This window comes from Kogia breviceps, chromosome 6 (assembly GCF_026419965.1).
Source record: "Kogia breviceps isolate mKogBre1 chromosome 6, mKogBre1 haplotype 1, whole genome shotgun sequence".
Taxonomy (NCBI): Eukaryota; Metazoa; Chordata; class Mammalia; order Artiodactyla; family Physeteridae; genus Kogia; species Kogia breviceps.
Window position 1 is genome coordinate 82,659,928 of NC_081315.1, and position 554,835 is coordinate 83,214,762.

General features: G+C 41.5%; 2 protein-coding genes across 47 annotated transcripts; one reads left to right on the forward strand and one right to left on the reverse strand.

The window, feature by feature from the left end:
• The first annotated feature begins 17,273 nt into the window (after window positions 1-17,273).
• Window positions 17,274-398,597, forward strand: APBB2 (amyloid beta precursor protein binding family B member 2). 45 transcript variants are annotated; one of them, XM_067036175.1, is made up of 20 exons: window positions 17,361-17,498; window positions 44,777-44,935; window positions 50,330-50,406; window positions 90,528-90,684; window positions 127,705-127,810; window positions 158,431-158,547; window positions 194,951-195,019; window positions 206,112-206,927; window positions 279,331-279,539; window positions 288,144-288,206; window positions 288,591-288,676; window positions 288,771-288,831; window positions 326,485-326,631; window positions 329,739-329,866; window positions 383,727-383,841; window positions 386,477-386,564; window positions 387,196-387,279; window positions 388,975-389,090; window positions 390,652-390,831; window positions 394,755-398,597. In XM_067036175.1, exons 7-20 carry the CDS (start codon window positions 195,001-195,003, stop codon window positions 394,920-394,922), a joined length of 2,280 nt encoding a protein of 759 aa, XP_066892276.1. In that variant the 5' UTR covers window positions 17,361-17,498; window positions 44,777-44,935; window positions 50,330-50,406; window positions 90,528-90,684; window positions 127,705-127,810; window positions 158,431-158,547; window positions 194,951-195,000; the 3' UTR covers window positions 394,923-398,597. The 45 variants fall into 45 exon arrangements, with proteins under 45 accessions (XP_066892302.1, XP_066892294.1, XP_066892289.1 ...); XM_067036177.1 differs by lacking the exon at window positions 44,777-44,935 and adding an exon at window positions 35,874-35,980 and having other exon boundaries at window positions 17,363-17,498; XM_067036197.1 differs by lacking the exon at window positions 44,777-44,935 and adding an exon at window positions 35,874-35,980 and having other exon boundaries at window positions 17,363-17,498; window positions 387,199-387,279.
• Window positions 398,598-400,169: 1,572 nt separating this feature from the next.
• Window positions 400,170-459,378, reverse strand: NSUN7 (NOP2/Sun RNA methyltransferase family member 7). 2 transcript variants are annotated; one of them, XM_067036216.1, is made up of 13 exons: window positions 459,126-459,378; window positions 458,558-458,957; window positions 444,369-444,427; window positions 443,564-443,694; window positions 434,938-435,090; window positions 434,417-434,600; window positions 432,848-433,058; window positions 425,599-425,742; window positions 419,619-419,720; window positions 417,490-417,607; window positions 402,598-402,721; window positions 401,798-401,998; window positions 400,170-401,713 (listed from the first exon to the last, which is right to left on the reverse strand). In XM_067036216.1, exons 2-13 carry the CDS (start codon window positions 458,868-458,870, stop codon window positions 401,363-401,365), a joined length of 2,091 nt encoding a protein of 696 aa, XP_066892317.1. In that variant the 5' UTR covers window positions 458,871-458,957; window positions 459,126-459,378; the 3' UTR covers window positions 400,170-401,362. The 2 variants fall into 2 exon arrangements, with proteins under 2 accessions (XP_066892317.1, XP_066892316.1); XM_067036215.1 differs by having other exon boundaries at window positions 400,395-401,998.
• Window positions 459,379-554,835: the final 95,457 nt, after the last annotated feature.

Consider the following 554,835-nt stretch of genomic DNA (forward strand, 5'->3'; position numbering starts at 1 on the left):
AGAATAAGACAATGCAAACTTCCCAAAATCCCAATGCTTATAAAAAACCAAACTATTATTAGTAACAGAAACTGAAGAAATTAAAATGGTACCATTATTATAATTTAAGGTGCACCAGATTTGAGAATTCAAAATCAGATTGGGGAAAATCAGAAGGAAAAAAGGAGGGAAACTTCAAACTTGTAACAGCTTTAGCTACCGTTAAACTATGGCCAGCCAGTAAAGTCCCTTGTCCTCCTACATATATTTCAACACAAAAATAGTATCTTTACCAGTCTCATTCTTTCCATTTTTGTTATTGTTGCCCTGTGAAATCATTATTTCTAGAACAGCAAGAAGATGTAAAGCTTTCTCAGCTTGGTAGGTTAATATATACAGGTCTACGAACAAAAAACACACTGCTTGGGCAAATTTTTCTTCAAAAGGTTCTATGAACTGATAAAGTTTTTCACCAATGGATATGGCTTCTGTATACTGTCAGACATGATACAGGATGACTGCTTGATTGTAATACAACATACTGTTTTCAACATCATCTAATCCATCCATTTCTTCCTGATTCTTCAACTGGTTAAGTGTCTGTCTTAAACTATCTGTTGTTGTCTGGTTACTTTTGAAAGACTCAGCTACTGCCGTATTCAAAATTATTTTATAATCGTCTTTGTTTATATCTTGTAGGCAGGCAAGATGTTGCAGACAGACATCATAATTTCTAGCTGTGAAAGCCTGGAAAGCACTGGTGGACAACTCCTTCTCTTGATCAGTAATCTCAGGTCGCTCCTTGGATACTTTTTGTCCCATATTTTTTCTACTTCTGACTATTGCCCCGAGTTACTATCAACTTTACTATGTGGCCACACTTTCACTCATAACTCCGGGGATTCACCTACCGAGATTCAGATGTCCCTCTCGTCCGGTCCCTGTTTGGGCGCCACTTGCCGCCAGCCGCGGCGGGTCCTCAAAGTGCAGCAACAATCGACGAGAGGGGGTAGGGAACTGAACGCACCAAGGTATGGGATCAGAAGGGCACAAGCAACTGATGGTTGCAAGACAAGTTTAAGCAGGGAATTTGCTTAGTCACCATCTTATCGGCATCAGCTGGTTAATTGGCTTCTCGGCTTAGTCACGCCTTATCGGCATCAGCTGGTTGATTGGCTTCTCGGCTTCTCCCTCAAAGGCACCAATTTCCCCTCCAGGGTTGCTTTACCTAGCTTTAGGGAACAACCAGGGATTCCCAGTAACTGAGCAGGTCCCTGGAGCGATTTGGCCAAAGGCCATCTCCTTTTTTGTGTTCATACCATAAAGTCCAGGATGCATACCAAGGAGAGTACAACCGGGCCCTGAGGCTTATGAGGGTCTTAATGGCGCCTTCCTCAGAGGGCAATGCTCACCACAGAAGGGCCTTAAAAGCTAAGGAGCTCTTTCCTTCAGGACCGAGGATGGCTTCAGTTCTAGGGATGCTACAGGTCAGTTTATAAGCGGCTAAATACTAGCTGTAGGTACTTTTGGTACCTTATAAACTAGTAATAGAGTTCAACAAAATGTTTTCTGCACTAAAGTTTCGTAGATACTACAATTCTTAAAAAGAAGGTTTTGAAACCATACATAATCATGGCAGAGTGGATGGGTTATCCTGGGGTAAAAAACAACCCCTCAAATCCCAGTGGCTTAAAACAGCAGTGGTTTACTACCTGCTCACACTACACGTCCAAAGAAGGTCAGAGGAAGGCTCTGTTCACTATAGTCCCTCAAGGATCCGGGCTGAAGGAGGTATCACCTGGACATGAGCAAAAGGCATCATAGTTCTTAAAGTTTCCACCTGGCACTGACACACATCATTTCCACTCATGTTTCACTAGACAAAGCAAGTCATATGGCGATACTTGATTTAAAAGGAGGGTGGGAAATGTAGTTCCACCATATTCCCAGGAGGAGGACAGCTGGAATATTTGTGGACAGGCCTAATGTCTACCACACCCTGAGTGGCAGATGGGTATTTAAAGCAAAGCAATTCTGGTTATTGGAACCATTCCAACTTAGTAGCATTGAAAAGGGATCCCAATGTCAGTTGGTCAGACTTTGGAGATGGGTGGCAGGTTCTCAAATGTCTTTCCTCTGCGTCATTATATTCTTGCCAGGTTATCTACTATCTGATATTCTATGTTCACTTTTCCTGTAAGAACTATTTGGTGATTTGACGGCACTCTAAAATTTCTTCTATTTCAATATTCTTTTACAATAACTTCTGAACAATTACAGTTGCTAATGAGTTCTCTAATCTAGATTCTACCTTCACTTTTAATTTCTTTTCACCCACATCTGGGACTTTTTATTTATTTATTTTAAGTATTTTAAGTTCTGCCACTCATTTGTGTACATTTAGGTAAATTACTTAACCTACATCTCCAAGGCTCAACTGCCTTACCTATGAAGTCAAATAATAATTGTTCTTACCTCCTAGGGTATTTTGAGTATTAAGTGAGGTGATATTTGTAAATACTACCTAATATGGATATTAGCTAAATCTGACAAAATGCTTATTAGATGCCAGCACCTTAGTGACCCACTTAATTTTCATAACAACTCTATGAGGTAAATATTATTATTACCCTCATTTTATAGATGAGGAAATTGAGGCACAGAGAGTTAAATAACTTGCCCAGAGACACATAACCAGTAAGTGGTGGATCAGAAAGGCAACACCAGACAGTCTGTGCCAAAGACCATCATCTTAACCTCTGTGTTCAGTGGAGTGGGACATAGTAAATGCTCATTTTTATTTTATGAATATTATTATTATCATTTGTCTAAAATGAAGCCCTATAGTTCTCTCATGGAAAAAAGTTAAAACCTCTTCTTTCTTGAAAAATATGATATTTGATAAAAATGCATGAATTCTTCTGTCTTGGCCTCTTTCTCTCTTCCTCCCACCCTTTCTCTTGGATCACTTGCTCTAGGGGAATCCAGCGGCCATGTCCCATGTCATGAAGATACTCAGGCTGCTCACGTGAGGAGGAACTGAAGTCTCTGGCCAACATCCAGGTTGACACTGAGGACTGCCAAAAATCATGTGAGCCAGTGTGGAAGCAGATCTTCCCTAGTCCAGCTTTCAGATGACTGCAGTCCCAGCTAACAGCCTGACAGTGATCTCATGAGAGAATCCAGCTAAGATGCACCCAGACGCTTTCCCCAAAGAAGTGGTGAGACAATAAATGTTTGTGATTTTCAGCTGCAAGGGGTAATTTGTTACACAGCAATTCATAACTAAAACAGATATTGGTACCTGGAAATGAGGTGCTGCTATAATAAAAACTTAAAATGTGGGAGAGGCTTCTTAAAGAAATTGTTTTAAGTCCTTTACCTTTCTATATAAATTTCATATTTGCTTGTCAATTTCTTCTTTTTAAAAAAATTTATTTAGGCTGAACTGGGTCTTAGTTGAGGTATGTGGGATCTTTGGTTGCGGCATGTGAACTCTTATTTGCGTCATGCATGAGGGATCTAGTTCCCCGACCAGGGATCAATCCCAGGCCCCCTGCGTTGAGAGTGTGAAGTCTTACCCACTAGACCACTAGGGGAGGCCCTTGTCAATTTCTTTATATAAGTATGCTAGGATTTTGGCTGGGATTGCATTGAACCTATAGAACAACATAGGGGCCATTGCCACCTTACCAAATTGATTCCTCCAATCCACAAATATGGTATATCTCTTCATTTAATTATAAGGTTTTCTTTAAATTTTCTTTGCAATATTTTGTATATAGCTTTTGTATATAGCTTTTACACATCTCTCATCATTTTTATTCCTGATATTTTTATGCTATTATAAATGTTTTTAAAACTTTCGATCATCACTGGTAAATAGAAATACAATTTTTTTGATGCTACCATAATTTTTAAAAAATTTCAGTTGTTGGGCTTCCCTGGTGGCACAGTGGTTGAGAGTCCGCTTGCCAATGCAGGGGGCGCGGGTTCGTGCCCCGGTCGGGGAGGATCCCATGTGCCGCGGAGCGGCTGGGCCCATGAGCCATGGCCACTGGGCCTTCGCGTCCAGAGCCTGTGCTCCGCAACGGGAGAGGCCACAGCAGTGAGGGGCCTGCGTACCAGAAAAAAAAAAAAAAATTCAGTTGTTCATTGCTTGTAAATAGAAATTCAGTTTTTTTGTGTGTGAGCATTGGCCTTGTATCCTGTGACCCTTTTACATTTCCTTTTTGGCTCTAGTAGCTTCATTATAGATTCAATTGGATTAGCTATATAAATCATCATGTCATTTGAAAATAAAGACAGTTTTACTTCTTTCTAATCTGAATTCTTTTAATATGTTTAACACATACAAATACACACACAGGTACAACAACATGTGTATGTGCAGCTGGATGCAATTTGCTAAAATTTTGTTAAGAGATTTTATACCTATATTCTCTGTAGTTCTCTTTTCTTGTCTGTGTTTATCTGGTTTGGTATCAGAATGATTCTGGCTTCATAAAATGTTAGGAAGTTTTTCCTCCTTTTCTATTTTATGAAAAAGTTTATTTAGAAGTTTTACTATTTCTTCTTTTAAAGTTTCATAAAATTCACTAGTGGCTTGAAGTTTTCAATTTCTTTAATGTATATAGGGCTTTTCAAGTTTTCTTTTTCCTCTTTTTTAGCATAAAGTTGTTAATCTTTTATTAACTTGATATTGGTAATTTATAAATTTTATTTTTCTTTGATCAGTCCAGTCTAACTAGAGGCTTACCAATTTTATTGATTTATTTAAAGGAACGAGCATTTATTTTCATTGATATTTTCTACTATTTTTTCAATTTCTATTTTATTAATACTGTTATTTCATATCTCCTAGTTACCTTGGGCTTGTTTTTTGTTGTTGTCATTTGTTTTGTTTTGTTTTAGCACGAAAGCTTAGATTATTGGTTTGAGTATTTTCCTTTTAAAAAAAGTATTTAATGCTATAAATATTCCTCTAAACACTTAGCTGCATCCTACAAATTTTGATATTTTGTATTTGCATTCAAACTATTTTCTAATTTTTCCTGTGGTTTCTCCTTTGACCAATGGATTACTTAGGAGTACATTGTTTAATTTTCAAATATTTGGGGATTTTCCAGATAGTCTATTAGTGATTTCTAGTTTAATTCTGTTATGATCAGAGAAAAAGCTTAGGATAATTTCAGTTTTTCCTGTGTACTTGAAACATTTGTGTATCTTGCTGTTGTTAGTCAGATTATTCTATAAATTTCAGTTAAGCCAAGTTGGTGGCTACAGTATTCAAGTCTTTTTTAAAATAGAAGAAGAGTTGATTTACAGTGTTGTGTTAATTTCCAGATCTTTTATATCCTTTCTGATTTTTTGTCTACTTGTTTTACTCACTACTGAGAGAGGAGTGTTGAAGACTCCATGTATAATTGTATATTTGTCTCTTTCTCTTTTCACTTCTATCAGTTTCTGCTTTGTGTATTTTTGGCCTTGGATTTTTAGGTGCACACACATCAAGATTGTTGTGTTACTGACAAATCAATCCATATCTCATTTTATATTGTCTGTCTTTAACCCTGGTAATTTTTCTTGTTCTGAAGTTACTTTATTTTACATAAATGTAACTAGTCCTTCTTCTGATGTCATAGACTGAATTGTGCCCCTACTCCCCAAATTTATATATTGAAGCACTAACCCCCAAGTACCTCAAAATGTGACTATATTTTGGAGATAGGGTCTTTAAAGAGGTAATTAAAGTTAAATGGAGTCATATGGTTGGGCTCCAATCTAACATGACTGGTGTTCTTATAAGAAGAGGAAGAGACACTAAGCAGGTACTTGCACAGAGGAAAGGTCATGTGAGGACAAAAGAGAGAAGGAAGCTGTAAGCCAAGGAGAGAGGCCTCAGGAGAAACCAACCCTGCTGACACCTTGATCTTGAACTTCCAGTCTCCGGAACTGTGAGGAAAATAAATTTCTGATGTTTAAGCCACCCAGTCTGTGGTATTTTGTTATGGCAGCTTTAGAAAAATAATAACATTTGATTAGTGTTTTCATCATATATTTTCCCCAATATTTTAATTCACCTATATAATTATTGGCTTTCTTGTAGATAGCATATAATTGGGTCATCTATTTCTATAGCCAATTTGAGAATCATTGTCTTTTAATTAGAGTGTTTAGACCACTTACATTTAATATAATTATTAATATGGCTAGACAGGTCCACAATTTTATTATTTTTTTTGCTTGTTTCCTATGTTTTGTTCTTCTCTTCTTCCTTTCCTATATTCTTTTGGATTATTTAAATACTTTCAGTATTCTCTCTTACTTTATGTATTGTATTTTTAGCCATGTCTCTTTTTCTTTTAGTGGTTACTCTAGGGACTATTAAATGTAAGCAGTGTAAAACACTGGTTAAAAGAAAGAAATCTGTTTATTTTTTCTTTGTGACTTCCCTTGCAAATCTTGGAGATTAATATAAATGAGGCACTGTTATCTTAAACCTCATTGGAATTGAGGTTAATAATCCTAACCACACTGGATTTATATAAACACAAGTCACTTTGACAAAGGCAATGTGCTTGACTGATACTCTGCATCTCACTGACTTTCTTCAAGATCAAATCCAGGAAAAATAAAGTGAGAACAATAGACTTCTGTGCAGGAGTTTTGTCTCAGCCAAAGTAGCATCAGATTTAAGACAATATAAAAAGTCAAGTCATCTTACTAATATCATTCTCAAACTTGAAAAATTGCATGGGTTTTCCTGGGCTTAGAGTTTAGTAGATGTAGAGACTGTTTGTTAAAATAAGGAAGTCTTAAATAAATGGAAAGATGTTATACATTTATGTATGAGATTATTCAATAGAGCAAAAATGTCAGTTCTCAGATTAATCTATATGAAATATAATACTAATCAAAATTCTAAACATATTTCATCAAAATGATATATTTACTATAAATTTTATAAGGAAGATACATTGTGAATGAAGGGTTATGGCAGATTTGATAAAGCAGAAGAAAGAAGAGAGGCTTAACCTAGCAGATATCAAGATATATAACACAGGTACATTTCTAATTTAGTTCTTTTCTTACAATAAATAACATGTACATGATGATATTGTCCCCATCTCCTCAAAACTATTATATGATTCAATAATACAAAATTTGGGGACTTCCCTGGTGGCGCAGTGGTTGAGAATCCACCTGCCAATGCAGGAGGCACGGGTTCGAGCCCTGTTCCAGGAAGATCCCAAATGCCACAGAGCAACTAAGCCTGTGCACCACAACTATTGAGCCTGCACTTTAGAGCCCGTGAGCCACAACTACTGAGCCCATGCACCACAACTACTGAAGCCCACACACCTAGAGCCCATGCTCTGCAACAAGAGAAGCCACCGCAATGAGAAGCCCACACACGGCAATGAAGAGTAGCCCCCCGCTCGCCGCTACTAGAGAAAGCCCGCACGCAGCAATGAAGACCCAATGCAGCCAAAAATAAATAAATAAAATAAATAAATAATAATACAAAATTTGGTGTAATTTCAATGAAACTAAATGTTTTTCTCTCAGTGATAACCTAGACAGGATATGAAGCTAGAACAAAAAAGTAAAAAATGGTAGAATATTTGCCTTCTCCACCTTTCCAGTTTTTGGACTCTACCCTATTCCTCCACTTCTTGGGAACTTTTTTTATTATAGTTGATTTACAATGTTTCAGGTGTACAGCACAGTATATAGTAGTGTGTATATGTTAACCCCAAATTTCTAATTTATCCCTCCACCACATCTTGGGCATTTATTTCAAGATTATTGCTAGTGCACAGTGGAAGAAAATACATTGTATTTTATCATGTTTACTAATGTTGTGACTGATTTTTTTTTCCTTTTTAACTGAAGTATAGCTGACATACAATATTATGTTAGTTTCAGGTGTCTGTAACTTTGATTTTTAACTTCTATAATCTAAATAACAATTATTACTTGCAAAGTCATTGTCTTGAAAACTATTTTCATGAGAAATCATAACTCTTTTCATTAAAATAAAGACAGAAAATTCATCCTCAAAGAAAACTCATTTGTCTTCTAAGAACAGCATTTCAGAGATTCAAATAAATTAGAGGTGGAAAAATCAATTAGAGCTAATCTACCAGCTTGTCAGAAAGGATTGCTTTCTACAAAATATATTCTATTTCTTTGTCCAGGTTAATTTTTAAATGTCTCAAGGGATGGAGCACTTGTTATATCCCTCTGAAGTCTTTCCTTTTATATAATTGACCTTCCCAAGAATCTTGTTTTTTTCTAATATCTAACCTCCATGTTAGTTATTAATTCTGTGCTATTGCTTTTAATTATACTTTTTTCCTGTAGTAATTCCTCTTCTCGCAAATTCTGTTTTTATACTCTCAGATATTTGTAAGAAGCTAGGCTTCATTTAAATTAATTACATATGTTTACTTATAATACAAAATCTTTTACATCAAAGAGATCATTAGGTCTTTTTTTCCATTTTCCCTTTTTGTCCTGTCTGTCTCTCTCTGACACTCTCCCCTTCTCCCTCTTTCCCTCCTTCCCTCCCTCCCTCCTTTCCTTCCTTTCTTCCTTCACTTACATTCTTTTTGTAGACAAGGCAATGGGGTGCTTAAAAGTGGAAGGTACTGGCAGGAACAAGTAGAGAAAGGAGAAGACAAATTTTTTGCTTGATCCAGAAGACTATCAGTTCCTTTGCAAATTAGCTATATAGTTCTTGTCTTATCTCTGCTATGACTGAAGCATTTTTCTCTTGTTAATGATTTCTGGTTCTTTTATAACCCCTTTTGTCTTTCAGCTTTATTTCAGATTTCCCCCTTTCTATTTAATTATGTTTATGTAAATTTAAAATTCAGTATTTTTCCATATTGGATGGTATTATTTGTTTTACCCTTTGAACATGAAGGTGATGGGTTTCCTCCATTTACAAGATTTAAATTCTTGCCCTTATCCGTGCAGATGATTAAAGTGAGATATCAGGTACACTGGTACTCTGGACTAAAATTTCTAGTGTCTGAAGATAAGCAAAACAAGGATTTTAGAAGGGATGAGAGAGTATCATATGGCCAGTGATGGAGATTGCTCTGAGCATAAGAACATAAATCCTTTGTAGCCAGGGTCAGTTCAATAAATGCCACAGTCTGCAGTAACAACTCTTGGTAACCTGGGGGAAAGGCAGACACAAAGAATGTGATGAATTTTATTGTGTGCTTATGTGCTAATAAATTGAGTTTCTATGAATTCCTGTATAAAGTCCATCCATTATCATTGTTCAAGAACTGTGGAATAAGTGTTTATAAAATTTACTAAATATATTTTTAATAGTGAAAATTTACAGAGAAATTTAATTAGCTTTCTCCTCTTACCAGGAAGCTGTCAGGGCTTTAAAACAAAAACAAAAACAAAACTTGTGGTGGAATTCCCTAGAAAAAGGACCATATACTACCTTTCACAGAGTCATAACATCTCATTAGGCAAGAGCCTAAGATCTGGAGCAAGACTGCCTTGCTCAAATTCTGCCTCTGTCTTTCAATAGCTGTGTGACCTTGGAAAAGTAACTTAACACCTCGTGCCTGTTTCCCCTTATAAAATGGTGATACAGCCTGAGGAAGAATTGGAGTTATAAATTGAGAATAAACGGAGTTAAAATTGTAAAGTGCTTAGTACAGTACCTTAATAAAAGCTAATTTTCATTTTCTCTTTTCTTCATTCATTGAACAGATATTTATCAAGTGTCTTCTATGTGATAAGGCCAGAAATAGGAGTTCACAGTATAGCAACAAAGAATCATACAACATCTAACTGTAATGTAGGGGGTGCTACAAAAACATATGTCAGGCTCTGGAATCAAGAAATGAGCGATTAACTGTTACTGAGCCGAACTTGGGTCCACTCACCCACTGCACAGCAAAGCCAACTTACTGACACAAGGTTGTGTTAAAGGAAAGTACACCATTTATTTGTAGGGTGCCCAGCAAGGAGTGTGAGTGGCTCATGCTCAATGGCCCTGAAACCCCCAGTGGCTTTCAGTGAGGGGTTCTTAAAGGCAAGAACTGGGGTGAGGGCTGCAGGGTGTGTGAGTTTTTTTCTATCTGGCTAGTGAAATAACAGGGTGAAGTTTCGGGAATCTTAATCATCAACCTTCTGGGTTTCCAACCAGTCTGGGGTCTACATGCCTATAGTCACCAACCTCCACCTAGGTGGGTCATGGGCAGGGGCCTTAGTTCCTGTAGAACAACTTAAAGAGTGTCAGAGTGTTATGTATATCCCTTAAGGAGGAAGTAGGACTCTGTTTTCTTGCTGAATTATTGCCATTATATTTCTTGTTTAACTACTTTTACTTTGTTTCTGCATTCTCTCAGTTCTCTAATTAGTAACTGCTTATGCCTCTTCTTTGGAACTCAGGGAAGGCCTAGGAGACTAAAGCTTTTTTCTATAAACAAGAAACAGGTGACTCAGAGGGGCTTTTGTACCTGGGAGGGCCCTGCAGTGTCCTGCTCAGTTTCAGAACATGTGTAGTACATTAAAGGAGGAATCTTGGTCTTTAAAGAAGGAGTATGATTTTGAAAAGTGCAGAAGGTGAATGGATAAAGCAGGGAGTCTAAAGGAAATAGCATAAGCAAAGGCACAAAAGCATGGAAGTACATAATGTTGCCAGTGAGTGATCAAGCATGGGTAACACATCAGGGGGTGGGAGAGTTGGGGAGGGGATAAGGCCCTCTTTCCATTTTTGGTGAATCCCCTACTGTATGAATTTGGGTTGTGGGAGGCCCTACCTCCCAGTAGGGAATCTGAAGGGAGGCAAACGTTCCCTCTCTCTGCCTTCTGGCTGCTGAGGCATGGGCGTGTGACCTTAGATATCTCCACCTGTGAACTTGAACAGGGAGACTGTGATGCTAAGTTGCCAAGGTACAGGAATAGTGGCCACAGCAAGTGACCAGTGGAGTGGGGCAATTGGTGATATAGTATGGCATAGTCTGGTCTGTGTTATTTGCTGCCAGCTTCCATAGATCCTGACCCTTTTCCTGAACCAATTCTCCATCTATATGTTGATACAGTGGGCTACTTGACAACCCTCCAGTAATTTTTTCTGGATAAATTAACTGCAGAGGGTTCCTTTTGTTTGCAACCAAGAAGTATCTCAAATAATAGAGAATTTCATCTTTTTTGTTTGTTATCAGTGTTTCCAAAATTTTGTTCAAGGAATATCAATTACTTCTGTAATAAAACACTTTTTATTTAATGTAAAATCAATATAAATGTAAAAAGAAAAATCCTTGAAAGTAAAAAATTGAATTAAAATGTAAAAAGAGCCACCTAATGACAAAAGGATAAAATAGATAAATATTAATCATAATAGTAATAATTTTAAGGTAATATATATTGAATGCTTACCTCTGAGCCAGGTGCATTATTATGAGCTTTATGTGCATTATCTCAGTATATACTTTCAACAACACTGAGTTGTACATACTATGATTACCAACCTTTTCAGATGAGGAAACTGAGGTTGGAGAGGGTAAGTCACTTTTCCAGAACCACCAGTGGCATGGTGGTGTAGCTAGGATTTAAACCTGGGTAGCCCAAACACAGCATCTGTCACGGATGAGCTGGTCATCACTTTTTCCCAGGAGAGTTGACTAAGATTTTGTACTAGAGGTAATAAGAAAGAATAAGTCGGATTTTGCTAGGTACAGAATACATAAAAGGGTCAGTTCAGCTTGGGAAGGCTGTGTGCAAGGGCAGAGACAAGAAAGGCCATTACCTATTCCAGGAATGCTCATGGAGCATTGGTTGTCAGTGCAGGGGGTGTACTGGGGGCGTGGAGGTAGGGAATGGGTGGGCGAAAGGGAAGCTGGTAGTAGAGGAGTCCGAATATAGGTTTGAAATGGAATGGGGGTGGGGGGGGTCATGTGAGTCCTTAGGTTTAGTAGTTTTTATCCTTAAGCAACTGGAAGTCATCAGAAGTCTTAAGGAAAGGGAGTGACATCATCAGCATCGGTTTTTAGAAGGATCATTCTGGCAGTGCTTGCACTGGGAGTGATGAGTGTCCCTAAGGTCAGTCAGCAGGATACTGAAACAGTGCATGAAAAGCCAATGAGGACAGTGGGAGTAGGACAGAGAGGAAGGCCCAGATTTTTTTTGTGGTACACGGGCCTCTCACTGTTGCAGCCTCTCCTGTTGTGAAGCACAGGCTCCAGACGCACAGGCTCAGCGGCCATGGCTCACAGGCCCAGCCGCTCCGCAGCATGTGGGATCCTCCCGGACCGGGGCACGAACCCATGTCCTCTACATCGGCAGGCGGACTCTCAACCACTGCACCACCAGGGAAGCCCATGGCCCAGATTTGAGAACCATCCCTGAGGTGGAAGCAACAGGGCTTGGTGACTAATTTGATGCGGTGGTTAAGGAGGAAGGAAGAATTGAAGATGACTGAGATTTCTTGTTTGGAAACCTGAGTAATTGGTGATATCATTAACTGAAATAGGAATGGAAGGAAGGAAATCTCTGTGAGGGCTACCAGAAGATTTATATGTTATTTCATTTAACCCTAAACAAACCAATGATGAAAAGATTAAGATGCCCATTTTGTAGATAAGAAAATCAAGGTTCAGTGAGGTTGAGTAACTTGCCAAGATCACACAGATGATAAACAAAAGAGCTGAGATGTGAAATAAAGTTTTACTCCAAAGCCGGTATCTTTCCATGATGGTATTCTATACTCTGACAACAATTTTAGTTTGGAAAAATAGGACTAAAGCTCAAAGGAAAGCTAGATAGAGCTAAAAACATGGTTCCTTTCAGAGGAGGAAATGATAAAGAATGAGGAGAGATTAAAGTCTTACACTATTGGGATAAAGGACTAGAGCAGCACTGTCCAATAAAATTTTCTGCAGTGATGGAAATATTTTATACTTGCACCGTCCAATATTGTCGCCATTAGCGCACATGACTATTGAACACTTGAAATGGGGCTAAAATGACTGAGGAACTGAAATTTTAATTCTAATTATAATGAATATAAATTTAAAAACCATATGTGGCTAGTGACTATCACATTAGATAGTTTAGAACTAGAGAAACCAGCCAGACATGGAGACAGTCCATCAGAGGAGAGGCCTTGTTGGTAACCCCCCAAATCACTAGGTATTTGATCATCGCCTTATATCTGTGGGTAAGATTGGTCCTAAGTTTGGGGACTGTAATTCATTAATTAGGAAGGGGTTCTTTCCTACTGCAGACAACAAATTAATTTTACCAAGTCTCATTTTTGGAAGGAGAGTAAGTACAATACTCCACTCCTTTCTTTTCTTTTCCCTTCTCCTCCCCTTCTTTTCCTTCTTTTTGCCGCACCGTGCAGCTTGTGGGATCTTAGTTCCCCAACCAGGGATTGAACCCACACCCCTGGCAGTTAAAGCATGGAGTCCTAACCACTGAACTGCCAGGGAATTCCCCCCACTACCTTTCTTATATGAGACAAAAATCACAGTCATTTTCTCAGTATTTACATTTTTCTGTATAGAGTGTTACTTAAGAGCTCAGGCTCCAGGCAAACACCTGGGTTCAAATCCAAGTTCTGCCACTGAACCAGTTTGTTGTGCCTTGAGTTAAATTACTTCACATTCTCAAACTTCACTTTTACTACCTGTTACATAGGGATAACAATAGTACTAACTCATAGGGTAATTGTGAAGATTAAGTTAAATAACCTATGTAAAAAGCTTAGCCAGTATCTGGTACTGGCTTAGCACCCACTAAAGGCTGGCTATTCTGTAAATAGTACCTTATTGTGATGTTTGCACTTTGCACCTCTGTGTTTTGACATTTACTTGACTCTGTTTTTGCATAAGTGAAGGTATTCTTCCAGATCTCTAAATGTCAGAACATTCCAAAAAAGAAATACACATTCATCAAGATAAAAAGGTGGGTAGGGTTCTGAAAATTCTTATTTGTAGTCATTTTTGTATTTCACTTTGTTTTGATAAAGTACTTTAAATCAGTACAGTGGAAAATCTTAACCCTGATATTTTGTTGTGATCATTAAAATTCCTTTGGTTTAACCTCTGTTCATACACCACATTATCAAGCAAAAATACTAGAAGCTCTAAATGTTGACTCAAAATATTTCTTGATGTCTGGAAGTTCTGAAGAATGTCATACCGCTGTAATTAAGATATTTAATGCCTAGTCTCTGATTATCTTAAAAGTAGTTGGATAGGTTGTATAGTGAGTGGTTGGATAAATCAAGTACTCTTTAAAGACCAATGACTTCAGAAGTAGGAACAAGTAATAGGATCTCTTTTGTTAACATCGATTTTGTACTTGGTAACCTTTGGACTGAAAGCATTGTGATGTAGTCTTGCACTTTGTATAGTGTTTATGCAAATAACGAATGTATTTTTTCATTAGATTGGGATGTCAAGAAATCTGTGTTCAAGTGCCACTTCTGATGAGTTGTCTGTTAAGGAAAAGCCATTCTTTGGGCCACAGGTCCTCTGCAGCATCTAAGAGTTGATCCAGACTTCTAGAATGATCTCCTAAGTATACTTCCAACTAAAATTCCTTGAATCGGCCTTTTCTTCCCCCCTTTGGTCTCAAAGGACGTACACAGGTAATTTTTACTTCCATGCTTTAATAAACATGCTCTTGGAATATTTCATTTCCTTGGAAAACAATTCATGGGTGAGTCAGCATGACGGGAAAAAAAAACCCCACAATAGATATCAAAATTGCATGAGGTGGTGAAAGGAAAAATGATTTTCTTTGTAAACCGAAATGATGAGGTACAAAGAAACCAATGACTTATTTGTAAAATGCGTGGTGGAAGGCTCTAGGCAGCAGAGCTAACGTGCTGTTACTTATGAAGCAACGCGGGGGGAGGGGGAGGGGGCCTAGGAGTCCTCTCCATACTGCCTGAAAACGGCTATGACTATAAATGTTCCTTTCCGTGAGGGAGAAAGAAAATGTGTGTCGGGAGGCGGAAGAAGGAAGGAAGCAAGCAAGGAAGGTTAAAAGCTCCCCCCAACCCCATCCTCTCTGGAAATACATCATTAAGGGAATTTCCTCCTGCAGCCACGGAACGTTCTATGGCCGTTTCCACGTCACTATTAGGGGCAGCCAGGGATTTTGCTTTTTCTGGAGTTGACTTCCCAACTCCTCCTCCGGGTCCCCTGTGGGTCGCCGAATGTCGCCCTCCGCCCGGGGCGAAGTCGAGCAGCGACGAGACTCGGTAGGCAGGCGGGTGGCGCAGCGGCCGGGAGAGGGCGCAGCAGCGTTTCCTGCGTGAGCGCGGCCTCGGGGCCCGTTTCCGGAAGGCTGATTGCATCAGGTGTGGAGCTCGGCGCCTCCTCTGCCCAACCTGGCGGCCACTGCGCCTGCGCGCGACTCCCCGCCCCGCCCCCGCCGCCGAGGACTCCACCGCGGGTTTTCTTCCCTGTCCGGAGGAGATCAAGCCTGGAGGGGCGGGCGCCGTTTACCGCCCCGGACCCCCGAGAGTGGGGATGGTAGGGCCGGACTCCTGGGGAGCTGTGGAGTCCGAGGGAATAGAGTACCTGCGGAAAGAGGACCTGCCTGGAAGGCTGGTGGCGGGTCCCGTCTCTGCGGCTGACGGGAGGGGTGGTCTTGGGCTAATTTCCTCGCCTCTCTAGGCCTGAAGGACATAGGCTAGAACTAAAAGGCATTACAGTCAAGAGTCTGCATTTTCTCAAAGTAGGTTAAACTGCGTCCCCCAACTATCCGTGGTTCACGAACTCCATAGGCGGATCTTGGGGTGCAGAGACTCAGCCCCAAGGATGAGCACTTTCATGGATTTATAGGATTTCTCAGTGGCAATATTGTTTTTGCGTTGCGGAAGGACGTGATTGTTGGCCTCCAGATTGGTCTGAGGGAAATTGTTCGTGGCAGAGGTTTGGGGTTGCCAATGCCAGAAACCCCTCTTCCACAAGGCAGCTTTCCCCTACCACTCTTTCCTTCCAACCCCACTCGAGTGTGCGTCAGGGTTCCATTATACACCCTTTTATACACACCTAGTAGATTTCCCTCCTAACACTCTTCATGTTTGAAATGACATTTTTGAGTGATTATTTAATGGATTTCTGACCACCTCGCTGGACTAAGCTCTGTGAACGCAGGGGTCTAGGCTTTTTTAAATTCACTGCTATCCCCAGGCTAACCATAAGATCTTGTGGGTCCTCAATAAATTCATGATGTCGAAGGAAAAACGTTAATACCAGCCCCAACCTCATCGAGTCCTCTCATGAAGAATAAGGACGGGTGGGGTGTGAGTTTGCTGTCTGAGGAAGGAGTGCATTCTGGAGGTTTGGGGAAGAGGATGAGTGAGAAGGAGCCATTACTTTGTAGTTACTATTAAATTACTTTTAGCACAATCCTCCTGAAGGAGATAGTAGGTAAGGCTGTGTGTAGAGCAGTGGTTCTCAAAGTGCGGTCCTCAGACCAGCAGCACCAGCTGACCCCGGAAAGTTGTCAGATGTGCAGATGCTTGGGCCGCACTACAGACCTACCCATGCAGAGACTCTATCCAGCGTTCTGTTTCCAAAAACCCTCCAGGCGATTCTGATGCAGGCTCAACTTTGACCACCGCATCGGTAAAGAGCAACCCCAATGATGCTTTGGGGACGTTAATCGCAGTGTCTGGGGCACTGATTACTACCTATTGAGTATCCATTCTTATCAGGATCTCGCTTGTCTGTTTAAATTGGTAAAATTTTAGTTAATATTCCTGGAGGTGAAAAGGAAATTGTGTTTTCCCCCTCCTGCAGGTGTGTTTCTTCTTGAGGCGATCTTGCTGTGATTTTCACGTCAAGAAATGGGGTGTGTGTGCGTGGCATATGCCTGGGGTTCTAGATAAGGAGACAGAAGGAAGGAGAAGATCTCGCCTACAAGTTGCAGCTGGATGGGCCTGGGCAGCTCTCATCTGAGGACATTTTACCATTATAAGGGAATGCAGACATGTGGGAGAAAAGAGTAGCCAGGGATAACGTTACCTTTTGGTGCAGACAGACGCCGAGCCTCATGGAGGGGTTATCATACCGGGATGCATCGCCTTGGGTCTCGACACTCTGGCACGCATTCCTCCCTGCCATCTTCTCAGATGATAAGGGGAGCGCGAGTTCAAGAGGCCCCAAAGCCTCTGCCTGCAGGGGTCGCTCTAGGAGCGCGGCCCGCCCCCTCCTTCCAGGCCCCCGCCCCCGGCCCCGCCTTTCTCGGGATTCGCCCCCGCCCGGTCGGGCCCCTCCAGCCTCTCCGCGCAGCCGCAGCCAAAGCCCGGAGAAGTGGAATCTCGCCGGCGCCGCTCTCTGCGCGGGACTCGTGGAGCGGCACTGGGCATGCTCAGTGGCCAAAGCCAGTCCTGGTCTCAAGTAGGAAGCTCGTGCGCTGTACCCGCAGCTGATCCTGGCGCTCCTGGCTGGGCGAGACTGGAGCAGAGCTGCCGGGCGCCGGAGCCGAGGCGAGCGCCGCGCGCACCGCCGGTGAGCCCCTCTTTCTTCCTTGCTTTTGCTCTCGACCCCGGGGCGGCCCGGGAGTACTGGTGAGAGACCCGGGCAGCGGCAGCAGCTTGCGGTGAGTGGCTGCGCGTAGCCGGGGCGGCTGCTCCTCTCCTCCCGGCCCCGAGGGCTGCGCGGCCACTGCCGCTCGCCCAGCCGCAGCCACAGCTGCAGCAGCTGCCACCGCATCTGCAGCGGGCGTCTGCTGCGGAGTCCCGTGCGCCCTGCGTCCGCACCGCAGGGCTGGGTGGCACGGCGCCCGCGGGCTCACTCCTTGACTCCATCCCTCTGGCTTCTCGGCGCCCTCTTTCCATCGGCAGCCGGGGCTTTGCAGGGCCTTGGGCGGGGGAGACAGGGTTGGAGGGGGTGCGCCGGGCGGGGGCTGCGGAGGGGAAAAGTGAGGGTGGGCGCCGGTGGGGAAGAGCGCACACCCCCTTGCCCTGGCACCGGCTTCCGCTGTGCGGCTGGGCTCTCCCCGTGCGGCAGCGCGCTCCTCCCGGGGAGTTGAAGACCGAGCTGGCTTATAGGGGATTCAAAGGGGGAAAAGTTCATTTCCCCCTCGGAGGCAGGGAGCGTTTTCACTAGAAAATGGCTGTGCGAAGGGGACCGAATCAGGGAAGCTGGTCCTGGAATCCCCTCTGCTGCCCTCCGGGCGGAATGGAGGGTTGAACGCTAGAAATGACATTTGTGCGATGAAAAAGATTGCTGGACGGAGGGAGGGGTGCGGAGTCCCTTAGAAACAATGAAAGGTGATCTTGATGTCGGCGGAGAGGTCTAGAACTGAGGGGTCAGGGGCCAAGGGCCGAAGGAGCGTGGGACCTGGATTTAAAAAATCATACATTGAAGAAATCAGATTTAGAGTCGTGGCCGTTTTGTAGTCAAGTTCAGCGCTGTTTAGAGCCATGACTGTCCCAGACGGTTTTGGATGGATTGACTGGTTGGGGAGGACCAACATTGAGAGGAGAATAAGGTCAGTGTCGGAAGCTCAGACAAGATTGGGAGCAGGTTTTTTAGAAGTCCCTCAGTCACTGGCTTTACCTTGCGCCTGATGACTTAGGTAAAATACTTAAAGGATTATCATGAAATGATGCCAGCAGTGGTGTTTGAATTCCAAGAAATGAAACTTTGTGAGGTTGGCATTGGTTTTTCATGTTTTAATATTTCACTGATTTAAAAAGCCAACAGTGGCATCCTGATCCGTTATTCTGGATTTGGTTCTCAAGTCTTTGGTGTATTTTTCTTGTCATGGATTTATACTTCAAATCTTGTCCTTAAATGGCCGTGATAATTAAGAATATCTGAATTCGGGTAGATGGACTTTCAGGAAGGGGGATTTCTTTGTTGTGTTTTCAGTTTGTAGCTTGAAAGCAGTTATTTGTTCAACAGCTGTTTATCGTAACTTGCACAGTCCTAGAAATGGCACTGTTTTGAAAGGATGACATTTGTCAGGAGCATAAGGAACGTCCAAGCTGGGGGAAATGCTGAGAGAACACAGGTGGCAGTAGAGTACAATGGTCCGGTAGTCAGAACACCTGGGGAAAACAGAAGCAAGGTTTCTATAGCTGTCTTTTGGTCATCGGCGTACTATATGACCTTGAAAAATCACTCAGGGTCTTCCTAGGCTGGGCTTGGTCCAGATATTTGCACAGGGCCTTTGAGAAAGAACTCTAAAGTTGAGATCCTTTTCCAGGGAAGGTGTTTACTTCTTTCATTCTCTCTTCAAAAGGATACTTTTAACTAAGTAATTCATCTGCAGGGAGCCAGCACGGTCCCCTTTTCTGAAACTTTTATAAGTGGTAGTGGAAAAACTCAATGAGCTGAAGTGTGAAAGACTGGCTTTTTACAGTTACCTGGAGTAATAAGAATACTGACTACAGAATCATCTAGGAAAAGTCTACTAAATAGTGCAAGAATCCACGTGTACAAAGATAAAGTATTTTAAAACTTAACTCTTTGTATGTCATGTTTCATCTTTTTGATGACTTTTTTTTTCTGCCACCAGAGAAACAACAACAAACATCAAATTTTTTTTTCCTCTCTTTTCTGTTACAGCAGGAATTAATACTGAAAGGCTTGCCATTGTACTAGAACAGTGTTATGTTGATTACCCTTATTTCAGGATATCTAAATTTGTCTTTTAAGAGAAATGGAATGTTGTTCTCTATACCTTCTTCAGTCTTGCTTTTAAAATATTCAGTACCCTGATGATATAACCCCTTAAATTTTCCAGGGGCACAGGACAGACTTTTAGTAAAGTATTGTAAGAAGATATTACTACTTATGTGGGTGATGCTTATTTTCCTATCCCAAGTTAAGGAAAATAGCATTTGTTTATTATTTACTATGTGTCAAGTCTGATATTGAGCTTCTTACATATCTTACGTGTCAGCATCTTTGACATAAATGTCAGCTTCCCAAGAAAACCCCTCTGAGGAGGTGGACAGTCCTTTGCTTGTACAGCAATAGAACTTCAAAGTTTTATTTTATAGGAGACTATCTTCAACTGTTTTCACTATTATTCAATAAGCATTCTCTTGTAAAACATATTTGTTATTTAGAATTAGGCTTGATTGGAACAGCATGTCTTCAAAATGATTTGAATGTTTTTAAGAAGCCTCCATCCAGATTTAAAAACTGTTTTATGTTCATTTATTTTCAACAATGTCGTACTACCAACAAATAAATGTAAGGAAGATAAGCCCAGATTACCCATTTTAATTTTATGTGTTATTAGTGCATATTCTGCATGTTGATATGTGTTGATGGCGTTTCTTTCGGTTGAAATAGTTTGTCGAAGGCAGAGTGACAGATTCTCCATAATAAAGGGTCTGGTGGGATTTGATGAAAAGACCACCAGCCAGGGACTCTCAAGACTTGCCTTCTGGGCCAGGGTCGTCCACTACTTAAATTTACTGTGTGACCTTGGGAAAGTCAGTTCACTTCTTTGGATCTCAGTTTTCCCATCTGTAAAATGAGAGCATAACAGTAGAAAGCACCCTCTGGGTGTCTGTTGGGACTTCATGTCTCAGTCCAGGGGCCTGTGATGCATCCATTTGGAAAGGGGGAATATAGATAAAACCTTAGATGAAGCCGATTTTGTTTCACTAAGTCTGGCCTGTCCTGCTTTGTGGAATGTCCTTCCTTTTTTTGGCCAATTCCTACGTCCGTTCTGGTTTTTATCTGTCAAAGGATGATTGTCATAACATTAACTCTTTGTGGTGCTGCCAGGTTTAGGTAGGAGATAAGGTAATGATGAGATTTGGGTAGAGCGCCGTAGATATTTGAAACTGTTTTATAGCATCTTCTGAGGAGACACTCTGCTCTTGGTCATGCAGGTAATCCAAGGAATAAGTCTCCTTTGGGGCTGTAAAGGAGGCTGCCCTGTACCTTGGTTGCCGGGGCCTCCCCATGTGAAATTTGGACAAACTTTTCCCATGTCCCTGTCCTGTCGATTCAGCCGTTGATCAGAATTGCAGCCCTTGGTCTCTGGAATAAAATTATCATTATCAGTTCATGTTAGCACCATTGCTGTATTGAGCAGGTGCTGTATTGATCTGCTGCTGTAGTAGCCTGAGTGATGGCTGTCGGAATGCAGCTACGTGAACTTTTCTTTTGGCCGGCCATGATGATGGGGCAGAGAGCAAAGGAAACCTGGTGTTTGTAGTGTACTTTGCTTTTAAGATGGTCACAAAACTCGGCCTCATTAACGTTTAAGTGAGGCGGGTGAAGAAAAGCCAGAGTTGTCAGCGTTTAAATACGTGATAAAATAAATAGTAAGTCTAGAGCTTCTGATCATAACTAGGCTTCAGTGTTGCTGGGCCCGTGGTAGGAGCGGGGCAGTAACTGCAAACACCAGGTGAGAGCTGGAAGAGAGGAAGGACATGGAGGCTAGAAAGAAAGGCTAGATTTCTTTTACAAATTGATGGGAATATTTTTATTTGGCAGCTTAATGGTCCATGAAATTGGTAAGTCTGGGAATCTGGGCCTGAGATGTAGAGTGCCCTGCCCTCAGGATCAAGTTGAATAGTGGAGGCCAGGCCAAACTGGAGCTTCTGGGTGGGCTGATGGCGCCTCCAGGCCTTCCAGGAATGTGGAGTCACTGGTACGGACCCAAGGTCCTAGGAGCTGAGAAGAAACTAATTTTGAAAGTGCTCTGGGAACCAGTGAGTATTTTTGAATTATAGCCCAAGAATGACAAGGGAAACGCCAAGATGAAAGATGAGGTTCTGAGAGAGCAGAAAGGACAAGGGACTGAAATGTGAATTTTAGCAGGCTGGGCTGCAAAATGACAGATCTTGGTTTTTGTTTCTTTGCATACAGGCCTCTTTTTGCCCAAACAGCATGCTTTAGCAATTCAGGATTGGTGATTCTAGGAAATGCTGATGGAGTTACAGCCATAGAACCGGGAGTTGTGTTATAGCCGGCTTGGTTTGGATCTCTGCAGTGCCATGCCCTCCAGGGTGAGCCTTGATAAGTCACTAGAGGAAGTTTAAGAATAATTTGCTCATGGAATTGGTATTATTCACCTTTAGTTTGAGTTGCTGTTAGTGGGTGGGAGGAGAGGAAAAAAAAAAAACCAAATTATTTTTGAGTTTTAAATAGTAGCTTAAGAAAATAGGTAATGTATTTTCAGATAATACTTTAAAAATCTGTGCTTAGTAATATCTGGATCTCACTGGTTGTAATAATAATATATTATTAATATTGTGGATCTATGTGCAAAGAGCTTTACAGCTGTTACCCTATTTAATTCTTAAAAAATACTGTAGTGCTATTCCTATTTTAGAGATAAGGAAACTGAGGTCCTTTTCACTAAAGGCTACACAGTGAACAGTGATGCTGCCTTCGAATTGTAATCAACACAGAGGAGTCTATGGGTGGCTGAGGAACTGCCAGGGTGAAGAAATAACATTTATTAATTAAGGGCCACCTCTGCCTGGTGCTATACGGGAAACATTTCACTTTGTCTTTTGGCGTACCCTCTTCTTTTTTCCCTTTTTATAGGTGAGGAAACTCTGGTTCAGAAACATTAAAGGATTCACCCAGGCCCTAAACAAAGCCTGTGTTATTATTTCCACCACAACATGAAACACTTTCCTAGATTCAGCCTTGGGGAGAAGGTGAAAATTTCTCGTTTTGTCCATTTTCAAAACCCCATTAACCTAAATCTGCATGCTTAGTGGTGGAGCTGTTACCTCCAGATTATGGCCCCCATGTGCACTTCTTTCGTCTGAACACAAATTGAATAGTTGGAAAATCCACATATAATTTCTAAATATGTCTGAAACTAAGGGTTGCTGTGTTGAATCTCTCTGGGCAGATTCCAGTCTAGGATATTTCTATTGTAAATAAAATACACCAGAATCTGATTAGTTGTCACATGCCAATCATGAGGCAGTGTTGGGGTGACAGAGGCCTTTGATGACTTCGGAAAGTTGACGTGAGGATTTCAGGGCCTCTCCAGCAGCCCCGAGGCTCACTTGAGACTTCTGGCTGCTAGAGAGAGGATGGTGGGTACCCCTTTCTGGGAACATCAAGCTCCTGCTTGATGGCTTCGTTCTTACCTTCTGATCTTCATTTGGTTTCCCAAGTAGGCCTTTGTCCTGGGCAGTAGAGTCAGCCAGCAGACCTGCCACACTGAGTGTCTTGATTTGCTGGGCAGTACTCTGTATCAGTGGAAGTTATGAATAAATAGAATTTCCTTATGAGTTAGGTTTCTGGAGTTGATTCATTCTTGAGTGAACAAATACAGCTGAATTTCTGAGTGGAACTGAGGTATGGTCTGGACTCACAGTCATCTCAGAGGAGCGTAGATACTTCGGGAAACACTGATTCAACCTTGCATTCTGAGCAGAGCCTCTTATCCTCCCCGATAACCAAGCTTTATTTTTTTATACGTTTTCCAGATCACTAGTGCAGACAGACATGCATTCATTTGGGCACACTCAGAAACGTCGGCTTCGTTTGTCCATGCCTTTGTTCAGCAAAGGTTTATTGAACACATACTTGGTGCCAGGTACAGTGGGAAGTTCAGGAAGACAGAAAGGAATGTACCAGAGGGTCGATATAAGGTGCTTCAGTAGAGGCGTGTGTGTGAGGCTCTGAGGGAGGGGAGAGTAGGGAGGCCTTACAGGCCTTATAGGAGCCGTGGCAAAGGACTGACAGACCCCGCTACAGAAAACCCTTCAGCTGTCTCCTTTTCCATTTTTCTTTGGCTTAGTGGAAGTGTTGTAGCCTGCTTCTTCTATCCAACACCTCGGATTTGCCACTGCTTCTATAAAGGACCTAGAGATTTGGCCTTTCAAATCTCTGTAGATGTGGTTCTCAGAGGGGGCAGGCTTGCTCTCCGGGGAACATTTGGCAGTACTCCCTGGAAACATTTTTGATTGTCATGGTTGTGGAAGACGTACTGCTGGCATCAAGAGGGTGGAGGCCAAGGATGTTGCTAAATATCTTGCAGTGTGTGCACAGGACAGCCCTATGGGGAGGCAGTTGAAATTTGGTGGTTACCAGCCAGACTTTTAGGATTCCAGTACTGCTCTGCAATTTCATAGCCATGTGATCTTGGACACCACAGTTACACTTGGACAACAGAATTACACAGTGCCTCAGTTTCCTCATAATGTGGTAGTTATGAGGATTTCGTGAGGTAAGGTATGATAAGGGCTTACGACAGTAACTTGGGGGAGTTCCCTGGTGGTCTAGTGGTTAGGATTTCGGTGCTTTCACTGTTGTGGCCCGGATTCAATCCCTGGTCGGGATAAGCCGTGCGCCGTGGCCAAAAAAAAAAAAACCAAAAAAAAACCCCCAAACAAATAAACAAACAAAAAAACAATACTTGGCATAAAGTAAGACCTTAACAGCTATTATTATTTTTAGTTTTAAGCAAAAACTTTAACTTTTGTCTCTGAAGAGCTTGAGTTTGGAGAATCCAGGACAGCTGAGCTTATGGCTCCGCCTCTCAGTATGCTTTGGGGTGAGAATTGACCATTGTTTTTGTTTCTCTGGTTCCTTTTTGTCCATGGGTTTTATTTTCCACTGTTACCACCTCTTGATTCTAGGACTTTCCTTTGCCTTTCATCCATTTTTTTTTCCCAGGGACCCAAATTTATGCCTTTTAATGAACCTTCCCCCTAGAGGGCTGAGAAATATATTTATGATTTTCCTTAGCTCTGTCTATTTTGGGAATGGTGAGAAAACGGGAAGAAGGTCAAGGGAGATGTTGCATTACTTCCTGATTGTCACAGCTCCCTTCTTTATAAAATTCCATGCAGGATTGAGAGGCAGGTGGTACTGTCTGTTTAGTAACTCTTCCCTCTACACCCACCAGCTCCACCCCCAAGTTAGGTGCCTGCTATTTCCAAAATACCCTGTAATTGGGTCACAGCATTATCTGCCTGCTGGAAATCATTTCTAAAAATCAAAGTAAAGACTCAGTCTGTCTCAGAGGGATTTGAAATGTCTCTGTCCTCTACCTCTGGGCTTTGCAGAGTTGTTCTGAAAACAAAAGAAAGCAGACTTGTTATCTCGATTAGGTGGCTGTCTCTCTGTGGCCTAGAGCTGTGTCATATTTTCACTTGCAAATGCGCCCAAACCATGGTCCTTTCTGACTTTCAGCTGGAAGGTGAGCTTGTGGACTCCACACAACAGATCAAATTTACTGTTGAATTTTTATAACGTGATTGACTTGTAAAGGTTTTCATTCAGTGTTTTGAATGGTATCAACAGACTAGAGAAAAATTAAGTTCAGTTGATATAGGTTTCCAATTTCCTTCCCCATGACATTGTCCTCTCTCCCCTGAATGAGAGCAGTGGCCTCTCAGTGGCCTCTCGGCTCGTCCAGCTCCATTCAATCAGTTTGGCTTTCCAAGTGCTGGGCGCCGTTCCAAACGATGCACATGGAAACCGACTGGGATGGCCACTGCCTCTGACAGCTAAAGAACTAGCTACGGTAAAATGCGATGTGTGCTTCCCAGATCAGCATCTGCTCTGCTTGGGTGTGGGGTGTGTGTCAGGCAAGCTTCCCAGGAGAAGGGATGCGCCATCTATCCCACCGCACACCTGGCCCCTCCGTCTCTGCAGCTGCGTAAGGCGCCTCTGACTCCCAGCTCCTAAGTGTGCCTCCACTTCCTTCCCACCGCTATTGCGTCTCACCTAGGAGGCTGCAGCTCCTTCTCCAGGGCCTCTCCTTGTTCTCAACAGGGTCTCCGAGGTCATCTCTTGAAATCTGCAGGCCTGGGCACGCCCACCCCACCCGCAGGGGCTCCTCGCTGCCCTCAGGAGGAAGCCCAGCTCCTTGGCACCGCGTGTGACCCCCTCATGGCCTGCTTGCTCTGCATCTCGGTGCTCTGCGCTCAGGCCTCACGGTATTTACAACATGACAGTTTTCTCTGGCCTTTTGTCCTATTCCCATCGCCTGGCCTGCAACCATCCCTGCGGTCTGTGTGCTCTTTACCTGCTTGACTTTCATTCCTCCTTTCAGGAAGTAGCTTAATCATCACCCACCTCAGTGTGCAGCTGGATGACCTGAGGGCTCGTTAAAACACAGGCCGGCCCCACCCCAGGGCTTCTGATTCCAAAGGCCTGTGGTGTCTGTAGCCTGATGAAAGCTTGCACTTTAATGATTTCCCAGGAGATGTTGATTCTGCTTGCCTGGGGACTGCACTTGGAACACGGTCACCCAGGGCAGGGTGACTGGTTCTTCTTGCTCCCATGGTGAGTTCCTCACAGCCACTTACATCCCATCTTTGTTAGCGCACAGAATTGTAACCATTTACTTCCCTGGCTCCTTTTCTAGTCCATAAGCCCTTGAGGGACAGCACTGTGGCTTCTTCATCTTTGTGTTCTCAGTGTTTTGGAAGTCCTGGGTGCTTGATTAACGTTTGTCAAAGAATGAGTATGTGAATGAACAAGAATGTTATCCCTTGGAGGCTTTGATAAATATGCCCCAGGACATTTTCAGCAGCTAGTTTTCCTGAGAGTTTATCCCCAGATATGATGGTATAGGCTTTTTAAAAAAAAATTTTTATTTATTTACTTAGCAGGGGCTACTCTTTGTTGTGGCATACGGGCTTCTCATTGTGGTGGCTTCTCTTGTTGTGGAGCATGGGCTCTAGGCACATGGGCCCAGCAGTTGTAGCATGTGGGCTCAGTAGTTGTGGCTCACGGGCTTAGTTGCTCCGCGGCATGTGGGAACTTCCCAGACCAGGGCTCAAACCCATGTCCCCTGCATTGGCAGGCGGATTCTTAACCACTGCGCCACCAGGGAAGCCCGATGGTATAGGCTTATAGTATGATGTTAATGGGGTCGGTATGAGTTAACATAAGAGCCAATTAACTTTGTGGGTTTTGTGTCCAGATTCTAGAGAAGTCTAGGGGAGGGGCTACCTTTAAACCTATTATTGTTTCTGGAATGAATCAAAAATACATCGTTTTCTTATAGTGGCTCAGGATGAAAATATGGGTTCACAGGAAATGCAGATGTCAATTTAGCCACAGCATAAGCATGGCCCCTTTATTTGAAATAATAAATCATATTGAACTGAAATTAAGTATAACCAGATGTTTAATCATTTCTCCAAGCCAGAGGGAGGGATAGCCAGAATACTTTATTTCCTTATTCATTCTGCAAATGTTTATTAAACATTTACTGTGTGCCAGTGGGCTCGAGGGGCATGGCGATGATTAAAACACTTTCTTTTGTCTCTGTGGGAGGGTCTATGAAGAAATAGAGACAGGTGATGTGATGCAGAGTGCCTCGTGGGCTCCTTTAGATCAAGTGGTCCTAGTATGTGACTGTTAAGCTGCGTCCCTAGTGGCAGTAAGTGATGGCCATGTCAGGATCATGGAGAGGAGCAATTTTAGGCCAGGAGAATGGTACAGAGGGCCTCACTTTAAAACATCTCTTGGTGGCAGGGAGGATAAGTTAGGAGTTTTGGATTAACAGATACACACTGCTATATATAAAACAGATAAACACCAGGGACCTGCTGTATAGCAGAGGGAACTATATTCAGTATCTTGTAATAACCTATAATGGAGAAGAATCTGAAAAAGAATATACACACACACACACACACATAATTGAATCACTTTGCTGTATACCTGAAACTAGCACAGCATTGTGAATTAACTATACTGTAATTAAAAAAAAAAGATACTCAAGGAATATGCGCCCCCCCCCCCCCCAAACGAAAAAAGCTCGTTAAGGAGCCCTAATGACCCTTACAGTCCTGAAAACTGGATTGGTATCACATTATTATTGTGCCTGGTCTTCGGTCATCCAGGCTTCGGCTCTAGGCTTGCTTCCAGGGCCTCTAAAGCAGAGTTTCTCAAAGTGGTTGGAAACCTGAGTGGTTGGAAATATATTGTGAATAAAGGTTTCTGCCATTAAATTCAGAAAATTGTATATACCTACGCTCCATCAGCATACTTAAGAAGTCCTGCTGAAAAGAAGTTTGTTAACTTCCTTTAACCCAGCATTTGCCTGTGGGTGCATCTTGCACAGTCTCTTCTGAACTGGTGTTTCTTGGCGCACACCTTGGACAGCCAGCTCTAAAAGTTCTGCTTTGCATGCCCCTGAAAGAACGTTTCACGTGAGGCAGACTTCTCTGCTCACCCTTCAGTGTTTTCTCATCATTGTAGAGGACTGCAGGATCTTCAGTGGGGACAGGATTTCTTTTATTGGTTTTCCTCATGCCTGATCAGTTGATCAGTCCCACTGGCTTGGGTCCAAAGATAAATGGCATTTCGAGCCTGAGAGATCATTGCTCGTTTGGTGCATTTAGGGGAGGAGCTGGCTAATGGAGAGTGGTTTTATTTTTTTATTTTTTATTTTTATTTTTTGTGGTACGCGGGCCTCTCACTGTTGTGGCCTCTCCCGTTGAGGAGCACAGGCTCCTGACGCGCAGGCTCGGCGGCCATGGCTCACGGGCCCAGCTGCTCCACGGCATGTGGGATCTTCCTGGGCCGGGGCACGAACCCGCGTCCCCTGCATCGGCAGGCGGACTCTCAACCACTGCTCCACCAGGGAAGCCCTGGAGAGTGGTTTTAGACTTGAATTGTTCAAATTATGACTTCATTCCATATTCTTTAGGGTATCTAGACATTGTCTTGGAGGCCAGCTGACTCGTAAGTGGAAGGAGGGAGAGAGGAGTGACCAGCTGGAGTTGCTAAGGCTGAGCATTAGGTATGAGAAAAATAAACTTGGGGTCAGACTTGGTTAAGCCTGTCCTGGGTTTTTGCTGACATTTTGGAATCTTGAGCCCAACTTAAAAAAATACTGGCTTTTAGATTTTTTTTCTGTTGAGGTGTGTTTAGTTTTGGTCCTACCTGAGGTCAGAGCTGATGGCCTAGGTTTGTCTTTGTGAAGAGTTTTATTCTCTGATCATCTTTATGGTTGTAGTTTTGTACAGAGACCAGGAAACGGACTAGGTCGGGTGAGCTCACTGAAAATTTTCATTTGAGGGAGAGCCCTAGATGAGTTTTTTTGAAAGAATATTTGTATAGATAGAATAATTCAGGGTAAAAGAGTGTTGGATCAGTTGTCAGGGATGGGAGGAGGCCCCTATCCTGTGCTGCTGATTTTTTGTGCTTGGGGCAACTCCCAGAAAGATGTAGTAGGACTTAACTGAGAAGAGGGTTAAAAGAAGCTGCAGAGGGCTTCCCTGGTGGCGCAGTGGTTGAGAATCTGCCTGCCGATGCAGGAGACACGGGTTTGTGCCCTGGTCCGGGAAGATCCCACATGCCGCGGAGCAACTAAGTCCGTGAGCCATGGCTGCTAGGCCTGCGCGTCCGGAGCCTGTGCTCCGCAACGGGAGAGGCCACAACAGTGAGAGGCCCACATACCGAAAAAAAAAAAAAAAAAAAAAAAAAAGAGAAGCTGCAGATATAGATGGAATAGCCCCCAAAACCCTCCACCCAGGGAAGGAGGCAGTGTGGAGCACTCGGAGAATTAGGGCTGGGGGTCCCTGGAGGTTCCTTCTAGTTCTGGGAATTTAGACTTTGAATTTGCAGTGATTGGTGCTTTTGTGTCCCCCTTGTCAGGGTACTCTTTTCTTGGCATTGGTACTTTCCCTAAATGGGACAGTACATTTAGTGTGAACAGTAGATTTGTTGCATACCATTACTGTGGTCAGTATCTCCATGTCTTAACCGTCTATTATCCCAAATTTCAGGGGGAAAAACCCCCACGTTTGAATAATCGTATTGCAATGATTTGAGCAGAAAATGTATGAGCAGTGGTGCAACAGAAGTAACGCTCACCACTCTTATTCATGGGACTTAGCAATTGGGTCAGTGTTGTTTTCTAAAAATGTCTTTTTTTCCAGGACTTGAGGTTATTTGTACTAAAATAAATAGAGGAAGTCTTGCATTCCATCTACTTAACACGTATAATGGTCTCCTGAACAAAGCCATCTCCTGCTGACTTGAGTTTTATTTTAGCTTAAATCATTTTCCTTTACTGGTACCAGATCGTGCTGTTATGTGTATATTTTACAAGCTGCAAGTAGAAATAAAAAGCAAAAATAAGATGTGGCATTGTATTGAATTTTGTCGTTTTCCCCCTTTTGTTCTGAGAACATGTGGCTTACAAGAAAAACCAATAAAGATAGATGACTGGGGAGAGTGTTGATTTGTGGCATTATTATCTTTATTTCTTGTAAAGAAAACAGGATTTTCATTAGATGCTATTGTGCCATTTTCCATTGAGAGAGATAATAGTGGGATGGATGGCCCCATTCAGAGTCTGTATACATTTTTGCTTAACATTTAAATGATTTTTGTATGAACATTTGTAAAGGTATTTCTTTCTGCAGCATCAACTATTAAACAGTGTGGTGCTATCTTGCCCAAAACAATTTCCTTCCATAGGAGAGCTTGGTGGATACACATTTTTATGAAATCACATTTGCTTTTCCTTAGCGTTGACCTTGAAAGCTAACTTTTGAAATGCTTGCAGATATATCTTTTTGATAGATGGTTAAATCAAAGAAGGAGGATACCCAATGTGATGTGATTTTTTTTTTTTAACATCTTTATTGGGGTATAATTGCTTTACAATGGTGTGTTAGTTTCTGCTTTATAACAAAGTGAGTCAGTTATACATATACATATATCCCCATATCTCCTCCCACTTGCATCTCCCTCCCTCCCACCCCCCCCCATCCCATCCCTCTAGGTGGTCACAAAGCACCGAGCTGATCTCCCTGTGCTATGTGGCTGCTTCCCACTAGGTATCTATTTTACATTTGGTAGTGTATACATGTCCATGCCACTCTCTCACTTTGTCCCAGCTTACCCTTCCCCCTCCCCACGTCCTCAAGTCCATTCTCTACATCTGCATGTGATGTGATTTTAAACATTTCGTTTGCATAAAGCAAAAGTTCGTGGGAGAACGAGTAGAAACAAGTAGAGATTTCACGGTGATGTTGGGGATGACTCTGCCGGCTTTCCCTCTCTTCTTCCCCAGCCACCCTCACTCAGTGTTTCTGTATCCTTTTAGCAGTGAGTAAAAGGGAAAAACATAACTCTCATGGATTCATTCTTAACTCATCTAAAGGATGTGCATTTCAGGGGTGTTTCTTCAGGGAGACTAACTGGGAACAAAAGAGAACTGGCATCATGCTTAGTGAAACAAGCCAGTCACGAAAGGACAAATATTGTATGAATGTCCTTGCATGTGGTGCCTGGAGAAGTCAGATTTATAGAGACAAAGTGGAAGGTGGTTGCCAGGGCCTGGAAGGAAGAGGTGATAATGGGGAGTTACTGTTTAATGGGTTCAGAGTATCAGGTGGGGAAGATGAAAAAGTTCTGGAGATGGATGGTGGTGATGGTTGCACAATACTGTGAATGTGCTTAATTCCACAGAACTGTACACCTAAAAAATGGCTAAAATGATAAATTTGGTTATGTACACTTTACCACAATTTAAAAAAAAGTTCACCCCCCCACCCCTGCAAAAAGGGAGAGAACTGGTCCTGTGTCCTCACCAGCAGAGGTACCATGACCCAAGGACTTCTGACTTATTGTCAATGTGGAACCTGAAGGAGGAGTTAATTTGCACTGGACTGAAGCTGCTGGGGCCTGTTCTGATGACTGTGCAATCTGCCCCCCCGGGGCTGAGGCTCTGAGATTGTTTTGGTCCCCAGGACCCCAGGAGCTGGGGAGGGTACAGGTGTCACTCACCTGAACCTGACCCTCAACTTCTGTGTTTTCAAAAGGTTTCTTTAGTGTAGGACTAACACTGATCCAGACAAGTTTGAAATCGTGAATTGGGTATGCTCTATGTGGGTCATGTTTTTGGCCATGTATATTACTGACTTCTGCTTTGAAGATGAAGTGATTTGGTAAAAATTAATCTTCATTGGGATGTCCTCAAAAACTGTGGCACCTTTCCCATCTATTCTGTTGAGTGTGCCCTCACAGCCAAGTGACCAGCTGGCCTCACCCTTCTTTTGCCTTGTCCATTTGTGGTTCTGAAGAAAGCATGGACTTCAGATCTAGACAGAGCCAAGTTTCAGTTTGGGCCCTGCCTTGGGGTAGGTGGATATAGGTGGGTGCCCTGCCTGAGCCCCAGTTTCTCTCTATAAAATATCTAGAGTGATACCTACCTGGGTGGGAGGGTTTACTGTGATAATGTGAAAATGTGTGCTATAAAGTGATTAAGATATTTACTGCCTTGATTTCCTGTTGTTGAAGTCATTGGTAGGTGGACCAGGCATTTTAGATTAACTCCACATTGGTTACTGTGCTGTGGAAGATGGTCCTTGATAAAAAACTTACATATGGGGCTTCCCTGGTGGCACAGTGGTTGAGAATCCGCCTGCCGATGCAGGGGGACACGGGTTCGTGCCCTGGTCCGGGAAGCTCCCACATGCCGCGGAGCGGCTGGGCCCGTGAGCCATGGCTGCTGAGCCTGCAAGTCCGGAGCCTGTGCTCCGCAACAGGAGAGGCCACAACAGTGAGAGGCCCGCGTAACGCAAAAAAACAACAACAAAAAACCCCACAAAACTTACATATGTTTAGTATTAAAATATTTAAACAGGTAATTTTTTTAAAGAAGGCTGATGGGGAGATATTTGTAATTGGTAGTAGGTTTTTAATGCTTTATATTCAACTACATAGTCTTGGTGTTGACTGTTACCTCCCCCCTCCCCTTTAAGTATCTTCAGAGAATGTGGATGACAGTTCCTCAGTGTCTTTGATGCCTCATATTATAGTTTAATAGGTGTGGAAGACCTACGGGCTGGGATTTCATCCTGGATCGGTCTCTATCAGCAAAAGTTACCTACTTTTTCTCACCTGAACAGGATCCTGTAGAGATTATAATGGTTAATGTTTATTGGGCACCTCCTGTGAGACAGCAGCCACTGTCTGTGATGCATATGTTAACGTGGAGATCATTTGGCCCCATGCGCCTGTGAAGTAGCTGCTGTAGTTATCTGCAAATACACGTGGGGAAGCTGAGGCTCACCCAGTTTGTCTCAGGGCACACAGCTAGAGCAGGTGATAGGATTGGGCTGAGTGTAGATTATGAGCACAGAACTCGGCATGGGGAAGGCACTCGGTAAATGTGAATGCAGGTGCTTGAGTACACACACATACCCTTAAATTGATATTTCTCTGAGACGCAAGACCTACTAGATTGCAAAATCAGGAAGTATCCTGGGAAAGTAGAGAGAGTCTAAGGACCAACCAGCATGAGAAAGCTCGTGTCAGAAACACAAACTGTGTTTGGTTGTAATTGTAGCTGCTTTACATTTCTTTCTAATTGCTGTTTTAAACAAAGAAAATCTCTATACTCTCTGTAGGGTGATGTATACTTTCAAAGGATTGTAACTGGGGTTGTGATGTTTTTCTTGAGGAAAAAAATCAGTTATTTCTTTAATCATTGAGCATTCTGTCCTGAGAATGCGCTCAGTATAATTAGAGAGGATAAGCTCCGGCCTCCAGGGGTGAGCAACTGGCAGTCTTGAAATGTTCTGTAAATATATTAGTCTGAAAATTGCATTTTAATGCAGTGTACTAGCAAAATTGAATTTTACTTGCTAATTTATTCCATGTTAATAGTGGCCTTTTTCTACAGGAAGCCTGTTACTTTATTAAAATATATATATATAGGTCATTTGTTTCTTCCAAAATTATTGAACGATCTTTTGGAATAACCTATTAGTACTTCCACTTCTATTTGAGTCAGGAGAGTGATGGGAATACAAGAAAGCAGATAGAATTTCAGGTCAAGAATTTGATTTTAGGAAATATCATTTTCCCTATGATGTTTGCTTTGACTAGCTTTGGTGTACAGTGCATCCTGATTTAAATGCTATATTTTGATATTTAAAATGAGTTAAGGCAACTTTGTGGTCCTTTTTGCCATCTAAGTGATGCTAGTATAATAAAATGTACTTATTGAATTAGTTATCAATAACGTCATCTAAGAAAACCATCTCAAAGAATAATTCCTGAGTAGTGAGTTGGTTAACAATTATTTATGCCAGAGAATTTCCCCAAGTCTGTTTTTAAAAATAAATAAATAATTTATTTATTTGGCTGTGCTGAGTCTTAGTTGCGGCACACAGGATCTTTAGTTACGGCATGCAGGATCTTTAATTGTGGCATGTGGGCTCTTTTAGTTGTGGCATGTGGGCTCTTAGTTGCTACATGTAGGATCTAGTTCCCTGACCAGGGATCGAACCTGGGCCCCCTGCATTGGGAGCATGGAGTCTTAACCGCTGCACCACCAGGGAAGTCCCTAAAGGGCCAAATTCTGAATTAGCCTGTTTCGGAAATTTCTGGTTGTATCCTTAGCATACAGAGAAAATCAGGCTTCCAGTGTGTGGTAAAGGTATTTTACATGATTAACAGATAAAGAAAGCACAGTTGATGTAGGGTGAATGTGCAAGTTTGACATTAGACTCTGGAAGTATAGGGAAGCTATCAATGGGAGAAATTTGAAGCACACCTGTTTACTTGCATAGTTGTGTACTTCATTTACATGTTTCCTTGAGGACTAATTTTTGTTATAAAAATTTGAAGGCCTCATGTAATCTTTAACTGTTAGCTGTAGGCCCCAAAGAATCAAAAGAAATGGATACTTCTCTTAAGAGTTTTAAAAGAAAATATCAAATGATTATAGGTCACTATTATAGAATATTGTTTGATGATTGTTCATTGGTCAAAATTCAGAAGTATTTCCTTGATGGAAGAAATGGAGAGAGAAATTAAGAGAGTGGGAAGGTAAGCAGATGATAAGTATTTTACTTTGAATTTTTCTAGTATATTAACTGGCTTCAATTCTAGGGAAATAACTTGCTTTTTTATGATAAAAAAAAGTTTCTAATTTACTAATTTACTTAAAATATGTTTGTGTTCTTTTTACCTTGTATATAAAGAAACGCTTGAATATCAAACATTTCACCCTTGAATCTCAAACATTTAACCACTCCCCTCTGTATTCAAAAGAGTGATTTGAGAGCTAACAAATTTTGCACCAATCAAGAGAATTAACTGGCTAGAAAAATGGAGTCATTTCCCTTCATCTGTGGAGTCAGTTCTGTATAGGGTATTTGTTACCTTTAGAACTGTGTCTCTCCCCTTGTGCACCCCCTGCCCCCCAAATACCTTGAAGTCTTAACCTCTGGTACTTGTGAATATGACCTTATTTACAAAATGGTCTTTGAAGATGTCAAGTTAAGGTGAGGTGAAACTGGAGTAGGGTGGACCCTTAATCCATTTTAACTGGTGTCCTTATCAGAAGCGAAATTTGGGTGTAGACACAGACTGGGAGAATGCCACGTGAAGACAGAGATACACAGACACGGAAGAAAGATGACTATGTGACGATGAAGGCAGAAATTAGAGTTACCCTAATTAGGGGCTACCAGAATCTGGAAGAGGCTAGGGAGGATCCTCTCCTAGATGCTTTGGAGGGCGCATGGCCCTGCCAACACCTGGATGTCAGAATTCAAGCCTCTAGAACTCTAAGGGAATACATTTCGTTAGGTTAAGCCACACAGTTTGTGTTTGTTCCACAAACACAAACTGTGTTTTTTGTTTTTGAACTGAACAAAAATATCTTTATATAAGCTATTAATAGATACCTAAATACAATATGGTTTTTACAATGAAATCATGTGTATATAGTTGTATTCATAAAGTACACTAATCAAAAGCTATATGACAACATTAATAGCAAATCCAAATCCAAATGAAGAAATTCCTCTGAATTTCATGTTTCATCGAGCATCAAAAACCACCAGTCTTCTAGTCCTTTTCTTGTACATTATTCTGTATCCACATTCTCTGCAACGGATTGGATCCCTTGATTTTATTTCATTTTCTGTGTGACATTCTCCACAGATATATATCATTGGCCCAGGAAACGACAAGACTTCAGAGTCAGACTGCTTGAGTTTGAATCCTGGCTTCACATTCTAGTGTTGTGATCTTGAACCTCAAGTTATCAGGCAAGTTATTGAAATTCGTGGTGCCTCAGTTTCCTCATCTGTAAAGTAGGACTAAAAAGAATACCTTCCTTATGTCATTTTGAAGATAAAGTAATCTATGTTTAATACTTTGGCCAGTGCCTGGTGCTATTACATGTGAAAAATTCAGTCATTTAAAAACTATATAGAAATGATTTTTGATCCTTCAACAAATATCTGTTGAGCTTCTTTTTTAATGACAAGCCTCATGCTAGACAGTGAGTGTTCAGGGTGAACCCTCATAGATCCTCTAGAAAGAAGATTCCATGTGGCATCTTTATGGGCAAGAACTGGGTTTGACCTTTCCTTAGACCTTAGGAAGTCCAGTATAGGACCTATGAACTGTGCAGTGAGCGTGGAGCTAAACTGCCTGGGGTCAAATTCTGGTTCTTGCTAGCTTTGACCTTGGGCGATAACAGAATCCTCAATGTTCTCTGCCTCCACATCTGCAAAATGGTGACAATAATTGTACTTTTGTCAATAGGGTTATGGTAAGGATTAAGTGAATTAAAATACATGAAGTGCCTAGAATAGTAAGCACTTAATAAATGTTGTTATATTATTAAATAAACCCAGAAAGGTTTCAAACTTGTAACTTAATTCTTTTTTTGATATTTGTTAAGTGTGGAGAATTCAGATATGAGTCAGATACAGCTCCTCTTCACATAGAATGAATAGTTAAGTCAGGGAAGATTAATTCACTTACACTTTGGTGAAATAGTATATGAACAAAGAAAATGGTGGTAGAAAGTAGAAAGAGCATGATTAATTCTCAGGGTTTCCTAGTATCAGGGAAGGTTTCCCACATATGGGTTTTGGAGGTTGAGTAGGAATTTTCTAGGCAGCAAAGGAAAGAAAGAACATGAGGGGAAATGGGAGTAGTATATCCAAAGGCATGGAGTATTACCACCATGGCATGCACAGGAGATACACCCAGTGGTTACTCATAGTGGTACAAGAGTATAGGTCCTAGAGCCAGGATTCAAATTCTGCCACTTACTGCTGTGTCTCCTTAAGCTAATTTCTTGACCTCTCTGTGCCTCTGTATTTTCATCTTTTAAATAGGGATAACAGACTTTGGGAGAATTAAAAGGGCATATTAATTTGAAGTGCTTAGATCAGTGCTTGTCCAAAGTAAGTGTTTTTAAAAAAGTATTGGCTCTAATTAATGTTATTACACTTCAGTTTGGTAAAAGAAGACAAGGGCTAAGAAGATTCTCTTAAGATTCTTAATCGAGTTCAGCGATTCCTTTGGGCTTGGATAAATGCTGTACCCTTGGGTCTGTATACTCTCTTGAAACAGCTTTCACCATTTGAACATTTGGGTTAGGAGGTGAAAAAAAATACATTGTTTAAGTAGAGGAAAAAGTGATTAAAGTAGGTCAGGCATTGGCACAAAGCTTTGTGCAGATTGCTGATTAGGCAAAATAAAAAAAATAAACCAGCATGTTGAGCCAACATGGTTTTGTTTTTAGATCTGGTGAACCACCTGTATCTTTAAGCGATCAATTTAAAGATGGTTTGGTTTATTGTTAATTGTCTCCAAATTACCCAGTGACATCAGTCTATGTTTTGAACCAGGGTAAGTTTAGAAAAACCATCACTGGAACGCAGCCCATTGGTGGTGCTGCTAAGTTGGCAGGTGTTCAGAGGTGAAAGGAGGCGTGTGGCCTCGGGATTTCTTTGGCTACACTTCTCAGAGCTGTGATGGCAAATGCATGAATGATTTCAGCTGTGGTCCAATCTACTTTTATTTTTAGTTTTTAAAGGGGGGTGTCATTTCCAGTTGTGGTTTTCTTTGATCATGAGAGTCAAATGTACTCATTATGACAAGACTTGGGCAGAAAGAAAATAAAAAGTAAACCATCCCCAGAAATGTCAACATTTGGAGATAATAATTGTTAACACTTGGGGTAGAGCCTGCTAAGCCTCTTCCCACTTGCAAAAAAATTAGGCCTTTCTCGACTGCAGGGGCAGTAAGACCAGCATTGGACACAGGGCAGGCTGGTGAGTGAGATTTTTGGGGAGATGTTTAATTAGAAAATTCAGGACAGAAACAACATAATGATGATCATGGAATTGTTTTACACTAAACTAGTTAAAAATGTTGGTGAAATAAGTGGCTGAAAAAAGGTTCTATTTACTCACTAAACATTTTTAAAAATAAATTTATTTAGTTTTATTTATTTTTGGCTGCATTGGGTCTTCGTTGCTGCACATGGGCTTTTCTCTAGTTGCGGTGAGTGGGGGCTACGCTTCAATGCAGTGCGCAGGCTTATTGCTGTGGCTTCTCTTGTTGCAGAGCATGGGCTGTATAGGCACATGGGCTTCAGTAGTTGTGGCTCGCGGGCTCAGTAGTTGTGGCGCAAGGCTTAGTTGCTCCGCGGCATGTGGGATCTTCCTAGACCAGGGCTCGAACCCATGTCTCCTGCGTTGGCAGGTGGATTCTTAACCATTGCGCCACCAGGGAAGCCCATCATTAAGCGTATTTATTGAGTGCCAGTGAGATGCTAGGGATACAGCCGTGAACACAGCACAGCAGATAAAAATCTGAGCTTTTGTGGAAGTTGCATCCATTGTCAGGATTATAGACAGTAACTAAATCAAATAAATAATCGATATCATAAGGAGGAAGTACTGTGGAGAAAAATGAACCAGACCAGAGGGGTGGGGTGGTAAGGGGAGGGTGAGAAGGAGGGGATGTGATTTTATTTTATTTTTAAAATTGAAGTAGAGTTGATTTACAATGCTGTGCCAATATCTGCTGTACAGCCAAGTGACTTAGTTATACACATATATGTATATATATATACACACATTCTTTTTTTTAATATTCTGTGTGATTTTAAATGGGGGGGCAGTCAGGGAAGGCTTTACAGAGAAGGTGTTTGAATCAACACTTGAAGGAGGTGAGGGAGGGTGGCCTGTGCTGTGCATACTTGGGGAAGGAGTGTTCCAGGCAGTGGTGTTCAAGGAGCGGGAGGGTATCAGCATGGCTGCAATGAGGGGAGAAGGAGTGGATAGGATCAGAGAGATGAAAAGTTGGGGTGAAGGGCTGAAACATCCCTCTAGGGCTGGTTGGGCCATTGGAACAGCCTTGACTTTTATGCCAGTTAAGATGTGAAGCCACTGAAGGGTTCCCAGCCAGGGGTAGCTGTCTGACTTATATTTCACAAGGGTCATCTGGTGGCTGTATGAGAATAGATTTTAGCAGTGCTGGGTGGACTCGGGGAAATCAGTCCAGAGAGGGTTATGGTAATCTGGTTTGAGAGACAATGGAGAGTTGGACAAGGCCAGTAGCGGTGGAAGTGACTGGATCCTTATTATATTTTCAAATTGGAGCCAGTAGGATTTATTGATGGCTTGAATGTGGGGTGTGAGAGAGAGGGAGGAGTCAAGGATTATTCCAAGGATTTTAGTCTGAGCAGTTGGAAGTATGAGGCTGCTCTGAACTGAGATGGAGAAGACTATGATTCAGTGGAGTAGACTTTGGTGAGGGAGTGTCACGGTCTGAATGTGTCCCCCCACCAAATTCCTATGTTGGAAACCTTACCCACTAATGTGATGATACTAGGAGGTGTGGCCTTTAGATAAGGTCATGAGGGTGTACCCCTCATGAATGGGATTAGTGCCTTTATAAGAGTTATGAGAGAGCTTGCTAACCCTCTCTGCTCTCCGCCACGTGAAGATATGAGAAGTTGGCAGTCTGTATCCTTCCTGGAAGAGGGTTTTCGTTAGACACTGGATCTGCTGGTGCCTTGATCTTGGACATCCAGCCTCCAGAACTGTGAGAAATAAATTTCTGTTGTTTTTAAGCCATTACTCTATGGTATTTTGTTATAGCAGCCTGAATGGATAAAGACGAGGTGGATCAGGAGTTCAGCTTTGAATATGGCAATTTGAGGTGTTCAACAGACGTTGATTGGAGATACCGACCCAGCAGTTGGATCTAGGAGTCTGGAGCTTAGGGGAGAGGTCTGAGCTGGAGTTACAGGTTTGGGAGTATAAAGATCATCCAGGGAGGGAGTGAACTTAGAGAAGACTTGCACTGACAAGTTAGGGTTGGGGAGATGAGAGGAGGAAGAAGCAAAGGAGACTGAGAAGGACTGGGCACTGATGGAGGAGTGTGATGTCTTAGAAGCCAAGTGAAGATGTATTTCAAGGGAGAGGTGTGATCAGCTGGGTCAAATCTAAAACTAAATCACATCTCTTTGTAAAACTGTAGTAATTATTGAAAACTTATGTTTGTTCTTTAGGTTTTACTTCTCAAGATATAAAGAATGAAGTATAAATGCCCCATTCTTTCTTCCTGCTCCCTGTAGGTATCATAGTTAGTAGTTAATAGTCTGGATAACCTTCCAGGTGTGTGTATTTATATATCATATTGATATCTGTGCATCTATATCTATTTGTAAACTTTTATCTTAAGATATTTCAAATATACAAATATCCCAATAAGTAAAGGCTAATGTATTAGATCTTGATGTGACCATATTAAAGAAATGTGACCACTCTTCTGGATGACTTAAAATTTATCTTTACTTCCTTATTATTAGAGTTCATTTGCATACGTACACCTTCTTGCTTGTGTGCACACATGTGTGTGTGCTCTCTCTCTCTCTCTCTCCCCCCTCCCCCTCCTCCTCAGGCTCTTCCAACCTGCCCAAGACTGCTGTCTTTTTCAGACAGCTGCAGTAACAGCAGAAACAGTGGTCCTGTTCCCAGCTGGGTCTTGGGAGAGCTGCAGAATTAATGATGCAGAAAACAGCAGCCTCCACAAGAAACGCGTGAAGCTTGCTGATGAAAGTAGCCTCGGGGAATCCCAGGTTTCCATTTGGAGAGCTCAGGAATGCCAGTAGGAGGATCATCATCTAGGAGAAAGTCTGAGGCTTTGGTGTTCTTCAGTCTTTACCTCAAATCCTAGGTCTGGCACGTAACTGTGATGATGGACCAGTCGCACCCCAGTTTTCTTCATCTACGGACTGGAGAGATCAATTCCCACCTTAAAATTTGTAGGTGATAATGTGTGTAAGTAAAGTGCCTGAGAGAGGGCCTATCACATAGTAGGTTCCAATTACATTCATTCTTTCCCCCAGGTCTTTCTCATCTTTTTCCTGTTTTACTGTTAAGGTAATCAGTGGATGAAAAAGGTTTGCAGGTAGATTATTTAAGTAAATATATTCTGGTTATCTAGAAAGGAATATTGAGATTAAATAATTTTAGTACATGAAGTAGTTGAACTGAGACTAGAATTCTGCCAGTTTTTTGTTTTTGTTTTTTAAATCCAATTTCTTAGCCAGTAAGCTTTTATTTTATTTATTTATTTTTGGCTGCGTTGGGTCTTCGTTGCTGTGCGCGGGCTTTCTCTAGTTGGGGTGAGCGGAGGCTACTATCCCTTGTGGTGCACGGGCTTCTCATCACAGTGGCTTCTCTCGTTGCGGAGCATGGGCTCTAGGCTCACAGGCTTCAGTAGCTGTGGCATACGGGCTCAGTATTTGTAGCTCGTGGGCTCTAGAGCGCAGGCTCAGTAGTTGTGGTGCATGGGCTTAGTTGCTCCATGACATGTGGGATCTTCCTGGAGCAGGGCTCAGACCCGTGTCCCCTGCATTAGCAGGCGGATTCTTAACCACTGCGCCACCAGGGAAGTCCCTAGCCGTGAAGTTTTAAAAGAATTTTACTGAAGGTGTGTTGAATTGTTCAAAATCCAGTACACATTTATTGCACTGTGCTAGGGCAGTGTATAAGGTGCTTAGGGGACAAAAGTGAGTGCACGGGCCCCAGCCTGTCTCCCTGGGGCTTACAGATAAACATTGTTAGCGTATGGAGACCTGTTCCTTTAACACAGAAGAGGGAATCAATAAATTACATCTGGGGGGTTTTAGAGAAAGTAGGAGAGAGGAGATGACATACTGTGTCAGGGCCACAGTTCTACACCTGAAGAATCTGGAGCCAGATTCTTCACATCCAGAACATTTAGGTAATGCCTTCCTTGGGCAAGCTCAACGTTACATACATTACATACAGATGTTCATAAATGTGCATTTACTTGTACTGAGGACTTCAGTCTGTTAAGATGCTTTTGTCGCTTGATTTTTGAAGTGGGCCTGTGTTGTTATCAGGTAGCTGTGGTGAGTGAGTTGTTTCAAGGAGGGCATTTGTTATCACTGTAAAGCTGCAGGGCTAGGAGAATTTAATTGTGAAATTTAAAAATTAAGGTATAGTTTATATATAGGGAAGTACACAAATCTTAGGTGTATAGCTGGATGAGTTTTCCCGTATGTATGCACCTGTGTAGCCATTAGCCAGATTTAGAGAACATTTCCATCCTTCCTACAGCTTTCCTCTTGTCCCCTTCCATAGAGTATCCCTCCCATTACACCTCTGTCACTGTAGCTGAGTTTTCCCTGTTTTGAACTTCACATATTTGGAGTCATACAGTATGTGCTCTTTCATGTTGGTGCTCTAATGCTCAGCCTCCCATGTTGTAGTGAGTTGCAGTACTTCATTCTTTTCTACTCTGTGTAGTCTTCCATTGTGTGAATATACTCCCACTTATTCACATTACTGTTGACAGACAGTTGGTTTCCCGAATTTTGGCTGTTGAGAATAATGGTGCTATGAATATTCTTGTGTATGCCTTTTGGTGGACACGTACCATGCATTTCTTCCAGGTGTATTCTTAGGCATGGGATTGCTGGTCGTCCAGCATTAATGGAGTCAAAGTGGTTGTTCAGGTTTACATCCCTGCCGGCTATGTGTGATGCCACCACCTTTTAACCCTTTTAGGACTTGCTGTGTTCCCCACCATCGTTAACAGCACCACCGTCCCCACAGGCACCAAAGCTGGAAACCTTCCTGCCTGTTTAAGATCCTTTTCTTTTGCCTTGTCCAGGTAGGTCATCAATAGGAATGGCCAGTCTTCTGAAATGTCCCAGGAATTCAGTCCCCAGATGTCTTCCAAATGGAGTGGAGAGCTGAACTTCAGCAGTGATAATAATGAGGGTCTCATTAGGATTCATTTTTGCATGGTTCGATTGTTGGGCATAGCGGAAAGGGATGGCACATTGTATTTTGGAACTTCCTGGATTCTCCTTAACGGCAAACAGGTAGCAGAGAACTGAAGCTCGTGGTTGCAAAGTGAGCATGCACGGGCACCCTGCAAAGTTAGCTGCATACCAGACAAATGAATAATAACATGCTAATTATTATCCTGCCTTGGAGAATGTCTGGTAGAGTTATAGCTTCAGGCACTGTGTAAGACCTAGCTTTTTAAGCTGGCAAAACTTTGATTACTATTTTTAGTTCAATTTCTACCCTTAAAAAAAAGGTAGCATACTCCTTGCTACTCCTGGATGGTTTTATGTATTTTAATTAATGTTATCTTACTGCCTTTGTGCTCCAAGGCTGCTTTAGTGAAAGATGTAATTTCAGAAGGCTGATGAAATTAGATGGGTCTCACTGGGAAGACTCTGTTATTCATATTTATGGTTATAAAATATTTCAGGTACATCTATGTATGACATTCCTGGGCTATAGGCACACAGTGTTCTGAATCCATTTGCCTTAGAGTAGTTCAGACCAGTGGAACAGTAGTAACTCTAGTTTAGGGTTGATTTTGTTGGTTTTGGTGTTAAACATGTCTTTACATTTTTCCCTTACAATCTCATCATGCAATGATATGTAAACAAGTGAAAGTAATTCTATAAACCAAGCACACACAACCCTCCCAGCTTTATTACTTTATAGTCAGACTGCACATATTCTTGACTGAATTGGCATGAGACATGGAACCCGGTAGAGATCAGCTTATTTGGGTCTGAATGAGTAGCCAGCTGTGGAACATGGAAAATATATTTTAAATCATTTGCCAGAGCTGAATGCAGTTAATCTTGCAGTAAAGTGAAAGGCAGCTCTCTGAGAAAGAAAAAACAATGTCTTGAGTGAGGCTTGAAATAAGATGCAGTCAATAAAGAGAAAGGCTATAATAAGCTATTTATTATGATCAAATGCTGAGCAGAGTTTCTCATTAGTGGGAGTTAAGAATTAACATATAAGATGTCACAAAGCTATTGAACAGTGATTATATAGTATCTTTCCTACCTTAAAGGTTAGGGTCCTGAAAACCCTCTTGATGGTAGAACTTGAGGTTGCAAAATTTAAAATCCTAGGAGGAAGGGAAGAGTCAGGAGTATGAAGATAATAAGCAAATCTCAGGAACTTTGTACACAACTTTTTTCGAAGTTTCTCTGAAATCAAATAGCCATGTGTACTTTAGAAACCTCATGCCTAGTTTCATTGTGATAGTGTGAATTCCTTTTGCTTTGTGACTATATTAAGAGCCTTTTGTTTTATCCAGGGGCTAGTCTCCTATCCAAATGGTCAATGCCTTCCCTCCTCACCCCGCCCCTTTCCTTCCTTCCAATTCCCATTTAGTCATTTCCTGTTTTGTACCAGGTAGTATTTTAGGCTTTGGGGACACATTGAACCAAAGTCCCTTCCCTCAATAAGATTACGTTCAGGTTGTGGAAGGTAGACAAGTGTCTCAGGGTTGGGTTTTCCTGAAGCAGATGCTGAGATGGAGTTGGGGGAACAAGATGTTTATTTGGGATCAACACGGTGAACGGAAAGGGGGTGGAAGCAGCATTGGGCCAAGGAAGAAGTTGAACTGTGATGCAGATTGGACATGACAGAGCCCCCACCAGCCTGTGGAGACCTCTGGAGTGACGTGGATTCCCTGGCAGAGATTCCGGCACTGAGTGATGACCTCACTCCTTTTAGGTGTGTTACCAGGTGCGGCTGCCCCAGTAGGGGTGTGGCCTCCGGCAGGGAGCTCTCTGCCCTAAGACTGACCAGCTGATCCTGAGGAGCCGGGCCCTGGAGCCCGTCTACCTGCCCCTGCTCTGTGGGTCTTAGCAGTGGATCTTCCAGTCTATCACAGTAAGTGTTTAAAGTATCTGGAGGTGACAGCACAGTGATGGAGAAAGATAAAGCTTGGCAGGGGAGTGGAGAGTGTTGGAGGGAGAAGGCCTTATGGAGGTACTTAAACAGAGATCTAAAGGAACTGAGGGCGCTGGGGCAGAGCAGGCCAGGCTATGGGAAGAGCCAGAGCAAGGGCCCTGAGGAGGAGTGTGTCTGGCCTGTTGGGGGAACGTCAAGGGGCCCAGTGTGTGAGTCGGGGTAGAGTCATGTGGGGCCTTTGGGCCGTGGCACGGAGTTCACCTTTTATTCTGTGTGAGGTGGTATACTAATTTGCTAGGGCTGCTGTAATAGAGTACTACAGACTGCATGGCAAAACAACAGAAATGTATTGTTTCACAGTTCTGGATGTTCTAAGTCCACGATCAAGGTATTATAGGGTTGCTTCCTTCTGATAGCTGTGAGAGAGACTCTGTTCCATCTCTCTCTCCTAGCTTTTGATCATTTGCTGGCAGTAGTTGGTGTTCATTGGCTTGCAGGTCTTGGCCTTCATCTTCACTTGGTGGTCTCCCTATGTGTGTGTCTTTGTGTCCAAATTTCCCCTTCTTATGAGGACACCAGTCATATTGGACTAAGGCCCACCCTAAGGACCTCGACTGATTAATCTGTGATGACCCTCTTTCCAAATAAGGTCACATTCCGAGGTTTTGGGGGTTAAGACTTCAACATATGAATTTGTGGGGGAAACACTTCAACCCACAACAGGTAGGAAGCCATTAGAGGGTTTTGAACAGGTTAATAATATACTAATCAGATTTATGTTTTACAAAGGATCACTCTGCTTTGTGGAGATTAGAGTGAAGGGAGGAAGCAGAGGCATTGCTATAACTGAGGCAGGAGATGATGTTCGCCGTGCCAGGTGCTAGAGGTGCTAGTGAGTGGTCAGGTTCTAGATATAAGGTAGAGCTGTTATCCCATTAGATTAGATTAGATGGGGAGAGAAAGAGGGGAGAGAAAGAGAGGAAACGAACGCAGAGGCAAGGATGGCTCCTGAACAGCTGGAAGAATGGAGTTGCCATGTACTGAGATGGACAGGGTTTTGGGAGGAGCCAGTTAGGTGGTAATAGTAGGAATTTGATTTAGGACTGAAGTTTGTGATGCCTGGTAGACACTCATGTAGAGAGAGAGGCTGAGCAGGCAATTGGATACATGAGAGATTCTGGAATCCAGAGTTCAAAGATGAGAAGGGACCAGCAAAGAAGACCCTAGAAAGAGGAGTCAGTGAGGTAGAAAGTGAACCCAAAGAAAGGGGGGGGGCAGTGTTTCAGAAGGCACGTAATGAATATGTTTCAAGACAGAGTAATCATCCAGTAGAATAAGGATTCAGATTGAGCACTGGCTTCGACAACACGTAGGCCATCGGTGACTTTGACAAGAGCAGTTTTGATAGAACGACAAGGATGGAAGCCTGATTGGGGTGAACTCAGTGGGAAGAGAGAAAGTAGAAGCTGTAAATATAGGCAGCTCTTACTTTTATGAGTAGCTTGCTGAGGCTGGGGGCCCATGTTCACCCCAGAGGTACAGAGTAACTAGGATGCTAGAAAGGGGAAAACCTTTGGGAAACCTTTATGTAACTGTCTTAGAATGGAGGTCAGGTACTTCTCAGGCTCCTTCCCCTTTTCTTTTACAGGGTTATATAACCTTAACTCTGCTCGGTAATAACAGCTTCATGCCAAAGTACGTTATGTTAGCCCCTCTCAGACAAGCTTTAGCTCCTTTCCTCCCAACAGGATAATATAGTAATACTGAGTTCTTGAGGGGTGAGTAAGGCAGTGTTAGGGTTATATAGGATTAGTCATGAAATAATAAGGGAAGAAAAATTTGACCTGAAAGGAAATTTATCTGGGATTCACTTGCTTGAATAAGGAAAATGAAGAAATTGTACATAATTAGCCCTCAGGATAATTTACATCCAAAAACAATTTTAGTAGCTTCTCAATTTCACCCTTCGCATATGTTAAAATCAATAATTATGAGTAAGGTGTAATTGACAGACTTGAATATCATCTCTTGTCATCTTCCCAGTCCACCAAGGTAAGGAAGCGGAAGACCCGGAAGGGCAACTGCAATAATTAAACAGAAGGGCCTTGGGTTGTATCTGCACCTCCTCAGTGAAGCCATTAGGAGAAGCTCTGTGCACTTGCTGGGAACTGAATGTAGGTGATAGTGTGAACTTAAACTTTCAGGGAGACCTGTACAATTTCAGAATCAAAGGAGATATTAAATGCTTTGTTTCTACAAGGCCATATTAGGTCTGAATCTTTTAAACATAAATGATAGAATTAAATTTGATCACTAATGTCCTCCCTTCTTTGAAGGGCACACGTATTCTATTAACTCACAGAATTAGCAAATGTGATTAGTTTGTGAGATGAAAGGGATTTTTTTCTTTCAGGGATTTATTCCCTTCTACTGAGTCACAGAAGAAAAAAAAGGGCGGGGGGGGGAGTGGAATTAAACTGCCCAATGAGAAGAGCTTTAGATTTAATAAAAGGGAAGCTTTTCCTAATGAGGCTCCTTGAGGCTGGACATGGCTTCCCTGTGGGATGTATAAATCACTGCCTTGTAGATGGTCAAGGTGTGGAAAGGCACAGTGATCGGGATACTTAAATGGGGGTGGGGAGGCCTCTTGGTCCATTGGAAGATATAAGAAAACACCTGGGCAAGTTTCACTCTACTTTTAAAGACCCTCAATCAAGCAAACCAGCACAATCCCACCTTTCTGCAGGTTTACTTAGGCTTGTTCAAGACCCGTGGGACCACGGTGTTTGAAAGCAGTTGTGTTCGTGTAGGAGATCGTGAGGTAGAGACAGACATACAGCTTTATACGGATTCACAGACCCAAGCCTTTGCCCTCGAGACAAAAGATTTCTCAGGTTTTTGTCCATTCCTCTCCTTACTGTGTTCTTGCAACTTTCCTTTTTGTCTTATCTGAGATTGGCCTCTTAAATTCAGCAATTAAATTTAGGTGGGAAAGAAAGAGGAGGATTAAAATTAGTTGGGTAGGGCTTCCCAGGTGGCGCAGTGGTTGAGAATCCGCCTGCCGATGCAGGAGACACGGGTTCGTGCCCGGGTCCGGGAAGATCCCACATGCCGCGGAGAAAATTAGCTGGGTAGTGTTTCTATTAAATCTTGTAATGAGTTAACATTATGGAATACTGTTTTGTCTTCTTTCCCCCCCGAGGCTGTAAAATATTGTCATTTCCAACATAAAGGAAGATTCCTAGGCTGCTGTCTTCCTTTCTTCTGAATTCATATATAATCTCGCATTATTAACCCTTTGCGGCTCTTTTTTATGCCAATGTATGTGTTATGGGAAATTTTAAATAAAGCCAGCTGTGTTAAATATTCATAGAATTGATTTTCACTTGTTTAAAGTCTTTGGTGATTTATCTTCAGGGAGTGTTAATACGGCAGTAATTCTGCGTTACATTTCTTGCACCAACCTTTAATTGATACTATATTTCACGAGGATTATTGCAGGTTTATTGCTGTAGTATTTAGAGTTGTGGTTCTGTGCTAGTAATTCAGAGGAATCGGATTCCTGAATCTGTTGTTTCCATTTTAATTGTGTGTGCTTTTGAGCTGACAAGTTTGAGAAGGGCCGATAACTGTTTAAAAGACCTGATGTACAAAAACCATTTTGGTGGAGTAGACCTGGAGATACTTTGCTTGTGGATGTCGTTTTGTGAGTCTTTTTTTTTTTTTTTTAAATGATGGTATGTAAATTTAATCTGTATTCCTTTTTAAAATGATATGAAAATTGATAAAATCTATATTATTTTGGTGGCTGTTTTACTTTTTTTTTTTTTTTGTGGTATGCGGGCCTCTTGCTGTAGTGGCCTCTCCCGCTGCGGAGCACAGGCTCCGGACGCGCAGGCCCAGCGGCCATGGCTCACGGGCCCAGCCGCTCCACGGCATGTGGGGTCTTTCCGGACCGGGGCACGAACCCGTGTCCCCTGCATCGGCAGGCGGACTCTCAACCACTGCGCCACCAGGGAAGCCCCTGTTTTACTTCTTAATTAAGGTACCTGGGCTATCTCAGACTGTGTGAATGGCAGCAATTGTATTGCTTTTTAAAGCAGACTGATTTACATTGTTATTCTCTTCTAGAAACTGCAGTAGTTTTTCAAACCACTAGGACAACCAGTATTCTAACTGTGCAGTTCTCATTGGAACCTCACACAGTAGGGCAGTTAGTAGGTGCTCACTATTATATTTGAAAGAACAAATAAATGTCTGTACAATGAAAGACATTTTGTTGAGTAAATACACAGATGTCCATGCACTAGAAATGGCACCTATATGACACAGTAGCGGGCCCTTAAGGAAGAAGGAAGGTTTGCCCATCAATCACAGTCCTTAATAAATCCTGGTTTAATGAATGAAAAGCAGGAAAAGAGGTCGGAGGCAGTTCTAGGTGAGTAGAAGGAAAGAGTAAAAACCACAGAGGCTGGAAAGTGCGAGGCCACGCCAAGGCCTTAGTATGTTTTATTGGATTTAACTCGGGCAGGAGAATACTCTGGAAGGAACTCCAGACTAGGGGTTGGCACTTTGGTTCTTTGCCACTGAATGTGACCTTGGGTGGCTCTGAATTTGGGGCCTCTGCCTTCCCTAAAGGCTTACTGTGAGGCTCAGATGAGAAAATTTATATGAGTGTTTTGCAAGCCATGAAGGGTCATACCTATGAGGTGTTGCTGTGAGCCTTGATGGATGCTGAGGGTCATTCATTCATCCATCAAATACTTACCGCCACCTGCAGCAGGCCATGCCTTATGATAGACAGTGGTGGGTACAATGCTGGCCTTACCTCCTGGGTTTTCATTCTAGTGGTAAGAAAGGTATTAACCAAACAATCACTCAAGTAAGTAATTACAAACTGTGGTAAATACTGTGAAGTACAGTGTGCTAGTGGCTCATTTAGTCTGGTTCTGGGGTCTGAGGGTTACCCTGTACTGCGTGGAGTCGTTAAGGTTCTTGCAGGGAGTGACTTAAACCCAGCATTGCTTTAGGGAGTTTCCTCTAGTGGATAGGATAGATTGATGAAGGATTGGAGCCTGGGAAAACACTTAAATGAAGCTACTGTTATAGATATCATACATCTGTCACAGGACATACATATGTCATATTTTGGAATTATTTTAATGTTTCAAATGTTTAATGTTGATATTTTCACGTGCAGTTTTCTAGAGTCTTGATGTTGTTTGGTTTTCATTTGGTATATTAGTGATCATCTATGTTTAGTTAAACATGAAGTTACCATAAAATATTAGTGAACACATATAGGTTCTTGTGTGTGCCAGAGACACTGTGCTTAGTGCTTTATATATATTGACTCCTATTAACTCTCAACAGCCACGTGAGGTGCTGAGACCGTGTTATCCTCATTTTGCAGATGAGGAAACTGAACCTTGCTCAAGGATATACAGCTGGTAAGTGGGACTTGGACCCAGGCCATCTAGTTCCGATGATATGTTCTTAATTACTTCGTTATCACCTTTTCACTTAAAAAGAAAGAATTCATTTAACGTTCTGTAAGAGAAGGTAAAATGCCAGTAAGGCAATCTTTACATGAACACTATGAATCCCTTGTCTCAATATATTTCCTTTGTGTTTTTTAAAAATAAATTTTTGCCCATTACAAAATAAGGAAGAAAACCTATTTTAATGCAAAAAAAATTTTAAGTTATATTGTGGTTTTATCATTTTGCCAGGAGGAATTATAAAAGTTTGGTAGTCCTTGACATTGCTTTGTAGGCTGCATGTCTCCCCAGTTTTTCCTTTATTTCATAACCAGAATAACTATCAGCCAAGTGGGTGGGTGTCCAGATCTGTCACTGTAGTAGATTTTATGTTTGCTTCTTGCTTTCCATTGCCCATAAGAGCTTCAGTCCATTTCAGTTGTATGTTTAGTTCCAGGGCAATAGAATCTTAGAGTGGGTAGCACCCGTGGTGTGTGTACATCAGCTGACTCCCAGAGACCACAGATGGAGACCCGAGAATTAAAGCAAACAGGGTCATGGTGCTAATTATCGGTAGAGCCACAGTTGGAGGGCAGGACCTGGGACATCGGCCCAGTGTCCCTCCACAGCATGGTTTAGGTTTTGCATGTGGAGGGTAGCGGCATACACCACCCCAAAATATGACTGTAGGAGTTTAGGACGTGCCACCTCCGAATATGCCACTTTGATGTATTGATTATTCTGAACTGTAGGTGCTTGAAAAAAACAAATGCAAGGGAGAGGCTTTGACCCAACTCCCCTTATCTGCCTGAAAACAGATCCTCCAAAAGGAACTTAGTTGTCATAGATCCTCACTCCAGGAGCTTCATCAACGAGGGAGGACTGACTCTTATCGCAGGAGAGGAGCCTAGGTGTCGACACCACCCCCAGACAGACTTTGTCACAAACTATCATAAGTCCTGCCTAATCTTCTAAGAGCCCATTTATCTTTCTAGAAAATCATTTACTTTCCACTAAGAGGCCAGCTTCCCACTCCGCTTTCCCTATTATGATGGTGTTTAAGTCTGAATTCTAAGGCACCTCCTTGAGTTATTCATTTTCCTCTGGGTATCTTCCATGTATACAAAGTATACATGTTAATAAGTTTCTGTTTGTTTTTCTCTTGTTAATCTGTTCTTTATTACAAGGGTTTCAGCTAAGAACTCAGAAGTGTGGAAGGAAAATTATTTTTCCTCCGCTACCCGGTTCTATGGCCCCCCCTTTTTTTCCGCACATTGTTTCCGTTCTATTTCATTTGCGTAATATAATTGACAGTGAAATTTTGTATTAATTCAGCCAAATCCCAGTGCTTTGAAGTGGGGGTAGGACTATTAGTTCAAAATGAGTTTTTGTTCAAATTATTTCAATTTGAGTATTAATACAATCTTAAAATTTTTTCCCTGTAATTTTAGTTTTCTCAACCTAGTAATGCTAAATGAGACTTCCTATGTTAATTTCCCTCATCACACTATTGTACTTTTCATTTGTTTTGCTTAGTTTTCCTAACGCTAAATTAAAACTTTAATCCTGAGCTGTGGGCCAATGTGGATAAGCTATAAAAAAAGTCTGAGTTCAGAATTAAACTAAACCTATGGCTTTGGCTTAGTTTGGTTTATGGTTCAAAACAATTTTCTATATTGATAGTAAGAGAAAGTGTTTTGCAGTATCTCATAAAAGAGTACTTTTTGATTCTGCACTTGTTTCTTGACCTTTGAAAGAAAGTCCCCTGAGGGCTCTGCTTTTATTTGGTTAATGCTGTTAACTGCTAAAAAGCATATTCTCTGTAGGAATTGGGTGTGGGTATAATGTTACTAAAAAGAGACATACACTGTGCAGTCATTTTCTTTATGTGGTTAGAACCTCATTTTGGAGTCCTTATACTTTTTGTGATTGGTGTATCTTTCTGTACATTGTATTTTGTCCCCATTTTATCATCTACCAGTTACGTCACAGTAATAGAGCCAGGAGGCCAGAATCTCTTGAATATTCTGTGCAGAATTTTGTGTTACAGGATAAGCTCTCTTATCTGGGATTATCATGACCAGCAGCTGCTCAGTTGAAGTGGAGAAGTGTAAAAAAAAATGCTACATTTATATCTTAAGCATTTTATTTTAAATTCAAACATATAAATGTACATCTGTTTGCTAATTTCTGAGGTAGGACCTGGTAAGTGGTTTCCATGTTGTTTTTTGCACATAAACCACAACCTGTGACGTCTGGTCCACCTGGTTTTCGGTTGGGCTTGCTTTAAAGTGTTATTGGAACTTCAGGATACTTGTGAACTATGAATGTAGAATCCTTCCAGATTTTTCTGATTTGCCTCCCCATCCTTTGCCACTTCTTCATGCCTAATATAACAGCAGTTATTTTAGTGTTACTGTTTTATTGTGTTATTCCACAGTATTCAGATGTTCAACTTCGTTTTCATAGAAACATTTTTTCTGAACTCATATTTTATGTTTTTATATACAATTTATTATGTGTTTGGATACAATTAAATTAAATTATAAGAACAACTGGCATAAATAGAAGTAAACACATCTGACCCTGGAGGAGGATACAGCTTTGCTGGTGGGAGCATATCACTGCTTCTTAACCTATATATGGTTGAAGGTCTAGTCTTCCTATTTTCAATCTGTCATGGACCTATACTATTATTAACAAAAGAAAGAAATAAAAAAAGACATATGATATGCAAGCCTTAATTCTTTTTAACATTTTAGAAACAACATAAATAAAATTATATCTCAGAAAGTACAAACACAACAAATAATGTGGGAAAAAATTACAAAATCTGTGCATGGTCTTCAAAAGCATGCGTGTAGGCAATTCACGTAAAGAATCACTATTACTCTTGTTAATTTGTTAATCCAGTTATAACTAAACAAAATTTGGGAGTAAAATGGTGATGCTCCACATTAAATACCCTATGTATACTTTTAACAAACTCTGTATGTATCAGTGCTTAAGATTTTTAGTGTCAGAAATGAACTTCTTGCTTGTTTATCTACTCTAGGCTGGGTTAGTGATAGCTTATCTTGGGGTTAATGAATAACGTATATCTAAACTGGTTGTGGGTTTGTTTTAATAACACTCACGGTAGAGGAACTGGCCTTGTAGAGGGATGTTCATGAGGATGAAAAAAGGCAAAGCAGTTTCAGCAAGCTCAAGATCTTCATTTTTCACTTTTCTTCAAAATGAAGCAAGCAATGCTCTAGCGTCGAAATCCACCTTCAGTTCTTCCTCAGTAGCCAGTTCCAACTTGTCCTTTAAACTTATGGTCAAATTTAAATGATCTTTTGATGAAAAAAATGGATGTGGATTTTAATACATTTATATTAAAATGTATTAACAACCTTAAACCATCCCTCGTGGTCACATGGTTCTAGAGCACTTGACTAGTAGGCAGCTGGTGCCTCCTGCAGCTCACCTCACAAGGTCAACACCGCCAGAACTGGTCACTGAGATGAGTTCACTATTCATGCACTTGGATGTGGCGACTGTGTGTAATGACTACCCACGTTTGTAAATGCTCACTCTCCATTTCCTGGGCAGCTGGTAACAAATAGTTTGCAGACTGGCATCCACCTCTAGACCCCACCTTGAGAAGCCCTGGGCTCAGGTAGCACCTCTTACTAGCTGTGAGCCGCTGGTGTGCGGAAACATCAGTTGTTATGCTCTACAGAGGCAGTGGGGTGTGCTGATTAATCTGGCAAGTAGGTTAAAGGGGAGAACAGTTAAGAGAGCTGCTTTTGAATAAACACCCCTGCCCCCCCCACCAAGGTTCTTAGCTTTCATGAGAGTCACAGTATCAGATGTATGCGTGTGCATCTTTGTATATATTATGTGTCCGTTTATCCAGTGACTGAGGATAGGGATCATGCTGTCATCTGCAGGAGTTCATGACATGCCTTCCCAAATGTGCCGCTTTGGTATATTGATTGTTTTAAACTAAAGGCACTTGAAAAACAGCAAATGCAGTGCGAGGCTTTCTCTGAACTCCCCTTATCTACCTAAAGACAGACCCTCCAAAAGGAACTCAGTTGTCACAAATCCTCTCCCCAGGAGTTTCATCAACCGGGGAAGATTACCTCTTCACATACACCACACCCAGACAGACTTTATAACAAACAGTCATGTCTCCCATCTATCCTTCTAAGGGCCCATTCATCTTACCTAAAAATCATTTACTCTCCCCTGAGAGGCCAACAAACATCCCTCCCTTTCTTTCCCGTATTACGATGGTATATAAACTCTCAAATCTCACTGCTTTTTTTTGGGTACTTACTTTATTTTTCCTGTGATGTCCCCATGTGTGTAATATTAAAAATGAATAAATTTGTAGACCTTTTCTCCTGTTAATCTGCCTGTTCTCAGTTTATTTTGTAGACCTAGCTATCGAACCTAGGTGGGTAGAAGGAAAGTCTCCCCCCGCATCTTTGTCCATCCTTGAATTACCCACTGGGCTTTGCATGCAGCTGCTAGATATTGCTGCATGTTTTATATATATATATACATATATATATATGTATATATATATATACACATACATACATATATATATATATGTATGTATGTGTATATATATATCTGGAAGTTCAGTGGAGATATTTTCCAGAGCCAAGTTCTTTAAAGTGTAGTTTTCTTCTAAGGAAACAGCACACTTGAATTCTCATTTCTCCTCTGGTTTCCTTTGCCTGAGTGTATTGCCTGGGCCCAGGAGAATTTAGCTGCTGTTAAAGTGAAACATATCTTGAAAAAATGATCAGTTTGGGTGTTTCAACCCCCCACTTTTATCTTTTCACTAACTTAACAATTGTGAATGATTTTAAATCCTCCTATGAACAAGGACTGCTCAGGATAGCTGTGATTTATCCTACTTTTCATGAGTTCATAGTTGAGGTAGAAGCAAGTTTTTCAAGCAAATGAAATTTTGGCCATAGTTAAAACTCATTTTCATGAAAGTTATTAGTGAGGTCTTTGTTGTTTGAAAAAGGAGCAAATGCCCTTACTGTAATAACCGGGTGTTTGAAAGAGAAGGCAACAATAAAGGCTACAGAGGGAAGTGAAAATGTACTGATGATGAGTATAGATATCTCAGAGTAAAAAAAGTGTAGTGTGTTAATTTTAGAAGCATTTTCTTTCTTGATGTTATACCTTGCAGTTTGAAGTTTTTCAGTATCCTAAAAATGAGCTGACTTGACAGTCAAAAAGTATCATTGAAAAAATGACAACTTGGCATCTTTTGCTAGGCTTTTTTCTCCTCCAGCGGGTGAAAGAAAAAGCAGTTGTAAATTTCAAGCATATTTAGAGCAAAGGCATTGTGACGTAATTCTTTTGTTTTTTATAAATAAATTTATTTACTTATTTTTGGCTGCGCTGGGTCTTTGTTGCTGCGCGTGGGCTTTCTCTAGTTGTGGCGAGTGGGGGCTACTCTTCCTTGCGGTGCGCAGGCTTCTGATTGCAGTGGCTTCTCTTGTTGCTGAGTGTGGGCTCTAGGCACGTGGGCTTCAGTAGTTGCAGCATGTGGGCTCAGTAGTTGTGGCTCGCGGGCTCTAGAACACAGGCTCAGTAGTTGTGGCACGTGGGCTTAGTTGCTCCGTGGCATGTGGGATCTTCCTGGACCAGGGCTTGAACCCATGTCCCCTGCATTGGCAGGCGGATTCTTAACCACTGCACCACCAGGGAAGTCCCCGTAATTCTAATAGCTATCACATAATGAGTGCTTACCATATCCATATGCTTGACATACTATGCTTTGTTTAAACCTTGAAAGAAGCCAAGGACTTGGGCAGGATCACCCACCCCTGTGTCTGAAGTGCAAAATACTGTGCTAGACTTTGGGATGTGGTGGTATGCAAACCAGACTTAGTCCCTGCCCTCTGGTTGCTCCTAATTTAATCAGGAGACCAAGAGCCTTTATGTAATTAGAAGTGGTGGTAGGTTCTATGAAGAGAAATCATAGGGTGCTATGAGAACACCACCAAACAGAGGGCGCTCATTAGTTCTCAAGGTTGGTCAGTGAAAGCTTTGCTGATTAAGTGATATTTAAGCTGAAACCTGAATGATATTGATGACTGGAAGTTAGCTAGGCTAAAGTGTGTGTGTGTGTGTGTGTGTGTGTGTGTGTGTGTGTGTGTGTGTGTGTGTGTGTATGTTGGGGTAGAGGGGTGGGAAGACATTCTAGACAAAGAGAACAGTTTGCACTGAGTCTTTGGAGTGAAGATCAAGGCTGACTCAGGGTCTGGAGGGTGCAAGGGGGAGGGACCCTGATGAAGTGTGGGATAGTGGGCAGGGCCCAGGACACCAGGCTACCACCCGGATTTTGGTTTCTATCTTAAATGCAACGGAAAACTATCTCAGAGTTTTAGGTTGGGGAAAGACATGGATAGGATTACCTTTTATAAGAATCATTCTAGGTCACTGTGGATATAGGTCCTAAGAGAGCCATATTAAAAAGGTTATTCAGTTGAAACCAACAGGCTGCTAAACCTTTGCTGAGTTGTGTATGAGTTTGGCTCTTGGCCCTTGGCTATTTTGTCCTCCATAATCCTTTATTCAGCAAGATTCAAAGCTGGCTGCTGACATCTCCTGCTTTACAAGATGACTGTACCTTGAGTACGTTCTTTTGGTTGGGAGCTGCCTGTTAATCTTTGCAAGAAAATGTGGGCAGTAATGATCTTTGGGTGTTGCAGGCTTGCAGAATGGTTGTTGGGCAGGGCCCAGAGCAAGTAGCTCTTTATCGCCATAGTTTGGGGTCTGGCTCTCAGCTTTAATAACCTGGAGAATCAGTTCTTTTCTCAGCACACCTGTAAGGTGACTGGACTCTGGGGATTGGGCTTTTGTTAACTCAAATCATAAGAGATTCATGTAAACTAAAATATCAGATGGTTAATGTTAAAGACTAGGGCCAGAAAGGGGTCTGGACACGAGTTCTGGAGGGAAACCTACCCGGGAAGCCAAATGAGAGTAACGTCATGCATTGGTTAGATCTCGATAAGGGCCATCTCTGCAGAGGAGACGAGACCCCTTAGTCCTCTGGACATTAATAGACATTGTACGGGTTTTTGCTGCGCTTGGTTTCTTTTTCGTTGGTTCATACACTTCCTTGTCTATTTAAAATTTTTTAGCGTTTTAAACTTTTTATTCTGAAATAATTTTAGGCTTTCCAAAAAATAGCAAAAAGTACAAAGAATTCCTTTACATTCTTCATTTAGATTTTCTTATTGTAAGGGTCTTATATAATCACTGTACAGTGATCAAGAATCAGGGACTAAACATTGATTTAATATTATTATCCAGGGACCTTATTCAAATTTTGCCAGTTAATGTCCCATTAATGTTCTTTTTGGTCTAGGATCCAATCCAGGATTACATGTTACATTCAGTTGTCATAGTGCCTTAGTTGTGTTAATATGGAGCAATGCCTCACCTTTCTTTGTCTTTCATAACCTCGACACTCTGGAGAGTAGTGGCCAGTTATTTTGTAGAATGCTCCTCATTTTGAGTTTGTTGGCTGTTTCTTCATGACTGAATGAAGGTTATGCATTTTTGTTAAGAATATTATGGAAGTGATCTTGTGTGCTTCTCAGGGTCTCATATCATTCCTCGGTTTTTAACTATAAAGTAATTTATTTGTTCTTCCTTCCAAACGGATATGATAATATTAAGTAGCCTCAAGCTTCTCAAACTTCAGATAATGTGGACCTCTGAGACTTTGTCTGGGGGCACACATTATGGCTTGAGAAACACTAACAAGAGTTAAATGCTGTCATTTTGAGTGATCTTGGTACCAGCACGCTTGTAAATGCAGTTGTAGGAATTGAGATTACTTGACTGTAAGAAGGTTGGCATGTGAATGGCCTAAAGTATGCTTATATTATTATGTATTAATTTTTAAAAACATCAAAAAAAAAACCAACAAATAGAAAGTTTCTAGATCTCAGACTCCTGGGGAAAATGTCCCTGGGCCCCCCAGTGAGGGAAGCTTTGGAGGAGGCTATGACTCCTTGCTAACTGCCTCATTTACCAGATCTTGCTAAGGGTTTTAGGAGTTCCCTGGGCTTGAACTGATTATTCAGGGTGGGTACCTCCCCGCCTCCCCCACTAACCTGCTCACCTCACCTATTATACATGGGCTTCTAACTTAGAGTAACCTCATTCTGTTTTAGATTCATGAAAGAAATAAAACTAGTCAACATTTTTCTTAACAAAGTTCATTCTTTCCTAGTTCCTTCCATTTCTAGTTTTATCTTTAAAACCTACAGTAATATTTTCTTTTCCTTTTTTTTCTCTATTCATTTTTGGCTTTTCACCCTGGTAAAATACTATTAAAATAAATCAGCTAAATTTCAGCATAAATATAGTGAAAGCCAGCAGTTGAAATGATTGCAGCTTGAAAAATGTTAGATGGAGGCACTTTAGAAGAAAGATTTCACTGTATCACAGGCTGCTGCTTTGAAATAACTCATGTTTCTTTCCCACCTCTAAACTGTCATTTTTCCAATTCTCCTTTTTTGGAAGCTTCAGTATTCAAAGGTTTGACAACAATTTAGTAAAATGAAATCACTCCCCACTGTGTGTGACATTTGCTTGAAGATAATTCATTTGGCTCAAAATTGACAGTTGCTGAAATGAGTGAAACAAAGAAATGTTTACATGCGTTCATTTTTTAAAGGAAGGAAATCCATCAAGGTGGCCATTTAATTGCAGGGCTCTGAAAGCCTTTATCTGAATATATATCTTTGCTTGGATATTTTCTTCTTTAGTTTCATGTAGAGTTTTATGTAATGATTGGAATTCTTGGTACCTTTGCCTGTGCTGTATCTTACCTCCATCTTTGTCCATTCTTCCACCTTACTTTGGGTTGGTAATCAGTTTCCAGTATCAGGTAGAATAGATTCTATTGTAAATGGCAGAAAATTCAACTCAGATAGGCTTAAGCAGTAAAGAGTATCTGTTGGCTCAGTGAACTAAAAAGTAGAGATGACATATCGGGTTTAGGTATGGTTTGAACAAGGCTATGGTTTCATTGCTCAGATCTTTTTTTTTTTTTTTTTTTTTTTTTTTTTTTTTTTTTTTTTTTTTTTTTTTCGGTATGCGGGCCTCTCACTGTTGTGGCCTCTCCCGTTGCGGAGCACAGGCTCCGGACGCACAGGCTCAGCGGCCATGGCTCACGGGCTTAGTTGCTCCGCGGCATGTGGGATCTTCCCGGACCAGGGCACGAACCCGTGTCTCCTGCATCGGCAGGCGGATTCTCAACCACTGCGCCACCAGGGAAGCCCCATTGCTCAGATCTTTAGGCCAGTGCTTCTCAAGCTATCTGAGGAAAGGAACTAAAAAAAAAAAAACAATTCTAAACCAGTGCAGATCAGTACTTTTATAACATACATTACAAACACAAGTGAATTACTAGAAAAATGAAATTTAAAAAGGCAAATATATCCCATATTTTTAAAGTTAAATTCAACAGATGTAAAACTTTTCTGCCAAGTTGCTGTAAATGTTTCTAAACATGTTTATTTCTGTCCTGACCTTGTAATAGACTGTTACAGGCTATTGAGAAGCCCTGCTTTGGGACTGGCCTTTCCTGCTAGCTTTTTCAGTGTGGTTTTTTCAGGGTGGTAAAATGGCTGCTAGTAGCTTCCAGAATGATGTGTATCCTTGTTCACGTCTAGGGAAAGAGTTTTCCTAACTATTGTTCAAAAGCGTTGCGGTTCATACCCATTAGATCAATTCAGAGCCCTTCTCTGTAATCAGGGGAATGCCATTAGCCAATGGCATTGTTATTTGTCCATTCTCGAGCCACTGAATGTTAGAAGGAAGATAGGAACATAGGGATGGGGGTGGGCAGTCTCACTTAAACCATACGTTTGCCATTCAGTGCTGGGGAGGCACCTGCAAGACTGACTACTATTTGGTATTGATAAAGACACCAATAGCCACCATTTGTATTTATGTTCAGCATATGGTGTAACAAAAAGTTACTATTTCGTCTTTGTCCCAGGTTGCTGGCACAGAGCTCCTAGAACCGTTGGAATCCCTGAGTGGTCAGAATGTCTTTTGTATGCTAATGAGATGACTTCTGGCTGAGGGTTGGAAGGACACTGCTAGGTAGCTTCAGGATGAGGGCTGGGCACCAGGAACACCAAGCCATTATTAGATGGTTGAGCTTCAGCCCCTCCCTGAACCTCGGGGGTTGGGGGAGAAGAGAGGGACTAGAGATTAAGTTCAGTCACCAAGTGCCAGTGATTTTTTTTTTTAATGACTCAGTTATTTTTCTTTATTATTTTCCTTCCACTATCAGGAAAAAATAAATGCAAATTGTTTATAATTTATTTATAATTGGAGAATGAAAAGTAAATCAATACCATGCATCAGCAACCTCTTTAAGAAAAATTCTTTTCAATGTCATCTTGAACTGTACTTTAGTTGGAGACTTATTTTGTCTAGCAGAGGGACAGGCATTTTGATAAACAAGAGTGTGTAATATTTTTTATGGAATTTGTCAGCTTTCAACAAGAAATTAAATGACCATCTTTAAAGGATACTCAGTGTCCATAATAACATGCTTAGGTATGTTATCAACAAGAACGTCTCCCACTGCCTTGGGAAATTCTGGTCTGGAGGAGCTGATGATTCAAATAACTGGATCTGAAGAGAAGTAGGTCCTTCACATTTTGATTCCTGCTTCTCTGACTTCAGGCATAATTCTCCGTAATCCTTCTTCCTCAGACACCTTTGATTTGGTTTTGACCAACAAAAATGAATGAGAATCTATTTTCATTATTAATTTGTGTGACCCACTGAGTTAAAAAAGCAGAGATGTTAAAAGTAGAAGGACAAGTGCAAGTCAGCCTTCGCAGGGGTGTGGTCCCTTGATGGTCACGGTGGTTCAGAAGGTGGTGCTTAGCTCTGCAGGTAAAGAGACATATTGTCACCTAACACAGGGGCGATGAGGTGAAGGAAAACAGAGACATTTTATAAAACATTGTTATATAAAGCCAATTACAATTCTTACTCTTGTAAATGGTTCATGCATCCTTCACCTAATAGGAAAGTATATAGTGAAATTACCGTCTAAAAATTACTTTGTCATCATGGGATTGGGAAGTTATGAAAAGGCAATTCTATCAAGTTCATCAAACAATACACAAGCATTTTTAGTGTGATACGTGTACAACTACCAAGCAAACTAGAATACTTTTGATGGACAGCACCGAGGACACAATAAAACACCCTTACTGACAAATGCTCTTTTTTATATAATCCATGGAAGGTGGCATGGATATGGGATTAAAAGCATGACCTTCGAGTCAAATTATTGCTCTGTGATCTTGAGGAAAATCTCCTCAAATCTCAGTTTCCTCACAGTGCCAGTGATTTAATCAGTCACGTTTAGGTGATGAAACCTACATAAAACCCCCAAATGACTGGGTTGGTGAACACATAGTGGTGCTGGGAGGCACATCCAAAGAGGGCGTGGAAACTCCGTGTACCCCTTCCCCTCAGACCTTGCCCTGTGCGGCTCTTCCATTTGGCTCTTCCTGAGTTGTGTCCTATGTGATGAACTACTAAATGTAATTAAAGTGTTTTCCTGAGTTCTGTGAGCTGTTCTCGTGAACCTGAGGAGGTAGGTGTTGTGGGCTAAGTAAGATAGAAATACAGGTGACCTGGGAACAGGGTGCTCGTCACTGGCCTCTGAAATGAGGGCAGTCTTGTTGGAGTGAGCCCTTAAACTTGTGGGTCTGATGCTCCCTCTGGGTAGTTGGTGTCGAAATTGAATTGTAGGACGCCCAGTTGGCATTGCAGGATCAGAGAATCAGAGATAGATCTTCAGCATTCTTGAGAGGCAGGTGCTAATGTGACCCTAGCGTACAGTGAGGAAATAGGCGATTTACCCAGTGCTACACAGCTAAAACTCACACACCTGAGGTTCTTTGGATTCCAAATCTCAAACTGTCTTCCTTTATGTGCCTGTGTTGCAGACATCTCAAATGGTCAGTTAAAATACGAAATACTTGATTTTTTTGTGACAGAAGTATTCAAGATTTAATGGGTTAGGGAAGTGGTTTATTACTCCGATGATGAAACTTTCTGAAAATGGGGCTGAAGGGAAAATATACCCACTTAAAATCCTTTGTAAAATAAAACTTAAAAAGAAAAATGAGAATCCAGAAGGTGGACATTATGTTAACCTTGATATATACTCGAACACCTGGATTTAATATAGTCCTCTAAAAAATAGGTATGCTTTAAGGGATCATTTAGGAATACTCCTAAGTGAAAGGAATCAATCTCTAAGTTGTAACTTTCTGTTGGTCCTAAAAATATTTGGAGTTTACTTTTTGTGCTTACATTAAAGCTAGTGGGATACAGGATTTGAAATTCAGGGGATAAAATAGCTATTTTAGTTATTTAAAAGTTACCATGAGAAGTGATATTATTATTTCACTTTTTCAGGCAGTCTGTATAAAAAATAAGGTTTTTTGGTTTGCTTTTTTTTTTTTAACATCTTTATTGGAGTATAATTGCTTTACAATGGTGTGTTCGTTTCTCCTTTATAACAAAGTGAATCAGTTATACATATACATATGTTCCCATATCTCTTCCCTTTTGCGTCTCCCTCCCTCCTACCCCTCTAGGCGGTCACAAACCACCCAGCTGATTTCCCTGTACTGTGCGGCTGCTTCCCACTAGCTATATATTTTACTTTTGGTAGTGTATATATGTCCATGACACTCTCTCACTTTGTCACAGCTTACCCTTCTCCCTCCCCATATCCTCAAGTCCATTCTCTAGTAGGTCTGTGTCTTTATTCCCGTCTTACCCCTAGGTTCTTCATGACCTTTTTTTTTTCTTCTTAGATTCCATATATATGTGTTAGCATATGGTATTTATTTTTCTCTTTCTGACTTACTTCACTCTGTATGACAGACTCTAGGTCCATCCCCCTCACTACAAATAACTCAGTTTCATTTCTTTTTATGGCTGAGTAATATTCCATTGTATATATGTGTCACATCTTCTTTATCCATTCATCTGTTGATGGACACTTAGGTTGCTTCCATGTCCTGGCTATTGTAAATAGAGCTGCAATGAACATTTTGGAACATGACTCTTTTTGAATTATGGTTTTCTCAGGGTATGTGCCCAGTAGTGGGATTGCTGGGTTGTATGGTAATTCTATTTTTAGTTTTTTAAAAAACCTCTGTACTGTTCTCCATAGTGGCTGTATCAATTTACATTCCCACCAACAGTGCAAGAGGGTTCCCTTTTCTCCACACCCTCTCCAGCATTTATTGTTTCTAGATTTTTTGATGATGGCCATTCTGACGGGTGTGAGATGATATCTCATTGTAGTTTTGATTTGCAATCCTCTAATGATTAATGATGTTGAGCATTCTTTCATGTGTTTGTTGGCAATCTGTATATCTTCCTTGGAGAAATGTCTATTTAGGTCTTCTGCCCATTTTTGGATTGGGTTGTTTGTTTTTTTTGTTATTGAGCTGCATGAGCTGCTTGTAAATTTTGGAGATTAATCCTTTGTCAGTTGCTTCATTTGCAAATATTTTCTCCCATTCTGAGGGTTGTCTTTTGGTCTTGTTTATGGTTTCCTTTGCTGTGCAAAGCTTTTAAGTTTCATTAAGTCCCACTTGTTTATTTTTGTTTTTATTTCCATTTCTCTAGGAGGTGGGTCAAAAAGGATCTTGCTGTGATTTATGTCATACAGTGTTCTGCCTATGTTTTTCTCTAAGAGTTTGATAGTGTCTGGCCTTACATTTAGGTCTTTAATCCATTTTGAGTTTATTTTTGTGTATGGTGTTAAGGAGTGTTCTAATTTCATACTTTTACATGTACCTGTTCAGTTTTCCCAGCACCACTTATTGAAGAGGCTGTCTTTTCTCCACTGTATATTCTTGCCTCCTTTATCAAAGATAAGGTGACCATATGTACATGGGTTTATCTCTGGGCTTTCTATCCTGTTCCATTGATCTATATTTCTGTTTTTGTGCCAGTACCATACTGTCTTGATTACTGTAGCTTTGTAGTATAGTCTTAAGTCAGGGCATCTGATTCCTCCAGCTCCATTTTTTGTTCTCAAGATTGCTTGGGCTATTCGGGGTCTTCTGTGTTTCCATACAAATTGTGAAATTTTTTGTTCTAGTTCTGTGAAAAATGCCAGTGGTAGTTTGATAGGGATTGCATTGAATCTGTAGAATTGCTTTGGGTAGTAAAGTCATTTTCACGATGTTGATTCTTCCAAACCAAGAACATGGTATATTTCTCCATCTATTTGTATCATCTTTAATGTCTTTCATCAGTGTCTTATAATTCTCTGCATACAGGTCTTTTGTCTCCTTAGGTAGGTTTATTCCTAGATATTTTATTCTTTTTGTTGCAATGGTAAATGGGAGTGTTTCCTTAATTTCTCTTTCAGATTTTTCATCACTATTGTATAGGAATGCAAGAGATTTCTGTGCATTAATTTTGTATCCTGCTACTTTACCAGATTCATTGATTAGCTCTAGTAGTTTTTTCGTAGCATCTTTAGGATTCTCTATGTATAGTATCATGTCATCTGCAAACAGTGACAGCTTTACTTCTTCTTTTCTGATTTGGATTCCTTTTATTTCTTTTCTTCTCTGATTGCTGTGGCTAAAACTTCCAAAACTATGTTGAATAATAGTGGTGAGAGTGGGCAACCTTGTCTTGTTCCTGATCTTAGTGGAAATGGTTTCAATTTTTCAACACTGAGGACGATGTTGGCTGTGGGTTTGTCATATATGGCCTTTATTATGTTGAGGAATGTTCCCTCTATGCCTACTTTCTGGAGGGTTTTTATCGTAAATGGGTGTTGAATTCTGTCGAAAGATTTCTCTGCATCTATTGAGATGATCATATGGTTTTTGTCCTTCAATTTGTTGATATGGTGTATCATGTTGATTGATTTGCGTATATTGAAGAATCCTTGCATTCCTGGAATAAACCTCAGTTGATCATGGTGTATGATCCTTTTAATGTGCTGTTGGATTCTGTTTGCTAGTATTTTGTTGAGGATTTTTGCATCTATGTTCATCAGTGATATTGGCCTGTAGTTTTCTTTCTTTGTGACATCTTTGTCTGGTTTTGGTATCAGGGTGTTGGTGGCCTCGTAGAATGAGTTTGGGAGTGTTCCTCCCTCTGCTATATTTTGGAAGAGTTTGAGAAGGATAGGTGTTAACTCTTCTCTAAATGTTTGATAGAATTCACCTGTGAAGCCATCTGGTCCTGGGCTCTTGTTTGTTGGAAGATTTTTAACCACAGTTTCAATTTCAGTGCTTGTGACTGGTCTGTTCATATTTTCTATTGCTTCCTGGTTCAGTCTTGGCAGGTTGTGCATTTCTAAGAATTTGTCCATTTCTTCCAGGTTGTCCATTTTATTGGCATAGAGTTGCTTGTAGTAATCTGTCATGATCTTTTGTATTTCTGCACTGTCAGTTGTTACTTCTCCTTTTTCATTTCTAATTCTATTGATTTGAGTCTTCTCCCTTTTTTTCTTGATGAGTGTGGCTAAAGGTTTATCAATTTTGTTTATCTTCTCAAAGAACCAGCTTTTAGTTTTATTGATCTTAGATATCGTTTCCTTCATTTCTTTTTCATTTATTTCTGATCTGATCTTTATGATATCTTTCCTTCTGCTAACTTTGGGGTTTTTTCATTCTTCCTTCTCTAATTGCTTTAGAGCAACTAAATTGCTTTAGTGCAGGGTTAGGTTGTTTATTTGAGATGTTTCCTGTTTCTTCAGGTAGGATTGTATTGCTATAAACTTCCCTCTTAGAACTGCTTTTGCTGCATCCCATAGGTTTTGGGTCATCATGTTTTCATTGTAATTTGTTCTAGGTATTTTTTGATTTCCTCTTTGATTTCCTCAGTGATCTCTTGGTTATCAAGTAGTGTATTGTTTAGCCTCCATGTGTTTGTAATTTTTACTGATCTTTTCCTGTAATTGATATCTAGTCTCATAGCATTGTGGTCGGAAAAGATACTTGATACAATTTCAGTTTTCTTAAATTTACCAAGGCTTGATTTGTGACCCAAGATATGATCTATCCTGGAGAATGTTGCATAAGCACTTGAGAAAAATGTGTATTCTGTGTTTTTGGATGGAATGTCCTATAAATATCAATTAAGTCCATCTTGTTTAATGTGTCACTTAAAGCTTGTGTTTCCTTATTTATTTTCATTTTGGATGATCTATCCATTGGTGAAAGTGTTGTGTTAAAGTCCCCTACTATGATTGTGTTACTGTTGATTTCCCCTTTTGTGGCTGTTAGTATTTGCCTTATGTATTGAGGTGCTCCTATGTTGGGTGCATAAATATTTACAGTTGTTATATCTTCTTGGATCAATCCCTTGATCATTATATAGTGTCCTTCTTTGTCTCTTGTAATAGTCTTTATTTTAAAGTCTGTTTTGTCTGATATGAGAATTGCTACTCCAGCTTTCTTTTGATTTCCATTTGTATGGAATATCTTTTTCCATCCCCTCACTTTCAGTCTGTATGTGTCCCTAGGTCTGAAGTGGGTCTCTTGTAGACAGCATATATACGGGTCTTGTTTTTGTATCCATTCAGCCAGTCTGTGTCTTTTGGTGGGAGCATTTAATCCATTTACATTTAAGGTGATTATCAATATGTATGTTCCTATTCCCATTTTCTTAATTATTTTGGGTTTCTTATTGTAGGTCTTTTCTTTCTCTTGTGTTTCTTCCCTAGAGAAGTTCCTTTAGCATTTGTTGTAAAGCTGGTTTGGTGGTGCTGAACTCTCTCAGCTTTTGCTTGTCTGTAAAGGTTTTAATTTCTCCATCAAATCTGAATGAGATCCTTGCTGGGTAGAGTAATCTTGGTTGTAGATTTTTCTCCTTCATCACTTTAAATATGTCCTGCCACTCCCTTCTGGCTTGCAGAGTTTCTGCTGAAAGATCAGATGTTAACCTTATGGGGATTCTCTTGTGTGTTATTTGTTGTTTTTCCCTTGCTGCATTTAATATGTTTTCTTTATATTTAATATTTGACAGTTTGATTAATATGTGTCTTGGCGTGTTTCTCCTTGGATTTATCCTGTATGGGACTCTCTGTGCTTCCTGGACTTGCTTCCTTTCCCATATTAGGGAAGTTTCCAACTATAATCTCTTCAAATATTTTCTCAGTCCCTTTCTTTTTCTCTTCTTCTTCTGAGGCCCCTATAATTCGAATGTTGGTGCATTTAATGTTGTCCCAGAAGTCTCTGAGACTGTCCTCAGTTCTTTTCATTCTTTTTTCTTTATTCTGCTCTGCAGTAGTTATTTCCACTATTTTATCTTCCAGGTCACTTAACTTTTCTTCTGCCTCAGTTATTCTCCTATTGATTCCTTCTAGAGTATTTTTAATTTCACTTACTGTGTTGTTCATCATTGCTTGTTTCCTCTTTAGTTCTTCTAGGTCCTTGTTAAATGTGTCTTGCTTTTGTCTATTCTGTTTCCAAGATTTTGGATCTTTACTATCATTATTCTCAATTCTTTTTCAGGTAGACTGCCTATTTCCTCTTCATTTGTTAGGTCTGGTGGGTTTTTACCTTGCTCCTTCATCTGCTGTGTGTTTTTCTGTCTTCTCATTTTGCTTAACTTACTGTGTTTGGCGTCTCCTTTTCGCAGGCTTCAGGTTCATAGTTCCCATTGTTTTTGGTGTCTGTCCCCACTTGCTAAGGTTGTTTCAGTGGGTTGTGTAGGCTTCCTGATGGGGAGGGGACTAGTGCCTGTGTTCTGGTGGATGATGCTGGATCTTGTCTTTCTGGTGGGCAGGTCCACGTCTGGTGGTGTGTTTTGGGGTTCTGTGTCCTTATTATGATTTTAGGCAGCCTCTCTGCTACTGGATGGGACTGTGTTCCTGTCTTGCTAGTTGTTTGGCATAGGGTGTCCAGCACTGTAGCTTGGTGGTCGTGGAGTGAAGCTGGGTGTTGGTGTTGAGATGAGCTCTCTGGGAGATTTTCGCGGTTTGATATTATGTGGAGCTGGGAGGTGTCTTATGGACCAGTGTCCTGAAGTTGGCTCTCCCACCTCAGAGGCACAGCACTGACTCCTGACTGGAGCACCAAGAGCCTTTCATACACATGGCTCAGAATAAAAGGGAGAAAAAATAGAGAAAGAAAGAAAGAGGATTAAAAAAAGTAAAATAAAGTAAGATAAAATAAAGTTATTAAAATAAAAAAATAATTATTATGAAAATAAATTTTAAAGTAAAAAAAAAAGAAAAAAAGAACAGATGGACAGAATCCTAGGACAAATTGGGAAAGCAAAGCTATACAGACAAAATCTCACACAGAAGCATACACATACACACTCACAAAAAGAGGAAAAGGGGAAAAAATAATCTATCTTGCTCCCAAAGTCCACCTCCTCAATTTGGGATGATTCGTTGTCTATCCAGGTATTCCATAGATGCAGGGTACATCACGTTGATTGTGGAGCTTTAATCCGCTGCTCCTGAGTCAGTCTGCTGGGAGACATTTCCCTTTCTCTTCTTTGTTCGCATAGCTCCCTGGGTTCAGCTTTGGATTTGGCCCCGCCTCTGCATGTAGGTCCCCTGAGGCCGTCTGATCTTCGCTCAGACAGGACGGGGTTAAAGGAGCAGCTGATTCGGGGGCTCTGGCTCACTCAGGCCGGGGGAAGGGAGGGGTATGGATGCGGGGCGAGCCTGTGGCGGCAGAGGCCATCGTGACGTTGCATCAGCCTGAGGTGCACCGTGCGTTCTCCCGGGGAAGCTGTCCCTGGATCATGGGACCCTGGCAGTTGTGGGCTGCACAGGCTCTCGGGAGGGGTGGTGTGGATAGTGACCTGTGCTCGCACACAGGCTTTTTTCTTGGTGGCGGCAGCAGCAGCCTTAGCGTCTCATGCCCGTCTCTGGGGTCCGTGCCGACAGCTGCGGCTCGCGCCCGTTTCTGGAGCTCCTTTAGGCAGTGCCCTTAAATCCCCTCTCCTCGCCTCCCAGGAAACAAAGAGGGAAGAAAAAGTCTCTCGCCTCTTCGGCAGCTCCAGACTTCTCCCGGACTCCCTCCCGGCTAGACGTGGCGCACTAGCCCCTTCACGCTGTGTTCTCGCCGCCAACCCCAGTCCTCTCCCTGGGATCCGACCGAAGCCCGAGCCTCAGCTCCCAGCCCCTGCCCGTCCCGGCGGGTGAGCAGACAAGCCTCTCGGGCTGGTGAGTGCTGGTCGGCACCGATCCTCCGTGCGGGAATCTCTCCGCTTTGCCCTCCACACCCTGTTGCTGCGCTCTCCTCCGCGGCTCGGAAGCTTCCCCTTCCGCCACCCGCGGTCTCTGCCCGTGAAGGGGCTTCTAGTGTGTGGGAACCTTTCCTCCTTCACAGCTCCCTCCCACTGGTGCAGGTACCGGCCCTATTCTTTTGTCTCTGTTTATTCTATTTTCTTTTGCCCTACCCAGGTACGTGGGGAGTTTCTTGCCTTTTGGGAGGTCTGAGGTCTTCTGCCAGCGTTTGGTGGGTGTTCTATAGGAGAAGTTCCACGTGTAGATGTATCTGTGGGGAGGAAGTTCTCCGTGTCTTACTGTTCCACCATCTTCTTCTGATCTGCCTGGTTTGCTTTTTTAAAGGGATTTATAATCACAGAAAGTATCTTTTAAGCACTCAATTGTTTTTGTGCTGTCTGATACTAGGAGAATTTATTGTGGTCTCTAATTAGGTAAAGGGAAATTGTGTCTTGAGATCATCTCTAAATTATAGGAGACTTGTCTTGTGCCCTGTGTCAGTGTCTTGGAAATTTGTAGCCCTAAACTACTGATTGTAATTTGTGTGTACATTCAAAATCAGTTGAGAATTCAGAGATTGAGGTTGTGATTTAAACTCTTGCTTACATTTTATTCCTAGATAAAATAAATATAGAGCCCGTTAGGATTATCTTTATAGTTAATTTTCTTCCTTCTGTGATCTCTGTATTTGAAACATTAGAGAATGTTTATATTGATGTGGGTTTTAATTCATAGCTATAAAAATGTGTTACTTGAAGTATTATGGAAATAATTTTTTTTTCCCTTAAGAAAATTGTTTCTGTTTTCTCAAATCAGCTTTTCATCTTCTACTTTTCCTGCCTTCTGGTCCCACATATTCAGTTGACAAATCATGTCACTTTTATTTTTGGTCATTCCCAGTGGCCTCTTTCAGAGCCTTGTTAACTGGATTATTGGCACCCAAACTGGATTCCTGGCCTCTAAGACATTGTCAGTGCTGCTGCTAACTCTGTCTAATACAGATCTAGTGCTACTACCCTCATCAAACATGCTCGATGATTCTCAGATCCCCAGCAGATATTCAGGAGCTTTCCTTACCAAACTCTTTTCCCATAAAATCTTTTATCCGCCAGCGCTGCTATCAGTTTAAAACATGCCAGAAAGATTCCCACCTTACTAACATTGCCCAGGTTATCCTCTATGTCATATTGTCCTTTGCTCCAAATGGGCCCAAACCATCTTTTTTCAAAGTCTAGCTTAGGTCCCACCACATCCTTGAAGTTCTTCTAGAGCCTTCTCAGATAGTTCTCATCTGTCCCCTTTGAATTAACATTATGGCCTTTATCACCCTCATTAGATTGTGTCTTCTCAGAGATAATATCTTGTCTTATTCACATTGGTATTCCATCAGCCTTGCTGTGTTGGCACTCAGTAGATAGTTGTTGAACTGAGTCAATAATTAAATGGAATTTACTCTTTTGAAACAGAGAGGAGAAGGGAAGAAGGGAGGGAGAGAGTGAAAATATGAAAATGAATATGAATGCCTGTGGGTGAGCCCAGGCATACTTCCTTTGTATAAGGTACAATGCAGAGCACTGAGAGAGATAAAAAGAAAGCTCAGCAAAATCCAGACTGGGAAACGCTACAGGACAGTTGACCTGGTTTCCTCAGTGCAGCATTATTTACAGTAGCCAGGACATGGAAACAACCTAAATGTCCAATGACAGATGAATGGATAAAGAAGATGTGGTACATATATACAGTGGACTATTATTCAGGCATAAAAAGGAACAAAATTGTGTCATTTGCAGAGATGTGGATGGACCTAGAGTTTGTCATACAGAGTGAAGTCAGCCAGAAAGAGAAAAACAAATATTGTATATTAACACATATATGTGGAATCTAGAAAAATGGTACAGATGAACCTATTTGTAGGGCAGGAATAGAGACGGAGACGTAGAGAATGGACACGTGGACACAGGGGGAAGGGGAGGGTGGGACACATTGGGAGATTAGGTTTGACATAAGTACACTACCATGTGTAAATTAGATAGCTAGTGGGAACCTGCTGTATAGCACAGGGAGATCAGCTCCGTGCTCTGTGATCACCTAGATGGGTGGGGGAATGTAGGAGGGAGGTCCAAGAGGGAGGGGATATGTGTATACATATAGCTGACTCACTTCATTGTACAGCAGAAACTAACACAACATTGTAAAGCATTTTACTCCAATTAAAAAAAAGAGAGAGAGACAGAGATGAATAGGGGACCTAGAGGTTAAAAGAGACTTATGAAATATATCAACCAGTTGCAATGTATACACTGTTTGCATTCTGATTCAAACAAACTGTAAAAAACATAAGACAATTGGGGAAATTTGAGCACTGATCAGATAACTGGTGTTAAGAAATTATGATTAATTTTCATAGGCATGATAATGTTAGTGTGTTTATGCTTTAGAGTATCCTTATATGTAAGAGATACACACTGAAATACTTGTAGATGAAAGGATGTGATGCCTGGGATTTACCTTCAGACAGCCTGGAGTTGGTGGAGGTAGGGAATATGTGGTTTTGGAGAGCAAACCAGATTGGGTGTGAGTTGATAATTGTTGAAGCTCGATCATGGGTGTTACGGGGATTCCTTCATTCTTTACACTTTTTTATGTGTGTGAAAGTTTCCATAATAAAAGGTATGAGATAAAATAAGGGATAAGACATGAATCTTATTTTTAAAGAATTGAAAGGACATGAAATTGGCATTTGGGAGGCTCAGGTTCTAGACCTCGCTCGGTCTCCAAGTACCTGTGTGACTTGGAGTCACCCATTCGGTGCTTCTGGGCCTCACAGACTCTCCTGAGTAAATGAGCTCCCTGGGTGGTTGGTCCTCATTGCCACCGGTCGATTGGAATGCTGCTCTTCGGAGAGAGACTTTGGGCCTGCACACCAGGAGAAAGAGTCTGGATTCAAGGAGCTGTGTCTGTGAAGGGCATGATTTTATTCAGGCTGTGTTATTTGCCAGATCCTACTTCCAAACTCGTTGCCTCCTCTTCCCCAGGGAAACTGGCAGCATTCTGTAATACATGTTGCCAGTGAGTTTGAGTTTATAGAATTTCAGGCAAAGAGCAAAGCGGCATCCTGTCGTGAGCTGGGAAGTCTTATCCACAAAGTTGATGCTGTAGTGATTAAGTAGTGATTAAGAAGAGCTCAGGATCTGGATGCCAGGTTCCAGTCCCCGCTTAACTACAGGCTGTGTCCCCCGGACAGGTGACTTAAGCTACCTTCCTTAGAGGGTTGTTGTGGGGATTAAATAAGCCAGTACCTGCAGAGTGCTTTGAACGGTGCCTGGCACATGATAATGGCTCAATAAATGGCAGATATTCTCATTGGCTCCAGTAGTGCTGCTTGTATTTTGGATTTCTAATTCTTATAGGCTTGTTGAGGCTTAAGTACATTTGTTATCCTCAGTTGCTTCCTTCTCTCCTTCTCTCTCTTGGGGTTAGAAGCACATTGGAGAGCTCACCATAGTCTGTGGGATATGAGAGCGAGAACAGGGTAACCTGGGCAGGGAGCTAGTGACCAAAATTGCCTCTTAGAGGTTATCCTGTCTGTGCTGCCTGTCACTTGGCTGTTGACAGGCTGAGTTGCTGAAGGATTTGGCTGAGAGGGCATAGTTAGTGGAGCCACCTCTGGAATCTGGTCCCCCTGGCTGCTGGTTATTTCTGTGGCTGTGTTCAGCTTCCTGAAGTCTCGTTTGGCATCCTCACTGATGACTAGGGTGCAGTCTTTCTGATCTATCTAGTATTTAACAAAAAATCGTCCCCTGTGTTGAGAAGGAAAGTCTGGAATACCCTAGCATTTGTAGGGCAGGGAGATGGGAGGAAGTGCGGTGTTCTTGGGCACTCTGACTAATTGCTTAAGCAGCAGGGATTCTGTCACTTCCTTTCTAAGGCCTTGTGATCTCAGACCCTTGTCCTCCCCATCCAAGCCGGCAGCACCTGGGAGGCCCCTGCGCATTACAGCCCGCTTGCTCCAGGCCCTGGATCAGTGCCTCACAGTTGTCTGAATTACTTCTCCATCCTTGTTTTCTTTTCTTTCATTTTTTTTTTTTTTTTTTTTGTTATGCGGGCCTCTCACTGTTGTGGCCTCTCCCATTGCGGAGCACAGGCTCCAGACGCGCAGGCTCAGCGGCCATGGCCATGGCTCACGGGCCCAGCCACTCCGCGGCATGTGGGATCTTCCCAGACCAAGGCACGAACCTGTGTCCCCTGCATCGGCAGGCGGATTCTCAACCACTGCGCCACCAGGGAAGCCCGCCATCCTTGTTTTCATCCTTTATGTTTCCCAATAAATAGCATTGTTTCTCTGGCACCCACAAAGTAGCATCCTGTGATTTTTTTTTTTTTTTTTGCCCTTAAGCCTATTGCTTTCCTCCTTAATGTTATTTCTTCATTGCCTTCATTTTCTTTGGATGCATCTATTTATTTTCTGTTCATTAAGCTGAAAATAGGTTTACAAGCTTCTCTTATTTATTCCAGGGATGAGATTCCAGTTTATAGATTATCCATATCCCTTTGCTTTTTCTGCAGCTTTGAGGCACTTTACAGCTCATGGAAATTTCCTAATAACAAGGAAAGTAATATCTCTATAAGATTTGACAGATTACATAAAGATTTCATAGAGAAAATAACATACTAGACTTAAGAGTTGAGAAGGCTAATAAAAAGAAATGAAATTGAGTTATTTGTAGCAAGGTGGATGGACTTGTCTGTCCACTCTGTCATACAGAGTGAAGTAAGTCAGAAAGAGAAAAACAAATACCATATGCTAACACATATATATGAAATCTAAAAAAAAAAAAAAAAGGTTCTGAAGAATGTAGGGGCAGGACAGGAATAAAGATGCAGACATAGAGAATGGACTTGAGGACATGGGGAGGGGGAAGGGTAAACTGGGACGAAGTGAGAGAGTAGCACTGACATATATACACTACCAAATGTAAAATAGGTAGCTAGCGGGAAGCAGCCGCATAGCACAGGGAGATCAACTCGGTGCTTTGTGACCACCTAGAGGGGTGGGATAGGGAGGGTGCGGGGGAGGGAGACGCAAGAGGGAGGAGATACAGGAATATATGTATATGTATAGCTGATTTACTTTGTTAGAAAGCAGAAACTCACACACCATTGTAAAGCAATTATACTCCAATAAAGATGTTAAAAAAAAAAAAAGGGTGGTGCTGAAGCCCTCGAGCCTAGAGCCCAGTGCTCAGCAACAAGAGAAGCCACCGCAATGAGAAGCACATGCACCACGATGCCCCCCCTCACCGCAAGTAGAGAAAGCCCACGTGCAGCAACGAAGACCCAACACAGCCAGAAATAAATAAATTTATTTAAAAAAAAAAAGAGTTCAGAAGGCTAGATTTGAACCTGGTTTGAATTTCCATTCATAAACTGTGGGTCTTTGGACAAGTTATTTTTACCTTTTCCTACCTCAGTTTTCTCATCTGAAAAATGGAAATCTCTAGGGGTTGGCGGGAGATGATGCGTTCTTGGTACTGATTAAATTTAATAAACATTAGCTAATATTACTGTGGATATTGTGATCTTATTGAGCTTCACAGTTTAGTGGTTTTTTGTTTGTTTGTTTGTTTGTTTGTTTTGAGGTAGATTAGGTCATCTTCTCCATTTTTATCTGTTTTCGTTAATTCATCTATTCCTTTCCTTTTGCCTAGGAAGGAAAGAGAGAGAGAGAAGGAGGGGAGAGATTTAAGGCTAATAAATTCTATTTATAGCTGTAGCATCAAGGCTTGGTGAGTTTGAGATTTGCCCTAAAATCCTCTCCTGGAGGAGGAGGCAAAGGGTGAGTGGAGGACTCCTTTCTGTATCTTTATACTCCAGCTTATTCTTGGTTCAGTACCACCTGAGAGGAGCTGGGGGTGGGGTGGGGTGTGTGTCTGGAGCTTCTCCTTCAGTCCACTTTCATTGTCCTTGATTTAGAACCACGTCCAGGGCTCCTGAGTGCAGGTGATAGGCGGGGAGGCAGTGTGGCGCAGTGGGCAGTTATGCCCACTGTACTATAGAACCTTCTCGGCTCTGCTGCTGAACCTTTCTGCTCTTCGGTTTCCTCTTTTGTACAGGAGCTGTGCCATGGGATGATCTTGAGGAGCGGGACATAGGTATAAAGGGCATGACACACTCACCCAATGTTGGCTCCTCTTTGGGTTTAAAATGTGTTTCTGAGTCGTGCAATGGAGGGCTCCTGCTAAAGGGATTTCGGGCCGCAGCACACAGGTTGCAGAGGCATTTAGTGGGCAGTGGTAGCCTCGAAACACCCCATCCTGCCAAGAAAGGTTGGTCTGGTAGAGTTGGGACTTGCTTTCAGCCAGTGTCTGACCTTCGGGTGGGCATGAGAGTGTCATTGCTTTGTCAAAATACACCTTCTGGGCTCTAAACCTGACTTACTGCCCAGACATGTACCTTTTGGAAAAGGTTCCTAGGTGCTCCTGATGCCGGCCTGGCTTAGAGCCACTGCTTTAGACAAATCAGAGTGACTGTTAATCCATTCGGTTCTCACACCAGCCCTATGAGTTCCATGCTGTCATTATGCCCCTTCTGCATGACACGTCCGAGGTCACACAGCTAGGATGGGGTGGAGCCAGGTTTTGAGCCCCAGCGACCTGGCCTTGGAGTCCGTGCCCTTGTCCCTCGTGTTGTCCTTCTCTCGTAATCAGAGATAGAATTGCCTTGGAAATGGGCTTTGGAGAATGTAGTTCTTACTTAAGGGCTGGGGGAAATTTGCTAAGAACCAGCAGCTTCTTTCTTTACTGACCCTGCGTTATTTCTTGGCGTATCCTGGCCTGGTTCAGATTTCAAGAAGATTCATACGTTGGAGCAGTTGTGTGTCCTGGCAGATGGGGATGAAGGCAGTAGAGCAAATTGACAAGCCCGCCTCGCACGTTTGCTCTTTCTGCTTTCCCACTTACTATTCAAGTAGGGGTTAGCTTGCTCCAGGGGTGAGAATTTGGGGGTCATTTCCTTGGCTTTTTTCACCATAGCCAAAATGCTAGACTGAGTACCCTTCAAGGGTGGCTGGTCCTTTGAGACAGCCCGAGGAGAGTGGCTTTCATTTCGTCTGTACTCGGAAGAGAGCGGAGCACAGTTCCCAAGGGCCTGCCGGCTCACGGCTTTAACAAGCCTGGTGTTCAGTGGTCTTGGAGGACAGCTGTCACGCGGGAGCCGTTGCAGCCTGGGACAGAGTGTTTGATAGTCTGGGGCATACGTGCTTTAGACCGACTTGCCCAAGAAAGTTGTGGAGCCCTCAGACAAATGCAGCAGGTGTGAAAGAACAATAAAAACAGCCACTTGCTGTGTGCCGGCCACAGCGCTATGGTCCTTTAGGACACTAGCCCTCATCCTCAAGCCATCCGGAAGGTAGATGTTATGGCCCCCTTTTTATAGAGGAGGAAATGGACTCAGCAAGTTAAATGATGAGCCAGTCTCAAGGTCACACAGATAATAGTGATGCAATCAGGATTTGAACCCATTGCTCTCAAAACTCCAAAGCCTGTGAACTTTCCTAATACGTTCCTAAAACTGTGTACTCAGCTTCACAGCAGACATTAATTTGCAGATAGAAGTTTTCTCTTCTCTCTTCCTAATATAACATCAGGATTTACTTTTGGATAAAGTGAATAAAATAAACACTGCTAAATGTTATCCTGAAATGAAAAAAGGAATGAATGAGTGAATGAATGAATGGATGGATGGACGAATGAAGCTGGATTGGTGATGGATTTAAAGAGCACAGGGAGGTTCAGTGTCCACAGGAGTTCTGGTAATTTCCTTCAGAACAATGTCTTTTGGGGATTTCTATCCCTCTTTTGTTAAAATGATACAGGATCTGGACCATGAAGGAGCAGTTTGTATTTTTAGCTACATTTAATTCCTGATTTCTTTACTCTTGAATTTTCCCCCTCAATTAACTGTATTCCTGTTCCTCCCCTTTTCTTTTCTCCCACGTGTCCTTTCTAGTAGGTTTTGCTTGTCAGTATTACTTGGTTTCAGGTGGATAAAGTATGTAATTTTAATAGTTGAGATTTCTTTGAAAAAGCCTGAGAAGGATTAATAAAGCCATATCTATCAATGTATGAGCTGTGAAAATATAGGATGAGCTTTCCAACAAATGTTATTATTATAATACTATGGTTCCATTTCCATGTCAGCCATTACAGATGCCCTGAGGAAACAAACATGGGGAAAATTAGATATGATCATATTAATTATGATTTCACTTCTGTGGTTAAATAGATTTCCAGCTAGACCTGGAGTTGCTTCTTAGTTAAACAAATATTTCTTGAGGGCCTGAAATATGCCACACCCTGTACTAGTTTGTGATTTCACCTGTTCTTTGGGTAGCAGCACCATTTATGCTTTGAGTTGGTTTTTTAAATTCTTAGCAGCCGCTCTCAACATAATTTATTAGGCCAGAGTTTAGGAATGCTGTTCCATGAAAGCCCCTTTCCCACAGGGTAATATGAATTACAAATTACGAATTTCAAATATGAATCCTGGACTTACGGTTTAGAATTTAGCAACTTTCATTAGATTTTTATTGAAACATGAGCTGTTTCATACACCGTGGATATCCTTAAATTATTATTAGCAAAATATAAAATTACTTGACTTAAAAAAAAATTTAATGATGACCAGAGGCATCAATTTGAAGTCCTAGTTCAAACTACTTATGATTTTAAATGAATCACATGACTCACAGACTTGGATTGGGTGGTGAAACTAGGTAGAGCTGGGTTCTGGTCTTTGCCCATCAGCTGTGTGACCCTGGGTAAGCCTTTCAACATTCTGGGCTCTGGTGTGCTCCTCTGTTGAGTAAGGGATTGGATGGATATGCTGTGACCACCCTGCTGGTTCCTACTGGGTCAGACTCTGTGGGAAAAGAAATACAAGATGTTGACACATGGGCCAGTGTGTTGGAGAGAGAGTATTTTTCTTGGTAGGGGACTTTTTTTTTTTAATTATTATTATTTTTTAAAAAGTAAATTTATTTATTGCTGCGCTGGGTCCTCGGTGCTGTGCATGGGCTTTCTCTAGTTGCAGCGAGCAGGGGATACTCCTTCATTGTGATGTGTGGGCTTCTTATTGCGGTGGCTTCTCTTGTTGTGGAGCACGGGCTGTAGGCACGCAGCCTTCAGTAGTTGTGGCACGTGGGCTCAGTAGTTGTGGCTCATGGGCTCTAGAGTGCAGGCTCAGTAGTTGTGGCGCACGGGCTTAGTTGCTCTGCGGCATGTGGGATCTTCCCGGACCAGGGCTCGAACTCGTGTCCCCTCCACCGGCAGGTGGATTCTTAACCACTGTGCCACCAGGGAAGCCCTGTAGGGGGACGTTTAAAATGAACTATCTAGAGGTTGAAGGAACTACAGTCCATCAGTCCATAAAGAATAAGAATACAGAAGTTAAAAAGAAATGATTGGGAGTTTCTTGTACTCATTCAGAGCAGCAATGCTGTACTCACCCCAATTCCCGGTTATTGAAACCCAACCAGGAAAGGGACTTCCTTAGGCAAGGACTAGCCTTTGTTTGACACATTGCATTTGCTCTACTGTTGGTAGGTAGGTTTCTGCCATTTTATACATTCTAGTAGGAATGGGTGGTGGTTGGAGCTGGGCTGAGCAGTGCATCTACATATTAGAAGCATATTTCTTATCTATTAGAAACTGCCACTGTTGGAGGAAAGAAACAAAGTGTGCTGCCTTAAAAGATTCATCAGTGTTGAGCTGATTCAAACAGCTGGAGACTTGGGGGAGAAATTGGAGCTTAGTAAATGATTTCTTGCTGGTGCTGTTGTATTCCATTTCTCTCTGTTCATTTATGGAGAGAATGATGAATGTATCAAAGGGGTGGCGAAGTATATAAAGACCAGTGTTCCTTAAATCTCAGTAATTTATGGACCTCTTTATTTAAAGGAAAAATTTCTCCGAAATTCCCAGTACTAACATAAATATTTTTATTATGAAGTAGCTTAAATATGCCTGAACATAAAACTAGGTATAAACTCCTTATGCTTCTAGCTCTTATATAACTATAAAACAATGACAAATTTATAGAGTAAATTCAAGCAAAACCAATAACATTCAAATTAACATCAATTTATCACGACAGATATTCTTTTGGACTAAAATTAAACCTCTCCTTGGAAATGTGATCATGGTTCTGACAGCCAAAGTCCCAGTTCACTTCTCCTTCTATTTCCCTATATTCAAACCTTCCTTCATATAAAGCACCTTCATTTGGCCAGAATGTATGATTTTGGTTTTAATTTAGCTTCATTTATTTTTCTTCCTTGTCCTTGATGATTAAATTCATATTACTGGGTGCCATGATGATTAGAAACATAAAAGCAAACCCACTTTTGATCAAGCCAGAAGTTGGGACTTGGTACCTCGTTGCATTGGGGTGGGTAGTGGAGGAAAGAGTAGGGTCATTGGTACTTGCTTTACTGGGTTTCAGATTTGGGTGAGAGTGAATGGTGTCATTCAGCAAAATGTGGAAACAAAGGAGAAAAAGTAGGTTTTGAGAGAAGATGATTAGTTTGAGACGCAGGTTTCTAGCAGTGTGGTGGACTGGATACTCAAATGCACTTCCTCACTAAAGCATTGTAATCTGGATAAAATATTTTTTAATGCACTTTTGGGATCACAGGAACTAAGACATCTCCAAAGTGTCAACCACGAATTAGTAAGGTAAAACCCAAGCTGGTAGCTTTCTGTGTAAACAAACACAGAAGACAGGTTGCCTTCACCAGTGTGGTTGGAGACTAAGCCTTGGGCGAGTGGCCATGTTAGAAGAGCCTGCATTCCATTAGGACCTGTAAAAGAAGCTAAAGTAGCCCAGATAGTGCCCATTGGCTTTTGGCAGAAGCTAATGCAAATCCTTTTTGGAGGAAGGCATGCCTACTTTAGACCTTAGGATTCTCCTAAGATCAACCAAATAAGAGTTCAGGATCAAAGATTTCTAACCCTACTAGAAAATGAGCCATCAGGAGTGAGGGTCATCAGAAACAAACAAAGAACAATAGGCTTAACCCTGAGGACTTTAGATATTAAAATTATCTGATACAGAATATAAAATAACCATTTTGAAATGCTTTAAGAAGTAAAATATATAATCACAAATAAGTGCAGAGAGCATGAGATAAAAATTGACCAAGCTTGGGGAAAGGCGGTGGGGGAAGGATAAATTGGGAGTATGGGATGCACATTACCATTTATGAAATGGATAAACAACAAGGATTTACTGGATAGCACAGGGAAATATATTCAGTGTCTCGTAGTAAACAATAATGGAAAAGAAGTGAAAAAAAGAATATAGATATATACATATATATGTATAACTGAATCACTTTGCTGTATACCTGAAATTAACACAACATTGTAAATCAACTATACTTCAATTTAAAAAAAAAAAAAAAAAAAAAAAACAAAACGGAGACTTCCCTTGTGGTCCAGTGGCTAAGACTCCACATTCCCAATGCAGGGGGCCTGGGTTCCATCCCTGGTCAGGGAACTAGATCCCACATGCCACAACTAAAGTTCCCGCATGCTGCAGTGAAGATCCTGTGTGCCGCAACTAAGACCCAGTGTGGCCAAATAAATAAATATTTTTTAAAAAATGACCAGGCATATTATTCAGCCATAAAAAGGAAGGAAATTCTTCCCTTTGTGACAACATGGATGGACCTTGAAGGCATTGTGCTAAGTGAAGTAAGTCAAAGACCAACACTGTATGATCTCACTGGTATGTGGAATCTAAAAAAACCCCAGACGCATAGAAACAGAACAGATTAATTGTTGCCAGAGGTGGGGGATGGAGGAAATGGATGAAGGTAGTCAAGATACAAACTTCCAGTTACAAGAAAAATAAGTTCTGGGTAGATAATGTACAGCATGGTGACTATAATTAATAAAACTGTATTGTATATTTGAAAGTTGCTAAGAGAGTAAATAGTCAAAGTTCTCATCGTAAGGAAAGAACTGAAACTGTGTGAGGTAACTGATGTTAATTAAACTTACTGTGGTAATCATTTTGCAATGTATACATAGATCAAATTATGTTGTACACTTTAATACAATGTTGTATGTCAATTATATCTCAATAAAGGGTGTGTGTGTACAAGGGCAACATAAATCTAAGTGTTTTGTTGTTACTGGAAAAAAATTAACCAGGCAGATTTGGGAAAAAAAGCAAGAACAAAACCTAAGGGAAAAAATTATAACTGTTGACATAAAAACTCAATAAATTAGATTAGGAACAGCTGAAGAAGCAATTCATAAACTAGAAAAAAAGATTTGAAGAAAATAACCAGAATGTAACATAGAAATAAAAAGAAAAACATGAAGGTGTATTTGAAGACTATGAAGCCTATGATGAGATCTGTTCAGAGTCCCAGAAAGATGATAGAGAAAATAGAGGGAAGTAATATTTGAGACTCTAGTGTACAAATAATTTCCAGAGAGAGTTCATAAAGAACATAAATGACCGGTGTTCCTTAAATCTGAGTAATTTATGGACAAGATAAGGGGGGAAGCACAGCATATACCAATGGGATAAACAAACAAATCCACATCTAGACACAGGAAAACTTAAATCCACCAAAATAAGAAAGATGATTTTAAGAATACCCAGAAAAGAAAGAGAGATTGTTAATCAAGGGAATAATAGACTGACAGCTGACTTCTCAGCAATAATGGAAGCTGGAAAAATATTTTCAAAATGCTAAAAGAAATTACTATTGGTTGTATATCAGCAAAACTGTCATTCAAGAAAAAGGCAAAATATGCTTTCCAAAAAAATTAAACCTTACCACAGCCGACCTTTACTAAGAAACTTCGTAAAGGATGTGCTTCATGGAGAAGAAAGTGATTCCAGAAGGAAAGTCTGAAATGCGAAAAGGAATGATAAAGAAATTGGTAAACTTGTAGATAAATCTCATTAAAATTAAATTTAGTTCCTCAGTCATATTAGCCAAATTTCAAGGCACATGTGGATAGTGACTACTCTATTGAACAAGACAAATATGGCACATTTCCATCATCGAAGAAAGTTCTGTTGGATAGCTCTGTTGTGGAATAATGGAAGGGAAATACACTAAGATAATCTCTGCGGTTCATTGATTTAAGTTGCCACTGTTTATAAGAGCCACCATTATACTATGTGTATAAGATTTTGAGAAAAACATCGCCAAAATTTTTTAAGGGCTTCCCTGGTGGCGCAGTGGTTGAGAATCCGCCTGCCGATGCAGGAGACACCGGTTCGTGCCCTGGTCCGGGAAGATCCCACATGCCGCGGAGCAACTAAGCCCGTGAGCCATGGCCACTGGGCCTGCGCGTCCGGAGCCTGTGCTCCTCAGCGGGAGAGGCCACAACAGTGAGAGGCCTGCATACCGCAAAAAAAAAAAATTTTTTTAAGATGCTGTTTTTGTAAGGCACATCTCCATATTACCTGTGTGAAAATGGAAGAAATGTGCCTCTTAGAATGGATGCAATATGGAGTTAGAGCATGAATGAACCAGGAATTGAGATCCAAGTAGGTTGGACATAGAACAGTCAAGAGAGAGAAAGCATGGTGTGTGCTTGGCATAGAGCGTGTCTCAATAAATGTTTGATGAATGAATGGGTGATGTATCGGATGGGCGTCTTCAGACTGTCCTGGTAGCTGGACTTGGCATCATGGTCGAAGTCACCCAGAAAGTTTGTATGAAGTGTGAGGAGAGTCAGGATGAAGCCTTGGTGAACAACACCATTTGATATTCTAGTGGTCACATAGAAAGGAGCCTAAGAAGGAGCCCAAGAAAGAACTTTCAGAGAGGTGGGGAAGAACCAGAGAGAACTCAGGCCACCTGAGAACAAAGGGTGAGGAGGTGAGATGCTGTAAGGACTCTGTTAAGATAAGGCATCTGTATTCCTGAATAAGCATCAGCCTGCCCTATATGATGGGAGAAGCACTGAGAATCACAAGGGCATCAGTGATTATTTCCTCCAGAGCATCTGAGAAGCCTTCAAGAAGGAGGTGATATTTGGGCTGGGCCTCAAAGGACAAGTAATTGGCACATCAGAGTAGTAGGGTGAGACGGTCTAGGCAGGTGGAGTAACACTAACAACAGCATGAAATTGTGAGAAGGTGTGAAGCCCTTGGCAGTAACTTCTCATGAGGCCGACTTCACTGTGTCCAGCTTTTTTCTAGGTAAAGGGCTAATGTTGGTGAAGGAGCATGTGTTCCCTAAGATGAGAAGCATACTTCTACTGATCTTAAGTTGGAATGGAAGGCAGTTAAAATAACTGCGTACCTGTCCAGATGCCTCCCTAATGCTCTGAGTAGACCACACTTTATATATGATTTTTCCAACATTATCTCAGGTTATCCAGTTTATTACTGAATTTTTGGATTTAAGTTCTGTATCAATGCCTATGGTATATTATTAAGATGATTAATCATATGCCATCCTTAGACTACAGAGTGGGAAACAGATTTAGCTTGCTAAAGTTCACCAGATCAGAGTGCTAAGAAAATATGCAGCAGATAAGACTTGGGCAAAAATCCCAGATTCTTGATTTAAAAGCTGTGTAACATCAGTCAAGTTATTTGACCGCTTCATGCTTCAAGTTTCCCCATTTTAAAATAGGCATAATAATAGTTCCTACTTCAGGATGGATGTGAAGATTAATAGAAAGCACTTAGCAAAAGAGTTATTCATTATTATAATAAAAACATTCCAGTACTTTTTTTCAATAAGGAAATACACTGTATCAGTGGTTCCCAGCTGTGGGAATGGTGTTCATCAGCATCATTTGGGGCCAGTTAGAAAAATAAAGATTCGTGAACACTACCCCAGACCTAGTACATCAGAGCACCTGGGCTTTGGACTTTATATTTTTCGGTAGGAACTCCAGGTTTAGGAACCCTTACTCTTGGGCTGAGTAGCATTTTGGTCATTTTTTTTACCTGCATATTTACATTCTTCTTTGCTCTACAGTATTTTGAACATTGGCTCTTGGTATTTGTTGAGTATGTGAGCTTTCAGGTTTTTAATCCAAGAGATCATTGTGTGACTGTTCACTCCTGTACCTTCCTTTCTCTTTCTCCTCCTTTCCTCATCTACCTCCCCATCATCCCATATTGAATTTTTAGACAGTTGGGTTGACTTATCTCCTGGACAGCCTAGTTCTCAGCACCTCCCCCCCAATCTCTTTTAAATAGATTTTTTAAAGAAACTTTGTAAAGGCAGACATTTGGCATGTTAAAATTGAACTTCAGGTTACACTAAAATTAATAATTCAACTTTTTTTATCCTTTGAAAAAAATGACTACAGGAAATGCTTCTAAAATAACTTATATTCCCCCTGTTAAAACTGAGGTTGTATTTGGATAGATTCCAGCATTTGTTCTTTTTCCTTGGGAGGGGGGAAAGATGTGGGAGTGTTCTCCATGCCAAAATACACAAATTTAATCCCTCAGACCTAAGAGTGCCTTTCATATGATGGCAGTTATTTGGTATATTGTAAAGTGTAGCCTGTGAGATTTAAGAAATAAAATATTTAGTGTATTTAGATCAATTAGAATATTTCTTTTAACTTTTGTGTGTGGATATTTTGGTGAAAAAAAATCATTGTATTGCAGCAGAAGTAGTCTTGCTAGTTAAATCTGTTTAGTTCATGTATTTTGCATTTCATTTGGATGAGGAAATGTCATCTTCATTAGGGCAGAAATTTTGTTCAATGCTAAACCCCCAGTGCCTAGAATAGTGCTTGACACATAGTGAGTGTTTAATAAAACTGTACGAAGTGAATGAGGTAATAATTAACCAACCCAAGCTAAAAACCACATCTACCACTTCTCACCGAGAAATTTCCTCAAGGGCTTGTGAAGGTCACAATACCTGAAATTTGTCTGTTATTCAGGTTAGAGGCTGCCTGCATGTTCCCATGGCCCCTGTGCCTCTCACAAATCACACTGAGTCCCTTCACTTAGGTCCTTGCAGGAAGGGACTGGGTCTCTTGTTCATGGTTGTATCCACAGTGCTGTATCTGGCACCTTTGTAGTTTCTTAAGTAAATATTTGTTGAATGAGTACATAAAGCTTAAAAAATTTCTGTAATGTGTTTATATTTGGTTTCATTGGTTGACAATCCCATGAAGCTGGCTGTTTTACAAATGATGGAACTAAGGTTAAAGAGTGTAAATTAGTTATTCCAGAAAGCCTTGGATCATAAGTAGCAGAGCTGGGACCACGACCTCTATGTCTGCTGATTTCTTTGCCCCTTGTTCTTTCCGGAACAGCCAATCTAAGATTTTTTAAAATCAAATTTCCAGTGCCATGAGAGGAATGTTCTCTGACATATTCTTGCCTGATCATTTTGAGAGAGAAATTTCAGAAGTATTGAATTGGCTTGGCTGATATTTCTGGAATCAGGCTCAAGAAGGAGAAGCTTTCTCTTTGATGTTAAAATAGGGAAAAAAAAATGCTGGCCATCCGTTTAAGATTCTAGGATGATGGCAGGGTCTGGGGGTACGTTTTGCCAAAGGCATTCACTGAAGCTAAAGAACCAAACAACACATAGCCAAAGTTCCAAGTAAGAAAGGATTTCAAAATCAGTGCATCCGGGGCTTCCCTGGTGGTGCAGTGGTTGAGAGTCCGCCTGCCGATGCAGGGGACACGGGTTCGTGCCCCGGTCAGGGAAGATCCCACATGCCGCGGAGCGGCTGGGCCCGTGAGCCATGGCCGCTGAGCCTGCGCGTCCGGAGCCTGTGCTCCGCAACGGGAGAGGCCACAACAGTGAGAGGCCCGCGTACCGCAAAAAAAAAAAAAAAAAAAAAAAAATCAATGCATCCAATCTAATTCTAATTTGTTTAGTCTCTGTTGAGAAAGATAATTTGTTGACTTCAGCAAGATTATGGCCAAATTGATTGGCAGGTCAGAGTTTATTCTACCAGACTGCTAAATTTAAACTTACTGCCATTACCTTACAAATGACTTCAAAGAGTTTCTTGAACAATACTCACCACCAAGCTTTGATTTCATTGTGAAATAGCAACAAGAATCTGATTTCTTTTGCCATCTGTGGACATTAACCTTTAGCATCCTATCTGAGGCACAGAAAAGAATGAATAAACTGTCGATCTTGTCTTTCCTTCAGGATCCAGCCGTGGGAATAGATGGTGGGGACTTTAGGAGCAGTTTGGGGCGGAAAAAATTCTTGTTTTCTTTTTCGAGGGTGCCTGACTCCTGAGATGAGGCGGGACGGAGCCATTGTATTGGTCCCGGCACTCACAAAGGGAGCTCACGTCATCCCTGGATGTGGCTTTTTAATTAGTGGCTTCACAGTTCCTGCCTTTGTGGCCCTGCTGCACGGTAGGCAAGGGGTGACGGAGGGAACTCAGTGAATGCTTTTCAGGGAGTGTTTCTGAGTTTGTCACTGCCATCTGTCCTCTCTTCTCCCTTGCTCTTCAGGCTGTTCACATTTTGTGGGACTCGTAGGTTTCTGACTGGTGTGGCATGGACGCTGTAGGTAAACACTGAGAAAGAAGTGGAGGTGAGCAGTGTTCCTGTACATCACTTAGAGGAAGGGAGAAGAGTCCTGCTCATCCCCAAGCTTGTAGCAGGCGTAAGATAAGAAGCATTATTATTTTTTTAAAAAAGCATTATTTAAAAAAAAAAATAAATTTACTTATTTAATTTATTTATTTTTGTCTGCGTTGGGTCTTCGTTGCTGCACATGGGCTTTCTCTAGTTGCCACAAGCGGGGGCTACTCTTCCCTGCGGTGCGCAGGGTTCCCATTCCAGTGGCGTCCCCCGTTGTGAACACGGGCCCTAGGTGCGCGGGCTTCAGTAGTTGTGGCACACGGGCTGTAGAGCACAGACTCGGTAGTTGTGGTGCCTGGGCTTCGTTGCTCCGCGGCATGTGGGATCTTCCAGGACCAGGGCTTGAACCCGTGTCCCCTGCGTTGGCAGGCGGATTCTTAACCACTGTGCCACCAGGGAAGCCCCCTAGGATTATTTTATTTTAGTGTTTAGTGACTCTCTTCTTTTCTTTTCCTTTCTTTCCTTTTTTCTTTTCTTTTCTTTTTCCTCCCTCCCTTTCTTTTTTTTTTTAACAATGTTTTATTGAAGTATAACTGACCTATAAAACTGTTAGTTCCAGGTACACAACATAGTGATTCACTGTTTCTGTACTTTACAAAATGATCCCACTCTGTTTCTTAATTTTTGAAATCAGTAATATCTCTCCCCTAAAATTTGAGTTGTTTTGGAAGGAAGAGGCTCAGACTTGATGCCTGGTCATTTAGTAGATCATTTACTTCCAACACTGGGGTGAGCATGCATCCCTCCTCTCTCTTAGAGGTGGCTCACAGGTGCCAGTGTCATTTTCTCTTATTGAAAACCTCTTGTCCTGCTTTGAACAGTGGGACTGTGCTGTCATCAGCAGGGCAAGTACTAGGACCAAAAAGCTTTCAGCGTGACAGGCGGTTTCTGTTCAAGACACCTGCTGCCCAAGCACACTGCAACCATTGTTTCTCCGACGGAACGGGCTCTGGGCAGAGCCTCGTCTATTTTAGGCAGCTTTTGAGTCTCTGGTTTTTTTCCTGCATGCATTTCATTTTTGATGGAATAAATTTCTGTCTCATTCTACTGGTTTTGCTGATTATGAATTTAACATGTGCTGGTGGTTCATACGAACTTGTATTTCGAGGAGTGCATGCTGAGATGTTGTAGTGGCGGAAAGAGCACTTGGTCACAGTGGAGCCACGCGATCTAGACTCTCATTCCTGCCCCACCAGCTGTGTGGCCTTGGGAGAGACATTTGACCTCTCTGGGTGACAGTGTCCTCATTTGTAAACTGAGGAGGTTGGCTTCTTAGAATGATGGACTGCCAAGTACCCTAGTGTTAAGATTCAACCATTGTGTTTTGTGTTTTCTGAGATGCTAGGAGTATCAGAAATGGGGTGTGGCAGTGTTCATTAAGGGTTCTGCCCCTGTGAAATCATAAGTAACACCAGGAGGCACTCTTTTTAATTAAGTGACAATTGTATGGCATGGCTAGTGTTAGAGAAGTTTGGATGCACTAGTTAAGGGAGAGGAATAACTCTGGGTCTTCTTGTTTCTTTGTGACAAGTTTGCAAAATAACAAGATTTCTTGTTACTGGAAAAGTAGTCGTTCAGCCCTGGGAGTGTTATTGGACACTCGGGTTTTGAAATTCTAAATGAAGAATTACAGAGTTCAGATAAATGAAGACTTTTAAATTTTAGCTCTTATTGTTCAGATAAGAGGAAACCCACAGATCAGGCTAATATAGTATATCGATACCCATTTCTGATTTGCATTCCCATACTGTTTAATAAGAAAAACCTTATTTAAAAATATTCTCATTCTACAAACAATATGTATTAATTGTAGAAAACTCGGAAAATACTGAGATGTAAACACAAATATTTCTAATTCCATGACCAAGAAATAGCTATTATTGTTCATAATTTGGAGTCTTTAGATTGTATACACTCAGTTTATAGAACAAAACTGGGATGATACCACAGGTACATAACTTGATATCTGCTTTTTTCCTGCCATGTTCCTTTCAAAATGATTTTTGTGACAGAGGTTCATATGAAGGTGGAGATTAATGTAATATTATGCTTGGCACACTGGTGACGGGGTCTGCTTTGACTTAACAGAAATAGAATTGTGGACCTAGTGTCTGAAAATAACGTATGTCTCATTCCCTCTTGAACAGGCTTTCAATATTTGGCATATATTGATGTTGTCATAACTATTGCTATAATTAACAAAGACTTCTTAAACTATTCTTAACTGTTCACTAATTGCTTTTATAGGATTCCCTCATTTGAGTTTTCTGTTTCTAAATTGCTAGCTGCAATATCAGTGAGCCTAAGTTATTTTAACAGTTTTTCTGAATGCCTTGATTCTTCAAGCTGAAGCATAGTAGCTAGTGTGGGCCAGGCCACAGGTTTGGCAGGAAGTAGGATAGTTAAGTGATTCCTTTTGCCTGAATATATTATACATTTGATAATATTTATGATTCACTTGAATATTGGTTTTCATATATCGTTTTCCCCTATTAGGAAATGAAGGATGATTAGTTTCCCCTTTGGATTATTTAGCCTATAAAATTTTCTGTTACACCATTCACTTTGCCTTGAAAATACATTCTAAATCCTGAACCACGTTGGAATTTTTTATGACCTTTCCCTTATGTGTCTTTTGGTAGTGCCCTTTGAAGTCCTGAAATGTTTTTGTATTTGATTGAGATTAAATCTGGGTTTCATTTGACTTTTTAAAACATATTGAGCAAGTTAATTTTCTGTTCGGGTTCCTAAGGGGAATGATTTCAGCCCTCTGTGTCCCAAGAATCCAGACTGAGCCTTGCCAGAACATTCCTGTGGTTTTCCACAGGGCACATGAGTGTGTTCATGAAATTTTAGTTGTAGCTCGTGTTTTCTGTGGTTAATTAAAACATCTGGCTTTTAAATTTTCCGCAAACAGAGCATAAGTGTTTGGACAGACGTTTTCAGTAATGATTAAATACTTCAGTCCTCCCCTCAGAATAGCCCAAACTTGTCTTTAGGACACCTTATAAACTGTTGTCTCTGTTCATTAATGATTTTAAACGTTTGGAAGATGCTGGGGATTAGCCTGCCAAGCATACACTCCTGAGAGAGAGAGTTTGTGACTGTGAATTGCTCTAATGGCTTCCGGCCTTCGCCCCTCCAGGTCGGAGCTGCCGTGGGGTGAGCAGCTGCTGTCTGTAGCCGAGCATGCTGTGGTCGGCTCTGCCCAGCCGTGGAACAGAAACATTTGCTGGATGGAAAATCCATAAAAGAAAGCTCCTGTGAAAGCCTGAGACAGACGATAACTTAAGCAAAATCAGGTTGGTATAAGATAAGAGAGGCTGGGTAAAATGGACTGGGTCAGATGGGGAAGGTGGTGTTCATTCCATGGAGTGTTTTTGAGACAGTCCCAAATAATCATTCCCAGTTATTTGAGAGATTCCTAGCATTGTACAGATGGCAGGTATAGCCTGACACACTTCTGTGTACAGTGTATTGTGGTCTTCCTTTCTTTCTCTTCCTTGTTCCTCTCCTCTGTCCCATCCTCTGTCTCAGAAAAGCGAGGAGTATCTTAAGCTTAAGCAAACGTATAGGAAGCCACAGCCAGAGGTCACCCATAATCACTCCATGATCTTGGCTTTATTTTGGAGAGAAAGCCATGTCCTCGAGAAAGCCTGGACTTGTACTTTCAGAGACTTGCCCTCATTTGTGTTTCCACGCTAAGAAGGGTAGATTGTGAAGACTTGCCCAATTTTTGAGGGGGAGGGGCTCTTCTGTGTGTGATCCTTCAGTTTGCTTGGCAAGTTTTTACTTACTTTTATCTCCCACCCAAACAAAAGCTAGCAACACATTCCTTTTCAGCAGTGTGTGCACTTGGCATTAAGATACATAGGATGGAGGAGAAGAAATGTCCTGAAAATAATTGGAATGTGATGAAATGCCACATAGCCTCACTGTGGACCAGGAGAAGGAAACTGCATAAACAACCTCACATGTGGCAGTAAGGTGGGAAAGAATTCATTCTGAGAAAGAATATCATACAGGGAGAGGCACTGCAAACACTTTCTGTTGAATATTCAGTGGTTAACTCAGCATTACACTTAATAAGCACTGGATAAGTACTCAGCAAAAGGGAGGGAGTCGGCGGTCCTGAGAGCCTGTGAAGTAGTGAACGTCTCTTGGCTTTGCCCACCCAGCATCCCTTTCCTCCTCCTTTCAGTAAATCACCCAGATTTCCCCTGGGCTGCCAGTCACCCTTGCTTTGTTCTCAGCCCGTGTTGTTAGAGGAGGTGACTCCATTGCCTCTTTCATGGGCATGTGACATCACCTTGGCTAGTTAGGGTCACAAGGGTCTGTTATGGAGGTATGGAGTTATGAAACTGTTGCAAAGAGGTTTTTCCTTTCTGTGGGTTTGTTAAGCCGGAGCTGCTAGTGACCCTCTTTTCTACCATGTAGGGAGAACCTTTCTGAGAATGAAGTCAACACAGAGGAACTCAGAGCAGGGAGATGGAGGAAAAGGAATGGGGATGAGGGGGACACATGGACATATACACCCACCCTACACCCACAACTTATGACCCTGGATTCAGCAGCGCCTAAAGCCAGCAACTCCAGTTTCACTCTCCCGGCAGGTTAGCTAGTTAGTTTGAATTAGGTGTCCATCGCTTACATCTAAAAACATCCTTCGAGGTAGGAGGTCTTAGCATGAAATGACTGTGGCATAGTCCCTGTCCTCAGGGGCTTCGCAGTGATAAGCCAGATCAGTATTAGGTTAGCTGACCCACAGTGTGAAAAATGTATCACTAGAGGTAAGAACTAAGTTCTGTGGGAGTAGAAGAGATGGGGAATTATGCATTCTGCTGGCTTGGGGAGAGACCAGCACAGAGAGCTGTTATTTAACAAAGGAGAAACAGGAACATTTTTAGAACTGTATGTAATTCAATTACTTGCCTTTTGAGTCTGAAAGAAAGGGAGGCTTTCCAGAGCGTATAGTTAATTGCAGATAAGGAAGATAATTTCACAGCTTTGCCAGCAGTAGAGTCTTGGTATTTACTGTACACACAATTGTTTCGGGAGCAGCCAAATGAGAGGTTATCAAAAAGTTGTCCAGAGTTTATTTGAACACCACAGGGGAACAGCTGCTCTTCTCACCAAAACGTCAATTGGCTTTTTGGTGTCAGCAGAATTCCGAGTGCCTCATGAACTTTAAAGATTTGTTTCTTCTTCTCAGTGTTAGGCTTTGTGATTATTATTTTATTTTTTATAATTGACCTTGTTTGACTTTTAAAAAATTAATAGTCTTTATTTTGGGGAAGCAGTTTTAGGTTACAGAAAAATTGAGCAGAAAGTAGAGTTTCCATACCCATAGCCCTGAGTTTTCTCATAGTATTATTAACGTCTTGCATTAGTGTGATGTATTTGTTAGTTGATTAGCCAATATTGAGTTATTATTATGAACTAAAGTCCATAGTCTACATTAGAGTTCACTGTTTGTGTTGTACACTGTGGGCTTTGACAACCTGCCTTTTGAACCAGCCTTTCGATAGGGATCATGTTGAATCGCCAGGTCAATTTGAGAAATATTGCTGTCTTACCAATGTTAAGAATTCTGATCCGTGAACATGGGGTGTGTTTCCATTGATTTAGGTCTTTTAAAATTTCTTTCAACCGTGTTTTCATTTTTTTAAAAACATCTTTATTGGAGTATAATTGCTTTACAGTGGTGTGTTAGTTTCTGCTTTATAACAATAGTTTCTGCTTTATAACAAAGTGAATAAGTTATACATATACATATGTCCCCATATCTCTTCCCTCTTGCCTCTCCCTCCCTATCCCACCCCTCTAGGTGGTCACAAAGCACCGAGTTGATCTCCCTGTGCTATGCGGCTGCTTCCCACTAGCTAGCTATTTTACGTTTGGTATTGTATATATGTCCATGCTACTCTCTCACTTTGTCCCGGTTCTCAGGGAACACAGCTTACACCTCCTTGTTACATTTACTGCAATGTATTATTTTTTTTCTTTTTGATGACTGTATAAATGGAATCATTTTTAAAATTTCACTTTCAGAGTGTATATACATTGTTAGTGTATAGAAATGCAATTGTTTTTTGTATATTGTTCTTGTTTTCTTCTACCTTGTTGAACTTGTTTATCAGTACTAATAGTTTTTTAATTGTGTATATGACTTCTTTAGGATTGTCTATATACCAGATTATGCAATCTGTGAATAGAGATAGTTTTATTTCTTGTCCAATATGGATGTTAGTGTCATTTTACAGTGATTTGAAAACTGTACTGTGACATGAGAACTACAAAGTAACATGTTATGGAGATTCTAATGAAATCATCCTATTCTGTAGCTTTATGAAAAGGACAAAGGATGGTATTTATGAAATTTATCCCCTTGTAATTGAGCTAGTAACTCAGTGAGCTTCTTAGCCATTCCTTTATCTTCTTTGGGGAAATATCTATTTGAATCCTTTGCATATTTTTATATTGGATTATTTGTCTATAAGTCCCTTTTTGGATATGTGATTTGCACATATTTTTTCCCAGTCTCTGGCTTGTCATTTTGCTTTCTTTTTTTTTCTGACTTTTTTTTTTTGTGGTACGTGGGCCTCTCCCGCTGCGGAGCACAGGCTCCGGACGCGCAGGCTCAGCGGCCATGGCTCACGGGCCCAACCGCTCCGCGGCATGTGGGATCTTCCCAGACCAGGGCACGAACCGTGTCCCCTGCATCGGCAGGCGGACTCCCAACCATTGCGCCACCAGGGAAGCCCTCTTTTTGCTTTCTTAATGGTATTTTTGAAGCTCAAACATTTAAAATTGTGATGAAGTTCAATTTATCATTTTTTTCTTCTGAAGCTTATGATTTTGATGTTTCTAAATACTCTTTGCCTAACCAAAAGTTGCTAAGATTTTCTCATATGTTTCTTTCAAAACTTTTGTTGTTTTAACCCTTACATTTAGGTATATGATCCATTTTGAGTTAAGTTTTGTGTATGGTGTAAGGTTCAGGTATATGTTCAATTTCTTTTTTCTCTTCTCCTCTCCTCTTCTCTTCTCCTCTTCTTTCTCTCTCTCTTTTTCCCATATGGATATCCAGTTGTTCCAGCACTATTTGCTGAAAAGATTATCCTTTACCTATTGATTTATTTTGGCACCTTTGTAGAAATTTATTTATTTAAAAAAATAATTAGTTTAATTTGTGTTTGGCTGCGCACTGGTTTTCTCTAGTTGCGGCGAGTGGGGTCTACTCTTCATGGTGATGCGCGGGCTTCTGAGTGCGGTGGCTTCTCTTGTTGCAGAGCGCGGGCTCTAGGTGCGCGGGCTTCAGTAGTTGTGGCATATGGGCTCAGCAGTTGTGGCTCACAGGCTCTATAGCGCAGGCTCAGTAGCTGTGGCGCACGGACTTAGTTTCTCCACAGCATGTGAGATCTTCCCGAACCAGGCCTCGAACCTGTGTTCTCTGCATTGGCCGGCAGATTCTTAACCACTGCGCCACCAGGGAAGTCCCTGTAGAAATTTAATTGACCATAAATGAAAGAGGGTTTTTTTTTGGGGGGGGGCACTCTCTTCCTTATGCCAGTACCACACTTCACTTAAGTTTTTGCAATGCAATGCAATTTTTCTGTGAAAAATTCAAATGGACCTAAGCTGCAGTATAGCTCCCTTTTTTTAACTTTTTTTTTTTTTTTTCCGGTATGCGGGCCTCTCACTGTTGTGGCCTCTCCCGTTGCGGGGCACAGGCTCCAGACGCGTAGGTCCCGCGGCCAAGGCCCACGGGCCCAGCCGCTCCGTGGCATGTGGGACCCTCCCGGACCGGGCACGAACCCGCGTCCCCTGCATTGGCAGGCGGACTCTCAACCGCTGCGCCACCAGGGAAGCCCTAGCTCCCTTTTTAAAAAAAAAACAAAACTATTGTACCTTTGCTACTTTTCATCTCCGTTCCTGTTTGAGTCACTCTGTTAAAAGTATTAGTCTCTGGTTATTTCTCTTTGGGATAACAGTGAAAATCTGAAGTTGTAGGAGAGAATGCAAATCAGTCTAAATGCATTTTCTAGATTATTTAATTTCCAAAAAATTCTTTGTTTTTCATAAAAGAGGTAAGCATTTTTATGCCCATTATCCATTTGTATAAAACATACTAAATTAAATATTTTTATTACCTCTGTCTTAATCATTACCAATAATTACTGACTGAAAGATTTATACATTTGGTATATTATTTCAAGAATTTCAAGTATTTTCATTAATGGTTATATGAATTGGGTCTTCTATACAGAAAAAGGTAAATTTCACAAAACAATTATTTTACCAGATGGAAACTCTATGAATTGAAATGTCTTGGGTTTTGGGGTTATAGTATGGTTTTATGTTTTCTGAAAATTGGACATTTTTTGTAATATAATTAAAATGCTAGCTACATTTTTATATCTACCTGTGCTATTTTTGCCTTTGTGTTGGTATGGTTCTCAGTAGACTGCTGTGGAGATATTAAAATTAATTATATTAGAAACAGGAAAACTGCAAATTTATATCTCTTCTTTAGTTATAACTGTGAAAATTGTGAATGCATAGAGGTTAAAAAGGAAAAAAAAATCAGTGCTTTATTATGCTGTTTGGATTACAGTTGGCCTTTTTTTTGTTTTCTAGTAAAGTTACAATTTTGTTTGGGGAATGACTTTTATTTTTAATGTGAAAAAATATAAATTTAATCTTGGTGAAATGCAGAGACATTTCTCTTCTCTGGCATATAGCTAAAAGCTGACTTCTGCTATTGACTTTAATCAGATATTAAAATCACATGATTAGATTTAGAACATGTTTTCTGCCATTGCATTAGTGGGTCAAGCCATGCCTCCCTGTTCCCGGAGGGCTCAGTTCTCCAGGATGGCTTATCTGCTTCCTGCTTTCTTGTAATCTTCTCATTTCCACCTGGGTAGAGCTGACGTGTTTTCTTACCTGACCCCTTTGCTTTCCTTGCGGTCCTCTGGCTGATAATGTCACTTCATAAAAATGCACCCATGGGCAACATGGAATTACTCTTTTTATTTTCATTTAAAAGAAAAAACAGTAGGTAAGCTTTCATTTATTTCTCTAGGACATGGGTATCATGAATTTTTTAACCCAGTCACTCCTTTCTGTCCTTTCTTTCTCTTTGGTGCCCTTTTAAAAATCTTTGTGACCTGTTTGCAGAATGATGAATGAATGACCTTATGAGGAGTGTAGTATAATGTTCTAGGAGGATACAGTCCTATTGGTCTTGTTTTTCTTAGGAACCTGAAACATACTAGGGCTGGTGGAGGATAACTTCTTAACTGCCCTTTATTCTGAATAGAGCCTTGTGTTGACTGAAGTTAGGGGTTCGGAATGGCTGAGCCATTGCAATTTGAGTTGTGGTACAGTTACATTTTGTGAAGGCTCCTGCCTATTTATAATCATTTGGTCGCAGAATCAGATCAACTTGGTCACATTCGGTGAGCCTGATGCAAGAATAAAGAGCATGTCCGGAACTTGCTTTCGTTAGGAGAAACCACATTCTTGTGTAAACCTCTAATGAGGATGTTTATGATAAATATATGTACTATATTAATAGAATTTGGAATATGACATCTTTTGACTTTTTGTTGGTCTTTATATCTTTTATGTTAAATAATCTGTGAGGTATTAGATTTCCTTTAAAAGCCTTCAAAGGTACCATACTCCAGTGACATGCAGTCAGTTTATTTTAGTGTAATTACTGATATAAGAACAAGCAGTAGTTTCTCAGTCCCATAGTGACCTATAATGAATAAAACATTTAGTTTGACTATACTGTCTGAATAAGACCTATACTATTCATGACATGATAACTTCAGAACTTCTGAAGTTTCCAAATTGATTACTATCTGCTCAGATAAGAATTCATCTTCATTTATAAACAAAAATAAGTCTTTTGGATGTTTTTACATAGACAGTATCCAAGCCAGTCATTTATTTAGAAAATGAATATTAATATCAGTCTAGCTTACATTAGGAAATTGCTCTGTGCAATTTGCTAGTGTGCCCTTTTTAAGAATGAAAAAATTAGTTTTTTCTGCGTTCTTCATGCTGCTGAGGCCCTTTGAAGACAGAATTTAGAATCTTAGTAACTCCTCCGTGCTTGGTTTCATAAGGGTGGTTTTCTTGACGACTTTAGGTTGTAAATAGTTTGAGTGCTGTGGCTCCTTTCTGGTGTCTGGTTAAAGCTTGACAGTGGCCGTGCCTGGGAAAGTAGGAGGGTAATTAGTGGCTTTACCAAAGGCTTATCTCAGAAATAGAAAGTCTGGAGTTCCAACAAAGACTTTCAGGTCCTCGATGATTCTAAAATTGGATTAAAAATGACCACTGACCTTGAGGAGGCATTCATTTATGAGTGTTAAGAGATGCTGAATTAATTTTACTTGGTTCAGTGCAATTCAGTTAAATTCCAAATGAACTTGTTAATGGTATTAACAAAGTCTACCTTGGTAGTTGCTAGAGGGAACAAAATGAAATTTCCTGGGGGAGAGAGAGCCAGAATACAAGCCCTTCTGGGAGAGGTAACATTTTATTGAGCTTGTCCAGTGTGCTAAGGGCTTAACACTTCTGATGGGTTGGGACAGGGGTGGGGAGAATCCTCACAACAATCCTATGAGAGAGACAGTATTACCTGTTTTGTAGATAAAGCAGCTCAGGAGCTGAGAGATCAAATGGTTTTATCCAAGTTTCACATCTTGGATAAATTTAATTTAAATTTGAATCTAAACTTTTTTTAGATTTAAATTTGAATCTAATTTAAATTTGAATCTAAACTTACTTTTCTCAAACTTCATGATATACCTGTGTAAATAAAAGCACAGCCTCTCAAGTGGTTGGCCTGTAGAAAACTCTGTGTGTATCTCTTTATATATCTTTCATCATTATTATAACTAATGATATAATAAAGGCCCAAAGTACTGTATGAATAGTATGCTTTGGAATTTCCAGGTAGAGAGAGGTTAATATGGATGTAGATTAATCTGGAGAAGTGGCATTTTGCTATTTTTGATAAATGAACAGGAGGTAGGAGGTTGTAAGTGGATGGGGGTTTTCAAGGCTTTTTACCTGAGGAAAATACCTAATCAGACCCTCAGAGGCAGAAATAAAAATGCATCGCATGTTTGGGAGTCTGTCCACGATCTTACAGCCAAGGTATGTGGCCCAGCCATGCACTCTGTCAGCTTGCTGTGAGTTACCTGGAGGTATCTGGTTACTGAGGGAATCAGACCCTCCCAAGCAGCTACTTAGAGAAGGAAGGAAGAAGGTCAGCCTTGGACTACCCTGACTGTCCCCCACCCTGATTCTGCCCTTGTTGTTTGGGGGGCTTCGAGCTTCTTTGCACTGCCTGCCTTGGGGGCCCCTATGGTATTTGACAGTGGGGAGGGACCAAGGCATTCAACTCTATGACGGTTTCAGGGTTTTCCCCTGGTAGTATTCGTAGGTGAGCACTGCTGTGGCGTAAATGAATGTGTCCCCTCCTCAAATTCACATGGTGAAATCCTGACCTCCCGAAGATGATTGTATGAAGAGGTGGTGACTTTGGGAGGTGCTTAAGTCGTGACGGTGGATCCCTCGTGAATGGGATTTTACTGCCTTATAAAAGAGGCTCCAGAGAGCTCCTAGCACCTTCTGCCATGTGAGGAAACAGCGAGAACGCCAGCTATGAGTCAGGAAAAGCGCCCTCACCAGAAGGTGACTGTGCTAGCACTGCGATCTTGGATGTCCAGCCTCCAGAACTGTGAGAAATAAATTTCTGTTGTTTATAAGCCACCCGGTCTCTGATATTTTTTCATAGCATCCCGAATGGACTAGGATAAATACCTAGCAGATGATAATCCCCCCTTTCCCCCACCCTGTTCCTGCAGTTTTGTCTTAAACAAAGAATATAGAAAAAAGTAAAAGGTCAGCTATGCAGAACCCTTTATGAAGCTGTGATGGCCAGCCTCCAGCTTTGATATGTGATGCTTCTAGTTTGGTTCGTAGAGTCTGTTGTCTAGAAGAGCTTGACTTGTTCTGTGATGGGTTGGTTGTCTGGCAGTTTTGTGATGCAGTTTGAGACAAAGCAGGTCTGTTTTGATACTTATATTACATGCAGAAAAGGGACTGCTGTTTGAGATTGAATTATAAAGTAGATGCCACTGGAGAGCAATTTCTCAATATAGTTTAAAATTTAAAATCACCAGCAATTTCATAAATACATTCACTTACAACTATGCCAAGATATTTATACAAGGTATATTATATTATAGCATATTTGTAAAGAATGAAAGCTCTATATGTGTGCTGATTTCGAATTACATTATTTTTATATATACATACACATATACAACTTATATATTTGTACGTATGTGCATGTGTCTATATAAAATGAAAAAGTGTTTTGCAGAATCATGTGACTACCATTCCCTTTTGTATAAATGTTTTAAAGAAGATATTGTATATATGCTGGTACATACCTTTTTTCCCCCTAGGGAGATATTACACTGAAAAACTTTTTCTTTTCCATATTATTTGAGTTTTCTAGCCATGTTCATTTATTCATTTTCTGTCCTTTTAAACAAGAATCAAGAGCTAGCTGGGCAGTGTATGATCATGACCATAATCATTCATTGTTGTTTTTTAAAAAATAAATTTATTTATTTATTTTTGGCTGCATTGAGTCTTTGTTGTTGCGCTCGGGCTTTCTCTAGTTGCGGCGAGCGGGAGCTACTCTTGTTGTGATATGCGGTCTTCTCATTGTGGTGGCTTCTCTTGTTGCGGAGCACAGGATCTAGGCACGCGGGCTTCAGTAGTTGTGGCATGTGGGCTCGGTATTTGTGGCTCGCAGGCTCTAGAGCGCAGGCTCAGTAGTTGTGGCACACGGACTTAGTTGCTCTGCGGCATGTGGGATCTTCCCGGACTAGGGTTCGAACCCGTGTCCCCTGCATTGGCAGGCGGATTCTTATCCACTGCACCACCAGGGAAGTCCCATTCATTGTGTTTTAATACAATTTATAAAACCTTACTAAATGTTTGTAAAAACACTGTAAATTTTTTTCTCATGTTCATTTGTCAGTCTTTCTTGCCTCTTTGCATGCAGAGGAAGAAGGTAATTTTTATGGGAAGAGTGGTAAAGTATGTGCTAAGCCAGTGAACGTTCCTTTGAAAGCTTATTAGTTAAAACACTGAGTTGAGAAAGAGAAAGGAGAAAGGTAGATATTTACCAAATGTGATTTGAAGGACAGAGAATCCCTTCGTGCTGAAGTATGTCTGAAAGTGTACCCTTATGCTCAGTTTCTTTGCTTTAAATATAAGCTTTGGACTGAATTGTATTTGCTTTTCAGACCACAGGGCTGGAGGTGGCATTGGAAGTCTTCAAAAATCTGATTGCTCATCAGGAAAGCTGTTTGCTGAGAAAGGCCTGCCTGTTTGGTGTAGAAGTTATGACTGATACACAGATAAAGTCAGGGTGCCTTTTAAATATCTTCTGACTTCTGTGTTCAGATTTTGCTTTTCTCTTAATTAAAACCCCAGGCATGAGTCATAGGTCAAAGGAGATGACTCCCCTAAACAATTCCAGTAACAGTAACTGCTTAACTCTTCCACTCTTGGTAGGCTTCTCTGGAAATCATTGTATCTGTTTCTTTATGGTGTGATTTACCTCCTTTGGTCTTAGTTTGAATGCTGAAATTTAATCATAGGAAGAAGACAATTTTACTTTAGAATGTAGGCAGTTGTCTGGAGAATAAACCCATTGTAACATCCCTTATGTATACATAGTTTGATCTCTAATCCGTGAGGTTTTGTTTTTAAATCAGCAAGGCCATGGAATTTTTCTAGTTTAAAAAGAATTTTAGTGACTTTTTTCCCCTACAATGGTTTGATAAATAGCTCATCAGTAACATTTATTTTTGCTTTATCTTCCTTTCTTTCTGCATAGCTTCTGTACTGATATCTGACCCTCTTATACTTAGTCATGGCAAGAATTATACCCCCCATATTTCAAGGTGTTTGAACCATAGTGTAGGAATTGTAATCTATTAGGAATGTTAATACAAAATACATATATGTGTGTGTATTTGTGTATGTATGTAATTATTTATGTTTATAATATAGAAATGTCTGAAACAAGTCTGTCAGAGTATATCATGAGTGAGAAAAACTGATATTACCTTCAATAAATACTCAGTTCCCAAAAGAACTTGATAATTAAAAAATTCAAGGTAACCAGTGTCTAGTATGGGGATCACAAACTCACATGCCTACCAGGACCTGACGGAAAAGTAAACAAGTGAACTGGGGCATAGAGGCGGGAAAAGGGCACAATTAGGGACTTCCCTGGTCGTCCAGTGGTTAAGACTCCACGCTTCCATTGCAGGGGGCACAGGTTCAATCCCTGGTCAGGGAACTAAGATCCTGTATGCTGCGCGGTGCGGCCAAAAAGAAAAAATAGGTGGGGGGCACGATGACCACTCAGCTGTTGAGGAATGAGGGGCAGTGTTGCCTGATCTTCTAGTATTTCAAGAGAAGACATAAATTTGGATTTTTATGTGACTGCTCTCAGTCTTCAAGTGTTGACAGTACATTTAAAATAATTCAGGGCTTCCCTGGTGGCGCAGTGGTTAAGAATCTGTCTGCCAACTCAGGGGACATGGGTTCCAGCCCTGATCCGGGAAGATCCCACATGCTGCAGAGCAGCTAAGCCCGTGTGCCACAGCTGCTGAGCCTGCGCTCTAGAGCCCGCGAGCCACCGCTGCTGAGCCTGCGCTCTAAAGCCCGCGAGCCACAGCTGCTGAGCCTGCGCTCTAGAGCCCGCGAGCCACCGCTGCTGAGCCTGCGCTCTAGAGCCCGCGAGCCACCGCTGCTGAGCCTGCGCTCTAGAGCCCGCGAGCCACCGCTGCTGAGCCTGCGTGCCACAACTACTGAAGCCTGTGTGCCTAGAGCCCATGCTCTGCAACAAGAGAAGCCACTGCAATGAGAAGGCCATGCACCGCAATGCAGAGTAGTCCCCGCTCACTGCAACTAGAGAAAGCCCGTGCACAGCAACGAAGACCCAACACAGCCATAAATAAATAAATAAAAATAAAATAATTCAAACATTGTACTCTTGGATTTTTCCCTGTGATGTTCTTTGCCAGTAAGTGTTATGATTGCTGCCCAAAAAATGCCTGAAAAATGTACGGCATGGCTCTTGCTTTCTAGGGGCACACAGTCTAGATGGGCCAGTGTGATGTGGGATGTTTAGCATGGGCAGTAAAGGCCACAGGAACCCTGAGAAGGTAGAAACAGGCCTGAGCCAGACCATCCTGGGAAGACGTCCTAGAGGAGGTGGAACCTGCAGTGAACTTTAAAGGGCAGCAAGGGCCTTAAGATCCAGGGCACTGGAGAGGAGCAGGGAGGGTGATGGAGAGCAGAGGTGGGGTGATGGGAAGGTGTTTGAGGTGTTGGGACAGGGCTGGGCGGGTGCGGAGAAGGTGGAGGGCTTCGGAGCAGGTCTGTGCCCCTAAGGGAGCTCCACTGTGAGCAGGTGATGCTGTGACGGGGGGCAGCATTCCAAGCACCAGTCCCGCTGTGGCTTGTAGGATGAAGAGAGGGGGAGAATTGAAGATGGGATAGAACAAATCCTAGACTTCCACAGCCATCTAGGAATAAGGAGCAGGGTCTTGGCTGGGGCTCCGTTATTATCAGTGAAAAGGAAGAAATGTAGATATGTTTCCGAGGTCCAGTCCCTCAGAAAACTGTATTGACTCGGCTTTCAGAATATACCCATGTTGCCACCTTGACCCAAGCCACCATTCTGTCTTGCCTGAATTATTCCAAGGACCTGCTAGCTGCTTTCCTTGATTCTATCCTTGCCTCTCTTTAGTCTATTCTCAGTAGAGTGATCCCGTTCAAACTCGTCACTCTATGACACTCCCCTGCTCAGAACTTGAAATGACTTCTCTGTCTTCATGGTAAAAGATGTAGTCCTTCCAGTTACCTGACAGGCACCATACTGAGCCCCCTCCTTTCCTCTCTGACCTCATTGCCTCATATTCTCCCCCTGGCTAAGTCCACTCCAGCCACACTGGCCTTTGAACACACTGGGCACATTTGTGCCTCAGGGCCTTTATGTTTGCTATTTCTTTTTCCCGTATCCTCTTCCCCAGATATCCACCTGGTGAACTTCCTCTCTTATTTACATCTTTGCTCAGGTGTTACCTTCCCAGTGAAACCTACCTGCCTACCCTGATTGTATTGAAAATTGTGAACCTTCCTGCCCCTTTCCCCCAATCCCTCTTCTTCTTTATTTTTTTTTTCCTATAGAACTTATCCCTTTATAACACTTTGCATACTTACATTTTAAGTTATTATCTTTCTGCCCTCACTCTAAAATAAATTTGTACAATAGGAATTTGTGTAAATAGAAGTTCTAAAAGGCAGGGGTGGGGGGTTTGTGTTCACTGATATATCCCCATCATCTAGCATAGTACCTGGTGGCGAGTGGGTGCTTGATAAATACTAGTTGCGTGAACGAATCAGTGGCTTTCGAGAGGCACGTAATATCTACTGCATGTCTGTCACTGAGAATTAAAAAAAAAAAAAAAAGATATAAGCCCTGCCCTCAGAGGTGGCCAGGAATACAGAGTATATTGGCTTAATATAGTGCGTCCAGAGTTCTGTGCAAACACAAGTAATGGTGCAGATACAAAGGTGAGTAGATCACTGTTTCTGCTTTGTAGGTTTCATCTTCTAGAGAGGATGTGTAAGTTGAGATGAAAAATGACCAGGATTGTGGCGATGGGAGTGGAGAGGTTGGAAGAGACTGGGGAGGGACCCCAGTGGTGGGATTAACAGGATGTGGTGAATGGCAAAGAGTACAGGGCTGATGGGCTGATGGCTGGGGCTTGTAGGTGGTAATGTTATCTGTGTTAGGAAAAGCAGGTGGAGGAGGCAGGGTGGGAAATAGCCACTAGAGGCCCAGGAGGGATGTGATAGAGAATGAAAAATATAACACAGCTCCTAAGTTTTGTCTTTGGGAAATTAGGAGGCTGGAAATACCCGCGCCCCAGTCAGGGAATTTGGGAAGGTAAATGAGTTTGTAGGACAGTAGGGGAAATGATGTGTGTATCTTACCAGACTGTCAGTTCCAGGAAGGCAGGGATTCTGTTTGTTTAGTGATATATCTCTAGCCCCTAGAATGCTGCCTGCCACATAGTACGATCTCAGTAAATGTTTATTGAATTGATGAATAACATAGTCAAATTTGGAGGATGTAAATGGTTATAAGGTCATAAATTGTTAAGGCTTAAATTGAGATTAAACACATTTAAATGATACTGGTTTTGGTATTTCTTTTAAAAAGAACTTTGGTAATCATTTAGATGTAGGGCTTTAAAACGTTACATTTTGCTAATGATAATTCCTGGTCACATACCTGGTTTGAATAGAAGTCTTGATTTCAGTCAGTGTGTGTGTGTGTGTGTGTGTGTGTGTGTGTGTTACGGAAGTATAGTTGTTTTACAGTTTTACATTAGTTTCGGTGTACAACACTTAGTGTTATTTTTTAAACCCATTTCGGTATCAGGAGTGGGCAGTACAGATTGACACAGCAGTACGTAATCCTGCACGCAAAGACATGAGTGTCTGCATGAAAAGGTACACACGACATAAGTGAGAATGTGTTGTTTTACACTTGCCTTCCGTGATGCTGATGAATGTCAACTGAATGTCCTGATTTTTCCTTGTGTTGGATCTTCGTTGCAGTGCAAATTGCTTATAAAAAAATGTGGCCTGGCAGCAGCTGGTGCTTAGAGTGTGTGCCCACCTCCAAAGACTTTTCTTTATGATTGGATTTGGTATGTAACAAAGTATTTATACAGGCAGTGAAAATTATATGTTGGTTTTTTTTTGTTGTTATCAAAATGAGATTAGGGTTGGGACATTGTTGAATGTTAATATCCTTTCATTATAAAAGAAAGGTAGTTAATGTTCAAAATAGTGAGAATTGGGTTATCAGTTTATTGTCTAGCCTTTGGCACTGGTAGAACTGAACAAAAACAGAGTCTTGCCATGGCAGTGGTTCCAGCAGGGCAAAGGGCTGAATTATGTCCCCTTAAGATTCCTATGTTGAAGTCCCAACCCTCAGTACTTTGGAATGTGACTGTATATTTGGAGATGGAGTCTTTAAAGAGGTGATTAAGTTAAAATGAGGTCATGGACGTGGGCTTTAAACCATTATGACTGGTGTTCTTCTGAGACAAAGAAATTTGGACACAGACATGTATAGTGGGAAGACCACGCCAGGACACCTACCAGCAGAGGAGAGAGGCCTCAGAACAAAACAGCTTTGCCAGCACCTTGATGTTGACACCTTCATCCTGGACTTAGAGACCTCTGTTGTGTAAACCATACAGTCTGTGGTAGTTTGATAGGGCAGTCCTGGCAAACTAATACAAGCTGAAGTCAGGGTTGTGCAGGGAAACTTCCTTCTTATGACTTTCTCCATCACCTGGTTTCAGCATCACAGTCCCCCTGGGTGTCTGGAAGAGGGTGATTCCCCGGTGCCCTGGGTATTCCCCAGAAGAATGTGTCGATCTGAATGCTCACACATTCAGATTACCAGGCAACTCTGGTGGCGATTCTTTGGTATATTCATTCACTTCTGATCATTTTTGTTTGAAGCTGCCTGCCTTGTCAGCATTTCCATTTCCCTCAGAAACTCAATTAAGAGTGTGAGATGAAGCAGAGGCGCTTATCTTACAGCTTTTCCATGACTTGATGTCTCAACTTTCATTGATGTGTGTAGTCCAAGCTCTGCAGAACGGAGGAGATGCCTGTGGAGACAGGGCGGCTTTGTGGACGGCTGTCTTTGCTGGGAATTGGGCCATGTGTGTGAGACACCAGGGTTTCAAGCCAAGTCTGCTTTCTCAGGAGACCATCTCTGGCATCTTGAAATTTAAGTGAAGCTTAATTTAATCCCTGGTTTTCACAGTAAATCTGTGGGCTTAAATCTCACAGTAAATCTGTGTTACTTACAGTAGGAGTTGGAAAACCATTGACTTCCTTTAGCCTGTTTATTTGAATTTGATTTACTGGGAAAATCAAGAAACAGAGCACCAGAGGTGTTTCAAAAACTTAAAAAATTTTCACTCCACATTCCAATAGATCTACTTTCACAGTGGGTTGGGCAAGTGGAGTCTATAATTAATTAGGTTAAAATAAATTTTGGTTTTGTTCCATGTCTCCTATGCTTAGAGAACATGAGGGGTGAGAACTTTCCTCTTGAATTCTTTCTTGATTGGGTTCCTGGGACACTCAACATCAGGATATTGAGAGCATCCGAAGGCATATAGTGAAGTATTCCCGTTCTCTACTGTGTGTCCAGTGTCAAATAGACATGTTTGATGTTTTTTGGGGGTTTTTTGGCTGCGCCTTGCGGCATGTGGGATCTTAGTTCCCTGACCAGGGATCGAACCCGTGCCCCCTGCGTTGGAAGCATGAAGTCTTAACTACTGGACCACCAGGGAAGTCCAGGTTTGATGTTAATACACGTGTTTTGGTCGACTTTTCTGAGTGATATCATGAAGGGTGCTTCTTCAAAGTCCTTATTTTCATATATTGCTGTTACGTAAGAGAGATGAGCTATCATTGTAATTGAGAGCAATTTAAACTCTTCTGCTTTAAGTTATGAAATAACTTGTTTTGGCTGTGCCATCTCCCAGACTGTCCTTCTCAGCAAATTTTTGTGGCTCATGGGGACAGATGACCCTGAGTGCTAGCAGCACCTGCAATCAGAATAGTTGTCATTCCAGGGCCCACACAACAGGGTGTGTTTGAAAGTACTTGGAAGCAAAGTATAAGCAACAACACACTGTATACTTCATCATAAAACACTGTACTGGAATCTGCCTTGCCTCAAACCTGGGAAGCCACTCTCTCTATCCTAAGATTTTGTTACAGTTCCCCTCTCTATAAATGAAGAAAGAGTAAATGGAAATTTCTTCACTAGGATGGAAAATGAAAATACTTAGATGAAGAAAAAGGTGATAACAGAGCTTATATTTGAAGATGACCAAAATCTGGGTGGAAAGACAGTCCTGGAAGAGTGAATTAGTAATATTTATTCACCTAAATAAATTGTTTATCCAGCTTATTATTCTTTAACAAAAGCAATTATTCCATGCTTAATTAATTGTAGACTATGTAGCCAACAGATTGTATGGACCAGAATGTATTTCATCTATAGGAAAAGAAAAAAAAAACCAAAACACCCTTAGGAAGGATTTAAATCAGGGGTCAGAGACTTACAGCTAAGAGGCCAGATCTGGCCTACAGCCTGTTTTTATATGGCTCATGAGCCTAGAATGGTTTTCACATTTGTAAATGACTGAAAGAAATTAAAAGAAGAATAATATTTTGTGAAAGTTATACATGTTTCAGTGTTCATCAGTAAAGTTATATTGGAATACAGCTGTGCTTATTCACTGATGTATTGTGTCTGGCTGTTATCATGCAGCAGCAGAGTTCAGTAGTTGTGACTAAGGTTCTGTGGCCTGCAAAGTGTAAGTTAGTTACTCTCTGGTGCTTTACAGAAAATCTTTGCCACTCTGGTTTGAATAATTGTTTAAATTTGTTCATATATATATTTTTTATTATTATTTACTGTGTACTCTGCTGATTTTGATGTGTAGTGTGGAAAATCCTCATGTAGGATGGCAGGTTATTCCATAAACTCATCTTAGTTTACAGAATCCCTTCTATAGCATCTCTAAAGATGGCTACTGAATATCTTCTTGGTCACTGGAAATTTAGCTGCAGTCATTAGGAAAGCAGACCAGCAGTCCTTTTTATTTTTCCCTAACCAAATCATTTATTCGACAAAGATTTAGTGAGTGCTGACTCTACACCACCCACTGTTCTGGGCGGTGGGGATGAGTGATGATCTTAACAGACCAGGTCCCTGCTCTCTGGGACCATGCATTCTCATGGGAGGAGATGGGCCATAGACAAATAAATATATAATGTATTGGGGTAATAAGCCCAATGAAGAAAAATCAAGGGGTGAGAGAGAGCTAGAGCAAGAGAGGGCTGCTTAAGAGGTGGTGATGGGCAAAGGCCTCCTAGAGTAGTTGCAGTTGAGCAGGACTCAGTGATATGGAGACCCAGGAGGTGGCATTCTAGGTGCAGGAAACTGCAAGAGCAAAGGCCCTCAGGTGGGACTGAACTTGGCATGTTTGAGAAACAGCAAAGATGCCCTTGAGGCTAGGGCAGAGGAAACAAAGGGAAGAGTATTGCAGAGTAAAGCCAAAAAATATGGGGGTGGGGGCTTCCCTGGTGGCGCAGTGGTTGAGAGTCCGCCTGCCAATGCAAGGGACATGGCTTCGTGTCCCGGTCTGGGAAGATCCCACGTGCCGCAGAGCGGCTGGGCCCCATGAGCCGTGGCCACTGAGCCTGCGCGTCCAGAGCCTGTGCTCCGCAATGGGAGAGGCCGCAACAGTGAAAAGCCCGCGTACCACACACACACACACAAAAAAAGGTGGGAGGTGGAGTGAGGGATAGATTGCGAAGGGTACTGCAAGACAGAATAAGGACCTAAAATATTCATTTCTCAGAGATGACAGGGTTTTGAGCACAGCTGACTTGATCTTACATTTTAAAAAGGATCACTTAAACAAGTGGGACTACATTAAACTAAAAAGCTTCTGCACAGCAAAGGAAACCATCAACAAAATGAAAAGGCAGCCTACTCAATGGGAGAAAATATTCACAAATCATATATTGGATAAGGGGTTAATATCCAAAATGTTTACAAAGAACTCATACAATTCTACAGCAAGAAAACCAAATAATCCAATTAAAACACGAGCGGGGAAACTGAATAGACATTTTTCCAAAGAAGACATACAAATGGCCAACAGATACTGAAAAGGTGCTCCTCATCACTAATCATCAGGGGAATGCAAATCAAAATCACGATGAGATAATCACCTCACATCTATAAGAATGGCTTTTATCAAAAAGACAAGCACAACAGGTGTTAGTGAGGATGTGGAGAAAAGGAAACCCTTGTGCATTGTTGGTGGGAATGTAAATTGGTGCAGCCACTGTGGAAAACAGTATGGAGGTTCTTCAAAAAATTGAAAAATAGAACTGCCATATGATCCAGCAATCCCACTTTTAGGTAAAAATCCCAAGGAGATAGAAACAGGATCTTGAAGAGATATTTACATTCCCACGTTCATTGCAGTATTATTTACAGTAGCCAAGATATGGAAGCAACTTAAATGTCTGTCAACAGATGAATGGATAAAGAAGATGAGAAGATGTTATATATATACATGTATACATACACACGTATACATGCACACAATGGAATATTATTCAGCCTTGAGAAAGAAGGAAATCCTGCTATTTGTGACAACATGGATGGACCTTGAGGGCATTATGCTAAGTAAAATAAGTCAGACAAAGAAAGACAAATACTCTATGGTATCACATAAGTGTGGAATCAAAAAGAAAGCATTGGACTCATAGAAACAGTAGGAGAGAGGAGAGGCTTGTAAAAGGGTATAAACTTTCAGCTATAAGGTGAATAAGGTCTAAGGATTTAATGTAAAGCATGGTGACTGTAGTTGATAATGCTATATTGTGTAATTGTAAGAGAATGGAACTTAAATGTTCTCATCAAAAAAAAAACATAAATACGTGAGGTGATGGATGTGTTAATTAGCTAGATGAGAGGAAACCTTTCACAATGTCTATGTGTATCAGATCACCACAATGTATACTTTAGATATCTTACCATTTAGTATGTCAATTATATACACCTCAATAAGGCTGAAAAAATATCATTTAAGCTATAAGTGTATTTTCTCTACTGTGTAGTTTATTGCAGATGATGGCATTTTGTGGATTAAACAACAATGACAAAAAAACAAAAACCATGTCAGTACACTAGTCAAAAGTTAGCTTTTTTTTCTTTAACATCTTTATTAGAGTATAATTGCTTTACAATGGTGTGTCAGTTTCTGCTTTATAACAAAGTAAAACACAGCTAGCTTTAAAAGGTGCCTAAGGGGAATTCCCTGGCAGTCCAGTGGTTAGGACTCCCTGCGTCCACTGCAGGGGGCATGGGTTCAATCCCTGGTTGGGGAACTAAGATCCCACATGTCGTGTGGCACAGCCAAATAAATAAATAAATAAATAAATAAATAAATAAGAAAAGGTCCTGAAACATTGTTGAGTGACTTTTCTTTGACATAATTGACATAAGGCTGCCATAAAGGTGGGATCAAAACAGTAGTAATTAGGGCAGTATCTTGTTAGGTGAGTATTCAGAGGTTTTAGGTATATGATCAGCCCAGGTCTCATCAGGAAACAGGTGGCACATTCATACTGAGAACTTGGACAGGGTGTAGGGGAACTACCTGAGATCTTCATCGCCCTGGGGCTTGTGGCAGCCAAGCTCCTCGTACTTGGGGGCCTGAGGGGTGAGGGGGGAGACAGAGAGCTGTGTGTGGTGGGCCACTGGACATGACTTGTGACCTGAGAGCCTGCAGGGAGGGAGCTGTTTTCCTCCTTCCTTCTGCTCTCCTGTGGTTGTCCTCCTGTGGAACCTCCACATTGGTCAAACCCAACCAGGAGCCAGAGGGTAAGGAGCATGTTTTTATTTTATTATTTTTTTTGCGGTACATGGGCCTCTCACTGTTGAGGCCTCTCCTGTCGCGGAGCACAGGCTCTGGACACACAGGCTCAGCGGCCATGTCTCACGGGCCCAGCCGCTCCGCGGCATGTGGGATCTTCCCAGACCGGGGCACGAACCTGTGTCCCCTGCATCGGCAGGTGGACTCTCAACCACTGCGCCACCAGGGAAGCCCCTGTTTGTTTGTTTTTATTTTTATGAAAGTATAGTTGATTTACAGTATTGTGTTAGTTTCAGGTATACAACAAAGGGATTCAGATATATATATATATATTTTTTCAGATTATTTTCCATTATAGGTTATTATAACATATTGAATATTGTTCCCTGTGTTATACAGAAAATCCTTGTTATCTATCTCATATATAGTTGTATGTGTCTGTTAATCCCATACTCCTCATTCCCCACCCCACTCCTGCCCATGTTCCCCTTTGGTAACCATAAGTTTCTTTTCTATGTCTGTGAGTCTGTATTATTTTATTTTTCTCTGTCTGATTACTTCACTTAGTATGATACTCTCTAGGTCCATCCATGGTGCATGTATCTTTTCAAATTAGATTTTTTATCTTTTCTGGAAATATGCCCAGGAGTGGGATTGCTGAATCATATGGTAACTCCATTTTAAGGAACCTCCATACTGTTTTCCATAGTGGTTGCACCAATTTACATTCCCACCAACAGTGCAAGAGTGTTCCCTTTTCTCCATGCCCTTTCCAGCATTTATTGTTTGTAGACTTTTTTTTTTTTAAACATCTTTGTTGGAGTATAATTTCTTTACAATGGTGTGTTAGTTTCTGCTTTACAACAAAGTGAATCAGTTATACATATACACATGTTTGTAGACTTTTTGATGATGGCCATTCTGACCAGTGTGAGGTGATACCTCATTGTAGTTTGGATTTTCATTTCTCTAATAATTAGAGATGTTGAGCATCTTTTCATGTGCCTGTTAGCCATCTCTCTGTCTTTTTTGGAAAAATGTCTATTTAGGTCTTCTGCTCATTTTTTGATTGGGTTGTCTGTTTTTTCTTGGATATTGTATGAGCTGTTTGAATATTTTGGAAATTAACCCCTTGTTAGTTGCATCATTTGCACATATTGTCTCCCATTCTGTAGGTTGTGTTTCTGTTTTGTTGATGGTTTCCTTTGCTTTGCAAAAGGTTATGTGTTTGATTAGGTCCCATTTATTTATTTTTGCTTTTATTTCTTTTGCCTTGGGAGACTCACCTAAGAAAATATTGCTGTGATTTATGTCTGAGAATGTTTTGCCTATGTTCCCTTCTAGGAATTTTGTGGTGTCATGTCTTATATTTAGGACCTTAAAACATTTTGAGTTTATTTTTGTATATGGTGTGAAGGAGTGTTCTATTTTCATTGATTTACTTGAGGCTGTCCAGATTTCCCAGTATTACTTTCTGAAGACACTGTCTTTTCTCCATTGTGTATTCTGGCTTCCTTTGTCAAAGATTAACTGAGTGTAAGTTTATGGGTTTATTTCTGGGCTCTCTATTCTGTTTCATTGATCTATACGTCTGTTTTTGTGCCAGTACCATGCTGTTTTGGTTACTGTAGCTTTGTAGTGTTGTCTGAAGTCTGGGAGGTTATGCCTCCAGCTTTGTTCTTTTTCCTCAGGATTGCTTTGAGGGAGTGTGTTGTCAAGTGGGTCAGCTTCCTGGAGCAAAGAACAGAGAGGAAAAGTGGAGGGGCGAGTGGAATCTTAGATCTTAGGCAACACCTATGACACTTTTTAGGAGTTCCAACACTCTGTTGCTTGCCCTTCGCCACCCTAACCCCACCCATAGATACACGACAGCTGAGTGTGCACGCGCACATGCGCACACACACCCACATACACACCCTCCGTAAGTTCCCTCTGGTATCCTGTGATCACTTTTCTCATGAGTGCAGGGGAGCAATCTTATAATATATGCCATTGGACATACAAGGAAGGGTTTGGAGAGCCCCACAATCCCATCTTTCATTCCTGAAAAATTCAAAGCACATGTGTGTTATTGATGGTAGAATAGAGCATTTTATTATTATTTTTAAGTTTCTTGTATAGTTGGATACAGAAGGAAAAATACAGTGAGACAATTTAATACCTTGATGAACTATATTCAGTTTTGGTTATTATTCTGGTTAAAAACAAACAAAGCAAGCATTGATTTTTAGCCTCTTTGATCCAAATGGTTTTAGTTTTCCACTGTTGGGCATGTTAAAACTTTGAAGACACAGAAGTACGATTCAGTAAACTGCTTCTTTCAGCAACTTCTGTGATGTCCTGGGGCACTGGAAGCCTTCGGTTTCCTTTCAAGGCAGGAGCAGTTAACTGAATCACTCACTCTCTGTGCGAAGTCAGGACCTTTATATTTGGTACCAAAGGGCAGAGAAGAATTTTTTTTTTTAATAATTTGATATTTTAAAAATATTTGACTTTTCATTTGACTTAAAGAATCCAAGGTTCTAATAACAGAATGGTCAACTTGGCCATTAGAAAGAGGTCTATAGAAAGAGGTATATGCACAAGCGGATTTTAGGTGTTATTTTGTAGAGGGTGGTCCCTGTAGGATGAACTCAAACTGTATCGCTGGTAAAACTCATTTGCCTCTGCCCTTTTTCTGGACTCTGGATGAAAACCAAGATCTGTGGCACATTCCCTGAATGTTCTTGGCCCCCAAGTTGAAGGCCTCACTGGGGACTCATGGGGAAAACAAAACTCTCTCTTTTCTATTTATGGTTATTAGCTGTGTTGTAAAACTTAAATATAATTTGTTTTGCTTTAAGGTCAATGAAAAAAAGTCATCTTGAACTTTCCATTAGTTGTCAAGCACCAGAACAGGGTATGTTTTTGTTTCATGGCTTTTGCCCGCGGGTAAGCTTTGTAGCTCAGGATCGTTCATGCGGTTGTGGACCATTGGGCTTGGGGAGCACCCTCTGTGTGAGGCCGTGTGTTAACATGTGGCGGCTGAAGCGTGAGTGAAGCAGGGCCCTAGTCCTGAGTTAGTTTATATGATTCTTCTCAGGAGATTGGATGCATGAGAGGATACATGGCCTGTAGAGAAAGAGCGCCTCCAGGGATGAGGCGAGTACTATGGACAGTTTCCGGGAGAGGGCCTGGCTAGCAAAAGCACTGTTGGCTTTGAGCCAGGATTTGGAGGATTCTCCGCGGAACAAAGTCACGCAGTGGTGTATTTGAGTGAGTTCTGACTTCAACTGTAAGCCTCAGTTTTCCTCATCTATAAAATGGTGATGATATCTTTACCACCCATATCACAGTACTTTTATGAGACTAACTTCCAAAATGCACCACAACTAGTAAAATACTCTCAATGCTGTCACTTATTACTATGGTTAATATTGTCAAATGGTGTCTGTTAAATAGTTACATAGCTGTGAAGAGCTGTAGTTTTCCAGGAGTTGGATCTAAAAAAAGAGTTACTATTATTCATGGTGGTTTATTAGGCTAGCTCCACATAGGAAGGTTTTTATATGTGGAAATGTAGCTGATCTCACAACTGTGGTGGAGAGAGCCATTTACTGAAGTGGAGAGGAATCCCTGAACGGTATCTGAAAGGCCGAGTTCCCATTTTTTAGGGAAGAATCAGGCATAGGATGGTCCAGTATATTAATGTGTAGGTATCTAAAGATCTGGGTTTGAGATGGCTATGGAGTGTGGGACTTGAAACTCTGTGATTCTTTAAGGAAAAAAACAAAAACAACAAAATCAAAACCAAAAAATAACCAATGCTTAAAAAAGAAATTGAACTTCCTAGAGTCTTTCTGAGACTTAACTTAAGAACTTGAATTGATTTAGGGAAGTAGGAGATGTGGTAAGTTCCTTCCTGTGTATGTTCATTAAAACATCCTGAAGGAGATGTGATAAATTCCTTCCTGGGTATGTTCATTAAAACATCGTGAATTAAGCTGGAGAAACTGGAGCCTGAAGCATGTTAGTGTTGTATGAGGGGAAGGACATACATATATGAGATTAGGTTTAAAAAAACACGTGCCACACATTCAGCTGGAGGTCCTCATTTGAATTCATTCCCGAGATAGGCCCTAGTCAGACGTTTCATTGTCGCCCCTTTTGCTATAATGACTAAACCACTCTTCTTTAGGATTGATTTTATAGGGAGCTTATGAGCCAATCAGGAAAACTGACCTCATTGTCACATTATTTTTCCCTTTTTAAAAACAGACTTTATTTTTTTTTGAACCGTTTTAGATTTACAGGAAGATTGAGAAGATAGTACAGAGTTCTCATTAACCCTCTACCGTTTGCCCTATTATTGACATCTTACATTCATATGGTACATTTGTTACAATTAATGTACCAGTACATACATTTTTATTAACTAAAGTCCATAGTTTGTTCAGATTTCCTTAGTTTCTGCCTAGGTCAAAAACTGTCCTTTTCACTCATATCTTTACCTCATCACATAGGGCAGTGGTTTCCCGATAATAGTGGCTTTTCAACAATTATTGGTTGAGTGAATAAAGAAAGAAGATGCAATACCTGCCCTTAAATTGTTACAGTCTAGTAGGAAAGGATCAGGCCGCCATGCAAAGGACATACAACACTAGTGCTTAAGAGTTTGGAAGCAGATGGGCTATATTTGAATGAAGCCTGGCACTGCCACTTACTGATCCTGTAATTGGGTAGGTCACCCAGCCTCTCAAAGCCTGTTTCCTCACCTGTGAAAAGAGGTAATGACAGCTCCTACCTCAGTGAGGTAGGAAAGAAATGAGTGAAGTAAAGAATGCATGCGACAGCATGGCAGCAGGGCCTCACACATGGGAAGCTCTCAGTAAATGTCAGCTTCAGTGTTTACCTTGCAGGGTAGAATGTGATAGGGGTGCTGAGAGGTACAAGGTGTAATGGGGAGTCTGAAAAGGGGAGATGCATAAAGTGGGGTGGAGGTGAGGAAAGCTTTCTGAGAGGAGGTAGCCTTTGAGATTGACCTGAAAGAATAAATCAGCTTTCACCAGAGGCCCAGTGGCTGGAGGGAGAAAAATGCCAGGTTGAGACAATATAACACACAAAGTTACAGAGGTGGAAGGGGTGAGAGAATGTGTTCTGGAGGAAAGAAAATAATCTACTATAGATGGACTGTGGTCTAATATGGCAAGAGAATAGGACAAGGGAGATAAAACTATGGGGTCATAAATGTTTTTGATATAAATTTAAACTTTTAATTCTAAAATTTTTCAAATATAGAAAAAAGTAGAAGGAATATACTACAATGAAAACCCATAGAACTCCTATCTGATTTCAGTAACTATTAGCATTTTTCTTATTTACTTCATCTGTGTAAATTTATACATATTATTTTTTGCTGAGCCATTTCAAAATAAATTTTAGATATCATGGCATTTTACCCCTAAGTACTTTAGCATTCATCTCCAAGAAACAAAGAAGCTGCCTTATGTAAATGCAGTACTATTATGATGGCCAACAAAATTAATTGTAGTCCTCAATATCATTTATTATCAGTCCATAGTCAAATTTCCCAAAGACTTAGTCCCCTAAGTCTTTAGCATTGAAAAAAAAGTTAAACCAGAATCCAAGCTAAAGACCGTGTACTGCATTTTATTTGATTGTCGTGCCTCTTACGTCTCCTCAAATCTAAAATTCCTACTAAGATATTAAGACTCTGAGGCTTTGGAGCACGGAGAAGATTATGGTGCTTTCCCCTCCTCCACCCCATCTACCATCCATATAATTCAAAATAAAAACAATATTGAATTTCAATAAAAGAAATGTAAGCAAGTCCAAGTAGATTCAGACTTTTTCTCCCATCAAGATGATGACTTTGATGCTATCGAAATCTTGAGTGATCACATTTTTAAATACCTCAGCATATGCTTATTTGCCTTGAATGGTCCAGCTCTAGACTCATAGAACTCAGTAGAGATCAAGTGACTCACTGTTTTCAGTTGAGCTGAATGTCTAGCATGTCTAAACTTCACAGATAGGAAACCACATCCTTAATAGACACATAGAAGTGATTTTTAGTCCCATTGTATATATAAGCCTTCCAGACACTAAGTTCCAAGCCTTACGGGTAATTTCACAATATTTCTTTAAGGCAAAAAGTCACGTAGGCCTGTGGGTTGGAAAACAGAGGATGCAGAACCTTGTTGGTCCTACTTTAACCAGGAACACTCCGGTTACAAAGTGCCTCCTTTGTTTTTGGCCATTCCTGAGTCTCAGGTACCTATGGCTGGGCAAGAGTCCGGAATAGCTGCGGGGATGGGAGTGGGCATGAGGTGTCCACCTGCCTGGGCTGCAACTCAAAGGATAAACCTGGCATCCTTTGGAACAACACGGAAGAGAAGGAGGTATTTGGGGAGTGCTTTGCTGCAAACGCATACCCTCTAATTGCCTTTTCCTAAGGATCTTTCCTTGTTATGTTTGGAAGGGAGGCTCCTCTGAGGACCATTTCTTTGCACCTCGCTTGCAGGTGCACGGTGAGTGCTGCTTTAATTTATTGCACTTCGCCTTGTCGGGGGAACCCAGCCCACCCCACCTCTGCTGGGAGAACCGCATTTCCACCTCCTTTTCAACTTCATGAGGTTCTGTTGACCCACTTGGAAGAGGTTCATTGTAGCACCTGCTTGTTTTTTCTTCTGTCCTTAATTTGGTTTGCCTTTTATTGTCTTCCAACTGAATGGATTCTTTCGCTTTCTTTTAAGGGAAGGGAACCTGAGAAAAGCAATGCTTGTGGTGGTGACTGCTTGCTAAGGGTAATTACTGTTTTATGTTAATCTACATGTTAAAATGAGCAGACAGGGAATTGCTAAATTCACCATCTTGTTATTTCCCAAGTCTGGTCCTCTTAAGTATATTTGTTGCTTAAATAAAGATGTAGCCATGCAAAGTAGAAATGTCCAAATGTACAGTTTTTTATGCATGTGTATATATAGCATTTAAAATTTTTATTTCCATCAGCAAGAGTCATTATAGAATACTTGGAAATTATAGGAAAGCAGAAAGAAGAAACCCAGAGATAACTAGCATTAACACTCTGAATTTATGTCCGGTCATTTAGTCTACATGTTATTTCTCTTTAAATGGGCACAGTTTCACTATTACAGTCTAGGACTTCTTGCTCCTGGGAAGTGTGGTCCATAAATCAGCAGCATCTACGTCTCTTGGGAGCTTGTTAGAAATGCAGAATCTTGGTTAGCCTCTTGTTTGCATCCCCCCACGCCCCAGAAAAAGAAATGCAGAATCTTGGGCTCTACCGCAGACACACTGAATCATAATTTGTATTGAATGATAGTACGTATCCATTAAAATTTGGAAGTACTTCTCCAGAACACAGTATACCCAGGACAGCAGGTGAAGTGGGTAGGACCCAAAGGCCAAGACTGTTTTTCTCCATCTTCCCTGCGTCACTCTTTCCTAAAATAATTTCCTCAGTATGGGATAAAGATAAAAATGAGGTCAATTTTCTAGTAAGACATAGTAGCCTTGATAAGGAACCCAGCTGTCTCATGCATAAACATTTCATTTAGCAAACATACATTAGGTGTTTGCTGTGTTCCAGGTCACACACGCAGCAATCACGAAGCCTGCCGTTAAGGCTTTGCATGTACTGCAGTAGAAACATATAGAAGGCAAGGGGAGGGGGTGGGTGGTGCTACAGGGATTGGGCTTGGAAGTCAGAAAGAAAAACGGTTTCTGAGCTGAGTCTTGAAATATAATTCAGTGAACATGAGTTATGAGTATTGCTAGGCTCTGGAGAGAGCACGAAGCTGGATAATGGATCCCTTCCTTCAAGGAGTCTGTGCTTGATTTAAGGACAGGGGACAGTGTTTAAAATGATAAATGAAATCTGAAGCACCTTGGTGTTAGGGTAGAACCAGAAGATCAGGGTCTGAATATCAACTTTACAACTCTGTGATCTCGGACGAGTTATTTCACCTGTCTGAGTATCCATTTCTTCCGTAGATAGAAGCAAAATAACGTAAACTACTTCACAGAATTTCAGTGATTTTTTTCTTTTTTTTTCCGGCTGCGTTTGGTCTTCGTTGCTGCGCGGGCTTTCTCTAGTTTCGGCGAGCGGGGGCTACTCTTCGTTGCGGTGCACGGGCTTCTCACTGCGGTGGCTTCTCTTGTTGCGGAGCAGGGGCTCTAGGCGCGCGGGCTCAGTAGTTGTGGCTTGCAGGCTCAAGAGCGCAGGCTCAGTAGTTGTGGCACACGGGCTTAGTTGCTCTGCGGCGTGTGGGATCTTCCCGGACCGGGGCTCGAACCCGTGTCCCCTGCATCGGCAGGCGGATTCTTAATCACTGCGCCACCAGTGGTGGAAGTGGGAAGTCCCTCAGTGATTTTTAAATTTGGTAACATAGTAAAGTTCTTGCCTACAGTGAGTACAGAATCAGTACCGTGTGGCAAAGATATTTTAAAAGTGTCAAGTGAGTGCCATAGATAGAAGTATGGAGGAGAAACAGAGAAAAGAGAGGCTCTTTCTACCTGGACTGTGAGAGACCTTGTGGCCAATGTGGCCCTGAGGATGTGAATGAGGAAGAGAGGGCCAGTGGGAACCAAAGTGGAAGATGAAGCTGCACTTTTGAGACTGGATAGACTGAGAAGAGAGGTAATAGAAACAAGGGATCAAGTTTGGTGGAGGATAATTCTGTTTCCAACACATTCAGTCTGAGGCAGCTGCTGAGAGCCACGCTTCTGGGATGCAAGTTTGCCCACATGGAATGTTCGTTATTCAGACACATGCCCCTCTGTTCTAGGCTTGGCCAGGGCTGGGCATGAAATGAAGTGCTCAGCTTCACTGGTCCTGGTGTTTGGTCAGAATACCTCTTGGCAGAGGGGCTCTTTCTTGCTCACTGGAAAGGTACACATCTATGCAGGGTTTCTCACCAGGATGGAAAACAATGCACAGTTTTTTTAAACCTTGAGACTTACCTCTTCTTCCAGAGAAGAGGTATGGAAGAGAACTGAAATTATCTGTGCCTAATTTTTATCCATTGTTATCCTCTTCCATGGGCTTCTTTTTCTCTGTAAATCTTCTTCCTCCCAACTAATGACCATTAATTGCTACAGAAGAAAAACGAATTGGAAAACGTTTTTTGAAAAATGGACTAAATGCTCTAACACCAGTGGTCTCTATTTCTATTTGTGTTGGTTTCAATCGTAAGCTCCTTTATGATCTCTCTTCATATGGAATAGACACAGCCTACAAGTAACTGTAGTTACTGGCTTTTAAAGGTTACAACCAGCCTTCCATATAAAATGCTAACATTTTGCCAAATTTGTTTTATCTCTGTCTCTCTCTGTTTCTGTCTCTCTGTCTCTGTATACATACACTTTAAAACATTTTTGCTGAACCGGTTGAGTTAGTTATAGAGGTCATGACCCTTTACCTGAAATATTAATACTTTAACATGTGTCTCCCAAACACAAGAATATTCTCCCACATAGCCCATAATACTGATTCAAACTTCCTCAGTTATTCCAGTAATGTCTTTTTATAACCCCTCTCCTCATCCAAGATTCATCAACAGGCATTCACTGCATTTTGTTTCTTTTCCTTTAATCCAGAACAGTCACCCTGTTTTTGTTTATTTTTGTCATTCATGGCACTGATATCTTGGAAAATGCCAAGATAATTGTCTTGCAGAAAGTACCACAAGTACTGGATTTGTTTGATTGTTACTTTATGATAAGATACAGATTAAGCCTTTTGACAAACATATTACATAGTCCCTGTGGAGACATGTGACGTTCCGTTATCCTATAATTGATTGTACCAGCCATCACTTGGGTAAGGTGGTCTGTCAGAGCTCTCCATTATAAATATACCTTTTCCCCTGGGTAAGTGATAAGTAATCTGTGGGGTGATATTCTGAGACTGTGTGAGTATCCTGTTCTATAGCAACCCTTTCCTTAATGGTTTTAGCGTCCATTAATGACCCTTGACTGAATCAATCATTGCCTTGGTGGTTGCAAAGTGGGATTTTCTATTTCTGCTATTCCTTTGGTGTTTATTAGCTGGCTTTCTTTGTAAAGAAGAGCTTTCCGCTATCCCCCTTTCCATGAATATCTGTGGATTTATGGTTCCTTTTTAAAAAATTGAGTGTGTTATAATTTATCCGTATCATTCTTTTTGTTGTTCAAATTGTACCACATTTGGCCAGTGGGAGCCCCTTCAAGGCAGCTCCTGTGTCCTTCTGTCATGTCTGCATTAAGATTTGAGCACTTCTTGCTTTCTGGCATAGGATGATGTTCTAGGCTTATATTGTACTTTCCTTACCCCCAGGCCTGGACCCAGCTATTTCTCCAGTGAGCTGTGGTGCTTAGAAAAACAAGATCTGGGTACTCAGACTTTTCTTTAAAAATGCATATAATCCAGAGAAAGTTAAAATTCCTTAATCATTTGTTGAAGCTCCCCCATTCCCCAGCTTCTGCTAAAATATTGCCATGGAGTCATTGGAAGTTTAGAAGTTGGAAGGAAAGGACCGATGAGAGGAGGAGGCCGTTGAAAGAGAAGGTTATTGGGCTTTGGACCAGAGCTGGTGCAGTGATGCAAAAAGGGGGAGTGAGATAGTGCCGAGACCAATTTAGATTATGTTGGAATTCTGCCCACAGAGTGACTAGAGAGCCTGAGAAAATAATTTCTGCTTATTTTCCAGGTAGACTCTGAAAATTGGTTGCCCTTTTTTATATCCAGTAATGCTAAGAGAGTGTATTCCCCTGAGCTGTACATATGCTAATTCTTAGAACAATTTAAGAAATATAGTTTCCATACTGAGAGTTCCTAAGTGTTCTGTATTTTCAGAGTCAGTGTGAGGTGTGTATAGGTAGATGTATATTTCTGCATGTCTTCTTTTAAAAATTAAAATTCATAGTTTTTATTTTGAACACTCCTAATTGAAAATAGTATCTGAATTTATTTGCTGATTATAATATTTGGTTGCAAATTATTAAAGGTGCATATGTGCAGCATTTTAGGCAGCAACTTGTGAGACACAGAAGCCAAGAATTTCAGTTATTTTCTGAAGTAATCAACATACATTTGATAAAATGATAGTCTCTGATCTTGAACTTGAACTGACTGATTTTTCTGGAACTCAGTATCACCTCTGTGATCTCTTCTTGTATATGATAGCGTAATTAAAATATTCATTTGCCTTTTCTATTCTGTGAAACAAAACAGAACAAAACATGAAATCAGTAGCTTTGTTTCTGTTTGATAGGGAAGTTACGAAAATGCTTAAAACTACAAAAGCAAATTTGAAACAGAAGGGTTTTTTGTTTGTTTCCCATTGAAGTCAGCATTTTTGGAAGTAAAAAACAAAACAAAACAAAACAGAGACTAGAACATTTATACTTTGTACAGCAGGAATATGGTTATTATTCAGATGTATACACTGCATGTTACAGATGCTTTATAATTTTATAAAACAAAACCACACACACACACACACACACACACACACACATACACACGCACACACACACACAATCACTGATTTTTATTTTGTATTTTTTTTTGGTACTTGGGCCTCTCACTGTTGTGGCCTCTTCCGTTGAGGAGCACAGGCTCTGGACGCGCAGGCTCAGCGGCCATGGCTCACGGGCCCAGCCGCTCCATGGCATGTGGGATCCTCCCAGACCGAGGCACGAACCTGCGTCCCCTGCATCGGCAGGCGGACTCTCAACCACTGCGCCACCAGGGAAGCCCAACAATCACTGATTTTTAATCCTCAGTGCATTCTTGAGAATGGAGAGTGGTACTAAAGCAATTGCTCTACACCGAATAGTTACTGGGTATTTGATGTGAGTAAGGCTACGTTAAAGATGGAAAGGGGCACATCCTACATCCTTTAAATGTGCTGCTGGCCAGTATAGGTAAGTGAACTCAGGTTGTGTGGTGGCCAAATTGTTCCACATTGGCCCTTGACTTCAGAGTATTGTAGGTTCACCATTTAGTTCTTATGCAATTTCAGTGCATGGGATTAAACTAAGCAGACTGATGACTAATAAGGAGTCACCATTTTTGGCAAATGGATTATTTTCAAAGTCCAGTTTTATGGTTATTGGGAAAATTTTAATACAACTGAGTTCTTTTGGAGGTCGTAAAGATCAATATCTCTTTCTTACTTTCTATCGAAAACTCCCCGAGTGAGGCACTCATCCCCACAACCGAATCCATTGCTTCTTGTATTTCTTTAATCTTGATCTTGTTTGAAAGGAGCTTTATCCAGAGCACAATTTCTTCATTCATAACTAAATTTCTTTCAGACATTAAGACAGCTAATATGCAATTATATAATTAAAAGTCTTTTTTCATCTGGATTTTACTAAATCCATAACTGTTTTAGACAGTAAAAGCAAATTATATTTTGGCCCCTAAAATGGATTTATATACTTTGAACATCTCTGTTGGGACTGTATTTGCCCTTGAATTATGAGATAGAAAATACTTTCTGTGACTGGATCTGTTAATACCTGTGGAGGAAGCATCTGGTACCCTTGTTCTTGGGCTGGTGTTCATTCTGTTGGCTGGAGTCACATTCAGAATTAAAGTGGGGATAAAAAGAGGTTTTTTTCCCACCAAATGCCTTAGTCCTATTTTTATATAGCACATGGTTATTTCTTTTTTTTTTTTTTTTTTTTTTTTTTTTTTCCGGTGTGCGGGCCTCTCACTGTTGTGGCCTCTCCCGTTGCGGAGCACAGGCTCCGGACGCACAGGCTCAGCGGCCATGGCTCACGGGCTTAGTTGCTCCGCGGCATGTGGGATCTTCCCGGACCAGAGCACGAACCCGTGTCTCCTGCATCGGCAGGCGGATTCTCAACCACTGCGCCACCAGGGAAGCCCGGTTATTTCTAACTGTAAAAGTAGATGTGATTATTGTGGAAAATTTGGGAACCACAGGAAAATGCAAAGAAAATAAAAATTATTCTATTCTTATTCTGTTATCTCTAATTAGCAACTATACACAAATGTTGACTTTTTTCATTCTAGTCTTTTTTTTCTAGGTATAGATACTTTTAAACAAAATTGAGATCATATGGAACAAATCATCTTATAGTCTGCATTCCCAATGAACACCGCTTAAAAACATTTTCTCATTTTATTAAATATCTTACAGATTTTAAAAAACTTTATCCATTGCTGAATATTTATATTTTAAAATTGCTTAAAATGTTATTACTTTAATGGAAAACTTCTTTGTATATATCTTTATGTATATCTTGGACATTTTTTTACGGATAACTTTAATCTTTTAAAAATTTATTGGTTTCAAGGAATGACAAATAATTCAGTTTCTCCTCTCTAGCAATTCTGGCTAAGTCCTCTTGTCTGCAAGAATCGTATCTTTATAACACCATCATGTTGGTCTGTCCAGAATGGTGCAGTAACGCTTCATTTATCTAACAACACCATTACGGAACTTCTCATAAATAAATTTTTCACGTAACTGAAACACCCTTAAAAGTGTCCACACTAGGTTATTGTAAACCTAATATGTGAGTGTGATTCTTTCTAAAATTAAATTACATATGTTGCTATCCTCTTTAACATGATGAACATATTTGAAAATCCTAATTTAACCCCTCTGGTCTAAAGCACAACCGTCCTGGGATTTCCTTTGGTGGTCCAGTGGTTAAGACTCAGTGCTTTTACTGCATGGGGCCGGGTTCAGTCCCTGGTCGGGGAACTAAGATCCCATAAGCCATGTGGCGTGGCCAAAAAAAAACCCCACAAAACAAAACAAAATGCACAACACACAAGCATCCTTGTAAACACTAGTTATTATACAGTCAGTTCTGCTAAAATGCAATATATGTGTTTCTAAAAACCACCATGCTATGCAGAATCATGCAGTAAACCCCCCAGTGCTTAAGGGAAAAGAAGGATCAGGGACATGACACTCAACATCCTTTATCAGTGAGGCAGCCCAGCACTGGAGCCTACCTGGGCTCTTTGATGGGGCTGATGGCGGACTCTGGGAGTGCTCACGCCAAGGAGTACTTCCAGAACTTCTGCTGCCAGTGTCCTTGTCCCCATGGTGAGACACAGTCACTGCCCGCCTCTGCAGGAGACCTTCCAGCACTAGCTGGTTACCTGCACCACTCATAGAGCCATTTGTGAGGAAAGCCTGTCACATGGCCCTGCCAACCTGGCCACAGCTGACTGAATCACAGGGGACACAGGTTCAAGCCCTGGTCTGGGAAGATCCCACATGCCTCAGAGCAACTAAGCCTGTGCGCCACAACTACTGAGCTTGCGCTCTAGAGCCCACAAGCCACAACTACTGAGCCCACGTGACACAACTACTGAAGCCCGCGCACCTAGAGCCTGTGCTCTGCAACAAGGGAAGCCACCGCAGTGAGAAACCTGCACAACGCAACAAAGAGTAGCCCCTGCTCGCCACAACTAGAGAAAGCCACGCACAGCAACTAAGATCCATCACAGCCAAAAATAAATTTAAAGAATAACCCGAAAAACCTTTATCAGTGACACATTAAAAAAAAGTAAGATGGGAACTGGATAAAAATTGGAGCACAGTTTTACACATATTTGTTGGTCAAGAAGTAAATAGATAAAAAGTGCACTAAATATGGCATTTTACCTTGAGAAAGTCGTGACGTTTCCTGTGGACTGAGGCCCTGGAAGGGTGCAGTTTGTGAGTCTCTGTGAAGTGGTGGAAGGAGGGTTACCTGAAATCAGAAGGAAAGTTGGGGCACCCAGCGTGGAGGGCTGTGGCTCGGCACACGTCGTGGGGACTGAGATCGCCAACAGATATTTGAGGCGTGGGTTTTGTGCCTTTTGTGTATCCTTAGACAGCTGGGTTCCGCTCCGTGCAATCTTCTGCTATTACCTAATGTTTCTTGCAGTGAAATCATACCTAAACAAATGTGAAAACCAAGTTACGCTCAAGTTGCTCCCTACTGTATCAACCTTGGAACAAACACGAGTGTTATATGAGAACTGAGTGTGCTGTGTGGCACCAGGGTGATGTCTAGGGGATATTTCTGCTTGTCTCTATCCTAAATGGAGCTAATACATGTAAAAACACTTAGAGAAGAATCTGGCTTGAGAGTCGATACTGTGTAAGTGTAACAATTACAGTGTAACAGTAATAGTAACTCTAAACTGTAACAGTAACTATGACAGTAATAATAAATGTTGACTATTGATGTCTGTGGGATTCTGACTGCCTCCCGTGGCAGTACTTCCTGCCTCCTCCTAAAGGACCTATTTCTCAGTCTCTTATGGCTTTTAAATGAATTTATCACGCTTCTTAGAATTACATCTAATGTGCGGCCCAGTGTGGGAGAGGCTGACAGGTGCACAGACTTTAGGTTATGGTTTACCTGTGGCATCTGTTACACCTACTTAAACTCGTTTATCTTATGAATGATTTACTACCTGTGTATTCATTCACAGGATTGCTGGGGGAAGTAACTTATGTTTTAAGTGAGATTATCATCATGCAGAATTTTCGGATTTTCTGTTTTATTAGAAAAATGTTGGGACTTCCCTGTTGGTACAGTGGTTAAGAATCTGCCTGGGGCTTCCCTGGTGGCGCAGTGGTTGAGAATCCGCCTGCCGATGCAGGAGACACGGGTTCGTGCCCTGGTCCGGGAAGATCCCACATGCCGCGGAGCAACTAAGCCCGTGAGCCATGGCCGCTGAGCCTGTGCGTCCGGAGCCTGTGCTCCGCAACGGGAGAGGCCACAACAGTGAGAGGCCCGCATACCGCAAAAAAAAAAAAAAAAAAAAAAAAGAATCTGCCTGCCAATGTAGGGGACATGGGTTTGACCCCTGGTCCGGGAAGATCCCACATGCCTCGGAGCAGCTAAGCCCGTGCGCCACAACTACTGAGCCTGCACTCTAGAGCCCTTCGGCCATAACTACTGAGCCTGCGTGTGCCAAAGTTACTGAAGCCTGTGCACCTAGAGCCCGTGCTCCACAACAAGAGAAGCCACCGCAGTGAGAAGCCCGCGCACCGCAACCAAGAGTAACCCCCGCTCACTGCAACTCTAGAGAAAGCCCGCGCACAGCAACAGAGACCCAGTGCAGCCAAAATAAATAAATAAATAAATTTATTTTTAAAAAAAGTTAACACGCCTCTCTCTTCTCATTCCCACCTGCAAAAGTGAAGTGTGCTTCAATGGATAACATTTGAAGGGCATTTACAAGTTGTTGATGAATTTCTTTAAGTTGTTATTGTTCACTTCTATTTACAACTGCTTCTGTGTTTGTGAGATGAGCTCATCTTTGGAAGGTGGGGCAGGCAAGTGTGATTTCGGAAGACCTTCCCTCCCAAGTCACAGTATAATTAGAAGTCCACATCCTCCCTAAGTTGCTTTTTCGGACTCCCTGAGAAGGACATTTTTATCGTGAACGGTTGCCAAGAAGCCTTGCTGATTCCGGCTTTAGTAACTTTAATAAGATGACAGATCAAAACACCATCTAGATTTAGCAAGTCTTGTTAGTATTGTTCTGAAAGAAAAGTAGCTAATATAGCTCATCATTTAGATATTCCAATGAAATCTGTATTTTAATTATGCAGAGACTCTGAATAGCAATGGGGTGTTTTGATTTTTAATTTCTAATCTGACTTTGAATGTTAACTTTTGTCTCTACACAATTTCTAGATATATTCGGGCTGCCTGACCTCATTGAGTGATTGCTATTAATTAACAAGACTTTGTGGGAAAAGGAAAATTGCCTTCTGAGCTTTGTACCAAAGACCTGGGAAAAGTAAGTAATTTTCTAATTTGCTTTTTAAAAATTTTGTTATATTTCTCTCAAAGTTAACAGTTTGTCTGTGGCTTTTCTACTTCCCTTCTTTCCTGGCTTTGTAAGTTTTATATGCTCTTACAGACTTGAAACATGGAAAGGGACTCAGGAGACCTTTTTTAAAAAAAACAACAAACCTTTCAAGAGATTAGGATGACTTTCTGCAATGTGCCATTTCTTTGGGATTTCATAAACTGAGCCCTCAAGGTTGTGATAAAACCTTTTATCAGGTGTTCAGTAGATGAATTAAACTCTAAAGGTAAGACAGTGTAATATGGTGTGACAGAAAAGTGAGTCCAGTTTTCTGAGCTTCAGGAGTTTTAGACTTTTAGATAAGCTCTTTGGTTCTGAATTTTTGAGAATAAGAATGTAATCCATTTGGTTCTTTTCTTATCTGGAAAGGAAAATAAAATGTGGAATCACTTGTTCAATAAGTCCCTCATGTAGCTTGGTTTTGGAAGAATTGATGCATCTGTCAGTTTTATTGCTTTATAACTTTTTCGAGAAACTCTAAGATAGTTTAATTGAGGAACTTGTGTGAATGGCTTGACTATCTCGTAGAAAAAATTGTTTGGCTCTATAAAGTTCAGTTTATTTCCCTGTTCTTTTTGAAGAGAAAGTAAAATGGGCCCTAAAAATAATACAGTCTACTTTTGTGTAGATACTACTTGGAAATGTGAGTGGCCCATGAGAATGTAAGCGAAACAACACACACACACACACACACGCATGCACGCACGCACGCACCCACGCACACGCATTCACACACACCTCCTTTCTGGTGTATTCCAGGAGCAATATCATTGACAGTAGGAACTGTTTGCTCATTAAATCACTAGATAGTTTTCTAAACTTTGTATTCTCTGTGTATCGCAGCTTCTCTACATTTCTGACAGTACAAATGAGATAGTTGAAACATTTCTAAAACAAAACAAGACAGAAAAGAACTATACTCTAGAAGTTCCATAGAAGCATTAAACAGTAAGATCAGATTTTATTATTTGTAGTGTAAATTTATTTATAACTAAATTGTGTGTTATTTGAAATAATTTTAATAAGGTAAGGGTCTTTAATTATGAAGGTGTTTTGAAGTTAAATAAGATGTACTGAAAAAATATTACATACAGAGAGTATACATATAACACGAAAACAGTTTCTGAGAGCCATCAAGTCTCTGCTAAAATATAAACCCAATGAAAGCAAGGACTTTGAAAATTTTCTCCAAAAACATTTTTTTTGTTACAGTGAAATATTTGCAGTAGTGAAATACTATTGTCAGTGGAATTTAAAAAAAATGATAGCAGTGTATTTAGTTGAATTTTTTAGCCTTGTATTCACATATTAACCTTAAAATAAAGGATATTTATTCCATCCTGGCAGGATATTTGAAAGAGGATTATGTTGGAAGTCACCAATCTATCCACAGAAGTAGAACGAAAAGAGCAAAAGATTAATTCTCTGGCCTTTAGGATCTCAATATTTGCAGTGGTGTTTAGATTGGAAATACAACTTAGCCCCAGAAAGTGAGCTACTTAAACTGCCTTTCAAATAATTTAGCATTTCTTTAAAATTTAATATAGTCCCTGGTGAAATATTTTCCTTCCATTACACTAAAATATTCCCTTTGTGATATTGCTGTAAAAGTTACTTTTCCATTTTATAGAAGCAAGGCATCAGTAGGACTTTTGATCACCACAATAAGCTAACACAGTCCCTGTGTTACTGCAGGGAGTATGGCAGAAGCAACCCTGCTTACTGAAACTGATGTCATAGATGAAAATTTATATGCACAGAAGGATGTTGACAGTTGACTTTTAAGTTAAAAAGAAGATGGTTATAATGCATAAGTATCCTCTGTATAAATCTAGTTCTGAAGAACTAGTTATATGGAAGTAAACATTAAGGGAGAGGGCAGGGTGTGGGGAGATGGAAGGAAGTCCCTTCTGAAATTTACAAAAGTCACAGGTGAGTGTTTCTGACAGTACTTTGAAAACTGTAAAGGGTACTTAAATGAATTGGTGACTTATTTGGGGGGAGGTTAGTGCAGCTTTAGGGAAAATTCAGAACCCTAAACAACCACCACACTTCCTTTTAACTCCCATTTGTCCTCTACTTTCATTTTTTTCTTAATCACAAATATGTTTTCAAAGACTTCCTTGTTTCAAGTATTTTATTTAATTATTTGAAGGAGGTTTCTGGAAGCTTGAGTCTATAATATTGACAAAATGTAGATGCACTTTTGAAAAATTAGCCATGGATTATTTTAAAAGAAGTAGAAAATAGCTTCTATTTTATTATCCTGTTTAATACATATCTATGTTTATTTTTATGTTCATACTATCAGAGTAGTATATGCTACAAATTATTTGGTATCCTTTCTTTTCCACTTAATAAATAATGAATTCCCGTGCTAATAAATATTTGTCTACAATATCATTTTTAGTGAAAGAGAAACAGTTGAACCTTAGCTTTTTGTTTAATTTTAGGTGATCCTGGCTTTCTGTTAGAAGGGAGTATATATGGTGTGGGGGTTTTTCATCTGTGAACAGAGAATAGACTAGGATTCACCTTCTGCAATCTCTACCGTGTTTACTGTAACCAGACATGTTCTGAACAGGAGGCTTGTGGGACTAAATATGTGTTCAAAATGGTAAATGTCACTGTTTGACGGGTACTGTGTATAAAGCTTGTGTCTTCTTTGGTCCCTTTGTTATATTACAAGAGTGCAGGTGACATCTTCCTCCCGCTTAGCTGTCTTCATCAATATTTCTGTGCCTAAGGAAGGATTCTACCTATGTATTTCTCCCTCCCAAGAAGCTCTTAATATCTCAGATGAGGTGATGGGTACAGAAGGAACGTTTCATAGACTTTGGAATATAATTTATTGGAGCAAATTGAAATCCAAATTAATTGGAGATGCAAAATGTATTATAGACCTTTGCATGCCTTCTCAATTTTAGGTTCATTTATTAAGCCAACATTTTTTGCACAACTACCATGTGCCAGGCACTGTGTTAGGAGCTCATTATTCAAAGATGAATGAGATATGCTCTTGCTTTCAGGGAACTTAATTTGAGTTTCAAATTCAGATTCAAATAACGTATATTCAGTGTGTACTATGTGATATTCTGGATATTCTCAAATGAGGCGTTTGACCACTAACATTCAGTAATGATGTTCACTGACCCATCCCTTCCAAAATAAATCATGAATAGAATTTTCTAATCCTTAAGGGTTTTTTTCCATTATATTTTCCTGAACTTTTGGTACCTGCTACTACTTGTTAAGTTAAATTAGCAAATAGAAAAAAAAAAGGTTAATGAATAACAAGCATTTAATCAATAAACTTAGAACAATGATTTAAAAACCATGTGTATATATTTATACACACATATGTGTACATACACACACACATAATATTTGGGAAGCAGTATGTATATAATGTAGTTGTAATTTCTCCTAGTAGAATAATTCTTGGTTCATGTGGTACAGTTAATATACCAAGATTTCTGATATTCTGCCCTTAGACTGGCTCCGCTGTCTGAACAAGTGTGGAAGTCTTAGTAGTGAGTCACTAGATTGTCACAGTCATTCTTAGGGTAAGGATTATTGAAACTCTGGGGAAAGTAACTCGCCAGCATTCACACAGCTAGAAAAGGTTTGAGTTAGGATTCTAACTCTGATCCATCTAACTTTAAAGCCCATGAGGTATCCATCTGACTCTGGTGAGCTTGTAGGGAAGATGGATTCACAAATGCTGTGGGCCTGCTGAGGAAGGGGCGGTCATTTCCCGAGGAGTCAGGAGTCTGGATGGCATTGGGCATGTTCCCCATTTTCTCAAAGTCCATCTCTTCATCTTTAAAGAAGAGTTGGTAGTAGAATCTAGCAGGGCGTTGGACCAGAGCAATTAAGGAGCATTGGTAAGAGAAGTAGCTAGGCATGTGAGATGGAGAAATAATAGGTCTAGGACTGGAAGCCACTGCTAGCAATTAACCCTGGGAATGTGCTGGAAACTGTATTAAGAGTTTTACATATTTCATCTTATTTAATCCTATATATCAGTTCTGAGAGGTAGGTGTTATTGCCCCATTATAAAGATTTTGAAACTGAGGCTCAGTGAGGTTAAATAACGTGTCTAATGTCACGTAGCTAGGGAGTGGAGTGGTCAAGACTTGAACTCAGGTCTGTATGACTCTCATGTTTATGCTCTCAACCACTGTGCTACGATCAGAAGTAATCCTTTCTGTGTGTCAAACTCCCTTAATACCCTCCTTCAGTCTCTCTGATAGTATATTCTGATTTTATCTTTTATTGTTTTTAACTTGAATTGGGTTATAGTTATTTACATAATGTTTAATAGACTGTAAGGTCTTGAGGCCTGGGATCCAGTCTCATTCACTTTTTTTTTTTGTCTTTCATAACTCTTTGCTCAATAAAATTTACATTGGTAAGATGAATAATCTCTAAGATATTTTGTCCCTTGAAATTTAGTGTTTTAAAATTATATATGTATATGTAAAGCTTCTATTGAAGTTATATCAAGTGTTACTTAAATGGGGGTAATTGGATTTTAGTTTGATATTTGTTTATTTATTTATCTATTTAATTGTTTGATATCTAGATTGATCTCTAAAGTTTCAGGAAATTCCTAATTGCCATTTTATCTTGTGACTTGCTGTCCAAAACTGAAGCTGAGACTAAAATGCACTTCTTGTAAGCCCTTTTGGAGGCTGTAAAGCTGTGCTTGCTGCTTCATTGCTATGGCAGCTATAAAACTGTCTTAAATGATATTTTTGAGTCCATAAAAAATGCTACACCATCATTCATGCAGGTAAGGACCTCAGTTTGTGAAAATATGTGGAGCCCTTGTGTTGACGGTTACTCCTGTTGGTCCTGGCTGGTTTCAGATTTAGACAACAAACAGAAGTACTTTTCTGGTTCAGGGCATATTATGGGAGACCGTTGGGGTCAGGCTTGCCTAGGTTTGCACCCTAGTTTCTTGGTTTATGAACTCTGTGACTCATGACAAGAAAGCATCTGTATAATGAAGATGGATAAGAAAACAGGTTGTTATAATAGGTTCGTGTACTTGGTTCACTGGGAATTTAGGGAAAAAATATCCATATTCAGATGGGAGCCACTTTTGCTCAGATACTCTTTAAAGGAGGCCAAAACTGTGAGCTCGTAGGACAGAATTTGACGGTTCAGTACTACAGCCCGTCTTTATCCCTAACCCTTTGCTGTTTTTAAACCAGAGTTCACGTTCTCTTGTAACTACTGCATTTATTTTCCTGTACTCTAAGGAGGTAGTTTAGGCTTTGCTTCATGTTCTGTATGCTGGAGGAGAGTAGGAAACGACGTCTTTTAAGAAAATAGAAAATGTTACTCAAGATCAACATTGCCTCTGGGCTTTGAAAAACTCTGGGTTTTCTTTCATCTTCCAAGAGCTGTGAGGAAGGAAAGCAAACCCTGGGGAAGTTTCATAGCTTGTCTCTCCCGCTGTTACTGGAAAAGGGGAAAGTATGGGCCCGTAAATAGCTGTCATGGCCACAATTGATGGCAGGTTCAGGTGTGCTAGAAATAAAGCACAGGGAGCTGCTTACTCCCACGGCTGCTGCTCGGCCTGACAGCAGGAGAATGGGTCTCAGAACGTGGTTCTACAGTGAAAACGAAGTGTCCCGTCCATCACAGGCATACATTTCATAAATTTCAAGTTGCACAAAGATTCATGATGTTATTCCCCTTTGAGGTTTAATATCTTAGATTGCTAACAAGTTGGGTAAAAATACTCTTCAGCCTCAGTCTTATTCTTGTAGTTTTTGATTGCTTAGTTTTGCACTTTAAAGGAAGGGCAGACTTGGCCTGTACCTTCTTGATGGTGAAAAGCTGGAGCTATCAATAAATGCTGAATTTAAAAACCATTTCCAGGGTTACCTCCCCCCACTACGTGACCCGTGCCAAAAAGCTTTAGTCTGCTGTAAACTGGTGATCCCTTAATACATGGATACCCTGGTGGGGAAAATAAAATCGGATTGTATACCTTTCCCTTTTACTTGTGGACTAATTGTTGTTCTCCTGCATTTAAAAGCAGATGTGAAACTCTCCCTTTGATGTTCCACAGCAGACAGACTCCAGTTGTGTTACCACTTCTGAGGCATATCTGTTGTTAAATGAAGATCAGCTTTGGCAAATTACAGTTTGATGGTTACACTTTGACCTGGAGCCACAGAACAGAATGGCAATTTATTCTTTCATCTGACAGACATTTAGTGGGTTCCTGCCTGGCCCTTTACATAAATTGTTTTCAAATCTCACAAATACCACAAAAACCTAGCAAACTTGATAGTGCTATCTCTATTTTATAGATAAGAAAAATAAGGCATAGAGAATGATTAGAAAACTTGCCCAGGCTTACATTGCTATTAAGTGGCTGGGATTTGATCTGGGGTTTTTGGCTGACTCCAAGGCTGTTGCTGTGGTGGGGAGGGGGAGACGGAGTGGGGAGACTGCATTTTGAGAGGAGTTGATCAATGGTGCACAGATCTTGAGGTGTTGACATAAAAAAAAAGTCATTAACCATGAGCCCGTCATTCATTCATTTATTCAACAGATATTTATTGAGTGTCTATTTTGTGCTAGACACTCTGCAAGGTGCTAGAAATTCAGTGGTGGGCAAGACATAATCCTTCACCAGCTTCAAGGAGGAAAAAGGTATGCAAGAAAGAGTGTTTGTTCCCCTCCAAAAGCTGTGGTGTCTTGGTTGGGAGAGCAGAAGAGCTTTTATAAAGTTTTTTTAAGATGTGGGAATTTTGACGCCTTAATGAAAGTTGTTTAGTTTATTCTTCTTTTATATCAATGTATATACTATATTAAATTATCTACAAATAAATAGAGAGGTGGCTTCACTAGGAAACTTGGCAACTGTACTCCTTGGTTGGGCTGCTTAGGACATGCAGAAATGGAGGCTGGAGTGAAATGGTATTGAGTTTTTTGTTTTTTTGTTTTTTAAAAATTTATTTGGTTGCGTCAGGTCTTAGTTGCGGCTCACGGGCTCCTTAGTTGTAGCTCGCTGGCTCCTTAGTTGTGGCATGTGAACTATTAGTTGCGGCAGGCATGTGGGATCTAGTTCCCTGACCAGGCATTGAACACGGGACCCCCGCATTGAGGGCGTGGAGTCTTAACCACTGCACCACCAGGGAAGTCCCCTGTATTGAGTTTTAAACAAAGTGTGGTGAACAAAAATTTGAACAATGAGCTGGCAAAGACTGAATCTAATTCAGTTTTGGGATCCCCATTTTATGTAGCAGGACTTAGCACAGTGCCTGGTATGTAGCAGGTTCCTAGTAATTCTGGTTTATTGGTTCAGTGATGAGACATAAAATAAGGAAGAGAGGGGAAAGGAAGCTTGTGGGTTGTGGGGTGTGGGTGGGAGATAAGGTAATATCGAGGAGGAGTGTGAGGGTAGCAGTAAAATAAACCGATAAAGAAATAAGGAGAGCACACGACATACGACAGACTTGATTCAGATGTACAAACCCTTTTAATATCCAAGGTGGGGAGGTGCTGTGTTTATGTAATCTGGAAATGCCATTGCGTTTGGGTGCCTGAGAGAGAATACAGCTTTCTCTTGACCTTCTGATTGGACTCTTCTGACTTTCTATTCACACATGAACCCCACTCTGCCCCCTTTCCCACCATGAACTTTATTTCACTCGTTTGAGACTTTCGGCTTTTAAGCACGGTGTTTGGTTCTTTAATAAGTAGGGTGGCAGTATGTGTCAGTTTGCTGGGACAGTCCTGACTGTGCCTGTTGTTATTTTTGATAATGCCCCCTTTCAGAACCAAGTGTTCTGGTTTGGATGATAAATTAAATGGCCACCCTACTCATAAGGGAATTTGGTGACATTCTGTATCATTAAAAAAAAAAAAAAAATCTTTACAACATTCAGACTACTTTGATGAATTACCTTGATGTGGATGTAGTACCTGTAAAATTTCGAAGCAGACTAGTGTCTGATCTCTTATAATAAGTAGGAAGAAGAGAAAATGAGCAGTACCTGAAAAGATTCAGATGTAGAGAGATACAAGCCAATTTCAACAAGAACTTTAATGACAACGAATGACTGGCATAGCCTATGAGAAAGGGCATTTAAAGACTGTCCTAATGAGGGGCAGTGTTGAGGGAATCTAGCATCTTTTGAGATAATCTTGTCTTGATTGCTAGTTTTTATTTGGAGTTTCAGTGTTTCCACAGCAGTCGTAATTTAATTCAGATGTACTTTCATTTATTCTCTAAGTAGAAAGCAGAAGAAATTTGTCAGAGGTTTAAATAAATGACTGGAGGGGAAGTTGTTGAATTCAAGTTTTTTCCTTAAATCTGTTAAATTGTATCTTTTGTAATAATAGTAATAATATTTTAATAGTAATAATATTTTAATCAAGTGAGATTCACATAGGGATTCAGTGCACATTCATAGAATATATGCTGGGGCTTTTCTCTTAATAAATAGGGTTAAATTGGTTTTATAGGTTGCATACATGGATTTGAAGAAATGAACTAGTATTTTGTCATACAGATATATGTAAAAGTTTTTTAGGTATTCTGGTAATGCTTGACAATAATTGCAGCATGAGAGTTGGGTAGGATTAAAATCATGCTTATTAGACCAGTCTTTTCCATATTAATATTGATATTTTATGAGATAATGATGCATTTACCTTCAAGTCCCATAGTTTCTTGTTCTCTGCAATTTTATCTTTTATAGGAGGGTAGATTTCCAGAGTAGAGGGACTGTTTCTATACAATCTTAAAATTCTGTTTGTTTTGGGATAAAATTCTGGCTCTGCCGCAGGCTATCTGTGGGTGAGTTCTTTCTCTGAGCCTCGGTTTTCTAGCCTATAAAGTGGGAATAATGGTATCTATTGCTTAGAGTTTATTAATAGAGTGTTTATTCATTCCTGCACCTGTGATAAGCACTAACAAAAAGGTTAATGTTCTCCAAGGCTTAGGAATCAGTAGCAGAAACTGAGATGGAGAGACATGTATTGTTGTTGGAAGGATGAGACTCAAAATAGTTGACAGCCGGATTCTGGCCAATCAGATTGGATGCTGACTATAAACATTGGACAGTCATCACAGTGCTTACCTACTGAACATCATCCTGTGTTATCAGTATCAACAAATCTGTTTAACCTGTGATGATTTGCAAGAAACCCATTGTGTCTCCTAGTTATAAATTAATGCTTCCTCTTCTGAGGTGATTGGGAAAGGACACCATCTTCATATGATGAGGTGAACCTAGCTCACATGCCTGGATTCCTGTCCCAAGGTTCCCTTTTCTTTGGAGACCTTGCTGATCATTGCTGCCAGCACTGTGATAGCTCTGCTATCCCACTCTGCTTTCCTATTTCCCACTCCATCCTTAGCTTGGAAACATGTCCTTAATTCCCTATAGTAGATAAAAGTTGAGTTTATGACCTTTGACAAAACCCTGAGAGTCCCGTAAAATTGCTACTAGATATGGCATACTGAGACCCATCCTCACTGGGCCCTTACAAGGCTACCTTTCTGGCCTAGACCACCAGCCCCCTCCCCCAGAAGTGACTATCAGCATATTTAGTTGTAGAGGACAGACATCAAATAGATTAAGGCCCTGGAAGAGGGAAGATTTCTGCCGGGTCTTTACTTCCTAGTTTTCATTTCTTATCTCAGGCTCTGCCTCTTCCCAGAATAATTGACATTGGGAAGCCCACCTCTCACAGGGCAGATCCTAACCGCTTACCCCAGGGATGGGACGACAATAGCCACAGCTATCAAAAAATGCAGAATCAGTGCAAAGGCTTCCATATAATCCTAGAAGGTTCCTTTCCTAAAGCAGGCGTGAGTTGGTTTAATCATATTGGGCATATACTGATGTGGTCAAGAATCTTTAAGAAATTGTTTTGTGGTCACCTCACACCTGTTAGAATGGCTGTCATCAAAACTACAAGAGGGCTTCCCTGGTGGCGCAGTGGTTGAGAGTACACCTGCCGATGCAGGGGACACGGGTTCGTGCCCCAGTCCGGGAAGATCCCACATGCCGTGGAGTGGCTGGGCCCATGAGCCATGGCCGCTGAGCCTGCGCGTCCGGAGCCTGTGCTCCGCAAGAGGAGAGGCCACAACAGTGAGAGGCCTGCGTACCGCAAAAAAAAAAAAAAAAAAAAAAAAAAAAAAAAAAAACTACAAGAGATTAAAAAGTATTGGTGAGGATGTGGAGAAAAGGAGCTCTATATGCACTGTTGGTGGGATCGTAAAATCGTGCAGCCACTATGGAAGCAGTATGGAGGTTCTTCAAAAAATTAAAAATAGAACTACCATAAGATCCAGCAATTCCACGTGTGGGTATATGTCTGAAGGAAATGAAATCACTATCTAGAAGAGATATATTTGTTCCCCCATGTTCATTGCAGCATTGTTTACAATAGCCAAGACATGCAAGTATCCATCACTAGCTGAATGGATAAAGAAACTGTGGCATATATATCCAGTGGACTATTATTCAGACATCAAAAATAAGAAAATCCTGCCATTTGCAACAACATGGCTGGACCTTGAAGGCATTATGTTAAGTGAAATAAGTCACACAGAGAAAGACAAATACTGTATGATCTCACCTATATGTACAATCTAAAAAAATCCTGAATTTACAGAAACAGAGAACAGATTGGTGGTTGTCTGAGGTGAGGGGTTTGTGGGTGGGAGAGGTAGTCAAAAGGAACAAACCAGTTGTAAGATAAATAAGTCATGGGGATGTAATGTGCAGCATGGTGACTGTAGTTAACAATACTGTACTGTAGGGCTTCCATGGTGGCGCAGTGGTTGAGAGTCCGCCTGCCGATGCAGGGGACGCGGGTTCATGCCCCGGTCCGGGAAGATCCCACATGCCACGGAGCGGCTGGGCCCGTGAGCCATGGCCACTGAGCCTGCGCGTCCGGAGCCTGTGCTCCGCAACGGGAGAGGCCACAACAGTGAGAGGCCCGCGTACCAAAAAAAAAAAAACAAAACAATACTGTACTTTATATTTGAAAGTTGCTAAGAGAGTAGATCCTAAAAGTTCTCATCACAAGAGAAAAAAATTGTTAACTATACATGGTGATGAATGTTAACTAACTTATTGTGATGATCATTTAGTAATAAATACACGTCAAGTCATTATATTGTACACCTTAAACTAATACAATGTTATATGCCAATTATAGCTCAATAAAACTGGAAAGAAAAAGAAATCATTTTGTGGGGAGATTTTTTTCTGCCAACAGACTAAGGTGGTACTCCCAACCTGAAGCTCAGGAGTTTTATTAGGGAAGATGGAGGAACACTGGGAACCTAGGTTCTAGTCCCGGTTTTGCTAACTGCTAGTTGTGTGACCTTGAGTTACATAGGTACCCCTTCCTGGGGTCCTCATTTTCTTATCCATAAAATGATTTTCACCTGTAATATGATTTTAAAGGTCTTTGTCAATCAGAAATTCTATGCATCTCTAATAACTCCTAAAAATGCACAATACAATTTTTGAACAAATTGAACCTCTCCGTATCTGATGATGATGATTATCTTCCTTGACACTGCCCTAGTTTGTGACTGTAGCTGTTTTGTGGAGACCCAGGTATCTGTTGCTGGAAAAGGCCTTTCCACCCATTATCTGATATTATACTATTCTGTTGGTATGCTTTTCAAGTGCAGTGGCAGAACAGGCTCACCAAGTCTCCCCTGTGATTGTCTCGTGCAAAAAGTTGTGAATTTGGTCCATTGTCAGCCTGAATGTTAGTGATGATGCCACCCTATTTTAAATGTTGAATCTTCTGTATGTCTGAATGGTAGCTTCCAATTCGCAATGTTCAATATATTACTTTATAGGTTGATTAATTATTATTTATGTCTGTTGGTAACTTGGAGCAATTCACCCTTAAAATTTATTGAAAGAGAGAATATGTGTGGACTTCACAATTGCAGAAATGTCTTTGGGGTTTTGATAAGGATTCCATTGAATATGTGTATCACTTTGGGTAGTATTGACATCCTAACAATATTAAGTCTTCCAATCTATGAATGCAAGATATCTTTCCATTTATTTGACTTTTCTTGAATTTCTTTCAGCCACATTTTGCAGTTTTCAGTGTATAAGCCTTTTGCCTCCTTGGTTAAGCTTATTCCGAAGTATTTTATTCTTTTTTGATTCTATTATAAATAGAATTGTCTTTAGTTTTCATTTTGGATTGTTCATGGTTAATGTATAGAAATGCAACTGATTTTTGTGTGTTAATTTTATATCCTGTAACTTTGCTGAATTTGTTGATTAGTTCTACCATTTTTTTTCTTTTTTCTGGAATCTTTAGTGTTTTCTACATCTGTGATGGGTTTTCATATCATCCGTGAACAGAAATAATTTTACTTCTTCCTTTCCAATTTGGATGCTTTTTATTTCTTTTTCTTACCTAATTGCTCTGGGTAGGACTTCCAGTACTATATTGAACAGAAGTGGCAAGAGTGAGCATTCTTGCCTAGTTCTTGATCTTAATGGAAAAGCTTTCAGTCTTTTCCATTATTGAGTATATTGTTAGCTGTGGATTTTTCATATAAGGCCTTTATTTTGTTGAAGTAGTTTCCTTCTATTCCTAATTTGTTGAGTGTTTTTTATCATGAAAGAGTATTGAATTTTTCAGGTTTATTTTCTGCATCAATTGAGATGATCAGGTGATATTTTTTTCCTTCATTCTTTTAATGTGGTGTATTACATTGGTTGATTTTCATATGTTGAACCATATTTGCATTCCAGTAATAAATGCCACTTTTAATATGCTGTTGCATTCTGTTTGCTAGTATTTTGCTGAGGATTTTTCCATCAGTATTCATAAGGGATAATGGTCTGTAGGGGTTTGTTTGTTTGTCTGTTTTATGTAGAAAACTTCCGTTGATATTAGTGTAATGCTAGCTTCATAGAATGAGTTTGGAAGTGTTTCACCCTCTTTAATTTTTTTAGGAGGACTTGAGAAGGATTCTTCTTCTTTAAATGTTTGATAGAATTTACTGGTAAAGCCATTTGGTCCTAGGCTTTTCTTTCTGAGATTACTGATCAGTTTTGTTATTAGTTATAGGTCTGATTTTCTTTCTTCATAATTCCATCTTGGTGGGTGTTTTTAGAAATGTACCCATTTCATCTAGGTTGTCAAATTTGTTACCATACAGTTGTTCATAGTACTCTTTTATAATCCTTTTTATATCTTTACAATTTGTAGTAATGTTCTCTTTTTTATTTCTGATGTTAGTTATTTGAGTCCTCTTTCCTTTTTTTTAGTCTAATTAAAGGTTTGTCAATTTTGTTGGACTTTTAAAAGAACCAAACTCTTGGCTTTGTTGATTTTTCCCAGAGGTTGGCTTTTATGACTTTTATTCATTCTTACAGTAAGCAAACTGATGTTTATATTAGTTTAGTATTAGACTTCTGTCTTTTGTTTTTGTTATTTGGCAATGAGTAAGACCCCTTTGCCTTACATATGTAGATGTATGAAGGGTTTAAGTAATCAGTGCTTTTAAAATAATGTACTTGACATTTTTTTCTTCTTGGGTGATATTTTTGTCTCACTGCTTATTGTAGTTTGTTCTTACAGTTTGTTGCGTTGTGCTTACTCTGTCAGGGATAGTTAAGGTGGTGTCCCATGATTTGGTTTACAACTGGAAAGTTCCTTGCATTTTCTTCATGTTAAACTGCTAAAAGTTCAGGTGAGATTAATTAATTTCCATTATTATTTTAAGTAATAAGCCAATTATTTATAGAAATGCATGAACTTAGGAAAGCTTAGAGGACTAGGTGGAAAATTACAAATTTTAATTCTGTTTTTGTGAACCATGATGCTTCATTCACTGATGTGGACTTACTGCCTCTTCCCATCTTACTCCTCCATGCAAAAATTTTGAGGTTACCAAAATTCAGTCAATGGCCCTCTCTGTGATTATAAACCAACAGGAAGCTTCAGCATTACTTTCAAGGGAATGCCACTCAAAGCAATTCATTTCATAGCCCCCACCCTACCCTGAGCTAAAAAATCTTGTCTAGGCCTGTTGGCTAATGTTTTTTTTTTTTGTTTGTTTGTTTTTTTTGTGCTGTACGCGGGCCTCTCACTGTTGTGGCCTCTCCCGTTGCAGAGCACAGGCTCCGGACATGCAGGCTCAGCGGCCATGGCTCACCGGCCCAGCTGCTCCGCAGCATGTGGGATCTTCCCGGACCAGGGCACGAACCCGTATCTCCTGCATCGGCAGGCAGACTCTCAACCACTGCGCCACCAGGGAAGCCCATGGCTTACCTTAATTACTTCTTCTTCTTTTTTAAAAATTAATTAATTATTTATCTTTGGCTGCATTGGGTCTTTGTTGCTGCGCGCGGGCTTTCTCTAGTTACGGCAAGCGGGGGCTACTTTTCACTGCGGTGCGCAGGTTTCTCGTTGCAGTGACTTCTCTTGTTGTGGAGCACAAGCTCTAGATGTGCGGGCTTCAGTAGTTGTGGCTGGCGGGCTTCAGTAGTTGTGGCTTGCGGGCTCTAGAGCGCAGGCTCAGTAGTTGTGACGCATGGGCTTAGTTGCTCTGCGGCATGTGGGATCTTCCCAGACCAGGGCTTGAACCCGTGTCCCCTGCATTGGCAGGTGGATTCCCAACCACTGTGGCACCAGGGAAACCCTTAATTACTTCTTGGTAGTCCATTTATTCAATCCATTTGGACCAGTTATATTTGATCTCAGGGGTATGATGAAGACTTGACTTCTGTTGTGTGATGTCCTTGTTTCTTTCATTATCCCAGTCTTTATATAGACTTGTGAGTCAAATAATTTATTTTGATAAGAGATTTCTATCACTTCCCCATAGATTTGTTAGTTTCTTGTTATCTAGAAATCACTTTTATTTCACCAATAAAATAGTTTCTTCTACAGTTGCTTTATTCTGTTTATTCTTTTTTCTGTCTCATTGATTCTAAGACATATATCTTTCACATTTTAACATTCTTGAAATTTGATGTATCTTGCAATTGCTGACATCTTATAACTATTCTTGGCAGCACTTCTGTTTTTATTCTTAGCACATAAAATAGTGGTGTAGCTTCCAATAGCACTTAGATTTGATGAAATAAGTTACTATTAATAATCATTGTAACAATTACTGTTAGATACATAATGTTAAAATGCTACTTTTGCAAGAATCTGTAATGGCAATATAGCAGTTTTACAGTAGGAGCTATAAATGATGATATAAATATCAAGTATTATAAAAAGTTTAGAGTGAAAAAATCACCTATAAGCTCCAAATCTATTTACTTAAACAAGTATTTTTGTGTGTATTTCATTCCAGTCTTTTTTAACATATGTATATATTTTTATTTGGTTGTAGTTGTAGTATATATCTTATTTTGACCCCTTCTTTTTTATATTATTGTTACATCTTAATTTCCTCTGTTGCAGGCCTTCATGTTTGTCAGTTTTAATGGTTCCATAATCTATCCAGTGTTTTACCGTAATAAAACAGCACATTGCCCAATTGTTGAAAATTCAGAATATTGCCATTTTTCCTATGATGAACAATGTTTCAGTGAACACCTCTTTTGCCTATTTTGTGATTTTTAATTTTGACCATTTTCTTAGTAAAATATAACTTTGTAGAAGCCTCCTGAACTTTGTTTTATTGTCAAGAATCAATCTTTGTATTCAGATAAATCACCAAATAAATAGCTACTATTTTAGTGCCGTTCATTCATTCATCATCAATGTATTGGATTATTCTGTGGTCAGTAGTGCCAAGAGCTGAGTATTAAAAGTTCAGTAGGGCACACCTCTGACCTGTAATATCTCATAGTCCAGTGGGAGACTCAGACTGGTCAAAAATAAATACAGCAATATGAGTGATGTTGGAAAGATATGGTGAAGTTTCTTAGTTGCATGAAATTGACTTTGACAGTATTGTTGATTGGTATCCTTTATGATTTAAGAGGTGTTGACTTATTCATGTGACATAAAATCTTTTAAATGTGTATAATAGGCTTAATAATATGACAGAAATTGGTCTCATTTGACCTATCCAACCTCTTATCCTTCACATTTAAATCTTTCTGTGGGGCTTGTGGTCCAGTGTTCATCAGTGTTCCATGTGTCATATTTCTGCAATATGCTAAGTTCCCTGTTGCCAGTAGGTGTGTCACGTGCCGCATTCCTGTTCCACACCTACTACAAACTGCTGTGCTTGTAGTAAATGTTGAAGGATTGGTGTTCGTTTGACTTGCTTTCAGTTACTACTTTTTCAAGTGAGTGATAATATTTCACCATTTTATAGTTTCCTTAGAACTTCATTGACTGTCAGTTTACATTGTGTGATATTGGTGAAACCAATGCCATTTTAGTTACCTCTTGTCATTTGTTTAAAAAATTTAGATTAAGAAGATGTTTGAGAGATTATATACTCATATAGAGATTCTTATAGTAAAAGTTTTAAAAAAATCTACTTATGATGGTTGGAGCAGAACCTATGCAGAATGAAACAAAACCCCTCAGTGTGAATTTCTGAATGATCTCTTAAGCCATTGGAGAGGGGGGAAAAACAAAGAAATTTTCTATATACCTAAATATTAATTCAGGCTTTGGATATAGTGAGTCTGTTTTGGAAATAGCTGTTAGGGTTTCACCATTTTGAAATTCAGTAACTAGCTGTGAATTTGCCTCCTTTATACTTGTGTATCAGAAACTGAGCCTTATTTTAAAATTTCTCACAAAAGTAGTCTTGGAAAAAGCTTTTGAGACTGATTTCTTGGGATCCCCCCGCCTTTTCATTTCTGAAACCTAAGTAGCAAAATCAAAACCTGTGCTTTGTTCTGTACAGAGCTAAAATCAAACCTGTGCTTTGTTCTGTACAAAGCTGTGGTGATTAGATTGCATATTTACTCGGACACACACGCATGTTGCTGTGTGGAATCGCTGTCCATTGTAATCTCCAAATGAAACAGGGAGCTGGGGGCAGGGTGGTGATCTGGGATTAACTGAGATGAATTTATCTCAGCTTTTCAAAACACTGTGTGAGCACAATATAATTCACTTGGACAACTGTGGAATAAAACTCTTGTTTTAGTGGCCATTAGATATTTCATGGGAACTGACGGCACAGGAGAAGAATATATGGTACAAATGCTTGACAGAATTTGAAGTAGCATTTACATCACCAACTGAAATACAATTAATTTTTTTTCCAAGGTGATTTATATAGCCTGACTTCTGTGACTGAGGGATTGATCTCTTGGCAAGTCTTTATGAAATGACACCACAGGAGGGGAAATTATGTGCGTACATCAGGCATTGCATTTACTTTGTTAGCCTTCTTTACAGAGGGCGTATAATCTTGTTCAGTATGACTAACAAAAACTGTAGCTGTACTTTGTCATGAAAGACTTCCTCAGTTTCCAGAAACAATGGGCACCACAGAGAGAAGCTTTCTTTCTTTCCATCCACATTTCTATTAATGTCCTGGTTGCACTTTACTCTTTTATGAAGCCCTTTTGGTCACATCAACAGTTTGTTCTAATCTATCTATCTTAACTTCTAGCTTCGTCTGCAAAATTTGTGTGGTTAGCCCAACACACATGCAGATAAATTGCCTAGGGTTCAGTTTTCTCAGTCTTGGAACTAAGTATGCTGCAGTAGGCTGAGCTGATGGATGTAGCTTTTCAGCAATATTGATGTTTCTACAGCTGAATATAAATCTTTGGATGCCTTGGTTTGCACTTTCATATTCATGTGCAGTTCTTGACCACTGGTTTTCAAATAGCTTCAGCTCTCAGAAAGCTCTGTGTTAAGTAGAAAGACAAAGAAAATTGTTCTTCTTCACCCCCTGCTCTTCTGCCCACTCACAACAGTAAGAATCGTGAGCACAAGTCTTTTGCCAAATGTGAGTAGTGACAACTCCCAATTCACAAACTGATTACATTCTCATGGCTTCTTGTCAAGTCAGTTCGTGGTTTTGAACTTGGAATGTGTTTTCTAATGGGAGAAAAGAATTCAAAGAATAGATGAGCCTGCTAAAACTTTTAACCCATAACATTCTAGCAGGATAGTTTTATTTATACTTTAAAACCTAACCTTCCCCCATGTTTTCCCTGTGGAAAAATGTCCCTGATTCTGCTTTGGTATCATAAGGAACATACACGTTTCATTCTTAACTTTAGGAGATGGCCACCTGTCTCCCCCTGTGTATCCTGGGGCAATGTATCAGGCAGGGTTCTGAGACAGAAGCAGTGGAGACTGGCTGAATGCTTTACGCAGAGAAGTAATTTATGGAGAAGATGCCGTGGGGTGGTTTCCAGAACTGCTAAAAGTTACGAAGAGGTCAGGAGCAATTAGAGACTACACAGCCAGATTCATAGTCAAGGTCATATGCTATGATTAGTTCTATGCAGGGTGGACCCTGTCACTGAACACAGAGTCATACTGGTTCACACTGACCACACCATTGGGACCAGACACTTGCTACCAACTCTGTCACCTCAACCTTTGCTGCCTCTGGGCACTAGATGTTGTTGCCATTGCCCTCACCCACAATAAGTTCCTCCTGCCCGTGTCTCCAGCTTTAGATGCAGGTCGGGCCAAGACTAGGTCCCATGCCTTAGCTGCAAGGGAGTCTGGCAAGGTGAGTGTCCAGCCATTTTTGTCTCTATGTTTAAAGGTGTGTCTCTCATCAATACTCATATGATGAGAAATTTCCCAAATATAGGAAGGGGGTTCAGATGCTGAATAGTCTCTTCTTCCCTCTATAAGGACAAATCTTCACTATAAGAAACCACCATCTGGGCTCTGGTAGATGGGGAGTGGCCAACATGTTTATCTGTTTGAAGCTGTAGTTGACCACTCTATGATAACAGAGACGGCGGATTCCCTCTTGTGCACTGGTATCCAGGGACCCTTTCATCGCGTGTTAACGAAGGCTAGAGGTGTCACTTGACAATTTAAGTATAATTGACCTCTCACGGTATGCTCCTTACGACTTTAAGATAAAATGCATTAAATAGAATTTTAACAATTCGATTAACTAGGAGGAGCAGATTAAGATTTATCTGTTTTTTTTAAAATTTATAGTATATAAATGAAACTTCACATTATTAGTTTGTCTTAGATGATTTATAGATCGTTTATATATTTTATTCATAAGTTTCTACCCTCTTAAAAATGCGTTTTTATTTGCAGTAATACATATGTGTAGATTACAAGTTGCTGCCTGCTTATTTGCATCGTCATTTCTCAGAGGCAACTACTTTCAATTCAGTGAACTCTTCTTCTGATGTTTACTTCCATGTAGCTAATTATTTTTATAATGATGTTTCTTGAAATTTTTTTTTCCTTTTTAGACATTAAACATTGAATTTCTATTAAGGAATATAAGGGGTAGCTCTCTTTTATACTCCCTCCCTTAAAATACCTGCCTCTCACTCTCTGAGATAGTTATATCTCGATTTATTTTCACCATAAATATTTTTCACAGCTGAGTTATGCAGTGTACTGTGTTTTTATTTTCTTTCTTGTTCAGCATATTAAAAAAATCTTTTTTTCTTTTTGGCTTCCTATTCTATTTATGTGCTACTTATTCATCCCCAAATTCTCAAATAAGGTCAAACACAACGGCTTGGCTCTCAGTTCTTTTGTGTGTGTCTGTGGTGTGTGTGACGTTTTTCCGGGAGCCTTTGCTTGCCTGCTCCCTTCTGGACTGTTTGCTCTTGAGACCTTATGCACAGCTGTTGACCTGGAATTTTACTACCATGTTAGGAGTTCTTGATTGACCTGTTTACTGAATAGCATCTCTCCTGGTTTCCTCTTTCTTTTGGGGGAGGCACATTGCCCAGTTGCTTCTTGAGAAAGAAGAGTATGTATGATGTAATTTTTTGGAGATCTGGCATGTGTGCAAATATCACTTAGTCTCTCCTCACATATGATTGATACAGAATTTAAAGTTGGAAATTATTTTCCCTGAGAGTTTTGGAGTCCTTGCTTCATTTCCTTTCGCTTCCAATTTTGCTATTGTTGGATGCTTTTCTGATTCTGGTTACTTTATATGTGACTTTTTTTGGGGAGGCGTGTAGTGGGGGAGCTTTTAGAGTCTTTTATTTTTAATCGCCTAATGTTCTGAGGTTTCAGCATAATGTGCCTTGGTGTGTAACTTTTTCCATCCATTGTGATGATTTTTGCGGCAGGTGGTGGAGGATAATTTTCTTCCCACTGTTTTCTGTATTCTCTTTTCTGAAACTCTTATTTGTCAGATGCTGAAACGTTTGTATTTTTCCTCCAACTTACTTATTGTTAAAAAAAAAAAGTCCCTGATCTCTATCCTTCTATTTTTTTGTTCTGCTCTTGGGGAACATTTAAATCTCAATTATCTTCTAACCCTTCTAAGGATTTTTAATTTCTGTGATCATAATATTAATTTCTAATAGCTCTTGTTCTAATAATATTTCTTTTTTTTTTTTTTTTTTTTTTTTTTTGTGGTACGCGGGTCTCTCACTGTTGTGGCCTCTCCCGTTGCGGAGCACAGGCTCCGGACGTGCAGGATCAGCGGCCATGGCTCACGGGCCCAGCCGCTCCGCGGCACATGGGATCTTCCCGGACCAGGGCACGAACCCGTGTCCCCTACATCGGCAGGCGGATTCTCAACCACTGCGCCACCAGGGAAGCCCCAATATTTCTATTTTATAGCATCCTATTCTTGTTTTGCTTTATGGATGCAAGTATCTTTTTAATAATGTGTATGAAGTTTTTTCCCCACTCCCAGCATTGACTCTCTTTTCTCCTAAACTTCCTGTCTGTCACGTTAGGCTCTTCATCACATGTCTGGTGATCATCTGCTGTCCATTTTTATTTATGTGGAGGCTCTTTGGCATAAACAAGTTGACAGGGCTCTCTCATGTCACCTGGTGACCTTACTTGCCATAGGCTGATTTTCTGTTTTCAGAAGCCCCCTTTCTCCCTAGTTTTGGTAACTGTAGATCTCTTTTCTTGGGCTGGTTAGAAACCCAGCAAGGGAGGGGCTGTGGGTCTCTCCACTCAGTGTACACTTTGACTCAGTCCTCTGTTTCAGAATGGTACCTCCACCCAGTCACTCTTCCTAGTGTCCCTGAGTCCAGACCTTCTCAGGTGGAAGGAGAGAGTTGACAAGCTTCATGGCTAAGGAAAGATCTGGAGGTTTACTCCTTAAAATGTCTTACGAGCAATTCTCCAGTTTTCAATGCCATCTCTGCACTGCCTTCTCCATTCGTCCCCCACTTTAGATGTAACTGGACTTTGTACTTTCTGAAGGGCCTGTGCCCCATATTGTCTGGCTTCTTCCTGTCAGTTCTGCTAGGAGGCATTTCAGTTTTGTCTGTCCGTGCTTTGAAACTTCACTCGTCATTTGCCCATCTGCTTTCCATTTTCCAAAAATTTTTTCCATTATTTTTCTCTTTTTCCATTCTCTTTCTTCTTGTGAGTTTATCTCTTCCTCTTATTTGGTGTCATTTAGTGGAGGGAATGCAGTTAAGCACATGATTGTAATCCACCACTTGATCCTGCAAATCCTTAACCGTGAACTGTTGAGATTTGGTCTCTCCATTTGTATAAATGGTTGTCTGGTCCATTAAAGAAGAGTTAATTTGGTTACTCTAGGATGGATTCCATTTACTGTACTTTTCAGTTTCATTCAGAGATTGTTGCTCTCACTGTCAAAATTGAACTAGGTGTCATTCTTTCTTGATTTGAGTACATAATAGGAAAAAGGGTCAGTTATTTCTTAGGTATAAATTCCAAGTCTGACCTCAAACCCAGTCACAAGAATAACACACACAATTTACAACACTGCAAAGAAATGACTTCCATCCCTGCAGGTTTTCCATGGCCATAATCCCAGTTGGGTCAGTCTTTCATAGATTCCCTACTAGTTTGACTTGAGTTGTGTCCAAGCTGGAAAAACATTCTTTTCTAAGTACCATTTTATGTGGTGGTCCCAGGTGTATTCAGAGTTTCCATGAAGCATCTCTGTAGATTCTACAGAAGAATGTCAGACCATGATATCTTTCTCCATTCCAGGATAAAATCTCAGAATATCTCTTGTAAAATGCAGAAGATTTCATAATGTGCCAAAGGCTTACATTATTGAACATGTAAACACCACAGCAGAATCGGGACCAAATATGACCTCTCTTTCAACTTTTTCCTTACATTTTTATTAGTTCTCCAATTTTAACATTAACAACTGATTTTTTAAATAATGTTTAATGTATTAAGGTATGTCAAGAATTACTGTAGGGCTTCCCTGGTGGTGCAGTGGTTAAGAATCTGCCTGCCAATGCAGGGGACACGGGTTCGAGCCCTGGTCCGGGAAGATCCCACATGCCGCGGAACAACTGAGCCCGTGAGCCACAACTACTGAGCCCGTGTGCCACAACTACTGAAGCCCACACGCCTAGAGCCCGTGCTCCACAATGAGAGAAGCCACCACAATGAGAAGCCTGTGCACCGAAACCAAGAGTAGCCCCCGCTCACCGCAATTAGAGAAAGCCCGCGTGCAGCAAAGAAGACCAAACGCAGACAAAAATAAATAAATAAAATAAATTTTTTAAAAAAAGAATTACTGTAAAATTACTATGGGCCTTATTCAACCATTGTAAAGCAAAGGGAAAGCCAATTCAAACTTTAAAGCTTTTGTGTCCTGTAGGGTTTGAATGAATATAGGGGAATATGATCTGATTCCCACCCTAGAGCTTACAGAATCCTTTAAAAAAAAATGTTTACCTTCATATGGTAGAATTAATATTTTCCTGTTTCAGACACCTCATGTTCTTTGTTGGTCAAGGTTGAAAGTATGTAGAGCTTCTGAGAGGAAATATTTCTATTTGAAGGTCCCTGTTTTCATCATGATAGGTGAAGGGTGCCAGGCATCTGTTCTGTGCTAAAGCTTACTAGAAGTGTCGCTGCCTCTGAGCAAGAAGCAGGAAGTACTTCTGTCCTTAAAACCAGAAATAGATGCTCTTTCTCATGATCATAACTCAAAAGATCATCTTTTTTTAATGAGATGGGCTCATCCCTTGTAGTTTTCACAGATTTAATGATCAGATTGTTTAATGCAGAGCTTGGAGAAAAATAGGTCTGGTGAGATAGATAATGGAGATTTTTCTGGACGCCAAAACAACATCAACTTTGTGCTTTTTCTTTTTCTCTTTGTAAATCTTTTTACCTCTTCTTTCTCTCTTATTTTTCATTTACTATTTTTGATGATTCTCAAAGAGATTTTCCTGTCTTATTTTAACATGGTGGTACATTTACATAATTTTCACTGTATTTTAACTTCAAAAGATCATCAGGGGAGAAAAAAATAATCTGCAAGAAGAATTGGATGTGTCAGGATTTAGGTATACTGTATATAGTCTAACTTGCTTTAGACAACTCTGCCAAGTATTGTGTAATGTGTTGGCAGTCGGAAGGAGAAAAATTGCTTCTTTGCTGATTTTAGGAAGTCCTATTTGTGTTTTGGAAAGTGGAGCAAGGTAAAAATAAAGGGAAGAAAGAAAGTAAAAGTAATTTAAGGGAAATAAGGTATTGTATGTGAAAGTGTCTTGTAAACTGCTAAATAACATAAAGCTGGTAGTTACTGTTATTACAAGGGCATAACTTACAGTGAGAAAGCAAAGATTCAATAAAGAAAAATGGGAAAAGAAATCATTTGAATAAGAAAAAGTTGAGGAAGAAACAAAGTGGGAATATCATAATGCGGGGAAGTTTTACATTCTAGTTTTTTTTACCTGAAAATGCAGTAATACTTACTTCCTATTTAAACAGTTAAGTTGAAAACATTTTATTTATTAACCAAAAGGAAAGTTGTTGAAAATAATTTGGGAAGAGGATCTTATCATATGAGTTGGTGAGAACTGGATAGGAACCACTAGGCAGATGACTTTCTCAGCTCTAAATAAAGATCTGTGTGTCATAGGGGGTTATGTAGTGCGTTTCCACTTAAGGTCTAATTTACATTTGTTGGTATCGTCTGAGCCTTTCACTTGTTCTTCATACCTTTGCAAGGTAGGTATCATTAACCCATATTACAGATGGGAGTAGAAGGCTAATTGACTTGCCCACAGCCACTTACTCATCCAGTGACAAAGCCCTCCCTTCTCCAGCTTTTGAGTTTATTCCCACATTTCCCCAGGTACTTCACATCAGAGCAATTGGTTCGGTTGTGTTCCTGGATATTCAACTTACTGGGTTTCTCTAAAAGAAGTCCTTGAAATATAACCGCAGTCACTTACAAATAACACCCCAGGGCATGTTTTAGGTTTGGTTGTGGGTTTCCCTGGTGGCGCAGTGGTTGAGAGTCTGCCTGCCGATGCAGGGGACGCGGGTTCGTGCCCCGGTCCGGGAAGATCCCACGTGCCGCGGAGCGGCTGGGCCTGTGAGCCATGGCCGCTGAGCCTGCGCGTCCGGAGCCTGTGCTCCGCAATGGGAGAGGCCACAGCAGTGAGAGGCCCGCGTACCGCAAAAAAAAAAAAAAAAAAAAAAAAGAAAGAAAAAGGTTCAGCTGTGTCTGTACTAAATGACTTCGTGCAAGTCCTACTTAAGGCATACGATTTGAAATCTATAAGAGCCAAGGGATAAACAAAAAAGACATCTCACCTGCCCCAGTATGGGTTCAGAGTCTGTGTACTGTGTCCTTCAGAACTTATCTGGAGCTTAGTATTTTAAGTTTTAATTATCTTATGCTTTTTAGTTTTATTTGGTTTCCAAAATCATAGCTGACTTGAAGAAGGGAAAGGTTGATACTCTAAAAGCAATGAGACTCAACTCTTGACAGCAAGGGAGAGGACATAACCAAACTATGAAAGGTAGGCAAAAATATCTCCCAAAATATAGCGGTCAGCAACCTTTGAGTAGAGGAACAGACATCCCTCTGTGCCTGGAAAGGTTGTCTTGCCACTGGCCACTCTAGGCAAGGTCAGTGTGGTCACCAGCAGCACACACATAAAGCCAGTCCTATGCCCTGTCCCTCTATCTCATCCGTTCATCTTCCACTCACATCCTGACTCCACTTGGCTGTAGACCTGGATCTATGACTTAGATTTCACCTTTGGCTCTCCTTTTCCTAGGTGTTTGAATTTCATCAGTCTCTTCCCTTTGATTCTCAGAGTGTCCTGTTGCTTTGGTGGGAACTCCCCATCTAGGTCTCATCACGGTGGTAGAAACTCAACATCTGCCTAGTATCCACTGGGCCAGCTTCTTTTCCTCAGCGATAGTGTTCTCATGTTCTAACAGAGCATGATAATTGATAGGCATATTGATTATCCTATGTCACCAAAGCCTAATCACATTCTGGATTCTCTGAGAAGGCATTACCTTTTAGGGAAAAAAAAAAAAATCCAGTATGGTTGAAATTAAACCCATTTTATTACTTAGATGGGTCATCCTTCAGCCATTATGAAACTCTTCGTCATCCTCAATGCCTTACCCACTGAGGTTTCTAAAAAGCAGAAATTTTACGGTACTATAAGTGCAGAGTGATACAGAGACTTATAATTTGATGAGTTACAGACTATGTTATTTAGAACATAATCAACTTTTTTAGTAGCTTGAACCAACTTTCATATCAAAAAAGATGTTACGGGCTTCCCTGGTGGCAGTGGTTGAGAGTCCGCCTGCCGATGCAGGGGACACGGGTTCGTGCCCCGGTCCGGGAAGATCCCACATGCCGCGGAGCGGCTGGGCCCGTGAGCCATGGCCACTGAGCCTGTGCATCCGGAGCCTGTGCTCTGCAACGGGAGAGGCCACAACAGTGAGAGGCCCGCATACCACCAAAAAAAAAAAAAAAGTTACATTAAACAAAGCCCTTAAAAAAAATATTTTGCTTACAAATGTGTCTTTTAGGTTAATAGCAGATACTTAGAGTTGTTATGTTATAAAACAGTTAGAAAGGGAGATAGTAGAACAAGTGATTGTTGACGTGAAATGTTTATTTCGGAGAGAATTCTTGGCATTTTTGCCCCATATCAGCATAATAAGAATTTGGAGGCGAGGAGGGAAGCATTGATGTATTTGTTGAGGATTAATGTCCCTGTAGAGCATTTGTGTTAGTGAATATAATATGGATAATACCATAAATATAGTAATTAAAAAGTTGCACACTAAACACTTTGTGCACTGGCATAAATATTCCTTTCCTCCCCTTGGTGGCTTGCATTCAAGTGAATGGTGTATTGTTCATCTTGGTCTCCTAGATTCTTAATCAAGAATAAGAAAAAGGATGGCAGTCTCAAAGATCTGTTTCCTTCTCCATATATTGCTGTTCAGATGGGCAGAAACAGATTGGATGTTTCAGGACAGAGTTATTTTTTAACAGTTCAGAAAAAAGTCACATAGTACACACTAATAAACAAAACAATAAACCCATTATTCCTCACTTTGGGGAACTTTATCCTTCAAGTTGTTTCCAAACAGTACTACAGTGGGCTTCTTGTCATGTGTCAAATGTGTTCATTGTGATCAGTGATACCTTAGAGCTTATGCGTTATAAAAGAAATGAGATGATGCATAATATAAATATATGTTTGGATCAGAATTTTTAAGGAAGCGAGACTTGATTATCTCATTAGGATCTGTTGCCCAGTGCCGTTGAAGCTGAGCGGGTTGCTGTGTGAATGCGCGGCTGGGAGGAGAGGCACCCTGCTGTTAAAGTAATAATGGGTCTGTCCTTCACACCAAAGGATAACAAAGAAGGCAGATAGATGTAAAGTGGGCAATTTCTGTTTCTTTGTATGCTCAAAATGTTCACACCTACTTATTTTCCCACTTAAGAGGCATCCTGTTTTTCATAATTTCATGATTTCTGGTTTCTCTTAACACACAATATTTACTTATGAGTTCATAGAGACTTTCTTCTGCGAAGGGGAAAGTAAATGCAGTTGAATGTGATTTGTGGCTTGACTCTGAGTCAGTTAGGGTGGGAAAGGAAGGAATAGAAAGACTAATTCTGTTCTCACCATTTAATTGGCCTCTTTACCTCCTCGTTGTGAGAACTCTTCGCTTATGTCTTGGCTTATCGATTGATTCCATATTTATGGACTGCTTGCTCTATCTCCTGTGCCCCAGGGATACAAAGATGAATGGCCCAGTCAGTAGTCATCTGATGGCTCTGGAACCATCTCAATCCTGGCTGACTTCAAGGATGATAATGATGTGTTTATCTAGAATTCTAAAATTCTGTCATCTTCCAAAGATGGCCTGGAGACATGTTCATGTGACCAGAATAGACAAACAACCCTGGAGCAGCCTCGGAGTTTGTGGGATCACAAAGGCTGCCTAGAGAACAGAAAATCTGCTCTTCAAGGTGTTTTTCATTGCATTAGATTTTCTAATGCGCCTTGCTACTTTGGGCATCGTTGGAGTGCTTTCCCAGAGCTAAGTCACTCCACCCACTTCCGGATTCACAAAAACCTGAGGCGAAAGAGTGGGCAGGAGATGGATTGTGATGACTGCGCTGCTGTCTTAAGGGACGTTTCACTAGGAAACCGCTGCCAGCTCCACTCTCCTCTTCTTTTTGCCTTTTCTTTAAGATGTCTGACTCTTCATTCTCATTAGGTCAGTCATGCTAGAAAGAATCTTTGAATTGAAGCATCTTAAGAGGCCTTGTACGATAGTGGGTAGTGGTTTCATTTAATGAAACTATATGTAAACCTTTGGAACGGTTGGCACCGGGGACCAAAGATCATTTTAAGAGAGTGTTCTTCTGAATCTTTTGCTTGTATGGTATTTTTTTTGGTACTACTAATAACTTCTACTGTGGGTGTGCCTATCTCGCAAATGCCCCTTCCCACCTTGATATGTACTGGCGTATATGTCTATTTACCTTAAAACAGGGTCAGACTACTTACAACAGGGTAGCATGCCAGAAACCAAGATTTTCAAGATCTGTGTCATCAAACCATTTATGTGTCAACTTATTCCTAGCAAAGAACCATGGCAACTATTTATCTACAATACTGATGTCATTTAGTCTATCGCCTCTAATATCCTAGTGCTGTTACCTACAAACTTACTATAACCAGATTTGTTTTCACTCCTCTAAATCTAACATACTTCTAATATAAGAGGGTTATGAATTCCCCCTTCCTCTTCAAGGTCAGCCCCTTTGTTTGTACTCCTGACCCTTTTCCCCCACCACCTTTGGGATTTTATTCCATCCTTACCTCCTCCCTCTTGAACTCTCAACCTTTCCGTCTCTACTGCTGTCAGTATGGACTTCCATTAATTAGCACCAGTGTCTTTCAACAACTGTTCGTCCTCCTTTCTCTTCTTTGACTTGCTCTGTTATCACTGCCTCTACCACTTCAGTGAAACCACCTTCAGTCAAGGTGGCCAGTGACTGCTTAAGTGTCAAAGCCAAAGCTATAGTTTTCATTTCTTAACTTTATTCATCTCATTGTATTCCATGGTACCTCTCTGCCTTTCTTCCTTGGTCCTTTTCAGAAGATCTTTTTTCTCTGCCAGTTCTGTCATTGTCTCTACAGTTCTGCTTTTGGCACTACTCCTCCAGTCTTCTCTCTCTACACATGTTCCTTCAGTGATTATCACCCGCTAATCTGATTTCTGCTACTTTCTATGTAGTGACCACTTCTGTGCCTTTACGTTTTGCTCAGGTTTCTTCCCCAAGCCTCACTCTCAAAAATATCTGGTTGTCCTCACTTGAATCTTCTGCATCTCAATTTCTAATGCACCAAACTAAACCCGTTGTCTTCCTTACTAAACTTGTTAATTCACTAGTATTCTCTACCTCATTTGTCACTGCCGTCCACCCACATGTAGTCAGGTACCATGTTGTTCTGCTTTTAGTGTCTGGATGTTTCCCAAGTACTAATTCTTCTCTCCTTATCCCTTCCCCACACCTCCACTGCCCTAATCTTCACCCTTCCTCTCCAGCCTAACTGGTCTCCCTGCCGCTACTCTGCCCTCTTTGAATCCATCCGGAGAGAGAGTAATGCATCTGAAACCCAGATCTGATCCATCAGTGGCTGTCTGCAACTAGTTTAAAGTTCTCGAATATGTGTACAGGGTTACAGTCAGGCTCCATGCAGCTTCTTTCCTGGCCTCAGTCTAGAGAGTCCAGCAGCACTGAATACACCAGGCAGTTTTCTTACTCCTGCCTTTTCCGTTGTCTTGTCTCCCAGTCCCCGCTTGGCTAAGTCCTGCCCAGCCTGAGGACATGCCAGGCACCCCTGGTACTTGGAAGCCTTCCCCGACTTCTCCATTTCTGGGCTGCTTGCCATGTGTCTCCGTCACTGTGCTCGTCCCACTGTCCTGTGGGGTCAGCCGTGTGTGTTCCTTGGTCTCACTAGACTTTGCTTTCCTTAAAGACAGAGACAGTGCCTTATTCTTCTTTGTAGCGCCCGTGCCTAGGACGGTGCTTCACATATAGGAGGCGTTCAATGTATGTTTTTTTTTTGTTTTTGTTTTTGTTTTTGCGGTACGCGGGCCTCTCACTGCTGTGGCCTCTCCCATTGCGGAGCACAGGCTCCGGACGCGCAGGCTCAGCGGCCATGGCTCACGGGCCCAGCCGCTCCGCGGCATGTGGGATCTTCCCTGACCGGGGCACGAACCCGTGTTCCCTGCATCGGCAGGCGGACTCTCAACCACTGTGCCACCAGGGAAGCCCTAACATATGTTTTTTAAGTGAAGACTTGATAAGGACAATAAATAAATTTGATGTCTACAAAAAAGGGCAGAAGTAATCCATGTGTAGTAGTACCTTTAGGAGGGGGCACGAAGGGGGTTTCTGGGGTACTGATAACGTTCTGGATTTTGATCTGGTGTGTTCACTATAGGAAAATTCATTGAGCTGTCGGTGTGTGGTATGTGTCCTTTTCTATATTTATGTTCTACTTCAATGAAAAGTTTTAAAAAAATTAATTTGATGTCTTTGCTACCCAGTGTAGAAAATTTAGTTTTTCCTTTCAAGCTTTTAGAGTTTTTTTGTTTTTTTGTTTTTTTACAGAATATCAGTTTAGATGTCACAACAAAGAACCAGGCTAGTGCTATTCCTTGACGTTAAGGAAGAGTGAGATGAAAAAGCGTCAGCATGGGTGGGGTTGTCTGGTCCTCTATAGAGGGCAGGTGACGGTCCAGTGGTTAAGACTCTGCGCTTCTAATGCAGGGAGTGCAGTTTGATCCCTGGTCAGGGAACTAAGATCCCACATGCCACGTGGTGTGGCCCAATAAATAAATAAATAAATAAATAAGAGGGCCAGTGAGGGCCAGCCCTGATGGATAGACTTACAGCAACGTGTGCTTCTGTCACACTTAGTATAGTATAGGGGCCACATGCTAATAATCATCAACGTGCTCTGGGCCTGCCAACTGTGACAGGGAGACTTCATCTCAGATGTGACTATGAATAATTCATAAACCTGGTTATCTGGAAATTTGTGGTCATCAGCATTTGAATGAAAATATGCAATCATTATCCTAAATCTGTTTTTTTATTTCTACTTTCTTTTTGTCTCCCCCTCCCCGTACCACAGCTTAAACATCTCAGTCTTTCCTGAGTACTTGGAAACTGCCGGGGCCCCTGATAATGTGCTGACTGGTCGCTATGGGCAGACGGTACCCAGAGGCTCACTGTTATCCAGGCAGCTCATGTATGTATGGGATTTGTCTCTCTCTTTTTTTTTTTTCCCCCTTTAATTTTCAGTGTAGAATATTGCAGGCTACTGAACTGGTGAAGGTTTATAAGATATACATGACAGTGTTTAGAAATGCAGGAGAATGGATCTGCTCTAGGGTAAGTTTTTAATATTGAATGATGAGAAATGTTATCTAAATTAGGATTTTTATAATTCAGTGGCCCTATAAGGCAGACCAGAAGTGTATATCAGCAATCTCCCTTTTCTGTTTCAGCGCATCTACTCACATACAGGTTTTGTTTGTTTGTTTGTTTAAGTTTTCCTTTTTCATCACAATATATAACATTTGAAACAATAGCAATGCCATAAATTAGAAACATTTCCCAGTGATTTAAAAGATTCTTTTGCAATAAAAAAATTCATGGACCCAGAAGAGGTCCTCAGGGTATGTCATTGTTGAATACATGTTGGCGAGAGAGTCCCCGACTCTAATTTCTTAACATTCTCCATGGGAGGAAGCTGTTGATTCCCTCAGTGATGACTTTCTATGTCTCACAACAGTTAAGTTTTCCCAACAGTAGTCTTTTGGGAGTGGCTACAAATGCAGCCTTTTCCTATTTGGCTCTACCCTGATAACTTAGGAGGAAAATGATGATTGCCCATTTAATGATCTCTCTTATTTCTATAAAGCATAGTCTGTCTCAAACTTATTTTTTGCCCCCTTTAGTCTTTCAGCCTTGGGCCAGCTGTTTTGGTATTTACCTGTTTTTGTTGTTGCCCTTTGGACCTCTGGAATTTTGAGTTCAAATCAGGGGTGTGTTTGGGGTAATTCCTCAGAGTGCCTTTGTTCCCCTATCCTTTCTTTTTTTTTTTTTTTGGCGGTACGCGGGCCTCTCACTGTTGTGGCCTCTCCCGTTGCGGAGCACAGGCTCCGGACGCGCAGGCTCAGCGGCCGTGGCTCACGGGCCCAGCCGCTCCGCGGCATGTGGGATCTTCCCGGACCGGGGCACGAACCCGCGTCCCCTGCATTGGCAGGTGGACTCTCAACCACTGTGCCACCAGGGAAGACCCCCCTATCCTTTCTGTAGTTAAGGGTTACTGGCAGTTACCCTTAAGCCCCATTTCCTTGTACATTTCTTTTTCTTTTTTCTTCCTAGAAAAGTTAGAACCCTCCCGCAGGCAACTGCTTCTAAAATAAGCCAGATCGGTAGAAGCAGCAGCGGAAGAGAGCGCTGACAGCAGCCTGGGGGTCTGAGCCACCAGCGTTAGAGCCGGCTGGGATGGGAACAGTGGCTTTCATTGATAGACTTTCGTATCCTCCAAGGGCATCACTGTATTACTCTAAAGTCAGCCTTTTTTTTTTTTTTTTTTTTTTTTTTTGCGTTACGTGGGCCTCTCACTGTTGCGGCCTCTCCCGTTGTGGAGCACAGGCTCCGGATGCGCAGGCTCAGCGGCCATGGCTCACGGGCCCAGACGCTCCGCGGCATGTGGGATCTTCCCGGACCAGGGCACGAACCGTCTCCTCTGCGTCCGCAGGCGGATTCTCAACCACTGCGCCACCAGGGAAGCCCCAGCCATTTTTATAGTGAACATTATCAGAAAAAGTTTACCCTTGTCATACTGTAAGACAGAGACTGGCAAAGCGTGGCCCATGGGCCAGATCTAGCCCATGCCTGTTTTTGTAGGGCCTAACAATGGTTTTCATGTTTTTGAATGGTTACCTACGTAATCTGTTTTGCCTCTTGGCCCTCAGAGCCTAAAATATCTACAGTCTGGTCTGTTAAGAGAAAATTTGCCTGTCTCTGCTGTAGAAAAAGTTGGAAGGCATGTAGTGCAATTCAATCACATGAAATTGTTAATATTCGACTGTTTTTGACCTACAAAAATGCTGATTGCTTATGGTTCAATCTAATATATTTTGAGGAAATTCTTCCTTTAAAATGCTTAAGATTTTACAGTTTGGTTTCTTGGAGTAGAAGAAGTAAATTTCCTTGGAAAATTCACAAGTGTGGTCCTGCTCATTTTTCACCACCATCGTACCTCTCCTCTCCAGAGCTTTCTAAAGGGCTGTCAAGTAGTTGAGAGGAAGCGCTTCTTTTTCACTTGGCTTAATTCTTACTAATACTCTCTAGGAGAAAACTGTCTTCTTATCTCACCCTTCCTGGGTGCTAGGAATGAGCTAACCACCCCCAGAATAGAGGTGGCTGCTATGAATACGCCGAGGCCTCTGCTGGACATGTCACCTGGGCCGTTTTCTGGCGGGAAGGAGGGTGCGTGTCTGCCTTGACCAGGGGGCACGCACAATGGTCCCTTGGCCTGCAGCGTGTCTGCGTAATGCGTTCCTTGAAACATCCTGACCTAGAACGTGGTTCCCACCCTTCTGTGCTTTCCATCTCTCTTTCCAGTGTTATTGATCCCCTAGTCCAAAGCATTAAAACCATCATTTATTTTATGCGGTTTGTTTTCCATTCTTTCCCCCTCCCCTTTGTACTTCCCCTTTCCTGATTGTTAAGTAAGATTTGCTTGTTGAAATCTCCAGCTGACATTCTTTAGTGGTTACTCTTGGTGGTAGGAAACGTTCACCTCAGCTGCTCTGTCTCCTATCACCTAAGGCAAGAAATCTAAGATGACTTGGGGCCTCTGGGCCAGGCCTAGGTCTGATGAGGAACTTTAGACATGAATAGTTCCCTGGAGATGGGAAACTATTTCAGGGGAAAGAAATTCTCTGGAGTTTATAATTTTGTCATTAAGTGTGGTCACAACCCTCCATCAAGGGTTGGAAGTACATACTGCTCTGAATTGTTTCCGAGGCTTGCATGGCAAATGGGAGTTCTGGATTTTCTTTTTTCATGTTTTGGGACCACTGTTCTGCCTTTCAAGGCTTTTTTCAGGACAGGATGCTGTTCTTTGGTGGAATGTGGAGTGTCATCCACTGAGCACCAAAGTAAGAAGTCAGTAGCTAGAGCTGACCTTTCCCCACTTTTCTTTTTTTTTTTTTCCAGTACGCGGGCCTCTCACTGCCGTGGCCTCTCTGGCTCCAGACGTGCAGGCTCAGCAGCCATGGCTCACGGGCCCAGCCGCTCCGCGGCATGTGGGATCTTCCCTGACCGGGGCACGAACCCGTGTCCCCTGCATCGGCAGGCGGACTCTCAACCACTGCACCACCAGGGAAGCCCCCCACTTTTCTTATAGATATTTGTGCTTGTGTTAAGACTAGAGTTAAATTATCCTGGAAATTACTAGTCAGATTGCATCCTTATTTATTTTTGTTTGCATCTTGTAGTATCCTTCCGTGACTGCAGTCTCTGCTCTAACCCTGACCATCAGGGTCTGGACTGTTGCAATAGTCTCCCGACCTCTGGCCGGAAGTCTCTCTCCCTGCAAATTTGACTCTTGCATAGTGGCCACATTAATCTCACAGAAGCACAGCTCTAATCACATCACTTCCGCATGCTCAGCGCATCCCCGCTAGTCCAGAAGGTCACCCTGACGTTGGAGTCCTCCACGTTTTCTCTCACTGCTCCTTATACTACCCATGATTACTGGTTGGTTACTGATGTGATTGTCGTTGGTGGTAGTCTTACTCCTCAGTAGGTGTCCTGTGTTGGCCCGAGTGGGCTGCTCCTGCCGAGACACACGCTTTGCCTTTGGGTCACTCGTTGTTCGTGCTGTGCCCTCTCTGGAATGAGGATCCCTCTGTGGAGAACCTGCTAAAACCCCATTCTGACCTTCGGGTGCAGCAGAGTTGCCCTCTTTCCCAGGAAGCTTCCCTCGTTTCCCAGCAGGAGGCACGCGTTCCTGTAGCTCTTACATCTCCCTTGTGAAGCTTGTGTCCCAAATTACTCATTCTATCTTGGCGTGTGTGTATACTTCGTCGGACCTTTGAAACTAAACTCTGTTTCATCTCCCTCCTCTCCTCTGTGTATGAGGACAGTGCTCCATCAGTGGTAGAAGCTCAAATATTTGTGGAATCACTTTGGGCTTAGGGGTGAGACTGGGTAATAACTGTCCTCAGGAAGGCCCTGTAAAGCATTTTCCAGAGAACTTGGTGGAACGTGTGAAGACCAAGGCCAAGGCCAAGGCCAAGAGGGTGTAATTAAGGCCTCCAGGGCCGTCCGTGTGCTGGGCCCTGTGCTGCTTGCCCGCCCCTGACTCTCCTGCCTTTCCCTCCTACTCACAGGGTGGGCATTTCCTCCCTTTCTTAAGAAATTGCTGTTTAAAAAGTTTAAACAGTAGCAGGCAAATATGATTATTTCTTTTGGCCTTCCCTCCTTGACTTACCTTATTCTCAGTGATGAAAGACATTGGTTTTGTTTGTAGTCCTACTCTATGCCACTCACTGTGTACTGAATTTACTAGAAATTCTCCACTTCAAATGGGATATACTTTGAAAGGTTCATCATATCATCCCCATTTCACAGATGAGAATACTGAGGCTTGAAACAACAAAGTAACTTGTCACAGCGGAGTTGCAGTTTGAGCCTAGGTTCATCTGCCTTCTGTCTGTGTTCTTTCCTCCCACCAGGCTTTCTAGTGACCTGGTCATCACTTGGATGATCACTTATTTAGATGTTGTCCACTCTCCTATTCTCCACACCATGGCTTTTAGTAACATGGTTTTAGAGGCCTAAAAGATTCTGCATCAAATGATGCTAACCTCTGTCTCATATCTCCTCTTTCATCCATTATTTGAACCCAGTAATTACAGGTAATGTGAAGGCCCTAGGAGAGCACTTCATATAGAAAGAGTAATAATAATACAGAAATAGTAACAATGCTTTAAAAATCATGCAAGTAATATATGTTTAATATAGAAATTTTTAAATTTTTATTTTATATTGAAGTATAGTTGATCTACAATGTTGTGTTAGATTCAGGTGTACAGCATAGTGAATCAGTTATACATATACATATATCCATTCTTTTTCAGTATCTTTTCCTATAGAGTTCCCTGTGCTATATAGTAGGTCCTTGTTGATTATCTATTTTATATATAGTAGTGTGTATATGTTAATCCCAGACTCCTAATTTATCCCGCCCCTCCACCATTCCCTTTTGGTAACCATAAGTTTGTTTTCTAGGTCTGAGTCTGTTTTGTAAATAAGTTCATTTGTACCATTTTTTTTAGATTCCACGTATAAGTGATATATGATATTTGTCTGTCTTTGTCTGACTTATTTCACTTAGTGTGATAATCTCTAGGTCCATCCATGTTGCTGCAAATGGCATTTCATTCTTTTTTATGGCTGAGTAGTATTCCGTTGTATATATGTACTACCTCTTCTTTATCCATTCCTCTGTAGATGGACATTTAGGTTGCTTCCATGTCTTGGCTGTTGTAAACAGTGCTGCAGTGAACATTGGGATGCATGAATCTTTCAGAATTATGATTTTCTCTGGGTCTATGCCCGGGAGTGGGATTGCTGGATCGTATGGTAACTCTATTTGCAGTTTTCTACGGAACCTCTATACTGTTCTCTATAACGGCTGTGCTGATTTACATTCCCACCAACAGGGTAGGAGGGTTCCCTTTTCTCCATACCCTCTCCAGCATTTATTATTTGTAGACTTTTTGATGATGGCCATTCTGACTGGTGTCAGGTTTTTTAAAATAAATTTATTTATTTACTTATGACTGTTGGGTCTTCGTTGCTGCGCACGGGCTTTCTCTAGTTGCGGCGAGTGGGCTTCTTGTTGTGGTGGCTTCTTTTGTTATGGAGCACAGGCTCTAGGCACTTGGGCTTCAATAGTTGTGGCACACGGGCTCAGTAGTTGTGGCTCACAGGCTCTAGAGTGCAGGCTTAGTAGTTGTGGTGCATGGGCTTAGTTGGTCGGCGGCATGTGGGATCTTCCTGGACCAGGGCTCAAACCCGTGTTCCCTGCATTGACAGGCGGATTCTTAACCACTGCACCACCAGGGAAGTCCCTCATTGTAGCTTTGATTTGCATTTCTCTAATTCTTAGCGATGTTGAGCACTGGAAAATTTTTTAAATGACGGAAAGAGAAAATAAATTCTCACAACCCTATATACCAAGGGATAACTGTGTTAAACATTTTGTTGAATGCTTTCCTGTACTTCCAGTATTCTCTCTTAATATATTTACTTATTTATTCTGTTTATTTACAGAAATAGGATAATGTCAGACATTGTGTTTACTCAACAAAGTGTCGTAAATACCTTTCTAGACCAGTAGCAACTCAGAAGTAGCTGTAGCCTGTAGTGGACTTACTTACGTGATGTCCCAGAGGAAGGCAGTAAAAGCAGGTGAGTGCAGGGAGCCTGATTCCCCTCCACAGGAGGAGGGACTTTTATTGTGGTTAAAAAGATGTTGGCCAGGACCCACTGAATTGATTTTCTCCGTCCATTAACACATCTCAACTCTCAGTTTGAAAAGCACTGCCCTAGAGATTACAGAGTACTGAAGGGCAAGGTTGGGCAGACTTGGAGTTTACAGGGGGTCGGGGGGAGGGTTCTGAACTCAGTTGGGGTTTGAGGAAACATGGGGAATTTTTTGTTCGTTTGTTTGTTTTGGCCGCACCGCGCTGCAGTTCCCCGACCAAGGATGGAACCAGCGCCCCCTGCAGTGGAAGCGCTGAGTCCACTGGACCGCCAGGGAAGTCCCAACATTGGGAATTTGAGTTAAGACCAGGAGACTGAGAGCAGTGCCCAAGATCATTCACCACCAAGTGTGGTTCTCACTGCCTGGAACAGCCAGGACGTGAGGTGGCATCTCAGGAGAGGGGCTTTCTGTTTTGGTTTTCATTGGTTTTCCTGGGGTGGGAGGAAGGCCTGCAGGATTGTCCAGATCACCTGCAGGGGATCACAGCAGGGGAGCCCCCTGGGTTTCAGTGAGTCCATGAATGAAAAGTGGATATATGTAGGAGTTGGGAAAGGTTAAAGGGAACACGATTTTTTTTTTTTTTTTTTTTTTTTTTTTTGTGGTATGCGGGCCTCTCACTGTTGTGGCCTCTCCCATTGTGGAGCACAGGCTCCGGACGCGCAGGCTCAGCGGCCATGGCTCACGGGCCCAGCCGCTCCGCGGCATGTGGGATCTTCCCGGACCGGGGCACGAACCCGTGTCCCCTGCATCGGCAGGCAGACTCTCAATCACTGCGCCACCAGGGAAGCCCAGGAACACGATTTTTAAAATACACTGATTAGATTTTTCTTCTGTCCAAGAAAAAAAAAATCTATATATTTTAGAAAATGCATAAATACTAAAAAACCCAAGGGGAAAAAAACCATCCTTAACATTTTGCATGTCTGTATAATCTTCGTGTGTGTGTCTTTATAAGCACCTGTACTTTCATGTTAGCATTACTGTCATCATCATCTTATTTTATGACCTACTTTTTGTTGCTTAATTCATCATGGAAATTTCTGATATTAAATGTTCTTCTAGTAGGTGGTTTTTACCGATCTTATTATACTTTATTACAATGCATGGATGTATCATAATTAACAGTCACCCATTGTTGAACATTTAAGTTATTTCCAGTCTGTTTCTGTCCTTATAGATTACTCATAAGTCTTTTTTTGTGTGTGTGCTTAGGAAATATTTAGAAGTGAAATTGCTTAGTTAAAGGGTTGCTTGTACATTTTAAGGACATTGCTACACACATCCAAACTGCTCTCTAGAGAAGTTTTATTTACTTTCATCATTCTTGTGTGAAGACTGCCCATTTCTTCCTACTCTGGAAACAGAGGAAAAAACACTTTTCTATATGATAGGTGAAATATGCAATGTTCATTGTTGTAGTTTGCATTTCCTTTTTATTAATATTGAGGCTTAGATTTAAAATTTTTAAACTCAGTTTATTTAAACTTAAAAAAAAAGTTTATCTGTTCAGTAGCTCCAAATCAGCCACTTTAAATATATGTGATGCAAATGTAAAAAAAGTCAATTTGACTTGTGTTGGTAATATGACTTGTCTTCATTACACGCAGTTTGTATTGGTTATAAGCTGAAAGTCTGATTCTTTAAAGAGATAAGGTTGCTAGGTTTTTCATATGATAATAGCTTGGGGATTTAATTAAAATATGAAACCAAGCCCTCAGACTTAGAACTCTGGACTTAAAAGTGGACAACCTGTGAGAGAGTCCTCGGACTGGGAGATGGGAGGCCTGGGTTCTAGCCCTGGCCCTGCCGTTCCCAGGCTGAGGGCATAGAAGAGTCATTAGAACCAACTGAATCTCACTTGTGACATCTGTAAATTGAGGAGTTGGGCTGGATGATGTTTAGGTAACCTATAGTTCAAAAATTCTATAGTATATTTGCTTTCCAGAGAAAGAACTGCAACTGAACCTTGGCTCTAGGGAGAACCAAGCCAAAGGCAGAGCAATTATATTCAAGACATAGAACACAAAACATTAACGGATAGTGAGGTAGTGTTTGACCTTGGATTTTAACTGCTTAAAATACCTGCAAACAGGCCAAGACAAAGAGCATTGAAATGGGAGGTCAGAGCCGAGTAAGTAAAGGTAATCCACTTTACTACACAACTGCAGTGACAAAAACACAAGTGCTTTTACATGATAGTGTTTAGATAGCTCGACAGTTGACACAGGTGTGTTAGTACCTGTTTCCTGGTGTCATTGTGTAAATGCTTCCGATAGGAAAAGTCCTGAGAACCATTATGAATGTCATTAAGTACAGGACCTGACATATAGTAAATGCTCAATACATACATATATTTTATATATAATGAATAAACAAAGGGGATTCCTTGCACATTACAAGTTTTTCCAAATCCTGCTTTGTAACACACATGTTTCTACTGCTTTAGTTGTGTTCAGGGTAGCCTGTCTTTGAACATGACAACCCGTTTTGTTTGCACCCACCTGACTTCATCAACCCTCTCATCCAAAACTCCTTAGTGTTCTCCTTTGCAAACTGGGAGGCAGTTCTCACGCCAATCTGGGAAGTAATTCTAATGCCCTTGTATGTTTTGGTGTCAGTTTCCTTTGTTTCTCTCAAGGAGGAATTATTTCTCTTCTTCTACTTACCTTTTGTATTTGTTTTCTCTTGCTGCTGTAATAAATTACTGCAAACTTGGTGACTTAACAAAAATTTACTCTCAACTATTTGGGAAGCCAGATGTCTTCAAGGAGTCTTACTGGGCTATCAAGTTGGCAGGGCTGATTCCTCTTGAAAGCTCTAGGGGAGAATCTGCATTCCTGACTTTTTCAGCTTTTAGTGACTGCCTGTATTCCTTGGTTTGTGGCCCCTTTCTCCATCTTCAAAGTGAGTGACTCTCATCTCTGCTCACATTACCCTCTCCTCTTCTGCAGTCAAATCTCTCTCTGCTTCCTCTTACAAAGACAAATTGTGATTACATTTAGGGTCCACCCAGAACATCAGCATCTCTCCCCATCTCAAGACTTTAACCTAATCATAGTTGCTGTTTTATTGCCCATATAAGTTTCTAGAGATTAGGACGGAGATATCTTTTGAGGGGAGGGGATGACATTATTCAGCCTACCTTTTTTCTTTTTCCACCCTGAACTTTTTCCTTTTCTACTTACTGCCAACTATTTGCTGTTATAGGAACGTGTGTACACACACACACACACACACACACACACACACACACACAGCTATTGCATTTACCTAGAGAAATATTAGTTTCCTCCCCAAACAAACAAACATTCATTCCATGTCTGAATTGCTGTGCAAGGTACTCTAACCAAAAAGGGTAAGATTGCTCCTTACCTGACAGTATTAGGAGGCAAGGTATAGTACAGAGGAGAATATAAAGAAGCCCCAAATTTAAGATACTATTTTGTTGGCAAATCTCCAACCCCTATTAAAACAAACCCTCCTTAGCTGAGCCATCTTCAAATTCATGAATTCCCTCTTTGGCTGTTTCTTATCTATTCCTGAACTTGTGCATTGAGGGTTTTTGCATCCCTCCCCCGCAAAAAATGAGATATAACTAACATACTATAAATTCACCCCTTTAAAGTGTAAAATCCAGTTGCATTTAGTATATTCATAAAGTTGTACAACCATCACCACTATCTAATTCCAGGATGTTTTTATCACCCTGAAATGAAACTCTGTATCCATCATTGACTATCACTCCACATTGCTCTCCTTCTCTCCAGGAAGCGAAGAATCTACTTTCTGTCTCTATGGATTTGCCTATTCTGGACATTTCGTGTGACTGGAATCACATAATATATAGTTGGCCCTCAATCTGCAGGTTCCTCATCCATGATTCGACCAACCACTGATAGAAAATACTTGGAAAAAAAATTCCAGAAAGTTCCAAAAAGCAAAAGTTGACTTTGTCATGTGCTGGCAACTATTTACATAGCATTTACATTGTATTAGGTTATTATAAGTAAGCTAGAGATGATTTAAATAGGAGGATGTGTGTAGGTTATATACACGTTCTGCACTGTTTTATATAAGGGACTTGAGCACCTGCAGATTTTGATGTTTACTAGGGGTCCTGAAACCAATCCCCCACAGAAACCAAGGGGTGACTGTATGTATGGCCTTTTGTCAGTTAACATAATGTTTTCAAAGTTCATCCATGTTGGGCTTCCCTGGTGGCGCAGTGGTTGGGAGTCCGCCTGCCGATGCAGGGGACACGGGTTCGTGCCCCGGTCCGGGAGGATCCCACGTGCCGCGGAGTGGCTGGGCCCGTGAGCCATGGCCGCTGAGCCTGCGCATCCGGGGCCTGTGCTCCGCGCAACGGGAGGGGCCACAGCAGTGAGAGGCCCGCGTACCGCAAAAAAAAAAAAAAAAAAAAAAAAAAAAAAGTTCATCCATGTTGTATTGATAGTACTTACCAGCATTTTATTCTTTTTTTATTGCTGAATAATACTCCATTGTATAGATATGCCACATTTGGTTTATATATTCATCAGTTTATGGACATTTGAGTTGTCTCCACTTTTTGCTGTTATGAATAATGTTGCTGTGAACAATCATGTACAAATTTTTAAGGGACAAGTGTTTTCATTAGGTAGATGTATGGGAGTGGAATTGCTGGGTCACAAGGTAACCCTATCTTTAACTTTTTGAGTAACTGCTAGTGTTTTACAAAGTAGCTGAACACTTTCACAATCCCATCAGTACTATAGGAGGGTTCCAGTGTTTTGACATCCTTGCCAGACTTTTTATTGTCAGTGTCTTTGATTATAGCTCTCCTGGTGGGTGTGAAGTGGTATCTCATTCTGGGTTTGATTTGCATTTACCTAATGACTACTGATGTTGAACATCTTTTCAAATCCTTTGTTCTTTTTTTTTTTTTTTTTTTGTGGTACGCGGGCCTCTCACTGTTGTGGCCTCTCCCGTTGCGGAGCACAGGCTCCGGACGCACAGGCTCAGCGGCCATGGCTAACGGGCCCAGCTGCTCCGCGGTATGTGGGATCTTCCCGGACCAGGGCACGAACCCGTGTCCCCTGCATCAGCAGGCGGACTCTCAACCACTGCGCCACCAGGGAAGCCCCCTTTGTTCATTTTTAAATTGAGTTATGTACCCTTTTTTAAAATTGTAAGAGTTCTTTATATATTCTGAATACCTAGACCCTTATCAGATTTATACAATTTTCTCCCATTCTGTGGGTTGTATTTTTATTTTCTTGATAGTATCCTTTAAAGCACAAAAGTTTTATACTTTGATGAAGTCCAATTTATCTGATTTTTTTTTTTTTTTTTGGTCACTTGTACTATTGATGTCAGATCTAAGAAACCATTGCCTAATCCAAGGTGTTGAAGATTTACTCCCCTTTTTTTCTAATAATTTTATAGTTTTAGGGCTTACCTTTAGGTGTTTGATTCATTTGAGTTAATATTGCTATATGGTCCAACTTCCTTCTCTTGCATGTTCATATCCAGTTTTACCGGTACTGTTTGTTGAAAGGCTATTCTTTCCCTTTTTAAGATAAGCTTTTTATGTTCTACAGAGAAACCAGATGGGTTTTGATAGGGATTGTGTTTAATCTTTAGATTGTTTTGGGAAGTAGTGCCATGTTAATAATTTAATTCTTCCAAATCTTTGTCCACGGATAGCTTTCCATTTATTTAGGTCTCCTTTAATTTCTTTTAATAATGTTTTATGGTTTTCAGTGTACAAGTCTTACACTTCTTTGTTAAATTTATTCCTATTTTATTCTTTTTGATGCTATTATAAATGGACTTTTTTATAAATTTCATTTTCGGATTGTTGCTAGTTCATGGAAGTAGAATTGATTTGTGTGTATGTGTATCTCTCTTTCTATAGATCAATCAGTCTATCTATAGAGAGAGAGAGGGAGAGATCTTGGGTTTTTTTAAATGTTCCCTTCCTTCACTTTTGCAGTTTGTAGTAGATTTTTTCAGTTTCACCTGCTATCCTTCCATATTATCCCATTTTTACTTTTTTCAATTGTTTAAATATATTTTTAAAGTCTCTTTCACAGTGTTCTACTATTTTTAGTTCTTGGGGCACCGATTTTTCCATTTGCATTGGCTGTTCCTTAGAGTGGGTTTTTTTCTTGTTTGGTCTTAAACTGTGACTGTGAGTGCCTCTTCCGTGAGGGTTAACATGGGAGTTTCAAGGGACTGGGACTTTGGGAACCCAGAGGAGTTTTGTTATTTGTCTCAGTCAGTACCCGTGGGTATCATTGCTTCTGGACCATTTTTTGGTATTATTTTCTTGGCCTTGGGCCCTGCTACTACATGGAGATTATGTATGCGGATACCATACCTCCCTGTGGGAGCAGTCTTGGAATGTTGTTTTCATATTGGTGAGGTTTTGAAAAGTTGATTTTTATTTATTTATTTTTACCCCATCCCCAAATAAAAGCTTCCTTGCAAAGTTTAGGGAGTGGGGGGCATGACTGTTTTCTACTGAGGGGCAACCCTGTATGACTGCCCCATTAAGCTAATAGCTCAGCTCTAGCCAGCCAGTTTCATGGGCCCTATTGTCTGTATGCCCCTTTCCTTCCTATAGATCATCAGAGTCTTAGGCCCTAGACATTAGGGCTATATATATCATGTTCTCATAGCCTTTAAGTCTTCAAAGCTTCAACTTTCTCCACTGACTCTGAGTTCCATCCTCAGTTCTGGCCCAGGGATTTATTTTTCATGATTTTGACTTTTTTTCTTTGTACTTAAAATGTCGTTAGTTATATCTTATTCAGTTTTTCCATGTATTTGAAACAGGCAGTCATTCTTTGTCATCTTTGCTCACCATATTGATTAGAAACTTAAAAGGATTTGTAAGACATTTGAATCACCAGATTGCAATCCCTGATTTCCTCAGAACTTTAAACATAAATAAGTGGTCAGTAAATATTAATTCAGTGGATGAGTGTTCTGCAGATCCTTTTACTGAGTTGCCTTGTACCTGAGTAACCACAGTTGTGTAGTGTAGTGAAGTGCTGTCTTATCAGTAGCCACTTCATTCCTTGTGGAATACCACTTTCTGTGCACGTCTCAGAATCAGTAGGTTAGGTTCTAGGTTTTAACATGACATGTGAACCCAAGCTGGGAAAATGGTTACCTGAGGGCTGTCTACTGGCAGTATTTTTAGGTATTTACAAATATGGAGCTTATTTCATGTCTTAGTAAATAAGGTTCTATCTTGATATTAAGAGTAATAAAGAAAGGTTACTTCTATATATTTATCTTTCTCTGGAGATAGAAATCAAAGTTCGATCATACAAATTAAAATCTCTTCTTTGTAAATTTTTGCTTTAAAAAAACAAACAAACAAACAAAAAACCTTAGGGCTTCCCTGGTGGCGCAGTGGTTGAGAATCCGCCTGCCGATGCAGGGGACGCAGGTTCGTGCCCCGGTCCGGGAAGATCCCACATGCCGCGGAGCGGCTGGGCCCGTGAGCCATGGCCCCTGAGCCTGCGCGTCCGGAGCCTGTGCTCCGCAACGGGAGAGGCCACAACAGTGAGAGGCCCGCCTACCGCAACAAAACAAAACAAAACAAAACCTTCTCTATAATCTGCTTCTTCTGAGTTAGAGATTTGAAATCTTGCTTTGTTGTGATAAAAAAAAAAAAAGTCTCCTCTTCACAAGGATGCTCTGGACCTAGTGCTTTCCCCTATAGGAACAGAAAGAGAGAACAGAACTAAGAAGCCCTATGTCAAGTCTTTAGCAGTAGGAATCAACATCCTGGAAGGAAACCTGCCTGTGTTGGTTGCAGAATGAGACTCTGGAAAACATGGCAAAATAGTCCGTGGAGAGAGCTAAGTGTGCCTCCCTTTTATCTTTCTAAAGACTAAAGTGTGCCTCCCTTTTATCTTTCTAAAGACTAGCTTTCTTGCTTCAAGAGAACCTGTTAGTAGAGTGTGGTGAGTACCTACAGACTGCATGCCCAGCATTTCTGGGATAACTGTAGGGGGTTCTGAGCAGCCTTTTTCCCACACTCCATGTGAAGAGGATTGGGATGTTGGGGACGGATTAGCCTTCTGGATACGCAGACAGGCTTTGACTCAGAGAGATGAGAAGGATATATTGTCCTCAGGGAGGTGGCCACAGCACTTACTGCTAATGGAGTAACTGGGAGAAAATGCCCCAGCCAGACTGTGGGAGCTTAATACCCATCTTCTGGGAGCAGAAGATGGGAAAGGAAAGAAGAGAAATAGGCAACTTTATGGGACAATTTTGAAACCAAAACAAATAGAATTATTTTCCCAGGTTTCCTGGACACTTGCTCATTTATGCAAACTTGAAATTTTTCTTGGGGGAAGTGAACTTGGATGACCTGAATGAAGGCCACAAAAACCATTACAAAATGAAACCTATAGAATTCGGAAAGAAATGATTGGGTATATTGCAGAGTCACGAGATAGGTCAGTTTGTTGTTAGCATCTGTACCTTCTAGACCTTCCTTTTATGAGTGTGTGTGTGTGTGTGTGTGTGTGTGTGTGTGTGTGTGTGTGTATTTATGTCTATGTGTGTATGTATGTATGGATGGATGAATAGATAGGTAGGTAGGTAGATAGTATAGAAATAGAAAATAGCAAGCATGTACTACTGAATATTCTGTTGAGAATGTTTTATTAAAGCTACATCTAGACTTTTTAGTCATTCTTCATCTTTTAGTTTTATGGAAAAATACTTAAATCCATGGGATTACTCTTGATTTCTCCTTTGAATTCTTTCTTGGGAGTGTCTAATTATGGGAAAAGTTGATCCCCATCTCCTAGGGTACAAGAACATTCCTCAAAGAGCTTAAGTTACATACTGCTTATTTGGAACTTGATACCAATAAATCCACCATAACTTGGCTAAATCACGCATACCTGCTACCATTTTATCCTTGTGACTGGGGCTTGGTTAGGGGTAAGGAGGATTTCCTGAACATCAGGAGATAGAAGCTTTTTGTTTTTGAAACCACTATTCCTCACACTGAAGGGTCCAATTTAAACAGAGCTTAAAAGAGGCTTCCTTTTTTTTCTGGTTGAGAGAGAGAGTAGAGTTAAGGCTGGAGGGGGGTGATCAGAGCCAAACAATAGATGGATTGATGCTGCATCTTCTGTACTCGAATGCTGTGCTGGCTTCTCTGGAGTATTGAGAAGAGTTACATATTGTCCTGAAAGAGCTTATGTTTTCATATGTAGACATGACCAAAGGTAGTAACTGCGTCAGTTAGACTCAAATTATGTGATGTAGCAGTTTAGAGGGGAGGAAGGCCAGTAAAGATATGTGTAATCAGTGAAGTTCAAGAGCTAAAAAACAGATTTAGAGAACGTCTTCCTCCAATAGGACATAAAGGTGTCTGGTATTAGGTATGATTCTGATCATGTAGTGGCAGAGCAGCTATGGGATTGCAGGTGCCGTGGGTGGTATTTGAAGAGCATGTGAAATGGGATATCATGGAGGGACCTCATGAAGTAGGGTCACACAGGAAGGGTTCAAGGGACTGGATAGCCTGGTGAGAACAAAGCATGTTCATAATAACGCCTATTTATATTATTATTATTATTTTAAATATTTATTTAATTTTTGGCCGCATTGGGTCTTAGTTGCAGCACGTGGGATCTTTTTTGCGGCATGCAGGATCCTCCGCTGTGGCGCGCAGGCTCCTCATTGTGGTGCGCGGGCTCAGTAGTTGTGGCACATGGGCTTAGTTGCCCTGTGGCATGTGGGATCTTAGTTCCCTGACCAGGGATTGAACCCGCATCCCCTGTGTTGGAAGGCGGATTCTTAACCACCGGATCACCAGGGAAGTCCCTATTTATATTATTATTAATGACTAACACATACATAGCCAGACACTGTTCTCAGCACTTCAGGTGTATCCTTATAATCCTCCCAATAACTCTCTGTGACACAGATACTACTTTTATCACTCAATTACAGTTGAGGACATCGAGGCACAGAGGAGATAAGTAACTTATTTAAGGCTATATAGTAAGTGGTGTAGTTGAGATTTGAATCCAGGCTGTCAGGCTTCAGGGTGTGTGCTCTTAACCACTGTGCTGACTGCTTCAGTCAGTGTGAAGAGGAGTTGGAAGGGGTTACAAACAAGGGAGATTGTTGGGGAGAAAGGAAATTCCAAGGTCAAGATTGCAGGGGCCAGGTCCTGGGGATGCAGTGTCTGTTTGGTGGCCACGCTGAGGTGTTAGTGATGTAGGTGGGAGTTAGAGGTCAGAGGCATCGAACCCATCCAGGAAGCACAGGGGCAAAATGAATGGTCTGGAGCCCTTTCTGTGTGCTGGGCTCTGGGGATAGAGCATTGAATAAGGTAGGTAAGGTCGCTGCTCCCTTGGAACTTCCATTCATTCTGGTGACGGAGGCAGGCGATAGGAAAGCTACTCGACAGGGAAGATGGTTATGGATTGTGGTCCGTGCTGTGGAGGAGTCAGTGGTGTGATGAGCATTACTGAGCAGGGCCCACGTGACATAGGGCGGCAGAAAGAAGATGTCCCCGGAGAAGTGACATTTGATCTGTGATCTGAAGGATGAGACAAGTCCAGCCGCGTGAAGGATGAGGAAAGCTCATTCCAGGCTGTGGGGATAGGGACAGTTCAAGGGATGGAAAGGAGGCCTGGGTGGCCCCGGCAGAACGGGCGTGTGTTGAGGCTTGGTGGGAGATGAGGTTGGGCAAGGAGGCGGGGCTCATTTAGACTTGAGGGCCTTGGTAAGGAGTTTAGATTGTTTCCTAAGAGCAGTGGGAAGCCACTGAGTGTTAAGTAGATGGGTGGCATGGTCCCATGGGAGAGCCAGGGTGTTCACTACATGCACCCGTTGGAGCAGGCCGGGGCAGGGAGGAGGCTGAGAGAAGCGGGGAAACAAGGTGGGGAAAGAACAGTTAGGATGTTTCTCCCCCATCTGGTACCTTAAAAGTTTGAATCACAGCTAATGTGGCCTTTCTGCCTGGGGAAAGATGAACCTCATGTCTGGTAAAGCTTCTTAGTATTTGGATTGTGGTCAGGATTCACAGCAACAAGGCTTGATACCTCCCTTTTAGCCATTTGACTACCAATTTATACCTATTTATATATAGAGAGAAAAGCCAGAGCATATGAACCTAAAGATGAAAGAACTATTTTTGCTTTTTATAGGCCTTGAATTTATAAAATATGACTTTATATGTAGTAGATGCTTTTGGTGTGGGGAGCTGAAGACACTTTGGAAATACTATAATTAATTACCTTCTCTAATGGATGACTTTCTTATTTCTAAGGTGGAGACTCAAAATGGAGGCACAGTTGCTCACTCACTGAGTACCCATATCCTGCTCCATTTTTGCTGTTAGAACCTGGATTTAATTCAGGGTGGTGTGGTGATCAGCCTCAGACAGTCAGTTGTGCTGGTCTGAGCCAACATGCCAGTCCTGACCCCTGACTTCCGAGCATTCCTTGTAGCCAGTATGGCCATGTGACCTAGTCCTGGTCATTGGGACCTGAGAATAAGTCCACTGGGATGGGGGTGGGATTTCTGGGACAGAGCTATTGTCCTGATAAAACCTGACAAATGAGCCTGTCAGTACCCTTTGCTGCTTTCCCCTGCTTTCTGCCTCGAATGCTGATAAGATGTGTGAGTGCACAGCAGCCCTTTTGTCACCATGAGGTAACAAGCAGAAAGGAAAAGCCAAAGGCATCATGGAGATACCTACCCTGACATTGTTCCTGTTGAACCAACACTAGCAGCCCTGAGCCTGTCCACCACTTCCAGTTTGTTGAATCCACTTTTTGTTAGGTTTCTGATACTTAAAGGTGAGCACAATGCTAACTGAAGCAAATATAAAGATGCGGTGTTATAAGTTTCATCCTGTGCATTGTGATTACCTCATAAATGTCCCTTGATATTCAGTATGACCTTTAGCCTGTGTGAAAACAGTTTCTGAAAAGGAAGTTCTAACTTGTATTAAAAGTTGTTCACAGTTGAAGATGATGAGTTGTGGCCTTAGAAATATAATTTTTGAAATAGTTGAATGCGTCTGTGTGAACCTGCTGTAGCAAGTACCATGGAGCCGTACTTCATGGCCACTATCTTCCTTATGGCCTTTTGTTTGATGGTCTTAGTGTTCTGGTGAACTACATTGTGTGTATTTATGGCTTTATAGGAAACTATAATAGTACTAGGGGTAATAGCATAAATAGTCTGATTCTTAAAAATGTGAAGCTCCAACAGGTTTTATTGAATTTCAGGGTAATGGTATTATTAAATTTTCTGCTTCTTTTCAAACTTTTTTTGGGCTAAGTTCCACCCTGGTGGTTTCAAGAAATTTGGGGGCTGGATCTGTATTTTTATGGAAAAAAACTTATCCTGGAATTCTCACTTGCTGAATTGAGGGGTAGAGGAAATAATTTGGATTTGTTTTTGTTTTTACTGTCTTGGTCTTTGGGTATAGCACTCAATGAATTGTTTTCCATGGGGAAAGTAGAAATAGTCCTGTGGTATGCATCATGGAGGTAATATAAAGTATAAAATGAAATTGTATTCTAAGCTGTTAGGGAAAAAAGGGACTGTAAGTCATAGGGTCATCCAATTATAAAGAGAAAGGAATTGTAGACATCATCTAATAAAATCTCACTTTTTTCATAACCTTAGAACTTGAGACTTAAAACTATTAGTCATTCATTTAAAAAATAAAAATACATGTGGTTACCCTATGCACCCTCTTCCTTAATGAAAGATTTTCCCAAAGGAACAAGGAGACATTGTTTGTATAACCCAAGGGCCTTCAGAAGAAAGCTTTATAAGCTGTCTGTTCTGGCTGCCTCATTTTACAGATAGGAAACTGAAGCCCATAGAGGAGGAAGGTTATTTCTTTAAGGTGGACCAGAAAGTAGCTCTTGGGCAGGTAGGGGCAGGACCATGAAACCTTCTAGATTTATTAACATCTTCAGGGCCGTGTGCTGGAATTCAGATGGCAGATGGGTGACCTTGGGTAGATCAGCGTTTGAGCTCATCCTTGAGTGCTGCTGAGGGTTTGACAGCCACTGGTGGGAGGCGGGGCTTCCCAGGCAGAGCCAGTGGTAGGAGCATGTGAGTGGGACAATTTTAGGCAGTTCAGGAAAGGGTGCAGAGCCCAGTCTGGTGCCCCTTTGGGGTCAGGCAGTAGAGGAAAGGCCTATGTCCATAGAGGTTAGGGACAAGTTCAGGCCATTTCAGGCCAATGCATGGAGCATCTTGAGAGCCAGCCCATCAATGGAGTGGGGATTTTATTTGGTAGCCAGTGAGGTGCTCTTAAAATAATAACGATGATGATGATAGCTAACATTTACATAGCCCAGACTGTATGCCACCACTGTTCTGAATGCTTCATGTGCTCTCGCCTGTTTAATTCCCACAAGCCTTTGATGTAGGTACTCTCATCTCCATTTTACAGTTGAGGAAACTGAAGCACAGAGAGGTTAGATGACTTAAACCAAAGAGATACTCATAGGACATGATGGAGAAAGAATTCAAACCCAGGACTGGCCCTTGAGTCCCACTTTGAATGGTCTAGAACACGGTCTGGTGGTGATAAAGGTGGTGGATTCTCTTAGGAAGATGGATCTATAGGAGAGTGCAGGAGGATCGAAGTGAAGGCAGAAGGGTGATCAGGAGGTGATGAGGCCTCCAGGAGAGTAATAAAAGCTTGGCGTGGCAATGAAGGGAGGAGAATACAGCTGGCAGGAACTTCTGAGATGGATCAGTGGTGCCAGGTCCCCAATTGCATGTGGAGGCCGGGGAGGGACAGAGTCAGAGATAATTGAGACATCGCTTGGATGTCCACATCACTGGATTAGGGAAGTTGAGAAGGAGATTTGATGGGAAGGTGGTGATTTATTTTTACAGAGCCCTCTTTTCTCACTGGTTTTTAACCTATCTGGGGAAAAGAGCCACGTAAGTGTGTCCTAACAAATTTCAGAGTTTATGGACCCTCCCCAGCTCATCTATCTTAGCCTGGTGTTGGGCCCACAGTAGGTCTAAACAGTTTTTTTTAGACACGTTGTGATCTTCACAATTCTGAGGCAGCTTGTCCTCTTCCCAGCTTAAGAATATTGGGTGGGGCTTCCCCTGGTGGCTCAGTGGCTAAGAATCTGCCTGCCAATGCGCAGGGGACATGGATTCGAGCCCTGGTCCGGGAAATTCCACATGCCGCGGAGCAACTAAGCTCATGTGCCACAACTACTGAGCCTTCGCTCTAGAGCCTGTGCTCTGCAACAAGAGAAACCATCGCAATGAGAAGCCTGCGCAATGAAGAGTAGTCCCCGCTCACCACAACTAGAGAAAGCCCGTGCACAGCTACGAAGACCCAATGCAGCCAAAAATAAATAAATAAATAATTTTTTTTTAACATCTTTACTTGCGTATAACTGTTTTACAATAGTGTGTTAGTTTCTCCTTTACAACAAAGTGAATCAGTTATACATATACATATGTTCCCATATCTCTTCCCTCTTGCATCACCCTCCCTCCCACCCTCCCTATCCCACCCCTCTAGGTGGTCACAAAGCACAGAGGTGATCTCCCTGTGCTATGCAGCAGCTTCCCACTAGCTATCTAATTTACATTTGGTAGTGTGTATATGTCCCTGCCACTCTCTCACATCCTCACAGAGAGCAGGAGAGGTGATGGGTGTGGTTCTGCATCTGGAGGTCACCTTTTGTTTCGGCTTCCCCAGCAGTGACCCTTGACTTCCACTTTCCTGTCCTCCCTTAGGTCTTAGGTGTTGATGGGAGGGAGATAGAGGAGATGGTGGTGTTCCTTTGTGAGTGGGCATCCGGTGCTGGGAGGAACGCCCTGTTCCGGTGGCGGCCTCTGCCCACAGGTCAGGGCTGAGAGCAGTGTTCTTCCCTCCTGTCGCCTGTCTGAGAAGGGTGATCCTGGCCTGGCAGGTCTTCTCTGAGGCCTCTAACTTCAGGTCCCAGCTGAAGGACCCAGGAGGGACAGCAGTAGCAAGATCGGTAGCTAATATCCTTCTGGGAAAAAAAATCCTGAAGTGGATGAGAGAACATGGCAATTACCGTTTGGGTTTATGTTTCATCACAGTATCTGCAGTCTTGGGCATTTTCTTCTCCTCCTTTTCTTCCTCTCCCCTCCATCATTCCTTCTTCCATTCTTTTTTTTTTTTTTTTTTTTTTTTGCAGTACACGGGCCTCTCAGTGTTGTGGCCTCTCCCGTTGCGGAGCGCAGGCTCAGAGGCCATGGCTCACGGGCCCAGCCGCTCCGCGGCACGTGGGATCTTCCCGGACCGGGGCACGGACCCGCGTCCCCTGCATTGGCAGGCGGACTCTCAACCACTGCGCCACCAGGGAAGCCCCATTCTTTTTTCCCCTCTAATCGGAGGAGTTGCTAATTGGGCATAGTCAGTAAATGTGATGCACCTATTGTTGTATTTGATTTTGGTTTTACATTTTGATTTCCCAGGGAAAGGTAACCCTGGCAAGTCACATAAGCATTGGTTGCGTGTGGAATTTATACAGCTTGCGCTATTCTGGGTCTGGCTACAAGGGGAAGATGAAGGGACTAGAAGACTGGTCTATCCCTGTCCTCAAGCCCCTTAAAAACCTTGGAAAGACAGGATGCATATGTGGGTTCAAGACCTGGTCCAGTCACTAGCAAAAGGTCCATGCTTTCTCTTGTCTCTCATCTGTAAAATTGGGGAGGTAATATTTGTGTCAAAGGGGTGTTGTGATGCACAGATGGGACAGCATGTCTGAATACTGAGCACTTCTCTTATCTCCCTGTTCTCATCCAATTAAAAATTTCTGGGTAGTACCTTAGGATGATCCCAGAAATACTAGAGGGAGATGGGGGAATCTAAGTATTGTGTTAAATTGCTTTATGCATGTTTATTTCATTTCTGCCTAGTAACCATGTTATTGTTATTCTTATTTTCAAGATGAGAGAACTGAAGTTCAGAGATGTTGAAAACAAAATAGCATTATCACCTGCTGCAGATATGACCTGGAGCAATTTTTCAGTATTTTGTTGCCTGTTACCTCATCTATAAAATGGAGATAATAATAGTTCCCTCCTCATAGGGTGATTATAAGGGTTGAAATGGTTAATATACCTAAGTCTTGAAACAGTGCCTGGCAAATAGTCAATGTGATAAAAGTATTAGAAATTATTGTTATTCAGACAATTTCCAAATCTCTTCTAAGCCACTCTATGGTGAAATCAGGATTGATTCATATGCATAATGTGTTGAAATGAGATGAAACTATAGTTTTTGAAATATAGAGTAGATTTGGTTTTCATGGAGAGGGACTGGGGAAGTGATGTTAGAAGCATCAGGAAGAGTCCAAAGGAGAGAGGGGAAAGGATTTCTCTGGCAGAAAAAGAGCTCCAGAGATAATTAGGAGGCAGGTCAGAAGGAAAGCTCTGTGTTGCTTTTGTTATGTGACGGGAGAGAAGCCATTTCCTGATTGCTTGGTTATGACACTCACCTTCTCCTGGAACCGGTAGGTGAGGGATCAATAAACTCTGTAAATGGGATCTTTGGAGTCCCTGCTTCACCAGCTTCCTCTTTCTTTCCACTTCCTGGAAGAGGCAGTAGAGTAGAATATTAAACTAAGGATCCTGCAATCAGTAGACCAGGTTTGGAGCCTGAGCCCTGCCGCTTATGAGCTGCCTGATGTTTTGCAGGTTTCTTAACCTCCATATAGCTCCGTGTCCTGCTTGTGAAAGGAGGAGAATAATGGTGCCCACCTCCTAGGGCTTGTAAGATCTGAGAAAGACTGTACACACTGTGTATGTTTAGCTCAGAGGAAGCCTTCAACAATTGTTAGTTACCCAGGGCTTAATATTATCCCCGGAGCTTTGGTTAGAAATTCGGGCTCAGTGGGCAAGCCATATGTGGTGACATTTGGGGGCATAGCCTGTTCTGGATGAATCCCAGCCAAAACCATAAAAGACCCTTGGCTCTTATCAGTGTCTCAGTCAAGGATCTGGCATGGAATCTTGAGTCGCTTTTGAGGTATACGTTTATCTGTCTCTCCTTTCCCTCAGAAAAGTGTCTTAGAGTTTAGAGGAGAAGAGAAGTGGACATAGTTTCTTCTTCTGCTGGGTTCAGAATACCTGGACCCTCATTTCCCTTCCTCTGATTTTTAATTCACAACATTACTGCACAGTGGGACTTTTATATTTAGCAATTGAAACACAGTTTCATTATAAACTAATAATTTTGCACTTGTAGTCTTTGTCATGTGGAGATTTTTCTCATTACCTCCTTTGTTCTCACTACCGAGATAGGATAGGGGAATGAATAATGGGTTTCTCTAAGAAATATTAACAGGTGACAAAGTGAACTAGATTCCTCAGAGTCACAAGTCAAGAAGTCAAATCCCACGTGCCCTGACTCCATATTCCAGTGCTCTTTCCACGAGGCCATGGTTCCCCCAGCCTTCCGTCTTGCCTCTGTTAATAGGGCCTGCTGGGTGTTCCATGCTGTCTATCCTTGGAATGGCTTCGCTTTCTGATGTAGGCATTACCAAATGACCTGTGTCAGCCCTGTGGGGAAACTTGAAATCCTTTCTTCAAAAACTCACGCATTCTACTTCAGATGAAATCATTTTCCTTGGCCAATTTAACAAGATCCCTGCTCTTTCGTTTCCTTTAATTATCTTGTTAAAAAAAAAAAAAAAAAAAAGAACTGGAGAAGACCATTGCTTTATGAGGCAGTTCATCTCATGTTTTCTCTGAGAGGTATATTAAAGCCCAGTTAAGCAAATCAAGGCTTCATCTCATTCTTGTTTGCGATTGTTCTGTTTGGTCCTTTGCTGTCACTGCCGTCGGCATTTCTCAGGTGTGTATTTGGAATGTCTTGGAGTATAGATTTATGAAAAGATGTTATCTTTGTTCCATGAATTGCAGGCGCTGTGAGCCATTTCCATATAGTGCCAGACTGTCACAACAGGGTTCTTTGCTTTTTTAATCTCTTCCTCTCACCATGAAAAGTCCTATTAACATGTTTTCTGAGCTGCAGAGTAAAATCTGTCCAATACAGCATGGAAAGCAGTTGGGTGGTAGCTGTCTTCCTTTTCACAAACTCTAAACTAGTCTTCCTTAGTAAAACTTAGCCTTATCACCATTTACCCCAGAGTCTTCATTTATGAATAGGAGACGGATGCAGTGCAGGTAGGGGAATGGGATGCGTTGCTTGCTACTTCTTTACCTATTTATTTTAAAAGATATATGGGGCTTCCCTGGTGGCGCAGTGGTTGAGAGTCCGCCTGCCGATGCAGGGGACACGGGTTCGTGCCCCGGTCCGGGAAGATCCCACATGCTGCGGAGCGGCTGGGCCTGTGAGCCATGAGCGCTGAGCCTGCGCGTCCGGAGCCTGTGCTCCGCAACGGGAGAGGCCACAACAGTGAGAGGCCGCGTACAAAAAAAATAAATAAATAAAAGATATATGGCATGTGTGTATATATATCTTCATGTACACACTTTATTTCTTTCAATTTGAAAATAACTTTTGCTCTGAATATGAAAACACTTCATACTCATTATTTAAAAATTTATACAAATAAACATAGGAAACATTAGAAGACACTTTTCTAAATCCTACCGCACAGAGATTACTGCTGTTAACATTTTGATGAACTTGTCTATTCATTCCTTTATGAACTATTTATTAACTTTGCCAGTGTTCTGCATCTACATGAAACTTTATAAAAGTACAGAAAAGTAATAAGATAAAACCCCAGACAGACTTAGTATTAAGAAGAAAAACAAGGGAACACAGTTATATCCTTATAGACAATGAAAACATGCCAAAAAGATATGCTTAAAATAAAAAACTAATATATTATTTCAAAAGAAAAAGAGATAATTAAAAATTATCCAAGACATGAAAGAACAGCATAATCTGAATTAGAAAAAATCTCAGACAAGATGACAGAGCTCAAAGAATTAGAAATTTTTAAAAAATCACTTCAGAAATAAATTCTTAGATGGAACACAAAATCAGATAAATACCACAAATACTGCCCTAGAGAAATTGAGGGTGAAAAGGAGGAAAAAGTTAAAAATTGAAAGGAAATGAAGAAAGAAATAAAATTTGGGAAAAGGTGACAGATATTAAAAATAGGAAAAGAAGATCGAACATACCATAATAGGAAAAGCAAACCAAAGCAAGGGAACAGTACAAATACTATATTTCAAGAAAATTTTCCTGAGAAAAAGATTTTAAACGACATTTTTAAAGGGCAAATCATGTATTTTAGGATATCAGCCTAGAACAATCAATGCCAAGATGTTTTAGTAAAATTACTGGATGAAAAAGAAGAAAAAGCAAAGTCCTTTGGGCATCTAGAAAAAAAGAGAGAAATAGATGCAAAATAATTAGATTGTTCTCAGACTTGTGTGTGTGTGTGTGTATGTGTGTGGTACGCGGGCCTCTCACTGTTGTGGCCTCTCCGGTTGCGGAGCACAGGCTCCGGACGCGCAGGCTCAGCGGCCATGTCTCACGGGCTCAGCCGCTCCGCGGCATGTGGGATCTTCCTGGACCGGGACATGAACCCGTGTCCCCTGCATCGGAAGGCGGATTCTCAACCACTGCGTCACCAGGGAAGCCCACTTCTCAAACTTTTTGAAGAAACCTTTTATATCAGAAGAAAATGGGATAACATATTTAAGGTCCTCTAAGAGAAGAAAATATGAGCCTGTACTTTTTATGTCTAGCAGTATTGACTTGCAGATGTGAACAACACCAACATTGCATTAACATGTAAGAAGTGAGAGGAGGAAATATTGTTCCCATGAACTCTTCTTAAGGAATCTCCTAAAGAGTGAGCTTTAAACAATGAAAGTAACTGGAGAGATACAAGATGAGCCTGGACATCTCAAGATAATAGCTAGCAAGGTTGTTATCAAAGATTATTAGGACCATGTCAAAAGGAATCAGGAGCCAACTTGAAGAGGCTTCTACTGACATGGGGCAATTAGAGCTTCAAACATAAGAATTCCAGGGCTTCCCTTGTGGCGCAATGGTTGAGAGTCTGCCTGCCGATGCAGGGGATGCAGGTTCGAGCCCCGGTCCGGGAAGATCCCACATTCCGTGCAGCGCGTGCAGCGCGTGCAGCAGCTGGGCTCGTGAGCCATGGCCGCTGAGCCTGCGTGTCCGGAGCCTGTGCTCCACCATGGGAGAGGCCACAACAGTGAGAGGCCCGCATACGGCAAAAAAAAAAAAAAGAATTCCAAGTATGTTTAAATCTGTGAGGGTTGATGATAAGAAAAACAAATTATTGGTTACCTGAGGTTAATGGATCACCAATTCATTGTCTTAGAAGTGGTCAAGAAAGAACCAAGTGTTTACCCTGCCTTTCTTATATGAACAGATCACTGGATAACCATGTAGTAGATGAAGGGAGGCCCTTCCTAAATTTTTTTCCACCCAATAAATGAAAATGAAATGAGAGCATTAGACTATCATTATTTTGCAACCCCCGTTGATTTAATGGATCCGGGCATTGAGCGACAATGGCATCTGACATTAGAAACCCAAGAAAACCAGATACCGTGTGCCTCCTGATGAAAGATTATACAACCAAATGGATTGAATCTCAGTGTTTTTCAAGCCTCCTAATCCAGCTGCCAATTTGCAGGAAATTCGGAGGGTGGAGGAACATGTTACCCTGCACCATGAATATGTAGTCAGCAGAATTCATACTGTGGGAACTCCATAGTTCAAGTGGTCCAGATTCTCTAAGGAATAAATTGTAAGATAAAGAGAAGGATAATGGGGGAGGTAGAGTAAACATAACTTAAAATACATGTCACATTTTAAAAAAAATGGATAAGAATTAACTGTGTTGACCAGAGTTGTAACCTTGGGTAATGATATCATAAAGAAACACAAGGAAGTGAATATGATAAGTTCAAGATAGTTTGTTTACTTTTAGAGGAAAGTAAGAAATTCATGGAGGGCATTTTGAGTTGGCTAGAAAAGTCTGTTTCTTGACCTGGGTGGTAGTTATAAGAGTGGTTTGTTTATAATAATTAATAAACTGTTTAGTGTGATTTTCTAAATCTGTGTTTTATTTTACCATAAAAATAGTTATAAAAATTTATGAAAGAATGACACTATACATGCTGCCTTTGTTCCAGCTTTTAATTTTAATTTTCAAGCATATGGAAAAGTTGCCAGCACTGGGTATGAAATGCCAGTATACTCATCATACTGTTTTATCGTTAGTTTTTCATTCAATTTAGTAGAGATCTTTCTATATAACTAAATATAGAAATATCCTCACTTTTAAATAAATGATGCATCATATTCCATCGTATAAATTAAATCAGTCTTCTATTGATGGACATTTAACTTGTTCCTGGTAGAAATAATGGTGCTCATATGTCCTTGTGACAAATTCCTAAAATTTGCTGTCATGGAATATTCTGATGTGCAACATGTAAATGGTTGTGTATTGTGAATGAGCAACTGTAGAAACCAAAGATGCAGCCTATATTGATCAAGACAGTGCTATGTAACTGAGGGAGGGCATAAATCTCTAAGAAAAAACTTGATTCCCTGAAGCAGGGTCCTCACATAGCATCACACCTCCCCTGGATCAATTCAGGTTTAATCCCAATGGCTCTTCTGTTGTCTCATTTGGGTTGTTGTGGGTATAGTTAGTGTTATCATTTGTCTGTTGCGACAGTAGTGCTATGCAATGAAGCACCCCAAAATTTAGTGGCTTAAACAGTAGCCATTAGTTTCTACAGAATGGATGAGTCATTTTTACAGCCTTTGCTAGGTTCACTCATGTGCTTTCAGTCAGCTGCCGGTATAGTTGCAGATCTCTGCAGGGCTCTCCCACATGTCTGATTGTCGGCTGGCTTAGGCTGATCTCAGTGGCCTTGGCCAAGGGGACTCAGCTATGCTACCCAAGTCTCCAACATCCTTTCAACAGGCCAGCCTGGGTGTGTTCTCATGGTGGTGGAACAGATCATATCTTTCTCAGGGGGCTGGAAATGGGCTATGCTTTGCCAGCTTCTGTGCCATCCCACTTGCTAACCTTCAACTAACCAAAGCAAGTGACATAGCAAGTCCCATCAGTGAGAGGGGACTGCAAAGCGACAGTGCAGGCAGCGAGGATACAGAGAAGTTGTTGTTTGAGGCCATTAACGCAGTTCATCCTCCACAGCTATCCAGCAGCAAATTTTAAGTTGGCACTTCTTTTTCTAATTAATTAATTAATTAATTTTTGGCTGCAGTGGGTCTTTGTTGCTGCACACGGGCTTTCTCTAGTTGCGGTGCGCAGGGGCTACTCTTAGTTGCGGTGCGTGGGCTTCTCATTGCCGTGGCTTCTCTTGTTGCGGAGCACGGGCTGTAGGCACGTGGGCTCAGTAGTTGTGGCTCGTGGGCTCTAGAGCGCAGTTAGTAGTTGTAGTGCATGGGCTTAGTTGCTCCACGGCATGTGGGATCTTCCCAGACGAGGACTCGAACCCCTGTCCCTGCATTGGCAGGAGGATTCTTAACCACTGCGCCACCAGGGAAGTCCTAAGTTGGCACTTCTTAGAAGCATTAAACATTGCTGTTATACCTTTGAAACATGAAAAATGGGGATCAAGTATGTTTGTGGGGGGAGCATAAAAATTTTCTTGTTAAGAGTTATAAAGGTAATTTGTAAATGGAAAAACCTACATTTATTGTTTTGTCTTGAAAATATTTCTTTTCTACTTGTTGATGTTTTCCCCTGGGATATAGTTCCGGAAACATGGTTTTTCCTGTGTTTATTTTTCTTTGTTCTTGGAGTTGGTTTTGAAATCTGGCTTTGAGAACATTGACTCAAGTAAGATAAAAAGCTAAAATCAGAAATCAACCTCTTTAAGTGTTTTTGCTTCAGATATAGATATTAGCGATAGGATTAGTCCCTGTACCTTTATTGCTGCAATTTTTTCCCTCTATTTTAAGTTGTAGAAGTGGTAAATTTAGGCTGTTCCAGAACAGTGATTCTTAACAGCAGATATGCAGCACCCAGGTATGCAGACGGCAAGAAATTGTACTAGTAATTATATGTCAAATTAAAAATGTCAAGTTTATTCCCAGTGTGCAATATTATATGTCACACCTCTCTTCTCCATGGAAAAACAAAATGCTGAAATAAAAATTTGCATATATGTATACTTATGAAATACTCTTTATTGTGTATGCATCATAAAATTGCACACACTTTAATTGTTCAATGGAAACTGTGTGTTGTGCTAAGGCAATTTAAAGGATTTTTCAAAGTAAGTTTGACTGTTGTCAAGTTTTGCCTCATTTTCTGACTTTAGAACCCACCTGCAGAGTGAGATACAATTTTACACACTTGTTCTTTTTTTTTTTTTTTTAATGATGGTCTGAGCACAGGCTTATGTATTTATTTAGTTTTTGGTTGTGCTGGGTCTTCGTTGCTGTGTGCAGGCTTTCTCTAGTTGTGGCGAACGGGGGCTACTCTTTGTTGCAGTGTGCGGGCTTCTCATTGCAGTGGCTTCTCTTGTTGCAGAGCACGGGCTCTAGAGCACAGGCTCAGTAGTTGTGGCTCGCGGGTTCTAGAGCGCAGGCTCAGTAGTTATGGTTCAAGGGCTCTAAAGCGCAGGCTCAGTAGTTGTGGTGCACGGGCTTAGTTGCTCCGCGGCATGTGGGATCTTCCCGGACCAGGGCTCAAACCCATGTCCCCTGCATTGGCAGGCAGATTCTTAGCCACTGCACCACCAGGGGAAACCCCACCCAATATTCTTAAGCTGGGAAGAGGACAAGCAGCCTCAGAATTGTGGAGATCACAAAGTGTCTAAAAAGTAACTGTTTAGACCTACTGTGGGCCCAACACCAGGCTAAGATAGATGAGCTGGGGAGGGTCCGTAAACTCAGAAATTTGTTAGGACACACTTAACGTGGCTCATTTCCCCAGATAGTTTTCCCAGGTTAAAAACCAATGAGAAAAGAGGACTTTCTAAAAGTAAGTTCTAGAATCAGCTGGGTATTAGGTTCTCAGTGGCTGAAAGAACTTTATTCTGGAGGCCTTTGGATTGGGAGTGATTGTGAACAGAGCAGTGTTTATCTGGCGTTGTGGAGCTGGGATGGATCTGGGGGGAGGTGTCAGGAGGGATTAGACTGAGGCCATGATAGGAATTATGGAGCCAGGTGAAGTACTAAGGGTCTAAAGAGGCAGTGTACAGGACAGAGAGCGAAGTAAATTGAGAAGAATTTATCAAATTTTTTTTTAACTATATTTGGGGAAGAGAGGTAAAGTGAAATTCTTATTTTTATTTTATATCTTTTGTTTCTCTGGCATCCTTTAAAAGTACATAGGAAGTTCTCATCACAAGATAAAAAAAGTTTTGTAACTGTGTATGGTGATGGATGTTAACTGAACTTAGTGTGGTGGTCATTTTGCAATATATAAAAATATCAAATCATTATGTTCTACACCTGAAAATATAATTTTATGTCAATTATACCTCAGTTTAAAAGAATAAAAATAAGTAAGGCAGTCCTCCTTTCAAGGTATTTACCCTCTGTTGGGAAAAAGATAAAAATAAAAATTTAATGTTGTGCGTTAAGCATAATAATAGAAGTATGTAGAAAGTTCAGTGGTGGGATAATAGTGATTAAACAAGTAGGTAATTCAGAGAACATTTTTTCAAGGATGCAGTACTTGAGCTGGATCTGAACGGATGAACACTTGTGAGTTTTCATTTATTTTTGGAAAAAAAGGAGTTACACCCAACTTTAGCTTACTGAGGAGTAATTTCTCATCCTTATAGCCAGAGGATCAGGCAGTGAGAGCAGGAGAAGACACCAGTTTTGCACAAGGTTGCTGAAAGCTGGCTGTGAACCTCCATGGTGGTGGTGGGCAGTGCTCACCCTGCACTGGGAGTGGTAACTTGCTCTTACTGGTCCTGGGCTCTGCATTATCTCTTGTCGTTTTCCTACTCTGCTTTTTTTTAAAAAAATAGTCCTTTAATTAGACCCTCCTCAAATATTCAATTTGAATGTGTCATCTGTTTCCTGCTTGAAGCCTGTTGGGTACAGTGTATAATTACATATTGAAAAAAGGTAAAATACACAATAAAAATAAGGGAAAAATTCTTTTTATTCTAAATTACAAACACAATATCACAAATATAAAGACCAGTCAGTTACTAAGGCAAATGGAGCACATAAGGGCCTGATTATAGTGAGATAGTTTACTGTAGCATTCTTGGTCTGGGCGTATCATATTGACAAAAATAAAGGCATTGAGGACTGGAGTGTTATCATATAAAAAACATTGAACTAATATATATGTATATAATTTTGAATTTTTATATTTATGTCCAATGGGGAGGAAAAGTACATAGCATCTCTTTTTTTTTTTTTTTGGTGGTACGCGGGCCTCTCACTGTTGTGGCCTCTCCCGTTGCGGAGCACAGGCTCCGGACGCGCAGGCTCAGCAGCCATGGCTCACGGGCCCAGCCGCTCCGCGGTATGTGGGATCTTCCCGGACCGGGGCACGAACCCGTGTCCCCCTGCATCGGCAGGCGGACTCTCAACCATTGTGCCACCAGGGAAGCCCATACATAGCATCTTATACTGAACCAAAATACAAGTGGGCATTCAATTTACTTGTTCACTTCTTTATTTGTTTACTAGTGCTTTTGTGATTTCTGCTTAGGCTGCTCCTCTGTGGTCATGTCGGACATTTATTGAGCTCCAATGACATTGTCACAAGGCACATAAGCATTACGGATTTTCCTAAATGCGACACATAAAAACACTGCTGGAAGGGAAACCTGTTGCTAGATTGATTCATTTAATTTAATTGTTTGTTTTGAAATCACGATTATATCTCTCTTTTTTTGGCCATGCCCCTAGGCTTGTGGGATCTTAGTTTCCCGACCAGGGATTGAACCCAGGCTGCGGGAGTGAAAGCGCAGAGTCCTAGCCACTGGACCACCTGGGAATTCCCACAGTTATATTCTTAACGTGGAGCTTGTGGTGGCCTACCCTGGGTCTTGGGTGTCTTGGCAACTCAGTATGTGATTTTTACGGAAACAAAGGCACTTGCTCTGAAAGCTGGTATACCTCCTCTAGCTTATAGCTGAGGGAGCATTTGCTTTGCTTTTTTTGGGAAAAGAAGATAGTATTTTGAGTAGGGTAAAGTTTCAGAATCCATCTACATTCCCTAGGTCAGTACTTCTCCAATAGAACTATAATTCAAGCCACATATGTAAGTTGAAATATTCTAGTACCCACATTTTAAAAAATGGGTGAAATTAATTTTAACAATGCATCTTATTTAACTCATTATATTCAAAATGTTATTTCAGGGCTTCCCTGGTGGCGCAGTGGTTGAGAGTCCACCTGCCGATGCAGGGGACATGGGTTCGTGCCCCGGTCTGTGAAGATTCCACATGCCGTGGAGCAGCTGGGCCTGTGAGCCATGGCCGCTGAGCCTGCGCATCTGGATCCTGTGCTCCGCAATGGGAGAGGCCACAGCAGTGAGAGGCCCGCGTACCGCAAAAAAAAAAAAAAAAAGTTTAGAGTTGGAAGTAGATTTACCTACCCAAGTAGTTCCAAGTTTATTTAAAATGTTTCCCCCAAAGAGTCAAGCATCAGTTTATAAATTTATATTTAAATTAATGACAGTGGACCCTTGAGCAATACTGGGATTGCTCAGGGATTAAGCATTCCCTCCACATCCCAGGATTCAACCAACCACAGATCATGTAGGACTACATATTGAAAAATAAATGGGTGTAAGTGGATCAGCTCAATTCAAACCTGCGTTGTTTAAGGGTCAACTGCATACTTAAATAAAATTAAAAATTCACTCCCAAGTGTTAGTAGCTCCATGTTGCTCTTAGTGGTTACCTGCTATAGAATATTCTTAAAACCATACTTGAGTGCCTTTATACTTTCTCAGGTTATTATTTATGTAGAATTAATGCATGTTGCAAAGTCCTCGGAAACTGTTTTACTACATTACATTTATTCATCAAGGATATAAGCATCTGGGGAAAAATAGTTCTGCATTTTGTGCTTCATCTCCAGGGCTAGGGAGTGCCTTGCATAGCGTTTAGGTGTTTAATAACTTTATCCTGCTAAATCCTGTTTAGTCTGCAAATTGCAACATAAATTTAACTTTCTCAGGGGAATGTTTCCTGACTCTCCAGGCTCTCTATATCACCTGTTCCTTCATTACATTTTCTCATAGAACTGAATTCTTTTCCTCTAGAACATATATACTTACACACTGATTTGATTAATTTTCTGATTAATATCTGTCTCCCCAACTAGTCTATAAGTTCCAAAAGAGGGAAGAATGTGTTTTTGTTCATTAAAGTGCTTTGTGCTCCTAGCATAATTCATGACACATATGGATTAAATATTGGTTAGATGATAATACTAGCACAGGGCCTTTTTAAAAATGAAGTGATTAGCAGAATGTCCAATTCTTAACTTTATAGAAATCAGAGTTTGTTTTGTGTTGGGGAAAAAGGAATATTTTAAGTATAATACAAACTAAGATATACAAATATTTAATTTTTGTTCAAGCCTTTTCAAAATACTCCTGTAACGCCTTTTCTTAGCTTTCTTTCTACTTTATTGGTATTCATTTTCTTGATAGCCATCACCTCATATCTGCTGTGCTTATAACTGAAGGTATACTGAAGACAAAAACTGAAAGAAAGGAAAAGTGAATTGTGAAATACTTTTAAGGAGTTGAAAAGATATAGGGCAGAAGCAAAGGTGCATAGAGGAAACTTGCTGTTTCAGGATGGTTTAAATTAAGCCCACCCTTTTAATTATACCAAAGTAATGAGCCTTACCCACAATATGTGAAAATATAATTTAAAAATGTATGGTGGACCAGTAGACAAGGTTGTCAGGTCATTATCTAAATCATAAGTTGGAAGTAATGCCCATTAAAGGTTACTAGTTTGGAAAGGTTAGATTAGAATTTAGTCTTTGCAAATATAAAGTTTCTCAACTTGAATAATGCTTTAGAAAACCACTAACATTTAACTTTTTTTTAACATTTCATGGAAGTATAGTAAGCATACAGAAATGTACACATAAGACTACATCTTGATGAATTTTCCCATCCAGATCAAGAAGTATATTACCATCACAACATCCCAGAGGCTACTTTCTTGCTTCTTCCCCTTTCCTGCCCTCCAGGGCAAACTATCTTGACTTAATAGATAGGTTTTTCCTGTTTTTGTACTTTATATAAATGGAATCATGCAGTATCCACATTTGAATTAATATAGCGCTTGTTATTCTAAGTGACATTCCTGATAGCAACTCATTGAAAACAAAGTATGTTTTCAGTTTTCCTTGTTATGTATCTAATGTGGTAAACTGGCAGTTTACCAGTATATCTAGTTCTTTATTATTCCTTTAAGACATTTTCTATGTAAATGCAAGTGTGTGTGTGTATATGCATACACACATATATATATGTATATGCTTTTAAAAATTTTACTCAGATTTGATCATTCATATTATTTACCTTTGTGATGTGTCTTAAAGTCCCCTTTTGTATCAGGTTATGTAGATTCGATTCATTTTTTTGTAATGGCAGCACAGTACTCTATTGTATGGCTGCATCATAGTTTAATGAAGCACTTACCCACTGCTGAACAGCTAGGTTGTTACTGATCTTTTGCTTTTAGAACAGTAGAGTCTATGTAAGTTTATTTGTAAAATAAATTCTTAGGAAAGGAATTGCTGAGCAGTAGGGTCCATGCATTTTAAATTTGCTCATATATTTCTAAATGGCTCTCCAAAGAGTTTTACCAGTTTTTACTCCCACCAGCAAGATTTGGAAATTCCTATTTCCAGTGTCCTTGCCTTAGATTATATGTTATCAAGCTTATTAATCTTTGCAGTTAGCTACAGGAAAACTAGTAAGTCATTGTTATTTAAATTTGCATTTTCTTCAGTTTTGAGTGAGGTTAGTTGTTAGGACTTGTTTCTGTCCTTTGCTCATTTTCCTACAGGCTTGTTTATATTTTTCTTAATTTCAAAGAGCTCATTCTATATAAAAGGAATTTACCTTTTTATGTCATCTATGGTGTGAACTTTTTTGAAAATTGAAGTATAGTTGATTTACAACGTTGAGTTTCAGGTGTACAGAAAATTGATTCAGTTATATATATATATATTATATATATATATATATATATATATATTCTCTTTCAGATTCTATTCCATTATAGGTTATTTCAAGATATTGAATATACTTGCCTGTGCTATATAGTAGGTTCTGTGGGTTTTTTTTTTCTTTTTTTTTTTTTGTGGTACGTGGGCCTCTCACTGTTGTGGCCACTCCCGTTGCGGAGCACAGGCTCCGGACGTACAGGCTCAGTGGCCATGGCTTACGGGCCCAGCCGCTCCGCAGCATGTGGGAATCTTCCCGAACTGGGGCACGAACCCGTGTCCCCTGTATCGGCAGGCGAATTCTCAACCACTGCGCCACCAGGGAAGCCCGGTTATCTGTTTTATATATAGTAGTGTGTATCTGTTCCCAAACTCCTAATTTATCTTTCCTCCCATCTTCCCCCTTTGGTAACCATGTTTGTTTTCCATGTCGGTGAGTCTGATTCTGTTTTGTAAATGAGTTCATTTGTAATGAATTTTTTTTTCAGTTTGTTTTTTGTCTTTGTTGTGTTTATAGCCTTTTTTTCCCCTTAACAGAAGGTTTAAATTTTTATGTGGTGAAATTTACCAGTTTTTTTCTTTACTGGCTTCTGAATTGTGTGTTCTTAATGAGAAAAAGCATTGGAAACTTGAGATCCATAGATAGATAACTTAAACTTGGCATGGAAAAAAATCTCAAGAAATGTCTGTGGGAAATGTGGTTAAGCAGGAGTTCAAATTTCAGTCAGAAGTGGTTTGGCCAACTATACACCAAATTTGGACACTCTCTGCCAAGATTTGCTTAATATTTTTAACAGCTTTTAAAAGAATTTTCAATGCTATGCTTTTTTCCTTTCATGCTTTGTTATATGGGGTTTTAACTTCTCAAATGATCCCTCTTTTCAGATTTCAGATTATAACCTATTTCCTGCATCATTGCTGACGTCCAGTAACCCATGTCAGAAGTACTTCCAGGTCAGATATACTTTCACATGTTTCAGTGCAGCATACTAGTTGACTGTTAAAACTTTAACAGATATATATACTAGATAATTGTTTTGATGTTAAACTTACGATTTACTATAATAACATGTTTTGGCTTTTTTATTGTTTTTCACTAATGTACTAGAAAGGTGGATCTTTAAAATAAGATAGAAGAAGTAATTGAACTTAACTGCATGTATGTATTAATTGCATGACTCTACTAATATCATAATGTGAAAACATTTTAGTTGACTATAACAGAAAACTAAAACTGTCACATTTTGCCATGTAGGATTGCATGTTATAGCCTGTGAATTGTTAAATTTGAACAAAGGAGGAATTGGTGGTGAGTCTGCATAAACAGCATCTTAGGCATTGCGGGGTTTGTCTAGAATAGAGCTCCCAATTCAGAATTCTCCCTGGATCTAATGCTGATTAATTTCAGGCCTTAATAAGAAAACCAACTTAATTTCATTGTATTCCCCTTTCTCTGTGTCATGATGGATGCTAGTCTGCATACAACGTGGTGTGGGATTTAATTCTTAGCCTCATACTAACATAATAAGAAAAAAGCAATTGCAATGACATTTTGAATTAAACATAATATAGGACTGTAAGTGGCAAATAGATCTAGGTAGATTCTATATTTGTTAGGGCACATACCACTCCACAAATTCTGTTTCTAAATAAGTAAATTTAAACCATGGACAAATAGATGTTAATGTCCCTAAATTCTAAAATTAAACTCAATAAGTATGTCCAAGTCTTTTTCTCCTTTATATAACACTGCATGTTATATCTCAACAGAGAACTAAAATTGAAACATAATAAAATAAACACTAAACTAAGTAGAGGCAGTTGAGTGACCGGAAATATCCTTTTATTAAAGACAGCTGAAAACAATGTGACCAACCTAAATTCACACAGGAAAATTAGGAACTTAGAGGCAATTCTTAGAAGCCGGTTTAGGGGCAGGGAGTAGATTTTTCTTTGTAAATCCATATTTGAATAAGTATATTAATTTTGCAAAATCAAAGCAAATATATGTGTCCTTTGACGAATACATTTTAAGTGTTGAGAAGAATTCCTTCTAGGAATTCTTTAGCATTTAAAGTCTTTTATTACATTGCAAAATAGACTCAGCATGGAAACATAAGAATAAAGCTGGCAAACATGTAAACGATGTGTTTTCCTCTAAATAGAGGCAAACTAATCAAATAACTTATAGAAATTTATTATTGTCACTATATTTTGTTATACCAATTATTCACTTTAACTGTTGTTACTCAGATTGCTTTATTCATTGGTAGTTATATAAGAGATAATGAAACTGTTATCCAGCATGGGTTTTTTTTGTTTTGTTTTGTATTGTTTTCCAGCGTGGTTTTTAATAACAGCTACTACTATCATGCATTGGTATAGGATGTAACACATTTTACAAGAAAAACGGTATTTTTATTTCAGTAGAGTATCATTCCAGCCATTTTTTACCTGAAAATCCAATGGCAGCTAGTGAAGTAGAGTATGGACCAATAAGTGGGATAAGGTTTGCTTTCAAGCCCGTTTTCAACTCTTAGGAGCTGTGACTACAAAGACCTTTAAAAAAACAAACATGCCATAATGTATACCCTTACTTGGAAAATTCCTGTTGAACCTTCCAGATTCAACACAAGAGTCCCTTCCACGTAGGTCTCAGCCTGTGACATAGTAGAGTAATTACCCTAGTTCAAGGGTACTGCCATTGTTTATTTATTTTTTTCTCTTTTAGAATTGACTTGAGGCCAGCTTATCAGTTTTTCAAGAAAATCTATGTTGTTACTTTAGCTTACCTACTTTTCCTCACCTAAACCAGCTTGATCACTGACTATGTTAATCAAACTTGGCCATAAAACTCTAGAGCTATATTTAAAAAATGCAACTGTCTTCAGAAGACATCATTTAGAAGAAGATGAAATGATGAAAACAGCTTCGAAATTGAGCAAAGAAAATCTCCTTGGGATAAGCATATAATATCCCATGGTGAACTACATCTGCTGGGTGTGATGTTGGAATACCAGGTTATTTTCCCACCTGGAGTGCCTTTCTCTTCCTTGTCCACTGGTGGACCCTAACCCTAACCCTATCCTTCAAGACCCAGCTCAGCTGTTCCTTTTGTGGGAGTCTTCCTTGAACCTCTGTCCTCATCCTTAATACCTTCTCGTAAGACCCTGTGCCTACTTTAGCCATTGGGAGTTTTGTTAATAACATATCCTTGTCTCTGCCCTGTCTGAGTTTCTTGAAGAAAAGTGTTTGGTACATCTTTCTTGACTTTCCTCAGATCCAGGTGGGATGTTGAGCACGGTTAGCCCTCGGGCAGTTTAGCTGAATGGGGCATGGGAAACCCCGTAGGTGGGGCAGACCTAGCGGGTGAAATCACCTCTTTATCTGAGAGCCTGGGGAAGTTGTCCTGTGAACCAGCTGTGTGAAGTTGTCCTCCTGGTTTAATAACTTCTAAGGTTCTAATCCTGTGATCTCTCTGACCCAGGGACCCAAGCTGCCTCCTAATAACCTTTGCCTCCTTTGTTCATAGAGAAGTTCTTATCATTTTTGTCACATTGAGAGTTTACTTTCATGAGTAATTTCAGGAAACCAGCTTTATCTTGCCTCTCCTTCCTAAAAGAAAAAAAATCTGAGTTTACTTCATTTCCTTAATACTTTGAGGTCTAGTTCAAAAGGCAACATTCCTCAGGGCAGAAGTTTTGCTGTTAACTCCTCAGTGGAAATAAAGTTGTATAGCAGAAAAATTTAAAAAATGAAGAAAATGTGAAGTCTCATTTAAGAATTGGTCAGGCATTGAGCTTCCCCGGCCCGTTCGTCAATTTCCAATTTTGTTAAACATGCCAAGGGAACAGAGGGAGAGCAGCAGGTTATTGAAGAGAGGAGTTTCCTGTCATTACTGACAAACTTTCTTTGGCAGGAGGCTAGAGGTCTCAGAAAAGAGAAGGGGGGAGGGCAGGTTTAACACATGGGTTTGTATTAGGATGTCACCTGAGTTAACGGGCTTACATCTCAGGGCTGGGATCTTTGCGACTCAGGGATTGAGGAAAGCTTTGTTAGCCATGAAATTAAAGTGACCCTGGCTTACCTAATTTTAGTTAAGCTTCATAAAAAATACTCTGTGCATTATATTAACTACAGCTCTTTTAGTTGCTGAAAATCTATTGGCTTCAATACCCTGGAACTCCCGGTGCCTCATGTTTCAGGCATGACTTGTTTCAGGGATTCCAGCAATGTCATTAGGGCATGTTCACTTTCTCTCTGTTTCCTGGCTCTGTCTGCCCATTTGTTAGGTCTTACGTACACAGGTGTCTCTTCATGGTGACCTCTTAAAGCTCTAGGCTTATACCTTCTTGTTCAAGAAAAAGAGAAAAGAGGGTACTTCTGTTCTGATCATTCTGGCAGAAGGCTTAGGATTGGTCATATGCTTTCCCTTGAACCAGTCACCACAGCCATGGAGACTTGCTCCTCTGATTGGCTGGGCCTAGGCCATGGACCTCATGAATAAGGGTTAGAGTCATCTCTGCCTGAAACACAGGGGCTGAATTCCTCTGTGAGAGCAGATATTTTAATTTTGTCAGTTTTGTTCACTGCTGTCTCCTCAGCAGTTAGAACTGTATCTGTCGCATAGTAATGCGTGAAAAAATATTTGTTGAATGAATGAATGAGCGTGGACGGAGGCTGATTCTCAAGAAAAATTGTGAAGCTTTTACCAGAAAAGAAGGAGATACATGCCAGGTCATAACAGATGTTTGTGCATCGTGCATGCAGGAGAGAGACAGCAGTAATAATATGAACTCTTGTCACACTCTTAGCTCTGAACGTATACTGAGCTCTGGAATAGGAATCGAGCCTCTTGAATTGATGTTGGATCTTTGTGAGTTATGCTCAAGGCAGCATGATGAATAGATGCGGAGGTGATGGCAAAGTCATGGGTCCCATTCACCTTGGAGATATCAAGGGGCAGAGCCACCTTTGTACTGAAGACTGGCCCTCTGGGTTATTGGCATTTGCTTGCTCATTCCGTACACTGTTGTGTTCTTGACCTTGAGAAGAGCAACTGGCATGTAATAGATGCTCAGAGAGTGTTTAGTTAATGAATGAGTTAAAAATATTTAGTTAATAAATGAGTGAACGATTAATGAACCAAACATTTATTGAGTGCTCTTATGTGCCAGGCTTTGTAAAAGGAACTGGAAACTCTGGAATATAAAAATGAAAAGGGAATGCAAATCAAAATTAAATCACACTGGTTTGGGTAGCTATAATCAAAAAGAGACAATAACAAGTGTTGACAAGAATGTAGAGAAATCAAAACCATCATGCATTGCTAGTGGGAATGTAAACTTGTACAACTGCTTTGCAGAAAAGTCTGGCAGTTCCTCACAAGGTTTTGTGTTTTTTTTTTTTTTTTTTGCGGTACGCGGGCCTCTCACTATCGTGGCCCCTCCTGTTGCGGAGCACAGGCTCCGGACGCGCAGGCTCAGCGGCCATGGCTCACGAGCCCAGCCGCTCAGCGGCATGTGGGATCCTCCCAGACCGGGGCACGAACCCGTGTTCCCTGCATCGTCAGGCGGACTCTCGACCACTGTACCACCAGGGAAGCCCCTCACAAGGTTTTATACGCACACACGCACACACGTATACATATGGTATGTATGTCTATATATACGTGTGCACATCACAGGAGAATTATAATCAGCAGTTCCACTCTTGGGTATATATCCAAGAGAATTGAAAACATATGTCCACACAAAAACTTGTACACAAATGTTCATAGCAGCATTATTCATAATAGCTAAAAGTGTAAACAATCCAAATACCTGTTAACTGATGAAAGGATAAAACAAGATGTGGTAAATCCATACAGTAGAATATGATTTGATCATAAAAATAAATAAAGTAGTGATACATACTAAAACATGGATGAACCTTAAGGATACACATAAGTTAAAGAAGCTAATCACAGAGACCACTTATTGTATGAGTCTGTTTATATGAAATGTCCAAAACAGGCAAACCCAAGAAGATGGAAAGTAGATTAGTGGTTTTCAGGGGCTTAGGAGAGAGAGGAATAGAGAGTGACTGCTAATGAGTACAGGATTTCCTTTTAGGGTGATAAAAATGTTCTGCAATTAGGTTGTAGTGATGAATTCACAACTCTTGGCATATGCTAAAGACCCCTGAATTATACTTTAAAAAGGTGAACTTTATGGTATGTGAATTATATCTCAGTAAAACTGTCATAAAAAGTGAACCAAACAGTCACTGCCCTCAAGGCACTTGCAGTGTTGAAGGGAAGAGAGATCTCTCAATTGATAATTATAGTATAGTATAGAAGTGCTGATGAGAACTGCATGTCACACACCTAGCACAGAGGATTATGTTCAGGAGTCAGAGAAGACCTAAAGGAGGGACAAGTGAGCTGGGTTTTGAAGGATTTATAGGAGTTTTCAGGCAGGAAATAGGGCAGGGGTAAAGCAGATGAAGGCAAGGGACCTTCCCGTGCAGAGGAAACAAATTCTATGTCCAGAGGCAAAGAGTTGTGAAGAGGCTTAGCATCCTCAGAAAAGTTCACTGTTGCTGTCATGTAGGGACCACGGCAGGAGGGGGAGGTGCAGTGACAGGAGGAGATGTGATGGGAAGGGTAGATTTAAGCTAGCAGAGGAGAATTGGAAGTGCCTTGTATATGGAGCTGAATTTGGACAACAGGGAGCCAGTAGAAATTTTTAAACTGAGAATTGCATGGTCTGTTTGTTTTTAGAATTACAGAGGACGAACTGTGTCAGGGTAGACTGGAGTTTGAGAGACTTGTGCTTGGGAGATATAGAAGGAAACTTAAAGTGGTGAGAACCTGAAAGCAGCCATAAAGATGGTGAGGAGGGGGAACTCAATTTATTGGCGAAACGTTTTCCAGTAAAATTGACAGAATTTGGTAGGATAAGAAACTCATGAAGGGCTATTCCCAGGTTTCCAGGCAGGGAATTCAGGAGAATGGCAATGCCATGAATTCTCAGTTAGCATCCAGCACGTGCATTAGTGGACTTAACTTCCCCTCTTTCCCCAGTTTATAGGGAGTATTATACCAAGTTTTCTTTGATCTATAACTATAGTAAAATCATGTGAGGCAGAGAAAAATGGAACCAGCTTAAATACACTAACTTTTGATTAGAGTCTCAATATAGCATCTTTCATTCTATATCCTTTCATTTCCACATCCATAGAGCATCTGTTTTTCAACATAATTTGTTACTGTTATGTTGCTATTTCCCATTCTACTTAATTCTCTTCTGTTCAGTGTTATTAATGATGCAGATGGTAAACAGGAGGAGGTAAAGAACAGAGGAAAGCTCGGAATTGGGTGGTGGGGATCACAGGATGACAGGAGCACGTGTGCTGTGTGCACCAGAGCCTCTGCTGGGCCTCCAGTTTTCTTCACACCAAAGCACAGAGAACTTTAAGCTGTTGGGATCACAGCTGGTGAGAAATCATGTTTGGCAAAGAAGTACACCAGTCTGCTCTGGGTCAAAAAAAAAAAAAACGGCTATTTGACTCTAAATAGTCTTTTCTTCTTTGGGGAGTTATGACAGAATTGAACAGGAATTTTCTTGAGCTGAGACTGAGGAACAAAATAAATTGGTCTAGACAGTATTGGAGGATTTTATTTTAAATCTTGCCCAGATGCTGCTTGCACAGGGGGGAAAGCTGAGATAACTGACCACTGATCACCTTTTCCCTTTCTGAGAGCATTAGTCTTTTTCAAGGAAAGGAAAAATGAATTTACCATTGACTATTTAGGCAGTAATGGTGGTTTCCTTTCAATCTTTAATAAGAAACTCAAAAATTTAACCTAGGCTTTTAAAGTAAACATTTCTTGAGATGTTAATGAAACACTTGTCTTTTTCATTTTATTCAACAGTTTATTCTACGAACATTTACTGAGTGCCTACTGCATGATAGGCTGCTGTGCTTGTTGCTGGAAGTCACAGCTTAGTGGTAAACTCAAATAGGTTAAAAATAAAACAGTGTGAGAAATGCTGTTATGCTGTGGAGAAACGGAGATTGGTTTATGAAAGGTGTAGAAGAAGCAGCCCTGGAGTCTGTCTAGAGGGGCAAGAGAAGGCTTCCCAAAGAGGTGACATCTACCCTGAATGTTAAAGGTGGAGCAGGGCTTCCCTGGTGGCGCTGTGATTGAGAGTCCGCCTGCCACTGCAGAGGACACGGGTTCGTGCCCCAGTCCGGGAGGATCCCACATGCCGCGGAGCGGCTGGACCTGTGAGTCATGGCCGCTGAGCCTGCGCGTCCGGAGCCTGTGCTCCGCAACGGGAGAGGCCACAGCAGTGAGAGGCCCGCGTACCGCAAAAAAAAAAAAAAAAAAAAGTGGAGCAGAAATTTGCCAGGAAGGAGGGAGGGATGCTGAGAATGTGTGCATGTACAAGGAACATGACATGTGTGACCAGAGTGTTCCAAGAGCCTCTGAAATCATTAACATGCACATGTATCATCTTTTCTTCCAAATCTCTCACTTACTGCAGTGGTTCTCAGCCTTGGCCACACACTGGAATCATCCAAAGAATATTTCATTTTAATACCCTGACTGGGCCCAATCCCAAACTAATTGAATCAGAATTTGGGACTGTCTTAGGGAGTGGGGCCTGGGCTTCTGGGCTTTTTAAAAGCTCCCCAAGGTATGCATGCAGCTAGGGTTGGAGCAATCCCTTGTTCCTGTCACACCTGTTCCCTTACCTTTCAGAGATCTCTGACCCCTTGGCCTTTTCCTTTTCCCCTAGCTCTTCACCCTCCTCCCGGCTCCATATCCTGCCCTCCCCAAGCCAGATCCTGGAGTGCATTCCTCACTGTTCACATCTGACACCTTAATCACGTCCCGCTCTGTGCCTATTTCTTTCCTTTTTAAAAATCCCATTCCAAAGGTTGCCTTTTCATCTTCTGTCTGACTTACTTCACTCAGTATGACAATCTCTAGGTCCATCCATGTCACTGCAAATGGTATTATTTTTTACTTTTTTATGGCTGAGTAATATTCCATTGTATATTTGTACCCCATCTTCTTTATCCATTCCTCCATTGATGGACATTTAGGTTGCTTCCATGTCCTGGCTATTATAAATAGTGCTGCAATGAACATTGGGGTACCTATATATTTTCGAATTACAGTTTTCTCCAGAAATATATCCCCAGGAGTGGGATTCCTGCATCATATGGTAGCTCTATTTTTAGTTTTTTAAGGAATCTTCATACTGTTCTCTATAGTGGCTACACCAGTTTACATTCCCACCAACAGTATAGGAAGGTTCCCTTTTCTCCACACCCTCTCCAGCATTTATTGTTGTAGATTTTTTTGATTCTGACCAGTGTGAGGTGATATACCTCACTGTAGTTTTGACTTGCCTTTCTCTAATAATTAATGATGTTGAGCATCTTTTCATGTGCTTTTTTTTTGGCCATCTCTGTGTCTTCTTTGGAGAAATGTCTATTTAGGTCTTCTGCCCCTTTTTTGTTTGGGTTGTTTGTTTTTTTGATATTGAGCTGCATGAGCTGTTTGTATATTTTAGAGATTAATCCTTTGTCCATTGCTTCGTTTGCAAATATTTTCTCCCATTCTGAGGGTTGTCTTTTCATCTTGTTTATGGTTTCCTTTGCTGTGCAAAAGCTTTTAAGTTTAATTAGGTTCCATTTCTTTATTTTTGTTTTTATTTTCATTACCCTAGGAGGTGGGTCAAAGAAGATCTTGCTGCGATTTATGTGAGAGAGTTTCTGCCAATCTTTTCCTCTAAGAGTTTTATAGTATCCAGTCTTACATGTAGATATTTCATCCATTTTGAGTTTATTTTTGTGTATGGTGTTAGAAAATGTTCTAATTTTATTCTTTTACCTGTAGCTGTCCAGTTTTTTCCAGCACCACTTATTTAAGAGACTGTCTTTTCTCCACTGTATACTCTTGCCTTCTTTTTCATAGATTAGGTGACCATAGGTGCGTGTGTTTATCTCTGGACTTTCTCTCCTGTTCCATTGATCTCTCCATATTTCTGTTTCTGTGCCAGTACCATACTGTTTTGATTCCTGTAGCTTTGTAGTATAGTCTGAAGTCAGGGAGCCTGATTCCTCCAGCTCTGTTGGCTCAAAGTTTTTATCTGTCACATCCAGGGTATAAAAGCCGCTTAAATATTAACTCACTAAGAAATTTTGATGGTATTCTTTCTGAAAATGTTTATAATTATAAGCAGAGTAAATAAAAAATTCTCCCTAATAACATTGCTAGGGTATAGTACCTAACATCGTAAAATAGCCTCATAGCAATTTTTTGGCCATATCTTCTAAAAAGCCAGCAGATTGCCAGATTTTTTATAATAATGTCACTCTAAATACCCAGAAGTCTAAATGTAATTTTCTCTTGTGTGTCTATGTTATGGTTGTGTGTCTCAGGGAAAACGTCATGTGGGTTCAAGGTGGGCCCTTTTCATATCAAATGCTGCCCTGGAGTGAGGTTGAATTATAAATTGAAATATGTTTTCTGTAAAATGGTAGTAGTAGCCAAAACAGTATAAATTTTTGTTTAAAATTTTGTCATCAGAGTAGTGTTTAAAAGGAAAAAACAAACCAGATTCTCAATGAAGCCCAAGTGCAGTAGGTGCTGGGTAAGCAGGAATCCTTATAAATAATAATTCTAAAGAATGGGGCCCAAAGTCTACCGACTTTGGGTTACAACGTTGGCTATCTCTGTGGGCCGTATGGTCATTCTGTTGTAAATATGGACACTGCCTGGAGTGTACAGATGTTCCCTAGCTTCCAAGAAGCACACAGACTCTAGAATCAGTGGGTGACTCTTTTCTAAAGTAGCTCATCCTGAGTATCGGGTGATGGAAAGGGTTACCTCTAAGCTCCTGAACAGTAGAACATTCTTACCTTCCTTCCCTGCGGAGGTCTCTGTTTTGCCTGGCGGAGGAAGAGGGAGTTGTCACAGTACAATTTCAGGAATGTTGGGAGCTGTGCTTTGGTTCGTCTACTGTTGGTGTAGAGCCCACGGAGGTCTCTGGAGGGCAAGGGATCAGATAAGAAAGAAGTCATTCCTCATAGACCGAGAAATCTGAAACCTTAGAAATTCTTGCTGATGAATTTTATTCCCTTCTAGTCTGAGAAACCTTTCTGTCTTCCCAGCAAGAGACGCATGGAACAAATCACTGATAGTGTGAACAATATTTGAGATAAATGCAACTGTCAGATAATTTCCTAGGAGTTCTGCAAGGGCTTGTGGTGACTGCAAACCGCTGAGTCTGTGTTTTAATTCAGTGGAATATATTCAGACTCCTTTGGGGACTCTAACACATCTGTAGCCAAGGGCTCAATGCTACATTATTAGTAATAGTTTTATGTTAGTATGTATGTTCTTGAGCAGTTAAGCCATTTTTCCAAACTTTCTGTTTAGTACAAACAGTAAGCCCAGGTCAGACATGTTCACAAGACATTATCAAACTCTAATGGAGGTTTGATTTTTCCTGGTGTTCAGAACACAATTTCTAAACATGGTGAAGAAAAATTACCTTGGATGTATGGTGCTTCATTGAACAGTGACCTTTCAGGTTAACTAAGAAAGCTGGAGCCCCAGAGGATTTTTGAGCAACTTTTTTGTTGCCTGAGGGAAGGACAGAATAGAAATGTGGTGTAAATGTTTAGAAAGGGGATGATTTGCAAGGGTTGTGAAAAAGCGAAGACCAGCTGCTGGAAGAAAATGCTTTTATATGATTTCAAAAGAGAGATACTTTTTTTACTTTAAGTAAAATTTGGACCCTCAGACCTCCTAGCTTTTCTATAAATTGGCTTTTGTGTATCCACATTACGCCTTTTATTTGCTCCTGTTTAATGAATGAGCAAACTGTGAAAAGAGAGGAAAATGGGTCCGTTCTACAAAACTGCAACGGAAGCATTGGTTCTTTCAATTTTCTGTATAAAAATGTTTGCTCACTCTCTATGCTAAGTAGTTTAATCATGCCAGGCGTCTAATGACCAGTTTTCTTTTTTTTTTTTCCAGCTGACTCAGGTGTAGACACTTTGGCAGTGTTTATGGCCAGCAGCGGAACGACAGACGTCACGAATCGGAATAGCCCGGCCACACCGCCAAACACTCTTAATCTCCGTTCCTCCCACAATGAATTGTTGAACGCTGAAATAAAACACACGGAAACCAAGAACAGCACACCCCCCAAATGCAGGAAAAAATATGCACTAACTAACATCCAGGCGGCAATGGGCCTCTCGGATCCGGCTGCACAGCCCCTGCTGGGAAATGGCTCTGCCAACATCAAGCTGGTAAAAAATGGAGAGAACCAGCTCCGGAAGGCTGCAGAACAAGGGCAGCAAGACCCCAACAGAAACGTTAGCCCCGCTGCAGTCATCAACATAACTTCTGAGAAGTTAGAGGGTAAAGAGCCCCACCCGCGGGATTCCTCAGGCTGCGAGATTTTACCCTCCCAGCCCCGAAGAACCAAGAGCTTCCTGAATTACTATGCAGACCTGGAAACCTCAACCAGAGAACTCGAGCAGAACTTGGGCAACCAGCATGGGGCTGTGGAAGAGAAGGCCCAGCCAGGCCAGAGCCAGGCCTCCACCGTCGCTGGGAATGGCGACTTCCTGCTGCAGAAACCAAACAAACCCCAGTTCAGCCCTGAAGATGGCCAGATAGCCACTGTGTCATCCAGCCCGGAGACCAAGAAGGATCATCCTAAAACGGGGGCCAAAACCGATTGCGCACTCCACCGGATCCAGAACCTGGCACCGAGCGACGAGGAGTCCAGCTGGACGACCCTGTCCCAAGACAGCGCCTCCCCCAGCTCCGCGGATGAGACAGGTACCTGGGAAAGGTGTAGCCTACGGTGGCACTTGCTTTTGGTGTTTTCCCTTATTGATGGAATTAGTCTCGACATTGACCCCCTCCCCCAAATTTTCATCTGCAGGTAGAGAAGAGCATGAGCCTCTTGGGGTAAAATTAGGCAATTTGTGTGAAAATACCATTAGATTCCTCAGCGGTTTCATTTTGATTCATATATAAGTTGTTTGTCCCGGGAAGCATTTTTGTAAAAGAAATAGCTCCCCGGTGTTAAGTACAGTAAAACATGACCTATTTAGCAACTATACTGCCAGTGGTTAGGTGAACTATTTCTATATACTATGTAGAAATGCTGGGTTTTGTTAAGGAAAATAATAAAAGGGAGACACTTGCCGGGGGCAGGATATAACCTGAAAAAGAGAACCAAGTATTTAAAAATTCTCAGAAAAAAACTTATTTATGCTCAAGCTAATGAAAAGTTTAATGTTTAAAAAGTTGAAAGTCTATTCATTAAAGACATTTCCCTTTTGACCTTTACTAGGGAACATTTTATTAGCCTTGTTCAAGTGATATTTGAAAGTGAAAAAGTAGTGTTTCTTTCAACATATATTTAGAAGTTTTGGACTTTAACTAGTCTAGTTGAGACCAGTCTTTCCTGACTTTTGTCTATATTTTGTAACATCTTTGGATTTTTCAGAGGAGTGAAAATTGTCTCAGAAATGAACAGGGTCCTAAAAATCAGCTACTTTTAATCTTATCTTCTCATAGCCCCTATTTTACTAATCATGAGGTTAAAAGACTGGAGAACTGTATTGTGTCTGAATTCACTGTAAACAAGTCCTCACAAAGGCTTATTTCTTTAACCTAACCCTGCCTCTGGTAGATCCCAGGGCTCTGTTAATGTGATACAGATTTAACAGATAGAACCACCAGGGAAGGAACTGACATTTTCCCCACCTATAAGGCAGAGAAATTACAAGGACTACAGATAGGAAAAGAGGAGAAAGTAAGACATTAACTTGTTTAAAAAAACAACAAAAAAAAGTGTTTTTTGAAGTGCCCTTTAAAACCAGTGCTTTAAATGATAGATTTCATCAGCCTCCTGTAGCTGGATATGGCAGTATGGAGGTTGAGATGAGCCCATTTCAGCTCAGAAATGCCTGGATCTGCACATTATTGGAATCGTAATTATGTATAGTAATGTCACTGAGTTCACAACTCTATTACTTTTCACATTTAGAGACTTCATATCCTGTAGCCGATGGACACTGTCACCTGCTAGTGTTTGAATCTATATAAATGGCTCCTTGAGTGTCTCACATTCAAACTCAACCTTGTGTGTTCAGTACCCTCCACTGAGGCCATACTGGCTTCCTCATGTCGTGGCAGCCTTTCTGCGGCTCTTCCAGGCCCTGTGCTCCCTTTTGTAGCTATATTTTAAATTTTACTGAAAGGTATTAAGTAACAGTAAAGTCTCCTCGGTTCCTCACTCTGGCCCCCTTTTTTCCAGTGACAACCACTACGTTTTTTTTTAGTTTTTTTTTTTTTCCCAGAAACCATTTTAGGCATATACCCACATTTATAATAAATATTAAAATTAACCCAAATTTTACTATGATATTTTTAAAGAGTCCTTACCATTTAGAGATACATACTAAAATATTATAGTATAATATAATATATTATACTATAATATTGTATATGGGATTTTGCCCATAAACTGATCCTTTTTAAAGGCGGGTACATAAGGGTTTATTATTCTGTTCTCTCTCATTTTGTATGTTTAAAAATTTCCACAGTAAAAGTTAAAACAAGAGGGCTTCCCTGGTGGCGCAGTGGTTGAGAATCCGCCTGCCGATGCAGGAGACACGGGTTCGTGCCCTGGTCCGGGAAGATCCCACATGCCGCGGAGCAACTAAGCCCGTGAGCCATGGCCGCTAGGCCTGCGCGTCCGGAGCCTGTGCTCCGCAACGGGAGAGGCCACAACAGTGAGAGGCCCGCATACCGAAAAAAAAAAAAAAAAAAAAGATAAAAGTTAAAACAAGAAAAAAAATGACACATTACATTGTTTTATAAATGCGTTGCTTTTTCCACCAAAGTATATATTTTGCAGATCAGTTCATATCAGGATATAGCATTTTTCTACCTCAGGCTGAATTTAAGTATTAAGCATGCTGTTCCACCCTCTTCAAGCTCCATGATTTATTTAATGATTCCCTCACTGCTGAGTGTTTAGGGTGTTTCTATCCCCGGCCCCTTTGCTTATTGAGTGCTGGTGTCAAAAAGGGCTGGTGGTGAGCACCAAGTTTATTTTTTTAATTAATTAATTTATTTATTTGGCTGCATCAGGTCTTAGTTGCAGCATGCAGGATCTTTTGTTGTGGTGCACAGGCTTCTCTCTAGTCGTGGCGCGAGGGCGTCAGGGCGTGCAGGCTTAGTTGCCCCACAGCATGTGGGATCTTAGTTCCCAGACCAGGGATCGAACCTGCGTTCCCTGCATTGGAAGGCAGATTCTTAACCACTGGACCACCAGGGAAGTCCCAAGAGCACCAAGTTTAAACTGTACCTGTACACTGGTTTGGTTCACTGCCACTCTCTCCAGGGGGCCTTTCCAGGGTCCCCTTGGCTCACCACTCATTTGCTCAGTGCCCTGGTGTTACTTGCTGCTAGGGTTTCTCTACAGAGCCCATTACAGGGCTTGGCATGTGATGTGAACTGGATAAGAGTTTTCTGACGTGTTGAGAGGATACATTCATTTTTCATTCTTAAAGTCGCTTTTGAAGACCTTGAATTTTAGAGTAAGGATGGCAGTATGGTGATGGCCCATAATGGCTAGCTGAGGATAGACATTTTGAATCAGATGTGCTTGAAAAAGTGTGTTAGCTGTGACCCAACTCTCTAAAGCTGTGAGATTGAGTTTTTTTACAAATGCTAGAAGCCATCCCTTCAAAATAATCACTTTGGGATCTTTATTTCAGCTTAATGCAATGCCTCAGAATATTAATAATATTGGGGAATTCTTTTGGAATTTCCTTAGAGCCAGTTGTGAACTCCAACTGAAAAGACACCTCTTTACTTCATGATCACACAGATCACATAAATTAGCGAGTAAAATAAAATAATTGATTATTCAGCATTGGTATTGTTTTTTTTTAGTTCATCTTTCCAGTGAAACATACTGTTAGTGTTCACAATGATCACCGTCAATTTTTTTTTTTTTTTTGCTACACCGTGTGGCACGTGGGATCTTAGCTCCCCGATCCGGGATCGAACCCATGACCCCTGCATTGGGAGTGCAGAGTCTTAACCACTGGACTGCCAGGGAAGTCCCACAGTCAATGTAAATTAAACACTTCTGATGACGAAATCATTATTATATATGTTTTATATAGTATATATGAGTTTTTATATATATGTATGTAAAATAAACACAAAATAATAATTGTTGAAAGAAAATAAATAAGAGCAAGTATTTTGTAAGATACTAGTATGCAGCACCATGGTACATATATACATATACACAAAGTGTACGTACTTGCTTATTCACTGTGTGCTAAGCAGATATTCATCACAGTGGTGTATGTTGTATGACTAAATCTTGACCCAGTTATCTTTGGATTGTAGACTATGCTTTGGGGAGCCTGGAAAAATAAATAGACTCATTTCTACCTTAGGGACACGCTTTCCAAGTTAGAATGCTATTTATAAAATAAAATGCACTGCCCAGCCCAGAGATTGACCACTTTCTATTTCCCTTTCTTTCTGAATTGCCCAGGTCAGCATGTTAGTAACTTTCTTTGCACAGTCAATCATGTAATATGTTTCTCCTCTTTTCCTCCTATGTCGTCCGTCCTTTGAGAAGCAAGAGGTTATTAGAAGTGGGGGGTGGCAGGGAAGCATCAGCGAATTACTGAGTTTCATAGGAATTTAGAAAAGTTCAAAAGAATCCCCTGACCTGGATTCTATTTTTTTTTATTTATTTATTTTTTTTGCGGTACGCGGGCCTCTCACTGCTGTGGCCTCTCCCGTTGCAGAGCACAGGCTCCAGACGCGCAGGCTCAGTGGCCATGGCTCACGGGCCCAGCCGCTCCACGGCATGTGGGATCTTCCCAGACCGGGGCACGAACCCACGTCCCCTGCATTGGCAGGCGGACTCTCAACCACTGCGCCACCAGGGAAGCCCCCTGACCTGGATTCTAAAGGAAAGTGTTGCATCATTTTGGTACTTGAAAGTGGGAACCTTAAGTCTGTTCAGGTTTTGCCAGAGATGCAGTCCCCTTAGTGGCCCCAGGTAAGCATGATGGCTCAGATAAATGTAGGTTGGTCAGATTGTGTGTAGTCTTTCCATTAATCACCTGGTGTTTTATGTTTGCTTCATGAAAACTTTGGAAAGACACAACATTCTGATACTACCAGGGTACCTAGTTTGTACCAACAGGTAACTTAGGTTTAATTTGGGGCTTAATAAAATTGAAGATACAAAGTATGAAACTGGGTGGATCTTGTGGAATAGCTGTTTCAAAATTAGGTTCATTACTAAAGTGTACAAAGGCAGAATATACACTGAGAAAATCAAATCTAGATGGTGCGACAGTGGGCCCAATGCTGCGTTAACTTATCATGGAGAGGATGGGCTCTAGAGTCAACTTCCTGAGTTCAAACCTCAGCTGGGTTCCATGTAGGCAATTTGCATAGCCTCTCAACTGTAAAATGGGGGTGCTGGTAGATCTGTTGTGAAGATTAAGTGAGAGCATCTTTGAAGAGCTCTTAGAACAGTGTCTGGCATATAGCAAGAGCTTAATAAATATTAGTGCTTATCTTTTTTTGGGGGGGTTGGTGGTACGCAGGCGTCTCACTGTTGTGGCCTCTCCCATTGCGGAGCACAGGCTCCGGACGCGCAGGCTCAGCGGCCATGGCCTAGCCACTCCGTGGCATGTTGGATCTTCCCGGACCGGGGCACGAACCCGTGTCCCCTGCATCGGTAGGTGGACTCTCAACCACTGTGCCACCAGGGAAGCCCCTGCTTATCATTATTAGTGATAATCATTATCAGTACAGCAGTGAGATAAAAGTTTACTTCTCTCTTAATTACGGATTATCTATATTTTGGGCTCTGATTTTATTACATATTAAAAAAGTTTTTTTAAATTGGAGTGTAGTTGCTTTACAGTGTTGTGTTAGTTTCTGCTGTACAGTGAAGTGAATCAGCTATACGTAGACATATATCCCCTCTTTTTTGGATTTCCTTTCCATCTAGGTCACCACAGAGCACTGAGTAGAGTTCCCTGTGCTATACAGCAGGTTCTCATTAGCTATCTATTTTACACATAGTGGTGTATCTATGTCAATCCCAGTCTCCAAATTTATCCCACCCCCCCACCCCCTTTCCAGCCCTGGTCTGCATGTTGGGCTCTGATTTTAGTTAGGACTTTCTGCATCTTCTAAGGGCAGAGATTGGTTTGTCTTCATCTTTGTGCTGTCAGTGCCTGAAATATAGCAGGTAAACTTAGTAAATAAATAATGACTAATTGAATAAAAATGGAAGCTATCTACATATATCTCCAAATGGCCCTGACATATTGAGTAAATCATTTAATATTATATTTTAATCAATGCCTGATTTTGATATTGGGTACATATTTTTAACTTAATTGATGATATTGCCTCACCGTGGAGCGGGGATACTGATTAACGAATTACTGGGAAAGGCACAGTGAAATTCTGGGTGCCAAGCCTTGTTTGTGATACTCTCTCTCACTCAGGTGGTCATGCTGGGGCTTGAACCAAGATCTCTGGACCTAGCATCCAGTGCTTTTCCACTGTATCATAGTTCTGAGACCTAGGCTTGTGACACCAGTGGCTGAATACATCAGACTTTATCCACTTCAACTAGATTATCCTGATAATCTGAAAGATAGAAAATTATATTTTAGAGGACCTTTCCATTCCTGTAAACAATTGAGTTTTAGCTCAAATTTCAGCTCCTCTGTGAAACCTTTCTAGACCCTCTGAGCTGTTGAAAGTCCATTTTCTGTGCCACAAGGAAATATTTCCAATTCTCTGTTATCACATGCCTCTCAGCAGTTTGTAACCTTACTGGAAAGTTTTTGTTTAGACTTGGAGCTCCATGAAAGTAGGAGCTAAGTCTTCATTACGTGTGGATGTGAACCTCTTCACACAGTACGTAACACACAGTGACAGGCTCCATAAATGCTATCTGTTTGCTGGTTGGGTAGATGGAGCTGGACCACAAACATGCATACTCTGAGGTCTGCTACATCAGTACAGCTTTAGAAATAGAAAAGGTAAGCACAACTTGTATATAAAATAATTGTTCAGAGCACCCTGGATACGGTGATTCTTATTTGTATTCTAGGCTCCAGGGAGGGACGAAGAGTTGGGGCCAGTAGTTCAGTGTGTCACAAATGTTCTTTGTATTTGAGTTCTTACGTCTACAAGTCAGAATAGCCAGAGTTAAGGAAAAGGACCATTTTGTTTTCACTTACCTTCACACTTTGCCTTGCACTGTAAGTTGAACCATGTTGCTTGAGAGTTTGAATCCTTTGCTGTCTTAAGTTGATTGGCCTCCAGTCTTGAGGCAAGCAAAGTGGAACTCTTTTGCGAGTTGGGTAGCTGGTGAGGGCAAAAGCTAAGGCACAAACCTAAGTATATCAACACAGTTGGCAGCACTAATTATTTCTGGCCTTAGCTAGCTTAAGAGTGTTAGAACTTTGGATAAGTTTATATTATTAACTTTCCAAAACGTCTTCTAAATGTTCATTTTACGTCAGATGGATTTTGGTAATGTCAACCATAAATTATTTTTAAATTGCTTTTTGAAAGCTCCCATCCCTTTAAAAAAAAATTCCAGGATATAGAAAAGACCCAGTGTTCAGCTGGTTTGTCCTGCTGAATTAATTTTAATCTTTTAAACACCCTTTAGTGATTCACTAGCCTTCTTGTCTTCTCAGTTGAGCGTTCCCTGATGTGACAGGAGGAATTCAAGAAGGCAGATGTGAGATGTTTCCAAAATAGCTTGGACACATAGTTCTGGGATGGATGGTATGATTTCCAAATTAGATTTTAGTATCTCGTGAGTAAGATGTATAAAAAGAGTTTTTATCTCACCTCATGAACTTAAGGAAGAAAATGATTTTGCTCAATTAATTATTTTTGGAAAGTTCTAGAAACAATTTATATTCAGTTGAATGATAGGATAGGTTTTGGTTGCCTTCCATTTTAAAGTATTATACTAGGTACTTCAGGGTACACACAAAAAAAATGAATACAGTGCAATGAGTGGTAACAAAAGCCTACCAGTCTAGTAGTGAACACAAGACCGTTGATATATTCAAGATGGAACCAGGAAGGAGCCATGAGATGGTGGAATGTTGTGGGGTAAGGAGAGCTTAGAGGAGGAAGAAACCTTGACTGGGATATGGAAGCTCAGGCATCGAAGTTATCTGTGCTGGAGATTAAATAGGTTTTCAACAGATGAAGATGTGGGGAGATCAGTGCCCTTCAGAGCTGTTAAAAAAGTAAGGAGTCCTTTTCTTTTTTAAAATTAATCACTGAAGAAGTGTAGTCCATGATTTTTTCCCCCACTCTTATGTCTGCTTTACTGGCATCTTGAAAATAAACATTTTAGAACCTAGTTTGGCAGGTTGCTTGGCTTGTTTGCTTGGCTTCTGGGGAGAGGGAGTGGACGGAGACAGAAAGTGGCTGCTCAGGAAATGACTGGATGGAGTCCTCCAGTGGTCCTGCGTGAAGTGGTCCCAGAAGTGCCAGTGATGCCTCCTTGGATGAGGGCATGTCGCCTCTAAGATTGTGACTCAGTGGGATCATAGAGACAAAAATACTACCAGCCACTTTCAGAAATTTTCTGGTCAAATTTCATCACGAACATTCTACCCTGACCCACTGTCCTCACAAAAGAACCTTAAGTTAATAAACACATAGAGAGATTTATGGTTTTAAAAGCCAAGAGGCTATAGCAAACATCCAGATAGTCATCAAACTTGAATTTGTCTACATTTATGGGGAGCTGAAATGGATCTGCAACTTCACCATGATTTTCCCTGAGCAGTAGTATCCATGGAAGTTAACAACCATTCAAGAGTTTGTGGGTTTGTTCACCATTGCTTTGTTTTAATTCATCCATTCATTTTTTCATTTGTTAATTCATATATATATACATGCCAATTATTTTTTTAATGTCTACTCTGGAGACTGTGCTAGGTGCCCCAGACATAGAATTAAATTAGAACCAGTCTGTGACCTCAGAGAGCTCACCTACAATTTCCTGTCTCCATGGAAGACATCCCCACCATCTGAAATGCATCCCTGGGTTCTTTGTCCCATTTCACACGGCATGCCTCAGGAAGTACGGAAAGATAAAGCCCATCCCCAGATCCTGGGCAGTGTAAGTTTACAGGCAAAGAAGAGAAGAAGGTGTTTAGATGTTATATTAGTTTCTCAGGGCTGCTGCAACAAATTACCATACACTTTGTTTTAAGCCTTCCCTGGTGGCGAAGTGGTTGAGAGCCCGCCTGCCAATGCAGGGCAAGTGGGTTCGAGCTCTGGTTCGGGAAGATCCCACATGCTGCAGAGCAACTAAGCCCGTGTGCACAGCTACTGAGCCCGCATGCTACAATAACTGAAGCCAGCGTGCCTAGAGCCCGTGCTCCACAACAAGAGAAGCCACCGCAATGAGCCACCACAGTGGGCAGTGAAGAGGAGCCCCCGCTCTCCGTAACTAGGGAAAGCCCACGAGCAGCAGCAAAGACCCAGTGCAGCCAAAAGTAAATAAATAAATAAAATAAATTTATTTAAAAAAAAAAAAAAAAACCATACCATACAGGCTTAAAACAAAGAAATTTATTCTCTCTCAGTTCTGGAGGCTAGAAGTTTGAAATCAAGGTATCAGCGGGCTTATTCATCCTCTAAAGGCTCTTTCCTTGCCTCTTCTAGGCTTCTGGTGGGTCCTGGCAATGCTTGGCATTCCTTGGCGTATAGCTGCATCACCGCAGTCTCTGCCTGTGTCTTCCCATGGCCTTCTTATAAGGACAACAGTTGTTGGATTTAGGGCCCACCCTAATCCACTATGGCCTCACCTTAACTGATTATATCTGCAAAGACCATGTTTCCAAATAAGAGCACATCCTGAGGTTCTGAGCAGATATGAATTTTAGAGGAATACTGTTCAACCCAGTACAGATATCTTTGTAGACAATTCCTTAATATCTGCAACACAGAGGAGATGTGAAAGGATATTTGCAGAAATTTTGTGTTTAAATTTTTCAGGAAGGAAAGTTAATACTTGTAGATATTGTCAGAATTGACAAATGAATAGAGTGTGCTGCAGAGGACCTCAAGATAGTTTTGGTTGCCTTCACCCAAATTCTTCTATGAGGGAACTTAGTGTGGACCTGATACTGGTGAATCTGAAACCATGAACCCAACTGAGATTGGGAATAAGTACGGGAAGGGCAGGAAAATGTGATAAAGACACTGTAAAGCTTCACATTTAGCAGTTTGGCTCGGTTTTGAACAGGATAGTTCAAAACAGGGAACTTGGCAATATGGAGATGGGGTTATTCCTTTGGACCAAAGCTTAAAAACAGACAGACAGGGATATTAGCAGCAGCCATGCTTTTCTTACCTCTGTTTAAGAGACATTTCTTACCAAACATAGAGTATGTTCTTAGGAGCTATGCAGAATATAAAAGAAAAAATATGACCCTAACTTTAGGGCAATGCAAAGGCAATATGATGCCATGGAAGTTTCAGAGATCAAAAATGCACAGTGCTGGAGAGTGCGCAGGAAGCCTGCAGACAGGTTTTGTCTAGCAGATGATGTTTTGAATTAGATGCCAATGCTTAGAAATTGGAAGCTTTTACATAGAAATATGGATGTCCCCTTTCTTTTCTAAATCCAGAAATCTCATAACACTGGGCTCAAATGCCATGGAGGCCCCAGTCAGCGGCAGCCCTTTAGATGGGTCCTGCCTTCTGGGGCTCAAGACATTAGGCCTGTGGATTCCTGCTCTAAGTGTCAGCCATCACACACACATGAAACTATCATAGTAGAAAGAACTAGGCTTGGTTGGTCTTGCCTGTTACAGCTGCGTGCAACTGTAATGCTATATAGTAGCAGCATGCTTGCACCTGCAGACTTCTTCTAATCATAGTCACCCTAGTCTCGTTCCCGTGCCTTCTGGTAGAATTATAAAGTGTGACATGAACTGTTAAGCAAAACATGCTTGAAAATTCCAAAGACATCTTTAGATGACTTCTCAGAGTTCTCCATCTGTTAATCTGGTTAGAGGAGGGAAAACATTAGCTTTTCAAAAGCTAGGTTGTAGGTGGTTCATAAATTTTGTGCTTCAAGTCTGGCTCAGTTAATACACCCAGTTTGCTTTCATAAATGTGAGAGTAGTTACCAATTACCCTTATTATTTTTATATTGTGTTTCCCTTTCAGATCCCTTGGGTTCAAAGCAATGAAATAAAATCTTCCTATTTGAACAGAGTTGACTAGAAAATTGAATCATTTAACTATTAGAAAATCATATGTGGTCAGCATTCCATGTGTAAGGATCAGAACATGAGAGGACAGGATAACTCCAGCTCTCAAACATTGTTGTCAGTATCTAAGAGAGGAGGTGATACTTATTACTACGTGAGCTTTCCTTTTTTTCCCTTTTCGTTTTACCTTCTGTAGATTTACTCTTGAATATGATTGAGTTTAATCTTTGCAAGGATTCTTCTTTAATATCATCAAGGACATTGTTAGGTGATCATTCTTCTTCCTCAGCATAATTTGAAGAAGTCTTCATATAGAACTGTACTGAATTGGTACACCTAGGATATTATAAAGGTAGATCTCCATCCTGTAAGTGGCTTGTTTAGGAAGCTGATTTTGGTCTGTTATTTTTTTGTTACCAGGACACTTTTTTTCTCATACACACGGTGGTGTACGTGATGGTTAGGTGTACAAGACGGCTGGCCCATAAAAGCCTACTTAGACATGTGGAATAGTATCGGTAGAACTGTAGGACCTTTTCTCAGCATGTTCTAGAAGAAAAGGTGGTCATAGTTCTATATGATTTTGTCAGGAAGTGGGAGAATGGAGATGACCCCCAACTCCAAACCATTGGGAAATGGTTTCAGGAGGTGTAGCAAAGGAAGTTCAAGGGCTGAGGGTGGTGAGTTAGATACTCACCACCTGGAAGATACTCACCACCTGGAAGCCTCCAGGGACACTTCTTTGTAATGGGCTAACTCCTCAGTTCCTACTTTTCTGTTTCTGCTTCAGGGACGTGTCCTTTGGGGGACCTTTGACCAACATTTCCTTTCATCCTTTGCTTACTATGGACCAGGAAGACCTTCTATGACCTCCTGCCCTTCCTTTCTTTCCCCGGAATAAGCATCAGCTTCTTTTCAGTGTTCCCTAGTGGCTTTCACCTTTTAGTCAATGTCTTGTCCCTCTGTCTCTTGTTTATTTTTCCTCCACATGCTATGGAATAAGAGCCCTGAGTCAGTGAATGGACTTTCTGTATAATGTATCAGAGAGAAGCATTTTCACCTCAAGTCCATTGTATCTTCAATGTAGTTAAGCATTATTGGGTTGGTAAAATCTAGACTGTTTATTTTTAGGATACTTTTTAGTAAGGATGATAAGTTAACCTTAATCTACTCACATACTTTCAGCTGATGAATGTCTACTGAGTTCCTAGTATGTGCAAGGAACTGAGCTAGTTCTCTGGGTGATTCCAAGATTGAGGCATAAGCTTTCCTTCAAGGAACTCAGAGACTCCTTCCTCAAGATTATTTTAAGTCTCTGTCTTACCACTTTCTGGGCTTTAGAGTCAAACATTCTGACTCATCTCAGTTCCATCACTTTCTTAACCTCTGAGTCCAAGTTTCTTATCTCTAAAGTGGGAATAATAATAGTACTGACCTTATAAAATTGTTACTTAAAGCCCTTGGTGCAATAACTGGCTCACAGAAAGCATTTTTTGAAATGTTAACTATCATTATAATTATTGTCTTATCTTTGCTATGAGATTGAAAACTTCTTCAGGATATAAGCTGTTTTGCCTTTGTTGTTGTTGTCTTTAATCCCCAGAAATGACTCCATCTGATGGGTACTCATGTTTGAGTGAATGATTTGCATAATAGGTAAACTGTATTATTTATACTAGGAGTGCAACAAATTAAAGGTAATAGTTTACCTTCAAGAAGTTCACAGTAATTAAGAGGATGCATAAGTCCTCTGCTTCTCAAAGTTAATGTACAGGAAAATTTCCTGGGGATCGTGTTGAAATGTAGGTTGTGATTCAGTAGGTTTGGGCTAGGGCCTGAGATTCTGCATTTTTAGCAAGCTCTGTCATAACTCTGATGCTTCACTGCATGCTGAGTGGTAACACCAGACTGTAAACCACAGGAGGAAGGGTCCAGTCTGTTTTGTTCACTGCCTTATCCGGAGCACACAGGATAAATAGCACCTGGTTTACACTTGTGTTAAAAGAATAACATAAGCATACCTCAAACCATAAGTAGTTGGTACCAGCTAGATTTTTGCCAAGTATGCCAACAGATCAGGGTCATAAAGTTCCAGATAAGGTATTTCTTGACCTGGAGGGCTCTTGTGATGCAAGAAGAGGACAAAATTGAAAGACAAATGGGGTTTGGAGAAATAAAGAAGTAGTGGGCACACAGAAAAAAGAAACTGGAAGAAATCAAAAAAAGCGTTTGCTCTAAGGCGCTATTCTCAAACTTTTTGGTTTTGGGGACCTCTTTACACTTTGAAAAATTATTGAGAACCCCAAAGGTCTTTGCTTATATGGATTATATCTATCAGTGTTTATTGTTTATTTATTTAGAAATTAAAACAGATATTTTAAAAAGTTACTTATTTATAAAAGAATAAGAAACCCATTAATGTTAACAAAATAGGATGTTTTGTGAAGCACAACCATTTTTTCCCCAAAGCCAACAACAACTTATGAGAGAAGTGATAATTGTTTTATTTATTTGAAAATCTCTTTAATGTATAGCTTAATTGAAGGCATCTGGATTCTCTTATCTGCTTCTACCTTTAGTGTGTCTTAGTAAATTGTTTTGATTAAAGTAGATGAAGAAAATCCTTCCTACCTCTTACAGATATACAGGCAGAAATAGCCTTTTCAGGCAATTATGGATATTCTTTTTTTGGTGTTACACCAAAACTTGGTAATTGGTAGTTTCTTAAGGTTAGTTACAATGTAGAATCTGAAACCACAATAGTAAACGTTTTTGTACTGTGTTATATTAAAATCCATTGGTCTGTCATACATAATTTTGTAATATCATGCATTGGCAATTTGGAAAATGTTGGTTCAATGAGTTATGAAGATCTTCCAAATGTTGACACATTTCATTATACAATGTAAAAACATTACATTTGTTAATCTTACCACTCATCTCATCAGAAAAGTCATTAATTATTGGGAAGCTGTCAAGCTCTCAGTGGTGGATATGAGTTTTTCCAAAATTCTAGTTTTTGCTTGAAAGCTCACATTTTATCATTGGCAACAAATGCTGTCAGTTGTTTTCCTTGAAGTGACAGGCTCACCTCATTTGTTTTGAGAAAATGCCTGCCTGGTACCCAAGTTCGAATAACCATAGTTTGTCTGTCAGTGGTTCTGTCAACTAAAAAGACTGCTGGTTCCATGTGCTTTTCCTTGAAACAACAATCATACTTTCTTATGCAGCAGAAGTGCTCTATGCGTAATTACCTTAAAGAAGCATATATGAGGGTTGAGATTTAATAAAATTAATAATTTTTACTCCTTCAACAAGGACATTCTTAGGTGAAACTGGCGTTGGTTTTAGTAGGAGTATGTAGTGTTGGGGAATACAGTAATTACTAGTATAATTTGTGCCATTTTCTTGCTTTATGCTGAGATGCCAGCAATTTTATCTGTATTTTTTGCATCCTTTCAGTTAAATATCAACTCAGTGAAAAAGACTGTAAATAACATCTTAGTATAATGAAAATAATTTTGACCTCAGAGATCCCCTGAAATCCCCTTGGGGAACTTTTGCTCTCCATGAGAGGGTTAGTGCTTCCAGCAGTTTTGTTGGAGAGGAGAGTCTGTGAAGGATAATTGTGAGAGAGGTCAGATAGGTAGGTGGAGGCCAGATTGGAGAATGCTAACGCTTAATTGTGAACTTGCTTTTGTCAGCAAAACATGACCGATGGCTATGAGAAAAGAGGTGCCATTGCAGGGTGGAGTTTGAAGACGGTATATCTGACATTGGCGCCTGGAATATGTCAGAGGGTCAAATGAGGCAAGCAGTTATGAGAGTTTCACAGCAATCTATTTGAGACCATGAGGACTAGAGACTAGTAGCTTTAAAAACAGAGCAGAGGTGGAAGAAAGGAATCCTTAGGATTTAGTGATAGATTAGATACGGGTGATGAGGGAGACAGGAGAATCAAAGATGTCAGATGTTCAGTTTGAAGGCTAAGAAAATGCTGGTTTTCAGAAATAGTGAGGTTGGGAGGAGGAATTAGTGTTTGGAGAAGGATGCTGTTTTTTATTTTAGATGCATGAATTTGTGACAATGTGGGTGGGAATAGCCAGGGGGTAATGTCCTGAAATTAGAAGTTGTGGCTCTACTTGGACATAATTCTTCCACTATGTCTAGGACTTTTATGTGTTCTTTTGGTGTGTCTAAGTATGTGTTTTTTTTTTTTTTTTTTTTTTGGTGGTATGCGGGCCTCTCACTGTTGTGGCCTCTCCCGTTGCGGAGCACAGGCTCCAGATGCGCAGGCTCAGCGGCCATGGCTCACGGGCCCCTCCGCTCCGCGGCATGTGGGATCTTCCCAGACCGGGGCATGAACCCATGTCCCCTGCATTGGCAGGCGGATTCTCAACCACTGCGCCACCAGGGAAGCCCCATGTATTTTTTTTTAAATTTATTTATTTTTGGCTGTGTTGGGTCTTTGTTGCTGCTTGCGGGATTTCTCTAATTGCAGAACGCGGGGGCTACTCTTCGTTGCAGTGCGCAGGCCTCTCATTGCGGTGACCTCTCCTGATGTGGAGCAGGGCTGCAGGCACGTGGGCTTCAACAATTGTAGCATGCAGGATCAGTAGTTGTGGCTCACGGACTCTAGAGCACAGGCTCAGCAGCTGCGGTGCACGGGCTCAGTTGTTTCCCAGCATGTGGGATCTTCCTGGACCAGGGCTCGAACCCGTGTCCCCTGCATCGGCAGGCAGATTCTTAATCACTGCACCAGCAGAGAAGCCCCTAAGTATGCTTTAACCATACTTAGATTTAGAAGAGTGATAGGATAAGGATGTAGTGGGAACATGGGTGTTCTAACCAGGTTGGGTGGTATTAGAGGGTTGCAACAAAAAAGAGAGAGAGAGAGAGAGAGAGAGAGAGAGAGAGAGAGAGAAAGCAAGAAAGAAAGAAAAGAAAGAAAGAAACCACTGAAATAGTTAATGATGGTTTGAACCAGTCTGCCCTTTTTTCCCATTTTAAATATTAATCATGATTTAGCCATACTTCTAGAATAATGGCTAGCTATCTCATTCACTGGTGATTGAGCTGTTAAACACAGGGATGACCCCTTCCGTTTCTCTTATTTTTACTTCTCTGCAGTAAAGTTAAGGGGCCACAAGCATTCTTTTCCACTCACAAGTTGACATTGAGGGTCTCTGCCAGGTAAGGCACCCAGAAGTCCTTGCCTGAAGTGGTATTCGTGAGCTTTCTAACAGGCTCTAAAAAGCAGATCTGTCTCTTAGGGATGGACTCATTAATCAAATTCATGAGACTGAAATACTACAGCAAAAATATCAGTTTAATTTCTGATGAGAATGATCATTCTTCCAGGCACTGGATTTCTTGACATTATACAATCAGTGCCTACTCTCAGTGCCAGTGTATTACTTCCTAATTAGAAATAATTACCACACGACCTGATTTGCCCTAAACTACGTGACTAGGCATTCTTTCCCTCTAGACAACCACACAGGGGAAACCCAGACATAAGCAGAAGTTTGCTTGGGGAACATGGTCTTAGCCAAAGGAGAGTCAGATGAAGCTCATGTTTAAATGGTATCAAACTGGAATGGCCTGATGTGTCCTGTATTCCCTCCCTGTGGGATGATGCTACCATGGACCCAGAATCCTTGAATTGGCTAAGGTGCTCTCTTGTTTGGAATTTGAGTCTATGGTCTGCTTTTTCTAAGCTACCTAGGTTTCTGACATAGGGTCTGCTTTAGTCTGGGCTTGCACTTGTGTTTAAAGTGCCATGTTCCTTTTAGAGTCAGTACTAATCTGGCCAAAAATTCAACAAGAATTATAATTCTAATGAAAAACATGTGTAAAAATACATTTCCTTTTAAAAAACAGTGCTTTGTTTTGTTTTTGGTAGAAGCAGGAGGTGTTCTTAATTGCTGTAGGCTCCAGAAATTAAACCACTGGAAGTCTTTTCTCTGGCTCTTGACCCTGAAATGGGATCTGTGACATCAGCTCTGATGCCACATAAAGATTGAATATTTAAAATCCCAGCTCTGTCATTACTGAATGGGTGATTGTGGTTGAGTCACTTAACATCATGCGTTTCCCCCTCCGTAAAATGGGGTTAATAGTAGTACCTGCCTCATGGGTGATTGCAAGGATTAAGTGAAGTGTAAGGCACGTGGATCGCTTAGCGCAGTGCTGGATATGCGGTCAAAGAGGGACTAGGATCATGTACACGAACAAACACAAAATGCTCTCCGATAAGCACCGGAAGAGACGGAAATAGACAGACAAGGATACAGTTCTTAATAAAGGCCTTGCAAGCAGAAGGCTGGCCTGCTTTCCATCAGGCCCTACAGAGTTTGGTTTGTGAGTCACTGCCCATGAGAATCAGCCTTAATCGAAAGGGTAGGGCGGAGGGGTGGGTCCTGAGAGTGGTGCAGTCCCCTGGGTCTGGGCATCAGGGGGTCTGGGTTCTGCCCTTGACACTCCCTGCCTCAGGCCAGGGTTACTTGCACAGAATACTGGTGTTTTTCCCCAGCCATCCCGTGCTCCTCATTGAACAATTTTCCAAGTTTGGTTTACTCTTTTCTTCACTGCTTCTTCATGAGCCATCCCAGAATACTGTCCAGGAGATATCGAACATGTTGTTTCATTATTTCAGAAGAGGAATCTGTAGCTGCTAAAATGAACTAAAAAGCTATGTTGATAACCAGTCAGATGAAGTATCATACTTTTCATTCACAAAAAGGTGTTCTGAATATTAGCTGCAGAAAGTGTTAGCAAAGATGCTTTATTTTTCATATATTTTTACTTTGACAGCTTTCACTCTGTTACTCTCAGTATGAGTTTGTGGTATGTGCATGTGGGAGAGAGACAGAGGCAGACAGAGACTGGATAAAACAAACGTTCTCTTGGTTGTGGAGTGCTGTCGCTGGTAGCGTTTATAACTTGCTAGTTATAAACTAGATGGTCTCAACATCCTGAACATTCTCATAGAAGATTCTTAAGAGAAGCCTCAGCCCCCTCCTTGTGAAAGGGTGAGATGAGTAGAATCCTCAGCTAAAAAATACCTTCTGTTGTTCTGCAGATTCTAAAAGAAACCTAGAAAACTGAGGGATAAGCTAAATTAGGGAAGGAGAATTTTCAGAGCTGTAAATTGAAAAGCCCGTCTGTTTTGGGAAGAGGGGTTAAAAAGTCTAGAGCTTATCTCTACATTTTGCTTCTTTCTCTGCTCATTTGCCAAAAACGAACAAACAAAATCATCTCACTTCAAACTCAGTATCAACAAGCAGGAGAAAATTGATGTAGTTAGAACTCTGTGTGTATTTCTTTCTGTGTTCTTTGCGTATGTTTTTAAAAAAACGTACTATATTATCCCTTCTATATTATCAACTCAAACACATGCCATACTTCATGTTTCCAAATATAGTTTTTGGGGGGGTTTTTGTTAAAAAAAGAATAAACAGAATCATTTAGTATAAGTTACTCTGGACCACCATAATTTCATCTAAAGTGTTTTGAAGGTTATATTCTTACACTTAAGGAAAGAACAGGTTCATATCAACAAGGGTATGAATGTTTCAAAATGCATGGCATTCTCCAGGGGACTTTTTATCAATACCAGAAAGCAAAATAAGAAATCTAAAAATCAGAACCTAATTTAAAATGACCATAAATCTGTGCAATAAGCAGAATAAATGCTCCACCCTCCTCTCACTATTCAGGATTCTCCCTGCTTCTTTCTCTTTTTCCCCCACTTGCCTCTGTAGAGCATATAAACCCTATTTAAATCTTTATGAGCTGAATCTCAGTCTTTGCTTTCCTTGGCACGAGTGGAAGAGAGGATGCCATATACAGTTTGGAGTAACATGGTGAAACATAGTTTTAAAATGATGAATGTAGTTTGGGATGAAATAAATCACTATTTAACCTGCATTACTTTGCCTACGTGGATGCACTTGGACCCACCACGCATTTCCTGCATGATGGCATATTTGGACTGGATTCCATCAAGGCGAAACATTTCCCCCAAGAGCTTGCCATAGTTCTGTCAAGAGCCTTCTGGAAGTCTGGAAGGTTTGGAATGGTAGGCTAATGAAATGCTGAGCTATTTGCTGAGTTGCTTTTTCGTTCTTTTTTTTTTTGGTATAAAATGTGGTTATGGCACAAGTGCTTTCATGAGAAATGATTAACTTTGGATGAATTTCGCCACTTGTTTTTGGCACTTTTGTAAAATGAATACTTGTCTCAGGTTAGGCACCTGATACAGCCGGAATGTTCGCGTGACGCTGGGCAACAAACTAGGCAAAGTCTGTCAGTTTTAGGTTAAGTTTTATTTTATAAAACAGTTTTTAGAGTTGGGTAAATAACATGTGTATTTACTGGATTATGAAGAGAAAATGCATTTCTTAACTTTCACCGCATTCTGGGGCTGTAGTGGAAAAAGAGTGGTATTTAGAGTCAGATATGTCTAGGTTTCAAATCCCAGATCCGCTTCATTGTTCTGTGTCCTTGGGCAAGTTATTAGGCATCTCTAAGCCTCAGTTTCTTCATTTGTAAAGGGGGCTGATTGTCACCTTCCTCATAAAGTTCCTGTGGTGATCAAGTGAGCTAACAACATGTGGAAAGTGTATGTGCTAAAATATGTGCAAATTGTTTGTATATGTAAAGTATATTCCTGGCACATGGCAGGAATCAATAAATATCTAGTTTCCTAAAAAATTAGTAATGATTTGGTGTTAACATTGGACTAAGCTATTATAATGGAACTTGCACTAGAATGGATTTTATGGGTCTGAACCCTACTGCTTGCTCTGCCTAATGACTGTCTTATGTTGCTCAGGCTGCCTGTGTGCTGTAAGCTCCTCCTTCCCTGCCTGCCCTCCCCTGCCCCAATCTGTAAGCCTGGCTCTGTTTAATGATGACATGTTTCAGGCCTGCCTTCTAAGGTGGCATTAGGATCTGCATTTCTTTCTAGGAAATCTAGAAACAACTTGCAAATTTTTTTCATTGTCCTTTCTGATATTTGAATATACATCATGATCATATGTATATGTGTTTATAAACCCCACACATTTGCAACATACTAATATACCATGCACATAGATTCAACATGCAAAAATAGAAATAAGTGGATACAATAATAATTAAGTATAAATAGAAGATATACTTTCTTCATAATCCCAGTGAACTATCTTGCACGTCTCCCATTTTTTAAAAATTGTGATAAAACACACATAACACAAAATTTGCCATCCTAACCATTTTTAAGTGTATAGTTCAGTTATATTAAGTACGTTCATGTTTTTATGTGACTGTCACTGCCACCCATCCTTAGAACTCTTGTAAAACTGAAATTCTATATCCATTAAATAATAACCCCCTCATCTCCCCTCCCCTCAGCCCCTGACAACCACCGTTCTACTTTCTGTCTCCATGATTACTCTGGGTACCTCATATAACTGGAAACATACAGTGTTTGTCTTTTGTGACTAGCTTATTTCACTTAGCGTAATGTCCTCAAGGTTGAATCATGTCTAGCAAGTGTCAGAATGTCCTTCCTTTTTAAGGCTGGGTAATATTCCATCATATGTGTATGCCATATGTTGCTTATCCATTCATCTGTTGATGGACACTTGGGTTACCTCCACATTGTACCACTCCCACTTTTGAGACTATTGGCGTAGCAGGTGGGCTAAAGACCTGTGGTAGGTAAGCGTAGGATGGGTAATAAGAAAAGATGCAGGGTCGTCCTTGGCTAAGGATTCAACCCTGTAGTTCTCACTCCGGCCTACATTATAATCTCTTGGCTTTAAGAAATTATCTATGCTGGGCTCTTCCCACCATGGACTCTGATTTCACTGGTCTGTGATGGTAACAGTATTTATTTAAAGCTCTGGTATCAGTATTTTTTTAAAGCTCTCCAGATGATTCCACTGTGCAGGCAAGGTTGAGAATCGTTGATTAACCTTGCAGAAAGTTTCACTCTTGTAAAACACCTTGACAGCACTCACTTTATGGGAGTGATAATTGCCACCATTTCTTGAATGCCTACAGTGTGTTCGTCTCTATCCAAGCCTGAGGGAATTTAATCTTCACCCCAATCCTATGGGGAAGATCCCTCCCCCCCTCCCTTCTTTCCTTCCTTCCTTCCACTGAGGCTCAGAAAGCTGTAAGAATCATGACTTAAATTACATAGCTAAGCAACCAGAATGATCAGGATTCACACCAAGGTCTGTCTCTTCGGATTGCATGTTCCCTTTCTTTTCTTTCCTTTTCCTTTTCCTGAAGATGTGATTGAAAGTCAGATGTTTGAACAGGGAACACTAAGGGGAAAGGAGTCTGTTTCTGGAGCACAGTAAGGGTCTCAAGTCCATCTTTGGGACCTCTTCTTTGATGATTGACATAGTTTTAGCATTTTGTATGTGTTCTTTCATTTTCTTTTTTTCCCACTTGGACAGACAATCCACTGAAGATCTCTTTGAGGCCAGGATTTGCTCTTCCTGAATACCCAATGATTATTATCTTTGTTGCTGTTGGGTTAGAAAGTCTGGTTGCATGCTATTTAATCTATGAATGTGGCATCTGTGATAGCATCCCCTAGAGCAAACACATTCCCCTTCAGATGAAGCCCTCGTGACACAGTGATCACTCTAAAGCTCAGCATAACAGAGACCAGGATTCAGTGGGAGGCTGGATAATCTCTGTGATGCATGCACTTCCGTAAGTCACTCTGAATTGTTCATTAGAGTAATTACAGGATACATAAACAAACAAGCATATTATCAAAGTAAATATGTAGCTAGTTTGAATATCTGACACATTTGGGATGGCTTTGGGAAAAAAAATACTTGCTAGTCAACTCGGGAAATTAAAAACTCTTGCGTTTTATTGATTTCCACTAAGCTTATCTGCACATTGTTTTTATAAAAGGTAAGTGATGAAAGAAAAGCCATAATTTTTGGAAGCATAGATTTTTAGATGCAGAGATTTTGGTTTTGCTTCCTGGAAATGAGCCCTTTCTGTAGAGAAACGTCCACTTCTGGAAGGCATATTTCATGTACATCCTGGTGTGCTTCGGTGAATAGGCGAGGGGAGAAAGCATCTTGTGTGAGCTGAGCTTGGCTTTCCTTCTGCCTCAGACCCCTGAGAAGTGCAGCAAGAGGCAAGGCATAATGGATAGCTGCCTTCTTTGAGAGTCCAAGCAGGTAATAATGGTAACCTGACTGTTAATCCCATGCAGCAGTAAATGAAGTAGAAAAGGAGGCTATGTTACCAACCTCCTCTTTCTTCTCTGTATCACTGAAAAATCCATCTGTTTCTCACCCACTATATAAACATTGAAAAATCCAGGAGAAGACTTTGGACAGCAGAAGAACACTTCATTTATTTAGCATTCATTACAGTAATATTAATTGTATGTGTACCATGTCCTAGCCCCTGGCATTTATAAACAAAAGGGTGGATTTTGGGGGGGCGGGAATTAAGCTTTAGTCATTTGCATTTGAGTATAGCGGGTATTGAAATAAGGGCTTTCAGCACAAGTACAATGGAACAACACAGTTGGATCAGATCTGGTTCTGCAGCTGTTGGGATTGTGTGTGTAGCTATAATATGGCTCTGAAATTCTTGTCAGAATTGGCTTTGAAACATCCTTGGGGCGCAGTCACTTAGTCATGGTGACCATTTGTTTCTTGCCCACTGTTCACATCCATTATCTCATTCAATTCATAAAATATTCCTGGATATAATTATTTCCATTTTTCTAGACATGGAAACTGAGGTTTGGAGAGATTGACTTTTGTCTGATGAATGCTAATGTTTGAGTGTAAAATCTCATTTTAATGTGGTGAAAGACCACAGAATCTTGGAATTTGAAGGGACTTTAGATTTTATCCACTCTAATTGCCTTCTAATTCCCTTCTGTTCCATCCTAAAGAGATGGTCATTAAGCACATGCTTAGGACGAATCAACTAGGTTTTTGGGGGTTTTTAAAAGTAAATTTATTTATTTATTTTTGGCTGCATTGGGTCTTCATTGCTGCGCACGGGCTTTCTCTAGTTGCGGCGAGCCTGGGCTACTCTTCATTGCGGTGGCTGCTCTTGTTGCGGAGCACGGGCTCTAGGCGCGCAGGCTTCAGTAGTTGTGGCTCTTGGGCTCTAGAGCGCAGGCTCAGTAGTTGTGGTGCATGGGCTTAGTTTCTCCGCAGCATGTGGGATCTACCTGGACCAGGGCTCGAACCCATGTCTCCTGCATTGGCAGGCAGATACTTAACCACTGCTCCACCAGGGAAGCCATCCACTAGGTTCTTGGAGAGATGCTCTATAGCTCACAGAATCATTCTTTTTTCTTTCTTTCTTTCTTTCTTTTCTTTTTTTTTGCAGTATAGTTGATTTACAATGTTGTGTTAGTTTCTGGTGTACAGCAGAGTGATTCAGATACATATATGTGTGTGTGTGTGTGTGTGTGTGTATAGATATCTCCTTTTTCAGATTCTTTCCCATTATAGGTTATTATAAGATACTGAACATAGTTCCCTATGCTGTACAGTAGGTCCTTGTTGTTTATCTGTTTTATATAATGTAATGTGTTTCTGTTAATCCCAAATTGCTAATTTATCCCCCCTTTTGCCTATGATAACCATAAGTTTGTTTCCTATGTCTGTGAGTCTGTTGGTTTTGTGAATAAACTCATTGTTATCATTTTTTTAGATTCCACATGTACATGATATCATATATTTGTCTTTCTCTGTCTGACTTACTTTACTTAATATGATAATCTCTAGGTCCTTCCATGTTGCTGCAAATGACATTGTTTCATTCTTTTTTATGGCTGAGTAATATTCCATTGCACACATGTGCGTGTGTGCGCGCCCGTGTGCGCACACACACACACACATACACACACATATACCCCCCACATCTTTATCCATTCCACTGTCGATGGACATTTAGGTTGCTTCCATGTGTTGGCTATTGTGAATAGTACTGCTATGAACTTTGGGGTGCATGTTATCTTTTCAAATTAGAGTTTTGTCTTTTCTGGATATATACCCAAGAGTAGAAATGCTGGATCATAGGGTAAGTATTTTTAGTTTTTTAAGGAACCTCCATACGGTTTTTCATAGTGGCTGCACAAATTTACCTTCCCACCAACAGTGTAGGAGGGTTCCCTTTTCTCCACACCCTCTCTAGCATTTATTATTTGTGGACTTTTGGATTGATGGCCATTCTGACTGGTGTGAGATGATACCTCATTGTAATTTTGATTTGCATTTCTCTAATAATTAGGTTATCTTTTCGTTTTGTTTATGGTTTCCTTTGTTGTGTAAAAACTTATGAGTTTGATTAGGTCCCATTTGTTTATTTTTCCTTTTATTTCTTTTGCCTTGGGAGACTCACAGAATCATTCTCTATAACGAGTTCTAGAACCAGGGGCCTTCATTAACATGTTGATACCTATCTACTTGCCAAAGTTCTTCAACTTTTTCCATTTTGTGCTCACCACCCAGAAACACCATGAGAATTCTCATGCCCTAGTTACAAATTGTACACACCAACACTGTGTTCAGTCCTTCATTTTGAGAAATGATGACTATATAATTTTAAATATATTTCAAAGAATTAGTCACTGGATTTGAATGTAAGATCTAAAAAAAAAGTCCTGTGAAATATATCCCTTAGGGTACAAATCATTACCTAAAGTGAACAGGAACAGTAAAATAAAGAACTGGTTCAGTGTAATTTGTAATCAAACCATCAAAGCTTCCTGCTGATTATTTTATAACTTTAGATTAAGAAATTTGCTGAACTGAGGAAGAAAACAACTTTTTACAATTACATTGCCAAGTTCTGAAGTATGTTTTGTGCCTGACAAATTCAAAATTGACCTTTTAAACTTTGACAGCAAATCAAATGTCCACGTAATAAAAAGGATAAATTTATTACTCTTTTGATATATATACTCGGTATCTTATTATTTAACATTGAGCTTTTCTTTTCAAGTCAGCATATTGGCAAGCTGTGGAAAAGAGTTAAAATTTTTACCTAATAATTCTCTTAAGAGTAGTAATTTCTTAAACAGACATTAATTTAATTTTACTCCTATATTGCACACAAAAAAAGTTTTCTTGGTCATTTTGGCTGATGTGATTTTTGGCTTTGCTTTAAATTATTGATTATGGTTAAAAAGGGGAGGGACTTTCTGATGAGAACAGCACTCTCGTTAATAGCCTTTCCCAAAAATCAATTTCTACCATTCCTGTTTTGTTCCTGTGAAGTTTAATAAGAACCTTGGGAAGAATTGTGTCTCCTAAATGTGTCTTTATTATTTTCCTTATTTCCTCCTTTCTCCCCTCCATGTTTATCCAAACAATCTGCAGTGAAGATCTTCTTTTTGAGTGGTTTCTTTTGTGCCTGTTAGAGGAATGTGTATATGAGGAGTTTTTGCTGTTAGGTGACTACCTAGTATCAATCATGGGTGATGGATCAATGTAGTAGATTCATGGTCCAAATGCTCTGTTTCTTGATTTCATCTCTTGAAGGGAATAAATCAGATCACTCATCAGTGTCTTTCAAACTGGAAGCAGCTCAGTGGTGAATGCACTTTTCTTAGTTGCTGTGTTCCCAGCCCATCCAGACAAGGAGGCATTGATGCCATTTGCATGTAGAACTTCAGCAATGTGATGTCCAGGCAAAGGTGAATGGGAGAGGTGATTTCATTCTTCCCTAAATGTCGATTCTGCTTGGGCTAATTAACTAGATTCTTATTTACACACAAAACTGTTTGCCTTGCTTGGAATGAGGAGCTGACTTGGAGGTATGTGAAGGAGGATAGGAAACTGCTGAGAAATGTAATTCAGAAACCTAAAGGATGCTGGTAGCCGATCAGCTGAGAGTGGATTGTGCTGTCCCAGTGAGAGGTTGTATAAGTAATCTCTTACTACCCATGGTATGTCATTGGTTAAAGCTTGCTTCCAAATTGCTTTGGAACTTTATTTTTTACCTTATCATTTTGTTGGGCTGGCAGGGAGATCATAAAAAGAGGAAATGAGCAATTTTGAATTGATGGAGTAGCTTGAAAAGAGTGGTCTCAAAATTAAGTTCTTAGCTTTCCTGTGATCTGAGTGGTGAGGTTTGGAAATTGTGATCCGTGAAGCTTGAAGATTTTCAAACACCTAGAATCCGTTACAAAACTTGTTTTTTCTCTTTCATGTGTCACTAATTTCTTCTCTGCGACAACCTATTAAGTTATCCAAGTAGAAAAAGTCTGTACTCAAGATAATATGAATCAGCAAGTTCATTCCAAGCCAAATGCTTTAGTGCAGGGCAAAGTAACTTTTTACTGTAATGAAATATAAACCAGATCTGAAGATGTGTAATTATTACCCGTGATGCTTCTCTCAGTTTGACATATGTCTATAAATGCTACTTTAGCTCAACTTTCCAGAAATTATTAATGTTCATCTTTTTTACTCAGCCTCACTCTGTCGCAAATTAACTAATCTTATCTTTTTATTATTTTAATACTTAGAGATTTAATGTGGTTAAATTGTAGCAGGATGAAAAAATATTACTTTAATTTCAGTATATCTGGTAAGAAATTTGCCTTTAATAGTAGAAATTACCATTATTTTTATCTTCTCCTTTATTACGTTTGTAGATTAGTCATTATATTGAATGTGAAATTTAATATAACTAAAGTGGATTTTAGAAGATAATGAAATCAATACTAACTTGAAAAGACCTCTTCTGGTCATAATTATCTCACCATGGACACTGTGCTGACTGTCAGGTGTGTCCTTAGGTTCTGCAGTCCTTTATGTAGCCTCCTGAAAAGTTCTGCTTATCTCCTAAGATTAACCTTGCTGAAATGGACCTTAATTAACTCAGCTAAACATAGCTTACCAACTATGCATTGTTTAATTATTTTTTAAAATAATTAACTTAAGCAGAGAGTTTGAAATTTTAGTAATTTATTACCTGCATAGATCAACACATGTTCATTGAAGACAAGGTTAGATAACATAGATAGACGTAAATTAACAATTTAAAATCTTCTCTAACTCTGCTACCCAGAGGTAAGGACTGTTACGAATTTCATAACTATCCTTTCAGACTTAGTTCTGTGGCACTCTGTCTTTTCATGTTTATATGTCTGTTTTTTTTCCCTTCTTAATAAAGATGAAATTGCTGAACATTTGCTTGGTAACTTGCCCTTTTCACCTATTATTACATTAAATATTAGATATATTGATAAATTTTCATGTCAGCAAATATACTTTTTTTTTTTTTTGCGGTACGCGGGCCTCTCAGTGTTGCAGCCTTTCCCGTTGCGGAGCACAGGCTCCGGATGCGCAGGCTCAGCGGCCATGGCTCACGGGCCCAGCCGCTCTGCGGCATGTGGGATCTTCCCAAACCGGGGCATGAACCAGCGTCTCCTGCATCAGCAGGCGGACTCTCTACCACTGCGCCACGAGGGAAGCCCAGCAAATATACTTTTACTACATGATTTTTTTTAAGTACTGACCATTTAATTTATTTATTTAAAAACGTTTTTTGGCCATACCACATGGCATGTGGGATCTTAGTTCCCAACTAGGCATCAAACCTGTGCAGCCTGCATTGGAAGCATGGAGTCTTCACCGCTGGGCCACCAGCGAAATCCCTACTACATGATTTTTAATGGCTGCCCAGTAACTTGGGTGTGTAATGCCATAATTTATTTAATTACTTTCATTATTGGATATTTAGGTTGGTCTTTTTCTACCACTCATTCATTTGACCAATGTTAATTGATTTTCTGGCACAGGTCATCAGTAGAATAGATCCAAAGCACTCATGGCTCCTGTCTCATGGAACTGATAGCTTTGCAGAGGAAAGTTGGTTATACTGATCATGAGACGTGCTATGGGGAGAAAGTTCTGGTAGCCCTGAGAGTGTAGAGACAAGGGAGAGGATGGCCTTGGGGTCCCAGGAGGGTCTTCCTGAGGAAGTGATCTTTACAGGAAGGTCTGAAAATTGGAAACGGGTTAGCTGTGTCAACAGATGGAGGTAGAGAAGAGTAGGTAGAGAAGAGGATGAGCAAAGTCCCTGGGTGTGGGTGGAGGATGGCAAGCTTGAGTTGCTGAAAGGCAGCTGGTGTGGCTACAGCCTAGGCAACAAGAGATCACTGATGCCAGCTGAGGCCAGAGAGGCGAGCCGGGGCCAGATATTGAGTACGTTGGTTTTTATTAGCAAAACAGTGGGAAGCCAGGTGACAGTGACATCAGCACCATGTGAAAGTGACATCAGATTTGTGTTTTGAGAAAATAACTGTGACCGTGGTGTGAAAAATTAGCTAGCAGGAGTTCTTACCCTTTATTGTGCTGTTGATGGCTTTGACTGTCTGATGAAGCTCAGAGACACCTTCTAAGAATAATGTTTAAAAATCTATAACATAAAACACATAGGATTACAAAGGAGACCAATTGTATTGAAATATAGTTGTCAAAATATTAAACACACATGTGATGTAGTGGAATATGTGCTTCTTAACACATTAAATAGTAAGATTTAGTGGGCAGTCTAATAGCTACTGTAATTTCAAAGTAGTGATGACAGTAAAGAATATATCTAACAACTGTCATGTTATATGAAAATACCTGATTTCTGTTGGTGGCAAAATCACAACAGCATTTGAAGTATTGGTATTCTCCCAATAATATCGGCATTCTCCTAATACTAATACTAGTATGGTTTGTTGTTAACGTTCATGATTGATTGAAATGCTAAATCTCATTCTGAGATAAATGAAAAAAAGATGTAATATTTTACAATATTTTACAAAATATTTTTACGAAATATTTACAAAATATTTTTACAAAATATTTACAAAATATTTTACAAAAGATGTAATAACCAGAGTCCACGGACCCTGGTTAAGAACCTCTGGGAGGAAGACAAGAGTAAAGGCTGGAAACCAGTTAGGAGGCGATCGCAGTGTCCCAGGTGAGAGATTGTTTTAGCCTGAAGAAGGTAGCAGTCAAGATGGAGGGAGGGAAGGAGATGGATGGAAGAGGAGGAATACAGTAACCAACTCTTCTAGGATTAGATTTAGGGGTGTGAGGAAGAGGAATTTGTCAGGAAGAGCCCCGTCTAAGTGGCTTCTGTAACTGGAGGGATGAGATAGGGACTGATGGAAGCCAGAGGACCAGGCCTTGACATGGTAAGTTTAAAGTGTCCCAGTGGCGATGCCAAGTGGGCAGTCGGTGTTGTCAGGAGCGGGGGTGTAAGCATGAGAGGAATGTTCCTAGAGATCGTAACCGGAGCCCTGGGCACGGAGGAGGTTGCCTAGAAGTTGAATTGAGCGTACAGAGAAAGGGCCCAGGCATCAGCCTTCAGCACTGAAGGCCCGCGTGGACGGCATGAGGGAGTTGAGGAGCCTGAGGGGTGTGGGAGTGGAGCGGAATGGCCAGCTGCGACAGAAAGGCGGGGGCAGTTTCCTGGAAGCCTTTTTTTTTTTTTTTGCGGTACACGGGCCTCTCACTGTTGTGGCCTCTCCCGTTGCGGGGCACAGGCTCCGGACGCGCACGCTCAGCGGCCATGGCTCACGGGCCCAGCCTCTCCGTGGCATGTGGGATCCTCCCGGACTGGGGCACGAACCCGTGTCCCCTGCATCGGCAGGCGGACTCTCAACCACTGCGCCACCAGGGAAGCCCCTGGAAGCCATTTTTAAAAGAGGGTTGAAAGACATAAAGAAGTGGAATAAAATGAGAATTGAAAAGTACATTTTGATTTTTACCAGCAAGAGGTTATAAATGACTAGAGGAGAGTAATTTTGAAGATGTGAAATGAGTAGGATGCAGTTTGATGTAGCGTCAGGAGTGAGCAGGAGGTAAGAACTTGGAGGAAACCAGTGTAGATGATTCCGGTTCCAAAAGATTCAGACAGTTGTGAAGTCTGGGCTTCTAAGTCAGAACTCCCTCTCGTACCCATTCCCCATCCCACTTTCTCTCTTCCCCAGAGGGAAGCTCTGTGTGTGTGTGTATATGTGTGTTAGTGGTGTGTGTGTGTGTGTGTGTGTGTGTGTCTATTAGGGAAAGAAGGAGGGAAGGGGAGAAGAGGAGAGCTATGGTTGTGGCTTGCTGGTTTTATTTTCTATAAATGGGATAATCTATAAGTATTTTTCTCCCCTGCGTCCCCTCCCAACACATGACATGTATTGGAGATACTGCTACTAATAGTTAACACTTTTATGGCCCTTACTCTCTGTCAGGCAATGTTCTAAGCACTTTGCTTACAAACCTCCCATGAGCCCTGTAAGAACACCGTTATTATTATTTGTATTTTACAGTATCAGGAAATTGAGTCCCAGAGAGGTTACAGAATTTTCCTAAGATCATGTAGCCAGACCCTTAAACAGGGAAACAGCGATCCATGGACCACTGTTTGTTACAACCTTGTTCATAGCAATAAACCTTGTAAGAGGTATCTGTCAAGTGTGTGGTGGGGCTGGGATTAGAATACAGGAAGTCTAGTTCAAGATTCCATGTTTAATGCAAAGACCTCCTCATTCTGCTACATAATAATCTCGAATTTACGTATATTACATTTATTTTTATTGTTCCTTATTGCCGGGCCTTTAGGTTTGCTCTTGTTTTCCTCATAACAAAAACTAGTCTTCTATGAATCTTCTTATGCATCTCATGAATATGTCCAGATATTTTTCTAGAGGAGTTATTTGGATAAAGAATTTTTGACAGATACCACTGCCAAGAAAGTTCACTATTATAAACAAAGCTGTGACAGACAGTGGGTTCCTGAATCTCTGTTTCCTTGTGCGTGGGCCTCAGCAACGATATTAAATATAGTATTCATCAAGAGGGTAGAGTCTTTTAAAAAATCGATTAAAATGTATTTTATTATTAATTTCATAATATGAAATACTGCAATATGTCAATGTCTTTACTGGCAACTATTCTTTCTATCCACCCCTCCCCCCCCCAAAAAAAAGAGGCAACACACTAAATTCCCAGCTTCCTCTGCAGATTTTCTCTGCCTCTTTGCTACTAGTGCTGTCATTCACCTCTTCAGGCTCCAAGAGACTGGATGGTACAGAACGCATCACTATGCTGAACCACATGACCATCAGGCTAGGACTGTTTTCACAGAGCAAGATGCCCTTGAGTGGGGATGTCACGGAATGCTACCTCCTTGACCCCCAACTGTTGCTCAGCTCTTGGCTTCCTTGGTGGAACAGTTCCTTTGGCCAGTGACCACACATCCTCTTTTTTTTTTTTTTTTTTTTTGCGGTATGCGGGACTCTCACTGTTGTGGCCTCTCCCATTGCGGAGCACAGGCTCCGGACGCGCAGGCCCAGCGGCCATGGCTCACGGGCTCAGCCGCTCCGCGGCATGTGGGATCTTCCCGGACCAGGGCACGAACCCGCGTCTCCTGCATCGGCAGGCGGATTCTCAACCACTGCGCCACCAGGGAAGCCCCCACACATCCTCTTTTGAAACCCTAAATTCCATGCTTAATTTTACCTAATCTACCTTTGCCCTCCATTCTCTCAGAAATTAGGTCCTTTAAGATCCCCGAAAGGAAGAAAGACAGCTCTGAACTCACTCAAAGATACCTGATTTTAGGCTCAGTGACCGAACTTTTATTTTTCTTACTTTTTTTGGCTGCACTGCACAACATGCAGGATCTTAGTTCCCCGACCGGGGGAACCCAGGATCGAACCCAGGCCCACGGCAGTGAAAGCACCAAGTCCTAACTACTGGACTGCCAGGGGATTCCCTGACCTTTTATAAAAGACAGCGCAAATGCTGACGATCTTGGGATGGGCCAGTTTCCCAGGTCGGCCCTCTGAGGGTTTCATGCTTGACCACTGTCCTAGTACAACTGGGAAAGGCGTCCCGTGTCTGTGATTTTCCGTAGTCTGACACACCGTCAATTTTTTAACCTCACCCAGCGATCCCTTGCACTGGTCGTGGTGCACTGCTGCCTTCTTTTGCCTCTAAAGATCAAGATCAAGTTATGAATCTGTGGAACAGTCCACCTCCAGCATTTTAACCAGATGTTTGCTGAGCCAGGGTTTTCTTTGGATCATTTCATTAAACAGTGAATTCACTGGCAGTGTTGCAAATAAGAATGCCATTTTTTTCTTCTCTCACGAGAGACTTCATTATTCAGGGATCAAAATATCATAGTACACAGGACTCTGGATTTAGGCATTTAGACTTGCAGTGACATTGTATTGGGTTGGCTAAAAAGTACCTTCAGTTTTTAAGTAAAAATGAAAGACACATTTTTCATTTTCACCAGGAACTTCATTGAACAACGTATTCACCCTTTTGTTCCACTACCTTCTGCCATTTTTCAGGCAACGTAATAATTCCATCTTCCCAAAACTTTTTATCTTTTTGAGCAAAGAACTGTTCCAGGTACCTTTTACAGTCTTCCAGGGAATTGAAATTTTTTCCATTAAGAGAATTTTGTAAAGACCGAAATAAATGGAAATCCGAAGGTGCAATATCTGGTGAATACGGCAGATGAATCAGAACTTCCCAACCAAATTGTAACAGTTTTTGCCTGGTCATCAAAGGAACATGCGGTTTTGTGTTATCCTGATGGAAGATTATTCATTTTCTGTTGACTAATTCCGGACACTTTTCGTCGAGTGCTACTTTCCTTTGGTCTAATTGGGAGCAGTACTTGTTGGAATTAATCGTTTGATTTTCAGGAAGGAGCTTATAATAGAGGACTCCCTTCCAATCCCACCATATATGCAACATCACTTTCTTTGGATGAAGACAGGCCTTTGGTGTGGTTGGTGGTGGCTCATGTCACTTGCCCCACGATCTCTTCCGTTCCACATTATTGTACAGTATCCACTTTTCATCGCCCATCACAATTTATTTTAAAAATGGAATGTTTTCATAACGTTAAGTAGAGAATCACATGCGAAAATATGGTCAAGAAGGTTTTTTTCACTTCTTTTGTGGAACCCAAACATCAAAGTGATGAACGTAACCAAGCTGGTGCAAATGATTTTCAACACTCGATTTGGATATTTTGAGTATGTCGGCTGTCTCCCACGTGGTATAACGTTGGTTGTTCTCAGTGAATGTCTCGATTTGATCCCTATCAACTTCAACTGGTCTACCTGACCATGGAGCATCGTCCAGCGAGAAATCTCCAGCACGAGACTTTGCAGGCCACTTTTGACACCTTCGATCAGTCACAGCACCTTCTCCATACACTTCACAAATCTTTTTGTGCGTTTCAGTTGCGTTTTTACCTTTCTTGAAATAAGGAAGCATAATATGCCAAAAATGTTGCTTTTTTTCTTCCATCTTCAATATTAAAATGGCTACACAAAAATTCAGCAATTTTGGTAAGTTTTTTTTTAATGCACACTGATATGACAGCTGTCACAATACAGTCTAACAAAATTGTTTCCAGGGAAGTTAAAGACAATTAAGAGCTACTAGTGCCGTCTTACAGAAAAAAAACGAAGGAACCTTTTGGCCAACCGAATACTAAGTCAGCTCTAGCTGTTTTGTTTATTACTGAGACAGATAATATTTACATACCTCCTAGAATGGTAGGGAGGAGAATATCTGTGAAATGTTTGCTAGTTCCTGATATTTTACACTTAAATTATAGAAATGTGTGTTTCATTCTTATTTTCCAGAAACAGTCCTCTTCATAGCATAGACGGGTTCGTAGATTACCGAACGAATGCCTTTTAAATCATCTTTGCTTTAGTATCAGTTCTTAGTGGATTTGAATCCCAGCACCACCATTCAGTAGCTGTATGACCTTAGGCAAGCTACTTAATCTCACTGGTCCTCATTTTCCTGGTTTGTGAAATGGGAAGCTTGGAGAATTAAATGTACAAAAAGTGTTTAGAACAGTGTCTGGATCATGGTAAGTACTCATTAAATGTCAGCTACTCTTGTAATTTTTGCATCCTTGAATATAGCTAACGTGTCTCCCTTGTCTACTTCCATTCTTATCCTCCCCCAACCGTTGAGTGGGTCAGGCTGGGAAGGCGTGACACAGGGCAGTTCCAGCTCCCTTCAGAGCACAAAGTGTGTAAAGCCAGGTACATGTCAGGGGTCTGCCACCTGTTGGTTCCAAAGAGGGGGCAGTTTGCCCCTTCTGTACTTGCTGCATTTGAACAAGTGGAAGGACTTTTGGAACTTTGATATTGCATCTCTGAGGAAGAAGAGAAGGAGGACATCCCTGATGGTCTGCTTCCTGGTAGGCGTCCAGGTGGGAAGGAAACCTGCCCATGTGCTTTTGCTCCATCTTTGTTTACATTGGTTATTAAAGTTCATCCTGGGGGAGGGGGAGAGTGGTTTTGGCTTTTTTCTCCATTGAATTTATCTCCTGTGTATATTTAGGTTTAATTGTTAAAAACTAAGATTGATTTCTAAGTGATGAAGAAGAAGTCACCGATATGCATTATTTTTGTGACTTTTCATTACTTCACGACCAAAGAAATACATTTGAACACTTACAGGGGAAACTATGGGGTGTTTTTAATTCATTGAATAAATGCGTATTTTCTGATCTTGGGGAAAAAAGGGTTTACTGTAATCAGAAAACCAATCAGCCTCATCTGAAGAGAAGGATGCCCAGAGTGCTGTCTCAAACATGTGATTTATTATCTCTGGTTATCATGTAAGGGATTTTTTATTTAGTGAGAATTGTTACTATAGAGAGGTGGATTAGTTTGCTAGGGCTGCCATAACAGAGTAGCACAGACTGGATGGCTTAAACAGCAGAAATTAATTTTCTCACAGTTCTGGGGGCTTGGGAGTCCAAGATCAAGATGGCGGTATGGTTGGTCTCCTCTGAAGCCTTTGTCCTTGGCTGCAAATAGCCGCTGTCTTGCTTCCTTCTCACACAGTCTTTCCCCTGTATCCACATCCCTGGTGTCCTTCCTCTTCTTATAAGGACACCAGTCCTGTTGGATTAGGGCCCGCTCTTTAACACCCTTATGTAACCTTAGTTACCTCTTTAAAGGCCCCATCTCTATGTACAATCACATTCTAAGGACCTGGGGGTTAGGATTTCAATCTGATGTTGAAATGATACCCTAATGAAGGGATACATACTAGTCCACAACAGTAGTACGTGATTTGTTGGTGACTGAGTGAGCTTGGGGGTTATTTTAAGGCAGATTCTACTTTTCTGCATGCCCAGCACGTAAGGAAGCATAGTCCCAAACTCGAATGTGACTGCTGCAGTGGAAGAATTACAGGGGCTGCACCTGGAGAGAGTAGGGACAGCCTGCACACGTCATCATGGTAGCCTAGCTGTCTGCAGGGAGCAGGGACCACGCCTGCAACCAGAATGGACACTTGTTGTTTGGAGCTGATGGGTGGTTGGGAGGCGATATTCAATGAAGAACCTTCCTCGCAAGCCATACCAGTGATATCTCAGTGTACTGTCAAATTTTGCATCAGCCATAAAATGCTAACTAATGACAGATCTTGGTGAAATGGAATTTTTTTCCCCCTAATGTGTTTACATATTTCTGTCACTACAAAGTCATTTTATCTTCAATGCTTAATTATCTCTACTAATGGGGGAGAATATTAGTGTGGAAAATGCAGAGACACTGATTTACTCCCAGCCTCCTGGTCTGTGTTTGTAAATTTTACATTCTCGATTCTAATTATAGCTCTCTTCCTTGCTAACCATATCTCGCTTAGCCTCGTGTTCCTTACCTATAAATGGATGGGATTAGCCAAGTTAGATCACTGGTTTACAAATTTAGTGTGCAAAAGACTCAACGTGTTAAAGTGTGAGTTCTCTGGGCCCCTCCCCATAGAGATTCCAATTCAGTCGGGTCTTAGATGGGGTCCAGGAATCTCCATTGTTGGCAGTTATATCCCTAAGTGAATCTGACACTGGTGGTCCTCCCAGCCCACTTCAGTAACCTGAGATTTCTCCTGAAAAGAGACTGGAAGCTGAAATAGACTTGAGAAAAAAACCCGAGTTGTAGAAATAGTAGGTTTGGGATACTTCTTACTGCCTTTTTTGGTCCTTATCCCTAAAGCTACATGATTTAAATTTTGTTTTGTACCCATATGCATTTACCAAGCTATGGGACCATAAGCACTGTCTGCTAGATTGCACAAAATGGAGAAGGGATCTAACTTTAGGACTATAATTTCTAGTGTTTTTGATATTGTACCAAACCTTCCCCTCCATGGTGTTATATATCTTCGAGCTGAATGGTCATACCTTTATTGGACACTTACTGGCTCTGCTGTATCCCTTCGTGGACCATATGTGGACGTCCTTTCTTTTATCTCATGCCCACAGTGGAATGGCTACTGCTCTCTCAGGCCAGGGTTAGAGAAGTATAAATGGATCCAAAGTGAATGCAAAAGAAAAAAATCATGAGGAAGGCAGAGAGTGCTCTCCAGGAAATTATGGACTGGAGAAGACTGAAAAAGGTCCAGCTGGTGGTAAAATGGAGAAACAACCCTTGATTTTGTTCCCCAAAGTCTAGGTGTCCTATATGAATTTTCTCTTGCTGAGTCACAAATGCTCACGAAAACATCTGTATTTCCCGTAGGTCTGGATTATGAGTATGGGTTATCTGGGTCTTCTGATTAGAGCCTCGCAGGCTGAAGTCAAGTTGTCAGCCAGTGCTGCAGTCTCACCTGAGGCTCGGGGTCCTCTTCCAAGCTCACTCGTTGTTGGCAGAGTTCATTTCCTTGTAGCTGGAGGACCGACGTCCTTGTTTTCTTACTAACTCTCAGCCAAGACCACCCTCAGCTCTAGAGGCTGTCCTTGGGTCCCTGCCATGTGGTTCCTTCCTTTTACACATGGCAGCTTGCTTTCTTCAAGGCCAGTCTGCTGCTGCTTGTCCCCTTTAAGGGCTCACCTGATTAGGTAAGGACCATCCAGGGTAATCTCCCTTTCAGTTCGCTCAAAGTTAACTGATTAGGGATCCTTTTTTGTTGTGGGTGGCACCGTGCGGTATGTAGGATCTTAGTTCTCCCACCAGGGATCAAACCCGCACTCCCTGCATTGGAAGCACGGAGTGTTAACCACTGAACCACCAGGGAGGTCCCTGATTAGGGATCTTAATTAAATCTGCAGAATCCTTCACCTTACAATGTAACATAATCACAGGAGTGATTATCCATCGTATTCCTAGGTCTTGCCCATTCGCAGAGGAGGGAACTGTTCAGAGCATGTTATCAGGAGGCAGGAATCTTGGAACCATCTTAGAAATCTGCCTACCACATATACAAAGATTGTTAATTATATGTTGGGCACCAAATCTTGACTGTTAATTGGCTAGAAACTCTATAAAAGTATTAATTTCTAGGAGTCCGGAATTAGATGTATAGATTCTAATCTGCAACTTTTGGGAGAAACGTTGTTAAGCAGAATTAAATGTCTACCCTTTCCTTTTAGAATTTAAAATCAAAATGTTAGAAAACCCCAGCGCTCACTCATCCAGTTACCTGCACTCCTTATACAGATTAGAAAACGGTCTCAGTGGAAGCAACTTCCCAAGGTCATGGAGTAGAGGAAGGCTGGAGATCTGCTGGCCCTTTCTATCATTTCCTTTCCTATGTGTCTCTAAATTTTTCTCAAAGATAATCTTATTAATCAGGAGCTCATTGACATTAATGAGCAGTTTTCCTTGTTTCCCATTACTGTCTTGAATTGGAACATTTTTCTTCTAATGTATTTATGAATTAGTTACTAAATGAAATAGAATCTTGGATAAAATGAGCGTTTGGCTGTTTGTGTAATTTTCGTAATTTTCATGATGACTCATACAGTCAAGGAGTTAGAGAGCTGAGGGTAGGGAGAGGAACCAGAGGAAGCTTTTGTGATTCAACTGCCTCACCAAAAAAAACCCTTTTATTGTGATGGACAGCTGGATTGATATTCATTAAGTAATTTTCCTTGCTTTTCTCCCCCCATATTTGGTGATACTTGCTAGTTCTAAAAAAAATACTTATTTAAGTATAAAGCTGATTGAATATTTTCTCCACGTCTTCTTCCGTAGTAGAATCTTACCATTGACAAGAGAGTGTTTCTCTATAGCGGTTTGTATTCAGGCTTCCTCTCCAGACTGCCCACTGCTAAATGACCTCGCAGGTGGGTAGACTCATCCTTAGCTTGAAGAGTGACTGTTACCAAATAAGAAGCTAGTTTTTGTCCCAGCATGGAGACTGTGGATGTGTCAAGCAGGAGCAGAATGTCCTTCGCTCATCTGTATGGCTTAGCCCAGCCTCAGAGCTTTCTGATTTGGGGGTGAAGCTAATTGCCAGTTTTGGTCTGAGCACACATCCTTGGCAGTTGTCAAGGTATACTGGTGGGCAAAATACCCCAAATCGAGAAAACAGTGCAACCATAGGCTATTTCTGAGTCCCATCCCTTGCATCTTCATATATATCAGCGCTTGGTTATGGGCACAAACAGGGACATCTCTTACCTTCACGTGAGAATAACCGAACCGTTTTGTCACCGCTTCTGCCATGAAGCCTCTTATCATCGGCCACGTCACTGTAACACACCGTCCTGTGCCCTGGAGCAGGCGGTTTGTGTTTTACACTCTGATATGAAACTCATTTGTACATTAGTTTTGAGGTTTGTTAAATCTCCATTGGAAAGAAGGTTCCTGAGGTCAGGGACAGCGTCTCCAGTGTCTTTCTGGCAGTCATCTTTCTATCTGTCACAGACAGCAGTAATTCCTAGTCTGTGGGCCTCAGACCTCTGGGAACAAGGAGATATTTCAGCGTCTGCGTTTCTGTTTGTACCCAGTGTATATTTATATGTGTGTGGCTCTTTTTCAAATGTATTTAGATGCTCTTGAGATGAATAAAGCGTAAGTTTCTTTAAAAGTACACTGACTTCATTGTAATTTAGGTCTTTACCTAGTCTGTACTTACTAAGAATATAATAAAAGACGGCCTCATGCTTGCATGTTGAGAGCCACTGCCCTTTCAGCATCTAGCAAGGTGCTTTGCATTTTGAGATATTTGGGATATTTCCCTATTGCAAGTCTTCTGGCATGTTTCTTCTGTGAGGTATGTAAAGAAAACTGGCAAGGCTAAGGCTTCTCGTTTGTAGCACAAATAAATTTTTCAATTCTTTAGTTCTTTGAATGAAGACTATCTGATTAATATTCACCTCCACCCCTAGACTGGAAGCTCACGATCCCCAGGCTGAGTCTATCCACGACCCCACTGCCTAACAGAATGACCCTCACATGGTAGCTTCGATACGTATGTTAGTGGTCAAAGGCCTTGTGACCACAACTGTTAAGTGGTTTCAGGACCACTCTTGTTTTTGTTTTGTTTTGTTTTTTGTTTTTTGCTGTACGCGGGCCTCTCACTGTTGTGGCCTCTCCCGTTGCGGAGCACAGGCTCCAGACGCGCAGGCTCAGCGGCCACGGCTCACGGGCCCAGCCGCTCCGCGGCATGTGGGATCCTCCCGGACCGGGGCACGAACCCGCGTCCCCTGCATGAGCAGGCGGACTCTCAACCACTGCGTCACCAGGGAAGCCCAAGGACCACTCTTTAATATGTAGACACTTTTCTGCTTTTTAGAAGTTGGCAATTCCTGCAGTAAGTAATGTGATCCCCAAAGGTCTGCAGTCTCTGAATCAAAGGATTTAGAGGAATACCTTAGCTAATTTTAATGTTAAAATGTCTGCCACCTGGTGTCAGATTAAGAATTAGCATCTTGGTTAATTCTCATACCTAGTGAGTCCCATTAAATGTTCCCGTTTAGTTGTTACAGTAAATTATACAGTTCACATAAAATTAAAACAAGCACCATTCTGAAATTGCTTTTAACTTGCTACTATGAAGCTGAAAGTTTTGGATTTGTTGGATTTTTTTCCAGATCTAAAAAATAATTTGGAATTAAAATCTAACGTTAGTAAATTTTCTGTATACTGTTAACTCTGTAGCACTGAATTTTATAGAGAGAAATAATAACTTTTATATGAAGCAAAAATAGCCTTGAACATTATTAATATTTCATGAGTTTGCATAAACCTTATTATTGCTGATAGTTTTCCTAATAATTTTGTTCAGAAGAAGGCATAAAAATTCATTAAAAAAAACCTTCGAGTAACTTAAATTTACTGGTTTGGATTAAATGAGAAAGCAGGTGTTTATTAGATTCCCCAGAATAAGTAAAGAATGTGTCTGTTTTGTAAAGAATGAGGTTTATATAGCGGAAAGTAGGGTTTCTTACTTTTCTTACTTCATTCAAATCCCTTATTTACCTGAAAGTTGTTCCTGTGCACTGTATAAGCGACCTTACGGTATAATGTCCTCCCTTCTAGGCCAACCATAAGATTATATGACATAAAGTGTATGGTGCCTGGAGTAGTCAGGAGTCATAAATGTTACAAGATGTATACATTTATTACCAATGTGTAGCATATACCAAATATTGTACAAGATGCTAAAGATCCGCCGTTATATCCTTCTCCATTTATAGCCGCAAGGAGCTGAAATTCTATTGCAGGAGTCAGACAATAATTAAACCATGTAATTAGACAAAATTAGTTGTGATTACTACTCATTATAGAAAACCACCCTGGTGGAGAGGGGTAGGGGCAGAACTAGATTAATGATGAGAAGCTGAAACAAGGGCATAAACCTATTAAGAAGCCAAAAATAGAGGCCCCATTGTCCCTATACTGAACCACTTTCATTTCACTTATTAAGAGCCTCCAGGCCCGGGCCTCCCTGGTGGCACAGTGGTTAAGAATCCTCCTGCCAAAGCGGGGACACGGGTTCGAGCCCTGGTCCGGGAAGATCCCACATGCCGCGGAGCAACTAAGCCCGTGCAGCATAACTACTGGGCCTGTGTTCTAGAGACCACGAGCCAGAACTACTGAGCCCGCCTGCTACAACTACTGAAGCCCACGCGCCTAGAGCCTGTGCTCCTTAACAAGAGAAGCCACCGCAATGAGAAGCCCGCGCACCGCAACGAAGAGTAGCCTCCGCTCGCCGCAACTAGAGTAAGTCCGTGCGCGGCAACGAAGACCCAACACAGCCAAAAATAAATAAAATAAATAAACAAATTTTTAAAAAAGAGCCTCCAGGCCCTTTCTCCAAGCCTATTTACTCTGATTTAGACATGTTTCTAATATGGCTTTATAGAAGACAGGGGATTAGATTTAATGGGTTAGAAAGGAGCTGGGTGGTGGAATAAAGGATCAGGAGAAAAAAGAAGCTGATAGAGCCAAGCCTTCCAATATTAGCAGGGTGATAGCTCAGCACTGGGGCAGGGTTGGAGGGGGCAGGAACCCAGAACAAATCTTAAGTGCTCAGAGAGCATGTTGGATAGCAGGGGTAGAGGTAAAGAGTTTAGCGTCTCTCATTGTAGCAAGTGACAATTGGCCTAATGGCCTTAAGTCACCAAAATAAGGTACATGTATGCTTGAGCACTTGAAGAAAGCAGAGAAATGTGCAATGAGCATGACATCCTCAGCATTTGTATTTGGGGTGGTTTTGCCTTCACTGGAATGTGAGTTCCTTGAAGGCAGTGACCATAGCTCATTCAGATCTGTCTCTTCAGAATTTATCTCAGAGTCCAGCCCAAAGCAGTGAGTTGTTCAGTAGATGTTCCCTGAATGTGTTAAAGAGAGTTACTTCTCTAGACAGATCTTCATGGAGATGTTAGAATTAGATATGCCTAAAACTAGATGTACAGGCAAATGTAAGCTCAGCATCCCTCCTTACAATTCTGTGATGGAGAGGAAGTAGTTAGGCAGCTTTTAGATTCTATTCACATGACGTTTTTAACTACAATAAAACCACAAATTTTTTTAAATAGCTATATTTGCTGTTCATTTATCAATCTACTGTTTTGTTGGGTCTATTAAAGCACACATTTATTGCACCTTCTGTGGGCATGGCCCTGGGCTAGATCCTGTGGGCCAAATTGGTGAGGATTTCTTCGTGCCCTCAAACAATTCTGGGTGTAGAAGGTATCACTAATACATTAGCTATTGTTATGGGTTGAATCGTGTCCTCCAAAGAGATGAGCTGAAGTCCTAACACTGTACATTTGAGTGTGATTTTATTTGGGAATAGGGTCATTGCAGATGTCATCAAATCTGCCCTTATAGGAAGAGGGAAATTTGGAAACAGACACACAGGGAGAATACCATGCAGAGACAGGGATACACAGACACAGAAAGAAGGCAGCCATGTGAAGATGGAGGCAGAGATTGGAGTGATGCTGCCACAAACCAAGGGACGTCTGGGGCTGGTGGAAGCTGGATGAGGCAGAGGAAGATTCTCCCATAGAGGCTTGGGAACATGGCTCCCTCAACACATTGATTTTGAATTTCAAGGCTCCAGGACTGTGAAATTTCTGTTGCCATAAGCCACCTGGTTTGTGGTACTTTGTTATGGCAGCCCTAGGAAAGGAATACCACCATTATACATTTCTGTATGAATCAGGGTTCCAGGGGGAAACAGGTGATTACTCCAGTGAGGTAGCTGAGGAGAGTTTAAAGGAGGCACTGTTTACAGATGTTTGGGCAAGATTAAGAAGAATTTCCAAGGGGGTGGGGAAGCCTTCTGGGGTTGGCAGCCAGGTTCTCATCAGCATGTCCAGGTCTAAAAGGCCAAGTGGAGGGAAAGTTCTTGGAATCCAGGCAGAACCAGATTTGCAGCTGCGAGTGTAGAAGAGCGGTGGCCTTGAAACTGCACAACTCAGATGGGACTTGAACCCACAGGCCAGGACTCGAACCCAGCCAAAACCCAGATTGGGGCTTGAACGCACTGTCTTTTTTTTTTTTAACCCCACATTTGTTTATTTATTTATTTTTGGCTGTGTTGGGTCTTCGTTTCTGTGCAAGGGCTTTCTCTAGTTGTGGCAAGCGGGGGCCACTCTTCACCGCGGTGCGCGGGCCTCTCACTATCGCAGCCTCTCTCGTTGCGGAGCACGGGCTCCAGACGCGCAGGCTCAGTAGTTGTGGCGCGCAGGCTTAGTCGCTCCGCGGCATGTGGGATCTTCCCAGACTAGGGCTCGAACCTGTGTCCCCTGAGTTAGCAGGCAGACTCTCAACCACTGCACCACCAGGGAAGCCCGAACGCACTGTCTTTTAATTGAGATTACACACCTATTCTCAGGACTTAATGAAGCTCAGGTTCTTTATGTCTCATTGCAGAAAGAATTTAGTGAGAGACAGTGTGATAGGTAAGAAGTGGATTTATTGAAAGAGGTACACATTCCATAGACAGAATGTGGTCTGTCTCAAAAGGCGAGAGTGGCCCCAGGGCATGGGGTCCTCTCGGAAAGTGAGAGCGGCCATAGGAGAAAAACACTCCACAGACAGTGTGGGCCATCTCAGAAGGCGAGAGGCCCTGCAATGTGGGGTCATTAGTTTTTATGGGCTGGGTAATTTTTTTTTTTTTTTTTCTGTTTTTTGGTCGTGCCGTGCAGCATGTGAGATCTTGGTTCCCTGACCAGGGATCAAACCCGTGCATTGGGAGTGTGGAGTCTTAACCACTGGGCCACCAGGGAAATCCCATAGGCTGGGTAATTTCACTGGCTAACAAGTGGGAGGATTATTCCAGTTATCTTAGGGAAGGGGTGGAGATTTCCAGGAATTGGGCCACCACCAACTTTTTGACCTTTATGGTCAGCCTCGGAACTGTCTTGGTGCCTGTGGGTGTGTCATTTAGCTTGCTCATGGATTACAATGAGTGTATACTGAGGCTCAAGGTGTCTTGGACCTAGTTGGTTCTAACCAGTTTTTGTCATATCCTCAACAGCTATGTCATTCTTTCAAAGGTTGTGCCCTGCCCCCTTCCCTCCTTTTTCAGCCCAACTGTGCTCTTGCAGAGAGGGAGCTGGGGAATTTGTACTCAGACCTCTTTCTCCGCCAGCACTCCTATCACTACTGAACCTCTCATTGGCCAAATCTGCCAAGGCTTTAGCTCTTAGCGTCCAGGGCAGGGTGGAAAGGGTAGTTAGTAGTTCTAGCGGGGAACTGGAGAATATCTCACACATTTGCGGTAAGGGCTCTATGTCATTCAAAGGTATCTGTTCTCTATGGGAAGGAAAGAATCTAATGTCTAATATAGTACTCTGCATACCACTGGTTCTCAACAAATACTGTGATTGCCGATATAGGCTACCCAGAAATGTTTATTTTAGAGTACAAGATTTAAGGCAGTGGAATTCATTCAACAAATTCTTATTAAGTGCCTACTGTAGTGCTGGATACTAGATAGCCCTGGGGATAAGCACTGAGTGAAGTAGACTCTGTCCTTACCCTTAAAGAACTTAGTCTAGTAGGCACCAACTATATTAACAAGGGTTAAAACTCCCATGACACTCTACTTTTCTCATAATACTCAGTGTAATTTGAAATTAAAAACTAGATGCCACTCTTTCCCTGTGGATTGAAAGCTTCATGAGGCCAATGGTGGATGTTTACTGCTAGGTCCCAACACCTAGCCCACAGCCTCGCTCCTGGCAGGTGTTCGCTGAATGAATTGATGAATGAATGAATGAGTGAGTGAATGACAGAGTTCCTTGTATTTGCCAGAGAGGAAAAACTTTTTCTCTTTCTTCTTAGATTCAGTGTTTGGGGCCTGCAAATTAAACTGACATAAGACAGATTAGCAGGAGAAAAAAAGATTTAATTACATACTTACTTATGAGAGTTCACAAAGAAATGTGACTCACAGAGGCTGTTAGACTTTGGGGCTTAATATGCAGTCTTAATAAATAGAGGATGGGGAGAGACAGAGGGTACTTCTGGGAGAACAAATGCCTTTAGAAGAGGGGAGAAAGGAAACTCTGGAAAAGCAAATGATTTTTGAAAGATTGGGCTCTTAGGAGAATAGATAGGAGATATAATAGTTTGATGACAGTCTGTTTGGGCGTAGTCTTCTCATCTCCCAGACGGATTAGAGTTGCTCCCAGGGAAGGAACTTACAACTACTGAGTTCTCCTGGGAGCCTCTGCTTTTAGGCAGATAAGGGATTTCAAGAACTCAAATGCCTTCAGCTCAAAATTATTTCTGTGCCACTGTGGCTTATTCTAGACCCTTTCTCTTCACTATTGAGGAGTTTTTGAAAATTACTGGGTGGCTTAAAATATACAAAATTGGACAAAATAACTGCATTAGGGAATATTTGAAAGGATTATTTGAATGGATCCTTTACAAAGCAAGCATGCTAAAACAAAACAGTCTACAATTTATTTTATAACTCTAGATTTAGTTTTTGGAAGTTTTATTTTTTGTTGAGAGAGCTTTTGTTCATTTTTAGATATTGAAACCAAATATTGTCTTTTTGTTTTCTTTGGTCACTGTTCTTATAAACTGAATTATCCATAAAAATATTAACTGAAGTTAAATGAAAACTTGAATGTGAATATGAAAAGATTTGTTATGCAGTATATAGCCTTTTCACATCTACATCAATGGTTAAATCTAGACCAAGAATTTGGGAGAATGTTACCCACAAAACGGGGTTTGCCTCTTGATGGGTGTTGAGCCAAAAGACACAACCAAGCCAAAAATCAGGAGAAGGAAGGATTTATGACTTGCAGCAAGTAAGGGGAGCACCAGGTACCTTTCCCAAAGCAGTGTCTCCTGGAACAGCAAAACTAGGGACGTTTTTAGCTAAGGGTACATGCACATTCATGAAACGGCTTGAGCAGAGGAGAATTCAGCATAGACTTGGGGCAAAGGTTGACAGAGTCCAGCCTTTACTTGATTGAATTCATGAGGGTCAGAAAAGGTCAATACCGTCATTCCATCCTCCACCTAGGTGGAGCCCTTACTTCCTGCAGAGCTCAAGGATATGTATCAGATGTTACTTATTTCTCTTGAGGAGGAACTGGGACTGTGGTTTATGCTGAACTATTGTTTCTCGACTGCTTTTCCTTTGTTCCTGCATTCCTTCACTTCCCTTAAGATCATTAATTACTGAAACCTGTTCAAGGGCAAGAATTGTGGCCTGGCTTAGATCACAAAATGGCTTAGCCCAAAAATGGCTTCTCTTATGTCAAGAAAGCCATGCCTGGTTCTCTTTCTCTGGGTACCCCCTACCCTATCTGCTTACACAAATACATTTACTAATTTTAATGCAAAATATCTGCCACCTGGTGTCAGATTAAAGAACCGAAAGGTGTCAAAGGGAGCAGTTATGTGGTAGACTTTCTTCCCCTGCTATTGAAACGTTTTCTGGTATCAAATTAGGAGTATTAACTCCTTTGGGCCTCCAAAGCACCATTACTAAACAGAAACCAGAACTCCTTTGATGACCATATAAGGAGAACATTTCTAGGAAAAATAGTGTAGAATCCTTGAGCAGCTATGTTATCTAATAGCCTCAGGATGAGGAAATTTAGAGGATAAAAAGTGGCCGACTTAACCATTTTCCCACAGAGAATGTCTGGTATTTCTGCATAAAGATGTATAATGTTATCCCTAGGGATTCTCACCCCCATTATTATGTCCTTTATTTGAATGAGTAAGTACAGAATCTAGTTCTTATAGTTCCCAGTAGTATAAAATTCCTTTTCAGCTTAAGAGTAACAGAGGAAATTACTTGTAAAAAAAATTAATGTGGCTTCCTTGGTAGCGCACTGTTTACGAATCCGCCTGCCAATGCAGGGGACATGGGTTCGAGCCCTGGTCTGGGAAGATCCCACATGCTGTGGAACAGCTAAGCCTGTGCACCACAACTACTGAGCCTGTGCTCTAGAGCCCGCAAGCCACAGCTGCTGAGCCCACGTGCCACAGCTACTGGGCCCACGTGCCTGGAGCCCTTGCTCTGCAACAAGAGAAGCCACTGCAATGAGAAGCCCGCGCACCGCAACGAAGAGAAGCCCCCGCTCGCCCCAACTAGAGAAAGCCCATGTGCAGCAACGATGACCCAATGCAGCCAAAAATAAAATAAAATAAAAAATTTTTAAAAAATTAATGAAGGAAACCAAAGATAAGAGAAGGCAGGTTCAGAAAGCCACTGGTCTGTTTCTCAATATGTTGTTTGAATTTTAGGATTAAAATGTTTCCTTCCTCCTGAGTTTGAGTCTCCTAAGGAAGAATTGTGCTCCCCTTTGTTAGGTTTCACTGGAGTTTCTCAGTCAATAGAAATATGCCGAGCCATGAGAAGACACTTCATAGCCTTGATGTAGGAATTATTCACAGAAACACTGGTTTGAAAGTTCACCCTTGTGAGGAACTAGTGAGTTATGGAACCATAGAGAATTCTTGGAGGACAGAGGGGCAAATGTATACTTACTACCCTTGAGAGAGGAAGCTCTCCAATGTTTGACAGACCTTTATTTATGCTGGACTTAAGGTGATGGTTTGCTTGGGACTGGGAGGTTTCCTAGGATTCAGGACTTTCAGTGCTAAAGTCAAGAGAGTTCCACATTTACAAAACAGACTCAGAGAATGAACTTATGGTTACGAGGGGGGAAGGGTGGGAGGAAGGGATAGTTAGGAAGTTTGGGATCGACATGTACACACTGCTATATTTAAGATGGATGACCAACAAGGACCTACTGTATAGCACAGGGAACTCTGCTTAATGTTATGTGGCAGCCTGGATGGGAGGGGAGTTTTGGGGAAAATGGATACACGTACATGTGTGGCTGAGTCGCTTTGCTGTGCACGTGAAACCATCACAACATTGTTAATTGGCTATACTCCAATATAAAATAAAAAGTTTAAAAATATAAAAATCAAATAAAATGAGAAGAGTTCCAGGAAAACCAGGGCAGTTGGTTACCCTTGCTAGACCGCCCTGCTCATTGTAGGACATTTAGCATCTCTGGCTCCCACCCACCAGTTGTGGCTCCACCCAACAGTGGTGGCTCCACCCATTGTGAGAATCCCAAACACTCCCATATATTTTCATGTCCCCTAGGGGTAGGGACCACTCTGAGTCTAGCCCAAGGCTAGGGAATCTCTAGGGATAACATTATATGTCACTCTGGTCCTCTGGGCAAGACCGCTACTGAAGTAAGGTGGATGCAGGAGGCCACCTTCAGTCTTCAAACAAACAAAAATCCAAATGCAGTCGTTTAAATGCCTTTGGCACAAAAAGAAAGGTAGGGAGAGGTGAAAACGTTTTTTTTTTTTAATTTTAAGATTGGATTTATTGATCTCAACAGATTTTCTAATAGATGAGGTTCACTGAAAATCCAGTGCATGTTAAAAAATTAAAAAATTGATTCTACTTATAAACTTTTAGTCAGCTTTTTATTGTTTGTGGTTCTTATTCACAAATAATTACTAGTTCTCACAGAATTTCAAATTAATGTGTATAGTCGTGCAAGATGTCCAACATTTAGATAATTTGAAAGCACCCTGCACCCCCATCCCGTCTCCTTGGAATCAAAGAATCAGTTCCTAATGAGAGTACATCCTTCAGAAGGGATGAGACAAGAAAGACAGGTGACCTCTGAAAGGAAGATTTAGGATAATATCAGTAAGTGTAAGAGCAAGATATGTTTTGAAAAATTCCTCACTAATTACAGGACTAGTGTGTAGAACTTAGGTGCACGTTATTATTATATGTAAAGAATATAGATGCTAAAGCATGCTTTTATTGATTAAAAACACCGAGCCTTGTTCTATTACTTAAGGGGATTTAAAGAAATTATATTGGGTAACCTTGGTTGAGACACATTTCCTTACATTTCAAAATTGGTCAATGTATTCTTTATTTAAACTGATTGATCCTCATCCTCTCCTTTTAAACATAAGCTTGTTCACAGAGATACAGCCGGAAGTCATGTTGTCATGACAACAGTTACACGCTGGGAAGAAAGACTCTTTCAAATGGCCAGTGATTGCGTTTTTAATCACTGATTTATATTGATAGCAAAACTAAATAGGGGAGGAGAATTGGTAATTATGTGTTATTTGGGCTCTATTTTCACATCTGTTACTGATATGTAATTTTTGAACATGTGTTATAATACATAAATTCCGCATTAATACATACAATGCTATCTCATCTATTTCCTGTCTTGTCAATAATAATATTCTCAAAACATATGGAGTCTCCTGCTCAAAACTTTCGATAGCGTTTTGTTGCCTGTATAATAAATTCTGAGCTTAAAAATGTGGTTGTGTAGGGGCCCTGTGAAAAGTAGCTTCCACCTCACATTCAACTTTCTCTCTCAACGGCATCCTTTGTGGATCCCACACATATATGATCCTTGACTCTGGTCTTCAGTAGCTGAGGGAGATGTGTGTCTCACGCTGAAACTATAATACTAATGTCGACTGAAAGAAAATCCACAGCGTAAAAGCTGTGAGTTGAATTTTATTCCAGGTCTTAGTGAATAATAGGCCGGGAGACAGCCTCTCAGCTAGCTCTGAGTGTACGTATGGTTTTGGCAGGGGAATACGTGCAGTCAAGCATACATCTCAGTAAAAGGTTACTGCTAGTCACGAGGATCAGATATTTCAGTTGATGCTTTTAGTGCTTATGTACGGGAAGATGCAAGAATCGGGGTTCATTAAAAAAATTGTTTTTTGGGACTTCGCTGGTGGTCCAGTGGTTAGGATTTGGCACTTTCACTAGTGTGGCCCTGGGTTCAGTCCCCGGTCAGGGAACTGAATCCCGAAAGCTGTGAGACACAGCCACCACCACCCCCGCCCCCCCAAAAAAGAAAAAAATTGTTTTCTTTTCCCTGAGATATCTCTAACCATCTAAGCGGCCTGTTTTTTTCCAAAGCACAGAGTGCATTATCCTGTTTTCGTCCTGAATTCCTTTCAGGGTGTACTGTTTCAGGCAGCAACTGCAGTGGCTAATGACTTAATCCTTGTAGAACTGGGTGGTGGGCAACATTCTTTGTTTTACCCTAAGTAGAAAATCGTCCTAAATGATCTCTCAAGGGAGGTGGTGGTACAGGGGGAGGGAATGGTTAATTTTTAAAAATGGGTGATTAGGAAAAATCTCTTGGAGGAACCCACCCTTGAAGGCTGACCAGGTTTTAGTGTGGAGTCTATGGAGAAGAAGGGGATTCCAGTCCAGGGGAACAGCACAAGCAAAGGCACAGTGATGCAGACGTGTATGGCTTGTTGCGAGACACCGAGTATGCACCTGGCCTGGACTGGAAGGGGCGTAAGGGAGTGAGAGGGCAGAGAGCGCGGAAGGCGTTGAAGGGGGCATCGATTGGATGCACTGCCATGCTGAAGGAGGTTGGTTTCTTTTGTGCAGGAACAAGAACAGGGAGGGGTTGAAATGGGTGTTCTCTGGGAAATTACCAGCTGCAGTGTGATGAGCAGGAGCAGTGTAGTCACCGTAATTGATTATGAACCCTTTTCAAACGCAGGAGAGGCGCTTGAGAGCTTGGACTGATGCAGTCTGTTGGGGTTGGAGGCCGTGAGCGTGAGGGCGCTGTACCGCTCCAGATTCATTTCCTGAAATAGATAGTCTTGTGTATTGGTTTCACAGGTACTCAGGAGCACTATAGTGTTCTTGTGTGCGGCTGCCTGCCCTGAATCCCAATTCTGCTGTTACTAGCTCTGGGAACCAAGAGTCGGTGACTTACCCTCTCTAAGCATCATCTATAAAATGGCGATAAGAGAACACCAACCTTAAAAAGGTTCTCTTAAGGAGCAAGTGAATGGATAAACGTAAAGTGCTTAGAACAGTGCCTGGCACGTGGCAGGCACTTCAAGTGAACAATGTGGATGCTGGTGTTGATGAAATGGAAACATTGCTGAGTATTTGGTACTTTTTCATAATTTTTTAAAGCAATCTCAAACAAATAAGTTATCTGACTCTATTCCTCCCCAAACATCTCAGTCTGCTGCCCCTCTAGAAACACTCACTTCTGGTTAATTTGATGGGTAGCTACTGACCATCCATTATGTGCTGAGCATTGTGCTCAGCGCCAGGGATACAAGGGTGACAATGCTATGGCCTTGTCATCAAGGAGCCTAGAGGCCTTTAATAGGTGGCCTCTGGTCCACACAAAAGAGTGCAGGAAAAAATAGTCCACATGTGACAAAAGACCACACATGTCAGAGAGAGAAAACAAGCAAGGGAGAGAGGGGGGATTACTGAATACATAATCTCTAAATTGTTACTGCCAAGGTCATTTTGATTTTAAAAAAGCACCTCCCAGGAGTGGATGCTTAAGTCATATATTTGTGCAACTATACTGGTAAGTTATATCGGGCTTTTCCAACTATATCTTATTATTTTCAACCATAGCTTTGGAATAAGTTGTAGTAGAAATTTCTTTTCCTTTAGTCTAGTTTAGAGGACTGGGCTTAAATTTCTGAAGAGCAGCATTAATCCTAGAGATGTTTTAAAATGAGAGCAGTGGAAGGTTGTGAGTGGTTCAAAATTGTTGGCAATTCCTGACCTAGAATTTTAGTATTTAATCCTGAACCGCTTTTTTATCCTTCCAGTCAGGGAGCCATATTATGTTTTTCAGGACCTTCCAATTTGAGGCTCCAAAGAAATTTTTATAGAAGGGATCCCTCTTGTACCCCTGGCTTACTGAAGGCCTCCAGACCAGTGCCATCCACTAGAAATACAATGTGAACCACATATGTAATAGTAAATATTCTAATAACCACATTAAAAATAAGGTAAAAGAAACGGGTGAAATTAAATTTCAGTCGTGTATCTTACTATTTAACCCAGTATATCTGAAATATTGGGACTTCCCTGGTGGCACAGTGGTTAAGACTCTGTGCTCCCAATGCAAGGGGCCTGGGTTCGATCCCTGGTCAGGGAACTAGATCCCACATTCATGCCACAACTAAGAGTTCACATGCCACAACTAAGGAGCCTTCCTGCCACAAGTAAGACCCGGCACAACCAAATAAACAAATAAATAAATAAAGTAAATAAACAATCTCATCTTAAAAAAATTATCATTTTGACACATATAATCTGTATAAGAATTATTAATAAGATATTTACATTCTTTATATTGTGCTGAGTTTTCCAGGTTCAGTGTGTGTTATGCTGGCAGCACATCGTCACTTGGACTAACCACATTTCCTGTGCTCAGTAGCCCCATGTGGCTACCATATTGGACATCACAGTTCTGGAACTTTGGCCTTTTCAGAACCCTGGGCCACTTCAGTAGCTACCTAAACAGTGGCTGTTATATTTGATGATTTTTCAAAATTAGTGTTTTTATTGTTAAGGAAAGTATGTAAATGTGAAAAAGTGAGTTTGATTTGGACCTCAGTTGCAGACAATTGAGTTAATCATAGACCACAATTCATGATGTATTTTCATCACTGGTCCATATAAAACATCTTGTTTTAGGTCCTTAATTACCTCCTGTTTTATTCCCTTACCTCGCTCCTATTCTCTCCACCCATGGGCAACCATCCTAATGTGTTTAATGTGTAACTTTCTGTTCAGAAGTGTACCTGTGATGTACATTATTGTTTTTTGTGTGTGTTTTCTTAATTTATTTAAAAGGTGTTTTTTCCCCATGTGCTGTGTTTTAGAGATCTATCCATAAGGGTGGATGGACATTTAATGCATTGTTTCTACCTGCCGCACGGCACTCTGGTGTTTCCCTTTCCCCTTGTAGAATGGTGGGCTCCCAGGGGGTGCCTCTTTCCCCAGCACCGTACGTAATCTCACAGGGGACACCCTGGCTTGGATCCTCTAGTGGAACGATGTGAGGAGGTGTGAGCTCTACACTTAGTATTGCTGGGTTATAGGGTGTATATTATTTACTTGTTTTGAAAAAAAATGATATCTTTATCTTATTTTTATTGATGGATATACTTTTTAAAAAATGTATTTATTTTATTTATTTATTTTTGGCTGCATTGGGTCTTTGTTGCTGTGTGCAGGCTTTCTCTAGTTGCGGCGAGCAGGGGCTACTCTTCGTTGTGGTGCGCGGGCTTCTCATTGCAGTGGCTTCTCTTGTTGCAGAACACCGGCTCTAGGTGCATGGGCTTCAGTAGTTGTGGCACGTGGGCTCAGTAGTTGTGGTGCACAGGCTTAGTTGCTCCGCGGCATGTGGGATCTTCCCAGACCAGGGCTCAAACCCATGTCTCCTACAGTGGCAGGCGGATTCTTAACCACTGTGCCACCAGGGAAGCCCTGGATATACTTTTATATAATTTTGTTCAGTGAAAAATACAGGATTGCAAGTGTTTGTTGAATCACATCCTTTTGACTGGTAAGGTGAATCAAATTGTGGCTTTTTTTTTTTTTAGTACTCACTAACCAATTCAATTCTTATAAATGTGTTTCTCAAACAGACCCAGTGGCCATGAAAGAGGTCAACTTTCCCAGCATGGCCAGTTGGAATTTGGGCCAAGTGCAAGTAGCCTTTATTCACAATAAGAAAATTTGCAATTCTTGCTCTATCAGCAGAGTAGGATATATATATTTTTAATGAGTTAGTCATCAAAGCAGAAAGTGTAAGAAAAAAAGTTATTACCCTTAAAGAAAAAATCCCATGGAAAATATACACTGAAAATTCACTCTTGCTTGTAAAAGTAATTTGTGCTGTTTGTTTCTCCAAAGAGAATTAAACAAAACAAAACAAAACAAAAATACAGTGTTTTATTTTACTCAACTCCTCTCCGCTCCTGGCTCCATGGTTAGGTACTTTCCACTGTAATATTTTCTAAAGGGAGGGGTAAATGCTCTCAGTTCATTTATCAAAGTGCACCTGTGACACAGGAAGACACACAAAGTTTGTTTCTACAAGGAAGGAAACACAAACAGCTATGTTGGGTGAAGTTTCCACGTAGTCATACACTTGTCCCCACTGATCTCTGCCTATTTGCCTGCAACAAGGAAGGCTTTGACACAGCATCTGATTCATTTGCTTCCAAAGAGTATTCTCTGTACCCACTTCTGAGATCTAAGGATCGTTTGTATGTGCTGAGCAGTCTCCTCTCAAAAGGCCTTTAGGTTATGGTAATTTCTTTCAGAGAGGAAGTAATGGGGAGAGTTGAGGAGGAAGATGCTTAGGACATATCAGAATTCAAGAACAGATTGACTATCATTTACAGATGGACACTAACTACCAGTAGATCTAGAAAGAAGGAAATGGAACTAACCCAGAACAAAAACTTTGTATGAATCAGAGTTTTCACAAGTAAGAGGCTTAGATTTTGAGACGAGGAAAAAGAAACCTATTTCTGTAGCATAATAAATTTGGAATCCTTCCCAGACATACTGCAGATAAGAAACCCCTAATGCTTCAGGAGCATTTTTCTAGTAGGAAAATAATTTTAGCATATTGCCTGGGATTCATGGCCTAGTGGGTAACCAGTACATTTGTGGGTAAATAAAAACTAGCAAACTGTGATTCTACTTTCTTTTTGGATGTCAGTGCAAAATAGAACTCAGCTGGGACTCAGGAGGCAGACAGCTTAGTGGTACAGGCCACAGCCTCATTTTCCCTCCCTCCCTCCCTTCTTCCCTAGCTCCCTTTCTTTCTTCTCCTTTCCTTCTTTGTCCTCCGCTTTCTTATAGCTCTCATTCATATTGGTGTTATCTCGGTAGCCTCTGCAGTTTCAGAGGATGAGATGTGAGAAAAGGGAACCACTCCCAACTATATCCACTGTACCTTCAGAAAACTTACATTGCACACCTTCTGTGCGTGAGACATGTTTGCGGTACATCACAAATGCGGTACATGTAAATGCGGTACATTTAATCGGTTGATTAAAATAAAAAGAGGAACAAGCTTGATCTTGGCTTTAAGGAATTTCGATCTGTTTAATTTGTGATTAGTAGCATCTCTATGACACTTTTCCTGATCTTTTTGCTCCTGGGGACCCACAACTTAAACACCAGATAGTTCCACATCCTGATCACTAAAGAACTTCTAAACTTTGAGCACTAATTTATTGTTTGAGATTTTTTAGAATAATTATTCTGTTTACTTGTCCTTTCCTGGAATTTTGGCCCAATTACCTAATACTGTCTTATGCTCGATTCTATTATGAGAAGCATAAAAAAATGAGACTCTCTACACGTGCATCCTTGGCAGATGGGGTCCACAAATACCCTCTTTTCTGCCAGTAGCCTCAGCATCTCTGAAAAACTCCGAGCTCTGTGTACCACTCTTTCATTGCTGGAGAAGAATAACCAAGCTATAGCACAGGTGTACATCAGCTAATAGGTTTTGCCATTTTGTTTTCCCCTGGAGAATCTTTGCTTTTGTCTCCTGACCTAGAATTGGAAAGAGTAGGGGAGGAGGATGGTATAAATCAAAGAATCAAAAGCCTTGAGTCAAAGGAATGGCTGAATGTTGCTTGTGGTTGGTTGAATCCTGATAGATACTTTTTTTGAGGTTTGTGAAAAATTAGAACCAACACAGTGTCTGCATTTGGTTGTTTTTGGGTTTTTTTGTTTTGTTTTGTTTTGCCTCTCACTGCCACGGCCTCTCCCGTTGCGGAGCACAGGCTCCGGACGCGCAGGCTCAGCGGCCATGGCTCACGGGCCCAGCCGCTCCGCGGCATGTGGGATCCTCCCGGACCGGGGCACAAACCCGTGTCCCCTGCATCGGCAGGTGGACTCTCAACCACTGCGCCATCAGGGAAGCCCCTGCATTTGGTATTTTTTTACAAGAGTTGGAGATGAGGTTAAAATGCTTGGATTGGTGGGGGTGAAAATGAATGAATGATAACCAACGAGGTTATATTCCAACAATATGCTGTTTTGGACAGTGTCAGAGGAGTTGGGAGTCAGAAATCTGGGTTTCTTAACTCAACTCTATAATTTAGATGCCTGTAAGTTTGGTATTAAATATGGGGTTGCAAAGACAATCCATTAGAAGCTGTTTCTTTCCTAGGTACTAGGTCTGGAATTCAGTTTCCTGCCATTAGATGAATGAGTTAGGATCAACTTCAACTGCTAGTAACACAAGACTCTAAAATAACAGTGACTTATTACAATAGAAATGTATTTCCCTTTCACATAGAAGCCTGGCAGTAGCAGTCCACTGATATAGTGGCTCTGTTCCACAAAGACCTCAGGAACCCAAATTCCTTGACCTTACTACTCCGGCATGCCTAGGGTATAGCCAGTGTACTCATGGTCCAAGGCAGCTTGTCTGTTCCAGGCAGCCAGAAAAAAATGTGCCTGCCAGCTATTTTATAAGGAAGGCTCTTAGAAGCTGCCATACAATCCTTGTATTACATCCCAATAGTTAGAATGTCACCTGCATGCAAGGGAAGCTGAGAAATGTATTCTAAATGGCCATGTGTCCAATAAAAAGGAAGAAGACACTGGATATTGATGAACACCTTGTAGTGTCGGCTGCCTTATTTATGAGACCCAAACACCAGGCTTCTCATAGACAAAAGGAAAAGCACAGAATGGTTTGCCCGATTAACTTTATTATTTAAAAAAAAGTTTACACGTGATTACCTAGTGTACACCATGATTATAATTTAGAACAAGATTACAAAATAAAACTACCTAGATGCAATGTGAAACGATCATCAGTTACTGCCTTTTTACTTCCAGTGCTGTTTACCACATGCTAAGTTCCTCTTACATTTGGTGCTTAGGGAAAAGTTTCTTTTTTGGTAAACTTCTTTTATTAGATAACTAAAACTTTGTAAATTTTAGGGGCAAGAAATTAAATTTCTTCTCAACTCCATGGCTCTATTTTCTCATGTTATTTTATTGGTTTCAAATACATTTATATCTTTTATATAAGCTGCTTCAAATTCTCTTTTAATTTAGGTAGAGAATAAATATCTCAGAAGAGTAATAAAAACAGCTTTTACCCTGATCCTTTTAAATGTGTTTTTAAAAGTTAATCTCAGAAAAACATTTCTCTCTGAACTCCACCCCATCCATATCCTAAAAACCCTATTTTACATTTTACACCAAATGTTAATGCTTGTCCACTAACCACTTAGGCATACTGAACAAATTACTTCAGTTATGCTGATTTTTTTAAGGGCACTTAACCTTTAAAAATACATTTAACAAATAGAATGGTTCCCAAACAAAAATACACTGAGATTTCTCCACAGTCAATGACAGCCAGTTTCCCAACCTTGATCAAGTTATATGACGTTGCTGAAATCTGTATCTTTACCTGTAAAATGGGAATAGTATCTCCTGTACCTGTCTTGTAAGATTTTGTGGAATCAAATGAGATTGAATTAGTTATAGGACTTTGAAAATTCATAGTGCTCTAGAAGTGCATGCTCTTGTTCTTGTATCAGAAACAAAATATACACATTTTAATCTATGGGAGTATAGTTCTATATGCTCCCACACACCGATTTTGACTTTAGAAAAGATGGCATCCACTTCCACTTGCGCTTTTAACATGCTGATAAAAGGCCAAATTGTAATTAGTTGTTGAATACTTTGTTGATTTCCTAGATTCTCCATAATCATCCTTTGTCCTAATACTTAATGTAGATGAGAAGGCAAGCCCTCTCATGCCACTGTATAGAATAATAATGACCTTGAAGTTGGTCTAGGCAGCCCCTAGAATAGCTTCCACCTTGTTATCAGTCTCTTGTGTACCAGCCTGAGGAGGACCACAGCTCTTAAGAGAAAGTGTATTGAAGACCCTGCCAAAATAGTGGAAAAAAACAGGCTTTATTTAATATACTTTCAAACCTGTCTACCTTGAAAGAGTATGGTGCCAGTAGTAATTGTATCTGTGTAATTGCATGGAAGCCAAAGAAAGATTGCTGCCCAAGGTGGCATTTTTGTCTTTTCTCCAACTGCTCACTGTGAAAGAATAATCAGATGAGGAAGATGTGTGGTTGGTTGACTGCAGACATGGCAGCTGGACACGTTCTCTGAATGATGTTGTACAGTTGCTTAATCTCCATATGATTATAGGTCTTCCTGTTACATGGTGTTTAGGCACTAAATACCTAAACTTGAAAGCAAAGAATATTAGGGCTGACTTGTTGATCTTCCTGCCAAACCTGAATAATCCCGTCTGGTATTGAACAGGGTGCATTGCTGCCATTCAGTTAGTTGAGTGGTATAGTCAGACAACTGGAGGAAAAAGTAATAAACCTGCCTAGCAATTTTATATAAATATGTTGCAACCATTACTTTTTAAAATCACCAACAAGTTGCTGATTCAAGAGTATGCCCACCTGCACCCATTCTCCATTTTTTATTGTGAATAGACTTTTGAATTTTGGAGATTGGTTGGCTTCAACACAGGTGTTTCCCGGCACATCTTAGAAAAACAAAATTGAGGTTATTGAAATGGTCTGTAGCTTTCTTAAAGTGCTATTCTCCATTCAAGTTCTAAGGTTTTATTTTTACGTTTTTTGGAGGGGAGGGAAGACTTTCAGCCTGCAGCTTCTCAATAGTGATTGTACATTATGCTACTTTGTGCACGCTCTAAAAGGAAATAATATTTTAGGTTATATTTCATATCTTAAAATTTTAGTATCTCCTTTTATAACTTGTAAGAAAGTGCATGTTTTGTTGTGTGTTTCAAATGAGACCTTATTATGATATTTAAAATATTCTGCAGCCAGGTCATATGATTAACTTCAGTTATATTTATGTATAGGTATGGATGTATGATTGGATATTTACAAATACCAGTTTTTCCCCCTGGATAATTTTTAGTGGCTTACATTTCATGCCCTTTAGTTTTTAAATTTGTCTTTGCAGAGTCCCCCTGAATCTGTTTTGATTTTGGTTAGCAGTCTGTGAACAGAGAGACGTAATTTCCTTTTTATTTTCCACCATCATCAGATCAGTTCCTATTTACATACTTTCTTCTTTGTTTTTTTGGTATTTATTTATTTATTTTGGCTGCACCAGGTCTTAGTTGAGGCAGGCTGGATCTTTAATTGTGCCATGTGGGTTTCTTAGTTGTGGCATGCATGCGGCATCTAGTTCTCTGACCAGGGATTGAACCCGGACCCCCTGCATTGGGAGTGTGGAGTCTTACCCACTGGATCACCAGGGAAGTCCCTGCATACTTTCTTGAAGACATAAGGTAGAGCAGAAGCAGTCTCAAAAGAAGGATGTCTTAAATAATAAAGCAGACTTCATAAAGTATTTTGTTCTGATTTCATTTCTCCTTCTTTAATGGCTCAACTGCATGACATAAAGCAGCCACATGCTGGTTATTTATTTATTTATTTATTTTTCAGCTGCGTTGGGTCTTCGTTCCTGCGTGTGGGCTTCCTCTAGTTGTGGCAAGCAGGGGCTACTCTTTGTTGCAGTGTGCGGGCTTCTCATTGCGGTGACTTCTCTTGTTGTGGAGCATAGGCACTAGGCGCGTGGGCTCAGTAGTTGTGGCTCGAGGGCTCAGTAGTTGTGGCTCATGGGCTCTGGAGTGCAGGCTCAGTAGTTGTGGTGCACGGGCTTAGTTGCTCCGCAGCATGTGGGATCTTCCCAGAGCAGGGCTCGAACCTGTGTCCCCTGCATTGGCAGATGGATTCTTAACCACTGCGCCACTAGGGAAGCCCCCACATGCTTATTAAAGAGGTGCCACAAACTCAGACCAGTGGGTCCTCATGTGATATGTTGTTTCTGAATTGATATGTAAGTGACCACTGTTCTCATCTACTTTTCTTCATCTAAATAAAAACTACCTTTTTAGTAAAAACACATTTGGTGGTTGCAAACTCTCAGAAATCTTAGTTTTTCAATGAAATGCACTGTGGTTGATGCCATTTCAAAAATGTTTCTATTACATAGTGTTTTCCCCCAAAGCCACATTTGAATGAAGTAATGAATAGAGAATAGTAACAGACATTTACTGAGCGATTGTTACATGCCTGGCTTTGTGCTGGGCACTCTGTTCCACATCAACTGTATGGCACAGAAGCTGTCATCAGTTCTGTCATAGTAAGCAGACAGGCCATTAGAAATTAAGCTGGGGCTTCCCTGGTGACACAGTGGTTGAGAGTCCGCCTGCTGATGCAGGGGACACGGGTTCACGCCCCAGTCCGGGAAGATCCCATATGCCACAGAGCGGCTGGGCCCATGAGCCATGGCCGCTGAGCCTGCGCGTCCGGAGCCTGTGCTCCACAATGGGAGAGGCCACAACAGTGAGAGGCCTGCGTACTGCAAAAAAAAAAAGAAAAGAAAAGAAAAAAAAAGAAATTAAGCTGCTTGTCCGAGGTCACACAGCCAGCCAGCATTGGAGCTGAGATTCAAGGCTGCCCACTGTCTCCAGAGCTCCTGCCTGCAATAGTAATGTGGCCCTGAAACAAATTTAATAGAGTAAGCCCAGCAAAAACTATGTCCCCAGTGAGTTTAAATTAAGAAATATTGTGTTGATCTTATGCCAAAACATTTGATAAAAATACACAAAGTATACCATATTGCCAGGCCCAAATTTAAGAACCATTTAAATAGTTAGTTCTTGGAACATTTACTCAAGAATCTTTAACAGAGCTTGGTTCAAGATGGTAGAGTAGAAGGATGTGCACTCACGTCCTCTTGCGAGAGCACCAGAATCACAACTAACTGCTGAACAATCATCGACAGGAAGACACTGGAACTCACCAAAAAAGATACCCCACATCCAAAGACAACGGAGAAGCCGTACTGAGATGGTAGTAGGGGCACAATCACAGTAAAATCAAATCCCATAACTGCTGGGTGGGTGATGCACAAACTGGAGAACACTTATACCACGGAAGTCCACCCATGGGAATGAAGGTTCTGAGCCCCACGTCAGGCTTCCCAACCTGGGCGTTTGGCAGTGGGAGGAGGAATTCCTAGAGAATCAGCCTTTGAAGGCTAGCAGGATTTGATTGCAGGACTTCAACAGGACTGGGGGAAACAGAGACTCCACTCTTGGAGAGAACGCACAAAGTAGTATGCATATCGGGACCCAGGGGAAGGAGCAGTAACCCTATAGGAGACTGAACCAGACCTACCTGCTAGTGTTGGAGGGTCTCCTTCAGAGGTGGGGGGTGGCTGTGGCTCACCGTGGGGACAAGGACTCTGGCAGCAGAAGTTCTGGGAAGTAATCCTTGGCGTGAGCCCTCCCAGAGTCCGCCATTAACCCCACCAAAAAGCTGGGTAGACTCCAGTGCTGGGTTGCCTCAGGCCAAACAACCAACACGAGGGAACCCAGCCCCACCCATCAGCAGACAAGTGATTAAAGTTTTACTGAGCTCTGCCCACCAGAGCAACACCCAGCTCTACCCACCACCAGTCCCTCCCATCAGGAAGCTTGTGCAAGCCTCTTAGCTAGCCTCATCCCCCAGAGGGCAGACAGCAAAAGCAAGAAGAACTACAGTTCTGCAGCCTGTGGAAGAAAAACCACATTCACAGAAAGACAGACAAAATGAAAAGGCAGAGGACTTTGTACCAGATGAAAGAACAAGATAAAACCCCAGAAAAACAACTAAATGAAGTGGAGATAGGCAACCTTCCAGAAAAAGAATTCGTAATAATGATAGTGAAGATGATCCAAGACCTCGGAAAAAGAATGGAGGCAAAGATCGAGAAGATGCAAGAAATGTTTAACAAAGACCTAGAAGAATGAAAGAACAAACACCAGAAAAATTAAAGAAGAAACAAACAGATGAACAATACAATAACTGAAATGAAAAATACACTAGAAGGAATCAGTAGCAGAAAAACTGAGGCAGAAGAAAAGATAAGTGACCTGGAAGACAGAATGGTGGAATTCACTGCCACGGCAAAGAATAAAGAAAAAAGAATGAAAAGAAATGAAGACAGCCTAAGCGACCTCTAGGACAACATTAAACGCAACAACATTCACATTATAGAGGTCCCAGAAGGAAAAGAAAGAGAGAAAGGACCCGAGAAAATATTTGAAGAGATTATAGTCGAAAACTCCCCTAACATGGGAAAGGAAGTAGCCACCCAAGTCCAGGAAGGGCAAAGTCGCAGGGTAAACCCAAGGAGAAACATGCCAAGACACATAGTAATCAAATTGACGAAAAATTATTGAAAGCAACAAGGGAAAAACAACAAATAACGTACAAGGGAACTCCCATAAGGTTAACAACTGATTTCTTAGCAGAAACTCTACAAACCAGAAGCAAGTGGCACAATATATGTAAAGTGATGAAAGGGAAGAACCTACAACCAAGATTACTCTACCTGGCAAGGATCTCATTCTGATTGGATGGAGAAATCAAAAGCTTTACAGGCAAGCAAAAGCTAAGAGAATTCAGCACCACCAAACCAGCTCTGTAACAAATGCTAAAGGGACTTCTCTAAGTGGGAAACACAAGAGAAGAAAAGGACCTACAAAAACAAATCAATAACAATTAAGAAAATGGTAATAGTAACATACATATCGATAACTACCTTAAATGTGAATGGATTAAATGCTCCAACCAAAAGACACAGGCTTGCTGAATGAATACAAAAACAAGACCCATATATATGCTGTCTACAAGAGACCCACTTCAGACCTATGGACACATACAGACTGAAAATGAGGGGCTGGAAAAAGATATCCCATGAAAATGGAAATCAAAAGAAAGCTGGTGTAGCTATACTCATATCAGATAAAGTAGACTTTAAGATAAAGACTGTTACAAGAGACAAGGAAGGACACTACATAATGATCAAGGGATCAATCCGAGAACATATAACAATTATAAATATATATGCACCCAATGTAGGAGCACCTCAATACATAAGGCAACTGCTAACAGCTATAAAAGAGGAAATCGACAATAACACAATAATAGTGGGGGACTTTTAACACCTCACTTCCACCAATGGACAGATCATCCAGACAGAAAATTAATAAGGAAACAGAAGCTTTAAATGAGAACAATAGACCAGATAGATTTAATTGATATTTATAGGACATTACATCCAAAAATAGCAGATTACACTTTCTTCTCAGCTGCACACAGAACATTCTCCAGGATTGATCAAATCTTGGGTCACAAATCAAGCCTCGGTAAATTTAAGAAAATTGAAATTGTATCAAGGATCTTTTCCAATCACAATGCTATGAGATTAGAAATCAGTTACAGGGGGGAAAAAAACATAAAAAACACAAACACATGGAGGCTAAACAATATATTACTAAATAACCAAGAGATGACTGAAGAAATCAAAGAGGAAATCAAAAAATACCTGGAGACAAATTAGAACGAAAACATGATGATCCAACACCTGTGGGATGCAGCAAAAGCAGTTATAAGAGGGAGGTTTATAGCAATACAAGCCTACCTCAAGAAACTAGAAAAATCTCAAACTATCTAACCTTACACCTAAAGGAACTAGAGAAAGAAGAACAAACAAAACCCAAAGTTAGTAGAAGGAAAGAAATCATAAAGATCAGAGAAGAAATAAATGAAATAGAAACACAGAAAACGATAGCAAAGATCAATAAAACTAAAAGCTGGTTCTTTGAGAAGATAAACAAAATTGATAAACCTTTAGCCAGACTCATCAAGCAAAAGAGGGAGAGGACTTAAATCAATAAAATTAGAAATGAAAAAGGAGAAGTTACAACAGACACTGCAGAAATACAAAGCATCCTAAGAGACTACTACAAACAACTCTGTGCGAATAAAATGGACAACCTGGAAGAAATGGACAAATTCTTAGAAAGGTATAACCTTCCAAGACTGAACCAGGAAGAAATAGAAATATGAACAGACCCATCACAAGTAATGAAATTGAAACTGTGATTAAAAATCTTCCAACGAACAAAAGGCCAGGACCAGGTGGCTTCACACATGAATTCTATCAAACATTTAGAGAAGAGCTAACACCCATCCTTCTCAAACTCTTCCAAAAAATTGCAGAGGAAGGAACACTCCCAAACTCATTCTACGAGACCACCATCACCCTGATACCAAAACCAGACAAAGATACTACAAAAAAAGAAAATTACAGACCAACATCACTGATGAATATAGATGCAAAAATCCTCAGCAAAATACTAGCAAACAGAATCCAACAACACATTAAAAGGATCATACACCATGATCAAGTGGGATTTATCCCAGGGATGCAAGTATTCTTCAATATATGCAAATCAATCAATGTGATACACCATATTAACAAATTGAAGAATAAAAACCATATGATCGTCTCAATAGATGCAGAAAAGCTTTTGACAAAATTCAACACCCACTTATGATAAAAAATTCTCCAGAAAGTGGGCATAGAGGGGACCTGCCTCAACATAATAAAGGCCATATATGACAAACCCATAGCAAACATCATTCTCAATGGTGAAAAACTGAAAGCACTTCCTCTAAGATCAGGAACGAGACAAGGATGTCCACTCTCGCCACTATTATTCAACATAGTTTTGGAAGTCCTAGTCACAGCAATCAGAGAAGAAAAAGAAATAAAAGGAATCCAAACTGGAAAAGAAGAGTAAAACTGTCACTGTTTGCAGATGACGTGATACTATATACATAGAGAATCCTAAAGATGCCACCAGAAAACTACTAGAGCTAATCAATGAATTTAGTAAAGTTGCAGGATACAAAATTAATGCACAGAAATCTCTTGCATTCCTATACACTAAGAATGAAATATCAGAAAGAGAAATTAAGGAAACAATCCCATTCACCATTGCAACAAAAAGAATAAAACACCTAGGAATAAACCTATGTAAGGAGGTAAAAGACCTGTACTCAGAAAACTATAAGACACTGATGCAAAAATCAAAGATGACACAAACACATGGAGAGATATACCATGTTCTTGGATTAGAAGAATCAATATTGTGAAAATGACTATACTACCCAAAGCAATCTACAGATTCAGTGCAATCCCTATCAAATTACCAATGGCATTTTTTACAGAACTAGAACAAAAAGTCGTAAAATTTGTATGGAGACACAAAAGATATGAAAAGCCAAAGCAGTCTTGAGGGGAAAAAATGGAGCTGGAGGAATCAGACTCCCTGACTTCAACTATACTACAAACTACAGTAATCAAGACAATATGGTACTGGCACAAAGACAGAAATATAGTTCAATGGAACAGGATAGAAAGCTCAGAGATAAACCCATGCACGTATGGTCAACTAATCTATGACAAAGGAGGCAAGGATATACAATGGAGAAAAGACAGTCTCTTCAATAAGTGGTGCTTGGAAAACTGGACAGCTACATGTAAAAGAATGAAATTAGAACATTCCCTAACACCATACAGAAAAATAAACTCAAAATGGATTAGATACCTAAATGTAAGACCGGACACTATAAAACTCTTGTTAGAGGACAGCATAGGAAGAACACTCTTTGACATAAATCACAGCAAGATCTTTTTTGATCCGCCTCCTAGAGTAATGGAAATAAAAACAAAAATAAATAAATGGGACCTAATGAAACTTAAAAGCTTTTGCAAAGCAAAGGAAACTACAAACAAGACAAAAAGACAACCCTCAGAATGGGAGAAATATTTGCAAATGAATCAACAGACAAAGGATTAATCTCCAAAATATATAAACAGCTCATGCAGCTCAATATCAAAAAAACAAACAACCCAGTCAAAAAATGGGCAGAAGACCTAAGTAGACATTTCTCCAAAGAAGACATACAGATGGCCAAGAAGCACATGAAAGGCTGCTCAACATCACTAATTATTAGAGAAATGCAAATCAAAACTACCATGAGGTATCACCTCACACCAGTTAGCATGGGCATCATCAGAAAATCTACAAACAACAAATGCTGGAGAGGGTGTGCAGAAAAGGGAACCCTCTTGCGCTGTTGGTGGGAATGTAAATTGATACAGCCACTATGGAGAACAGTATGGAGGTTCCTTAAAAAACGAAAAATAGAATTACCATATGACCCAGCAATCCCACTGCTGGACATATACCCAGAGAAAACCATAATTCAAAAAAACACATGCACACCAATGTTCATTGCAGCACTATTTACAATAGCCAGGTCATGGAAGCAACCGAAATGCCCATATACAGACGAATGGATAAAGAAGATGTGGTACATATATACAATGGAATATTACTCAGCCATAAAAAGGAATGAAATTGGGTCATTTGTAGAGACGTGGATGGATCTAGTGACTTTCATACAGTGTGAAGTAAGTCAGAAAGAGAAAAACAAATATCGTATATTAACACATATATGTGGAACCTAGAAAAATGGTACAGATGAACCAGTTTGCAGGGCAGAAACAGAGACACAAATGTAGAGAACAAACGTATGGACACCAAGGGGGGAAAGTGGCGGGGGGGTGGGGTGTGTGTGATGAATTGGGAGATTAGGATTGATATTTATACACTAATATGTATAAAATAGATAACTAATAACCTGCTGTATAAAAACATAAATAAAATTAAATTTAAAAGAAATCTTTAACAGAAAAATCCTCAGTTACAAATAACTATATTTCAGGGACATTAAATATCTTAATGTTAATTTTTTTAAAGGAAAATAGGGGAAAAGAGTTAGAAAATCAACACTCCCCAAACTGTTAAGAGGTTTATTACAGCTGTAAAAAAAATACAACCACAGGAAAGCTCAATTGAGTACAATGTGTAATTTTTCTGAGGCTGTGATAGACACTTCAGGGTCCCAGATAGGCCCTGCAAATAAATATCAAGAAATAGCAGGGGCCCTGAAACTGTTTTAGGTCATCTTTCCTCCCCTCTGTCTGTCAGGCCAGCGGGGCAGCGAGCTCACAGGTTTTGGACATTTGGGGCTCATTCCCTTGTTTCCACAGTCATTGTTTTTGCCATTTCCTTTGAGTGAGGACAGTTTCACCTCGGGTTCTGAACAGCTTCTGTATGCTGCCTGGAACCCTCAGCAAACCTGTAATAAATGATCCGGACCTGGAGTCCTGGCTCCACGCTCTTATCTTCAGAAGTCGGTGGTGAAGCTGGAGGGAATGAAGAGCCTTCTTGCTGTTTTCTGACAAGGAGGTTCTAGGTCCAGAAAAAATAAAGGGAGTAAGTACTGAATTAGGAAAGAAGAGAGAGAGACAAAAGAAGCAGACCACCAGTGACCAGAGAAAGTGTTATAAAGCTAAATTCAGATAGTTTGGATTAAGGCATCTGGCTCCCTCGGGAATAACAGTGCTCAAAAGAGAAGCCAGCAGTAGCTGCAGCTAAGACTTCCGAAGAGAGAGGTTTTTCTTCTTTAAGAATGGGAGCATTGTGTAGATTACTCTTCTGATTTTGAAAACACAGACCACACAAGAGCTTCAAGAGCCTGCCTTTGCATAGAGGGTGAATCCTTACCCCTTATGGCCTTAAATCTTATCCTAGACCACTCACATCTCATTCAAGTGACGTTCTGTTGTAATGACACAACAGGCTCTTCCCTGCCACGTGGCCTTTGCACTTGCTGTTCCGTCTTCCAGGAGTGCTGTTCTCTTGTCCCTTCCCAAGGCTGGTGCCCCTTCTAGTTTAGGGTGACATTGTTCCTTCCTCAGACCATCCTATCCAAATAGCCCCCCCTATCCTCAGACACAATTGATCCCATTATACCTGAATTGCCTCTTTTATTCATTACTGTATTCTCATCTTCTAGAATAGTGCCTGGAATGTATTGGAGGCCCTCAATGCAAGAGAATGAATGAATAAGTGGGTAAATAAATGAAAGAATGATTGAATATAATTCACATTTTTTATTCTCTGGAGCCAGCAGTTAGATGGAAAAGATTAATTACCTTTTCTGTCTTCCTAGGCCAATGGTTCTTAAAAGCGTGGTCCCCAAACCAGCAGCAAGAAATCAGCACCACCTGGGAACTGTTAGAAATGCAGATTCTCAGGCCCCACCCCAGAGCAACCCAGTCAGAACCTTGGCGGGGGGTGGGGGGGGGGTAGTGTACCCAGCGATCTGTGTTCTAGCAGATTCTCCAGGTGACTGTGAACCTTGAGAACCACTGCCCCGGTTCATGGATGCTGGGCCTGGGTCTATCTGATGAACTCTACACCCCCCAGCCCTAGCACAATGCCTGGCACAGAGTAGACAGGAAATATTTGTTGAATGAGTTAATCTGTCTCCTCTTTCTCAGCAAGGTGCTCACCCGCTGCTGTGCACACTGAAGGCACTGGGTATACAACTGTCAAGGAAGGGAGCGAGTGCCATTAAGAGGGCCAGAGGGAGGCCTCTTGTGCTCTGCACTGCAGACGTTGCCAAATTTAGAATTCCAGCTCACCCATCCCTCCTTCCTGTGACCTCCGGAGCAAGAGGGGAGATTTCCAGCTGCTGCTAGATGCTAATTTGTTTTCATTTGACTCTTCAGTTCCTGCAAGCGAACCCAGGGGAGAGGGTGATGAGAGGCAGGCTTGCTTCACACACAGACCAGGGAGGAGAGCAGGAGAGAAGTGGTAGAGGTGGAGCCAGGCCAGCAGTGGCACTTGCGCCCAGGGCAGCTGGAAGGGGCAGGTCCTCGCTGCTCATAGACGGGCTCCTTGTTTCTATGCCAAGTATTGCTCTTGGCCCAAGAGGCTCCCAGCACAAGAGAGACTTTCTGGGGCTCTCAGCCTTGCTATTTTTACACTCCGACTTCCAGGCCCTGCTTCTGGAACAAAACTGCAAATGATAACATGGGCCACAGAGCCACTTAGAAAGGATATCTGTTGCTTTCTGCTCTTACCACTGAACCGTGTCCCGCTTTCCTCTTCTCCTTGAAGGCCCCTTCAGCAAGATGCAGTGATGCAGTGATGATATGACAGGAGACCCTAAAGCTTCTTAGCTGTGAGATCCTGTAGGGAAGGGAGGAGGAAGAAATAGGTGGGCTCTCAGTCTCTGCTGTGTGCCTGGGCGTGGAATATGATCCTCGGGTTTCCGGTGGGAGAGACTGCAGGTCATGGACCAGGCTGGAAGTAGCTGCCTGGGTTTACTGGATGCAGAATTAGGGAGGGAGACACGGAAGGGAGGACCCTATGCAAAGCCTATATTGGAAGTGTCCTTGCATGGATGTACCTAGTCTCCAGGGCAAATCTTGGTGCCCTCACTCACCAACTCTGTAATCTTGGTCAGGTCAACTGGCCTTTCTCATAGCCTCAGACTTGAAGCCATTGTGTCCTTCCTTATGTGTCTCCCCCACCACCCCCGCCCCGTTTATACACCTTCTAAATTCCCCCAAGCTGACCACAACGGACTTTTCTCAGATCTCTGAAAAAGTAACATCCGTTTCTACATAGGGACATAGTTTACCCCTTTGGCTTTAAACCAAACTGCCGTCCTCTCTGAGCCTTAGAAATGGGATAACCATAGCGTGTCCTTCAATAGAGCAGCAGTGGATACTCCACGAGCTCCTGCAATAAAGAAGCAATAAAGCAGCTGGGTATTTCAGCCCACAGCCCACATCAGCATCCCTGTTACTTTTACTGTTAATAACAGCACAGTTGTTACCAGCTCCTGAGAACCTCATGGCAGCATTAAGAGAACTTGGGTTTAAGCCTTGAAAGGGCCGGCTTCTTGTCTTGGCTGGCCATTATTCCCACTCTTACCTTCTGGTGGGATTGATGTGAGCATTCAACTAATCCCTGTTTTCAAGGAAAATCATGCATACAAGACCAATATTTAAAACAGATAAAAATGTTGCTGCAACAGCCAAAAGAGTCTGGACAGGCCTGGAGTTCCACCTACCTGCACCGCTGTCCTTCTCCCCAATTTGATAACATTTGAAAACCACTGACCCGTTGAATAAGGTCCAGGGTACTTATTTAAATGTGTACATAGGGGGCTTCCCTGGTGGCGCAGTGGTTGAGAGTCCGCCTGCTGACGCAGGGGACACGGGTTCGTGCCCCGGTTTGGGAGGATCCCACATGCCGCGGAGCGGCTGGGCCCGTGAGCCATGGCCGCTGAGCCTGCGCGTCCGGAGCCTGTGCTCCGCAACGGGAGAGGCCACAACGGTGAGAGGCCCACGTACCGCAAAAAAAAAAAAAAAAAAAAAAAAATGTGTACATAGTTTTATTTAGGAAAACAAAGCACATTGGGGCTTTGAAGATTAAACAAAATGAAGTGTAATGGCACTGAGGTACCTCAGAAGGCATATTTCTTGCTGTTCCTGTGGAACCTATCAATAAAAAAAAGAAACAAAATCTCAACTCCAGCCCAGGACTCTTTCCAGTTTATCATATTGTATTTCTTTTTGTCCATAACAACATTCACATACGCCTTCAAGGGAAGTAGACATGCTCTTAACTAGAAGCTTAGTATTCCAGAGCCTTGTGAAATTGCTCTGTTTTATGAAATTACACAGAACTGATTTCTTCAGAATTCTTCTTTGCTGAGCGCCAAGTTCAGTTCCCAGCATTCAGGACTTCATTCACTTATTTCTCCCTCCTTCTTTATGCATTCTCCCTTCTTCCTTTCTTCCGTCTACCCGTCTGTCTGTCCATCCATCCACCATCTACCCTCCATTCATGCAGCTCATTGTAATTGAACACCTGCCATGCTAGGTGTTGGAAGTATGATGGTGAACATGACAGAAATATGTCTGCTTGCCCTCACGGGGCTTACATTCCTTACAACCAGGGTAGGGTGATGTGGAAGGGAGTCTATAAATGATTCAGAACTGCTGATGATATTGTAGATGTGCCCACCTCACTTCCACCATCATCATCATCTGATCATCACCAATTTTTAGCAACAGAATAACCCCCCTTGTAATTTCTTTTTTTTTTTTTTTGCGGTATGCGGGCCTCTCACTGCTGTGGCCTCTCCCGTTGCGGAGCACAGGCTCCGGACGCGCAGGCCTAGCGGCCATGGCTCACGGGCTTAGTTGCTCCGCGGCATGTGGGATCTTCCCGGACCAGGGCACGAACCCGTGTCCCCTGCATCGGCAGGCGGATTCTCAACCACTGCGCCACCAGGGAAGCCCCCCCCTTGTAATTTTTATTCCAATAAAATCTCACCAGAAATTCAAAATATAAACCAAATATAAGTGAATGGGTCTGGTTGAAACAGAACAGACCACTTTCTGCCATGCAGCCCAAGGTCCCTCTCAACCACTTTGGAAAGTCACACCTGAAGACTGCTGACCTTGGTCTCTGCCCTTAGTATGATGTGATTTCATATTCTCATAGTGGTATGTAGCTATTGTTCATATATGCTAATGTCCCAGCTGTAGAGACAACGGGGATACATGTGTAAATTCAGGCCCTCAGACCTTAAAAACAACAGAAATGGTCACTAGCATCCTCTTTATGTCCTTCTAGTTTCCATCTCGAGCTTGTTGTCTGAGCTGCTAGAATTGGACAAGGGAACACCCTTGGTAGGGTTTTCTCCAACTTAATACCAAGACCTGTGTATTTTACCTTTCCCATCCCAGTTGAAATATTTAAAACAAAATAACAGCAGAAACAACCATCTCACTCCCTAAAACGGAGACAGGACAGAGGAGTGTATGCACATGTTTATTTCGAGTTGTTTCTGAAAGATTTGGGTAACTTGAAATTATTTAATCATGCTTAATTTCCTGTAGGGGGAGGGGAAATTTCCATCATAATTTGAGACAAGTGGCAGTTTTGCCTCTGGCAGATTTAAATGAGAAAAGTGAATGCTGGGATGCTAAACAACTGCATGAATGGACATCTGTGCTCATAGCCTTAATCAACTTCTTTGTTTGTTTTCTTTTTTTCTTCTTGCGGCTGAAGCAGCCTCAGTGACGCCAGCCCACATGATGCAGTGACCATTTGCTGAGAGCAAGGCCCACATACTTTCTCATTAAATTGCTCCAGCCTGTTGTGAATGACCACACAGAAAAGGGCCTCATCCTTAGAATGAAGTGATCCCCAGATTTAGAGCACAAGTTTATTAAGTTTTTCTACCTATGTATGTTGATAATAGCCGCCTGCGATTCCTCCATTATGCCTCCCTCTCTATGGATTTCTTACTCTGCTTCCTTATGTCTCTCCTCTCTTCTCTAGCACTTTAATCCATCTCATACTCAACTCAAAGGCCAAAAATGAGATTTTTAAAAAACAAATAGTTGGGGCTTCCCTGGTGGCGCAGTGTTTGAGAGTCCGCCTGCCGATGCAGGGGACACGCGTTTGTGCCCCGGTCTGGGAAGAACCCACATGCCGCGGAGCGGCTGGGCCTGTGTGTCCGGAGCCTGTGCTCCACAGAGGGAGAGGCCACAACAGGGAGAGGCCCGCGTACCGGAAAAAAAAAAAAAAAATCCAGTAAATTAATAAAATATTGATATAAGCCAGGGATGACTGAAATTTCCCAGTAGATGTATTTTATTTCCCACACATACAGTTCTTAAAAAATTATTTTTTTGAATTTAAATGCCTTTGGACTTTGCACATGCTTACCAGTTTGCCACCGTCCTCACCATTCTCTACTGTATCCCACACCTATCCTCCTTCATGCATTTATATTACTGGCCGGTTTTTAGAGTCAGTCTGGTTCCTTTTCGAATTCCAAGGCTTTTTCAGTCTGCCCTCCTTGGGAATCTTCTGTGTGCAGTTTAGAATTCTACAGTATTACAAAAGACTTGGCTACTTTGTAGATGTAGCCAAGTCTTTGTAGCCAAGTCTCCCAAATGGGAGGAGTTTTTAAAGCAAATGGAAGGTATAAATCCAGTACTCATAAATCCAGTAACTCATCCAGAAAGCAGTTAAAGAACATTAGAGTTGTACTCATCACTGGGAACGATACATGATCCCAAACAGTAAATCTTACAAATGTACAAAGGGATACGGTAGGTTTTGTGTGTAACCTTGCAAATTTTGCTTGAGTAGTTGATTCTGACTAATGGAGCTTTAGCCTGTTCGTTTATAGGGTCCTTGGAGCTGTAAGATGACTTGATAATGGGTCCTTTATATCCATGTTCTCAGGTGTCAACCTTCCAGTTCTTTCCATGTTTCTTTCCGTATTCCCCCTCTTTCCATACTTCGTGTCCATAGGATGGCTTTAGTTCTCATTTGGGCTATGGACACATCTGCCTGTGGAATTCTCCTGGCTGTTGGTAGTAAAATTGGAAGACTGTAATTGTTTCCTCTTTTAATAAAACCCTCTCTTTCTTTCCATTTTCCAGCAGATATATGGAGTGATCACTCCTTTCAGACTGATCCAGATTTGCCACCTGGCTGGAAAAGAATCAGTGACATCGCTGGGACCTATTATTGGCACATACCAACCGGGACGACTCAGTGGGAACGCCCTGTCTCCATCCCAGCAGATCTTCAGGGTTCTAGGAAAGGGTCCCTTAGTTCTGTAACGCCATCTCCCACCCCAGAGAACGAGGTAAAATGGAGTGTCTTTTTGATGGCTTAGTAGAGTGGATGTAACTTGTGATTTCTCTTTAGACTCATTGCTTCTGCCCCCCAACAGGTCATCAAGGTAAGCTTTTGATTTTCATGCATGTTGCATTTGAAACCGAAATGCTTCCTCTTAGTGAATAGTGTTAATACCATCTTTCAGGGATGTTTTCATTTTTTTAAATGGCTTTTGGTCTCTAGAAACACCATTTCAGGTACAGAAAGTAAGAGAGGCTGATTAATGAGAAGAGGTTAAGATTCCCTGGGGCTCACTGAGGCAGTAATTTACTCTGTAGGTGCTGTTGCATGGTGCGGGTTCCATAAAATATTTACACACAGAAGAATGTCTCTTGGCCAGATGTGTTATAATTACTGCATATCTTATTAATATCCGTGGGCTCATTTGACTGCATGGAGAGAATGTCTGCAGGAATAACCCTTGAGAGCCCTTAAATGCTTAATTTCTAATAAAAAAAAGAGGATCTGTTTATTTAGCAGAAGTGACATTGTTTTAGAAATAATTAGCAGTATAAATTTGTTCTGTCCCTGAGGATAAAATCTGATGTTTAAACAAAGAATTGAGGCATTAAAAAATTCCATCATGGTATTTATTAATACAAAAATCCCTGCAGTGAACCCTTGTGAATCCTGATAACTAAATATTCAAGGGAATTACAGTGGAAAAAGGTTAGAGTTAAGTAATGGCTTTTCTGGAGAAAAGAAGTTTCATTCCTAACACACGGGCACTTATGCCTTTTTTTGATCACAGTCTTCTGCTCTTTAAACAACTCATTTTCTTTTACTTTGAGGACATGGAAGGAATTTGAACTGCATCTCTTACCCCAAAGTTTCTCTTACATATTTGCTGCTATTATCACCCTTCCTGTCTTTGAAAGTAAACAACATCTTCCATTATTTACTTGCTCTTCTCTGGGAGGCTGGAAGACCTACATTCCAGCCACATTCCTGCTTTTACTGGGCTTAGGCATCTCACCCAACCTGGGCCTCAAATTCTCCATCTTTCAAGTGACAGGGTTGAGGTGAGCTATAGGCCCCGTTGATAGCCCAGGGCCTTGGTTTGTTGGTACTTGGCCCTGATGATCAGATATGTGCTTCAGTTCCACTGAATCATTTAGGATTTTGTTGCTTATCACTGAGTGATTTTGGTAACTTTTTATTAGCATAATATTTCTCCTCTCAGGGCACATCCCGTTCAGTCGATTTATTCGCCTTATGTGAGGTGTGCTGGGGGGTAAAGATGAACCAACACAGGCTGCTCCTTGTGGAGCTCAGCATGAAGTGGAGCGCTCTTCCGTTCCGGCCCAGTTACCTCTTGGCATTTCTCCCTGGACCGCAGAGTGGCCTCCCAGGGGCTGAGCGGGTCAGGACGCCCCTGGGCTCTCACGGAGGCACAGAGTTCCTCTTTCTTCACCTGTACTGCTTGGCCCTTGGCATCTCTGTTAGAATCTTTCTCTATTCCAGGGCTCCATCCCCCTTATTGTAACCCTTTACCATCTTCACCCCCAGGGAGTGCCCTGCAACCAGAGAATGCCCGGTTGGGAAGGAGGCATTGGCACCAGTATCTGTCCATTACAGACAGGGAAACCGAGGCACAGAGAGGCCAGTGGCCGGCAGCCACGCTGGCTCTACAATGCAGGGTTCCCGAATCCTCCTTGAATTCCAGGTCAGAGTTCTTCTCCCTTGGCTGCCCTGGCTCTGAGATCTCAGCCTACCTGCTTTCTCTTGGTCCAGAGGTGAGGAGATCAGACTAACTTTGAGATACCATTTCTGTTCAGTGAATCTCTTGTCCTCTGTATGTGGAAGAAATGAAGTTTGTCTCGGAGCCCACCTCCTGAGGCCAAGGCATGGGTGGGGTGAAGCCCAAGGAGGGCGTCCCGAGGTTTATGTGGCTCGGATTTTTACTTCTTTGATTAATATGGTAGACTTTCACTTTCACGTTTTCTGCGAAAAGTCTTAGCAAGAACGCAGCACAGGTGGGCTGCTGGCCCTGGGGATAATTATTGGGAAGCAGAGTCCACTTCTCATCCCTGAGCCGCCCTCTGATGCCCGCTGTTGCCTGCTCTGCCCCGTCCATGACTGCTTCCGCCCCTCTCCCACTCACTGCCTAGCCCCTCTTCCCAGGCTCAGACTGTGTCCTATGGCCGTCTGCCTCCCTTGCTCTCCTGGAGTTCGGCGTTTCCATCACATCCCCACTGGTCAGCCTCCCAGGTGCTCTGCATGACTTCTTGTGGCTTTCAGGGTATTTTCATAAACGTCACTTCATTTGTCCCCTTCAAGACTCTTCACGTAGCAGAGATGACAGCTGTTATGTTTCCCACTTAAGAGGTCACCGAGGCTCAATGAGTTGAGTAACCAGGCAGGTGGCATCAGGGTGGCAGGATGGTTCCGTTCCTCTCTTCTGTTGCCATCGTGTTGGACAAAGCCTTATCCCTCCAAGAAACGTGTTAACAGATGTGTAGTTTTTTGAAGTTTCAGAGAGAGACTCATTCCCAGCTCTTTACTTTCTTTTATTAATTCTATTTATTTATTTTTCGCTGCGTTGGATCTTCATTGCTGCGCGGGCTTTCTCTAGTTGCGGCGAGTGTGGGCTACTCGTCGTGGCATTGCCCGGGCGTCCCGTTGCGGTGGCTTCTCTTGTTGCGGAGCACGGGCTCCAGGCGCACGGGCTTCAGTGGTTTTGGCTCACGGGCTCTTGAGCGCAGGCCCAGTAGTTGTGGCGCACGGGCTTAGTTGCTCTGTGGAATGTGGGATCTTCCCGGACCAGGGATCAAACCCGTGTCCCCTGCACTGACAGGTGGATTCTTAACCGCTGCGCCACCAGGGAAGCCCCCCAGCACTTTAAATAGACCAATGGGATAGATGTTCTTTGGATCAACCTTTCGGTTGTTTGCTTCATGTACATTTTTTTCCCCTGGACATCAGGCCATCCACTAAGTCAAAGAACCAAGCAGATTTAAAAGGCAATACATTAAAATCCTAGGGGCAAAGGAATGAGCAGATAGGTAGAGAGGAGAGGAAGGGGAGAGGTGGGGGAAGACACAGACTGCTACGTTCCCAGGTCCTGCAGGTGCTGACACAGATCTTAAAGCAGAAGCACTAAGGGTAATCGAGTGTTTAGAGCGCCCGCTTCATGCCTCGTCTCCTTACTCCTCATAAAACCCTATGCATCTGTACGACAGTTGTCATTACCTTTTTACATTCGTCAACACACACAGAGAGGTGAGGGAGCTTGCCCAGGATCACACACCTAATAATACCTAGTGGAGTCAAGCCTGAATGGAGGTCTGCTGGCCCCTGCCCCTACCCCAGGTTTCACTATGTGTGTATCGGGGCTTGGAGAGCCTTGAATGAATGGCTTCATCTCACTCCAGGGGAGGACGGTGACCTATGCAGCACCTTCTAGAAAATGGCTTCTCTTGATAACATCGTCTCAGGTGCTAATAACAGTTGAAGAGAAATGACTATATCTTTGATGCCATTTCTTTGGTCCCTAAATAGAATCTATTTTGACTAATTTGGAAACATGAGAGAAAGCAAAATGTTAAGGGCGAGAAGATACTTGTAATATGTCGCGTTAGAAACGCATATTTTATACAGATTTTTCCTGAGCTGGCTTTAAAAAAAAAAAAAAAAGTAAGTGCCAAATCTGTTGACTCAGCTTCACCAAAGTTTAGGACGGAAGGCTTCCTTACAGTTTGAAAATTTTACATTTCACATTCCAAAGTTCACCAGGGAAGTGTTACGCCCAGCGCATGATGTTCCCTCTGCATACGCCAGCAGTATTTTTGAAAGTTTATAAACTGGCCGGGAAGCATTTGCTGCTGAAGTTTGGCCCAAAGATGATCTCCCCCCAGTCCATCAGTTTGTTCCAAGTTACTTAGATGTTGAATTTTAGAGAGAAGAGGGAGCTACACAAAATATTGTAGTGAATAACTGTTGGCCCATAAGCAAGTCTTACTTAGAATCTTTCCAGCAGAAGGTACTTCCAAGTTCCTTAAGGATAAGAGTATGGAGAAGCAAGTGGGTCTGAAGCAAGGGAAGGTCGAATTGTTTCTCAGGACCGTGATCTCTTCTTGATCACAATTCACTCTGTTCTTGCTGCATTGCCTCTGGAGTCTGGGAGGGGCCTGAGCAGCTAACTCCCCAGGAGGGGCCAAACCCATGTATTGCATTAGAACCTATGCATTTTCACGTACATTTTGAAATAAGATGACAACATAAAGGGGCCAGTCTGTCATCATTTCACTGAAATTCTTGACCTGATCAAGTAACCATGACATTTTAGAGCTGGCAAGAACCTTTGAGAAGGGCCTAGTGAATGCTACGGCAGTATTTCGCAACCTGTGAGCCAAGGACGGTGGCCAGGATGTCCTCTGGGGCTTGTAGAACATACTAAGTTTCCTTATTTTTACCCCAGGCCACTGAGCTAGACTCTCTAAGGGTAAGGCCTGAGAATCTGCCTTTATCATAAGCGTTCCAGGAAATTCTGAGTGAGTACAAGAGCTGGTCTTCTAGCGAATCTAGTCTCCCTGTTTTTATTTATATGTCACTTCCCCTTCAATTCTTTGGCTTCCCGCTAGCATCTCCTGGGAAGGATTGTTCTCACCCGTCTGCTTTGAAAGCCCTTTAACCTTTATTCCATTGTGTCTCTTTGTAGTATTCTTACTTGAGGCATGTCCACCTCCCTTTTGGGGGGTGTCGGGACCTGCCCCCCTCGTCTTGTGTCCCGGCACAGTGCCTGGTACGTGGCAATGTTCATTAAATGTTTGCTGAATGAAGGAATGAACCAGCTCTGTAGCGGAGGGAGCTCTTAGTTGCCTTGCTGTAGCGGCAGAGCCAGCACTAGAGACCCAGGTCTCCTGATTCTCCTCTAGTTTCTAAATACTGCTGCTGCTTGCAGAGACTAATTTAATTGCACAAGCATTTGTCAGTTTGTCTTCTAGTTAGATTCTTTTTTTTAACTTCTCTGGATTTTATTTGCGTGATAAACCAATAACTGTTCTTTTGATAGCGTTGCATCCACCAAAACACGGAAAGCAGTTTTAAAAGAAGGAAGAAATATACACACATATATGGATACAGTGCTTATTAACATTGACTGGCCTATTCCTTGAAATTCCAGAATTCCAGGTACTCTGCCATTTATCGTCAAGGCTACACATACCAAGGCTCAAGTCTTGACAAAAGAGGATTACGAAGCATAATTCATAACCCTTTGTAGTCCCTAGGCTCTCAAACTTTTTATTCTTACAAATGCCTTAGTAGAGATAAGGACACTGCTATTCCCGGGCACCTGGGCTAAGGGCTCATGTTTTTTTTTTTTTTTTTTTTTTTTTGACGGTACGCGGGCCTCTCACTGTTGTGACCTCTCCTGTTGCGGAGCACAGGCTCCGGACGCGCAGGCTCAGTGGCCATGGCTCACGGGCCCAGCCGCTCTGCGGCATGTGGGATCTTCCCAGACCGGGGCACGAACCCGTGTCCCCTGCATCGGCAGGCGGACTCTCAACCACTGCACCGCCAGGGAAGCCCAGGGCTCATATTCTTGACCTCACTCTGTCCACACTCTGGTGGGAAGTCTTCTAAGATCCCAGAAGAAAGAAATGGGAGAAGAAAACTCTCAGTAGTCAAGGTTATACAGTCAGATTGATTCCCTTAGTAGGTCATGAGGGTGCCATGCTGAAAGGTCATGAAGGGTCACGGCAGGTGCCGTGCTCCAGGCGCTGGGTCAGTCCCCACTGTCTCTGAGGAGCTAGGGCTCCAGGGCCCTCGAGAACCTGAGAGTCATCACCGTAATCAGGATAAGGGGTGCTGCAGCCTGGCCAAGGTCAAGACAAGCACCAGGAGGGTGTGTCCCCAGCCATAACTCTGACACCACCATCTCTCAGCTGTGCAAGGCTTTAGCTGCATTGCCTGAGAGATGACCGATTGGAGGTTGGTACCCATGGAAGATGGTCCCTGTTCTCCCTCTACTCTCCTTTACCTCTCTTTGTGTCTGTCTTCCCTGGGGCATGTTGCTCACCTGCCTTTTCATCTCTTATTGTCTTTCTCTTTGTCTCTTCTTTCATCTCTCACGCCCATCACCCAGACTGCAGACTTTTCTGTACAACCCAAGCATCTGTGTTGGTGTCTTTTTTCTTTAAATTATTAGCTAAAATGTTGTATTCTCTCTTCTTAATTTAAAAAAAAAATAATAGATGAATAGAATATATGTTCTTAACATTTAGGACAAATTGTTTTTGTCCTTCGTTGCCCTTGACTTAAAAAAAAACAGTCACTTAAATGGAGGAGAAAGTTTCTCATCTTCCGATGTCAGTGAAAATTTTAAATATGGGAAGGAAAAAAGGTCTTTGGCCCGTTCGTAGCATATCATGTTAGTTTCCATTTTTATTTGCTTGAGTTTTGTGCTGAAGGGTTTCTTTAGGGATACTTATGTTATTTTAAGGTTTTGCAAAATCACTGTGTAGGGCCTTTGTTTATTTAAATCTGTAAAAGGTGATTGTTGGAAGTTTGCCAGCTGACTCATGTCTCCGTAGCATGAGAGCTAGATTCATACAGTCTTAGAACTATAATCAACTTTTACTTTACAGGGACTCCTACATCCAAATACATAAATACATAAAATACATTTAAAAACTTAAACACACATATAGAGAAGTGTTTGATAAAATGCCAAAGCCTTTTCTGAATACATGTTTTAAAAAATGCTCTTCTTTCACTCTTTGTAGTCCTAACACAGTGTCTTTTGGGTATAATTTCTGATATCAGATTCCCTTTGTCAGACACACATGCCTTTTTTAAAATGGCTTCACAAGAGCGCAATTATCTTCAATCTTCCTAATTCACCATCTGATTACATTTTCAAAGTTCAACCTAAATGAAAACCAAATAATGCTCACGTGACAGTTTGGGACCAAATAGGCTTGTTTTCTTTTTTAAGAAGAAATTTTGGCTTAAAATTTTATTTTGTACTTGATACTTCAAGTCCTTATCGTGAGTGTTTATTAATCCCCCTATGACGGTAACGCTAAACATTTTTCGGTCACTGGCCCTTCTGAAAACAGAAAAGTTGGGGATAAAATGCACTTGCACAAAACCCCACATCCATTTCAGGGGGTTCATGGGTCACCACAGCTGACAGGTTAAGATTTTCCTGTAATATTTTCTCCTCAGTAAAAGCTGAACACTGCTTTTGGGGATGGAGTGAGGAAAGAGGTGAGAGGCTAGACAGCATTCCTGCTCTGTGCTCAGTAAAAGAGATTATTTTAAAAAAAATAAACACAGTGGTCCAAGTTCTGTTTTAGTTTGAAAAACTGCAGGTTGGGTGCCTAGTCCAGCAAAGAAAGCAACAATGACACCAACCGTGTAGAAGTGATAATGGATCCAAATTTGCAATGACCATGCCCTCAGAGAGGCCTTCAGAGCCAAATAAATGCATTTTTCAACACCTGGGACATTTGATCTTCTCTGCTTCTTGCTCTGAGTGGCTTTAAAAATTGTATTGTGTGCAGAAGTTATGGGTCAGTACTACCGTCTCATTTTCAAAGAACTTTAGTTGTAAAGTTACTTAGTGGAAAAGTTTCTCTTATTGATTTATTCTTCAAGAAAAGAGATTTTCCTGACAAGTGGAACAAGTTCATAAGGATGTGCCTGGGTGTCTTATTAGTATCATTTATTTCCCCAAATGTCACGTGAAAAATATTTGAATATTCAGTCAATATAGTAGAAAGAAAAAAAATGTTTCCATTGTTGTCTGAGGTGAATAAAGGAAGGAGTTGTTTAGATTTGAAGGTCTATTGTCAGAGGTTGCCCAGCGAGGCAAGGCTTTGCACTTTGTTCTATAACTATGTTTAGAAAAGCATTTCGTGATCGAATATTAATTTGTGAAGAGGCTTGGGTGGCAAGGAAGTAGAGTTTTTTATGAACAAGAGGAATTTACATTAGATTGTCTAGAGCTATTTTTTATTAGATTAAATCTCAGCAAGATGAGGTCAGGCTGGGTTCTTTGCCCTCCATCATTGCCATTTTTTTCTTTTAAGTGAAAATAATTTGGCCCCCAGCTTTTTTATGCCCTTAGCCATGGACATTCCCGTTTCCATCCAGCACATTGACAAGTGTCATCCCTAATTCCACCTCCATCTCAAGAAAACAGTTCTGTTTGGTTAACAGGAGAGAAAAAGGTGCCTGTGAAATTAGGTACGCTGGGCATTTAATATTTTGATGCATAGTGTGTGCTTTTAAGACCACATTTAGAAAGTATCGATAACTTCACTCTCTGGTAATAACGTTCAGCCATTTGTTTTGGTAAGTAATTAAAGCGCCCTCTCTTTCCTCCTGCCCTAGGCCTCAGGTGTTGATCTAGATCAAGGGAGAGCGAGCTCACATGCTGCCTAGAGTGAATTTGTTCCCTAACCCATCCTGTGAATATCAATGCTAACAACAGTGTCTTGTGTGTATGTGTGTGTGTGTGTGTTTTCTTTTTTTTTCCTTTCCTTTTCTATCCTTTATTATTTTCTTTCTTTCTTTTTTTTAAATCAATGTGCTTTTTCCTTGTGAATAATTATATGTCTAGAAACAACCATGGAGTGATTTTGCTGTTCTGAATGGGGGAAAGATTAATAGTGACATTTGGAAGGCAAGTATATTGTCAGATTTTAGCTCATTTAATATTTTGTCCTTTTTGCATGGCTGTGGCTGCATCTTCTTTGTGAATATCATGCATTCTGCAGGGACGGAGTGATGGGGCTTCTGGCTAGGGCTGTGGGACTCACATGTGTTGCCTTTTTTGATGTCTCCCATTGTGAATGACTTCAGGCTGATTGCCCCAGGTTCCTGTTGTCTTGTTAGAAGCGGCACTTGCACCAAACCGGCATCAGCAAGCAGCCCATGCATGCCTCTTTCTGCCTAAGCTCACATATACTCTGCCTCGTGCTGGGAGGACTTCTCTCCCCTTTGATATTTGAGGCCATGTAATGGGTCATTCCCCTTTCTACATTAACAGGGATCTCTTTTCCTCTAGGATTTGCATGCAGCCACAGTCAACCCGGACCCCAGTTTAAAAGAGTTTGAAGGAGCAACACTGCGCTATGCATCCTTGAAACTCAGGTAGGGCATTCAGAGCACCTGCCGTAATGAGTGGCTTTGTGCAGCTAGAGATTGCAATAGAATTCTAAGTCCAACTTTCTGTTTTTCTTTCTAGAAATGCCCCACATGCTGATGATGACGATTCTTGTAGTATCAACAGTGACCCAGAAGCTAAGGTTTGTAAGAAAGTGCTTTCAGCGACCAGGTTAATATTCTTGCATCAAAATAATGACTTTGGATAATGGCCCGGTTTTTTACAAACCATCAACCCAGAGCCACTTAATAAGGAATTATTCCTCAGTCCTCTCTCTTTCCTAATCTCCCCAACAATTAAAGTAAATCCCTCGGCCAAGTTAGGTTTGGGAGGATTTCTGTAATCATCACGACTCTGCTTGTATCTCACTACATCAGTTCTTTGTGCATCGCAATAAGTTAAAATTATCGTTCGAACAGGTGGGCTTCAGAAGTCTTTGAAGATAAGCCAGGCTCTGCCTTGCAATGCCATGGGAGGGGTGGTTGAACAGGTGCCACAGACCCCTCACACCCACCTCCTCCAGGGCAGCCTCACACCTGTGCAAAGCGAAAGCTCCTCCTAGTCCCTGTCCTAAACACAGGCCTGTTTCATGGTGGGGAACCGGCAGGACCAGCTGACGGGTATGTGACTGGTACAGTTGCACGGGGCCCTGCACGGAGAATCAGGGCCCCGTGTTTTTCTGTGCAGTTGCTCTCTTGATGTTCTGCATACTTTTGTCTTTGACTCTGTGCTCTGTAGATGAAGTGCAGTGGGGCAACAGACTGTGCCCCAGGGGGTTGGAGCCTTGGCTTATGCACAGTTCTGCCACCTCCCTACCTGCCCAGTGTTTCTCAGCTGCCCGTTCCCCTGCTCCTTGGTACCTCAGGCCCTGCAACCCTCCCCATCCCTGCCCCCCACCCAGAAGTTACTGTTGCCTTCCATCCCTGTCGGGGGCTAGGTGTGAGCCTGGGGAGAGTTGATGCCAGGTACACAAACTCCATGGTGTCCCAGCATGGGACAAGGTAGTGGCCTGCCCAGCTCAGGCGGACAGCCCGGCGGTGTGTTTGCGGGTGACTCAGTGAGGCCCCGCCCACTCCCAATCCAGGTACCTAGCCGTGTCCTGGCACAGGTGTTGCAAACAGAGGGTCATCCATTTGCTGTGGGCTTGGGGTGGTGAGTCCATGGGAAAGGGGGATTCTTGGCTCAGTTTCCCCACCCCTGGCCAGGACGTGGTACACCGGCCTAGCAGCTGATTGTCTGTAGGGGTGGGCAGCCCGTGATGGTCTGCACTCACCCTGGAAGTATCCCCGTGCCCGAGAGAGCGTGACATTAAATAACAAGCAAAAAACACCGTTAGGAGTTGAGAGAGAGAATGCAGAAGAAAGGATAAAGCTTCATGTCTTAATACTTTTTACAGCTTTTTCCCCCCCTGCTTTTTGAACATGGGGCCATGTGTTTTCATTTTGCATATTTCATTTTCATTTGTAAATTATGTAGCTGGACCTAGATATTTTTCTGAATCTCAAAGTAGATCTGTGTCTATGAGTAAAACAGCAGATAGGTTCCTGTAGCAGTAGTTAAGTGGGGAACACCGTGCAGGTTCAAAACCTTGGCTCCCTGGCCGGAAGCAGCCACATTGCCATTAGTTCTATAAGAATCCCAGGGCTTCTCCGTTGCTCCTAGTTTGCTCAGCTTCATTCTAAGCACAGCCTGATCAGGTTAAGGCTGCTCCGAGAGCCAGCAGTGTTCTGAACAAGTTCTTGGTTGGCCGCTGACACCCTGGCCTTTAAAGATAAATCTTATGACAAGGAAGGGAAGGGACGCAGTAAAACAGGAAAGCAGGCTGTGAATGATTTGCTTTGCTACCAAGTGTTTTATAAGGGCTATCAGCAAAGACTGGAGGAGGAAAGGCGAGCAGCAGCGATATTTTTCTCCACCTGGAAGGGCTGGGCCAGTTATGTCTGTAAAGCTGAGTGTGAAATTGACAAGAGTGGGACGGAAGGGTGATGCATGGAACGGAGATTGAATGGGTAGCAGGAATAGGAGGGAATTGAGCTATTACCTAAGAGGGTGCTTTCTCTTTTTCCCTCTCAGTTGTATTGCTTACTGAATTCTTGATCTACTACGGTTCTATTCCCAACGTGTCTATTCTAGCACCTATTAGGAATTTGTTTATGTTAATAAGGAGGCTCAGCTTTCTTAGAAGTAACGAATGTTGTACTTAGTTCTAAATAAAAAAGCATGTGCATTGTACTATTTATTTTATATCCTTCTTTGTTCTGTAAAAGATCTGAGGAGACTTATGAAAGCACTTACAAGCCGCAGAAAACATAAGGGAAGAATCAGTGCCTCTGTCTGTACTGGGACAGTACGTGGAGTTAGGACAGATCAGACTGAGGAGAAGGAAAAAGCATAGGACTTTTTTTCAGAGCATAGGACTTGGCATAGTTAAGAAAATTGACCTTTGGGTCCATTTTTATACCTCCAGGTGATTATTTATACTGAGGACTCTTATGGTAAATGGCATGAATTCCTGTGAGGGCATCTCAGAATCTTGAAAAAACCTCTGCAAACTACACGTGCTTCTAACTGCCCCCACCCCACCCTAGATTCTGAAGGTGCCCCGTGGTATAGAAAGTCACTGTCACTCTTGAGGACCCTGAGTCTGTTGAGAGGGGAAAAGGGTCTCAGAACCCTGCTTTCTATGAATCACACTGTGCATGAGGTAAAAGCATCTCAGTTCCTTATGGAATATAATGGTTTTTCTAGTGTTCTGTTATAAGATAATTGTGATCATGAATATTTATTGAGTGCTAACTTTTTGCCCGGCTTAGTCCTAAAGACTTCATTGCTGTTGACTCTCATCCTCACAAAAATTCAAGGGGCTGCCTGTCATTATTGCAGATGAGGAAAATGAGGCATAGAAAGTTGAACAGCTAGTTAAATAGTAAAGTCAGAATTTGAATCCAAGCCATTTGGCTCCAGAGTCCATGCTCACTAGACTGTCCAAAGAAAAGTCTCACTTGGAGCTTCATGTAGGGGCCACCATCAATTAACGTGATCAGTGTCCTCAACAATACTCCAAATTTATGTAAAGACACATAGAAATTTGGATTTTGCTTATTGGAAGCAAAGGACAAACCCATTTCAAGTAAATTGGTGGAGGATTATGACAGCGTGGACCAGCTTTCCGGTCTGACTTGAGGCAGAGATGAACCCTAGACTCTAGAAGTGGAATGGATGGGCCGCAGGTTTTTTCAGACCATCCCTCAGTGGTGTACGTTCAACCAGGCTTATGATAAAAGTTGGGCCAGAACAGGAGGAAGCGGGGGCTGGAGTGGAGCTCATCTGTGTGTCTGGCAATTGGCCGAGCTGCCCACTTTAGATACCCCAGACAGATTGGCGTCCCTTTGGGGGAAATTGAGTCTTGCTGTGCTTCTCTGGAGGCAAGTCTCTCCACCTCCTGATGGAAGTGGGCCAAGGGAAACCCTGCAGGGAAGGCTAAGGTGATCCTTCAATGCTGTTTCCAACAGCACTAAACGAAATTATTTTTTACAGATTTGGAACGAGTCCGTTGGTTCAGAGCTGACTTTGATGAGGCCACTTTGGAGGTATTCTCCATCGTCACCACCCTCTGGCCTCTCCCATCTGCCCCCTCAGTCACTCCTCGCCTGTTTAATGCTGCCTAGGGCACCTAAGCAGGCAGAAGTGGCAAGGTCTAGGTTCCCAGATGTTCAAGCTTTCGATAGATCTGAAGATATCTAAAGGGTATCTTCAGTTAACCCTTTCCATTCTTTCAATTTGCCAAGTACTCAGGAACTGAGTGCCCCGCAAAGAAGCAGAAGGTATCCTTTCTTTAGGAAACAGAAATATTTAACTTCATGTACAATGGAATTCTAAATATCATCCCCGAGGAATGATTACTAAAAAGATTATTATAGAAAATGTCTTCCTTACTCCCTCAGTGAAACGTAGATGCTGGAAAAATAGAAGTCATTTTTAGATTATCAGGATATGAATCCTTCAGAATTCTCCCCAGCCACTCTGAGTCAGAGCATCTTGATAATCAGTTGTTCAGTGAAACATCTAAGTAGCAACATAAATGAGCTCTTCCCCCCATGCCACCCCACCCCTACAAAAGCAAAGTATTTTTTATAACTCTGACAGTGTTTTAGGAGCCTACCTAACTTTATATACAATAAATATTTTTTTTAGTTGATTGCAGTATGTGTATGAGTTTGTATATAATTCTGAGCTCTTTAACTTTTTATTTTAAAATAATTATAGATTTACAGAAAAGTCACAAAGATATTGAGTTCCCATATACCCTTCACCTATGTTTCCCTAATAGTAACATCTTCATAATCACGGACAATAATCCAAACTAAGAAATTAATATTGATACCGTATTATTAACTAAAATAGCCTTTATTCATTCACATTTTCCCATTTTTTCCACTAATATCCTTTTTAGGACCTAATCTAGGATACTACATTGCATGTACTGAGCTCTTAAAAAATTACTTCACATATTCCTTTCCACAATTCTCAGATTTATCATTCTTAATTCCATTATAATATTCCATTTAATTAATGGCACCATAATCTGTCTAGGCACCCAGTGGCCATAGGAACAGTTTCCAGTACTACAGGGCAGAGCTGCAACTTCATAAAATAGGTGGCTTTTTTTCTTTTAAATCATTGCTTTGGTACAGGTTGCTAAAACGGTATTACCGGGTCAAAGGCTATCAACTTATGGCTTCTGTCACTTATTGCAAAACTGCTTTTCAGAAAAGCCTACGGCGGCATATAATTCCATCTGTAATACCCTAGAAGACACCTTTGTCCACTGCCCATTATTCTTTAGGCTTTGTCATTTTTACTTATTTACCTTATTTTATTGCATGTGAGCTACTACCTTCTACTTTAAAACTCACCCCCCTTAAATTATCATCAACATAGGACATTTGTTTTGGTAGTTACAAAACCCTGTGTTTATTATGAAACTCTGTGTTTCTGTCCATTCTTGGCTGTCTTTTGCCCTTATTTTTCTATGCATTTTTTAAATAAAAATTTTATTTTGGAATAATTTTGGATTTACAGAAAAGTGACAAAGATAGTACAGAGAGTTCCTGTATACCCATCACCCAGCTCCCCCCAAGGTCCTATCTTACATAACCATAGTACACTTGTCAAAACTAAAAAATGAATAGGGATACAAAACTATTAACTAAACACTTTATTCTGATTTTACCAGTCGTTCTTTTAGGTCCTTTTTCAGTTCCAAGATTTAACTCAGGACAGTATGTGGTGTTTAGTCCCTCTGCATTTTTAAATTCAAAACTTTGTTATTGTCATCTTAAAGATTTTTTTTCTAATTATTTTTTTTTCCCTCTCTATTTTGCGTCACTTCTCCGTGTAAAATGTTTTTAAACGTCTGCGTGTACAAGCTTTTTGTAGATGGTTGCCTCTTGTGCCTCATTTGTCAAGAAGGCAATTTCTAGTCACGCCTGAGCGGCCAGGTAGCTTGCACTTCTGAATTCCCACGATTCTGCTCTCTGCCCCCGGGGCTCATCCTACTACCTTAGAACCCTAATTTAGCCCTTTAAAAACGTTCCTTTTCTCATGGCTTGTGGCTTATTGCTGGCCAAATGCTTGACTAGAATGATTAACCCTAAAATAAAAACCAGTTATAATTAAATTGTAGAAAACTGAATGCTTTGAAAAATATGTACGAATTCCTTAGAGTGCTTTTCCTCTCCTTTGTGTTCACTGTGCTCAGACTTCTGTAAAGGAAGTGTTCTGCCATCTTGTGGACAATATTAAAATTACGTCCCTAAAGAAATTAGCATTTCATTTGAAATCATTGAATTGCTGAAAGCTAGAAGTGACATTAAAGATGATCGAATGGTCCTCCTTTACAGACGAAAAAGTGAATCCCAGAAAATTTGTGTGCATAACTTTCCTAGGGTCCCACAATTAATGGTGGAGATGGCATTCAAAGGTGGGTCTCCTGGGCCTCTGACGAGGAGTCAGAGTGTATAACAAATCATTTTCAGAATATTTGTGAGAAGTAATTAGAACTGCTTTCAGAACACTGTTCTTCGGAATCCACAGCAAGGGAACTGGGTAAGGAAGATTATTTTTTCCCAAGCATTGAATTCTCTGTGTTGCAGCTTCCTCGGCTGTAAGATGAATGTGTTATCATCTCAGAAGTCACTTCTGGTTCTGAGAAATTTTCAGATCTGAAATGAAGTGAGCAGTCCTGATCTATGGCGTCTGGAGATTAAATAGTTCAGTCTGGTCTATCTCCAGATCTGGAGAAGGAAAGAAAGAGTGGTTGGAGCCCAGGGCTGGAGAGAGGGAGCTGGCTCCCTTTTCTGAACACACGCTCTGCCTGCGCCTTGCACTATGCTAGGCACCTACATGCAATTTTCCTGCAAACGCAAGGCACCGTGGTTGTTTCCCCCATATTACAGATAAGAAACTGGTGCTTTGAACAGGTTAAATAATTCATTTGATCACACAGCCAGTAACTGGTGGAACTGACACTCAAACCTAGTAGCATTTGACTCCAAGGTGTAAGAGAGCGTCGTGCCCCACCCACTCCCAGGGATCCTTTGCCTAAGCTTTATGGTCACTGGCTTCCTGGGTGTCTGAGGTGGAGGTGGCAAGGATGTCAGAGGTAGGCGGGGTGGGGGGGGAAGGACGGACTGGAGAGTCATTGCTTGAGGACAGACTCCTCCTTCCTTTCCAGCGGCTCCCAGATGGTCCAGTCCTTGGCAGTGCCTTCAGACTTTCCTGCCCACATTGACAGATTCAGATTCAGCTGTTCTGGGGCCAGACAAGGTACTACAATTCTGCTAAGCTCTCGGGTGCTGCTTATGCTGCTGGTTTATACACGACACGTCAAGCGGCAACAGTAAAACGTTTGAAATCAAATAAATAAGGTGTCATTTCTGTGCATCCTCTACAGTCTTCCTACACAGTACCTCCCAGTTCTGTCATGGCCACTTGCAGCCAGTTCCCAGCTGCTCTGGGATGTCTTTCCCAGGCACTGGTTTTCGTGAAAGCTTTGCTTGTCTCTGTCCTTTTTTGTTGTAACCTGCCCCAGATGGAGAGAAAAGAGAAAGAGGTGATACACATCAGTTGGTCAGTAGGTTTGATAGAGGAACGTCCTGAAGTGAACGGTGAATGAACATGAGATTCTAATATTCATCTGTAAGCTTTATTTATCTGTGCCCTCCCTTGGTTCCTATTCGCATAGATTTTCCTGAAGTAATTATATTAGTGGCTACTGACTAGATTAGCACTAATAGGTAAACAGGAAGGGGTAGGGAGTATCTTTTCTCATTCAGATTTATTTCTGGTCTATGTAGCAAATTCGTTATCGTTACTTAGCATTTGTGTGGGATTTTTATGTTTGCATGTAGTTCTTAGAATTGATTTTTGTTCATGTGGCACGGGTTTTTTTCTTTCAGAAATCCTGATCTGTATGAGAAGTTTGGGTTTGATTTCTGTTGTTGATTCATTAATTGAGTCAAAAACACTTATTGAATGCTTAATGTTAAAGAAAAGCTGTATGTTACAGTGGCTAAGAGCATGGACTCTGGGCCCCGACTGCCTTAGTTCAAAGCCAGCCTCTGCTACTTACTTAGCTGGGTGACCTTGGGCAAGTTACTTAGCCTCTCTGTGCCTCAGTTTCCTCATCTAGAGAGTGGGCATAATAATAGTACCTACCCCACAAGGCTATAGTAAACATTAAGTGAATTGATATAAACATTAGATCTATGTCAAGTGCTTAGAACCACCTCTGTCATACTTTATGCATTAGACGTTATGACTCTTCTCTTACAAGGAGGAACAGACATGTCCCCTGCCTTCACAGGGCAGACAACAAACAGGGAAATTCAGTGCATTATGCTAAGTGCTGAGCTATCATGTCATGGATGCTGAGCCGGGGACATCTATCCTGGCTGGGAGTAAGGGGTGGCATGTGGTTTTCCAGAAGGAGATGATGCCTAAACTAATGAGTGTACTTGCATTGCAATGGGATTTAGTGATTCTCTCCCAAAATGCAAATGTAAGCGCTCAAGATTAAAAAATAATTTTATATGTAATTCTGTGTTCATTTTCAGCAAATGCTTTTAGGAACAGATCTATTAAGATGAGGCCCACCCATATTTGTCCAATACTGCAGATAACATTGTTTCTGTCATCTGTTAATGTGTACACGTTACAAACTATGCCCAAACTTGGCAGCTTAAAACAACCTTTTATTTTGCTCCTGAAATAAATTTTGTGGGTTCAGGAATTTGGGAAGGGCTCAGTGGCGCAGTTCCTTTCTGATCCACATGGGGGCATCTGGGGGCAGGTGGGGCTGGAGAATCCACTTCCAAGAGGGCTTCTTCACTCACGTGCCTGATGGCTCAGTGGTCCTTGGCCACTGTCTCTCTTCATGGGGCACCTCATCCTCCAGGGCCTCTCCATGTGGCTTGGACTTCTCACAGTGGTGGTCTCTGGGTAGGCAGGTTTACTTCTCACATGGTGTCTGGCTTCCAAGGAGCAGGAAGCTTCCTGAAGCCACCAGGTGAGACAAGGCTGTTTCAGGAGATGGCACCCCATCACTTCCACCCTGTTCTGTTGATCAGAGCAGTCACAGCCCAGATCCGAGGGTGGAGACACAGACTCTACCTCTTGAGGGAGAGTGTCAAGGTCATACTGCAGAGAGCATGTAGGATGCAGGGGAGAGGGTGCTTTATTCCTGCTATCTTTGGGACATACAGTCTGTGACAGATGTTATTCCCACATTTTAGTTATTCAGCAAAAACGCCCTTAGTAAGGGGCATCACCGTCAACACAGTGGAATCAAGAAACCAAGGCCGGGCTTCCCTGGTGGCGCAGTGGTTGAGAGTCCGCCTGCTGATGCAGGGGACACGGGTTCGTGCCCCAGTCCGGGAAGATCCCACATGCCGCGGAGCGGCTGGGCCCGTGAGCCATGGCCGCTGAGCCTGCGCATCCGGAGCCTGTGCTCCGCAACGGGAGAGGCCACAGCAGTGAGAGGCCCGCGTATGGCAAAAAAAAAAAAAAAAAAAAACCACAAAACCAAGGCACAGAGCCAATGACGAACATACCAAGTCCTGGCAGAATGAGATTTCATCCTCTCATGAACGTCTTTCAGGTTGACATTCACAAAGGGAAAATAAGGACCATCTCATTCAAGCCTTAGCTGGTCTGGGAAGAGCAGGACTCGAGCCAGGCTCCTGACCCTGGTCCAGCATGGTTTTCCACTGAGCAGGGCGACACTCACTGCCTCTTGGACACTGAGCCATTGGCCTTCGATACTCATTTTGTCTCCGGGGCCAGAGGCCAGCTTTTGTGTTTCTAAAACTGTTTTCCTCCTTCTGTTTGCCAACATGACCATGCATAATGCCGTGTTTCTGGCAGAGCCACGGCTCCCTTTCCCTTATTAACTTCTGGTCACTACGCTTGCCTGAATGCGCAGTTGAGGAATTGGCAGCCATGCGAGCCCCCGGGTTTTGAAAGGCACTGTTGAAACGAGCTGCATTGTTATCCATCTGTTGGCAGCTGCTCCCTGTGGTGGGCAAATGCCTAGATGGCTAATTAAGGAGAGGCAGACTTCCTTCTTGCCTTGAAGGAAGGAAGCAGGAAACAGGTGAGGTGATGGGCGGCCCCAGCAGCAGTGGTGGAGGTGGGCATCCTGAGAGTGCAGGGGCAGCAGATGTGTCAACCTGGCCCCGTGAGATCCTGGCAGAGGATTCTGGGCCGTGGGTATTCCCAGAGCTGAACAGCCTCAGGCAGAAGCAGCAGCAGTGGTACCTTCGTCGAGCAGGGCTGGGTCCTCTAAGGAAGAGCCAGTTGGTCGCGCCCTGGGGGTGTCCCGAAGCTGGCATTCCGAGGCTGCCCAGAAACTTGACAACACATACCAGGCGTCCTCTTCTCGGGGCTGTTGCCTGAGAACTTAATGCCGGTGCCGATACTGAGGTAGTACTGTGAACATTTCTTATTTATTTGCAGTTAATGAAATTGATAGAGAAATGATGGTTCTTCCTACAGGACTATCAGAATAATTCAGACACTGAGCCATTTTAGCTAAGCCACACTGTCCCCTCACTCCTATGCCTCCTATTTAAAATCTCATTGAAGTGTGAAACCACAATGATCAGAGCCTGAGTTCTTTGTCTGCTCCAGGCTCTGGTGCTTCTAAGGAAATGGTTTTAAGAGTCAGGTTTGCATATTTTCTGTCTCTAAATTGACATGAAGTGTGACAGCTCTCAACAGTTGTCTGTAACCAAGCCATCCATCCACTCATTCTACTTGTATTTATTCAACAACAATTGCATGCAAGTTGAGATAATCAATCAGACCGAGGAGAGAAGCAGAAGAAAGTACTACAGCAGAGAAAATGGTAAAATCCCATTTCAGAATGACAGTTACAATGTAACTGGACTTGAGAAAGAGACAATTTGCATCTGTATGTGGGATTTCAGTTGCTTCCTGTTGAAGGAGACATTTGAGATCAGTTCACTGAGCATAATCCATAAATAATTTAAATTGACAGCCTAAGTGTTCATTAGCAGATGGATTGGTAAGGGAGATGTAGTACGTATATGCAGTGGAATATTATTCAGCCACAAGAAAGAAAGCTTGCCATTTGTGACAAGCTTTGGACACCAATAGACCTTGAGGGTGTTGTGCTAAGTGAGATAAGTCAGACAGAGAAAGACAAATACTGTATGATGTCTCTTATATGTGGAATCTAAAGAAGCCGAACTCTTAGAAACAGAGTAGAAGGTTACCAGGGGCTGGGAACTGGGGAGATGTTGTTTAAGGGTACACATCTACAACTAGTAGATAAATAAGTCCCGGGGATTCAATGCACAGTTGTAGTGATTATAGTCAACAATACTGTATTGAAAACTTCAAAGTTGCTAAGAGACTAGGTCTCGATTGTTCCCACCACAGAAAAGAAATCATAAAAATGAGACATGATAGAGGTGTTAACGAATGCCATGGTGGTGGTCTTACTGAAATATATAAATGTATCAAACCAGCACGTTGTACACCTTAAACTTACACAAATGTTATATATCAGTTATATCTCAGTTTTTAAAAATTAATTTAGAAATAACTCAATTGACCTTAAACGATCCTCAGACTAAAAATCACTTCATTAAGACTGTGCTTAGCTGATGAACCAGCACATTCCTTTTTAAAAAAAAATTATTTTATTTATTTGTTTTTGGCTGTGTTGGGTCTTCGTTGCTGTGCACAGGCTTTCTCTAGTTGCAATGAGCAGGGGCTACTCCACTGCAGTGGCTTGTCCTGTTGCGGAGCATGGGCTCTAGGCACACAGGCTTCAGTAACTCTGGCACGAGGGCTCAGTAGTTGTGGCTCACGGGCTCTAGAGCGCAGGCTCAGTAGTTGTGGTGCATGGGGTTAGTTGCTCCACAGCATGTGGGATCTTCCTGGACCAGGGCTCGACCCCGTGTCCCCTGCCTTGTCAGGTGGATTCTTAACCACTGCGCCACCAGGGAAGCCCGAACCAGCACATTCTTAACCCACATCTCCAGCCAGACAACACTGCAATTCACCTCCTGTGGGCACAGAGCAGAAATGTGTCCCTTTGGATTCCCTTACAGTCTCTCATTCTCTCAGCAGACCTGCTGCTCAGGAAGGGGACACAGGTCCCCACCCAGGGCCCACTTTTCTGCTCCAGCCACATTCCCAGTGGTAAGTTTGACCAGCAAGTGACCCCTGTCTCTACTGAAGCTGGAACGTTGGCCCATGTAAATGACACGTGGACCCTAGAAGCAAGAATATATGATTTCTCAAAAAGCCCTTCTCCTGGGCTTCCCTGGTGGCGCAGTGGTTGAGAGTCGGCCTGCCGATGCACGGGACGCGGGTTCGTGTCCTGTTCCGGGAAGATCCCACATGCCGCGGAGCGGCTGGGCCCGTGAGCCATGGCCGCTGAGCCTGCGCGTCCGGAGCCTGTGCTCCACAACGGGAGAGTCCACGACAGTGAGAGGCCCGCGTACCGCAAAAAAAAAAAAAAAAAAAAAAAAAAAAAAAAAAAAAAGCCCTTCTCCTGAGAGCCGTGATTTTTTTCAGAGCTCTGAGTTCAGATGAGATCTATAGCAACCTATTTTATAGAAAATGTCAGTTTTCCCTCTTCACCTAATGCTATAGACCAGTGTCACTTAGCAACTAAAATACTATATGAAGCTCATCTCTCCTTCTTCAGATATTCTAATACATGTCTGCCCTGTTTTGTTTGAGATCTAGAAACAATAAAATGAGCGGATATCCAGCGTAGACCTTCATCATTTGGCAACAGTAGAGGGTTGGGCGGAGAAGGAAACTAACGTTGCTCTGATTCCAGCCATGTGCTGGGCACCCTACTGGGTGCTTTACTTGCAGCGGCCCCTCTGATTCTCGGAACAGCCCTGCAGGGGGGCGGGCGATGTTGTTATTCCCACTTCCCAGATGAGGAAATTTTCAGAGAACCCAAGTCACTTTCTTAAAATCACGAAATCAGTTGTATGGACGAACTGAAATTTGAGCCTGAGTGAAGCAGGCTCTAAAGCCCGTGTTCTGATAATAAAATACGGTGATGATTACTGATGTTCATTGAGCATTTAATATGTTATGGGGCACATATATACCAAGGTGGTTTGGGGCCATTATCGGTAAGCTCAGTTTCTGTCTTTCAGCACCTCATCTAGCACCTCTGTAAAAGGCAATGGCAAACACTCCCATGTGACTTCCACTGTCCTGCTTTCCCACAAACCCCAGGAGCTATGTTCTGTTATTTCTCCTATTTTTAGTTGAACCTGAGGCGCAGAATCTTACGTGACCTGCCCACAGTTTCAGAGCTGATAAATGGCAGAGCTGAGATGTGAACCCAGGCAGTCTGGCTTCAGAGACCAAACTTTTAATCTCTGGGCTGTCCTTCCTCTTGTGTAGGTGGGCCTTCCCACGGTCTTGCAAGCATGCCTTTGGTTTGGTTCTCTGATTCCCTGCGTGATTGTTGTGTGGGAGTTCTATACCATGAGCTCAAGTTCACCTGAAGATGTGCAACTGTATTAAAGTTTGAGAGGAAAAATAAAATCTGTTTTTAAGTGTGTGTTTTGGTTTTGTGTGTCTATTAGTGGATTACCCAAGCTCTTGACTCCTGGTGAATGACAAAGGAGGAAAAAACAGCTAAGGTCTTTGTCCCTAATGCAGGGCCATGTTCCAAGGGGAAAGGATATGAAGTAGGAGCTAGAATCCTTGGGTTCTGGGCCCAGTGCTGTCGGGGATGAGCTGTGTGATTTTGTTAACTTCTCTGAACATCGCTTTTCTCATCTGTAAAATGGGATGGTACTAATGCATAGTCTGGGAAACTCATAGTGTTACTGTGAAGACCAAGTAAGATGTTATACAGTAGCAATGTTTTGCCGTACAGCACTAGCTAAACATGATGTATGGTTTTGGTCTTCCAAAAGTTTCTTTAAAAATTCGGATGTAATGGTTCCCAGCAGCCGTCAGTCGTGGTGATTTACCCGTTTTTGCTGCTGTGTAGGTCCCATCAGCTGGAGGCTGTGTGGGAGGGAGCCCAGTCCCAAATATGCCATCTTTTAAGGCCACCCTCCCTCTCTCTCTAATCCATTTAGTTTGGGAATCATTTTGGCGATCACAGTATTACAATGTGTCATAGCTTAAGTGAAGCAGCATGACTTTCTTTTTTCCAGACCTTCGAAAAAAATTAAAATAGGAAATGTCTCGTAACACGCTGGTTATTAATGAAAATGCAGATAGTACCAGCTTATATAAGTTATACGAGGAGTTTTCATCTAATTTTGGAACGGAGGCAGTGATGACAGGAATAAAGAATTTCCTTTGTGTCAGTGGGATTGAGTGTTTGGTGCCTCATCTTGTAGACAAAACAAACCTTGAAACAGGTTTTTGACTTGTTGCAGTTTGTGCGTGTGTGCGTACGTGTGTGTGTGTGTGTGATTTCTCACTTTACATAGAGCATATTGCTCTCCCCTTTTTCTGTTTGTTAGGGCGCATTTATGTAAAGGCTTCATCAATTCGGAATGGCTGGGTGGTTCATATGGAATAGCAGTGAAGCACTTGAGTTCAGTAACGCATGCGCCTTCCCTTCGTAGTGCGCTAGTGCCCGGGTAGAAGCCCAGGCTGGTCTCAGCCTCTAGAGTTCTGGTTGAAAAGCTTTGGGCTTCAGCCACCAGGAGTTTTATACTAGATTTTTAAAAAAGAAAAGTTACTCCAAAGTTTTATGTACATATTATTGACATCGAAGTTGCCCCTCTTTTACAGGAAACTCTAGATTGTTCCTTCCTTAGTTGCTACTTCTCCCCAGCATTTACAGTGACTTCAGAGATTACAAAGACTGCCGAAAGGTGGGGGACTGCAGCAGAATCTGGCCTGCTGCCATTAACAGCATTAAAGTACTCATATTGTCCACGAGATGAGTGTTGATAAATAATGTAGCATTTGTAAAACATTTTCCCCAATATCATTTTTTTAACTTATTAAAAGTTAACATGGGGGGGGAAATATTGACCCAGGAAGCTGAGAAAGTCACCAGTGGCCCACAGCATATTTTGGCATCACGTTACATACGGAACCTCCCCATTCCTCTAACGTTCTTTGCGGACCTCTCTCTATGAGAGATTCAAGGCCGCAGAGGCGAGCGCGTGCCAGAGCTAACTGTGTATTGGCGGGGTTGTGATGTGTGTACTAGGTGAGGCTGGGCCCTGTTCCCACAGAGCAAGCTGTGTGGGGTTAATGCGGTTTCGCCAGCCCTGGGGCGCTCCACATTGTTAATAAGTGAAGATATTCTCAAGACAGAAAAATACATTTTATTTTGTGTCCTCTTTTATGTGCTTAAGTGGAACTACCATCTTCTCCTTCAAGATGTAAAGACTCTTCCCAAAGCAGTTTGAAAAATGGGATGGTTGAGGTTCTCATGTATTGTCATGAAATAAGTTTCACAGAGGTCGCATAAATATATATATATATATATATATATATATATATATATATATATATATATAGTGTGTGTGTGTGTGTGTGTGTGTGCGTGTGGTACACCGGCCTCTCACTGTTGTGGCCTCTCCCGTCGCGGAGCACAGGCTGCGGACGCGCAGGCTCAGCGGCCATGGCTCACGGGCCCAGCCGCTCCGCGGCACGTGGGGTCTTCCCGGACCGGGGCTCGAACCCGCGTCCCCTGCATCGGCAGGCGGACTCTCAACCACCGCGCCACCAGGGAAGCCCCCAGGGAGGTTGTATTTTACATGCAGAATCGTAACCTATGTGCAGAATAAATCTCGTGTCTCTGGTATGGTCATCTCTGTTGAAACAGGAACATCAGTGGGGACAGTTAACTTAACATCCTACTTTTAAAGCTTTGCCCCAGGAGCAAAGAGTCCACAGGCCCCTTGGTAGAGGGTTTCTTGTTTTAGTATCTCTTTTCCTTAAGAAGTTCATCATTACTGCTTTCCAGATTCTCCTTGTCTTTCCAGAGCCCCTACCCCTTGCTCGACACCTAGGTAGAAGGATGACTTTGGGTTGCATTTTCCCCACACTTTTTCAACTGCTTCACGATAACGCTTCTCATTCTTCTCTGAGAAAATTAATCCAGACTCCCTCCACCTTTCTTTATAATTCACAGGGCTCATAGCACTTTGATTAGTTTTGGTGATTTTTCTCAGGATGCCCTGCATCTTCTCCTTGCAAGAAAAAAATGAATCAACAGATACTAAGTGCTGCTGGTGTTGTGGGAGAAGAAAAACACACACAAGGGCTCCCTGACCTCAAGTGGCTCCTGGGAGAGGGATACGGTGTTGAGAATCAGGACACCCCACTGCACACCTGTACCGGCTGCTCACAGGCCAGGTGACCCTGGATGAGTCACTTCCCCTGATGGGCCTCATCGGTCAAGCAAAGGGGACAAGCAGAGCTTTGAGTTCAGCTCTGAAAACAAGGCTCAGAGGCTAATGGGGGAGGTGGCATTAATTCAAAGAATGGTAGAGCATTAAGAGGTGAGCTACTGAGTATCTACAGTAAGAGTCAGGAAAAGGGGAGATGAATTTGGGAATGAGGCTTCTCCTTGAATTTGGACCAGCAGCCTCTGGCCCAAATCACTGGACCTCCACCCCAGGTCCATTCAGGGGGCAGGTCTGCAGTTGTCCCACAGGCAGCAGTAACGAGCCTCAGGCAACAGCAGGAGCTGCCGTGACCCGAGGTGCCCTGGCCCCGAGGCTGTGTACCCTGAATAATGCAAAGTTCTCTCTCTCTCCCTCCCTCCTCTCTGCCCCTTCCTGCCAGGAATTCCTCTCTTCCCCAGCAAGGCTTGCCTCCACTAACTGCTTTACTTCCATCTCGAGGCTTGGTGACAGCATCCAATCTGCAGTCACTTCCCTTGGAATTTTGGGAATCCATTGCCTTGCAGCATTCTCTGGGTCCTTCCTTCTCCATGGTTATTTCGTGTGATCACCAGGGAAGTCTTAGAAGTTTCCTCTTTCTGGAGCTACAGGGTTCCTTAAAGCTCCTTCTTTCCTTGTGTCCACACACACACAGGATAAAACCTGAGTGTACTTGAGACACAGGTGTGTTACCTGCTTGTGAGGAGGGGCCACAAGGAGCCTCTTTGGTCAATCTGTCTTCAGATGGAGTCCTGGATATGTCTATTCTTCAGATACCATGTCACCTCTGGGAGTAGGTTTTTAGCCTTTAGTCTATTGCTGGAAATGTCCTCCTTTTTAATATCTCGCTCTGTGCACACGCATTCCTACCCTACAAACTCAGTATAGCTAATTTAAAGCAAAGTCTTTAAAACAGCTACTTAAAATACTTCTTTCATCTTGAATTGCCGTAAATGTCTTGGAATAGCGAGTGTTCATACTCACTTCATCTTTGCATTACACAGTGATTCCAGTTGGTCAGGTACCATCTCAGTAAGTGGCGGTGACTCAGGGAACCCTTTAGGGACAGACTTCCCTGCCCACTCCACTCCGCACAAGACAGACACTCATTCTTGTTAGCAGCAACTCTGTGCAGTGCTCTTGGGACACGGGTCTACTCATTTGTGAAATGAGGCGGTCGGGTTCTGGGGTCCCCAGATCCCTTGTGCTCTGGGTCTCTGCAGTGGGCAAAGGCTCTTCCCGTGTGTGTACCGTGTAGACTTCTAGGAGTCAGCTTCAAGAGCGAGGACCTGGTGAATGCTCCCTTAAGGGCTGCCCAATCAACAGCTATGCTTTAATTCAGGTCTTTGTAGGTCTTCCCACTTGATGAGTTTACTGCATTCATCTCAGACGCTGTAAAAAGTTGCAGATTTTTCCTTTCTTGGTGAGCAGTGTAGTTTTTAAAAAAACTTCCTTAAAAGCCAGCGGTAAAAACTACAGTCAGTCCCAATAATGATGATGAGTATATCTTTTACCAGGCACCAAATACTGCTCAAAGCCTGCTTGATGTGTATGAACTCATTTAACCCTCACAGCGATCAGATTCTGTGCTTAGGGGCGGAGGAGACTGCAGACCAAGCCCCTGCTTTCATGTAATTTGTGTCGCAGTGTGGGGAGAGAGAGAAACAGCAAAACACAGAAGTGGAATATACATGCAATAGGTGAAAATACGTTAGGTGAAAATATGGAGAAAAATTAAGTAGGGAAAAGAGCTAGACAGTGCTGGGAGGGGTTGCAGTTTTAAATAGTCTGGGAAGGCCTCCTGAGAAGGTGACATGAGTAAGATGTGAGGGAGGGAACCAGGGAGATAAGGGGGAGCCTGGGGGGAGGAGGAATCCGCCTGGAGGCCAGCGACGAGAACCCAGGGCTCCGTGGTTCCTAGTCCCACCCACACCGACTATACCCAAATCCAGAAAGCTAGAGTGATCAAGTCCCCCTCCACCACCCTGCGCCCCCCGGCCTTGCTCTAGGAGGAAGGGAAGGTATGGTTGATCCTCACTATTGTAGTGGGTCTATAAAGCTCCGTAAAGACACTGCCAACACTGAATTAGCAAACACTGAAATACAGTATTCCTCGGGAAGGTGCAGAGTTAGGTTCCTGAAAGCCTCTGGTCGTATTTTCGTCAATCTGTCAATACATAACCTTATTTTATGTGTGTTTCTGTTGAAAGACACCTGATTTAATATATATTGTTGATTCATTAGCCTTGAGCCCACGGTCAGCAGCACTGACTCATGCCTGAATGAAGCTTATCGAACACATGGATTTTCTCCAGAAAGCACATCACAGCCTTCTCCCTCCAGAACACTAGACAACATTTCAGTGCTACACTTGGAGGCCGTTTTAAACAGCGAAATCACCAAGAAAAAGCACACACACATATACAAAAAGGTGCTAAATAGACCACGGAAAGGGCACTCATTTGCAGTATGAGGGCTGAAACAAGAAGACTTGTTCAACCTCAGCTGGGAACACGTACATCATGCAACCCAGATTTTTTGCCAGTCTTCGCATGTCCATGAGCGACCACAAACGTACCACAAATATTGATGTGGAGGTTGCAGATAAATTTCGGAGAGTAGGTGAATGTGCAAAGACGGAATCCACAAATAATGAGGATCAACTGTATTTGCAGCTGAGCTATTTAGAGGAAGGATTTATTCAAGACCCACGTGGCATCATTCTTAGTGGGGTCATCTATTGGGCGCATTTTAGAAGGGGATCGAATTAGTTCTGAATCGCCTCAGAAACAGCAGCATTTGGCTAAGTGTTATTAAGAATGGTACTCTGTGGGCTTCCCTGGTGGCACAGTGGTTGAGAGTCCGCCTGCCGATGCAGGGGACACGGGTTCGTGCCCCGGTCCGGGAAGATCCCACATGCCGTGGAGCGGCTGGGCCCGTGAGCCATGGCCGCTGAGCCTGCGCGTCCGGAGCCTGTGCTCCGCAAAGGGAGAGGCCACAACAGTGAGAGGCCCGCGTACCACAAAAAAAAAAGAATGGTACTCTGTTTATTTGAGTTTTGCATTTTCTGTGTTGCAAGTAGACTTGTTACTAGCTGAGATTGGATCTGTAACCTCCCAGTGTCCCGGCCCCGACTATGCCCAGGTCTCCAGGTCCGCAGCCCCCAATGCAGAAGGTACAGTCTGTCTCCTGACCTCAGGCTCTCTCTCTGTTCCTTCCTTTGGATCAGCATCCCCTCTAGAGCTCACATGGCCATCTTGCTTGCCCCAGCGAGATAAAATGGCCAACTTTGTATGCAGAACTTGAGTATTCATTATGGTTTTACTCTGCTTTCTCTGCAAGTAACATTTCTCAGCAGAAATAATATAAATCTGTATTGTAAATCAGCCATGTGGACCATACAACTTGCCTCTCGATCTTTTCCAAGACTCCTGTATGGGAAAACTAAAATACCACTCACACTTCCAGGGCGGAACAGTGGTTTCCCAGGAGTGAAGACGTCTGCTGCTTCTCTGCAGGAAGAGAAGTGGCTCCAGCCAGCCTCACTGCTGGGCCCGGACAGGCATGGGCTCTTACTAAAGCTGTGTGAGTGAACTGACGTTTACTGGCACAGACTCAGCTTTTGTTGGCATTCAGGTGTCTCCGGCTGAAGAAGTTCCCTTTTGTGTAACACGTTCGCTGTCCCACCAGGAGAAGTTTCTGTGTTTACTGTCAGATTCTGATTCTCAGCGATGCTGCGCGGTGACTCTGAGTTCTCCCAGGCCTTGGGCTGCAGTGGGTCGGGCTGTCCGGGAAGGGCCGTGATTGGGCGTTTGGCCGGTGGGATTTGATAGGGTGCCTTAGTTGGACATGTCAAGCATCAGGTTTAAGAAGTGCCCCTCCTGCCCCTACCCTCCCTCCCTTTGTAAGAGAGCTGCCACCGTTCCCTATCATGTAAGAAATCATCTTCTGTGGAAGCTTTTGAATTTTTGAACAGTTGAACAAAGTATTGAGTTCTACACTTGTCAGTGTTGCTTGGATGAGTGTAGGAATGGTCCAGATTGTACTCTACAGAGGCTTGGCAGGCTTGCTCCATGTCCAGAGGGACCCATCTGATGAGCCGGTCCTTGTAGCATCTCAGTGGTCTTTAGCTCAGAGTCAGGGTTGGGACGGAGGGACAGCACGACCGTGAGGTGTTTAGATCCCACTGGCACCTAAAGGGGACGTTAGCACAAAGCACTGCCAGAGGACTCAACTCCAGGACGGGACTCTTGGTCTAGCCAGGTGCCCAGAGTGTGGATCAGGAACCAACTGGAAGTCCAGAGAGAAGGGCTGCAAACACAGCAAGGGCTCAGGTTGTTCCTCAGTGCTTGTGTCCCAGGACCCTTAACTGGGGGCTTCCGTCTGCAGGGCTGTGTCAAGGCCCTACCAGCTAGTGAAGATGGGGCTCCTGATAAGCCAATAAGGATGGATTGGGCCCCAGGCAGGGATTAGCCTCCAGAAGGACTGGCCCTCCGGTTTCACAGTGGAGGCACTTGGAGGCACGTGATACCTGACTCTAGCTCGCATTACTGGCTACTTGGATATTTTTATATGACTTTTATATCACTAGGCATACCTTAGATCAGATTTGTTGATAATTTAGAGCTAATCATAATAATAGCTAATACACTGAACACTTACCATGTACCATTCTAAGCACATTAGATGCACCATACTATTTATTTCTCCCAATGTTCCTTAGGACATAAGTACTATCATTGTCTCCATCTTACAGATCAGAAAGCTGCATCACTCAGGAATTAAGTGGGCATCTGGGATTCAAACCTGGGTGCTCTGGCTTCATAATCCAGGCTGTATGCATTTGCTGTGGTAAAAGTGGCTATGCCAAGCTCTCTACCAGCGCTTGGTACACCCCCTTGAGTTCTCACCAGCGTCTGTGGCGTTATCCCTGCAAGGATGCAGAAACTTGGGTTAATTAACTAGCCTAGGGCCCAGCCAGGCTGAGGACTCCCAGTCAGATCCAGTCCACTCTTGCCACCATACCTCAGTCTGCCTCCAGCTCAAGTGTCTTCATTTGACAAATTTTTTTTTAAGATTAATTGTTTTATTTATTTATTTATTTTTGGCTGCATTGGGTCTTCGTAGCTGTGCACAGGCTTTCTCTAGTTGCGGCGAGCGGGGGCTACTCACTCTTCGTTGCGGTGCACGGGCTTCTCATTGCGGCGGCTTCTCGTTGCGGAGCACGGGCTCTAGGTGCGTGGGCTTCAGTAGTTGTGGCTCACAGGCTCTAGAGCGCAGGCTCAGTAGTTGTGGCTCATGGGCTTAGTTGCTCCATGGCACGTGGCATCTTCCCAGACCGGGGCACGAACCCGTGTCCCCTGCATTGGCAGGCGGATTCTTAACCACTGCGCCACCAGGGAAGTCTGACAAATATTTATTGAGCATGTAGCATGTGCCAGACCCTCTTTTGGGTGGCAGGCATTCAGAGGTCCACAGAACAGGCCTGTTCTCAAGGAGCCTCCTTTGGATTGAGTGCTCCTGTTTGTAGAACAGCTAATGTAGAGCAAAGAATGGTGAGAGCAGGACGAGGTCTTGGATCAAGCCGGTCCACAGCTGTGTCACTTTGCTGAACTTCACTGAGCTGGTTTGCTCTTCTGTAAAATCAAGACAGCAATCCACCCTGAGTACTAAACCTCAGGTCAAATTCCAGCTGCTGCTTATTTATTGTGTGACCTTGGGCAGTACAGCTCAGCTCTCCAGACTCAGTTTCTCACATGTATAATAAGGAGCTCCTGCTTTGTAGGGTTGTGAGAACATGTTGTGCTACGTGCTGTAAGGCATGAAGCGTTGAGAAAATGATCTGTAAATGTCAGTGCCGCCTTGCTTTCCCCGCCAAGTCCAAACTCTTAAATGTGTGTACAGAATAACTCAGCACAGAGTAAGCACTGGCTAAGTGGCACGGCTAGAAAGTCGGTGACGATTGTATGTGAAGATGTCGGATGGGATATATCTGCAGGCTTATGTTTAAATATGCACATAGGTCTCATTTGTTCTGTGACATTATGGAAATACTGGGCTAAGTCTCTTGGTTGAAGCCACCTCCACTCAACTTTTCCATTGATAAAAATAGGCCTCATAATGCCGGCCTGGTTCCTGGGCAGGAAGTGACTAATACAATCAACTGTTTATGTATTAAATCACAACCCGGAGGCCTGTGTCTTGCACTGGCGGTGATTCTCCGAGGATCCTGGCCATTAAGACTTGGAAGCAGGCTGCCTCTGCTTGCTTGCCTCCCCTCTCATCAGCCTGCGGCGGGCTGGTGGTTAAAACAGGAGTGGATTTCCTCCAGAGGATGAATCCTCTTGTTGGCCAGCCTGAGCATCCAGACTTACATTTCCCTCTGGAAAGTAATAAATTGACATTCTGGTGTTTGTTTTTAAATGTATATAAATTCCTCATAATGTGGTGACAGTTCACCCTGCTCGGTAACAGATTAGCGGCCGTGACTGTGGACATTGCCACGGCACGCTGGCCTTTCTTTAATTGAAGAAAGCCCTTCATGGGAGAGAAAGAGCGCCCCAGAGGCCTCAGCGCTACACTGGCTGCCCCTCAGCCCCTCCCACACGTTGTCCCAGAGTCTAACCACCCTAGACCTTCCCCGAACACAGTGTGAGCAGCTGTGCAATGGCCTAGAGGGATGAAAGCACAGCCATCAGGCAGTTGATTACATTTGACTTCCTTTGCCCCCATGGAGACTCCTCACCTCCAGGGATCTGTTACCAGGAGCAATGGGTTGGGAGGGAGAAGGGTGATGGTGCCCCCGGGTGGAAGGTGTGCACTAGAGCACGCAGACCACCCCTTCAGGGCTAGTTAGCTAGTGCCTTGTGGTAGGGGCTCTCTTAGACCTCTGAGAAGGCTCAGGGCCAGCCTGGAGCAATAAAGCTAGACCTGGGAGGGGTACGAGGGTTGAAGTACTCGTTCCCTGCTCAGCGGGGATTTCCTTCTCCTCAGCCTCTTCCCGCCCTTGAATTCTCCAGGGCCTCTTTAGAGTGGGACCAGGACTCCTGACCTCTGGTCTCAGCCTGGTCTAGCTGTTGAGAACTCAAGATTCGGGGGGAGGGCATGTGCACATGTGCACGGTGTGTCAGGTTGAGGGAGGGGTTATAGGTCCTCTCTGAGGTCCCTGGGTGTAGAGTGAGGTATGCCTGCCCCCTTTAGGAAAACCAGCCGTGTTACGGCTCCTGGGAGGCAGCATGGCATGTTGACAGGGACTTGTCAGTACATGAACTTGGGTTTGAATGCCAGCTCCACCATATGCTAGCTGGTTACCTTAGGTTTGTAGACACCACTGTATTAATCTACCCGGGCTCCCATAACAAAACACCACACAGATTGGGTGGCTTACAACAACAGAAATTGATTCCTTCACAGTTCGGGAGGCTAGAAGCCCAACATCAAGGCGCTGGCAGGTTTGGTTTCTCCCAAAGCCTCTCTCCTTGGCTTGCAGACGGTCACCTTCTCACTGTGTCCTCATGTAGTCTTTACTCTGTGTGCTCACATTCCTGGTGTCCCTTCTTCTTTTTATGAGGACACTAGTCCTACTGGATTAAGCCCATTTTATGACCTCATTTAATCTTAATTACCTTTTTAAAGGCCCTATGTCCAAGTATAGCCACATTGGGGGTTAGAGCTTCTATATATGAATTCTGAGAGGACACAAGTCAGTCCATAACAACCACTCTGTGCCTCAGTTTCCTCATCTGTAAAATAGGAATAGTAATAACATCTATCTCATATGTTGCCATGAGTTAATTAAATATGTAAAAGAAAGTGGCATACACACACACACACACACACACACACACACATATGTATCTGCCCCTTGTTCCTGACCCAGAGCTCCTAAATCCTTTGGAATTTCCTGGATGATAGCAGTGTCTTTTGTTCTAATGAGGTGACTCTACGTAGGCTCCTGGATTGGGGCTGGTCACCCAAAGACCAAGCCATGATTAGAAGCTTAGAATTTTCAGTCCTACCCCCATTCTCCAGAGAGGGGATGGAAATGGAGTTAATGATCGATCATGCCTTCATCATGTGGAGCCTCTATGAAAACCCCCTAAAGTACAGGTCTCAGAGAGCTTCTGAGTTGGGGAACACGTGAAGGTGCTGGGAGAGTGACATGATCGGAGAAAGCCTGGAGGCTGCACGCCCTTCTCACACACCTTGTCCTCTTCCATCTAGATGTTCCTGAGTTATACCCTTTCATAATAAACTGGTGGGCTAGTAAGTAAACTTCCCCTGAGTTCTGTGAGCCACTCCAGCAAATTAATCAAACCCAAGGAGGGGGTCGTGGGAGCCTCCAATTTGTAGCCAATTGGTCGGTCAGAAGCACAGGTGACAACCTGGACTTGCAGTTGGTGCAAGACACACAGACACACAGTTGGTGTCTGAGGGGGTGTGGGGGGCAAGCAGCCTTGTGAGTCTGAGCCCTTAACCTATGCGATCTGACTCTCTATTCAGGTAGATGGTGTCAGGATTGAGTTAAATTGTAGCACACCCAGCTGGTGTTGCAGAGACTGCTTGGAGTGGGGAAAACCCCCCTCACATTTGGTGATTAGAAGGGTCAGAAGTGAAGCGTTCTGGGTGAGTAGTAAAGGAGAAGTGGATTTTTCCCACTCGTTGTGTAATATGTGCGCAGACACTCGTAATAAATGCTGACTGTGACACTGTTGTCCGCCACCTCTTTCTCACCCACTTCCACCCCCACCTCACCACCACATTCACAAGTGTTAGCATCAAGTGTGACGGCCACAGTGCCACAAAGTCAGATTTTCCAAAATGTTTTATGAAGCCTTAAACTTGCCAGGGTTCCTTTAGGAGTCAGTTTCCTCTTCTCAAAAATGGATAGAGTACCTCATTCACTTCATTGTGAGAATTAAACTAAATTGAATTAGGTAATCAATAAAGAGCCTCTATCATAGGGACACAATAAATGCAAATTCCCTCCCTCCTCCTTCTCGTTCTGAAATCCCCTCACCTAAGCACTACTGAGAATTTTTTTTTTTTTTTTTTTTTTTTTTTTTTTTTTTTTTTTTGTGGTACACGGGCTTCTCACTGTTGTGGCCTCTCCCGTTGCGGAGCACAGGCTCCGGACGCACAGGCTCAGCGGCCATGGCTCACGGGCCCAGCCGCTCCGCGGCATGTGAGATCTTCCCGGACCGGGGCACGAACCCATATCCCCGGCATCGGCAGGAGGACTCTCAACCACTGTGCCACCAGGGAAGCCCGAGAATTTTTTTTTTTTTAACATCTTTATTGGAGTATAATCGCTTTACAATGGTGTGTTAGTTTCTGCTGTATAACAAAGTGAATCAGCTATACGTATACATATATCCCCAGATCCCCTCTCTCTTGATTCTCCCTCCCACCCTCCCTATCCCACCCCTCTAGGTGGTCACAGAGCACCGAGCTGATCTCCCTGTGCTATGCGGCTGCTTCCCACTAGCTATCTGTTTTACATTTGGTAGTGTATATATGTCCACGCCACTCTCTCACTTCATCCCAGCTTACCCTTCCCCCCACAATGTCCTCAAGTCCATTCTCTACGTCTGCTTCTTTATTCCTGTCCTGCCCCTAGGTTCATGAGAATCTTTTTTTTTTTTTTAGATTCCATATATATGTGTTGGCTTATGGCACTTGTTTTTCTCTTTCCGACTGACTTCACTCTGTATGACAGACTCCAGGTCCATCCACCTCACAACAAATAACTCAGTTTCGTTTCTCTTTGTGGCCGAGTAATATCCCATTGTATATATGTGCCACATCTTCTTTATCCATTCATCTGTCGATGGACACTTAGGTTGCTTCTGTGTCCTGGCTATTGTAAATAGTGCTGCAGTGAGGATATTGTTTTTTAGATAATAGTAAACACTTAGAAATATGCTTCAGGCATATGGATGTCATGATGTCACTGCTGTGCAAAGATGCATGTCTTATGTCTTAAAAGCAGGACCTGTTGGCGTCATGATTTCAGTGCTGCTCAAACGTGTGTTTTAAGTTAAAAGTCAAAACCCAGTGCACTCCCCAGCGTGAATTCCACCCCCCCAATCTGAGGGAAGAAGAGGAAACCAGGCTATAGCTCTGCCCACTTGGACTAGCTCATCCACCAAAGAGATCGTGCAGTGAGGAGGTGTGAGGAAGCAGAGACACCCCAGAGACTGTTAAATATTTAAAGTCATGCAGAATCAGATCTCGGTCCTCCCAGTGCGACTGCCCTTGTGCGTGCCCTTCAGCACATCAGTGGTTCAAAACTCGTTTCCGGTAAATCTCAGAATGATTGCTTTTCTTGATGTGGTAGAGTGGTGAGTCAGCAAGCGTTTTTATAAAGCAGAAGGGAGCAGTTGCAGAATAGCCATGGCAGGCAGGAGCTGACTTGGGGAGCGGCACAGAGAGGGAGAAATCAAGGCACAGGCCTTTGAAAGAATCCTTACGTTTTCATTTAAGGGTTTAAAGCCACCGAAGCCTTAAGTCTCAGAAACCTGCATGGCTCCACGTTGTGCGTGAGAAATGACTGCAGGCACTGCTTCTAAACTGTGGTGCAACTTCCCCTTCTTCCGTTAGATAATTTAGCTTTGAGTCCCTGCCATTGCGCGTGCTCTGAGCATTTCCTGAGTATAGGGAATCTGGTTGGCAGTCCTGCCCTCTGACCTTGTAGGTTTCCAGAGTGTTTACTAGGAACAGAGCCTGTTATTTACTGGAGACAGCGGTGACCCCCGCTGGGAAACCCCCTCCATGAACTGACCACCAGGATCCAGGGAAGCAGGCAGGCAGGGAGGTGGGCATGGTAGACGATATTTCAATTATGGATCAGTCCTTAGTGCCTGGCATGCTGTTAAGTACCACATGCATGGTAGTTATTATGATGACTGTCCTCTTTGTAGCAGAAGCTGTCAGCATAGAATTGTTAGCATAGGATGTATTTTTCCAGCAGGGTCATCTTATTCTGAAAAAGAGGAAAGAGGGAGAGTTAAGTAAATGGCACTTTGCGGGCCCAGTGCCCCAAAGGGCCAGGTGTCTTGTTTTCTGCCCGAATGCTCACCGTGTTGCAGACAGCCTGGGGAGAAACAGAAGGGACAGCTGAAGTGCTCGTTGGGGTCAGCGTAGAAATGCTCTCTGGGTCCTCCCTGGCTGCCGAGGTCATTGCCGTGCTGAATAATTAATCAGGCTGATTCTTTGCTTCAGTCACATGGAGAACTGGGTCATGCTCCACTCCAGAGTCCCCAGGCACCTCTCTGGCCGAGCCCATTGAGGTGCTGGATTTAGAAAGCATTTCTGTGTTTCAAAGAAAAGCAGTAGCAGATGAAGCCTAATTTTATTTCAGACTGTGTCCATAATGACGGTTATCTACATTCCTGTGTATCGTGACCACAAACTCTGATGCGCTAAAGACCTCCCTATTACGGAAGCCATGTCCAAGGAAGATATTTTGAACCTTGAAAAGCCTACGCATTTTTAGAACAGACTCTAAAAGTCATTTGAGGTCACAGCCCTTTGTGTACTGGCCGCCTTATTTCTTGGCAAAATCTGGATGGTCCAGCGATCGGCCGGTGGACAGAAGTCAGGTTCATGCTGTCTCTGATGCAGTAACTGGGAAGGGAAAGGTCAGAGGGCTGTTGTGAATTCTTCGGGAGACATCCCAGGACATAGGCTATCAAATGTGATGAACGTACCCTAAGTGGGTATGTTACTGTGGCCACCAGTATGAAATAAAAAAGGATTCTCTCACAGTTTCTACATGGGCTGTATGATTATTCAAAAGGTCCTTCCTCATAGTCACGTACAGTGAGAATATGTTTGTTTTTTTTTTCCACCTGACCCCAAGAGCACAGATATAAAGAGTCTCCGCAGAGCAGCTCTGCGTAGCTCAGGCAGCAGCGGAATCGATATGCTCTTAGAATCCAGGTGAAATGGGCTTGAATCCCAGTCTCGTGTCCTGTGAAGTCCCTGGGTTCCCCCGCACAGTTCTGCCCGTTCCCTGGGCTTATATTTCTCTTGTGTTGACTCCCTGTTCTCCACTCTGAGGGCTCCGCCACTACTTTTCCTCCGCCAAGCATCTCCCCAGGGGAGGAGTACACCCTTCTCTTAATTCCCGACGTCAGCCATCTCTGTAGCAGACTTTTGCTGGAGCATCAAGGGTAATACCGAGGGGGCTTACATTGCATCAGAAACAGTCACTGGTTTTCAAAACTGGCTGTTGGACTTCCCTCATCTTTCTTTTTAATGGCAGTGCCTGCCATTTCCGAGGTTGCGCTTCCCCAGAGGCTGTGCAGTATGCAAACACACACATACTTTTGGATCTATTTGCAGGAGGTTTAGAACTTGCTGAAGCCCCATCCGTGGCTCTCTGAGGTCCGAGGACTCTTAGGTGGACCTGAGGGTTCCACCCACTTCTCCTCCCCAGGCCCCGGGCCTCTCCCCACCCCCAGGCACCCAAGGTATAGCCGTAGTGAGGTCGGGTCATTAGTTGGAAAAACGAAACAGGATTGACGGGCTGACTGTTGGTGGTGTTCCTCAATCCTGACACTTTTGACGGGGGATCAGAGACCTTGTGAAAACAGTAGCCACCTTTCCTTGAGTATTCCCTATGCTCCAGGCCCTGTTCTTAGCATAAGCCTTCCCCGTTAATCATGCCAGGACCCCCAGGAGGTCCATACCACTATCCTCACCGCAACAGATGAGGAAACTGAGGCTCACCAAGATTAAATAACTTGGCTCAGATCACACTGCTAATAGTGGCCAGCCTGGGATTGGATCCCAAGTCAGTGACTTGAAAACCTGGGCCCTAAACCACGGTGCTCACAGCCCCTCCCCCCATACCACTGTACTTTACTCTTCGTGGTTCATGTCCACAGAGCTGTGTGACCTCTGGTGTCACAGCCAAACAAATAACGCCCTCCCAGTTTTTTGCAATACTACTCAGAGCAGAGTGTTTGGCCTCTTTGGTTCATTGATGTGCCTCCAGTACCTGGCATATAGCAGGTGTCAGTAAATCCCTGTGAAATGAATGAACCCATCCAGCCTACAAGGCTCAGCTCAATACCATCTCCTTCCAGAAGCTGTCCATAACTCCCCCTCTGTGAGTTAAAAGGCTCCTCCCTCCATGAGCAGCCAAGGCACACGTGGGCCTCTGCGTCCCCTTATTTCTCGTTGCCGTGCCGTGGATTCCCGCTCTGCGTCTACCCCGCGTCGCACTCATTTCTCTATGTCTGCAGGAACTAATAGGCACTCAGTAAACGTTTGTTGACTTGAAGGCACAGTTGTTATTGTGCTGCAGGGTAATTAGGCTTAAATGGTAAGCAGTTCCTATAAATGAGTGTTCATTACGATTACATTTGTAGTGCTAGACCAAATTGTAGCTTTTCTCTTAAATTTCCTTAGTTTTTTCATACCTATATTTAGTGTCTCTGTCAATTCTGGTATCGTTTACTTTTTCGTCATCATCCCTCCGTAGTTATGTAGAGCGCTGGCCGTGTTCTGGGCTTCAAATGCTCTCCTTCACAGACTGCACTCATTTGAGCAACATCATCTTTGGTGCCGTGCGCGGAGGCTGGCTCGCCTGGGAGAAGGCAAGGTTTGTGTCCGACTGTAGCTCCAGTAGCTCCAGTTCCCTCATCTCTCCCCTCCTCCATCCCCTGCCCCACCTCGTGGTCCAGGAACGAGGCCCCCAGTTTTCTGCCAGCAGGCCCTCATCTTGCTTGTCCTCGTTGAAGCTCGGACAAGGAGAAGTGGCAGGCCTGTGGGAGAACACAGGCGGCCATGAGAGGGTCTCCTGCAGCCAGAGAGAAAAGAGGGGGAACATTTGCTGAGGGCCTGCAGTGCCCCAGCCCTGACCTTCCTCGTTTGCTTTTTGGCTCTCCCGGAAGTGCTCTGAGCTTACGGTTATTGTCATTTTGCAACTGAGTAAACTTAGGTTCGAGGAGGCTGAGCACCCACTGATGGGATAGAGGAATGCGGACCTGGGACTGTCTGGCCCTGGAAACCAAGGCTTGGCACTGGGTTCTACCCCTCGACACATGTCTTAGGAAGAGGTTCTCTCCAGGCATCAGTCTCTATTAATAGAGGACTCAAAGAAACAGAAGTTGAAACAGGATGTGTGTTTCCAACCAGGATATGACAGTTGGTTCCATTGCAGAGTAGAGAAAACCAGTGGGAGAGAAGGAAGCCCCAAGGCAAGAGCTGGGTCCCTCCCAGTTCAGCCATGACCCTGGTTCCCTAAATGCTCATAATAACAGCAGCAACAGGCACAGCGGCAAACCCTGCCCTGTTCATCCTTACAGCATAGATAGGTTGTTGTGAGACAGGGATTTTTAGTATCCACGTTTTACAGATGAGGAAACTGAGGCACAGAGAGCTTAACTAACTTGCCAGATTTGGCTTTCAGGACCAGTCGTAGGAACAGCATGACTGAGTAAGGAAGGGGCCGTCTGTGGACGGCAGTGGTTCTCAAAGTGTGGTCCTCAGACCTGCAACTTCAGTGTCACCTGGGAGGCTGTTAGAAATGCAGGTTTGGGGACCGCTGAATCAGAAACTATGGGGATGATGTCCAGTTTTCTGTGTTTTAACAAAGCCCTCTGGGTGTTTTAGCTTTGGCTGAGATCTGTTAAACTAGAGAAATCTTTAAAATCCACACATAGAGAAAAAGTTAAAATTTATCAGTAGCATAATAAATGTTTGTTGAGTTCTTATTATATGCTAGGCACTATGCTAAATATATTACCTGCATTATCTCACTTAGTCCAACAACAATACTATAAAGTTAGGTATTATTATTCCCATTTTACAGATGAAAAAATGAAGCCTTAGAGACCTAAGTGACTTCCCCAGAGTCACCAGCTGGTAGGTAGCAACGTCATGACTTGAATCTAGAGCCATCTGATGACACATTCCATACCCTGAACCATCCCTGACTCATTTTTGCCCTTTTGGTAAAGAGCTATTGAAGAATGAGCATTAATATAAGTACAAATGTTGATATTTTTTGCAAAATTTGGAAAAAGTGGGATAGGGAGGGTGGGAGGGAGACGCAAGAGGGAGGGGATATGGGGATATATGTATACATATAGCTGATTCACTTTGTTATACAGCAGAAACTAACAACATTGTAAAGCAATCATACTCCAATAAAGATGTTAAATAAATAAATTAATTAAATGATCAACAGGTAACTTTAAAAAAAAAAGAAAAAAGTATTTGAAAAGTCAGATTGATTAGACATTTGATTACATATTTTGATTGAGTATTTTGAGCTCCTCCTATTCTCTGAAATGAGTGTTTATTCACAGAGCTGATTCTAATTTCCCGAGTTTAAGGAAAAGTGGTGGTGGTTATAAACCTTCCTAGCCACACGAGGGCAGCACCAAACAGCGCAGGTTGCTCTTTGCCGCTTGGTTCTTTGAAAGGAAACGGAGCTCGCTGCTTAGTGGAGTTTCCCCTCCGTAAACCTGTTTCCCCTTCCGTTGTTCGTAGGGACCAGTGGTGAAGCTTCTCAGATCAGATGCTAAATTACATACGGAAAATTAATCATATTGTGAGGGCTCTTGGTTTTTGGAATCCATGTATTCTTGGACTCAAGGACAAAAAGCAGCCAGTGTTTTTTTTTTTTCACATTCTATTTTTAATTTTTTTAAAAACATCTTTGTTGGAGTATAATTGCTTTACAATGGTGTGTTAGTTTCTGCTGTATAACAAAGTGAATTAGCTATACGTACACATATATCCCCATATCCCCTCCCTCTAGTGTCTCCCTCCCACCCTCCCTACCACACCCCTCTAGGTGCTCACAAAGTACCGAGCTGATCTCCCTATGCTATGCAGCTGCTTCCCACTAGCATCTATTTTACATTTGGTACTGTATATATGTCCATGCCACTCTCTCACTTCGTCCCAGCTTACCCTTGCCCCTCCCTGTATCCTCAAGTCCATTCTCTATGTCTGCGTCTTTATTTCTGTCCTGCCCCTAGGTTCTTCATAACCATTTTTGTTTTAGATTCCATATATATGTGTTAGCATATGGTATTTGTCTTTCTCTTTCTGACTTACTTCACTCTGTATGACAGACTCTAGGTCCATCCACCTCATTACGAATAACTCAATTTCGTTTCTTTTTATGCAGCCGGTATTCTTTTTCACCTTCCTTATTGTTAATAAATTCTTTGAGTCTTCACAGGCTGTAGGACTCTCGAGTAGGCTATTAGAGAAAGTGGGGAAATGTGCTCCTGGCTTCTAGTTTTAGGGCATAGGACGATCCCACAGTAATGCTGGTGTATTAGGGTTCACCTCCACCAGGATCACCAGGATGCTGTACTGACAGCAGCTGCTGTTGATCTTGAACCCCATTTCCACCTGGGCATATCTCAGTATCCCATCCAAGCCTTGGTTTCTATGCCAGAGGCTGAGTTCACTGGAATTTCTTTTTTTAATTTAATTTTATTTATTTTTTTATAGAGCAGGTTCTTATTCGTTATCCATTTTATACACATCAGTGTATACATGTCAATCCCAATCTCCCAATTCATCATACACACACACACACACACACACACACACACACACACACACACACACACACACCGCTTTCCCCGCTTGGTGTCCATACATTTGTTCTCTACATCTGTGTCTCAATTTCTGTCCTGCAGACCAGTTCGTCTGTACAATTTTTCTAGGTTCCACATATATGCATTAATATATGATATTTGTTTTTCTCTTTCTGACTTACTGATCCATCCACGTCTCTACAAACGACCCAATTTCATTCCTTTTTATGGCTGAGTAATATTCCATTGTATATATGTACCACATCTTCTTTATCCACTCATCTGTCAATGGGCATTTAGGTTGCTTCCATGACCTGGCTATTGTAAATAGTGCTGCAGTGAACATTGGGGTGCATGTGTCTTTTTGAATTATGGTTTTCTCTGGGTATATGCCCAGTAGTGGGATTGCTGGGTCATATGATAATTCTATTTTTAGTTTTTTAAGGAACCTCCATACTGTTCTCCATAGTGGCTGTATGAATTTACATTCCCACCAACAGTGCAAGAGGGTTCCCTTTTCTCCATACTCTCTCCAGCATTTGTTGTTTATAGATTTTCTGATGATGCCCATTCTAACTGGTGTGAGGTGATACCTCATTGTAGTTTTGATTTGCATTTCTCTAATAATTGGTGATGTTGAGCAGCTTTTCATGTGCTTCTTGGCCATCTGTATGTCTTCTTTGGAGAAATGTCTATTTAGATCTTCTGCCCATTTTTTGACTGGGTTGTTTGTTTTTTTGATATTGAGCTGCTTGAGCTGTCTATATATTTTGGAGATTAATCCTTTGTCCGTTGATTCATTTGCAAATTTTTTCTCCCATTCTAAGGGTTGTCTTTTTGTCTTGTTTGTAGTTTCCTTTGCTTTGCAAAAGTTTTTAGGTTTTTTTAAGGTCCCATTTGTTTTTGTTTTTATTTCCTTTACTCTAGGAGGTGGATCAAAAAAGATCTTGCTGTGATTTATATCAAAGAGTGTTCTTCCTGTGTTTTCCTCTAAGAGTTTTATAGTGTCCAGTCTTACATTTGGGTCTCTAATCCATTTTGAGTTTATTTTTGTGTATGGTGTTAGGGAGTGTTCTAGTTTCACTCTTTTACATGTAGCTGTCCAGTTTTCCCAGAACCACTTATTGAAGAGACTGTCTTTTCTCCATTGTATATCCTTGCCTCCTTTTTCATAGATTAGTTGACCATAGGTGCGTGGGTTTATCTCTGGGCTTTCTATCTTGTTCCATTGATCTATGTTTCTGTTTTTGTGCCACTACCATATTTTCTTGATTACTGTAGCTTTGTAGTATAGTCTGAAGTCAGGGAGCCTGATTCCTCCAGCTCCGTTTTTTTCCCCCTCAAGACTGCTTTGGCTATTTGGGGTCTTTTGTTGTCTCCATACAAATTTTAAGATTTTTTTGTTCTAGTTCTGTAAAAAATGCCATTGGTAATTTGATAGGGATTGCATTGAATCTGTAGATTGCTTTGGGTAGTATAGTCATTTTCACAATATTGATTCTTCCAATCCAAGAACATGGTGTATCTCTCCATCTGTTTGTATCATCTTTAATTTCTTTCATCAGTATCTTACAGTTTTCTGCATACAGTGTTTTACCTCCTTATGTAGGTTTATTCCTAGGTATTTTATTTCTTTTTGTTGCAATGGTAAATGGGAGTGTTTCCTTAACTTCTCTTTCAGATTTTTCATCATTAGTGTATAGCAACACAGGAGATTTCTGTGCATCAATTTTGTATCCTGCAACTTTACCAAATTCATCACTGGAATTTTGACTAGAGTAATTATAATAATTGATTAAACAAATTAGGACACTTTTAAGAGTAAAAGGAGCCGCTCTTAATAATTTTTCCAGAACAACAAGCATAAATCAGAACCATCCGGAGAATAATTGGAGCATAGGGTCACTCTAATTACAAATCTTTCATTTTCCCCCTTTGATGACTCCTTTTAAGATGTATGTGACACTATATTCATTTGCTCTTTCACTCAGCAATGCTCATGGAGTGTTTTCTATGTGCTAGGTTTTCTGCCTGTATTATGTTGTTTTCTCCTTGTAAGAACCCTCTGAGTTAACTATCATTATTATTCCCATTTTTGCAAATAAGAAAAAAATTGGGACTTTGTAAGTTACATGGCCAAGATCACAGTACCTGTAAGTCAGAGCTAAGATGATAATTTAGGCTGTCCCTGCTCTTGGGCCAGGTACACTCAAACTGTATTGACATCACTGACTGTTCCTGTGCCTCTTTGTGGACCCAGCCCCATCAGATACTGTCCCTCCAGCAAGCTCTCAGGCATATGGCAGAGTGGTTAAGAGTGAAGACCCAGAAGTCACACTGCCTAACTTGAATCCTAGGTCCACCATTTATCAGCCTTGTGCTTCACTCACTTTCCTTTCTATAAAATGGGTACAGTAACTTAGTATTGACCTCACAGGGTTGAGGAGAGGATTAAATGAATAAATACCTATGAGGTGACTTCTAGAGCTCACCTAACGGTGGGGGCTAGTTGCCAGTGGAGCCCACCATTTTATTAGTGGGTTGGAACTTCCAGTTCCATGCCCACCTCCAGGGAAGGGAGAGGGCCTGGAGATTGAGTTCAGCCACCAGTGGCCAGTGGCTTAATCAGTCGCACATATTTAATGAAGCCTCCACAAAACCCAGAGGGCAGGGTTCAGAGAGTTTCCAGGCCAGTGAACACATGGATACTTGGGGAGAGTGGCACCTGGGGAGGGCATGGGAGCTCCGGGCCCCTTCCCCATACCTTGCCCTGTGCATCTCTTCCCTCTGGCTATTCCTGAGTTATATCCTTTTATAATAAACTAGTGATCTAGTATACAAAATGTTTCTCTGAGTTCTGTGAGCCACTCTAGCAAACTAATTGAACTCAGGAAGGGGGTCCTCCAAACCTCGATCTATATAGCTGGTCGACCAGAAGTACAGGCAACACCCTGGACTTGGGATTGGCATCTGAAGTTGGCGGAGGCAGGAGGTGGGGCGGGCAGTTGTTGGGGGGACAGTCTTGTAGAACTGAGCCCTTAACCTGCAGTATCTGACGCTCTATCCGGGTAGATGGTGTCAGAGTTGAGTTGAATTCTCGGACACCCTACTGGTGTCTGAGAATCGCGTGTTGGTGTGGAGGAAAACCTCCACACATTTGGTAAAGGTGGAAAAGTTGAGTTTTTCCATTACAAGGTGGTACGTAACAAGATGAAAATGACGGGGGAGGGCTGGGTCGTGGCGTTGTGAGTTTACCCACGAGGGACTATGTGGGGAACCAACAAGGGAGGAAAGTTTCTGGGCACAGCCCCGTGAAGTTCTGCCTGAGGGGCTGCCCTTGCACCTGTGGCATCCTTCTTCCCCTTAGGCAGTTTCTCTCCAGCAGAAACACATGAGCACATGAAATGTGAGGACATCTCCCAGAACCTTTCCCCAGGACACAGGGTCCTGAGTAGCTTTTGCAGTTGTTGTAGGGATACGACCTTCTCTTTTGGGTGTATTTGTAAAACGCATCATGTGCACCGGGAGTGAGGAGGGGCTGTTCCACTCCGGGTGGTGACCCAGGTACCTCAGTGCTTCCCCTTTAGGACGTGAGGGTCCACCTTCTGTTAGTGTGTGTTTTTTTTCCCCCTGAGAAAGTGTGATTAGCAATTCAGGAAGGAGGCACCAAGTCTGGGTGTGGGGTCTGAAACAGAGAAGGTTGAACTAGAGTGAATGTGGTCACTTTGGGACAGTTTGCTGCATTTCTTCATTTTATTATGAAGTTCACTTTGGGGAACTTCAGAAGACACTCTGAGAAACAGCCTGTTGGCTCCACAGAAGTGTGGCACCTTATCTGCCCTCCTGTCCTTCAAAGGTGGTCTCTTCAGTTGATGTGCAGCTCAGGAGGAGACCCGGGTCACAGGTCGCGGTGAGAAACCGCAGTTCCAGCCACCTGGTAAACCTGATGATTAATAGCTAGGCAGATGCTCTAGCCAGATCACCCTCGTATGTCCCAGGAACTTCTTTCTTTATAAATTTTTGGATTTTTTGCTTGTTACACTATGGATAAGATACCTTCTATATTTCTTAAAATTGAATACCTGAACTTTTTTTTTTTTTTTTTTGCGGTACGCGGGCCTCTCACTGTTGTGGCCTCTCCCGTTGCGGAGCACAGGCTCCGGACGCGCAGGCCCAGCGGCCATGGCTCACGGGCCCAGCCGCTCCGCGGCATGTGGGATCTTCCCGGACCGGGGCACGAACCCGTGTCTCCTGCATCGGCAGGCGGACTCTCAACCACTGCGCCACCAGGGAAGCCCAATACCTGAACTTTTTAAAGGAAGACAAGGAGTGTGATCTCAAATCAAATATCTCTAAATGATAAAAGAATAAATGGAATTTGTGCTCTGAGGTATCTCATAAGTCCATCCATTCTGCAGGCTTTCAAGATTTGGTGCTAGTAAGAAACGCTGAGACCTATTATCATGAAAGCACATTTTCCCTCCTCTTTTTTTTTTTTTCATTTCTGGTTATTAGAGAATACATTTTGCCTCATTGTTATTAGAAACAAGTGACAAACATGTAGCTAATTCTTTCTCCCAGGTGCTTAACAAGTAACAAATTTCACAGGGGTTACGTTTCTTACTATAAAAAAAAGAAAAACTGCCTTATACTAGATAAAGGTGCTTAGAAATGTTTATATCCATTAGCCCTGTAATTCTACTTCTAGTAATCTGTTCTAAGAAAAAAAACCTGAACACACACACTCACAAGCACAGACACACACACACAGGAAGTTAGGCAAGAAGATAGTTATTACTACATTTTTAAAAATTGAATTTGTTTATTTACTTATTTTTGGCTGCATTGGGTCTTCGTTGCTGTGCGTGGCTTTCTCCAGTTGTGGCGAGCAGGGGCTACTCTTTGTTGCGGTGTGCGGGCTCCTCATTGCGGTGGCTTCTCTTGTTGCGGAGCACGGGCTCTAGGCGCACGGGCTTCAGTAGTTGTGGCGCACGGGCTTAGTTGCTCCTCGGCATGTGGGATCTTCCCGGACCAGGGCTCGAACCCGTGTCCCCTGCATTGGCAGGTGGATTCTTAACCACTGCACCACCAGGGAAGTCCTACTACATTTTTTTAATAGCAAAAAACAGCCACAATTTAATTTTCCAACAATCTAGGATTCGTTGCTAAATTAGATGATTGAACATTTTGTAGTCATTAAAGACGCATTGAGTACACCTTGTAGAGGATTTTAAGGTACGTTGACCTGTGGCCAGTGAGTAATCTCCTGTCCTCTGACTTTCCTCCTAGTGTTTTGCTGTGCGCTCTCTGGGGTGGGTGGAAATGGCAGAGGAGGACCTCGCCCCTGGCAAGAGTAGTGTTGCCGTCAACAACTGCATCAGGCAGCTTTCTTACTGCAAAAATGACATCCGTGATACGGTCGGCATTTGGGGAGAGGTAAGTAACAGGTGAAAATAATTAATGACAGATTGGCTTGCATTCCACTCTGCTCCTCACGAAAACCCAGAGCTCTGAGAGCCCAGAGATTTGGTACTGAGGGCTGATAAAGGTATTTATCGGGGTCACTTTCCCATGAAGGCAACTGGTGTAGACATGATACACCTGTGATGTACCTATTAGCCCTGCCAGAGTCCGTTGAGGACTGGGGCCCTGGGAGAGGGCATTTCTCAGTGTCTAAATGACAGGATCTACTTCAGTATCCTGAGTCCCCAAGGATCCGTGGATGGACTTAAGGGCCCAGAAACCCCCTAACCTCCATGCGTAGTTGGATGTGCCAGTCTACAAGAGCAGTTCTCTGGGAAGGAGACCCATACCTCTCTCAAGGTACATTCTCAAAGGGGAACGTGACCCCCACATATACACCCAAAAATGTTGTTACCGCTGCTCTAAAAGTTGACACATCATCCTTTTATAATACAGTCTTCTTTGAGATCTGAAAATCCACCTCGTACATGAGTTCTGGAATCGATACCTGTGTATTCTTTCTTACTGTGAAGAACAAAGCAATTCCAGTTGGAAATGGTAGTTGAGATCATTTCAGAAAGGAAAATAATGAGTAAAAATACCAAATTTGTATAAACATCACATGAAATTGGAAAAGCCATATTCTTACCGAGCTCTGAGACCTATTCAACAAGCACATTGGAAGCATCACGAGATAGTAGTCCGCGTGAATCCACTCTACTTGATCAGTCCCCAGTTAAGAGCATTGGCAGCGAAAGTTTGCTCTTTGACTGGGCTGTTAGCAGCCCCTGTCACCTTTTGTCCTGGCAGCACTGTCCTAGCAGGAGGTAGGTTCCCAAGGCTCCGCAAGGTAGAGTCCGTCTGCTTTAGAATGGCGCTGAGCTGCATCACCAACCAGATTTTTAGATCCCAGGCATCAGGGGAGAGGAGGAAGAATTTTCTCCTGCCAAGAAAAGGACACTTTTTTTGGTATTTGCCTCTATTATCCTTTCACTGCGTTACCTTTCCAATACCCAGGCCTATTTCTCCCACCAAATTATCCATCTGTCTTCTCCCTCCTTCATTCAAAATGCTGTTCTACCAAAGGCATAGATCTCAGCTAGGATTTAGAAGGACGGCTGGCTTAATCTATACTGCTGTTTGAGAGACTAATGAATACCACCAGGTATTTAGAAGAGCTAAGTAAGCTTCTAAAAGAATCTCCAATTGGCAGGATTCCAGCAGGAAAGAAAGCTTTGGATGGGCCAGCAATGCCTGAAAATCTGCTATGCCTTCCCACCTAGTTAGCCCCCGCTAGGCCATTCCTATTTTCCTCAGTTCTTTCCTCTTCTTCTGAAACGATAAATTCTTCAAGCAGTGTTTCTAGTTCAGAGCATATAAAGTACAGCTCAGTGTTTAGGGTTATGAGCTGTGACTTTTTGCCATGCCTCACCACACACAGCACAACTCCTTAAAGGTTTGTTGAACGGCTGACTGAAAGTACAGTCATGACTTTCAGATGAGTGTCCCATCTTTAGATGACACCTGCATAAGCATTGGTCGTTTGGGTTACAAAAACCATTTAGCAAGACTTTACAGTGGTCAACCAGGAGTTGCTGAGTGTTCATGAGAAAAGGGAAAGGGCACATATGGGAAGACACAAGTGTGCCTGATGAACTCAACAGAAGCCACGATGCATTTTCATTCAGGGATAGTCCACACTCAGCCAACCATTCTCACTTCAGATGACTAGCCGGCAGCTGTCACTGGTTCTGTCCAGTAATACGATGACTGTTGACAGAGGTAATTGACGAAGATGGCCTGTGTTGCCTTTGTGTGGACCAGTTGTGGTTTCTAAGCTGAATCAATCCAAAAGAAATGCACCACCCAGCTCAGTGCGGGGTAGGGGGATGATTTCAGCTCATCCTGGATCTCATCTGTAGACGCTTGGCTTAGACATTGATTAGTAGAGGCACTGAAACACTCATGTCTGCCACCTCGGCAGCAGAGCTTGTGTTTACTCTGAGAACCATCGATGGGGACCTAAAATATCGTTCTCAAAAACCAGACCAAAGAGCATCTGTCCTGCTTTGGATTTGAAGATCTGCCAGGAAGCCTCACTGTGCTGCCTTGCTAGACCTCCCTAGCGTCCACGCCACAGCATCTGGGCTGACCATGACCTTCAGTGGACAGTTTAATAATTTCTTAAAATTATGCCTGAGGTTTTGCAAAGGGAGTGAAGTTGAATGGCCTAGCATTCCTACCCTCAAAGAGCCAATATGCGGGGAGACAGGAGACCAAAACCTGAAAACCTGAAGAGTGATGTGCAAGAAACCTCCGCCTCCCCCGTGTTGGTATCACAACAGCACATGCGCAGCTAAAGGCCTCGCGGCTTCTGTGTTAGGCCGTGAGCAGGTTACTTAACCTATAAGCCTCAGTTTTCCCATCCGCTAATCGCAGATAATAAAACCAAGCTCTGAGGCAAGTCAGAGCATTCATGAGCCAAGGAACCTGAAGCCTGTCGCATAACATCTGAGATGGGATAAAGTCACTTCAGCGTTAGCTATTGTAGCACCGAGAAGTGTCACAAAGCCGTGTCTGCTATTTACCAGCCAGATCACACAGATAAGAAGTGGTGTAAAAGGTGAGAAGAGACAGACATCGTTGTGGACCTGGGAAGGGCGTCAAGGGGATGCCTGGTAGGGTCTGGCCAGAGGGGGAGGAATGGGGACAGAGGGGTTGTGAGAGGATGACAGACTTGGAGTCAGTAAGAGGCCAGATTCTCCAGGGAACCCACCATTATTAGCCTTTTTTCTTAGAGTAAAGATTCAAAGTGTAAATAATTTAAAATAAGAGCCAGCTAGAAAGCAGGCTAGGGACACATTTCAGAGGATTTGGAGAAGGAGAGAGAAATTGGACATGTGAGGGGAAGGTGAAAGATTTATGAATCTTTTAATCAGGAGGGGATGTTTCTCCCTTAGGAGAACAAATTACAGGGGTGAATTTTTTGATCGTTGAACCGACACCCCCAGGTAGCCACAGACATCCCAAGGACGTGTGGTTTCGTGAGGAAGGTAACCTGTCTTCTCGTTGACTCCCAGGGGAAGGACATGTACCTGGTCCTGGAGAACGACACGCTGAGCCTGGTGGACCCCATGGACCACAGCACGCTCCACACGCAGCCCATCGCCAGTATCCGCGTGTGGGGCGTGGGCCGCGACAACGGCCGGTGAGTGCCCCGGGCCGGCGCTGTCCTTTGTCACCTCACCCGGTGCCCCAGTTTTAGCTTAACCCTGAAGCGGGGCCTCACTGTTACCGCATGTTGCTGAATATGAAACTTGACAGTAGACTCTCTGTAGAAATGTAAAAGCTTAAAGCACATCTCTATCCCTGCCTCGTTAACCCTCCGAGCTCCTTCCGTTCCTGGTTTCTGTACCTCAAACCTTTTGTCAACTCTGGATCCTACCTCTGAGTCCATGTATTTCTCCCCGCACCCCCTCTCATCCTCATTCATCTAAGTTCCCTACTCATCCAGGCTTTCTGAACTCCCACTTTTTTTTTTTTTTTTTTTTTTTTTTTTTTGTCTTCTCTGCAGTCTGTTTTAAAGTTGAGTCTCAGCTATTTCAGATGCTCTCCTATCGGTATTTTCTTTGTAGAGGGCTTGTTGGAAGGGAGAGGTTGTACAGCCTTTAATTATGCTTTATTATTTTTTTAAATTTGTTTTATTGACGTATAGTTGATTTATAATGTGTTAATTTCTGCTGTACAGCAAAATTCACACTGTACAGTATAACTGTACAGGGATTCAGTTATACATAGATATACATATTCTTTTCCATTATGGTTTATCATAGGATACTGAATATAGTTCCCCGTGTTATACAGTAGGACCTTGTTGTTTATCCAGATCACAAGCTTTAGATCATTAACTCATGCTGATAAGGAGCTCCTGTGGTTTGAAGTTGGCTGAACTCTCTTAACGTTTGGAATGTCTGATCCTACCAAAGTTCCACTCAATGTATATTTTTCTGAAATCCTACTGAGTATTTGTCATTGCCAGCAAGTACTTCTTAATAGACGTGTTGTGAATTTTTTGCTCTCCAGAGTGACTGGAAACAAGGAAGTTCTGATTTTCAAGTGCATATTCTAACTAATAAAGTGACAGTAATCACAGGCATCATACTTTGATACTTTATTAAGTAATTGGGCTACATGAAATGCATCTAACTCTTGAATTAAATTAATCTTTGTCAACTCTCGAGGTATACCGGAGGATCTCCTAGCATTTAGGGACAAGCTATAGGATGATTATTTATTGCTCTGTTGAAAAGGGGCAAGAGCATTGCAGAGGCTGCTGAAAATCCCAGACGACAGAGAGACTGCTGCCCTGGGGGTGGCTCCATTCCTGAGCATTGTGGCTTATTGGATCATGGGGTCCTCTAGGTGGCTCTGCCTTGGCCTCGCCATCCTTTGTCTCCCAGAGATGGGCAGTAGTGGATTTGATAGTTTTTTGATTCAGTTCCAAGTCCTAAGCCTGAAAGGAAAGTGGTTAAGCATTCATCAAAGAACAAGCATTTTTTCTGGAATCACAGGTGAGAAATGGTCTGCAAAAGAGAGAGCTGCAATGTCCTCTGACAGCTGATTGGATAAACCTTCGTGGGAGCACATTTGTGTCTTTGAGCTTTTGTAACAGTGATGAACGGTGACAGCTGGACCAGGTGCTTTGGGGGAAAATGAGTGGATAGATTATGCATCCACACCTGTCATTCAGTTGCTTAATAGAGCTGGAGCACTGGAGTTGATGCATTGGCATGAATTGATTAATTTTACAGAGGAAAATACCTGATGATGTTCGTGCATCATTAAAAACATTTAGCCTTGACGGAAGAGTGTAAGATACTTGATCCTTCCCTACTTCCTGTCCTCGGAGTTTGTTTTTAAGACAGGAGCCAAGGTGAAGATCATGATATACGTGTGCAACTGGATGGGGTTGTGTTTTTTTAAGGTTAACTTGTGAGTGGATTTCATCGATGAGGTTTTCAGTTCACCCCAACTCTTTAAAGTAAGGCCAAATGCTCTTTGTTCAGGGAGAAAATATGATTCAAATTCCAGTTGACAAAATTATTCAAGCCCTGAGCTTAGTTTCTCTCATCTGTGAAATGAGGGTGATAATAAGGACCACAAAGCACGTGTATGTATGTGCCTCTGTGTGTATAGTAATTGGCCCACTGGTGGGGGATGTGGAAAATGCTTAATGAATGTTAGCTCTTGATTCGTTAAAGCAACATCCGCTAGCAGAGACAGCTAATTACATGGCTTCCTTTCAAAGACTGGGAGGATGAGGGAGGGGTCAGACCTCAGGGAGGTTTCGAGGACAGTTTATCATTGATAACAGAGGGCGAGAGGCTGTTTCAGACACTGAGTCCAGTTGTCCTACAAAGCAGGAAGAACCACTCCCCTTGCATCCCAGTGATATCAGTGTAAGTTAGGTTACCTTGCCTTGATTATGTTTTTAAAATGTGGGCTGAGTTACTCATGTTTTTTAAACCATTTCTTATTCTTACTCAATGTTAGCTGATAAGTGTAATTTAGAAATACACTGAGGGTTCTGCATCAGCTGTCAGGACCTCAGAAAGCTCATGTAGTGGTTGGGGGCCCTTGAGCTAGATTGCTTTTAGAAACAGTAAATTAAAAAGTATGTTTGTCAGTGAAAGGTTGTATTTCTCCCATTGGACCCCTGAGTTTTCATTCTCTCAAAGAAGGCCTTTGTATTCCTGCTTTTTTTTTTTTAATACTTTCTTTTGTTCTTGATTCCTTTTTTTTTTTTTTCCTTACAGCAATTTACAAGAGCAAATTCAATTTGTAAAGCTGCGAAGGAAAGGAGTTTACACTTTGCATGAATAAAACATAAAAGTGTTTCATTTTGCTTGAGAAAATGAGTCCATTTCACATTCTCTTTTGTAACCTCCCTTGCTGAGAAAATGGAATCTCTTAGGGAATTTCTTGATGTGGTTAAAATGAATATGAAAAGTATGTATACCAGAGGCTTGAAGGGCACAGTCTGTCTTGAAATTCAGAGTGCTTCACTGAGCCATGTAATTTCAGGATTTGTAAAGTTGTTTTGGGTTTAGCATTTTCTTAAGGCTTTCAGGTGGATTTGATTTGCTCTGAAGAAATTCCTTATGGAGTAAGTTTACTTTGGGTGAGGGGATGACCCAGCTGTGACACACCCCACCGATCCCCCAGGTTGATTTGGAGAAGCCTCTTACTATGAATGGCTGAGAAGTCGCCATTGCATCAGACGTTGCTTCCCTGTGGGGTGCTGGTGGTTGCAGGACTGGGCTGAAGTTTTCGTCTTGTTCTTGAGAGTCATGCCTGCCTTTATTATGGCATTTCTTGGAGCCCATGTGCGTTACCGCCAGGCAAAGGGAGGGCTCCCTCCTACTTCGGTTCCTTTTGATCACAGTGAGATAAATGTCAAGGCTCCCAGAGATGGGACTGCTGAAAGGGGTCTCATGAGCCTTGTATCTCCAATCAAAGGCAGCACCAGGGAGCACCCGGATTGACCTGCTCCGCTTCCACCCCTGTGGGAAGGAGGCCCTGGGTTGTAGAACTGGCTTTTTGCCCCCAGTGACTGGGGCAGGTGAGCACAGTACCAGCTCTCATCTTGTCTCTACGGACCTGCAGGGTGCCCTTCCAAGGATGGGGTGGAAGGGATTTCACAACAATTTCAGGGGCCCTGCTAATCCGGCCACAGCTCTCCTATTTATTCATTCGGCCCTGGGAAGCAGCACTCTCCTTATTCTTTTATTTTATTTTTATTTTTATTTTTATTTTTATTTTTTATTTTTATTTTTTCTCTGGTACGCGGGCCTCTCACTGTTGTGGCCTCTCCCGTTGCGGAGCACAGGCTCCGGACGCGCAGGCCCAGCGGCCACGGTTCACGGGCCCAGCCGCTCTGCGGCACGTGGGATCTTCCCGGACCGGGGCACGAACCCGTGTCCCCTGCATCGGCAGGCGGATTCTCAACCACTGCGCCACCAGGGAAGCCCTCTCCTTATTCTTTTAAAGAGATATCAATAACAAGCAGACATAACTTCTGAACATAGGAGACTTTAAACTGGGACTTTCCTTGCCTCTTGTGACAGGTAAGGGAAGGGACACACAGATCCTCCGGTATGTTGCCGATAGGCAATAGAATCTGCTAATCCTGTCTGTTTCCCATGAGAAAGGAAAGTGGGTGGATGGTATAGTCCAGGGTTTCAGACCCCATTTAAGTGGGATTTCCCAGGTCGGTGTACCATGGAGCACTAATCAGGTCAAACGTTCATAGACTTTCCTTGAAAAGAAAAAAAAAAGGATCTAGGGTTAGTTGGGAAAGTGGGTTAAACCAAGTGCATTAGGCCCCTTGGCTTTGGACCCTCTCGGAGGTTCTCCTGTCCTGATGTGGACTGGAACCCTTTTCTTCACGGAAATGCGTCTCGTGGAACACACTATGGGAAATGCTGCTCTGGTCAATAAACTCGTTAATTTAAATTAGTGGCAACGCTAGATTGCTGTTTTTGTCTTTAGGAAAGATTGGAATTCCTTGTGATAAGTAACTATTATAAGTGGAGACCCCTGGGACTGCTCTAATGAAGGTAAAATTCCTTTATAATTAAAAGCAGCCATCACAGCCATTGCGCACAAGCTCTTTTTAAAAAGCACTTTCTTATGCAGGTTAAATGTTGACCCTGTGATACTGTTTGTGCTTATAGTTTGTATAGCAGAACTTCTCTTCTGAGAGGGTGTTTTATGTGTCTCTTTTCTGCTTTTGATGAACAGTTTTTAATAAAATCTTACTGTGTGATAGATTATTCATAAATTTCCAATTGTTTATCTTTGACTTAACTGTTTTATCTGGTTAAGATCTCAGGAACTTTTATCTAAATAACATAGTAAGTCTCAAGTGCACTGAATATTTTTTTTGTTTTCTCTTCTCTTGGGATAGTCCCAGCTGGTTTTATCCACCAAGCCCCTGGTTTTAAGTTGCTTTAGAAGTCTACTGCCGCACATAGTTCATGCTTTTGTTTTCCTGCCAGTGTTGTTCTGTGTTGATTCTTTTGAAAAAACTGCTTAATTTGGGGATGGGGTTGGGAGGTGCATGGGCATCCTGGCTGTAATACTGAGGTTAGTCAGAATGTGCAAAACTGTAACCTGTAGGCTTTCAGATGTAAAAGGTGGTTTTGTAACCACTGTCTTTCAACCTCTTTATTTTAGAGATTAACTGAGGACCGAAGGGGATGATTTGCCTTAGGTGACCCATCTAGTTGTGACAGGGCAAAGACAGACTCCTGGAATTGTCCTCTGTCCAAATAGGAACTCCTCTGTTAATCTGACAAGAGATAATGGATGGTCTGAAATAACCTGGGGTCAGCAGGGTGACAGAGAACCCTGCACTCGAGGCCTGGTCTCTTTCCTTGAGGAGATGAAACCACAGGTGTGAATTAAAAGCAGAGGTTGACAAAACATGGCCCCGAGCTGCAAATGCTTTTTCCATCTTTAATGGGTTGTTTTAAGAAGGAAAAAATGGGCTTCCCTAGCGGCACAGTGGTTAAGAATCCTCCTGCCAATGCAGGCGACACAGGTTCGAGCCCTGATCTGGGAAGATCCCACGTGCCGCGGAGCAACAAAGCCCATGAGCCACAACTACTGAGCCTGTGCTCTAGAGCCTGCGAGCCACAACTACTGAGCCCACGTGCCCCAACTACTGAAGCCCGCATGTCTAGAGCTTGTGCTCCGCAACAAGAGAAGCCACCGCAGTGAGAAGCCCGTGCACCAGAACAAAGAGTAGCCCCTGCTCGCCTCAACTAGAGAAAGCCCGTTTGCAGCAACGAAGACCCAACACAGACAAAAATAAATAAATATAAAATAAATTTATTTTTAAAAAAATTTTAAAGGAAAGGAAAAAAAGAATAGGGGACCCAAATGTGGAGGACCCAGTATGGCCTGGTTCTTTCCAGAAAGAGCATTTACAGTAACATGCATTCAGAATAGAATGAGGCAGTCATTGTGGCTTCTGTAGGAAGTCTGTGGAAAAGGCAAGTCCTGTTCTACCATCCTTCCAGTGTCTTCCTAGTCTGACCAGCCAGGGGACTTGTCTGTAAGTTGAAGGGGACCTGGAACTTGCACACGTAACAGTATGCCCACATTCTGTTCATATCCCTTTGGCCACATGCAGCTGCAAGGGATTCTGGGAAATGGAGTCTCTAGCTGGGCCAACAATTGCCAAGTTACTACCGCTATTAAAAACGATGAGGTGAAACAACTAGCCTCTGACACAGTCTGAAAAGGAATCACCTCAAGTGTTCCCAGCCTGTGACCTGTTGTTTCCTGTGCCCCTTATTAAGCTGCTGTCCCTCAGCTCCAAACCCACCCTTCTCTGCTTGCTTTGTGAGACTGGAGCTAGGACTCTGCAAAAATGTTTCTGCTTCTCTGGTTTGCTGCTCGTTAGACTCTGACTAGAGGGGGCTGCAAGGCTGGAGGAAGAAGAAGGAACTCGCTTCCTGTGTCTGTGAGCATCGTCCTAGAACAACTGCTTGCTTCATCCCGCTGTGTCAGTTCTCACGCAGTTTTCCCAGCACTCACAGAAATGCAGAACCGTTGATCATTCCCCTTCTTCAGAGCCACCAGTGCCACTGGCTGGGGTGCCCTCTTTAAAGGTCTGAGTCCTGACCCTGCTTCAAGTCTAGAGGCACCAGCCCGGCGGCACCACCTCCTCAGCGTCAGAGGTTTTGCACCATGGGGCTTCTCCAGGCTTCTAGGTTTTGATAATTCCAACCTCTGCCCTTTGTTCTCTCCACCCTCCAGGTCACAGCCCCCTCTTGCAATTGCTGCCTCCATGATAACTTCTTCCTATTCCCTTTTTAGTTTTGTAGTTACAGGTCTTTAAATGATCTTTCTGTCCCAGTAACTGGTGTGGTTCCTGTCTCCTGCCTGCACGCTCCTGAGTTGACCCTTAAAATGGAATTAGCACTGACTAAAGGAGGCAGCATGAGGGCGTGCCTGCCCTGAGGAGGGCATTCGGGAGAGCAAGTGGGTGGAGCTGTTCTTTATGTTCAGCTTTGCACACTGTGGTGACACAACAGCATGTGTGCCAAGGAGACGTCCTTTCTAAATTGGTGAAAGTTGCCAGTGATAAAGGGGAGTTCTGTTTTAGGTGACAGGGTTTTAGAAATAGTGGGCCTCTTGGTTTTTTGTTTTTTTTTTTTAATGTTTTCAATATCCACATTTTTTAAAATAAATTTATTTCTTTATTTTTGGCTGCGTTGGGTCTTCGTTGCTGCGCGCGGGCTTTCTCTAGTTGCGGCGAGCAGGGGCTACTCTTCGTTGCAGTGCACGGGCTTCTCATTGCGGTGGCTTCTCTTGTTGCAGAGCACGGGCTCTAGGCACATGGGCTTCAGTGGTTTTGGCTCGCGGGCTCTAGAGCGCAGGCTCAGTAGTTGTGGCGCACGGGCTTAGTTGCTCCGCGGCATGTGAGATCTTCCCGGACCAGGGCTCGAACCCATGTGCCCTGCATTGGCAGGCAGATTCTTAACCATTGCACCACCAGGGAAGTCCCGGGCCTCTTGGTTTTGGATCTAATTGCAAGTTGTCTCTATTTTCCCTTTGCCATTGTTTCTTTTCCTAGGAGTGATGGAGGGAGGTGGATCTTCACAGGGAGGATGGAGAGCTTCCTAATGACATGTAGTCAGAGGGTTCTCTGAGCCATCCAGTAATGAAAAATTGATGGAATCCCAAGATCTGATAAAAGTTTAATCTAAGGTATATGCTGCCTTGCCTCGGGGAGAGAGCAGTAATTCTCTCCCTATGTTCCAGTATTATCTTGACCTCTAGAGCTAATTTCTTTTTAATATAGACACATGATAAACAGAGGCATCAGGATTTACTTGACCATTCTGCTGACTTACACCATAGTTATATTTTATCTCTATAGAAGTGGCCTTCTTGCCTTCTATTAATCATGCTGGGATGCTTGCTACTACTTTCAATCTAGAATAACCTGTAAGGAAAGACATTGTAAGTGATTGTCTAAGAAAAGTTTCCCTCAGAGGAATACCCTGAGAGTGTCTTCAAGCCTATCCTTCCTTAGTGGATATATGAAGACAACAGTTTCTTCTGAGGAACACATCCTTTGTTTTTTTATTTTTATTTTTTTGTTTGTTTTTGTTTTTGTTTTTTTTTGCGGTACGCGGGCCTCTCACTGTTGTGGCCTCTCCCGTTGCGGAGCACAGGCTCCGGACGCGCAGGCTCAGCGGCCGTGGCTCACGGACTTAGCCGCTCTGCGGCATGTGGGATCCTCCCGGACCGGGGCACGAACCCGTGTCCCCTGCATCGGCAGGCGGACTCTCAACCACTGCGCCACCAGGGAAGCCCCACATCCTTTGTTTTGATAGCTGGTTCAATGCATAATCCATTGTTTCTCATAAGCATGTTTCAGCACCAGGCAGTGTAGCGTGGGAGCTTGAGATTGTCGTGTCAACAGCAAAAAATTCTGATGATGATCCCTGAGCAACTTCCATCTCATGCTTCCCCTGAGTCCCAAGCCAGGTGAGGGATGGTCCATTCTGGATGTAGCATGAGGACGATCCATCACACTAGGCTCCAGTGATTCTCTGTCAGTCTTGAAAGTACTGCGATCTTCCTGGAACACTTCGAGCCTTCCGAAACCAGAAGTAAGAGTAGTGTCAGCGGAGAAGAAGCCTAACGACCCACGCAGACATGGACTCATGTCTTAGAGAGCAAAAAAAGTTGTAACTATTGTAACCCAAAGTGTCACTTGGTCACTTGGCCTGTCGTGTGTACTCAACAAATGATTAAGTGTTTGATAAATCGCTAAAAGCCTTATGTTATCGCAGATGAATGGATAGTCAGTGTTTTCCATACACACATTATCACCTTGAACTCTTTTACCTAAGTGTAACCGTCTGAGATCTTGGGCTTCCTGGTGAATCCAATGGTTGAGAGCATAATGCAGCTCTGATTCGTTTCACTCACAGAACACTTCTGACACCAGATGTGTCGGTTTTCCACACCAAGCAACTCTCCAGGTCTCTGCCCACAGCAACTGGGTGTCCCACAATTTAATTCCATCCTGACACTGACTACCGGGTTAAGGGCTCGGTTCTTACAAGACTGCCCCCATTTCAGATGCCAGTCACAAGTCCAGGCCACCCCTACATCTGCCCGAGAGCAGCTATAAATCAGAGGTTCCCATGGAGGTTTCTCCTTAGGTTCAATGATTTGCTATAACGGTTCACAGAACTCAGGAAAACACTTTACTTACTATTACCAGTTTCTTATAAAGGATACAAATGAACAGCCAGATGAGGAAGCACAAAGGGTGAGGTTCAGAAGGGTTATCAGCTTCTGTCCCCGTGGAGTTTGGGGAATGTCACCCTCCTGGCACCTGGATGTGTTCACCGACCCCCAAAGCTCTCTTGACCCCATTGTTTAGGATTTTTACGGAGGTTGCATTACATAGGCTGACTGATTAAATCATTGGCTGTTGGTGACTAGCTCAATCTCCAGCCCTTCTCCCTTCCCTGGAGGTTAGTGTGAGACTGTAAGTTCCAACCCTTTAATCACAACCTGGTCTTTCTGGGAGCAGCCCTCACGCTGAAGCTATGTAAGGGCCCCCAAACATCTCATTAATGTGCAAAAAAGGTACTCTTGTCGTTCTGGAGAGTCCAAGGGTTTTAAAAGCTCTTGTGTCAGGAACCAGGGTCTAAGACCAAATATTATAACAGAAGATGCTCCTACCACTCAGAAATTACAAGGGTCTTGGAAACTTTGTGTCAGGAATCATGGACGAAAACCAAATGTATATTTCTTATTATATTACAATATCATGGTGCACAGTTGGTTACTGGAGAAGACAAATTCGAGAACATTGGGTGGAACTCAGGGAGTCTCACCACATATAATTCTGTCAAGTTTTTGAGAGCCAGGTTGGTCAAGAGAAGGAACACTGGTATAGTAATCCCACCATATGCAATTTAATCATGGTTCTTCGCTGGCCCTGGTGTTGGGGGCTTAGTGTCCCAGCCTCTCCATCTGCAGTGGGGATTTTTGCTGGGACGGCAGAGATGTGAAGGTGCTTTCATAGAACTGTCAGGCATTGTCCCCAGGGGCAATACTTTTATTAAGAATTAATATTTCCTTGAAATATTACCCTGGGTCAACTGTAACAGATCATAAAAATCAGGAGAAATTTTAAAACATGGGAGGTTTGCATTATTTTGTCTTTGACTTCAGATATCTAAAACTCTTCCGTTATTGGTTCCCTGTGAGTCTTGACTGATGACGTGATGCCTCTTCAAAGGCCAACACTGATGTTTAGAACCTCCCCTCTCCCTGCCCCAACCAAGTGGCTTAGTGTGTTTCTAACCCTCTTACTAAACCAGACTTGGTGCTTATGTATCACAGCTGTGACTTGAAGCCTGGCAATGAATTGTGTATGCAGGAGTTATTTTTTTAATAGAAAAAAAGTGAGAATTTATGAAAATTATCCTGTGATGAGTTTTCAGTCCAGTCACTTGGGATCCGAGACTTCCTGCTGCTTTCATACCTGTCTGTGTCAGCATGAGCTGTACCAGCTCCCACTGAGGCCCACGTTTCTCTCCTCCAGCTCGCTGGCCTCTCTCCTTTGGCAAGAGGAACCGAGCTATGTTCCCTGTTTTCCCTCTTAGCGGCACACAACCTTTGGGCTCCAGCACTGGGTGCCCTGTTTCTTTATTATAACTTCAACTGGGAATTCTTTTCTAGGCAGCTCCCAAAGAGTGCCCTGGGGAACTGCTCTTTAGAAAAGTAAAGAAGAGAAAGGAAATTAAAAACAAGAATTAAGAAATTAAAGTCAGAGTCCTCAGGCAAGGACTCAATTTCTGAGGGTAAAAAAGTCCTGAGAGGGGCTTCCCTGGTGTCTGCCTGCCGATGCAGGGGACGCGGGTTCATGCCCCGGTCCGGGAAGATCCCACATGTCGTGCAGCGTCTGGGCCCGTGAGCCATGGCCGCTGAGCCTGCGCATCTGTAGCCTGTGCTCCGCAACGGGAGAGGCCATGATAGTGAGAGGCCCGCGTACCGCAAAAAAAAAAAAAAAAAAAAAAAAAGTCCTGGGAGCAGAATCAGGCAGGCTTTGTCGCAGTGGCCAGAGATTGGAAATACCAAGTCAGGCTTGGGGCCAAATGAAAAAATACGTGAGCCGAGGAGTTCACTTTCAGTGGAAAGGGTAAATCTCTCTAAACCCAGGAAAAATCATTTAGATTATAAATAAAGGAACACGCAGTGGGTGACAGACTGGATCTGGTGCCATTCGCATATCCAGAGAAGCTGGATGGTAGGGGAGTAAGAAATAAAACGTAGAAAATTTTGTCATTCTACCCGTTATTTTACACCAGAAGCATGCCCGGGGGCAAGGAGTGTTGGAAAGTACTGGGGTGGGATGGGCTGGGGTTAGAGGTGCCCAGTTACAGGCTCTGAAGGAGCCCGGGGTTGGGGGAGGCTGAGTACGGGGCTTGCTGACGTGGCAAACAGAACTGTCAAGTAATGCGGCAGGGGGCTGGCCATGAGTAGGAAGGGCCAGCCAGATGAGGACTGCCTTTCTCTACGCACGCACGCAGTGCCTTGTGCTTCTAATTGCTTCTCTAGGCCTAGTCATCTCTCCTGTCTTTGGGTGAGTGGCTCCAGCTCTGTTTTCAAAGGCTCCTTTTTACCTGCACAGAGCACCCTGGCCCATTGGAGATCCACATTCAGGTAGGGCTCACGCACCCGGGCCCCGTACCCTGAGTCGCCCAGCCCAGAATGTGGTAGGTCATGATAGAAAGGAGGGGCCCTTTGTAACTGGAAAATTGTTTGTGGCCCCTTCCTCTTCTTCTCTAAATCCTTTCTTGCCACCTGCTAAAGGAGAACTCCCAAGTACCAATTTATCGGAAACAAAGCCAGAAAAATCTAAGTCTCAGTCTGTAGCCCAGTGGAACCAAATGTTTCTAGGAGGGCACCGAAACCAGGTCGGTCCCAGGAGACAAACTAAATAGAGAATGACAGCGTATGGGATAAGTTTTGCAGGGATTTTACATACAGCACCAGTAGAGGCACCAGTATCATTTCTTTGATTACCAAATCTGTGAAATAGATATTTAGTTCAGATCGAAAGTGTCTGATTCTCCCTGGCCCTGACCCCTCAGCAGCCCTCCCACTCCATCTGCCTTTGGACATAACTGGAATGGAGATTGGGATCAGGATAAGAGGGCACAAATCACTCCTAAATCTGTAAGCATCTGTCTGAACTCCAACGAGTTCAGCTGCCTCATGAGAGAAGCTTCTCTCCTTACTGCGAACCACAAAGCCGTAAATAGTCGTGTGTGCGTGGCAGTGCCTGCTTGGCTAAACTATGGCCAGGTCACCTTTGCCCTTAGTCCAGTGTGGTTGATGGTTCTGCCATCTAGTCAGCTACACAGTCAACAACTTGGGGGTCCTCTTACCCCACCACATGTAGGGAGTGGTCAGACCCTAATGCTTTGGCCTCTTAATACTTAAGGCTGCCCCTCCACCTCCCGTCCAGTATGGTGGCCAAGTGCACATGCCCAGCTGTACCGGCTTGTGCCCTTGCCCTGCACTGCCCTTTCCTGCCTGCTCATTTTCTAAACCCTCCTGGTGAGGCCTTTATGTTTCCTTGGATTGAACTGACTATTCCCTCCTCTAGGGCACAGCCAGAGCCTATGGGAACTTACACCCCATCACCTCTGAAGGAAGCAGCTTTATTTTACTTGATTATTATATGTGTGTATCTACCCACGTGAAAATAAATTCTGCACGGACAGTTATTAGATTTTTAAAAATTGGTGTGTGACTCCCACGTTCTTTATAATCATCTATTTTTCTGTGTCATTGGCTTTCAAGCTATTTTGTCCTAACCTGTAAGAAATACAGTTTATGGCACGACCTAGTTTTTCCCCCTCCCGCCTCTCTCTCTTTCCTTGACTCACACAAAAGTTTTACACAACAGTACTTCCATTCGCAGTGTGTTCTGTTCCTTGATTTGTCTCTTTGCTAGACTCTGTTCTATTTAACTTTCAAAACGCTGTTTGTGACCACTAATTGATTATAGTTTGAATAACACTGATCTTTGGTGAACTTTTCCAAAAAGTCTTTGAACTGAACACTCTATCAGCTTAATACCTAGTGTTTAAATTTAAAAAGATTCCACAGACAGTTAATGTTAGGAATGTCCTGCTCTCAGAGAGCCCCGAATACACAGTTTAGCTGTTGAAGGCTCTAAGCTGTCCTGCACTTAAAACTTGGTGAGCATAAAACACATTAATTGCTTCCTACCAATGAACTTCAGGGAATCACTGGCGTTTCTGGAGCCCGCCAGATTAGAAAATACTGAACTACACTGATCTAGGGATTCTGAATGATGACTCTATATCACAATCTGTTATCACAGATCTCTATTTTTAGATGTTCCTTTGCCTAGCACTCCACCGCCATGCCTGCACCGGAAAGTGTAGTATTCTCACAAGCATAGCTTTCAGTGCAGTCAGTGAATTCTCAGAGAATTTGACCTACAGTGAAAATTGCTTACTAGGTCACCTTTCCCTTTTTGCCAGGAAGTTTTGCGTTAAATCAAACCCTCAATTGCCATAATAATAATAGACTGAACTATATGACTGCCTTTTTTGTGGATCAGAAATGGTTGAATATGGTTCAAATTAATATTTAGCCTAACTGATTTATAGACTCACTTCTTCCTTCCATCTGGTTTCAAATTTTACTTTTCTAATTTAAGAGCCTGATAGAATGTGTGCCTTTCATTGTAAACTGTTTAATTCTTTTGGGAAGCAAATGGGATATAAATTTTAATAAGTAAACAGAGTCCAGCTGTAATGCCCCATTAACCAATAGAGTGTTTAAAATACACATTTTTTTTCTGATTTCCCTATTATTCAACAATCAGTAAATGCTATGCATTTTGCAGTGAGGAGTATTTTGAGTGTTTTTTTCCCCCTGTACAATCCCTGGGTGGCTTTAAGAACAGCAAATTTTAAAATATATCTTTGCAGACAATTAATATTTATTGACCAACCCAAATGACATTTGTGGCTTTCTCCATGAATTAGAGAATAATAGTGTTGCAGAAATCACCTCAGCCCTCAGGGTACTTGCTTTACCAGACTAGTTTTCTCTACCACTAGGGATCTCATTACAAAGATAAACAGCAATTACTAAAAGCAGTATGTCTAATGGATGGTGTGGAATTTCTTAACATATTTCCCCCCGCAAATTTGGTGGCCTAGAGTAATTGTCTGTGCCCCTTTATTGCCTAGAGGAAATATTTTGATTTATCTCTATATAGCTTCTAGCTTGAGTTGCTTTGGGTTTTGTTGTTGTTGTTAGACTTAGGAGAAACTGTAGAAGATATCTATTAAGAAAGATAAAGCCTAATCCTATTCACTAAATTCACTAAGTCAAGGGTTGAAATAAAAGGGAGAGAATTTTTTTTTAATAAAAGATAAAGTTTTAATATGTCTATACTGTACAAATTAGAGTGCTTCTTTAAAAACAAAGAGAAGATGGTGTATATCTTAAGTCTTTAAATCTTGAGTCACTTTTAATCATAATGTTGTTAATCATTGCCTTATGCCTTGAAATCATGCTGTTAGAACAGATTATAGCAAAGGTATGTTAATCAGGGCAGGAGGAGAACAGAAATGGCTGTCATCATCCGGAAGGGGCATCATCTTTTTTTTTTTTTTTTTTTTTTTTTAAGCTTTACAATTTAACCATAATTGTGCCTGTGTTTTGGGTTTTTTTGTGTGTGTGTGGTACGCTGGCCTCTCACTGTTGTGGCCTCTACCGTTGCAGAGCACAGGCTCCAGATGCCCAGGCTCAGCGGCCATGGCTCACGGGCCCAGCCACTCCGCGGCATGTGGGATCTTCCTGGACCGGGGCACGAACCCACGTCCCCTGCATCGGCAGGCGGACTCTCAACCACTGCGCCACCAGGGAAGCCCGTACCTGTGTATTTTTAAATGATCTATCAAGGTGGCTTTCATCATGCCCAAGGCCATATCATCCTTATTCCTCCCTTGAAGTATCAAGCTGTGGAATTTCTTTTCTCCCTCCTTCTTCCTTGTATGGTCCCATCTGCCTCTCCAGGAACTTAGTAGACACCCATGTATTAAGTCCCCAGTATGTGTCAGCCACTATGCTTGGCACCAGGATATAGCTCTGACCAAGCACTTCATGGTTCCTGCCTTCATGGGCAGTACTAAGTGGGATAGTAAGAGGAAGTAATTACATGAGTTCTTAAGTCCCATGAAGCACTTTGTAATATAACTACCAAGCCCTATACACGTTTTAGATGACATTGTTGTCCTTATGACTTAGGGTCCCACCTCTTCTGTCAGCCTTTCTGTCACTATTTGCATCAGTCAGCACTGGCTAGGTTATGCTTCAGTAACAACCAAAAGACTCAGTAACAGTCCTCATTCTACTAAATGTCCATGGCATGTTGGCTGGAGGTACTGCTCCTTGTAGTATTGTCCTCATTCTGTGTCCAAGGTAGACGATGCAGTCACTATTTAGACTAGAGTATTGCCAGCCATGGTATCAGGAGGAAAAGATGCATTGACTCTTAAAATTTCTGCCTGGGAACAACACTTAACCCTTTTGTTCACATTTCACTGGCCAAAGCAGTTATGTGACCAAGCCTGACTTCAGGGGATGGGGAGATATACTTCCCTAGGAAGGGGACTGGATATTCACATCACTGCAGTGCCCTATGATCTCTTTTATCTCCGTAGTCATGTAGATCTTAGCGGCACTTAATCTTTCAACCTTGTGTTGTTACTTAATGTTGTAAGTGTGTGCATCTCCCCAGTTAGATTGTAGATTCCCTGATAGCCAGCACCATGTTTTTATACTTCCTTGTATGTAACTCAGCATGATGCTGTCCTTATATTAGGTGCTTAAAAATGCTTTTAATTGTATGAAGGAGAGAAGGGAGAATTATCAGAACTCTTTCCATGTTTTAATATAATGCTTTATAGTTTAAGGCTCTGTGTACACTATCTCCTTTAATCTTTTCCGGGACCAAAGGACATAGTATTATGCCTTTAACAGATCAGGAAAATGAGACCCAGAACTTGCACATGACTTGCTTAGTGTTGCACCAGGAAAAATGTGATTGAGCTGTATCTGAAACCATGAATTCTAAATCCTGGACCAGTGGTTTTTCCTACTCCTTGTAGTTGTTAATATGATCACCCCAATTTTTTTTTTACTTGTGCTGAGGATCACACAGGGGAAGGGAGAAGGAAGCTTCAGAAAAAGAGTTGAAAGCTCCTAACCAGGATAGGGGTATATCTCCTGGCATTTGGGTCATAGCAAAGCTGAAGGGACCACACAGCGAAACTCCCAGCTTGAATTCAGCAGGTCAGTGTCTTTGTTTATCTAAGGCTGCTATAACAAAGTATCACAAATTTGCCCACTTAAAAAACTACAGAAATGTGTTCTCTCACAGTCTGGAGGCCAGTAGTTCAACATCAGTTTCATTAAGCCAAAAATCAAGATGTGGGCAGGGTCCCACTCCCTCTAGAAGCCTGGGGAAGAATCAATTCCTTACATCTTCTTCCGGCTTTTGGTTGCTGCTGCCATTCTTTGGCTCCTCCCATTTATTTTTCTTAGTGAATCTAAAAATACACAATGTTTATTAAATAATTAATCATCCTTTCCTAGAAGGGTTATTTCATTTCACAGATGAGCAGTTTATTGCCAGAGCACTATGTCTTCCTCTAAAATGATGTATAACATGATTTGGTACCTACATTGTTAGACACTTGAATGTTTTTTCTCTCTGCCAGTTAAGCTTGAAGGTAATGTAGTGCATATTCATTTGCATTTTGTTCCTTTCAAGAAATACAGATGTGCATAGTGGGGTGACCCCATGTTTTTCCATTTCTAAAGTAGTATATAGAACCTGATATGTTAGTGTACATGAATTCCAATAAATTTTAGTATTTACTAAATATTAGTATGTAGTGATAAGTACCACAGGTAATACACCTTCACAACATTAAGGCTATGAAGAAAAGTAAACAGTTATGTAATTGGCAAGGAAACTAATGCAAAAGTTTAAAGAAAGAAATACCAAAGCCAATTTTTTTCTCAAATGCTTTTGTGGTTTTACATACTTCATTGTCTGCCTTCAGAATCTAAAATTCTAGGCTAGTTTGTTTATAAAGCAGTCCCATTAGACATTTGCCTTATTTTTAAGAAATGTTTATGCTAATGCTAGGTTAGTAAGTAGGGGTTACTCTCCATCTTGGCTCTCATGACATGAAGGGCCTGAAATGCTGGGTGGAGAAGAGCCAGGAAACCAGATCCAGGCTTGGGTGAGGGGTTCTGTGATCTATTATTCATGTCTGCCATGGCCATGGAGTAGGACATAAGCATGACACAGCATGAGTATTGAACAAGTAATTATTGGAATTATTACTTCATCTAGGCCCTTACACAGTTGGCTTGCCCCAGAGTCATTGGTTAACAATAACTTTGACACAGGAAAGGTAAAAACTGAAAAAAAAAAGGGGGGGAGGTCAAATATTGAATACTCTCAGTACTTACCCATCATGTCTGAAATTTGGTGATTTCTTTTTTTTTTTTTTTTTTTTAATTATTTATTTATTTATTTATGGCTGTGTTGGGTCTTCGTTTCTGTGCAAGGGCTTTTTCTAGTTGCGGCAAGCGGGGCCACTCTTCATCGCGGTGCGCGGGCCTCTCACTGTTGCGGCCTCTCTTGTTGCGGAGCACAGGCTCCAGACGCGCAGGCTCAGTATTTGTGGCTCGTGGGCCTAGTTGCTCTGCGGCATGTGGGATCTTCCCAGACCAGGGCTCGAACCCGTGTCCCCTGCATTGGCAGGCAGATTCTCAACCACTGTGCCACCAGGGAAGCCCTGGTGATTTCTTGATAAATATCTATTGAAGGAAGAAAGGAAGGAGAGAATTGTTCTAGAGTGCTGTGACCATGCACGCAATGGGAAAACTTGTTTTCAGTACCTGATTGTGAATCAGGAGCCCGGCATGGAGCAGATTGCAGTGCTCAAAAGGACCAAGAACACCCTGTACATTCGTTTGTGGGTAAAACAACATAAATACGGTGTTTGAATATTAAATCTTTAAAACATTTGCATTGTCTAACAACAGACACATAGTGCTGGCAACAGTGTGGTCTGTTGTTTTTGTTTGCCACACCACCGGAAGGACTAAAATGGATTTTTAAGATTTGAATCCCAGCCCTTTCACCAAGTATTTATGTGTCCTTGGGCAAGTTATGTAACCCCCTCAGTACCTCTGTTTCCTCATCAGAGAATTACGTTGCCCACCACCTAGGGGTAACTGGGTTACTCTTGGTAGGAGCTGAGAACAGTGTCTGGCACATGCATAGTGAGAGCCCTGGTCCTTTTGCCCTCAGTTCCATTCCCATCCTCCCCTGCTGGCCTCTGCCCCTGCAGGCTGTGTTTCCAGCCTCTGCCTGGGTTCGGCCACTGGAAGCGCTGAAAGCAGGAGGAAGGGAAGCCATGGTTCCTCTCCCCTCTCTACCTCCAGGCTGTGTCTCCTCAGGGCCCCAGCCTCCTCCGCACAGGCCGCCATGGCTGTGGCTCTGCTGGGTAGCTTCCACCTCCTTGGGCCCTTCAGCTTCCTGTTGCTGATCTCTGAGTGCCTCCCTGTCTCCTGTTTGCTTTTCAGCTCTTCCATCACCCATGTCACCAATTCCATTAAATTCCCTCTGCTTCAAATATTTAGAGCAGTTGTTGTATTCATCATTGCGCCCCGACCGATAGACTGTGTAAACATTTACTGTCATTATTATTGTTGCTGTTGCTTTTGTCATCATTGTTTCGTACACCTCAGAGGAAACTGAGACTCAGGAGGTGAAGTGAGTTAACTGGGATGCCACGGCTGGTGGGTGACAGACTCCAGCATGAAACCCTTTTCACTCAATCTCTCCTTCTACGTACGGAGGCTTTGAATGGGCTGGTATCTTTGACTCTAATTAGTCTGAATTGACAATGTATGTCTTGCCTGAGGGCCCCCTTCCTTTTTGACACCCACATACTGGAAGATGTGGCTCCATGACGCGTGCTGAGGAACAGCCATCCTCACAGCCAGTGACTGCTTTGGGGGTCATACATCACCAAGTTGGAACTGACCTCAGTCCTCATGGGGTTCCACCACAGTGTGGGGTGGAGTGAAAGATCATTGATCACAGACAACAGAAAATGATTTGAGTGATCTTAAGCAAAAGACGATTTGGGTGTCTTCTGGAACCCTGAGGCAGGGAGATGCCCAAGAGGACAGAACAGGGTCTGAAGTAGTATCAGGATCACTTCTATCTTTCACCTCTATTCTTGGCTTGTTCTCATCTCTGCTTCTTAGTTCTTATGGTAGAAAGTGACCCCGTACATTTCTTTTCTAGCCAGTCTTGGAGTGTAGTCTCCCAATTTTAAATTCCTAAGGGAAGAGACTCATACCCAGCATAGACCAGGTGCCCATCCTGGTCAGACTGACTGGCCAGGTCACTTCATACAAGATGTCACCCAGGGGCCTGCTGCTGCCACATAGGTTGGGGTGGTGTGGTGTCTTACAGAAAAGGGGATCACAGGTGTGCACTAGAGAGCCCATTTCACGATTTCTAACAGCCTAATTCATAATCATGGGAAGCACAACTGCCATATCTGGGTGCCCACCATCCACCAGAGGTGGTGCTAATCACATTATATCTGGTTTTGTTTGTTTTGTTTTTTTTAAATTTTATTTCTTAAAGCAGCATTAGGAAGCAGGTTTTATTATTTGCATTTTGTAGGTGAAGAGAGGGCAAAAGGAAAACTACACACTTGTGCAAAATAAGCGGGCCAACTAAAATGGTAAGGGTCTTTGCTTCTAGCGGAATGAAAATACATCAACTCAGAGTGGCAACATTGGTTAGTTTATGCTGATCAGAAGTTATGAGTAGTGGCTAAGCATACCTTTGATTAACAGAGAAAAGTGGCATGGGGACAGATCACACTAGCTTGTTATTTGTATAAGAAATATATATTAAAATAAGAGGTCCTTGGTGGTTAAAATAATAAAATGGCTCATTTGTGGTTAAAAGGACCAATTTGGTCCAACTCCTACTCTTTGAAAATAAGGAATTTTGCTTGAGGTAAGTAATTTAGGTCTTTTGTGGGAAGTTCCTTCAACTCCTAAGATGATTCAGAGTTTGGAATCATTGATTCAGTCTTCTGACTATATCAGGAGTGTTTAAATATACGTTTTCCACTCAGTTAATAAGTCATGAATTCATTTAAATTTATCATCAGTGCACTCAGAAGTCATCAAAGTAGACTTTGAGCTGTGAGCATTTGCTTCTGTCCTTCTGGTTAATCCTGACACATCTCACATGTCATAGTTTTCCAAAATTCTAAAAATGGGAACACTTACTATTAAAATTGATGATTAGATTGTTTTGTTCTTAAAGAGAAATAATGAACTTGCTTAAATGATATAGTCTCCTCTCTTTCCATCAAAAAATTTTCTACATGAGTGGAGAAAGTGGAATGTATGGCCTAATAGCCAGTGATGCTCAAACTTGAGTACTCATCAGGATGAGCTGTAGGTCTGTGTAAACACAAGGACGGCTGAGTCCCATCCCCAAAAGTTTCTGATTCAGTAGCAACAAGTTGCCAAGTGAGGCTAATTTCATCCACGGACCACACTTGGAAAACCACTGCTCTAGGCTGAAGAGAGAATTTGCTGAGAATAGACATAGTGCTTTCAGTTTTGTGGCTTTAAGAGAAAGTGATGGGGGTGGCAGATTTAAATGATTAGTCTGCTCAGTCAGAAGGCTCCGCTCTTTGCTAGGAACTCAATCTGGATTATATGAGTTTCCTTTCTTTAGGGGGAAAGATAATACACAGAGGAGGATTTACTATTACGATAATGAAGCTTAAAATTTAGGGCCCCTTTCAAGGCCCTGGGGAGGGGCCTATTGATAAGTGCACATGGTTTTTGTAAAATTTGCAAAAGGAAGATTTTTTTTGTATTCATTTTCTTAAAGAAGTCCCCAGAAATTGTCTAAGCTTTCATTCCCATAAAACCTGAGTCAACTCTGATAATTAATGAATATAATTAACTGATATGTATACAAGGAATAGAGTTTGTAACAAAGAGCAGTCTTTTGTAGGTTAAGCAATCTCTAAAAGTGTCAGTAATAAGGGTAAGTGGGGACATCATCTCAGAGGACATGTGAACTTTGTGTGGAACTTACTTTAATTGAAAGAGTTCAATGGAGCATTAAGCAGATGAAAATCCAAGGTGATCTTAGCTTGTCTACTAACTGATCAGCTTGCTGTGTGTGCTCTCTTTTTATTTATTACATTTTATTTATTTGTGATGAGAGCAGAAGATTTGGAGAAACGAGATAGGTTGCAGTTCTGGCTTCACCTCTTATAAATAAGTTCACTCATTCTTTCTGAGCCTATTTTGTCTGTAAAGGGAGATGGTGATAATAATAATAGCCGACTTAATAGGGCTAATGGGATTCTGTAATGAAATGATTGGCAGACATTCGTTCATACCTGAAAATATAAAATGCTACACAAATGTTAGTAATTTGTAACTATACAATGCTATGCAAATAGTACACTAATAATTCATATTAATTGAATGATTAAATGGGCCATTCTGTTGGATCAAGAGTCTGCCTTCTATAAAAGGGCAGACTATAAATACATTAGGTTGTATGGGTCGTTCTGTCTCTGTCTCAACTACTCAACTTTGCCACTATTAGACAAAAGTAACCGTAGACAAGATATAAATTAATGGGTGTGGCTGTGTTCCAATAAAGCTTTGTTTATTAAAAACAAGTACACCAATGCTCAATGATGTACCAGAATTGACCCAAAAAGCCACAGGCCTTCCCAATTAGGAGCTTCCAGTTGAGCATGAAGATAAAACAAATATTAGCAATTATAAATGATGTTTTTATTTAAACTTAACATTGAAGGATCAAAATGCTGGCAAATTTTATCTGCTTTACTTTTCATAGGCCCCTGATGTAGCTGGTATCTCTTTGGGGGATGAGCAAAGTGGGGTGAAGGAGGGAGTCAAGGTTAAGAACAGTTAGGGGTCAGAATGCCACCTTGTTTCTTTTTATGCTTCCTGGCTCTGGAAGTGGCAATAACAAGGTGAGCTCCTGTTTAAACTCTCCTCTAGGATTAAGACTCAGAAGCAAGCTCCTAAGAATAGAGGTTCGTGACCACCAAGGAAGTAGGTGGTTCTGTTTTCTAATCGTAATTATTTTTAAAAGATCACTGAGATGCCCAGGTCTGTGAACTTTGGAAAACTAAAATAAACCATGGCTTTCCTGGTGGCGCAGTGGCTGAGGGTCCACCTGCCAATGCAGGGGACACGGGTTCGTGCCCCAGTCTGGGAAGATCCCACATGCCACGGAGCGGCTGGGCCTGCGAGCCATGGCCACTGAGCCTGCGCGTCCGGAGCCTGTGCTCGGTGACAGGAGAGGCCACAGCGGTGAGAGGCCTGCGTACCGCAAAAATAAATAAATAAATAAAATAAAAATAAATAAAATAAAAGAAACCAAAGGAGTTTTAGGAAACCCATTAAAAGACAATTACCTATACATCTTAAAAGGGAAGTTAATCATGAACCATAAATAAGGTTGCTATAAACATTCACATACAAGTTTTTGTGAGAACATAAGTTTTCACTTCTTTTGGGTAAATACCTAGGAGTGAGGTTGCTAGGTTGCATGGTAATGGCATGCTTAATTTTATAATAAACTGCCAAACTGCACTTTGAAGTAACTGTACCATTTTGTATCCCCACCAGCAGTGTCAGGGAGTTCTAGTTGCTCAGCATCCCCACCAGTACTTGGTATTGCCAAGTTTTTGTTTGTTTGTGGGCTTTTGTTATTTCAGCATTCTAAACTGTGTGAAGTGGTAACTCATAGTTTTAATCTGCATTTTTCTAACAAATAATTATATGGATTATCTTTTTGTGCTTATGAAAACCTTCTGGTTTTCTCTGGTTTTGTCTTCTCTGATGAAGTGTATGTCTAAATTTTATGCCCATTTAAAAAAATTGGGTTGTTTGTTTTCTTATTATCAGTTTTATTCATAATTGCCCCAAACTGGAAACAACACAAATACCCATCAACTGGTAGATCAATAAACAAACAATGGTATATCCATACATGAAATTCTCAACAATAAAAAGGAATGAATCACTGATACACTCAACAATTATGCTAAGTCCAGCCTCACCCTAATATCAAAATCAAACAAAGATATCACAAAAGAAGAAAATTGCAGGCCAATATCACTGATAAACGTAGATGCAAAATCCTCAACAAATTATTAGCAAACCAAATTCAACAATACATTAAAAGGATCATACACCATGATCAAGTGGGATTTGTCCAAGGGATGCAAGGATGGTTCAGTGTCTGCAAATCAATCAATGTGATATACCACATTAACAAACTGAGGAATAAAAATCATATGATCATCTCAATAGATGCAGAAAAAGCTTTTGACAAAATTCAACATCAGTTTATGATAAAAACTCTTTAGAAAGTGGGCATAGAGGGAACATACCTCAACATAACAAAGGCTATAGGTGGCACGCCCACAGCTAACGTCATACTCAACAGTGAAAAGCTGAAAGCGTGTCCTCTAAGGTCAGGAACAAGAGAAGGATGCCCAGTCATGCCACTTTTATTCAACATAATATTGGTATTCCTAGCCATAGCAATTGGACAAGAAAAAGAAATAAAAGGAATCCAAATTAGAAAGGAAGACGTAAAACTCACTGTTTGCAGATGACATGATACTATACATAGAAAATCCTAAACATGCCACCAGATACCTGCTAGAGCTTATCAATGAATTTGGTAAAGTTGCAGGGTACAAAATTAATATACAGAAATCTGTTTCATGTCTACACACTAACAACAAACTATCAGAAAGAGTAATGAAGAAAACAACCCCTCTTATAATCGCATCAAAAAATGTGAAATATCTAGGAGTAAATCTGACTAAGGAGGCAGAAGACCTGTATTTGGAAAACTGTAAGACACCGATGAAAGAAAATTGAAGACAACACAAACAAATGGAAAGGTATACTGTGTTCATGGATGGGAAGACTTAATATTGTTTAAATGACTATTCTACCCAAGGCAAATACAGATTCAGTGCAATACCTATGAAAATACCAATGGCATTTTTCACAGAACTAGAATAAATCTAAAATTTATATGGAAAGACAAAAGATGCTTAATAGCCAAAACAATCTTGAGAAAGGAGAACAAAGCTGGAAATATCATGCTCCCTAGTTTCAAACTATACTACAAAGCTACAGTAATCAAAACAGTACTGGCACAAAAAGCAGAAACATAGATCAATGGAACAGCATAAAGTGCCCAGAAATGAACCCATACTTATATGGGCAATTAATCAATGACAAAGGAGGCAAGAATATACAGTGGGGCAAAGACAGCCTCTTCAATAAATGGTGTTGGGAAAACTGGACAGCTACATGCAAAAAAATCAAAATAGACTACTTTCTCACACCATGTACAAAAATAAATCCAAACTATATTAAAGCTTAAATGTAAGACATGAAACCATAAAACTTCTAGAAGAAAACATAGGCAGTAAGCTCACTGATATTTATTGGTCTTAGTCATTTTTTTTTTTTTTTTTTGGATATGTCTCCTCAGACCAGGGGAACAAAGGCAAAAATAAACAAGTGGGACTAAATCAAACTAGAAAGTTTTTGCGCAGTAAAGGAAACTGTCAACAAAATAAAGGCCACCTACTGAATGGGAATGTTTGCAAACAATATATCTGATAACGGGTTAATATCCAAAATATACAAATAATTTCTATAACTCAATTGCAAAAGAACAGTCCAATTTAAAAATGGGCAGAGGACTTAAATAGACTTTTCTCCAAAAAAGACATACAAATGCCCAACAAGTGCATGGAAAGGTGCTCAACATCACTAATCATCAGGGAAATGCAAATCAAAACCACAGTGAGATATCACCTCATAGCTGTCAAAATGGCTGTTATCAAAAAGACAACAAATAACAAGTGTTGGCAAGGATTTCGAGAAAAGGGAACCATTGTGCACTGTTGGTGGGAATGTAAATTGGTGCAGCAGCTATGGAAAACAGTATGGAGATTCCTAAAGAAATTAAAAATAGAACTAACCTATGATCTAGCAGTTCCACTCCTGGGTATTTATCTGAAGAAAACAAAAACACTAATCAGAAAAGATATATGCACTCCTGTGTTTGTTGCAGCATTATTTACAGTAGTCAAGATATGAAAGCAACCTACGTGTCTATCAGTTGATGAATGGATTAAGAAGATAATGGTGCAGACTTCCCTGGTGGTGCAGTGGTTAAGAATCCGCCTGCCAATGCAGGGGACATGGGTCTGAACCCTGGTCCAGGAAAATCCCACATGCCACGGAGCAACTAAGCCCCTGCGCCACTACTGAGCCTGCGCTCTAGAGCCCGTGAGCCACAGCTACTGAAGCCCGTGCACCTAGAGCCCGTGCTCCACAACAAGAGAAGCCACTGCAATGAGAAGCCCGCGCACTGCAACGAAGAGTAGCCCCCGCTCGCCACAACTAGAGAAAGCCCGCGTGCAGCAACAAAGACCCAACGCCGCCAAAAATAAATAAAATTTAAAAAGAAAGGGCTTCCCTGGTGGCGCAGTGGTTGAGAGTCCGCCTGCCGATGCAGGAGACATGGGTTCGTGCCCTGGTCCGGGAAGATCCCACATGCCGCGGAGCAACTAAGCCCGTGAGCCATGGCCGCTGGGCCTGCGAGTCCGGAGCCTGTGCTCCGCAATGGGAGAGGCCACAGCAGTGAGAGGCCCGCATACCGCAAAAAAAAAAAAAAAAAAAGAAGATATGGTGCATATATATGCATACAAAGGAGAATTAGTCATGAAAAAGAATGAAATCTTGCCATTTGTGACAACATGGATGTACCTAGAGGGTATTATGCTAAATGAAATAAGTAGACAGAGAAAGACAAATGCCGTATGATTTTACTTATATGTGGAATCTACAAAACAAAACAAATGAACAAACATAACGAAACAGAAACAGTTATAGATACAGAGAACAAAAAGGTGGTTATCTCAGGGGAGAAGAATGTGGACGGTGGGGAAGAAGTAGGTGTGGGAGATTAAGAGGTACAAACTTCCAGTTGCAAAATGAATGAGTCAGGGGTATGAAATGTACAGTGTGGGGAGTATAGTCAATAACTATGTAATATCTTTGTAACTAGGCTTATCCTGGTGATCATTTTGAAATATATAGAAATATCTAATCACTATGTTGTATAACAGGAACTAACATAGTGTGGTAGGTCAATTATACTTCAAAAACCAATGAACAAACTCATAGGAAAAAGAGATCAGAGGTGGGGGAGTAGGGAGGGGGGAATTGGATGAAGGCAGTCATAACGTACAAACTTCCAGTTATAAGATAAATAAATAAGTGCTAGGGATGTAATGTACAACATGATAAATAAAATTAACACTGCTGTATGTCATATATGAAAGCTGTTAAGAGAGTAGATCCTAAGAGTTCTCATCGGGCTTCCCTGGTGGCGCAGTGGTTGAGAGTCCGCCTGCCGATGCAGGGGACGAGGGTTCGTGCCCCGGTCCGGGAAGATCCCACGTGCCGCGGAGCGGCTGGGCCCGTGAGCCATGGCCGCTGAGCCTGTGCTCCTCAACGGGAGAGGCCACGACAGTGAGAGCCCCGCGTACCGCAAAAAAAAAAAAAAAAAAAAAAACCCAAAACAAACAAACAAAAAAAGAGTTCTCATCACAGGAAAAATTTTTTTCTATCTCTTTAATTTTGTATCTGTATGAGGCTTACTGTGATACTCATTTCATGATGTATATAAGTAAAATCATTATGCTATACACCTTAAACTTACACAGTGCTGTATGTCAGTTATATCTCAATAAAACTGGAAGTTAAAAAAAAGAAAGTTAGAAAAAAGACGTTAGGCCTTATAATAAAATTTATCCTTTCCTCCCCCAAAATTATGCTAAGTGATAAAAGCAAGATTCAGAAGCTCTATATGATATGATTCCATGTGTGTGGTATTTAGGAAAAGGCAAAACTATAGGGACATAACCCAGAGCAATGGTGGGCTCGAGATGAAGGAAAACATAATTTATTTCAAGAACTTCTCTTGGCTTCACTGTACCAGCTCCTACCCTCTTACCCCTGCCCCACCTTCCCAGCCATGGATTTAGTATCAATTTAAGGTAGAGTGTCTATTGCAAAACACAAGCATGATTTTTCTCTCATTCTAATCATGGAAATTGCTGGAGAACAGGTGTTTCCCTGGGCCCTCCAGTGTCCCTGTTGAGTGAACATGAGGACAGCCTGGAGGTGTCTTCATCCTCCTGCTGTCAGTGCCCCTGTGCCACCTTGCAGTTCTGTGTCCCAGAGAGAGCAAGCCCTGGGGCTGAGAAGGAAGATGGTTGAGCAGACGCATTCTAAGAATTGAGTGTTGTGTTGATTCTGTTAGGATCCTGAATCCTCGAGGGTAACGGTTTATGCTCACAGCCCACCACGTAGCAGTTGGCAACGTGAGAACTGTCAGGAGGCGAGAGGGGGCTGGTGGGGGGTGGGGGGTGGGGAATAAGTCAAGTCTCTTTAAAGTACACTGAGTGCTGGGGAGTTGCCCACTGTCTTTGGTCTAGTGGGAGGTTCCGTCTGCTGAATATTGCATAAAGAAAATGGGCGGCTATGCTCCCTACGTAGGGCTTGGAAATGTCTTCCTCTTACAAAGATTTTTGTTGTACACACTTATTATAAACAGCCTTTGCGTGTTATAGAGCAGGACAGGAAGACTCTGGGCCATTGAACAAGAGAATTTTTTTTTCTCAAAATTTTCTCTAGAGCTGAGTTAAAAGAGATACTGTAGTAAAACCTGGAGGTCTTTTCAAATAAAGGTCACACCGTTGTGTGAGTGCAAGCAAGTCTTCTGCTGCATCTGATGTTTTGTGGGGCAGTGGGGCTTTTCCTTTACAAATGCACGTTATGGATTCTTCCAAGAGCAACCATCAAGTACACAGTCCTTTAAAATAAATAGGGAAATATTACTCTTGGTCCACCACTCCTTGGCTTTCATTGCCAGGTTCATTGTAGATCTGAGGGTTGCATCCTTTTTTGCTGTTTCTTTGTCATTGTGGCCATGTTTGGCTAAGTTACATCTGGATTCTTGCCTCTGAAAGTGGAGTCTTTGGACTAGAGTATTGGCATCACCTGGGAGCTTTTTAGAAATGCAGGCCCCGCCCCAAACCTACTGAATTGGAATTGGCCTTCTAACAAATCCTCAGAGGATGCATTTGCACATTGACCTTTGAAAGGCGCTGATCTAGGTCCTGCCCAGACACCCCCCCTGCTCTGTTGGTAACCTTGTTAGGATTATGTATGACTCTCAGAAATGCACCCTGGTTAATTCACTTGATGTCCCTGTAGGTGAGAGCATGGGTGCATGCCACTTTGCTACAAATGAACTTAATTTAGTAAGTGCTCGATGCTGACCTGGGCCCAAAGACACAAAACCAAAAAAGGCATATGGTTGAGCTCCCAGGAGCTCAGAGTCCAGTGGGGGACACAGAAAGTGCTACAGCATCGCATTGTCCATTGTCTTTATCTGTGTCATTTGACTTCCTTCACGCACACAGAATTCCTGTCCCCTTCTCTCTCGAAACAGTTTCTCAGTGTACAGTTCACAGGCCACCTGCCTCCCAATCCTCTGGGTGCTTTTGTGAAAAGAGCAAGGGGTCACTCCAGCCAGACCTTCTGAATCACTCTTGGAGTGAGCCCGGGCATCTTCATTTTAACAATTATTATGCACATTATAATTTAAGAACCACCAAGGTGGGTGCTGCTTTGATATCCTCGGCGATTCTGCATTGTGATACGAAGGGATGTTTAAAAACAAAAAACTCAAACGTTCAAGGAGTCGTTTGGAGCTTTCCTTATCCTAAATTCAGGGGGAGTTTCAAGTGGCCTCCAAGTTCAAAGCTGCTTTTATCTTTGGGTGAGTCAATGTAAGGATCTTTGTGTATGGAATTTAAGGATTGTTCAAATCCATATTTGTATATTTTCTAGCAGCACGTTTTTCTAGGAGCAAATTAAAATGCTTTGCCTTTAATTAGTTAACAGCGTGAACATTGTTATGACAATCCCATTAGTTTCTTATTTAATGTTTATACTTATCTAATCAAATAAACTGAAATTGGATTATGGCTGTTGCACATCATAGCAGTTATTATCCAGTTTAAATACAGATCTGAAGGAAATAAAATTGATTTTTCTGTGCTACTTGCGGACACCATAGGTTATTGGTATGCTGTTTGAATTTTCAGTTAAGTTTGTACAGAGGCGAACAAGATTAGGGCTTGGATTTTTTTTTTTTCTTAATGTAAATAAACTGTAATATTTCATTCTAATTAGGGAGTCAGGTGCTTAAAAGTTTGGTGCTCTGCTTTCATATTTTTATTTAAACATGTCAGGTTTTTAATGTGGTTAATAATTTTGAGGAACATTTTTAGAAAGAAAAAAAGAAAATAATAGAGTAGAACACCATTATAATATTCAGTTACTACAGTAACAGCTACCTTATTTTTCAGAGAATGAGCTGTAAGATGTACCAGGATTTCACAGATAACTGAACCTATCTTTCAATAAACCAAATCCTTTCTTAAAAAATTGCCTTTATTCTTCAAGCACCTTTTGTATACCTGCTCTGTATAAGCACCATGCCCAGTGCTAGGGACTCAGAGTTGATCTAACATAGTTCTTTCACAAGAAGAGACATTTCAATACCACTGACTGCTCTGAAAGCAGAGCAAGGTCCAGAAAACACAGGCAAGAATGGCAAGCCCTAGGGAGTGGGGAAAGGCTTCGGGGAAAAGGTGACGTTTGATCTGGACCTTGACTCAGAAGTAGGAGTTGGCAAAATGGACGTCTATTCCTTAAATTGTAGAGGCATTACATATGCTGATTACGTGCTCATTTCAAAAGTACCCATAAAAAGTTGTAATGTATTAAATTTGATTATTAAATGTATTAAGCACTTAACTGTGTGTCAGGAAACGTGCTTGCTGCTGAAAGTATGATGAGGAGCAGCCCACAAAACCACTCTTAGATTCGATAATCTGCTAGAAGGATTCACAGAACTCACTCACAGCTAAAGGGTACGGATTAAACTCAGCCAAGAGAAGAGGTACATAGGGCAAATCTCCATCACGTGGACATGGTTGACCATCCATGTGGCTGAGCTACGTCTCTAGCCCCACAGGAGGTGGAACTAAGGCCAAATGACCCAAAGCCCCTACCCTAAATCACATTGTTGGACTATCTGGTGTGACCCGAGACCCCCAGGTAAATAAAAACACTCACATCAGATATGACATTCCTTGTCTTAAAGATTACCTCCCAGAAGCTGATGGCAAGAGCCAGACCTCTTTTTGGCCAAGGCTGAATTCTTTACTATTCAGGAACAAAACCAAACCCCACTATAAGTTTATAAAACTCACCAGAAAATGAAGAAGACGGGGACTGTTCAGGAAGAGTCCGGATGCTTGGGGTTGTGGGATGGGAGGTACTGTTAGGAAGATTTTTCGCAAGGAGGTAAGTAAACTAAGATCTGAAGGATGAGACGGATTAGTCAGGTGAGTAGTGCAGTGAAGAGCATCTCAGGGGTAAGGGACAGTTGGTGCAAAGGCTCTGAGGTGGGAAGTAGCTGGGCATGTTCCAGAAACTGGATCAGACAGAAAGAGGAGGGAATGTGGTTGTAGCAATGACTAGAGTGAAAATACGTAACAGATCCCAGGAAGCCTCAGAGACCCCGAAAATGATTATGGACTTTATTTCCAACTAACAGGAAGCCATTGTAGAGTTTGCAAGCAGGAGCGTGGATGCTCGGATTTGTGATTTCTTTTTCTAAAGGGACATGTGTGTGGCTGCAGTGAGAATAGCCAGTCAGGGACAAGAGTGAAAACAGGGAGACTCTGAGACTATTACGACCATTCCGATGGGAGGAGACGGGAGCTTGGCACTAGGTGGTGACCCTGGAGTCGGAGAGAGGGGGTGAGCTTGAGACAGCAGGAGGAGGTAGAGTTGGCAGGTCTTGTCATCCCTGCCAGCAGACCCTTGGCTGTCATACTGTGCTGTCACCAGTGGGCATCCGGCAGCCCCATCTGATTTGTGGCTTCCCCTTGGCTGTAGGCAGAGAAGCAGATAACCAAACTGACTAGAATTATGTGTAAGGAAGGAAAGGTGCCCTCTGACAGGGTGACAGGTACAGTCCGGTGAAGTCAGTTCATGTCTCCAGAGTAGGTGACACCTGTTCCGACTGCTGAACCCCAAGACTCAAGCCCACCCCCATGCCCCCTTCTAGTATGGGCTGTGTTCCAAACAGCTGCGGTTGCCAGAGCAGTTCATTGTAAACAGTTCTTCTAAATCACTCAGGTATTACTGGTCATATATTCAATACACCATGAATTAAATCATGCCCCCCTTGAAAAACAGTCGCTAACCAGAAAAGCCTAATATAAAATTGTCAGCACAGAGCCTGGCACTTAGGAAGAGCTTAATAAATGTTGAATGAGTGAGATGTTTAATCCTCTTTTAAAACGGGAACATTAAAAAAGAGTTTCCAGTATATCTGTGGTGTGTTTCACTAAACCCAGACAAGGCCTTTTAGTTACATACTCCCTTGATTTTCCATGTATATTTTGTATTTTCTGTTCCTTTCCTTATAGAAGGAGTGTATGGAACTTTGAATTTGGCAGAAAACATGGTTGATGTTCCCTGCCTGTTTCATTTTGTAATGGCTCAAATAACTTATTCTTGCCCAGAAATAATTAGGAAAAGGATGTACTTTCAGTACACAAAAAATATGGTCAGTAAGAGACCTTGGGTTTTCCTTTCAGAACTGTTTTGGCCAGTGGCTGGCCAAGCACTCTTACTTAAATGCTGTTGTTTAGCCAAGGGGACACTTTTCTGCTTCCATGTATGTGCGGGGGTGGGGGTGGGGGCAGGAAACTCCCAGCTAGATACAGTGTTGGGGAGCCATCCTGGCTTTAAGTCAACAGTGAGCAAAAGGTGCCTTACGAGAGGCCGGGATGGGGAAGGTGTGGAGGGGTGAACCACTGTTATGGGCTTCGTGTAAATTGTCAAGGAATCTGTAAAAACTACTTTCAGCTCAGTTCAAAACTTGCTGCCTGATTGATTAAACTACAGTTTGCTTCTGCTTAGTTGTAGTATTGCAGAGGCTTTCTGGCTGTGGGTTGCAGGACGGCCCGTCTCCCTGGCATCGATCAGTCAGGTCGTAAGAGAAACCGGAAACCCAGGCCCGGCTTGTCAGCTTTTTAAAGAGGTGGGATTGGGGGTACTCCGCCCCTCTCTTTTGCTCGCCTTGGCCCTGGCCCCAGCGGATGGGAGCACCTGGCCGGTTGCACCTGGCAGGGGAGTGAGCGGTGGGCGGGGACGGAGGGGGCGGCCCACGTGCCTCTCCAGCAGCCAATGGGCTGCGGCGGCGGGCGGGCCGCGCGTGGGGAGGCGCGGATGGCACTTGCTTCAACTTGAGACGGAAGGAAAGCACTGCAGCTGGTGTGAGCGACCGCTCCGGGGTGGCTGGTTCCCGCAACCTGGTCTCGCCCCCGGCACGGGGGGCGGCATCCTCGCCCAGCCCCGGGGCCGCCCGGGAGGCCAAGGTGAGGGCTGTGGGGAGGGAGCGGCGCGCCTTTGTCTGCAGGTGAGCGCAGAGGTAACTGGCGGGGTGGGCGTCCGAGCTTGCGCCCGGGAGACCCGACCCGCGGGACAAAGGCTGCATCCTCACTTCCCCGGAGTCAGTGCTTTGCGAGGTTGGGGGCGGCCGGGAGGGCTGAGGAGGGGTCTTTCTGCCTTGCTGGAGGGAAGGATGAGTATTGTATGAAATGGAGGGAAGGTGGAGGAGTCTTTTGATGCAATTTACCAGGGTGGCAGGAAGCTGTTCAGGGGTGGGCTGTTCAGATGGTCCACCCTGGGCATTTCTGTTGTGTCCAGTGTTATGATTGAGCAAATGAGTGCATTCATCTCACATGCTCTCTGATGAATCCACGTTTATGTCCTCTTGTCTACATTAGGAGTGAAAAATATTGCAGGATATTGGTAATCCGATTTTTGAATTAAAAGCAATATTCTTTGGTGTAGAGAGACTGTGCAGTTTCAAATAATTTTAGTTGGATGACTTACAGTATTGGTGGACTTCCACGCAATTGTCTCAAATTCCCCAAAGGTAGAAAAGCTGCCAACTTATCACGTGCTTGTTCTTGGCACTGAAAAAAAGTAGATTTTTGGTTTGGGTTTTTTTGGTTGTTTGTTTGTTTTTTTAAAGAAAAACGTGATCTAAATATTGAACACAACACTTGATTGGATTCTCGGGGAATCTGTGTCTTTTCTGTGTGTTATCTGTTTCCGTGTACCAGTATTGTATCCAGACATATCTGTCGATTCCCCAGTTAATGTGTTAGCTGTGAATCTTCATTACTGCCTTGGGTGGGAAGAGGCGGGGGAGGAGCAATCTCATTAGTCTTTTCTTTCTCTTTATAACTGCAGCTGCAGCCTAGCTTTGACTAGTATTGTGAACGGTGGATTCCGCCTGCTTTCCTCGTGTTGTTCTTTCTGGTTTCCTTAGACCACAGAGCAGTGAGTTTCTCCTCCAGCCTTACTCTGACACAAAAACAGTTTTTAAGCTTTCCCCCCAAAGTTCAGATCTTTACCACTGCCCTTGAGTTGTTATTTGCTTTGTGAAGCCTTTCAGGACAGAGGTGTCCTGAGGCCTTTCCCAAGAAGTTAGATACATAATGCTTTGTGAGGAGAACAGCTCTAAATCTGTGTTTGTAAATTTTGTCTGTAATTTTATAAGTTACCAGCGGTTTTGTTGTCCAAAATGAGATGTGTAGAACAAGCTTAGTAGGGGAAAGACTTTCTACAAGGCATCAGCCACTGTCATTGTAGAAAGTGCTATCGGACTTGGCTCAGAGTGAAGGCATGGGCTGTGTGTGCCAGTTTGGTCATGAACCCCACCTTTCTGACAGCTGCTGGTTCGTTTATGAGTTTTTCTGTCGTTCTAACAAGTCCTGGCTTTTGAGCTATGAGGATAATTTATTTAACAAGCATTTATTGAACACTTGCTATGTGCTTGGCATTGGCACTAATGATCAAATGGTAAATGCAACAAGTACCTTCTTGCTTTCTTGGAGCTCACACTGTTCTAGCACAGGACCCATTTTGGGTCCTCTGAACTGGAGCATCCCCAGGGAGCAGTGTGGATGACCCTGAGGTGAGCCAGGAGGATGCTGCTGCTGGCTGCTGCCTGGGAGGTCAGCTGAGCCCAGGCTGTAGGTACAAACAGATGGGGCCAAAGTCACCTCCGCTCCAAGGATGGAGGTATTAATCAGACCAGTGGGTCGTTGTGCGCTGGACTCTGTCTTTTTGAACCTGCTTGCCTTGATTGTGGATACCTCTCAGAGGAGCCTGGGACTGCAAGGAGGGCCAGGAGAAGCTGAGTTCTCAAAGGGTTTGAACAGTGGCATTGTTTTTTCAGATGTGGTAATTCCTAATTCCAGTCTGTTTCAAAAACTATCCTTCATGCAGTCTCCTAGTCTCACCTCAGTAGCTTTCATCTTGAACAGCACCTCGGAAATGAATTTCATTCTGGACCACTGACTGAGCTAAGCTTTTTATCTGTCCCCAGTTTCCCAGGTGTTGAGGTGACTCCTAGGTTTAGAGACCTGGAGCGTGGTTGGGAAACCCCTGTCATGCATTCTCTACTTTTCATGGATTTGGGGGAGTGTACTGATGATGCTTAATTTCTTACTTGTCTGGGCTTTCAGACTTTTCCACAGATCCCTAGGGTCATGTGAAAACATACTTAATAGTAGTGTCACTTGTCCTTTTCAACTGCCTGTTTTAAATAAAGAATATGACATTTTTGCGAAGGTCTTAGCTCTTTGAATTCCTTTGTTCTTAACATAGTACCTGGCAATAGGACGCTCTCCATAAATAATTGAATTGTTGGGCTTCCCTGGTGGCGCAGTGGTTGAGAGTCCGCCTGCCAATGCAGGGGACACGGGTTCGTGCCCGGGTCCGGGAAGATCCCACATGCCGCGGAGCAGCTGGGCCCGTGAGCCATGGCCTCCGAAGCCTGCGCGTCCGGAGCCTGTGCTCCGCAACGGGAGAGGCCACAGCAGTGAGAGGCCCGTGTAAAAAAATAAAATAAATAATTGAATTGTTAAATGAATGTAGATGAAATATTTCATTTTCTGCTTTTAGGGTTTAACTATGGTTATCACACGTACTTGATATTTATAATCTATAGATTAATTTGCCCTTCAGCAGATGTGGAACATCTGTGTGTCAGGCATCTCTTGAGGTACATGAGGAAGTGAGAAGAGGTAGGGTTCAAAGAGGCAGGAGATAAGCTGGAAAAACAATTCAGGAAGCAAGATGATCTGGATTATGATAAGCGCTGTGAGGTCAACAGCACAATGCAACAGAGAGAGAGTACCTCGGTGGGGAAAGGGGCCACCAAGGGGCAGCCCATCCTAGGAGGTGGCATTTGAGCTGAGCTTGAAAGCTGGGAAGAAGCCGGGTGTGTGAGGGGAGCAGGAGGAAGGAGGAGGGACGAGGGGTGCTCAGCATGTTCAAGGATGTGAGAGAAGGCCGGGGTGGCTGGAGCCCGTAGCGGGAAGTCCAGTGATACGTGCTGTGGTGGAAGAGGTGCTTGGGGCCTGGGGGACAAGATCATACAGGGCTTTATGGTGATGGTTGAAGGTTTGAATTTTCTTTTTAATGCCATGAGAAACCTCTGAAAGGTGGTAACCAGGGGAGTGCCATGATCTAATTTGTTTCATGAACAAAGATCTCAGTGAATGCTGTTAAGGGGTATGGATGTCGGCAGCTGAGCTGGAAGCTGAGGGTTCAGTTATTGAGTCCTGGTCTGGGAAAGATCAAAGTGGTGGCAGAGGGGTTGAAGAGAAGCGGGTTGTGGAGATTGAACTGGCAGGGTTGACTATGGAAGATGCAGGACGAGGAGGCACCTAGGACCGTACCTGGATTTTTAGATTCATTGTTTATTTCTGTTGGATATATGTATTAATAGAAATAATGACTATATAAGGACAGTTAAGCAATGAGCAACTCACTTTCAATTTATATTATACCAAGACCTTGACTTAATTCTGTCTTATTCTCCAATGCAGATGAGCAGCCCTACCCAGTGGAGTGCTGTGCATTTGGCCATTTTTTTCCAGGACATTTTCACCCTTCAGTGCCCTGACTATCCTTCTCAACTGGTTATCAGACCTTTAAGCATTTTCCTCTGTTCTGGCACAAAAATGAAGGATCAAAGTAAGAAAGAAGACAGGTTTAAGCTTTAATCCATACGGAATTACGCTACCTTTGCTTCCAGATTTATAAGATACTATTGATAATTGCATCTGAAGTTGTTTATTTCATATACAGTATCCTCCATTGTTCCAACAACAGATATTCTGTTGTAAATAAGACTTGTTCTATATCTGTTTAAAATCAGAAAGAGTAATATTCCTTAGTAACTTTGCAGGAAATTCACTGTGCATTTTGCGAGCTAGAAGAGCCATTTCCTTGTACCTAAGAAGTAGAGGAATGAAATACTTGGTCTCTGATGGGATTTTTTTTGGCGGGGGGGGCCTCCTTCTAGCTTCCGATTTGTGAACATGAAAGCTTACAATGTCTTTGTCAGTTAACTTGGTTTTGAAGCCATCTTTGGTTTGGGTTTGCAGAAAAATGTTGATGCAGAAAATATTTCTTCTGCAGTCAGAATTTTAGGCAGATGAGAAGAGGCAGAAGTGACTTGGGCTGCCATCCCTTCTGATCTGGAAGCCTGGACTTGTTACCCTAGAACATGTAAGTGAGTCTGGGGATATGAATAAATTATGACAGCTGAAATAATTATGATAGAGGAAGAGCAGCTGCAGAGAACACAGTTGACAATTGGGGCTGATTCGACCTGATTCTGTCATGTCAAAGCATGCATCTGTTTGCCAGGTTACATGAAAATGCTGTTTTCAAGGAGTCCAGTGTGTTTTGTTTTTTATCCATCCCCCACACCCCCCAAAAAAGAAAAAAGAACAACATTTTAAGAAGAGTCATAGCCTGCTGGTGACTCTTCCAGAATAAAATGGCTGGAGCAGAGACCCATGTTGATTCTCTGGTTCTCATTTTGGGCACCCACGTAGCATTTTAGTTGAGCAAAAGATATTTTGATTCTAAAGCTGCAAATTGGAAGAGTTCTTACTCCTGCTTCTGGGTGGAATAGTTTCCAGCTGGCCCTGGAGTTTGTCACCTGTAAGCAGGATTATTCCACCATCTCAGCCAGTCGCAATGGGTTTCATATACACTTGGTTCACTGCTCTGCTGTTACCGTCTTGAAATTCGTAATAATTTTTTCACGCAGGGCCTCGCGTTTTCATTTTGCACTGGGCTCCGCAAGTCATTGAGTAGGTCCTAGTCTCACTGTCGGTGTTGTGTGTTGCACCTCTGAATCAGGCTGACATCTAGAACAGGGCTCCACACTTGTTCTGTGGAAGTCCAGATAGTAAATATTTGGGGCTCTGTGGTCTCTGTTGCGGCTCCTCAGCGCTGTCACCCTGGCACAGAAGCAGCCTTAGACAGTAGGAGATGAAGGAGTACAGCTGTGTTCGGTGACACTCTGTTTATAAAAGCAGACGGGAGTGGATGGACTGTGGTCCTGCGGCTGTCGTTTGCGACCCCTGATGTAAAGGACCTGAGTGGAAACCACAGTGACAACTGAAATAGAGATCTTGTCCTTCGGAAGCAAGAAGGCTCAGTCACCTTTGGGCAGCTTTATGGTGCTCTGAAAACCAGTCTCCAGAGAGCACTCCTGAAGAAGATCGGGCTGGTAGGGGGTACTTCTGTGGCAGACCATCATTTGAACATCCCTGAACCCACGCTTGAGCTTCTTCGAGATGGCATGTTAATTCTGTTTGTCAAGTGTAAAGACATGTGGACAATAAAAGGAAGGTGAACTCGGACAGTAAAAACAGGATGCTACCATGATGGGATTGTGGTTTTATTTTTTTAAAGATATATTTGAGGAAAAGGAGAAAAGATTCTGGAGTAGGGAGGCTAGCTGTGTATAAGAAGTAACCTCATCGAATAGGAACGGTGTGTCTTCTTTCAAACTGTATCCAGAAGTTAAGCTCTGCTCAGACAGTGTAGCACCCGGCTGTGCCTCCCGGCTGGGGGTGCAGGGGGCATTGGGGGGATGCTCTGTGCTGCCTTATATATAGTCCAGCTCTCCATACTTCCTCTGCCTTCGCGTGTATGGAAATGTGTTGTCTGGGGTCTTTTCTCTAAATGATAAACAAAAGTTTATTTCTCTTAGAGTACAAAGATAAAGAAGAGTATCTGGGGAGTCAGTAAATCTTGATAGAAATCAATGTACAAGGGAAATTTATATATTGATTTCTTTAGCAGCAGAGGAGCCATTTTTCATTTAGACAAATGTTCTAAAGAAGGAACCTAGTTAGGGGCTCTGGAAACATTGTTTCTGCTGGAGACGATCAGAGTATAGATTTGCTTTGCTTTCAAATTCAGTCACAAGAGATTAATAATCTTCTAAGAACTCACTTCCTGCCCATTCAGATAAAATATATGTTTTATTAACATTATTTCTCATTGACATGAGAAGGGAATGTGAACTAAAGCCATTGTTAAAGTGCCGGCTGTAATAAACTATAGCAGGAGAAAAAGAAATCCAGCCAAGTCCCTATTATTCACAGCATTATTCTCTTACCAACATGATCAGGAATAAGGGAGGAAAACCTCTGTTTATGCTACTTAGTTATTTATTTTAAAATATTTATTGATTACCTATTATGTGCCAGGCAGTGATGAGCGAACACTTACCTATGGTGGTGAGTGAATAAGGCAGAAACATTGCTCTTCGCTCGGATTTTTCCTTTTTTGTGGAGCAGAGGAAGGACAGACAGTAAACAGATAAGCAGGGTAGTTTCAGATGCCTTGAGAGTTGGTGGTGACTGGGGAGTGCAGAGGGGTCTTCTGGAGGTGATGATGATAAGGAGTCCTTCATGGGAGATCTGGTGGACTCGGTGTCCAGGAAGCAGGAACAGTGAGCGCGTAGGCTCCAAGGCAGAAGCGGTGGGCGTGTTTGTGAACAGAGTATGGCTGGAGCCCAGCAAGTGTGGGTGAGGCAGGAAGTGAGGTCAGAAAGATAGATGGGGAGTTTGGGGTTGGGTGGGGGAAGAGTCATAAGCAGGGGAGCAACAGGATAAGTGTCTGCTATGTAAAGAATGAAATCCTCAGCCTTTGCCCTGCAAAGTTATTTAGACCAAATACAGCACTTTTTTTTTTTTCAACAATTTCTTAATACCAGGAGATCTTCCTCCCTCCCTCCCTTCCTTCCTTCCTCCCTTCTTGCGTTGGGTCTTCGTTGCTGCACGCGGGCTTTCTCTAGCTGTGGTGAGCGGGGGCTACTCTTCATTGCGGTGCGCGGGCTTCTCACTGCGGTGGCTGCTCTTGTTGCAGAGCACGGGCTCTAGGTGCACGGGCTCAGCAGTCGTGGCTCGCGGGCTCTAGAGCGCAGGCTCAGTAGTTGTAGCGCCCAGGCTTAGTTGCTCCGCGGCATGTGGGATCTTCCTGGACCAGGGCTCAAACCCGTGTCCCCTGCATTGGCAGGCGGATTCTTTTTTTTTTTTTTTTTTTTTTTTTTTGCAGTACGCGGGCCTCTCATTGTTGTGGCCTCTCCCGCTGCGGAGCACGGGCTCCAGACGCGCAGGCTCAGCGGCCGTGGCTCACGGGCCCAGCCGCTCCGCGGCATGTGGGATCTTCCCGGACCGGGGCACGAACACATGTCCCCTGCATCGGCAGGTGGACTCTCAACCACTGCACGACCAGGGAAGCCCAGTAGGTGGATTCTTAACCACTGCTCCACCAGGGAAGTCCCACAACACAATTTTTGTCACCAAGTCCAGCTGTGGTGGAACCAAAAATCCAATAGGGATGGAGGCAGGAGCAGAGAGCTGAGGCCACCTTTCTTTCTTCATCAAGGGGTGAGGTCCTGAGGAGAGCCCATTCATTGGGAAGGAGGCAGGCTCAGGTGCCCCCAAAACACAGAGCAAAGGCAAGACCAGCCAGGCCAACCTGTCTCCCATTTGTGGATCCACCACTTTCTAGCGTGGGGTTTTGAACCTTAGATTCTCTCATAAAATTAGAGTCGCAAGGCTCCCCATCAAGGTTATTGTGTGGCTTGGCGTTAATGTGCACCAAGAACAGAGGCTGGCTGGGTGGCAGATTGAATAAAATGGGAACCGCTAGTGTAATTTTGCCTTTAGCAATCAGTCATTCTAGTGTTGATGTCTATTTTTGTGTAGGTATTATTGAGTTTACAGAGTATTAGGGATACTTGTATCTACATGTAAGTTTCCATAATGTAAGTGAAGGCCAAATGTCTTTTGGCTTTTTGTGTTATCTGTACTAGTATTCCTTCTGTCTGCACAAAGGAATGGGGATTGGCTATATAGGTATAGCCCTAAAGCCTCTTGAAAATTCAGAAACAGATTTAAGAATGTGTCTTCCCCACAAGAGGCCCTCCGTGAGACTGGGTGCATGGAGTTGAAGGAAATTCACCCACAGGCTTGCCGTGGTTTTAACTCAGAGCCTGGTCTGTACCCTGCCAGTGGTTAGTGCCCTCGTGGCACTTCTTGCATGGAAACCACTTTCCCAATACGGTTAACTGTCATCTTCCCCGCTCTGTACCAGAGTCTTTAAATGTTCCCTTGTTCTCAAACCTTGTCAGATAGCGGCCTTAGGGGCCTTCTGGGTATCAAGTATTTTGTGTTTTGTTTTACCATCTCTACTTTCAAGAAGGAAGCCAGCCCATGGTTTCACAATTCAGGTATATTTTACATTAATTTTATCCTTTGATTGTGCCCTAAACTTTATACCGTGAAACCATAATGTGGCATGAATTATCTCTTACTTGAGAACTAAATATAAGTTATGTGTGTGTATTCTCTTTTTGCTCAGATATTCAAAGAAGCAAGGTTTTTTGGGTTTTGTTTTTAACTGTAATACAGCACAGATGAAAGCAGACGCTGGTTAATTCTTGCTGTCTTCAAAGACGGACTTAAAAACTCATTTCCTGGTTGCTCTCAAATATCCTTTTTTGCCTCATTAGTAAGCTGACTGGTAACTATTGTGTCTTCTCTCTAGTGGCATGAGAAAGTCCTTTGTTTAGAAGAATGTGCCTTGAATTTCAATAACCTTAAACCACTTTAGATCCTCAACTTCACACTTATTTTAGTTTGAACGCTAAGGCCCGTGTCTGCCAGTCACCAGTTAACAGGCCCCCTGGTGCTGGGGTACGGGATAGGGGGAGACAGGAGCAGGGAGGTGGGAAGGATACTCTTTTTTGCAAAGGAAGGTACACTTGTCAGAGAGAGGTGTTCCTGCTGCCATTTGGTTCTGGGAAGGACAGAACCTTTCCCTGAGCTGCATTTTCTGAAACTCACTAGACACCAGACGGTAAATTTGCATAAACTCAGAATTCAGTTCGGAGGTCTTTCACCTACGGATTCTAAAGGGGTCTGCAAATGAGTTTCAGGGATTATTGAACTTTCTCCCCCACCGCCCCCCCTTGCGATGGTGTATGAAAGTGTGGGTCTGTATGTATTTCTATCTGGAGTGTTTTCATCAGAGTCCAAAAGGCTCCATGATCCAAAACAGGTTAGAAACCTTCCTCTTGGCAGACCTCCTCCCCCTCCTCCCCCTCAGTTGGGAACTCAGCGTACCCGTCCGGTCCACACTGCACACCGTCCTGCTGTGAGAGCCTGGCATGGATTAATGGGTGCAATCCTCACAGCACTCTTAGGAAATGAGTAGTACCGCTTATTGCTCCCGTTTCACAGACGAGGAGACTGAAGAACAAAGAGGCTGAGGGCCTTGACCAAATGCAGACCGTGAATAAATGTGAGGGACAAAAATCTTGAAGCTGGGGAAAAAGAAACTGTCAGGTTCATGAGTTTGTTTGAGAGCTTTCATGACATGAAGGGTTTTTTTAATGTCTTTACTTCATGGCCGTGTGGGTAATGCTGGTCTGTGCTGGCACTCAGAAGGCTCAAAAGACTCTCAGTGATGACAGACGAGCATCAAAAAGTAGTACGAAGCCGAGAGTTCTGCAAACATGGAGCGAGAAGTACCCTGGCAAGTCTTTGCTTTACATGCTCAGTTTGTGAAGAGTAGACAGTGTGCATTGCATAAGAAGTAGGTGGCTGTGCTGGGGAGATGCGTCCTCTTCCAAAGAGCTGGAGTAGACATTGTTATTCTGGTATGCTTTTTTTTTTTGAGGAATTTCCTATTCATTTGGATGCCCGGTTACACATGCCAAGTAGTTCTGTTATTTCAGGCTTATTTTAATGAAAACATTGCCAATTACTCCTCCGTTCATTTCCCCAAGAAACAGCCGCCGAGAGCATGGAGATCAGGCAGCCTTCGGGTGTGAGGCTGGTGTGGAATTCATCATGGGGTTGAAATCTTCCCACTGGCATCTTGTGTGGTGAGACGGGAGTAAGCTTGCACCTGACTCTAGATTGAGCCTTCCCTGCTCTCAGAATGGCGCTTCACTCAGAAGCCCAACTTTGGGCTGATGTTTCTTCCCCAGCACATTACAAGGTGTCGGTGAAGCAGCTGCCACTAGGACTCTGCTGCATTTTTCCAATGACATTTCAAAGATCTCTCTGAAGTCCCTATTTATGGCTGGTTTTCTCTTCAACACTTAAATCAAGCAGTGTCTATTAACCCCAAACAAATTAACCTTGTTAAAAGTTCAGTGTCATTTTTCTGAGTACTGCCCTCAGGGAAAAGCAGGGTAGCTACATATTGATGTCATTTCCTTAAGTGAATCACTAGTAATGGGTCTGATTTCATATATCCAAGGCACCAATAATAATTATACACGAAAGAAACAGATTGCGTCCTTGGGGGATCTAGACTTAAGGTTACTTAAATATACGACGTATACTAGGCACAGGCTTTTTATTAAGAGTAAAAAATTTAAAGCATCTGGCATAAATCAAAAGTTAGTCAAAGAAATGCTGCCCATTCATTTTTGTAGTGACAGTCAAAGCACTTGATTCTTTTCTGATAAAAATCTGAGCATTAGGAGATTCCAAGAGCATGTGATCTTAGATAAGAAGCCCAAGATTGAGGTTAAGTGACTTGCAGAGTGTTTACTCAAACTGAGACTGGAGTCCAGGTCTTTGGATCCTTTGCTGATGATCTAAATTGCGTCCAAAGACTGGTTTTGATAGTGGGGCAGTGCAGAGGGGCAGGCTCGAGGTGGAGGAAGGTGCCCTCAATGCTATGGTAAGTGGTGCCCAGTAAATCTGAGGAGGGGCCACAAATACTCCCCCAAGTGACCTCCCTTCTGTGGGAGACATTTCATCTCAAACGCTGCCCAGCACGACCCAACTGAGACATGACACCGTCAGGTGACCTGCTATAGTGATGCGGTCGGTCGCACTTGTAACAGAACACTCATTCTTTGCACACACCATCTCATTTAATTGAGTTCGCATGATTACCCTCAGCCAGGGGTCCTTGTCCCTTTTTCACTGATGAGGAAACAGGTTCCAAGGGGCACAGAGAGGGACCCCAGGAAAAAGAGAGGATAAGTAACCAGCAGGATTTGAACACAGCTCTGACTTCTTACTCAGCTAAAGGGCCTCTCTTTGGAATTTTCAGCTGCCTTCTTCCTGTGCAAAAGTTCACAGGCCTCAGTGGGGGGGGTGGGGGGTCCCCCCGTTGACCTGAAACCCCAGTTGCAAACCCTTTGCCCCATCTTGAACACCTGTGCATAGCAGTGTGCTGGCTCATTTGGGAGACAAACTGTGAGGTGATTCTGCAGGACTGTGTGAAAGAAGCATGGGGTTCCCGTCCTAGGCGCATTCCCAGAAGACCAGCACGAGAGTCCTGCAGGCCTGCGGTCGAACGCTGACTTCCCGTGTACCTTGGTGAAGTCGCTCAACTCCTCTGAGCTTGTTTCCTTTTCTGTCAGTGAGAACGGTAGGAGCTGCCTTGTCAGGTTGCTGTTAGGGTGTCACAGAGCCGGAGCTCAGTGAACGGTAGGCAGTCTGGTAGTCGCTGGGAGTGTGATTGCAGCCATCACATCTACTGCGCCTCGGGGCATGCGTGTCACCGTGGTTTTCCTCAAGTGTTGAGGTAGATGTTTACATATTTGTACTACGAAAGTCATGTCTTCTTTTTTTTTTTTTTTTTTTTTTTTTGCGGTATGCGGGCCTCTCACTGCTGTGGCCTCTCCCGTTGCGGAGCACAGGCTCCGGACGTGCAGGCCTAGCGGCCATGGCTCACGGGCTTAGTTGTTCCGCGGCATGTGGGATCTTCCCGGACCAGGGCACGAACCCGTGTCCCCTGCATCAGCAGGCGGATTCTCAACCACTGCGCCACCAGGGAAGCCCTCGTCTTCTTATTGTATAATATTTAAACGAATATATTACAGTCCTCTGTAATCCCCCCTCCAGGTAAGAGTTGACAGTTGGATGTTAAGTTGTTCCAGATTTTTTGCCACGCATATATTAAAATACACACTCAAACATTTGTTGTTTTTCCTGTAAGACCTTATATCTGCGACTTGGGTTGTTTGCTTGCTTGCCTTTCCCATATTTGATGAGATGTCATGGTCGCTGTTCAGTATCAGGATGGACAGCTCCACCTTTCTGCCCAGCGACGGGGCGTGCTTGCTCTTTCACACCGTGATTTCAGCCCTCATCTCCGCAGGGTCCTGTTGGCCGCTCCGTGACCCTGGCCACAGGGCCCCTGCAAGGGCAGCTTTCTGCCTCTCCTCCTCCTTATCCGCCTCTTCTGTCTGTTCAAGTGGGATGCATGCCTGTGACTGACTTGGGGTTCTGTCCTCGGGGCCCCTTCAGATTGGCTGTGCTGAGACCAGCAGGGGGTGGTGAGTACTCTGGGTCGGGAGGTTAAGTGGCATCGTTAGCGTGGCTCTGGCAGTTCAGAGCAGCTCTGGGGATGGAACTCAAAGCGTTCAGCTCCAGACTCCAAATTGCTGTCGGCTCCTCCTCGGCACAAATCTGTTCTCTCACCTTGAAGCTCGTTTACTGGCCCGGCCTCGTCCCACCTCCGCCCTTGGCCGGCTGCTCTGCTTCCGCCCCCTCCTGCTCTGTCGCCCTCTGTGGATGCAGTTCCGTGAAAGTACCTGGAGCGTAATGTTGTAGCTCTGTTAATAGGATGTCCGAAGTGTTGGTAAAGCAGGTAAGACTGTTGCCGCGTCATTGTTTCCATATGTTTTTTATTGGCAGCAGGTGCAGCTGGAAAATGAGGATAAGTACTCTGCCTCTGTTCACTGCAAATGGTTTCCTGTATTTCACTGTGATATTTTAGGCCTGATTACCTCCCCGGGTTGATATGTTGCCTCTGTAAACTCAGCTGGCATCTCTTGGCTTCATCGTAATGTGGCTCAAAATACACACTCCTGTGTGAGAGAGTTCAGCTAAAATAAGCACCGAAGGGCTATTAATTGCAGCCAAGTGGGGATGTCAGAGCTCAGAGTCGCTGTTAACGGGACTGTGTTTTGCACCGGTTGCCATGTGAATGCTAACGTGTTGTTTCTGCTCTGTCCCCTCATGCCTTCCCGGATTCAGAGAGAGGTAACCAACCAATTTTCACTTCTCCCCCTTTGTGCTGTCTTAAGTGTCTGGCAAAGCTCACTTGCTTTCTTCATGCCCCTGTCGCCACCATCATAGCCATCGCTGTCTTTGAAAGGCAGAACTTTGTTTTGTTTATCCTTTTCTCATCATCATTGTTATGTGTCCTGCATTTAAAGTAGTGTGGAATTGCCTCTGGGTCCCTGATCCTCTGTTGCTTGACCCTGTTTGGGGAAGGTGTTGGACAGAACAATGACTTGGTCCCTCTTCACTACTGGCTGAGCAGAGTCTATAATCAGCATATGCTGGGGAGAAGGTGTGATAGAAATAGTCAGGTTAGGTACCATGTTGTGTAGGAGGCTTTTTGTGCTTCTTGAAGAACTAATACTAGGACCTGCTTGTAATGACTTCCCTATAGAGTTTCATTGGTGAGATTTGGTTCTAGCCCAGTAGCTGGAACGACTGACTCAATTTCAGTCTGGATTCTTAGCAGAAATCTATGGTATTCTTCTCCCTTCCCACCTGTAGACGAACATAACGATGAAAAGGCTGTAACTCCAAAATGAAAGGCATTTATACCTCAGATGTGTGTGTTTCCCGCTCTCTGACCATCAGCCTGACCATTTGGCCGATTGGGGGCTTTTAAGCTCCATGATTCCTCAGCTCTATCATTTAATAAAACCTCCATTTTTGGGAGAAAGTTTTGGAGTTTTTCTCCTTGAAAAAATGATTGTGAGTACTGCTTGGCAAAGTGAAGGGATACCAACGCTGGCCTCTTTGCTTTCTGTGCTGGAGTCCGTCCCGGCGGCCTCCCTCCTGGCTGGGGCTGAGCTCCCGCTAGCGGCCACTGTCCTCCCTTAGGGTAAGCTGCTGTCATAGCTCGATGGCTGGAGGGAAGGGAGACGGCGTAGGCTGGGTGGGTAGCACTTCCACAGTCGGTCTTCCAGAGGGTCTGCTTAGGAGAATTGGGGAGCTTGATTGACTTTCTCACTACTCTTGAGGAGGCTCTGGGCCCCTGGAGGTGATGCAGCTTTCTGGAGGACGAGGGCTGTGGGTTCGGGTACGAGCTCCCTTGTCTGAAGTCACCACACGTCTTGTCAGAGTGCATGGTAAGGATGTTTTCGGATCTTGGCTAGTTCCTACCCTCCGTGTCCTCGCCGGGAACCAGTTGCTCTGAACATTAACAGCAAGACTGTTCCAGAGAGGGCTACAAACTCTGGTTCGCCCAAGCCACCTGGATTATTTGCAGGTGGTAGAATTTCAGATCTGCTGTGTACACGGTCTGTGTGTCTCCTGAAAGCACCTGGTGAGGGTTTCCCTGCAGAGAATTTGTGTTTACCCAGGTGGTGAGTTGCTAGAATGCCCCTTTCAGAGTTTACAAACTTAGCATCTTCTTAAGTTTGCAAAGAAAGAGAGTTTGAGTTTATCAAACCAGAGCCTGAGCTTTGTGAAATTAATGATGCCCACATATGGTGCATGTGCCAGTGGGTACAGTTTCAAAAACAAAGTCGTGTGTGTGTGTGACCTTCTGGATTAGCTATTTAGGAAGATGACATTTCTCATCCCCTTTCACCCCTCTTTCCTCCTCCAACCCCCCGCCCCGAAACAAGATTTTCAAAATGCAATCAGAAAACAAGAGCAGTTAGGCAAAGAGCAGGCAGTCCTGAAAACAGGATTCCTCCCTCCAGGCCCTATGCAGGTGAATGAAGGAGAGAGAAAGCCCTTGACCATAAAGGGCTGGCTATAGAGTGTTGAGATCCAATCTGGTTGCTGCTCTTTTGTCCTTATTTGCAGGTGGGACCCGTCCTCTGCGGTGGTAACAACTCTGTGTGCTTATTGCTTCTACAGAAAGATAAGCTGGGAGGATAAGGGTCTTTAGGTACATTTCAACAAGTGTTATTATATTCATACCAGTGCACAGATTTATTAAAACATCCCTCGTGGATAAGGAGACAGTATTCAAAGTAGGCTTTTTCTTTGACTTCGTTTTCCTCACTGATAATAACAAGTAACATTAATCAGTTGCCTTCGTGTGCCACAGCCGTCACAGATCTGACCTGAGCAAAATACGAGTTATGTGAAAGACGTTACCAAATCGTGGAGACTTGGTCAGGAGCGCTAACAGAAACGATTTAGCGAGAGAGTGAATGGCAGGGAATCTAACAGGAAAGGGAGGAGAGAGCTACTGCCAGACACATCTGGGCTGTCATGTGCCTGAGGAGGGCAGCTCCAGAAAGCAGAGCCCAATCCCACAGGCAAAAGTTGCAGGGAGGCAAGTTTCCATTCATCATTAAGAAAAAAATATATTTTGGTTTGCAGCGAGCATTCAGCAGTGGAGCTCCTGATCCATTAAGTAAATGAGGTTTTATATCACTGATATATTCTAGGCACCACTTGTCTGGGTTGCTGTAGAAGGAGGGACTCTGAAATGTTAGCCTGGGTAACTGCTACAAGGTCTGTAGGTGCCTATAAACACCTCTGGAGGAGGGATAAACACATAAGCAGATTTCATTTACGTAAGAGCTGTGGTGGGAAAGACTTAGGGAAAGGGTTAGCAGTTCTGTCTTGGCTGCTTTTTAATAGAACCCATTTGAATAAAGAACCGTTTATTCATTCATTCCGTAAAGATGGATTAAGCCCCTACAGGGCAATTAAAATGCTGTTCAGCTGAGAACAATAAAAGCAATCTTTTGCCCTTTTTCTTTGCCATTAAGAAAGTTGAGGCTGTCATGTAAGATGTCTTAGCACTGACATTTTTCCCTGTCAGAACTCACCGCTGGTCCTCTGGGGGAATAATTACTGGGGAGAAGAGGAAAAGGAGAGGAACAAAAAGAGTTGGAGACACAAGGGCTTAGCCAACGAATGGGGAAAGGTAGTTGATTCATTCACTTCTATTGCAGTTTAAGGAAGAGACTTAGCTATAAACCCTCCACTTCCTGGTTTATAAAGGAAATGCAGTGATCCCCCCTGACTGCAAGAAATAAATGGGGCAAAACTCCAGAGGGGGACCGGCACCTCTTTTAGCAAACGGCTCCTCCAGGAGTGAGCTGGAGCAAAGGAAAGAAATGGTCCTTGCTGCTCAGTGTCAGACACAGTGACCCAGACGGACGGGCATCTAGCAGGACTTGTTAGAAAAGACGGGCACCTGCTCTCACCGGACCTCGGGGGTCATTTGGGCCAGCTCTGTGGTTTTATAGACCACACCGAGGCCCTGGAGGAGGCGTGACCACGGGGGCGGCGTGGAAGCCCATTTGAGCGCCTCTTGGCTCTGAGCTGTGATGCTCTCGGCGCTGTGGGCACCGGGTAGCAGCAGCCCGAGTGCACCGCACAGTGTCAGAGCCCCAGTGGGTGCTGCCTGGCTGGCTGGGTGACACCCGCCGACGCCCGCTGCTCTGTCCTCCCAAATTCCCACACGTGGCGCTGGGCTGATCTGTCTGTCAGGGATACTCTAGCCGTGGAGGCTGGTAATTAAAGCAATTTCTTGTCCCCCTCAGAATATAGGAAAAGCTCTAGAAAATGTTAAATTGCTCTTACATATAGGCATGAGGACTTTTAGGATTATAATACCGATTGGAAAAAAGTCTGAAAGGCTGAGTTAGGCCCCATCTTGGTCATTGTGAAAGTGAATGATGGGACATGGGTGTTCATTGACCGTCCTCTCTACTGTGTGTTTGAGAAGTTCCAGAATGAGAAGTTTAAGAAAGGAGGAGAAAAAGAAGAGGTACTGTGTTCTTTTGACTCCTGCGCCCTGAAGCTGGGACCCAAGCTCCATTCTCCAGGGGAAGGGCCCGGCAGGCCGAGGTCACCGCAGACCTCCCTGTCGCTGAGACCGAGTGGCTTGTCTCCTGCTGCCCAGCCTCTGCAGCCCTGGGGACTTCTCCTGAAACTTCTCCTGGCTCTTTGGAACCAGTCTGTCCTGGGCTCTCCTACTCCCAGCACTCTTTTTGTCACCCTTTCGTTGGGCCTTTGGCCTCAATTAGGCCTTCAAATGCCTTTCCTCCTTGGGGTCCAGACCTTGTTTTGTCTTTCTCATTCTCCACTCTCCCATCTGCTCCCCTGACTTCAGCTGCCCCCCCCCAGGCCCAGACCACAGGCCTGAGCTCAGGGACCGAGTGTCCACCTGCTTGGTGGGCCCCCCTCCAAGCACCTCACACTGTTGTCCAACCTGGAGCTCATCAACGTCCTTCACCAGATCCTTCCCCCTCCCATCCCCAGTGTGAGGGCACTTTGCTGTCCTAGGAGGGACCTCAGAGTTATTCTGGATTCTCCTTCTCATCTCCCACATCCCTCAGTCCTGCAGCCGGCCTTCCAGTACCTCTTACTCATTTGTCTTCTCCACCCTGTTCTCGTGGAGGCTAACTCAGCCTTGCCTTTTCCAGATGTTCAAGGCTGGTGCCTTCCTTGGCTCGTGGCCCTTGCGCCGGTTCTTTTACTTATAAGGAAAGTGCCTCCTCCTCTCCCTTGTAATTGTGTTGGGCCCACCCCCAGATAATCCAGGATAACAGCCCCTTCTCAGGATCCTTCACTTAATCCCATCTGCAGAGTCCTTTTTGCCATGTAAGGTAACCTATTCACAGATTCTGGGAGTTAGGACAGGAAGATCTTGGGAGGGTCATTAGTCTGTCTACCGCTGCAGCCTTTTTCAGAAATCGGGTGCTGAAAAGCCAAGGTTTTAAAACAACCAGTTAAGAGGTGTTTGGATTTCGTGCTGAACAATAATGAGATTAACTCAGGCATGTATTTCATTGCACACAAAGAAGTTGTCCGAACTGTCTGTGCTCCAGGTAAGAGAGAGGTCTTGCAAATCCTGGTGTTCGAGGCTTTCTGCTCTTTTAGGGTGACTTGGGATGTGTTTCATGGGAGTAAAACAGGAGAGACATGCAAATCTCGTGACACCCCACCCCCCCACCCCCCGCAACCCACTGCAGTGAGGAGAAAAGGCACTTGTTTTCTCCTGGGAGGTTAGTTACCAGCAGATTTCTGTTTCCCTGATCTGTTAGCCTGGTACCTGGGAGGGAACAGGAAAAGACAAAGCTGTTTAAAAAATAAAGTGTCAGAATCCCCCAAACAGAGCCTGCGGCTGCTGAGCTGCCCTCTTGAGGAGATGTGGATTCCAGGTGGTTGCCTTAGGCATTAATCACTTTCTCCTGAGCCAGAAGAAAATGAAGATTAATAATAATTATATATATATATATATATATATATTTTTTTTTTTTTTTTTTTTTTTTTTTTTTTTGCGGTACGCAGGCCTCTCACTGCTGTGGCCTCTCCTGTTGTGGAGCACAGGCTCCGGACGCGCAGGCTCAGCAGCCATGGCTCACTGGCCCAGCTGCTCCGCGGCATGTGGGATCTTCCCGGACTGGGGCACGAACCCGCATCCCCTGCATCGGCAGGCGGACTCTCAACCACTGCGCCACTAGGGAAGCCCAATAATAATAATTTAAAAAAATTACTTCTAAGGGGTTGCGTCTGAAAGAGCGGAGGGCACAGAGCCGAAGTTTGATGGGAGCTGATTATTGATCAGGGCCTGTTTGGTCCTCCGTGATGGTGACCTTGCACTTGCTACACTTGTAAGGCCGACCAGCTGTCATGGAGAGCAGGATGGAGCTTGGAAGCTTACATCATAGGATATCAGAGCCAGAAAGGGACCTTGGAAATCATGTTCCATCACTTAGAGATGAGGTTTGACTCCGTGCCCAGTGTTGTACAGCTCAGTGGAATCAGGAATGGGACTAGCAATTGGGTTGCCTGGATCCTGATCCGTTGCCCTCTGTCTCTTACTCTCTCTCTCAGAGAGGACAGATGGAGGTAAGATCTCTACAGTAACTACTAAAGGTAGGGCGTAACGAGCTGTAATCCTTTGTGGTGCAGAATACAGATCCTGTCAGCATTCAGACACAAGCAAGGTGCTGGGGGCCGCAGGGCCAGGCAGGCTTTTGAGCTGGGCCCTACAGAGTAGGTAGAGTAGTGAGCTCCAGACGGTGCAGGGAGGCCGGTGGTCACCACGCCAGGCAAGGGGAGGTACCGTGAGCGGACGTGGAGCCCCAGCTTTCTGGAGCAGAGGGGAGAGCTCCTTAATTCGAGTAAGGATGCTGGAAGAGTTGGTGGGACAAATTTTGGGACTCCAGAAATCCAGACAAAGGTCTTTGGACTTTCTGTGGGTGACCACAGAACTTCAAAGAGATTTGGCCTCAGAAAATGGCGACTGAACATGGAATTTTGAAGAGCAAGAGTTGTGCGTGGCCAGACACTGCATATATTACTTTAGGAACCATCCAAGAAAGAGAAGTAGCCAGAAGGAGGGAGGCCAAAAACAAGACTGCCCTTGAGCATGTCTCCAAAAGTGATGCCTTCTCGTCGTTTCCTTTTGAAGCAATATGCTGTCTCGATGGGGGTTGAGACTAGGATGGAAAGGCCTCAGGAGCACAGTGTGAATAGGGCTCTGCTCGCCCCCAAAGTCTGGACCCAGCTCCTCACCCAGACCCCCGCCCTCAGCCCACTGTCACGGCACCCATTCACACCTCTGACCACTAGCCAGCTTTCCCGCCGGGAAACGGGGGGGACGTGCTGCAGATCCCTATGCTTGAGGTGGGGGGGCACTCCGTACCAATTATGGCCGGGCCCAGACTGGGTGTTGGGAATGGATAAGGCTCAAATCGTCTTCACGGAGCTTCGAGGGGTTGTGGGGAAGAGAAAACTCATGAGCAGACGCCCATGGTACCCGGTGGTGAGTGCTGTGCGTGCAGAGAACACGGCAGCACCTGGCAGGTACTCACCCAGCTTCAGCTGCGTCTTCACCCGAGGCTGGGGCACGGAGACGGTGTGAGCAAAGGCAGGGAGGCAAGACCCACCTACGGTGCCTGAGTGGTGGCAGGGCTGGCGAGGAAGGGGTTGGATTCAAGACACTGTCAGGAGGTGAAATCGGCTGCACACGGGGGTTGGGTGTGGAGTGCCGGGGCCAGGGGTGGGAGCATCAGGAAGTCCCCCTGGCGCTAGCACAGGGGACACCAACTGATGTGGAATGTGAGGGCGCAGGGGAAGGTGGAGCAGAGCAGACCCGAGGGCAGGTGTGCACAGGCAGAGGTTCAAGTGCCTGTGGGTAAGGCTGCCCCTGGCCTGGAGCCTCTGCGGGACAGCCTGGGGCACAGCAAGGCCACAGGGCAGGCTTTCTGGCCAGGCCTTCACAGTGACCAGTTGCCTCCATCGGATAGACTTTTCTTTCTGTCCCTTCCCAAAGAAGCCACGTCTGTGTTGGGGAAGAATTTATCCCAGTCTGTGAGAACACCACCAGCTCTTACCTTAAGAGAAGTAATTAATAAATTCATCCATGGTTATATCTACAGACAGGGATCCTGGCTTAGCAACACGTGCCAAGAAATCCCTGTGATGCCTTACCAGATGGGTAAATCTGAGCATTTATTTTTCATAAATACTCTGATGTTTTAAACCACTGTCCTCAATCATAACAGTGAGAAATTTAGTTGCGTGGTGTTACTCTTTTGAAGCCAGGTCGTGTCACGGGCACGGTATCCTCATCAGTAAAGCAGATGCTGAAATCCAGCACTCGCAGCACGCCCACCTCGGCGTCTGAGCTGACGGTATACAGGGTGATGCTGCCGCCGTCGCCCCAAGCCCTGGAGTAAGAGGCGTGTTTAGCAGAATCAAGTGCCTGTGACCGGACTTCAGTCTGTGGCGTCTCTTTGTGTCCCCGTGACTGTCCGTCAGCTTACTCCGCAGCTGCGGGTCGGATCCGGTCTCTGGGCACACATTTACACATCAGAGCCTGTTGTTCTGCTTCTGTTACACACAACTGTAGCCTCACTCATGCAAATTCATGCTCCTCTCAAGCCCGTCTTCTGTTTTGTGATCATGATATTTGCTGTTACTCTGGGTAGAAGGTTCCTGTAAAGTTCGGTTTTCATTAAGCGTGGTTCATTAAGGTTCCAGGAGCTCAACAGGCAGGGTCCAGGGAGCACTGTAGTTCTTTTACTCAGAAATGAATTCCTAAGATCCGTACAACTGTTCTCTGTTTGAGGTGGCTGTCGACATTTGTTTATTTTTTTAACCACTGCGCACTGTGTTTACCTCTGACGCGCTGGCTGCTCACTCAGTTAACATTCATCACTAGAATGTGTGTTGTGAAGGTTCCTCATTCTAATGTACCGATGAACTTTGTTTGCACAGAGATTTTGCTTATGTAGCAAGAGACAAAGACACAAGAATTTTGAAATGTCATGTATTTCGATGTGACACACCAGCAAAAGCCATTGCCACAAGTCTCCACGAAATCTGTTCCAAGGTAAGGGGGCTCAGGGCACAGGGGTCCGCCCCGCACCTTTTTCCCGCCCGCCGCTGAGCAGGGAAGGACGGGGGAGTCGGCATGTCGACCTGCAGGTTGAGCTCCAGGAGCAGCGGGCCGACCGCCAGCCCAGCCAGTGTGGTTAAAATGCTCTTTCTGCGTGTCAGGCGTCGTGCTAAATGGTGCTCCACCTACAAAAGGAGCACGGCCTTGGTGCCTCCCACAGTCCGGGGGGTCTAATAGGTGGACAGCGGCGTGGCGGAGGAGCTGTGTATCCCGAGCCCAGCTGGAAAGCGGGGGGCAGGGAGTCAGGGCAGGTTTCCCAGGGCCGGGCCACCTGATCTGAGCGTGGACCCGGGAAGAAGGGAAGCGGGGGGGGGGGGGAGGTATGAAACCAGCAGGCGTGTCTGTGGAAGTGCAGGCGGCCGGGGGTTGACGTGAACACGTGCTGACGTCACAAGACACGCAGCGGCGAGGCAGGGCCCTGGTCACAGTCTCACACTGGTACGTGTCCCGCTCACTCCTCCAGATTCACAGCCTCAGAGTCGCCTCCTCTCTCCCCCGCCCCCTCCCTCCCGCAGAACCCACGCGGACCCGCTAGTCCCACCCTCCGCCCGGCCCTTGTACTTGTCAGGACACGGCTGTGTGATGCCGCGGCTCCGGCTGCTGCAGAGCCCTTCCTTGCGTGGACCTCCGTGTGTTTACTTGAGATGTGTGGCCTGTAGCAGAGGAGAGAGGTTCCTCGTTTGTCTCTTTGCTGGGCAGCTTTTGCGATTGGAGACGGTTGGAGCTGCGCGCTGTGCCTGGCACGTGTAGAGGGCTGGACACACGTGTCTGTCATCCAGCCTTCCTGCTCCTGGCTTCCTCCTTTGTCCAGAATGCCCCACCCCATCGCTTCAGCCGCTTTCGGGTCTCGCGGTGACCAGGCTCCTAACCATTCTCTTCTGGGCACGCTCTGCTTGCTTCCCCTGAAGGAACCAGTGTTCCACAAGGGAGTTGACAGAGAACGTACCGTGGCCACAGTGTCCTTTGACCTCCAGGGATACACAGTGAATGTTCTCAGCAATCCCATTACCTGCTGGCCTGTGTTCCAGTATTAGGAGCCAGGTCTCCAGGACGCTGGCGCCAACTTCCTTCCGCCAGGCCTTTCCACTCCCCAGACCTGCCGCTTGAATCTAAACACAGGACTTTGCCGCTCCCTGCGTTAATGTCACCTTTCCGGTTCCAGGCTGGCATCGTTACCCAGCCTCACTCCCACAGGTCCTCCCAAGCTCTCCAGCCCCAGCTCACGGCCACCTCCACAGCCCAGCCTGGCCTCCGCAGCCGGAGCGGAGCAGGTGTAAAGCCACAGTTCCCAAGGGAAGGGTAGGGACCGGGAGCTGTCCCCAGCCCCAGGATAACCCAGCAGTCTGCTGCTCTGACCGAATGACCGGGACCTGCAGGGTGGGTGCTGGTCCGGAGACCCCGCGTTCACACCAGCTCGTGTGCACGCTCCTGCACGGATGGCACTGGGGCAGCTGCTCCTTGTGCAGCCCTGAAGCGTGCTGCGCTGCCCGGGTTTCGTTTCCTCATTCATTCACGCAGCAAGTGTAACCGAATGCTGCCTATGTGCCAGGCACTGTCCTGGGGGAGACAGCAGAGACCAAAACAGAAAAAAAATCCTTGCCCTTGTGGAGCTTATATTCTAGCATAAAGCCCTCAGAACACAGCCTGGCACGGAGTCAGTGCTCAGTGAATCTTGGATTTTACTGTCAGCAGCCCTCCTGCCCGCTGACCCAGGCGCAGATCTGGAGACGGGCAGAGTGGAGCTCCGGGGGAAAGGACTTGTTCCACTTGGGACGGAAAGCTCGGGCAGGGGATGAAGGTGTGAGTTGCTCTTGCGGTCACTGAAGGTGGCTTCTTTGAGTCCCTAAACCCACAGCACTGTGAACAGGGGTGCGAAGTGATGACTGTCAAGTGAAGGAGATGTTAGTGCCCCCAGCAGAGGAGAGGCACTGAGAAAGACGGCTGACAGATTAAACAGTGTGACCACAACACCAACAGCAGTAGCAGCTAAGATTTCTGAGTGCTTGTATTTACTGTCAGGACTGAAATTATTTTATTATTAGGGACATAAATATCATCATCCACATGTGCAGTGGAGGAAACGAGACAAGAGGGCAGGGGACTGGCTCAAGGCCACTTACCGCTAGTAAGTGGCAGGAGTGGGATTTGAACCCAGGTACTCTGTCCCCAGAGCCCTGAAAAGAGTCCCTGAAAGTGGCCATGAGGAAGCAGCGGCGGGAATCCGTTGCCCTGTGTTCCACCGACCGCTGTGGGCCGGGAGGTGTACGCATGACCGGTGGCATCGTGCGGTTTGTTGCGGTAGAGGTGGGGGCCTGGTAAATGGAAGAATGAATTCCGAACAATCAGGAGACTGTTAGTTACTCTGCGGAACAGTCATTCACTATTCTCCCCAGAGAAAATAGGCACAGTTCTCAAAATGTGCAGCTCCGAGATGGGGGTGAGGAGTCAGGCAGCAGACTGAAGCCAGTTTAACTTGGAAGTGAAGTCAGCGCAGACACTCCACTGGCTGGAACAGCTGAGGACACGGGGTCTGTAACCGTGAGCCAAAGCTGTGTTTTCTCTCCTTCAGATCATGGCCGAACGGAAGAATGCCAAAGCCCTGGCCTGCAACTCCCTGCAGGAAAGGGCCCACGTGAACCTCGACGTGCCCCTGCAAGGTAGGTTGGCGCCCCTGCTCCTTTCCCTGGCGCTCTCTGCCCAGGTCACCAAGCGCAGGGTCTCGGATGGCTCCCTGGTGTATCTACAGAATCGAGCTCCACTCAGCAGACCCGGGCCGAGCCTGCACTCGGGACCTCAGGCGCGGCTTAGAGCTGATTTTCTGTCAACAGGGTTAGGCATCAAGGGCCAGGATGAGTTTTATTGTTGTTGGACAAAATTAAAGAAAAGTATCTTTAGTGCTTTTGTAATTCATGTACAGCCTGGGGTAAGGATCAGCTAGTTAAAAAATATGTGGTTTGCTATTTTGGGGAGCTCAGTTTAGTCATTTTTCCTGTCTCTGATTTCACCCTCTGTGATTAAATTTCCTCAGGGCATCAACCTCCCCTAATAAATAGAGCACCCAAAGCTGCTACTTAGCACACATCCAAGAGAGAGAGTCACAGCTTAACATAGATTCCAGTTCCTGCTTTCGAATGCTTTCCTACCTAGAAATGAAAGGTGAATGGGATTTTGATTGACAGCCCCAGTGTCTGGTAGAAGAAATGGCTGTTCTTATAGCATGATTGGCACATTGACCTTTATGTGTCTGTTAGAACCATTGAGAAAAATGTGTTGCTTTATTCCCTGTAGTAGATTTTCCAACACCAAAGACTGAGTTGGTCCAGAAGTTCCACGTGCAGTACTTGGGCATGCTACCTGTGGACAAACCAGTCGGTATGTGAAACATGTATTGTCTTTCCACTTTGCAAGCGTTTGGGAGCTCATGAGAGATGTTCACCCTCCCATGGGTGTGGGGTCTGCTGTTTCACTCCTTGCCTTGTCTTGAATCGGACCCTCACACTGTCACCAGCCAGAGCGCACAGACAGTCCTGATCAAAAGATCAGTACAGGACAGGCTAAGCTCCTCAGATGCATGGTCCCAGAATACAGGGACTTGAACAAAGCGGACCTGATTTCTCATTCACTCACAGTCCAGAGCTGCGTGAGCCAGGGCTGTGGAAGGGCCCCGCCCCCAGAGATGGAAGCCTCGGTCCTGAACTGAGGCTTCCACCTCTGGGGCCAGGGCGCCGGCTTCAGTCCTTGTCACGTGCTGGGCGGGGAAAGGGGGCTGAAGGAACCCTCCCGCTTTCCTGTTAAGGTGTGACCCAAAAGCGCACACAGCAGTCAGTCAGCAGACAGCTCACATCTCAGGGGTAGACTTTACTTGCTTAGCCATACCAGGCTGGAAGGAGGCTGAGAGAGGTAGCCTTTTCCTGGGTTAAAAAACGGCTGTGGAGAAATCAGAACCCTCACGTACTGCTGGGGCGGATGTAAAATGGTGCAGCTGCCCTGGAAGACAGTCTGGCAGTTCCTCAAAAGTTAAGTAGAGAGTTACCATTTGATCCAGGAGTTCTGCTCCTGGGCTTTGTATCCAAGTGAAACGAAAACATGTGTCCACACAAAACCTCATACACGAATGTTCACAGCAGCATCATTCATGATAGTCAAAAAGCAGAAACCACCCAAATGTCCATCAGCTGACTAATGGATAAATAAAATACACTTCCATACAGTGGTACTTCATTTGGCAATAAAAAGGAATGAAGTATTAGACATGCTGCAACACGGCTGAACCTTGAAAACATGATGCTGAATGAAAGAAGCCAGCCACAAAGGACCGTATCCTGTACGATTCCGTTTATATGAGTGGAGTAGGCAGATCTCTATAGAGATAGGGCTGGGAGGAAATGGAGGGTGACTTCTGAAAGGTACGGGGTTTCTTTTTGGGGAGAAAATGTCCTAAACCTGATGGTGGTGATGATCGCACACCTCTGAATATACTAAAAACGGCTGAGTTTTGCACTGTGAGTAAATTGTATGGTATGTGAATTATATCTCAGTAACATTGTTCTCCCACCCACCCACCACCAAAAGCAGCTGTGGGAACACCCAGCCAAAGAGCCCCATCGAATAGCACATGCTATTCGTGTCCAGGGGCCGCCCAAACTTGGCCTTATTTAAGTGACAGAGTACAGTGAAAGGTGATCAGGGTAATCTGGCAGATGCTGGCTTCTGTTGGGTCCCCTTTTTCAAGGTTCCTTGCTTAGGAAAAGGTAGCATTTGAATACTGTTGATACACTCGGAGCTGGGGAATCTTTGTAGAGAGAAGGGGGAGGGAGAGAGATGTCCTGGTTAGACGGGACATCACACACTGCTTCTCTGGAGGTTCTCATGACCCTTCTTTCTGTTGAAAAAGCTGGCATTTCTTTTCTTTTGAGCAATGAAATGCTCAAAGGAAATGTCTTGTCTGGGGCTACAAAAAAAAAAAAAAGACCAGTCTGGGCATAGGTGTTACTGGGTGATTTGGGCCCACGTTTGAGGTTCAGAAATAGCTTTAGGACCTTTTTCAGTTCTCCCTTCCATCCACAGGAATGGATACCCTGAACAATGCCATAGAAAGTCTTATGACCTCGTCCAGCAAGGAGGACTGGCCTTCGGTGAACATGAGTGTGGCCGATGCTACTGTGACTGTCATCAGTGAGAAGGTGAGGAGGGTGGCAGAGGAGTTGGCCCGTCTTCGGATACAATAAGCTTCCATGAAACTTAGGCACGTGCCAAGGCTTGGCTTCTGGGGAGCTGTGCTTGCAATTAAAATAGCCTACATTAAAAAAAGAGAGAGAGACATTTTGCCCTTCGTGCTGGATCTCTGCACACCTCAGAGGCTTCTATTCTGGCGCTCCTCATTCTTCCTTCCTGCGAAGCCTGGGAGATTGGAATCATTTGCTAGAGGTGACTGTGTGATACTAGCCGTAACTCACTAATGGGGCTTGGTTTTCTGGCCACTCTCCAGGCTCCGGTATTGACTGGGCTGTTATCTGGGCTTGGGGCGCAGGAGATGCTTCTGTGGTGGAAGGTCCTGTGGTAGCAGGGACCGCTGGTCCTCTGGAGAGAGGCCAGCAGTAGCCTCAACACAGATTATCTCAACTTTGTGGTTGAGGAAACTGAGGCACAGAGAGGTTAAGTAACTGCCCCCAGGCACACAGCGAGAGGTAGCAGGGTGTTTTCCCTTCTGCCTCTGTGAGGCGTCTGTCATGGAAAGACCGTAAGCCGTTGGTCTGCTCTTGCTTCTGTCCACTAGCAGCTCACCTTCAAGCCCAATTCAGTTTCTAAAGAGGAGTAAGATGCTCACTGACCCTGCCTGCCATTCCAGCCTGTGCCGCTGGATTTTCAAGTCTGCAAACATGTGGTGCCTTTTCCTACCTCAGCACCTTTGCAAGTGCTGCTCCTTCTGTGCTCTACCCCTTTGCCTTCCCAGCCCCTAAGTAGATCTCGATGTAAATGTCATTTCTCCCAACAAAACTTCCCAGCCTCTAAGACCAGCTTAGTTTGCCTGTTAATCAGTCCCACAGCACCTGAGTGAATATTTAATAAGTCAAGATGTTAGTGAGCCGAAAGTCAGCATTATTCTGGATGTATTTACTAATTTTCAAAAATTGCATATGGCTGCTGCAAAGGATGTGGTGTTCATAAGAATGAATTCCAAACACTTCTTAACTCGGCACCATATGGATACCAGTTTGTGAAAAAGGAAAAAAAAAAAAGTATTTGGCAACTTTTTGTTTTACACAGTTTTAGATAGAAATATGATTCAATGTGCTGTTTAGTTGGGGAAGAAGACCTGGATGGAAAGAGAGCCCATGGCTCCTCTCCTCTTGGTGCTCTGGGGTTTCCGGTGGGTTTGCCTGGGCAAATGGGTTCTGAGCCACTGTATGGGCAATACGGGAAAAGTATACATGACATTGTTCCTGCCCACAGTGAAGCCACGGGCTTGGAGTCGAGCAGACAGAGTCCGGAACACACATACCCAGTTGCAGTGTGGTTCAGAGCAGATTAAATGCCGGAACGAGGCAGCCACAGCAGTGAGGCCTCTCCAGACACATTTAGAAACTTGCCTTTCTAGAAAAATACAGTCCTGTCTAAATTCAGTCTGGCTGTATATTTTTAGACACCATTTCCGCTCTGCAGCCACTCTAAGCAGATTCTATGATTTAAGGTCCGAACGTGTCTGTGACTTTGGCCAGAGCTGCTGAACAGCGTCTCTTGCAGAATGAAGAGGAGATCCTGGTGGAGTGTCGGGTGCGATTCCTGTCCTTCATGGGCGTCGGGAAGGATGTGCATACGTTTGCCTTCATCATGGACACTGGGAACCAGCACTTTGAGTGCCACGTTTTCTGGTGCGAGCCTAATGCCGGTAACGTGTCCGAGGCAGTGCAGGCCGCCTGCATGGTGAGTGAGCCCGCTGCAGGGGTTCGACCCTCGGGCCCCTGCTTTTGTTTAATATGCCGTAAATTAGAGCAGAGTTACTGACTTAAAAGAAGCCAAGTCTGATCTCTAAAGTAATGCCTTGCTGTGTGACACCCTCACTCCTGCGGACAGAATGAGTCGTGACAAGCACTTTGCCATCTTAAGAGGCCAGGACACCTGAAAGAAGCAGGACTGGATGGAGCCAAGTTCTTCCGTAGAGACTCCAGGAACACTGAAAGCGATGATCTTCAAAACCACTTATTTGAGGATTCTTGATTCTTAATCCCTAAGTAATTTCAGCATGTGATCAGGAGATGCTGGTCATGTGTGAGTTGGTGCTGTTTGGAACCAACTCAATAATTCTTTAAAAATTAAGTGTAGGGCTTCCCTGGTGGTGCAGTGGTTGAGAGTCTGCCTGCCGAGGCAGGGGCCGCGGGTTTGTGCCCCGGTCCAGGAGGACCCCACATGTCGCGGAGCGGCTGGGCCCGTGAGCCATGGCCGCTAAGCCTGCGCGTCCGGGGCCTGTGCTCCACAACAGGAGAGGCCACAACAGTGAGAGGCCCGCGTACCGTCAAAAAAAAAAAAAAAGAAAAAATTCAGTGTATTGAATGGTTTTTATTTTAGATAGTTGGTCTAAGTGCATTGTTCTTACATACTTTGTTTATATCTATGAACTCTATTCTTACCACAGCCCTGTTAAGTAGTTCTCTTTTATTTATAACAAAATAGAGGCTCAGAGGAAAGGACAGGGCCCAGGGCAGAACTGGTAAGTGACAGAGCTTGCGTTCACCCCCGAGCCTCCGCGTAATAAAGCCAGTGCTCTTTGTACCACATACATGACTTCAAACTAACAGAAACACCTCGTCATTCATTCTGCAAATACCCTTTGAGCTCCTGTCATTCCCAGCACTGGGAAAGTTCTAGTAAGAAGGAGGGAACCGTTTGGATGTAGACATCCAAGCCTGGGTTGCATGGTGTATTCCAGCAACAGGAGGTAGGGTTGCTGGAGCCACGTGGAAGGAGGCGAGGTCCATGTCCACGAAAGGCCTGTGATCTCATGCCAAGGTGTGACCTTCAACGGATTGTTAAGCAGGAGAGTGAGTAGACCATGTTAGGTTTTAAAGCATACTCCAAAAAAGAGAGAAGAAAACAAAGTGGAGCAGGGTTGAAAGGATGGGGCAGAGGTGGGGAGATGACCAGGAGACCAGTTTACTGGTCCATGGGAGAGTTGCATCCAAACCAGGAGTGGCAGTAGAGAAAAGACAGGAGCAGGTGATGGAGAAACACCTGGCTGGCAACGAGGAATGCTGAATTTGAAGCACCTGCACTTCATTTAACTCAGCCCACCATTTGTAGGCTGGACTCTGGGAAGTTCAAGTAGTAATAAGACACGATCCTTGCATGACAGAGTTTAGGCCTATGGGGGAGACGGGTAAACCAGAATTCCGTTATGGTGTAGAAAGTGCTCTAAGTGAAAGTATAAGACTGCACGGGATGGAGGAGTGACCAGAAGGAAGAAGGTGGCCCTGAAAGCAGGTCGCTCACCAGGTCTGCGGTGAAGGAGTAGCTGGAAGCACGCCGTTGAGATACTTGCTCATTTGTTGGGGGGTTGGGGAGATCCTCACAGTTTTGAGGCTGAGGGAGATGAGCCAGTAAAGCCAGATTGAAACAGGGATCATATCTGTAGTTGGGCCAAGGTCTTGGTGGTAGATGAAGGGCCTGGGGTTGGGTTAGAGTGCTGCTTGGGTTAGAGTAACTTTGAGACCGGCCAGGATTTGCCCGGAATCCACGAACAGGTGGAGGTGAGGACGGTGGAGGGCGTCCTCTGTTTCTTTAGAGACAGTGCACTGCTAGTTAACAAAGAGGGGAAAGGACGAGGTGGACGGGTGGCAGAGGCAAAGGTGGGGGACGGGAAGAGAGCCAACTGGCTTTTATTTTGAAAGACACCTTTGAAACGGAGAGGGGAGGAGGGGGAGGGGAAGGGAAGACCTGTGTTGTGCACTTATTATCTGGCTTCCTTCTTGCCACAGTCCTGTGTTAGAGTGCAGTTTCCCCTCAGGTGCTGTGGGGCCAGGATTCTAACTCAAGTCCACCTGCATATAAAGGACAGGGGCCGGGTGGAGGGGAGCAGTGCGGTGAAGCAGTCGAGATGAACCTCCTGACCAGGCATAGGGATTTGAGATGGGATGAAGGGACTGTGTGAAGAAAACAGAAAATGGGAGAGTCCAGCCAAGCAAAAATGGATCGGGACTGTTTAGGTATTTTGTGAAATTGTTAAAGGATCATTAACAGATGGTTTTAGTCATAAAATGAATGGCTTTCAGCCTTAATTATACATTTTAAATGCTGATGGCAATTAAATAATTAGTTTTATCACTGGTTACAGTTTGTTCTGATTCCCAGACTCATTTTCTCTCCTCTAGAAACAATTTCTACTCATTTGTTTACTATTTTAATTGTATTAGGGCCACCGGCTGAAGTGACTCAGCCAATCCAGCATAAGACATACAGGTAAAATCAAACCTTTCTTTACACTCTGTATCCAGCCGTTTCTAACTGGGTGGCTTTTCTCTTGATTCAAATCTGCATGATGCTCCATCTGAAATATTTATGCATCATTTTATACAATCTGAAATATCTCTGGCAATAACACGTTCTGAATCTACTGAATTTTTAGGCATATTTTGCAGCTGAGTGGTATAGGCCCAGCTGACACTATTTTGATGAAATTTAGAGGGAGATGGAGGGGGTCCACTTAATGAAACTCATCAGGCACAATTCTGATTTGCACTGGATATAACGTAACTAACATTAGAAACTCCCAGTCCAGTACACCATGTTGCAGTACCTGCCCATTATAAAACTGTGTTTGGAAGTGCATAGTTTTGACTGTGATGCAGACCTAGAAACATACTTTACACACAGGAGATGTGATAAATCGTTTTTCATATGATTGGGTTGAAAGGGGCTAATTTTTTGGCCTGTGGGCTATGACAGCACATTGTGACAAGAGTCTTGCTGTAGGATAGTTCATGCTTTTCAGAGGGAAACATCAGCCTGTTTCACAATTGTTCTAAGGAACCTATTAATATTTAAGTAGGTTTTTGAAAATCAGTTTAAAGTGCTTGGATTTTTTAAGGGCTTGGATTAGAAAAAAAGCATTTGATACATTTTAACCTTTTAATTTTGAAGAATTACTTATCTTCACATTGATACAAAAAAAGGTGGATTGTGACTTTGTTTCTGAAGGATGGAAACTGTCCCTGGTGCCAGTGCTAATGGATTTTTAAAAATTAAATCTATTAAGATTCAGACTTGTATATAAAATATATCCTGAAATCTTAATAATTTTTTCTAAATTAAAGCAGGATGGGAACAAACATTTATGAATGCCTTCTGTGTTGCTAGGCCTATTTTAGGCATTCTGCAGGTATTCCTTAATCATAACACTGTCTTTTAAGGTCGCCATTCTTCAGCCATTTTACAAATGAAGAAACTGAGGCTCAGAGAGATTTAATAACTTGCCTGGGGCCATACGGTTCACAAGTGGTAGAGCCAGATTCAAACCCTGCCCTTTCTACCGTGCTGACCCTCACTCAGTTAGCCATAAACACCTACTTCATTACCTGTCTGAGGAAAAAGTTAATAATCTCTCTCCCAATCCTTTTTCTTTTCATTAGCTCTTTGACTATGAGGTATATTCACTGCAGCCTAATAAAATAGAGAACTTCAAGAGAATTTAAAACACTCCACATTAAGGAAAAAAATAATAAACTCTTGGATTCATGTTTAGCAGCTAGGTCATTAACCTTTGGGAGTTAAATATATTGATGAATTAAAATCACGTTAAACAAGAAGGGATGATACATTATTAATGACCATACAACTTTTTTGTTTTATTTCAGTTACGATACCAGAAGTGCCTGGTAGCCAGGCCGCCTTCACAGAAAGTAAGACCACCTCCTCCGCCAGCAGACTCTGTGACCAGGAGAGTCACAACCAATGTAAAACGAGGGGTCTTATCCCTCATTGACACTTTGAAACAGAAACGCCCTGTCACAGAAACGCCGTAGCTGCATATGTGAAAGGATCCTGTAATATTTACTGAAGATTGAATAGCTACACTAAAGAAGAGGAGCTGATCTCTGGCCTTCCATTCAGTTGCTGATGCTTTGTCTTCAGAGATTAATAACTTAACCAAACAGTGTTAGACAAGCATGTTCTCTCGTCTTGCCACTGTCGTGTGATATGAAAAGCATGACTAATTTTTTTTGCTGTCAGTAAGTTACATCATGAGCAGTGGAAGCTCCCTTTATTGTAAATATCGTGAACATTATGTAACTTCACACACACAGGGAAGAATGTGGCCACACCCCTCCCAGTGAAGCAGCTGAGTCCTTGGAGTGAATGACACCTGGGTAAGTTGCACTGTCTTCTTGACTGGATCTGTCACAAGCAACTTTTAAGTCCTACAGCACTTTGCCCTGTTTTCAATATTGGAGTGGACACTGCATACCGGATACCACTGAATTGCTGTAAAAACAGGATGACTAGTTTTTGTTTTAGTTTTTCATAAAATCAAACGTTTGGTTGACAAAATTGGCTGTTGGCATCAGTATAGAAACCAACTGGCAACTTTCCTTGACGAGCTCTTTGACACATGGACACCATTTCATGTCTATAGCTGTTTGGGGTATGTTGGGAAAAAAGTGAAACTTCAAAATTGAAAAACTAAATTTCAGAAATTAAAACAGAACAAAAATAGCCTTTCTGTTCAGGTGGTTTTCAAACTGATTATTAAGAAAAAGAAAGATTAACAAAATCATAATGCATTTTGGGTGGGACATATTTCAAACTTCTGCCTTATACTGTACAATGCAGCTAGAGAATTATAGTTCACTATGGCCATTCTCTACATAAACATTAAAATGAAATATTCCTCGTAAGCCTTTCATCCTTAGTTTGATAATAAGCCAATATGCAACTTGGAGTTGAGGAAATGTCATTTATATTTTAGATCTCCACCACCACGTTGTTTTCCACCTCCTAGGTAAATGTTCTGCTAGGATTCTGCATCTAGCTCAATCTTACATTAATGCTTTTTGCCCAGAAAGCTGTCTGTCCATCATGTATTGTCCATGGCAACAAACTTCATTAAATTGAACCTTTCTGAATTTATGTATTTAATATTAAAATTTGTTGGACTCTAGATATATTTTTAAATTTATATTTTTTCCATTTATTTTCAAGATTTAAAAATTTCATATCAGAGCAAAATATACATAGGAACAAAGGACTATTTAACAGGCTTCCCCAAAACAGCACTTTCCTGCTTCTCTATCTATAAATGAGAGACTTAGCTATAAAGATAAACAGATTTAGACACTTGTTGATAATGTTTTAAAGAAGAAGTTGCTAAGAAGCTCAATCTAAACATTAGTTTTGTTTACTTTTCAGTAATAAGATTTTCATTTTACAACATTGTTATAAAAGTAATGCTTTATGTTTATCGACTGCTATGTACTTGTCAAAATGGTTTCCACATTCTTATCGTCACATTTGAGCCTTATAAGGTAGAGAAGGTACTAAACACATTTGAGAAATAAAACATATGAATTAAAGAGTCTCAGTCACCTAGCTAGCCTAAGATCTCACGAAAGTTAGTGAGAAAGCCAGAACTAGGACCCATGCTTCTCAACTCCCAGTTATTAAGTTATGCTGCTTCCACACCAGTCAGGAGGAGTCTTTCCAAAATTACTCTAGGCATATCCAGTTATTGTCAGGCAATCTTAGGATTGCCTGTATAAGTAGGGAGGTATGTCCAAATTACTCATGCCGTGATTTAAAACCATTACCTGCTCTCAGTTTTCCTGCAGTGTGCCTCAAATGTGTTGTAGAGGACAGGATTCTACATGCAGTCCAGAGATGATGTTACATGTGGTAGAAATATTCCTAACTCATGATACTTAGCCACCAGAGAGCATGATGGAATGAGTAGGTGGCCTCCTGCCTCTGTTCCCTCTCAGAATTCTGGAATTGTTTGCTAGCACCCTAGTGTTATGACAAAAGAGATGCCACTCTAGAAATGGATTATACTTCTCACCAGCCTATATACTATTCTACGAAAGTTACCAGTGACATCCTAAGAAATTACTGCATTAAGAAAATCCTTACTGTACTCTGCGAAAAGCTGTTCAAAATTCAATCTTGATGATCCTTCATCTTGACCTCCACAGTGAAACAAACATTTTAGTGTGATAAACTTCAAAATTCTTAAAAAAGTGATCTACTTTTATATTGGACATCTCTACCAGAACCCATTCATTTTTTTAAGGCATACATATGTTTTCAGGGTCAAGAATACTGAGCTAGCTTTAAGTAGCAAACTGATTTATATATGCAATTATAGGATGCATTAAGATGAATGATAGCCTTTACATACTGAAAACTTTACTGCAGATACTTTGTTTTAAAAATAGCTTTGCATACTAAATGCAATTAATTTTATAAAATTAATTATGTTAAGCCGTATGTTCAGACACTTTCTGCCATGGCCAAAAAGTATGTATGAAAGTATGTGTGTATTTTCTGTGAAAGGATGCTAGCGTTTTACCTGATATTGTAGTGACACTTCAGTTATCTATGCATTCTTTGTATCTGTGATTTGGTAAACAGGCAGCAATGTTCACTATGCCTTGTATGTCTTATCATTTTTTTAATTAACCTGTTAAATACAGCTTAAAATATTTTTATTTTATTTATTCTATTTTTACTGAAATATACTGCATTATTGTGTTAATGTATTATCTTTACTGGATATTATCTCTCAGTGTATCCAGGTCTAAGTAATCTCAGTGAACTATACATTGCCTAAAAGGTGGTTTTGTAATGATTTGTAGTCACATTTTTATTGGAATATGTATAAGAAAAGGCAAAATACTTTAAAGTTCCTTTTATTTTTTAAAAGCAGCTAGATAGACGCATACTTGCCAACTCACATATGTGCTCCTTGGCCGCATCAAGGGGAATAGCCAACATGCCTATGGCTAAAAACTTTACTTTGCAAACTTAAAGCACTGCTTGGTGCTTTGTTTTTATATCCTTCACAACACGTGTGAGCTCATCTAAGAGACAGACACATGTCCTCCTGCCCTTTGTTTACACCTGGATATATAATCACCCATAGCTAATTAGGACCATTGTTTTTGTTGTCTGTCTTACTGCATGAAGCGACATTAGACCCATTTCCATTAAAATAAGCTCTTGGTGATAAACTGTTGGCACTGCTACTTTTTAAAAAATTCCACTTTATGATTTTATGACGAACATTTGTACGATTCTACACAAGGTCATTTACTAGAAGCCCTAAATCTTTCCTCCTCTTATATGACACACACTCATTTCACAAGCATTGCAACACAAACTCAAGATTTCATAAACAATGTGAGAAACATCTCCCTAACTGATATTATCACAGCTTAACTAGTAAAAGCATTAGCTCTCTAGTTTGCCAGGCTTACCTAACCCAATACACAGCCAACGTGTTATACAGCCAGTAAAATGAAGTTTATTTCAGCTTCAGGGAAAAGATACTGCTCACACTTTATCAGTGAGAGCACTCCCTGCCATCCAAAGCAGCTTGTTTATACCAAAAGAACATTTGGTTTTGCTTTCTGCCCCTTTTGCTGTTGACCACTTTTACACAATTAAATGTAATATGTTGTGAGAATAAACTTAGCTGCATAAAATGTTTGGCTCATTTATCTGACATCAGTCATACATATCCAGGAATAGAAATAAAAATTTAGTGTCTCCACGCCAGTCATTTTATTTTCAAATTATTCTTATCTCAAAAGTCATTTTAGTAATGTAAGATTCTGCTTTGATTAGTTATTGTATATTTCCACCTGGTAAGAACTAGAAAGTAACTTTAAATTTTGAATAATTCATCGCATGGTCCTTACTTGGTGGTACTCAGGAAGGACAGCTGGCATTTTGGAAATAGAGGCCTATTCAGTCACCAACTTGATGCTTGTGTAAGCACTCTTTCCAGTGTTAAGAAAGTCCATCTTTCCTTTAAGAGCCTGATATCAAAGAATGAAAGATAGAGTTGTAGAGGCACTAAATCCAAAATGAAAGGTGACTAGAAAAATAGCAGTTGAATCTGGTTTAGTTTAACTGTTAGACATATGGAAGAAGATAAATAGAATTTAAAGTGTGTACCCATTTTTTGTTCACATGCACTTCCCCCAGTAGTTTACCTTTTTCCTCAATCAAAGGCAGTTACTCTCAAAGAGCAAAATTTCATTTGGTTTCAGGTATTATATAGTGATAAAAAATTACACATTAAAAAATCTGAATTTGCTATTGGAGTATCTAAAAAACAGTAACTTCATTACTTTAGATTTTTGCAGCACTTTAAGAAGCTGAAAAAAAAATGTCAATGTAATCAATATTCTCCTTTACTAGACTTCTCCCATATTGTTTTAAATCCAAAGTATTTCCCTTTTTAGTCTACCAAAATATTTAAATAACTGATCACTTCCTTCTTAGAAGATTCCAAAGAAGAAAACTGCAGGCTTAATGAATGAATGGTTTAATTCAGAATCTCCATACACTTAGAAAAATAATTTATGACAGGATTCACGTTACGAGACACTGAAGGTGAGGGGCTAAAGTTGTGATGTGACATGAACCACATGCTGCTATAGAGATCAGATAAATATCCTGAACTATTTCATAACTGTGAGTTTTCATCTTATAATAATAACTATCAGCAGAAAATTAAAATCTCAGACCTGCTACTTTTGGACAATGGAATACTCTTCAGCCTGGGGCAGAGGAAAGATGTAAGGAAAGGGATAAATGATCCCTGGGATAAAATATCAGCCCTTTACTGAACAAGTTCAGTTCAGCTGCACTGGCCTCCCAAAGGCACGGAAGGCTCTAAGCCAGACAGTGGGAATAGGAGGAAACCATACTATAACATTCAGAGCAAAGATTATATAGTTTTTGATTTTTGAAAGTAGTAAAATAAGCTGAGCATTTAAAACATTTCTGTATTTTTTAAGAGTCATAATTAACAGAATTCTTTTGGGATTTAAAAATAATAAGTCTGGTTCAAGTATAAAAAGTCATGTTTCCTTTCTTCACTGACATTTTACTGGTAAGTGTAAATCTTCAGTTAAAAAATTTATTACTGCTAAAATGAAATTCACCCTTTTTTATCCTCACTTCAAGTGAGAAAATTATATTAGAGCTGAAATAGACCTAAATATTAATCTTGAAAAGGATAATAGTCTACTAAAATCATGTCACCTGAATTGAAATTTAGGAATTTATTTAACACTATTCAACACAACTGGATTCTGAAAACACAACTTTAAATTCAAACTCTTTGAATGTGTCTATGAACACGTTTTTAAACAGTAGGATTTACAGTTGTAACATATTTGATTTAATGTCACTTTCTGTTGCCATGATGAAAAAAAAATCAGTAGACCCAGAAATGATAATCATAACCAATTCATGGAAGGCAATTGATAATAGTCAAGATGAACTGACTTTTAATATAATTAAAATAGTGCTACAATATATTTTAATTGAGCATCAGAAATGACTTACCAAAGTTTGATTACTGTGTGCCACTTGAAATGACCATCTCATCTGATCTTTGAATCATAAATTTGTATAGATTTCTTCAACAGTTGGGGTGTCACTTGTATTCAACAGTTTGGCCTCTTCCTCAGAATTACTATTTAGATGGAAATTTGCTTACAGTCACTTTTTACAACAGTATGTGGCATAAATAGTTAAAAGGGAGAGCTTATGTTCAGTCTGCTCAGGATCCTAGAGGTTCTTCAGTGAGAAACAGTTTTCACTCTGAATGGACAGCTGAACTCCTCACACCTAGAACTTTGGACCTTCCTGTTCTTCCTACTCATACTCAACCTCAATCACATTACAAAAGCTCATAACATCTCCTATTTTGATGTTTAAGGAAAAAAGAAATCAACCTCGATAGTGATTGAAAATGTTAAACTACAGCTGACTCAATACTGAAGAGCAAGCTATAATCCGTGCAAGAGCATCTTTTCCAAACCTATGCTTTCTAATAGACTGCCTCACAAGTTAACTTTGAAAAGAAGTCTGTTCTAAGGCACACAGTGTTTCCCTTCAGGAAAAATTGTTACAGTTTTAAACCAGTGTCCTAAGTCCAGACAGAAAGTTAACAAGAGTGAGACAAGTTCTAACAGCCAATACCGAGTCTACAACTGGACGTTCTAAAACAGATCAGCACCCAGCTACTGAACTCTGAATTCTGCTTTGCTTAACTCACCTACATTATTCTCACTTGTCTTAATTCACTTGAAGGTAATAATCACATTTAGAAGATACTATATGACCAAAAGGATGACTATTTTGTGTAGGGATGTCTAACCTTCAGAGAAATATCAGACTTTGAAAAAAAAAAAACCTACTACTCTTGACCCCTGTAAAAAACACAAGACAGTCAAAGCCATGGTCGAGGACGCCTGGGTAGAGAGGAAGGTAAGTTTTCTTTAGGTTTTTCCCCTCTTCTTGGTATTGATCGTGTGGGAAGATAGCCAGGCATGACAGTCTTGGGCCCAACCCAACGACAGTAAAAATGTTGAGTTGCTATCTGAGATCTGATTCTTTGGGGACTAGAAAATGGCAACATTACTGGAGGCAAAACAATCTCTACGGGTTTCAGTGCAATCATTCTGTCTTCTGGGCGAGGTCTTACAAAGTTTGTCGGCCGTTCACATGGTCTGGAGGGAGATGTGTTCTTCATAAATGTAGGCACTAAAGGATTGGTGGTGGGCTTGTTGGATTTTCTGACCTGTGAGGAAGAACCCACTTGATTTGTACTCTTCTGTGGAACAGATGTTTTTGTTGTTAATGTCCCTGACTGATGAGCACTCACGTTAGTTTCTTGACTCAGGAACTCAGCAATTTTCATCTGGATGCTGCTACTATCAGAAGTGGAAGATTTTGGCAATGACATTTTTGATTTTTTCTTCTTCTCCCGTTTTGAAGGTTTACCCAACTCGATCCCATCCAGTAGACCCTTTGCTGCAGCACGGGCCAAAACATCTTTCACAGACACTGTCTCAGATGGGTCCCGCTGTAATTAAATGTGGGAGTTAACTGTTACTGTGCATATTAAAAATATTTATCAGTGTTTCAGTAAAGATAAAAGAGTATCTTTGTTATACTAAAAAAAATAGTTTTTAGACCTTAGTCTCTAATATATCCTATAAACCTCAGGAAATTACTTTCTTTGTACTTAAATCTCCCCATTTGTGAACCTGATAGAAAAAAAACAAAAGAATTACAGAGCTTATTTCTTTCTCTTTTTTTTTGAATTTTATTTTATTTATTTTTTATACAGCAGGTTCTTATTAGTTATCTATTTTATACATATTAGTGTGTATATGTCCAGAGCTTATTTCTTATCTGTGAGCTAAAATGAACTGGATAATGACAAAGTGCTTGGAGAAGTTGGGGTGGAGAACAAGCAAGGGAAGACCACTCAGGAGGACAATAAAGATAAAAATAGGGGTTTCCACCATACAATAATAATTCTTTTTCCTGCCCTTTAGCTATTTATGAAATAAGCATACCATTATGAAATGTTCATAAAGTTCCTATGTTCCTCTTATGAGACTTTGTTGTTTCTTAATTCCTAAGTATGAAATGGATTGGGATTTTTTTTATCCTTACCTCCCTTGTTAGAACAGAAAGAAAACAACCATTGGTAATTTCAGATGGTTCCATTCTGAAAAATTTGTCAGTGGACAAATGTATTTCCTTTAAGGAGCACAGTGGAAGGACAGGGGGACTAAGCCTGCAATAGATAACAGCAAACAATTAATAGTTAGAGTGTCTTATTTGCCAATGGAGGGAGACAGTAAATTGCAACCAATTTTCTTTTATTATGTTTTACCCATTATTTAAACAAAAATTCCAAATAAGAATAAAATGTCAAGGGGAGGGATCAAGATGGTGGAGTAGTAGGATGTGGAGCTAACCTCCTCCCACAAATACATCTACAGGGCTTCCCTGGTGGCACAGTGGTTGAGAATCTGCCTGCCAATGCAGGGGACACAGGTTCGAGCCCTGGTCTGGGAAGATCCCACATGCCGCGGAGCAACTGGGCCCATGAGCCACAACTACTGAGCCTGCACGTCTGGAGCCTGTGCTCCGACAAGAGGCCGTGACAGTGAGAGGCCCACCCGCACACCGCGATGAAGAGTGGCCCCCACTCGCCACAACTAGAGAAAGCCCTTGCACAGAAACGAAGACCCAACACAGCCAAAAATAAATAAAATAAAAATAAATTTATTTTTTTAAAAAATGAAAAAGGAGAAATCTTAACTGACCACAGAAATACAAAAAAAAAAAAGTCAGAGAATACTATGAAAATTATATGCCAACAAATTCAACAACCTAGAAGAAATGGACAAATTTTTAGAAACATAGAGCCCACTAAAATTGAATCAAGAAGAAACAGATAATTTGAACAGACTGATCTCTAGAAGTGAAATAGAACCTGTAATTTTAAAACCCTCTACAAACAAAAGTCCAGGACCAGATGGCTTCACAGGCAAATTCTACCAAACATACAAAGAAGAACTTTTACCGATCCTTCTCAAACTCTTCCAAATGATTGAAGAGGAGAGAACTCTCTCAAAGACATTCTATGAAGCCACCATCACCCTGATACCAAAACCAGACAAAGATACCACTAAAAAAGAAAATTAGAGGCCAAAATCTTTGATGAATATAGATGCAAAAATGCTCAACAAAATACTAGCAACCCGAGTCCAGTATACATAAAAAAGATCATACACCATGACCAAGTGGGATTCATCCCAAGTTCATAAGGATGGTTCAACAAATTCAATTCAATCAATATGATACACCAGACCAACAAAATAAAAGACAGAAACCACACGATCATCTCAATAGATGCAGAAAAAGCATTTGACAAAATTAACAGCCATTCATGATAAAAACTCTTACCAAAGTGGGTATAGAGAGAACGTATCTCAACATAATAGCAAAATTGTGACAAACCCACAGCCAACAAAATACTCAATGGTGAAAAACCGAAAGGCTTCCCGCTAAAATCTGGAACAAGACAAGGATGCCCACTCTCACCACTTGTACTCAACATAGTATTGGAAGTCCTAGCCCCAGCAATCAGACAAGAAAAAGAAATGGAAGGTATCCAAATAGGAAGGGAAGAAATAAAATTGTTATTATATGAAGATAACATGATACTATATATAGAAAACCCTAAAGACTCCACACAAAAACTACTAGAACTGATAAATGAATTCAGCAAGGTAGCAGGATACAAGATTAATATACGGAAATTGGTTGCATTTCTTTACACTAACAATGAAATATCAGAATGGGAATGTAAAAAAAAATACCTTTTAAAATCACACCAAAAAAATAAAATAGGAATAAACTTGACCAAGGAGGTGAAAGACTTTATATGCTGAGAACTATAAAACATTAATAAAGAAAATTAAAGATGATTCAAAGAAACAAAGATATCCTATGCTCTTGGATTGGAAGAATTAATATCATTAAAATGGCCATACTACTACCCAAAGCAGTCTACAGAATTAATGCAATCCCTATCAAATTACCCATGATATTTTACACAGAACTAAAACAAATAATTCGGGCTTCCCTGGTGGCGGGGTGGTTGAGAGTCCGCCTGCCAATGCAGGGGATACAGGTTCATGCCCTGGTCTGGGAAGATCCCACATGCCGCAGAGCGGCTGCGCCCGTGAGCCATGGCCGCTGAGCCTGCACCTCCAGAGCCTGCTCTCTGCAACGGGAGAGGCCACAACAGTGAGAGGCCCGCGTACTGAAAAAAAAAAAAAAAAAAGTAATAATTCTAAAATTTATATGGAACCATAAAAGACTCAGAATTGCCAAAGCAATCCTGAGGAAAAAGAACAAAGCAGGAGGGGACTTCCCTGGTGGCACAGTGGTTAAGAATCTGCCTGCCAATGCAGGGGACATGAGTTCGATCCCTGGTCTGGGAAAATCCCACATGCCGTACAGCAACTAAGCCCATGTGCCACAACTACTGAAGCCCGCGTGCCTAGAGCCTGTGCTCTACAACAAGAGAAGCCACCACAATGAGAAGCCCGTGCATCACAACAAAGAGTAGCTCCCACTCGCCACAACTAGAGAAAGCCTGCACACAGCAACAAAGACCCAACACAGCCATAGGTAGGTAGGTAGATAGGTAGATAGATAGACAGATAAATAAAATTTTAAAAGAACAAAGCAGGAGGCATAACTGTCCCAGACTTCAGACAATACTACTAAGCTACAGTAATCAAAACAGTGTGGTACTGGCACAAAAACAGATATATGGTCAATGGAACAGAATACAGAGCCCAGAAATAAACCCACACACCTACAGGTAAATAATCTTCAACAAAGGAGGCGAGAATATACAATGGGAAAAGGACAGTCTCTTCAGCAAGTGGTGCTGGGAAGTTGGACAGCCACATGTAAATCAATAAGGTTAGAACACACCCTCACACCATGCACAAAAATTAACTCAAAATGGCCTAAAGACTTAAACATAAAACATGACACCATAAAACTCCTTGAAGAGAACATAGACAAAACATTCTCTGACATAAATCATACCAATGTTTTCTTAGGTCAGACTCCCAAGGCAATAGAAATTTAAAAAATAAACAGATGGGACCTAATCAAACTTACAAGCTTTTGCACAGCAAGGGAAGCCGTTAAGAAAATGAAAAGACAACCTACTGAATGGGAGAAAATATTTGCAAACAATGCAGCTAACAAGGACTTAATTTCCCAAATATACCAACAGCTCATACAACTCAACAACAAAACAACAAAAAACCCAATCAAAAAATTGGCAGAAGATCTTAATAGACATTTCTCCAAAGAAGACATTCAGATGGCCAGTAAGCACAGGAAAAGATGCTCAACATCTCTATTAGAGAAATGCAAATCAAAACTACTTGAGGTACAACCTCACACCGGTCAGAACGGCCATCATTTTAAAAATCTACAAATAACAAATGCTGGAGAGAGTGTGGAGAAAAGAGAACCCTCCTACACTGTTAGTGGGAATGTAAGTTGGTGCAGCCACTGTGGAAAACAGTATGGAGGTTCCTTAAAAAAGTAAAAATAGAAGGGAATTCCCTGGCGGTCCAGTGGTTAGGACTCCACGCTTTCACTGCTGAGGGCCCGGGTTCAATCCCTCGTCAGGGAACTAAGATCCCACAAGCCATGTGGCACAGTCAAAAAACAAAAACCAAACCTAAAAACAAAATTACCACATGATCCAGCAATCCCAATCTTGGGCATATATTCAGACAAAATTATAATTCAAAAATATACATGCGGGCTTCCCTGGTGGCGCAGTGGTTGAGAATCTGCCTGCTAATGCAGGGGACACGGGTTCGAGCCCTGGTCTGGGGGATCCCACATGCCACGGAGCAACTGGGCCTGTGAGCCACAACTACTGAGCCTGCGTGTCTGGAGCCTGTGCTCTGCAACAAGAGAGGCCGCGATAGTGAGAGGCCCATGCACCGTGATGAAGAGTGGCCCCTGCTTGCCACAACTAGAGAAAGCCCTCGCACAGAAACGAAGACCCAACACAGCAAAAATTAATTAATTAATTAATAAACTCCTACCCCCAATATCTTAAAAAAAAATGCTAAAAAAAAAAAATACATGCATCTTATGTTCAGAGCAGCACTATTCACAAGAGCCAAGACACGGAAACAATGTAAAGGTCCACTGACAGATGAATGGATAAAGAAGATGTGGTACATATATATGCAATGGAATACTACTCAGCCATAAAAAAGAACAAAATAGGACTTCCCTGGTGGCGCAGTGGTTAAGAATCCACCTGCCAATGCAGGCGGTACAGGTCCGAGCCCTGATCTGGGAAGATCCCACATGCCACGGAGCAACTAAGCCCGTGTGCCACAACTAATGAGCCTGCGCTCTAGAGCCTGCAAGCCACAACTACTGAGCCCGTGTGCCACAACTACTGAAGCCCACGCACCTAGAGCCCATGCTCCACAAGAAGAGAAGCCACTGCAAAGAGAAGCCCGTGCACTGCAATGAAGAGTAGCCCCCACTCACTGCAACTAGAGAAAGCCTGCACGCAGCAACAAAGACCCAACACAGCCCCAAAAAAAGAACAAGATAATGCCACTTGCAGCTAGAGATTATCATGCTAAGTGAAGTCAGAAAGAGAAAGACAAATACCATATGATATCACTTATATGTGGAATCTAAAATACGACACAATTGAACCTATTTATGAAACAGAAACAAACTCATAGACATAGAGAACAGACTTGTGGTTGCCCAGAAGGAAGTGGGGGTGAGGGAGGGATGGAGTGGGAAGCTGGGGTAAGCAGATGTAAGCTATTATATATAGAATGGATAAACAACAAGGTCCTACTGTATAGCACAGGGAACTATATTCAATATCCTGTGATAAACCATAATAGAAAAGAATATTTTTTTAAAAGAATGTATATATATGTATAATTGAATCAGTTTGCTGTACAGCAGAAATTAACACATTGTAAAGTCAACCATACGTCAATTAAAAAAAGAATAGAATGTCAAAGCAGTACAATACCATTATAAAATAAAAGCTCTAGTATTTCACGTTAGCTCATAGTTTATTATACTTCCCAAGTTTCCCATCTTTAAACAACTATGCCAAGAACAACCTTTCAACATATTAAAAACTCTTCCCCAAGTCACTAATATGTTAATAAAAAGGCTTCCATTATCAAAACAGGTAAATATGTATAGTAATCACAAACAAATAATCCAAAAAAGTCCTTTACCTCCACATGTCAGAATACAAAAAGTACGACTTCCTTCTTTTGGTTACTTTTTGCACAATTACAATATAAAAATATCACTATCACTACATTATTCTTCTCAATCACTTCTGAGATTAATAGATGACTTATGTGGTGTTCAAGAAAGTACATACCAAAAAAAAGACTTTGTGTCAGAAATACAAAAATCTCTAATCACTAATATGTTTAAACTAAAATTTTAGTTTTTATATTTAATATTTAATTTTTCATTCAATAGTAAATGGTTCATTCGTAAACAATAATTGTTATAGTCCCATGCTTTTGTAAATAAAACATTTAATCAAAGGAATAATTTTCCACAAGTTAAAATATCAGAAACTTATTAATAATTTTGTATGTTATATTCTGAAGTTTAAAACCATTTCAAATTTATATTTATTCACTCATTTGCCTACTATGTGAAAAGCACATAAATAAAATATTAGCTCTCTTAAATAATTTACAATTTAGTTGGAGAAACTAATTGGTATACAATAATATAAAGAAGACCACATACGAATGCTGAGCCAAGTAGAGACAAAATTATGTAGGAGTACAGAATAAGGTACAATTAATTGTGGCCATGGGAGATAGCAAATATGAAGACTTCACAGAGGAAGGAGCATTGGTGCTATGTCTTGAAGAATAAGTAGGTTTCCAATAAGGCAACGACGGGATTCTAGACAGAAAGAACATGAACAAAAGCACAAGTGTCATGAAGATGTATGTTCAGGGAACAGCAAGTATTTCCATGTGGCTGAGGCAGAGAGTAAGAGGATGTAGAGGTCACTAAGGATGTGGGCAGACACACATGACCTCAAATGACATGCCAAAGAGTCTGGCCAATAGTGGTGCTTAATAAAATGTTTGTGCTGAACTAAGCTGAAATATAATAGCTGTGTAGGTTTTACACAGCTAGTCACTCCTCTTACCAACCTTGTAACCAACAAACTGAATTTCTGAGGCCTATTCATCTATGTTCTCTACACAAATAGAAAGAATCAAAAAAAATAATTCACTTATATATTAAATAAAGAATACTCACTGAAAATAATTATTTCTTACCAATGTAAGGTTGGGATTTTTGTCAGATATATCTAGCACCCAGAAGAGTGCCTGGTATATAGTAGGTATTCAACAAATATTTATTTAATAGATCATAATTTAGCTACATACATGCTATATTTTCTAATAGTAATAATAATCCATAATCAATACTGGTAAAGTTACCATACAGAAATTGGCCCTGCATAACAAAATGATCTTCAAACCCCAACTTACAGTCTATTTCTTTGAATAATAAAATAAGTTAATACCCAGAGTCCAACTCATACCTGACTTAGATGATGACATTTGGGAATTTTTGAGTTGGTGATACTTAAATGAGATTTTGGATTTAGAATTGATCCTGGAATGGGTGAAGACTTGAGAATGCTGGAGTGAGATAAATGTATTTTGTGTATGAAACAGACATCAATTTTAGGGGGCCAGAGAGTGGACTATTGTGGGTTCAATAGTGTCCCCCGCACCAAATTCATGTCCACCCAAAACTCCAGAATGTGACCTTATTTGGAAATAGGGTCTTAGCAAAGGAGCTAATACTGGAGTAGGATAAACCCTAGGTCCAATATTGGTGTCCCTACAAGAAGAGAGGATATACAGAGACACACATGACGAAGAAGAACACATGACGATGGAGGCAGAGATTGGAGTGATGAAACTACAAGCCAAGGAGTACCAAGGATTGTTAACAAACACCAGAAGCTGGAAGAGAGTCATAATCGATTCCCTCTCAGAGGCCCTAGAGGGAATCATCCCTGCCAGCTACTTGATTTTGGACTTCTGGTCTCCAGAACTGTGAGAGAATAAATTTCCATTGTTACAAGTCAGCAAGTTTAGGATAATTTATTGTGGCAGCTCAGGCAAATAATACACATGGAAAAAGGAATTTTGCAGATGTAATTAAGCTCTCAAATTAGTTCACCTTAAGCTATGAGTATTATCTCAGTGGACCTGACCTAATTACAGGAGCCATCCATGTCTACAGGTTAGAGACAGAAGAAATCACAGATTCAAAGCACGAGCAGAGTATAATGCACTATTGTTGGCTTGAAGATGGAGGAATGGCAAGAGGCAAGGAATGAATGTGGTCTCTAGAAGCAGAGAGCAATCTTGGATTGATAGCCAGCAAAGAAACAAGGACCTCAGTCCCCCAACCACAAGAGTGAGGTTGGAAGCAAATTTTCCCCCAGAGTCTCCAGCAAAGAATTCATCAGGCTGACATCCTAAGCAGAGAATCCATCCATGCCATCCAGACAACTGACCTACAGAACTCTGAGTTAACTAACAGGCACTGTCTTCAACTGCTACATTTGTGGTAATTTCTTAAGCATAAATAGAAAACTAATACACAATGGCTCACATTTAGTGAGGAGAAATGCCAGACTGTCATGGCAGACAGTGGAAGATAGGATTAGAAGCCTCAGAGGATGTACTATTAGGGCTCAAGAACTCTCCAGAGGACTATGTTGAGAGGAGGGCCCAGAAGATACACATTTTATCAGAGCAACAAGGAGTGTGCTGCTGGGAGGGCACTTGCAGCACTCATAAGTTCACTGGTGGCTTCCCTCCCTAGGCCAGCGCTGACAGTAGGAGAGGTCATTATAGAACTGGGCTCACTGAGAGCAATGAGAATAAAGATCCTGAAACAATAGAGACTAAGTGGGCAAAGTACCCATCAGAAGCCTGGTGTAGGTGATTACTGATTATCTTAATGAGCACCAAGGCTAGAAGAGCAATCTAGTCCCACTCATGCACTGCTTATCTTCCCTATACTCCACCTTTACTAGTAACAGAAAATCAAAACACAGGATACAACCTATCAGTACCTAGCCCTCAAGCTCAAAGACTGTTCACTATTAGAAAACATTTAGCATTAATTCACCACCACGTCAAAATGTCAGATGAGAAAAAACATTTGATCATATCATTAAATGCTGCAAAGGCTTTTGATACAACTAGGCATCCATTAGTGATTTTTAAAATCTTTTATTATGATCCTGGCATAAGTACAGACATATACATCAATGAAACAGAATTGAGAGGCCAGAAATAAGCCCATTCATCTATGATCAACTGATTTTCAACAGGGGTGCCAAGACCATTCACTGTAGAAAGAATAGTCTCTTCAACAAATGGTGCTGGGATGACTGGATATCCACATGCAAAGGAATGAAGTTGGACCCTTACCTCATAACATATACAAAAATTAATCAAAATGGATAACAGACATAAACGTAAGAGCTAAGTTACAAAATGGTTGGAAGAAAACATAGCCATAATTCTTCACAACCTTGCATTAAACAACAGTTTCTTAGATATGATACCTAAAGCACAAGCAGTAAAATACAAAACAAATCAGACTTCTTCAACATTATAAACTTTTATGCATCAAAGGACATTATCGGGCTTCCCTGGTGGCGCAGTGGTTGGGAGTCCGCCTGCCGATGCAGGGGACAGGGGTTCATGCCCCGGTCCGGGAGGATCCCACATGCCGCAGAGTGGCTGGGCCCATGAGCCATGGCCGCTGAGCCTGCGTGTCCGGAGCCTGTGCTCCGCAACGGGAGAGGCCACAACAGTGAGAGGAGAGGCCTGCCTAGCACAAAAAAAAAAAAAAAAAAAAAAAAAAAAAAAGGACATTATCAAGAAAGTAAAAAGACAGCCCACGAATGGGAGATAATAATTGCAAGTTATATATGTGATAAGGGTATGATATACAGAACATATAAGGGAGTCTTACAACTCAACAATAAAAAAGACAAATACAGTCATCCCTTGGTATGAGGGGGATTGGTTCCAGGACACCCCTTGGATACCAAGATCCACAGATGCTCAAATACCTTATATAAAATGGTGTACTAGGGCTTCCCTGGTGGTGCAGTGGTTGAGAGTCTGCCTGCCGATGCAGGGGACATGGGTTCATGCCCGGTCCGGGAAGATCCCACATGCTGTGGAGAGGCTAGGCCCATGAGCCATGGCCGCTGAGCCTGCAGGTCCAGAGACCGTGCTCCGCAGCGGGAGAGGCCACAACAGCGAGAGGCCCACGTACCGCCAAAAAAAAAAAAAAAAAAATGGTGTAGTATTTGCATATAACCTAAGCACATGCTCCTGTATACTTTAAATTATCTCTAGATTACTCATAATACCTAATACAATGTAAATGCTATGTAAATAGTTGCAGCAAATTCAAGTTTTGCTTTTTGGAAATTGCTGGAATTTTTTTCCAAATATTTTCAATCTGCAGTTGGTTGAATCCTCAGATGTGGACCCCTCAGACATGGAAGGCCAACTGTAACACAATTTTTAAAAAAATAAATTTATTTATTTTATTTATTTATTTTTGGCTGCATTGGGTCTTCATTGCTGCACGCGGGCTTTCTCTAGTTGCAGCAAGCAGGGGCTACTCTTCGTTGCAGTGTGCAGGCTTCTTGTTGTGGTGGATTCTCTTGTTGCAGAGCATGGGCTCTAGGCACGAGGGCTTCAGCAGCTGTGGCATGTGGGCTCAGCAGTTGTGGCTCACGGGCTCTAGAGCACAGGCTCAGTAGTTGTGGCACCATGGGCTTAGTTGCTCCGCAGCATGTGGGATCTTCCTGGACCAGAGATCAAACTCATGTCCCCTGCCTTGACAGGCGGATTCTTAACCAGTGCGCCACCAGGGAAGTACCGTAATACAGTTTTTAAATGGGCAAAGAACCTGAACACATTGTCCAAAGAAGATATATAAATGGTTAATAAGCACTTGAAAAGAAGCTCAACATCATTAGTTCCCAGGAAAATTCAAATCAAAACCACAGTGACCAAGATTGGCCAAGATGGCAGAGTAGGAAAACTCTGAGCTCACTTCCTCTCACGAGCACACCAAAATCACAACTATTTAAAGAACAACCATTGATGAAAAAGTCTGGTACCTACCAGAAAAGATCTTCTACAACTAAAGACATAAAGAAAGAGCCACAAGACAGGTAGGATTGGCAGACTTGAAATACAGCTAAGTCCCATAACCCCAGATGGGTGACCCACAAATTGGAGAATAATTATATTGCAGAGGTTCTCCCACAAGATAGTTATAAGCGCCATGTCAGGCTCCCCAGCCCGGGGGTCTGGCACCAGAAAGACAAGGCCCTGAGGCATTTGGCCTTGAAGGCCAGTGAGACTTAATTTTGGGAGTCCCACAGGACTGGGAGAAATAGAGACTTCACTCTTAAATGGCACACACAAAATCTCACATGTTCTGGAACCCAGAGAAAAAGCAGTAATTTGATAGGAGCCTGGGCCAGATCTACCTGCTGGTCTTGGAGAGTCTCTCAGAGAGGTGAGGGGCGGCTGCACTCACCCTGGGTGCACAAACACTGGTGGCAGCCATTCTTGGGAGTTCCTCCTACCACATGGATGCTGATACTGGCAAACACCATTGTGGAATCCTCCCTCTAGCTCATCAGCACCAAGACCTGGCCCCACCCAACCCAACAGCCTTTAGGTGCCAGTGCTGGGACTAATCAGGCCAAGAAACTAATTGGGTGGGATACAGTACCACCCATCAGCAGACAGACTGCCTAAAGACCTCCACATCTGCCTCTGGACACGGCCCTGCCCAATAGAGGGCCCAGGGCCCATTTCCACCCACCAGTGAGCAAGCACCAGCCCCAGAATCCTCTGGGCCTTGCCTGCTCTAGCCTCTGGACCAGGTTGACCCAATGTGGGCAGATACCAGATGCAAGAAAACCACAATCCCACAGCCTGCAAACCTATCCTATCCAGACAAGGCCAGACCCTGCCCTGGGACCAGCTGGGCCCTGGCCCTGCCCACTAACAGGCCAACACAAGCTTCAGGACACCCCAGACTCTGTACCCAACTGTGTCAGGATCCACTCCCCTTCCCTGCCTCACCCCCCAGCCATGTTATATCAGCTCTGGGATGTCTGGGCCCTGCAACCAGACTCCAGGACCTGGCTCTTGATGTCAGTAGTCCAGCACTAACCCCAGGACCCAGCTTCAACCACCAGTGTGTGGGCATCCCATAGATTTTGTAAGGTTGTGTTTTCATTTTCATTTGTCTTGAGGCATTTCCTGATTTCTTCTTTGATTTCATTGTTGACCCACTGGTTTCTTAGTAGCATGTTGTTTACTCTCCATGTGTTCATTCTTTTCCTGTTTTTCTTTCTGTGGTTGATTTCTGGTTTCATACTCTTGTGGTCAGATAAGATGTTTCAAATAGTTTCTATCCTTTTAAATTTGTTGAGGTTTTTTTTAATGACCTAGTATGTGGTCTATCCTAAAGAACATTCCATGTGCCCTTGAAAAGAACCTGTATTCTGGCTTTTTTGGAAGTAGTGTTCTGTAGATATCAATTAAGTCCTACTGATCTATTGTGTCATTTAGAACCTCTGTTGCCTTACTGATTTTTCATCTGGATGATCTGTCCATTGATGTCAGTGGGGTGTTAAGGTCTCCTATTATTGTATTATTGTCAGTTTCTCCATTTGTATCTGTTAGTATTTTCAAAGAACTTATACCTACCCTTCTCAAACTATTCCAAAAAATTGAAGAGGGAACACTCCCAAATTTATTCTGAAGCCACCATCACCCTGATACCAAAACCAGACAAAAACACTACAAAAAATGAAAAACACAGGCCAATATCTTTGATGAATATAGATGCAAAAATCTTCAAAACAAGATATTAGCAAACAAAATCCAACAATACGTAAAAAGGATAATACACCATGATCAAGCTGTAATCATTCCAGGGTAGCAAGGACAGCTCAATATACACAATCAATCAATGTGATACACCATGTTAACAAAAAGAAAGACAAAAACCACAGGATCATCTCAATAGACAGAAAAAGTACTTGACAAAATTCAACACCCATTCTTGATAAAAACTGTCACAGAAGTGGGTATAGGTGGAACATATTTCAACATAATAAAAGCCATTTATGACAAACCCACAGCGAACATAATACTCAACAGTGAAAAGCTGAATGCCTTCCCACTAAATTCAGGAACAAGACAAGGATGCCCAGTTTCACCACTTCTACTCAACATAGTATTGGAAGTCCTAGCCCCAACAATCAGATAAGAAAAAGAAATGAAAGGTATACAAATTGGAAGGGAAGAGGTAAAACTGTCACTATTTGGCGATGACATGATACTCTCTGTAGAGAACCCTAAAGTCTCCACACAAAAACTATGCAAATGAATGAATTCAACAAGGTAGTAGGATACAAGATTAATATACAGAAATTTGTTGCATTTCTTTACACTAACAATGAAATTTCAGAAAGTAAAAAAAAAAATCCTGTTTAAAACTGCGTCAAAAAAAACACCTAGGGCTTCCCTGGTGGCGTAGTGGTTGAGAGTCCGCCTGCCAATGCAGGGGATATGGGTTCGTGCCCTGGTCTGGGAGGATCCCGTGTGCCGCAGAGTGGCTGGGCCTGTGGGCCATGGCCACTGGGCCTGCGCGTCTGGAGCCTGTGCTCCGCAACGGGAGAGGCTGCGGCAGTGAAAGGCCCGCGTACCACACACACACAAAAACAAACCCTAGGAATAAACTCAATCAAGGCAGTAAACACCTATATGCTGAAGACTATAAAACTTTGATAAAGAAACTGAACATGATTCAAAGAAATGGAAAGATATCCCATGCACTTGGATTGGAAGAATTAATATTTTTAAAATGGCCATACTACTCAAAGCAATCTACAGATTTAATGCAATCCTTATCAGAATACCCACGACATTTTTCACAGAACTAGAACAAATAATCCTAAAATGTATATGGAACCACAAAAGGCCCAGAATTATCAAAGCAATCCTGAGGGAAAAGAACAAAGCAGGAGGCATAACCCTCCAGACTTCAGACTATACTACAAAGTTACAGTAATCAAAACAGTGTGCTGTTGGCACAAAAACAGACATATAGTTCAGTGGAACAGAACAGACAGCCCAGAAATAAACCCACAAACCTATGATCAATTAATCTTCGACAAAACAGGCAAGAATATACAATGGAGAAAAGACAGTCTCTCTTGCAGACTTGTTGATGTGGTATTGGGAAAGCTGGACAGCTACTTGTAAATCAATGAAATTACAACACTCTCTCACACCATACACAAAAATAAACTCAAAATGGTTTTAAAGACCTAAATATAAAATTTGACACCATAAAACTCCTAGGAGAGAACATAGGCAAAACATTCTCTGACATAAATTGTAGTAGTATTTTCTTAGATCAGTCTCCCAAGGCAATAGAAATAAAAACAAAAATAAACAAATGGGACCTAATCAAACTTACAAGCTTTTGCACAGCAAGGGAAACCATTAAAAAAATGAAAAGACAACCTAAGGAATGGGAAAAAATATTTGCAAACAATGCAACCAACAAGGACTTAATTTCCAAAATATACAAACAGCTCATACAACTTAACAACAAAAAAACAAACAATCCAGTCGAAAAACTGGCAGAAGACCTTAATAGACATTTCTCCAAAGAAGACATACAGATGGCCAGTAGGCACATGAAAAGATGATCAATGTCGCTAATTATTACAGAAATGCAAATCAAAACCACAATGAAGCATCACCTCACACTGGTCAGAATGGCTGTCATCAAAAAGTCTACACATAATAAATGCTAGAGAGGGTGTGGAAATGTTCCTCTATTTTTGCCATATTAAATTCTTAGAACCTTATCCCTGACAGACAAATCAAGAGTCATCCACACTAATGATTTTGGTCATATACCTGCAATAATTCTCCTTGCCACTAGATGGAGATTTAGTTAATGCTGTGTTGAGAAGCTGGCAGAAAAAAGGTCAGCTGTTAGCTACCAACAAGAATTACAAAATAAGGAAGTAAATACGGATGTGGTTAACAAACATGTCCACCTGTGAACTGGCAAAGGAAAAATATAAAATTAAAAGGAGAGAGCAAACCATATACATATTAAGATGCTACTATAAGAATTACAGGAAAAGTTCAGAACAGGAGAAATAAGTAAAAAATAGGAGACATTTTAAAATACCTTATTAATTGTCACAGTCTTGAAGAACTATTGGTATCATATAGTAATCTTAAATATACTCCTTATCTTGACGTCCAGAGTTTGGATGGAGTATTACTGTTTTTCTTCTCTGCCCCTAGTTTATTATAGCATTTTACCCAGAAGCTACTATGGTTATTCAAGCTATTCTTATCTTAGTCCTTGTGGGTGCCAAAGGCTAAATGGGTCTAAGAAACACATGTTTTCAGATAATAAACATCCAAGTCTCTATTTTCTAAGGTTATTTTATACTCTTACTTTTCTTCTACTGAAGCACAGATGTATCTAAAACTCAGGGTATAAAGTTTATACTCAATTTATCCAGAAATCAATCAAGTCAAAGCCCAAATGTCTTTAGCATTATTTAACAATAACAACAAAAACAAGAATCTTTTAGTGTACAAGAGAATGCATATGCCAAACCATTGTAAAGGCTTTACAGAATCTACTTTAAAGTTGTAAGAAGTTAGATTATTTTGGTCATATTAAAGTCTAATAAAAAGGAACTGAAATGTCTTTTGCTTCTAACTCAGAAAATCAAAATTTTTCACTTTCAAAAATATTTGGTTGAGGTGTTTAGAAGAATCCTTCCTTTCTTACCTATAAGATTGTACTTTAGTCCCGTGGTCTTGAAATTCCAGTGCTTTCTTAACAACAGTTTCATTTTCTTCTGGATAAACTGAACATGTGCAGTAAACAACTGCTTGAGCTCTAGTAACTACATTTAAAGAAGATGGAATTAATATAATGACCCCATTAACAATCCTAAACAAATCCATTATGTTTTCAAAAGTCTGTCTGTACTAATACCACATGGTTTTGATGGGAATTATTTCTATAGATGCTTGCATGGCTCCCCTTAAAGCATGTATTAGTAATGTAGTCTGTGGCCAATAAATAAAGTAAATCTAACTGGATTGTATGGAAATCTAATCAATGTGACCAACCTAATTACAAACACAAACAAATAAATACTGCAGATTACCATAAGCTTGACACTTCCAGCTATTCTTCCACAAGCCATATCACGTAACTAGTTAAAAGGACTCTAGAAACAGACAGACTTAGACGTGAATCCCAATTCTATAACTTACTGCTGTATGAACCTGGGAAAATTACTTAACTCTCCAATTCTTCAACTATAAAATGAGGTAATATTACTACCTGCAACTCGCTCACTTATTCACACTTACTGAGCACCTACTACGTGCTAGGCAGTATTCTCACCATTCAATATACACACACAAAAATCCCTGCCCCAGGGAGCTTATTTTCTATGTTTCATTGACATAAGACATAAATAAATAAGAAAATTAGGGAATTCCCTGGTGGTCCAGTGGTTAGGACTCAGAGCTCTCACTGCCAGAGGCCCAGGTTTGATCCCTGGTTGGGGAACTAAGATTCTGCAAGCCACGCAGTGGCACAGCCCAAGTAAAAAAAAATATAGGGGCTTCCCTGGTGGCGCAGTGGTTAGGAGTCCGCTTGCTGATGCAGGGGACACGGGTTCATGCCCCGGTCCGGGAAGATCCCACATGCCGCAGAGCGGCTAGGCCCATGAGCCATGGCCGCTGAGCCTGCATGTCCGGAGCCTGTGCTCCGCAACGGGAGAGGCCACAGCAGTGAGAGGCCCACATACCGCAAAAAAAAAAAAAAAAAAAAAAAAATATATATATATATATATATATATACACACACACACACACATGCATGCGCACACACACACACACACACACATATAGCATTAGGAAGTGACAAATGCTATAGAGCAAATCAAAGCAGATATGGAGGACAGTTAGTTTCAAAAGATTATCCTGCAATTTTAAATAGAGTAATCAGAGAAAAGTTTAAAAATGCATTATTTACCAACTTCCTCATCTTCCAATCAACTCATTTCATAGATCATATACATACTATCATATTCAAATTAATATTTTTTAATAACATCAATTAAAGGGGCAGAACTCCTCTGTTTTGCCTTATTTCTATTTCACATATGTTATATCTTCATATATTAAATCATCTATACCCTATACTTACCTTTGAGCCTTTGGAGGTCAGGATTTATCCACACTCATATCCCTAACAACCAGCTTAATAACTGACCCAGAGTAGGCATTTGATAAACATGCACTGAATTAATTAAAGTTTATATAATTTCTCAGAGACTTCTAGATTTCCATATCTACGTGTGGAAGGGCACTGGTACTCAAAATCTAAATGGTACTCAAAATCTAAATGCAGTGATTGAAGCAATAATAAAAATACTTAAAGAGCCTTGTTACTCAGACTCAAAGAGATCTAGGCTTTATCTGTAATTGCATCTCTCTGTTCTCTTTTTAGTACTAAGAGAAGTAAGAGTTTGATTAAAATTGGGATTATAGAAGAGTTAGGGGCAGGCACAATGACAACGGAAATATTACATCAAGTAAGAAGCCAAAGAAAAGAAATAAAGAAGATGAAACTGTACAACAATGGACGTATGTAATTACTTTACTTCAGCATTAAAGAAAACTAAATTATTCTTGCTAACCTATGTTTAAAATGATAGTAAAGCATATATTTTTGAGAATTAAATTGGTAAAAATAAATATTTTGTTATTTGAAGGAACTGAGTGTTCTGAAAAATTCACTTATGGTTCACACATCATTGCCTGAATATAACAGATAAATGAAGTATTAATGTTTCTAAGATTTACAACATTTTCAGATTACACTGATAACAAACTTACATTTCATTGCATGTATTAGCTGTTCATATTGCTGCTGAGCAAGAACATGAAGTTTATCTTCTGATGGGCCTCCTTGAGAGAAATCTTTAAGTAAACCTGTATCTGAAAGGAAATAAATGCTTTTAAATATATCACTATTAGATGTTTTTCATATATTGCTATTATCACATTAATATTTTAATCATTTCCCCTATTAATGACCGTTTTCATGGAAAATATTTATTAAAAATAAATAGGCAGGGGACTTCCCTGGTGACGCAGTGGTTAAGAATCCACCTGCCAATGCAGGGGACACGGGTTCAAGCCCTGGTCTGGGAAGATCCCACATGCCGCGGAGCAACTAAGCCCATGCACCACAACTACTGAGCCTGTGCTCTGGAGCCCGTGAGCCACAACTACTGAAGCCTACGTGCCTAGAGCCCATACTCCGCAACAAGAGAAGCCACTGCAATGAGAAGCCTGTGCACCACAATGAAGAACAGCCCCCGCTCGTTGCAACTGGAGAAAGCCCGCACACAGCAACGAACACCCAACCAAAAATAAACAAATTAAAAATAAATTTTTAAATAAATAGGCAGTATTATAAAAATACTGACTTTAAAAAATTGATAAAGGTAATTTTGCTTAGTTTTAATATTATTTTTCCTTTTTTCTCCAAGTTCTTATGATATAGTCATCCAACCAGCCAAAATAAGTCATTTAGGTATAAAAAACAGAACACAGTCAGTCTGGGTACTAAAGGAGGGAAAAAGATTTATTTTCCAAGGTAGAAACTGATGGGCTATAGTCAGATCTGAGTAAGAAAGGACACAAAAGGATACAGTTAAAAACATTAACTTACTGAAAGAAATTTTGGAAGAAAAAACTAGAGGGCCCGTGTGCAGCAACGAAGACCCAATGCAGCCAAAAAAAATAAATAAAATTAATAAAAAGAAAGAAATTCTTATAATAATTCTTTAAATTTCTGAAACTATTTTTAACATATTTCTTGATAATATTAACTAAGATATACTGAATACTACTCTATATAGATTATTTTATTCAACAACCCCTTGAAGCATTATTATCCCTTTTAACATTGAAAAAACTGTTCAAGCATACATTAAACAACTTGTCTAAGGTCACACAGCTACTAGTTGAGAGCCAGGTTCTAGCTTGGCAATCTGACCAACCTTCTAACCCCTGATTTATTCTGCCTCTCAGTAACTCCCTGCAGTATGAAAGCCAATTATTTATACCATATATTTGGCTATTCCCCACTCCAGTAATATCACTAAAGGTTAATTAAACTCCATTTCTTCCCAATTTAGTTTTACACTTTACATTTTTCTCTTTCATCACTTTTTAAAGGACTATTTACCCATTATTATACTCTAAAACCATATCAGCTTACCTTTTTCACCCCATTTTAAAATAATTCCAAGTTGTTAGCAGAGACCGACTTCATACATTCCTCAAATATGATAATTTTTTTTTTTTTTTTTTTTTTTTGGTACGCGGGCCTCTCACTGCTGTGGCCTCTCCTGTTGCGGAGCACAGGCTCCAGATGCACAGGCCCAGCGGCCATGGCTCACGGGCCCAGCCACTCCGCAGCATGTGGGATCTTCCCAGACTGGGGCACGAACCCGTGTCCCCTGCATCGGCAGGCGGACTCTCAACCACTGCGCCACCAGGGAAGCCCAAATATGATAATTTTTATGATAAACATTCTAAAATTGGTTGTAATGTTTTTCAGTGTTTAATTGTTTTTCAAACTAATTCATGATTTCTCACGAATCTAAGTCTTTTGGATTCATCCCCACTAAATTTATGACTAATATTTCTACCATAATCACTAGGTCAGGAGTTCCTTATTTGCTCTGGATATTACCTCATCAAAGTACAGTTTCCTTCAAAACCCTCCTTTTTTCCAGGTTTGCCAAAGACCACTTCTTGGCTTATCCAGTCACCTCTTCAAGGATTTCAAAATATTACCAATATCTAGGAAACTTTTCACTTCCCCTCTTTTTGTCATTTGTAGTTCCCTTTGTGCTTCACCCACACCCCAGCCTCTAAATGATTTTTACCTATGGTTTATTTTGTTCTGCATTCCCACTTCAAGATGACCCAGGATAAGGCCAGAGTCTCACAGTAGTTCTAAGCTCTAGTTCTCTTAACTGGAATGCTTATTGTAGCTACAGCTATTTCTTCCCCTCTTCTTTCAAAATCTAATTCTTCTGTGATCATTTCCCAAAGTTAGTGTGGGAATTTTCTCAGTCTACCATACTCCCATCTGAGTTGGTTAGTCTTGGAAGGAAATTTTCTGTAGCAAGACAGAATTTCACATAGTTCAGTATAAGCCCAGTTAAAAATTGTGTAGTATAATGCAAGGGTCCCCAACCCCCAGCCACGGACCACTAGTGGTCCGTGGCCTGTTAAGAACTAGTCCACACAGCAGGAGGTGAGCAGTGGGTGAGCGAGTGAAGCTTCATCTGTATTTACAGCCGCTCCCCATCACTCACATTACTGCCTGAGCTCCACCTCCTGTCAGATCAGGGGCAGCATTAGATTCTCATAGGAGTGTGAACCCTACTGTGAACTGCACATGCGAGGGATCTAGGTTGCGTGGTCCTTATGAGAATCTAATGCCTGATGATCTGAGGTGGAGCTGAGGCAGTGATGCTAGCACTGGGGAGTGGCTGCAAATACAGATTATCATTCACAGAGAGGTTTGACTGCACAGAGACTATAATAAATCAATTGCTTGCAGACTCATATCAAATCCCTATCAGTTATACAGATTGCCAACAAACACATGAAAGAATGCTCAACATCATTAATCATCAGAGAAATGCAAATCAAAACTACAATGAGATATCATCTCACACTGGTCAGAATGGCCATCATCAAAAACTCTAGAAACAATAAATGATGGAGAGGGTGTGGAGAAAAGGGAACACTCTTGCACTGCTGGTGGGAATGTAAATTGATACAGCCACCATGGAGAACAGTATAGAGGTTCCTTAAAAAACTACAAACAGGGCTTCCCTGGTGGCGCAGTGGTTGAGAGTCTGCCTGCCGATGCAGGGGACACGGGTTTGTGCCCCGGTCCAGGAAGATCCCACATGCCGCAGAGCGGCTAGGCCCGTGAGCCATGGCTGCTGAGCCTGCGCGTCCGGAGCCTGTGCTCCGCAACGGGAGAGGCCACAGCAGTGAGAGGCCCGCGTACCACAAAAAAAAAAACAACACAAACAAACAAAAAAACTACAAACAGAACTACCATACAACCCCACAATCCCACTACTGGGCATATACCCTGAGAAAATCATAATTCAAAATGAGTCATGTACCAAAATGTTCATTGCAGCTCTATTTACAATAGCCAGAACATGGAAGCAACCTAAATGTCCATCAAAAGATGAATGGATAAAGAAGATGTGGCACATATATACAATGGAATATTACTCAGCCATAAAAAGAAACAAAATTGAGTTATTTGTAGTGAGGGGGATGGACCTAGAGTCTGTCATACAGAGTGAAGTAAATCAGAAAGAGAAAAACAAATACCATATGCTAACACATATATATGGAATCTAAGGGGGAAAAAAAAAGGTCACGAAGAACCTAGAGGCAAGATGGGAATAAAGACACAGACCTACTAGAGAATGGACTTGAGGATATGGGGAGGGGGAAGGGTAAGCTGTGACAAAGTGAGAGAGTGGCATGGACATATATACACTAACAAACGTAAAATAGATAGCTAGTGGGAAGCAGCCGCATAGCACAGGAAGATCAGCTTGGTGGTTTGTGACCACCTAGAGGGGATAGGTAGGGTGGGAGGGAGGGAGACGCAAGAGGGAAGAGATATGGGAACGTATGTATATGTATAGCTGATTCACTCTGTTATAAAGCAGAAACTAACACACCATTGTAAAGCAATTATACTCCAATAAAGATGTTAAAAAAAAAATCCCTATTAGTGAGTGGCAAGTGACAATTAAGCTGCCTCTTATGGAGTAGACTGGACATAAGCCACACACTTTGGGTGTCACTGTCTCCCATCACCCCCAGATGGGACCATCTAGTTGCAGGAAAACAAGTTCAGGGCTCCCACTGATTCGCATTATGGTGAGTAAATTATTTCATTATATATTACAATGTAACAATAATAGAAATAAAGTGTACAATAAGGACTTCCTTAGTGGCCCAGTGGTTAAGCATCCACCTGCTGCACTTCCCTGGTGGCGCAGTGGTTAAGAATCAGCCTGGTAATGCAGGGGACACGGGTTCGAGCCCTGGTCCGGGAAGATCTAAGCAACTAAGAGCAACTAACCAACTAAGCGGAGCAACTAAGCCCGTGCATCACAACTACTGAACCTGCACTCTAGAGCCCACAAGTAAAAACTACTGAGTCCATGTGCCACAACTACTGAAGCCTGCATGCCTTGAACCCATGCTCCGCAACAAGAGAAGCCACTGCAATGAGAAGCCCGCACACCACAACGAAGAGTAGCCCCCGCTCACCACAATTAGAGAAAGCCTGTGCGCAGCAACGAAGACCCAACGCAGCCAAAAATGAATAAATAAGTGTTTAAAATTTAAAAAAAAAAAGCACACAAAAATGTAGTGTGCTTGAATCATCCCAAAACCATCCCGCCACCCCAACCACCGGTCCGTGGAAAAACTGTCTTCCACGAAACCAGTCCCTGGTGCCAAAAAGGTTGGAGACCACTGGTATAGTGGAATTCTTTCTATAGTGTAGTATAGTGGAATGTGCTAACTAATCTGAATTTGAATCCCAGCTCTGAATCTACCTACATGACCTCAGGCAACTTGCTAAATTTGTCTGAATCTTGGGGGGTTTTTTCCCCTTTATAAAACAGAGATAATTAAATAACACTATCCTCACAAAGTTACTGTGAATATTAAGTTATAATGCATGAACACTTCCTAGATATTGACTGGGGCATAGTTGTGCTCCATAACTATTAGTTTCTTTCCCTCAATTACTTTTTCTTCATTTTAGATTCTGTCCTTGCTAGAAATAGAAAACAGTTACTCAACATATTCTGAATGTTGGTGGAATGTCTTCTTTGTCTAATATTCTAGTTAACCATAGCTATGCCTTTCACTATAAACAAGGGATTAGAGTAAGAAGCAATTGCAGTTAACATACTGTGATTAAGAGCATGATTCAAAGGGCCAGAGTCAGAGCAGTAGTGTTTGAATCCAGGCTCTGACACCAGTCAAAAGACTCTGAGAGGCTTCAACCTCTCATGAGCCTCAGATTCCATATTTATAAAAGAGAAATAATGAGTAACCAATTCATTGAGTTCTTGTGAGGATTTGATGAAATAAACCAAGCAAAGTATTTAGTTCAGTGCCTTATACATAAGTGCTCAATAAATGTTAATGTTAAATAATATTTCTTAAGTTATTAAAGAAGCAAATAAAATATTCTCAGGATATTTAATCTGAGATATTCATATCATAAAACATACATACTGAGGGTTAAAGAAGTCTTGAGTTTGAAACAGTCTGATCATTATTTAATTGGGATCATCTTGGAGCACAGACTCTAGAGTCAGGCAGATCTAAATCTGAATCCTAGCTCTCTTACCAACTAGTTATGTGACTTTATAAAAATGAATGAATCTTTCTGAGTCTCAGTTTTTTTATCTATAAAATGCTGATAAATGTTAATGCCTATATTTTGAGCTCTGGTATATGCCAGAATAGCATACTGGCATCTGTTCTGATTGCCTACATCACTCTAATTATTGAACATTTTGAATATTCCCCTTACCCTTATCTCACAGAACTAGTATAATAAAGATTAAATGAGGTAATGGATGTAAAATAGTTTATCCATATTAAGTGCTTTACATATGGTATTCATTAATCAGATGTATCTGATATGTCATCTTAATGATTTTAAATAATTTCATTTTAAAAATATTAAAATTTCAATAATTTAGAAATTAAAAATTAAAGCAAGTACCTCCATGCTCATTTAAAATAAATTCTACTGGATTGCTAACACCCAGTCCTGAACAACGAGGTAGCAGCAGAATCACTTTAACTTTCTGTAACCTATGATCCTTTGATTCAAGGTTAATAAATGTTTCATGAAGTATTTCAATATCTGGGAGAAAAAACACAGAAAATGTATATAAAAATATTAATTAAAAATCTTAACACAGTATGTAATTATATCTATTTATCATTGTTCATTTTAAAATCCTCAGCCCCACAAAAAGTCATTTTAATGCAGTCAGAAAAGAGGATTATTTTCTGATAACATCCTAAAGTTAATACATGAATTCTTAATAGAGTTCTTTCTCCTTTACTTGAGAGAATGATTTTGAAGTTTAAATATCTTCTACATAAAATATAATTTAAACTTTCCATTCTGAACTTCAGATTCCACTTAAAGCAGTATGGTATAGTGGAGGGAAATGGCTTTTAGAGGCAGAAATACCCAAGTTTGACCCCCAACTTCACTATTTACTATCTGTGTGACTTAATCTCTCTAAGCCTCAATTTCCTTACTTGTAAAATGGGATAATAAAGCCTACACCTCATCTAATTGTAGTGAAGATTGAGATAAAGTAGTTAGGCTTAGCATGGTGCCTAGTATACAGTAAATGCTCAGTATTGGTTATTTCCCTTCCCATTTTTTAACCCCTTTTATATTCTATTTTTCCCAGAAAAAAATTTTTATTAGCATTTATATTTTCATTTAGCACAGTCTAAAGGTCCTCAGGGACCTTTTTTTTTTTTTTTTTTTTTTTTTTACTGTACGCGGGCCTCTCACTGTCGCGGCCTCTCCTGTCGCGGAGCACAGGCTCCGGACGCGCAGGCTCAGCGGCCATGGCTCACGGGCCCAGCCGCTCCGCTGCACGCAGGATCCTCCCAGACCGGGGCACGAACCCGTGTCCCCTGCAACGGCAGGCGGACTCCCAACCACTGCGCCACCAGGGAAGCCCTATAATTTAGTTTAAGAGTGTCTGCCTTCCCTCAGGTTATAACTATCTGTGACCCTATCTTAGGGCCACCCCTTCACTTCTGCAATGGCTCCCATTCCCCTTATCTGCTGAGGAATCGCTCTTGAAATTGCCCTACCCAACCCTTCTCTTGTCTGATCAATTCTTCCCTCTTTCTATCCTGTCTCTTTTGAAAAATATTTTTTAATCAAGTGGGCCTTTTTCTTTTCCCCCCTATTTTTAACTTTTTATTGTAAAAGTTTAAACATATTATGTCAAAAATAGACATAGGGCTTCCCTGGTGGCGCAGTGGTTGAGAGTCCACCTGCCGATGCAGGCGACAGGGGTTCGTGCCCAGGTCCGGGAAGATCCCACATGCCGCGGAGCGGCTGGGCCCATGAGCCATGGCCGCTGAGCCTGCGCGTCCGGAGCCTGTGCTCCGCAACGGGAGAGGCCACAGCAGTGAGAGGCCCGCGTACCGCAAAAAAAAAAAAAAAAAAAAAAAAAACACCATACAACCCCATACATTTTAAAAAGTAATTCCTTATTATCATCAAATAATAATGGCATACAATCGTGTGGCTCAAATTTTCCAATAGTCTCACACTTGTCACATTTTTTAAAAGTTTGTTTAAATCAGGATTTAGATAAGGTACATACATTGCAATTAGTTGATGTCTTATTTTAAATTTCTTTTTTTTTATAGGTACCCTCTCCATTTTTTCTTATAATTTATTTCTTAACGAAACATGTTTTTTTTGTACTACTAGAGTTTCCTACAGTCTGGATTTTGCTAATTACTTTCCTAAAGTGTAGTTTATTAGTAGCTGGATCTTTAGAGCTTAATTAGACTCAAGGTTTTTTTTCTTGGTGGGTGGGGAGCACAAAACTACTTCACAAGTGGCATCACATTCATCCATTAAATTGCCTTTATGGTACCAGCAAAGGGGTTGCAAAATAGTCATATTCTACTTCCGTCTTCTCTTTTTCATTTATCACCTGGAATGCTTCTAAAAGAAGAATCTTCCCTTCCTCTACTGCTTGGTTACCCAGTGGTTCCTATTCTCTCTGGTTAACTAGGTAAAAATTCAAAGGGGTAATAAACTTGGAAGTGCTGGATCATAGGGCATGTATTTTTTCAATTTTAGTGATTAATGCTAGTTTTCCAAAGTCACTGTACAAACTTACAGTCCAACCAACGGTGTTTGAGCATTCCTAATGCTCCTTACCTTGCCAGCACATGGTACTGCCATCTTTTTAATCATTCTGTGGATATGTGGTGGTAAGTTGTGATTTGAACTGCATTTCCCTGATTACTAATGGGGTTAAGGTACTTTTACATACGTTTTTTTGGTATTTGTATATATCCTCTTTTGTGAAATGCCTGGTCATGTCTCTTGCACATTTTCCAATTGGGCTGTCTTTTTTATTGTTAATTTTAAGAATTCTTTGTACACTCTGGCAAAAAAAACTCTTCATCAGTTTATATATTCCCTCTCTACAGTTTGCCTTTGTACTCTCTTAATGCATAGAAGTCCTTACATTTTAAAAAATTTTACCGTAGTCCAATTTATCAATCTTTTCTTCTATGGTGAGTGCTTTATGTGCCCTGCTTAAGAAATCTTTACCAACCCCAGTCAAGAAGTTTTCTCCTATAATACATTCTAGATTCTAGATTTGTGTAGATGGTGTGAATCAGGGGTCATTTTTTCCCAGCACTGTTTACTAAAAAGACCTTCTCTTCCTTAATATCCTGTAGCATCAAGAGGATTGAATTGAATCTATACAGATCAACTTGGAGAGGAAACTCATCTTTACGACATTTAGTATTTCAATTCATGAACATGGTCTGTTGTTTCCACTTATTTAGGTCTTCTTTCTTTCTTTCAATAATGTTCCATAAGTTTTATGAGGAGGTATACACATCTTTTACTAGATGTATTCCTAAATGTTTTATGTTTTTTTGTTCATTGTAAAAGGTATCTGCTTCGTTTTCAAATTTTTGTTATTGGTGTATGGAAACTGAATTTGTATGCTGACCTTGTATCTAGCAACACTGCAAAAGTCATACGTGTAACTGATTCACTTTGCTGTACAGCAGAAATTAACACAACATTGTAAATCAACTATACCCCAATAAAAATTAATTTTAAAAAGGCATGTGACATCTATAGTTTATAGATTACTTTGTATTTTCCACATATATAATCATGTCACCTATAAATTAAAGACAATTTTATTTCTTCCTTTCCAATCTTTATTTCTTCTATTTCTTCTTTTCTTTCCTTACTGTACTGCCTATGATTCCCAGTACAATGTTGATTAGCAGTGGTGATGGCAGGCATACTTATCTAATCCCTGATACCAGAAAGCTTTAAACATGCCATCAAGTGTGATATTTGCTGTGTATATATATAATGAATGAATGTTAAATTTTATCAAATTTCTTTTCTGCATCTATTGAGATGACAATAAAATTATTCTATTAACATGATTACATAAATTGATTTTTGAGAGTTAAATCAACTTTGTATGCCTAGAATCCAGCTTATTTATAATGTATTATTCTTATATATTTCTAAATACAGTTTGCTAATACTTATTTCAGTTAGCTAACACTTATTTTTACAAATGTGCTAATGAGTGGCACTAGCCTATAATTTTCCTTCCTTTAGTATCCATTTCAAGTTTTTGATATTAAGGTTATAAATCAATTGGGAAGTAATCCTTCTTTTTCTATTCTCTGAAAGAGTATTATTTCTTCCTTAACAGACTAAAGGTTTTTAAATTTTTTGCTTTGTGAGTGGGGAGATTTTCAATTATGAATTTAATAGACATTTATATCCACCAATTTTAAGATCTTAATAGATACAAGAGTATTGAGATTTTCTATTTCTTCTTCTGTCAGTTTTGGTAAGTTGTGTTGTTCCAGGAATATGCCAATGTCATCTAAAAGTTCAAGTTTGCTCATAGTATCTTTTTATTGTTTTAAATGTCTCTAGGATCTGTAGTAATATCTCCTTGTCCATTACTGATAAATGAATTGTTTTATAAACATTTTTCTTGAAGAGCTGAATTAAATTAATATACTTTACCCATTTTAAAATTGTGATATATGTCTTATTATTGTTTACATATTCTAGATACAAGTCCCTTATTACATGATTTGCAAACATTTTCTCCCATTCTGTGGGTTGTCTTTTCACTTTCTTGATAGTGACCTTTGAAGAATAAAAGTTTTTCATTTAGATGAAGTTCAATTTATCTTTTCTTTTGTTGTGCTTTTGGTGTTTAAACAGCCACTGCCAAATTCAAAGTCACAAAGTTTTAACCCTGTGTTTTCTTCTAGAAGTTTTATAGTTTTACCTCTTATAATTAGGTCTTTGATCCAGTTTGAGTTAATTTTTGTATATGATTTGAAGTAAGGGTCCAACTTCATTCTTTTGCACGTGGATATCCAGTTATCCCAGTACCATTTGTTGAAAAGACTATTCTTCCCTTGTTGAATGGTCTTGGCACACTTGTCAAAAATCAATTGACCATAAATGTAAGGTTTTACGTCTGGATTCTCAATTCTATCCACTGATCTACATGTTTATCTTTATGCCAATCCCACATTGTCTTGATTACTAAAGCTGTGTAATGAATTTTGAAATCAGAAAGTGTGAGTCCTATAACTTTGTTCTTTTTCAAGACTACTTTGGCTACTCCAGGTCCCTCAGATTTCCATGTGAATTTTAGGACAGAATGTCAATTTCTACAAAAAAGCCAGCTAGGGTTTTTATAGGGATTGCATTAAATCTGTATTGTTTCATGGATTCTTTAGAATTTTCTATATACAGAACATTTTATCTGCTGATTCTAGATAATGTGGCTTTATATATTTTGAGACTATGTTATTATGTACATACTTCTTAGTACTGGTATATTTTCCTGATGAATTAAACATGCTATACTTCTAGTAAGTTTTCTTGACATAACACTACTTTGTCTATAGCTCTTTTTGTTAGTATGTTCACTGAATATCTTTTTCTGTCCTTCTAAGTTTTTTTTTTAAATATCCTTTTATGTAAGGGGTATCTCTTATAAATGGCATTTTAAAGTTGATCTTTAAAAATCCAGTATTGATGTTCTTTGTCTTGTAATTCAAGTATTAGTCATGCATATTTAATATGTTTACTTATTGATTTATAAATACATATTTTTTAAAGTTTAATCTACCTACTTCCTTTCTATTTGTCTTGCCTTTTATACGTTACTATGGGGATTCCAATTCCATATTCTACCCCTCCCCTTTAGTTATTAGTTTTATATTCTTTTATTATTTGTTTATTGTTTGCCCCTGATATTATAACACATACCACTGACTTAATAATTTACTACTTTTATCATTTCTTAGACAAAGCAAGGACGATAGAACACATTAATTCCATTTCCTTCTCTAAATTATGTGCCATTGTTGTAATGTATTTTAATTACATATAACACAAATATTGTTAGCTCCACAAGACATTTGTTTACAGTCCCACAAGACACTGGACTACAATTATTTAATCTATGTACTAATCTTTTCCATTGCTCTTCATTTCTTCCAGCATCTACAACCTTCTGTATGAGATAATATTCCTTCTACTCAAACAATAATCTTTAGTAAACCCTTTATTGTATCGGGTAAACCCTTTATTGTATCGGCTGGTAACAAACGCAGACTCTCTTTTTCTGACAGTATCTTTATTTCAAAGGAAATTTTTGCTGAGTATAGAAATCTAGTCTGACATTTTCTTTCTGCACTATGAAGATATTGTTTGTCTCTGGACTCAGTTGTTTCTGCTGAAAAGTTAATTTTTAGTTTTATTGCCATCTCATCAAAGGTAATATGTATTATCTCCCTGGCTGCTTTGAACATTGTTCTTTGTCTTTGGTTTTCAGCAGTTATGCTATGATGTGCCTACTATGTTTTTTACACATTTATTTTTATTGGAGTTTACAGGGCTTCTTGAATCTGTGACTTTAATCAATTTTTTAAAACTCCCAGTCTGAATTTCACATATTGTTTCTTCCCAGTTCCTTTTCTCCTCTCTTTCTGGGTTCCTAATCACAACATACCTGAGATCACTGGATCACTGAATCTCATGTGTATTTTATGGTCTCTTCCATGTTAGTCATCCTTTTGTCTCCTGATGCTTCAGTCTGGATAGTTTCTTCTGACTGATCAGTTCACTTATTCCTTCTTTTAGTTTTAACCTACTGTTAAATCTATCTGTTTATTTCTTAATTTCATATATTGTATTTTTCAATTCTAGAATTTTCTTCTGTGTTTTTAAAAAATTATAGTTTCCAGTTCTCTGCTGAAATTCTGCAGCTTGTCATTTAGTCTCTTCAGCATATTAATCATAGTTAAAGTCCACATCTGATACCTCCAGTACCTGGACCTTTTGTGGGTTTGCTTCTATTCCAGTATTTTTCTCTTTATTTCACTCACATCTTTTTTCTATTTTGTCTGATTTTTATTTTCTTGAGTGCCAGACACAGCATTTGAAAAAAATTAGGAGAGAATATGAGATCCAGGATGATGTTACTTTCTCCCAGAGTGAATTTACTTTTGCCTCTGGCAATCCCAGATCACCTTAATCCAATTGGGAATTGAGATGACTGGAATCTGGACTTCAATTCATCAGAGGATTGATCACTACGTAGGGTATACTTCTGTGCTCCAATGAAATCCTGGGTATTTACCAGTCTACCTCTCCATGTCAAACCCTGAATTCTACTTATTGTCTCGCTTACCCTGTGAATCTGTCAAAAGATTTGTTTAGTTTTCCAGCTTCACTGAACCTATAATGAAATGTTACCTTTTGTGACAGCATGATCCAATGGAAAAATTCTTTAAGAATAAGAAGCCTAAGGACTTAGCATCTGGTCCTAGATATTATCTTTGTCCCTTAAGAACTCCTGTGATTGTGTTCTTATTTATTAAAAGGTGACAATTTCTACCACTTTAATTATTATTTGAAACTCAAATTATGCAGTAGTTAAATGTCAAGCAATATACCAAAGTGCCAATATATTCATTAATTTAAACTGAAGTTGTTTAACCAATATTAAGCAACAAGAACAGCCTGATATAATACAGATTAGTGGGGATTTTAGGAGTATAGTTCATATATAGAGTTTTATAGTACAAGAGATAACAAATTCAAATATTTTTAACATTTCTAAATCTTATATAACATTACCAACAAACAAATAAATATTTGTACATACTTTTACATCCCATTTTTGTGAAAAGGTTCTTCAGGTCAGGATCCTTAGCTTGTGATTGTACTCCACACACAAATATTTTTGAGGTATTATTATTTGTCAAGACTGACATATGGGCAACTGTGTACCACGAACCTGTACTGACCATTAAGATATCATCATCCATATTTAATAAAGCCTTTACAGAATGGACAGCGAGACTTCGAGATTTGTCCTACAAGATAATGGTACAATTAGAATTTCAAAGGGTTTGAGTAGAAGCATGCACTGACTTCTTTTTGCCTTAGGTAAAACAAAGTACTGGCAGAAATTCTGAAGAGATACCTAACGCATTCGAGTTTAAAACATCTTAACATATGTTAAAATATAAACTTAACAAAGATAACTGATATAAACTGATTTAAAACAATACCCTAACTTTGTTTAGCCTAAATTATGAGTTATCATTTAACTTTTATATAGTGATAAGGCAATGCCAAAACCCCCAAAATGTGATTACTGATTACTGATGTCCTGCCTTAGCTCCCATTCTTCGTTTTTTGCGGTACGCTGGCCTCTCACTGCTGTGGCCTCTCCTGTTGCGGAGCACGGGCTCCGGACGCGCAGGCTCAGCGGCCATGGCTCACAGGCCCAGCCGCTCCGCGGCATGTGGGATCTTCCCGGACCGGGGCACGAACCCGAGTCCCCTGCATCGGCAGGCGGACTCTCAACCACTGCGCCACCAGGGAAGCCCACTTAGCTCCCATTCTTAAGCCTTCATGAAAATGCACCCATTTGCTTCTGCCATTCTTTCTTCCCCATTACACTGTCATCTAAATGGCTGCTAGCTCATAGAGATTAAAAGTAAGATGGTTGACAAGCTTATAAAAGGGGGCTGGACAGATGAGTTTCTGCAACTGATCTCAGTGCTCAATAAGGTGTCACAACAAAATAAGGCCAAGAGACTCTGCCCAAGGATGCAGGTACTATGAAGGGATAAACCTTACAAAACCAAGGTGAATCTGAGGCAAGAACTGAAATCTAAGTACATAAAAATTAATTTAACCTGATTTCTTTTAATTTTTCATTCTACTGAAACCACATTATACCTCACATTCTCTTCCTGCATTGATAGCCATTTATATATACACATCTTACAAATCAAAGCTGTAGGAATATAGTAAAGAGATAATGGGAAAGTATTACACATTGCATTTTCAAACGCAGGATGGCACTAGCATCTTCCCCAGAAATGGAAAGAAGAAAAGGAATCATTGTGCCTTCTCTTGAATCCTCCCTTGGGAGAGAAAAATATAGCCTTTTAGCTGTAGGCAATAGAGTTCCCCCATCTGTGGTGTCTAGGAAGAATATGTTCTTTACAATATGCCCACTTCACATGGGGCAAAGATGCCAAAGTATAAAATGAAAACGTATTGTAGGGGTATTAATTTTATTCAAGGTGAAAATTAGGTCTTATAAACCTCCTTGATAGGCTATACAAAATATAACCAATTTGTTAGGTTTTATTTTTAAGTGGAGGAATTCTCTGGGTGAACAGGATTACTTAGAATCACAATGAAAGTGTTAGTTTACCTGAAATACAAGTTTATAATCTTTGAAAAGATCTGTATTTAGAAGATCACTTTTAAGATGAAATGGAAAAATTAAGACATCATAGCAATGTTGATCCACAGCAAAGACTTTATTATCAATATGCAACACAGATTTGACTTTATTATAGCCTTTTTTCTTCAAACTATGATAAACTTCTTCAGGGCTGTAAATATATAACATTAGGTTTTAATTACAAATATAATACATCAAGTGTATTTAACACTAGCATCATTTCCTACAATAAATAAAAATATCACTGCATATATTACATCTAACGGAACTTATAATTTTAGCCAAAAATAAGTTGAAAAACAGAGACAAAAAAGTTAACACATTTATGTAATTACTTTCAGTAACCTGGTGATAAAATCCTGAACTAAACTATGATTCCCCAATCACTCCCCCAGATGAGCCTGCCATCCATTAAAAAGGTAATATTTCTTATCACATTATTTTGAAAGGCAAGTGACTTAAATAAAGAATTTGATTAGAAATCTTACCTGATTTTACACGTATTTATCCAAGTATAAAGTGGCAAAGTTGAGGCCCTTAGTTCCTGGTTCCTAACTGTTTCTGGAAGAATGTGGTAAATTGAAAGGGCATCATGTTTGATTCGACATCTTGCCAATGCCGCAGCCAATTTTGTCTTAAAGCTAGAAATAGAAAAATCCATTCTTGGTAAGTACTGCATTGAAGACAAGACTATCAACTTTCCACTAGAAACATTAACAATGAGATTTAGAATTTTAACAAATACTTCTTCTATAATTCTATTTCAAATTTTTGAAGTCTAAAATTAAAATTTGCCATATTTAAAAATGGAAATCCAATCATCCTTTTTTTCAGTTTTTGATGTCTCTATATAGTTGTGTATCTCCTCAAATATTTTTTTAAATTTATTTTTTTATGGCTGCGTTGGGTCTTTGTTGCTGCACGTGGGCTTTCTCTAGTTGTGATGACAGGGGGCTACTCTTCGTCGTGGTGCATGGGCTTCTCATTGTCATGGCTTCTCTTGTTGCGGAGCACAGGCTCTAGGCGCACGGGCTTCAGTAGTTGTGGCACACAGGCTCAGTAGTTGTGGCTCGCAGGCTCTAGAGCACAGGCTCAGTAGTTGTGGCTCATGGGCTTAGTTGCTCCGCAGCATGTGGAATCTTCCCGGATCAGGGCTCGAACTCGTGTCCCCTGCATTGGCAGGCGGATTCTTAAACACTGCACCATCAGGGAAGTCCTCCTCAAATATTTAAAACAATTGCTGGCTGAGAGACAAATTTCATGTAGTGAAAAAGTTGTAGGATTTAGAGTCAGACAAACTTGAAGTTAAATTCAGGCTCTGTCACTTACTAGCTGTGTGACCTCAGGTGTGATACTGAATCTCTCATCAGCCTCGGTTTTCTCATCTGTAAAATGTGATCAGCTCACCTTGCAATTAATGTGGTGATTAATATCATGTGTGTAAAATACTTAGCACAGTGCCTAGCACATGGCAGATACTCATTATAGGTCAGTTATTATTATCAGAGATGGCAACAGTGTACTCTTGATAAGATTAAGGAACTTTCATGAATCTTATCAAGTCCTTCCCAGTTCTGACTAACCCATACATCAAAATTCCAAATAAAAGAAAAGAAAAACAAGAACTGGTTAGCATAACCATGAAGACCCAATGATATATTTTTTTAATGTCATAGCCCAAATTTTCAATAAATGAGAATACAGGACTTACTCTTGACCTATATTCATAGCATTTTCACAATAGGAATCTAATTGAATAATAAACCTCAAGGATAACCTTGAACGAGAAATGAGGAAGAGATGCCACAAAAAAGTCAAGTTCCTTGAGAGTGGTGTATGTGGCTGCAGAAAGCTTAATAAGACAGAGATAGAGACAGAGAGCAAGAGCAAGGGGTGGGGAGGAAGGGAGAGAGGGAGGGAGGGAAACAGGGAGAGAGGATGAGAACACTGGGGCACTTGGCAGGGTGGGGAGAGGAAAGGGTTATCAAACATTAAGCCTTCTGGGGCTATCATAGAATTAGATTTGTGGGAACTTCCCTGGTGGCACAGTGAAGACTCCATGCTGCCAATGCAGGGGGCCCAGGTTTGACGTCTGGTCAGGGAACTAGATCCTACATGCATGCCACAACTAAGAGTTCTCATGCCACAACTAAGGAGTCTGTGTGCTGCAACTAAGACCCAGTGCAACCAAATAAATTAATTAAATTAAATTTTAAAAAAGAATTAGATTTGTGTAGTGTTATGTCCTAATGTCATAGAACTACAGCAAGGAACATTAAAAATAATTATATATTAATGCACATCAAAGAATAAATTAAAATAAAGGGGATGAGTTACTGTTCTATATTATACACTGAGATGTTCTGAGAACAGACTATTTTTGACTAAACAGTCCTTCCAAATACCTACGTAGTTCGAATTTACCATAAAAAATGTTACAGACAATTATTCAATCATTAAATATAAAGATCAGAGATATGCAGCCTAGAAAAATGTATGTGTTGTGTATATACAGGGAGTATAGGGAGAAAGATTCTCCAAAACCCAGATAGCAAACATTTTGGACTGTAAATTTTAATATAATTTAATCATATAAAAAGTAACTTGAAGTATATGTAGAGTTATAAAGATTCTTATATAAACATACAGTATCAGATTGAGGACAAAGACCAAATCCAAATGCTATTAGGATAACCAGATATATCACTTCCATAAATAAAATATTCTGTGATTACTAAAATAACTTCCATAGCTTTAAGGTAGACTGCAGTGATGAAAATGGAAGCAAAAACAGCCTTTCCCAACATTCTTGATCCAGAACTCCATTTCCTGCTACAATTTGTGTTATGGCAGAGAGTTGCTTAATTATCTTTTTATCAGCATCCCTGTTATACATGTAGCTAGAGCTTTCTCTATATATGTTAAATTTTAGTTATATAATTCCTAAGCTTAAATCTTAAATAAACCCATTAGCTACAGGCCAGAATCCAAACTCTTTATCATGACACACAAGGATATTAATAATTTAACCTGAACCAACTCTTCCTTTCTCAATTCTCACCACTCACATCCATAAATCTACCTCTAGTCACACATTGAACTATTTGTCACTCTTGCTTACATGCCACATCCATTCCCCTCTTTCTCTGCTTTGCTGTTCCTCTGCCTCTCCAGCCAGTGTGATTTGGACTCTGCAATCAGATTACCTGGGTTCAGATTCTGGTTCCACTAATTACTAGCTGTGTGACGTTAGACAAGTTACTTCACTTCTCTAAGCTCTAGGAATTAAGAATAGTATCTAACTTATAGAATGGTGGCAAAGATACTTCTGAATGTATTTAAAGTTAAGTTATTCAAGAAATGATAATGATTAATATGCTTATTCTTTTTTCTTTTTTTGGCTGCGTCAGGTTTTAGTTGAGGCACACGGGATCTGCATTAAGGCATGAGAGATCTCTCATTGCAGCACGTGGGTTTCTCTCTAGTTGTGGCATGCAGGTTTTCTCTTCTCTAGTTGTGGCATGTGGGCTCCAGAGCGTGTGGGCTCTTTAGTTGTGGCGCACGGGCTTAGCTGCCCTGTGGCATGTGGGATCTTAGTTCCCTGACCAGGGATCGAACCCGTGTCCCCTGCAGTGGAAGGCAGATTCTTTACCACTGGATCACCAGGGAAGTCCATATGCTTATTCTTTTATTACTAGTATTAATCAAGTACTGTTATCAGACCTGAGCTAGAAAGACTAAAAGATAGTTTCTACCCTTAAGTAATTTACAATTAGGTGGTAAAGCAGACATATAAACAAATAATTATAGCTCAACATGGTTAATGTTATAAGATACATAGATAAAGAAGAGAGTAAATGTATTGGAAGAAGAACAAAATCAGCCTAAAAGGACTTCCAAAAGGAGAAACCTGAACTATTAAAGGAGGAGCAAGAATTTTCCAGACCACAAGGAGAGAAAAGACATACAGACAGAGGGCAGTGTACCGTAAAAAATGGAGATGTTAAACAGCAAAGCACATTTACAGAGCAATGTTTCTATTTAGAGCAGAAACCTATAGGTTTCTATTCTAAGCACCACTTCCCTTCTGAGAACAGAAACTTCCCCTCTTCTGAAAAATGTTCCTCTCCTTCTTCCATTCATATAATTTTCTTGGGAGGTGTTCCTAACTGACTGTGTCTCCTTGACTACAGTTGATTGGGAGAGGGTGAGCACTTGACCCAAACCAGAGTCAAGCGAATTTTTGTGTGTAGCAACTGAGAGTCAAGCCAGTCTTTCTAGTTTTTGTGCTGTGTACGATGTAAAGCTCCTTAGTAGTCAGCTGTCAAGTTTCCCATTCTATGAACAGAAAAAAAGATCCAAGAATGAAGGGAAAGCACACAAAGAGGCAGAGACTAGAGTCGAAGAGAATCCTGATGATACTTGAGCCACAGGATTTAGTTAGTAGAAGCGTAGCCACATCAATGTCTTTCTTGCAAGTGTCATTGTTCAATTCTTCCGTGTGATACCTTATAATAAAATTTCTCTTTTGTCTAATCTAGTTTGAGTCCTGTGTGTTGTCAAAAAAGAATCCTACCTAGTACAAAAAAGGTTTTACTCCGTTTTGGCTTCAAATTTTCAGAAATTTTATCTAACAATGAACAAAATATTTCAAGTTTTTGTTGTTGTTGTTGGTTTGTTTTGATTTTTGTTTTTGTTTTGTTTTGTTTTGGCCACACCACATGGCTTGTGGAATCTTAGTTCCCTGATCAGGGACTGAACCCAGGCCCTCCGCAGTGAAAGTGCCGAGTCCTAACCACTGGACTGCCAGGGAATTCCCAAAATATCTCAAGTTTTGGAGTGCCATTAGTAATGCCTAACACAAAAGAAATATGGTTCTCTTTAAATATAACTTGAATATTTTCTTAATGCCAAAGGATAATCTTCAGTGAACTGCTTCCCATACAAATATAAAATCAGACATCATACTGACAACTGTTTCAGAATATTCACTACGTAAGTGAAATGGGCTAAGAGTTTCCAAAGAAGGGGTGGAGAGAATGAGAGACAAAAACCCATGAACAAGTGTTTAGGGAGCATTTCAGCAAATGAGAAACGCTGGAGCATTATGTGAATGAGAAAACTGAGGAATAGAAGAAAAGGGATATATCCAAGCAAATGTGATTTATCCCAAAAATCCCTGGTTGGTTTTAACATTCATAAATCATTCAATGTGAATTACCTTACCACATTAATAGAATAAAGGAGAAAAACATGATCATTTCAGATGCTCATCCCAAAACTCTGATCTGTTTCCTTAATTTAGTAAGACTACAGTTTTCCTCTTGAGATCCTCCTTCCTGCACTGCAGTTGGAAAGTACCTGTAGGCATATAGCCAGGACTATTCTAGGGCTCACCTCATTTGTTTTCATTCTCTCAAGGACCAAAATTCTGTGCTGCTTTTTTGTCTAATGTCCAAAATCTTTGCCTCATATATTTTGTCCATCTAGTTGTTTACAGGAGGAATATAGTTTGATCCTAGATACTCTGTCATGACTATATAATCATTATTTTTAAATATCACTTTACCTGCCATGTGGAACAGATTGTGAAAAAGTAAGAGTTACAGGCAGGGAAGGAGGACTACTATTGCAGTAGTCTAAGTGACACATTATAGTGGCTTGGATTTGGACAGTAGGAGTGGAAATGGAAACCAGTAGACACATTCAGCATGTCTTCCAATTGGAGTTACAGAACTTGATGTATTAGGTGTGGTACGGGCACCGGGGAGGGGAGGAAAGAGGAATCAAGGATGATATCTAAGAAGCTGGCAGTGCCTTAATTGTAATGGGGAAGATTTCAGGACAGCTTTGGGTGGTTTGGAAAGGTGTACTACTAAGGTTTTCCTCTCCTTTTGCCTCTCTACTCTTTCACTGCCCATTCTCCAGTTCTGCCTCACCAAAGCCCAACAAATTATTTGGCAGAATCAGATTCTTGGGCTAGTGTAAGGCAGCGGGGGGGGAGTAAGAAAGGGAGAAGCTGTGGTCTCCTTTTATTTAACCCAGTCACATAGTATTTAAAATATAGTTGCATTTTGTACAAGGAATGAGTTCTTAAAGACCTTGCATATGTCAAAAATGATAATAGGTGTCATCTTGGATTATATCTCTAAAGCTATGAACAAATGAAGAAAAAGATACAAGTTGGACTAATAATAACCTGCTGTATAAAAAAATAAATAAAAGAAAATTCCCAAAAAAAAGATACAAGTTGGTATATAGAGTGATAAAACACAAGGATCTCTGGAAGAGACAATAACAACAAAGATCAAACACCATTTTCATAAGGAAGAAATAATTCTCATTCAATTTCTTGCTAAATAATTACTTCTATCACCTCTTAAAATTAGTCTTCGTCTTCTTGGTAGAAACATAACTAAAATATACTTCAAGCTTACAATGATTCTATTTCCCTGAGGACAACAGTGCCCAGCCCCAAGCCACAGATGATCTACAGAGGTTGGCCGCTACCATTCTGTCTCAGTTCAGAATTCTGCTCCATTGGCTATGGGGGACTGGCCCAGGGGAATGCACCTGACCTACATAGAGCCAATCAAATTCCCAGGGGAGGGATTATAATTTAGAGTTGGGGTTAGAGACAATAAATTAGTCTAAGTGAAGAAACTAACATACAACTGTTAACAAATAAGCTCAAGACCTGGAGTGCAATAGTAGGGCTTTCTCCATGTAGACTAGAGAAGCAGAGAAGGCAGATCTGCAGAGGAAAAAAGAATGAAGCAGATATTAAGAGAGAAGCAGAGTTAAAAAGATAAAGCGACAAAGAAGCAGAGATAAAGAAGGTCCTGACATCTTTCCAGTTCCTGCTTTCATCCTCTTCCTGAGTCTCTGAGTTGCATGACACATTCCAATATCTTTAAAGAAGGTCCTGACATCTTTCCAGTTCCTGCTTTCATCCTCTTCCTGAGTCTCTGAGTTGCATGACACATTCCAATATCTTTATAGGAACATTTTCCATTTTGCTCAGGCTAACTGAAGATGGCTTCTATTACTTGAAAGCTGAGACTCTTGATTAAAACCCTTCAGTGTTATCTTTATACATGTATTTTCTCAGCATTATTTTTATCATTATACATGGATTTTTTTCAGTGTTATCTTTATATAAGTATACTGAACTACTGTTCTCTGCAATTCAATCACTAAATACACACATTTCCCCTATAGCATATTATGAATTGAGTATAGCATGAATTGGGTATGAAATAACTTATTAATGTGGGAATAAGATCTGTATTATATGAAGCTCTATTGGTTTGGGTAGGGGGAAAAACTGCACTGACAGTTTCTTGCACTGACAAGAATGGAACCAGATGTGTGTCAAGGCAGGAGGTAGCATGGTATGTATTATGGGGAAAGGGAAAAATCTGGAGAATCAGGAACCTTAGACAGTAATATCTTCTGGTTCCTCTGGCCTCCTGAGCCATGACTTTTGCTTGTCCTATTTCCTGCCTGGCTTGCTAACATTCTCGGCTAAAAATCTGCTGCTCATGAAACCACAGTCTGGTCTTTCTTACTTGGTTGGAGCCCTGTGGCTTTCCTAACCTCAGCTCTCATTATGCTCACTGAGACTAAGTTGAGACTTCCATGAACATCTCCTGAGTCCTGACTAAGTCAAACAGAAACTGACAGCAGCTCAGGAAAGCTGAAACTCAGAGCCGGTCCCAGAGCATACTGTCCCACCAACTATTCTCTGATGTATCTGCACCCATCATGGGTGCCCGTCCTCAGAGGCAGGTTGCCCAGTACTGGTATGGGGGGTGAAGTAGTTGCCCAGAAAACTATGCAGTAATCAGGGGCAAGATCCTTACTTATCTAACACAGAGGGTACATACATCTGATTGCTTTTGCTTTTCTCCATCTCCAAATTTCTCAAGGCTACAACTGACATGAGATATGACTATGTCATATATTTCATCTTCTAGAGTAATTTAGCCACCACTCACTATCTTAAGTGGAAGGAGTAGTAGCATATAAATGGTTAAATCCTGGGCTCTAGAGTCAGCATTCCTGAATGTGTATTCTCCCTACTCCCCTTTCTAGCTCTTTGGCATTAGGCAGGGTCCTTTAACATGTCTGTGTCTCAGTTTTCCCATGTGTAAAAATACAGGTTGGTAACAATATCTACCTCAAAGAGTTGTTATGTAAAGAGCTTCTTATAACAGTGATTGATACATATTAAGTGTTTAATAAAGGTAAGTCATTACTATAACTCCATTACGTGAGTCCTCCGGTCTCAACCTTCAATACTGTAAGTGAAACTGCTTGAGTTTCCCATAATATAAAATATAATATAAAATAATATAAAATGAGATATGACAACTGTTTCAGATTATTCACCTGGTAAAAATCTTCCTACAAGACTGCTGTTGTTGCTATATTGTGCTTTCTATTAAGGTTCAACAATGTAATAACAAAAGCCCTAACAAGAGTAGCATTTAACACTGATTGACCACCTACTAAGTGTCTGACTCTAAGCTCAGCATTTTATATGCATTAGTTTAATTACTTCTCCCAACCACCTTTTTAGGTAGATGCTATTATTATCCCCATATTAGGTTTCTGCTGATATTTCGGATAAAAGGAAAACAAATTTAAAACATGTTAGTTTTGTTCTTAACTACTAACATGAAGTTGTAGATTTTTTTTTTCAACTTGGAAGAGTGATAGGTTCTTATCTACTGTTGGAATTTTCTTGTTTGATACATGTTAGTTTTTTTTTTAAGAGCTATAAACAAAGCCAGGTAAACAAATAATAGCTGTTTCAAATGAAGTGTAACTGAAGTACATGCTAAAAATTGTCAGGAATTTTTCATCATTTTCCAAATACCTACAAGTTGGATCTTACAATTCAAGCTTTGAAAAACAACTTGAATTTAAGCAGAATATTTACTCTGTTCAAGATTTGTTTGTAAAAGAATGCAAGAAACTTATGAACTTTTATATTTTTTCTCTATAAAATTTTAACACTTATCTACACATTATATTGTATACAATTTCACCAGTGAAAATACCAATAATGATTTCATATAAAAAATTGTTTTCACCTTTACAAATTACCTGTTAAGAAGGTTCTCTACTTCTACAACTTCCACTATAGACTCTTCATTATCAGAAAGGAGACGAGCTTGAAATTTTCTATCTTGGAAATCATACAGCATCACAATGATAAGACTGTTCAAATGATCTGGCTACCAAGACGAAACACACATAAAGAAAAGCATACAAACAATATCTAATAGCAATATTTTCCATTCCATTGTTTTTCATAAGAGAGCAGTCATAAAAATATGACTATTTTTACATAGTCTGGTTGAACTGGGAGATAGAAGAGGACTGCAAAGGGACTTCCCTGGTAGCACGGTGGTTAAGAATCCACCTGCCAATGCAGGAGACACAGGTTGAGCCTTGGTCCGGGAAGATCCCACATGCCGCAGAGCAACTAAGCCCGTGCACCACAACTACTAAAGCACGCACTCCTAGAGCCCGTGCTCCACAACAAGAGAAGCCACCGCAATGAGAAGCCCACGCACCACAACAAAGCTGCAACTAGAGTGTCCGCGCACAGCAACAAAGACCCAACGCAGCCAAAAATAAATAAATACACACATACATAAAAGAAAAGGACTGCAAACTAGAAAATAAATCCAATAAAAAATAAACCTTTCAAAAAGGACAATTTTTGGCAGATTCATCAAAATGAAAGGAGTAGGATCTATACTAGAAGCCTTAGAAGTATGAGTTAAGGATGTGTTTTGAAGAAGTCTCAGCATTAAACAAACTAGTTATTTAAATCTGAAGGCTTTTTAGTACTTTCTAAATAACAACCACAAGACAGGTAATTATATAAAAGTTATACACTTACTATTGTGGTGCTTGGGAAGATATAGCTGTCTATTAATATAGCTTCCAAAATATCTTGAACTACAAGACAAGGAAAATGTCTGTTACTGAAAATTCCAAAGCTGAAAATGAAAACTTTGGAATCAAAATACACTTTGGACAATGCTATAAAATACTTTTACTTTCACATCTAAAACATACCTAATTCTTTTTTTTTTTTTTTTTTTTTTTTTGCGGCACGCGGGCCTCTCACTGTTGTGGCCTCTCCCGTTGCGGAGCACAGGCTCCGGACGCACAGGCTCAGTGGCCATGGCTCACGGGCCCAGCCGCTCCGCGGCATGAGGGATCTTCCCCGACCGGGGCACGAATCCGTGTCCCCTGCATCGGCAGGCAGATTCTCAACCACTACACCACCAGGGAAGCCCCATACCTAATTCTTGATAAAGACTCAAATTACAATGACATGATGAAATATTTGTAATCTTATGAATCCTGGACCCCCGTGACTCAGGCTCCACAAGGAATCACAGTCAAAGGAGCATTATCTGAATAGTTGAAGTAGTAATAAAGGAATTCCAACCTTTAATTTATACCCCTTGAAAAACATTAACGAGGATCTAATTTATAATGTCTTATCCTCTTTATGTTGGATATTCTTGGATTCAATTTGCTAATATTTTATTATACAGGGCACATGAGTGCTCCTTTTATTGTAACTACTTAACTATATATATATATATATATATAAAATATAACAAATGCTTTAATAAATAGATTTTTGTTCTATATTTATGTTCATGAAGGATATTGGTCTATAATTTTCTTTTCATAATATCTTTGTCAATGTTGGTATCAGGATTTAAACTCTGGAAGAGTTTGTGTTAAATTGGTGTTATTTCTTACTTAAATATTTGGTAGAACTCACTAGTGATGACATTGATAAGATGACATTTAATCTAAGTCCCAAATGACAAGGAGTTAGCCATGTAAAGATCCAGAAGAAGAGAGCATTCCAGGCAGAGGGATAATTGCAGAGGTACTAAATGAAAACACATGAACACATTTTAAAACCTCCACAGGGCACATGAGTGTTCTTTTGTTATAACTACTTAACTATATATATCATACAACAAATGCTTTCATCAGTTAACAGGAAGCTAAGACAGCTTCAATTAATTCAACATTTATGGAACATCTCCTATATACACAATACACACTGAATTTCAGTTTTTATCTGGGGGATGGGAAAACTAAAAAGAACTGACAAACTTGGGAGCACAGACTCCAATTTTCATAGCAAATCTTTCAGGTATCATTACCCATATTTTAGCCACCAATTGTGGCTGTACTGTACAAGGCAATATCCCCATTTCACTTACAAGGAAAATGAAGTTTACAGTTTCACACCCTTAGTACTTGCAAACCAATTCCTATCTACTTCACAGTTTCTCAGCATGACTCCCAATTTTTGTCACAGAAAATATACTCGTCATAAGAATGAAGGACTTCGGCTTCCCTGGTGGCGCAGTGGTTGAGAATCCGCCTGCCGATGCAGGGGACATGGGTTCGTGCCCCGACTCGGGAAGATCCCACATGCCACGGAGCGGCTGGGCCCGTGAGCCATGGCCACTGTGCCTGTGCGTCCAGAGTCTGTGCTCCGCAATGGGAGAGGCCACAACAGTGAGAGGCCCGCGTACCACACACACACACACACACAAATGAAGGACTTCTAAGATAGCAGACCTGCATAGGCTGTAGAACTTTGAGCAATGGAGTTGCTGGACTCCTAAAAATAGGAGCAGTTGGGCTTCCCTGGTGGCGCAGTGGTTGAGAGTCCGCCTGCCGATGCAGGGGACAGGGGTTCGTGCCCCGGTCCGGGAAGACCCCACGTGCCGCGGAGCGGCTGGGCCCATGGGCCATGGCCGCTGCGCCTGCGCGTCTGGATCCTGTGCTCTGCAGCGGGAGAGGCCACAACAGTGAGAGGCTCACGTACCGCCAAAAAAAAAAAGAATAAAAATAGGAGCAGTAGAATGAAGGCAAAGAAGACAGAACATGATTTTGCCAACACTGCATTTTTTTCCTAGGGCTCTTATCAAAACTGACAATCTGTCTCTAATATTGTGCAGAATGCATTGCCTTTATATATCTATAGTTTACAGAACGTTCTCACATAGCAATATCAACTTTAATTATGTATACTCTAGATAGTGCTTTCTATGTGCTAGACACTGTTCTAAATGCTTTCCATATATCAATTCATTTAACCCTCACAACAACCCTATGAATTAGATACCATCATTATCCCATTTTATAGAGTAGGAAATGAGGCACTGACTGGTTAAGTAATATTTTCATAGTCACACAGCAAGAGTCAGATCAGGGACTCAAACCCAGGCAGTCTGGCACCCAAGTGCATGCTTCTCACCACATTATGCTGCCTATCCTCTACTTACTCTTAAAACAAACCATTCTGGATAAATAAAACACACTGCTAATGACTGACGTGGGTTATCAGGACTTATTTGAAGATAGCAAACCTCACCTATCCTAGTTCAGCACAATAGCTCCAATTATCCCTAGTGCCCCACTAATTAAAGCCTCTTCTCTTTAGTCTGTTGAAGGGAACACTTTTTTTAAAAATTTATTTTATTTTATTTATTTTATTTTTTTTGGCTGCGTTGGGTCTTCATTGCTGCGCGCGGGCATTCTCCAGTTGTGGCGAGCAGAGACTACTCTTCATTGTGGTGCACGGGCTTCTCACTGCAGTGGCTTCTCTTGTTGCAGAGCATGGGCTCTAGGCGTGTGGGCTTCAGTTGTTGTGGCACGTGGGCTCAGCAGTTGTGGCTTTTGAGCTCTAGAGTGCAGGCTCAGTAGTTGTGGCACACAGGCTTAGTTGCTCCATGGCATGTGGGATCTTCCCGGACCAGGGCTTGAACCCGTGTCCCCTGCATTGATAGGCAGATTCTTAACCACTGCACCACCAGGGAAGCCCTGTTGAAGGGAACTCTTAATCCTCATTCCTCATGTTTCCAATGCAGAAGGCCTTCCCTAGAGAAACACCCTTGGACTCTTTCCCTACCCCTTACTTATCACTCCATGTGAAAAGAAAACTGAGCTTATTTAATTAGTGAATCTGGAAGAATGAACAGGGGCATGTATCACTCCCTCCCACTTCCAGTCTTTGTCTGCCAGTGTTTCTGCAGGAGGTGGGCATGCATTCCAGACTGCTCTTTGCCACGTGCCTTACATGAGTTGGGTGGAGGGATCTGCAATTCTTCAGCTGTGTCTGGATTAGATGGGAAGTTCTAATTCAGGAATAAAGTATTTGCAAGCCTGCTTGACTGAAGATCTAAAGCCATGTCCCTGGACATCTTTTTTTTTTTCTTTTTTCTCTCCATGGGTTCCAAACTCAAGTGTAAAAGGAGGAGTGCTATTTATTGGACCCCTGAAACTCACACAGTCTGCCTGATCATCCCTCCCGTTCTGGAAGAGAGATGGAAGATATTTCTTCTTTTGACTCTCCCCTAGGTTCTCCTTCTCTATTTTTATTGTGTTCATAGAGTTTCCTTCAAATCCACTTTATATAATTCACTTCTAGAACTTTCATTTCAAGGATGCCAAGGCTGAGGGGGATCAAGAAGGTGGAGTAGGAAGATGTGGAGCTCACCTCTCCCCATAAACAGTTCAAAATTACTTCTACACGTGGAACAATTTTCTGGGAAAAATAACTGGAAACTGGCAGAAGAACCAAGGCAGCAAGAAACAGCTCCAAATAACCAGGCAGGGACAGAAAAAAAAAAAAAGCGTCAGGTTGGGAACTGAGCCCCTGGGAGCGACCTCTGTAAGGAAAAGAAGGTCCACACAGGTGGACCCTCGCCCTGGGGAGTAAGCAGGTCGAACCACAATCTGGGCATCCCAGTCCTGAGGTCCTTCGCAGAGGAGACAGGCCCCCTTGTCTGCTGAGAAATCCACTGGGACAGACAGAGGGCTGGAGAAGCCTAGGCTCTACACGTGAGGAGTGACCACATGCTGGCTTGCTGAGAACCAGGGCAAAGAGAGCCTTGCACTGGCAACTGCCACCTTGCCCCACCTTCCCAATCCAAAGGGGCGAACACCCTGGCCCCATTCACTCCACACCACAGCCTGGCATGAAATCTGGGCAGAGACTCAGTGTTGCTGCATAGAGACAGACCAGGGCACCTGGGTTGTGATCCAGGTGGAGTCACAGAGGCCACTGTCAGTATGCATGTGAGGCAGCACCACAGGAGCCTTCACTGGCTAAGTGCTGAATCTTGGGCATACAGGCCCTAGGAGAGAACTCAATCTAGCTACCGCAGAGGTAGCTGGGAGGTCCTGAGGCATGGTCTGGGTGGAATGGTGACAACCACTGTCAGCAAGCTCAGGAGTAGCAGTGGTTAGTCTCCTAGAAAGAATACCCCAGTGTGCCCACACCACACCGCAGCGTAGCGCTAGATATGGGGCAGACAGGTCTTGGGAGTGTGCCACAGACGCAGCCCAGACCTCAGGCAGCAGCACAGCCACCTCAATTCCTGCAGCCACAACACCCCGACCCTCATCCCCAGCCTACTCCACACCATAGCCTTTAACTAGATCTGAGACAAACACAACAGAGAAAGGGACACGACCCGGGGCTGCTTCTGAGTGGAACTATGGATGCCTACCCAGGCAGCACATAGGTGCTCTGTGACCATGTGGGAGTCACTTGCTTCAGAAATCACCTCCTTTGGGGCACAGCACATACTCAAAGGCAATGGAGTCTGACTGAACACAACCCTCAAGCCTTCCACCCCAAGAACTGAGCAGGCCCTGCCCCTGACAGGGCAGTCACAGCCATGGAGCAGAGAGAAAGCCCTGCCTCACATCCAGTACAAGCTCTGGACACCAGAATACCAGCCACACTCCCATCAAGGGGATAATGGCCAGCACACCCTGAGGAAAGATGCAGCTGAAGTCCATACCAAAACCAGCCACTGCGCCAAAAACACTGGACACACACAATCTACACAGGGACACTCCCACATAAAAACACCCTTCAAGACCACCGTAGATAAATGTTCCTCCTAAATTCATATAGAGACAGAGAAAGAAAGTTAAGTAAAACAAAAAGGCAGAGGAACTACTCCCAATTAAAAGAACAAGAGAAATCCCCTGAAAGAACAGATAATAAAACAGAGCCCACTAGTCTACTAGACTCTGAGTTCAAAAAGGAGATAATAAAAATTCTAACTGAATTAAGAAAGAGTATCGATAGAAATGCACATCACTGTAATGAGGAACTAGAAGCTATAAAGATGAACCAATCAAAAATAGACAATTCAATTGCTGAGATTAAAAACCAATCTAGAAGCAATGAAGAGCAGACTAAATGCCACAGAAGAATGAATAAGTGACCTGGAAGACAGCATAATGGAAATCACTAAATCAGAAGAGCAGACAGAAAGACAATTAAAAAAAGAAATGATAGCAACATATGAGATTTATGAGATAATACAAAACGTGCCAACGGATGCATAATAGGTGTTCCAGAAGGGAAAGAGAAAGAGAATTGAAAGTGTAATTGAAGAAATTATGGCTGAAAACTTCCCAAATCTAAACAAGGAAACAGATATCAGGTACAGGAAGCACAGAAGGTCCCAAACAAGATGAACTCAAAGAGATCCACACCAAGACATATCATAATTAAAATGAAAAATTTATTTTATTTTATTTTATTTGGCCACACCACACAGCTTGCAGGATCTCAGTTCCCTGACCAGGCATCAAACCCGGACCACAGCAATGAAAGTGCCAAGTCCTAACCACTGGACCACCAGGGAATTCCCTAAAATGACAAATTTTAAAATAAAGAAAGGATTCTAAAGGTAGCCAGAGAAAAACAAAGAGTCAGTTACAAGGGAACCCCCATATGGCTATCAGCAGATTTCTCTGCAGAAAACTTCGCAGTCCAGAAAGGAGTGGCATTATATATTCAAAGTCCTGAAAAGGAAAACCTGCAACCTAGGATACTCTACCCAGCAAGATTATCATTTAGAACAGAAGAAGAGAAAAAATTTCTTAGACAAGCAAAAACTAAAAGAACTCAGCAATATTAAACCTACCCTAAAAGAAACATTGAAGGATACTCTCTAAATAGAAAAGAAGCAAGAAACTATAGGAAAGGGAAAATCACAATAGGAAAGGCAAATATATAAAAGGATTGAAGTTCACTTAAGTCAGTACACAGATTAAAAAACAATCAAAAAATTGTAAAAGCAACTATAACTACAACTAACAGTAAAAAGATATGCATGAAGATGTAAAATAGGACAGCAAAATCACAAAATATGGGTGAGGGAAGTATAAAAATACAGATCGTTTAGAATGTGTTTGAAGTTGAATGACTATCAATTTAAAGCCAGTAGACACAGCTGTGAGTTAACATACTTGAATTCCATGGTAACCACAAATTTAAAATATACAGTAGTTTCACAAGAACCAAAAAGAAAGTAACTCAAGCATACTACAAAAAAAAATTATCAAACCACAAAAGGAAAAACAAAAAGAAGAAATAAAGAATTATAAAAACAACTGAAAAACAAGGATTAAATGGCAATAAGTACATACCTATCAATAATTACCTTAAATGTCAATGGACTAAATGCTCCAATCAAAAGACACAGCGTGGCAGATTGGATGAAGAAACAAACAAACAAAAAAACAAGAACCCGTAGTATGCTGCCTATGAGAGACTTCCTTCAGGGTGAAAGACACACAGACTGAAAGTGAGGGATGAAAATAGACAGTTCATGCAAATGGAAACACAAAGAAAGTGGGGGTAGCAATATTCACATCAGACAAAGTAGACTTTAAAACAAAGTCCATAAAGAAGGGCATTATATAATGAAAATGAGATCAATACAAGAAGATAATATGCTCGTTAACATATAACCCTCCAATACAGCAGCACCTAAACATATAAAAGAAATACAAACAGACATAAAGGGAGAAACTGACAATACAATAGTAGCCAACCTTAACACCCCTTTTGACATCAATGCACAGATCATCCAGACAAAAAATCAGTAAGGCAACAGAGGTTCTAAATGACACAATCAGTTGAACTTAATTGATATCTACAGAACACTACATCCAAAAAAACCAGAATACAGATTCTTTTCAAGGGTACATGAAATGTTCTCTAGGACAGACCACATACTAGGTCGTAAAACAAGCCTCAAAAAATTTAAAAGGATAGAAATTATTTGAAACATCTTATCTGACTACAACAGTATGAAACCAGAAATCAACCACAGAAAGAAAAACAGGAAATGAACACATGGAGACTAAACAACATGCTACTACGAAACGAATGGCTCAACAATGAAATCAAAGAAGAAATCAAGAAATGCCTCAAGACAAGTGAAAATGAAAACACAACCTTACAAAATCTATGGGATGCTGCCAAAGCAGATCTAAGAGGGACATTCAAAGTGAATCAGGCCTTCCTCAAGATACAAGAAAAATCTCAAATAAACAACCTAACCAACTATCTAAAAGAATTAGAAAAAGAAGAACAAACAAAACCTAGTCATCAGAAGGAAGGAAATAATAAAAATCAGAAAAGAAATAGAGATCAAGAAAACTGGGGCTTCCCTGGTGGCGCAGTGGTTGAGAATCCGCCTGCCGATGCAGGGGACACGGGTTCGTGCCCCGGTCCGGGAAGATCCCACATGCCGCGGAGCAGCTGGGCCCATGAGCCATGGCCCCTGAGCCTGCGCGTCCAGAGCCTGTGCTCCGCAATGGGAGAGGCCACAACAGTGAGAGGCCCGCGTACCACAAAAAAAAAAAAAAAAAGAAAACAACAGAGGGACTTCCCTGGTAGCACAGTGGTTAAGAATCTGCCTGCCAGTGCAGGGGACATGGGTTTGATCCCTGGTCCAGGAAGATCCCACATGCCACAGAGCAATTAAGCCCGTGCACCACAACTACTGAAGCCTGCGTGCCCCAGAGCCTGCATGCCACAACTACTGAGCCCACACGCTGCAACTACTGAAACCCATGTGCTCTAGGGCCATTATGCCGCAAGTACTGAGCCCACATGTGCAACTACTGAAGCCCGTGCTCCTAGAGCCCTTGCTCCGCAACAAGAGAAACCACCACAATGAGAAGCCCATACACCACAACAAAGAGTAGCCCCTGCTCGCTGCAACTAGAGAAAGCCCATGTGCAACAACAAAGACCCAACACAGCCAAAAATAAATTTTTAAAAATAATAAAATAAAAAAATAAAATAAAGTAAAATAGAAAACAACAGAAAAGATCAATAAAACCAAGAGCTGTTTTTTGGAGAAAGATAAACAAATTCAACAAACCTCTAGACAGGTTCAACATGAAGAAAAGAGAGAAAACCCAAATAAACAAAATAAGAAATGAAAGAGGAGAAGTAACAGCTGATACTGAAATACAAAAAAACATAAGAGAATACTATGAACAGTTATATGCCAAAAAATTGGACAACCTAGAAGAAATGGACAGTTTCTAAAAACATAAGACTTGCAAGAACTGAGTCCAGAAGAAACAGATAAATTGAACAGAACAATCATCAGATGTGAAATAGAATCTGTAATTAAAAAAAAAAACCTCCCTGCAAACAAAAGTCCAGGAGCAGATGGCTTCACTGGGGAATTCTACCAAACATACAATGAAGAAATTATACCGATCCTTCTCAAAATATTTGAAAAAATTGAAGAGAAGCCAACACTGTGAAATTCATTCTATGAAGCCACCATCACTCTGATACCACAACCAGACAAAGACACTACAAAAAAAAGGAAATTATAGGCCAATATTTTTTATGAATATAGATGCAGAAATCTTCAAAAAAATATTAGCAAACTGAATCCAACAATACATAAAAAGGATCATACATCATGACCAAGTGGGATTCATTCCAGGGTCGTAAGGATGGTTCAACATATGCAAATCAATCAGTGTGATACACCACATTAACAAAAGGAAAGACAAAACCACAAGATCATTTCAAAAGACACAGGAAAGCATCTCATAAAATTTGACATTATTCCTAATAAAAACTCTCACCAAAGTAGGTATAGAGGGAACATATCTCAACATAATAATAGCCATTTATGACAAACTCACAGCCAACATAATACTCAACAGTGAAAAGCTGAATGCCTTCCCACTAAATTCTGGAACAAGACAAGGATGCCCACCCTCACCACTTCTACTCAACATAGTACTGGAAGTCCTAGCCCCAACAATCAGATAAGAAAAAGAAATAAAAGGTATCCAAATTGTAAGGGAAGAGGTAAAACTTACACTATTTGGAGATGACATGATACTCTATATAGAGAATCCTAAAGTCTTCACACAAAAACTATTAGAACTAATAAATGAATTCAGCAAGGTAGCAGGATACAAGATTAATATACAGAAATTTGTTGTATTTCTTTACACTAACAATGAAAGGGAAAATTTTAAAAGTTGTATCGTTTATTGCATTAAAAAAACCCTAGGAATAAACTTAACCAAGGTGAAAGACCTATACACTGAAAATTATAAAACACTGATAAAGGAAACTGAAGATGATTCAAAAAAATGAAAAGGTAGTCCATGCTCTTGGATTGGAAGAATTAATATTGCTAAAGTGAAGCACTCTACATATTTAATGCAATCATTATCAAAATACCCATGACATTTTTCAAGAACTAGAACAAATAACCCTAAAATGGATATGGAACCACAAAAGGCCCAGAACTGCCAAAGCAATCCTAAGGCAAAAGAACAAAGCTGGAGGTATAACCTTTCCAGACTTTAGACTATACTACAAAGCTACAGTAATCGAAACAGTGTGGTATTGGCACAAAAACAGACATATAGATCAATGGAACAGTATAGGGAGCCCAGAAATAAATCCACATACCTGTGGTCAACTAATCTATGACAAAGGAGACAAGAATATACCATGGAGAAAAGACAGCCTCTTCAGCAAGTGGTGTTGGGAAAACTGGACAGCAACCTGTATCAATGAAATTACAACACTCCCTCACACCATACATAAAAATAAGTTTGAAATGGCTTATATTACTAAATATAAGACATGACATCATAAAACTCCTAGAAGAGAACATAGGCAAAACATTCTTGGACATAAATCATAGCAATATTTTCTTAAGTCAGTCTCTCAAGGCAATAGAAAAAAAAAGCAAAAATAAATAAATGGGACCTAATCAAACTTAAAAGCTTTGAAATAGCAAAGGAAACCATCTGCAAAACAAAAAGACAATCTACAGAATGGGAGAAAATTATCTGTAAAAAATGCTACCAACAAGGACTTCATAGTCAAAATATACAAACAGCTCATACAACTCAGTACCAAAAAAACAAACAAGCCAATCACAAAGTGGGCAGAAGACCTAAATAGACATTTCTCCAAAGAAGACATACAGATGGCCAACAGGCACATGAAAAGACGCTCAACATCACTGATTATTACAGAAATGCAAATCAAAACCACAACAAGGTATCACCTCACACCGGTCAGAATGACTATCATCAAAAAGTCTACACATAATAAATGCTGGAGAAGGTGTGGAGAAAATGGAACCCTTGTACACTATTGGTGGGAATGTATATTGTTGTAGCCACTATGGAAAACCACATGCAGGTTCCTTAATAAAACAGAAAATAGATCCATATCATCCATCAATCCCACTCCTGGGTATATATCCAGAAAAGATGAAAACTCTAAATCAAAAAGATACACGCACTCCAATGTTCACAGCAGCACTATTTATAATAGCCAAGACATGGAAACAACCCAAGTGCCCATCAACAGATGACTGGCTTAAGATGCGGTGTATATATATACAATGGGATGTTACTCAGCCATAAAAAAAGAATGAAATATTGCCATTTGCAGCAACATGGATGGATCTATAGAACATTACACTTAGTGAAGTAAGACAGAGAAAGACAAATACTATCTGATATCACTTATACATGGAATCTAAAAACAATACAAATGAATCTATATATAAAACAGACGCAAAGACATAGAAAACAAACTTATGATTACTAAAAGGAAAAGGAGGGACAAATTAGGAGTATGGGATTAACAGGTACAAACTACTATACATAAAATAGATAAGCAACAAAGATTTACTGTATAGCACAGGAAACTATATTCAATATCTTGTAATAAGCTGTAATGGCATATAATCTGAAAAAAAAAAAATAACTGAATCACTTAGCTGTGAACTGAAACTAACAGAATATTGTAATTCAACTATACTTCAGTTAAAAAAAAAAGAACACCAAGGCCCTCTTATAATTATAAATATAGGTACGTGGGGTTTTTGTATCTGTGGAAGGAGGGAAACTTGACAACCTTCATAGATATTGTCATACATTGTTGCTGGGAGAATTAAGCACTGTCTGTAAGACCCCTTTGAGAAAAGACAATAGAAAGCTGTACCTGGTCTCTTCTGGACTTTGTCCTGTGTATATTTTTCTGGTGCTGATTTTAATCTTTTTCCTTTCATTGTAGGAAACTGTAACCATGAGTATAACAGCTTTACTGAGTTCTGTGAGTCCTTCTAGTGAAACATTGAACTTGAGGGTGGTCTTGGGGATCCCTGACTACACATACTTATTCCCAAAGCCATAACCAGACCATATATTAAGTATTTGCTAGGTTTTTCACTGACAGGTTACATGATTTTGAAATGACCGAGTTAATGCCACAGCCAGTTCCTCGGACTGAGAGGTCATCAAATACTATTTACAACTAGAGAGGTTGGAGAAAGAATTAAGCCAGGAATAAGATCAACAATTTCAGGAACATCTCTTTCCTCAATTTTTTTTCTTAATGGGTTGTTCATTAATTTATTTTTTAAGAAATCGTTTTGCCAGTTTTCCTTCTGTTTTAATATTTAATAGTCCTTGAAACATCCAGAGATACTTTTTAAAAATAAATTAGCTGCTAGTACTCTACTTCTTTGACGTAAGTCAAAGGAATAAGTTAATGGGAATATGTTACTCTTCATTACCTTCTTTAGCAGAAAATTGACCTTGCAGTTATTCAGCAGAGTGAGACTAGTGGTGGTCATTTCAACAAACATGATTCTGAGCCCTTTAAACCTTTAAAAGATTAATCAGAAAAATACACTCTCTGCTTTGAAAGACCTTATACACAAAGGACATCAACAAAAGGGCAAATAATAAAACTGGAAAACATAAAACACAACCAAAAAAAAATGCACTTAACATTTGTATAATTAGGTTTTTTCTTTATACTTCCTTATAAAGATATGGTAATATGATCCAATTATTTGTTCACAAATTCACAAACAAAAGAGACCATTACTCAAGCTCTCTTTAGTTTGTGCATTAACCTTTTCAGCTTTACTGCTTCTATAAAACCTTAGGGAAGAAATCCTCAGTTTTCTTTCCTGAACCATGATTCCCTGAACCTATACTGTATAAGCCAGATGTGAGTTTACAAAATATTACATGTGAAAGTATTGATAGAACACTGATAATACAAAAGACCAAAGTGAAATGCATAAGAGTCTCCAATATTTTAAAGCAAAATATCAGGTTCTTAATTATCTTGGAAACCCACTGAACTTAGGAATTCTAGTTTTATTCCATTTGAACATTCAGAAATTATTCAGATGATAATTTAAAGCAAGATATTATCATTAAGAAAATAATAGTTGTACCAAGTAAAAAACCAAAGCCATCTCATCTTAGAATTTGAACTTATAAAAATGAACATTTCAAGGAAAAGTAGGTTTATAAAGGTCTATGACAATAATTTATCTAAATGGAATTTCTGGGTTATTAAAAAATGTCAATCACAAGACCCTTTCATAAAACAGAAATATAGATCAAGAGAAAGAAAAAGATAATCTACCATACACATCACTATAGCATGACCATCTAGTCAATGCATTAATTTTACAAAGAATAATTTCAGGCTTTTATAATTGATTTCTAAAGGTAAGATTCAATATTCTTATCAGGGAAAAAAATTGTCTATAATAGAATTTTGGCATTACCATTAAATATCAACTCATCAACATAAATGCCTAGTCTGCATTTCATTGTTGCAAGGAGAAAATGTTCAAATGTTCACCTGACTCATGATTTAAAGTACAACACTCTGGTTGGTCTTTAAATCTGCATTTTTAAAAAGGAAGAGGAGGGAAGGGATGAAATAGAATCTGAAGGATTAAACTGGAGGAGGGAAAAATGGCTAAGATAGATTTTAAAAGAAAAAAAAAAGATCACAAGCAGAAAATAAAGAAATGAAAGGCAAAGAGTAGTTGCCTCTTAACATCATATAAATTTTTCTCTGTGATGGCAAATTCCTGGCTTCAGAGTTGAGCTACCTCATGTCTGCAGACAACCAAAAATATACATTCGTATCTGAATAATTAATAGAACATTTTAATTCACTGAACAATTGTTAACTGCCTCTGTGCAAGGATGTACAAGGCCCAGTAAGTACTAACACTAAGGAAACACATGCAAATGAGTGATGCCCTTTCTGGGTGACTCTTTAGGAAGCTCATCATTTCAGCCAGACTGCTAATAACTCCTAACATTTCTGGAACTTCTCTTGGAATACTCAGTACACAAACCAATATAAACTTTATAGTTTATATTGTATTAGAGTTTATAGCTAGTACAGAAACATGTCTCCAGGCCCTTTGACTGCTCTCACAGTAAAAATATTTGATTCTGTACTGGAGTCAACTCTATACTCAGAAGTTGATCATTACCCACCCTTGAGGGAATCTGCAATATTACACCTCAAATCCTGGCAAGCAAGTTAGAAAGGGGACTTTTACAAAAATTTGAAAAAATAAATTTACAAGCTTCCAAAATTTAAGCGAATGGCAGTGAATCGGATCATCTTAACTTGATTTAATTTTGACCCATCTAAGGACAAGGCACAGTTCTAGGCACAGGGAAATCTGCAGAGGAAAATACGTTTCTGGCCTGAAAGAGCTTGTTGTACAGGGAAACTCTCCTAATGCCTGGACATTTACAACTGACCAAAGATATTCATAAGCCTAAAAACAAAACCTGGTGTGTGCATGAGGGGGCAGGAGGGGGGACTGCACTCCACAGATTCTCTCATTATTTTCCGTTAGTGCTGTCAAGACGGGTACTACTCACACTTCAGGGCACTGAAAGCCAGCTCATAGGACAAACGCTGAAAGGATTCATCCTCAGACTCGGTGGAGGACGGCAGGGGCTCATTCCGATACTTTATTAAGACTTTCTCTGGTGACTTCTCGAATCGAATGCCCTGAAAAATGTTCGCTGCCATAATGTAAACGGAGTCCGGATAGCCAGTTTTTTCGGGCAAACCAGTTGACGTTTTTTCGCTGTATGCTGTGTCCCCTGACAGTGCCAGGGAAGAGAGTTGGGAGATCTCCTCAGTAGTTTTTTCTTCCGAAAACTCCACTTCACTGGCGGAGTTAAGCATGTTTGCCCCTTCACTGTCGTAACTCAAGCTTGAAATACAATTCAGATGTCCCAGGAAATGGTTTTCCTTGTACCTTAAGCATCGTCTCTGAAAAGAAAAGATTATCTCGGTAAATCACTATTTCTGCAGGACCACACTTGGTGGCCCACCTCGTGTGGCCCTGAAGACCAAGAGGTGGCATTTACTGGCCGACCCGAGCATCCCATACTTCGAGCCGGGCAAGTCCCAATCCCAACGAAACCTCCACACACTCACAAAGGGAGAGGGGTGGAGACGGCACCGAATCGCCTCCGAAGCGACGAGACTTTTACCGAGGCCCGTTTGGGAGCGTCTGCGGCCCCTCGAGCGCTCCTTTCACTGGCTCCCGCGAGTCCTCCCTCACCCCAGAGGGCGGAGGTTCCCCGGGGCTTTGGGGACAGAGACGCCGCAGCCACAGCTGCAGCACTTCGGGCACCTGTGGCTGGTGCCTGAAACAGCGCCCTCGGGAGCCGCGGGACCGCGAGGCTGCGGAGACGACCCGCGCCGGCCGTTTGGTTCAAGTGAGCCTCTCCCACCCGTCAGGGTCGGGGCAGGGGGGTCGCGATCCCGGCTCTCGCTTCGCTCGGGTTCCCGGAGGGTGGACGCGCCTCAGGGCTTCACCCGCCCGTGCGCTGTCGCGCTTGACGGACGCAGTGGCGGAGCACGGTGGAGCGCGAGGCTGGTGAACCAGTTGACTCAGGCCGCGGAAAGGTAGGCCTCCCCCGCCTGTAGCAGTCCGCCGGCCCAGGACTCGGGTCTCCTTGGCAACCAAGGTGGGGGAGGGAACGCCGCCGGAGGGCAATTCCCGCGGGATTTGGCCAGAGCCTACTTTTTCTCAGCGAGCTGCTCTTGCTTCGTCGTCCCGGGGACCCTTGTTGTCAGTCTTTCGTGGAGTTGAAGGCCCCTGCACAGTTGGACCGCGCAATCCTGAGAGTCCTCGACCTCCCCAGAATCACAGTGGCCCCTTTTCCCCAACACGCCCCCTGCGGTCTCACTGAAAGCGAGAATTTTGTATCGCTGACAACAGCCAGTTTAGCGCATTTAGTGAGGGCGCAGGAAATGTTAAAACAGATGAGTGTAGAACTACGGAAGAAAAGGAAAAAAAGGGACTAGTCGACTTTATTTCCACGCTTTTTAGAACAATAGATATCACATTAGACTGACCCTTCCAGAGCAAGTTGTGTAAAGACCTTTGCCAATTTAAGACCTCATCCTTCCTTTCCAGGAGTTGCCTGCAAAGAAATGCTGCTGAAATGGGCCTACAAAAAATCAAATTCACCCCACCCTTCAAATTATAGAATGTAACTAGGATTATATATAAACCACCCCAAGGGGTTTTAATATGGCTACTTTAATTTTTAAGAGCCCTGGAGCGAAGTCTGCATCCTAATGCATCAAAGAAAGTGAGCTGTGCTCATTTTTAAAGGTAGTGGAAAAATACTCTCTTAATTTCTAGAATAAAAACAAAATGAATGAGATTTAAATCTTCTATTGAGTTTATGTGCATTTTAAACACTTCATTGATAGCCTTTTAGCCTGTTATCTCCAAAGTGCATGTTCTAAAACTGGAAAGGAAAAGATGGCTTTTTTTCCTCTAATGTACACCATTTGAATTGCTACTTTGAAACTTCTCCAGCAGATTTCAATAGATCTGGTAGTCTGTTGATTTTACTGCCAGTCAGAATATCTAGAGCTTTTTTGTATGCACTCGAATTTTTCTTACAGTAAAATTCAATGAACTAATGCAAATGTGAATATATAAAGGTCATGCAATGAAATGTAACATATATGTACTTCACATTTCTTGCTTGGTTTAGGAAAGTCTTCAGTAAAATAGAAATGGGTGTTGGATTGTGGAACTTCACAAATTATGTTTTAAGTGAAAAAAGTCGAAATCATTTTAAAAATCAATAAAAGTTGATAATATCTACTTAAAAGAAAAAAGAAACCTGCTAGATACTTGGTCTCCATTTTCTCCATAAGGCAAAAACCAAAGCCTGCAAGTTGAATGAAGTTTTTCATTTTGTACTGAGATCAAAGTCCCATGAAAATCTTGCAAGTCCAAGCCCCAAACTCAGCAAAAAGCACACTAAATATACTTGAGTTAAATAACTCTATTGGCTACTGGTTAGGAATCTCAGATTTTGTTCACCTACTTTGTAAAAGTGGTCCAATCTGGAAAAGAAACATAATTTACATAACTAAGATCAGTTATGGTCACTCAGGAAATTTAAATTGTGTTCACTAGTCCTTCCTCTGTGGGTTAAACAAGAAGGGATATAGACTTTGGCATTTGATGAACTGATATCTGTGTAACCTTAGGCAAGTCCTTAACATCCCTTGGCCTCAGTTTCTGCATCTGTAAGGTGGAGTTAGTAATGCCTACCTTCGAGGATGTTTGTGAGGATTTAGTGGAATGATGTGTGTCGAGAAGACTGTCTGGAAAATATCAATAGTAGCTCAATAGTCCCTCCTTTCCCCCCCTATAAGTTTTATTTATGAAGCAGCTTTTTAAATCTTTAGATCCTAGAAGGTATGAGATTACAGAGAAAGCTAGTCTGTTGAACTAGCATCCGAAAGACTTTTACTGGAATAGTAAAATAGAGATATGTTTGAGGTAGACTGGTATAGTCGTTGGTTTTCAACTTTCACGCACCTAAAACCCTTGTTAAAAGTGCAAATTCCTGGAATTATCCCCAGAGATTCTGAGTAGATCTGGAGTGGAACCCAGGAGTTAGCAATTTAGCAGGTAACCCAGGTGATTTTGATGTAGTCAGCTCAAAGACCACACAGTTGGAGAAACTCTGGTATAATTAAAAGACCACTGGTTCTAATTCAACCTCTGTCCCTGACTTGGAAAAATCCTTTAGATTTTGTTCCCTGTCCTACAAAACAAATTCATTATCCCACCTTATTTTGCATGTGAGTTGTGAGACTTTAATCTTTTCACTCTCCAGCACACCTCCCATACGGTATCTTCTTGTCTACCAGGACAAAACCCAGCTTTTCAGCAAGGCAGACAGGGTCTTCCTGTTATCTGGCCTTTGTTTGTCTTTTTTTTTTTTTTTAATATTTATGTATTTATTTATTTGGCTGCGCTGGGTCTTAGTTGTGGCACGTGGGATCTTTGTTGCCGTGTGCAGGATCTTCATTGCAGCAGGTGGGATCTAGTTTCCTGATTAGGTATTGAACCTGGGCCCCCTGCACTGGGAGCGCAGTCTTAACCACTGGATCACCAGGGAAGTCCCAATCTGCCTTTAAAGCATCATTGCTTGGCATCCTAAAGTCACTCCTTAAACTTCCATATCTTTACACATGCTGTTCCCTCAGTCTTGAATGCTCTTTCCTTTTTGTCTACCTGGTGAACTCCTATTCAATCTTTGAAACTCAGTGCAAGCATCACCTTTTTTTTTTTTTTTTTTACTATTTTATTTATTTATTTATGGCTGGGTTGGGTCTTTGTTGCTGCACACAGGCTTTCTCTAGTTGCGGCGAGTGGGGGCTACCCTTCATTGCGGTGCGTGGGCTTCTCACTGTGGTGGCTTCTCTTGTGGAGCAGGGGCTCTAGGTGCATGGGCTTCAGTAGTTGCAGCACACAGGCTCAGTAGTTGTGGTGCACGGGCTTAGTTGCTCCATGGCATGTGGGATCTTCCCGGGCCAGGGCTCAAACCCATGTCCCCTGCATTGGCAGGCGGATTCTTAATCACTGTGCCACCAGGGAAGTCCCAACCATCACCTTTTGTAAAAGCCTTCCTGACACTTGTATTAGGATGTAAATTTAGCCCCAGAAACAGAGACTCAAAATAACCCCTAGTTTCAGTAAAGTAGAAGTTTATTTCTCACATAAAGCCTTGTTGGCATAGTGGCTCTCCTCCACAAAGTTGTCAGGGCCCAGACTCCTATTTTAGAATGCATCTGAAGGGTTTGCCCTTGTCAGCTTAGCCCAAGATGGCTTACCACGATGTCCATTTCCAGCCAGTGGTTAGAGGAATAAAGAGGAAAGGAAGGACGTGCCTATTTCAAAGACATGACCTGAAAGGTGCACACATAACTTTTGCTTACCTTCCGTTGGCCAGTCACATGACATCCCTAGCAGCAAAGAGGGTTGGCAAATGTGTCCAGCTAGTAATGAAGGGTACTATTGCTAGAGAAGAAGGGGAGAATGGATATTGGGGAACTATTAGTAGCAATCTGCTACTAACCTCTATCCCCTGACCCCATCACCCACCAGTTCACTCATTTCCATTATTCTCAATGTCAAGCGTTCCCTACTCTATGTTCCCATAACATTTTGGGCATGCATATGCACATTCATTCATTCATTTAACAGGTATATATTAAATTCTTACCATATACCTCACACTTTGCTCAGCCCTGGAGGTAAACTAAATGAGTGTATAGAATGATCTGGGACCTTACCCTCAAGAAATTGATGGATATACTTGTATTTGGACACCCTTCAATTTTTATTATATATATTTATGTACAGCTCTGTACCCCCTCTTCTGTCATCCTTCTACTCTCACAACTTGAACAATACACACACTCTAAAATAGTTTTATTATATCTTTTAAAATTTATTATATATTATATCTTTTTATTCCCAGATGCTTTTTATTTTCAGAAAGAGCAAAATATCACTCTTTCATACACACATACCTGCACAGAAGGTTATAAATATGAAGATGTTTTAGGGGTCATGATATATTTTATTATGCACCACTCAGTACACAGTACAATCTGTGGAAAATGTGAGGTAAAAGCTAGTTATAAACTTTAAAATACTACTGTCTTTCAAACTATAATTTGAGGAGCTCTTGCTTTTTTCGTTTCATTTTGTTTTGTTTTTAATGATAGATCAATGTAAGTGATAGCTCACTGTATTGAAAACAAGATTTAATGAGAGTCTCTATCCCCAAAGTAAAGCTTAGGCCAACAGTTGTGGTTGAATTCATGGTTACTATTTACTCTAAGCATGTGTATAATCCTGCCTCCTTACCTTTTACTCCTGGTTTATGGACTCATTGTGGACTTAAAGTATTGTAGGGGAGGGCTAGAAGGAAGCATATCAAATCTCAGTGAGCACTATACAGAAGTAACCATAGAGATAGGTACGTGGATTCAACTGTTGTGAAAGCAGATAGGAAAAAAAAATAGTCTTTGTTTAAGTCGCACTCTGTAATGTGATCAGAACATTAAATCAGAGATGGTCTAGAAAATTAAAAGTTAGTTACCTGGAGTTTTCTGCAAAAGGAACTTAAAGAAGTGATTTTCTTTCCCCAGGGGGTAGAATAATGGAAATATTTGTAAATTAACATTTCTTGCATTTGACTCAGAGTAGCTCCTGTATGTTAGCCAAGTAGGTATTCAAAAAACATTTGCTCACTTGCTTCAGTTTGATCTGGGCATAAAAAACTGTGCTCAGTTCCACTGAAGCTTGTTATAGAAGTGTAAAAAGCATGTGAAACAATTTTAACTTGTGTTCTTAAACATCATAACACAGTTTATCATTATGGTTCCTTAGAAATGGTACCATCGATTTTCTTTACAACAATTCTTTTCCTTATTCTTTTTTATTTGGCAAAGCTATCTAGTGTTCCACTGTGGACCTAAGCTTGGGCAGGCATCAGAGACCCTTTTTGTCTGAGGATCCTCAGGGTCTCCTGGGTAAGGTACATTTGCGGACTGACAGATACTGAAATAGCCCACTCCAAAGGAGGGGGAAGGCAATACCCAAGAAGGCAGGAAACTCACCCTGAGGTAAAGGAACATCATCCTCTGATGCTGGGTGAGAGTTGGTGTGAAGGAATACTTTGCATATCGCAGAGATTAGCATTACTCAAGATTTTTCTTGCCTAGTCCTTGTGGAAACTCATCCCAAGCAACTTGAAAAAGAAATGCAAAGATCCCTTTAGGAACATCAAAATATGATTGTGGGTTCTTTAACACAAGACCTTCAAAGATTAACCAAAAGAGACATAACCACTTGCAGAGGGGTAAAAAAATCTTCCTTAATTTGGAGGCAGCAGAAGACTGGGATGGCGCAAAGAGTCATGAAGGGTGGGCAAGTGAAAAGGAACAAAAGTCCAGGGCATGGCAGTTCAGAGAAAGCACCATTAGGAATAATTCTGAGATTTAGAAGCCAAAAATGACAAAGCAACTAAGGAAGAGTTTGAGTTAAATGCAAGGGGAAAAGAGGATTCTGGAGACTTATCATCCTAGCCCTTGACTGTTCTTTGTGGCCCAAGAGAAACAAGGGTTACAGCGGACAACCATTGTAATAGATTGCGGCAACAGAGTAGTTTCCCAGAGTTGGTCATTCAAACACCACGTTCATGAGTTATTTTTCCATATCCATATACTGCCATTTATATTATTTACTCAGTATTTTATTTTAACTCAGAATCATGGTTTTGCTTAAATAGAAAACTTGTAAATGGAAAATCATTGTCATTTGCCATAAATGAAATAACAACAATAAAAGCAAAATAACACTATTGAATTCTAGCTAGAATGGTTTTACCAATGATCCAGGCTTGAGGTTGATTGTTCTTACTTAAAAAGGGAGATGGGCAATGTTAGAAAGGCATTAAACACCAGTACAAAAATGACACTTTTCTCCTTAACAGGGAATAAAAGAGGATTGGATAAAGCAGCTTTCTTATTGTGTGTTGTTATTCAACACTGGTTTGGCAAACCACTTCAGATCATTTCTCATACCTTTAATGATGCTGGCCTCACACTTGGGGAAGCACAGTTTTAAGAGTTCTGAGTTCAAGAATTAGTTAGAGAAACAATGCTTCCTCTGAAACAAGAGGAAGAAAATATAAGAAATTCAGAACTGACAAAAAAAAAAATTAGAAGGATCTCATGTCACAGATTAATTTCATCCACTTATATGGCACAGTGGTAGTGGGAACTTTGAAACTAGAGTCAGAAGACCTGGATATTTTTGTGTTTTTTTTAAAATTTATTTATTTTTGGCTGTTGGGTCTTCATCACTGCACACAGGCATTCTCTAGTTGCGGCGAGCGGAGGCTACTCTTCATTGCGGTGAATGGCCTTCTCATTGCAGTGGCTTCTCTTGTTGTGGAGCACGGTGCTAGGCACGTGGGCTTCAGTAGTTGTGGCACGTGGGCTCAGTAGTTGTGGCTTTTGGGCTCTAGAGCGCAGGCTCAGTAGTTGTGGTGCACAGGCTTAGTTGCTCCACAGCATGCGGGATCTTCCCGGACCAGGGCTTGAATCTGTGTCCCCTGCATTGGCAGGCAGATTCTTAACCACTGCACCACCAGGGAAGTCCAGAAGACCTGGTTTTTAATCCTAATGTTGCCATGAATTTGTTGCATAACCCTAGGCAACTCTCTTCACTCTTTCTATTTGTTTCTTGATATGTTCAAGTCTGTGATTTATTTACTAAGAAAAAAGCATGTGGGGAAGGATTTGATGAGACTGAGGAAAATTGGCAGTTTATAAGAGAGAGATATTTAAATATCTATATTAATATTTGCTTAACAATATCTATTTAAAATATCCATTTAAAAGTTTACTTTAGCAAAAGAAGGCAGAAATGGAGGAATAAAAGAACAAAGACGGGCTTCCCTGGTGGCGCAGTGGTTGAGAGTCCGCCTGCCGATGCAGGGGACACGGGTTCGTGCCCCGGTCTGGGAAGATCCCACATGCCGCGGAGCGGCTGGGCCCGTGAGCCATGGCCGCTGAGCCTGCGTGTCCAGAGCTTGTGCTCTGCAACGGGAGAGGCCACAACAGTGAGAGGCCTGCGTACCATAAAAAAAAAAAAAAAAAAAAAAAAAAAACAAAGACATATGACATATAGAAAACAAATAGAAAAATGGTTGATATAAATCCTAATTTGTAATTACATTAAATATAAATGGGTTGAATACGCCAATTAAAAAGCAGAGGTTAGTAGAATGGATTTAAAAATCCAACTATAAGTTCGCTGCAAGAGACATGTTTAGATTCAAAGACACAAATGGACTGAAAGTGAAAGTATGGAAAACTATAGCCTTGCAAAACAGAACCAAAAGAGAGCTTGACTGGCTATACTATTATCAAACAAAATAGACTTTAAGACAACAGTTGTTTCTATAATACTTTTTTCTTAGAAAATACACTTGAATATATCAAGACAAGTAAAGTTGTGGCATGTCCAAAAATTCTGTTGAGGGCTTCCCTGGTGTCTCAGTGGTTGGGAGTCCGCCTGCCGATGCAGGGAACATGGGTTCGTGACCCGGTCCGGGAGGATCCCGTGTGACGTGGAGCAGCTGGGCCCATGGGCTGTGGCTGCTGGGCCTGCGCGTCCGGAGCCTGTGCTCCGCGGTGGGAGGGGCCACAGCAGTGAGGGGCCCGCATACCGCAAAAAAAATTAAAAACTTTTTTTTAAGTTTTAAAAATAATTCTGTTGAATCACTGATTTCATTAGGAGCACTGGGTGTGTGTTTTGGGTCAAAACACAGCTCGTTTAAGAGGTACAAACTATTATGTATAAAATAAGCTATAAGAATATATTGTACAACATGGGGAATATAGCCAACATTTTATAATAATTATAAATAGAATATAACCTTTCAAAATTATGAATCACTATATTGTACACCTGTAGCTTATATAATATTATACATCAACTATATTTCAATTTTTTAAAAAAGGTATAAATAAATAAAAACAGAGCTCATGCCTCAATGCTAGAATATCCTAGCAAATCAGACTGCATGAAAGAGGTAAACATATGGTTTTTATGGAGAGCTTTGCCCTAAAGCTCAGAATACATAATTTAATTGGTATGAAATTCCTTTGTGAAATGTCAGAGCCACTTTACACTGAAATTATACATGTTGCCTTAGCATTTAAATGCTTGAGCAAATATTTTAAAAAATTAAAAATTAACATTTCTTTTTCATTTTAATTCTAAAGTTAAAGATTATGAAGGATCATGAAATGGCTGGAAGGGATGTTTTATGTTTTCATATAACTAAATTAAAATTTCCATCCCCCACAAAAACTAACCCACCCACAACAAACCAATCAAAAACAACAAAAACCCTGAAACAATAATGACTCCTCACTAGGTCTGTGTACTACCTTATTCTAAACTGGATTTGGGGAGCCATCTGCTGGTAAAATGTTGAGTTGTCTATGATTTTTTAAAATGGATATTTAGCTAGGGTTGCCAGATAATTTACAGAATGCTCAGTTAAACTTGAACTTCAGATAAACAACAAATAATTTTTTTAGCATAAAAAATTAAGCAAGTATGTCAGTACAGTACTTGCTCCATATGCCAGTGCTAGTTTGTTTTATATTTATAATTATACTCTTTCAAGTGACTCAGAAAAGATTTTCTTGAAGTCCACATAGTATGATTATTTAGGAATATATTTATTGCTATATTCACATGCTCCAGCATGAAGTGTTTGTCTTCCTCTATTGTATTTATATCTGGCTCCTTGTTATTTTTTTTAACATCTTTATTGGAGTATAATTGCTTTACAGTGGTGTGTTAGTTTCTGCTTTATAACAAAGTGAATCAGTTATACATATACATATGTTCCCATATCTCTTCCCTCTTGCGTCTCCCTCCCTCCCACCCTCCCTATCCCACCCCTCTAGGTGGTCACAAACCACCGAGCTGATCTCCCTGTGCTATGCGGCTGCTTCCCCCTAGCTATCTATTTTATGTTTGTTAGTGTATATTTGTCCATGCCACTCTCTCACTTCGTCACAGCTTACCCTTCCCCCTCCCCATATCCTCAAGTCCATGCTCTAGTAGGTCTGTGTTTTATTCCTGTCCTACCCCTAGTCTCTTCATGACATTTTTTTCCCTTAGATTCCATATATATGTGTTAGCATATGGTATTTGTTTTTCTCCTTCTGACTTACTTCACTCTGTATGACAGACTCCAGGTCTATCCACCTCATTACAAATAACTCAGTTTCATTTCTTTTTATGGCTGAGTAATATTCCATTGTATATTTGTGCCACATCTTCTTTATCCATTCATCTGTTGATGGACACTTAGGTTGCTTCCATGTTCTGGCTATTGTAAATAGAGCTGCAATGAACATTTTGGTACATGAGTCTTTTTGAATTATGGTTTTCTCAGGGTATATGCCCAGTAGTGGGATTGCTGGGTCATATGGTAGTTCTATTTGTAGTTTTTTAAGGAACCTCCATACTGTTCTCCATAGTGGCTATATCAATTTACATTCCCACCAACAGTGCAAGCATTTAACTTTAAAAAAGTAAAAGGGGTATAGATGTATATTTTATTTTTGACCTTAAAAAATTTTTACTTTGTGTTTTGAATTGGTAATTTATTCACATGGTTTAAAATTTTTTTTTTAATATAAGAGAGTATTCAGTGAAAAGTGTCTCACTCCTATCTTTGACACAGAGACAACCAATATGCTTTATGTGATTTTAGTCATCTTAAGGAGGGACATTATTTTAAAGTGAAAGGAGGCAATAGGGTTATCTTTCAAGGGGAAAAAAAGTACTGTAGATGACAATAAAAGACATTTCTTTCCTCATAAACTATAGTCTTTAATTGAATGGCTCAATTTTATTTTGCCTATGGGGCAAATAACAAGAAAATATTCTCTTAAATCTTGGTGGCATACGAATGATCGCCTCTAGTTGCAAGATCCAAATTATTAAAAACCTGTGTTATAAAATATCACAAGGTGGAGATATTGTTCCATGAAAGTGACAGTTAAAGAGAGTGAGGAAAAAAATCTTTTTTCTATTTTTGGACTTTCTTTTTTCTATCTTGCTCCCTGTCTTCCATCATTTGAGATAGTGAGAAGCATTCTAAGGGCCTATAATTCAAATCCCAGATTTGTCTCTTTCTGCCTGTAATTCTGAATTAAATTAACCTCTAGCAGCCTTAAGATCATCTGTAAATTCAGGCTTATGCTCTTGGTATGAAGATTACATTAAATAATATATTTGAAACGGTGATGCCCTCCAGCCAAAGCTAAGAACACACCTGCAGTTGAATAAGTTGGGTTTATCACTCATTGCAGTGAGGGAGAATGCACACCATGGGAAAAGGGAGGCCTCTCAGTAGGAGGGTGTTAGAAAGGGCCTGTTACAGGATTTGGGCTGTGATTGGGTGATTTGTGGGAGGGTCAAAAAAGCAGGTTCACTCCAATTGAGTGCTGTCAGAATGCAGGGACAGTTAATGATGGGATAACTCAACATTTATTTATAGGAAGAGTAGAGTGAGGTTAAATTCTAAAGGTAAGGAAGCAGTACTGAGTCCTATTAGCTGGGAAATGGAGTTATTTAATATTTTGTGGGTTGTACGGTGACTTTGTTTTTGTCCATGCTTGGACAATATTATGAAGTGGTCTTGTTTTATCTCACTTTCTTGTGGTCCCAGAGTGGCCTTGACTGATTTTGGTGTTTTGTGAGATTGTTTATGTCCAAAGGAGAATAACTTGACCTAGCAATGAGCTCTTCTGAACACATGCAAGCATAGCTATAAGTTTAAGGTCAATCAGTAGATGTCAGGGGTTGCTTTTTTCTTTCTTAGAAAGCATCTGGCACTTAGCTGATGCTTAATAAAACTTCATTAGATCTGGATTGTATTAGAATTATTTGATGATATAGTGTTCTCCCTTGTCACTGGACAATGAGCTTCTACAGGCCAGAGTTCATGTTTCATTCAACCTTCTTCTGTCTCTCACATGAAACAGGTGCTAACACTACTGACACAATAAATGTCTTTGCAGCCTTGCTCTTGATGCCTCTGCTCCTCTCTCCCTCCTTTCTGTGTCCTCCCTCCCTTTTCACTCTCTTAATCAACTGTAGTAAACAAGTCCATATAAGGTTGATAAAACAGAGATTTCTATAGCACAACCATAGAAAGATATCATTTTAAAGAAGTTAGCAAAAATAGAAACTTTTCTCTTTGTTCTCCCAAACGTTTAAGGGGGTCCAAGTACATAATAGCTATTATTTTAAATTGTCACTATTTTTTTAAAATATAGATAAATAAATAAATAATCTTCACTATTTAAAATTCTCTTGCACCCAGAGGCTTCTAGGAGCCTCTCATCTTCCTTCACCACAACTTCATATACACCCTTTGTGGTCCCCTCACTTTTCTCCTCTCTGCTCTTCACAGTGCCACACAACATACTCTGAAGGACCTGCTGCTTTTCATAGGCTCTGGTTGGTTTTCTCTGGTTCTGTTTTCTTCTCAAAGAGTTGGGTTGGGTATGGGTGAATTTTCATTTCCTGTAATGGTGGGCAAGGCTTTTCAGATCAGTGTTCCCATAGAAAAATTAATTCTGGAAAAATATGAAAACAATAACTGGATGCTTCAAAATTGTAAGTAATTAAAAGGCTAAAACTAAAGCTAACCCAGGAACCCAGAAAGGTGCTCAGGATACAGAATCTGCTTTTACTCTGAGGGTATTTGTTGATCCCAGTAAATCTGAACCTTCGTTGAGGTGGCCTTGACCGGTGAGGAGGTCAGAAATGAAAGCACAGGTCTGCAGAAGATGCAAAGTCTAATAAGAGACCTTCCCCACAGTATGCTGGAAGCCCCAAGGGGTACACCCTTAGGGTCAGGCTGAACCAGAAGTAAATGAGACTTCAGACAGACTTTCTGTATGAGTTGGGAATCTCGCGACTTGGACCTATTGGTCTCATGTTGGTTGTGCCCCCCAGGGACCTGGCAAAAATAAATGCAAATCTTCTTTTGAGGAAGGAACCCTTCATCTAGACCTCAAATTATTCCTACAAATAATATTTCAAGTACAGTGGGCAGCACACCAAAGAAGTGAAAGACACAAAGAAACAATGTACTATAACAACAATGAAAAACCTTAACCATTAAAGTTGCAAAGAAATAAATATAAAAAATTAAAAAGTAAGACCTTGTTCTTTTGACATCAAAAAATAAAGTAAGCAGAGTTGAATGGCAGCACATATGAAAAAGCTTTAGGGCTAAACCTTGTCTGCAATGTTATTAACAGTGAAGTGTAGCTATGAAAAAGGTGCTTTAATGGAAGTAGTGTTCAGAGCAAAGTAGCTATAGACAAAGGGGGTATAATCTCCCCTCCATTAGCAGCCAGTCAGACACAGACATCACAGTTAAAAGGATAATAATATCAATAAACTGGAACACTTCCAAAGGGTAATGGCCAACAAGGGGGAGAAGTCTGAAAACTGACAGCTGAGAAATGGCTAAAAGATCTGAGTATTATTAATCTCCTAGAGCAGTCATTTTCAAATTCTTCAAGAAAAGAAGCATCTGACTTGTTCTGGATCATTCCGTTTGGCAAATAAAAATAAATAATGATGACAACTAGGATTTATTGACTACTTAGTATGTACAAGACAGCTTTACAGAAATATTTGTCATCAATCCTGATAATAAACCTATGAGTTAGGCACTGTTATTCCTAGACATAAAGTTTGGTAACTAGTCTGAGGTCATATTGATATTAAGTTGTAGAGTGGGAATTCAAGCCCAAGGAATCTATTTCTGGAGTTCACACTGGGCTGTGTTGTTACACTGACTGTTCACTGTACCCTTTTAATCCCCACACCAACCTTATGAGATAGGTACCCCAATTACTCCTATTTTAGACATAAAGAAAATGATGTTTAGAAAAGTACTTTCCCAGGGTCACAAAGCCATTGTTTTTATTTTTTTAAACAGCTTTGTAGACGTAGACCTGATATCAAATAAACCACACATATTTAAAGTGTATCATTTGATAAGTTTTGACATATGTATATCTCTGAGAAATCATGTAGCATAATCAGTATAATAAACATACCCCCAGAAGTTTTCTAGTGACCCTTCGTAATCCCTCCCTTTTCCCTCTCCTTACCTCTCCGAGCCCCAGGCAACTACTGATCTGCTTTCTGTCCTTATAGATTAGTTTGCATTTTCTAGAATTTTGTATAAATGAAATCTAACAATGACTGAGCTATATTAGAGCTGAGGCAAAAGGAAAAATCAGTCATGCCAACCCTTCCTTTAGTTAAAATTTTGATATTTTGTTCAAGAATTTTTTGCATTAATTTTAATTTTAATTTTTTTAAATATTACACTAAAATATCATTTATCTTGATTACTGAGTTTTTTGGTGCTCCCTTAAATTTTGTGCCTGAGGTAAGTGCCTCACTTGCATCACTTAATTCACCTTAGTCCTGGCCCTGGATTTATATCTTTTTTTTTTTTTTTTTGCTTTCTTTTAGACTGTTAATATGGTAAATTACATTGACTGATATTCAGATTTTAGACCAATCTTATATTCCTCAAATAAATGCTTTTTTTTTGGATTCAATATGCCAAAATTTTGTTGACAATTTTTGTGTCTATGTTCATGAGGGATATTGGTTTGTAATTTTCTTTTTCACAATGTTTTTCTCTAGCTTTTGGTATCATAGTAATGCTGTTCTTATAGAATTGGTTAAGAAGTGTTCAATCGTCTTCAATTTTCTAGAAGAATTTGTGTAGTATTTGTATAATTTCTTATTTAAATGTTTAACGGTATTCAACAGTGAAAACATCTGGACATGGAGCTCTTTGTGAAAAAGTTTTTTCATAGCAAATTCAATCTTTTAGTAGATATAGGGCTACTCAGGTAATCAGCATCTTCCTGAGTGAACTTTGTTGGTTTGTGTCTTTCAAGAAAGTTATCCATTTCATCTACATTATTAAATTTATTGGAACAAAGTTATTAATAATATTATTATTTTTTAACGGCTATAATACTTGTAGTAATGTCACCTCTCTCATTTCCGATGCTGGTAATTTGTATCCTCGCTTTTTTTCCTGTTTAGTCTGGCTAGATGTTTATCAATTTTATTTATCTTCTTAAAGAACTATCTTCTGGTTTCATGGATTTATTTCTATTGTTTATTTTCTTCTATTTTCTATTTCATTGATTTCCACTCTGATCTTAATTATTTCCTTTCTTCTGCTTACTTTGGAAAGAGACTTTTGGAAGCCTTGAAAGAAAGTAAATATATTTTGCCTTTGGGAAGGAGGTGATTCCTTTGGGCCCAGAAGGCAGACTGTGGTACCCAATCTTCAAGATGGCCTCTAGAGATCCTTGCCTCTTGGTTTTTATGTCCCTGTATAGTTCTCTCTCACACTGTATCAAGATTGTTTTGTGTGAACCACAGAATATAGCAGAAGTGATGGTATTCCATTTTAAAGCTAGGTTATGAAAGACATTGTGGCTTCTGCCTCACTCTTTTCCCTTTTTCACTCTCTTTGGGGAAAACCAGCTGCCATGTTGTAAGGGCAGTTACCAGTGCAGAAGCCCATGTGGTGAGGAACTGAGGCCTCTGGCTCAGGAAAAAACTGAAGCCTCTTACCAATGGAACTTGAATGAGGTTTGAAAGGGACCCTTCAACCCCAGAGAAGGTTTCAATGATTGTAGCCCTTTGTGATAGCTTATGACCTCAAGAGAGAATCTGAGTCAAAACCACTGAACTAAGGTGCTCTGGCATTCCTGCTCCAAAGAAATGGTGAGATAATAAATGCTTGTTATTTTAAACCATTAGGCTTAGGGGTAATTACTGTGGAGCAATAAATTACTAATAAACTTATCTTTGTTCCTCTGTACATAATTATTTTTTCTCTGATAGCTTTCAACATTTTCTCTTTATTCTTGGTTATTTATCCCTGGTGTAGTTTTCTTCATGTTTCTTCTGCTTAGGTTTATTGAATCTCTTATATCTGTGGGTTTATAGTTTTCATCAAGTTTGGGAAATTTGGAAAAATTTCAGCCATTATTTCTTCAGTATTTTTTCCACTCTCTGATATCTCCTCTTTTTCAGTGACTCCAATTATACATATTTTTAGCCACTTGAAGTTGTTCCACAATTCACTGTTGCTCTTTTCTCCCCCTAGTCTTTTTCTCTCTCTGTTTAATTTTGAATTTTTTTCTATTACTATGATTTTACATTTCCTCATAATGTCTACTTTGCCATTAATTCCAAGTGTAATTTTTTTTAAATATCAGGCATTTTAATTTCATCTCTAGAAGTTCAACGTAGGTGTAAAAATATACCTTCCATCTTGTGAGAGCACTGGAATCACAACTAACTGCTGAACAATCATGAACAGGAAGACACTGGAACTCAACAAAAAAGATACCCCACATCCAAAGACAAAGGAGAAGCCACAATGAGATGGTAGGTGGGGTGCAATCACAATAAAATCAAATCCCATAACCACTGGGTAAGTGACTCACAAACTGGAGAACAACTACACCACAGAAGTCCACCCACTGGAGTGAAGGTTCTAAGCCCCACATCAGGCTTCCCAAGCTGGGGGTCTGGCGAGGGGGAATTCCCAGAGAATCAGACTTTGAAGGCTAGAGGGATTTGATTGCAGGACTTCGACAGGACTGGGGGAAACAGAGACTCCACTCTTGGAGGGCACACACAAAGTAGTGTGCACATGAGGACCCGGGGGGAAGGAGCCGTGACCCCATAGGAGACTGAACCAGACCTGCCTGCTAGTGTTGGAGGGTCTCCTGCAGAGGAAGGGGGTAGTTGTGGCTCACCATGGGAAAAAGGACACTGACAGCAGAAGTTCTAGGACATACTCCTTGGCATGAGCCCTCTGGGAGTCTGCCATTAGCCCCACCAAAGAACCTGTAGCCTCCAGTGCTGGGTCACCTCAGGCCAAACAACCAATGGGGAGGAAACCCAGCCCCACCCATCAGCAGACAAGTGATTAAAGTTCTACTGCAGAGCAACACCCAGCTCTACCCACCACCAGTCCCTCCCATCAGGAAGCTTGCGCAAGCCTCTTAGACAGCTTCATCCACCAGAGGGCAGACAGAAGAAGCAAGAGGAAGTATAATCCTGCAGCCTGTGGAAGGGAAACCACATTCACAGAAAGACAGACAAAACGAAAAGGCAGAGGACTTTGTACCAGATGAAGGAACAAGATAAACCCCAGAAAAACAACTAAATGAAGTGGAGATAGGCAAACTTCCAGAAAAAGAATTCAGAATAATGATAGTGAAGATGATCCAGGACCTTGGAAAAAGAATGGAGACAAAGATTGAGAAGATGCAAGAAATGTTTAACAAAGACCTAGAAGAATTAGAGAACAAACACCCAGAAGAATTAAAGAACAAACAGAGATGAAAAATACAATAAGTGAAATGAAAAATACACTAGAAGGAATCAATAGCAGAATAACTGAAGCAGAAGAATGGATAAGTGACCTGGAAGACAGAATGGTAGAATTCACTGCCATGGAACAGAATAAAGATAAAGGAATGAAAAGAAATGAAGACAGCCTAAGCGACCTCTGGGACAGCATTAAACACACCAACATTCTCATTATAGGGGTCCCAGAAGGAGAAGAGAGAGAGAAAGGACCTGAGAAAATATTTGAAGAGATTATCGTCGAAAAATTCCCTAATATGGAAAGGAAATAGCCACCTAAGTCCAGGAAGCACAGAGAGTCCCAGGCAGGATGAATCCAAGGAGATACATGCCAAGACACATAGTAATCAAACTGACAAAAATTAAAGGCAAAGAAAAATTATTAAAACAAGGGGAAAATGACAACATACAAGGGAACTCCCATAAAGTTAACAGAAGATTTCTCAGCAGAAACTCTACAAGCCAGAAGGGAGTGGCACAATATATTTAAAGTGATGAAAGGGAAGAACCTACACCCAAGATGACTCTACCCCGCAAGGATCTCATTCATATTCAATGGAGAAATCAAAAGTTTATAGACAAGCAAAAGCTAAGAGAATTCAGTACCACCAAACCAGCTCTACAACAAATGTTAAAGGAACTTCTCTAAGTAGGAAACACAAGAGAAGAAAAGGACCTACAAAAACAAATGCAAAATGATTAAGAAAATGGTAATAGGAACATACATATTGATAATTACCTTAAATGTGAATGGATTAAACGCTCCAACCAAAAGACGCAGGCTCGCTGAATGGATACAAAAACAAGACCCATATATGTTCTGTCTACAAGAGACCCATTTCAGATCTAGGGACACATACAGACTGAAAGTGAGGGGATGGCAAAAGATATTCCATGCAAATGGGCATCAAAAGAAAGCTGGAGTAGCAATACTTATATCAGTTAAAATAGACTTTAAAATAAAGAATGTTACAAGAGACAAGGAAGGACACTACATCATGATCAAGGGATCAATCCAAGAAGAAGATATAACAATTATAAATATATATGCACCCAACATAGGAGTACCTCAATACATTAGGCAAATACTAACAGCTATAAAAGAGGAAATCAGCAGTAACACAAGAATAGTGGGGGACTTTAACACCTCACTTACACCAATGGACAGATCATCCAGACAGAAAATTAATAATGAAACACAAGCTTTAAATGACACAATAGACCAGATAGATTTAATTGATATTTATAGGACATTCCATCCAAAACCAGCAGATTACCCTTTCTTCTCAAGCGCACATGGAATATTCTCCAAGATTGATCACATCTTGGGTCACAAATCAAGCCTCAGTAAATTTAAGAAAATTGAAATCATATCAACCATCTTTTCTGATCACAACGCTATGAGATGAGAAATAAATTACAGGGGAAAAAAAGGTAAAAAACACAAACACATGGAGGCTAAACAATACGTTACTAAATAACCAAGAGATTACTGAAGAAATCAAAGAGGAAATCAAAAAATACCTAGAGACAAATGACTACGAAAACACGATGATCTGAAACCTATGGGATGCAGCAAAAGCAGCTCTAAAAGGGAAGTTTATAGAAATACAATCCTACCTCAAGAAACAAGAAAAATCTCAAATAAACAAACTAACCTTACACCTAAAGGAACTAGAGAAAGAAGAAAAAACACAACCCAAAGTTAGTAGAAGGAAAGAAATCATAAAGATCAGAGAAGAAATAAATGAAATAGAAACACAGAAAACGATAGCAAAGATCAATAAAACTAAAAGCTGGTTCTTTGAGAAGATAAACAAAATTGATAAAACTTTAGCCAGGCTCATCAAGAAAAAGAGGGAGAGAACTCAAATCAATAAAACTCGAAATGAAAAAGGAGAAGTTACAATGGACACCACAGAAATCCAAAGCATCCTAAGAGACTACAACAAGCAACTCTATGACAATAAAATGGACAACCTGGAAGAAAGGACAAATTCTTAGAAAGGTATAACCTTCCAAGACTGAACCAGGAAGAAATAGAAAATATAAACAAACCAATCACAAGTAATGAAATTGAAACTGTGCTTTTAAATCTCCCAACAAACAAAAGTCCAGGACCAGATGGCTTCACAGGTGAATTCTATCAAACATTTAGAGAAGAGCTAACACCCATCCTTCTCAAACTCTTCCAAAAAATTGCAGAGGAGGGAACACTCCCAAACTCATTCTACGAGGCCACAATCACCCTGATACCAAAACCAGACAAAGATACTACAAAAAAAGAAAATTACAAACCAATATCACTGATGAATATAGATGCAAAAATCCTCAACAAAATACTAGCAAACAGAATCCAACAACACATTAAAAGGATCATACACCATGATCAAGTGGGATTTATCCCAGGGATGCAAGGATTCTTCAATATATGCAAATCAATCAATGTGATACACCATATTAATAAATTGAAGAATAAAAACCATATGATCATCTCAATAGATGCAGAAAAAGCTTTTGACAAAATTCAACACCTATTTATGATAAAAACTCTCCAGAAAGTGGGCATAGAGGGAACCTACCTCAACATAATAAAGGCCATATATGACAAGCCCACAGCAAACATCATTCTCAATGGTGAAAAACAGAAAGCATTTCCTCTAAGATCAGGAACAAGAAAAGGATGTCCACTCTAACCACTATTATTCAACATAGTTTTGGAAGTCCTAGCCACAGAAATCAGAGAAGAAAAAGAAATAAAAGGAATCCAAATTGGAAAAGAAGAAGTAAAACTGTCACTGTTTGCAGATGACATGATACTATACATAGAGAATCCTGAAGGTGCTACCAGAAAACTCCTAGAGCTAATCAATGAATTTGGTAAAGTAGCAGGATAAAAAAAAATGCACAAAAATCCCTTGCATTCCTATACACTAACACTGAAAGGTCAGAAAGAGAAATTAAGGAAACAATCCCATTCACCATTGCAACAGAAAGAATAAAATACCTAGGAATAAACCTACCTAAGGAGGTAAAAGACCTGTACTCAGAAAACTTTAAGACACTGATGAAAGAAATCAAAGATGACACAAACAGATGGAGAGATACGCCATGTTCTTAGTTTGCAAGAATCAACATTGTAAAAATGACTATACTACCCAAAGCAATCTACAGATTCAATGCAGTCACTATCAAATTACCAATGGCATTTTTTACAGAACCAGAACAAAAAATCTTAAAAACTGTATGGCAACACAAAAGACCCTGAATAGCCAAAGCAGTCTATTTTTTAAATTAATTAATTAATTTATTGGCTGTGTTGGGTCTTCGTTGCCGTGCGCAGGCTTTCTCTAGTTGCAGCGAGCGGGGGCTACTCTTTGTTGCGGTGCACGGGCTCTACGCCCACGGGCTTCAGTAGTTGTGGCATGCAGGCCCAGTAGTTGTGGCTCACAGGCTCTAGAGCACAGGCTCAGTAGTTGTGGCACATGGGCTTAGTTGCTCCACAGCATGTGGGATCTTCCCAGACCAGGGCTTGAACCCGTGTCCCCTGCATTGGCAGGCGGATTCTTAACCACTGTGCCACCAGGGAAGTCCTAGCCAAAGCAATCTTGAGGGAAAAAACGGAGCTGGAGGAATCAGACTCCCTGACTTCAGACTATACTACAAAGCTACAGTAATCAAGCCGATATGGTACTGGCACAAAAACAGAAATATAGATCAATAGAACAGGATAGAAAACCCAGAGATAAACCCACGCACCTATGGTCAACTGATCTATGACAAAGGGGGCAAGGATATACAGTGGAGAAAAGACAGTCTCTTCAATAAGTGGTGCTTGGAAAACTGGACAGCTACATGTAAAAGAATGAAATTAGAACACTCCCTAACACCATACACAAAAATAAACTCAAAATGGATTAAAGATCTAAATGTAAGACCGGACACTATAAAACTCTTAGAAGAAAACAAAGGAAGAACACTTTTTGACATAATCCCAGCAAGATCTTTTTTGACCCTCCTCCTAGAGTAATGGAAATAAAAACAAAAATAAACAAATGGAACCTAATGAAAGTTAAAAGTTTTTGCACAGCAAAGGAAACTATAAACAAGATGAAAAGACAACCCTCAGAATGGGAGAAAATATTTGCAAATGAATCAATGGAGAAAGGATTAAGCTCCAAAATATATAAACAGCTCATGCAGCTCAATATTAAAAAAACAAAAAACCCATTCAAAAAATCGGCATAAGACCTAAATAGACATTTCTCTAAAGAAGACATATGGATGGCCAAGAGACACATGAAAAGCTACTCAACATCACTAATTATTAGAGAAATGCAAATCAAAACTACAATGAGGTATCACCTCAAACCGGTCAGAATGACCATTATCAGAAAATCTACACACAACAAATGCTGGAGAGGGTGTGGAGAAAAGGGAACCCTCTTGCACTGTTGGTGGGAATGTAAATTGATACAGCCACTATGGAGAACAGTATGGAGGTTCCTTAAAAAACTACAAATAGAATTACCATATGACCCAGCAATCCCACTGCTGGGCATATACCCAGAGAAAACCATAATTCAAAAAGACATTTGCACCGCAATGTTCATTGCAGCACTATTTACAATAGCCAGGTCATGGAAGCAACCTAAATGCCCATCAACAGATGAATGGATAAAGAAGGTATGGTACATATATACAATGGAATATTACTCAGCCATAAAAAGGAACGAAATTGGGTCATTTGTAGAGACGTGGATAGATCTAGAGACTGTCATACAGAGTGAAGTAAGTCAGAAAGAGAAAAACAAATATCGTATATTAACGCATATATGTGGAATCTAGAAAAATGGTACAGATGAACTGGTTTGCAGGGCAGAAATAGAGACACAGATGTAGAGAACAAACGTATGGACACCAAAGGGGGAAAGCAGCAGGGGGTGGTGTGTGTGTGTGTGTGTGTGTGTGTGTGTGTGTGTGTGTGTGTGTGTGTGATGAATTGGAAGATTGGGATTGACATATGTATACTAATATGTATAAAATGGATAACTAATAAGAACCTGCTGTATAAAAAATTATTTCAAAATAAAATAGTAAAAGAAAAGAACCTGCTGTATTAAAAATAAATAAATAAATATATATATATATACCTTCCATTCCCACTTAAATGTTCAGTCTTTTCTCTAGTTTCTTGAACATATGTTCTAATATCCTTGTCTACTAATTCTATCACCTGTGTCATCCCTAGGTTAGTTTTAATTGATTTTTCTCCTCATTATGGATTGTATTTTTCTGCTTCTTTGCATGCTCAGCAATTTTTGATTGGATACAAGACATTGTAAAATTTACCTTGTGAAGAACTGAATATTTTCATAATTTTATAAGTAGTATAAAGATCTTAACTGAGTTCCAGAGCTTTGTTCTAGAACTCAATTAAGCTTTTTGGAAATGGATCCTTTCAGATCTAACTCTTAAGTTTATTTATCCAGGACCAGAGCAGCATTTAGTCTAGGAATAATTTTCCCCCACCCCTGAGACAAGACTCTTCTTAGAATTATAACCAGTATTTGCAAATTATGAGATTTTCCAGTCTGTCTTTTAGGAACAGGGACTATTTCTGGCCTTTCGTGAGCTCCAAGAACTAGTCACTCTTCCCTCTAATCCTTTCAGGTGGTTCTTTTCCTGACCCTGGGTAATTTCCTCACACACATTTGCAGATCAGCACTCAACCAAAAACTAAAGGGGACCCTCTGCACATCTCCAGAGGTGTCTCTCTGTGCTGCTCTCTCTGATCCTGGAATCTGCTCTGTAAATTCTGTTGACCTTGGCTCCCTTGAACCAGCAACTCCAAGGGAGAGTTGGGGAAATACTGCTGGGTTCCACGTGGGTTCCCAACTCTTTGAGGGCCGGAAATTTTCTCTAGACAGTAAGCTGAAGGCAATTGTGGCCTTACCTCATTTGTTTCACATCTCTCAGGGATCACTGTCCTTGGTTGCCTAGTGTCAATATCTAGAATTCTGTCATTTCCTATATTTTGTTCAGTTTTTTTGTTTTGTTTTGTTTTGTTTGCTGTACACGGGCCTCTCACCGTTGTGGCCTCTTCCATTGTGTAGCACAGGCTCAGGATGTGCAGGCTCAGCGACCATGGCTCACGGGCCTAGCCACTCCGCGGCATGTGGGATCTTTCTGGACCGGGGCACGAACCCGTGTCCCCTGCATTGGCAGGCGGGCTCTCAACCACTGCGCCACCAGGGAAGCCCATTTTGTTCAGTTTTGATTGCTTCAGGTGTGAGAGTAAATCAAGCCATTGTTACTCCATCTTGAGTAGAAGCAAAAGCTGTCTAAAAAAACAAAGCATCCTGTTCTAAATCATTGAATTATAGCACCTTAAACAACAACAACAAAAATAAACAAATAAACATTAAGATAGTACCTGTCTTAGTTCAGGTGCTATAACAAAGTACCATAGCCTGGGTGGCTTATAAACAGAAATTTCTTTCTCACAGTCTGGAGGCTGCAAGTCTGAGATCAGGGTGCCAGCATGGTCAGGTTCTAGTGACAGCCCTCATCTGGGTTGCAGACTGCTGACTTCTCGTTATACCCTCACATGGTAGAGGAAAACACCCGAGTGACCTAGTTCTTTGGCCTCTTCTTATACAGGCACTTAATTACCTTCATGAGGGCTCCACTCTGATTACCTAGGTATCTCCTTAAAGGTCCCTTCTACAAGTACTATTACTTTGGGGATTAGATTTCAACATACAAATTTTGGGAGGACACAAACTTTCAGTCCATAACAACACCAAAGTGTATTTTGACTCAATGTAAAAATGCCTTTCTATAATGACAGTTATACAAAAATGGAATAGTTTTCCTTGAAAAGTAGTGTGTTCCCTGTTACTGCAGATGTTAACAGTGGTTATAAGCATTGTCTGGATATTGTGGGAAATATGCAAGTAGGGTCCGCAAACCACAGCCCTCAGGCCAAAGATGTCCCACCACCTGTTTCTGTCAGTAAAGGTTTATTGACACACAGCCATACACATTTTTTTACATATTGTGTGTGGTGCTTTTATGCTACAGTGGCATAATGGAGCAGTTGTGCTAGAGACTCTGCCCTTCACAGCCTAAAATATTTACTATCTGGCCCTTTGCAGAAAAAGTTTGCCAACCCCTGTTTTAAAGCTTCTGATATGGCTGATGTGACAAAGCGACTCTCTGATTTCTTCCCAATTCGAGATTCTATGAGTCTGTGGAGGCAGGGAATAAGTTTCTTATCTAATACAAGTTTTGCATCTTCCTCTATCACATATTTATGTTTATTTTAATATAATATTCTGCTCCCCACTTCAGTTTTCTGGGTAAAGTTGATCCTCCCCAAATAGTCCTATACTTGTCCTTTAATTTTGCATATCTCCTCCCCACCACCATATAATCCTAGTGATACAGTATCAATGTATACCCTTTCCCCTTACTACTTCTTCTACTCTGCTCCTTTTTTTTTTTTTTTTTTTTAAAGATTTGGGGGTAGGAGTTTATTAATTAATTTATTTATTTTTGCTGTGTTGTGTCTTCGTTTCTGTGCAAGGGCTCTCTCTAGTTGTGGCAAGTGGGGGCCACTCTTCATCGCGGTGCACGGGCCTCTCACTATCGCGGCCTGTGCAGAGCACAGGCTCCAGACGCGCAGGCTCAGTAGTTGTGGCTCATGGGCCTAGTTGCTCCGTGGCATGTAGGATCCTCACAGACCAGGGCTCGAACCCATGTCCCCTGCATTGGCAGGCAGATTCTCAACCACTGCGCCACCAGGGAAGCCCCTCTGCCCCTTTTTTTTCTTTCCCCTTTACCTTCCCGCTTTCTCTTCTCCCTTTCTCTTTCTTCCCCCCTTCTCCCTCCCCCTTCTCTTTCTCTTCCTCTCTTCCTTCTTCCTCTTCTCTTTTATTCAATAATTATTTATAAACACCTCACCAGACTATTTTAGACATTGGGGCTATAGAAGTTATGACAGTCTCTGCCATCACAAAGCTTACACTGATACCCCAATTTGAAAAGCAGCCATTGTATGTTCCCAGGTCACAAACAAGTGAGTGTCACCAAAAAGGATTTCAGAGAATCCAAGGAAAGACACACTCACCAACTTTCACAGTGTAAGAAAACACAGAATGATCATTCCCTGGCAAGGCAGGCTTGCTTTCATAACCATGTCAACTGGCTGTTAATCTTAAGTGGACAAACCTCCTGATGACAAAATATTTTTTAATATTCAACTAAAATGAGAGTGAGAAAGGATTGAGCACCACTGTCCCTAAAGAACAACCGTGATGCCACGTGATTTTGTATATGTGCCATGTCAAAATGCTCTCACCTCTAGTTGCTGAAAGAGATTTTCTTTTGTGGATGAAAGGTACAATCTGAAAGGGCATTTGACAACATGAAGTCAATTATATTTCAGAAACCACCAATGCCCCACAGCCGATCTTCCTAATTTTATTGAAAACTAAAAATAGCTTCTGCTTCAATATCCATGCAAAACCTCTTCATTCTAATTTGTTAGTTGATTTTTTTAAAGCAAAGTCTTCTTTAGGAGGATACTTTTTAATTATCACTTTCCATTTTTTTCTCAGAAACTTGAATTTAATAGAGGATTAGAATAAATTATGATACTGGAAAGTAAGCAATGCTAGTTATGGAGGATTCTGTAACTGCGATCTATTTAACCCAATAATTTAACAATGTCTTCATCTCCAAATTGAGCTTTGTGCTTTGGATGTTAAACTCTAGTTTACAGAAAACTTCTAAAATGGAATTGCTACAAAGTTCTCCAGTTGTTTCAAACACAGGGACCTACTATTTGGCAAACCTGCTTGATCTTTGTTTCTTTGTTCTCTTCTTGAATTCTGCTGCTGTCTGTTATATTTCTCTGGGTAAGAAGTTTATATAGTTGTTAAAATGCTTTCAAATTGAAATATCTGCTCAAGAAAGGTACTAAGTTGGTCTGATAAGTAACTACCTTGACATTATGTTGCCTCGAATAAAATTTCCAACATCAACTACTGAATAAGGAAATAGCTCTAATCTTGCCTATTACTTCTTTCTACTTTATTTGAACAGGACAACTTAAAATTGACTATGTTTCTGAAAATAAAAGAGATATATAATGGGTTTATCAAAATTCCTCTTACCTGCTAAAAATATTACAGAAGGACTATCTACAGATAAAGATTAAGCAAATGCTATGAAAAAGTCACTGAGTTTAATGCAACATACAAAGGAAATGTATGTTATTATATTTTTACTTACTATCCTCAAGACAGGAAAAATTCTGATTAATTTTTGTTAAGATTAACTGTATTGGGCTTCCCTGTTGGCTCAGTGGTTGAGAGTCCACCTGCCAATGCAGGGGACACGGGTTCGTGCGTCGGTCCGGGAAGATCTCACATGCCGTGGAGTGGCTGGGCCCATGAGCCATGGCCACTGAGCCTGCGCGTCCTGAGCCTGTGCTCCACAATGGGAGAGGCCACAACAGTGAGAGGCCCGCGTAACGCAAAAAAATAAATAAATAAAAAGATTAACTGTATTTACTGTGAGTTCTTATTTAATATGCTTGATTAGTTGGAAATTGTCATTTTCCACTACTTAAATCTATAATCTTTTGTATTGCTTCTGTATAAATGATGGTGGATAATATATATGATTACATATGAAAAAGTTTTAATTTAGTATATGTACCATATACAAAAAAATGGATAAATTGGACTTCATCAAATGTTTAAATACATATTATCAAGAGTAAAAACAATGTAAAGAACACTATCAAGAAAATGAAAAAAACCCACAGAATGGGAGAAAATATTTTCAAATGTATTTGATAACAGACCTGTATCCAGAAATTATAAAGAACTCTTGCAACTGACAATAAAAAAGACATATATCCCTATCAAAAAACAGGCAAAGGATCTGAATAGCCATGTTTCCAAAGAAAATACACAAATAGCCAATAAGCACATGAAAAGATACTCAACATCATTAGTCATTAGGGAAATGTAAATCAATACCACGTCACACCCACTAGGATGATTATAAAAATAATAATAAAGGAAAATAACAAGTGTTGGTGAGGACAGAGAAGTTGGAACGCTTTTTATACATTACTGGTGGGAATGAAAATGGTGCAATTGCTTTGGAATACAGATTGGCAGTTCTCTCAAGAATGAAAACGTAAAATCATTATTTTACTCAGCAATGCCATTCTCATATATATATGCAAGAGAAATGAGAAAAAGGTGTCCAAACAAAAACTTGATATGAATGTTCATAGCAGCACTATTCACAATAGCCAAAAGGTGGAAACAATCCGAACAGATGAACAAGTAAACAAAATGTCTTTATCTAGATAATGGAATATTATTCAACCCATAGAGAAGAATCAAGGACCGATACATAATGCAACATGGTTTGAGCTTTGAAAACATCATGCTAAGGGAGACAAATCAGATAGAAAAGGCCACCAATTGTATGATTCCATTTATATGAAATGTCCAGAATGGGAAAATCCACAGAAACAAAAATTAGATTGCTGGTTGCCAGGAGTTAGGGAGGAAGGAAGAATGAAGAGTTACTGCTACTGGATATGGGGTTTCTTTTTGGGGTGATCAAAATGTTCTGGAATTAGTGGTGATGGTTGCACAAAGGTATACTTTGAAAGGTTGAATTTTAAGCATTTGAATTATATCTTAATCAAAAAGTTGTATGAGAAAAAAATGCTAGTGTATGGCTGAGATCAAACCCACATAGACCATGCAAACAAATTAATTTTATCTGACTCATAAACATAAAGGTGACATCAGAGTAATTCTTTATAAGGCTATTACATTGTATATATATATATCTGGCTTAAAATTTTAAGTTGTAAATTATAATTTATTTACTACACTAGTATTAACCTGGAGTAAAATTAAAGTTCAATTTATGAAAATTAGAAGGAAAGAGGCTGTTGGTTGTTCCAATGAAATTTATCAACTTGATAACAATTTTTCTAACCATATTAACAAATATTTATTAAACCTATACCATTAAGAGAATATGATGAGCATTTTGATAGATTATCTACTATAAGACCAGCACTGTACTAGGTTCCATGGGGTTTATATAAATGACAGTTCTTGTTTGAAATCTGGTTCAGGAAACAAGACTAAAGTAAATGAAGCACTTAGGGAGCAAGTGTGGTATATATTTTAGGACTGAATGGTATGTACAGACTCCTAGAATTGCAATCCCTAGTACTCTTTTATCTCAAACTTCTCTTTTTGCAGGTCCCGACTTTAGGAATTAAGTGTGATAGAGTTCCGAAAAGGGGCAAATCCATTAATCTATTCAATAGATATTTAGTGAGCCTGCTATGTGCCAGAGATCTAAATGCCACTAATTGAAATTATTACAAAAATGAAAATGACTCAGTTTAGCTATGTGCATCTAGCATTATGGGAAGGAAATGAGAGGGATTTCAATCATCTTAATAGCAGACATTTTTCACTGTTGAACTTCCCCAGTTCGGTCCTATCCTGTGATAGCATATTAACAATTGGAGTGAAGAAGCAATGAAATTTGTGGTTAGGAAACACGAGTATTTCTCACGGTGCCCCTGTATTCACACACGTAAATATTTATATCTTTCTATTATCAAATACATATTCAAATTGGATGCCATAAATATTTAAATCATAATTTAATTCTATTTTTCAGGGTAGACAGCTTGAGATTAAGCTACCATTTAACTTTACCATTAATTTTTTTTTCTCCAGAAAGAACATAATGGATTCTGGATACTGTAGTCAGAAATTGACCCAGGTTCCACCTTTAGTTACTAGCTATGTAAACTTGGGCAAGTCATTTAATCTCTCAGCTTCAGTTTCCTCATGTGTAAAAGGTAGGTAGCAATATTGCCTACCTTGCTGCCCTGAGTTGCAGCAAGTTCAAGGTTGCCCTGAGTTCAAGACTAATGTAAATAACGGTTTTAGCATTGTACCTGGTACTTCATAGTCTTCAATTAACATTACCTATGTAATGTTACCTATTGGAGGAAAAGGTTAATTAATCCGCCTATTTCTCCAATTACAATTCATAAAGCAGCCATGGAGTTCTTGGAAATGGTGGATGTATTTGGCCCTTAAAATAATGTCTATTGTATTTTCACTGCTTTTTTCATTACATATTTCTGAAAACAAAAACTGAAAGTCTAAAAAAAGTCTTAATTATAAATAGGTTTTGGATGGGAACAATAAGACATTTTATGTAAGACAAGTTTTTACATGGTAAACTTGCAGGGATCTAAGTTCCTTGAGATCAGAGTGGAAGAAATTCATGTCTAGAGAACAGAGAGGATCCTAGGCAGAGGAGGAGGAGCCAGCCATAGCAAAACAGGAGGTTTTTGAAATGTAATGAGAGGTTTTGCTTTGGGCAACACTTGTGAAATCAACACTCATGAAATTGGAAATGCTATAAACTGACCAAGAAAATAGATGAGAAACTGAGCGATGAATGCCTTATCAAAAACTACAGGTCCTCTTATGGCCTGCATCCTTGAATGAGTAGACATCCTTTCAAAGTTAAGGAAGATAAGACACAGGAGGGTTTAATCATTTGCCGTAAATCACTAACAATATTCTTATTCTAAAAGTTTGTAGTTAGGTCCAGGCTCAATATTTCTCAATATTTCTGTGAACTTGCTGAGGGAGATGAATTTCATACAGACAGAAAGTAGATTAGTGTTTGCCAGGGGCTGGGCTTGGGGAGTGGATGGGGACTGACTGCTACTGGATATGGGGTTTCATAATTAAAATCAATGGGGTGGTGAAGAGAAGAGACACAGTTCCTGCCCTCATGGAGATTAGTATCTATGAGGGAGATAGACAAGTAAAACCATCATTGTAGTACATTTTGTTAAATGCAATAGTGGGAAAAGTGAGGAAAGCCAGGTTAGTGGCATTTATGCAGGAAGTAAGTTCTAAGACTGAGTAAGAGTTAGTTAGAGAAAGAGAGATGGGAGGCAACAAGAAGTAAATTATGGTGTTCCTGGCAAAATAAGCAGTATATTCAAAGGATCAGAGATGAAACAGCACATGGCATAGTTAGGAATCTGGAAAAAAGAAAAAATGAGATCAATGGGAACAGGGTAGGAAGCAGAGAGAGACCCCAGATGGGGGTCAGACCACACAGGGGCTCATAGGTCACATCAGGGAGTTTGAACTCTATCCCCCAAACAAGGGAGAACCATCAAAAGGTGTTAAGGAGGCAAGTGACATGACCTGATTTGAGTTTTTGAGAGATTACTGCAGAATGGAGAATGGACTAGGGTGAGTAAGCCTGGAAGCAGGGAGACTAGTTAGGAAGGATAATCTTGGTGAGAGGTAGTGTGACTGAACCAGGGTGGTGGCAGGGAGGATGATGAGAAGTAGAAGGAAGAGAGATTTTGGAACTTGAATCAGCAGGACTTTGTGATTCATTGGAATGCGATATTAGAGAGAAGGAGGCACAGATTTTTCTGTTTCTGGCATAGGCAACTCAGGGCCATTCACTGAGCTGAGCGCACAGAAGGGGAGGAGATTTGGGGAGATTTCAATTTTAGAAATATTAGGCTTGAGGTGCCTCTAAAGATATCCACATGAATATGCATAGTGGGCAGTGGGTGGTATGTGTCTAAAGCTCAGAAGACTGGCCTGGAGCCATGGACCAGTGAGTCTAGAGATGGTAATTGAAGCCATAGAAAGAGATGAGTTCCAGGGAAAGTATAATAAGAAGAGAAGGGAACTCAGGATAGAATGAGGAGCACCAACAAGTAAGAAACGAACCAAAGGGAAGAGCCTACTAAGGAGCCAGAAGCCAAGAGGAAGGAGGAAAATCAGAGGCTCATTGTGTCACAGAAGCCAAAGAAAAGCAGTGGTCAAATGTGTCAAATGCTAAAAAGAAGTCAGTAAGAGAAGGACCAAGAATTCTCTATCGAATTTAGTAACAAGGAAGTTGTTGGTAATTTGGCGATTTCAGTGGAAAACCAGATTTTAGGAGGTAAATGAGCGATCTGAAGATAAGGCAGTGGAAACAATCCTTTGAAGAAATGGGTCTGTGATATAGCTGAAGAGAAATGTGAGATCAAATGAAGTTTTCTTCAAACAAACAAACTTTAGCTAAATTTAAAAGATAAAAGGAATTAGCCAATAAAGAGGGGTAAGTTGAGGATGCAAGAGGGACTTCCCTGGAGGTCCAGTGGTTCAATCCCTTGTCAGGGAACTAAGATCTCGCATGCCTCGTGGCTCAGCCAGAAAAAAAAAAAAGAATTTCAAGATGCAAGAGAAGGGTTTTAACTGATAGAACAAAATATTGCAGAAGGCAGGAGGCATTCACTTTGGATAGATGAAGAAAAGAGGAGAGACGTCTCTTTCATTGTAACTGAGAGGGAAGGAGAGGATGTTTTGGATGCATTTGTTTCTGGGTTTCACGCAGTGTGTGCTGGTGCCAGCTCCTACTAGCTCACCGGAGGCAATTGTTAAACTTTCAGGAATTTTGAGATCTGGTTAACTTATGTTAATAGCTTGAATTCAGCCATAATGGGAATATTTACACCACGGAAATTGGCAGACACGGCAGATCAGAACTCCCCCACATCGCACCCTGAAGACTGTCAGTTATCAGTAATTTACCACCACACCCCTAGAGGTAGGAAAGTGAAAGAGCTCCTATCCTAATAGCACCATTTTCTCTGTTGGGTAAGAAGGCAGATTTCGTGCTGATGTCAGAGGTTTGAGGAAAGTGAAGAGAAGCTAAATCGTGTGAAGCATGGCAGACAGAAAGAGCCACCTAGGAAAATACAAAGTGACTACCAGGCTGAATTGAGGGACCAACTGAGGTTGAAGACCATTAGTCTCTGGTGGAATCAATCCATGCAGTTGTATGATTTCTCCAGCAAGCTGAGCAGCCTCGGGAGCTCAGCAGAGAAGGGAAGAGGTGATTTGATCCAGAGTCAGTCTTTTGCCTGGCAGTTGCGATGGAAGAACTAAGTGGAGATAGGATGACAAAGCTATTTATAAGAAAGTAGCTGCAGTAATGGGCCATGGAACCCAAACTGTAAAGGGAGAGAGGTGGAAACATAAGGTGATAAGTAAGGAGAAGGTGGAGGAGTCATGTTTTCCTGGTATCACATGCTGTGAGTCCTCTTGCTGTATCCTGGTCTCACCTTTGCAATTTGGTCCTCCCATTTGACAGTGCCACTTTTAGAATGTGACAGATCCGGGTCCCTCAATCTTATATGGTACTCCAGCTTCATCTGACCATTAAATACTATATTGTTGTCCTTGTTTTAGACATCATATCTTAAAGATTGCAATGCCCAGTGTCATTGGAAGAGCTTAACAGCATTATTAACCTCACAGGATAAATGAGTTGAAGCAGGGATAGGCAGATTTTTAACATTTTAGGGGGAATGATCTGATATTTGATCATTTTGATCCATATCACCAATAAATAATCATTGATATCCTGTAGTATATACAATCACTCCAGATCAACAATAGTGAATATAGTTGCCAAGAGGATATCATTTTGCAAATTATTAGAAGAACATACAAGTATTAAGTAACATGGGAGAACTTCAGAAAGTTAATGTAAAATCTCTAAATGGCCTTCAAATAATCTTATTTTCTTAGAGTTATTTAACCGCCAGGAGGAAAACTCTTTCTGGATTATACAGAATTTGTTTATGGGGTAAGACCAGAAGCTGCCGTAGAGATGAGACCATTAACTGGCAGAATCTCAGGAAAGAACAAATCTGCTAATTACAAGACCAGACTCAGGGGCATAGGAACTAGTACTTTAATTTTAAGTGACAATGAGTTTTTATAGCTGATACCTGCTTATATCTTCCAAAACATTCTAAAGAGTATAACTGTAAGAAATCTGTGTACTTGGTGGACTACATTCCCCATTTCGCCTTTTTTTTTTTTTTTTTTTTTTTTTGCGGTACGAGGGCCTCTCACTGTTGTGGCCTCTCCCGTTGCGGAGCACAGGCTCCGGACGCGCAGGCTCAGCGGCCATGGCTCACGGGCCCAGCCGCTCCGCGTTATGTGGGATCTTCCCGGACCGGGGCACGAACCCACGTCCCCTGCATCGGCAGGCGGGCTCTCAACCACTGTGCCACCAGGGAAGCCCCCCCATTTCGCCTTTTGCTAAGATTAAATAAATTGAGTGTAGTGCCAGTATTTATTTCTCAATATGTATTTACAGGAATTTTCTTTCTGAATTAAAAAAGTCATTTCACTGAGATAACTGAATTGATGGTACTTTTGTGTTTGCAATTCCTCATGATTAGTGCCAGATTCAATAACTATAATTCATTTCCACCCACTACCCTGAGATTAGCTGGATATCATGGCTTTGAAATAGCTAGAATACCTGGTGCTATGGATATAAATCTTGCCCATGTAACTTATATTTTTTCTTATGAGGTAAGTGAGGGTGAATGGCATGTAGTTTTCATACCGAGGAAGACCCTTCCTTCTCCATCAAAGTGATTATTACATCATTGCACTTCCCACTTGAATAGCTGACCCCTCAAAAACATAGCAAACAAAGCTGTTGATTTTAGTCCCCTCATACTAGATTTTTTACTTACCTTTTTTTTTTTTTTTTTTCTAACCATTTTGTCTTTTCTAACCTTGAGGTATTTGGATACATGGTAAGAGGAAGAAATATCCGGGAGGACAGGAAGTGTACAATTTTTTTTCTGGTGTCACTCTTCACATTGCCCAGCAAGGGGAGTTATAGGAACAATTTCAGGTGTTTGAGCTGAGACAGTTACTTCCCACAGTTGATTATTAGTCACCATGTCTCTTGCACTGGACTTTCTGCATACCTCAGCTAGTATTTTTACTGCTGTGTGCCAGTGTAGTTTTTCTTTCATCGAATAGTTTGCTGAACAAAAATTCATTGTGAACTTCAAAGTGAAAAATTTACCAGAATGGTGGGACACTGGAAATGAAGTGAGCTTCTGTGCCCAGGTGGCATAAAAATCTAATTGTAGCCGGGAGAAGCCCAAGCCCCCTTAATGAGGATAAGACAGCATTCAACTGGCTTCAATAAAAAGGGACTTAAATGGAAAGGAGGTGGCCTTGAGGAGAGCAGCAGGACTGCCGGGACTGAGAAGCCCATTGTTCTAAGTTCTCCTGGGGCTTATGGAGATTGACAAGGCACCTGCTGCTTTCCAGAGCTGAACATTTAGGGCAGCCCTGAAAACACCCAGGGCTGGGACACTCCCCCGGCCTCTGGCCCACAGCCATCCAGGAATCACCCAGCCCATGCTGGAGATTCAAAGATGTGGGCAGAGGTGTGGGAAGAGCCCTCAGGAGGGATCTGGAGAGACAGTTTCCACTCTGTGAGCAACCCAGGACAGCTCTCTCCCCTTTAAATCACATTTCATGCTTCTTAGCTCCAACCAAGGCTTTCTGTGGTCTTCTGTGGAGTCTCTCTACTAGTAACATTTAATCTCTGACCACTGTCACAGATAACGGTTCACTTCATTCACTTAGTTTGGGACCAGGATCAATGATTATGTACCCTACCGACTGCCTTGATTCTGCTTCCCCAAATCCCCATCCTGGCTGCCCAAAACAATACTTTGCTGTTAGTGGCAAAATAGACTAAAAATCAGGAATCACTAGTTTTCTCTATGTGAAGGTCAAATTCTAAGTTAAATTATTTTAAATATATGTTTTGAATAACTTATTATCCCATGCTTTGCTTATGAACAAACTGTGTTGTATGGAGAAAAGAATCTGGTCCTGAGAGTAGGAGATGTAGATTTTAGTTCTGACTCTGCCACTTAATAGCTGTATAATCTTGGATAAATCACATGATTTGGGGGGATTTAAGTATTCTCACTACAAAAATGGGGAGGGTGGACAAACTGAGTGGACAAGATTCTAGACTTGAGAGTCAGGCAGAGCAGGATTTTCATCCTGGCTATTTCATGTATTAGCTAGATGACTTTAAATAAGTGACTATTAGCATTATTTTAAGGCTTTAATGAGATAATGTGCATGAAACCCTGAGCATCATTCTTAGAATGTAATAAGCACTCAACAAAGAATAGTTATGATAATAACCATGATGATGATCATAAAATTAAGGTTCTATTAGGATGTTTTTTAAAACTCTAAAAGGCAGTGACTTGACTCAAGTGTTGTGACCAATTGCTCTGAATGCACCTGTTCATTTGATCCTGTGCTTCTTCAAAGAATTTGTTAAGAAATAGACTGAAAGTTTAGAAAACTTTGCAAAGTGTTAGATTTTGTCGTATAGTACTACAGTCACATATTCAGCAAACAATGTGATTATAGGCATTGTGATAAATACAGCCATGCACTGATTTCCTTTTTTTTTTAATGTCATAGTGTAACTCCTACTAGAAAATCTGTAAGGTTTAAAATTTGTTTTCAGTAGTAGCGCAGTGAGTGAAGCAAGAGAGGGATTGGCTCTTTTCAGTTTTAAAACTGACTTAGAATTTTCTTTTAATTTACAAGTTTTGAAAATGTTCTCTCTATAAAGTTTAGGCTTAATTTAAAATTATTCTCAGATAGTAATAATTACTGGAAATGAGCTGTGTTCACCAGCTCTACAACGAGGATGGCAAGTAGATATAACTTATTGAATAAGTATCTATTGAATGCCCATTACGTTCCAGGCACTGCTCTAGGTGTTAGGATACAGCAGTGAATAAAACAGACCAAAGTCCCACCCTCATGAAACTGACCTTCTGCTGAAGTTTGCCTTCTGTTGAGGTGCCAACTCTAATAGAGGGCCTGACTGTCAGGCTCTCTCTAGTGACAAGAATCAGGAAACCACACCAGGGCTCATTAAGGAAGGATGCTGTGGCTGATGGGTGACTTCCACCTGGGGTGAGATGTGGGAGAGTCCAGGACTGTGCTGTGTTTACCATCCTCACGGCAGAGCAGTGCTGTCCAATCAGGCAGCCACGTGCCACATGTGGCTATTGAACTCCTGAACTGTGGCTAGTCCAAATTAAGATATACTATAAGTATAAAATACACACTAGATTTCAAAGACCTAGTAAGAAAACAAGAAAGGAAAATATCTCATTAATAATTTCATGTTAATGGCATATTGAAATAACAATATTGTAGATATATTAGGTTAAATAAAATATATTATTAAAATTAATTTCATATTTTTACTTTTAAAAAATGTGGCTACTAGAACATTTTAATATTATACATGTGGCTCTCATTATATCTCTGCATGACAGCGCTGGTACAGTGTTATGTCCTGGCTTGAGTCCATGTAACACCACAAACTTCTTAACTAGCACAAGCAGGAGGCAACACTATGAAAAAGTGAAAATGTGCTGGCTTCTTTTTTAACTTTCTCTTCTTTTAGGTACTGCCTGATCCCTCAGTCTTCTGCCTGGAACTCTGAGAGGACTCAGACACATTTCAGGGAGCTATTTCCAGGCAGTTTTCCATACTTCAAAAGTGTCCTGTCCTATCAGAACTTTACTGTTCAGAGTCCCATTTCTGTGAGATATTTAGCTTTCTACGTTGTTAATAGATTCTGACGTTATCATCTCTTAAAATGTGTCCATTAAATGCATGTACCCTGTAATAAAATACCTTGGCTGAGAGAACTCAATCTCAAGTAGTGGTGATTTTGTACTGAGTAATAGAGCTGGAGCACTTTTTCTTCCTGGCACAGAAGCACAGAGACTATAATCTCACCTTGTGCACAACTGTCCACTGTGATCGAGACCAGCCAGGTCTTCCCTACACATCCTCCCTCCCTAGTATTTGGACATTATTTCACAGTTCACAAAGTGCTTTCACAGAAGGTTTCTCATTTTAGCTTCCAACCACCCCATGAAATAGGTAAGGATGGACCTATTAACTGATTTAAATAGAAGATTTTTTAAAATGAGGCCAGGAAGCAATAGGTCTTCTGGCTATCGGGGTCTGTGGAGGAGGAGTCCGAGATGATCCATGGGGATGTGGAGAATAGTGGAAAAGGAAAGTGAGTAGAACTGTCCTAAAGGTCTTAGCTGTGGGATGGAGGGGAATTGGGGATAGGGTGGTGGTCAGCAGGGCTGGATTAGAACATTATAGTGGGAGTTATACTGCAACTCAGGATTAACTTATTTTCAAATAATACTAGAGACATATATTCTGATATAGAGGGCAGGGAAAGGGATAGAATGGGAAAAAATACAGGAGATATGCCAAATTGTATAATGGAAAATATATTAATTTGTTGAAATGAGCAAATATAGAGAAAAAGGAAAAGAGCAAAGAAAAATCTAAATTAAATTGATCAATATCATGTAAGATAAGAACATTAGATGTGATAAGCTCAATGTACCTATTAAAAAGCAGAAACTGCCAGATTTGGTGAAAAAGCAAAATTCAGCCATGTGGTAGCTATAAGGAACATGCTTAACAAGGTATCAAAAAAACATATGCATGCAGACAAAACTATAATTCAAAAAGATACACAGGGCTTCCCTGGTGGCGCAGTGGTTGGGAGTCTGCCTGCCGATGCAGGGGACACGGGTTCTTGCCCCGGTCCGGGAAGATCCCACATGCCGGGGAGCAGCCGGGCCCGTGAGCCATGGCCGCTGGGTCTGTGCGTCCGGAGCCTGTGCTCCGCAACGGGAGAGGCCACAACAGTGAGAGGCCCGCGTACTGCAAAAAAAAAAAAAAAAAAGAAAAAAAAAAAGAAAGACCCAACGCAGCTGAAAATAATTTTTTTTTTTTTTTTTGCGGTACACGGGCCTCTCATTGTTGTGGCCTCTCCCACTGCAGAGCACAGGCTCCGGACACGCAGGCTCAGCGGCCATGGCTCACCGGCCCGGCTGCTCCGCGGCATGTGGGATCTTCCCGGACCGGGGCAAGAACCCGTGTCCCCTGCATCGGCAGGCAGATTCTCAACCACTGCACCACCAGGGAAGCCCTGAAAATAAATTTTTAAAAATTTTACAAGCTTTAAAATTTATTTATTAAAAAAAAAGATAACAAAAGTTTATCACGGGGACTTCCCTGGTGGTCCAGTGGTTAAGACTCTGCACTTCCACTGTAGGGGTCGCGGGTTCAATTCCTGGTCGGGGAACTAAGATGCCATGTGCCATGCAACGCAGCCAAAAAGAAAAAAGAAAAGTAGGGACTTCCATGGTGGTGCAGTGGTTGAGAATCCGCCTGCCAATGCAGGGGACACGGGTTCAAGCCCTGGTCTGCGGAGATCCCACGTGCCACAACTACTGAAGCCCGCGTGCCTGGAGCCGGTGCTCTGCAACAACAGAAGCCACCACAGTGAGAAGCCTGCACGCCACAACGAAGGGTAGCCCCACTTGCCACAACTAGAGAAGGCCTGCGCGCAGCAACGAAGACCCAATGCAGCCAAAAATTTAAAAAAATTAAAATAAAAAAATTCTGTCTGGAAAAAAATAAAATAAAGAAAAATGGAAAAAAAAGTAGAAAATAGAAATCTTTGGGAAAATATCTTTATTTTTTTTTAATGTTTATTTATTCATTTGGCTGTGCCAGGTCTTAGTTGCAGCACAAGGGATCTTTTAGTTGCAGCATGAGAACTCTTAGTTGCGGCATGTGGGATCTAGTTCCCTGACCAGGGATCGAACCCAGGCCCCCTGCATTGGGAGCGTGGAGCTGTAGCCACTGGACCACCAAGGAAGTCCTGGAAAATTATCTTTAAAAAAAAAGTTTATCATGGATTTAATCATCATTAGAAAACAAAAATAAACATTGAAGGAACTAAGAATCTATTTTAAGAAATTAGCAATGAGAAAAAGGAAAAATAACCAGAGAAATAAGGGAGATTTATTAAGGCTAAAAGCCAAAACCAATGAAATAAAAAAAAAAAAATGATAGAGAGGACAAATAAATCTGAAATCTGGTGCTTTGAAAAGATTAATGAAATAGACACTTTCTCCTCCTCTTTTCCCTCCTCACACACTGCGAGGAGCAGAAAGAGGCAAAATGAGGAATGAGAAAGAAGTCCTATCCCCAGATACAGGAGAGATTAAAGGAATAGTTACAGAGATTACTTCATGAAATTCCATGGCAGCAGTTTGAAATTTTAGAGAAAATTAATGATTTCCTGGTGAAAAACAAGTGAGTAAAATTAACCCCAAAAGAAGTAGAAAATATGAACAGACAAATTATTATAGAAGAGATTGAAAAGATGGTTTACAGTCTTCTTTCAAAAAAGGCCACCAAAACGATATGGCTTCCCTGCCAAGTTTATTTGACTTTAAAAGAAGATATAATTACCAAGTTATTTATCATTCCAGATGAAACTCTTCTAATTCACTGCATAAAATGGCAAACTTTAATACCCAAACCTAAAAAATATAGTATAATAACATAAAGTACAGACCAATCTCACTTATGAATGTAGAAGCAAAAATTCAAAATAAAATATTAGCAAACAAATCTAATTGTGTAGCAAAAGAATAATATACTATGACCAAATAGGATTTATTCCAGAATATAAAAATGGTTCATTACCAAATAATCTACTACATCAATAAAGGAGAAAAGATAAGCATGTCAATAAATGCTAAAAACATAATCAATAGAATTCAGCAGCCATTCCTGATAAAATCTCTTAGAAAAATAACAGTAGAAGGAAACCACTTAAATATGTTTAAGATTAACAAAACTCAGCGAGCAAATATGCAGTGGCAAACCACAAAACCCATTTCAATCAAAAATATGATAGCTGGGACTTCCCTGGTGGCGCGGTGGTTAAGAATCTGCCTGCCAGTGCAGGGAACATGGGTTCGAGCCCTGGTCCAGGAAGATCCCACATGCCACGGAGCAACAAAGCCCATGTTACACAACTACTGAGCCTGCACTCTAGAGCCCACGAGCCACAACTACTGAGCCCAAGTGCCACAACTACTGAAGCCTGCGCACTGCAACGAAGGGTAGCCCCGTCTCGCCGCGACTAGAGAAAGCCCGCACGCAGCAATGAAGACCCAACACAGCCAAAAATAAATAAATAAAAGACCTTTTAAAAAAAGAAAAATAGGATAGCTACCATCCCCAATATTATTTACATTGCCTTATAGGTTTTGACAAGCAAAGAAATTAAAATAATTGCCATCTATCTAGGAGAAAATGAAAAAGACCTCCACTATACACTATTATAAAACACATTCTTAGAAGTTTAAAAACTTAAATGTAAAAATATAACTCAATAACGATATCACACAAAGAAATGTAGGTTATTATACATGTTCAACCTTAAGGGTGAGGGAACATTTCTTTCTGACCATGGCTGAAAAATTCTGAAGCTCTAAAAGATAGATATACTTGACTATATAAAAATGGCTGTCTTCGTATGACAGAAGACATAAACAAAGCAATAAACAAACAGGGGGCTTGGAAACATACTTTATCCTTTGCATTTTTTTCCTAGATACATTATTCACACATTCAGAAAATAAAGAAAAAGCTATTTTCTCTGTGGAAAACAAATCCGATAAGAGCTAGAGAGTCTCTGAAGAAAGAGAAAGCATAAACACATACAGTATCAGGGTCTGCTTAAACCCCACTCATTCACACTAGGTGTGGTCCATGTATCCTAAATTAAGAATTCCTGGGCTTCCCTGGTGGCGCAGTGGTTGAGAATCCGCCTGCCGATGCAGGGGACACGGGTTCGTGCCCCGGTCCAGGAAGATCCCACATGCCGCAGAGCGGCTGGGCCCGTGAGCCATGGCCGCTGAGCCTGCGCGTCCGGAGCCTGTGCTCTGCAGCAGGAGAGGCCAAAACAGTGAGAGGCCCAAAAAAAAAAAAAAAAAAAAAAAAAAAAAAAAAAAAAAGATAATGGGTCATTTGAGATTTGAGTCCTGTTATATTTTTTTGTAATGGTTTTATTGACATGTAATTCACCTACCATACAATTCGCCCATTTAAAGCATACAATTCATGGCTTTTAGTATAGTCACAGAGTTGTGCAATGTTAACCATAATCAATTTTACAATATTTTCATCACCTCCCTCCAAAAATCCCTGCACTTTTTAACTATCACGCCGCAGTCTCCCCATCTCCTCCAGCTGTAAGCAACCACTAGTCTACTTTCTGTCTTTGTAGATTTGGCTATTTTGGACATTTTAAGTGGAATCACATAGTACGTGGTCTTTTGTAACTGTCTTCTTTCACTGAGCATAATGTTTTCAAGATTCACTCATGCTGTAGCATATATCAGTACTTCGTTACTTTTTATGGACAAATAATATTGCATTGTATGGATAAATCACATTTTGTTTATCCATTCATTAGTCAATGAACATTTGGGTTGTTTCTACGTTGGCTGTTATGAATAATGCTGCTATGAACATTCATGTCTAAGTTTTTATGTGAACATGTTTTCATTTCTTTGGGGCACATATCTAAAAGTAAGCGAATTAATGGGTCAAATGGTAACTATGTTTTTAACTTTATTTTTTTGGCTGTGTTGGATCTTCGTTGCTGCGCGCAGGCTTTCTCTAGTTGCAGTGAGTGGGGGCTACTCTTCGTTGTGGTGCGTGGGCTCATTGTAATGGCTTCTCTTGTTGCAGAGCACGGGCTCTAGGCGTGCGGGCTTCAGTAGTTGCAGCACTTGGGCTCAGTAGTTGTGACTCGCGAGCTCTAGAGCGCAGGCTCAGTAGTTATGGCGCACAGGCTTAGTTGCTCCGTGGCATGTGAGATCTTCCCGGACCAGGGCTTGAACCCGTGTCCCCTGCATTGGCAGGCAGATTATTAACCACTGCACCACCAGGGAAGCCCCTTGTTGAATGGTCTTGATACCTTTGTCAAAAACCAACTGACCATAGATATATGAGTTTATTTCTGGACTCTGAATCCTATTCCATTGATCTACATATATATCTTATCCCAATACCACATTATCTTAAACACTGTTGCTTTGTAATAAGTTTTGAAATCAAGAAAGGTGAGTCCTCCAATTATGTTCATCTTTTTTCAAGATTATTTTAGCTATCCTAGGTCTCCTGAGTTTACATATGAATTTTAGGATAATCTTATCAGTTTCCACAAAGAGGCAACATAGGATTTTTATAAGGATTGTGTTGAATCTGTAAATCAGTTTGGAGGACATTGCCATTTAACAATATTAAGCCTTCAAATTATGAACATAGGATTTTTTCTTATTCTTATTAAAGAATAAGATTCTTTAATCTTATTTAATTTCTTTCAGCAATGTTTTGTAATTTTATGAGTGTAAGTTTTGTACCTCTTTTGTTAAGTTCCTAGGTATTTTATTCTTTTTGATGTTGTTATAAATGGAATAATTTCTCTATTTCATTGTAAATTGTATATTGCAAGTATATAAAAATATGATTGATTTTCATATATTGATCTTGAACCGTGCAAACTTGCTGTACTTATTCATCACATTATGTTTTGTTTACTTATGTTTGAACCAGAAAATTATAAACCAAAAGAGTTTATAATTGTTGCCAAATGTTACCATTTGGAATTATTGAAGTAGAGGGCATAGAGGAATCAATTTCCAATTAATACAACATTTTATTTATGAGTGTGGCGTTCACACCAAATTTTATTTCTGCTACTTTTTTCAAGGAAATTTATTGTTTTTTCAATTAATTAGTTGAAAGCAAGAGAATATAGAGATAATACTAAAAAGCAAAATGCAATTTATAAAATTTATTTTGTCACAATTTCAAATGAAATTAACAGTATTGCACTTGACAAATTTACTTATCTAACAAACAGTTTCTCAATGGTTTGGTTTGTCAGGAACCTTGTAGATATCTGGTAACTCGTTTGCTTATGATTCTGGACAGCTATAGATAGAATTCAGATTGCCGCAGTCTAAATGTCAAGGTTTATACCACGCACAACTTTTTACAGTTTCTTTAACTTTTAAAATTAATCAAGATACTATTTTCAAAGAACAAGGCCCCAGTTTACATCAGTACCTTTAAAAAAGATTTATTTCAATGGAAGATAATTATTGTGAAAGCATTTTTTGATATGAGCACACTTTCTGTATTTGCACTTTGCTTTAGAATAAAGCACAGTCTTTGTCTCCCTCAGCAATTGGTTTCTTGAAAACTATTAACATCATTTACACATTCTTTGAAGCATTATAACACACTCATATATAAATGTCACTCTGCTAGCAGCACTAACTGTACTGATCGTAGTTATATATTATAGTTTCATATTACTATTTCTTTTGACTGGCATATTGTAGTGTCTCTTTTAAAATCAGGAATATGAATGAAATTGTTTCCTCACTTATTAAAGGAGGGTTTTGAACTTATTTTGACAAAATAATCACTGCCTACATTTAGGACTTGAAAGTCCCTCTTGCTAATATTTTCATTGTTTGAGGGTAGTGACTTAATTAATGTTGTTAATGCTGCTATTATCTCTGGCAATAATAACAGTTGTCTTCACCTGTTACCTGTTACCAATAATAACTGTCTTTAATAACAGCTGTCACTCTGTTTAGTTTTTGCTATTAAGATAGATTTCTAAAAACTAATATTAAAGATGACTCCAAGATTGTAATTCTCAGGATTTTTACTTTGGCCCAATCTTAATCACTCAAAGCTAGGTTTTCTAGAACATCATCTGTTGACCTCTAAATGTGGGTTCATCAAAAAAGTATTTGGCTGGGGCACAAAGGGCTTTTTTCCGAATTAAAGGAGCTGAAAGCAAAATATCTATGGTATTAAATCAGTAAGATAAGCATCCTATATTTCCTAAATTTTCAAGGATATTTTGCAGTAAATTATCTGAATGATCATCTTTGTGTGGCATGTCTCTTTTGGAAAGGGATATATTCTGAGGGTGCTTTCTAATGCTTAGAAATGCTAGTATATACTTGGAACCCACAGCAATAGATAACTGGGAGACAGTGGTAGTAGGAATAATCTTTCACTGGGTAACCAGGACTGAGATTTGCAAATAAAATGGTTGGAAAAGAAAGAGTATCCCCAAGAAGCCTAAGTGTCCATCATTGGATGAAAGGATAAAGAAGTGTGGTGTATATATATATATATATACACCACACTTCTTTATATATATATGTGTATATATATATATATATACAAGAATATTACTCAGCCTTAAAAAAAGAATGAAATCTTGCCATTTTCAACAAGTCACACAGAGAAAGACAAATACCGCATGATTTTACTTACACATGGAATGTGAAAAACAAAACAAGCAAACATAACAAAACAGAAACAGACTCATAGACACAGAAAACAAAACAAATTGGTGATTGTCAGAGGGGAGGGGAGTCAGGTAGATGAGTGAAATAGGTGAAGGGGTTTAAGATGTACAAACTTCTAGTTACAAAATAAGTCACGGGGATATGATGTACAGCATGGGGAATAAGGTTAATAATAATTGTAATACCTTTATATGATGATAAATGTTAACTAGACTTATGGTGGTGATTTTTATACTGCAAAAATATCAAATCACTATCTTGTACACCTAAAACATATAATACTATAGGTCAATTATACTTAAATTAAAAATAAAAATAAAAGTAAAGAGAAGGAACATATCCAGCCTGGAAATTTTTTCATCAGGCAGTGACTGGGTCTTTAACTCTCTTAGTTGGGTTTTTGTTCATTTTCAGACTATTGGGGATTGTTAGCCTGAGGTCCACTGATAGAGTTCAGGGTGATCTTTTGTTTACACTAACCCCTAAATAAAGGTTAACATTTCCTTCAATAATGAATGTAGGGGCTTCCCAGGTGGCGCAGTGGTTAAGAATCCGCCTGCCAATGCAGGGGACATGGGTTCGAGCCCTGGTCCAGGAAGATCCCACATGCCACTGAGTAATGAAGCTCGTGAAACACAACTGCTGAGCCCACGTGCCACAACTATTGAAGCCCACACACCTAGAGCCCATGCTCTGCAACAAGAGAAACCACCGCAATAACAAGCTTGTGCACTGCAACAGAGTAAGCCCCGCTCACCGCAACTGGAGAAAGCCCACGTGCAGCAGCAAAGACCCAATGCAGCCAAAAGTAAATAAATTAATTAATTTTAAAAAAATAATGAATGTAGGCAACATATGACAGTAATATTAGCAGTAGCTGTGGCTTTTCACTAAAAGAAATCTCAGACATTTTCATTATCACATTACAGTTATTGCAGGTATCTTGGAAATATTGTATAAACTACTTCAAATTTATGGTAATTAGAACTCAGATCTTTTTTTTCTTTTCTGTTATGGTTTATTACAGGATATTGAATATAGTTCCCTGTGCTGTACAGTAGGACCTTGTTGTTTATCTATTATATATATAATAGTTTGCTAATCCCAAAGTCCTAATTTGTCTCTACTCCCCTCCCCACTACTATCCCCTTTGGTAACCATAAATTTGTTTTCTATGTCTGTGAGTCTGTATCTGTTTTGTAAATAAGTTCATTTGCATCGTATTTTAGATTATAAGTGATATCATATGATATTTGTCTTCTTGTTTCTGTCTTACTTCACTTACTATGATAATCTCTAGGGCCATCCATGTTGCTGCAAGTGGCATTATTTCATTCTTTTTTGTGGCTGAGTAATAGTATTCCATTGTGTATATATACCACACCTTCTTTATCCATTCGTCTGTCGGTGGACATTTAGGTTGCTTCCATGTCCTGGCTATTGCAAATAGAGCTGCAATGAACATTGTGGTACATGACTCTTTTTGAATTATGGTTTTCTCAGGGTATATGCCCAGTAGTGGGATTGCTGGGTCATATGGTAGTTCTATTTGTAGTTTTTTAAGGAGCCTCCATACTGTTCTCCATAGTGGCTGTACCAATTTACATTCCCACCAACAGTGTAGGAGGGTTCCCTTTTCTCCACACCCTCTCTAGCATTTATTATTTGTAGAATTTTTAGTGATGGCCATTCTGACTGGTGTGAGGTGATAACTCATTGTAGTTTTGATTTGCATTAGAACCCAGATCTTGTTTTCTACTGTGTTAATAAGGAAGTACATACATTATCATGTAAAAATTGATAACAGTATTTCAATATATTTTATTTTTAATAATGTATATTTTATTTTATTCATTTAAAAACATTATTCTTAGAACAAGTAAAGAAATCCATGGTGCAAAAAAGATTAAGAACTCAGCAAGTGTAGGCTTACGTACAGTGGGACTTGCAATGTGTTCTGGTGGGGATGCCTATCAGTGTGGTCGCTGAACATGCCTCATCTGTTCGCTCCCGGTGTTTGAAGGGAACTATGCCAGTTTCAGTATCCAGCAGCACCCTGGGTCTTGGATAGCTCCTGTCCACAAGCTGATATTGATAGGCGAAGTCCTTGTGCTGACTGTGGCCAGCTTCAAAACTGAAAAATGCATCTCGGGCTTCCCTGGTGGCGCAGCGGTTGAGAGTCCGCCTGCCGATGCAGGGGACGCGGGTTTGTGCCCCGGTCCGGGAAGATCCCACGTGCCGAGGAGCGGCTGGGCCCGTGAGCCATGGCCGCTGAGTCTGCGCATCCGGAGCCTGTGCTCTGCAATGGGAGAGGCCACAACAGTGAGAGGCCCGCGTACCGCAAAAAAAAAAAAAAAAAAGAAAGAAAGAAAATGAATCTTCTCAGGATTTGCCAAAACTAGGTTCAGACTTCCCTGAGCCAGTCCTGACTCATCTTTGATTTCAGATTTTCACCCTTAAACTAAGCCCTGGTATTGTGAGATGAGCCAGCACTGCATTTATGCCATTAGACACATTGGGGAAAGTATCAGATAGGAGCCACCCCAAACCATAAAGCAGAAGTGGAAGAAACATACTAATGAAGGCATGAGTTTTAGAAGGAATGTCATTTCAGTGGTTGGACCAGGAGTACTGGAAAGACAAAATGATAATTTGTTCAAGGAAAAGGTAACTATCTAACACAGTGGTTTAGTTAAATCATCACATTTCAATTATAGCTGTTTACTGCACATTTAAAGTGACCTTGCAGGTAGAAAGTTCAGCTGACTATGTATTAATTACCTCCAGGTCCATTGGGTATTTCTAGTTTTTTATGTTTGTAGAATGAGAGTGAAAAGGAAGAAGAGTTTCCTTGTTTTCATTCACCTTAAACAGTAATACTGTGCATGACAAACAGAATTTGCTGTACAGCTGGAGCTGCCTTTCTGATTGTTTACTTAGATTTTTAGTATAGGAGATAATGGGTAAAGAAAGATCCTTAAAAATAGAAACCCTGGGCTCTAACCCTGATACTTCCCCCGCTTAAACCAATTATGTTCTTGTGGAAGTCCCTGTTTTTTGCTGTGCTTGAACTTCCTCAAACTATTGACATAGAGATTGTGGGGGAAATGAAGGAGATGGGAGAGAGAGAAAATCAGTGTGAAGTTCTTTGCATTTACAGGAAAGTTGAACAGACATATTATTGTAAAATATTTTTTAAATTTCTACTATAGTTTGCCTTGCAAATAGCAGGTGAATGTTTATCGATTTGAATTTGTTTGACGTTAGTATTGTTCCTTATGTTTCAAAGCACTTTGTAATAAATAACGAACTGATCAGGTAACTGTCATTCGTGGTTTTTATTCTTTTTGTTGATTGTCGTATAAAGAGCAAGATGGTAGCTCAGGTTTGTCAGTGTGGAAAACTTTATGTTGTACATTCCTCTGAAAGAAGATATAAGAGAATTTGTTTACTATAATACACTCGGAGCCTAGAATATTGTCTGGAACATGGTAAACCTTCAGTAAATGTTGAATGATATAAGAGCCCAATCATCACATCTTCAAAATAATGCTATATTAATTATATAAAGATTATACATAAATTTTCATTAGTGGAGAAGATTAGAGCCAATTTTTCTTTTAAGTCCACTAATTCCAGGCTGGGACAACAAATACTGTAATTAGGCTTCCCTGGTGGCACAGTGGTTAAGAACCTGCCTGCCAATGCAGGGGACATGGTTCGAGCCCTGGACCAGGAAGATCCCACATGCCACGGAGCAGCTAAGCCCCTGTGCCACAACTACTGAGCCTGCGCTCTAGAGTCCTCAAGCCACAACTACTGAGCCCATGTGCCACAACTACTAAAGCCCATGAACCTAGAGCCCGTGCTCCACAAGAGAAGCCACCACAATGAGAAGCCCACGCACCATAACGAAGAGTAGCCCCTGCTCGCTGCACCTAGAGAAAGCCCACGCACAGCAACAAAGACCCAATGCGACAAAAAATAAATAATAATTAATTTAAAAAACAAAAAAAAACAAGTATTGTAATTAAAAAATTTAACCTACTGCTTTCCTCCCCTATTACTTTAGCTTAATATTTGCAGAGCTTGCAGTTAATAATAGTATACAATTTTGTGGCAGAGGGAAGGAAACATTACTAATAGAAAGAGTGTATTGTATTTTTGCCATTATATTATATATAAGGCATGTGGAGTAAAAAAGGCAGGCATTATGGCTTTGCTTTAATTAAGGATGTTTCATAGCAGCCCTGGCTCATGGCTTTAATAAGCCCCTTCCTCACATGTAATTAAATTATCTTCTTGTGGCTTTCATTATGTTCATTTCTTTACTTTAGGGTACAACCCATTAAGCTGAGTAAGCAGGAAAAAATAGAACATAGTCCTGGTTCTTCCGTATTCTTACACAAGTTTCTTCATTTCTCCAGGTTTTGACTTTATGCTCTAGAGTAGGGGTTGGCAAACTATGGATCACAAGCAAAATCCAGCCTATCACCTATTTTTATACAGCCCATGAGCTAAGAGTAGTTTCTATATTTACAAACGGTTGGGGAAAAAAATTTTTTTTTAATCTTCATGGCATTTGAAGTTATATAAAATTCAAATTTCAGAGTTTATTAATTAGGTGTTACTGGCACATAGCCAGGCTAATTTGTTTATGTATTTTCTATAGCTGCTTGCATACCAACAAAGGCAGAATTGAGTAGCTGTGACAGAGCTCTCAAAATCTACAACATTTACTAACCGGCTCTTTACAGAAAAGGTTTGCTGACCCCACTTCAGGCTGTTTAATGAATGAAAGAACTTTATTAAACTATATGAAATGAAAATATATGTAGGCTTTTAAATAAGTTAAAAACAATTTTAGATATTTCCCATGGATTGAGGGATCATCTTTAAAATGAATTTGGTAAGAAAAAAAAGAGTATTCTGAATGAAAAGCTAAACTGGTTTTGCATCAAGAATGTCCTGGATGCTTCCTCCAAGTACTCTTTCATTTTATTTAAACTGATGTTCTAATATTCTGGTTTCATTCAGAATTTTAACCACAAAAGTCAAAGAAAGATGAGTCAGAGTCAATTCCACCTGAAAGGGACTCAGAATGGAATTCTTGAGTTGATGAGACCCAGGTTTCAGTTTTGGTTCCACCACTTATTACCCAGGAAATACAGTATTTAATGTCTTTCAACCTCAGTTTCCCCACCTGTAAAGTGGCAGTAACCACATTCACCTCTAAGGCCAGACCAGACATGAGGGCACCATAGGTATTAATTTCGTGCCTTTTCTTCAAACCAATATTCTTTATTTGTTTACTAATTGTTAGTGGGAATGAAGAGAAACTAAATTTTCTATTGACAAAGATAAATTGCCCCATTTTTTGATGTTCAGAATAAGGGAAGGGGTTTCTTTTTTAAAAAAATTATTTATTTATTTTTGGCTGCGTTGGGTCTTCGTTGCTGTGCGCGGCTTTCTCTAGTTGCGGCGAGCGGGGGCTACTCTTCGTTGCGGTGCACTGGCTTCTCGTTGCAGTGGCTTCTCTTGTTGCGGAGCACGGGATCTAGGCACGCGGGCTTTAGTAGTTGCAGCACTCAGGCTCAGTAGTTGCAGCAGGTGGGCCCTAGAGCGTGCGGGCTTCAGTAGTTGCCATGCGTGGGCTCTAGAGCGCAGGCTCAGTAGTTGTGGCACACGGGGTCAGCTGCTTCGTGGCATGTGGGATCTTCCCAGACCAGGGCTCAAACCCGTGTCCCCTGCATTGGCAAGCGGATTCTTAGCCACTCCGCCACCAGGGAAGTCTGGGTTTCTTGAGCTATTTGGAATCAGATTTTTCCATCACTGACAACTATGTCCGTTACTCTCAGCCACCAAGGATTAGGCTAATTGATGTGGATATATTTATAAGTATCATTCAAAATACATTTTAAAGGTCTTTTTTTTTTCTGTTTTCTGTACTTTCAAAATGTCTCCCATCTTGTCTCTGTGTATCTGTGTGCTCACACACATGTTTTGTGTATATAATTTTCTAAAGCAGACCATTTCTTGGGGGACATATTAAAAGTTTTATAACAGATGATAAAGGATAAATTGAACTTCCTCAGTAAGGAACGCTACATCCATGCATTGTTTGGTTCCAGTTTTGAATGTCCCCTGGTTGACTAGGCCTCAGGGTTCATGCCCTGTGGTATTTGAACTTGTAAGCCCTCCAGATTCTGAAAAGACACAGATGCATAGTTGCAAGAATTGTCTTTGATTTGCATTAGAGGTCCCTAAGATCTGATGAGATTGAAACCAATTTACATTTTGCCTATTGATTAAGGATTTGAATATGGAAACCTGAGTTTTGTTTTTTTTAATTAATTTATTTATTTATTTATTTTTGGCTGTGTTGGGTCTTCATTGCAGTGCATGGGCTTCTCATTGTTGTGGCCTCTCTTGTTGCAGAGCACAGGCTCTAGATGCACAGGCCTCAGTAGTTGTGGCACGTGGGCTCAGTAGTTGTGGCTTGTGGGCTCTAGAGCTCAGGCTCAGTAGTTGTGGTGCACGGGCTTAGTTGCTCTGCAGCATGTGGGATCTTCCCGGGCCAGGGCTCAAACTGGTGTCCCTTGCACTGGCAGGCGGATTCTAAACCACTGCGCCACCAGGGAAGCCCCTGGAAACCTGAGTTAATGGGCATCAAATTTCTGACTTATTGCAGTGATATTATAAAATAGCCTCCCTGAGCTGGCTCATGGTTTAATCCTATGAGGAATAAATAAGATTGTATATATATTACATATATATCTATATCTATATACATATACATATCTATCTATCTATCTGTCTATCTACCTATCTATCTATAGCACTCTATTAACACACTATTTGGCACAAAGTAGGCACTGAAAGTAAGGCAATTGATATAATTATTGCCACCTTGTTACAGGTATCTCCTTAGAAAGAGAATCTATATAAAATACTATGGAGATGTGAAAGGTAGGCTCTAGAACAATGCTGTCCAACAAAACTTTCTATAATGATAAAAATGTTCATTTTATTTATCTGGGCTATCCAGTGTGGTAGCCACTACCCATATGTGAACCATGGAATGGATTTTTTTTTAACTTTAATTTTAAGTAACAAACTTTAAAGTCACATTAAACAGCATGACTCTAGAATTTTTAAAGATATCAACAAAGGATTAGGCAAAATAACATATCTCTGATAACACAGGGAGAATGAATTCCTAATAAGATACCAAAATGGGAAAATCCATAATAGATACAGAATCACATTAAAATTTGTGATAAACAGCCTTTATTTGACAGGGTTTTTCATGTAATTGATCATACTGCAATGATGAGGGAAGGAATTATAACATCTAGGAAAGGCATTCCAAAGTGTAAGTGTGCAATTTATTAATATCACATATGTTTACTCCAAAATATATTCACAAAATTAAAATAATATTTTTAATATTCACAAAATTTTAAATAATACTGAATGGAATTTCAGGATTGGTGAGATCTGAGCTTTCTCCCAAAACAGAAATAACTCCAAACAGTGGATTCACTGGTGACTTCATTTTATGTACCACATTTAATTGATCAATTATCTAATTCAACAAATCTCTGGAACCCTTAGACTCAGGATATGTAAGGATAAACCAAAGAGACATAGGGAAGAATATGTCAGGACGTAGAAATAACCTGGGAGAAGGCCTTGTACTGGAAAGAACTGAATAGAAGCAATGTGGCTGGAGTAGAAAGAGACAGATGGAGGGGAGTACAAAAAGAGAGAAGTGGGCAAGGTCTAAACCTTACAGAACCTTTAGGCCAGAGGGTGAAGTTTGAACTTTCTCCTAAGAGCAAGTGAAAGCCATTTGAAAATTTTTTTAAGTTGGGAGTTGAAAAGGGATGATGACAAGATCAGACTATTTTTTTAAATATGATGATTGGAAATAAAACAAATGGATGGGAGACTGTCTAGAGAGCAGCATGGGACCCAATCTGGGAAATATGAGGGCAATTGAGTAATATACAAGGTCTTTCAAGAATAAAGTAGATTTTATCGCATTTCATGACACAGCCCCAAAATGTTTTCCAACACAGCAGTCAGAAGAATACTTTCAAAAGCTACATCCTGGGACTTCCCTGGTGGTGCAGTGGTTAAGAATCCACCTGCTAATGCAGGGGGCACAGGTTCAATACCTGGTCCGGGAAGATTCCACATGCTGCGGAGCAACTAAGCCCATGCGCCGCACGCAACTACTAAGCCCATGCTCTACAGCCCGCAAGCCACAACTACTGAGCCCACGTGCCACAATTACTGAAGCCCTCGCACCTAGAGCCCGTGCTCCACAACAAGAGATGCCACCACAATGAGAAGTCCACTCACGGCAACGAAGAGTAGCCCCCGTTCACCGCAAATAGAGAAAGTACGTGTGCAGCAACAAAGACCCAACACAGCCAACAATAAATAAATAAATAAATAAATAAATTAAAAGGTCAGATCCTATCATTTCCCTGCTTAAAACTCTCCAGTGGGCCCCCTTCTCACTCAAGCCTAACACTGGCCTACAGGGCCCTATGTGATCTGGGACCCACAATCTCTCTGACCTCATGTCCTATACTTTTCACCCTCATGTCACTCCAACCCCACTGGTCTCCTAGTTGTTCCTTGAACATGCCAAGGCCTCTCTGTAGCACAGCTTTTGTACTTGCTGTCCCTTCTGCCTGGAATTCTCTTCCCATCAGATATCCCCATGACTTCTTCCCTCATTTCTTCAAGTTTCTGTTTAAATGTCATTGATAGTGGATGCCCTCTTATCAGCCCTAAACAACATATGTAAGATAGTACCTCCCACCTCCCAAGAGTCCCTTTTCCTGTTATCCTGTTCTCCACAGCACTTATCACTGGCTGATGTACTATTTATTTATTTGCTTGCTGTTTCTCTCCCCACTAAAATGTAAGCTCTGTGAAGATAGGGACTTTGATTTGTTCCCTGCTATATCCTCAGCACTGTAGGTATTCAATAATTATTTGGTTTTTAAAAAAATATTTATTTATTTATTGGGTTGCGCTGGGTCTTAGTTGCAACAGGCAGACTCCTTAGTTGTGACATGTGAAGTCTTAGTTGCGGCATGCACGTGGGATTCAGTTCCCTGACCAGAGAGTGAACCCGGGCCCCCTGCATTGGGAGCACAGTCTTAACCACTGCGCCACCAGGGAAGTCCCAATAACTATTTGTTGAGTGAACAGATGAATAAATGATGAGGGATGGACTTGATGACCTCTCTAATTCTTCCCCAGCTCACTGACTATAGTTTAGAGAACCGTGACCAGCATGTCATGTTCTGCTACTTTGTGCAGAAGCACACTCCCACCCCCCAGCTTGGGGACAGTTCCAAGAATTGTGGCCAATCTCTCCCATCTTCTACTTCTTTCCCCAGCTCAGGTATCCACAAGGAACCGTGCCAACCCTTCACCCAGCACCAACTCTTTCCAGTGCCAACTACCTTCTCCTCAACTCTTGCTTTACCAGAGGATGAGGGAGCCGATCAGGATGGCTGAGAGCCATGAGGGCTGGACTGGGGGGAACACTTGGTGGCTGCAGCCCAATTGCAGAGCTTTGGAACTCCTCCAAGGACGCACACAGGGTAGCTGCTGCCAGACCATAAACTTGTTTCCCATATACCATGTAGAACCCTTCCTGGCATTACAATGCATAGACTGCTGGTCCTGTGGAAGAGTGCCTCTACATTGGTTGTAAAGGAGATGGGCCACATGTGTTGCATTCACCTGTTGAGCTATTTATTGTCTTTAGATTTTAGAGGAGGAACCAAACAAATGGGGGTTTTAGTCTGTCTCAAAGGCACCAGTAATTTTTATTTTATTTTATTTTATTTTATTTTATTTTATTTTATTTTATTGAAGGACAAAGTAGAGAAAAGAAGGTGGATTAGGACTCAGAAGATCTGGATTTGAATCCCATCTTGTGACTTGGTTTGTGCTATAGCCTTGGGCAAGTAACAAAACCTCTACTGGCTACAGTTTCCCATCTGTCAATAGGAATAACTATTCCTGCTCTGCCCACTCTCTCAGGGATGTTGTGGGGATCATGAGACCATAATAGGTGCATATTAGGTGAAGTATACAATATTTTTCATACACAGAGGTTTTTATGAACAGAAACAAAATGGTGGCATCACTCAAATGCCTGACAAAATGAAAGTGATCTCTCTTCATCCAGTAATGAAAGGAAAGTCCAAGAGAGGTGAGGAAACGGATCTTGATGCATTTTTGGACTTTGCATTTCCATGGAAACCATCAGCCCACGACCTATTGTCTTTAGAGAGATATTATATTACAGATGTGTTTTTATGGCATAGACAAATTGACTACCTCTAGTAATTTAAATTCTCTTAACCAAAAAAAGATGGATTCACATAGTCATGGTGATGAGTTTAAATTATGGCTCTCAGAAGGAATTTACTTTTTAAAAAAAGGTTGGTTTGACTGTATATATATATATATATATATATATATATATGTGTGTGTGTGTGTGTGTGTGTATATGTATGTATATATATGCATATGTATACATATGCTTATTTTAAATAAGTGTGCATGCAGAAATGCTTTTAAAATATACTCCACATAATTGTAACCTAAGCACAGTAGTTTAATTAAGATTGACATGCAAAGCACAATGTTATGAAAGAAAATGTCATCATCTTTTTTGAGCATGAAAGAGGCTCTAACATAGTATTCATCCGTCATTTGCAAGCGTGAGGTTACTGTAAATCTAGAGAAGTGGCGAGACTGGTCTACTGTTTCTGGGAAAAAGGGTAGGTGGGCACAGGTGAAATCCCAAATGAAAATTCTACAGCAAGTAGAATTAAGTGATCTGTATGTCTCTTCCCACACATTAGAAAAGACTTGAGATTTATCAAAGAGAAAAATCTAAAATTGCCTTGGGTGGTTGATTCTGAGAATGAGGCAACCTCCTGTTCTGAGTAACCCTAACATGAGGTCTCAATGTTCAGTTTCCAAAGGGTCATCATCCAGTTTGGGACTGAGCCACGGCCTTGGCATCTTTACACATGTGTTTCATGACTCAGAAGTTCCTCTGCAGGATGAGGATGGGGAAGAGGGTGGAATCCTACCAGCAATGTAGGCCCTGGTCACAGCTGTGCCTTAGTGACAGGAAGAGTAAAACTAAACTGCTGAAATAAGGGTTTGAGTTTATGTGTGAATTTCAAGTGTCTGTGATAGTCCCATCTGCATAGCATGGAACTCTAACGTGGCACACCTTGCTGAAACCGGCAGGTTTGCAAGGATTTCTTTTCTTTTCTTTCCTTTTTTGGCTGCACTGCACAGCGTGCAGGGATCTTAGTTCCCCAACCAGGAATCGAACCTGTGTCCCCTGCAGTGGGAGCGTGGAGTCTTAACCACTGGACCACCGGGGACGTCCCCTGTAAGGATTTCCGAGCAATGAGATGCAGCTGTGGGTTTCTCCCATTTTGCCGGTTAATGTTTGCTCTGGTTGGGAGAAGATTGGTGTGTATCTGGTGGTTCTGACTGTGTCACTTGTGGTCATTCTGTCCTCTCCGGAGCTGAAAACCTCACTCTTCAAACCCGCCGCTTGGTTCCTGGTTGTTCATATGTTCAGCAGCCTATGGATCCCATTGTCTTCCACGCACGTTTTAATCATGCAACACATGAAGCTTGTGAAATGGAATATCCACATTATATAAATTGCAATAATCAGCTCTTGACAGATTTCTACAAAATGTATGTCAGTAACTTCCTTCAATGTCCTGAGACATTTTACAAAGAATCATTGTCAGTGTTTCAGAGAGAAAGAAAAATGAGATAGTTATCTATACTATTTCTCCGTTCTAGTATTGCATGTGCCTGGAAGCCAACCAGATTTCTAACAGGGTTTAAAATGTCAGCCAGAATGTACTGAATATATAGTAGAGGCTAAGATTAATTTTCCTTTGGTTTACTTAGATAAACTGGGCTTGGGGTTAGCTTGGGGGAGGGAAGGAGTCACTGGTCTAATAATATAATTCATTGCCCTTTAATAAATCTTTTCTTACTTTCCCCTTCAATTTCTGCTCTTCTATGCTTTTTATCATATCCAGAGAGTCAGGCAATAGTCAAGTCTATTAAATGGCATCTTGTTTGAATATGTTCTAAAAAAAAAATTACCATGAAAAAAAAATTAGTCATCAAATCGCACACATTTCTCTACAACATGAGAAAATATAAATGAAGCAATTCGAATTACTTTATACTCTCCCTAAATTGAATAGAGATGTGGAGTTCCCCAATGAGAATGAATTTGCTTATATCAGTCCCAAACAGCATTACTTCGTTTGAAAATCAAATGGACAAGGATGTTTTCTATTTGATGAAAACCAATCTCTACACTTAAGTTGCAAACAAAGCTGCTAAATTCCCATGTCACTCCTGGACCCATTTGAGTTTTCCTGGAAATGCTCCAGATTCAGCCCAGCATGGCAAGAAGCACAGGCTTCTGGGACACTTTTTGGGCCACATCTGTAGCTGAAAGAGCTCTTCAGAGCTCTCTGCACCTGTCTCCCTGCTGATATTGGCAGAAGCAGAGCCATTATTGCTGAAGCTCTACAACACTTAAAAAAGAAAAAAAAAGGCTGTTGGCAATTTCTCCTTCTCTTTTGCCACACTCCTTCTCTTTCTTAAGGTCTAGGAGCTGCCAGTGGTCATTAGCCCAGCTCCCCTTCCTCTGCATAGGCTCCAGGATTAAAATCCTGTCATCAAGGAGTTCACGTTTCCTCGGCTCAGGAGAAAGAATCACCATGATCCTGTGCTTTTAAGTCCTGATGAATTCTAACTACCTTTTTAAATACATGGCTTAATTATAGCGATGAATTTTATATGTGATTGAGGTGCCATGACTTCACCATCACACTTGAACATAGACGATTATAGTTTATTGTTTAATTCATGAGAATAAAATGATGTAAGTTTTGTGATTATAGACATATGGACCTGGGTGGGGTACTCAGGGTAAGTCCCCTGCCTCAAACCAGAAATGGACATTAGCTGTCTTTCAAAGATGGTCTTTGTTTGTCTATCCCTATCGACCTCAGAAAAAATATAAACAAACAAAAAGCTGGATACATTTTTAAACAAATAGACTGACTTTTCCTCTACATTCCTTATCCCAGTGACTCTCCTTGGGAAAAAGAAGAAGCAGTGACATAAATCTTATCAGCATTTCTTCTCTTGGTGGGAAACTTTCCTTAAAGATAATTTAGTTTGATCCCTCTATTCAACAGATGAGGGAAGGAGAGCCCAGAAAGTCTCAAGGAATTATAAGTGTTTGACAGAGAACTGACACTGGAACCTCAGACTCACTGTCTGTCTAATCCAGTACTTTCAGTATTGTTTCACCATGCTTCTGGGTCATTAAATCACCTGTGGGCACGTGGGCAGAATTGTACATGCAACATTTTCAGCCATTCCATCCATACAGGCCTCTGGAGTGTAGTCTTTGTGCTAAAATAAAATCTGTCTTTTCTACTGTTTGCACAGGGCCAGTACAGGTAGATAGGCCATATTTTCCCTAAGGCTGTAGAATATTTCTGCACGTTGAGGAAGGCTGTGGCCAGGAGAGAGGTGGGGTAGGGCAATGGTTTTCAAGTGCTTTCACCACAGTAAGAAATACATTTCATATTGTGACAAATCCCAAATAACATGACTATGAAGATGCAAGCATATGTATACAATGTAACTGAAATAAATTCCACAGAAAAACACTCACCTTTATTATTTCAATGAATTCAGCTCTATAATATATATATATATACACACACACACACACATACACACACACTTATATATATATATATATATATATTTAATTTGTGACCCGCTGAATAGATTTCATGTCCCTTTCACCCTTTCATGAATGGAACATGAGTCTGGAGCTTTACTCAGTGGGGATGTATCTCACTTTCCTCATCATACTATTCCTGCCCCAAATACAACCAAGCATATTCATTTCTTAATGTAGATCCAGCCATATCCTATAAAACATTTAATTGGGATCCATCTTGGTTGGTCTCAGCATGATCAAAGGCCTTTCCTGTCAGCATGTCCATGGGTGTGTCCTAGGAGAGCAGATGCTCTTTAAGAACTGGGCTTGTGTCTCCTCTTTCAAGCTGCTGAACCATCTTTTGGGTCCCTTCCCCATCTCTCTTCCCAAATAGGAGTGATCAGTAAATGGTTGCAGACCAACCTGTTCTACTCTATGCTGTGACCTTGAGCAAGTCACTTAAACTCTTTGATCCTCAGTCTCCTGATCTATAAAATTTTAAAAAATTAATTCCATCTCACAAGGCTATTGTGAAAGGCAAAAAATATATTAAATGAGAAACTGCCTTCTCAACTTTAAAGTAAATGCTAGGCATAATTATAATTTTACCTATAACACTGTAGGCCATGACACATTAGAATTAAATGTACAATGACATAGTGAACGGAAGCTCTGGGAGGTTTCCTGATGCTTCTGCAACTCTCTGGTATTTAATAAACTAACAAACACATTAATATATTCTAAAAGCAGATTATTAAATCTATCAGTATCTATATAAAGTTATATGTCGCTACCTAACAAACCGCCTTAAAAGTTATTGACTTAAATTCAGAGAAAGAAAGTAGAACAGTGGTTACAAGGGCTGAGAAGAGGAGGAATGGGGAGTTAGTGTTTAATGGGGACAGAGTTTCAGTTTGAGATGATGAAAAGATTCTGGAGATAGATCATGCTGATGGTTGCACAATAATGTGAATGTACTTAATGCCACAGAACTCTGTACACTTAAAATGGTTAAAATGGTAAAATTTTTACGTATGTTTCATAATAGAAAAGAAACAATGACTTAAAACCACAACCCTTTTAGAGTCAGGATTTGGGGCAGTGCTCAGCAGGTTTGGGTCATCTTTGCCCATTGTGGTGTCTCTTGGGACAGTTCACATGGCTTCATTGACCACTTTGATGCTGTCTCTTAGCTGAGATGCCTCTGTTGTCCACATGGCTCTCAGCCACTGAGGCTTCTCAATACCAGTGGCCTCTCTCTACAGCTGGACAGCCTGGACTTCTTTACAAGGCAGTTGGGTTCTGGGAGAGAAAGCAGAAGCTCCAGATCTCTTAAAGGCTTGAAGTCCCAGGAAGTTGCTTCCATCCTCTGCTATTGGCCAAGCCAGCACATGATGGCACAGATTCAGTGTGGAAGGGGACTGCACATGGCATGAATTCAGGGAGGGATGGTTCATGTAGAACCATTTTCTAACAATCTACTGCAGCCTCCATGCCACTTTGGTAGCATCTCTCCCTGCTCTGCTTATCTTGAATTCTGTTCTAGTGCAATTTCTACATATTAGCAGTGCGGGTAGTGGGTAAGAGGATGGACTTTTGCAGGAGGCTTCAAATGTGGGCCCTGCCGTTAGTTGGTTCTGTGACCTTTGGCAAGTTATTCACTGTATCTGTGTCTCAGTTTTCTTATCTGTGAAATGGGGATGGCAATAGTATTTATCTCATTGTGTTGTAAGTATTAAATGATGAATCTGAACTGAAAACTTAGTAACAGTGCCTGGCACGAAGTAAGAACTATAAAAGCATTTGCTATTATTGTTACTGTTGTTTTTGTCTATTTTGTTATAAAACAAATAGGGTGATACGGTGGGAAAGGGAGTATTTAGGGCTAACTAAGGCAGAAAGGCTAGAAACTTGCTTAAGTACACAGGACCTCCCTGCCTCACTGTTCTCACTTACATCTAAATCCCTTGCTGACATTTAAGCCTCTTTCCTTTTGTTCTGCCCACAGGAGACATGGAGAACAGCTGATCAATATCTCCTCATAATAATCCCCTGAACACCTGAAGACAGCTGTGAGAGCTTAAAGATTTGCTGAGGCTAATCTGAACACAGGTAATTGGGTTGATGATATGTTCAAATGCGCATAAACTTGTGCCCGGGCACAGCTGTGAAGTATTAATAGGTACTTCACACTTCTCTTCACCCCCTTAGGAGCTGGAGTGGTGGGTCTTGTCTGTATGCAGTTCGGGAGTGAGTCTCCTCTTTCTGAGCAGAAACCTGGAGCGGGTTTCTGAGGAGGAGGGCAATGTAAGCAGGGCCTGAGAGGTGCCATGTGTATGGCACTCTGCTGGTTCAAAAGAAGAGCTAAACCCAGGAACCGATCATGTTGAGCAGTTAATTAGCACCTCCTGTTTATTTCAGTGAGTTCTTGTGGAGCTCACCAGTGGACCTAGTGCTTAACCCAATAGGCACTTTTCAACCCTCAGCTTCCTAGACAGCACTGTCACATTTGTCATCCTCTCCTGTTCTGGAGTGAGGCAGCACATTGTGGGTTTTTTCCAAGTATTGGAGCCAGAATGCCTGGATTCTAGTTCTGGCTCTGCCACTTACCAGCTGCATGACCTTGTACAAGTTACTTGGCTGGTCAGTTTCATCTTCATCCTCATCTTCATCTGTAAAATGGGTTTGACAATAGTTCTAAATTATTGCTTTCTATTTATTTATTTTATTTATTTATTTTGGCTGCTTTGGGTCTTCGTTGCTGCGCTCAGGCTTTCTCTAGTTGAGGCGAGCGGGGGCTACTCTTCGTGGTGGCTTCTCATTGCAGTGCCTTCTCTTATTGCGGAGCATGGGCTCCAGGCATGTGGGCTTCAGTAGTTGTGGCACACAGGCTCAGTAGTTGTGGCTCACGGGCTCTAGAGCGCAGGCTCAGTAATTGTGGTGCACAGGCTTAGTTGCTCCGCGGCATGTGGGATCTTCCTGGACCAGGGCTTGAACCCATGTCCCCTGAATTGGCAGATGGATTCTTAACCACTGCACTACCAGGGAAGTCCCGGGGTTCTCGAAACATTAAAAAAGAATTTTTTTTCTTAGCACAGTTGGGGAGCCATGGCAAGGATTAAAAATATTTTTAAAAAACCTCTTCTCCACTGACTTCTGGGACAGTGGCTCTTCTTCTGCCTGTTAGACCACTCCTTTTATGCCTCTTTGGCCAACACTTTTCTTTCACTTATCCATGAAAAATTAGCAGTTCCCCCAATGTCCTATCTTTGATCCTCTACTCTTCTCATTTTGTGTAACCTCCTATATGATTCATGCCCTTGGTCTCAGTTACTATCTGTACACTGATGTTTTGCAAACCTTTATCTCTAGGCTCCCTTTTCATTGTAGAGTATCTCTCTCTGGATAGTCCAAGGCTCTTTAAATTCAAAAGGTCTAACACCAGGACATCCACCCCTAGCTATGATGGAGTAGAAACTGGTAACAGACTAGCCATCCCACTACTTTAAAAAAAAAATCACTAAGGTGAGCAAAATATTTGAGTCAGCTGTTTCAGGCAGAGCACAAGTCTGTGATCCTTAAGAGAAATTCAAGCGGTGAGGCCCAGAATCACTCTGACTCTTTATCTAGGGGCTATTTCCCAACCAAGAAGCAATGAGCTGAGGTACCAGCTAAGCTGAGCAGACAGAGATCTGGGGCAGCTGAGCAACTCTAATCTGCAAGGTAGGGCGCTGAGAGAAGGGAACTTTGCAGAGGGAAGGCTCCAAGAATCCTGTGAGGATCCTCTGTGGGTGCTTGGCTAAAAGCTGGTTTGCACATGTGTAAGGTGAGACTATGCAAGGATTACCAGATACCAACTTCTGTGGGGTTGAAAGCTGAGCAGGGTTATTAGAATTCAAGCAGTGATGAGGGTCATTGGAGTGGTGGCACAGCCTAAGTGGAAAGCCACATTAACACTTTGTTAATAACACCTCAGGCATGCAGCTGGGACACCAGAAAGAACACATTTTAAAAGTAAGGATCATGTTCTAAAGCAGTATTTCTCAGATAGCTGTTCCCGGGCCAGTAGCATTAGCATCACCTGGAAATTTGTTAGCCATGCAGTTGGAAATACTAATTCTAGAGTCCCACCTCAGATCTACTCCATCAGAGACTCAAGGGAAGGTGCCTAGAAATGTGTTTTTAACAAGCTCTTCAGATGATTCTGATACATGCTAAATTCTAGAACAACTGCCCTAGAGGAAGACCTACAATAGAACTGCCCTAACAACGCCTAACACCAAGCTTGACAAGATCACAGGAGAAACAGTGCGAAGGCTGAGCGCACTAAGTCAGAGGGCTTGGGAAGATAGCTTAGACTTTCCAAAGATCTACCCTAAAAAATTAAAGCAAACAAACAAACAAAAATGCCTACACAAGTTCAAAGTGGCCAGACAATAAGTGAACTGCCTACTAGAACAAAAATCAAAACTTTTCAGAGGAAAATAACATACTACAGAATCCACAATTTCTACAATGCATCATCTGTAGCCTTAAGCATGACAATAAAAAATTACTAGACACGCTTTTACATTGGGACTTGGGAGCTGCTCTGTGGCGCTAGGAACAATGGTTTTCAGTGTAATGGAGCTCTTATGTGGAGAGCCTAAGCTTTTTTTAGATGCAAAGGAAAATTTCAAAACATACAGGAGAATATTGATTGGAAAATGACTTGGTTAAACCCTGATGATCTTACCAGCATCCTGCAGGTCGATGAATATTAAAGAAGCTAGGGCTGTCACTGATTGATGAGCAGCTTCATTTTGAACGAGGGGTCGCTGTCTGCCTATTGAAAGAGGCCAGTTTGCTGTGAAGTTCCCAAGGTGGAAACATTTCTGGCTAGTGCCAGATTTGAGATTTATTTTGTTGTATGAAAAACTGGTGATCAGGAAAACCTCTTCATTTTATGGATATGGAAAGAGAACAAAAATCAAGATGGATTATATTTTTTAATTTTGAAATTGATTTGTAAATAGATTTCTGAACCAACATCGGATCTAGATTAATGCATCCATAAGATTCAAGCCATTTCTTTAATCATGTCACTGCCCTAGAGTCATAACCTGTTAACCAGTATATTACTTTCTAGCTCTGAAACTATTTTTAATGGAAAATTCTTTTTCAGTTATCCAGCCTTGTAATTAAATAATTTTGAATGAATGTTCAGGCTTTGGTCACCTCTCTGAATTTAAAAGGCATGATTGTAATTACAGCCAAGTGAAAGTTTATAATACTGTGGGAAAATCCTTAGTAAGGTTTCTAGGGAGAGATGACTTGGTTTGGCAATCACAAGAACGGAGGATATGGAAAACCTTGGCTTTGTGCAGGGTACTAAGTATTACCGAATTAATGGAGGTGAGAGCATAGTGGAGAGACAGGATCTATTACTGGGGTGAGGGGAGAGAAAGCCAGGCATCAAAACAATCAGTATAATTACTAGCTGAAGTATGGAATATTTAGTCCTAGTGTAATAGTAATATGAAAGGGTATTTATGCTAAAAATAGGGAGGAGTAACGCTGAAAATTAAGAGAGCACAACATAACAATCAAGAGTCATGAGGGAAGGTTACGGATAAAATCTGAGTTAGGGCTTCCCTGGTGGAGCGGTGGTTGAGAATCTGCCTGCCGATGCAGGGGACACAGGTTCGTGCCCCGATCCGGGAAGATCCCACATGCCGCAGAGCGGCTGGGCCCATGAACCATGGCTGCTGAGCCTGTGCGTCTGGAGCCTGTGGTCTGCAATGGGAGAGGCCACAACAGTGAGAGGCCCAAGTACCACAAAAAAAAAAAAAAAAAAAAAATCTGGGTTAAAACTGCTCAAACATTGTACAGAATGGATTAGTGTAAACAGTAATAGCATCTGATCTAACCAAGGTGGTTAGGCCCCATGCATAATCATTTTCCCTAAATAGCTACATGAATAAATTGTTTCCAAGCCCATATTTAAATGTCACAGTCAGATGCCAATATTCTTGTCATCTTATAATAAACTCTTTTTCTTTAAAAAAAATTACTAGACACACACAAAGGAAAACAAAAGTAGAAAATAGAAATCCACCCTAAGATTACTCAGATATTGGATTTAGTAGACAGACATTAAGGCAGCTATTATAAAGATAGTCAAAGAATTTAAGGCAAATATGTTTAAGATAAACAAAAGTATGATCTGAATGAGTAAATAAGTAGGGAACAGATAGGGAATCTTGAAGATGGGAACTATAAAATAGCAACGTAAACCCCAGAACTTTTCAAAGTAAAACAAGATAACACAGTTCACTAGTGGCTTAACAGCAGACGGAAGATGGTAGGAGAGTCAGTAAACCTCAAGATTAATCAATAGAAATTATCCAATTTGAAGAACAGAAAAAAAATTGAAGGAAAATGAATAGATCCTCTGAGACCTGTGGGATAATATCAGACGTATGTGTAATTGGTGTCCCAAAAGGAGACAGTGAAAATGGGACAGAAATATAATAGAAGAAAAATATTCCCAAATTTGATGAAACTGTCAACTTAACAAACCTCCAAAGCTCAGTGAACCCCAGGCAATATAAATACAAAGAAAAACTACCTAGATACATCATTGTCAGGTTACCAAAAAATGCAAAAATAGAAATAAAGAGAAAAATTTGAAAGCAGCCAGAGAAGAATAATGCATTACATATGGGGCAACAAACTATATGGAGGTGACCAACTTCTTGTCAGAAACTGGAGAGAAGACAATGGAATGACAGCTTCAAGGTGCTGAAAGAGTCCATCACCAAATTCATTACCTTTCCAATTCTCACTGTGCCCATCATTCTCTAATTTCCATTTGAATTACTGGTCAACGTCCATTTGACTTTCCAAGTCAGAAAATCGGGAATCATTCTAGATACCTGTTTGTCCTCTATCCTTGTATAATTGCCCAGCAGATCTTTTTGATTCTACTTTTAAAATGTCACTAAACTAGTCCCACCTGTTCATCCCCGTTTCTATTGCTTTAGGTCAGGCTCCTGCTAGCTAATCTTCAGAAGTAAGATCGCCTGGGTTTGAATTTTGCCTTACTAGGTGTAACTTTGGGCACATTCTTTGACTTTTCTGAGTCTCAGTTTCTTGATCTGTAAAATGGGAATACATAATAATAATAAACCTATCTGTGGAGAATTTTAAGATTGTACAGAAATTCTTTGTGTCTCCTCCATAACAGTCCCAGGTGAACTGGGTTATGCTACAGTTACAAACATCTTCAAATCTCAGTGACCTACAACTGGAAGTCAATGGGGCCTCTGCTATCTGTTGTTCTCACTCTGGAACTTGGATGAAAGGAGCAGCCACTACGTGGAATACTGCCAGATGCCATGGCAGAGAGAAAGCAAGAGCCTAACAAATTTTGTTCCAGTTCTTAGTTCTTAAAGACTCCTAGTTTTCTAAACTTCTTCCATTTCTTTGGCCGAATTAGGTCACATGGCTGGCCATATCCAACTTCAAAAGCAGGTCAGAGCAAGAGGGAGGAGAAATGGGGATATATGGATATGTATAGCTGATTCACTTTGTTATACAGCAGAAGCTAACACACTATTGTAAAGCAATTATACTCCAATAAAGATGTTAAAATAAATAAATAAATAAAATTAAGTAAACCATTAAAGGAAAAAAAAAAAAAGAAAAAAGCAGGTCAGAAATGTGCAGTTTTATTCTATGCTCAGAACAGGATGTGGTAGTAATTAGTGCTGGTGTCTGAATATTTCTGGTTCTCCTTTTGGATTCATGGTAGGGTTGCACTTCCCTTCTCCCCTGGAGTTGGCTGTGGCCACGTGACACTTGGGCAGAAGCCTAGAGAGCCTATACACAATGAACCACACTCCCTGCCTACTGCTGGGATGATGATCGCCCCTCACTGCTGTGAGGTAGATATTGAGCTGAAGTCTCCATTATCCTGGGCTTCTTTGTGTCTATGAGGAGCATTGCTCCCTGGCCGGCCTGCACGGGGCATGTGGCATAAGCAGAGAATTATTTTGGTTGCTTTATGCCACTGAGACTTTGGGGTTGTTTCCTGTCACAGCATAACCTAACCTGCCCTGACTAATACACTACCTTATAGAATCACTGTGAGGATTAAATAACTTAGGTCATGCACTTAACACAAGGTTAGCACTCAATATACGTTAGTAATTACTATTCTTGCTTGAACTCTTATACTCACCTCATAACCACTGGTGTCTGACCCTCCCCCATTTACTCCATCTACTCCATTGCCACCAGAGAGATCTTCCTAAAATGCTAATCTGATCATTCACTTCCTATGTGAAATCCTTCAGTTTTCTCCTGACTTTGATAAAGCCTCAATTTTCTAGCAGGGGTCTAGAGCTTCCATGGCCTGGATCCCGCCTGCCTCTCCAGTCTCATCTCCCACTAATCTCCCAAAGGCCCCCTGATGCAGCCACATCAAGCAACCAGTTCTTGCTCTGCTCTTCTTACATTCATATCATTGCAAATGCTGTTCCTTCTGCCTGGAATGCCTTTCCTTCCCTCGTCCACAAGGCAAACTGCTTATCGTTCTTCAAGACAGCTTGAAGATCATCTCCTCTATGAATCTACTCTGATACACTCAGTAAGAGTTAGCTATAGTCCTCTGTTATGCACTAATTGTTTCCTTGTCTATTTTCATTAGACTGTAGCCCTGAATGGCAAAGACTTTGCCCACTTCTTTTTTGCAGCCCAAGTGCTTAGCACTGTGCCTTCCATGAGCCAACTATGTGTTTAATACCTGTTTATTGAAAGAGTGAATAGATGAATATTTATTGAAATACTGTTTCTAATATAATTCATTAATTAGGACACACCAAGGTGGGCAAAGTTTCCAATTTTTCTTCTTAGACATGGCAGGAGCTAAAAAAAAAGAAAAGATTTTCAAAATGAAAGCAATACCAACTAAGGTAATTTGTAATTCCATATTTTTTATTCTGAAGATTCCAGGACTCACCTCCAAATTCAGTTCCATGGTTGTCACATAAGTGGTAGGGTAATGTAATAGGTAGAGGTGATAGCTGTTACATGAAACGCTTATTTTTTGACATTTTGAATACCTGAGATACTTTATATGACAATATTTTTGATATAATACAAAACAAACCATCAATAGATAAAATACCTCAAGAATATACATCTAAATAATATTCTATGGGTGCATTTCTTTTACAATTGTAGTTTTAATAGCCTTGAACATCTGCAGTCACTTTTCTGGTAGGATTACTGCCCTTTCTATGGCAGATATTTACTATTCCTTTAATCTGCAGCTTCCTTGAGAGTTCTTTATTGTCTCTCTTACTAAGAAATGTAGCTTTTTTCTGTTGAGTTTTCAGAACGTTTTACCTCCATTTCCACCATAAAATTCGTAACCATTATGAAGGGTACTGTTTGAGATTTTTTCCAACAAAACTTTCTCTTCCTGAGTCCATGACTTGATTTCTATGGGCCATAAAAATTCCAGAACCCTTCTATTGCCCATTAGTATCAAACTAACATAATTTTGCAAGGCTGAGGTAGTCCAATAGCAAAATTTCTAAATAAGAGAACTCTAAAAACCGGACTTCCCTGGTGGCACAGTGGTTAAAAAATCCACCTGCCAATGCAGGGGACATGGGTTCGAGCCCTGGTCCGGGAAGATCCCACGTGCCACGGAGCAAACTAAGCCTGTGCGCCACAACTACTGAGCCTGTGCTCTAGAGTCTGCAAGCCACAACTACTGAACCCACGCACCTAGATCTCATGCTCCACAAGAGAAGCCACCGCAATGAGAAGCCCGCACACCGCAACGAAGAGTAGCCCGCTCGTCACAACTAGAGAAAGCCCACGTGTAGCAACGAAGACCCAATGCAGCCAAAAATTAATTAACTAATTTTAAAAAGAGAGAGAGAACTCTGAACACCTAAGAAATATATCTCAAAGATTTATAAAGATCAGATGGAGCAGAGGTTGAGGTGAGGAGGGCATGCAATAATCAGTAAGAAAAGGAATCTTGAAACGTGGGTATAAATCGACCCGTGTGGGGCAGAGTACAAGGACCCAGAGTGACTTGGAGAAGGTCTTCACATAGGAAACTGCCTCTGCAGGTTACATCTTCAGAAAAAAAGGAAACATGGCTAATGAAGAGATAAGTGTAGCTCCCAGTCAAGGAAAGGCATGACTCAAAAATGCAACACTTCTGAGAAAAAATGTGGCACCACCCACATGGGCTAGCCTTTAGACCTGGGAGTTGGGATAACTGCATTTAGCAGATGGGAGGAAAGAGAAGAGCAGAAACACAGTTCTGCGACAGGAAAAGGACATCACCAAAAATACTTATCTCCTCTCATACACCAGTGTGTTTTGACCCTCCAAAGACAAAAATGACTTCAACCATAGGGACTTCCCTGGTGGTCCAGTGGTTAAGACTCTGTGCTTCCGGGCTTCCCTGGTGGTGCAGTGGTTGAGAGTCCACCTGCCGATGCAGCGGACACGGGTTCGTGCCCTGGTCCGGGAAGATCCCACATGCCATGGAGCAGCTGGGCCCGTGAGCCATGGCCGCTGAGCCTGCGTGTCCGGAGCCTGTGCTCCGCAACGGGAGAGGCCACAACAGTGAAAAGCCTGCATACTGCAAAAAAAAAAAAAAAAAAAAGACTCTGTGCTTCCACCACAGGGGCCACGAGTTAGATCCCTGGTCAGGGAATTAAGATCCCACATGCTGCATGGCACGGCCAAAAAAAAAAGACCAAAGGCTTCAGCCATAGTTGGTGATTTCAAAAAGGAAATGTAAATTCCACAAAGAGAAAGAATTGGAGCAATAGCACAACCGTGTCGGCAATGGTGGAAAAACATATGTCACGTGGTGACTGAGCTGACATTTTAAACTTATTTACTTTTGGCTGCACTGGGTCTTCGTTGCTGCGCGTGGGCTTTCTCTAGTTGCGGCGAGCAGGGGCTACTCTTCATTGCGGTGCGCGGGCTTCTCAGTGTGGTGGCTTCTCTTGTTGCAGAGCACAGGCTCTAGGCGCGTGGGCTTCAGTAGTTGTGGCACGTGGGCTCAGTAGTTGTGGCTCGCGGGCTCTGGAGCACAGGCTCAGTAGTTGTGGTGCACGGGCTTAGTTGCTCCATGGCATGTGGGATCTTCCCAGACCAGGGCTCGAACCCATGTCCCCTGCCTTGGCAGACATATCCTCAACCACTGTGCCACCAGGGAAGACCTGAGCTGACATTTTAGGTTCAAATAGTCTATGGAATTGTGAAGGGGCCCCATCCAGCGTTTAGCATATTGTGTCTATGAGAAAACATGCTCTCGGTTGAAAACGAGGCTGGAGTACAGGCTATTTCTCATTTGTGGCAGTTTGTATCCAAGTAGCCACCTCTTTCAAGTGCATAACATCTTTAGCAGAATATGACTAGTCATGCAGTGCAAAGGAACTGGCAAATTAAAGATTTAATGGTCACTGAACAGAAAAGTCCATTTTTATTTTTATAAAGAAACTAACTGCATGGATACAAGGAACAGCAAAAGGAATGTAGTTACTGAAGTCAGTTCTTTCTTGGACTGGGTCTGAAATACTCTGAACATATGGATTGTTTATTATTACTGTTTATTAGTAGTAGTGAAACGTGCTTTAGAGAAAGATCACATTAGATCACATAATAAAATTATGTGATTAGCAAGGAGTTCCCAACATTGATCAATCCAGATTGATATTGTAGTTCTTGGTCTTCCGTTTCCTAAACTTCCTTCAGGTAACAGACCCGGGGATCTGATCATTCTTTGTTATTTCACATGAAAATGAATGAACAAAAATAGAAGTAATGGTCTGTGTGGAATTATTTGCTGGCGTTAAGTTAGGGTTTCAAGGAGAGCGACATGTCTGCTCCCTGTGTTGGGTACCTGTTGTCTCTGTGGTAGCTTGAAAAGCAAGTCAAATCTTATGGTCAAGATACACATCTACCCAAGTGTCTTTGTATTTTCAAGTTAAAATGAAATAACTTTTCCCAATTTTAGAAAGAGATAAAAGGCCATCTTCATTTTGAGTGATATTACCTGAAAACAGCAATTTTTCCCAGATGGCAAAGAATCCCCCAATTGTTTCAAAGAATGTCTGAAACGCCAAAAGCTGAAACCACCGGATTAAATTGGGATTCAGGAGTCTTCTGTGATAGAGAACTAGGCCAAGTTGAAAATTTTTTGCAAGGAGGACCAGAGATTAAGGAAGTCCATCTTCAAAATACACTTGAAAAGCCTTAAGAGCATGCCCGTGTAAGAAGTCAGCAGATTGGTGAGACTGAGGATTAACAGCTATACAGGATGGTTGGTTTAGTAATGCTCTTGAACTCAGAGAGTATTTGTTTCTCTGACTCATGTGGGTCAACCAGAGGGCAGTGTACGGGTAAGTTGGGGGAAGGGATGATGGTATGTAGTTGTTAATACCATATTCCAAAGTTATTATTGATTCTATATACTTTAATGAGTATGTATAATTTATCTTAAAATTTCAAATAATCTTAAAGCAGGAAATGAGATTTTTATATTGATTAAATAAATGCATTGGTTAAAATGTACCAAATGGTACTTGAGGGCCCTCATTTAGACTCCCTTTTGCAGAGTTCACGGTAGCCCTTTCAAATAGATTGGTCATGATTCACAATAGTTACAATCATTTAAACTATAATCTCAAGAGGAATGATAAAATCAAAATCTTCTTATCTAACCACTAGTGACTCTCAATTTTTACTCTATTAGGATTTCTGTCCTTTCTTCAAAGTATCCACCATTGTTAAGGGTGAAAGGGACATAGCCAACATCCCAGTGGTCCTTTTCTACAGGAGGGTGAAGTCTGTCTGCTTTCAAAGTACCAGCTACTTCTACCACTACACACTGTAACTGTGTCCAAAAGGAAGAGTATATTCAGAGCAAGCTCCCAGAATACATAATCCCTTATAAAACATGTGCAGCTGGAGCACAGACCCTTTCAAGTGCATCGCATAGCTCCATGGTGACTTATCTGAATGCTCCACTCAAAGCTTACTCTGGATGGCAGGGCCAGATTGAGCTGCAAAACTGTCCAAGTGTGCTTCCAAGCATCTCCACCAAAAACTTCCACTGAGCCACGCAGTTGGTCTGGTTAGATCACCAGTCTTTGGGCAGGTATCATGACTTCCTGCCTTAAATGCATGCCCATCAACCGTTTAGGTTTCATTGCCATTCCCACACAAAGACGCCCTTACACTGTCAGAAAGTTCTAGATCAATGGTCCCCAACCTTCTTCTTTATTAAAATCTCCTTATTAGCATCAACACATTGTAACTTTATTTGGACTTTATTTATTTATTTTTTTTGGACTTTATTGAGTGAGAAAACTACATAACTGCAAAAAAAATTACTAGCAAACTAAAATTGAGAATTAACTTATTAATCAACATTATCTATAGGTATTTTTTAAAATAATAGTTATATATGAAATATAGTCAGTCTTCAGGCAAGACTTGAAGACCTGTTTTACTTAAGGCTCTTTTGGTTGCAAATAACAGAAACAAACTCTGGCCAGAATAGATTAAAAGGTTCCAAGGAAAAGATAAACACCAAGCCATGGGAAGGGTCACGGTCAGTGGCAGTTCATGGCTTCATTTGTCTAGTTGATGACAAGAGTCAACTCATCCCAGAGTTACATCCTCCCAAAAGGGAGAGATCTTCAAAAACTTACTCAAATTCTATAGCTTTTTTTCTGGAAAATCACACAGTATTAGTTGGCTAGGGCTGCCATAACAAAATTCCATAGTCTGTGTTGCTTAACAGAATTTTTTTTTTCACAGTTCTGGAGGGTGGAAATCCAAGGTGAAGGTGCCAGCAGGACTGGTTTCTCCTGAGGCGTCTCTCCTTGGCTTGCAGATTTTCACCTTCTCATTGTGTCCTCACATGGTATTTTTTCTCTGTGTACATCCCTGGTGTCTCCTGCCCTTTTTATAAGAACACTAGTCATATTGGATTAGGGTCACCCTTGTAATCTCATTTAACCTTAGTTACTTCTTTAAAGGTCCTATCCCCAGATACAGTCACATTGGGGTGGGGGGGAAGGGTTCAACATATGAATTTTGAAGGGACACAATTTAGTCTATAATAGACACCATATCTGTTTTTTTCTCAGTAGGACTTATAAACTGCCATTGGCCAAAAGCACAAGAATCCCACCAGCTTGGGCACCTTCTTTTTTTTTTTTTTTTTTTTTTGGCCATGTCTTGTGGCTTGTGAGATCTTAGTTCCCCAACCAGGGATTGCACCCCGGTCCACAGCAGTGAAAGCCCACGTCCTAATTACTGGACCACCAGGGAATTCCCTGGGCACCTTCTTAAGTAGGTAGGATTAAACAATTTTGATAACTCAGAGTTGAACACCAAATAAGCACTGACCCAGGAATGTCACACTTTACAGGAACACCTCCTGGCAGATTTCAGTATTGCTACTTCACTAGCTGCTCATTTTGAAGTTCCAATGAGCAAGGAGTTCCATGATTAGCATATCTAGGCTGCTGTATGGAATTTTTAAAATATCTGTGGAATCATCCTTATAGAATAGATTCAAGACCAAATGGAGATAGTTCATTTTTTGACTTCCAAATTAGGGAAAAGCAAGGAAACACTACATGTATGGCTGGTTTCAACCAAATTCTTTCTTCAAATGACATAATATCATTCCTTACAGGTTTGGATGCCACTGTCACAGGAAAAAATGAGGGAGGTATAGGGAAGAGTTAGTTACATGTTATTTAGTGAAAATTGGAATTTGAACAAAATCTTATCTGGAAAAGAAAGAAAAAGCATTGAGACTTAGAGTTTTACCAAACTTCCAACCAACTTGGACCAAGATTCAAAACAAATACCATTGACCTGTGAATAACTCGAGGATTAGGGGTGCCAAACTTCTGTGCAGGTGAAAATCTGTGTATAATTTATAGCTGGCCCTCCAGATCCCCGGTTCCTGGTTCCTCCCTATACACAGTTCTTCCATATGTGCAGTCCAGCATCCGCGGATTCAACCAACCTCAGATAGTGTAGTACTATAGTATCAATATTTACTATTGCAAAAATCTGCTACGAGTGAACGGAGCAGTTCACACCTGTGTTGTTCAAGGGTCAACTGTACATAACTCTCAGATAAAAGACAAATTTTCCAAAAACTGAAAAGCCCTGACCAAACAAGTCTAAGGTACAAAAATATCTAAACTACAGCTATATATAACCCAATATGTAATATCTATAATTCAAACCATATTACTTTAAAAAAGTATGGATTTTTATCTGGGCTTACAGCTTCTTTCTCCTCTAACCATGTGCCAAAATAAACAGAGTTGTTCATATTCTGGTACATAAAATCACTTTTATAGTATTGCCTGCTATTAATTATCACATGAATAGTATCAAAGTATAGTATTACCTGGAATGAGTAGTTTTAAGTATTAGTCCAAGGAGGAAAACCTCTTTCACCAACTAAATGCCCTGGCAAACACTGGCACCTCCCAGGCACAGGCACTGCTGCCTCTCAACAAGGAACAGTCCCAGGGGTGCCATACTGTTGAATGCAGATAGATAAGCAGATAGATAATCACCAATACAGAACAGAATGCCATGTCCTCACCTGTGTTAAAAACATATCTGTGGGGCTTCCCTCGTGGCGCAGTGATTAAGAATCCGCCTGCCGATGTAGGGGACACGGGTTCGAGCCCTGGTCCGGGAAGATCCCACATGCTGCGGAGCAACTAAACCTGTGTACCACAACTACTGAGCCTGTGCTCTAGAGCCCGCGAGCCACAACTACTGAGCCTGTGTGCCACAACTACTGAAGTCGGCACGCCTGGAGCCTGTGCTCCACAACAAGAGAAGACACCACAATGAGAAGCCCGCGCACTGCAACGAAGAGTAGTCCCCACTCACTGCAACTAGAGAAAGCCCGCGCGCAGCAACGAAGACCCAATGCAGCCAAAAATATAAATAAATAAATTTATAAAAAACAAAACCAAAAAACATATCTGTGAAAATGGTCTACATGATATATTTTCGTGTAAATATTCATACTGTAGTCTGTGTATAGACTATCTTAGGAAGATGTATAAGAGACTATAATATCAGTATTGCTTCTGGGAGCCCAGTGTCTGGATGCCTTGGGTGGGAGAAAAACTTAGTTTTTATGGTTTATCTTTTCGTACCCTTTTAAGTTTTGTAGGATGTCAAGTATTGCTAATTCAAAAATAAATAAATAAACCATAATTTGAAAAATCCATGCCACTGTCTGATAAGAGAGTAGGTTAGGCTGGGGGTGAAGAGAGAAGCCTTAAGTGACTCACTTTTGCTACTCAGTGCCAGGCCCTACTGTGAGCATTTTGTAAATATTTAATTCAGTCCTCACCACAACCCTATGAAGTAGATGCTCTACAGGTGAGAAAACTAAGCACAGAGAGGTTAGATAATTTGCCCAAGGCCACATTGAAAGAATGCAGCAGAGACAAGATTTGAACCCTAGCAGCATGGCTCTAGGGTTTATGCTCTTATGGATGCTGTTTTGTGCATCATGATGTCATGATGTGAAAACCATGGCCTTGATCGTATCATATTTAACACAGTCAAACCCAATATACTGAAATTAATTCAGAACCCCATCCCACCCCCCTTTTATTTTTTCTGGGCCTTTAGTAATGTGCAGAGGCCATTCCTTCTTCATTTTAAGGTGACAGAACTTAAGTCAATTCCCCAAATTCAGTTGGTATCTGTACTATAAAAGCCTGAGCTCAAAGTCCTGTGTTGATGAACTCCACCAAAGTACATGGGAAGGAAGAGGAAGAGGCAGCTTTGCCAAAATTATTTAATAAGGGAGGGAGAAGTATTGGATTGGCCAAAAAGTTCGTTCGGGTAATATCTACGGAAAAACCTGAACAAACTTTTTGGCCAATCTAATAATATACTCAGAAGATAAGGCAGGAACTCAATCTTTGTCTTGTTAAATTAGATCAAATAGAATTTCCAAATCATCACATCAATGCTACAATTAAAATAGAGATCACTTATTATGTGCAAAATACTATTTCAACATCCATAAATATGAGAAAGATCGTTATAAGTATTTACCAAGGACAATTCAGTCTCATCTTACGCTTGATTCACTGAGTAGCTCAGATACTTATCTGCTCCCTGCGCCAAAGGGGTCCTCATGCTTTAACAGTGGCTAAACTGATTGTCTACTATTTTACACACATACATTATCTCTAATTTTCAGGGAAATTCTCTGAGCAAAGCATTTGTTGTAGGCAAAATTTTTTAAGATAGCCCCCAAAGCTGTCTTGCCCTAACACCTAGAACCTATGAATATGATAAGATTTCACTCTGGTGATTATTTTATGTAATATAGCAGAGGTGACCTTAAGAAAGGGGGATTATCTGGGTGGGACTGATCTAAATACACGAGCCCTGAAAAGCAGTTAGCCTTTAAATGGCTGAGAGCAGAAGTCAGAGACACTCCAAGTGTGAGAAGAACTTGATGTGCAGTCCCGGTCTGAAAGATGGAGAGGCCTCGGAGAAGGAATGTAGGCGCCTGAATGAGCTGAGAGAGTCCCGCAGCTCTCAGACCTACAACTGCAAGGAACTGAATGCTGCCGAGAACAGGAAAGCGCTTGGAAGAGGACCCTGGGCTCTAGGTGAGAACACAGCGGATGGACACCTTGATTTCAGCCTTGTGAGATGGCCCAGAGAACCCAGTTATGCCACCCGGGACTTCTGACCTACAAAACTGCGAGACAATAAACAGGCGTTGTTCCAGTCCTCTAGTTGTGTGCAAATTTGTTACACAGCAGTAGAAAACTAATATACATTAATATCCCCCTTTTACAGACGAGGAAACGGAAGCTGAAAAAAGTCAAGTAAATGGGTTAAAACTATCTTGTGGGGAATTCCCTGGCATCCCAGTGGTTAGGACTCCGGCTTCCAATGCAGGGGGCTTGGCTTTGATCCCTGGTGGGGGAACTAAGATCCCGCAAGCCGTGCGGCCAAAAAATTAAAAAATAAAAATGGGACTGTGGTGAAGACAGGGTTTGACTTAGGCTTGACTTCCCACCCAGTTCACCTTTCTCGCTCACGGCCATACCACCTCCAGTGGGGGGAGGTGAGGGCCCTGCCCACCCGCTGCTGAGTAGTGTGTTAACCAGTCAGGAGCCACGGAGGTAAAAGGAATAAAGTTCTCTCTGGCTGAGGAAAGGATGACTCAGATTCTTATTTTTAGAAACCAACATGAAAGTATTGGCTGAACAATAGCTAGGTTTTCTACAGAGATCTTGATCCCTGGGAGTGGCCTTCACTATCAGCTCTGTTGAGATGTATTAGCTGGTCTCCTTTTTTAGCTGCAAGCACTAGGTGACTGATTTTCAAAGAAGTGGAGCTGAATGGATTTAGACAGATTAACATTCTAACAAGAAATGGGGGAAGAAGAGCGAATCCTGCGTTGCTTGCTAACGTACTGAAACACATTCAATAAAACCCCCCTCTCCAAGGCCTAGCTTTGTAAATATTTGCGTTATAAAGATACGTCAGTTTAAAAGGGAGTAGTTTCTCGAAGAGCAGTTGCCAGCAGGATCTGGCCCCAGCTCCCTATGTGACCTTTCTTCCTCCTTCCGGCTTCCTCCACTCCAATCACAGGGCCCCTGGGCATTCCCTAGAACCTGCCAAGCCCTATGCTGCCTCAGGGCCATTGCCCTTCTGTTCTCCCTGGCTTGGAAAGTTCTTCCTCTAGTGCCTGCCCTGAATTCATTCAGATCACTGTTCAACTGGTATCTTACTTGAGTGTCTTTCCCTGACCATCTTATTTAAAGCAGCTGTGCTCTCCACCTGTCACTCTCTCCTTACGCTGCTGTATTTTTCTTATAGCACTTTGACCACCTGAGACTCGTTACACATAAAAATATATTTATTTGTTATCTACTGTCTCCCACACTAGAATGTAAGCTCTAGGAGGGCAGAGAGCATTTCTTTGTTATATTCTTTGCTGCATCCCCAGTGTCCAGAACAATTCATGGCATATAGCAGACAGATATTTGTTGAATGAATTAATAAATCAGGAACAACAGCATTGCATCTGTTTAAATAATGTGTCTGGGACTTCGCTGGTGGCACTGTAGTTAAGAATCCGCCTGCCGATGCAGGGGACACGGGTTCGAGCCCTGGTCCGGGAGGATCCCACATGCCTTGGAGCAACTAAGCCCATGCACCACAACTACTGAGCCCATGTGCTGCAACTACTGAAGCCCTTGCGCCTAGAGCCCGTGCTCTGCAACAAGGGAAGCCACCGCAGTGAGGAGCCCGTGCACCACAACAAAGAGGAGCCCCCGCTCTCTGCAACTAGAGAAAGCCCACGCGCAGCAATGAAGACCCAATGCAGCCAAAAATAAAAAATAAATAAATAAAAATAAATTTTAAAAAAATTAAATAATTTGTCACTCCTGAGGTATCTCTGCATCCACTTTGTTTTCTCTCTCTTTTAAAGCAGTTGCTAACATGTTCAATATGGAACAGATACTTGATTGCATGGTTGTACAAAGTCCAGAATAAAAAAAGATTTAAAACCAGAAACAGACCAAGAATGAAGTTCTTCCTTGCCTCTCAATAGTTATGTGACCTTGGAAAAGTCACTTATTGCTCTTGGCTCCAGATATCTTATCTTTTAAATAGGGATAGATAGAGCCTTTTTTTTTTCATTTTTAAAAAAGTGAAGTATAGTTGATGTACAATATTACATAAATTACAGGTGTACAACATAGTGATTCACAACTTTTAAGGTTTATATTCCATTTACTACAGAATACCAGCTATACTCCCTGAGTTGTAGTGTGCAAATTATAGAGTCTACTTTGAAGGACCAAAGCAAATGGGATCTAGAGGTTTCTTCCTACATTAAGATCCTTTGTAATTAGAATTCACTTGTTAGAGAAACAGAAAATATCGGTTTTAGCTTTCCCAATGTTAAACGTACACTGAGTATGTAACTTAGGACAAGTCCTTTAACCTCTCTAGGCCTCCAGATAAACCAACGTTTTTTTGAGGTCCGTTTGAGGTCAGATCTTAGTCACCAGCAGGGGTGGAGGTGGTGCGGAGCTGGGTCAACCAGATGTCTTGGTGTTTGCAAGACCTTGATCTCTGTCTCTACAGGGCATGGGTCCACCTGTTGTTTGGTTGGGGTGAGGCTCAAGACTGAAATGTTGGTTCAGTAAATATTATCTGAGCACTTGCCATATGCTATGTGCTGGAGGATACCACAGTGAACACTGTAGACAAGGTTCCTGCCCTCTTACATTCTGATGGTAGGAAACAGATGATAAATAGGTAAATTATAAATGAATCAAGACAAAATGATGAGTTCTCAGAAGGAAGCAGAATGTTATAATAGAGAAAGCAGATAGGAATTATTGGGTTAACTTGGATCAGGGAAGTCCTTTCTGGAGCATTTAAGCTGAGCTTTAAAGGATTAGAAAAATCCAGCTACAGAAAGAGCATTCCAGGCCAAGGTAAAGGCAGGCCGAACCAGCAAGGCCTTGAGAAGGGAAAGAGACATTCTAGGAACTGACAAAGGCCAGTGTGCAAAGGCTGTAATGATTGAGGGGACAGTGGCATGAAATGAGGCCATCAGGCAGGCAGGAGTCACTTCCTGTGAGTAAGGCCTTACAGGCCATGCTTAATGTGACCAGTCACCCCTATTGCCCAGAACTGAGGAGTTTCCTGGGATGTGGGACTTTTAGTGCTTAGATCAGCAAAGTCTTGGGCAAGATAAGGGATGAATTGGTCACCCATGGTAGAGGGTTGTACTCTAACCTGTCTGCAACAGGCAGTCACTGAAGGGTTTTAAGTAAGGAAATGGTATGTCTTGCCTTCTCTTTTCAAAGGTCATTCTTGGCTTTTGTGTGGCAAAAGGATCGGAAAAGAGCTAAAGATGGAAAAGGAGGAGGCCAACTAGCCAATTATTGCAATCCTCCATGCAAGAGAGGATGGTGGATTGAAATAGATTGGTGGCATTGAAGATGGAGAGATGTGGATGGATGGAAGACACATTTTGGAGGTAGAATGAACAGGACTTGGGAATGTATGTTAGTGTTAGTGAAGGGAAAGGAGTTAAAGATGACTCCTGGGCTCCTGATTTTAATAACTAGGTAATGATTTTTTTTCAGAGGGAAATCTGAGAAGGACTAGATGTGGAATTTGGAGGAGGACAGGGATGGAGGTATCTAGAGCTCCATTGGGAGGAAAATGTAATATTCGGAGTGAAGACACTCTTATTGTTAATGTTCAAAGTATTTTGTAAGCAGTAACTAATTAGTTCTCATAACAGTTGTTCTGAGTTGTTAATTACCCGAACCCCATTTTACAGGCTCTGGCGAAGAGCAAGGTCAGTAATTCGCCTAAGGCTAGAGCAAATTAAAGAAGTAACAGCAGCACCAATTCATTCCTGGTAATCCTATGCTCTACCAGTCTTTTTTTTTTTTTTTTTTTCAGTACTTGGGCCTCTCACTGTTGTGGCCTCTCCCTTTGCGGAGCACAGGCTCCGGATGCACAGGTTCAGCGGCCATGGCTCACGGGCCTAGCCGCTCCGCGGCATGTGGGATCTTCCCAGACCGGGGCACGAACCCGTGTCCCCTGCATCGGCAGGCAGACTCTCAGCCACTGCACCACCAGGGAAGCCCTCTACCAGTCTTTTAAAAGAGTAACTCTTTTGGGTAGAGTGAGTAAATCAAATGGTGTTTTGGAAGAGAACGGCATGGATTTTGAGGTTAATAGACCTGGAATCATGTTTTGGCTTTGCTCCTTATAACTGATGTGATATGGACGCATATGTAATAATTCCTTGAGCCTCAGTTTCCTATAAAATAATACTTATAGAGTCAGCTACTAAACATGTTCTTATTTCTGCTGTATTTTCTGCCTAGAAACAATTTTTCCCAGAAAGCCAACTGTCATCCTATTACAGAGAGCTTCTCTGATCACCTATAATAAATTAGCAGCCCTCCACCCAAAGGCATTCTCTACCCACATTAGCCTGGTTCGATTTCTCTTTATAGCACTTATTACCACCTGACCTATTATATATCCGTTTCCGTACGATCAGGGATTTTGTCTGTTTTTGTTCCCTGCTGTGTCTAGAATGATGCCTGGCACAAAAGAGTGCTAAATAGTTGTTGAATGAGTGAATAAATTAAACACAATTTTACATATAATAAAACTCTTTGCATGATATCTGCCATGATAGGAACTCAATAATAGTTATCAGAATAGAAATTGAGAAACATACTCAATTTTATGTATTTCTTGTCTAATAAACATTTTAGCAGTATTTCTCTGTATATTATATTAAAGATAAATCTTTAGGTTATTCCTGAAAAGGTATACCAATTTTGTGCTTCATTTGATTCATGTACAGAAAGACAGTCTTTGCTGTTCTGTGGTAATTCTCATTGTCGTTTTGTGGATTACAGTTATGTGGTCATGAGAACGAACCACTTAATGCACTGACTCACAAACAGTATGCACATGAACAAACAACACTGACTGAAGGTTCAAAAGTATGCTACCACCACTTAGGGATGAAAATTGTATTTTTAAACAATTGAGATGAAAATTGAGTTATAGATACTTTGTCATCTCCCAGACCTCCCAGGGAAGAATGGAAAAGCTACAAGTAACTTTTCTCCTGTAAAAGTACTCAACTTCTCAGTAGTAACTTTATTATAAAATATTCATTCTTGGGCTTCCCTGGTGGCGCAGTGGTTGAGAATCCGCCTGCCGATGCAGGGGACACGGGTTCGTGCCCCGGTCCTGGAAGATCCCACATGCCTCGGAGCAGCTGGGCCCGTGAGCCATGGCCACTGAGCCTGCGCGTCCGGAGCCTGTGCTCCGCAAAGGGAGAGGCCACAACAGTGAGAGGCCCGCCTACCACAAAAAAAAAAAAAAAAAAAAAAAAAAAAAAATTCATTCTTAATTTTTCTATTCTAGTGACATAGGTCTTACCATTCTTATTATTATCTTTCTTTTAACCTCATCTACTTTAAATATTTGCTCAAATGCCACCTTATATGTGAAACCTATTCTGACCATACCCCCTCCAGTCCCTACCACTCCTGGTCTCCCTTATGCAGCTCTACTTTTTCAAACCACAGCACTTGCCACCTTAATGCTATTATATAATTTACTTATTTATTATGTTTATGATCTGTATCCCCCCAATTAAAATGTAATCTTCACGAGGGTAGAAATTTTTATCTATTTTGTTCACTTCTGTCTGCCCAAGGCCCAGAACATAGTGTATCACGTCATAGATGAATGACTGAAACTGAAACTCTAAGACTAAACAAAATATAAGTTTGTTGGAGTTTAGGGAGATGCGATGGAAACTGCAGTCTCTGGTCTCAAGTCACATCAGACAGGTGTAATAGCATAATCTCTGCATGATGCCAGTGTGACTTCTAACCATGATGTCAGCCAAGTCTGTCACTGTCTTTTCTGTTTCTCCCCTATACTCCCAAGCATTAGTCTCTACTTGGTTACCAGCCCTCAGCTCATTTATTTTTCTGGCCACTTCCATTTTATTAATTGTCTCTTTCCCCTTCCTTCTGATTTTCTACCTTTCCTCCTTCATTGAGAATAACCAAATGAATGAAGCATCAATCAATGAATCAGTTAACAAACATTTACTATCTGCTATATATTTAGCACCAGCAGGCGTATAATATATCCTAGTGGTTGAGCCAGCAACTATGGGGTTGGACAGGCTTTGGTTGAAATCCTGGCTTTGCCCTTTACTAGCTGGCTGACTAGGGACAGTCACTTAACTTCAGTTTCCCCATATGTGAAATGAGGGTAATAATGACATGTGCCTCAGAGGCTGTTCTGAGGAATTAGTGAGAGTGTGAGTACAAAATACTTAGAATACTGCCAGACACAAATTAGGTGATCCATAAAAAAAATAACATAAACATTAGCTCTTAAGATTAATTCTGTTCTAGTTCTCTGTGGGAAATAGGCTATATGTCTAAAACTTTATCCTTATCTCCATAGAATTTCTCAACCCATAAGCCAGTTAGAAAACAATCCAGGGCTAGATATATGACCTAGCACTCATTTGTTCAGTTTAAACTGTATAGAGATGTAGTGGTGTTGAAAGGAGTAAAAAGGGAAAAAAGTAAATGCCAGAAATACTGATTTGTAGCATAAAGAGGCAGAAAATATATATTATTAGATTTGTGGTTTATTAAATTTTTTATATATAGTATATTTAAAATATGTATTTGATTCATAGTATTGGAGGAAAAAAATTGTATGAATTGCATTATTAGCCTTTTGAGGTGCAATGCATTGTAGTGGTTGAGAACTTCAATATCCTAGAGCCATATTGCAGGTTTGAATCCCACTTAATTAGCTGTGTGGTGTTGGCCAAGTCATTTAGTCTCTCTGTACCTGTTTCCTCATCTATAAAACGGAGGTGAAAATAATGGTAAATATATTGTAGGATTGTTATGAAAATTAAATTGACTAACACATGTAAAGTACTGAGAACAGTGCCTAGCATATGGCAAGTGCCCAAGTGTTAGATACTATCACCCCACATTTATTCTTTCTTTCTTTCTTTCCTAAGTCTTCACCAGAGAAGAATAGTTTAAAATGCCATAGTTAGATTTTTTTCATTATTTACTCCTAATATAAAATATGTGTTTAACTTGAGCTACCTCGTAATATGTTGGTAGCAAACAAAGCAAAACAAAACGAAGAAAACACAATCCTTCCTAAGAGTAATCTTAAAGCAGTGATGGCAGGTTAGCATCCTGCTGTCTCCTGGGAGGACCAGTTCTTGAATTCTGTGTATGAAGGTGATATGGGCTTGATTATGTATTAAAGGGGAGAGCTGTTATATTGACTCATATGCCCAAACTATCGAGCTCTGTTATTTTGCATTTACAGTATTACCCTTCCTCCATATGGATTTCCAGGCTCTTTCGTTGGATTAATTTTTTTTCCACCCAAAGAATTACTATTTAATGACTATACATGACACATACCTAATACATAGGCCTCACTGTGTTTTATTTTTTCTTGTCTCACATGTTCATTACAGTCTAAATTTTCCTTTATACATGTTATTTTAAGTTTACAATAGTGTTCCATTGGTCTATTACTCCCTGATAAAGCCTTTTAAAAAAATATTTATTTATTAATTTTGGTTGTGCTGGGTTTTAGTGGCAGCAGGCGGGCCCTCAGTTGTGGCTCATGGGCTCCTTAGTTGCAGCACGCAGTCTCCTAAGTTGTGGCATGCAAACTCTTAGTTGTGGCCTGCATGTGGGATCCAGTTCCCTGGCCAGGGATCGAACCCATGCCCATTGCATTAGGAGCACGGAGTCTTAACCACTGTGCCACCGGGGAAGTCCCCACGATAAAGCTTTTAGACCCCATTCGAATGAGCTTTGCATAAAAGTAACCAAAACGTTTGTGGGTTTTTTTTTTTGTGTGTGTGTGTGTGTGTGTGTGTGTGTGTGTGTGTGTGTGTGTGTGGTACGCGGCCCTCTCACTGTTGTGGCCTCTCCCGTTGCGGAGCACAGGCTCCAGACGCACAGGCTCAGTGGCCATGGCTCACGGGCCCAGCCACTCCACGGCATGTGGGATCTTCCCAGACCGGAACATGAACCCATATCCCCTGCATCAGCAGGCGGATTTTCAACCACTGCGCCACGAGAGAAGCCCCCAAAACGTTTTTTATCTGAGCTGCTACTCAAAGTATATTTTAAAGTAGTTCTGTCTCTTTTACTTCAAATAATAAAGTACATTGAGTTGTTGGGTCATATGTATAAAATCTTTCATAGGGCAGGATGCAAATGTAAAGCATTGTTACAGATGGCTCTGGCATGCCAAAAAATCTTCCTTTATTCTAAGGTTGCTAACAATGTCTCCTATTCTAGAAAATAGTTGTATAACTTTGCAGTGGAGAAACCTTAACCAAGTAATCAAGTTAATACCACCACTGATAAAGAGATATCAACCTCCTGTTCCCCCTAAAATGATGCACCAAGGACACATCATTTCTGTAGTCCTCCTGCCAAAAAGGCAAACTTCAATCTAATCATGAGTAAACATCAGACGAACCCAAACTGCAAGACATTCTATAAAATAATTAGCTGATACTCATTGATAATGTCAAGGTCAGGAAAGAAATGCAAAGACTGAGCAACCCCTGTGGATTGGAGGATACTAAGAAGACACAACAACTAAATCTAACACAAGAACTTGTGTTGGATCCTGGACTTCAGTGGAAAACTGCTGAAATTTGAGGAAGATTTACAGTTTAGTTAACAGACTTGTTTCTATGATAACTTTCTGGCTTTAATAATTGTACAATAGTTATGAAAGATGTTAACATCAGGGTAAGCTAGATAAAGGGTAGCCGTGAACTCTATACTATTTTTGCAACTTTTCTGTAAGTCTATAATTATTTAAAAATAGAAATTAAACAAACAAAAGAACTCTCTGTGTCTGACTTTAAAGCCCTGACTCTTAACCACCAGAATGCCCTTTGAATTCTAGGTCCAAGCTTCATAGGGATTGGTTGATGGTTGGCTTGTGGAACTGCATTGCAAGACACCTGCCTGGTATCTCAGAGCTAAGTCATGTGTTTAAGGTAACTGGAAATAAATAAATAGGAAAAAGAATAAGTAACAGTTTGCCTTCAATTAACCTATTAACAAGCTTTCAATCCAAAAACAATTAGAAAGCATGTCAGCGTTCAACTAATAGCTAGTATTTATATGGCACTTACTATGCACTAGGCCTTTCTCTAAGCATGTTACAAATTTTAACGTATTTAATCCTCACTCCAACCCTTTGAGGGTAGGTAGCATTAATTATCCCTTTTTACAGATGATGAAACCGAGACACAGATTTTAAGTGGCTTGCCCAAGGTCACAAAAATGATAAATGGGAAAGCCAAAATTCAGACCCAAACAGTCTGTCTCTAGTCATTGGCACGTGCTTATCCAAATCTCTACACTGCCCTCCACATAGATTTTTGTGTTTTTAGAAATTTTATTTTGAGTTACCTATGGTTTGGGGAGCACCAATGTTTGTCAACATTTAGGGTCTTGAAGCCTGTACTTTTTAAGCCGTAAACCTTGTCCAGTCATGTCCTGGTACACAGCTCAAACCCACCCTGCAGTTTCCCTGCAGGGTCTACAGAAAAGGCGCTGAAACCTCTGCCAGGCTGGCTCACTGATCTAGCTTTGCCCCAGAAACCTGGAGAGAAAAGATTCCTTTCCCAAACGCAGGTCTCAGTTCTCTATCTTAGGAGTGGGTTTTATTTTCTCTACACAAAAATAGAATCAAATTTATGCTATATAATCAGTGAGTTTGCAAAGTAAGGATTTCATTTCCCTGTGATAGTATCTGAACTGAACATGTGAACCAACAGGCTCCTAAAACTATTGGTTAGTCAATTCAACTAGAAAAACAGAAAATATGCTAACTGGCATGGCTGGGCCAGAGTGGGCGGAGGAAGGCTAAATTTCTATTCACAAAGTCTGATTCATTTAGAAAAAGAAAAAGTCACATGCCATCAGATTGGGGTTTGTGTTCACTGCACTGAGGAGAAGTACAGAGCCTTCATACTCTCAGGGGTGACTAAGCCATTATTTCACTTGGAACACAAAGAACTGTTGCTTTGCTCACCCCTCACTGTAATTAGCTCTTGCAAGCAGGGGATGAAGAATCTAACACGAGAGCTCCTTGGCTGTGGGCCAAACACTCAGAATTATTTATTTTATTTTGCTTAAGGAAACAGAGGAGAAGAGGTCCATGTCTAACAGCCTGTTTCTTCATGGGCCCCTGATTTATGTGCAGTAGGATGATAATTATGCACTCTTCTGTCTGAGAGCAATAGTGGGTCCTTCCAAGAGACTCAGATTGCACGTGCTGGTTTGAGGCAGTGTGGTACATTGGTTTGACAACCAGCTTTGGGAGAGGTTGAAGGCTGATTTGTTGTGTTTGCCAATTTCTACAGTGTAAAGACTCCTACCTTGACTGATTTCAGGCTACTAATATGACATCACTGAACAAGGAGTTGGGAAGAGATGGATGCACAGCAGTATGGCCATTATATACTCTTTCCACCCTTCAAATGCAGTTGACGTAACTAAGCTTAAAAACAGAGATAATGGCAAAATGTAATGAAATAATTAGGAAATGATAAGTTTTGAGTATTTGTTACTTCATTTTTAATGGAATTTATCGAATTGTAAGTTTCCATCATTTAATTTTAATAATAGCTGTATTTAACAACTGGCTCACCAGCTGTGAGAGCCAGAACAAGGCAGCTCAAGAACCGCTGATCTGAGACCTGTGGCAGGGGCCACTGGGTGGCATGGGCACAAAAGAACTCAAATACATCTGTCACTTCAAAACAGGGCCCACCCATTGTCATCCGGGCTTCTATTTTCTCATTTTGTGAGAATAGTCATTCTAGAATGTGTTGCCTAGCTTTACTCACCGACAAAGCAGAGAGACCATCCCTATTCCTGGTTATAGTCTGCAGGTTCTCTAATCCAAGCCTCTGGTTTTACAAAAGAGGAAAGTCAGTCTCAGAAGAGTCAAATAATCATAATAATAATAGCTAACATTGATTAAACTCCTACTATGGGGCTTCCCTGGTGGCGCAGTGGTTGAGAGTCCGCCTGCCGATACAGGGGACGCGGGTTCGTGCCCCGGTCCGGGAAGATCCCACATGCCGCGGAGCGGCTGGGCCTGTGAGCCATGGCCACCGAGCCTGCGCGTCCGGAGCCTGTGCTCCGCAATGGGAGAGGCCACAACAGTGAGAGGCCCGCATACCGCAAAAAAAAAAAAAAAAAAGTAAAAAAAAAAAAAAAAACTCCTACTATGGGGACTTCCCTAGTGGCGCAGTGGTTAAAAATCCGCCTGCCAAAGCAGGGGACCCGGGTTCGATCGCTGGTCCAGGAAGATCCCACATGCCACGGAGCAACTAAGCCCTTGAGCCACAACTACTGAAGCCCGAGTGCCACAACTACTGAAGCCCGCGCTCCTAGAGCCCGTGCTCTGCAACAAGAGAAGCCACTTCAATGAGAAGCCACGCACCGCAACGAAGAGTAGTCCCCTGCTCGCTGCTAACTAGAGAAAGCCCACGTGCAGCAACAAAGACACAAAGCAGCCAAAAGATAAATAAACAAATAAATAATAAACTCCTACTATGGCCAGCTGCTGTGCTAGGTATGTCATGGTTCACCAAAAGGCAGCTCCTCCTCTTGACTTTGTGTTTTCATCACCCAAGCTGCCTCCCATTTATACCTTGAGAGTAAAGCCTATGGCTTTACTATTTTTATGTAGCCTGCCATAACTTGCACAGAACCTTAAATATAATAGGTGCACAATAAATGTTTACTGAACTATATTGAGATATTTAGGCTTCAGACCCAAATATGCTGCTTGAACTCTTGGAAAACACTGCCCCAGTATTCCCTGTCATTGCCAAAAAGGCTTGTAGAACATTTAAGGAGGAGTAAACTATACATATTATAAAATGTACCACTTTAACCATTTAAAAATGTACAATTTAGTGGCATTAAGTACATTCACAATATTGTGCAACCATTATCACCTTCCATTTTTAAACTATTTTTAAAAAGACACCCACAATAGTTATTTTTTCATTTATTGAATAAGTAACATATGCATATGACGTAAATGTAAACAGTCTGTGAGGATTTCTAGGAAAAAGAAAGTCTTCCCATTCCAGACCCTGTAACCTCCCATTTCTTCTCTCCAGAGGCAACCAGTATACATTTCTACACATCTTTGTATTCGAGGAGAACATGCACTAGAGCTAGCTGGCTTGGGTTTAAATCCTGGCTCAACCACTGACCAACTGTGTGACCTTGAGCAAATCACTTAACCTCTCTGTGTCTCTGTGTCTCTGGATTATAATAGTACCTAGCTCCTAGGGTTATTGTAAGGATTCATGCATTCATATGTATAAAGTACTTAGAATTGTGCACATAGGAAGTACTATCTACTTCCTGTGAATAATACTCTGGGATTATTATCTTCCCAAAGACCTTAGTGCATATATGAGTGATATGCAAGTGTGTATATGTCACAAGCAGTGTGGGAGCACTGAAGGGTGAGGGATGGGATGAGGCAGCAGCAATATGCTGGGAGAACAGCGTATGGAAAGCAGGAGACTGCTGATCTTCCTGTGTTGCTGACAAGCTTTGGGGCTTCAGACGTTACCTCTCTGAGCCTTTGTTTTCTCACCTGTGAAATGAGAACATCTGACCAGATGAATGTTAAGGTCCTTTTCACATTTAACATTCAGTATCTGTCTCTAAAAGGATTGAAAGGTGCCAGGACTTTTTAAGGGAACTGAAGAAATCAAATTAGTAGGCAGGGAGGAGGTTTCCTCAGACAGACATTGATACTTCAGTGGGACCGAGACTCTCAGGTCAACTGTGCCACCTGCTTGAGTCATCTGGTTTCCCACATCCTCTTTCAAAGGAGCTACGCACAGTTCCTCCGCACTACGGTTCAATTTCAAGTTCACGTGGTCCAGTTCTAACAGGCCAGAGGGATTCTTTGTTGGCCTTGATGACTCATAGGGACAGTTTGCCACCTATTTTACTGACTACAATCCAGGATTACTGCGCTGATAGATTCTTGAGTCTTTTGCTTGGTTTTCTTAAAAGGTAAAATTTACCAGCTGGTAATCTCTGGTTATTTTCTGGTCTGCTTGGCCAGATGGCGCTTTCAGTGACAAAGCTTCACAGCACAAAGGTTTCACTTTGTTCTGTATCTTCTCTGCACTGTTTCTCAGATATCAACATTTCTACTCATGCAGACTTTTTTTCTGAACCCAGAAACTTAGACATTCAGTGATGAAAACTGATGAGAGAAGCTTCCAGAGTCTGATTAGCTTGGAGTCATCATCTAGTCACTGTGTGATTAGACATTCAAATAAAATTATACACATTTCTATTTGGAGACTCACTTTGATTATGAACATTTGAAAATTCACCGTTATTGCTGTTGTTACTACTGACTTATCATTATTGTATTGATAATAAATATTGTATAGAATACTTGCATATTGCCATTCACAAAGTATCTTTTAAAATATTAACCTATTTGATCTATATTATTATCCTTTGGGGAAGTATAGGACTGTAGATGAGAGAATAAGCCTCAGAGTTTTACCAGATTGGGTTTGAATCCCAGCTCTGATCTTAGATTTGGTCAGTCTCAATGTTCATGTCTGTAAAATGGGGATAATAATACTTAATTCATACAGCTGTGGGTGGATTTGGAGACCTAATGCAAAGAGCCTAGCTCAGTGCTTGGCACATAAAGCCCTCAATAAATGGTGGCTATGAGTACTACTGTTATAATCATTCTCCTTTTCTACATGAGGAAATTGAGGCTCAAAGAGATGAAGAGATTTACTCAGGGTTGTTTATGCCATAAGTGATAAAGCTGTGATTCAAATGTAGGTCTTTTGGATTCAAAACTTGTCTATGTTCTTTCCACAGTGTGACATTGCCACCCAAAACAACTGTTTTAGTACACTAAAAGTGCCTAGCTTTGCGATTCAACTCGTTAAAAAGGTACTTGTTATGTTTTTAAGTTTTATTTGCTGTTTTGCTTTGTTCCCTTTTTTTTCTTGTTTTTGGCAGCAAATAGGGATTGAACCTGGGCCCTCGACTGCCAGGGAATTCCCCCCTTTACCTCTTGATAGTTTTCTCTTTCTCTTTCCCTCTCTCTCTCTTTCTCTCTCTCTCTCTCTCTCTCTCTCTCTCTCTCTCTCTCTCTCTCTCTCTCTCTCTCTCTCTCTCTCGCTCTCATTTAACAGAACCCAAATTAGGGAATTTGAAGTGAAGAGCAATAAAAATAGTCCTTGGACTGGTTTCTGACTCATAGCTAAACAGCTCCAATTTACATTCAAGTGCCTACCTCTTTGAAAGTCTCCAAATGTTCCCTTAGATCTTTGGAGCTGGAAGTTCTCTTCCTTCTCTTCTGTGTCATCTAGCTCAGCTCCTTCGTGAAAGCAGAGGAAAGCAAGTTAGCATAGGAAGTTCAAACTCGTGAAGGAGCCAGAGCTGGAACCCACATGTCCAGGATCCCAGTCCAGGTTTCTTTCTTCTTCTCTTTGCTCTTCTATGAGCGTTCTCTCTCCTCTACCCTTTTACTAAAACTAATGGATGTTATCTTCATAATCCTATGTGCTGGATTCGACGATCATTTAAAATATCAGCTGCTTACACAATTGTAGCAATCGAGACCTCACAGTCATAAGACTAGCATGGCGTCTTTGGAAATCATGCTGTCAAGATGGGAGTCTCCTTCCAATGTTTTTGTTCTGGTCTTAGGGTGGTAACACGAGGCTTTCTCCTGACTTACCTAAGCCTTCCTGCTTTGGGCAGAATTGAAAGCAGGGCAGTACTTGCCAATCCCGTGGTATTTCAGTGTCTCCCTATAGTCATAACCAACGTTAGGAAGTATGAAATTTTAAATCCTATACTTGCAGGCTTCCTCCCTTCCTTTCCAAGCCAAGTACACTGCTAAACCCAAATTTGGAGATTTTCCAAAAGTTAGGCCTCTTTAAACTTGATCCTCTAAAAGATCCCTTCCCCCTTCTCTCTCCTACAGTCACAGGGCCTACCTCACAGTGCACCCAAAGGCAGTGAATTTCCAAATGCACAGAGGAGGAAAAAAATAAGTGCCCAGTTTTGAGTTATGATCCCTGACTATTTTGAGCACATGACCTAAATCAAACAATGATGGTCAATGTGTTTTGAACTGGGTATGAATTATTTTCAAACTCTTCTTGTCACTTAAACCTAAATTTCATTCCTTACTAGCTGGGACACCTTGGGCGGGCAAGTCATTTGACTTCTCTAGGCTTCTAGTTTTCCATCAGTCCATGGCTGTGATAATAGCTCAAAAGGCTAGTAGAAGAAATAAATAAGTGCTACCTGCCTGGCACATGTCAGCCCTTAAAAAATGCTAACATTCTTTCCTTCCTTGCCTCCTTAGTGCCTCTACTGCCCCTCTTCAAATCCTCCTTGGTTCTTTCCCAATTTCCACTAACAACATGGTGGAACTCAGGGTCATTTTCCTGTGCCAACTCCCATTTCTTACACTGAAGGCTGTTTAGTTCATTTCCATTTCTGTTCAGCAGGGAACATCAACTTTCCTTCTCATGGCTCTGGAATTTGTGTTCCTCTTTGTTTGTTTGAAGTCTAACATTGTGGGGTATCAGCCTCCACCTTCGATCTAATCCCTGCTAGTCCAGGCGGACAGGTCTTCCTTGGCAGTGAGATTTTAAAATAACACCGCAGGTAAGCACTGCTGAAATTCAGCTGAAACCAGCCTTCCCTAAAGACCAGCTGCCTGCTTAACCAAAAGTCTTGGATTCCTCTCCAGGATTACATCTCCTTCTGGGGCTATTTACTCAGCCCACAGCTTACTACAGAGCTGGTTTTCACCCTGTGATAAAAACTACAAAGATAGCCGCTTTCTTAAAGACTGATGGCATCTTTGAGTTGCCTCAGGCTTATCTGCAGCAATTTTCCTGTAGCCATTCCACCAACTCTCAGGCCTCTAGTCACTGGTTTTTCACACCCTGGGAATTTATTCCATGGATTGCTAATGGCTGGGCAAGTCTGTTTGGAGACTTGCCCTGCATTGAAAGGACCCTTTTTTTTTTTTGCAAATAAGATGACAATCAGAGTCAGTCCTGCGGGAGGGGCAAGGAAAGGTTTCCTAACCTCCTCTCAAGACACAGAATTCCCCTTGGCCCAGCAGTGCAGGGTCAGGAACATGGCTTCCAGCTTTTTCCTGTGTATGCGGGGGTTATAGCCAGGAAACCACAGCAGAAGGCTCACATATTCTTTCATCAAATATTTATTGGGCATTTACTCTGTACAAGGCACTTTGCTAGGGCCTGGGTTAACAAGATGAGTAAGTCATAGTTCCTAGTGGGCAAAGACAAACACACCTACACGTAATTACAATGCCATGTGATGCACAGCATAAGAGAAGTCTGTGTAAAGGGCCAAGGATCTTGGAGGAAGGAGGCCCTCGTATTGGATGGTAGAGTATGGTGGATGAAAATGGTATCACAGAGGAGTTGATCATCGTCCAGCAGAACCTCCAGAATGAGGAGCTCAGCTGACTGGAGACACGTGGCATAAGGGCCGAAGTGAAGGAGAAAGGAGAGACTGGTTGGCTTCCTCCAGAAGTAACTTCAGAGACAAGGACTTGAATGCCATAATTAATTTGGGAGATGATCCCAGGAAACAGGGGTAGAAGAGTGAGGCCTGCAACAGGGATGTAAGGAGGGTGCGTTATCAAGACAGTTGCCATTGGACTTCCCTGGTGGTCCAGTGCTTAAGACTCCATGCTTCCACTGCAGGGGGCCCTGGTTTCATCCCTGGGAAGGGAGCTAAGATCCCACAAGCTGTGCCGCGTGGCCAAAAAAACAAAAAGTCTGGCATCTGAGGCTAGCATTAAAAAAAAAAAAGAAAAAAGACAGTTGCCATTGTGAGTAATTGGAGCTCAACCCCTTCGGGCAGCTCTGGGAGTCAGGGTAGCATAAGGCATGGCTCACACTTACCCCAACAGAAGGGCAAAGACGTTGGAGTAGGAGGAGGTGCTTCCAGGGACACTTCTGGCTTACCCTGCCTAGGGTGCTCCTGCAGCCAAAGAAAAGCCACAGGAAGAGAGATGCAGATGTTTGCAGCAATTTTTAGTGTGGACAGGCAAATGTGGCCTGATGTGAGCGAGGCTCCCATAGCATGAGACATGAAAGGCAGTGAGACATGAAAAGAGCACCATGAATTATGGACCATTCGTGAAGGGGCAAGAGATAAACCTGAAAAAGAAAGTGGTAGTTAACTTGAATGCCTTGCTAAGGGGTTGGATTTTTATTCGATAGGGGATGGGAATCACTGAGGGATCTGGGCAGCAGAGTGCTATGGTCAGATGAGCCAAGTGCCACAGAAGCAGGACAGGTTGTGAGACGGGAAAGCAAAGCAACACCCAGATACTGGACCTGTCAGCATACCGGATGGACAAATCAGCAGCGCTTACAGGGAGGAAGTAATTGTTCCTTCTTCTGTACTCTCAGGCAAAGCAGGACCTTTATGCTTTTATAATAATGTACATGCTTACTCAACCGGACCATCCATTTATGGGTTCTGGGGTCATGCACCATCCTGAGCCCAATACCTAGTGCAGGGTCTAGCACACGGCAGGTACTCAGGAAGTATCTGACTGATGGATGACTAGGTTGGTTTATACTCATAGCCCTACCCAGAGCTATTCACTGTGCTTATAACATGATTATCCTTGATTCCAAAGGGTGCTAGATTATTTTGTGTATGCATTTTGGAAGTGGACTGCAGAGGCGGTGCTGACAGGATGCTCTGAAGTATTTTGAGTCTCCTCTATAAGCCCAGAGCAGGTCACAGATGATGTTTCCTTCCCCCTGTGCTGCTCTCACAAGGCCTCGGTGGAACTTTCCCTAATTGTCACTTCCATGGAGACATTTTGCCACAGTCCCTATGTCATCACTGGAGGCTGGACTTTCCCTCTGTCCTTGGCCAACTAAGTGTCCTAGCCCCCTCTTTCTGCCTAAATCGGACAGCAGTTTCTTCTGGTTGCCAACCAGAGAAAGAGGCTATCATTGTCATTCAACAAGAGGACAGTTTTCTGAAGTGGCTCTGTGACCTTTTCAGAAAATCCCCATAGAAAGGGGAAATATCCTGATGATAAACAAGAGGAAAATAGAAACAATTCAGTAGCCAAATCCTTTCCAGAAGGGGCTCCACGCCCAGTGATTCTGACCCAGTTCGCAAAGTAGAGGAGAGTTAATCAGATCCCACCACCACAGAGTCCAAAAAGAACCTCTAGAGGTCATTCGATCCATGGCTCTGCTGTAGGCACAACCAAACTAAGTTCATTAACCAGCTGTACTTCAAACATTTTAGGAAGGAGAGTCTTTATCCTTTTCCATTAGAGATCAAAAAATTTTATGGTTAAGAAGTCCTTCAAGGAAGTAACAGAACTTATGACCTGGAAACTCATTTCATAGCTGATGAAACTGAAGCTGAGCCAGTGCTAAAACATTGTCCCTTGACCCCCAGTTTAGAAACTTCCTTCAATCACTCATCAAGCGTTCCTTGAGTGCCTACCACGTGGACCTCTAGTTGGAACTGGGAAAACACAGCTCAACAAGACAGTTTCTGCACCCCCAGCAGGGGGCTCATAATCCAGTTGAGCAGAAATATTTGCATTTAATTAACTATAACCAAATGTCACCAATGCTAAAATAAAGGCATATTCAAATGCGTCTTGAAGTCTTACCAAGATTTTTTTTGTTTAAAAAAAAAAAGTTGCTAATATTTACAGCAGATTGCAAATGCTTCTACTTCTACCTCCTGCTCCAATCCTCATGTTCATTAAGAAATGTACACATTTCATTAGGTACACACTTAACGGCAATTGTGTAAATCCCTGAATTGTATTGTAAAATCAGAAAGCACATGCTCCCAACTCAAGTTGCAGTGTCAAGCTGTTATTTGTCCAAAGTGGTAAAGGAGCTGAACTGAGGTACTTACCTTCCTACTGCCTACGACCTTAGAAACATTGTCACCGTGCTGACAGTAAATGGAATCAGATGCTTAAAAAAATAAGGAAGAACAAAGAAAAAGGAAATCTTACTACTTTCCAGGTTTATTGTAAAATCCATAATGAAACCCTTAATGTTTTTGAGGGGGGTAGTCATACAGGTCACTAGCCCATGGACTGGTTGTCATTGCCAAAGAAATAGGCTGAAGTTAGAATGTGATTTATTTGAGCAATATTGTGTCAATTAGGGCCTAAAAGAAAGATGCTGGTAGACTAGCCTCTTATCATTCTAAAAAGAAAAAATGCACTAGTCTTACCAAAGTTAAGAAAGGAGATACTACCAGGATGATAGCTTTCTGATTAGTAAGACATGAGGGGGAAAATGCCCCTGGGGACAGACAGGTAAGTGTGTATAAATTTCACTAACTCTGCCATTGCTATTTCATGACTCTTCAATCAAGAATTGAACTTGAGGGCTTCCCTGGTGGCGCAGTAGTTGAGAATCCGCCTGCCGATGCAGGGGACACGGGTTCGAGCCCTGGTCTGGGAGGATCCCACATGCCGCGGAGCAACTAGGCCCGTGAGCCACAACTACTGAGCCTGCACGTCTGGAGCCTGTGCTCCACAACGGGAGAGGCCACAACAGTGAGAGGCCCACGTAACGCGATGAAGAGTGGCCCCTGCTTGCCACAACTAGAGAAAGCCCAAGCACAGAAACGAAGACCCAACACAGAAAAAAAAAAAAATTAATAAACTCCTACCCCCAACATCTAAAAAAAAAGAGTTGAACTTGAAAGTGTCAATCAGTGATGCATTGAAGTAAAAATGCCACTTAGGTTCTGGAACCAAATCTCCTTCTGCTTCCCTATAGTCAGTACTGACCTAGTTTCAACTGCTGGCCCCATAGCTGGATGCT

Excerpts from the sequence above, each read along its gene's own strand:
- APBB2 (XM_067036188.1), top strand. Across the intron at positions 288,207-288,590 it reads TTAATAGTGACATTTGGAAG|GATTTGCATGCAGCCACAGT; the intron begins GCAAGTATATTG and ends CTTTTCCTCTAG. Across the intron at positions 329,867-383,726 it reads GTGGGCCGCGACAACGGCCG|AGATTTTGCTTATGTAGCAA; the intron begins GTGAGTGCCCCG and ends TTGTTTGCACAG.
- NSUN7 (XM_067036215.1), bottom strand. The coding sequence starts at position 458,870 with ATGCTTAACTCCGCCAGTGAAGTGGAGTTTTCGGAAGAAAAAACTACT. Across the intron at positions 444,428-458,557 it reads GGCTTTCAGTGCCCTGAAGT|TTCAAGATATTTTGGAAGCT; the intron begins GTGAGTAGTACC and ends CTTGTCTTGTAG. Across the intron at positions 402,722-417,489 it reads ACTAAAGTACAATCTTATAG|GCTTAGTCCCCCTGTCCTTC; the intron begins GTAAGAAAGGAA and ends TATCTATTGCAG.